We start from the raw sequence: 572,342 nt of genomic DNA on the forward strand, positions 1-572,342 counted from the left end.
AGTCATTTAAAGTACCAGAAATTTTCTCTCTGCATTTCGACCTGAAGTGAAACGTTCCCAGTCAATATGCGGATAATAGTGTAGCTATTTGGACTGTGGGTGCAGCCAGGTGTCTAAATGCTACCGTTACTGCAAACCGTTCAAAACTCTGCCCACAAGTGGGAAGGCCAGCTTTAAAATCCGGCCCTTTGTTTCCTTCATTCTGATTGTGTAATTCACTTATTTCCAGCTGCTCGTCCCCAACCCCAAGTCTCTCTCACCTGCCAGCTCTTAATTCCCCCTCTCCCCTGTCAGCGGCGCTGTCCTCCGCTCCAATCTCTGCCCCCCGCACTTTTCTTCCTTATTAGCAAGGCCACCCTGCTGTTCCCTTCCCCCTGCCCGCTCCAGCCCCCGCGGGCGCTGGCCCCAGCGCAGCCTCTCCCGGAGCGGCAGGGCTGGATTCCCCGGCGCTGCGATCCCTCGGGCGAGCAGCAGGCGGCTCCCCGGCTGACGCCGCAGCTCCGGAGCGCACGGCGGAGGCGGCGGAGATTTGCTGCTCCGGCAGGCAGGGTGAATGCCAGGGCGTCCCCCGCCTGCTGCACCGACCGGGGCGGCCGTGCGCCCGCTGCCTCTGCTTGCGGGCGGCGGCGGGGCCGAGCCGGGCAGTCGCCCTGAGGTAAGAGGAGCTGGGTACCAGGCAGTGGGGCCGGGCGAGGCGCACCCGTCCAGCTGCACATGGGGCTGCTGCTGCAGCAACCCTCGGCAAAGCCAGCCCTGGCGGTGCATTTCTCCAGCCGGAGCCACATGCGCAGGAGCCCGGGCAGGGCACAGGGACCGAACCCGCCGCCCAGGGCAGCCCAGGCCACTGGCGGGGGGCTGCAGCACCAGCTCTGTGCAGACGGTCCCTGTGCTAGAGCGGGGTGAGCTGGCGCTGCCCTGGCTGCTTGCTCGGCGCAGCTGCCCGCAGGGTGCGGCGGGGGGTTGTATGTTCCCTGGCAAACAGTGCCGTGAGGAGCCAGTGAGACCGGTGCAGGTGAGAGGCACGTGCTGGCAGTGAGCTGAAGTGAGACGCTTACCTGGCAGTAACCTTGAGAAACTCTGATGCCAGCTTGACCTGTCCGAAACAAGGGAATCGGCCGGGTGTTTGCCCTGCTTCAGCATTCGGCAGGCTCCGCCGAAATCCCCGTGTTCCCCTGCGCCCAGAGCGCTCCAGCGAGCGCCCTGCCTCGGCTGTTTCCATTGGAAATTGTCATTACTGCTCATCTGCAGTTCTGAGGCCAGAGCTGAAAAAGGGCCATCATCTGACAAACAATTGTACCTTAAGAATACATTTCATTTCCCCTTTTAAGTTTCTGCTCCAGCCAAGGAGGTTTAAAACCCTATGGGTGAAATCCTGGCTCTGCTTACATCCGAGGCAAAACTCCCTTGAACTTCAGTTAAACCAGGGTTTCACCTTAAGTTTTTAGAGCCTGGATGCTGGCTCTGAGGTAAAATAGTGAATATTTTAGGTAACACCTAATGGGATGCTGTGCTTTAAAAGCACTTCACAGGCATTAGCTTAATAGTATAGGTGTGATGTATGGAAGGCAGCTTTGTGGTGCAATACTGCTACCTGTTCTTGCAGCAGTCTGGCTTTTGTGAAGATAATACATAATAGATGTATGTTTTTGGGGAGTGCTGTGTAGTATTTGGGGGTGTGTGTCTCCTAATATGAGGGTTAGCATGATTTGTTTGCCTTTCAGGCATTTAAATAAGAACCAAATGTGTTGTCACTTATAAAATCCAGGTTATGCTCCCTTCTGCACTCAATATTGGTGTTTGATAAGCATTTACCAACCATGCTTTCCGTTTTAACTGAATGAGAGTAAATAACTCTCCCTGTTTTAAAATATAGATTTGATTTATATTTATCAGGAGCATCTTTTATGCAGCCACTTCTGCCCTAAGGCTTATGTATCTGGCTCTCCACAACACTAAAATCTATCATAAAATTACTGCTCAGTAAGGTACATTCTGACCGTATTTCTTGTCTTAGCTCTTCATGAAATAAGATTATTTTGTTGTTTGTTATTTTTACAATGGTTGTTTTGCAATGTTGTTCTCCACAGGTGAACAATAGTGCACTTGCTACTGCAATTGAGACACTCAAGGTGTGGGAGTGATGGGCAAAGAGATGATTCACTGTAGAATGGTGTGTGTGTGTGTGTATGTTACTGAAATCTGTAATGAAGTAAATACCACAGAAGTACTAACTGTTGAAAATCAAGAGCTTCCTGAACTTCTGCAATGCCTTGCAGGGCCAACTTTAGGGAAAATGGCACCCTTGTGTTTTGGCACCCCGGGCTGCATAAGGGGAGGGTAGCAGAGCAGCAGTTCCTGATGCTTGCCTCACAGCACAGCCCAGGTTTGGAAAGTGACTTGGATACATGGAGCGCTTCGTGTTGCTCTTTGCTCCCCCATCAGAGCCCCCTATAGGGGTGGTGAGGAACATTGAGGGCAGGGGAGGAGAAATCTGCTTCCCCTCCCCTTCCCCATGCATCGGCTCTACAAGTGTGTGGCGCTCACCTGCCAGACAGCAGTGTGCACCTCTGTGCTGCTGCATGGTGCCCCTTGACCATGGTGCCTTGGGCCTGCCCCAAAGGCCAGCCTTGATGCCTCTCCCTCAGAAAAAGCCTGGTTGAATCAACAGTCTTTGTTCATCTTCAGGACACGCCTCAGAAAAAGCCTGGTTGAATCAACAGTCTTTGTTCATCTTCAGGACACGCATCAATCACAGGACCAATTGCTTAGTCTGCTTACGCCTAGCACCAGCTCTGCCCCAGATATACAATTTTGGGGACTGTTATCCAAGCTGAGGGCTTGGCCACACTCGAAACTTCAAAGCGTTGCTGCGGGAGCGCTGCCGCGGCAGCGCTTTGAAGTGTGAGTGTGGTCACAGCGCCAGCACTGGAAGAGAGGTCTTCCAGCGCTGCACGTACTCCACCTCCTCGTGAGGATTAGCTTGCAGCGCTGGGAGCCGCGCTGCTAGCGCTGGGGCACTGTTTACACTGGCGCTTTACAGTGCTGTATCTTGCTGCACTCGGGGGTGTTTTTTTCACACCCCTGAGTGAGAAAGTTACAGCGCTGTAAAGTGCCGGTGTAGCCAAGGCCTAAGTTTCTAAGGTACACAGGGAATGAACAACATAGGAACTTTCATTCAAGAATCTCAGAACATTTAATAAACATTCATTGATTAAGCTCACAACACTCCTGTTAGATAGGTTTATGGTAATCCACAGCTTTTGATGTGTATTTTTCAGTAGTGACAGGCCTGAGCTTCAAAACTGACATACAGTTTTCAAGTTTCCCCAAAGTTTAGAGTTGACTAGGTCTGAGGCTTTTATTTGGGATCATTTCTAAGTCTCTGCTTTGAAAAGACAGGACAAGAGGATTTTTAGTTTATTTTGTGCTTTTATGAGGGTTTTGCTGAAAAGGATTTCTCACATGGGTTACATGCAGTCTTTAAACAGTGTATTGAGCCCACTGTGTGTGGTAAAAATTGCTGCATATGAATTTCTGTTTTTTCTTGGATGGAGTAGCGTGGTTTTAAAAAAATCATATTTCCTCTTTCTCTTTCATATGTTCCCAATCTTGCTTTGTTTTCATGTTTATTTGCCTTAGTTGGATTTTTCTTGTGCTTATCCAGAGCTCAAGAAATCTTCCAAGGCTTAAAACATAACAACTTCTTGTAAGCAGGTGGCTTCCCAAACCTGCATCATACTTTGGTCACACAACTTGTAGTGGGTCAAAACTTAACCCCTTCATGAGTTTTCATTTTATGCCAAATGAAACTACCAAAATGCAACTCAAGCCATTTCGCAGACATTGCTGCTCCCAGTGTTCCTCTTTAAAAACTGCTCAGCCCAACTGCTTTTTTCTCAAGAGAGCCACTTCCACTCCTTATAAGTGGCTGGAGTAAACCGAGCTTCCTGCAACAGAGAGTCAGCAAAACACACGTTTTCCAGGAGGGTCATCCGCTGCTAGCAGGATGGAGTTTTCAGGCAAAGACTGCCAGCCTGTTACACTGACACAGTGCTGTTCATCTCCAAAATTTCAGTTTCAGCAGTCCACAATGTCTCCTGAATACAGCTGGTATGGCTACTTCCACCTTTTCATGTTCTCTGTGTGTATAAATATCTTCTTTTTCCCCCCAAACCTAATATTTTTGACCACGTCTAATAATTTCCAGTATGGGGTTTCTTACACTTTATCCGGTTCTGTGGACTTTAATAGACAAGATACTAGACGAGAGTGGACAGCTAAACTGGTATGGGATGGTAATTTTTGTCACATATCTGGATAAGTGTCTTTTAAAAAAGTATGTATTTCTTAGATGCCAATAGGTGTTGGCTCCTTTACTGTATAGATTAATGGTTCATCATGCATAGGTTTGACCTGAGGTTGTTACTCTCTGTTTTGTCTGATCCACAGTTTGGATATTTTTTTCATGTAGGTTCTGTTCTTAAATAAATGGCACTAATGTAGGAGATAAGTCTGTTTCTAAGAAATAATTTCAAAGGCTATGAGGAAACCTGGAGTACAGAATGGGAACAAAATGGGTCATAAAAAAACCCTACATCATTTGAATAGATCTTAGTTTCCATATGCACTGTCATTAGTGGCTTCTCAAAATTAAGATGCGGGAACTTGACCCTAACTCCGGATGATAGTTTAATTACATTCAGCTGGAAGATTGAAATGCCATTTCACAGTACATTTTTATGTGCATAGATGGGAGCTCTCTTTGACAAGTAACTGATTAAGTCTTTCTAACGTTTGGGTGGAAGAATAACAAATCAAAGCTTATAGGTTCTGATATTTTAAGGTCGGGGAAGAAAGACATTTATATACTTCTTCCCAGGTACAGCAGCCCCTGTTCCCTCCCTCTGCTAGTGGAGGGGCTGGACCAGCAATGGTGGGAAAGACTGAACAGGGGAAAGGCCATTCTGGGCGGGACAGTCCTCTTTCCTGTTGATATTTTTCTTAGGACTTGCTGGGCAGCCAGTGTTGTTTTTGTCATTTTGCTGAGTAATGCTACAGTAGCGTAATGGCATTTGGGCCAGGAGAAGAATGACGGATGAGGTAGGGCAAGAAGTGACACGGTGGGGGAGTAGCAAAGATGCCAGAGCTAAGATGGTTCAGAATGGGAAAGGAAACGTGAGAGTTCCAAACAAGGATGGGTGAGAGGGAATTAAATAGAAAAGGATTTCAAAATGAAAAGAGAGGGAATGCAATAGGGGTAAGATTCCTGCTGCATCCTCTTTCCTCCTTTTGTCTTTATCATCATGTTATCTGGTTAGGGTCCAAAGAGTTAATTAAGTGCTTAACTTCACACCTGTATGATATCCCCGTTGACTTTTGAGCTCTGTATCCCATTCTATTCTATAACTGTAAAAGTGTGCTTCATATCCTCTTTTAAATGGTGTTCATGTATGAAAAAGATTGTCCTTTTTTCTCTCTAATTTTCTATGCACTGGACACCTTTTTTAAAAACACAGATCCTTATATAACTGAAAATATTAGTTGTTTACAGTGTTTTTGTGTGTGTGTTGGTTCCAGGAGAGACAAGGTGGGTGAGGTAAAATCTTTTATTGGACAACATCTGTGGTTGAGAGAGGCTAGCTTTTGAGCTACACAGAGATCTTCTTCAGTATGATTTTAAGATGAGTAAACTACAGTAATTTATCTTGAACGTGTGAAGTGCAGGTGCAAGATGATGGCAACTATTTTTATTTTCAGTGAGTGTGTGGTTTTGGTTTGTTTAAGTCAAGGCTTTCATCATCTATGTGGCTTGAACTATGATCTCAGTTAAAACTGCTTGAACTCCTGTTCATCTTTGTTTTCCTACTTCCTATTTTAGTTGGCAGTTGTCCTACTTTGTGTCCTTTTTATTGCCCCTCTTTTCTTCCTGCTTAGATTGTGGAACCTGCTGCTAACGTGAAACTTCTTGTGCAGAGCTGCAGCAGTGGTGCTGAAGCTGTTGGAAGTAAGAAAAACAACAACCCTCAACTCTGTTCAGGGAATCTAGGGGGTTTGGTAGTCTTTATTGCTTCCCTTTCTTCCATACTAAGTGTGGCCTGAATTGAGTCCATATTTCTGTGTTGCGGTAGATTGATGACTAAACTGTAATCTTGGAGTCAGATGCCCCTAAGGTGGACCCTTGTAATCAAGCAGATTTGATTGCAGAATCAGGCCTAGAGGTGTCAAAGGAACAGCTTGTGTGGATTCTGAGATTTGTGGCTATTGTTCTTTTTTCCTGTAGAAGGATGAATATTAATTGGGAATAGTTTGAACTATAAAACTCTGGCCCTGTGGTCTATAGGACCTGGGCCTCATATGATGCACATGTTCGTCAGTGAATGAGCCAAGTTTGTTCAGCAAATTGATTTAGGGTCCACATACTTATCTGCAAAAACAAAAAGCTTTTGTGGGTAAAAAACTTCACTTCTTCAGATGCCCAAACTTTCATGGGTAAAAAACCTCACTTCTTCAGATGGGTCTTTTTTACCCACGAAAGCTTATGCCCAAATAAATGTTAGTCTTTAAGGTGCCACTGGACTCCTTGTTGTTTTTGTGGATGCAGACTAACACGGCTACCCCCTGATATTTGATACTTATCTGCCTTATTCACTGCACTAGTTATGTAGTACCAAATTATGCTAGTGTCAATAGTAAGCTTTTCTCATTTGCAACACAAAGTGTATGGTGAACAGTGGATGAGGATGAGTTACGCATTTACTGCGGAGGATGAATTGTCCTGTGATTAGTGCGGAGGTCTGGTACCTAGGAGATCTGGGTTCTATTTCTGCCTCTGCCACAGACTTCCTGTGTGATCTTCGACTTGTCAGTCTTCCTGTTCCTTAGTTCCATCGGCAGTAGTGCAGATGTAGTACTCTCTGACTGGGTATTGAGAGAATAAATTCATTCAGATTTTTGAGATGGTCATGCTACAGTGATGAGAACCAGGGTCAGGCCAAGGATTGAGGGAAAAACAATTCTTATTCAGCACAGAGGTAGAATGGTGTGTGACAGATGAGACATTGAACAATGAACATAAAAAGGAGTATTTAACAGTTGCCTCATTCACTGAGGCAGTCCATCCTGTGCACTGAATGAGTCAGAGGCTGTGGGGGGAGATAGCATGTGATCACATTATGACGTACTGAGGGATATGTCTGTGTCAGATTATGAATTCCATTTTGGTTTTGTCAGCTCCATGTTGTATTTAAACTTCTATTTTTAATGTAACCTTCATTGTGGCTTAGAGCAGGGCTTCCCAAATTGTGGGCCATGGCCCAAAGGTGGGCAACCACAGTGATGGGTGGTCTGCCAGCGCAACTGCATTCTCCATTAACTGTTTAGTTTCAAAGATCTCGAAGCATTTCTTTCTGTGCATATTGCTAGGGATTTCTATCATTATAATTGTTTACATTAAAATGAAAAAGAAAGGTACATTGCTTAGTTACAGTGTTATAGTTAATATGTAATAATTAAAATTAATAATTTTCCTCAAGAAGTGTCAACAGTGGGCTGCAGTGTCTATTGCAGCTGCACAGGTGGGCCTCAGGTAAAAAAAAGTTTGGGAACCCTTGGCTTAAGAGAATCCATTGTGTAGCAGGGACTTGGCATCTAGTGGAGGGAGAGTGTGGGAAGCTGACACAGAGCAATCAAGGGCCATCAGTATTAAATAGTTCTTCTCTAGTGCAGCAATGGGTTTATTGCCAGCAGGGTCCTTGACCTGAGCAATCTCTACCCTGTAGCTGAAGGGTGGGTTGGGGTTGGAGTCTGGAAAAATTTCCCAGCAAAAGCCCATGGGCAGAAATGGTGACAGAAGCTGTTTTGCAAAGAGGAATGCTCTCTGTGTGGAGGAGGGCCATTCCATCTCCAGAATCAATAAGGCTAGAATGCCAGTGCATTCGTAACTCCCCATGCACAAGAGCTGACTGTGGCTCTGGGAAGACATTTTACTCATTTGGTTTCTTCTTTCTTATAGTCTTCTTGTCCTGCTCTCAGGTGTTTACCACCTATTAGAATTTCACCTGTATGGGTACTGTGTTTGAAAAAGTCCCAGGACTTGTCAGCTGGTATAGGCCTCATAAAAGACAGCTCTGTTCAGGGTTTGAAAGGCATCACTAAGGGAGTCATGCCCACATACTTCATTGGTAGCTGAGATATCTTCTTTTTAGATAACCAATACATGCAACAAACCTCGATGCCAACTCTGCCCACATATCTACACCAGCGACACCATCACAGGACCTAACCAGATCAGCCACACCATCACTGGTTCATTCACCTGCACATCCACCAATGTAATATACGCCATCATATGCCAGCAATGCCCCTCTGCTATGTACATCGGCCAAACTGGACAGTCTCTACGGAAAAGGATAAATGGACACAAATCAGACATGGCAATATACAAAAACCTGTAGGAGAGCACTTCAACCTCCCTGGCCACACTATAGCAGACCTTAAGGTGGCCATCCTGCAGCAAAAAAACTTCAGGACCAGACTTCAAAGAGAAACTGCTGAGCTTCAGTTCATCTGCAAATTTGACACCATCAGCTCAGGATTGAACAAAGACTGTGAATGGCTTGCCAATTACAGAACCAGTTTCTCCTCTCTTGGTTTTCACACCTCAACTACTAGAACAGGGCCTCATCCCCCCTGATTGAACTGACCTCGTTATCTCTAGCTTGCTTGCTAGCACACATATATATACCTGCCCCTGGATTTTTCCATTAAATGCATCTGAGGAAGTGGGTATTCACCCACGAAAGCTCATGCTCCAAAACGTCTGTTAGTCTATAAGGTGCCACAGGATTCTTTGCTGCTAAGGCTAGAAGGGCTGCCTGGCCTAAGGAGTTGTACCAAACCCAGACGTCGGGGGTGGTGAGGTCAGACTGAAGGGGATTGCATTTATGTTAACTGTCTTGTACGTCTAAAGATGGGTGTGTGTGTATGTGTGTAAGAGATTCTTTTGCTATACGTGTTTCCTCACTTCTCTGTCATGTGGTCCCTAAAAGGTGCAGTTAGAAAACCACTGCCAGGTGGACTGTTGCAGGCGGGCGGGCATGTTGAAGCATTCGGAGGGCTGAGGTACTGATTCTGGGGATTGGGTGGTTGGACTGCAAGGCTTCACTGCCCAAGAGGGGTGTCATACCTGGGAATGTGCTTGAGAGACTGAGATCAGAATATTGATCAGTCACTAACCAGACCAAAAGGGGTTTAGGGACATGTGAAATTCAGTGGCTGAGTGCAATCACAGGGGACTCCTGTTCTTGGCTTTATAAACAAAACTCATTGTTAAGTGGAAGTTGAAAATGTGTTTCAGTGGAGTCTAGCTAACACCTTACCAAAATTTTACATCCTCGTGAAAAAACAAATGTTAGAATGTCTGGAAATGAACAATTAAGAAATCCATTCTGTTTCCTGCTGCACTACTCTCCCCCAAATTAATGCTGTCTTCTAAAATTTTCAAAAATATACATAGACATGAAGTAACAAATTACTCAAAAATTACCAAACCTAATTTTTCTGTTGAAGGGGTACACTTCATAATCTAGTGATTTATTTTGACCTTTGTGTTTATTTTGTTTCTTATTGCAAATTTTAGGCTGTTGAGTGTGGACAATGGATTGTGTGATAGTGAGGAACAGGCTGGGTTCCTGAACTGTTCAGTTTCCAGGTATTCTATACATTTTTTAAAAATTAGCATTAAATTTTTTTGTAAAGAAAGTAATATTGTATTTGAATGTTTAAATTTGACTTAATTGAAATATTCATACGCTTAACTCTCTTTTTAATTACATATTTTGTTGTCAGGAGTAGTAGAGATCATCAATAGGTGCACCTTAAGGCTTGTAGACACTAGAAAAATGTTCAGTTATACCAATATAATTACACTGTTGTAACACTTGCGGTTTAGCTGTATGGGTATAATTCCCCCATTTGGGACTCTTATTCCAGAATAAAAATGGCTTTTTTTTTTTTTTTGGCTTAGTTTAACCACTTCCAAAGTGACATAAGGTAAACTGAAAAGAGGCACTCTTGCACTGGTCTAAGAGTATCCATACGGGAGAGTTACACTGATAAAATTATAATGGTTTAAATTCACATCCTACGCTATACTGGTATAACTTTCCTATGTAGACAGGCCGTTATACCTAACAAATAATTGTATGTATCTAACTGTAGCTGTATAATAAAGTATCACTGAGGACAAGTGAACAAAGGAAAACTTTAACTCAAGTTTTCAGAGGTGGTAAGCTAAGTAACGCATTAATCCGCTATTCCTTTCAGCACCAGATTTGCGTCTTTAGTTCTGTTTTTCAAAATAGCCTGTAGAACACTGGCTACCATTTGTGGATTTATTATTATGGAAGGGGTTTCTATTTAAAAAAAAAAAGTTGATTTTTCTTTACTTCACTTCAAAGATGCTACTGGATGCCTATTTTTCCCTTTATTTTGATAGCCAATATGTGTTACTAGGAAAACTGGCCACCCTAGGACCTTGTTACCACGACATTAGGATGGACAGTTCTTTAGGAAATCCCAGAGAAAATGGCTGTTTTTAAATATAAGGGACAAAACAGAATAGTAACTTTTATGGGAGATGCTTGATTATACATATGCACTAAATATTTTATATTTTATCCTCTTGTTTATTTTCTCCACTTGTTTGTAGGTAGTTACTACTAGTACATTTTTGCCTGAAAACAGAATCTTTGTTTTGAAAGTACTCCTCTGTTTCTTTTGTTATCCTTTGTGAGGATGTAATCTATTTTGCAGCAACTATTTTAAAACTTAAACAGTGTTGACAGCATTTAAATAAAATTTAGATTATCCCAAAAAAGCTGTACAAAGAAATGAATCAGATGCTATCAGTGAAACGACTGTACAAAATGAATGTGGTTGCAATCAAATGCTGCTCATGGCCTTGGATATGAAATTATTTTAATGATAGAGGGGAACATAGGTCTGAGCATAAGGCACTGATAATTCTTCCACACCCCAGCCTCACCTTTTTTCCACCCAAGGTAGGCAGACAATGTGCACTTCCACCTGGAAATCAGTATAGATAGGCTGAAGAGACCTTAGGGTATGTCTACATCTACAATTTTGCAGCGCTGGTTGTTACAGCTGTATTAGTACAGCTGTATAGGGCCAGCGCTGCAGAGTGGTCACACTTACAGCAACCAGCGCTGCAAGTGGTGTTAGATGTGGCCACACTGCAGCGCTGTTGGGCGGCTTCAAGGGGGGTTAGGGGAACGCGAGAGCAAACCGCGGGGAAGCGGGTCTCCTTCCCCGTGGTTTGCTCCAGTGTTCCCCGAACACCCCTCCCCCCAAGCAGGTCTCCTTCCCCGCGGTTTGTTCTTGCGTTCCCCGAACCCCCGTGCAAGCAGGTCTCCTTCCCAGTGGTTTGCTCTGGTGTTTTTTGAACCCCCGTGCAAGCAGATCTCCTTCCCCCAGGTGTGCTGTCGCGTTCCCCGAACCCCCCTGCAAACAGCGGGGAAGGAGATCTGCTTGCACGGGGGTTAGGGGAACGCGAGAGCAAACCGCGGGGAAGGAGACCTGCTTCCCCGTGGTTTGCTCTCGCGTTCCCCGAACCCCCCTGCAAACCGCGGGGAAGGAGACCTGCTTGATTACCAGAGAGGCTTCCTCTGGTATGCTGGGATACCTGTTTATTCCACGGAGGTCAAGAAAAACGCTGGTGAGTGTTTACACCTGATGACCAGCGCTGGATCACCAGCGCTGGATCCTCTACACCCGAGTTTCAACGGGTGTACGGCCAGCGCTGCAAACAGGGAGTTGCAGCGCTGGTGATGCCCTGCAGATGTGTACACCTCCTAAGTTGCAGCGCTATAACTCCCTCACCAGCGCTGCAACTTTGTGGTGTAGACAAGGCCTCAGTTAATTCACATCAGAGGGCAAGGATCACCTCCAAAGAATGAGTGAGCAGCAAGAGCAATTGAACACTTGAGAAAGTAAGATGGAACTTTCACAAGAAATAACACAGGTAAGAGATGCACAGAAAATATGATTAGATAGTAGCATTCATTAAAATGTGAGGGGAGATCCTAGGAACATCTGCAGGAGTACCATGAATGCTGTGTGTCCTATTAAAGATGGACTACGAGATACGGGAGATCGCACAAATTGCTCAAAGAGATCCTGCTGCTTTTTAATGGGTGGTACTTTATAAGCAGAATTGTTTCTTTAAAGTGGTGTTTGGTTTTCAGATTTGAGCAGTATTGCACATAATTTTAAATTAGATATTTCAAATTCATTTATGAATAATATAGCAAAAACAATGCCAAGCAATATCTTTTGTCCTCAGGCATGGTATGTAACGTATGTAAGCTGGAAGACTTTTCAATTTACTGCTCACATATAATGCATATTGGTACAATGCAGCTTGCCTACATTGTCTCCCTACAGATTGTAAAATATGACCTGCAGGGAATATGGCTATTGCATCCACTTGCATGTTATTGCCTTGGAGTACAGAAGATCTTTTGATTGATTGGCAATTGTAGCTAAATGTGTAGGCTTTCACTTTAGTGGCTTGTGGTGAGCAGATCTTTGTTTCTTGATAATCATTTTATTATCGATTTGTTGAAACATCACTAATGAAAACAAAATCAAATACAGTTTGGTTCCCTGTAGTCCAAGGCATCATAAATTGAATGGATATGTTATTACAAAGTACTGTATCTTGTGTTTTGTGTAGAGTGTAGCTATAGGTATCACTTATAGAATGCTAATTTTACAAATTGCTAATTATCACTTGCGATCCTATATAATAGTTCAAATATTGTTTTAACTCATGCTCTTGAACACAGCAGAATTCAAACTTACTGAAATGTGGCTGAAGCAGCCCGTTTCCTACATGCACACTTTGTGTAAAAATGTAATCTTGTTTTACACTTTTGCCCCTCTTGTTGCCTGTGCCCTTCTGCATGCTAATCCTACTGAAATGTGTGTTGCAGTGGATTCCATGTGCAGTCTGATTCACAAGGTATATTGCGCACCCCATAGTATAATAAGGAACAATAGTTTGAAAAATATGACTATTTTCATTTCTGGCATTGGTTGATAAAAAATTATACCTATACTTCTAGAGAATATGTAACAAATGTTAATATTTGTGTAAACTGGAGTGAAAATGTGATACTGTGCAGGCTGAGGACTAGGAGAGTGCTGGCAGAGGCAATTTATTGAAGTATTGTGTGCTCACCCACTGTAAAATAGTTATGCTTTAACAGGATTTATTTTTCCTTTTGGTTATTATTGCAGTATTGAACTGTATTTTAAAGCCATACATCCAGTGTTATTTTGAATTCAGTTTACTTCCTGAAGGTGTAATGATTTCAGTGTTGATATCATCTGGCCTACAGAAATATTTTGTATTCAGTGCACAATGAGTCTCTGGAGATTTTTTTTGCAGAATAGAGGAGGTTGACACTGGCTGCAGACTTTCAGTTGTACAGTTTTTTATCCCTTTTTTGTGTTTTTTCTTTTAATGAATGAATAAGTCCATTAATAATGCACTACAAAAGGCTGGTGGTCTGAACAAGTGTGGCAAAAAAGCCAGGGGTGTCTGTGTCTGAGTTTATCTTCTCTGTCTTCTACAGAAGGGATAAGAAAGTGCCCTAACTGAAAAGTTTGGGGGAACTGTCAGAGGTGTAAGACATCTGTGGACACTATGTCACTCTTGTTCATGTCCGGGGCCTTTTAGAGCATGACACCTGCAGGCACCGTGCTGCTCCCGGAACTCCTCTTGATGAGGAAACACAATCAATGTTCATCAGCATGCTGTGCTTTGGCGCAGGGTAGCATGTCATAGAGACTAATTGTATCCTGCCTGAGCCCTGGGTCTCAGCCAGCGGATCTGGATCTTTGAGGATTCTTTACTGGGGAACTTCTGCAGGACATTGGAAAGTACGCCATGGAGCCAGCATTCCCCCTTTCCATGCCTTCTCTGGCGCTCATCTGCGCATGGATTATCCCCCTCCACTAACAGTTGTGAGTGAGACTATGTTACCCTAGTATAGAAGTGTAAAATCAATCTCTGATTTGGGAGTGGGAGTAAATGGGGCATAGAATAACTGTTATATTTACATTGCTGTAGCCCCAAAGGTCTCAATCAAGATCAGAGCACCACTGAGCTGGCACTGTCCAAACACAAAGCAGGCCTAGTCTCACAGATTTATTGGTCCCCCACCTCCTAATGAGGTATTTATATTCAGAGATGTTTGCAGATTAAGAAAAGCCAAAATCTTAGATAAATTTGGCCTAGTAATGTTTTTCAGTTGCATGTAACAGCAATTATCATGAAACACAGGAAGAATTATTGTTGTGTGTGGAACTTTAAAAACTCTAGTAACTGCAGGCCCAATTCTTCAGTGACCTATCCCTTTGCATACGAATGAGCCACTGCTAAGGAGTTGCAAACTATTTGTAAGTCCCCACCCTGGGAAATAGCTTTGGTGCAGGCAGGGACGGCTCTAGCAATTTTGCCGCCCCAAGCACGGCGGCACGCCACGGGGGGTGCTCTGCCGGTTGCTGGGAGGGTGGCAGGTGGCTCCGGTAGACCTGCTGCAGGCGTGGCTGCGGACGGTCCGCTGGTCCCTCGGCTCTGGTGGAGCTGCCGCAGGCACAGTCAGAACAGTCAATGGACACTCTTCTGGCACGGCCATGGCTTCTGCATGCCCGCTTGGCTGCCACCCAGTGCCTGTCTAGGAGCCCTGCGGCGTGCCCGGGAGATTTTAAAGGGCCAGGGGCTCCCGGCTGCTGCTACTGCAGCAGTGGTGGCGGCCAGGGGCTCCCGGGCCTTTTTAAATCACCTGGGCAATTGCACTCTTTGCCCCCACCCAACCCCATTGGCAGGCCCATCCGTGCAAAAATGTTCCAGACCTTCAAAGTGTAGTAATTTTACACTGGACCCAGTTAATCCCCACACAGAGTAAATAGGAAACAGCAAAAGCAACTAAGGCCATGTCTACATCTAAAATTTTGCAGCGCTGGTTGTTACAGCTGTATTAGTACAGCTGTATAGGGCCAGCGCTGCAGAGTGGCCACACTTACAGCAACCAGCGCTGCAAGTGGTGTTAGATGTGGCCACACTGCAGCCCTGTTGGGCGGCTTCAAGGGGGGTTCCGGGAACGCGAGAGCAAACCGGGAAAGGAGACCAGCTTCGCCGCGGTTTGCTCTCGCGTTCCCCGAACCACCCTGCAAACCGCAGGGAAGGAGACCTGCTTGCTCGGGGTTCCGGGAACGAGAGAGCAAACCGGGAAAGGAGACCAGCTTCGCCGCGGTTTGCTCTCGCGTTCCCGGAGCCACCCAGCAAACCGCAGGGAAGGAGACCTGCTTGCTCGGGGTTCGGGGAACGAGAGAGCAAACCGGGAAAGGAGACCAGCTTCGCCGCGGTTTGCTCTCGCGTTCCCCGAACCACCCTGCAAACCGCAGGGAAGGAGACCTGCTTGCTCGGGGTTCCGGGAACAAGAGAGCAAACCGGGAAAGGAGACCAGCTTCGCCGCGGTTTGCTCTCGCGTTCCCGGAGCCACCCAGCAAACCGCAGGGAAGGAGACCTGCTTGCTCGGGGTTCCGGGAACGAGAGAGCAAACCGGGGAAGGAGACCAGCTTCGCCGCGGTTTGCTCTCGCGTTCCCCGAACCACCCTGCAAACCGCAGGGAAGGAGACCTGCTTGCTCGGGGTTCCGGGAACGAGAGAGCAAACCGGGAAAGGAGACCAGCTTGATTACCAGAGGCTTCCTCCTTCCACGGAGGTCAAGAAAAGCGCTGGTAAGTGTCTACATTGGATTACCAGCGCTGGATTACCAGCGCTGGATCCTCTACACTCGAGACAAAACGGGAGTACGGCCAGCGCTGCAAACAGGGAGTTACAGCGCTGGTGATGCCCTGCAGATGTGTACACCTTCAAAGTTGCAGCGCTGTAACTCCCTCACCAGCGCTGCAACTTTCTGATGTAGACAAGCCCTAAAGTTGTTACCCAGTTAGTGTCATTTTGGTTGATTTAAAAAGGCATGAGATCTGACCAACATAAATAGGGCCTTACCAAATTCAAGGCTGTGAAAAATGCGTTGTGACAGTGAAATCTGATCTCCCCCCGGAAAAGCTGGCTATTGTAGGAGGGTTGCAGTATTGCCACCCTGACTTCTGTGCTGCTGCTGGCAGCAGTGCTGCCTTCAGAGCTGGACAGCCAGAGAGCAGTGGCAGCACCCAGCTCTGAAGGCAGCACTGCCACCAGCAGAAGCACAGAAGTGAGGGTGGCATGGTATGGGGAGACATCACTTTTTTTGGGGGGCAGGGCCAGCCATATGGGTGGGCACTGGAGTCGGGGGGCACTGTGGTTGCCCCACCTGCCACACACATACAGCCAGCCCAGGGCCTCTGTAACCTCTGAGCACTGGGAAGAAGTAGGGCTGGGGGCGCCTTGGCTAGGGCTCCTCCTGATCACCGGGCTCTAGTTGCTAGTCCTGGTCAGGCTGTGGAGGGATGAGACTTCCTCTTCCTCTGCATGGGCCTCTTCTGAGGCTGGGTCTGACCCACCTGCGGCAGTGGCACAGACGTAAGGGTGGCAATACCATGCCACGTCACTCTCACTTCTGCACTGCTGCTGATGGTGAGGTGGGCTTTACGGCCAGCAGTTGCCACACTCTAACTGCTCATCTCTGAAGGCACAGCAATACTGTGACATGACCCCTCCCTACCCAATAGCCTAGTGATTCCTCCTACAACCCCTTTTTGAGTCAGGACCCCCACAGTTATAACATCATGAAATTTCAGATTTAAATATCTGAAACTGTGAAATTTAAGATTTTAAAAATCCTATGACCATGAAATTTACCAAAATGGACTATGAATTTGATAGGGCCCTAAACTTAATACTGCTTTTGGACCTGTAGTGTAGCTCCCATTAGAACAGGAAGTAGTATTTTTGTGGGGAGTTTCAGTAATTGTATGAAAGTGAATGTAAGGGGAAAAAAAAAAAAGGAAAATTACACTTTAAAAAATGCAGCGGGCCTGATCCTTAACTTCAGTGGAGCTGTGCCAGTTTATAGGAGCTGATGATCTGGCCAATATTGGCATATTTTTGGAAGCACCTTGAAACAGATTTAGAATCTGTGAATAACTTCAGCAAGTGATTGACGAGAGGCCCAGTTCTTCCGGAGTTCTCAACTGTTTGGTCTTAATATGAGCTGAGGAACTTCTGCACCTCACAGAATCAGGCTCTAAGTCTCCAGTTCACATATCTTGCAATGATTGACTCTTGGAAATATGCTGGTACCATCATCTGTAACTTCCTGATCAGATTCTTCTTATGATAAAAGTTCCTAATGCTAATCTGACTTGCCTAGGAGAAGGAAACACTTTTAATGCTTTTAGTGCTAAAGACTTAACTTGGGAAACATTTCTGATAAATACTGGAAGTTAGCAGTAGGATTGAGAGATACTAGCAAGTAAAAAGGTATCAACGGAAAATATCTTGCATAACTTACATAAAGAAACAAATGAGAACAGCTTTCATATTGAACATGTCTGGAAATAGATAACTATTTTATATAGAAGCAGCAAAGAATCCTGTGGCACCTTATAGACTAACAGACGTTTTGGAGCATGAGCTTTCGTGGGTGAATACCCACTTCCTCAGATGCATGTAATGGCAATCCCATTACATGCATCTGAGGAAGTGGGTATTCACCCAAGAAAGCTCATGCTCCAAAACGTCTGTTAGTCTATAAGGTGCCACAGGATTCTTTGCTGCTTTTACAGATCCAGACTAACACGGCTACCCTCTGATATTTTATATAGGAAAATCATGAATCCCTAAAACTAAGAAACCTTGATCAGGATGTACAGGTTTGGCTGTTACTAACTGGTAGCACAGTTCTTTATTACAGACAGTGTGCAGAAAGAGAGAGCATAGTAAAAAAGCCTTCCATGTCAAATGTCATGGATTAACCTCATCTCCTTTCAAGTCCTAAAACAGATGATAGAGCTATCAGAATGCTGTTTAGAAGAAGCTTTGTATAAGTAGAGATAAAAGAATTAAATTTAATAATGGGGAAAATCAGCTAGATATCAGGAAACTTCCTGACAGTAGCGTCCATTAGCATTGTCTTCAAGTGGTGGAAACTCCATTGTTTGTGACATTTAACGCTGTCAGACAAAACACTGAAATATATACATTTGAGGAGACTCTTGCTTTGGCAGGAAAGTACAGTGGGCGAGTTAATAGGAGTTTGTCTATAGGGCACTGCCAAAGCACTCTAGAGGGGCGTGATTTGTAGAGCACTCTATGTTGCCCTCTGACTGCCCCATATAGCTCCTGCTGGTCTAAAACGTACATAGTTTGTGTTAACATAGTCCTGTGAACTAAGTACCTTTTAGAGCACACAAGCAAGGTCTTCATGGGACAGTTAGAGAGCAAAGTGTTAGTGCTTTCAAATCACATCCTCTAGAGCACTTGCTGCTCCATGTAGAGAAGCCCTAAGTCTTTTCCACCTTTAGTTTCTGTCATTGTATGAAAATGCTAGTGGATATTTCAGAATGAAATATGCATCTGCACACTCATGCAAGGTCTTCATTTCTCCAGGCAAAAACTCAAAACTACAGGTTTTCTGATATTTTTAGAACTGGGATGTGCTTGTATTTGTCCTTTTTACAAGGTACCACCGGCCAAAGAGAAAACTGAGGTAAAAACAGAAATGTATTGTAATTCAATAAAACACCTATTTTAATAAACTATATTTGAAGGACTGTGAAAATAATCTAAGTGGTTAACATTGTGTGTAAGGTGTATTACGTGTCCTATTCAATGAGTGCTGAAATAATGAGTCTAGTTGACTGCGGGAACAGAATACAGATTGGTGCATGAAAGAGATTGTATAAACTTGTGTGCAGAGTATGGCTCTTCACCTTGTTACCTAAACTAGTCAACAGTTTTGTAAACAAATAAAAAGTAATCTCTCTCACTCTCTCTGACTTTTAGAGAGACGCACGCACGCGCACACACGACTGTAACAGGATACTGTCAAAGTTGACAGGCCCAAAGTCTAACCCCCTTCTAACAAATGCTTTTTTTAAAGTGTCGCTTGGATTCTTGGATATTGTGGTGATGAGCGTGATATAAAAATATGAACAGTCCCCATCTCCCACTAAATGGGGGCTATATCAGTGATAGAACTGCAGTCCTGGGTCATCAATCCAAGGTGAAGATTATTGTGTGTTTATGGGTGCTCATACGGGGTCTGAGCCAAAGCCCACTTAGGAAAATGGAAAGGTTCCCACTGACTTCAATGGGCTATAGCTCAGACTCACATACTATAAGTGTCATGGTATAATTCCCCACTCTGAACCTTAGCGTCCAAAAGATGGGGTACCAGCATGAATTCCTCTAAGCTCAATTACCAGTTTAGTACTTGTAGCTCTGCCACCAACCAGGAATTCCAGTGCCTGGTACACTCTGGTCCCCCTAAACCTTGCCTGGGGGCCCCCAAGACCCAGTCCCTCTGGATCTTAACACAAGGAAAGTAAACCCTTTCCCTCACCGTTGCCTCTCCCAGGCTTCCCCTCCCTGGGTTACCCTGGAAGATCACTGTGATTCAAACTCCTTGAATCTTAAAACAGAGAGGAAAATTCACCTTCCCCCCTCCTTCTCTCTCCCCCTCCCAGACTCTCCCTGAGAGAGAAAGTAATGCTAACACAGAGAGAAAATTAACCTTTCTCTCCCGCCTTCCCTCCTTTCTCCCCACCAATTCCCTGGTGAATCCAGACCCAGTCCCTTGGGGTCTCACCAGAATAAAAAAACAATCAGGTTCTTAAACAAGAAAAGCTTTCAATTAAAGAAAGAAAAAACAGTGAAAATTATCTTTGTAAATTTAAGATGGAATATGTTACAGGGTCTTTCAGCTATAGACACTGGGAATACCCTCCCAGCCTAAGTATACAAGTACAAATTAAAATCCTTTCAGCAAAATACAAATTTGAACTCCTTCCAGCCAAATACACATTTGCAAATAAAGAAAACAAGCATAAGCCTAACTCGCCTTATCTACGTAGTACTCACTATTCTGGACATATAAGAGACTGTATCAGAGAGATTGGAGAGACACCTGGTTGTACGTCTGGTCACTCTCAGAACCCAGAGAGAACAACAACCAAAAACTAACAGCACACACACAAACTTCCCTCCCTCAAGATTTGAAAGTATCCTGTCCCCTGATTGGTCCTCTGGTCAGGTGACAGCCAGGCTCACTCAACTTGTTAACCCTTTACAGTCAAAAGAGACATGAAGTACTCCTGTTCTATTAACCCTTAACTATCTGTTTATGACAATAAGTCATGTCACTTCTCCACACTCCTTTCCCTGCCTCTTCTGTTCTTTTGAACTAGCGAAGTACTGATGATGACCTTGAGACTCAAGAGATGTTCATTAGCATGTGGTCCTAGCCAAGGATCTTCAAGAGGACAGGGCTCAGCTTTTTTAAGCCTGTTGGCATCTTGTGTAGAAATGGTCCTGCGGGTGTGACTTCACTCCAGAAGTTTATTACTAAATGTTCTCAAACAATATTTTTGTTGTTTTATCTGCACTACGTGCTTCTCATCTAGGCATTGGGTGCTTATTAGATGGTATCATACAATGCTTTCCTTTGCTCTTGACTTTTATCGCTCATGTTTTCACAGATCTCTGGTCCCTTAGTTTTGTTTGCCACAAGAGGAGGCATTTGTCTCCTTTTGAAAATATATTGCCTCATTTGTGATTCTATAGGATGACGAGAAGAGCACTCAAAATTTGAATCAGGATAAAACTAGTGTCTGGACCATTTTCAGAGTTCATAATTGAAGAGTTATTTCTAGTGAGTTGTTTTAAATCAATCATTTTCTTGTCATTTTTTGCCTTTGTGTAGAGAACTGTATTTTCTTGGTTTCCGTGTAGTTTTCTTACTATACCAGGTGCATTTTAATCTGTTTCTCAGAAGGGTAGTGCACATTTTAATTCCTTCCTTCCTTCCTTCACATTCATACTGGGATGTAGTTACAAATTGCTGTATTTTAGAAAGAAACTTAGTACAAACAACAATCCTTCATCGTCACAGTAAATGACTAGGTAATTTATTTTGAAAACCTTTAAATCATATTGATTTGTAGGCTATCGCTAAATGCTGAGGTTTTTGTTGTGTTCCTAAATTTCTTGAGTTGAAATCTTCAGGTTCCAGTGTTCTAATATAAAATTTGTGGGATAAATGTTTTGAATTTATCTAGTATCCATTGTTTTGGATATCACTAACTTTCCTAACACATTTATCATTTTACATATTTCTTTATTAGCAATTTACACTTATTTTTTTCTCAACCAGATTACTCACCCTGAGAACTTGTAGCTGTTTTTAAAAAAAATCCTTAACCTTAAAATCCTCCTCTACAGACTTCATCTGTATTGATTGTTCCATCATGTCCTGCCTCATCCTACTTTTTCCCCAAACTATTTCCCCTTTTAATAAATCCCATCTTCACTTCCTTTCATTTCTTCACTAGTGTTTGAATTTCATTCCCCATTATCTCTCTGTTCATCTTTGTGTCTTTCTTTGCCTTTCTAGTCCTAAACCCGGCCCATAATATATCTGATATATTTGCCTGTGCTACAAAGCCAAGCTTCTTTCCAGCTATTAGAATACTACTGATTTGAGCAAGCAATGAGTACTGTCTGCATCCAAAATTCCAAGCATCTAGACAAATTTAAAATGTTTGTTTCTTTAAATCTAGATTTACATTTTGAACATCCGTTTGTACAGAGCAAAAGGATGCATCTAGCTCTTGTGATGACCGTGCATATTGTCACTTAAAATATTAAATTGTTACTGAGCAACATGAATTTCTCTGATGCTCTTTCATTTTGCTAATCTTGTACGATTGAGCTGGTTTATGAATTGTCACCAAGTGCAAGGTCATGGTAAAACAGCTTTCATACTGCAGAAGAAAAGACTGTGTATAACCATGCTAAAATTAGGTTTGCTTTTCTTGTTAAATATCACGGATCAGTTTAAATGGATTTCATTACCATTTTGTTTGCAATTGTCAAAATCTCATTAATTTTAAGTCAAACTACCTAGCTTGCTGTTCCAAATTACTTTTAAATTACACATGTGCTGATCAGTCTTGAAAAGCTAAATTAAAACCTGAACTAGGGCACATCTCAAGACCTCAGCTACCAGGGCCGACTCTAGGCACCAGCAAACCAATCACATGTATGGGGCGGCACATTTTCAAGGGCAGCATTTTGGCCATCTTGTTTTTTTTTGTTTGTTTTTTGCTTCCAGTGACAAAAGCCTAGAGCCGGCCCTGGCAGCAGCAGCACGTCTGCTTGGGGGGCGCCTCGGGGATGCTGCGGTTTGCTCCGTGGGGGATCAGTGCCACACCTTGGGGCTGGGCTGGGCAGGCTCCGAGTGGGGGACACTTGGGCTGGGGGCTGCCCCACAGGGTGCACGGAGCCTCCAGCAGGTGCTGCAGTGTGGCTGCCCCCCAGCGCTGCAACCAGGGCTGGGCGAAGTGGCTCGAGCTGTCCAGGGACTGCGGCAGGATGGCCAGAAGCAGCAGCAGCAGCAGTGGGGCCATAGAGTGTGGGGTGCTGCTGTGCAGGGCCCGCGTCCTGCTCTCCAGGGCTCCGCTCCTTCTGCGGCTCCTCAGCCCTCTGCGGGGCCGGTTCCCCAGCTCCTCAGCCCTCCTGGGTCCCGTTCGGTCCCCTGGTTCTACCCTCCCGCGTCCAGGCCTGTCCTGGAGGGACCCTGGGCCGAGGCACGGCCCTTGAGCCACGCTGCTTACCCTGACCTTGCCAGTGCTGGACCGGCTGGAGGCGAGGGGAGAACGGGTGGAGTCAGCACTGGTGGGTGGGAACCTAGGGCTAGGGAAGCAGGGGCTGTAGGTAGGATGGAGAGCCCAGCGCTGGGGCCTCAGGGTCTGCGGGTGTAGGGGGAGAGAGAGAGCCCAGGGCTGGGGTGGCTGGGGGTGCGGGTATGGGGGGGAAGAGAGCCCAGGACTGGGGTGGGGGGCAGTCAAAATTTTTTTTGCTTGGGGTGGCAAAAAACCTAGAGCCAGCCCTGACAGGTACTAAGCTATCTCTTACTGACTGAACCCCCATAGGATGTGTTGGGGTGTGGATTCTTGGTAACTTAAAATCTCTCTGGAAGAGAGCATGTGAAGGTGGGAGTTTAACATACTTTGAAAGGCTCCAGCCCTGCTGGCCAGGCTGGTGTAGAAGGGGGTGGCGACGGCTCTGCCTCATCGCTGCTCACTGTTTTTGGGCTTTCTAGCACCTATGCATGCTTTCTGCCATGCTTTTCCAAGAAGTATATCTTGTACCTCTTGATGTAGTTTTAAAATAATTTTAAGGGGCCAATTCTTCATATTTTTTCATACTGAAACTTCCTAACATAAAATATTAGGATGCAAAGTATTCATAATCTACTGTAGCTGCAAAAGTAGTATTTATCAAGGCACATGTGCATTTTACTACAATGAGACTGAGTCTATTAACTTATTTAAACAGCCTAATTTATCTGTGTCACAAAAATAAAATACAAATGCTTAAAAATGCATTGTCAACATTTGTAAGTAGCATGTATGTAACTAATTTAAAGTGCTGTAGCTATCCTAATTTCTATAGTATTAGATATAACATGGTTCAGGAATATAGTCGAGGCTGGTTCTAGATTGGAAGACCAAACCATGTTTTAACTCTGTCAGGACATTTACTTGTTGCAGTCAGGATCTCTTACCCCAGTACATATTACAATGTAGATGTGACTTTAAATGTCAGCATTAAATTAAGAATTTATGCAAAGATGAAACAGCATAAATGGCAGGTTATTGTGGTTAACATTTGAATCGGCTTTCCAGGAGAAGACCTACTTCCATTGCATTACATGAAGTTTATTTTTTTAGTTATAAGAAGTAATATATAACTTTATCAAAACTCGATGCTGATGTGGCTGATTTTTTTTGTAACATTTTTAATGTTCAAGGAGACTGTCATGCTCCTTCCATCCTATCTCTCTTCTCATCCTGATTTCCTTGACATCAAATGATGTAATATGGAAGAAGCCTCCGTTATTCAACCCTCAGTCTACTTCACTTTTACTTCATTGAATGTTTGGGGCAGGAAAACTCAGGGCTCAGTTGGATTATGCTTAGATAATGCATGTGTATATGTTGTATTTTGTTCCCATTGCACTGATAAGACATAGAAATTGCCATACTGTGTCAGATCAGATCAGTGAGCCATCCAGTCCAGCCTGTATTACCAGATCCTTCAGAGGAAGTTGCAAGAAAACTTGGAGTGGACATATGGAACAGTCTGTCCATGGAGAAAGCAGAACTCCATCAGTTTATGCCCCTCTACATTTTTTAAATCCTATCTAATGTAACTGCATAACCATGGCCACAGATATATTAGGACAGGATGTTAGCATTGACTATTCTTGGACTACTACATTTCCTCTCTGCAGCTAGCATTGTGGAGAGGAGGATTGGTTAAAGCAATGTTGTTGGCCCTTGTGGCTGTTATAGGTTGGTGTAAATTAGAGTTGACCTCAGGCTGTTCTAGCCCAGTGCAGGAAGGAGGGCGCAAACAGAGCAACATCAGGATCAGAGCAATGGAAGGGAGAGTTTACACCCCTTCTGTGCACCATCCCCTGAATTACACTCTGTTCCTTTGGCCATACTCGAGGATCTAAAGTACTTTGTTCTCTTTATTCCATTAAAAAAAACGACTTCTAGGCTCATTACAGGCAGAATTGAATCATAGGGGAAAATATAAAAAATGAAAGGAGCAAATGCATCACTGATATTAACTGAGGGTGTTAAACTTTTTCTAGAAAGGCTGCAGAAAAATAACTTTGTATTACAAATTATAGATGATGAAAGAATGTAGAAAAAATTAACTGGGTTCTTCAGTTTTCAGTGGGGGAGGTGGTTGCTGACAAATCTTTCAAATGGATCCTTGTATACAATAGTTTACCAATCTAATGAATCGAATCACATGTGAATGTTATGCCTTGTACATGATTAAAGTATTAAATGCTTTTTTGAAAACCACTTCAGCTATCTAAATGCTGTTTATTTTTTAGAAGAAATGAACATTTGACAGGGTTTAAGTTTCAAATGACTAGAATTGAAGCTTTCTAGTCCCAGGGCCAAGAAAGTTCTGGACTCAAATCCCAAACTGGGACTTGAATTCATACCTAATTTTGACAATCCAGTGGAGCAGTATGTAGCTGGGATTCTTACTGCCAGAAATGTCATCCTTTGGATAAAATGTTAATCTAAGATCCCTTCTGTTCCTTGCTGGTGGCTGTCTTGGTGTAAGTTGAGACGATATGGTGTGTTCAGAAAGAGAGAATAGCCCTGGTGGCTTGGCCAGCATTCTCTTTCTGTCTGTGAGGTGTTGTCTGTCAGCTGTTGCTGAGTGCTTAACATCTTCTGTCTGCATGCATTGCAGTACTAATGCTTAAATAATAAATATAATATGGAAAGCACTATCAGATGCCTGCAGTATGAAAGGTGCTCTATCAAACTATATTTTACTCTGAGTGCTTTTATTTAATTTTGATTAGACTTTCACTTAGAGGTAAGTTGTCTATGGAATGTTGATTTGAAATGCAATCATGAGAGGAAGAATATGTTTATATTAGCCAATTCAGTTTGAACAAATTGGGTTGTCATATTTAATAGAATAAAAGTAATTTGATTACTGAATAAGTTGGGAGAAGTTGCTGGAAGAGCTGATGTTGTGCACTATGCACTAGAAGGCTTCCGAGCTTCTTTGAATGAAGGACACTCATGCTTTGCTTTATGAAGAGTCAGATTGTCCTTGGCCCTGTGCATAAAGACAAGGCATGAAGAGTCAGTGTGTGTTTGGGAGCACAACTCACTCCAAAGGGTAGGGGAGGAGACAAAGTAATAATCCCACTTCTTCTCCTGCTGGGAGAGAAACATGCTTCACTGCCTGGAGAGGAGTCCCAGGGCACAGAGCCTCCTCTGCTTCCTTTGTTGGACGGTCTCCTTCTGACCCCGGCTCTTCTGCACCTGAGCTGGGAACAGAGTGCTCTCATCCCCCTGCATTTCCGGGGAGCAGAGTTAGATGTGCAGGGAGGAGATACTGGTGGTTGCTGCTGGCAGATCTATGTCTCATTGTCTAGGATCTGATGGAGCAGTGTTGGGTATCAATTGCAGATTATTTCTTGTTTGTTCATATCCTTCCCCTGCACATCTCCCACCCTCTAGGTCTACCTCTCCACTCTGCCCTGTTTTCCCTTGCTCTCTCCTGGCTTTCAGCCACTGCATCCCACCTGTGTGACAGGAAAGATTATGATTTTAGGATGAAGTTATGCTCCATTTTCTTGTTTACACTGAAGCCCTTTACATGAAGTATCAGACACCAACAGGAAGTTTGTTCTAAAAAAGAAAAGTTTTTTATTTTATTTTTGTAATGTGGCTTAGAGGTAATGGTTTCATAAACTCTTAGTTTTCTTGATTTGTTGCTTTTTTTCCCCGTCATCCCGCCCTTCAATGTTAATCCCAATATTTACCTAGGCTGCAAAGTTAATTTTCTGCACTGATATTCACCCATTTTTGTTTGTAATAAACACTGATATTACATGCTTGCTCAACTTCTTGGTTAACATTCTTAATATTCCTGTTTTGGTACTACCTGTCTCTCAACTTCTCTGAAGTATTTTATTTAGCAGAGCCACTTTTATATTACTTGGCTTCTTTCTCTTTCTAATGATACATTTGTCAGTGATTGGATCAATCCATATTAGACCTTATTTATTCTTTTATTAAGCTGTCTTTCTGTAGTAACTCAGACATACTGCTGGGTATTTCCCAGGGTGTATGGACTGTTCCTGATATTGATCAGTTGGGGACTCAATTCCTCATTTTGCAGCCTTTCATGTTTAATTATAAAAGATAGGAATAGTTCTTCATGAATGATGGTGATCTGATCCCACGAATGATACGAATGGAAGAAGGAGCATTGTACCACTGGGCCTGGTTTACACTACGTGTTTAAACCGAATTTAGCAGCATTAAACCGATTTAACCCGTCCACACAACAAGGCCCTTTATATCGATATAAAGGGCTCTTTAAACCGGTTTTTGTACTCGTCCCCGATGAGAGGAGTAGCGCTGAAATCAGTATTGACATGTCGGATTAGGGTTAGTGTGGCCGCAAATTGACGGTATTGGCCTCTGGGCGGTATCCCACAGTGCACTATTGTGACTGCTCTGGACAGCAATCTGAACTCTGATGCACTGGCCAGGTAGACAGGAAAAGCCCCACGAACTTTTGAATTTCATTTCCTGTTTGCCCAGCGTGGAGCTCTGATCAGCACGGGTGGTGATGCAGTCCCAGAATCCAAAAAGAGCTCCAGCATGGACTGTACGAGAGATACTGGATCTGATCGCTGTCTGCGGAGACAAATCTGTTCTATCAGAGCTCCGTTACAGAAAACAAAATGACAAAGCATTTGAAAAAATCTCCAGGCTATGATAGACAGAGGCCACAGCAGGGACTCAGCACAGTGCTGCGTGACAAGCGTAACGGAAAGCCAAAGAATCAAATGGATGCTCATGGAGGGAGGGAGGGGGGACTGAGGACTCCAGCTATTCCACAGTCCCTGCAGTCTCCGAAAAGCATTTGCATTCTTGGCTGAGCTCCCGATGCCTGTAGGGTCAAAAACATTGTCCGGGGTGGTTTAGGGTATATCTCGTCAATTTACCCCCCAACCCTCCGTGAAAGAAAAGGGAAAAAAATCGTTTTTTGCCATTTTTCAATGTCACTGTATGTCTACTGCATGCTGTTGGTAGACGCGGTGCTGCGGCGCTGACCAGCAGCATCCCCTCCCCTTCCTTTCCTGATGGCAGACGGTACAAAATGGTGGAAAACTGTCATCATCCCGTGAGTGCTCCTGGCTGGCCTCGGTGAGTTTGGCCGGGGGCGCCTAGGTGAAAATGGGAATGACTCCCAGCCATTTCTGGCAGACGGTACAAAATGCTTGGTAACCATCCTCATCATAGCAACTGGAGGCTGAGCTCTATCAGTCCCCCCCCTCCTTTCATGTCTAAAAAAAAGATTCTGTACTCCCTGGACTATCATAGCAGCGGGAGGCTGTGCTCCTCTCTTCCCCTTTTAATGTCCTGCCTGGACTATCATAGCAGCTGGAGGCTTCCTCCCCCTCATTTTATCTTGCTAAAAAGTCAGTGTTTCTTATTCCTGCATTCTTTATTACTTCATCACACAAATGGGGGGACACTGCCACGGTAGCCCAGGAGAGTTGGGGGAAGAGGGAAGCAACGGGTGGGTTTGTTGCAGGGGCACCATCTAGAATGGCATGCAGCTCATCATTTCTGCGGGATCTCTGGGGCTCTGACCCAGAGTGGCTGTGCTCTTTGGCTCTCTAGTAGACTTGCCATATATTCTAGGCAGGACTGACTCTATTTTTAGACAAAACATAAAGAAGGGAATGACCTGGGGAATCATTTCCATTTTTGTCCATGCGCCCCCGGCCGACCTCAGCGAGGCCAGCCAGGAGCACCCATGACAGCAGCAGATGGTACAAAATGCTTGATAACCGTCGTCGCCAATTTACAATGGCAGACGGTGCAATAGGGATGGTAACCGTCTCTGCTACCTTGCAAAGGCAAATGAATGCTGCTGTGTAGCGCTGCAGTACCGTGTCTGTCAGCAGCATCCAGTACACATACAGTGACAAAAGGCAAAACGGGCTCCATGGTTGCCATGCTGTGGCGTCTGCCAGGGCAATCCAGGGGAAAAAGGGCGCAAAATGATTGTCTGCCATTGCTTTCACGGAGGAAGGATTGAGTGACGACATTTACCCAGAATCATCCGCGACACTGTTTTTGCCCCATTATGCATTGGGATCTCAACCCAGAATTCCAATGGGCAGGAGAGACTGTAGGAACTATGGGATAGCTATAGGATAGCTACCCACAGTGCAACGCTCCAGAAATCGACGCTAGCCTCAGTACATGGTCGCACACCACCGAATTAATGTACTTAGTGTGGCCGCATGCACTTGACTTTATACAATCTGTTTTACAAAACCGGTTTATGTAAAATCGGATTAATCCCGTAGTGTAGACATACCCCTAGGTACAGAATGATAAATAGAGGCCTGGCATAGTTCCAAGGGTTTTTGTTTAGTCGTGCTTATGTCTTTAAATAAAGCCTCAATTACTCTACGCAGCAGGTGCACTAGAGTATGTTCAAAAAATGACTGCTGCTAGTTGCAGAATATCTGGCCGTGACCTGATATTTGAATGGATGTGTATCACTTAAACTGCTATTGAGTTGCATGGTATCCTGGCAGCATTGAAAGAATTCTAGTACTCCAGTATTCTTGATGCCAATAATATTGGCCTCGCTGTTTACGCTTGCAAAGTGTTTTACAAATGTTAAGAGCCTGATCCTGCAAATCCTGCATAGATCAGCTGCTGATTAGTGATTACTCACTTAAGTTGTTAAGTAAATATCCCCATTTAAACAACGGGAGAAATTGAGCCTCAAAGAGGTAAAGTGCCAGTTCCAAAGATCCCCCATCCACTGAGAAAGTGTTAGAAGCAAGATTGGTACTGAGACATTCCTGGCTCCCACTGCTGCGGCCCGACTATTCTGCTTCTCTCTGTGGGGCAACAAAGAAATCACTCTTGCATGTGTGGGAGAAATACAACAGATGAAATGACCAATCTCTTCTGAGAAATGTGTGTGTTGTGTTCTTAATGTATCACTATATTACTTTTCTTCATTGGATGCAGATCTGGCTACTATTGAAATCAAGGGGAGTTTTGCTGCTGACTTCTGTGGGAGCAGGTTCAGATCCTAGAACTTTTTCTGCACGCAGTTTCATTAGGTATTCTTACACAACACCGCTGAATTAACATATAAATGAAATACATATTCAAACTGCTTATTTTTTTTTGCCATAATCAGACTGGAAAACTGATTATGGGGTTCTTTTCATACTATATTATGTAACGGAAACTGAGGCAGAGAGGGAAAGTGATTTGTGCAAGTCTAGGCTAGCAGCAGAGCTGGGAATAGAACCCAGGTCTTTGTAGTTCTAGTCCAGTGCTGTCTCCAGTGGGCTTCTGAGGTTGCTATTATTTCTATTATAGTTGTATCCAAAGGTCCCATTCAGGATTGGGGCCTCATTTTACAGGCAGTATAGATATAAAATAAGAACAGTTCTTGCCCTAAATAGTGACAAGATACAGCAATGGTGTGCAGAACTCAGCCTGGGGCACGAGGAGAGAGAGTGAAGATAAGTGTGATGGTAATTTAAAATATTTGGACAAGAAGGATTAATGTATGCTTCTTGGATCTGTGCTGGGAAATACGGGATATGTTCTCAGAGTGGGGGCACTGCAACTGAAACAATTTAAAACAGCACTGGTGTGGTTGCAGGTGAGATTGCAGCTGTTGTCAAACTGAATCACCATGGCTAATGTGGACAAATTGAATCATTAATTCTTGAACTGGTTGTCTCCAACCAGTTCATCTTTCTATTGCTGACAATGATTATTAGAAAGGACAGGAGAGAGGAAAATATGGGGCAACAAGCAAGGGCTATTGATTTGTATGATAGGGAAAAAAAGAGCTAAATTAAAAACCAAAATTAGAACATAGACAAGAATTAAATAAGCAGGAGGTGAAGCATTGTAAGTTAAATGTGTGAATAAAAATAATGAACAAAATTAGGAAAAGTTGTTCTAAAATTCTAAGAAAATAGACTTGGGTTGTATCCTTTCCCACTCATTGGCGTATAGATTGTCTACTACTTTATATATTAAGCTCTTTGTAGCAGAATCCTATTATTTGTGGCTGTATAGCACATAGGTTGATTTTGAATGCCATATACCATTGGCCTAAATTTCCAACATGCTGTGCACCTTGAGCTCCCACAGTTGTTCAGCACCTCCGAAAATCAGACCACAACTCTCACGAGTTTAAAATATTGTGCCAGTTCTGACAATGGATGGGTACATGAAATGTGTACAGTGTCCCTCATACTTTTTTCTAGTGTAATGTAAAGTGTTCTTATATTCTGCGATCTAAGGTCAGCTTACTTGGGTCTCTAGAGGTATGTCTACACTGCAATTAAAAACCCATGGCTGGCCCATGCCAGCTGACTTGGGCTGGGGCTGTGGGGCTTTTTAATTGCAGTGTGGAGTTGTCATAAACAGATAGTTAAGGGTTAATGTCTCTTTTACCTGTAAAGGATTAACAAACAGGGAACCAAACACCTGACCAGGGGACCAATCAAGAGACAAGATACTTTCAAATCTCGGTAGAGGGAAGCCTTTGTTTGTGTTTTTTGGGTTTTGCTTTGCTCTCTCTGGGCTCTGAGAGTGACCACACATACCTACAGGCTCTCTAATCTTCTATTCCAATTTTGTAAGTACAAAGGTAGAAAGGTGGTATAGTCTTTTTATTTGTTTTGTTCTATTTGCAAATGTGTATCTGGCTGGTAGAGTTTTAATGTGTATTTGGCTGGAAGTATTTTAAATTTATATTTCTGCTGGAGGAGGCTGTTTTTCCAATTTCTAGAAGCTGAGAGACCCTGTAATATTCCATCTTGAATTTACAGTGATTTTCTTTTTTCTTTTTTTCTTTTTTTACACTTGCTATTAAACTGCCCTGCAGCACAAGCCCCACGAGCCCGAGTCAGTTGGCATGGGCTAGCTGCAGGTGTCTCACTGCAGTGTAGACATATCTTCAAGGAACAGAATAGTATTCTGAATCTAGAATAGGAGTTTCAGGAAGGTTATATTTAGGTATTGCAGAATAAATATTTTGCTTTAAGACTATTGCAACCTCTCTTTCAGAGGTCTTGATAATCTTTTTCATAAGAAATGGGGGGAAATGTTACATATGATATCCTTGCACATGTGTATCCACCAGTTTCAAATCCTCAGCATTAAACTTTTTAAAAATTATATGTTCTTTCATTGTGTTTGGGGGATTCTGGGTCAACCAGTGGTATTTATTTGTGTTTCCATAGTGCCTGGGAGCCCTGGTCCTGGAGCAGGACCCCACTGTGCTAGATGCTGTAAAAACACAGAATAAAAAGCTGCCCTGCCCAAAAGAGTTTACAATACAAGTATAAGACTAGGGAACAGGTGAATACAGACATAGGCAGTGGAATATAAGAAAACAATGAGACAGTATTGGTCAGCATGATAGACAGTAGTCTCAGTACCCCAGCAGCCCAGCTGTTCACAAGTGTTTTTGTAGGCATCATAGAAAAGGAGAGTTATAAGGCAGGGCCGCCCGGGGGGGGGGCAAGAGGGGCAATTTGCCCCGGGCTCCGCAGGGGCCCCCACGAGAGTTTTTCGGGGCCCCTGGAGCGGGGTCCTTCACTCGCTCGGGGACCCCAGAAAACTCTTGCGGGGCCGAGCCCCGGAGCTTCTTCCGCTCCTGGTCTTCGCTGACGGGGGAGTCCTTCCGCTCCGGGGCGGAAGGACCCCCCCGCCATCGCATTACCACCGAAGTGGGACCTGCTGCCGAAGTGCAGCCCGGTCTTCGGCGGTAATTCGGCAGCGAGGGGCCCTTCTGTTCAGGAATCCGCCGCCGAAGTGCCCCGAAGACCCGCGGCGGGGGCCCCCTGCCACCGAATTACCAACAGAGAGTGGGTTGCACTTCGGTGGCGGGTCCCACTTCGGCGGTAATTTGCCGGCAGGGGGCCCCTGGTGCGGGTCTTTGGGGCACTTCAGTGGCGGGTCCCAGAACGGAAAGGCCCCCTGCCACTGAACAGGGCCGGCTCTAGACATTTCGCCGCGCGGGGGGCCCCCTGCCTCTTGCCGGTCCTACGGCTCCGGTGGAACTCCCACAGGCATGGCTGCGGAGGTTCCGCTGGTCCTGCGGCTCCGGTGGACCTCCCGCAGGCGTGCCTGCAGATGTTCCACCGGAGCCGCAGGACCAGTGGACCTTCCGCAGACACACCTGCGGGAGGTCCACCGGAGCCGCCTGCCGCCGATGGCCCCAGGCCCCCAGAATCCTCTGGGCGGCCCTGTTATAAGGACAATAACGAGGTAGCTTTGTAGATGTTCTAGGGAGCTTCTCCTGAGCATCAGGGGCAGCATGGAAGAAAGCACAAAGATGCTTGTATGAAAACTTAGAAGAGGGTGAATAGAGGCTGGCATATTGGGCCAGTCAGAGTCAGGAGTACTTGGTGAATGAGAACCATGAAGATTCATGAAAGTGAAAACAAGCAGCTATGTTTGATGTGAGAGAGAAGCGGGAGCCAGTGGTGGGATGCAAACAGAGGATAACATGGTCAAAGCGATGGACTAGGATCAGAATCTTTGCAGCAGCATCCTGAATGGATGCGAATGGGGCAAGCTAGCATTTGTCGAGGCAAGCAAGAAAGATGTTGCAGTAATCAAGATGAGAGCCTGGATGTAAGTTTTAGCTGTGTGGATGGATAGGAAAGGCTGTATCTTAGAGGTGTGATGCAGAAAGGTGTACAAGATGTAGATATTGCCCAGATGTGAGGACCTAGAGAGTGGTCCAAGCTGAAGATGACACCTACGTTATGAGCCTGAGTGATGTGCAGGATAGTGGTGTTGACCACAGTGATCAAGAATGGAGGTGGGGGGGAGGGCTTGGGAGAAGACTTAGAGCTCTGTTTTTGCCATGAGCTGGAGCTGACTGCTAGATACACTCAAGGAGATATCAGAGAAACAGGCAGAGATTTTAGTTTGGTCTATCTGAGAGCAAAGAGCTGGAGGGAGCAAGATATGAAGGGGTTATTGAGGACTGTGATCTTTTCAGAGATGGTATGTGAGTGATACAGAGATAGCAAGGGCCGGGGGTGGAAGGAGTAGAAGGATGGGTGTGGTGAGCAGCAGGTGGACAAGTGTTTGTTGTTGTTGTTTGTTGTTTTTTTAAGCAGAGTTTGAAAAGTGCTTTGAACATACAATTGCAGACAAAGGTGGGTTAGGAGTTTGTGGGGCCTTGGCCAGAGCAAGTGGGGACCCTCCCTACCCCTTCAACCTGCAGTCACAAACCCCTGCCCCCAGTGCTTCTGGCGGAGAGTGGGGTCAGGGTGCAGGGATTTGCACTGCTTCACCCACGCAGTGCTCTTGCTGGGGAGTGGTGTCGGGGTACAGGGACTTCCCCTGCTCCTTGGCTGGAGTGCCAGGCGGGGCAACCCCCCAACCCCACTTCCTGGCTGGAGCACCAGGAGGGCAGAGCAGGGGACACTGCCGTGCCCCGACCCTGCTCCCTGGCAGGAGTGCCGGGCTGATTGGGCGCACCTATTTTTCTGGGGACCCCCAGTTGGCCCAGTGGCTAATCCACCACTGATTGCAGGTACTCGTGATTGCAGTTGATCAGCTTCTGAATTAGGCATGTAGCCAGCCATGATGATATAGAGGTTACAGCTGCTAATACACTGCCTCAGTAGAGGCCCAGAATACAGCAGATAACTACAGGAGAGAAATTTTCCACCCTGAAAACAAATACAAGTTAGTGAATGCTTTCCTGTAGAAAGCCTTAGGGAATCACTCCTACCACGAATATATTTCAGTGGAAAATCAGCAGTGTGTCCAACTGTGGTAATAATTTACCAGGTGTTCCAATAAAAATAATTGTAAAAGTAAATCAGGCTGATTTAATGGGGTTTTATGGTAAATGTAATTGTAGAAAGTTTTCCTATTTCAACACAATAGTCCAGATGCTTCCCCCAGAATACAGTACACCTGCATAACTGCTTACATGCTTATGGTTGCCAGCAGAATTTGGCCCTAAAAGTGCATAGTAGTCAAAACTAGAGCTGGTTGGAAATTTTTCAGTGAAACTCTGCTATGGGCGAAAATGCCTATTCAAAGATGCCGAAATGTTTTGCAGTAACAGCTTGGGTTTGATGTAGGGGTTTCAGGTTAAGGTGAGAGCCAGAAAGACCTGGGATCCCTGGCTCTAATTGAGGCTCAGCTCCCAGCTCTGCAGCACAGAGCCTGGAAGCTCTGAGAACCCTGGCTTGAGCACTTACAGGCTTGTCTTCACATGATGAAAGTTAAGCAGGCCTTTAAGTGTTGACAACATAAACTAGAATAAAAATAGAACAATGTCAAACGAGCATTTTGGTGGCAGAAGTGTAGGCCCTGGTGCTTTATAATTTAAAAACACAATATTTCAAAAGCATCAGCTGGTAACCAGCTCTCATTGGCTACCACATTGTATCAAAGGGATAAATATGGAGAAACTTCTGTCCTCAAATGATAACTTAAAGAGAGAACCTTTTTTTAGTAGACAGCTCAAAGAGAAGACAACCTGCTACAAGACAATGGCACCTAAAAATGTGGTCTATGGACAACTTGTAGTTCATAAAACCTTCCGAGTAGTTTGGAGATTAAAACATTTTGAGAACCTTGCAGTAGAGAATTGGATGTTAGGAGGGAAAGGATTATTCTTTTCAGAAGTGGTGCTATTATTTATGCAGTACTCTAATTAAATCCAAATAAATAAAGAGAACTTAACATATACATTCTCATATAAGGAAAGATGCTTTGAGATGTAATTTGGTAATTAAAAACACACCCACCAACCTCCCACCCAAAAAAAGCATGCTAGAAACACCGTGGTAACATCTTTGCAGTTGAAGGGAGGTCCTTGTGCATTTTCATAATGTTCCTTTCTAGCAATGGAAAACAAATGCATAATACACTGAACCAATGTATGCAAACTTGCTTTGCATGCCAGCGAAATTGTAGTTGTGTTACTGTTAATGCTCTGCAGATGAGATGACATAAATGAAGAGAAAAATAAAGCTGGAGTGAAATAATTTTTAAAATAATTGACTTTTTTCTTCTGTATCATGCCCTGAGATTCTCCTAATCAGTGTAGTTCTGTTGAATAGCTGTATTATTGGAAACTGATGGCTTAATAAGATATTTTAAAAACAAAAATTGTCTGATTGAGTTTTACAGAAAAAGAGAATTTGTATTTTGACAATTTTTTAACCACAGGTGCTAAAACCACATTTGTAGATGCTTGCTAACTGCTTGGGCTCTGACAGCAAGAATGACAAATAACCGTTGTTTGATGCCCTGCAGCTTTCTCTTAATATAGCCTTTGACACTGAAGCCATTCATACTGTCTGGTTCAGGAGGTTGACAACAATCTTTAACTTTGCATAGAAACAAGAATTCGCCTCTCGGTCAGAAGCAGAAAAAGCTTAAGAAAAATGACTGTTCAGCATCCATTTGCTCCATTTTTGTCGACAGCAGGGCAGGTGTGGGAAGATGCTTTCTATCGTACAAAAAGCAGGTGGTGGTACAAGCCTCTCCAGCGGGCTGGTTTTGCAGTCCTATTTTATCTTCACTTGTGATTCCATGGAAATTGACTGTTTTTAACAAACAAATGAGTTGGGGGGGGGGGCGGTATGATCTGGAAGTATTTTTTTCGAAGGTTCTTTGTAGTATTATACTTTTTGAAATGAGACAATTTAATTGTTGTTTTGGCCCTGCCAATGCTGATGAATCAAACACAGTGCCATAGAAATATAGTTTCTTATATCCAAGGTAACGATAATATCTTTTTTTTTTTTTTAATGAAATTAGTAGTGTGAATATAAGTATCTTTGTTGCCAGGGAATTGGACTTTAGAGGCATTCTGAAAATATGGAGGAAAATAGTTACTAGAACAATGCAATAAAGTAAAAAAATAAATGATACATGCTGTAACAGATATGACAATATCCTGGACAAACTGGAATGAAATTAAACAGTTTAGTATCTTTGGGGTCCATTGTGTTGAAAATGCAAATGTTTTTGTCTGTACTAATGTTGGATTGTATAGAACTTTTGTTAGAAGGAATGTAGGATTTAATGCAATCTCTGGGAGATATTAGGAACATCAAAGGATTTGTTTGGGACCATACACATAAAGTAGATTTTCTAAGAAATACTTGTGGTTCAGAGGAATACAAATGACTCGCGTCAAATCTGTCCTTTTGAAACTGCATTTTGCACAGAGGCCTGTTCTCTGGCTGATTTAGCTATTCACAGTCTCTTCAAAGCGCCAAACTGGATAAATGAGTGATACTTTTACTCATGAGGGCTCTTGTTAGGAGCAAAGGGTGTGATAAACTTGAAACCACAGGAAAACCCTTGGGTGGAGGTTCAAGGACTTCTCCTGCTCCTGCTAGAGCCCAGGTTGCAGTTGGGATGATTTCAGGTAAGCTTATTAGCATTCATGTAGGTTCTTTTATTGTTTTTAGTATGTTTTTTCTCTGTAGTGCTTCACCTTCAGAATAAAATGTGCTTGCTTATAAAGAGCTGTGTGGTAACTTAAATCCTTGGCAATTACATTGTAAACTGCCTCTGAGGAGAGAAGCGAAGCAGGCCGCCTTAGGCAGACTGTCCTTTGCTGGTAATAACACAGTGAAGGCAGGGAACTGTTCAGCCTGGAAATATCCTGGTCAGAATGTAAAGAGAGACGTCTCCACCCGAGAGAGGCAATGTCCAAGGAGCTGGAAGCCTAGAGTGGGTGCCCTTGCTGGACCATAGAGGGGAATACAGATGCAATTGACCTGAACTGTGACACATGCGCAATTAGAAGTGAATATTTCAAAATACTTGCTGAGAAATGTTTAATAAGCTTATTTGGGTTGGTTAAGTAAATGCATTACTATAGCTTTTGCAATAATGGTTATGTAAAGGCATTGGGTAGTAGGGTCTATTATCTTTGTGTGCTGCATAAGAGGGAGGAGGAGTTCCACATTAAAGTCTCAGGTTTCCTTCGTCTCCCCATACTTTAGAGATAGGATTTCAAGAGGTGAGGAAGAGGAGCAGCAGCAGGAGAATGTGCCCCGCTCTTGTAGCTGCACATGCTGGCTCCTTTGCATGGGTAGTTGTACCCAACGGTTGGCCTCCTGTTTCCTGTCACAGGTTGGACTGAGGACCAGCTGCAGAATTAAGGGTTTGCTTGCACACAGGGTGATCCTTGGTGCAGAAGGGAGAAGTAGGAGACAGGTGAAGGAGGAAAATATGATTGGCTTGCTAGTTAAAAGCCTTGCCCATATTAAGTGCTCTTCAATCAGAAAGACCTTTGCATTGCCTTACAACTGCTTCTACTACTTTACTGAATCTACTAACTTATGAATAATGTTACATACTGCTATGTGCCAGTAGAGGGTGCCCTTTCTTTTAACTCCTATAACAGCCCCTTCTTGCTTAGCCATTTCATTCTGTTTTTAAAGTGGGTGTGATAAATTCCAAGGCCAGAAGGGACCATTATGATCATTTAGACTTTTTCTACGCTGCACTTTGATCATTAAACTTTTGTCATTAAAACTTACGCTAAGGGGTATGAAAAAACCACCTTCCCGAATGACAAAAGTTTTAATGGTGAAAAGCACCGGTGTGATCAGTGCTTTGTCCGTGGGAGCCACTCTCTCCGTCGGTGAAGCCGCCACCACTCACTGGATGTAGCTGTATTTGGTTGCTGGGAGATCTCTCCCAGTGACACAGAGCAGGTGCGCTGCTTATCTTACAGGGGCACAGCTGTGGTGACACAGCCACACTGTTGTAAAGTGCGCAGTGTAGACTTCAGTTAAGCTTTTCAGTTAAGAATTCCCCAGGCAACCCATAAAGCTTAACCTTTTTCTGATTATTTTTAAGTGTTTTAAAATTGATTTTAGGTCCCTGTGGTGATGTGTAAATACTTGCAGTGTGTGTTCATTCTTTGAATAGAAGTTTAGTTTTGAATCCACAAGATTTGAAGGACTTTTCTTAAATTACAACTCAACTGTTAGTTTTCAACATATGCAAAAGTGTTTAACCAGGGCTGGACCTGGGACCAGCATAATCGGACATAAGATGTGCACTAAAATGTTTCGTTTTTTGTTTCTCCTCGTTTCTAGTTTTGTGGGGAGGATGGGATGAGGTCACCTTAGGGTAGGTAAGATGAAACTCATTGCTGGGGCACATGGACAGCAGTTGATGGGGAGGCAGTTGCTTTATTTAAAAAATTGCAGCACCTTTTCCTTTTATATTCTTGACTTGTTTCTTGTTTTTGCCTAATTAGATTAGAAACTCTTTGGGCAAGAATTATCTATTTATGCAGTTCCCCAAAGTTGTTTGAGGTCAGTAGGTGCTATTGACATGCAAATAAAAATGATCTTCATACTGGAATGCTCTGTATTGCCCAGGTAGTCTGATAACTGTGTTCAGGAATTTGATTTCAAATCAATTTAAGATTAAAATGTACTGTGGTACTGCCCCAATATGGATGAAATTATTAATCCTCTGTAGGTTTCTGATGGACTCTTTGGCAATTGGGATGAGTCTGTGTAATCCAAGTCCCTTTTGGATTTGGTGTATTTGTTTTGGCAGTGGCAGAGTGGGAAATTAGCCTGGACGCACACATTTACAAAACCTAAACAGAGTAGAAATGTTTACCTGACTTAAAATCAAACAAAACCACACGCTTTTACCCTGTATTTTGCAAATATAGGATCATTGTGCTGGTGTCTGAGCACCTGAAAATGAAGTTCACTAGAAATGGAATCTAAATGCAGATGACATTGACTTGACTATTTTCATAGTCCAAATAACATATTTAGAGAAAGTAAATAAGAGATGGCACGAAGAGGCAGTGTTGAAATCTGAGTGAGGTTTAGGTGAGGATTTCCTGTTCTCTTTGGGTATGTCTTTGCTGCAGCTGGGAGCAAGCCTGACTCAAACTCAAGCTAGCATGCTAAAAATGGCACTGTGCATGTTACGGCTCTGGCAGACTCAGGCTAGCCACCTGAGCTCAGACCGGGCAGGGGGATGGGGATGCGGGTGGGGTTTGAGCTTGAGAGCCAGAGCTGCATCATCTGCACTGCTATTTTTAATGTGCTAGCTCAAGCTGAACTAGTGCATGCATGTGTATCTACCTGGGCTGGGAGGTATATTCCCAGCTGCATAGTAGGCATACCCTGTGATGCCCTCTTGAATGGCAGAAGTCTCATGAACTTTCTGCTATCCAGAGCCAAATTTCACAGGCATATCTGTTTTCACATTTCAGCTGAACTGGACATAGAGAATAGATCCCTTGGTTCTGGATCTCACCTAGAACGAAAACCATAAAAGCAGGTTATAATCCAGCGATTTGAGTCTGAACATTTCTCTCCTCCCTTCCCTTCTCCCACCCTTCCAAATTTGTATGAAAGGGAATGATTTGGTCCATCTCTAAGGTAAAGTAAAAGTAAGATTTAAAAATATGATTTAACGTGCTGTTCCCTTTGAAGATTGACCGTACAGATTCCTGAGGATATATTAAGGATTCATAACATGCAAAGAAAATTAAGCCTCTCAAATACAATGTTAGACCTGCTTTTACCTTTATTTAATTGCTAATATTCCCCTCTTAAATCCACTGGGCCCACATGTACTTTAATTTGTCTTGGTGATGCACATACGTGCCAAGATCTTAATTTACCGATGTTTTTAAAACAAGCAAACAAAAATCCTCCAGAACTCTTCTTTTGTTGCTCAGATTTAATTCTGTAATACTTTCTAAAATCCTGTACATGTATCCTGGCGTTCTTCAAAAATCCTGACTGAATGAAGGGACATTATTTAATACCTTGCTGTTACAACAAAATATACCATGTCACGTGTACTAAATTTGTTTTATTGGAAACAGCAGAGCTTAAGATGACACTAGCCAGCTGCCGTTTGAGTAACAGTCTGTGCTTTGGGTTTTTTTTTTTTTGTTACAATATTTTTTCTCTCAGATATTTTACTACTTTTCAAACAAAGCTCAAAATGTACCTTTTGTACCAGATTTTAACTGGCTGTGATTAAATAAATTAAAACAAAAGGGGTGGGGAGGGACAAAACAAAATACCCAAATTATTCTGCTCACTTGCTCAAAAGGAAAAACATTACATTTTCTGCCTTGCAGAATATGATGTAAATATCAGAGAAATTTGTTTTATTTTAATACAGTAACTGTAACTAAAAAGCTGAAATTTTGTCAACTGTTACCTTCAGATTTTCTTTGTCTTATGAACAAGAAATCGCTGCCACTGTGAGATAACTATTGGCACATTTCAATGGCAATAACTGTGCAAGTGGAATTGTACATGGTGAAAATGAGGCAGAGAAACTGTATCAAGAGAAAAGTGTTGACTGAAATCAGCAAGTTTATTGAAATTCTTTACTTTGACCTTTTAAATTGTGGGTGCAAAAATTAAAGCTGCCTCGGATACAAACTCAGGTTACTATTCAATTATCTTGGCAACATTAAGTGGTCATAATTTTGCATGGATGAGTTGTGCTTGATTGTCTTTCCTTTCGGTTATGCACAAAGATGCTTTCCTTCAGTGTCAGGCAGACATACCTTCTTTCCACCTTTTGTGTTGTCAACTGAAATGTTTATTATGGATATCTTAAAGAAATACTAGTTATCTTATTTTTATGTTCTTTTTATGGTGTGTCAGTATAATGCTGGAACATATCTTCCTTCACATTTCTGCTGTGTTAGATTTTGTTTTATTTCTCTACGAAACAGCGTGTGCCCTCACACTGTTAGCTGCTGCTATTAGTAGGCTTTCTTCTGTAGTATGTCCATTTCCTTTGGGTTATCCATCTGCTTACTGTGAGCATTCTGAATATATTTTTGTCTTATATCTAACAAGACAACAGGCTTTCAGGCATCATAAGTATCAATATCAGTGTGGGAGGCCAGCATTAAGCCAATTGTACCACTCATTTCTGTTGATTTTAAATTTCCCTTGATTACTTAATTTTGGAGGTAATTTAAGATTTTGTTCGTTACCTAATTGTGGAGGCTTTATTTGGTTATGTTCATACTGGACCGTATTACTGTTGCAAGGTGATCAATTGCATGAATATATGGAGATATATACCTATCTCATAGAAATGGAAGGGACCCTGAAAGGTCATCAAGTCCAGCCCCCTGCCTTCACTAGCAGGATCGAGTACTGATTTTGCCCTAGATCCCTAAATGGCCCCCTCAAGGATTGAACTCACAGCCCTGGGTTTAGCAGGCCAATGCTCAAACCACTGAGCTATCCCTCCCTCTTTTAATATTAGGGTTGGAAGGGACCTCAGGAAGTTATCTAGTCCAGCCCCCTGCTGAAAGCAGGACCAACCCCAAGACAGATTTTTACCCCAGTTCCCTAAATGGCCCCTTAAGGATTGAACTCACAACAGTTCAATGCATTCATACAGCAATGCTATTACAAGAGTGTAGCTACTCCATGGTGCACCCCCTCTGCAGCTGGCTGAGCATGGTGCTGAGGGACTCCCTGCCTCATCCAAGGTGGGTCTCTTTTGGTTTTCCAGATACTGATCTGTGTAAGAATGGCCTACTCACTTTGTTCATATTGTTTGCTTGTGCTGAGCTTATCAAGCAATCCAGATCACTCTGTATGGATGACTTGTCCTCTTCATTATTTACCATTCCCCAAGGAAGGAAGAAGGAAATTCCCTGTTAACTATTTCCTCGACAATTTTTCTGATCAGGTCCCTGTAAAGAGAGAGAGCTGTAATAAACGCCCAGAGTGATACATTTCATAGTTTCTCTTATGTTAAAAAAAACTGTTAAGTGCATAAAGTTTTCCTTTTCTGTCGTCTTCGGCTGTGGCTCCTTACTAAAATTTTTAAAACAATAAGGTCACCATAACTTTATGCAGTTTTGTTCAGATTGTCAGATCAGAATTGGAGATATTTTCTTAAAAATAACATGGAAACTGATTTGAAAAGAAAGACGAACACATAGGTAAACCAAAGGAATTGAATAGTAACAATAGTGCATTGGTTTTCAGCATGAAACTCAGGTTTGAGTTCTAAATTGATGCTTTTGTGGTTTTTGTAAGCGCACAGGAAAGGACACATCTATGTTGTATCAAGGTACCATAGCTGACAGTGTTTACAGAACTTATGGAATGGTGGCACTGCCTAATCCATGCTGCTTTAGCTACATTATTTGATAGCTGCCCACTGACAGCCTTGTTTTTGGTACAGCATTATGGTCTCTTGGTTTCCCATCTTTATTTTTGAAAGACATCTTGCAATTTTAGTTTGAGATGTAAAAACTGATCTGATTGCTTGGGGAAAAATTGTTAGTCAGTGATCCTTTCAGAATGAATGTAGAATATTGCCCTAAACATTTCAGAAATTCATTGAGCAATCAGGATTACTCTCCAGATGTCTATTCTATGAGAATTTAAGTAGAATTTGTTGAACCATCTATTAAACCTTCCACTGTCAATTTGTTTAATAGATATTGTCCCTTGCAGAGCACAGTGTGGGTTGTTAATGACAGTTGTATCACTCTGATGTCTATTTAAAAAGAAAGAAAGATTTCTATCTTAGGTGACTAGGTCACCTATTCCTGTTTTATACTCTCCCCCCTCGCCCTCCCGCATGTATGTCAGAATTGCTGTTTCTCCAACATGTGACACAAGTGGTAAATCCAGTAGAGCCCCAAGATGATTACTGTATACACACATCCCTTATAAACCAATATTTACATAAAGCATGCTGACGCCAATTTTGGGAGATTGAGTAGGATGCTTTCTCAGCTGTTGCGATTTGCACATGAGATGGAAGATGTTTTAATTAAAAAAGTTGGCTGCTTTTTTTCTTTTATTCCTGTGTGTCAAAATCAAAGCAATGTTCTACAGGCATTTTGCCATCTCCCTCTTTTGTTCAGTTTTAAAGATTTTTTTCAAGGTTAAGAATTTAGTCTTCCTTCCCCCATGTGGGAGAATTCAAGAGATGAAACAGATAAATAATACATGTAAAGGAAAATTGCTGTTTCAGACAAAAATATTCCTGACCTGCGTATTTTTGATAGTGCTTATCCTTTAGTGAATATATGTAATTTCACCCAATATTTTATTCCTAGAAATCAATGAGTATCCAGCATAAACCCTGTTGGGTTTAATTTGGACTTCAATATTTCCTGATAAAAGAGCATTGGCCCCTTTTAGATCACAGTGTCTGAACTGAATGTTCATAATAAGTCTGACAATCCAAGGATTCTGATCTTCCACTGGAAAAAGATAATAATTGGAGATCCCTCCTAGCCCTCCCCACTGCTGATAAAATTTCAAGGATCTTCATTTAAAAATGAACATGTCCCTCTTGATTTACTACTGTTTCTCAGATTAGCAGGCCTTTTAACGTACTTTTAATTATAATGACTCTCATTTATATAGAGTCTTTCATCAGAAGACTCCCAAGATACTCTGCAAACTCAGTCTGATTATATAAATAATGCAAAAATCTATGTTAATGCAATGTTTAGGTTTCACAATTAAGTCAGGAAATGTGAAAGTTAAGGATGAGCCCAACTCTTGCCTGCTTTTGTGTATATTTTGGAACAGTCTAGTGTGATCCCATAGTATTTTACAAGTCTCGTACAATGCGTTTTTAAACAACCTTACTTACATATTTGTGAGAAAAATAATCTCTTATCACATAGATTTTTGTCCAGATTTTCAAAGTTAGGCATGCGCCAAATCTATATGCATTAATATTCAGATGGTGCTTGCAAATCAGATCTTAAATGGAAGTGTATTTTTATATTCTTCCTGACAGCAGAAAGAACTTAACTAAAGAACTGAAACTTAAAAATTCATCTTTGGGCAGGAACCAGTCATAGAAAATTTCAGGCCAAAGTGTGACTATTCTTAAAAGTTCTGAGCATGTGAAAACTGTGTGTTAAAATGGAAGCTATTTTACAACCCAAAATGCTGCCAGGTGATTGCATTCATTTAAAAAAAAAAAGAGAAGCTGGCCATAATCTAATGCGAAGGTTGAGAACTCAAGGCCAATAACATTAAAATTGGTCTTGAAGCTCTACCACATTGCACATCTTGTACGTTTAACGACATACATTAATAATTAGCGTTACAGTAAAATTTATACTTGAAAGGAAATCAGGACTAGGGAATGCTACATATGTGAACTTTCAGGATGTACATATATTAAAATTCAGAATATGCAGCCACCTCTGGACTGAAATGTTTTAACAATACACTACAACGCTAGGCCAGCTTGACAGAAGGTGAAAAATACTGTATTTTGTTGCAGAAGTTGTAAATAATGCAAACTGACAGTTAGCCTGGAGCCCCCTAATCTGCAAACAGTGCCATGGGGTTTTTTAATAGCCGCATATCATAAATTGCTCAGTTTTACATCCCATCTGGAAGATAAAATAGTGCCCACTTGCCACCATTCTGGGATATTTGATTCAATACTGAATATGTGGTGGTATGTACTCAATTTTCAGTTCCATTTCTAGCAGCACTGCGACTTCCTTGGAAGTCTTCCAGTCAAGTATTGATCTTGCCCAGCCTTGTCTAATTTATGCAATTTTAGGTAATACAGTTTGTCACCTTCCCCTTTATCATATACACTTCTGCCTCTAGGTCTCTGTGGTCCTTTTATTCTTCTCCAGACTTACTTTCCCTGTCATTATATTGGATTAAGGCTTCCTGAGATGTGCTTCAGAGATCAGAGTTCTATTGCATTTTCCCCCTGTTTTTTTCCTCACTGTATGTTAAGTGTGAGAGGCAGAGCAGGAGATACCAAGTAAGAATGGAAATCTTTTAAAAGGAAGCCTTTAAGGCTTGTAAAAAATAACACCCTCTAAACAGTCTTAAACTAAGGGTATGTCTACACTACGGGATTATTCCGATTTTACATAAATGGTTTTGTAAAACATATTGTATAAAGTCGAGTGCACGCGGCCACACTAAGCACATTAATTCGGCGGTGTGCGTCCATGTACCAAAGCTAGCGTCGATTTCTGGAGCGTTGCACTGTGGGTAGCTATCCGGTAGCTTTCCCGCAGTCTCCCCTGCCCATAGGAATTCTGGGTTGAGATCCCAATGCAAAAACAGTGTCGTGGGTGATTCTGGGTAAATGTCGTCACTCAATCCTTCCTCCGTGAAAGCAATGGCAGACAATCATTTTGCGCCCTTTTTCCCCTGGATTGGCCTGGCAGATGCCACAGCATGGCAACCATGGAGCCTGTTTTGCCTTTTGTCACTGTCACCATATGTGTACTGGATGCTGCTGACAGACACGATACTGCAGTGCTACACAGCAGCATTCATTTGCCTTTGCAAGGTAGCAGAGACGGTTACCATCCCTATTGCACCGTCTGCCATTGTAAATTGGCGACGACGGTTATCAAGCATTTTGTACCATCTGCTGCTGTCATGGGTGCTCCTGGCTGGCCTGCTTGAGGTTGGCCGGGGGCACATGGACAAAAATGGGAATGACTCCCCAGGTCATTCCTTTCTTTGTTTTGTCTAAAAATAGAGTCAGTCCTGCCTAGAATATGGGGCAAGTCTACTAGAGAGCCAGAGAGCACAGCCACTCTGGGTCAGAGCCCCAGAGATCCCGCAGAAATGATGAGCTGCATGCCATTCTAGATGGTGCCCCTGCAACAAACCCACCCGTTGCTTCCCTCCTCCCCCAACCCTCCTGGGCTACCATGGCAGTGTCCCCCCATTTGTGTGATGAAGTAATAAAGAATGTAGGAATAAGAAACATTATCTTTTTAGTGAGATAAAATGAGGGGGAGGAAGCCTCCAGCTGCTATGATAGTCCAGGCAGGATATTAAAGGGTGGAGGGGGAGAGGAGCGCAGCCTCCCGCTGCTATGATAGTCCAGGAAGTACAGAATCTTTTCTTTAGACATGAAAGGGAGGGGCTGATAGAGCTCAGCCTCCAGTTGCTATGATGAGGAGTCATTCCCATTTTTATCCAGGCGCCCCCGGCCGACCTCACCGAGGCCAGCCAGGAGCACTCACGGGCTGCTGCTGATGGATAGCAGTCATATTGTATCATCTGCCACCGGGAAGGGGATGCTGATGTTCAGCGCTGCAGCACCCCATCTACCAGCAGCATGCAGTAGACATAGGGTGACATTGAAAAAGGGCAATAAATGATTTTTTTCCCTTTTCTTTCACGGGTGGGGGGGAGGGTGTAAATTGACGACATATACCCTGAAACACTTGGGAAAATGTTTTTGACCCTTCAGGCATTGGGAGCTCAGCCAAGAATGCAAATGCTTTTCAGAGACTGTGGGGACTATGGGAAAGCTGAAGTCCTCAGTACCCCCTCCTTCCCTCCATGAGCGTCCATTTGATTCTTTGGCTTTCCGTTATGCTTGTCACACAGCACTGTGCTGTGGACTCTGTGTCATAGCCTGGAGATTTTTTCAAATGCTTTGTCATTTCGTCTTCTGTAACGAAGTTTTGATAGAACAGATTTGTCTCCCCATACAGCGATCAGATCCAGTATCTCCCGTACGGTCCATGCTGGAGCTCTTTTTGGATTTGGGACTGCATCACCACCCCGTGCTGATCAGAGCTCCATGCTGGGCAAACAGGAAATGAAATTCAAAAGTTCGCGGGGCTTTTTCTGTCTACCTGGCCAGTACATCCGAGTTCAGATTGCTGTCCAGAGTGGTCACAATTGTGCACTGTCGGATACCACCCGGAGGCCAATACCGTTGATTTGCAGCCACACTAACCCTAATCTGACATGTCAATACCGATTTCAGCCCTACTCCTTTCGTCGGGGAGGAGTACAGAAATCAGTTTAAAGAGCCCTTTATATCGATATAAAGGGCTTCGTTGTGTGGATGGGTCCAGGGTTAAATCAGTTTAATGCTGCTAAATTCGGTTTAAACGCGTAGTGTAGACCAGGCCTAAGAAAGAACTAAGATAAGTGAGTAGAAAGATCTGTGTTTAAAGTTAGTCTTATTTTTTTATAAAAATCTAGTTTGCAGACAGTTCATAGTGAAGCCTTGTACTAATAAATGGTGTGTTATATTCATCAAATGCCTTACATGACTCAATTAAACTTTTTAAAGTTTTGGCCTCTAAGAATGTTGTATAGGTTTTTATTCCTCCCAGGGCCCATTTCTGCCATTGCTCCTGTATTATTGTCACATCTGAGGCTGTCAGTTACAGCAGATATCCTGGTAATCATCTGTGTATTTTTGAGGATTAGCTGGAGACCAAGCAGTGATAATTTTGCCTAGCACCTAACAGCTTAGCATTGTAAAATCAATGTAAACAGAATTTTCATTATTTCAGTTTTTGCAGTGGGTGATCCCAGACACTGATTGACTTTTTTCTCTCGTACAAAATGCAAAGAAGGGACTGAAAAGTATGGTTATAGAAAGTGGAGAAGGTGTTTTTTGAATTTCTCAGTTCCACATCTAGGCCCAGGTCAGCACATGCTGAACTGTAAACATTTGTTTCAACATTTTGCAGAATAGAAATGAATTCAAAACACGTCAATGCTTTGTTGACTTTCTGACCTCCATGACATACATTCAGGAGAAGGTGATAAAAGAAAGATGAATGTTGATTCTTCCTGGATACTGAAAAGGCATCTTTACAATGCCCAGACTTTTTTTTGGTTTCTTTGTGGTAGTATAAAGTACCAACTGCTGAGCTATGAAGTTGACCTGAAATGAACTTTTCCTTTCATGTTCATCTGGTCAGACACTCCTAAATTGAAATATTATATAGTTCTTTCATTTGAAGCTATAATGCAGGCTGATGTAATAAAAGTATGGCTTGTTTGGGGTAGGTGTTTTCTGTTGTTTAAATATGATGTGTATATGTATAATTTTTAGTACATGGCAGTGAAGGAATGAACAATAAAATACAGAAAGACAAAACAGTTATTCAGACATCTTCATTTTATAGCACAATATATCATATCTTGTAAAATCTAGTGCTGCAGTGTAAAAGGAAAAAAAACAAAACACTAATATATTACAGTTGTTGTTTTATAGTGGAAGAAACTTGTGATTGTTTCAGGTAGGCTGAGCAGAATGCCATTTCTAACATTACACTTTTGTTGGAGGATATTGCACCAGAATGGAGAGCAGCATATTTTCCTATAATACTGTTTTTGTTTTCTAAATGAATACAGCAGTGTTCATTTATGTGGAGGAGGTATTCATAATGAGTTCACAAAACTTTCTCAGTGAATTGGGGAAAAATAGGTGCTTGTGCTCAGCAGTTCAAGTGAAGATAGGATTATTTTGTTGACTTTGAGGAAAAAGTTGGAATTATTTGAGATTTTTTTCTCATGTATAACATAAAAAGGATATTTTAGTCTGAATTTTAATGAGAATTTCTAGTATTAAGTTGCCTACAGTAATAGTGTACAAGATATAAAATGGTGCTTTAAAGAAAGAATAGAGATTGTAGTGTAAATTTGACAGAACTGGGGACACAAATCCAAACCCCATCTGACTTGGGAGGTAGATTACAATGGGATTCCAATGCGAATCTGTTTTGGTTTGTCAGTTTGCCAAAGAAAAAATCCTGACCAAACTGGATTTACAGAAATCCTTTGTTCCTTTTCCTTTCCCCAGCCCCTCTTGCTCTGAAACTGCGGGTACGTCTACATGCCATTTGGGTGCTGATTTTAACTAAATTGTTTGCATGTTTGGCGCACCTTCTGATTTGGACACACTCTTATTTTGGATGAAGAGTGCCCTATTTTGACTTAATTAAATTGGTGCTCAAACTGTGTCCACAGACCTGACTTGACAGCTCAGCAGCAGTTCATATCCACCCCATTACATCCTGCTTAACACTCCTCTCTGCCGTGATGCCTCAAAAATCTGACAATGGCTGATGTGCTGAGCACACTTCATAATAATCCTAGTGCTTTCCCTGTCTGTCTGTAAGCGACAGATGCATGTTTTATACTTAGTCCCTTCCCCGAAGAATCTGTAATCTATCTTTTTATGTGTCTGTGCGCTGCATAGCCCAATAGGGCCCTTAACCCTAGTAGGGGCCCCTAGGCACTTTCTTAATAATAAAGTAACTCATAAAAGCTATTCACGGTATTGGTTTAGAATTTAGATGGTTATCCCATAGGCTAGGCTTAGACATAACTTTTTATGGACTGACACAGCCAGTTACAGTGATCTGGCCAATCATTCACGGACTGACCTCAGTTCCCTGCCCCAACACTGGCTTACGCTAGCTTCTTACAATTCCCACAACTCCCTTGCCTTTCATCAAGTACATAGCTCTTCCTCTGAGGATCATACCTCAGCCTGAAACTGTTCTGCTGCTTCTTTTGTCTTCTGCTCTGGTAGGCTCTGTCCCTACTGTGACGTTGCACTCTATATGATTTTATGAAAATATGTTAATGAGTGTGAATATAATGTAACTGGAATATGCTTCATGCAGAAGTTCTCTTGTAAGATATCATTACAAAGCTTATAATCTACTGAGTGTGGTCATCATATTTGTATGTATGTATCATTCTTGTATCTGATACTAGAAATATGAAATACAACTCTGAGGGCCTATATGCAAAGTGTGGGCCATTAATGGTGTTTTGGAATCTTGATGGCTCCCATTAACCAGGACAATTGACTGGAGATGGCTCTGTTTACTTGTAAGTCTTCCTCTATACCTGTGTGATGGCAAGTGGGTAATGAAGTCTTACAGTGACATGTGATCATGTCACCTGAACTGGAATCCATCTTTAACCTGGTGCTTTTCCATTTAGAAGGAGGGATGGGAGGGACTGAGGATATATAAGGGGATGGAACAGAGGAAAAAAAAAAAGGCTGCAGTGATGAGGAATGGTCTAGCTGGAACAAAGGCTGTACTGGGGAAAGGATTGTGCCGAGATTAGGAAGGTGTCCAGTCTGTGAAAGAAGCTTATTGAAACATCTGTGAGCATGAGATTTTTATCTGTATTCAGTTTTCTTACTGTATTAGGTTTAGATTTGCATGTTTGTTTTATTTTATTTTGCTTGGTAATTCACTTTGTTCTGTCTGTTATTACTTGGAACCATTTAAATCCTACTTTTTGTATTTAATAAAATCACTTTTTACTTATTAACCCAGAGTATGTATTAATACCTGGGGTGGGGGGCAAATAGCTGTGCATATCTCTCTATCCGTGTTAGAGGGCGAACAATTTATGAGTTTACCCTGTATAAGCTTTATACAGGTTAAAATGGATTTATTTGGGGTTTGGACCCCATTTGGAGTTGGTTATCTGAGTGCTGGAGACAGGAACACTTCTTAAGCTCTTTTCAGTTAAGCCTGCAGCTTCTGGGGGACCTGGTTCAGACCTGGGTCTCTGTTTGTAGCACACTAGAGTGTCTGGCACAACCAGGCAGGGTTCTGAAGTCCTAAGCTGCCAGGGAAAACAGGCTCGAGGTAGTCCCAAAGGGGTTTCAGTGACCCAACCCATCACACCTACTTATTGCTAGACAATTCATGCCCAGTGCTGCCCTTTATTCCCCCCTGCAGCCCATACTGTCTCCCATTTTGCATGCAGTTACTATATGATGGCTCAGAGAGCTCTTGAGTGGAGTGTAGCTTCACCCTGGGCTACAGCAGCAACTTCCAGGAGAGTGCACCAAGTGCTGTGACTTCCTATGAATCGTGCCTGGTATAATCTGTGGCAGGATCTTCTTGTCCAGGTCACCATTTTGGGGCAGACATCAGCCAAGTCAGTCTGTCTGGCTTGGAAGGAGATGGGGCCAGTGAATGGCTCAGTTATCTAATGAGGACCGAATGACCCTCCACTTCAATTCCAAACTCTCTCTGCCTAGTTTTCCTTCTTAACATCTGCTCAGGCCAATTTATGGTCTAGACATCTCTCATGGTACCCTGATTCCCCAAGCTGCAGTGGAACACAAGGCCTGTGAGTCAGGCAGTAGAGCGTTCTCCCCCTTCTCTTCCAGGGTGCCATTAAGATGAATGAAACCCTAATCTTTCTCCCTATGTTGGGCACCATCAGAAGTCCTCAGGCAGAGCAGGAGTACCAATCCCACCAGCACAGGCAAACTCGCCTTCCTCCTCTAGCATGATTGGCCAATAGAGCTGAATAGATGGGCATATGGGGTGGAGTAAAAATATTTTCTCTGTGCTAGCAGCAAAGAATCCTGTGGCACCTTATATACTAACAGACGTTTTGGAGCATGAGCTTTCGTGGGTGAATACCCACTTCCTCAGATGCATGTAATGGAAATATCCAGTGGCAGGTATATATATGTGTGCTAGCAAGCAAGCTAGAGATAACGAGGTCAGTTCAATCAGGGAGGATGAGGCCCTGTTCTAGCAGTTGAGGTGTGAAAACCAAGAGAGGAGAAACTGGTTCTGTAATTGGCAAGCCATTCACAGTCTTTGTTCAATCCTGAGCTGATGGTGTCAAATTTGCAGATGAACTGAAGCTCAGCAGTTTCTCTTTGAAGTCTGGTCCTGAAGTTTTTTTGCTGCAGGATGGCCACCTTAAGGTCTGCTATAGTATGGCCAGGGAGGTTGAAGTGCTCTCCTACAGGTTTTTGTATATTGCCATTCCTAATGTCTGATTTGTGTCCATTTATCCTTTTCCGTAGAGACTGTCCAGTTTGGCCGATGTACATAGCAAAGGGGCGTTGCTGGCATATGATGGCGTATATTACATTGGTGGATGTGCAGGTGAATGAACTGGTGATGGTGTGGCAGATCTGGTTAGGTTCTGTGATGGTGTCGCTGGTGTAGATATGTGGGCAGAGTTGGCATCGAGGTTTGTTGCATGGATTGGTTCCTGAGCAAGGGTTATTATGGTGTGGTGTGCAGTTACTGGTGAGAATATGTTTCAGGTTGGCAGGTTGTCTGTGGGCAAGGATTGGCCTGCCACCCAAGGCCTGTGAAAGTGTGGGATCATTGTCCAGGATGGGTTGTAGATCCTTGATGATGCGTTGGAGGGGTTTTAGCTGGGGGCTGTATGTGATGGCCAGTGGAGTCCTGTTGGTTTCAGGCACAGATGTTAGGGAAATGACTGACTGTAGACGAGCTGACTCACCCCTGCAGCACCTCCTGCTGGTGACTCCTAGGAATGAGCTCGTTCCAGCTCTGGAGCACCCTCTGCAGGCCGGTGATCCACCTGTCCTCTGGCCCCCCTGTCCCTCCCTGGACCTGGTGCCCTTTTACATGGGGTGCTGCCCCCTGGCAGTAACCCCTTTCTCTCAGGGTCTCCCCTCCCTGGGGAACCCCCACTCTCTATCCCCGCCTTGCCTCAGTATATGGCTACTGCCAGTCACTGTCTAGTCCCACACCCTGGGGCAGACTTCAGTGTTAGCCTACTCATCACTGGCAAGGAGGGTTTGGACCTGCTGCTTTCTGCAACCCCCAGTACCTATTAGCCCAATGCTAGGCCACAGCCTAGGGCTTTCCAGGCTAGAGCTCCCCAGCTCCTCTGCCTTTTCCCAGCCCTGCTTCATTCAGGCACCTTATGTCCAGCTCCCTGCAGCCAGGCCCATCTCCCTCTATAGCTAGAGAGAGACTGTTTTGGGCTTCTGGCTCATAGCCTCTTATAGGGGCCAGGTGGGCCTGATTGGAGCATGGCCACAGCTGAGCCTACTTTCTCTAATCAGCCCAGGCTTCTTGCCCCAGCCACAACCCTCTCCTGGGCTGTTTTAACCCCTTCAGGACAGGAGCAGGGGACCACCCTGCTACAATGACCAAATCCAGTTCCTTCACAAGCCAGTGTAGATTGTTGTTGTCTTTGTGATTCAGGTGGCTGCTTCTTGCACCAGTTCCAAAGAGCCCAAATTAAATTAGCTTGCTAGACCAACATCAACTATTGTTCTCGGCGTTTGTGCATTACACAGAATGATTTATAGTGCCATGTGATAGGACAGCACTGTGCGTCAGTATAGTGGAAATATATGCTTTGGGTCATTGCTATGTGGTAGGATATCTCCTGAATCCAGTATATGGTAGTAACAGGGCCAAATCCTGAAGTCGTGGCAAAATGGAAATGTAAACGTGGCTGCATCACATGCAGAGATGATGCATTGTTTTACTTTTTTCCAAGGAGCAGAATACTTTGTCCTCTGGATGGTAGGATGCTACAGTCATGCTTTGAAGACAAGTAACAGTCATGAAAGGGGATAAATGTATCTAGATGTGAAGTGGTTGATCAGGTTTTTTCCTCTGAAATTGTGGAGGTTCCCTCCCCCTGTAAATTATATTAATTTAATAGTCACTTTGTGACTCTGCCTTGATGTTAGGCTAAATAAATTAGAATGTAGTTTCAGTGCTATAGTGTGAAACTAATGATTCTGATCAGGATGACTCATTTTGAAAGTCTTGCAAGTTGGAATTCTGGAGCTCTAGCTATTCCCTGATGTTTGCAACCAATGTTTGAGGATCGTTTAAGGATAATTAACAGGGTAGTCAACTACCTCTATTATGACCTTGGAGTCTGACCTTTTTATCTGGTAGTGATTTTCATTTCTTTCATGCAAATGTGGAGGTTTCTTAATGACTGTGTGGATAACTAATTCATTCTCCATAATTACTTGTCTGAAGCATATTTAGGGTTTCAAACAGCTTCTTGTAATCTTTAAAATGGGCGTTGATTCCTTCTCAGCAGATGTAAACCATAGACTTTCTGGTGGGGAAAAAGTGCTTGACAGAATCCTTGAAGGGACAAATGTAAGCTTGGATGAGCCAAAATTGTGTCTAGGCTACATTTAAAAAAAAAAATCAATCCCAAAATCTTTAAATTAGCTGTCATCAAGATATATGTAAATGAGTTAAGCAGTGTCAACAATACCCAAACATATAAAACTAACTCCAGGCACAGCGCTGATTACCAGGTATGTGCCTGCATTTGATCTAAGGGTATGGCTACACTTGAAATTTCAAAGCGCTGCCGCGGCAGCGCTTTGAAGTGTGAGTGTGGTCGGAGCGCCAGCGCTGGGAGAGAGCTCTCCCAGCCCTGCACGTAAACCACATCCCTTACGGGTGTAGCTTGCAGCGCTGGGAGCCGCGCTCCCAGCGCTGCGGCACTGATTACACTGAGGCTTTACAGCGCTGTATCTTGCAGTGCTCAGGGGGGTGTTTTTTCACACCCCTGAGCGCAAAAGTTGCAGCGCTGTAAAGCGCCAGTGTAGCCAAGCCCTAAGTTGTTGGCATCTGCTCTATTGTGAATCAGTAGCAAATGGTCAAAAGGTAAGAGACAAGTAGGGCCTGCCAACATGATAGAGGCTCTTGGAGCATTTCTCTTTTCTGATTTCCAGGGAAATGGAGGCAGGTTTGGATGTTGTTTTGGTCCCAGTTGTGTTCTTTGCGTACTCCAAACCAGCCACTGAGCCTGGTGACAATGTGAATTGTACAAGGAATGTGGATTTGGGCCCTTGGTAGGGTGATTATTTTCCTCTTTAATATTGATTATGACATACTTTTATCCTGTCATGGATTATTAGACTTAACAGAAAATAACAGCTTTGCCAGTGCCTGGGAGGTAAACCAGTGAAACTGTGAAACTTAGCATGGTCAGCGTATATCAGAGAGGATCTGAGTCCCAAGAGATCATTCAGATATATGGTTTGATTACATTTTTTTCATCATTTCTGTAACCACCCGGAATCAAAATGGAATTGCCCGCTGGTAGAGTGTTATAACAGTAAACAGTGAAATCAATGTTGCATGAGATCTATTCCTCATTGTATTTTGAGCTAACAATGGGAAATGCTCTGCATTCTCTGCTCATTGATGATAATTCATCCATACAGTATTACTGCTCACTTAAAATACTTTTCAGGAAACTGTACTTGTATATACTACTTGATATGATTAACTCAGAATTAAAAAACATTTTTTTTTAAAAACCAAAAGAACAAGAAGCAATAGGCTTAAACTGCAGCAAGGGAGATTTAGGTTGGACACTAGGAAAAAGTTCCTAACTGTCAGGGTAGTTAAACACTGGAATAAATTGCCTAGGGAGGTTGTGGAATCTCCATCTCTGGAGCTATTTAAGAGTAGGTTAGCTGAATGTCTATCAGGGATGGTCTAGACAGGATTTGGTCCTGCCATGAGGGCAGGGGACTGGACTCAATGACCTCTCGAGGTCCCTTCCAGTCCTAGAGTCTATGAATCTATGAAAAAAAACCCACACAGAAGTAATAATACTTGGAATCATTTATCAAAGAGAATCAACATCTGAGTGTAATAGGGTCAGGGAGAGGAGAATTTATTATGTAGTTAATACGGCCTGCATTGCTGAATATGCACTGTTACTATACTTATTGTACAGCATTTGAAAGTTATAGCTCTTTGATACTTTGTAATTGTTTTAGTCTCATGAAATCCTTCAAAATCTCTTATGGTCTGAGTTTGTAAGGATAGAATACTTTTCATAAATAATGGAAATTTGTATTACATTTTAGCTAACAGTACATATGTGCTATTTCATAATTTTTGAGACATATTTTGTGCATGTATAAATTCTATATAATGTAATAACATTTTGAGGCAAACTTACTGTCATAGTATAATTCCCCACTCTGAACCTTAGCGTCCAAAAGATGGGGTACCAGCATGAATTTCTCTAAGCTCAATTACCAGTTTAGGACCTGTAGCGCTGCCATCAACCAGGAATTCCAGTGCCTGGTACACTCTGGTCCCCTCAAAACCTTGCCCAGGGACACCCAAGACCCAGACCCTCTGGATCTTAACACAAGGAAAGTAAATCCTTTCCCTCACCGTTGCCTCTCCCAGGCTTCCCCTCCCTGGGTTTCCCTGGAAGATTACTGTGATTCAAGCTCCTTGAATCTTAAAACAGAGAGGAAAATTCACCTCCCCCTCCTTCTCTCTCCCCCTCCCAGATTTTCCCTGAGAGAGAAAGTAATCCTATCACAGAAAGAAATTTAATCTTTCCCTCCCCCTTCCCTCCTTTCTCCCCACCAATTCCCTGGTGGATCCAGACCCAGTCCCCTGGGGTCTCACCAGAATAAAAAAAACAGTCAGGTTCTTAAACAAGAAAAGCTTTTAATTAAAGAAAGAAAAAACAGTAAAAATTATCTTTGTAAATTTAAAATGGAATATGTTACAGGGTCTTTCAGCTATAGACACTGGGAATACCCTCCCGGCCTAAGTATACAAGTACAAATTAAAATCCTTTCAGCAAAATACAACTTTGAACTCCTTCCAGCCAAATACACATTTGCAAATAAAGAAAACAAGCATAAGCCTAACTCGCCTTATCTACCTAGTACTCACTATTCTGGACATATAAGAGACTGTATCAGAGAGGTTGGAGAGAAATCTGGTTGCACATCTGGTCCTTCTGAGCCCCCAGAGAGAACAACAACCAAAAACTAACAGCACACACACACACTTCCCTCCCTCAAGATTTGAAAGTATCCTGTCCCCTGATTGGTCCTTTGGTCAGGTGACAGCCAGGCTCACTGACTTGTTAACCCTTTATAGTCAAAAGAGACATAAAGTATTTCTGTTCTATAAACTCTTACTATCTGTTTATGACACTTACTCTACTAGAAATTGTTCAGTGAACTGGGATAGAAGTTGGTTTTCCTACAGCAAAAAAGCTGTTATGCCTCATATGCTTTGCTTAGCCATTCATTTTAGCTTTAGAGGATTCAAACCTTCATGCATGGCCTAGACTTTTTAAAAATTGTTTTTTTTTTGCCTCATCACTCAGTATTTATATTTGTTTCCAGAAAGATGTTTGTCATTTTCAGTAACTGAGTAGTATCAGAAGAAAACATGACAAAATAATGAATGATGTATTTTCAGCTAGAAAAAAATAAGGATGTCATATTTTTCAAGACATGTTGGAAAATAATGCCTGAATATAAACATAAGATTAACTGCCATATTTAGTGATAAATCATCATACATAAAATCATGATTACAGTTTATAATTATCACTTTTTCAGAAATTGAAAAATTAGTGCATGTTCGAGTGGTTAGAATGAAATGTGTGAATGACCATTGGCCTGGCACAAAATGTTCATTATTATATTATTAACTGGTTGACTCTTATTTTCTTAGTTTTTGTTTAAAAAGCATTCTTCTGGTAATATGCCTAACGAGTCTAACCATGATATGTAAGACCAGAAGCTCAGAGACTGCTTTGGTATAATGAGTGGTCAGTTTTGAAGTTGGCAAGAGCTGGTGAGTATAACCCAAGATGATCAGTTTGTCTCTTAAGGAATATCTAAACCTGGGTTTTTTGGATTTTTTTTAATAAGTGCTAATTAACATGTTAATTCATTAAAAACGTCTTGTGGTAAGAATATAAAGAAGATTAAGTCTTCAATAATTTTTAATCATGCATTAAATTAATGTTTCTTGTAAGATGTTTTAGGGGAGAAAATGAAATGTGTGTTAGTAGAGTTTTTGTATTAATCTCAAGAAATTACCTGTTCAACATTTTTGGACTTTAAAATACAAAATAGCTGTCTTGTTTGTGCGTTTGCAGATTAAAACATTAAGAGTGGTAATATTTATCTCTTTGAATACTAAATCTCTTATTGGAACTTAAATAATGCTAAGAATGAAATTCCCCCCCTGTAGGGGCTCCACACACACTTGCGTATGGTTTAAATTTCACTTAAATCCTTAACTGGGGTTGGAGTGATGCATGGGACCTCCTTTAGTTCTTTGCACTAGAATAAATTTCACCCATATAAAGTATGGTAATCTCACTGACCATAAGTCATGTCAAATCCCCCAAGCAGGAAACACCTGTGTAGGACTCAGGAAATGCTAATAGTTTCCTTCAGATCTTTCTGTTGAGAAGGGGAAAGGTTGATCTCTGTAGACTGGGAAGCAGTGTTTTACCCAGGAATTAAAAATGGGGAAGGGAAGGGCGGAGAGGGAGAGTTCGATTTTACAGGCGGGCTGAGGGCCGACAAGTGTTGAGACCATGAAGGTGAAACTGGGCTGTATGGCACCATAGTAAAAACTGATAGTTTCCAAAGCCAGTAGTAACTGTTGCAGTAATTTTTAAACAGCCAAGAACTGCTCATGAGAAAGCCAGAACATTGTCCCAGGGAGGACTAATTTGAACTTCAGTCTCAGTGTATTTTCTGTTTGTTTCCAAGATGTTCAGTCTTTTTGAAAAAAGAGTATAACAAAGCAATTAAATGTATGGCTTTTTAATGTCTTTTGAAGATTCTGTAGCTTGTACTAGCGCTGGCTGGAGTAGATGGCCTCTGTAGTGTGTATAGGAGAGATTAGGGTTACACTTTTCTGTGAGCCAAGCTTGTACTCCACTATGTCTTCCAGAGAAATTTGTAGCTCCATCAAATGCACAAGCATCCATCTGTTTGGGGTTCAATTTACAAGCATTTAACTCTTCTAAGATGTCACAGATGCAGCTGATGTGTTTTCTATAACCTCAATTTAGAATGCATCTGCTGGCCTACCACGGAATCAAGATAACATATGCAATGACTTAATGCTTGATGCCTATTTGCATTGGTGCATTCATCAGCCATGTATGCACATTTTTTGAATGTGGTGAGAGAGTTTTTCACTTTTTCAACTGCTGAGTCTTTCACTATTGCTCCGCATGCATCTAGCCAGTCAGCTGAATTTTTTTGCCAAAAGATAGCAAGCACTTGCCAGTCTTATTTATCCTGAAGTTGGACACTGGTTCTGAACAAGTGACAGTGCACTTAACACTGGTCTCCAGTTTGTAGTGTGTGGCATCTCTTGTTTAAATAGAAAGAATGATACAACAGCCATGTTGGTTCACATAAACTGAGTTGTGTCTCCATCATTCTTAACAGCCTCATTAAGTTCTTCTAAACTGTCTTAAGCTTTTCTGCATGTTGATGCAGTCCAGAGGCATGGTGTTTTGCAGCCTTTTCATGTAGGTTGTCAGTATTGGCTTGGCTGATCAGTCTGGCAAACCAAGCTCTGACACTTTTATTATATAAATCCATGATATGCTCACATCTTGAATACTGCGTGCAGTTCTGGTCACCCCATCTCAAGAAAGATATATTGGAACTGGAAAAGGTACAGAGAAGGGCAACAAAAATGATTAGGGGTATAGTACAGATTACCTATGAGGAGAAATTAAAAAGACTGAAAAATTAAACAGACTTTTCAGCTTGGAAAAGAGACGATTAAGAGGTGATATGATAGCAGTGATATGATAGAGGCCTAGAAAATCTTACCTGGTGTGGAGACAATGAATAAGGAAGTGTTCACTTAACACAAGAACATGGGTTTACCCAATGAAATTAATAGATAGCAAGTTTAAAACAAACCAAAGGAAGTATTTCTTCACACAGTGCACAGTCACTTGTGGAACATCTTGCCAGGGATGCTGTGAAGGCCAAAATAATAACAAGGTTCAAAAATAACTAAAGTTAGTTCATGGAGGTTGGGTCCATCAATGACTATTAGCCAGGATGGGTAGGGATGCAACACCGTGCTCTGAGTGGTCCTAGCCTCTGTTTGCCGGAAGCTGGGGGTGAACGACATGGGATGGCTCACTGGATGATTCTCTGTTCTGTTCATTCCCTCTGAAGCACCTGGCATTGGCCACTGTTGGAAGACAGGACACTGGGGTAGATGGACCATTGGTCTGACCCAATATGGCCATTCTTACATAAAAATTAATTATAATAAGTTTAGTACAGAAACTCCCCAAGATAATGACCTCTTGAGATAACAATGATGTGAGATAACGACCTTGGCAAATAATGCATTTTAAAAATCTTGGCCTAGTCGGAAACATATATTTAAGTTTCCTAGGCAAAAATCCAGAATTCTGGAGTGAAGTCACTAAAACATAGTCCAACAAACAAATACTCTGGCCACTGTTGTTCGTTGTGCCACTGTTCATTCCACTGCTCCGTCCACAACAGCCCTGCACCATCACCTTCTGCTGCCATTGTGACCTGTGTGAGTCGGTCTCTCGAGGTTTCACCCAGCTCTCAGTTATTTCAGCTCTGAGTGGGAGAACCTCGCTGCTAGTGCAGTCTGGGCTGTCTCTTCCACAGAAACACTGTCCCACAGCAGGTCCAAGCACTTAAACCTGATTATCGGTGATTTCAGCGCTAGAGGTCACTTAACATACCAAAAGAGACTCTGTGGAGCCTAATCAGCAGTATCTCTAGACAGAAGAGAGGGGCAGGTCTAATAGTGCCTGTGACTCTTAGGCAGAGCCCACTCCACCGAGCAAATCACCTGTGCCCCTCCCTCTCTCGTTTCACTAGGATATGGCATCCAAACCTCCTGTTTAGGGAGTGCAGTTCAGTTGAGCGTGCCCAGTGCTTAATTTGTAATGAAAGAGGTGCTGGGCTCAAGCAAGCTTGTTATTTTCATAACTGATGTCGCAAGTTCAGAGGTCCCAAGGCTATGAACTGCCAAGCCTAGAGGTGCTGGGGCTCAGCCTTTGCAAGCCCTAGCACAGATTAAACACTGAGGAAGACACCCTCATTCAGGTAGGCTAAGTACAGTTCTGTTGCCTTTTACTCATACAATAAGGATAACAACATTTTCATGACCCCCACATTTAATAGTCAAGTGATTTGTAACCCAACACCAGCCAAAATTGGGTAGCACAGCTCTCTCTGCTGGATACCTAGGCAGAGTAGGGGTGTTCATGTAAATACAGTCTGGGCCTGAAACCTTTTCACCCACCCGTGGCTCATCACTTCCCTGTCGGGGAGAGCTCATTCAGACCTTGCTTACAAATAATAATTAGAAATTATTAGGTAGGCCAATATAGTCAAAACAAATGCACCAACATTGTCATAAATAACAGCTGTATGAGGAAGCTAGGCTTTGTTCATACTTTTCAAACCCATTATGCTTTCTCAGGTACAAGTATTTTCTCATACACTGTATATGCTTTTAAAGTGTGTATTAATGTTTCAGTTTCAGTTCAGATTTCCAACTGACTAAATTGGCAACACTGCATGTAATGGGGGGAGGGAGTTTTGGGGAAATTTGAGGGGCTGTGTAGGGAAATCCCTGCCGGGAAGAGGGAATAGAGGGGAGTCTGAGTCTCTAAGCCCCCAGATGTCCTTACATACCTACAAAACTCACTGCTGATCTTTGAATGTCCATGGAAGGCAAGAAACCATGGAAGATAATGTGGACAAGTTTAGTACTGTGTTACCTTTGGTGGGGGGAATCTCTGGAAGCAGAGGACTGGTGATATAGTAATAACTGGGTTAAGTTATATTATCTGTGTTATGCAGGAAGTGAAACAGAATTGTCATAATGGTCCCGTGTGCATGGGCAGTGCATGAACCGCCAGCTGGGGAAGGCAGGTGACGACTTGGCCCCAGCCTTCCCACCTCCTGAGCACGGGAAGGCGCATAGTCCCAACCCCAATGGACCTGCATGCTGCCGCAGGGGGTAGGGTCACACCTGGATGGGTGGGGAGGCAAAGCCTCCCCCAGCCTATGCAACCCGCCCCCCCCTGTGATACTACCTCCTTACCAGCCTTGGCATAGGGAGTGCTGGGAACAGGGCTTGAGTGCAGGGGTCTTGGGAATGAGACAAAGCAGCAACACTGTGGCCCAAAAGGCAGTCTGAGGAAGCTGCTCTAATTTAGACAGGACCCCAGGGTTGTGTAAGTTATACTGGGGCTCTCCAGTCCCCGGAGCAGCCCAGGACTGGGAAGGTGCAAAGATGGCTTATGGACCCTTTTTGCTCCAGTCTTGCCCCTGGTCTTCAAGTTCTGTGTTGTGCCTCTGAGAATCTGTGACTTCAGGGATGGAGGCAGAGGGGCTTCTTTGGAAGAGATGAGACCTGGAAACCATACTGCTGCTCCTCCTGTGCTCTCTCGATTAGTTGCTACTGGTATTCTACCCCTCCTCCCGCCCACACACTTGTCTTAGAGAAGGGAAGAATATGGGACCATGACTTTCATATTCATGTACTTAGTAACCCTTTTCTAAACAGTATGTTTTACAATACATGGCCTATTTTAGCTCAGTTTGTTTCTCTTTAATAAATATTTAAATATGATGTATTATAGGCCTGCAAACACATGCTGCAGGTCTTAAACACTTACTTGCCTTAACCCACTTCCTGTATGAAACTAATCAATACTTAGCTGTTACACAGAGTATGTCCCAATCAAACTTTGCCTCACCCACCTTGTCTATCGTTACAGTTGGGCGAAGGGGGTAGTTTATTTGCAATAATAATCTTTTTCTGTGAAGTCATAACTTTAATTAAAAGTTTTTTGCTGTTGAGTAAAGACCATTTTCAACATTTGCATTCAAATATTTCATTTGAAAAATTTTGACCAGATATATAGTTAAACTGTGAGTGCAAATAGTTATGGGAGCAAAATTGTCTCTACTTATTTATGCTGGTAGGTTACATTCACAAATTGGAGGATAGTGGCTGAAAGGTTTAGTGTGGTGGTAGAAGTTAAGAGCATAGTAGGAAAGGAGGACAAATGCACAGGGCAGGATGGTATTGTGCAGAATGTGCAGGAAAAATAATTGTTTGTTGAATTCAGTGGGCTATTGGAAGCATTTGTGGCCTGTTAATCTTTATAATGCAGAATTATTATAGAATTACCGGTAGTTACTTCCATTTCTTTTTGATGTGTAATAAAATCAGCTACAGTAGGGATCATATAAAGCAATATTCTACAGGCAACTTATGGACCTTCTAATTCACCCACCAGGAATGGATAAATTGCTTCTGGATCTCTTGGAATAAAGTGTAGCTCTGATAAACTGGCAAACATTTCTGTTTCTCCGGATTCATCTCCCTCTTTGTTCTGCCTTCTGCCCCCTTTTTGTGCTCTATTTTCTAACCTCAATTAGTTGAATGTGAACTAGATTATGACAAGAAGTATTCCATAGAGCTCCTTAACCAGGCACTAAAAGAGGCTACAGAGAAGAGGAGGGTTCAGTGCCAGCTGTATTCAATTGATTGAAGACAGGCAAAACTTTTAGATTGTGTATTGCTGTTACATGAAAAAGGAGATCGCTGGGTATGTTTGAGACCCCTTGGAGCCAGATGCTGTATGAATTGCTCTTTCAGCATTCCTTCACAAGAAGAAAAGGGCCTGTCAGAGGAGATGTAATCCTCTTACTAGATGGACATTTTTTGGCATCTTCATTGGTACTACTTGGCATTCAGAGAAATCAGACTGCAACCAGTTAATCCTGAATTTGTGTGTGCGAAAGTCACAAACATTTACAAGCAAAATCTTGTTCCTGCTCTGTATAAATATGTAATGTAGAAACCTAAATAATTCACAGGCATAGATTTGGAAGCTTCTTCTCCATGTCCAAACAGCAAACACTTTGTTTTCTCTGGGGATGCATAGAACAGATACTGGCTCTTTAGCAACTAAAGATATTTTAAGAATAGGCATTTTGCATGAAGTAGGCTGTATTACTGATATATTTTCTTCTCTTTCCTTATTTATATATATAAAAAAATGTATTCTGCTCCTTTTACACACAGCTAGTCAGATATCCTCATCCTCCATCCCACATTGCCCTCTGTTTACTACACCCACTTGTTAATCTTCTTTTAATTTATATTATAATCTCTGTGGTTCAGGGACTGTATTTTACTACGTTTGTTCATTGCTCTGCACAGTGGGGCCCTATTGCCGTTTCTTGACACTACTACAATACAAATAAGCTGATGTTTTGGGACATAAAGTTTTAAAATCAGAGCTAGAGTGTTGTGTTGAACAACTTTCTAGTTCTCCATTACTGTCATTCTAAAATAATAAAGTTTTTTGAAAATGGAGAACAAGTGACAACTTTTTAACTTCTCCCTTTGTTTTCTTTTCTTACAGCGTGTAGCTACTTCTTTCTTCAGGTGAGTACTCTATTTTCCATTATTTAATATTGCAACACCTGGCTGAGAACACCACATGTAATATGCTGCTGACATTAAAAATTACTCAACTTGTGGATGAAATCAGTAACTCCAGGCTATAATGCCACCTATGTTATATTTAATTTTATACTTTGCTATGTGGGTTACACTCTGTGTTAAGTTATATATCAGAGCCCACTATTGCTTTACTATTGAATACTCACTAAATGCATTCTTCAGAACATATCTTCAGCATGTTTAACTTTCATTAGTTTGTAGTCACTTTAAAGAAGGTATTGCGTTATCTCAGTGACACACATTTGAAAACCATTAGGGAGCACACTCAGATAATTGCATTAATGGTAATTGCTTCTTAAAATTGAGCTGCTATTGGGAAAACTACTGAAAATGAAGTATTCTAGATCTTGATATCAGCAAAACAGTGCTGCCTTCATTGTAATTGCATTCCTGTTGGGGGGGTCAGTTGATAATAGTGTTGTGCAAAAATGGTTTTATTCTTAGAGAAAAGGAGACTTTTAATCATAACTGACTTGGTTTTTGATTGATGGGTGGGGGGGAGTAATATCTTTTATTGGATCAACTTCTGTGGTGAGAGAGACAAGTTCATGCTTGACCTGTTCTCTGAAAGACTTGAAAGTCAAAATTAAATTGTGTGTGCATGTGCGAGAGAGAGAGAGTGAGAGAATGCATGTGCGCAGTTCACTTGTTGGCCATGTTCTAGTACAAGGGTTCTCAAACTGGGGGTTGGGACCCCTCAGGGGGTCACAAGGCTATTACATGGGGGGTCATGAACTGTCAGCCTCCAACCCAAACGCTGCTTTGCCTTCAGCATTTATAATGTTAAATATATAAAAAAGTGGTTTTAATGTATAAGGGAGGTTGCACTCAGAGGCTTGCTATATGAAAGGGTTCACTAGTACAAAAATCTGAGAACCCAGAAGGGGATCCAGGGGTTATAGTGGACCACAAGCTAAATATGAGTCAACAATGTGATGCTGTTGCAAAAAAAGCAAACGTGATTCTGGGATGCATTAACAGGTGCGTTGTGAGCAAGACATGAGAAGTCATTCTTCCGCTCTACTCTGCGCTGGTCAGGCCTCAACTGGAGTATTGTGTCCAGTTCTGGGCACCGCATTTCAAGAAAGATGTGGAGAAATTGGAGAGGGTCCAGAGATGAGCAACAAGAATGATTAAAGGTCTAGAGAACATGACCTATGAAGGAAGGCTGAAAGAATTGGGTTTGTTTAGTCTGGAAAAGAGAAGACACAGAGGGGACATGATAGCAGTTTTCAGGTATCTAAAAGAGTGTCATAAGGGGGTGGGAGGAAACTTGTTCATCTTAGCCTCTAATGATAGAACAAGAAGCAATGGGCTTAAACTGCAGCAAGGGAGATTTAGGTTGGACATTAGGAATAAGTTCCTAACTGTCAGGGTAGTTAAACACTGGAATAAATTGCCTAGGGAGGTTGTGGAATCCCCATCTCTGGAGCTATTTAAGAGTAGGTTAGCTGAATGTCTATCAGGGATGGTCTAGACAGGATTTGGTCCTGCCATGAGGGCAGGGGACTGGACTCGATGACCTCTCGAGGCCCCTTCCAGTCCTAGAGTCTATGAATCTATGAACCCCTGTTCTAGTACTTCCATAAAATTGAAGTCTGCAATCTTTCTCATCATACTTCTACATCTGTATTTTAATATTTTGTGTGGGCTTCCAAAAGATGGTCTGAACATGATGGGCACCATTTTTCTCCAACCAACTCTTTTCTTACTAATTGACTTTTTACTGATTGTAAGCGGGGATGTTGGAAATGTTGGTTCTCTTCTCCCAGTGGATCAGGGGACAGGGTGGAAGTTTAGCTTTTCACCAAGTTGGATAAAAATTGATGATTTAAAAAGAATCTGTTTTTTCTTATTTAAATTGGATTATTTTATTTAAATTAAAGGTTTATTTTTTAAAAATTTAATTTCACAACCTATGTTAAGGCCTGAACTTATAACCATTTAATATTATTGTTTGTATTTAATATAAACATTATGTGTTAGCTGCCAAGTTTTAAAGAAAGTCATACCACTGAACTGGTGGAAGTACCTGAAACCAGAGTTTGCTGATGTGCTAAACCAGCTTCTGACAGCAAGTAGTCTGTTCTTGAGGTGGAGAGGCAACATTTTTCTTTATTTCAGTTTATTCAAATAGTTTTGCTCAATGATCAGTTCATTCAAGTTAAGTTAAGAAACTAATTTTTAATTGAAAAAGTAGGAAAGCTTGTTTTCCTCTTCCCATCTATGAATGAAAACTAGGTGTGAGAGGACTAGATCTACTAGTTCTAACATCTTGAAGGACATGATGACCGGAAACAATCCATTCAATTCACTAACTACAGTCAATACTTCCTTTGTTTAATAAATCAATTAAAAATGAAGAACATGTTCTGATAAACTTTTTTTCTTATGTACCCAGCACATTTAAGGTAGTGTTTTATGTAATGATAAATATAAAATAAACTTTAAAATGCTGTTTTCTGTATTGAATTTAATATAAAATAAACTTTAAAATGCTGTTTTGTGTATTGAATTTGAATTTCAAATTTCAAATTCTTAAATTCTTAAATTTCTCCAGATTGGCAAAAAGAAGCACCAAATTTTGTGTGAAGGCCATATTTAGTCGTATATCATCACATTTTGATGGTTACCAATCAATGAGAATCAACTTTTCTTTAGGAAAAATACAAATGCAAAACCCAATTAAAATGATTATTTAAATTATTTTTTTCTGCTAGCTGATATAAATCATTATTTAAAATGATTTAAATCGCTTTGATTTAAATCTATCCACCCTTCTTTGCACACTTTTCTCATCCCCAAAAGAATTCTCACCAATGTTTGCCTTTTCAACCCTTATCCTTGAGATGAGGAGGGGAATGGGAGCTGCAGGAAGCGGTGCAGGGTGGGCCACCGCTTCCCGGAGCTCCCGTTAGCTGGGAATGGCAAACCACAGCCACTGGTTGCTGCGAGCAGTCGTACCTGCGGACACTCAGGTAAACAAAGCATCTCACGGCCCACCAGGGGCTTACCCTGAACAAGCCGGGAACCAGGTTTGGGAACCACTGATCTAGATCATACTTGTTGTTATAGTACTATCTGATAGCCTGCAATGGCTTGTTGATTTTGATTGAGATTAGTCTCTACATACTACAGCTCTGGAACTAGAAGAGCAAAAATTGAAAAGACAATGAAATAAATCAAAGTGGGCAAAGAAAATTGAAGAAATAGAAGTAGACTGAAATCAAGTTGGCAGTCCAGTTTTTTTTCTTATTTACTTTGACAGATAACTTTCTTTGGGTGCAGGGAAGTGGATGTGGATAGCATTAAATAGTCTTCTTCTTCTAGTGATTGCTCATATCCATTCCAGGTAGGTGTGCATGCCGCGCGTGCACGTTTGCCGGAAACTTTTTTTTACCCTAGCAACTCCAGTGGGCCGGCAGGTCGCCCCCTAGAGTGGTGCCACTATGGCACTTGATATATACCCCTGCCGGCCCGCCTGCTCCTCAGTTCCTTCTTACCGCCGTGTCGGTTGCTGGAACTGTGGAGTGCAGCTTGCTGTCCTCCACGTACCTACCTCTCCTGTACACTGTTCGTAGTCGTAGTTGTAAATAGTTTTATAGACAGTTTAAAGTAGTATATTAGTTAGTTGTTTATCGTATATAGTTGTATAAGTGGTTCGCGGGTGGGCTGTTGCCCTTCCCGGCGCCTGGCACTGGGCTCATGCCTGGTTCGCCGGGCTTCAAGCAGTGCTCGGCATGCAAGAAGCCGATGCCGACTAGCGATCCCCACGACGCGTGCCTCAAGTGCCTGGGGGAATCGCACATCAGTGAGAAGTGTCATATATGCAAGGCCTTTAAGCCTCGCACAAAGAAGGAGAGGGATCAAAGACTCTGCACTCTCCTAATGGAAGCGGCACTGACTCCGGTACCGGCGGTGCAACCGGCCACTTCTACTCCGGCACCGGCAAGACTCCCCGGCACCGTCCATCCCCGGCACCGGGAGCAGACTCATGACCCTCGACGTCTTGAACACCACCTAGGCAGGCTCGAGTGGAACGCCCGGCACCTACCTTGGCCGCGGCACCGCCTGCAGGACTGCTGTCGACTCCGGGTCCGGAAGGTCTGTCGAGTCCAGCCCCTCCTAGCTCCCCCTTGAGATCAGGGGTCGAGCTGTTAGTCCCATCTATGCCGGAGACCTTTGCCTCGGCACGGGACTTGACAGCGCTCACGGAGCCATCGCAGCCTCAGACCATGGCACCCCTGGGATGGGTAACCTCCAGAGGCAAACCGATGCTGAGAGCGCTGTCTCCGGAGTCCAGGCACCGATCGCCCTGGAGACGTGAACGCTCGCTCTCGGGGCGCCGCTCGCAGTCCCGGCACCGTTCTCCCCGGCGGTACCGGTCGCACTCGCGGCGCCGATCAGCATCTGCACGGTCCCGGTCTGGCTCCTCTTACCACCGGCACCGAGACTCTAGGAGCTGTTCACCTCGGCGTTCAGCTCCTCCTCGGTCGACCTCCCGGCACCGAGCCGGTGGTAGGCCCCGATCCCGGTCGACCTCCCGGCACCGCGTCGGTGGTAGGTCCCGGTCCCCACTGCCATCCCGGCACCGCGCTGAACGAAGATCGCGGTCCCGCTCTCGGCACCGACCTCGAGGCAGATCCCGATCCGGATCCCGGCACCGACTACCACGCCGTTCCCGGTCCCGATCCCGGCACCGGTACGGGTCACGGTACCGATCCTCGGCACCGAGGAGATCGTTGGCGTCGGCATATAGAGAGGTCTATCAAACTGGCTCAGCACCTCCGTGGCCTTCAAGGGAACCATCCGTGTCCTCTCAGGCAGAGAGCGCCTACACGCTGGGCCAGGACAGACACTCGGCCCTGTTTCAGGACCCTCCACCTCAGGAACGAGGGCCTCAACAGTGGGGGTTTTGGTCCCCATGGGCGTACCACCAAGCCCAGGGTTCGCAACATATCACTCCCCGCCCTGCGGCGGAACGCAGGCCACCAGAGGGAACGGTGTCTAGACCCCCTCCCTCCCCGGAAGCAGAAGACAGGTCCAGCCACCAGGACCCAGAGCTCCCTCCAGTGACAGAGGTGCAGCCCCAGACAGAACCCCCCGTGGACGCTCTGTTGCCAGGGGTTTCCTCGTCGTCTTCCCTGGATGAGGCAGTGGCGGGTACCTCGTCCTCCAGCCCTCCCCCTCTAGATCTTAGGGCACACCAGGACCTCCTCCGACGCGTGGCACAAAACCTGGACATTCAAGCAGAGGAGGTCTCTGAAATCCAGGACCCTGTCGTGAGCATCCTCTCCGCCGATGCGCCCACCAGAGTGGCCCTGCCTTTTATCAAGACTATTCAGGCCAACACCGCTACTATCTGGCAGTCACCGGCCTCCATCCCTCCGACCGCTCGAGGAGTGGAAAGGAAGTACATGGCCCCCTCGAAGGGCTATGAATACCTGCACGTTCACCCGACACCCTGCTCCCTTGTGGTCCAGTTGGTGAACGACAGGGAGCGCCACGGTCAAGAGGCCCCGGCGCCCAAGTCTAAGGAGGCGAGGCGGATGGACCTCCTGGGCCGCAAGGTCTATTCAGCGGGGGCGCTACAGCTCAGGGTCTCGAACCAGCAGGCCCTCCTTAGCCGCTACTCCTTTAATTCTTGGGTAGCGGCGGGAAAATTTGCAGAGCTGTTACCGCAGGACGCCCGTCAGGAGTTTACCACCATTTTGGATGAGGGCAAAAAGGTAGCGAGGACCTCGCTACAAGCCTCCTTAGATGCTGCGGACTTGGCCGCTCGGACCCTTGCCTCGGGGCTTACGATGCGCCGCATTTCCTGGCTTCAGGTCTCTGGCCTTCTGCCAGAGCTCCAGCATACTATCCAGGACCTCCCCTTCGAAGGCCAGGACCTGTTTTCTGATAAGACAGACCCCAGATTAAAGGACCTTAAGGACAATAGGGTCATAATACGGTCTTTGGGGATGCATACGCCTGCGACACAGCGCAGGCCATTCCGGCAGCAGAACCAACAACAGCAGCGTCAGCCGTATCCTCAGTTCCGTCCGCGGCAGGACCTCACTAGGCGCCGCGGCAGGAACAACCGACGCAGACAGTCGGGTGGCCAAACGGGGCAAAACCAAGGCTCCGCCAAGGCCCCTCCTGGACCCAAGTCTTCATTTTGAAGGTGCGCCTGAGGGCGCAGTATCAGTTTCCCCTCCGGATCCTTCCCCGCAGTTTTCCAACCGTCTTTCATTTTTCCTCCCGGCGTGGACCCAAATAACATCGGACCGTTGGGTCTTGCGCACTGTGCAGGCCGGTTATCGCCTGCAGTTTTCATCGCCCCCCCCACCCACTCACCACCCTCGTCCCTCTTCAGGGACCCCTCTCACGAGCAATTCCTCCGTCAGGAGGTGCAGATGCTCCTCGTCAAGGGAGCCATAGAGGAGGTTCCAGAGAGCGAGAAGGGCAAGGGGTTTTATTCCCGCTACTTTCTAATCCCCAAGTCCAAGGGGGGCCTCAGGCCTATCCTCGACCTGCGGGAACTCAACAAGTATATGGTAAAGTTGAAGTTCCGTATGGTATCCCTTGGAACCATCATCCCATCCCTGGATCCCGGAGACTGGTACGCCGCCCTCGACATGCAGGACGCTTACTTCCATATCGCCATATTCCCCCAGCACAGGCGTTTCCTCCGCTTTGTGGTCAACCGCCAACATTATCAATTTGTGGTCCTCCCGTTTGGCCTCTCTACGGCCCCGAGGGTGTTCACGAAATGCATGGCAGTCGTCGTCGCATACCTTCGGCGCGTCCGCATTCACATGTTCCCCTACCTCGACGACTGGCTGATCCGGGGCACATCGGAGCTGCAGGTCCGCGACCACGACCGCAGGATCAGCAGCCTCTTTGCAGTCCTGGGCCTCGTGATCAACGTGGACAAGTTTACTCTGCTCCCCATGCAGAGGATAGAGTTCATCGGGGCCGTTCTGGACTCTACCCTAGCCAGGGCCTTGCTACTCTTGCCCAGGTTCCAGTTGCTGTCGGCCATCATTCTGCACTTGCAGGCGGCCCCGCTGACCTCTCTAAGAACATGTCTGGCCCTCCTGGGACATATGGCGGCCTGTACGTTCGTAACAGCATATGCCCGGCTCCGCATGAGGCCTCTTCAATCTTGGCTCATCGTGCAGTACCGGCTGGCCAGACATTCGTTGGAAACAGCTGTCACCGTTCCCCAAAGGGTACTGGACTCCCTTCGGTGGTGGCTGGACCAGTCCATAGTCTGTGCGGGGCTCCCGTTTCATCCGCCCCAGCACTCGGCATCCCTGACTACGGACGCCTCAGATCTGGGCTGGGGGGTGCACTGCGGCGCCCGAAGAACTCAGGGCCTGTGGACCCCTCAGGAGCTGGACCTCCATATCAACATACGGGAGTTGAGAGCAGTCCGTCTTGCTTGTCAAGCGTTCATCCATCACCTTCAAGATCGTTGTGTCGCGGTGTTCACCAACAACACTATGACCATGTTCTGCATCAACAAGCAGGGCGGCACCAGGTCCTCTCCCCTATGTCTCGAGGCGATGCGTCTCTGGGAGTTTTGTATAGCCCATGCCGTTCACCTTTCTGCCTCCTATCTCCCGGGAGTACGAAACACTCTAGCGGATCGACTGAGCAGGTCCTTCCGCTCGCACGAGTGGTCCCTCCGCCCAGACGTCGCCCTCTCACTCTTCCAGAGGTGGGGTCGTCCCCGGATGGACATCTTCACATCCAGGGAGAACAGGAAATGTCGAACATTCTGCTCCTTTCAGGGTCGGGAGCCCGGGTCTTATAGCGGATGCCTTCCTGATCCCGTGGGCGACCCACCTGTTTTACGTGTTCCCTCCCGTTCCGCTGATACACAGGGTCCTCCTCAAGGTGCGCAGAGACAGAGCTCGTGTGATTCTGATAGCTCCAGCGTGGACCAGACAACATTGGTACCCCATGTTGCTGGACTTCTCAGTAGCCAACCCGGTTGCCCTGCCCCTATATCCGGACCTGATCACCCAGGACCACGGCAGGCTCTGTCACCTGGACCTTCGGTCTCTGCACCTTATGGCATGGCTCCTGCGTGGTTGACAGGCTCCGAGTTACGCTGCTCTACCCCGGTTCGGGAGGTTCTCCTGGGCAGTAAAAAGCCTTCCACCAGGGCTACTTATTCGGCTAAGTGGAAGCATTTCTCCTGTTGGTGTTCGGAGAAAGGTCTTCTCCCTATGGAGATTCCCATCACCACTATTCTGGACTACATCTGGTCCCTCAAGGCCTAGGGTCTGGCGTTGTCGTCCCTTTGGGTCCACCTAACCGCTATCTCCACGTTTCATCCTGGAGGGGACGGACGTTCCGTCTTCTCCCACCCTATGATTGCGAGATTCCTGAAGGGACTGGAACGTCTCTATCCACAGATCCGCCCTCCTGCCCCTTCATGGGATCTCAACCTGGTCCTAACTCGGCTCATGGGTCCTCCATTTGAGCCGTTAGCTACTTGCTCCCTGCTCTATCTCTCATGGAAGACCGCCTTCCTAGTGGCCATCACCTCAGCTAGACGGGTGTCAGAACTACGGGCCCTCACAATAGATCCCCCGTATACGGTCTTCCATAAAGACAAGGTGCAGCTGCGACCAGACCCTGCCTTTCTTCCCAAGGTGGTCTCAGTTTTCCACGTTAACCAGGAGATCTTCCTCCCCGTCTTTTTCCCAAAGCCCCATTCGTCCCGCAGGGAGCAACAGCTCCACTCGCTAGATGTCCGTCGGGCGCTCGCATTTTATGTGGACAGGACCAGACCATTCCGCAAGTCCCCCCAGTTATCCATGGCGGTAGCGGACTGGGTCAAGGGACTACCGATTTCCTCGCAGAGGATATCTTCCTGGGTTACCTTCTGTATCAGGACTTGTTATGACCTGGCCCACGTTCCGATGAGCCGTGTGACTGCTCACACCACCAGAGCACAGGCGTCATCTCTGGCTTTCCTTGCCTGCGTGCCGATCCAAGAGATTTGTAGGGCGGCGACCTGGTCATCGGTCCACACATTCGCTTCCCATTACGCCCTGGTTCAGCAGTCCAGAGATGATGCGGCCTTTGGCTCTGCAGTGCACCAGGCCGCGACTTCTCACTCCGCCCCCACCGCCTAGGTAAGGCTTGGGATTCACCTACCTGGAATGGATATGAGCAATCACTCAAAGAAGAAAAGACGGTTACTCACCTTGTAACTGGTGTTCTTCGAGATGTGTTGCTCATATCCATTCCACACCTGCCCTCCTTCCCCACTGTCGGAGTAGCTGGCAAGAAGGAACTGAGGAGCGGGCGGGCCGGCAGGGGTATATATCAAGTGCCATAGTGGTGCCACTCTAGGGGGCGACCTGCCGGCCCACTGGAGTTGCTAGGGTAAAAAAGTTTCCGGCAAACGTGCACGCGCGGCACGCACACTTACCTGGAATGGATATGAGCAACACATCTCGAAGAACACCAGTTACAAGGTGAGTAACCGTCTTATCCTCCCAAATAAATTTATACTCCATCCCTAAATCCCTCCTTTGCCCCCACACTTGCACGCTGTGTCTTAATCTTGTGCTAGGCAACTTTTTTGCACTGCCATTTCATTACCAGTAGCAGTCTTATGCTGTGTTTGACAGAATTTGATAGCCTGATAACAAAGACAATTGCAGTTGTATGCTTCTTGAAATACCTCCTTGACAGGAAGCAGTACATTGACTAACAGAGGGAGACTATTTTTACTCTAGCATTATAAGGAAGCATAATATTGTAGTTCTTGTTGGTAGTTCTTGAGGATGATTATGATGATAATACTTAACTCTAAAAAGAGAAGAGTTCTGCTAAAAACATACCTCTCTTCTGTTGTTCTGACATGAAACAAATTATATTTTTTACATGACCAAAAATAGAGAAAATGTTTTCTTTAAAAATAAGAATGGTTAAATATTTAAAATAATGACATCTATAAACTGCTGCAAATGCCAGCATTGCAAGACTATGGAGAGAATGTCTCCAGTTCTTTGACATGTTTATTCTGTATCTGCTGGTACTAATATGAAACTGGAATGATTTTGTATATACTACATTGGAAAGATTTTCAGGGCTACTTGTAAGCATTAAAAGAGATCTGTGCATTCTCCCACTAAATAAAAAAGTAAAAGTCACATTTGACCTCAAACACAAAAATTGCTTGTGGTTTTTTTTAATTTATCAATAAATTGTTACTGAGCAATCAGGGCCCATGCATGTTGGGTTCTGAGAATTGAGTCATGCTAAATTCCTATTTACTGGAGTTTGGGAAGAATTTGAAAAACATAGATTTGTGCAAATGCATATGGGCTATGAAGTTCCCTGAATTTTCACTGAAAGTTGCTTGCACTGTTCCATGTGGAAATTGCTTTTGAATACAGTATATTTATAAACCTTGAAATATTGTATTAACACATCTAAAGGTAAACTACATTAATAGTCTGGCAAAGACACAAAGCTATAATCATATAATTGTGGCACCTGGCTATGCATAACCATTACTCTAGTTTCTTGACTGACTGGCCTTGCTTTTGTGGATTTGTTAAAATATTATCTGACATTATTATTTTAATTTCTTCCAGTGCCTCGAGAAAAAATGACTTTTATATTGGTATTAAATTATTCAATTCAGCTAGAATCGACTAGTGATGTCTGTAAAAAGCCTGAGAAATCACTATACAATGAAAGACAGACTGGCCTACAGGTTAACTATAGCAAAGTTAATGAGCAGTGGTAAAATGAATCTAATGCAGGGGTAGGCAACCTATGGCATGTGTGCCGAAAGCGGCATGCGAGCTGATTTTCAATGGCACTCAGACTGCCTAGGTCCTGGCCACCAGTCACGGGGGCTCTGCATTTTAATTTAATTTTAAATGAAGCTTCTTAAACATTTTAAAAACCCTTTTTAATTTACATACAACAATAGTTTTGTTATATATTATAAACTTATAGAAAGAGACCTTCTAAAAATGTTAAAATGTATTACTGGCACATGAAACCTTAAATCAGAGTGAATAAATGAAGACTCGGCACACCATTTCTGAAAAGTTGCCGAACTCTGATCTAACGGATATAATATCAGCACAGTTGTGTCTGGACTAGGCATGTGTCTAAATAACGTACAAAAAGAAGGCATGGATGGGGGGGGGGTACCTTTTTTTTCTTTTTGTTACTACTTTAACTCTTGATTTGCCCAGAAATTATAGTGATGAGGACTATATAAGTATCTAAATGACTCTCATTAAACATTGGATGAATGACTTAAACCACATAAAAAATCATAGATACAAAATATACAGACCATAGTTTGACAGATCTGGTAGCTACTGTCTGACACACAGGATAAAAAAAGAGAGATGCTTTCAGACAGAAACCACAAAGGCAATTCACTCATAAAGAAAACTCAACTGGTTTAGAGAATTAAAAAACAACAACCGTCCATTATAAACACACAGGGTCTGATTTTTTTCAGAGGTGCTGAGCACTCATAACTCCCACTGAAGTCATTGTTTGTCTTTTATCTGAATGTTGCTGTGCTGTGTGTTCTTGAAGTCTGTTGGAACTACAGGTTCTCGACACCTCTGAAAATCGTGTCTACATATGCAGTGGAGAGGCACAATTTATTGGTGACAGGTTTCACAGCGATAGCCGTGTTAGTCTGTATCAGCGAAAACAACAAGGAGTCCTTGTGGCACCTTAGAGACTAACAAATTTATTTATTTATTGGGGTTTTTTGTTTGTTTCAGCATATACATACTATTATGTAAACAAATCTTCATGGCCTCATCAAAGTCAATGGGAGTTTTGCCATTAGCTTCAATAGGGCCAGATTTCACCTTTTCAATGGCTGCTTGCTAAGCTGTTTCTTTGCTCTCCTAAATGTGCTGACTTCAGTTTCACTCAGAGATGTTCTGGGGTGGTGTCTCTCTCTCTTAAAACAGAGTGGAAGTTCTCCTTCATTAGACAAACCATATGACAAATATTCCAAAAAAGTTCCAAAGAAGCAGGATTACTGATGAGCCTGAGATGCAAAATTCAAATCCAGATATGAAACTCCTCAAAGTCTGGAATGCTTATGATTCAGAAGATGACTAAGTTGCCTCTGTGCTCTCTTAAACCTGATTGGCTTATTTGGTCTTCTCGCTGTATGAAAGCCTTCTAACTCTCTCCGTATATGCAGCAGTTTACAAAAACAATCCTGACACTTTAAAGTAAATCTGTTTTCCCCAGATTGAATCGTAACTTCCCTAACTTGGAGGTGAGCTCCTGGTTTTATTTTTTCCTGAAGGTGCAGAAGAAAAAGGGAGCTTTAAACACTCTGTTAGTACAATGTTACAAATTTTTTGGAACTTTTCAAGTATAAAACATACTCTTCCCTTCCCCTATATATTTTACTGAGGGTACATCTACACTGTGATAAAAGAACGGCGGCGGCAGCCGTGGCTTGCCCAGGTTAGCTGACTTGGGTTCACAGGGTGTGGGCTTCCTGGCTATAAAACTGAAGTGTAGACATTTGGGCTTGGGTTGGAGCCCAAGCTCTGAGACCCTATGAGCAGAGTGGGTATAATCAGCTGACCTGGGGTCTGAGACTCCATGCCGTGGCTTTTTTATCTCAGTGAAGATGACCCTAAATGATATAAGGAATATTTACATTGGGGATCAGCCTTGAAATTTAGTTCCATGCTTGTGAATTGTAGGAAATGTCTCAGATCTCTTGGATAGGAATGTTTTTCCAAAGGCCCATCCGAGCAGCTCTTCTAATCTATGGAGTCTAGATACGATAGGACTGGTCGCCAGTCAATTGGAGTAGATTCTGGGCATCCCTGACACTCAGTGCATATCACTGAGTTGAGTGTCAAGAAGTTTGGTGTGACTGCTATGAGACCATACTGGTGCACAATATTCAGCTGCAGAATATAGCAAGGCAATTGTTGCGGTTCGTAAAGTCTGTGGACTGGAGCCCCATGACATTCCAGCCAATTTTCTGATAAGCGTGACACGAGACCTGACCTTATCACGGGTGTTCTTGAGATGTTGTCGCAAGGTCAGACTCTGGTCCAGTGTTATGCCAAGATACTTTGGATTAGCTTTGTGGTTAACACTCTGACCACAGAACTGCACATCATGTTTGGTATTAGCCATTTTATTGTTCAGATGGAAAGCAGTTACCATGGGGTTTTTTTGGATTAGGCCCAAGTTTCCAGCATTGGAAATAATCAGCCATTGTGCTAAGATCTTGGGTTAGGATGCAGCTGATGGTATGGAGGCTTTATGCTGAACAGCCAGGGCAATATCATCCACATACATGAATTTCCTTGACTCCATCGCTGATATATCTACAGTGTATAGATTAAAAAGTACTGGGGCCAGGAAATAGCCCCGAGGGATGCCCGAGTTAAGAGGTTTTGGTCTACTGATCTGGCCATTAAGATGTACCTTAAAGCGGAGGTCCCCAGTCATTGCCACCAGGAGGCAGATCGTTTGCCGACAGTGAATAACACGGGAGACCTTGAGGAGGAGGCCCTGTCTCCAGACAGTGTCGTATGCTGAGGACAGATCAACAAGGGCAGTTCATGTCTTCAATTTATGCTGGAATCCTACCTCAGTGTGGCTGGTAAGCTAAGCTACTTGGTCACAGCAGTTCCTCTTTGGGCGAAATCCTGCTTGCTCCACTGGGAAGATGTCTTCAATAATATCAGACAGACGGTGGAGCAACACCCGTTCCATGAGCTTACTTGGTGGTGGGGAGTGGGAAGACTTTGAGTTTCTTCTATAAAATTGCTCAGGAGCACTGGGCTAATGTATTCTGAAACAGTGATTTCCCTACACCCCCCCTGAATTTCCCCAACACCCCGCCCCCCCCGTTTTGTGAGCTAGTTACATACCAGTTTAGTGACTGTTTGGAAATCTGAATTTAAACTGAAACATTAATACACACTTTAAAAGCTTATACAGTGTATGATAAAATATGTGTATCTGAAAAAGCATAATAGATTTGAAAAGTATGAACATAGACTAGCTTCTTTATACAGCTGTTTTTTATGATGTCAGTGCATTCATTTCGGTGATGTTGGCCAACCTACTAATTTCAAATGATGATTTGTAAGCAAAGTCTAAATGAGCTCTCCCTGACGGCTAGTGATGAGCTGGGGCTGCGGGGAAAGGCTTCAGGGCCAGATTAGAAGTTTATTAGAAAATGTTTAAAAATAAATGATACAGAGAGTTTGAGAAGTCAGTTATTGATCATCGGGGGTAGCATGCAGAGTATAGGGGGATGCTAGTAGTTTGGTATTGAACGGCACATAGCATATACAGTCCGCCATGTTCCCAATGCGGGGTGTACGGTGGGTGAGATCAAGATACAGTCAGTAAGCAGTGGGGGTACATCGCTCATACATACAGGTTACAGACAGTCATGGGTAAAGATAAGCGGGCTGGGTAATGGGGATAGGATGACCTTCACATGGTGGAGTTCAGTTGGGTGGGTTCAGGGCTCAGGGAATAAAGTCCAGCAGGGGAGGTCCAGAAGTTTCCTCCCCCTCGTGGGTTCATAGAGTCACACCGGCTCACACTCGGTATTATCGGTGGCTGGTGATGTGCTCTGTGTAAATGTCTCTAGACCATCGAATAGCGTCCGAAACCATTAGGCGTCTCATGAGCCGCACGTAGCAACGGCCCACCCCACCTAATCTGCCTAGGTATCCAGCTAACAGAGCTGTGTTGTCCAAGTGATAGATTTTGGCTGGGGTTGGGTTACAAATCACTTGAATGTGGGGGAGATGGGGGATGAAATGTTGTTCTTATTGTATGAGTAAAGGGCAGTAGAACTGTACTTAGCCTGTGATGATTTGAAGGCATCAAGAGAGAGGGTGGGGTTCTGTCCCTCTCCACTGTTTAAAGACAGAGCTGATTAGGCTCCATAGATAGTCTTTTGTTCTGTTAAGTGACCGCTGCAGCTGAAATCACTGACAATCAGGTCTAAGTGCTTAGTCCTGTTGTGGGGACAGTGTTCCTATGGGTACAGTGCTTTTGTGTAAGGGGCAGCCCAGACTGCACTAGCAGCGAGGTTCCCACACTGAGAGCTCAGCTGAAATCACTGAGAGCTGGGTGGAACCTCAAGAGACCAACTAGCAGAGGTCACAGTGGCAGGTGGCAGCAGAAGGTGCTGGCGCAGGGCCATTGGCAACAGAGCAATGGAGTGAACGGTGGCACAATGAACAACAGTGGTCAGAGTGAACAGTGAGCAGCTGGAGGGACAAGCAAGGTGCCTTATTGTCCCCCACCTGGAAGGTGTTCTCACGTGAAAGCACCTCTGAACTCTGAGTCTCCACTGACTAAGGACAACACTGGTGAGTGCGGTGGAGGGAAAAGTGAGGGGCATGTTAAATAAACATTTGTTGGACTATATTTTAGTCACTTTGCTCCAGAATGCTAGATTTGTGACTGGGAATGGAAACTTATATAAATATGTTTCCTAGTAGGCCAAGATTTTTAAAATGCATTATTTCCCAAGGTTGTTATCTCACATTGTTGCTATCTTTGGAGGTCATTATGTTGGGGAGTTCCTGTACTAAACATTTTTATTATTATAATTAATTTTTACATAAGAATGGTCATACTGGGTCAGACCAATGGTCCATGTAGCCCAGTACCCTGTCTTACAACAGTGGTCAAGGCCAGGTGCTTCAGAGGGAATGAACAGAACAGGTAATCATCAAGTGACCACCCCCTGTTGCCCATTCCCAGCTTCTGACAAACAGGCTAGGGACACTCAGAGCATGGTGTTGCATCCCTCCCCATCCTGGCTAATAGCCACAGATGGACCTTTCTCCAGGAATTTATCTAGTTCTTTTTATAATCCTGTTATAGTTTTGGTCTTCACAGCATCCCCCGGCAAAGAGTTCCATGGGTTGATTTTATATTGTGTGAAGAAATACTTCCTTTTGTCTTTTTTAAAACCTGCTGCCTATTAATTTCATTGGGTGACTGCTAGTTCTTGTGTTATGTGAAGGATTACATAAAATTTACTTATTCACTTTCTTCGCACCAGTCAAGATTTTATAGACCTCTATCATATCCCCATTAGTCATCTCTTTTATAAGCTGAAAATTCCCAGTCATTTTAATCTCTCCTGTTTCATACCCCGATCATTTTAGTTGCCCATCTCTGTACCTTTTCCAATTCCAATATACATATTTTTAGGATGGGTGACCAGATCTGCACACGCTATTCAAGGTGTACATGTATCATGGATTTATATAGAGGCAAAATGATAATTTCTGTCGTTTTGTCTATCCCTTTCTTAATGATTCCCAACATTGTTTGCTTTTGTGACTGCTGCTGCACATTGAGTGGATGTTTTCAGAGAACTATCCACAATGACTCCAAGATCTGTTTCATGAGTGTTAGCAGCTAATTCAGGTGCCATCATTTTGTATGTATGTAGTTGAGATTGCTTTCCAATGTGCACAATACTTTGCATTTATCAACATTGAATTTCATTTGCCATTTTGTTGCCCAGTCACCCAGTTTTGTGAGATCCCTTTGTAATGCTTCACAGTCTGCCTAGGACTTAACTACCTTTAATAGTTTTGTATCATCTGCAAATTTTGCTACCTCACTGTTTACCGATTTTTCCAGATGAATATGTTGAACAGTACTGGTCCGAGTACTGACCCCTCAAGGATACCACTATTTATCTCTCTCCATTCTGACAACTGATGATTTATTCCTACCCTTTGTTTTCCCATCTTTTAACCAGTTACTGACCCATGACGGGACTTTCCTCTTACCTCATGATGGCTTACTTTTCAAAAGTCAATTTAAATTAAATACATTTTTTTAATTAATTTTTTTTTTTTTAGTAATCTAGATCTGTTATGTGTCTTGGTGTAACTTACATTTTCCTTATGTTAAATTTGCATTATCCTAACAAAACATTTACTTTATTCACTTTTTTCACATAGGTCAAGATTTTATAGATCTCTAGCATATCCCCTCTTAGTTGTCTCTTTTCTAAGCTGAAAATTCCCAGTTATTTTAATTTCTCCTCCTGTTTCATACCCTAATCATTTTAGTTGCCCATCTCTGTGCCTTTTGCATTTCCAGTATGTGTTTTTTGGGATGAGGTAACCAGATTTGCACACAGTATTCAAGGTGTACATGTACCATGGATTTATATAGAGGTAATATGATATTTTCTGTCTTATTATCTATCCTTTCTTAAAAAAGCAAAGGTTTCAGAGTAGCAGCCGTGTTAGTCTGTATCTGCAAAAAGAACATAAGCTTTCGTGGGCGACATCCGATGAAGTGGGTTTTAGCCCATGAAACTTTATGGTCCAATAAATGTGTTAGTCTCTAAGGCGCCATAAGTACTCCTGTTCTTTTTAAAAAAGCAAACACAATGTTGGGAATCATTGATTGCACACTGAGTGGATGTTTTCAGAGAATTATCCACAATGACTCCAACATTTTTCTTGAATGTTAACAGCTAATTCAGACTCCTTCATTTTGTATGTATGTAGTTGAGATTGTTTTCCAATGTACATTACTTTGCATTTATCAACATTAAATTTCATCTGCCATTTTTGTTCCCCAGTCACCCAGTTTTATGAGATCCCTTTGTAATTCTTCGCAGTCTGCCTGGGACTTAAGCATCTTGAATAGATTTGTATCATCTGCAGATTTTGCCACCTCACTGTTTACTCATTTTTCCAGATCATTTATGAATATGTTGAACAGTACTGGTCCGAGTACTGACCCCTCAAGGATACCACTATTTATCTCTCTCCATTCTGACAACTGATAATTTATTCCTACCCTTTGTTTCCCATCTTTTAACCAGTTACTGACCCATGACGGGACTTTCCTTTTACCCCATGATGGCTTACTTTTCAAAAGTCAATTTAAATTAAATACATTTTTTTAAATTTTTTTTTTTTTAGAAATCTAGATCTGTTATGTGTCTTGGTGTAACTTACATTTTCCTTATATTAAATTTGCATTATCCTTACAAAACATTTACTTTACTCATCTCTTTTATATATCTCATTGATCCTGACACCCCCCTGTAAATTCAACCCCCCCCTTAATTTCAATTCCTGAGGAAACCACTGTTCTGAAATAAGTTTGACAGAAAACTACTTTCAGCTGATAGAAAAAAATGAGTCCTATGCTGCTGCATTGGTTCTCAATCACTGCTACCCTGAATGGCAGAGATAAGTGAGAAAAGGAAGTCATTAGTTTGTTTAACTTAGCCAAGTGCGTACATGTACACATACATAAGCACACACACACACACACTTATAAATTTCTATCTCTAATATGTAATAGAATTAACTTATTTCCTACTTTTTTTAATTACATCAAAGCATGTTTTTTGTAAACTGCCAAGATTTATTAAGATGTCAGATATTTCTACATCTCTGAAGTGATCTCAATAGAAGATATAAAATGGGGACTCATTATAAAACTACAAATTATGTGCCATTTAAAATTTTTGAATTATTCTATTGGGAAGGGTGAGAAATCTCAGAATTTGAGGAACTATTACCTAAATCCAAGAGAGTGATTCTCTAAGGCCCTATCCTCCTAAGGTTAACGCACATGTATAATTTTAAGCACATGACTAGTCCCTTTGTGGGACCAGCCCTTCTTATTAATCATATGCATAAGTCTTTGTAGGATCAAGGTCTAGGATTTCACAGAAAATAGGTAGTTTTGTTTTGTGCTACAAGAAAATAGAGACCTGAAAAGGTATTTTAAATATTTATTGCTTTAATTATTATTCTCAGTATTAGAGAATTGCTGCTGCTGTGTTGTTCAAAGTATTGCTCTAACCTGCTGCTTGAAATAGAAAATGAAATGTAAAAAACTTTTTTCTACCTACAATTTTACTAACCATGCATATGTAAATTACATTACTTTCATATTGAAGATGCTCCGTGATGCTCTTGCTAATCTGTTTAATCAGAAAAGATAATGAAAATATAGCAAGTTTGACCACTGTTTAGTTTCCCATGCAATGGAGTTAAAAATATCATTTAATGTAAGTCACAGTGCTTTGCTGAACCTGAAAAAATCTAAAAGGAAGAGCTTATGGTCCTCTAAAGAACAGCCTTAGGGGAGCTCTGCTCAACTGAAGCTTTTACACTTTTTTCTTTTAAAAATTACTGTTTAATTAGATCTTCATACTTACTGATTCATTTGTTATGTCGGACTAAGTGAAAGGAAGATGTAGTCATTCTGATATGTGAAAATCTGTAGTGGTACATGCTAAATCTTTCTATTAATAAAAAAAAATATGAATATTCCTTTTTCTAGTTTATTGCTAGTTAGGCTGTACAAAGCCAGAGAAATTCAATTTTGCATGGCGAGCTGCATTAAAAACTGGTGAAGATAAAACTTACTGCCACAGTGTGTGGTCCCCTGACCCCTCAAACCTGCAGGCGGGCATGAAATACACATCCTCAGCATTTATGGATTGGAATAGTAGCTTCAGCTCTTTTATACACTGTGTGTGGGATTCTCAGACACTGAAATCATGCGGTCATGGATCCAGTGGTCTCTCCACATTTCCCTTAGCACTAACTGGGCCCCGAGGACCTCCCCTCTTCACCCGCACAGCAGGTCTGTCCATGTTTCCCTCCCCCATATACTCAGACAGTGAGATTCAAGTGGTAATCAGGAGCCTTTCAGTTGCTGTCTACACCTGAATGAATTTCACCCTTGATCTATAATATGAAATGACAAGTGAACAAAATGTAATATAACTGACTGTCTGGATGATAAACTTGTTTTAGGCCTTGTCTATACAGACATAGTTTTGTTGACTAAAGTCACGTCGACACTCCAAAAGCGTTGTTATAAAAATTGGTATCGCATCTTCGCACTCACTCTCTTTGTCAGCAGAGTGTGCCCACAGTTGGGGCACTATCCTTAACAGTGTGAGCAATGCACTGTGGGTACCTATCCCACAGTCCAGCTCAACACCTTCTGCCGCTAGGTCTTGTGGGAAGGCGGAGAGGATCACGGCGCATCTTGGGACCAGGCTCAATGTCCCACAATGAAATGTGTTCTGTCCCAGCATTCCATGGTCTTCCAACTTTCTTTTGTGGCATTTTTAAATGCTGTGCACCCTGGTATCTTTGTGAGAAGGGATGGTGTGAAGAGTTGCCCCTCACTTTCCAGGGTGCCACCTGATATAATGGGGTTCCACTAAGCTCACCCATTCTATCATCCTGGGCTCCCTCACTCTGTCCTGTTGTACCAGGCCCTCAAGCCTCTGGCACGCACACAGTTAGGGCCACACCCAGCTGCAAAAGGACACAGGCACTAAAATCAGCTCTTTGTGGAAGACTCAGCTGGGGGATTGCCCAGTGCTCAAGTGCACACCCAAAATGGGATTGTCTTGTGCTGCACAGAAATCTGTATAGTAATGTATTCTCTGTGATTGGTGCTGCAGTGTTGCATTACATGTAGTTTTCATGAAGCAATGGTGAAATTTGGGGCCTTACATTCCGCTGGCATTTAGGCGGAGGGAGCTGGGGCAGGGGAGCATGGGGGGCAGCAAGTGGGGGGGAGGGGGCAGCACACAGTGGAACTCCCTGCCCCAGCTCACCCCTACCCCACCTCCTCCCCGAGCACGCCGTGGCTGCTTCACTTCTCCCGCCTCCCAGGCTTGCGGTGCCTAAGCTGATTGGTGCTGCAAGCCTGGGAGGTGGGAGAAGTGAAGCAGCGATGGTGTGCTCGGGGAGGAGGTGGGGCAGGGGTGAGCTGGGGCGGGGAAGGGGCACCTGAGGGCGGAGAGCTGCTGTGGGGAGGCGCAAGGTGGAAGTTTCGCCTAGGGTGAACATCCTTGCACTGGCCCTGACAAAAGCCTTTTGTTGACAAAACTTTTTAGTGTAGACAAGGCCTTAAATTCACTGAAGTGTGTTTTTGCGTTGTAAATGGGGAGCGTTGTGGCACACGAACAGCTTTTTCTTGTCTGTGTGGCTTAGTAAGTAGAAACAGATCTCTTGTCTGCTTCCTTTGTAAGTTGGTGCCATCATTCACATTGAGACAGAGCAACCTGGAAATCTAAAAAGTATTTTGAATTTGTTACCTCATCAGGAAACAGGAAATCACTCCTAGAAGGCTCAGTGAGGTGCTAAGCGCCCTCCTCTCCCAGTGACTGTAGTGGTATTTGATGGTACTCAGCTCGTAACAGGACAGAGCACTAAATATACTTACCAGATAGATAAATTCTCCCTTTACAGCAGAAGTCTTTTTTTTAAGTTTGTCATAAACAGATAGCTAAGGGTTAATGTCTCTTTCACCTGGAGCACCTGACCAGAGGACCAATCAGAAAACCGGATTTTTTCAACTTTGGGTGGAGGGAATTGTGTGTCTGAGGTCTTTGTTTTCTGGCTGCCTGCTTTCTCTGAGCTTTGGAGAAGTAGTTTCTACTTTCTAGTCTTCTTTTTCTAAGTGTAAGGACAAAGAGATCAGATAGTAAGTTATATGGTTTCTTTTCTTTGGTATTTGCATGAATATAAGTGCTGGAGTGCTTTGATTTGTATTCTTTTTGAATAAGGCTGTTTATTCAATATTCTTTTAAGAAATTGCCCTGTATTGTGTCACCTTAATACAGAGAGACTATTTGTATGTATTTTTTCTTTCTTTTTTTTATATAAAGCTTTCTTTTAAGACCTGTTGGAGTTTTTCTTTACTTCAGGGAAATTGAGTCTGTACTCACCAGGGAATTGGTGGGAGGAAGAAATCAGGGGAGATCGGTGTGTGTTGAAGTGGCTAGCCTGATTTTGCATTCCCTCTGGGTGAAGAGGAAAGTACTTTTTGTTCCAGGACTGGGAACAGAGAGGGGGAGTCACTCTGTTTGGATTCACAGAGCTTGTGTCTGTGTATCTCTCCAGGAGCACCTGGAGGGGGGAAGGGAAAAAGGATTATTTCCCTTTGTTGTGAGACTCAAGGGATTTGGGTCTTGGGGTCCCCAGGGAAGGTTTTTCAGGGGGACCAGAGTGCCCCAAAACACTCTAATTTTTTGGGTGGTGGCAGCAAGTACCAGGTCCAAGCTGGTAGCTAAGCTTGGAGGTTTTCATGCTAACCCCCATATTTTGGACGCTAAGGTCCAGATCTGGGAATAAAGTTATGACAAAGTTAAATATTTGTATAGACTTTTAATTGTGGAAAAATAAAAGTGAAGTTCTTGGTACTGATGATTATTGGTATCGATGCAATGCTCTGTAAAATAGTGAACATATCTGAGAGGTGGCTGTTAAGAATTAGGCCCCTTGGCTCATCACTGGGGCAAAGTATGAAAGGGAACAAATAAGAAGTAAAATAGGATGACAAATGCACCAAAATGCAAGAAGGTGGGAAGTGCTAATGAGAAATGACTCTCCTTATCTTGTCTTGGTAGTGCACAGCAGTCCCTCACCCCCATCCCAGCCAGTTCTTCTTAATTTGGCAAGAGAGAGAGACGATGGGTAGACATGGTGTCAAACCAAGGGGTTTGTTTTTTGTTCATTTTGGGAAGGGGTTTGGCTCCATCACATGAATGTCTAAGCTAAAAGTTTGTCATGTAGGTCATCCCAAGAAGGTGCCAATCAACCTTGACTAGGGTGACCAGATGTTCTGATTTTATAGGGACAGTCCCGATTTTTGGGTCTTTTTCTTACATAGGCTCCTATTACCCTCCACCTCCTGCCCTGATTGTTCACATTTGCTGTCTGGTCACCCTAACCTTGACACCACACCAGAGAATCAGGTATTCTCTTCATGCTACATTTTACAGAAAAGCCTGTTTAAATAATATCAGGGAATGTCTGGAATAGATTGGAACTAATCTCTCCGTTTCTTTTTCTCTCTCTGTCTCTCTCCCGCCCCCCGCAGTAAAGGGAAGCTTTCTTTACTGCTCCAATAACTATGTGGGTGAAACCATGCAGTCACAATGCTCTTGAATGAGCTCACACAGGAAAATGATGAAAGACCAAAAACCCCACTTCACCTATGAGGCTACGTCTACACTACAGGATAAATTCAAATTAGCTTAAACCTATTTTATAAAACAGATATTATAAAGTCGATTGTGCGCGTCCACACTAGGCACATTAATTCGGTGATGTGCGTCCATGGTCCGAGGCTAGCGTCGATTTCTGGAGCGGTGCACTGTGGCTAGCTACTGTAAAATAATGAGGCCAATAACGTCGATTTGCGTCCACACTAACCCTAATCCGATATAGTAATATCGATTTTAGCGTTACTTCTCTCGTTTTGTAGGAGTACAGAAATCGTTTAAAGAGCCCTTTAAATCGATATAGAGAGCAGTGTAGTGTGGACGGGTGCAGCGTTAAATCGATTTAAATCCAGGCCTGAGTGAACACTTTTCACCAAGTAATCACTCAGTATGTGACCTATCAGATAAGTCCTCATATTCCTTATCCTCAAAGGAAACCTGCACAATGAGCCTGAGAGCTTAATTTCACAACTTTGCTGAAGCTTAAAAATAATGGACTGCATAGAAACACTGGATTTATGACTTATTACAACAATCTATAACCAGCTAACAACAACAACCCTCCTCTTGCTTTTCCCCCCTCCCCCTTTCCTTTCACTCATGTAACTGAAGGAGTGTTAACAGGCCACTTCACCTTGAATGGTCCCTTGAAATATGGGTTAACGGCTTATGCTAAACAATCTGTACTACCTTTTATTTAGCTATGGATCTCTCTCTCCAACTGAATTTGTTGATTTTTGTAGTGAATATTGTAGCCGCAATAAAAAATGGGGCTTTTAAATACCCTAAGTTTAAAAAGACACATGCTGCTCTGAACAAGTAGCACAAATAAATCTAGACTCGGCCTTACTGTCACCAGCTTGTCCTTGTAAAGCATTGAAAAATAATAAAGAACAAAACAAAACTCAACCCAGTCAGCCAAACAATAAACAAAATAAATGAGATATTTGTTATCCTCTGTACTTTGCCAAACAATATGATCCTCATACCCATGGATGAGGTTGCTTTAAATCAGTGTATGTTTTGGCAAATCTTTACAATATTCATTTTCATGGCAAAGTAAAACAAGATTGCAAAGTGAATAGCACATAAATTGCAAATCCAGTTGTATATGTGCATTCAAGAAAAAGGTCTGTTTATGGTTGACTTGGATAGTGCCAGTGTCAGTCAGCTCTTTTTGCAGCAGCACACTGTAGACTATTCCACAATTATAATTCATTTATAAACCTTTTGTCACCGTGTCTCAGTGGATCACAGCTGAGAATACCAAATTCAGGACAAACTGCTGAGAAACAGGGCAGACTCACCCCAAACTGGTGGTTATTCTCTCATTAGATTACACCAGAAGTGTAACAGAAGTGAACTTCTCTTTCACCACGCTGGTTAACAAGAAGCCAAAAATGCTCTCTCCAAAGGCATTCCAGCCCTTGGCTCACCACCCAGACACTAGACTCTGATGAGTGGTTACTGAAAACCAATTTAATCAAATATAGGGTTCTTCTAATCCCAAGAGATCAGCCATTTAGCCAAGTCAATATATAAATCAGATACTCCCCAGTAATCATACCACTGCCAAACCTTTAGTAACTAAAAAGAAGAGAGTTATAAATGGTTAATAGATCATAGACAAACAAGTGTTCAGTGTGCATAGATCAGGATCATAGCAGTGACAGAATAAACTGCTAGCTTGCAAAAGCCTCTCCCTGTAATTATTCAAACATATTGGGGGTCATCAATCTTTGTTCAAAGCTTCCTTGCTAGAAAGCATGGCCAGAGAAATTAAGCAGTTACTCCAGTATCTTATATATGAGATATATAAGATACTAATCATATATTTAGATACAAAGATGATACATGCATATAAAGAGGATAATCATATTCAGCAAATTATAACTTTTCCATTGACATCTTTCATGACATACTTTTGTACAAGATTTGTTGCAGTTATGTAACAGTGGTAAATCAGGAGCTGTGGAAGCTCCCTAAAAGTGGGGAACCATGGATCCACCCCTTCCCCCTGAGGCCCCACCCCTGCCCTGTCCCTTCCCTCTAGACCTGGCCCCTGCACTGCCCATGTCCCTGAGGCCCTGCTCCTGCATTGCCTCTTCCCGCCCCCCCCACCCCCCGGACCTCACTCACTCCTCTCCCTCTGTTGCTCGCCTTTTCAGCTGGTGAAAAGTAATGGAGTCATGGCTCCCTGACCCCCACCTCTTCTGGCACCCCGATGGTAATATCAATGATATAAATCAGGGGTCTCAAAGTCCCGGCCCATGGGCCATTTGCAGCCCAAGAACCTCCCCATTGGTACCCGAGGAGGAGAGAGCCATGCTGCTAGCTCTGTCTGCTGCAGGTGTTACCCCCCGCAGCTCCCCTTTGCTGTGGGAGAGGGACAGAAATACCATCACTAGTCGGCGGGCAGAGTCAGCCATGGAGACAGCATCATTAGTTGCCGGGCAGAGGCAGCCATGGAGGCAGCCTCCAGAGGAGGAAATGGCCCATTGGGGCCACGTGCTGTGTCTGGGGAGCACATGAGCCCAGCTCTCTCCGCCACTCTCCAAGCTTTTCTGGCTGTGCTCACATGTTCTTAGTACCATGGTGGTGGCAGCTTCTGCTGTCATCCCTGCCACTCTGACCAGTGTGAGAGCAGCACTTTAAATGTTTATGTGTTGTTATTTTGCCATATTGCCAAAATATTCCTGAGCAAGCTAGAGAAGATGGTATAGTGATTTTTAACAGCAATGGTGATTTTTGTCAGAAGAAGCTGAATATAATTTCATGGAATTACTCCTGTAACTGAAAGGTGTTCTCCCTGCCAAACGTCATAATAATGAGAGTTTATCAGGGAATACGTCACAATAATGGAAAATGTTAGTTACTACCAGCTCCCCTTTAATAGTCACTTGAGATATTTTCTTGGCCATATTTTAATCTTAATTTTTATTATAGACTGAATTTCATGCCCTAAGATTACTTTAAACATCAGGCAGCTGCAATAAATAGGTCTTCTCAACTGTGTGGACTCCATAGAAAAATCTAAAACAAGCATTAGAGCTGAGAATTCAAGTGGAGTTGGAAAATAGAAACTCAGCTACTAGAAACAGAATAATGTGTCAGGCATGTCGGTCATCCTATATACTGGGAACTCTGGCGCAAAATAAGATTTATTTACGCTCTTCGTATAGCTGTTAATTCCTACTGCTACTTAGCGGTGTGGGAGGAGAACCTTTAATTTCAAACCTTTCTCAAAGTTTAGGGCCTAACCTTCAGAGGAGCTGACTTGGAGTTGCTCAATATCTTGAAAATTGGGCCCTAATTAGCATGTATGATGTGAGGATCAGTTGGAGCTAAGGGTGAGGCCAGGAAATGAAACAGAGAGGCTAAAAATGCCATTTGGAGTGGAAAGAGGAAATCCTCTTTATAGAGGTCATCGAGATTCAGGGTTCTGGAGCACAGTCTGTGAAAAGAGAGGTATAGCAGGTCAGTGAAGCTTATGCAGCATCTCTGAGGGTAGAGTCCTGAAAAAGAGACTAGTATATATGGGGCAAAGCAGCCAGGGAAGAGCCACATACCTGTTTCTAATAAACAGAAAGGAGACCGTTCTCTTGAGCAAATCCACCACTCTGACTTTCAAAAAGAACTACTCTCTTTTCCTTTAAATCTAGGAATTTTGGAGTATGCTGTTTCCTTAACCTACAGCATTGGAGCATGCTATCTTGCTGTTTTCAGCTACCATTTAAAGAACTTCTGCTAGGAGAAGGATGGAAAGCAAGGAGTAGGAATTCCTAATCTCTGATTTTAAACTTGCTTGCAATTCTCTCTTCTCCCCTACTTCTGAGCACGTTGCTGCATCACTGGCCTCCTGACTGATTTGCTCTCTTTTACTCAATGTAAGTTAAACGCACAAGTGCCAAAAGTAAAATGTCTGTCTCCCAAGTCCAGCAATGAGCATCTTGCCTGTTGGGTCACTCCTGGCCCCCTGAAAAAAAAAAAAAAGTTGTTTGTGTATTTCTAGTGCCAGTGGAATTTTTTTTTAAATTGCATGTAATCACTGAATGCATATTGTAATATATTATTAGCTAATTGAGAAAGTCATTTATTATGGATGTAGAATTAGTATGCTAAATTAAAATGTCATCTCAGCTGAATGCATTGTAAAAGGTGGGAGAAATTACATAATTTCTAACAAGTATTTGTCATGTAGCTTTTGTTTTGTTAGCTTGAGAAATAAGGGATTTCAAAAGGGGTCACTAAGTAACATGGGTTAAATAATGCTCTTGGCAGCTGATAAACAAGTTGCACAGCTTTATGCATTTTTGCTTCTGTTGCTTTGATACAAACACTTCAATGGAGTTACAGAAAGGAGCAAGCCCAACATGAAATCCCATAAATCCCAACGTGAAACTACCACACATTACAGAAGGAACACGGTATAACTGAGCAATGCAACCAAAAAACGTGGAGGATGGAATTTATCAAGGAACATAGTGCAGCTGTCAAGCTGGTCAGTTTTCAGATGCATGTCCCTGAAGGATGACAGTTCCGTGAACCTCCCCTCTACTATCTTCCTTTATCTTTCCCCAGTCCAGCCTCTGGCCTCTATGCCCCCTCACCTGTTTTCCTTGCTTCACCTGTTCCAGTGTTAAGGAGGAGCTTGGGCATCTGCTGTGTTTGTAATAAGCCACAGGCAACTGTTTAATTGTTTACATCACCCAGTGAGCAATTGAATCTGTATCTCTGCTGATCCTGTGGAGTGTGAGGCTGTGATTTTGAAAAGGCCTAGTCTCAAACTAAGAGCATATATATGTCAATTGCAAGGCACTATACTAAAAATTTTGAAAATGGTCTTGAAAAAGTCAAAATTCAGCATTTGGGAATGAACAACTCATTATCTAGGCTTGCCAACTAGACCTGAGATTGTGTGTGTTTGGGGTTATATTCAATAACATAGAATATACTAACCCACCGCTGGTAGGCACAGTCCATTCTATTGTCTGTATGTAAGCAGAGTCAGGATGAGCTCTACCCTGACATCTGGTGGTGAATTATGGCAAGTGTGGAAAAGAACTTAGGAGGCTGATCTTGTTTGCATAGGCACACCCAGTCCGTCTAGCATGAGCCCACAGCAGCCCCAAATGGTCACTTTGACAGCTGTGGGATCCCCAATTTCTCGGTTATTGGGGTAGGAGGAGTAAAGTGTTGTTACGCTGATTATGTGAATGAAGGACTATGAGTCTGTTTTATGACAGAGGGCCTCACCTAAGTAGCACTCGCTAGACAAGGGACACAGGTTCCAAAACCAGTGAATTGAGAGAGGTTGGGGACAGGTGTGTGTACCTGATGGTATGGGCCCCTTTTGAGGGCTTGGCACACCAATTGCACCTCCTTCTTTCTCTCTCTCTCTCTTTCTCTCTCCACCGTTGAATAGCAGAGCTAATTTTGATTCCATTAGGAGTCTAGCTAGAGGCTGCTGAGCTGAATTCACTTTGGGCCAATGGTGCACCAGCAGTGGGGCTCGCCTACTACAAGCTGAAATCGCTAAGAGCTGAAACCACTAAAAGAGCTAAAATTACTGAGCTGAGATCACTGAGTGCTGTGTTAACTAGTAGGGGAGCCTGAACATATATTGCTAAGCGGCTGGCAGAGCAGTTTGCAGGACAGTTGGAGTGGCCAGTGGAGTGGAGCTGAGCAGTTTGCGGGGACAGCTGGAGTGATTCATGGGACGGCTGGTGGAGCGGAGCAGCTGGTAGAGTGGAGCAGCTTGTGGGACTGTTGGAGCGGCCCACGGAACAATGAGTGGAGCAGAGTGGAGCAGTTTGTGGGGACAGCTGGAGGAGCGGAGCGGCTGGAGGAGCAGAGCCGTTCACGGTGAAGGCTGCAGCAGACGTCCACGAAGAGATGAGGCAGTCGGCCTCGGCCCACGTAAGGTGTCCTTTAACACCCCATGTGCCCCCCCCCCAATTCCACCCAGGCTGGGGGGGTAAAACTCTGTAGATGAACTTTTGAACTCTGGAGTGGCCCTGACTATGGACAGAGACTTTTGGGTTGTTGGACTTTGGGGTGATTTAGACTTTAAGACCCTGAGGAGAAAAGAACATTGCCAAACTTACTTGGAGGTGTGTCTTTTGCTCATGGTTTGTGTTATGAATCCTGTTTGTGGTGTGTCCCCAACATAATGCCGCATTGTTTCCCTCCTTTATTAAAAGGATTTTGCTACACTTGGACTCCATACTTGCGAGAGGGGAAGTATTGCCTCCTAGAGGCGCCCAGGGGAGTGTGGTATGTAAGTGGCCCAGGTCACTGGGTGGGGGCTCAAGCCGGTTTTGCATTGCGTTATTGAAACAGAAACCCTGGATACTGAACCCGGCCCTTGTTGCTGCCAACTCAGAGGGGCAGAAGGGTTACATGTACATTGATTTCTAGGTTGACTAACTTGCTTCCTTTTGTAAACTATCCCCTTTTATCTTTTATTCATGGTGAGTGCATATAAATTCTGATCTCTTTCCCCTGAGTTCTTGCCCTTTAAAATAACTCTCCTTCTTGTGTGGAATAGACATTAAAATGTAGTAGAAATATCAGTTTGGGAAATGCAGACAAATGGGGGATACAGTTGGATGGACCTCACTTCCCTGAGGTGAGCCTTCAGTTTTTGTCACATGGGACAGAGGAAGATATATGAGGGGAAGGAAGCTAGGCAAAGTGTAGCCATGCCCTAATGGGTTTTAGGAGGCTCCCTGGACAGTTTGAAGTACACAGTCCATGCAAGGAGATTTCCTTGCTGCATATCCAGCAGAAGTAATATGTTGCTTTGGAGTGTTCATTACCATCGAACCCTTAAACACTACCTAAGACCTGTCATACCAGGGTTTCAAAATGAACTTAAGTTCCTACTCTTCTGCTACTAATAAACATTTAAACTCCTCACTCTAGCATACATAATGCTGTAATGAATGTTCATCCATATTATCTTGTTTGAGAAACATACTATTTTAATAATTTTGGACGGCATATATAGTTTTAAAGGTTGCATTACATTAAGTAGTAGCTCAGCAAGAGTAGAAATATTTCCATGCAACAACCTGATCATGCTTATTTTGTATTCTGTTCACTCCCATCAGTACTGGATTCCAAGGATAACCAATTTATACAATCGGAGTCACCTTGAGCTAAATTGATTTGACCTCTCTTTTTTAAGATGCAGTTTGTACAGAAATGGATAGCTTTCTTCAATAATTTTCAGGCTATGTGTTACATCTTACACTTTGTATGCCTGCTACATTTAAGTAGTGCAGTTTGTTGTCTGGCAAATTGATGTCATTGACATATTGCTGCAAGGAACTGCACACGATAGGTGCTTCATTAAAAATCTAATGATTTAAAATCTAATATTTTATTCTCAGCATGGTTCTGGTAATGTGGAATAATGACTTGTAACTATTATGATGGGGAGGAGTTTCAAATGAAGCATGGAGGTTGTAGGGATCTTTCTGTTGCTTTGTATCCTGTAAGATTTTAAATAGATCTTGCCAAGCTTAAGACACGTATGTGTCATATCCTTAAGGAAATGTTGATGGGGAGTTTTAAAGAAAGATCCATTCAATCTAGTTTCCTTTATTAATGAATGAAAAGAATAAATTTGTCCTGAAAATGTGTGGCCCCAAGATGAATACAAAGCTATAATTCAGTTTGATTTTTGTCCCCACCCTAAATGTGAAACAATTTGTGTAAAATCTAAAGCAGGGGTAAGCAAACTTTTTGGCCCAAGGGCCACATCTGGGTATGGAAATTGTATGCCGGGCCATGAATGCTGATGAAATTGGGAGTTGGGGTGCAGGAGGATGTGAGGGCTCTGGCTGGGGGCGTGGGCTCTGGGATGGGGCTGTGGATGAGGAGTTGGGGGGGGTGCAGGAGGGTGCTCCGGGCTGGGACCAAGGAGTTTGGAGGGTGGGAGGGGGATCAGGGCTGGGGCAGGGGGTTGGGGCACAGGAGGGGTTCAGGCTCCAGGCAGCGCTTACTTCAAGCAGCTCCCAGAAACAGTGGCATGTACCCCCTTCAGCTCCTATGTGAAGGTGCAGCCAGGTGGCTCTGCGCACTGCCCTGTGTGCAGGCACCGCCCCTGCAGCTCCCATTGGCTGCTGTTCCCTGGCTGCCCCTATGGGTAGGAGCCGGAGTGGAGACATGCTGCTGCTTCTGAGAGCCATGCGGAGTGGGGCAAGACCCCGACCCCACTCCACACCTAGAGTGCCGGAGTGGGGCAAGCCCCAAACCCCGCTTCCTGGCTGGAGCTCAAGGGCTGTAGTTTGCCAACCTCTGATCTAAAGGATTGGTCAGTTGCATAGACTGGTCTGGATTTCTTTAAGCTGGGCTCACTTGAACAAGATGCCTTTTGACTACAGCTAAATCAGGGGTGGGCAGATTACAACCTGTGGGCCACATCCAGCCCATCAGCCGTTTTAATCCAGCACTCAAGCTCCCACTGGGTAGCGGGGTCTGGGGCTTGCCCTGCCCCAGCGCTCCAGCTGGGGAGCAGGATTGAGGGCTTGCCCTGGTCCGCGTGACTGACTGAAGCAGCGGTAGGTCTCCCCTCTGGTTCCTACATGTAGGGACAGCTGGGGGCTCTGCATGCTTCCCCCACCCCAAGCGCTGCCCCTGCAGCTCCCATTGGCCAAGAAGCAGCAGCATGTCCCCACTCCGGCTCCTACCCATAGGGGCAGCCAGGGAACAGCAGCCAATGGGAGCTGCAAGGGCGGTGCCTGCACACAGGGCAGCGCACAGAGCCGCCCAGCCATGCCTCGATGTTGAAGCCAGAGGGGGTCATGCTGCTGCTTCTGAATGCTGCTTGAGGTAAGCACACCCAGAGCCTGCACCCCTGAACTCCCTCCTGAGCCCCAACCCTCCGCCCCAGCCCTGAGCCCCGTTCTGCAACCCAAACCCCTCATCCCCAGCCCCAACCCAGAGTCTGCACCCACCAGCCAGAATCCTCACTCCCCCCTCCATGGCCCAACCCCTGCCCCAGGCCTGATCCCCCTCCTGTCCTCGTAATCCCTTGGTCCCAGCCCGGAGCACCCTCCTGCACCCAAAACTCCTCATCCGCGGCTATACCCCAGAGCCCGCACCCCATGTAGAGCCCTCATCTCCCCCCCCCCCGCACTCCAGCTCCCTGCCCCAGCCCTGATCCCCCTCCTGCACCCGGAACTCCTCATTTCTGGCCCGCACCCCCTCCCACACCGCAACCCCAATTTCGTGAGCATTCATGGCCCGCCATACAATTTCCATACCCAGATGTGGGCCTCAGGCCAAAGAGTTTGCCTATCCCTGAGCTAAATGCAAGGTTATACATCTAGGAACAAAGAATGCAGGTTGAAGGAATAGGAAATCATGCTTATATTTATAATTGGGAAAAAAAACCTTGCATATAATGAAGGATTCATGTCAAAGCTCCTGATGAAGCTAAAAATAAATCTATTGATCTCTCGAAAATGAGATTTGCAACACTATTTAAATTTCCCAAATCCTCTGCTGGGTATCCCTCCAGCAACAAACCTAGAACTCTGGGGCAGGGTGGGGTATAACTGCATACAGGTGCACTATAACAGTGCACACTTATTTTTTCCTATTCCTTAGTAGCGTATTGATATTTACAAGTACTTTCATGGCCAGCAGGATTGCAAGCAGGGAAGAGGCAAAGAGATGGGAGGAAAGGTGACATGTATGTCTAATATAACAAATTTGGCACTTTTTACTCATGAGGGATTTCTGCATTAAAAAAATTAAATATTATGCACACAATATTTTAAAATTCTGCATATTTTGTCAAAATTACACAAAATAATCACATCATTTTTTTATTTACTGACAAGTATTTTGAAATAAATTACCAAAATAATTGAAAATGGTGTAATTATATTGTTGCTGTGTTTCTGTGTTATTTTGACAATTAAAATATGCAGAACTTTGCAAAATTAAATTTTTAAATAATTTTTTGGTGCAGAATTCCCTTAAGATTACCAGGGTTCTGTATGGCTCAATCTGGGTGCAGGCAACTCAGTGCTGGGGTCTGGATGCAGGGGCAGAAATCTGGATGCACAGGGTCTCAGTGCAGGGTTCTGGGTGCATGGGGAATGGGACTCTTCAGGGGAGTCCAGGTGAAGGTGGTTAGGGCTTATTTGGGGGGAGTAGGCTGGGGGAGTGGGGTTTGGTGGGTGGGGTCAGGGTGTAGCTGATTGGAGTTCAGTGGAGTGGGGGTCCAGGTGTGGGAGGCTTTTGATGCAGGCGGTGAGGCTCAGCGGGGTGGGGTTTTGAGGGTTTGGTGTGTTATGGGATTCTGGGTGTGGGGGAGGGGTCACTGTACAGGGAGCCGAGAAGGGAAGGGAAGAGAAGAGAAGAAACCACGAGAGGTTTTCGGGTTGTAAGGACCCTCACAAGAGATTGATTTAGAATGGCTGTTAAAGTGGGTCACTGAAAATCATCAGCAACAAGCCACCCTGCAGCAGCAGCTGCTGTAGCAGCTCGCTGCCCAGCAGCAACAGCAGCAGCAGATGAAAAGAGAATTAGCCATGTGCCAATAGGAGTAACAACAGAATGTTGTCTGTGCTCTGTGGGAGTCCTGGGAAAGTCATGGACCACGAGCAGAAAACCTGATCCAATATGTCCTCCAGTTACGTGAGTGACTTAAAAAGTTGTAGGCATTTGCCTGGAATAACCTATAGGGGGCCCAGTAACACTAGCGTATAACCGAGGAGCATGGTTATGAGTATTCAAGCCAGGGGATTGAGTTCCACTACTGTTGCAGACCACAGACTGTAAGTTATTTGCCTGATGGTAGGGCCATTCGTGGTGCTGTGATGCGTAAGTCTTGTCGATTACAAGGTACAACACCTGGAAAAGAGAGGGGACTCCCAAATCTACTTCATCAGTGACCCCTTTTGTATTGGTGACCCCTTTCATACAGCAAACCTATGAGTGCAACTTCCCCATATAAATTAAAAACACTTCTTTTATATTTAACGCTTATAAATCCTGGAGGCAAAGCGGTACTTGGGGGTGGAGTCTGACAGCTCGCGACCCCCCATGTAATAACCTTGTGATTTCTTGAGGGATTATGACCCCCAGTTTGAGAACGCATGTATTACATTAAGTTGGTAAAGGCCTAGCGGGACAGGGAAGCCTTCCTTATCACTCCCCTTGCCACCGACTCTGAACTAGGACCTGAAATTCTGATGACACAGATGGATAACACTGCCAATTTGGGGGATATACTAGGGGTTTAACAGAAGGCCCAGATGGAGCAGCTAATACAAATGTTCTCTCAGGCATTCTCCACCTTTCCTGGGTGTATGCATTTAACACACCATCACATTGAGACCAACCATGGGCAGAAGGTGAGAGGCCCCTGCCCAAGAAGATGTGGGACACTGTTAAGACAAAGCTCCAAGCAGGGTGTAGTGGAGGAGTTCTGCAGTGAATTGCAGAGCTCCATAATTCTCGCCCTGACGCACAATGGCACAATGATGTTTTGCTTTGACTTCGGCATGGTTACTGTGATCTCCAAGTTTGATATGTACGCTATGTACCCACAGCTGAGACTCCTTTACCATTTCCAACCAAACCAAAGAGAGAGGAGGGGGGATTGGTTTAAAAAAAATACACTTCCTTCTCCAACAGCGGTAAACGAACAAGCTGGGGTAAGAATTTACTGCAGTGGCATGTATGGGAAGGAACATCACAGAAGTGTGTGGGTTTTTTCTTCTTCTTTCCATTTATCAGCTGTTTGTTGGTATTCATATCAGAAGGTAGCACTAGGAGCCCAGAAGTATGTGTTTCCCTGGGGCTCAGTGATGGGTTAATCTGGTCCTGATTGGACAAATGATTCAATATACTTACTTGGGGAATTTAGACAATCTTTATCTCGTTCTCATCTAGTGTTTGAAAGACGAAAAAATTATTTTCTAATGTACTAGGTGAAAATGCTTCTCTTTCTGAAACCAGGCAATTGCAAAGTTGTTGATATGGCTTAGAGAGTGTGAATTATATTGACACATGGTTTGTGGTGGGTGGAGGTTTTGACTGAAAACCTCAACACAAGCAGACTGATTTCTGCTGATGGCCCAAGGCACCCAGAGACTGCACTATGCAGAGAGCCCTGGAATCTATCTATCTATCTATCTATCTATATAATAATATATAACAAATAGAAGAACGGTAAACTTGATAGTAATGAATATAAACAAAAAGTTATGAATTGTAGAAAATAGAAAAAGGAAGCAAAGAGACATAAGGAGAAATCTATGGCCAGTAGAATTAGGGACAATAAGAAGGAATGTTTTTTAAATATGTTAGGAACAGAAAGAATCCTGACAAAGATATCGGTCCATTACTAAATGGAAGTAGTAACATTATCAATAATAATGCAGAAGAGGCAAAAATGTTCAATAAATATTTCTGTTCCATAGTTTTGGGGAAAACAGATGATATAGTATCATATGGTGATAACACTCCTTCCATTCCACTAGTATCTTTGGAGGATGTTAAACAGATGCTATTAAAGTAAGACACTTTGAAATCAGGAGGTCTAGATAACTCTAATCCAAGAGTTTTAAAAGAACTGGCTGAGAAACTCACTGGACTCTTATGCTGATTTTCAATAAGTCTTCGAGCACTGGGGAAGTTTGAGAAGACTTAAATATTGTTACAACATTAGTTTTCTTTCAAACAGATAAACAGGATGTCCTGGGTAGTTATAGGCCTGTCAGCTTGACGTTGATCCTGGGCAAAATAATGGAATTGCTGATATGGGACTTGATTAATAAAAAAACTAAAGGAAAGTAATGTAGCTAATGCAAGTCAACATGGGTTTATGGAATATAGAGCCTGTCAACCTAACATCATATCATTTTTGATGAGATTACAATTTTTGTTGATAAAGGTTTTAGTGTTGACTTAATATATGTAAACTACTGTAAGTCATTTGACCCAGTACTGCATAATGTGATTAAAAAACTAAAACAATATAAAATTAACACAGAACACATTAAATGGGCTAAAAACTGGTTAACTGATTGATCTCAAAATATAATTGTGAATGGGGAGTCAACATGACGCAGGTGTTTCTCCAGTGGAGTCCCACAGTGATCAGTTCTAGGTCCTACACTATTGAACATTTTTATCAGTGACCTGGAAGAAAATATAAAAGCATCACTGATGAAGTTTGCAAATGACACAGAAACTGGGGAAGTGGTAGGTTATGAAAAGGACAGGTCACTGGTTCAGAGTGATCTGTATATCACTTGGTAAACTGGACACAAGCAAACAATATACATTTTAATATAGCTGTATGTAAGTGTATACACCTGGGAACAAAGAATGTAGGCCATACTTACACCATAGGATACCCTTTACTGGGAAGCAGTGACTTTGAAAAAGATTCAGGGTTCCTGTTGAATAATCAGATGAACATGAGCTCCCAATATGATGCTGTGGCCAAAAGAGCTAATGCAATCCTGGGATGCATAAATAGAGGGTTCTTAAATAAGAACAGAGAGATTATTTTACCTCTGTAGTTGGCACTGGTGTGACTACTGCTGCAACGTTATATCCAGATTTGGGGCCCAATTTAGGAAGGATGTTGATAAATAAGGATTGAGAGAAGAGCCATGAGAATGACTAAAGGATTAGAAAGGTAATATCTTTTATTGGACCTTCTGTTTGTCTTCAGTTAAGTTTACACACAACTCTTCTTCAGGTCTGAGAAACTAACTGATAAGAGTCCCTGCTAAATACAAGATGGAACAGATGTGTTAACTACTTACGTTAAACAATAAGTCCCTTGAAATATGTCACCATCCGCTGTGATCACAGAGGTGATTTATGTCCAGAGGATTTATGTCCAGAGGATTTGAGAAGGGGTTAATGCAAAGGCACAGTAGTGTCTTCCCACAGTCTGAGGAAAGAATTTGCTTCCTGGAACTTGAAGAAAGTTATTTTGATGAAGATCTGAAAATGTTGCTGCATCTGTGATTTAAAAGATGCAGTTTACTTTTCCCATCAGATATTCCCACTCAGAAGTGTACAGACTTGTCAATAGATCAGACTAATATCCACTCATTTCTCTTCCATCTTGCATTCCTTTAGAAGTGAAGAGAAATATAGAAGTTAGATTTTTAAAGGCTGTTCATTCTTTGGATGTCTGTGTTGGGCATGTTTTAGCAAAGGACTTTGTAACTCAGTTCAGTTGAATTTAGAAGCTTGAGTGTGCAGTCCTACTTGCAGCCTGTAACTAACTGTGTGGACCCCATAGCTAAAAGCATTTAAAAAGAGAATACTAAGCGTATGGCTACACTTGAAATTTCAAAGCGCTGCTGCTGGGGCAGCGCTTTGAAGTGTGAGTGTGGTCAGAGCGCCAGCGCTGGGAGAGAGCTCTACCAGCGCTGCACGTAAACCACATCCCTTATGGGTATAGCTTGCAGTGCTGGGAGCCGCGCTCCCAGCGCTGCAGCACTGATTACACTGAGGCTTTACAGCGCTGTATCTTGCAGCGCTCAGGGGGGTGTTTTTCACACCCCTGAGCGCGAAAGTAGCCAAGCCCTGAATGAGTTTTAACACAGCAGACCCAATGTTTTTCTCCTCCCTTCTCCTCCACAAACTCTACAATAGTGACTGCTAAAATAAATAGACAACATACTCAAATAGGACATATCTGTGTATTTGGTTGTGTTATATCTAGGATACATGGTTCCGCAAAGAGGAGCCTTGTTAGAAAGCAGTTTGGGGCAAGCTGCTGCCTTGCCTTGCTGATTTGAAATTGAAAGGTGGAAGAATCTAATTTAGTGTCACTGTTCAACTGGGATGCCCTTGCAAAGCTCTGTAGCTATAGTTTTTAATATACCAAATAGCAATAGTGGAGATACATTTCTAATTAATGTTGGTCATAAGGTCAGAGAGGTGGTTAAATTGTCTTGTGTTTAGAATTATAGCCTCTGGCATTTAATATGTCTAATTTAAGGACTATTGTATTAGTATACTGTAATGTTAAGCTCAACGATGCGGCAGAATTGTGTGGTTCACTAATGAAGTTTTACATTATAGTCGTGTATACAATTTGTTCAGAAAGCTGTACTATGTGAAACAAATGGGTTGATTTAAGTTTTTCATATGACTGCAATGGGAAGCAGCAGAGCAGGCACAGCAGCTATACTGCAGCATCACCATGGCAACCTTTGGAAATAATGGCATCCTTTGGGAATACTAGAGATCTCAGATTCTGTTGCAGCCAAGTATTATTATTAGTCTGTGATTGTAGCACTCTTAGATTATTGTTTCAAAATTCCTCATCAGTAAAAATGAATTGAAGCTGCTACTTTTCTAACGCCTCTGGGAAGGTACTTACAAGCAACTAATACTGTGCTGTAGGTCAGTTAAAAATAAATTTTAAAAATTGCAGAAATAAATGAGAAATATAGGGTGAACTACATTCACAGAGCTATTAGATGCGAGGCTGAAAACTGAATAACAGATTGTGCTATGGGTCCTGAATCCTTCTAGTAGTCTCATTGAAATTAATGGATGTATTTGTGTGAGTAAGGTCTACTCTTTGTGTGTGAAGGCTTACAGGATCAAGGCCGTAGATAGAAAATATCTTGAATAATGACAAGAGAAACTACTGTGCTGTTGTTCTCTGGCTTTGCTCTTTAGAGGAAGATGTATTCCTTAGTGAATGAAAAAATAATAATGCTTACTCTCCCCACTAAAAAAAATCTGTACCTAATTAAAAATATGAAAGTAGGATTTGTATTTTGTGTATTTAAATATTGGAAAATTTAGCCACACTATTATTTTTTATTTCGAGCTCTTTTTGCTAGTTTGCTGGTTTTCAGTTTACTCTATATGCATCTTTATATTCAAAAAAGTGAATGTGGTGGTTTTTGTCATTTACTTAGGTAACTGATTTACTTTGTCTTTTTTCAAACTATTCACTATAAAATTAAAAAAAGTTTTAAATGCATTTAGGTAATTACAAGAGATGTGCTAAGTGAAGCAATGCCTACTTTTGCATAGATGTATTATTTGATGCCTTACTTTGTGGTGTTAAGAAATTACACGATATTTCTGAAAACGGTAACACACTTAATAGCCCAAGTGTGCTTTAAAGTAATAGTTCTATTTTATATGTTCCTGCTGGTTTAAAATAATGTAAAGAAATGTGAATGTTCAAAAGCAATCTTCACATTAATTGAAAAGGAAACTAGCCTGGCAAAAAGATAACTGTTTAAAAGTATGGGGTGTGGGAACTAAGTTTATGCGCTTAGAGGAATAGTGCCACTTTTATATTGTGTCATTCATTTATCACCTTGCTTCAAGCTGCTTCAGTTTACTGATTTGTGCATTTGAATCTCAGGAGGTTGAGAGTAATTCCTAGTAATTCCAGTACTGCTCCCCTAAGATTCTTTTTGCAAGCCTGTATTATACTGAAGGGTTTTGATTACACAGCTGAGATTGCATACTGTGTCTGCAAGCAACAAGGTTGTATTGATATAACTAGCTACATTAATTTCTACACTGCATTTATTATTGACCGCATTTCTTCTTTACTTTGTTTAATCACAGTTAATGATAGGTCTTTTTTTTTAAGTTAGCTCAATCGAAGATTAAGAGATTCTTTCACTTTATTTCCTGCTGCTGAATTTTATCTATTAAACTTTGCTTACTGTTGAGAGAGGGAGGGAAGGCATGAGAGCCAACAGCCAGAGAATGAAAACTGTGAAGGAGATACATCTGTATATAATATTTTGAACACACATCAATAGACTGGTCAGATGCTTTAAGATTTTATGCTGTGCTTATGGATTTGAATGAATTGATCATCTAAATACTTATCAGCCTATATTTCCATGTGAGTATCTTTACAGATAAAGATTTAAAATATTCAAGTGATAAAGGGTTGCAGTTACATTCCATCTGTTAAAGTAATGTTTATACTAGGGAATGAATGTATCCTACAGCAATGATTTAATAATGTGCTGGTTATTTTACTGTTCAGTTTTTCAGATAATTAGCATAGTGTGTATTTTAAACTATTGTTTGGTATTGCACCAATTTTTCCTGGCTCTCGTTTCATCTTTTATTGTTATTTATTTGGCTTTTGTGCCACACTTACATTAGTGTTTGGCATGTATATATTAATGGATTTACGTACAACATACTTTCATTTTATTTTATGATACTCTGTATTTTTCACACATTGAAGGATTTATTTTGTAAAATGCTAGGCTATATTTCAGCTGGTTTGAACAGTTTTGTTGTTATAAATTAAAAGAAGCATTTCAGTGAGACATCTGATTTATGAAAGCTGACGTAGCCATTGAATTGGAATTTGATAGCACAATATTAAGGTTGAAATGAGAAGGGATACTAGAGTTTTTTCTCCTTGTTTCATTAAAGGTTGTTACTGTGAACTCCTATCTGGGCAATATATTTATAGTTTCATTAAAGTAAATATCATGATTTTTTTTTTAATATCAAGATACTTGGTATTTGATGAACCCTTGAAACTTGCATCCATTTAGTAGAAAGACTGTCAGATACATCTGTATTTCCAGAAATGTACTGTAAGAGTATCATTAAACGTTGTCTGAGCAGATAATGCCATTACTGACCTAATGAATAGAAATGTATATTTGTTTGTTTTTAATTTTTACGATATATTTAGCTAGCAAGTATTTGAGATCTTTATTAAATAAACCACTAATGTTGTAATTGGCATATACATGTATGTATAATATAGCGAATTTCCCCAGAGCAGCATACAATCTGGAAAAGTTGTTTATTATATACTATTATATAACATGATATTGATTCAAATGTAGCTTTTCTTCCATAAGAAATGTATAACAGATTTTTACGTTGAGCTTGAAATTGTCTATCCTAAGATTATTTATAAAGAAAGTACATATTCAGCAGTATACAGGAGATATAGATCTGGGTTAGGGTTTTGGTGACAAAACTACTGTCTGTGACTAACTTCATTTGAACTTAGGCTGAAACATTTCATGTTCCCACATTTCTTTTCATTTCCTCCATTTTTTTTCATCAAAAGTTTTAAGGATATTAATGGAAACTGTAAGATAAAGCAGGGAGTTCTCAAGTTTTCTCTGCGGGAGCCCATGTTTAGCCACTCAACAGCTCTCTTTTTAAATGCACTCCAGAATCCTCTGTGCTCTTCAGAGGAGATGCAACCACAATTGCTACAGTTGGCGCAAGCAGGAATAGTACCTTTGATGCTGCAGGCTGTCCAGTTACATGTGCACGACTCATTCTATTTCTGCAAAATCGGAGAAAGGATTTTGAGCTAAGCTCATCATCCCCTTAACGAATAACTGCTGATAGGCACCTTTGGTGTTGAAACCCACAAACTGAGAACAACTGTGATTAAACTATTCAACTACTACTGTGGAATAGAGCTATCCTAGTTAGTCCAACCTGGATTTTCTATTAATCAAGGATATTGTCACTTCCCCATGATAGAAAAAAGGTGAAATCCTAAAACTGCACCCACCCTTTTATACTGAGTTTTCCCCATACGTTTGCTTATTCCTGCTATGACTCTATACTGGTTCTGATAGTAACACTTGTCCTATGCTAGAAGAGTAAGGGGGTCCCATCTGACTGCAGTACCGTTTTTGTTGGACAAGCAAAATCATTGCTGTGCTCATATCATAAAATGTCTCCAAATGCAGACAGTTTCATGAATGGGAAAGATTGCTACTGTATATATCCAATATCCTTCAATCTTGGAAAGATGAAGTACATTGTGGGAGAGAATTACAAGTAAAGATTAAGCGATTAATTCTCTCATAGAAAGGTACTGTACTGGAACAGCATTAATGGTACATGCTCTCAAAAAGACAGTCATAAACTACAGGAAAGTGTATAAAGAGTTTTGAAGGTGAAATTAGAAGAGCAGTGGATCTGTGGCCGAGGGGAAGAGAGAGGGAGCTCTGGATGGGATAGGGAAGGAAGCAGAATGACTGGCACGTGGCTGTCATAGGGATCAGAAGAGTGAAGTGGCATGAGCCTGTGAACAGTTTTAATAGACTGTAAGATTAAAAAGAACCTTGTGAAGAAGATGAAGGGAGGGATCTTGCGAGCTATAGTCATATAATGTTAATGATGGACTTTACACTACCTTTTTGTTCTTTTATATTACTGCTTTATCTTTAAATCCTTCCAAATGTCTTGACAGAAAATAAAGCTCAAGTCTTGCTGAACACAAGCCATACTTAGGGAGACATGTTCTTTTTAATTGGCCATTTAGACACTCATCGTGAGACAAACATCTGTGGTTTAAAATGAAAACAATAAACCCTCAAACAATATATCTTACAAATAACTAAGAGAGAGAGAGAACAGTGTTGCTGTAGATTGAGCAGAGAATGTAAATGAAATGGGAAAGTAAAGTACAGACCAGTTTAAATAACTCTTGCAATATTTTGTAGAAATTAAAAATATACTTTAGATTTGTAAAAGAGAGAGAGATTTCCATTAATTCTTTTAGTGTAACACATGAGCAGACGTTAGAAGTCTGGGATTTTGTCTGTTTTGGAATTAGGTATGAAGAAATAATGCTAAAACTTTTTAGTGCAAATGTTGCATTATTAACTGAAATAGTTATAATTTACATTCCAAACTTCTTATGTAATGTAGAGAGACAAGGTGGGCGAGATAATATCTTTTATTGGATCAGCTTCTGTTCGTGGAAGAGGAAAGCTTCACAGAGCTCTTCTTTAGGTCTTTCGAGCTGTGTGAAGTTCAGAAGTTGGTCCAATAAAAGATATTACCTCACCCACCTTGTGTCTCTCTCGTATCTTGGGACCAACCCAGCTACAACAGCAGTGCAAATGACAGAGTTTAGCACAATAGGATGCAACTGGTAATGGCTAGTGGTGTTTAATTTAGGGACGCTTGAGAATGTAGCCCTTTTTAGATATATTTTTAAACAAGGCAGAGCTTTTGTTGGGACTGTTCAATTTATAACTGGTGTGTCAATACTTTCAGCAGTTTGGTTTTTCAGCCCTGGTACCTTCCAGGAAGTCGAGAGGAAGGATGGTCTTGTTGGGATTCTGGACTAGCGACTCAAATCTGGGTTCAGTTCCTGGCTCTGCCATGGACTTCCTGAGTTACCTTGGACTCCTCAGTCACTTAAGGGCAGATTTTAAAAGGCGTTATTGGTGCCTAAAGAAGGTGTCTTAGGGAGTTTAAGTGCCTAGGTGCTTTTGAAAATCCCACTAAGCACCTATCTGCCTTTAGACACCTCAAATGCATTTAAAAATCTGGCCCTTAATGTCACTGTGCCTTAGTTCCCCATCTGTAAAGTGGGGATTATAATTCCTCTCTCCCACTCTTTGTTGGCCTTGTCTATTTAGATTTTTGTAGGGGGTTGTTTGTTGCAATATGTTTGCGTAGTGCCTAGCACAATGGAGCCTTTATCTCAGCTGGGGCTGGCATATGCTACCATAATACAAACAATTTATAAATTTGTAAGTATAAATGCTCATTTCCAGAAGTGAGTATTGAGCACTGGGCTTTACTGTAAGGCTGTCAGCTCTGTCTTCAAAAGAACTAACATGTTCAGAAACTATCTGAATCCAATTCACCTATGACATGCTTTTACCAAACATTGATAATCAGGATATTTTCTTCATGACTTATCTGTGAATGTATGTAAACTATACTGTGTGAGGATTTAAGTATCTGTCTACCCCAAATAGTTATGAAGAAAATATCCTGGTTTTTAATTCTTTGCAAAAACATGTTCAAGTGTCCTTATATTCAGATCACTTTTCTGGGAAGTCTGACCAAATAGACTTGGTCCACTAGTATAGTCTACAGATTGATCTATGATCATTACCAAAGAGATTTCATTTCCACACCATGGCTAAGTGTTACTTTCAGACTGTTTCATTTGCAGATAAAGATCAACTTTCCTTCCACTGAGCTTTGCTTTTAGGTAGTTTTTGAAAATGCACTTTCAAAAATAGGATTGTGAATAATTCTTCGAGCTTTTGGAAAGTTCTTGTTGTAATGTCAGAACTACTGGCCTGTGCAAGGTTGCAGTCTGTATGACCCACTGTCTGACTAGATCTACTGGCCACTGCAGAGAAGTTACATTGCCTTGCTGTCACACTGTCCCCTTTAATAGGCTAGCTCTGCTTCCAAGTGTTAATATAGAACTGTAGCTCTGCTCCCTGGCCATGTTGTGGCAGCCCCAGTATAGGACTTCAAGGGGACAGAAAAAACGAGGAGCCTTGTGGCACCTTAGACACTAACACATTTATTTGGGCATAAACTTTCATGGGCTGGAACCCACTTCATCAGATGCATGAAGTGAAAAATACAGGAGCAGGTATAAATACTGTACTTGAAAGGAGGGGGTTGCTTTACAAAGTGTGAGGTCAGTCTAATGAGATAAATCAATTAACAGCAGGATACTAAGAGAGGAAAAATAACTTTTGAAGTGTTAAGAGAGTGGCCCATCACAGACAGTTGACAAGAAGGTGTGAGTAACAGTAGAGAGAAATTAGTATTGGGGAAATTAAGTTTAGGTTTTGTAATGACCCAGCCATTCCCAGTCTTTATTCAGGCCTAATCTGATGGTATCCAGCTTGCAAATTAATTCCAGTTCTGCAGCCTCACGTTGGAGTCTGTTTTTGAAGGTTTTTTTTGTTGAAGAATTGCCACTTTGAGATTTGTTATTGAGTCACCAGAGGGGTTGAAGTGTTCTCCTACTGTTTTTTTAATATTATGATTCCTGATGTCATATTTGTGTCCATTTATTCTTTTGCGTAGAGACTGTCCAGTTTGGCCAATGTACACAGCAGAGGGGCATTGCTGGCACATGATGGCATATATCACATTGGTTGATGTGCAGGTGAACGAGTCCCAGATGATGTGGCTGATGTGGTTAGGTCCTATGATGGTGTCCTTTGAATAGATATGTGGACAGAGTTGGCACCGGGGTTTGTAGCAGGGTTTGGTTCCTGGGTTAGTGTTTCTGTTGTATGGTGTGTGGTTGCTGGTAAGTATTTGCTTCAGGTTGGGGGCGCTGTCTGTAGGCAAGGACTGGCCTGTCTCCCAAGGTCTGTGAGAGTGAGGAATCGTCCTTCAGGATAGGTTGTAGATCTTTGGAGATGTGCTGGAGAGATTTTAGTTGGGGGCTGAAGGTGACAGCTAGTGGTGTTCTGTTACTTTCTTTGTTGGGCCTGTCTTATAGTAGATGACTTCTCAGTACCCTTCTGGCTCTATCAGTCTGTTTCTTCACTTCACCAGGTTGGTATTGTCATCTTAAGAATGTTTGATAGAGTTTCTGTAGGCGTTTGTCTGAGGGATTGGAGCAAATGCGGTTGTATCTTAGAGCTTGGCTGTAGACAGTGGATCGTGTGATGTGGACTGGATGAAAGCAGGAGGCATGTAGATAAGTATAGCAGTCAGTAGGTTTCTGGTATAGGGTGATGATTATGTGACCATCGCTTTTTAGCACTGTAGTGTCTAGGACAGAGGTAGGCAACCTATGGCACGGGTGCCGAAGGCAGCACGCAAGCTGATTTTCAGTGGCACTCTCACTGCCTGGGTCCTGGCCACGGGTCCAGGGGCCCCTGCATTTTAGTTTAATTTTAAATGAAGCTTCTTAAACATTTTAAAAACCTTATTTACTTTACATACAACAATAGTTTAGTTATATATTATAGACTTATAGAAAGAGATCTTCTAAAAACATTAAAATGCATTACTGGCACCTGAAACAGTAAATTAGAGTGAATAAATGAAGACTTGGTACATCACTTCTGAAAGGTTGCCGACCCCTGTACTATATTAAAGATAAGCCAAAAACTTATGAATACAAAGGGCCAGATTCTCATTAACAATTAGGACCCCATGACGGGGGAGGATCCTAGAGCCCAGGCTCAAGCTTGAGCCCAAATGTCTACACCTCAGTTAAACAGCCTCGTAGCCTGAACTGTGTGGATCTGAATCAGCTGAAACAGGCCATCTGCAGCATAGACATACCCTAATGGGCTTACACATTGTCCAAAAGGTACCTCTTTAAATGGTTATAAATTGCATTTAGTTGAATTAAGTTGAGAAAGCCATAAGGAAAGAAATCTAACAGTGGAATTGCATTATAGTTATTATTCCAGTTAAGATTGCAAAACAGTTTTTAGTACAATGCTCTGTTTTATAGCTTTCTGACTTGCAATGAGAAAAAATCTTTTGAGGTTAAAATTTTCCAGGCTTGATTTCAACTCCAGAGCATATTTTAATCACAGATTTAAACATGGCGATTGCAAAAATGGCTAATATTGGAAATTTGGCATGGGTTAAGTAATCCTCATTGTGATCTAATATCTTTGTTTGTTTCGAAAAAAGTAGCATTTGATTGTTCTGAGATATTAGACTTTGAAATTGCATACTGAACACATGTAATAGAAATTCCTTAAATCTTCAGGAGCACACTTAAAAATAGAGGTACTGTGCATGTGTACATAGGTGTTTAAATGAATCTTTACTGTTTGGAAACCCACACTATGTAAAATTTATGCCATTCATAAGCCATAAACTCTGCTGCTGCTCTATAGCATGGATCCTATAAATTCCACAAGTCAATCTTTGGTTTTTTGAAACCAGTTACAAAATTCAGTGCCACACTTGTGTTGTACATTTAAAATCACGAAAAGGGTACAGAAATGTTTTAAGTTCCAACAACAATATTAACTTGGCTACATTGAACACTTCTATTAATTTCTGTTCCTGGCTTTCTTCTTAAGGGATAGATCATTTCTGCACTTGGGAAGTGCAGGGAGAGACTGCTTCCTGTTTGCACCCACAAGTATGCAAATTGTCAGAAGGGGTGGAAGCAAGACTATGACCCCATTGCCCACTGAAGACTAGCTTGCAAAGCTGGCTGGGTTGAAAGGGATGGGAGCAAGATGTAGTAATTCACAGGAGTGATGCAGTTTGCTTACTGCCCTGTGAACACAAGTTAAGAAGAGTTTATGCCTTCTGACACAATCCTCCCTAGAACTCCTTGTTGGCTGGTGTGGTTCTGCACCAAGGTCACCACCCCAATGTGGGCCAAAGTCTAAATGTCTCAATTTTGCCATAGATATGTAACTTGATATCTTACTCTTTTATATCATGAAATAATGTACTGTGGAGCATGTAAGATATGCAATTCAGTTACAGTAATGTTGTGGGAATGTTGACATTAACACTTTCTGGTTTTTATTTTTATTTCACTTGTTTTTGGTTATTTTAACGATGAAAGCTTAACATTACAGGAGTATCAGATTTATTTGTATTTACTTTATATAAAGTTGAAGCTTTACAACATATGAAATCACTTGTATGGGAATTAAATGTAGATGTTTCTCATTTCAGCACTTTTTGTGCACTTTGTTAGCACAAACCAGTTACGGGCCTCATTCTCAATTTGGCCTGAGTCAGCTATTGGCAAATCTCACAGAGCTGTAAGCACGAGGGTTGGCACTTAACTGCAGTAAGACTTCTTGTATAAGTAAATGTACTTGAATGAGTATGGGTTTACAGCATGGAACTCAGCATTTGGCCTCATAGGTGATTAGTCCGTTATGGGTTGGTTGCTTTAGATATTTTGAAAAGGAAAACAGGAGAAAAAAGCCAATTTATTGAGGCGTTTGTCTAGAAGTGAGATTGAACAATGTAGAGAGAAGACGACTACATTGTGAAGTAAATATCTCAGAGAAGATTAACAGGAAGTTAGGTCAGAGGGGAATTGTTTTCAGAGGTCATTGGAGGACTACAATTTAAGTAAGGAAACTGTGTTTGAAAGCAATAGTTGACAGAGAAATCAGCATGCTGTAGGGAGGAGTTGTGAATACATATAATGCTGAAAATTCAGCTATACAAGACAAAGCCTCCTCAGCAGGCAGTAGCTATGAACGTTACCTTGCAGCAATCTTATCAGACCTTGTATATTTTATGAAAAATATTTTCTGCACTTAACGATTTGTGAAATAATATATACATTGGGCTTCCACAGTATGCAAAGCCACAAAGACTCTTTCCTCTCTCACTCCTGAATTAGATTTCATGAGCACAAGTGACGTGAAAATCTTATTTGATGCCGCAGTGAGTCCTACCCATTTATAATTTTTTTTTCCTTACATTTTCATAAGGATGCTCACTATGGATATTGTAGAATTGGTTCTAATTATGTAAGTACACATCTGACCAGAAAGCCCTTTTCCTAGATTACAGGATTTTTTTTTTATTAACTTAAGTTCACTTTTGAAACTAATTGATCAATTACAAATTTAGTGTAGCAACCAGAGCAACATAAATACATTTTTGGTTGTCTGTCATAATTACATATTTATCTAAGAAATCCAAAGCCTCCCATTTTGAAGTGTTCCTTTATTTGGGTAGGTGGCGTATACCATTTTGGAGAGGGAGAGATCATTGACCTAAATATGTGTTTACCTGAGAGCCAAGCTGTTCCATGAAGGAGGTTTTAAAAAATAATAAATAAATAAGTAAGTTAAATAATAGAAAGCTTTAGTACAAAGCCATCTGTGTGTTCAGAGAATATTTAAGGTCATACAAACCAACAAAAGTCCTTAACTCACACAGCTTTCCTTCCTGTTCAGCTTCCTTCCTTTACTCTTCATAGTTCATTATGAAATTCAGTATTAACTGTGAATTTTTTTAATTTTGTCACAACCGTACTATTATTTCTGACGTGCCTTGAATCAGTCAGGATCAGTGTTATCAGTATTAATGTAAAGAGCTAGTTTAAAGTACTATTCTAATATGCTATTGGACTGGGTGTCGCACAGAATTCACTTTGGTTGTTAAAGCTTTAATCAGTAATACAAAGAGGATCTTTCTATGATGTTACAATTCAGATATAATTTTTCTGTTAAGGCTGAGAGGTGCTGGGTGCATAACTTGATTTGGCAGATGGTGTCTGGGAAACATTTTTAGTAGGAGAATATATGAAATATTTTTCTAAACTCAAGAGAAATTCAGACAAAATTATGAGAGGTTTTTAAAAAATAATACATAAGCCTTAGTTTTTTGTCTTTCTGGTTATATAAAATTCATAAATACTGTCCCTGAAAGACTAAAGATGCTTTCGAAATAGTTGAACCTACTAATACACTTCTTGGCTTGCATTACGCTGGCCAAATTCTGAAGTCAGTGAGGTTGCATAGATGTGAGGACAAAATTTGTGTGGCACGCTATTTGTCATGGCTGGGAAGACAAACATTCTGCCAGGTTTGTTGCCCTCAAACTGTGTAGAAGAGATGTAGATGCACAGCAGTATGTTCGATTTTGCAAGCATTGGTGAATTGCAACCTCACCGCTGTAGGGCTGCCCAGAGGATTCAGGGGGCCTCCATTGCTGAAGACCAGGCACTTCGGCGGCGGGTCCCAGGGTGGAAGGACCCCCCACTGCCGAATTGCAGCTGAAGACCTGGAGTGGAAGAAGCTCCGGGGGCCTGGGCCCCATGAGAGTTTTCCTGGGGCCCCCGGAGCGAGTGAAGGACCCTGCTCCAGGGGCCCCAAAAAACTCTCGTATGGGCCTGGAGCAAATTGCCCCACTAGCACCCCCCCATTGGCCCTATACCACTGTGTTTTTGTTGTGTGTGTGTGTGTGTGTGTGTGTGTGTGTGTGTGTGTGTGTGTGTGTGTGTTTTTGGTTTGGTTTCCAACTTGTTTTTAATCTTTCTGTAATGTTTTGAAAGGCACTATACATTCCAAACACTAACAAATGTGCCTGCAACTTTAACTTCAATTTAAATGGGAATGTTTATATATTTTGCCTTTATTTTTCTACTTAAACTCACTATCTTCCCTGGTCTTGTCTGCCAGCAACTTACTTTGCCTCTCCCATAAGCCTCATATTTAATTCTCTCCCTTTAGCTTGACAGTGAACTGCCTCTCCCTGCTAGGGCCTCTGCAGTTGCTGCCTTGTGATGTCTCCATCCTTTCTAGGCAGGGCTGGCTCCAGGCACCAGCCAAGCAAGCTCGTGCTTGGGGCGCGAGAGTCTAAGGGGTGGCATTCCATCCAATCCTAGAGCGGCACGGCTGCCCTTTTTTTTTGTTTGTTTGTTTTTTTTTGTTTTGTTCACTGCTCTGGCTCCCCTGGAGGAGGGGAGCACTCTGCTGGGAGCCGGCTGCATGCTCCATCTTCCCCAGCCGGTGCCAGGTCTGCAGCAAGCCCGGCAGCCCGCGTCCTTCCCTCCCCCTTGACTGGAGCAGCACGGAGCCGTCCCAGCAGGCGGCACAGTGGTAGGGGCCGAGTGGTGAGCGCCCTGGCTGTTCCCCCCTTCTCTCTGTCCCCCCCGCTCCCTCCCCCTCCCCCCTGCTAGCTGGGGCGCGAAATCCATTGCCCAGGGCACTTCTGCAGCGCAGGGAGTCTCGCTAGCCAAAAGTTGGCACTCTGGCTCTTCTTGGGCAGCAAAAAAGCCAGAGCCGGCCCTGTTTCTAGGGCTGGTTCTACACATTTTTGTATAGCACTAGTTGTGGAGGCAGCAGCGTCTGTGCAGAGAGAAGTACTGTGCATAGTAGTAGGATTAGGGTCTTTTCAGGGGCCAGAACTGTGCAGGAGTACCTTCTGCTGGTCAGTATTGGCTCTGGAGTCACCTAACCTGTGGCACCTGTTCTCCCAGAAGCATTTCAAAACATACACTTGAGGTTAGAATGATGAAGTTTTATTAATGAATAACAAATTAAAATACTATTCCATTTCTCTCTTTTTATGGGGACAAACTCAGTTCTTTCCCATCATAAAGCATCATCTGTTAGACATTAAAATAAAAAACACAAAGTCCAGTCATCTCAGCGCCTAAATCTAGTGAATAATAAGTCCAGTTGTCTCGGCTGCTATTCCAGATCCATTTTTCATAAGACTAACCAGCCTGCCCCTTTCCTCCAAAAGAACTCCACAAAATTCCCTAACCCTCGCTCTAGGGCTTCCCCTTAAGCCTAGCCTCTTGCTCCTCATGGGTCTATCTCTAGCTTGTACTGAATTCTCTTCCCCCCATGAGGTGGCTTGCTCCCTATGGTCCCTTCCTACAAGAATGTCCTTGCTTGTCTTCCATTCCCTTACTGGGCTTCTAGTTCTCATCATTCTTTTATCCCCGCACTTGGGATTAATCATCACAATTAAGCTCCTTTGCTTGTAATGTACTCACGCCAAATGTCCTTGCTCTCCGGCCTAACTTGAAGAGTGTGCTGATCAGACACAGGTGAACTGATCCTATCTTATTATCTCATGGCCAGTCATCCTGTGCCAGGTTTAAACTTCAGTCAGAAATTGTTGTTGTTGTTTGAAAAGCTTTCAGATATCCTCCTCACCTTATATTGTTTTTTCTGCCACTGAATAATTTGCTGAAACTCCTTTTGGGTCAGAACAAGACTTTACATGAATAGTTTAATTTGTTTGTGTTAGGGATAGGCAACAGGTACCCAGCCATTATGAAATGGAGGGATAGAAATGGTTAGTTTTGAATTGCTGAAAGAGGAGTTTTACTATATTACAGCTATTATAACTAGATTTTGAGTACTGCTAGATGGAATTAATACATATTTTTGGGCTTTGATACAAATAAATCATTTGATACAGAATGTTCCAGGGTGTGTCTAAATACGTCATTCATGTAGTGTTGAAAGGTCACAGGAGCTTTGGTCAGACCAAATGGCATTACTAAGTTCCTACAGCATGTCTTCCATTTGTCTTCGCCCTAATGCACACTAGAGTGTAAGCCCTGTGGAAGTCCTATTTGGAGAAAATTCTGGCGGACCGGACACAATCTAGCAACTCCATGACTGGGGCAGGGGATACCAGTTTCAGACCGTCACCTGGTTTAGAGCCTGATAGTCTATATAGAGACATCGCATTCCATCCTTTTTCTTAACAAAAAGTACTGGAGCCCTAGCTGGGGAGGTGGAACGCTGGATTAAGCCCATGGCCAAGTTTTTATGGATGTACATGAGAAGGGCTGCCAGTTCTGGCTCAGACATTGCCTAGATTTGTCTGTGAGGGATCTTTGCTCTGGGTTGCAGATCTATAGGGCAGTCATTGTTCTGGTGCACCGGTAGCATGTCTGCATTTTTATCTTCAAAAATGTGTGCATATTCCCAAAACTTATTAGGGAGACTCAGGCTATTGGATTGGTTGCAGGAGTTTGGGACCTTTCAGCAGTATTCAGAGGGGAAGCAGATCCTTTTCTGTCATCAAGAGATGCAAGGTCGTTTTGCTCCAGGCAGATGATACGGAGAATTAGGGGAAGGTGTGGAGAATGGATCACACTGAATTGTAGCAATTACCAGTGACCCTGGAATATGGCTTCTGGGGTACTGATTCCTGTTGCACTGGCCCCAAGAACAGGAGTGACCCATCTATTGTCTCTACAACAACGGATGTAGCTTTAAACAGAGGAGGATTTGTAGTGCTTGAGCAATTTCTGCATCTATGAAATTATTGGCAGTCCCAGAACTGATCACAGCCCACTGTGAACCCGAGCTAAATAGGGGAGAGTGCCGTTGGCTTGGGCCCCATCTATGGTACATAACTGTATCTGTACTTGGAAGCAAGGGGAGGAGTTGCATGTCCTGGATCAGGTTTTCTTCAAGCTCTGGGGGTTAGTTCCAAAGCATAGTGGCCTGGTGGTGCCCAGAGTGCCCCACCCATATAGCCAGGGCTCACTTGTTTCCTGATTCCTTTGTGTTGAAGTCCGTGAGGGGCAAAACGTGAGGGCATGTTCTGGCGCGCTGCAATAAAAGCATACGTTATTGCACAGTTGTTGTTCCTCTTCTTCCAGGATTAAACATTGGTGGCCCAGGTAAACCTGCATTGGTTCATGGCTGGGTCCTGGGTTTTTCGGCATGGGGGTAGGCAAAGTGGCGGCATGTTGGTACTTCTCCTTTTGCTCACTTAGCTAGTTGTTGATATGGAAAGAGAGAGGGGTCAATAAAAGCATCCATGCTGTTCAAGGTCTTGATGCATGCTAGTTCATCCTTTACCTCACTAAGTCTACACCGAAATTGGTAAAGTTGGGTGCCTCGTTCTACTCAACGTCACCTCGAGTTGCAGGAACTGGGCTGCACATGATGCAGCTGGACCTTGCCCTTGCTGGAGCCTTCATAGCATGGCTTCTGCTGAGCGAGCATGACGAGGGTTATCAAAAATTGTGGAAAACACTCACAGGAAGTCTGTCTATCATTCACAGTATTTTCTGTGGCACCTATTCTACACCGTGCTCCTTGGATGTGGCTCTGCATGGCAGATCTGGGTTCTAACCCCATGGATCCGTATGATTCCAAGATAGACATGTCACTACTTTTCTGAATAAGATTCAGCCGCATGCAGAAATAAGATATGTCCCACGCTTGAAGAGATTTAACTGTCATGTAGCTTCTGCACCTATTGCTTCTGTGTATAATAATTATTTGCACTTGGAAAATGGACTGGACATATGTATAATGTCTGGACCTGCTATAAGCAGCACACTTTTACAGCAACCTCTGAAAGGATATTGGCAAGATTACAGCCCAACTGAATTTTTTTGGCTTTATTATTTCCTGATAATATGGCAACAACAATTACTAAGTCAAAGCAGAAGTATTTAGTCAGAAGAGAATGAAACCAGGAAATTAGGAAATGAGAAGCTTCCGGTATCAGAGGCAGCTGCTAGGAAAAACTGGAAGGATAGTTCATCAGAAAACAGACGCTTTACAACGCCGGAAGCCGACGGAATGAAACTGAAGAGCGATTAGGTAACTTGATGAGATGTGCAGAAGAGAACATTTAGACTGGATCTACAGAACATGTTCAGGAAGGTAGGAGACTTGAAATGTGGGCCAGATTAAAGACCAGGAGGAGATCAAGGCAGGATAAAGAAATCGGAGCAGGTAAGTCAGCATTTATAGGAGGAACAGGTACATCATTAATCAGAAATATAAGCAGTCATAGCTCCATGCCTTTTTGATGTACTATCATGTGTTGAGGGTGGGGCAGGACTGTGTCAGAAGACTGTTATAAATGTATATTTTACTTTTTGATCTGAGCATCTTCAGATGAGCTCAGTCTGATTTCTTACATGGAAGGGCACAATGTTATCAGAACAGTAGCCAGCACGATTGCATTAACAGAATTATTACCTATTTCTCCCTTTCCCTTTCACTCACCCCCAAAATTTCTAAGTTAGGGTGTGTCTACACTTAAAATGCTGTAGCAGCACAGCTACACTGTTGCAGCTGCGCCACTGTTGTGCTTCAGTGTAGACACTACCCATGCTGATGGGATGGTTTCTCCCATCGCCATGGGTAATTCACCTCCCCAAGGGGTGGTAGTTAGGTTGACAGAACAATTCTTCTGTCCACCTAGTGCTGTATACACTGGGGGCTAGGTCAGTACCGCTCTGTCTTTCAGGATGGTGTATTTTTCATATCCCTGAGAGATGTAGCTATACCAATGTAAATTCCAAGTGTAGACCAGGCCTTAGCTCAGTTGGCAGTTTAGAAGAATAGACAACATCCAGCACCCTACTCTTTCCAACTAAAAATGAAGAGAGTGACTAATTACTTAACGTTCCGTTTCACCCTACGAGACCCTGAATGTTAGTTCCTCCAGGCAATGAAATCCTTATTGGAAAGCGATCCCAGTGAACTGATGCATAGTTTGGATCTAAGCAGCAGAAGACTTACTGGAGGACAAGTAGGGATTTTTGTAGATTTGTTTATGGGTAAATTGATGACTCAAGGGTTTTCTTTAGGCTAGACAATAGGAGCTGATCACTCTTGGCTATGGGTGGTGTTTTCTTCGGGGAGCTCACAATGCAACTAGGCTGCTTCAGTATTTTGGATATCAATCAAGGATTCATTACTAGAATTGGTCTGATAACTGCTGAGCTGGGTGTGGGCAGGCGTACGTTTATTAACATCTGGAGCAGATATTCCCATGATGCAATGCTTCCCTGCTTTTTCTGGTCAGTGCGGTTCTCTGTTCTCCATTCTATATGCAAATTGAGATGTCTCCCTGTCCCATCTTTCATGCAGATGAGGTGAGGGGAATTGTCTGTGCTCTCCATTCTGTATGCAAATGGAGATGTTTTAATCTTGTCACCCTTGTCAGTGTGTCTCCCATCCGCCCTTCATTGCTCTCTGCAAGTCTTTTCTCTGATGGGTTTTGGTTTAAGCAGAGGCTGGTGGGGGGTATCTTTCATGAGTCAGACAGGCTGGATACTGCACCCTGGTTCCTTAAGAACACAGAGCTTACTGGTATCAAGTTGGCATTTTTCTAAGTTGTAATTCTTTCTTGTTAGTTATTTTCATATCTGCATCATACTTCCTTTAGATTATCCATTTCACAGCCCACTGCACACAGATTTTACTGATATAGTAAAAAACTAAATTTACGTAAGCATTGTAAGTTCATGTTATGTTTTGATCAGCATTAAAATATGAGAAAATGTGTAAATCAACAAAATGTTGTGGATATTGATCTCTATGTGCACTATGAGCATATATTGTACTGTATGGAAAAGGAGGAGCAGCGATCTGTTTAATAGATTTGTTTTCCTCTGTTAATCCATACACCTTTCAGTCACTAGTTTGAAGAAAGCCCAAGCTGATAGACTATCTGACTGCTCTTCTGTAGTGTATGTGATATCAGTATAGTGATCTAAATCCAGCCTAAACCAGACAAGTGATCACATCACATAGAAACATAGCTGGCACCTATGGGATCTACGAGTCTCACGAGGAAGGCAAAGCATTGAATGGACATGAAGACTGAACTGCTTCCTACCCATTGACAATTACAGGTCAAAGTTCAAACACATTAGCTGGAGCAAGGGGAGTTTGCTACTGTGTTGCCACTTTTGTTCTGAGGCTAAATAGAAGAGGTCCTCCTTTTCTCAAAGGTTGTCAATCAAGAACTTTTCATAAGTTCTAGATTTACGTATAGCTCGGACAGCATCCCTTCAAACTTAATAGAAAGACTTCCATTGACTTCAACAGAAAGGTGGATCAGGGCTTTAAAGAAATAAACTATGCTCTGGAAAAGCTGTTTATGCAGTTTGGGTGAAATTTGCCTCTGTGCCAAGAGCAAAACCAAAAGCCTGTGTACTATTTAAGTCCCACTTTAACTGTACTTTGAGGGATTTAGTGGTACTCTGAAGTATTGCATAGCCCTTTTGTGGGCCCCCTTCATATGAGTGAATTTCATCCTAGTCTATCAGAGAACGATGCTCACAGCTGACATCTCCATGAGAGATTTTTTTTTTAAAATAGCCTTTTTAATAACTTGCTTTTTCCCCTATCAAAAACGAAGGCTGTTTGAACAAAATTCACAAATTCAAGGACATAGTTCCAGTATTCTATGCCAACTAGGGAAATATAGGCGGTGCCTGCTCTCATTGCAATCCTTAAGTGGCTGGGATTAGCTCAAATATCCAGGAATAACAGTGTATTTATATCAGCATTTCCTCCTTTACTTGCAATTTCCTTGTTTTACTCATTTAAACTGGTAGTTTTACACAAAATTACTAACAGTCTGGAGTGTTTAAATTATATATCCCTGTGAATAAATCTACATGAATAAATATAATCAATATGGTGGCATGAGTTAGATGAGACAGTTTTGTAACATTTCTTTACTTAACTCTACTGTTTCTCTATTAATGTTATCGTTTGCAGTAGGTTTTAGCTGAGGTCAGCATAATTGGTGATTGACAGTATTAAAAACTACAGTTGTCATGGCCACTTTATAGATTAGTAGAGAAAAATTGTTGGTCTAGATGAGAAGATAAATCTAGGCTTCCTGACAAACATCTTAGAGGAAATGTCTTTTCCAGCTTCCACTGGCTATCCATACAGATTATTTAAGGGCTGTTGTCAGGCAGATCTTTTTTTCTATTAAAAACGATCAATAAATGTGTTTAAATTTTTTAAGGCAATTCTCTGGAGCTATACACACATAAGAACAAACAAACACAAATCCAGTGTTTTGCATTTTGAATGCTATAAATGATTCAAGTTGGCATGACTTGCTAAAAAACTAATAAAAGTGTAGCCTTCCAAAGATTTTCAAGTAAATTGTTTTTCCTTTTGGTATTTTCTGTATGAATAGGTTTTATTATTGCTTTCTTTTTCACTTAAGTGTTTATGAAAAATAGTAAATAGCTGACAAACTGTTTTTGTGGAAAAATCCTAATCTGGAAATTACTGTCCCAACTAGGGAAAAGGCATTGTGACCTGTAGCCACCATTAATAATCCTGACTGCAGTGCAGAGATTTTAAATAGAACCGCATAGAAAACAAGCCCTCTTCCTCAAAAAGTGCCCCATTCTTTAAGAGTTTTGAGTTTCTGGAAGAGATGATTACTAAAATGAGTGGGAATAGCTCCCAAATAGTATCCCTTAGAGTACCACAGAACTGACAAATTTGTGTATTGCAAGAGTTTCAGAAGGGACTGCCTTCCAAAGACTGTAAAATAACTTGTTTCCTATCTGACTGTTTTCTATCAGTTTGGTGTTGCAAACCAGATATTTTAGCCTAGCTGTAGTCCACCAAATTCGAGGTGAATTTAAGGACCTCTCAGTTTTCCCTTTCGTTGGTTTGAAATTGCTTCAGACTTCCAAAGGCAAAAGAATATTATAAAACAGAGCTTTTGAGCTTGTTTATAGATTCATAAACTTCAAGCCCAGAAGGGACTGTTATGATCCTTTGGTCTGACATGCATAAAGCAGGCCAACGAATCTGACCAATAATTTCTGCATGACACCTATAGCTTATCCTCAAGCTATAATATATCTTTGTTTTTAAAAAATATAGTCTTTACTTAGACTGCAAGTGATGGAGAATTTACCACACATTCTCAGGTAAGTTGTTCTAGTGGTTAATTGTCTTCACTGTTAAAAATTTGTACCTTATTTGTAGTATAAATTTGTCTAGCTTCAACTTCCAGCCACAAGATAGCATATGAGGGGCAAAGTCTCTGCTGCATCTAAATTCCACTGAGTACAATAGAATTGGGGATTGTTAGCCTGTTAATACTCCAGTTCTCTGCCCAGCTGCAACCTTGAGAGCAGCTGCCTCTGGTCCATTAAATGTCAAGTAGGGATTCCAGGAGCAATTTTACTTCAGCCACTCTCTTTCCTCACCCCCAACATGAAGGCACAGCAGAATAATTTCAGTTTTGACTTTGATGAGGCCCCACACAGGCGCATCAGTCTGCCCACATGCAACAAACTGCAGGATCAGAGTCTTAAGTAACCAAGCTAAACTCACATGGCAGGTTTAGACCCTGACCCTGCAATTTGGTATTACTGGAGGAAATGCTGTGGCCTTCACTGTCAGTTTGGCTCCACCTGGACTAAGTGCTCTGCCTGCACAAAACAAGTTGCAGGATTGGGCCCATATTTTCTAATGATAATTTATAGACTGGCCTAAGTAAGGACTTTGGGAAGTGATACAGGAGTCTTCTGATGATGTGATCTGCATAAACCAGTACTGTGCTTAATATTGACTCATAGTGTACATATCAGCCTCAGTATAATCAATATATTATGACTGAGACATATCTGTTGGTTTAATATCATATCGTTTAGCATAAATTAATATAGTGCAGATTTGATTTTGGGATCAGTGCAGATAAATAATACGTTGAGGATGTGATGTTGTTCGTATGAAAAGCTAATGAATTGTTGGTCCCCTGGAAATAGTTGCCTAATTGGATCCATGCAGGTTGACTCCCACTGAAGTCAGTGGGGATCTGTGTGGGGGAAAAAGATCCACTCTCAGGGATCAGTGCACTGACTAAAAAAATTTGAATTTCTGCTATCAAAACTTCTTATTTATTAAAGTTGCTGCCTCTTGGATCAAAAGTATAGTTACAAAATGCAAATGCATCAGCTGACTCAATGAATTATTCCACAGCCTCTCAGTGAAAAAAGTCTAGGAAAATGGGGCAAATCAAAATCTATGACAAAAGGTACAACATGTCAGTGTATGCATATTGATAATATTTACTTCTGTTTTATTTTTTTTAGTGACAGGGATGCCCCAGAGCTTCTTTCTGTCCCTAATAAAGCTTTGTCTTTTAGAAAGATAAATGAGAGAATCAGATGCTTACTGCATACCCAATAGGTGACTAAATTCAGAAACAGATGTTACTCTTCAGTCCTTGTGTAATTAATGCTGTTTTATCGTAATAAAAACACCAGTCACATAACAGGTGCCCTTCAGACAATTCCATGTAACAAGTTCAACATCTGGTATATCAATTTCAGTTTGTTGTGTAATTGTTCCTTATATATTTAATTCACTGGGTGGTATTTCTGTCCAATTCAAAGTGCCTTTGTTACAGATGTTTTTTTGTTTGGAGATGCATGCATGATTCAGTAAATAGCTAATTAAATTAAATGGATGTCTTTATGGTCTGAGTTAGTACATCTGCCTTTCAATATGAATATGAGGGCTGGTCTACACTAAGGGGGGGAATCAATCTAAGAAACGCAACTTCAGCTATGTGAATACCGTAGCTGAAGTCGAAGTATCTTAGATAGAGTTACCTACCGTCCTCATGGCGCGGGATCGATGTCCGCGGCTCCCCCTGTCGACTCCGCTACTGCCGTTCGCGTTGGTGGAGTTCCAGAGTCGACAGGAACTCGTTCAGGGATTGATATATCGTGTCTAGATGAGACGCAATATATCGATCCCCGAGAAATCGATTGCTACCCGCCTATATGGTGGGTAGTGAAGACGTAGCCTGAGATTCAAGAAAATATTTCAGTATGTCAAGTATAATCGGTAAATGCTGGCAAACATTGATTTCACCATATAAACACCAACTGAGGAAAATATATTTCCATCAATAACAATCAAAATGTACAGAGGCAAAGTAAGGAAAATGCTGCTTGACAGCTTGACTCAAAATCTGGTGATTTTGATTTATGAATTAGGCTTGTGATAAATGGAGTAGGGAGTGAATAGTAAAAACAGGTATGATTTGCAGCTTTAAGGCTATTTATTTTGTATATTTTCATGTGATGTTTTGTGTTTTAACCATTTATAAAGCTTTAATTTTTGAATCTCAATATCTACTGTCATTAAATAATTGTCTGACTCCCATAATTTCCTGCAATTGTGAAAAAATAAATTGATAAAAATTGAAAAAATGCTTCAAAATAAACGTTGATATCTGTCAAAATTATATATTTAAAAAAAATCAAATTCTGCCAAGCCTAAGTATAAGTACTTTGGATTTTCTTCTAGTGGCTAGAGTTATATAGTATTTCCATGCTATTTCTCAACTGTAAAGCAAACATACGTCCACATTTTGCATAAATGGGGACCACAATGTGAATTTGCCAAGAAACAGCTACAGATACTTGACATAAAATGGAGTGGAAGTCATCTGTTATAGGTCCAAGTGTAAGGTGTTTTGAGACATATGCCATATGTGGTCCACACATCCCTATTACGTATGAGGTCAGTCTATGGACGTATAATAGAATGCTGTTAGCCATATTTGGTCCACAGGCTGCGGCTTGTCTACCCCGGGACAGTGCTGATAGGTGGATGCTAATACCTGTACACTGTTAAGTGAATGTTCTAGTACTGAAAAAGAACACTGAACAGTACATATATAGTATTAACATTTATTTGAGGACCATAACGCGGTGATATCTTTTTATATTTTGATAGGATTTGATTTTCTGTCTCTGATTACTCCTAATGCTAATATACCTGGATACAGAACAATTAATAAGAAGCAGCATATAGCTATGTATTTTGACTGTTTTTTTGCATTTAAATACCTCTGCATCAAAAATTATTTTAAAATAAAGCACTAAAGGAATTTTATTGTTAATATTAATATCTCTTTTGGTGGCTGGCCAAATCCTACAAATCACTACTCTTGTGAGTAGTTCCATTGAAGTTAATAGACTGTTAGCATGAGTCAAGTTCAGCATTTCACTGGTCCAAAAATAATCTGTCAATTAGCTAGTCAAATATTGGTCAGACAATGTCAAAATGGTCAGATATTTTAAAGCTTTAATTTATTAAAACAAAAGCTAGTAATACTTACACTCTCAAATAGGGTTAGTCTTAGATACTTATGCTTAATTACAAAAACAAATTACTTAACTGAATTATTTTAGCTGATAAAAATGCAGAACACAATGAAATGATGTACTAAAAGAGTTATTATCATCACCTTTTTAATCAGTGTTAGATTGGTGTTGAAACGTGAACATTATTCAAGATTGAACAGTCACAAATGAAAAGAAAAATGAAATTAAAGAGAAATTAAAAACACATCACAATTACAGTAACTCCTCAGTTAATGTTGTAGTTATGTTCCTGAGAAATGCAACTTTGAGTGAAACGATGTTAAACAAATCCAAATTTCCCATAAGATTTAATGTAAATGCTGAGGGTTAGGTTCCAAGGAAATTTTTGGGGGCAGACAAAAGGCATTATATGCTGTACAGTACTGTACTGTGGTTGGGAGGTGCCCCTGGCTTACCCCACACAGGCACAGTTTGCTACAGGCAAGGATGCTAGGAAGCACCTTTGCAGCAGCAGCAGCGTCAGCTTCTCCACTGAACGGGCACTGACTTTGTCGGGATGCTCCAGGCCTGCCTCTTTCTGTCTCGCTCCACTCCAGGCCCACCTGTTCCCACCCCCACTCCACGTCCTCGCTTAGGACTTTCGGGAAGGGAGGGGGAGGAGCGAAGACGTGGCTCTAGGAGGGAGTTTGGGTGCGGGAGGGGGCTCAGGGCTGGGCAGGGGATTGGAGTGCAGGAGGGGATGAGGGGTGTGGGCTCTAGAAAGGAGTTTGGGTGTGGGAGGGCACTCAGGGCTGGGGCAGGGGTAGGGTGTGTGAGAGCTCTGGCTGTGGGTGTGGGCTCTAGGGTGGGGCCAGAGATGAAGGGTTAAGGGTATAGAAGCGGGCTCTGGGCTGGGGGAGGACTCAGGGTTGCGATGGGAATTGGGACACGGGATGGGGTTTGAGGTGTGGACTCCAGACGGTGCTTACATCAGGTGGCTCCCAGGAAGTGGCTGGCATGTCTAGTTCCGAAGTGGAGTGGTGGCCACGGAGGCTCCGTGTGCCGCCCCTGGCTGCAGGTGCTGCCCCCTGAAGCTCCCATTGGCTATGGTGCCCTGAGCTGGAGGGACATGTCTGCTGCTTCCTGGGAGCTGTGCGGAGCTGGGCAAGGAGCCTGCCAGTCCTGCTGTGCCACCAACTTTTAACGGCCCAGTCAGTGGTGCTGACCGGAGCTGCCGGGGTCCCTTTTGAACTGAGTGGTCTGGTCAAAAACTGGACACCTGGTAACCCTTCTTAGAGGGCAGTCTTTAGTTTGGGTAGATCTGCAAAGACATTTGACTCAGGCCATTTTAAGATTTGTGCATAACCCAGATCATATTCAAAATCTTTATTGCCATCTCACAAGATTAATTCTTTGGGTGTAGCCATCTGAATAATAGTGGGCTGCGGGGGAAGGGTGGAAGGGGAGTGGAAGTTTAAGAACTCATTTAAATAAAAAAGACAGTAAAAATAACTGCTTCTGTTGGCTAGAAACAAATCAATTCTCATTCTTCAGGAACATCAGATTTTGTTCAATATAGTTCAGCTGCAGGAAAAATGAACCATTATTATGTGCTTTTCTCTATTCATAGATAGGACATAGAATCGGTGACGAAAGAGCTCTTTCGTGATCTCCTTGCTCCATTATGAACAGAAACATGTCTTTGTTTAGCAGTTTTATAGCCGTTGTCTGGCTATACCAAAAGAAGGATAGGAGACACTTGATATGGATTTGATTAGGCTGCAACTTTGTTATTAGATGTCTGGGACTACATGTCAGATAAAAGTGTACAGTGCAGGCAACTCCATATTTATTCCATAATTACCTGGGGGGCCTCCACCAGCTTCCCCTCTTTTTCCATCCAGTTCCCTCCAGCACATCTATTGCTGGGACCTTACCATCCACCCCCCTTGTAGGAAGGTTAAGGTGGGCTATAAGAAAGGGGGGGTTGGCTCCCTGTCATACCAATCATAGGAGCCCTGAACGAGCCCACCCCTGTTCTGTTCCTTTAACCAGCACCTCCGTTTTAAGTCTTTACCAGGCCATTATCTGGTCACTGGATGCCTTCCCTGTGCACTGGACATCTGCCCCCACACTTACCAAATAAGTTGCAACATATAGCCTACCACACCTTTTGTGCTTACCATAAACTTCTTCCCTGACACCCGCTGTGGGGAAGATGAAAAACCCCCACTCCACCAAAGCCAGTATGGTGGTGAGGTAAAATTACCTTCCCCGCCCCCCTAAAAAGGAGTGACTAGCGCAATGCCCACAGCAGGTTCAAACCCGACCTGATAATCACACCTCAGGGGGATGGAGACTGGGTGCTGCCTTACCTGCTGTGTGGAGAAAGAGGTGTCCAATGCCAGAGCTTGCACTTTTAAAGCTTTCCGCCCTTACATTCACAGGGGATGAGTCAGTGCTGCAAGGCTGACCAACACCAACTTCTTGCAGCAGTTTCTGACCTTGTTCCCCCTTCCCATCTTAAAGCACTGCTGCCTTCCTCTGGCAAGCCTGGACAACATATCCATCCTGCTTTAGGCATGGTGCGGTCAGTGTTGCAAACTGGCTAGTGTAAGGAGGAGAGGTATATTTGATAGAATACAGTTCTGAAGACAGCTGTATTTGTACTAGCCTCTACTGCTGCGTTAGCTTTACTAGAAAGCTGAGGAAAGAAGTGATAGTTAAATGGGAATACAGCCACTGTAAAACTAAATTAATTTGAAACCATTGTGTTTATCAAGCCTGGTAAACAAAAGTTTTCAGGAGACAGCTTTTTAAAAAGGCACGTTGGAGAATATTTACTGTTATCTAACATTCTTTTGTCTTTATGTAATAGAAGCTGACTTTTCTCCAATACAAATTTCTTTGTCTCTCCCTTTTCCCCTTCTCCCTCCATGTTATAGATGTGAAGGGGGCTTAGGGAAGAGGAGATGAGGGAGCCATTCTCCGTTTCCTGAAGTCTGCAGAAGCAGAGAATCTCCAGTAAGTTTTGGGATGCCCCCTCAGTTCCCACAAGCTTATATGCACACTGAACACTCTCCACCAGCTCTTAGCCTTACATGGCCAGTCCTTGGGGACCGTTCCTGACTGTCTCTGAAATCGATAGACTAGTTAGCTGTCTGAAGACTTTACTTTGACTATCTGAGTCTGACAAGCCTAGCTGGCTCACTGTGGGGGTTGCTGATGACTCTCCTAAGGGTCCTCAGGGTTAGGGTCTTTACCTAAAATTAGATTAAAGAGTATAGGATAATGTGTACTTAAAACCTCATTAAAATAACCCAGTATATGACTAGATATGAAACCAGAATGTAAAAATTGTATCTCTAGCATGTGTCAGTCAATAGCTAATCAAGACCTCATACATTTAGAGTTATACACATTTTTTGTTCCATCATCACCATAATGAATTTGCAAATATATTAATCGCAACTCAGAATAAAATGGGTCAAACTCTGTTCTTGGATAAGTGTGTCTAGACATAACTCTTATGAGTTAAGTAGGATGGAGCCAGTTGTGCACATTTTGACTCAATATATTTTCACGACATTGAGTATGACAAGACTGCAGCATTACAACATGGTCTGTTGTGAAGGCATAAAACAGTGGTAAACCATTAGATGTATCACCAGTTCTCAACCAGGGGTACAAGTACCCTTGGGGATATACAGATGTCTTCCAAGGGGTACATCAACTCATCTAGATATTTGCCTAGTTTTACAATAGGCTACATAAAATGCAATGGTGAAATTAGCACAAACTAAAATTTTATTCGACTTGTTTATACTGCTCTCTCTACTATACGCTGAAATGTAAGTACAATATTTATATTCCATTTGATTTATTTTATAAAATGAGAAAGTAAGCAATCTTTCAATAATAGTGTACTGTGACATTTTTTTATTTTTATGTCTGATTTGTAAGCAAGTAGTTTTTAAGTTAGGTGAAACTTGGGGGTATGCAAGACAGATCAGACTCCTGAAGTGGGGTACAGTAGTCTGGAAAGATTGAGAGCCACTGAGTTATATTACTGACTGAGCCATAGACTTCCTTGTGACTTTGGACAAGTCACAATCTCGTTGTTACCGAATCTACTCACTTATAAAATGGGGAAAACCATGTTTTTCTGGTTCACAGTTTTGTTAAATCTAGAATTCACTGTTTCTATAGAGTTTTACATCACTCAGAATGCACAGGCCAAGCATGTTTATAGTCTTTAGGAAATGATCTGCTTCAGCAAATTAGTTCTAAGATGCTTTCTGTAGTTTACCAATAAATCAATGGAATCAGAAGTTCCTGAAGCTTGATTGGTTAGAGAAATTAGGGCAGAAAAGTTCAGGATTTGGGAGATGTCACAGCTTTGAAGACTTCAGTACACTGATGCAATATGAATATTAGTTTTGTTTAGGCCCTAATTTGAAGATAGATCCTCACCGCAGACCCCTGCACCTGCATGGAGACTCATTTAAAATCAGTGGGTTCCACCTGGCACCAAGGGTCTACCTGTATGAAAATGATTGCAGATTGGTGTCCAGAATGGGAGAGTGGCATGCGATTACTTTGTCAAACACTATAACGTGCTGTACATTTCAAATATCCTATCATACTTTATAAAGTTGGATTTAGTGAAGGTCATTGTAGACATAAAATAAGGCCTAGCCGTTGTTACACAAAAGAGTTCAGGTAAAATACTGTGTGAAACATGCTCTTTCGTACTTTCATAGTGATCTCCTATAAATATTTTCAGTACTAACTCATTCGGACTTTACCCAATAATTATTAAATAGCAAAGAAAGAAACAAGGGTTTGATTTAATGTTTTATATTTTTGCTCTTCAAGCAATAATAATAGCATATACACTAGTGAAAATTGCATAGCCAGAATCAGCTTTTACCAGATTTTGTCAGATGGTAAATCCAGCATATTATTAGTGGGCTGTTTCTGTAGGGGATGCATTTTTCTTAATAAATGGACATTGTAACAACGGAGACAACAAAAATGAAAGATGATCCATTAATAATAAAGCTAATTGCTTAAGAAAAGCAATTTAACTTAAAATGTGAAATTTTAAAATTTATCCAGTTAAAACCCTAAAGGAAGGTAATTTAGTATTTATCTACACTTGGAAGTTTACCAGAATAGAGTGACAAGGGAGGCAGACGTGAAAGCAAGTTGGTATTGTCTGGTACGGCGTACTGGCAAAAGCCGGTACGCTGTGCCAGACTGGACCTGCTTCTCCCACGGTGACTTAAAGGGCCCAGGGCTTCAGCTGCTGCGGGGAGCCTCAGGCCCTTTAACTCACCGCCGCAGCTCCAGCAGCCAGGCTTGAGTGGTGATTTAAAGGGCCCAGAGCTCCGGCCCCTGCATGGAGCCCCAGGCCCTTTAAATTGCCACCCAAGCCCGGCTGCTGGAGTTCCGGTGGCGCTTTAAAGGGCCCGGGGCTCCCTGCGGCAGCAGGAGCCTCTGGCCCTTTAAATTGATTTTGGATTCCCGGGGCTCCTGCAGCTGGGCTAATGCGGGGATTTAAAGGGCCCAGTGCTCCTGCCCTGCTACCCCGGGACGGCAGGGCTCTGGTGGCGATTCAAAGGGCCCAGAGCTCTGCAGCGGCTGGAGCCCTGGGCCCTTTAATTTGCCTCTGAGCCCCAGGACTCCCAGCTGCCTCTGCAGCTAGAAGCTCTGGGGTGATTTAAAGGCCCTGGAGCTCACAGCCGGAGCCCCAGGGCCTTTAAATCTTGAAATGCCCTGCCTCTTCTAATTGAGACCACATCCCCGATCAGGACTCCAGCATACCGGTAAGTCCTTTAAGTTACTTTTACCCCTAAAAGGAGGTGACATAATATCTTTTATTGAACCAGCTTCTGCTGGTGAGAGAAACAAGCTTTCCAGAATAGTTATTTTGGTATAATCCCCCGTGTGGACACTCCTATTCAGGAATAAAAGTACCTTTTTCTGATTAGCTTAAGTCACATTGGCGCCACACTGTTCACGTGCAGTTTTCAAAGGTCACTTGATAAACTAGGAAGATGATTAAGTAGGTGATTGACTAGCTTCTCTCTCTTCCTGGGCCCGTGGCCTCAGACATACGGTCAGTGTGGTACATATGTGGCAGTAGGATTGCCACCATTCAATAAGGCAAACACTGAAGTAAACTTCACCTATAGTTGTCCTTCAACTCCTCCAACAAATCCACACACTCTTTAAAAAGGTTATTTTTCCTGTCCTGGTCAAAAATGTATTGCACTGCTGATACTTATTTTTAAATCAAAAGTGGCATTTTACTTTCATAGACATCAAAATAATAATAAAGTCAGCATAAAAATGGGAAATGTGCAAAAATACTAACAAGTTTTTGTTTCTCCATGTAACACTGTTCAGTACAGACTCTGCCATACTTACTGCTGTGAAGAAAGGATCCTGATGACACTGGTCCATTTGCTCAATGTGGATACTAACACTCTGATGTCTGATGTATTAGGGCAGTCAGGGCTATGCTTCTCTTATTGACGCTCTGCTTGCTGGGCTTGACATCAGGTAGAGTGAGATGAACCCTGATCAACTGTGTGAAATTCCACAAGAGGTGCATGTGAGATCACAAATTGCATGTTGTTTCCCTAAGGGGTAAACTAACCAGTTATTGGTGACATTTATACTCAGCTAGCCGATATGACAATGTCCTGCAATTTCCTTGGAAGACCTTATTGTATTAAGTTTATGTATTATTGTGGGCCAGGATTGTGTATAGCTTCTTGAGGGATAAAATGTGACAGATATTGCAACCCATTGCAGTGTCTTTGGGGTCCATTGTTTTAAATGAATGGTTTTGTGTATGATTGTGTTCTGCTTAAAGGGGGAAGGCTACCAAAGCTCCTTCAGGAACTAAAAACTGTGTGTGGTCATTACGGCAACTCAGCCAAGCTGTAACTCCTCCACCCCACGCCCACAGAGAGCGTCCTCGGGAATCTCACATATACTAGTTCAAACTGGATTATCCGGAGACCAGTAGACTAAGGAAGGACTTCTGGACAAATAGTCTGAGTTTAAACTGACTTGGGGCCTTTTTTCTGAACCAACAAATGGTCAGGACTTTTTGTCGAGGGGGTGGAGGGTGGTGGTGAGAGGGAGGATCCTTATGGAAGGGTTGGAAGGACTGACACCTACCAGAGTCTGAGATTGTAGTTGAGATAACCACTGGTAAGCTTTTTAGCATGTGTGTAGGTTCTTTTCTCGTTTTTAATACCTTTTCTCTGTAATGTTTTCATCATTAAAATATATGTGCTTGGCTGGAAGGAGCTGTGAGGTAACTTGCAAATGCAGACAATTCCTGTGTTCATAGCCTCTAGAGAGGAATCCAAGTGCAGATGCTGGTCCATTTAGGCAGTCTGGCTTGCTGGGAATATCACAGGGTAAATCAAGGAGCTGTGCAGCCTGAAAACTCCTGTCTGGCAGAAGAGAGACATGGATCTCTACCCAAAAGACATGATACCTGGGAGCCAGGGACCTTAAGTGAGTGTCCTTAGTGGACCATGGAGGGGGAATACAAGTGCAGTTACTAACAACTTCCTCAGTTTCAGAGGAACACTTATACTGAGCTAGCTACAGTCTTTCTTCGTCCATGGTTATGCAATCCCACTGATGCTCATTTTCCATTACTAACAATGGGGATAGGAGTTGTAACTGGTTGCTATTACAGACTACAGTGACTTGCTCTTGGTTCAGTAAGTGTTGAAGGTGATAATTTATACCTTTTTCTTTTATCTTAAAGTTTTAATTCATTATCTGTATATAATGTCCTCTGCTCTAGGTGCCTGTCACGCAACCTTTAAAAATTCCCCGAGGAATCAGGCTGTAAATTAGAATTTCCAAATATATAGGTTGTGTGATAAAAATGAAATTCTGAAGCTCCTTGATGTCAGTAATGCTGTGCTAAGGCAATTTAAATATCTGTTCTGCCAAAAAGCTTATGATGAAGCTCTTTTTCCCCTCACTGCTTTCAAACAGATTTTCATCTCTTTGTACAATCCAAAAGCTGAAGCCCTTAAAATGTGTGCCAAAGGCACTAGTAGAAGCTTGAAGAGGAAATAATGTTCTCTTGTTGAAACTTACATGAAAAAAGTCTATTTGTTAACCTTTCCAAGAATAGTTATTTATAAATGTCTGATTAGCTCATGAGACTGGTAATAGGAACTCTGGCAGGTGAAGAATTGTATAAAGTTGTATGACTGTTTTATTATTTCTAAGAAATTCAAAATGAAAAATACAGTATAAATGTTTTCTTTTCTGAACACCATCTTCAGTGACATTGTTGGTCTGCTGGGAGGATTTGAGGACTGGCACTAGCCCTAAGGTAAATTGAATTTGAGACCCCGGCATAAGCTACCCACAACTGCTCAAAGTGTAACCACTGTCGATAATAATAGTAATAACAATCAGAAACAACTTTTTTAGCAGAGTACTCAAAGCTAGTTCTGTCTGTACCAGGGAAACTTTTTCAAAAATATCCCACTGTTGCTAATGCTGGTCCTGCTCCACTGGTGCAGTGTAGATGGGAGCCAGCTGCCAATACCATTTTAAGCATTGTATCATTTAACTCTCTTCAGAGTAGCTTTAGTTGACATTTAATCTGACGGTGACAACTGGTGGTCCATCTACACTAGGGCTCCCAACTTTACTAACTGCAAGGGAGCTGAACCAATGTTAGCAAAGGTGGAAAAGTTTTGAAGCTTGTCCCTAGTGTAGACAAAGTTGGTATGGACAGTCCCCATGCCAGAGTTGTTCAAAATGGTGGTTCAGAAATGTTTTTGTTCATGATGAGTGTGCTAGAATTTAGAATTTAGGTGTACTTCTATCACTTAGCTAGTTATAGAGATGTAAAACAAAGAATCAGTTGCAGCGCTGTAACTCCCTCACCAGCGCTGCAACTTTCTGATGTAGACAAGCCCTCAATCACAAATCCGCCAGTGTATGCGCCTTCTCTCACTAGGATAGTCTCACTGGGATAGTCTGATAGTTCTAAGGCTAAGCAAAGCAGCAGGGGCAGCCATTAGCTGGGAAGCTTATGGTCATATCCTCACATTCCAAACCAGTCACATTAAAATAAGGTGGTATTGGGCTGTTAGGAAGACAATCCTGTCCTGATAATGCCAATCACCATCAGATAAAGAAACAGATCTTAAGTGATAGCATCCTGTCTGGCAAGAAATCACTTATCAGTGGTTGTGGTTGTGAAACCCTCATTTCTGTGTTGTTTTATCTTTATGGCTCCACTTTTCTATTGTTAATCTGTGTGGTTCTCTAATTGTTTCTGTCTGCTGTGTAATTGATTTTGCTAGGTGTAAATTAATTAGGGTAGTAGGATATAATTTGTTAGAGAATTATGTTACAATATGTTCGGATTGGTTAGTTAAATTTTAGTAAAATGGTTAAGATATAGCTGAGAATATAACTATATAAACTGGATTCAAACAGGAAGTGAGAAGAAGGAATCATGCTTGCTAAGGGGGGGAATGGGAATGGGGAACATGGACACAGGGACACAGGCAAGGCTCTGTGGCGTCAGAGCTGGGAAGGGGACACTGGGTAAATGCTGCATGGAGTCTGAGCTGGGAAGGGTTCCGGTGGGTAAACGCTCTGCGGCGTCAGAGCTGGGAAGGAGGACACTGGGGAACAGACACTGTCGGCGTATAGATATAAGCCCGACTGGTGTGAAGGGCTTCAGAACATGCTTGCTTGGAAACTAACCCCAATAAACATCGCATTGTTTGCACTTAAGACTTCTGGTCTTTTGCTGTTTGCTGTCTGTGTGACAAGAATCAGGGAAGTGGGAGGTTTCAGAGTGGTAGCTGTGTTAGTCTGTATCAGCAAAAACAATGAGGAGTCCTTGTGGCACATTAGAGACTAACAAATTATAAATTTGTTAGTCTCTAATGTGCCACAAGGACTCATTGTTTTTGGCAGTAGGAGGGTGAAGGGAAAGCCCTCTAACAAGTGTATCTTTTGATGTCTATGTTTAGTACAGCGTGCATATTTCAAAAATAGCGCTATTACTGTACTGCACACCATCCTTGAACACAGGTACCATGACTGATGTCTGAAAATGATAATCTCAAAAAGTAGCCACTGGCAAATCTGGAACCATTAGTCCCCAACTGGTTAGCATTTACCTAATTTGTGAAGAGTAAGCATTACTCTGCCTGCATCATTAGCCCCCTTGCAAAGAAAGAGGAAATGAGGCTAAACATTTGACTAACCTCCAGTGAAAGAAAGGATAACTGGATTATTAGGTATCAGCAGGGCCGGTGCAAGGATGTTTCGCGCCCTAGGCGAAACTTCCACCTTGCGCCCCCCCGTCCGCTCTGAGGTGCCCCCCTTGGGGCAGCTCCCCACCCTCCACCCCCTGCCCTTAGGCACCCCACCTGCCCCAGCTCACCCCTGCTCCACACACGAGCACCCTGAGCTCACCCTGGCTGCTTCGCTTTTCCCGCCTCCCAGGCTTGAGGTGCCAATCAGCTTAGGCGCCGCAGTCCTGGGAGGCGGGAGAAATGAAGCAGCCACAGCGTGCTTGGGGAGTAGGCAGGGCAGGGGTGAGGAGTTCCCCTGCGTGCTGCCCCCCCCCTTCATAAAATGCCCTGGGGATCCTTCAACTGGCAAGGCAAAGACCTGGCAGAATTCTCACATCCATACGGCACATGTTTTTTTCACCCACTTTGTAATGTGTGGCACGTGCGCGCGCGCGCGCACACACACGTTTTCTCATTTCTTTGCTAACACCTCCATGTTGTTGGCTCTATAAATTGTGTTGAGTTTGACAGGGCAAGAGGCTGTCTGCCTGACACTTTTAGCATTATTTTGCCTCTTTCTTTCATTTAAAAATAGAGTGTTCTGAACTCTTGTGACTTTTATCACAAATGTTGTAATCATACAATATTAGTGTTGGAAGGGACCTCAGGAGGTCATCTAGTCCAACCCCCTGCTCAAAGAGAGCCAATTGCCAGACAGATTTTTACCCCAGTTCCCCAAATGGCCCCCTCAGGGACTGAGCTCACAACTCTGGGTTTAGCAGGCCAATGCTCAAACCACTGAGCTATCCCTCCCCCCAATATGAGCAGAGGAGACCAAAAGCTATACAACAAGGCACCACTGAGGGTAGAACCCAGGATCTCCTATTTACTAGACAGATGCTTTAGCTAGTTAAGCCATGTTGCCTGCCTAATGTTTTTGTCTCTCTTAAAGCCCCAATTCCTGGATTCATGAGAATCTTGCCTTTTCTTTTCTTTTTTTTTTCAAATGAAAGTTTCTCGCCCACATAGCTTCAGAGAAAAGCTGGAAAGTATAATTCAAGTTTAATCCCCAAAGGGTCACAGAACAGAAATTAAAGAGAAGAAATAGAAAATGAATTTTTTTAAAGCTCATTATTTTTAAACTGGTCTTGTGATTTTGGGGGCCTGACTCATGATTTTTGAACATTTTAATGCTGAAAATGTTAGGTAGCAGAGTTAATCATGACTTTAGATTTTGCTTCTTTCTGTTGCTTGCTTCCTCTGCCTTTTTCCCCTGAAGTAGTCTTAGTGACACCAGAAAATTCACAATGGATGTTGAAACCTCAATGAATTGTAACATTATTAGGTTTTCAAATTTTGTTTGTGTCTCCTTACTTCCTTTACCGGCAACAGAATTAATGAAGCACAGTTGTTCACAGGCTTTATTGCCAAATGGTAAAGGTCAAAATGCAGGCAATAAAATTTTATTCCTTCCCCAAGGAGGTTTAGCTGAACACTATTTTTGATATGTTACACTCTACCATACTTTTGTAATAGCTTTTTAACATGCAGAAGGTAAAGGCATTCAGAACACACAATATCACAAATGTGTCTGTTATCTAACATTTGGTTCCATTCATAGTTTATGTAGCAAAGAAATCTTGTCTAACCTCTTCCTTTCAACTAAGTACAGTGCACAGCAGAGTCTGTTTGCTTAATTATCTTACCGATAGCCCTGGTTTTGGGTCACTTTGCTTTCATTACCTTGAGACAAACTTTTTTACTCCTTCATGCCATTTATCAGAAGGCATAGTTTCCACATGTGTATTTAGAGATGAATCTTGTTAGGATAGGTTTGACCAAGAAGCCTTCACTAGAGGGCAGTATACAGTATAGACCCAGTTTTCAGTCTTGGGATTCAGACTGGGAACTTATATCCTGTGTTTTGGGCATGCATCCACTTACACACCTGAGAACAAAAATGTCTGTTTTATGCACTATTAATTTGTGCATCCAAAGTGAGATAATGATATCTTAATAAGTTATCAACATTTAAAAACAGGGCTTTTTAAAAAGTGTCTGTGAAAATTGTCTGAGAGGTACCTATTAAAATATATAATTTGAGATTAATTTTATCATTAGTCTGATAGAGTTATAGTCATTTCATTTAGTAATAGAATTTCTGTGTCATTACTCATTACTGTTGAATTGTCACTTGTAATTTGAAGGATCACTAATATAGGAAGAGCACAGGTGACAGAGTTTGCAAGTAGATAAACTGTTTATTGCTCTGTTAATAATTATACTATGCACTTTTAAGGTGAAATTTGTTATAGTGTATCACCGTGCCTTTTTGGGTTACAACTGAGAATACCAAATTCAAGACGAACTGCTGAGAAATAGGGCAGACACCCTCCAAAACTGGTGTTTATTCTCCCATAAGATATACCAAACCAGCAACAAAAATAAACCTCTGTTTCACCACACTGGCTAACAAGAAGTCAGAAAAGCAGTTTTCTTGGGCATCCCAGTCCTGAGTTGAACACCCAGATACAAAACTTAAAGATGAGTGGTTATTTAAAACCAACTTAATCAAACAAAAGGGTTCTTCTGATCCCAAAGGACCAGCCACATTACCCAGGTCAATATCTAACTCAGATCTTAACCAATAATCACGCTGTTGCCAATCCTTTAGTATCTAAAATCTGAAGGTTATTTATAAAAAGAAAGAAAGAAAGGTGAGAGTTAAAATTTGGTTAAAGGAATCAAATACATACAATAATTGCAGATTTCTTGGATTACGCTTGTAGCAGTGATGGAGTAAACTATTGGCTTGTTAAGCAGTGGTGAGCTCCAGCCGGTTCGCACCAGTTCGTAGGAACTGGTTGTTAAATTTAGAAGCCTTTTTAGAACCGGTTGTTCCAGGAGCAGCTCCGGCCCAGCCCAGGGAGTCTGATCCCGTGGCGCCGGTCCTGGTGCCGGCCGAGCGGCTCCAGCCCAGCGAGTCGGATCCCGCGGCACCGGTCCTGGTGCTGGCCGAGCGGCTCTGGCCTGACCCGGCCCGGGGAGTCAGGCCCCGTGGCGCCGGTCCTGGCGCCAGCCGAGTGGCTCCGGCCCAGCCTGGGGAGTTGGGCCCCACGGTGCCGGTCCTGGTGCCGGCCGAGCGGCTCTGACCCGGCCCGGCGAGTCTGGCCCCGTGGCGTCAGTCCTGGTGCCAGCCGGGCGGCTCCGTCTCGGCGAGTCGGATCCTATGGCGCAGGTCCCGGTGTGGGCCGAGCGTCTCCGGCCCGGCCTAGCCCAGCTCGGGGAGTTGGGCTTTGTGACGCCGGTCCTGGTGCCAGCTGAGCGGCTCCAGCCCAGCCCTGGGAGCCAGATCCTGCAGCGCCGGTCGCAGTCCCGGCGGAGTGGACCCGGTCCCGGTCCCGGCCCCGGCCCCAGGCAGTGTGGTAAGGGGGCAGGGAGCAGGGAGGAGGTGTTCAGTGGGTTGTGGGGGGATGGATAGGGGTCGGGGCGGTTAGAGGGCAAGGAACAGGGGGATTGAATGGGGGGTAAGGGTCCCGGGGGCAGTCAGGAAGGAGTAGGGGTTGGATGAGGTGGTGGGGGCAGTCAGGGACAGAGAGAAGGGGTGGTTGGATGGGGCAGGGGTCCCGGGGGGCTATCAAGAATGAGAGGAGGGGTTGGATGGGGCGGCAAGGGGACAGGGAAGGGGAGGAATGGGTCAGGGGTCCCGGGGCGGGTGTCAAGGAACATGGGGGCTTGGATGGGGCATGACCCCCCGGGGGAGGCATGACGCCCTTGTGAGGTAAGGAGGAGGGAACCTGTTGTTAATATTTTGGCAGCTCATCACTGTTGTTAAGTCTTGGTTGCTTCCAAATCATTGGGTGGTCCTCAGTCCTTTGGTTAGAACGCTCCCGTTAGTACAAGTTCATAGTCCAGAGATTTGAGCAGGAAAGAAGCAAAATGGAGATGGTTTCAGCACCCTTCTCTCAAGTGAAGGGAAGCCCATTGTTCTCACTGTGAAAAATTACAGGTAGCAAGATGGGTCACGTGGGCAGTCATATGTCCATGCATGATTTCGCTTAGTCATAGCAGGAAAGTCAATTAAGTGTTGATATGTGTCTCCCAGGGTCCACTGTGAGTTAAGTGTTCCTTGATGAGCCACTTAACTTGAATAGTCTCTCCTGGATGTGCAGGCTAAATGCCTGTGGGAGCAAACATACTTGAAATATAGGTATAGACCCAATGCTCATAACTTCAAATACAAAAATGATACATGCATGCAAATGCATAATCATATTCAGCAAATCATAACCTTTCCATAGAAGCCTTACTTGACATACTTTGTACAAGATTTGTTGCAATTATACAACAGTGGTAGCAACAGTGATCTGCATGGTCATATTTTATCAGATAACGTCACACAGAGTGATGGTATTTCTTGACTTTTCCTCTCCACTGACCTGGTAATTGTAAGTAGGAAAGCAGATATGTTACAGGTGGTCAGTTTGGAACTTAAACGTAGACAAAACCGCAACAGCTGCAGATGAGCAACAATACCTTCTTTATTTTTCTGCAGAAATTTACAGATTTGACGGCTACTTTCATACAACAGTTTTTAAGGTGGACTATTAAGATAGACTATTCCCCTGTGAATCACTAGCTGTTACAGCAGAACATAACCATTTAGCTCTTCATACAGTAGATATAAGTAATCACATAAATCTCTGGCCAGTGAGTAAGAATCAGTGACTACCAAGAAATATATCCTCTTAAAGGACAAACAACATTGTCATGGATGTGCTGCCGTGGATTGCCAAGATGTGACCACAGGTATAGGAGTATGTTCTGGCATGTTCCTTGCACTCTGATGCCAAGGACAAGCTTTTGTTTTCTCTTCAACGATATAATCTAGCTCAGGCCACAAAGTAACTTTTGGCATTTTTCCTTTACATATAATTATAGAAGTATAACACTGGAAGGGACCTCACCAGGTCATCTGTCATGGTATAAACCCCACTCTGAACCTTAGCGTCCAAAAAGATGGGGTACCAGTATGAATTCCTCGAAGCTTAATTACCAGCTTAGAACCTGTAGCGCTGCCACCAACCAGGAATTCCAGTGCCTGGTACACTCTGGTCCCCCCAAAACCTGGCCCGGGGACCCCCCAAGACCCAGACCCTCTGGGTCTTAACACAAGGAAAGTAAACCCTTTCCTTCACCATTTCCTCTCCCAGACTTCCCCTCCCTGGGTTACCCTGGAAGATCACTGTGATTCAAACCCCTTGAATCCTGAAACAGAGAGGAAAATGCACCTTCCCCCCTCCTTCTCTCTTCCCCTCCCAGATTCTCCCTGAGAGAGACAGTAATCCTAACACAGAAAGAATTTAGCCTCTCTCTCCCCCTTCCCTCCTTTCTCCCCACCAATTCCCTGGTGGATCCAGACCCCATCCCCTGGGGTCTCACCAGAATAAAAAAACAATTAGGTTCTTAAACAAGAGAAGCTTTTAATTAAAGAAAGAAAAAACAGTAAAAATTATCTTTGTAAATTTAAAAAAATGTAATAGGTACAGGGTCTTTCAGCTATAGACACTGGGAACACCCTCCCAGCCCAAGTATACAAGTACAAATTAAAATCTTTTCAGCAAAATACCAGTTTGAACTCCTTCCAGCCAAATGCACATTTGCAAATAAAGAAAACAAACATAAGCCTAATTCTCTTTATCTATCTAGTACTCACTATTTGGAATCTATAAGAACCTGTATCAAGGAGATTGGAGAGAAACCTGGTTGCACATCTGGTCCCTCTGAGCCCGCAGAGTGAACAACCACCAAAACTAACAGGGCAGCACAAAAACTTCCCTCCCTCAAGATTTGAAAGTATCCTGTCCTCTGATTGGTCCTCTGGTCAGGTGACAGCCAGGCTCACTGAACTTGTTAACCTTTTACAGTCAAAGAGATATAAAGTACTTCTGTGCTATCAACTTTTCTTATCTGTTTATGACATCATCTAATCCAGTCTCCTGCACTGAGGCAGGACTAAGTATTATCTAGAACCATCCCTGATAGGTGTTAGTCTAACCTGTTCTTAAGAACCTGCAAAAACAGAGATTCAACAACCTCCTTATGTAATTTGTTCCTCTGCTTAATTACCCTTACATTAATGAAGTTTTTCCTAATGTATGACCTAAATCTCCCTTGCTGCAATTTAAGCCCATTCATACTTCTCCTGTCATCAGTGGTTCAGGTGAACAATTTATCACTCTCCTCTTTATAACAACCGTTTACGTACTTGAAGACTGTTATCATATCCTTCCCTCAGCCTCCTCTTCTGCAGATTAAACAAATCCAGTTTTTTCAATCTTTCCTTGTGTGGCGCCCAGAATTGGACACAGTAATCCAGTTGGGGCCTTATCAGTGCTGAGAAGAGTGGAAGAATTACTTCTCATGTCTTGCTTACTACAGTCCTGCTAATACATCCCTGAATGATGGTCACTTTTTTTGCAACTGTGTTACCTTGTTGATTTATATTTAATTTGTGACCCACTACAACCTCAGATCCTTTTCTGCAGTACTCCTTCCTAGGCAGTCATTTCCCATTTTGTATTTGTGCAATTGATTATTCTTTCCTAAGTAGTGCTTTGCATTTGTCCTTATTAAATGTCACCCTCTTTATTTCAGACAGTTTCTCCAGTTTGTCAAGAACATTTTGAATTGTAATCTTGTCCTCCAAAGTACTTGCAATCCCTCTAAGCTTGGTGGTATGCACAGACTCAGGGCAGATCCCTGTGGTACGCCATTTGATATGCCCTTCCAGCTTGATTGTGAACTATTGATAACTACTTTCTGAATATGCTTTCCCTAGTTGTGCACCCACCTTATAGTAAATTCATCTAGACCAGTGGTGGGCGACCTGCGGCCCATCAGGCTAATCTGCTGGTGGTTTGCCAGGCTACTTATTTACATTTGCATGGCCCTCTGCAGTTCCCAGTAGCCACGGTTCGCTGTTCCCGGCCACGGGGAACTTCGAGCGGACCTGAGTAGAGGCATCCAGGCTTGGGTCTCCATCTGGAACAGGTGCTGGTGGAGGAGCCAAAATCAGTGTTGGCATAAGTGATGAGGTCTTCCAAAACCATGCAATTTTATAAATAATTATATCATACTCTTTTACTTTGCACTGCCCAGTGGGAAATGAAATCAGTATCTGTTATCCTAAAAGTTATGAGTAATAAAGCTAGGACCCCATAATATTTGCTGAGTCATGGTCATGTATATGCAATGCTGAAAGACCCTGGTCGTCGGCGGGCAGGATTGAACCTGGGACCTCTGGAGCTAAATGTATGAGCCTCTACTGCATGAGCTAAAAACCATATGGCTGTTGGCTAAGGCTGTAGAGCACTCATTAATCTCTCTCTCTAAGTAGTCTCAGTGCCAATATACCTAGGAGGTGTGTGGGTTACATATACTCCACGATCATCAGCAAAGGTCCTTCAGCTGCTAACTAGTAGTAATCTGTCATAGTAGCTGGGACCAGTCTCTGTGGTGGATAATGATCACATGCACTAAGCCTGAGTTTGACAAATAAACATTCAGGCCATGTCTACACAAACACCTGCAGTCTGGCAAGTTGGGGTGTAGATCTGCAGTGCTTCAGTGTGCTGTGCACTAACTGTCAGGTGGACCCTGCTGCTGTGCACTGAAAGTTTACCAATATGCACTGACATACTGCAAGGGTGCAGGGTGGGGAGCTGTTTGTGTTGGAATTATTTTCAGCCAGCTCTATGAAATCAATGGCTATGGTCATCTGGAATAATACTACATAAAATCTCATTTTCCTGCTGTTTTCTCATTCAGTACCAGATTGAAAAGCTATTTAATCTGCCTATTTTCTTACTTGTGAAGCCTTCACAGGCGAGTCTTCACTGAACTAGAAAAATATTAGCTAGAAAATTCTTTCCATGCTTGAATGGCAAAAATAATCTATACGAGTCTCTGTGTTGCCATATAATGTGACCTCTCCATCCTAGGGCAGTTAAAAATAGAATCTCACTTTTATATTCTTCTGGAAACCAGATACAGATTGACATTTTGGTCCCATGGAAATCAATGGCCAAATTCCTATCAACTTCAGTAAGACTAGGATTTCACCCAGTTTCCATCAAAGGTGATGTGGATGATTGATCTGTCAGGAGGTCAGATATTCATGTCCACTGCTTTCCATCCAATTTATTCATTTGTTATTTTTGCGTTGTCTAGTGTCTTTTTGCCAACTGGATTTTCCTCCTCTGTCAGTTTAATGTGAGTTATGACTTTTCCTTCCTATGGGACACATCGCATGCCCACTGAAATACCAAATCAAGATCAGCATGAGAACAGCTATTAAAGAATTCTTAGCCTTTTTAAAAAACTCTATAACATGCCTTTGCCCAAGCCCAATATTTATACTTCGTCTGTCTGATCACAAAGACCATTCAGTTCTGTAGGCTGATGAGTAATCCTTGAAAGTAATGTAACTGACTCATGTTTTTTGGAACTAAAGTATCCACTTTGATGCTTGCTAGTGCCAGATGAAGACAATTGCGAACAATCACGAGCCAAATACTCAGCAGAGCTCTGAAAAACTTCACATCTCTTTGTGAATTCTAACACTAATCCTCTGTTAGGTTGTATCAAGATTTTGCATGCTATCCTTCACTTGCATGATTTTGGTTGGCTACACTGTGTAACGATTGGCTTCACAGTGATTTTTTCCTGCTATGCAGTTCTTCATTGAAAACAGAAGTGTGTTTCAGTAACACACCAGTTAGATCCTTTCAACTGTGGCTTTCCTGGCAATTGCTGGCAAACTTTAAATCTTTTTAAGACACTGACCCAGTTGAGATGGCTAATCATTCTTCAGCACAAAAAGTGGGAATGTTGTTTTTTCCATGGCATTAAATCTACACTACCCAAATCCCCAGCATGGTCCCTAGGAACTCTGTGAATGTCCACAGAACAACTCTGCAACATTCAGGAAAAGACTGAGTATACCCTGATGTGCTCTATGAAGACTATAATGTATTGCATCCTGATACAACCATTAATGCATTTCCTATATCTGCTTCCAGCCAAACTGGAAGTCCTTTAAAGTGGAGCTCACCTTCCCCTGGATCTATGGGAAAGCCATTACATAACGAGGGTAGGTGTCTTCTCTTTCTAGTCGTCTTGCTCTGAGTTTAGGAAATGGAAAGCCCTTTTTCTTGCTATACCTTCATTACTTGTTTTTCTCATTTGCCAGTGCCAGTCTCTTACAGGCGTGTTCTTCTGTCTGCAGGTGACTTCATCTTTGTGTTTCCAAATAAATAAAAAAAAAGCATTTCAGGCCTTTATACCAATACATTGCTTCTCACTGAGCAAGTGTGCCACATGAGCAATATTCCTGAGTACCTTTGGTTTATCTTGAAAATTCTGCTGTCTTGTGCGCTTTTTGTGAATGAATTCAGCGCTTGGGATTTCCTTGCAGTAATTTCCACAGCCTTCTGGCATGTGAAACCATGCTCAGATACACACTATTTCTGTATTGCCTCCCTTTGTACACCAACCTATCATGAAAGGTGTCTTCAGTTGCAGCCCTCCCAAGTCTGCTACAATCTGTGCAATTATTTCCCCCCATTTCTTGGTTTCTTTTATGAAACAGAAATCTCCGATTAAAAGAGTGAAATTTTACCTTCTATCATGCTCAGGAGAGTGGGTGCAAACTGGTCTTTTGCACGGCATGTGCAGCTATAAATACAATGCTTTATATAAGCTCTCTGCTATTCCTTATTCTCATCAAATGTTTTGAAAACCTGCCAACACCTTTATTAGTGTCCAATGTCAATTGCTTTTCAAAAGTATTCAAGAGAAGTCATTGTAAGTGCTAAAACAGATTAGCTGAAGCTCCAATTGATAGAAGGTTTCTTTACTGATCATGTAAAGTAAAAGAGAAGTTTATCAACTGTAAAATTCATCCCATTCACTCATGGAAGCTCCAGCAGTTTACCTACTGACTCCACCTTTATCCCTGGCTTCATTTCAAGTTGAGGAACTGTAGAAAGTTCTTCTTCCAAGCTAATGTCTACTATTGTATGTGTAGAGTTTTTAACTTTAGCATCATGTTACATTAGTGCTAACCTGCTGAAATGTATATTTCGGGTAGGCCATGTGTAATGATAAATGTAATGAGGCCTAATTTTTATTTTTATTTATTTATTTATTTATTTATAATGAAGTGGACAACGTCCAAAATAAATCCATTGGGGTATTCATTGCACTAAGTGCAGGAATTTTCAATAATCTACCAGGTTTTTTCTGTGTAGAACAATGGGCTTAATATATATCCTTATCAGGTAGTTACTGCTTGTTTCTTCCAGCAAGTCCTCCTCATCCTAGTACTCATCTCCATAGCAAGAAAGGACAATATGAAGTGGTAAATTAAGATGTGCAAGTTTGGCAAGTTGAGTCAATGTAAGTTTTGCCCTCATGTAGTGTGGATGTAAATCTTCATATGATCAATAGCAATATGTTCACCATGATGAATATGTTGTATGATGGTATCAAAGGATTCAATTTAAGTAGATATCCAATTAGACCTAGCTAATCCAATTTCTGAAAGCCAAATGTCGATAGAATATTTCAAAATAACATAGAGCAGTGCTACCAGCTGCTTACTCCTTCAGATCAAAACAAGACAAAATCTAATTCAGAGTCCTCATAGGAAAGCAGCATGTGAATGTAATGCTTATCCATCTTGTAAAAGGCCGTTGTGTGATTAGTTATCTAATCTTAAGAATGGACCATGAGAGAATAAAGCAGTGTTAATGATGAACCTGTTAGTGTATTGAAACTGTTTGATAAATTGCACAAAAAAGTAAGCATGTATCCTCACTATGTTTAGTATACTCATCGTCAAAGAATTTATAGAGGAGGTATGAGCAAGGAGAGAAAAGAAAATGTCAGATGATGCTTAATGACCCTTTTTAGCTGCTTTGTCATACGCTTATAGCTTTATAGCTTTATTATTTTTAAAATTATTGTTCCAACCAAATCCATTAAGTTCTCAAGAACCTTTAGGAATGGATACAAGGACTAAGGAAAGGTTTTTAGCATTCACATTTATACAATAGCTCTAATCAAGGAGTCATTCACATTCTTTGGTTTTTAAAAATATATTTTTATTTGCTTATTTGCCATGTTTCTCATGTTCTGATTTCTTTCTGATTGAGCCTTTTCTTTCCCCAATGCCTCATGTTATCTCACTGTATTTATCCTTCTTAAACTCTCATTCCCAAGACGAAGAAAATGTAATTTTGCTGATTGAGTTTTTTCTAAGTTTAGTAATTATTTTTTATATGTTGACACTGTAAAAGCATAAACGTGGATTATTCTTAAACATGAAGCTTTAAACTGTATCATAGTGCAGTGCGCTTACTATCTCATACCCAAGGTCAAAATTCAATGGATGTTTTATCTTTCCCTTAATTCTGTATAAAATAGTGGAAATGCATTGATTGTTTTTGCAGCATCTGTTATTTTTTCCGTCCTTCTGTCTAATTAAGAATTAATCATTAATTAAAACATTCTTTAGTAACCACAGTTGCATGTTTTTCTTGTCAATATAGGAACTCTTGTGCAGCACTTCATTGTTATTTTGATGGAGTTTAGCTTTGCAGATTTCATATCGCTGCTGGTTGTTTAAGAATTTTGGCACCTAATTTGTGATAACTGGGAGAGAGGAACTTGCAATGATTATAACAATCAGTGTGTCTTTCCTCTGAAGTTGGAGTTTTTGCTGTTGATCCCTAGAGTATGTCTACACTACCTACCGGATTGGTGGGCAATGATTGATCCAGTGGGGGGCGATTTATCGTGTCTCATCTAGACACGATAAATCGATCCCCGAGTGCTCTCCCGTCAACTCCTGTACTCCGCCGCCGCAAGAGGTGCAGGCAGAATCGACGGGGGAGCAGCCGCAGTTGACTGACCGCAGTGAAGACACCGTGGTGAATAGGTCTAAGTACGTCGGCTTCAGCTTATTCACGTAGCTGAAGTTGTGTAACTTAGATCGATTCCTCTCCTCTACCCCCCCAGTGATGCTTGGTGGGGCCTCTAATGATTAGGGAAGGTTTGAGGAGGTTGGATCACACTCCCTGATTTTAGCAATAGAAGGGAGTGAAAGAACAGAAAACTGACAAACACCCCAAAAAATCTGTCAAGAGGAAGTGGAATTGATCCCAGTCATTGTCCTGCCTCCCTTCCTGTAACCTCTGGATGCTCTTCTGCATGAATTTAGAGTGAAGACAGTGGCATCATCCCCCTGAAAATCCACTGGAAAATTCCCAAGGGAGTTGTTAATGCTGACAATGCTGTCCTGACATCCCTGGTAGGACATAAACCCTTAATAAACCCTGTTGGTTCTCTGTGACACTTTCCCCTGGATGTCAGGAGAAAGGAGAGCCCTGCCACCTGTCTCTTCCCTCAGCTACTAAATCATTCCCACTGGAAGACATGGAATGCAGAGGAAACCAGCAGCTTCAGGGCCACACAGTTTTCTACATTTTGGCCCTCCTTTGTCTTTACATGGGGAGAGTGTATGAACTGGCAGAGAAAGTATGTAACAGACTACTTACATTACAGCAGCGTGCAGGTTGCAAAGAAACAGATCTTTCAGTCTATTCCGAGAAGTGATATTTTGGTATCTTAGGTTAGATGATACCAGTGGACACACTGAGCTGCTGAAAGGCGATCTTGAATATTACAATTTATTTTGGCAAATCCTAAGCAGTAATACAAACTAGTGTCAAAACTGAACACATAATAAAAAAAAAACAGAATGGTGTTTTGATTTAAATAAGTAACAAGCCATAATACTGAATTAATTGGCTTTACCTAAAATTCTTTATATCTCTTTTATTGGAAGTTAAACACTTCAGAGAATTGCTGCATAATTTTTTATAGGCATTTCTCATAAAAATGAGCCTATGTAGCATAATACTGTGTACAAGATATTGGAGCATATTGGTATGCTTGTGTGTGATCTGAGACCTTTGTCCTAGACTGTAGATATAGTGCCCTCTTCTGAACAAGTATATGGACAACTTGTATTTCCTGAGTTGATGAAAATGTTGCTACGCTTGAAATCTTCTTCAAAGTTCAGTGGAACAAAATGTTTTTCTCTTTTTATTCCTCTTCTCAACTGAGTAACATTGCTAATATTGCTGATTGCAACACATTGCAATTGCAATGTCAGAGGAACAGTATGACAAAAACTCTTGGGATAATGGGAATCAGCTGCTGTTCCTAATCGGACATGAATACTAAATTTATCTGCTTATTGGATTGTTGTAAATATTGCTTGTCTCTAGGTGTCACGCGAACTGCAACAGTGGTCATTCAGCACAGAGGTGAATAAATTGTCTTTGTCATGGTCCAGGTTAAAGTGTGGCTGCATATGGAGAGTACTAGGCTAAACTTCTGCTTTGTACATTAATTTATATAAATTATACTACTTCCTCAAAAGTTTTATAGTCTGGGATTCTAAGAATGTTTTAAATAGCAGTTTAAACTGAAATAAATAATTATTAAAGTATTCACATCAGTCCAGATTTTTTTTTCAGTTTAACAGCATTAATTCTTGTTTCCATTTGGTTTGTGGACCACCACAATTTCCAGCAGACCATCGTCACATTTTAATCACTCTTGAGTATAGTGAAATAGGGAGGGTAAGTAAGGTCGACCCCTGAATAGCATATGAGACAGCCCAGAGTAAGGCAGATACTGTGAAAGTTATATAATACCTTGTTATACAGTCAAGTGTTCTCAAAGAGATTACTTTAGATGAATCTTATACTGAAACCAAAGACTTTATGTTGGTTAACGTCATGTTATTAATTATAACAATTACAGAGTTGTTAGAATTTTTCCATTGCCAATTACTGAAATTTTAATCACTACTGTATAGTATTTTCTGTAATTCTGTGACATTAGTGATTATCATGATGATGTGGCTTCCAGGGTGGTTGTTTTGCAGTATTCCTGACTATTGTCATAATAACTTTAGGACATGTTGCAGAGATACACCATAGGGCTGTATCTCACTGTTTAAATATATATGTTTTGCTGTTTGTGGGGAGGGGAGAAGTTATGTGTACTTTTTTAAGTATGTATTTTAAGAAAGATTGATAACTGAATAATTCTGGAGTTACATTTTATCCTGTAATTATTGAGATGATCAATGAACAGGGAACTGTAAAGAAAACTTCTACCTAACTCTAACAATGTTTTGGTTGAAGCTTTTTCCCACATCCAGATAGCACTCACAGCTGATGTAATGTTTATGGGTCACAGTCCTTGACTCTGAGCTATGCACTTATACACTTCCGCCAGTAAGTTTCTTTCCTGACTTTGTCTCTCATCTTCAGAGAGACAGGAAGTTTTCATAACTGATAGTGGAGCATTAATCCCTATCCATCTCTTATGCACCAGTTGACTGGGAAACATTTTTTTTTCTGAAGCCAGTAAATCTGAACTTCTCTTTATTTGAAAGCCTTCAATTAAATTATTTTAAAGCTGCTAGATTTCAGCTGTTATTTTACAACTGTACATCTTCTAAAGGAAAATATTTTGAACCTTAATATCATAAGTCTCAGCAAATGGAGCTGTTACTTTTACAGATGTGTAAACCAGTTTTGCAGATAACCAGTAAATTGAACAGTACAAGTGTAGTTCTTACTCTTTTCAAGTCTTGTGGCTTCACAATGACAAGAAAACATTTCACTTTGATAATGCCTCCATTTTAAATAACCATGGGTAAAAGTGTATGTGTAAGTTTGCATCCTGTAGAAGATGCTACTTGAAGCTAAAGCCACCTGTTCCAAGGTGGTTGTTTTGAGTTGCTCAGAGTTGTACCAGCAACCCACAACTCTAAAGGGCTATTTGGCAGCTGTGAATCACTGCACCAGAGATGCCTCAGGCACATCGCCTTACTCCTGGCTATGCTCTTTACATAAAGGGTTAGGAGGTGTACCCACTGCACTCCTCTAGGATTCTGCCACACTGGGGAAATCCTTAAGACAGACAGATTGGCTTTGGGCAAACAGATCCATTGACTTACTTGACCACTTTGCTTAGCTGACCAGTACAAAATGTAGGGGTATTGTAACGCTTGGTCAGTTGTTTATACTCTGTGAATCAGTGCCGGAAGGGACCATTAGATCAGTGGTTTTCAAACTTTGGATCACAACTGAGTACTGGATCTCAGAATGCAAGGCACTGGGTCACCTTATTCAGCACCCAGGGACCCTGGTTGCCAGCCAGTAAAAACTAATAGTCCCTACCTGTCTCTATCGGGTGCGCTGCACCCCAGAAGCGGGCAACAGCAGGTCTGGCTCCTAGGCAGGAGGGCCACGTGGCTCTGCACGTGGCGCCCCTGCCCCGAGCACTGGCTGGGCGGATGGTGCCTGTGGGCAAGAGCCACATGGAGCTGCTTGCATGCCTCCACCTAAAAGCTGGACCTGTCTCTGCACTGCAGCTGCGCCACTGACCAGGAACTGCCAGAAGTAAGCCCATTCCCCAACCCCGGAGTCCCTTCCTCTACCCCAAACTCCTCATCCTTGACCTCACCCCAGAGTCTGCACCCCCAACCCTGACCCCCCTACTCCAGCCCAATCCCTTTCCCCAGCCCAGAGCTCCCTCCCACAGCGTGAACCCTTCATTCCTGGATCTACCTCACAGCCCTTACCCCCATATCCTAGCCCTGAGCCCCCTCCCATACCCAAATCCCTCAACCTCAGTTCTGTTGGGTCGTGAGCATCAACAAGTTTCTTCAGCTGGGTCACCAGAAAAAAAGTTTGGGAAAACCACTGCATTAGATCATCTAGTTTGACCTCTTGTATAACATATACTATTAAATTTTTGCCTGTTACCCATGTATTGAGTGCAGTCGCTCTTTGACTAAAGCATATCTACCCAGAAAGACGTCCAGTAGTGTTTAGAAGCCATCATGAGATGGAGAATCCACCAGTTCCCATCGTAGTTTGTTCTAGGGGTTAATCATCCCTACTGTTAAAAATGATTGATTGTTTTAGTTCTTATTTTAGTTAGTCTAGCTTCAGCTGCCAGCCATTGGTTCTTGTTACGCTTTTCTCTGCTGAGATCCTGAAGCTCTTTGCTATTGTTTCCTTACAGGTTCTTCTACCACAGTGGGCACTCTTATCTTGGGGTGCTGCCCCTTCTCTCAGGGGCAGACTGCAGTCTGAAGTGGCCACACATCATCGGCAAGGGGGTTTGGACCTGCTGCCTTTCCAGCCCCAGCTGCCTCCCTGCAGCCCTAGCACCTCCCGTGGCCTTTAGCAAGGTCTCAGCCTGGGGACTTGCCAGGCCAGAGCTCCTCAGCTCTGCCTGCCTTTCCCCAGCCCTGCTCTGCCTCAGGTACCCTGCTTGCTTTCCCAGGCAGCCTGGTCTGCTCTGCTCCTCAGCTGGAGCAAGAGTCTTCTCTCACTCCCTCCTTTTATCAGGGACAGCTGTGCCCTAATTGGGTGCAACCACACCTGTGGCTGACTACCCAAACAGCCTTCCTTGGCTACTTTTAACCCTTCCTAACAAAGTGGGGTGACTGCTCCACTACAGTTCTCAAAGTGTGCTTTTTATTACTTTCCAGTAGCTTTTCACATCTGATTCTCATAGACTCTAGGACTGGAAGGGACCTCGAGAGGTCATCGAGTCCAGTCCCCTGCCCTCACGGCAGGACCAAATCCTGTCTAGACCATCCCTGAGACATTTATCTAACCTACTCTTAAATTTCTCCAGAGATGGAGATTCCACAACTTCCCTAGGCAATCTATTCCAGTGTTTAACTACTCTGACAGTTAAGAACTTTTTCCTAATGTCCAACCTAAATCTCCCTTGCTGTAGTTTAAGCCCATTGCTTCTTGTTCTATCATTGGAGGCTAAGGTGAACAAGTTTTCTCCCTCCTCCTGATGACACCCTTTTAGATACCAGAAAACTGCTATCATGTCCCCTCTCAGTCTTCTCTTTTCCAAACTAAACAAACCCAATTGTTTCAGCCTTCCTTCATAGGTCATGTTCTCAAGACCTTTAATCATTCTCGTTGCTCTTCTCTGGACCCTCTCCAATTTCTCCACATCTTTCTTGAAATGGGGTGCCCAGAACTGGACACAATACTCCAGTTGAGGCCTAACCAGCGCAGAGTAAAGCGGAAGAATGACTTCTCGTGTCTTGTTTACAACACACCTGTTAATGCATCCCAGAATCACGTTTGCTTTTTTTGCAACAGTATCACACTGTTGACTCATATTAAGCTTTGTGGTCCACTATGACCCCTAGATCTCTTTCTGCCATACTCCTTCCTAGACAGTCTCTTCCCATTCTGTATGTGTGAAACTGATTGTTCCTTCCTAAGTGGAGCACTTTGCATTTATCTTTATTGAACTTCATCCTGTTTACCTCAGACCATTTCTCCAATTTGTCCAGATCATTTTGAATTTTGACGCTGTCCTCCAAAGCAGTTGCAATCCCTCCCAGTTTGGTATTGTCCGCAAACTTAATAAGCGTACTTTCTATGCCAACATCTAAATCGTTGATGAAGATATTGAACAGAGCCGGTCCCAAAACAGACCCCTGCGGAACCCCACTTGTTATACCTTTCCAGCAGGATTGGGAGCCATTAATAACTACTCTCTGAGTACGGTTATCCAGCCAGTTATGCACCCACCTTATAGTAGCCCCATCTAAATTGTACTTTCCTAGTTTATCTATAAGAATATCATGCGAGACCGTATCAAATGCCTTACTAAAGTCTAGGTATATCACATCCACTGCTTCTCCCTTATCTACAAGGCTCGTTATCCTATCAAAGAATGCTATCAGATTAGTTTGACACTACTTGTTCTTTACAAATCTATGCTGGCTATTCCCTATCACCTTACCACCTTCCAAGTGTTTGCAGATGATTTCTTTAATTACTTGCTCCATTATCTTCCCTGGCACAGAAGTTAAACTAACTGGTCTGTAGTTTCCTGGGTTGTTTTTATTTCCCTTTTTATAGATGGGCACTATATTTTCCCTTTTCCAGTCTTCTGGAATCTCCCCCGTCTCCCATGATTTCCCAAAGATAATAGCTAGAGGCTCAGATACCTCCTCTATTAACTCCTTGAGTATTCTAGGATGCATTTCATCAGGCCCTGGTGACTTGCAGGCATCTAACTTTTCTAAGTGATTTTTTACTTACTCTTTTTTTATTTTATCTTCTAAACCTACCCTCTTCCCGTAAGCATTCACTATATTAGACATTCCTTCAGACTTCTCAGTGAAGACCGAAACAAAGAAGTCATTAAGCATCTCTGCCATTTCCAAGTCTCCCGTTACTGTTTCCCCCTCCTCACTGAGCAGTGGGCCTACCCTGTCCTTGGTCTTCCTCTTGCTTCTAATGTATTGATAAAAAGTCTTCTTGTTTCCTTTTATTCCCATAGCTAGTTTGAGCTCATTTTGTGCCTTTGCCTTTCTAATCTTGCCTCTGCATTCCTGTGTTATTTGCCTATATTCGTCCTTTGTAATCTGACCTAGTTTCCATTTTTTATATGACGCCTTTTTATTTTGTAGGTCACGCAAGATCTCATGGTTAAGCCAAGGCAGTAGCGAGGGTCTTGTGTAATATTGTGTAATTCTGTGGTAGCGAGGGTCTTGTGTAATACTGAATGCTAGCTAATAAATCTTTTGTTGAATTATTTTAAGAGAATTTCTAATTAATACATGTGCTTGCTTGTTTTTTCTCTTCCATCATAGATTAAGATTGAACAATAAGAACACAGGAGAGAATAAAACATATTTTAAATCTATTGTAGATTATGAATGGTTTTTTTACCCTCTTTTAAGAGGAAAAAATTAATAATTTGCCTTTAAATTTTTTTCTATATTTTCTTTGCTTTACAGATCCATGATGGAACAGTCCAATTCATTCTTGATTGTTTGTATTAGTTTTCTACTTGTTGAAGCTTCAGCGCACAATGAAACCACATCACCAAATAACACAACAACAAGTAAGGAAGCATTTAATTCTTTGGGTCAGTAACGGGTAAGATTCATACTCACAAAATCCTGAATATTTCTCTGTTCCCTCTAATTCCACTGATGCACTCTCACCCATACTTTAGTTTGTTTGGTAACTTTTTATTAAGACAAAATTACAATAAAACATCAACATAGTATATTGTACATTACTGATTACTTATTCAAGATCAGGTTAATATTCAAAGAACCGAGGTAAATATTTTGGCTTGTTGGCATGCTCCTCTGTGTACACTAAATAGGGTAACCAAAAACTAAATAGCTATTCTGTTTCTGGAGCTTCTCTTGTATATAATGTACTTAGTATGAAAGTTTTTCTATTACAAGAACAGTCCATATTTTACTATACCACAATTCCATAGGAAGAGAAGTCACATTTTTCCAATAATGTGCAATCAAAGTCTTATTGCTAACAATAAAAAATAACTTAATTTTGTCATTCTGTTTAAAATATAGATCCTTTACTGGAGCATTAAGTAAGCAGGCTGGGAAGCTCTAAGAAGCTGGCATTTTGTCATGAGATGAATCTCTTTAATAATTTCCTTCCAAAATAAGCATATTTGGACATGTGATTTTGATAATTTCTGTTTTAGCAGTTAAAGCTTTAACTTTTGAATCTCAATGTCTACTGTCATTCAGTAATTATTGTCTGACACTCCCATTGTCTGTCACTCCTTCATAATTTTGCACAACTCTGAAAATTTAAATGCATAAAAATTAAAATATCCTTTAAAATAAACATTGATATCTGTTGAAATTATAAAAAAAAATTGAATTCTGCCAAGCCTATTCTTTGTTAACCCGATTGATCACATATTTTAGTTGTGATGCATAATAATAATAATAATAATTAATAATAAGCTGAATTAGGGAAAAGCTACTTCGCCCCACTTAACAGGCTTTTACAAAACTAGAGAACTCACCCTTTGTCATGTATATTTCCATGTGTATTTTAATATGCATCCTGCCATGTTGTTAATTTAATGTCAGGGTTACGAAGGGAGATACACTGAAAAAAGAAGAGTACTTGTGGTAGGAAATTCATCTTTATCAAGGCTACCCTACCTAGCCAAGAAAATCATATGTATTCCATTTCTCCATGCCTTTTACTATCTTATTCCACAGTGGAAAATAATTTGTCTTTAAAAGTTTTTGTTTCTCTACATACAGGGGTTCTTAAACTGGGGGTCGCAACTCTTCAGGGGGTTGAATGGTTATTACATGGGGTTGTGAGTACATGCCTTCCAGCTAGCTAAGTCTGCTGTGAAGTCTGTGCTAGTAAGTCTGCTATGAAAAGTGATATTAACAAGGGGGTAGCACTCTGGGGGTATGCTGTGTGAAAGGGGTCGCCAGTAAAAAAAAAAAAAAGTTTGAGAAGCAGTGTCTACAATACTTAACTCCTAAATATTTTAAAGATTCCTTTATCCATTTTAGTTTATGTAGCTGACAACGGTTTGTTTTAATGTGTTCAGAAATGTTAATTCCTAAAATTTCAGATTTCTCTGTTGGATCCCAGAGTACTAAATAGCAAGAAGATGCAACAGATGGATGTTGAACATAATGGAGAGAGGACAAGGGTGACAGCATTAGCAACACAAGGTTGCTTATATTAACGAAGTGTCAGCTGAGATTTGGAGGTGGTGGGGTTTGTAGATCTTTATCGGTTTTGATAAAAAAAAAAGTGATGAGAGTATAGGATGTTTCTGTGTACATACCATTTAAGAAGATCACAAGTTATTTACTTAAAATGTCTACTCTGCTGTATTTTTAGCCAGTCTTAAAAGAAAATAGCTTATTATATATTACTACTTCTTATGTGGAATCCCCGTTACTGGAGGTTTACAACTATGGTAGCCCATTCTATATAGTCCGCTGCTAATCTTCTTTTGCTCGACCCAGGATACCACATCATCCATTCAAGATCTTCTTTTTCTGCTTCGTGTTCTTCTGCCATCAACTTTTCCTTCCAGTGCCTATAAAAATGCATCCCTTGCTGAATTTTATAAAATGTACCCTGCAAATTGAATCTTTCTTTTCAAAAGTTCTCTAACTAATGTTTGCTGAGTTACAGCCGTCTGTAGTATTTTTCATTGGGTACGCTGTCTATCTATGATATTTTCAGAATTATTCTATAATGGGTCAGCAACCTTTGGCACGTGGCCTGTAGGGCCAGCTGTGGCACCCCCTGGAGTGTCGCACTCATGCGTCGGTATATCAGGCCCTACGTCCTCTCAGTCCCTTCTTATCGCCCATGTGGTTAGTCAGAGTGCCTTTCCTTGCTTAGCAGGGGTGAAAGTAAAATGGAGTTCTTACTGGTACGGGGCCAGCTTTGGACCCCCTAGAAGGGGCGAGACCTCAAGTGGAAGGGGCAGGGTTGGGGTTAGCGTCCCCCAGCCAGTCCATCTACGCTGCTTGGTCCGCACCGCCTGGTGCTCCAGCGATGATTTAAAGGGCCCGGGGCTCCAGCTGCCGCTACTGCAATAGCAGCAGCCAGAGTCTTGGGCCCTTTTAAATCAAGCCCCAGTGCAGCTACTTCTTTTGCTTTAATGTCGCTGCCCCTTTTGCGCTCCCCACCCCCACCATCAGCGGCCCTGCCAGGTCGTCGCTGCCCCTTTTGTGCCCCCCCGACGGCGGCCCTGCCGGTAGGGACCTAGCAGGGCCGCTGATGGGGGTGCAAAAGGGACAGCGATGTTAAAGCACTGCTGTGGCAGCACTTTAAACAGGGTCCTTAAAGTGCTGCTGCTGCAGCGCTTTAAAGTCAGTGGTACGGGCCGGTACTGGCGGGTACTTTTTACTGGTATGCCGTACCGGCCTGTACCGCCATACTTTCATCCTGTTGAATAGCAGGGGCTAGTGGTTTCGTCTCTTCTGACTTTGAGCCTTAGGGTCTTGTAAATAGTTTGTTTATAGTAGTTAGCATTAAGTATTTGTTTAGCGTTTAACTACTAACTACACTTGAGTCCCAGAGGGGACTTCGCTCAGGCCGGGCGTGCCCTGGTCTCCTGGCTTTAAGATCTGTGTGGACTGTAACAGGCCTATGTCTATTAATGACCCCCACAGCAGCTGCCTCAAGTGCTTGGGGTAGTCACATGTGAAGGACAAGTGTATTTGTAAAAATTTTGAATTCAGGACTCAGGAGGAATGGGATATTTGTTTGCGGGCTTTCCTCATGGAGGCTTCCCTTCATCCGGCTTCCGAGCCATCCCACCAAGACTCGCCTAGCACCTCGGCCTTGGTGCGCAGTGCACCCCCAGCACTGGACTCTGCCTGGCACCACTCCCCATCGCCCAAAAAGAAAATAAAGAAGCACGGCTCCTTGGGAGCAAGTAGTTCAGGCTGCCTCGCCACTCCGGAGCCACATAGACATGCCTCCTTGACTGGGTCCCGTAGCCCCTTAAAGAATTCACCACTGACTCCTGGGAGTGGTAGACCCAAACTCGTGGTGACATCGACTCTTTCACAAGCTCCTCCAGTGCCAAGAGAGCAGAGGCCTCTGCCCACACTGCCAGCAATGGCAAAGGCTTCCCACGAGGGCAAGCCAGCCTCTAAGATCCCTTAGAGGGAAGTGGAGTTCCCCCGAGACAAGGCAGCGCTCTCCTCCGTGCTGCAGATCTCCAGAATTGCAGCCCAGATCCTCTGGGGCTTGCCCTCGATCTCTGGCACCATGATTGTGGTCTCGGCCATCTCGACACGGATCGCTTAAGGGGAGGCGTCGGTCTCTATATTGCCAGCACCATTCGCCCTCCCACCAGTCATCCTCTTGGCGCATATCTCAGTCGCCTGCACTGTGGGAGTGCTCCCTGTCACAACTGCGGTCCTCCTCTCTCCCTCCCCCGGGCCTGGTCCCTTGATATCAGCACCAATCCTCTCACTCCAGGGACTGGTCACCGGTGGCAACAGTCAGCAGGCAGATGCAAGTATTGATGGCCCCACTATGGTCACCAGAAGTGGATGCCTCCAGCTTGGAAGGGCAGTTCAGCCCCTCGCCCAGACTCCACCAGAGGGATTGAACTCCTGAGGCCGCATCAACATTGATGGTGCTGCCTTGGCAACATGGCCAGTGGCCAATGCAGAGGCTTTATTGCAGTGCGTGGGGCGTGCTGGTCATGATTATGCCCCCTTCGCACCTCTCATCCGCCGCTGCTTCGGAGCAACAGGTGGCAGCACCGATGACACCGGGCATGGTGCATGAGTCATGCTCAGAGGTTGGGGTAGAGGAGATTGCATCTACCCCCAAACTCTCCCTCCCTCCCTCACAGGGGACGATGCCCTCGGGCCTTTCCCGGTGGTACAGTCGTCGTCTTCATCCCCTGAATGAAGTGGTCATAGAGTCATAGACTTTAAGGTCAGAAGGGACCATTATGATAGTCTAGTCTGACCTCCTGCACAATGCAGGCGACAGAATCTCACTCACCCACTCCTGTAATAAACCCCTAACCTATGTCTGAGCTACTGAAGTCCTCAAATCATGGTTTAAAGACTTCAAGGTGCCTAGAATCCTCCAGCAAGTAACCCGTGCCCCACGCTGCAGAGGAAGGAGAAAACCCCCCAGGGCCTCTGCCAATCTACCCAGGAGGAAAATTCCTTCGCGACCCCAAATATGGCGAGCAGCTAAACCCTGAGCATATGGGCAAGACTCACCAGCCGGACACCCAGGAAAGAATACTCTATAGTAACTCAGATCCCACCCCATCTAACATCGCAGGACCCTTGAGGGCCAGCCCGCCTGATGACTTTAAAGAACAACAGGCCCTACTTTGATGGATGGCCAAGAACTTGGGCCTAGAGGTAGAGGAGACGGCCAAGCAGTCAAACACCTTATTCAGCGTCCTTTCAGCCTCTACCCAGCCCATGTTGCACTACCAGTGCATGACCGGGTCCTCAAAATTGCCAAGGCCCTCTGGCAAACCCCATCTTTCATCCCTCCCACCTCCCAAAGGGCTGAAAAGAAGTACTTTGTCCTGGCCAAAGATTCATACCCACCCACCTCTGGGCTTGCTGGTTGTCTCTGCGGCCAACGAAAAAAGACAAGCAGGAGCACACCAGCTCAACTCCCAAAAATAAAGAGGCTAAAAGCATCAACTAGGGCACAAGCATCATCAATGGCCTTCCTGGCACATTGTGGACCTTTTGGAGGGAGAAATTTATTCCACTACCAGCACGTCATCTTACAGACCAAAAGGCTGCAATGATGCCGGGTAGCAAAGATTAGATTGAAAGAGGAACACATTTTTTCTTTTCCATTTGCTTAAACATGCTTAGGTAGATTCACTGTAGGATTAAGTACGTGTGACCAGTCCTGCCCCAGCTTCTGATATTGGCATCTGTCCCAGTTTTCTTTCCTGTGTTCCACCAGCAGTTTGCAGAACACTAGAGATTCTTCTTCTCTTTTATTTAAATGTGAGGTTTTGCAACCTTACAATGAATTACATGAGGACGTTGCATCTCAGCTCGTGTTATTGGTTCACAATGTGACAATCTAACACACTGTGAGATGAACTCATAGCTTTGTTTCACAACCAGTTCACCTTAGATGTAATTTTGTAATTGCAACAAAGCTGTAAATGAAATTAGGTTGAAATCTCTCTAAATCTTGAATCTTTTGATGAGAAAATGAGGGAAGGTGGTTTTTAAATTTTTTTTCTCATGCCAGTGTTTATTTTCAGTTCCTATTCTGCTTTTGCTGGTACTACAACTATACAGAAATGATATTGAAAATACTTAGGTGATGTAACTTCAAAAGGACTTCAAGACAAGAGACTAGTTTCACTGGTGCACTTTGGCTTGCTTTCTGCTTTCCTGACTTGCGTGTTTTAAATTAATTAAATAGTAACCAATTTGCATGTAAAATAAAGCATTCCATATAGAAACTATATTAATAATTACATTTGCAGAGTGGAACATTCAAAAGTCAGAAAATGATGAAGCAAGTTTAAATGTGGAGAGCTGTAAGTTTTACTGCAATAAGAAACATTTTTTTCAGTATCTCTTCATAACATTGAACAATTTTGTCTCAACTTTAAAAAAAAAAAATTCCTTGGCTGAGGATAAGCCTGACAAATTTGAGCCAGAAAAGTAAATGAATTAAGAAGTTATAAGCACCTAATGACCTTTTGTGCAACTGTAACGATACATATTGCCTCAGCATGAATTACTAATTCTGTTACGTCTGTCAGGCAGTTTGTGTTCTGTTACTATTGCTTAAATAAGTAAATCATAATAGACTCTGTTACCATGTGCTCCCCACATCAGTTTGTCGTATCTATCTGCTGTGTCTCATCAGGTAGCTAGATTGGAAACTCTTGGCAGCAGGGACTGTGTTCTCATTATAAGTGTTTACAGTCCTAGCACAGTGGGATACTGATATCTGATTGGGCCCCTAATACAGTAACTACCCACTTAACGTCTTCTCGCTTAACGTTGTTTTGATCTTACGTCCCTGCTCAATTACAGAACATGCTCCATTTAAAGTTGTGCAATGCTTCACTATAACGTTGTTTGGCTGCCTGCTTTGTCCACAGCTGGCAGCCCCCCATCAGCTCCCCTATGCCTCCCCCCACAGCGCCTCCCAGCTGCTGACTGACCCCGCGGATCAGCACCTTCCCCCTCCTCCCGCCCGCAGCAATCAGCTGGCTTGCGACGTTCAGGAGGGAGGGGGGAGGAGTGAAGACTCGGCACGCAGACTCCGCCTCCCTCCCCTGCCTCCTGAGTGCTGCAAGCCAGCTGATTGCCACAGGCAGGAGGCAGGGGAGGGAGGGGGGAGCCTGTGCGCCAAGTCCTCACTCTTCCCCCTCCCTTCTGCCCCCTGAATGTTGCAAGCCACCTGATTGCCACAGCATGAGGGGAGAGGTGTGAGGACATGGAATAAGGGTTGAGCCCCCCGCCCCTGGTGCTTGCAGAGTAGGGGAAACTGCTACTGCTGCTGTGCAACATGCATCTTCTAGCCAACAGCACCTTCAGCTTCCTTGCCTGCCCCATTGTCTGCAGTGCCAATGGGCTGTGCCTGTGTGGGATAAGGTGGGGGCACCTCCCAATTATAGTACTGTACGGCAAAAAAAAAATTTCCCTGGAACCTAACCCTCCCTCATTTACATTTATTCTTATGGGGAAATTGGATTCACTTAACATCATTTCACTTAAAGTTGCTTTTTTCAGGAACATAACTACAATGGTAAGTGAGGAGTTACTGTACAAATAAAAATAGTAATTTTTTATTTCTTAAGAACATGGTGTATAAACCAAAAGAGCACATTGGCTTAATGATATCTGCTCGGGTATGTTACACCTTTCAAATGTTACATTAACTTTTAATTTATTGCCAGTGATCTGTCTTCAAAACTAATTAAGACCCATCAAATTACTATTATTTATTATTAATATAGTTCTATAGGTATGCATGAGCTATTACAGAACATATACAATCCTGTGATGAAATTGTAGCCTCATGGAAGTCAGTGGCAAAACTCTCATTCATTTCAGTGATGCCAGGATTTCACTCCATTTCCGTACTCCAGTCTAGTGTACATTCACATATATAGCAATCACTTTCAGCCCCAGAGAGGCCAGTCTTGCTGTGGTGTCCAACTCTCCTAAGGGAGTAGAGAGCCCCCACAGAGGAAGCTAAGAATCAAGTATAAAGAATGCCTAGTTTCCAGGTCAGTGAAGTGGAAAAGGCTGAGAGTCAGTCATGCCCTGCCTGGGATTCCCACTGCATGTGCAGAGGAAGGGGAAGTTGTCATGTCCAAGCCCCACATCAGTCTTCCTCTGATGATTATAAACTTTACCAGTTCTAAGGAATACTGGCATAGATCTTCATGATATTCTTCCTCTGCTATCTTACCTCTTTTGTTGAGGAGTGAGAAGTTACCAAGGTTGGCATTTAAAGTACCATTATTGGTATCTATGTTAGTACCCACTGAAATGGATTCAGCAGTTCACATCTCAGCGCTATCCCTTCAGGCTGTCTGAAAACTCAGGTAGACATCATTCGATTGGTTTTGCTTGTATCACATTTTTGAGTGTTTTTTTACACAATCTTAACAACTAGTGACTAGTCTTTTGTTTTAAATGACAGCTGGGTGGATTCCAGAAAAAAAAAAATAGTTCCTGCCTGTGCTAATGCCTACCCTCCAGTGGCATACCCCATCATAGGGGAAATGTGGGCTCTAGGACCAGGTCTTTTTGCTTTACGGCATCCAAACATAGAACTGCGAAATCAAACGGCCTTTCTGAAATATAGTCAAGTAATTAAATATGGAAAATGGGAAAGAGAAGTGGCTTGACACACTTGTATCACTTCTTAGACATATTAATAAAATTGGAAAAGTCAGTTTTTACGAAGAGACGCTGTTCATCTTCAAAGTTTCACACTTAAATTCATTCCAATTTTGAGTAAATGTGGATAAAAGAAAACACATATTCAGTGATTTAATTAAATCTTAATTTAAATGATACAAGCAAGATGTGTAGTAGAAACTAAATTGGATTTTTAAGAAGTATCAAAGTCCTCATTATTTAAATATATATTAAGTACATATTTATAGGAAAAAAATGAACATTGACTGTTAGACAAAAATGCATATATGGCAAAAATGCTTTCCTGTATAAAGAGCCCAAATTAATAGGATTATGCACTTGTCTCATGCTTTCAATAGCCGTTGAACTGTGCAATAATCATTTTAAATCCAAAAATAAAGATTACTTGTTCCAGTACCAAATATTCTTCATTTGAAGAGATTATTCATACAGAAGGAGCTGAAGGATAGTAATAATTCCATTTAATCCCGCTGTCCTTCTGCGTGTTTTCAAATTTTATGAAGGATGCAAAAGTCACCATGAAAAGTGTGTGCTAGTTTTGCTGCATGTTAGTGTTCCAGAGATGTAATTTAAAAAAAAAAATGTTCACTGACTACTTGTTAAACAGGCAGACATATTACATTTATATTAACCATTGCTCAACAAGACTAATGCCATTCTTGTCCTTGGTCAGAGAGAGAACCATATTAAAGTGTGTGCTCTATTTTACAAAATATAGGTATTCTGTTCTGTCAGCATTCTCATTTGCTGAAGACAAAGCATCCCAAAAAATGTAATACCATGCCAATAAGCCAAAGATAACCTAATTAATATTTTATTTATTTTACTGATTTGGAATTACATTTAATAAGTGTCTGTCTATTGCTCTGGGCACATTCACAGTAGATTAAAACTTATGCTAACAAGTACAATTCAACATATAAATACAATATGCTGTTTATAGTATTGAAATAATAACTCAGTAACCCATGGTAATTGAAATGCTACTCAGTCTTAAGGGTATGTCTACTCTAGAAACTCTACAGCAGCACAGCTGCAGCTGCGCCTCTGAAGTGCAGTAGTGTAGACACTACAGAAATAGAAGGTTGGAAGTAATGTAAAGGCACTGTGGAATAGGTTTCAATGCCCTTTTCACTGGTCAGTCTTTCATATTAAATCAGTCAACAATTACACTGCTCTACAGCCAAAATGCTTCTGAAATAAATGTAGTCCAACTTTACTAATTCTGGGTTACTGAGAACGAAAACGATGCTTAAAATTGTTGATTGGCTCTAGTTTTCAAGATATACTGTTGGGTCAGTCTATACGATCCTTGACTTGGGAATGGCGGAGGATAAGTGAGTTATAAAGGGAAGGGAGCTCAATTTAAACCAGAAATGACTAAAATACATCTTTGACTGGATCTATGAATAAATCTATGACTGGGTTTGGACAGTACTTGCTTTTTAGGCAAAACAGTGAATGATGCAATCTGAAGCTGGTATTGCATCATACATGATATGAATTGCATCATGTTATTCCTAGAAGTCATGGATGATGCAATCATACGAAGCTTACATCACTCTGCTGAACAAATTGCCCTATATCAGCTCTAGAAATCATACAGTGTCGTGCTCTCTTATTTGTCAGTGTTTGATTTTGCAAAGGGACACATTTCTGTTTAGCCAAAGTGAGCAGAGATGCCTCGTACTTGTGTGAACAGTGCAGATAACTTCTGCTATGTTTGTGGTGAAGTGACTTTTGCATCACAAAAGCGCAGTATAACCACTATGGTTAAGAAAGCCTATCACCTTTCTTTTGGCTGCAAAATTGGAGATCAGGACAAGAGGTGGGCCCCACACATATGCTGCAACACTTGTGCAAGAAATCTTCGCCAGTGGTTGAACAGGAAAAGGAAATCTATGCCTTTTGCAGTGCCAATGATTTGGAGAGAGCCAACAGATCATACCAGCAATTGTTACTTCTGCATGGTGCCTCCAGTTGGGAAAGGTGTGTCAAAGAAGAAAAAGTGGACTGTGCATTATCCAAACATTCCATCAGCTATACGCCCAGTACCCCACGGAGAAGGACTGCCGGTTCCTGATGCACCAGAATCATTTTCATTTGAGTCAGACGAGGAAGAGGAAGAGGATGAAACTTCTGGTCCTGAACCATCAATGTCACAGGACCCACATTTTCTCCCATCCTCCTCCTCTGAACCACACCTCATAACACAAGGTGAACTGAATGACCTTGTCAGGGATTTGGAACTACCCAAGAGTAAGGCAGAGCTGTTGGGCTCCAGACTACAGCAGTGGAATCTCCTGGCAGGCTATCAGGGCAAATGGAGCCCATCAATGCTTGCAGACTATTGCTGGACAGTGACAAGAGATGCTCCATTTAATGAATACAAGAGACAAGCCAAGAAGCGCCAAGTAGACACTGAATAGGACTAAACTATGTACATAATAGTTTTTTGCCTTTTGTTTCATAATACATTTTATTTATAGAACGCTTTTGCTGATTTTTAAAGTGTTACATAAACAGGACAGGTGAAATATTATCATGTAAAGCAACCATAAACACATGAAAAGACCTAGGTTTACAATTTATGATTAAAACTCTACTATCTACACAATATACATAGGCATAAAATGTAAAAACTTAAATATCTTAGAAACAGTAGCCAATCAGTTGTTTTAATTGTCATATTTGAATTCAGCACATCAAAATACATAATAAATATCACATTTTATCTCTGAAGCAGATGACTTCTCAAAAATTGTAGACTAGTGTTATCCATCAGTTCTCTCCAGTGCTGATACACCAATCTAGGCATCATCTATGGATTGAGTTATGTTGGATTATGTTCAGAATTAGACCCAAAGGTTCCTCCTCCTCTTCATTTTAGACACTACCCTGCTCTTTTCATGTAATAAAATGAGGCACAGTCAGAAATTCAGCATCATTAAAGGAAGTGCTGAGACAAGTTCTTGAATATTTATCAAGACAGTGCGGGAGAGTCTTGGACCTCTCGCTGAAACACACTTTCAGACTTATACTTCTTTAAAACCCAGGTTTTTTTAACAAATATATTATTTAGTTGTATTATAACAGCGCCAAAGAGCCCAGCCACGAACCAGCACCCCATTTTGTTAGACGTTTTACAAACACAGAACAAGTCTTTCTTTTGTTTCTTCATTCTTCCTCGGTTCCTTCAGACTTCATATATTGGTGTGTTATCCTTCAGTGGGTTTTCTGATATCTTAATTCACTCCAGTTTCTTTCCTTGTGCCTTCTTTGTCCCCTCTCTGTTTTTTCCTTTCATTTTAGTATTTATCAGTCTGTCTGACTACTTGTTTCATGTATATGTGTGTGTTGCTCATTACTCAGTTACTGCAAAAAAGCAGAAACAAGTTGCTTCCATGATGCTGTCAGTTCCCCTGCCCCCCAAATGTAGGTTGAGAGACGTTATTTTGGGCCATTGCGGATTGCCCCATTGGCATACATTTTTTCCACACAATAGTCACAATTCTCACTTCACAAGTTCACTCATACCTCATGTAGATAGAGTAGCTGTATGGCTTTTAAACAAGGAGAAGAGCTTGCTGTGTGAGAATGAAGTAAATGAGCTCCAGTGTGCAGCATAGGTACACATTGACCATGCTTGCCTATCTCCATTACACTCAAGGTGATTCTCAGAATATGGGCTGAAGATCTATTTTTATTGAGCTATCATACATTTTTAAACATAAGCACACTAAAACAGAGCTAATGCATGGAGGAGTCAATCCTGTTGAATCATTCATTGTGGTCACACAGTGGATTCAAGCAGAAGGGAAGCATCTGTAGTGCTTTTTACAACACACAGGAAATTGGCTTGAACTAGCTTCTAACTTCGCTTTTGAATTAGCTTTTAACTTAATTATCAAGCTCAGTTAGCAGCCAATTGATCTCATATTATATATTTTTGTTTACAGGAAGTGTGACAAGGTTCCTCCTCTGTCTTGGTGGGTCCTGTGCTTATTGGCGCATTTGATCGCCTCAGAAGTTCACGGCAGCCCTCAGTTTGGCCACTTCTGCTAGTGGCTCCAACCTGCTGTTAACTCAGCAAACCTCAGCACTGGTCAGCATGGGAAAGGGAGGAGAATGATCCCTGTAGTCTCTGCTGACCCACCTAGTGAGTCGGGGGGACAGGCTCTATGTATTTTGCTGCCTCAAGCACGGCAGTCAGGTCGCCTTCGGCAGCACGCCTGTGGGTGGTCCACTGGTCATGTGGAGTCGGCAGTGTTCTGCAGGTGTTCTGCCGGTCCCGCGCCTTCTGCCGGTCCCGTAGCTTCGGTGACGGGTACGCCGATCACCCGCAGAAGGCTGCCTGATTGCCACCCTCACAGTGGCTGGCAGGCCGCCCCAGGCATGCACTTGCTGCGCTGGTGCCTGGAGCCACCCCTGGGCCAGGGACCTTCCCCTCTGGTCCCGGTCAGCTCCTCTTATATCAAATAGGGAGTTGGGGGGATGGAAGGGAACCCGGGCCCCCCCACTACTCTGGGTTCCAGCCCAGGGCCCTGTGGATCGCAGCTGTCTACAGTGTTTCCTGTAACAGTTGTGCGACAGCTACAACTCCCTGGGCTACTTCCCATGGGTTCCACCCAACACCTTCTTTATTCTCACCACAGGACCTTCCTCCTGATATCTGATGACGCTTCTACTCCTCAGTCTTCCAGCAGTACAACTTCTCACTCTCAGCTCCTTGCGGGCCTCTTGCTCCCAGCTCCTCACATGCACCTCACTAACTGAAGTGAGATCCTTTTTAAACCAGTATTAGAGGGGTAGCCGTGTTAGTCTGGATCAGTAAAAGCAGCTAAGAGTCCTGTGGCACCTTATAGACTAACAGACGTTTTGGAGCATGAGCTTTCGTGGGTGAATACATGCAACCGACAAAGTGGGTATTCACCCACGAAAGCTCATGCTCCAAAACGTCTGTTAGTCTATACAGTGCCACAGGACTCTTTGCTGCTTTTTTTTAAACCAGGTAACCTGATTTAACCTGCCTGTCCTATTTGATTCTAGTAGCTTCTTAATTCGCTCCAGGTGTCCCAATTAGCCTGCCTGCCATAACTGGTTCCAGCAACATCCTGATTGTTCTGGAACAGCCTATTATCTTACACAGGGAAAAGGGACCTGCATAATCTGGGGCTAATGTATCTACTTTCTATCACTCTCCTGTAGCCATCTGACCTGATCCTGTCACAGAAGATATGAATATAACAAACAATAGTGCACTAATCTATAAATACATATATAAACTATCCAATTCCTGACATGATAAAAACCAGAATAATAATAAAATGTTAATATGAGCAGATAGACAAATTTGGGTCTTAAAAAACCCCAAATATTTCATTTTAGGACTTTTCTGTATTTTTGTCCTGTGTTAGAAGTCATTTACAGTGTTTGGATTTAAAACAAATAGTATGTTTTATAAATGTGTGTTAGGGGAAAAATACTGTTGCTCCTTTTTGACCCAAGTGATCAGCCAAATATCAGGGTCCTGCGAGTTGTTCACTAGCAGGAGAAATTGATGCTGGAGTCTGGTATCTATAATGCAATGCTGTTTATTTACAAAAAATGTATAAAGTCCTGTTTCTCAAAACACAGTGACAATCAAACAAAAGGAGACAGCTTCTTTGCTCCCAGCTCCAAGCTTCTTTCAGCCAACACTTAACTCAAAAACTTTCTCTCTTATCTTTTTCTTAGGGTCACACTCCAGTGCTTTTGTGGCTGGTGCTTCCTTGCTGCCTTCTGTTTCCTAACCTTCTGGTGGTTTTCCTGCTTGTGCTTTCCCCCACCTGTCTCACCCCTCCTCAACCCGCTCTCTACTAAAATACCTAGTGAAGCCCCTCTGCCACCTGTTTCAAGTTGCTGAGAGAACTCGTGTGCCTTTTCGTTTCGGGCAGTGACATGTGCCTGTGTTCTAGTTGGAGTCCCCTGTTGTTTCAGCTGCCTGGTTCCGTAAAGCAGCTTAATGACTCTTTAGAATGATTTATATCCACCCACCACCGAGTTTCAAAAAGATTTAACCCAACCTATAATAGTTCTATTTAACAAGTACTGGGTTGGTATAACTGAGGGTATAGCTACACTAGCAATGTTAAAGTGCTGCTGCACTCGTGTGCACCAGTGTTGGGAGAGAGCTCTCCCAGCGCTGTAAAAAAAACCCACCCTCACGAGGGGAGTAGCTCTCAGCACTGGTGCACTGTCTACACTGCCACTTTACAGCGCTGAAACTTGCAGTGCTGAGGGGAGTGTTTTTCACGTCCCTGAGCGAGAAAGTTGCAGCGCTATAAAGTGGCAGTGTAGACAAGGCCATCGGAAGGTGCACCATCCTCAACACTAACCTGCCTCCATTACCATGGAAGCTCACAGCACTTGCTGTGGGGCTGTTGTAGGAGCTGAAAATAATCAGAGTGCAATAACAGCCCAGCTGTGCCCTAGACTGCAAGGGAGTCCCTGTAGAACCATTCTTCTGGGTCCATGCCACTCAGGGAATCTCCTTATCCTGGGGCTGATTCTATCAGCTTTCTAGCCCTTTTACACTGGTTACTTGGGTCTGAAGGGGCTGCAATGGCCAGAATTACATCCTTGCCCGAGGAGTTTATAATCTAAGGGTCTGAATCTTCGGGACCAAGCCCTTGCACCTGCTAGGCTCTACATTCAACATAAAACAGGTAGGGATGACGACAAGGTATGGAGGAGGAGGAGGAGGAAGAAAGATCACCAGATACTTATTGTTACATATGCTGTTTTTGGTTCCTAGTTTGGTTTGGTTTTGATTTTAATTAGAATACTTTAATTAGGAACAGAACGAAGCCGGGGGAACATTACAAGATAAGGAGCACTAGCACCAGAAAACGCAAATCAGGCATTTGGAAATGTGGCGATAGTGACAAAGCGATGCAGAATCACATGGCCCAAACTTTGAGGAAAACCAGTGTCATGGCCCTAATTTCTTCCCAAAGTGGAACTCAGTGGGTATTTCAACACATTTCTGGAAAATCCCTGGGTTTATGATTTTAAAGCTGCCATTCTAAGTAGAGAGTTACATGGTTACTGGACCACTGTTTATTATATCTGTTTGTGGTGTAATGGTTGAAAACTTTCCATGGCAATGACCAGAATGAGGATCTACAGTCAAAATAATTTGCTTCCTCAGCATGTACTTGTCTATGTCTCAGTTCCCTGCAGCAGCACTGATTAAAGAAGTAGTTTTGGTGCTACAATCATTCAGTCTGCCCTTGAAGTGTTTAATTTCTCTTATTACATAGATGGCCACTGTCAGGACTCTGAATTTATAAAAGGTCTGGGGCAAAGTAATCTTGCTCTTTAATTTCTGAATTTTGTTAATAAATTAGCGGCCCAACCTTTGGGGAAAATACAAAATAATAAATGTGATCAACATTTAAAAAGCATGTGATACCTGCATGCAGCTCTCACACATAGTGTAAGGCTGCTGGTCTGACATCACTGTTTTGTTTAAATTCATGGGACTGTCATGGAGGACAGAGGAAGGGGCCATCTGTGTTTCCAAGCTGACTTCCTTGACATCAGGTGGCCAGGGGAGAAACAAGACTGTGATGTAGCACTCATAGAGCTGCTTAAGCCTGTGAGTGCCATGCTCTGTCCCTTGAAATCAGGATATGTAAGCAGGGTTGACATACCAGTCACCATCCTGTGGCAGAAAATCTCTCAGCAGTGGTATTTCCTAATGTTGCTACATGGGACTACATCTTAAGTCAATGCAGAACCTTGAGGTGGAGCAGAATGCAACCTACTTATTAAGCAGTGCTTCCTGGTAATAATGCATGACACTTGAGCTCTGAGATCTGCTCTGGCTGCCTACTGATTTCCAGACTGAATTTGAGATGATGTTTTTGACTGTAAAGCCCTAAATAGTGTGGGATGTTGATGCTTGAGAGACCACCTCTTTCCTCATGTCACATTGCTACAGCAGAGGGGTTTGAGTTGGATCCCCCTCAGTTTAAAAGGGAGATGACTCTAGAGGGCTCTCCATGAGGGTCTTCGGTTCTGAAACCAGCTGTCTGATGTGGTCCAAATTAGCCCAAGAAGGCATACTGCAAGGCACATCCATTGGGTTGGGTTGTGCAAGAAGAAAGGGTTATGTCTGTGTCAGGGAGGGGAGTTTTGTGCTTGGGGACGGAGGGAGAATTCCTTGGGGAGTTGAGGGTTTTTTTGTTTTGTTTTTTTGCTGTGGGAGGTGGTAAACTGCTATTTTATATTTTTTGTTCTTGTAATTTGTGTCAGTACATATCGTGCTTTGGGTAGACAGTCCTTTTGTGCTCCTATAAATAAAATATCACATGATGGGACATCCTCCACGGTACTCTCCAGCTGAATTTCCCAGTGTCTAAAGAGGGGAAGCATATGATGGCCTCCATAACTAGAGTTTGTTATTTAATTGTTTTGTTTGTTCTCTGCTAAGCCTTAATTTCTGTGCAGAAAACACTACTGTTGCTATAAATTAGTGGCTAACTGATGCACGCTCCATCTGGGTCATGGTGCAACATAGAGATCGTGAAACCTAAACAAAACAAATGTATGTTTTCTTTCTTGCCTATCATTTCTTGTTCTTTCATCTTACATGTCATTTTTATGCTTTATTTCCCATATCACATGAGCCTACCAGTCTCTGTTTAATATTATGTTGATGGAGTCATTCCTTCCTAGAATATCTTTCTACCTCAAATTATATATGCCTAAATCTTATTTTCTGTCCTAATTCCATATCTACCCAGTGATGTATCCTCTCTCTACATCCATATTGTATTTTCTTTTCTTCTTATCCCAATCTATTCTTTTTCTCTTCCATTTTATATAATCCTTACTCTAACATAGTCAGTTTGTACTGTGAAGTACTTAGAACAGGAAACCGGGAGTAAGGCTCATGCTCGTCTCTGTGCATGTATGCACAGGATGTACCTGCAAAAAGAGAAGAATTCTTCCTTTAGAACATGGTTTCTCTTTTTCCCCTCCACTGCGGGGACCCCAGGAGGTTTTGGCTGTGTGGGATTAGGAGAATTGGATAGGATTCTCCTGACTTTCTACCCCACAGGGGGAAGCAGCACAGCTAAAGCCTGGGCTGATGGAGTTTTTGGTTTTGTTTGAACTGCATGGTTGTCTGGAGCATGAGATACTGTAAGTCAAATTGTGGACTACTATTAAAAGTTACTACTAGCATAAAGAAACAGGAAATAAAAATTCAATATTAAAATCAACTTAATTTTGCAGTATTCAGTATTGGCAAGTAGCAGCATAAGCCCTAAAACTATATGTAATTGATGCCAGGTACAGTAGAACCTCAGAGTTACCAACACCTCAGGAATGGAGGTTGTTTGTAACGTTGAACAAAACATGATGGTTGTTCTTTCAAAAGTTTACAACTGCACATTGACTTAATGCAACTCTGAAACTTTACCTTGCAGAAGAAAAATGCTGCTTTCGCTTTATTTTTCTAGTAGTTCACGTTTACGTTTAACACAGTACTGTACAGTATTTGCTTCTTTATTTTTTTTTTGGTCTCTGCTGATGCCTGATTGCATCCCTCCAATTCCAAATGAGGTGTATGGTTGACTGATCAGTTTGTAACTCTGGTGTTCATAACTCTGAGGTTCTATTGTAGCTTGTACCAGATATGTACCAAAAGAGCACCTCGTGTGCTGTGTTGCATCTGTTGAGCAAAGTAAATATTCTTGACCAGATCCTCAACTAGTATAAATCGGCATAACTTCATTGACTTCACTAGAATTCTCCCTCCTCCCCCCGTATCTGGTGCTCTGTACTTTGCACATTAGGTGCATTACAAACCAGCAACTAGCCACCTGCAAAAACAGCCAAACAAGAAATCGTATGTCAGTCTAATGCCTGGAACCTTTAAATATAATTCTAAAATCTTGCATCAAATATCTTAGCCTGGTAAATTTATACTGGGAGGCGGGGGAGAATATGCTTTCTCAGTCACCAGGTCTTCACACTTCTGGTAATTAACTTTGCAATTCTCTCAGTTGCTCCCACAAATATAAAGGACATATTAAAGAGCTATATGCAATGTTGTTGTAGACATGTTGGTCCTAGGATATTAGAGAAGGTGGGTGAGGTAATATTTTTTATTGGACCAACTTCTACTGGTGAGAGAGACTTTTGAGCTACATAGAGCTCTTCCTCAGGTCTGGGAAAGGTACTCAGAATGTCACAACTAAATACAAGGTCAAACAGATAGTTTAGCATAAGTAATAATATTCTTACAGGTCCATTAATCAGATAAAATTTTTCTAATATCCCTTCAGGAAAATACCCAGTATAATGTAATAAAGAAACAGATGCAAAACCTACAGACATACCTCCTCTGCCAGTGGTTTGAGCATTGGCCTGCTAAACCCAGGGTTCTGAGTTCAATCCTTGAGGGGGCCAGTTGGGGATTGGTTCTGCTTTGAGCAGAGGGTTGGACTAGATGATCTCCTAAGGTCCCTTCCAACCCTAATAATCTATGATTCTATGATCAATACCCTCCAGAACATGTCTTTTAAGATCCTACACATGCCTATCACAACATGTGTTATACCTCATCCAGTGCACTATGTGCCCCAGTAACAGTTATGTGGGTGAAACCAGACAGTCGCTATGCTCTTGAATGAACTCACATAGGAAAATGATAAAAGATGAAAAGCATCACATCACCCGTGGGAGAACACTTTTCATGAAGCGATTGCTCTATATCTGACCTACCAGTCCTCATCCTCAATGGAAACCTGCGCAACATTTTCAGAAGATGAGCTTGGAAGCTTAAATTCATAATTTTTCTTGATAATAAAAATCATGATCTTAATTAAGATACTGGATTTATAGCTCATTACAACAATCTGTAACCACTCTAACCCCCTTTTTGTCCTATGACTACAGGGGTGTTTAACAGGCCACTTCAGCTTGAATGGTTCTTTAGAATATATGCAAACTAAGTATGCTAAACTACCTTTTTTATCTTGTGTTTAGCTGTGAATACCTGTCCAAGGACTGAGGAAGAGCTTTGTATATCTTGAAAGCTTGTCTCTCTCTCTCACCAACAGAAGCTGGTCCAATAAAAGATATTATCTCGCTCACCATATTCAAGAGCTGACAGCTGGTAGCACAGATTTTAAAAATATGTTCCCTTAATTGTGGGTTTCAGCTTTGTATTTATTCACTAAAAAGCACTGTTGATATTTTTTACAAATTGATACAGTCAAACCACCACACACAGCCACCAAATCTATGTTCCATGGGAACTTTGGCCCTAGAAGTAGGCCTTTTGGAAACTGTACAGTGTATTTAAATCAGTTTTTGAAAGTATTAGGTATGTTTGTCCAATATTATCTTTGCTACACTGAGAATTCCATCACAACAATCTGTCACTCTCGGTGTTTTTTTAATTTATAGAACCTCCAGAAAAGAACAGTTCACACCAGCAACTACTGACTTCAATGTTGATCCTGCTTCTTGTATTCATCATTTTCATTCTTCTGGCTGGGTATTTTTTCAGGTAGGGAGCTGTTAAACACAGCACTCAAAACTAGATTGGTCATGTTTTGATATGATCTAATAAGGAAATGAAAGCGGTTCTACATATATGCAGTAACTGAAGTCTCAGACCACAGTTTAGAGTAGCGGAGGATGCCGTATGTTGCATTTTATCATTAATCATTACCATCTGAAGATGAACAGAAAGAGTTTCTCCAGAATTACATGGTTTGTACAAGTTAATCTGGAAGAGTATTTGTTACCTTTTAACGCAATTATTCAAATTAATTTGGTTTTGTGGAATTTAAGGTTCAGAAAACATAGGAAAGCTGTTGTGACCTCCAGTGACAAAAAGATGCCAAATGGAATCTTAGAAGAGCAAGGTAATGAAATGTTGGCTTTGTTTTTTAGAATGAATTTTACTCTCTCTCTCTCTGTCTGTGTACACACTTTAATTTTGAAAGTTAAGAATTCAATTCTCTAAACTTTGAGGATTACTTGTATCTTTTTATTGTATCATTTTAGTGCTGGCTTTATTTATTTAAAAGAAAACAAAGAAGAAAACTTCCCTCTCTCTTCCTTCTCCTTTCTGTTTAATAATTTACAGCTTAAAGTTGTAACTTTACCAGATTTTGTTTCTCCATGGCAATTCTCATAACTGGTTTGTTAGTGAAAGATTCCTCATGACAGCTGAGTTATCTGCACCAGTTTTCAGCTGAAGAAAAAAAGGATAGAAACATTTGTGTTAAAAAAGAAAAAAGACATATGCATGAAGAACTACTTTGTAACTCTGTGACCAGATTAAAAAGTCTAAGGGGGATGAGTGGGAAGGTACTGTAAGAGAATAGAATTTTTTTAAAAAGATGAAGTCCAAAAATTGAAAATATTCACCAATAGATTTTCAGATGTTTTTATTAAGAGCATAGCAAATTAGACTAGATTTGGACCATCAAGCACAATAAAGATTAAAAGATGGCGAAGTTGCTGGGGAATTATAGGTCATCCATATATTACTCATGCCATAATGATGAGGGAGTAAACAATTTTTAAAAAAAGGGAAAAAGCAATCACAAGGGAGAATTACCTGCATTTTCTATGGCTTTCATGTTACTACATGCAAACTGAAAAACTGTTTACTGTATTCACAATTCTAAATATAAACCAAATGAGCGTAACTTCCTGTTCAGTGTTAAATTTCCTAACATCAGTTAAAACAGCATTGATGTTTCCAATGTACTGAGATATACTAGCCATCAAGCAGAACGCTGTTACTCTGTAGAATGGCTACTACATGAACTATTAAGCAGCATGGTTGTTGAAAGTAGCGTTGTCACTGTCTGTTTCTAGGGAAGTGTTTTGTTTTTCTTTTAAACAAAGTTTCTAATCTCAAGGAAGCTTCCTCTACCATGATTTCAAAACTCTTCTACTTCACTGTTGTTTTAAAATACAATATGTTTGCACACTGGATCTAATTTTCTAACCAGTCTACCTGTGCACAATTGTCATAAAGCTAGCAGATCTAGCTGGCTGGTGCAAGGGAATTCCTGGGTGTCAGGTGCTACACAAAGCATCCCATAGGGAGGTAATTGCTGTAAAAGAAACATGCTGGAGCACCTTGGTCTGCTAGAACAGCCACTTTAGCTGTGGGCATCTGGCACAACACTACCCCCTGGATCGATGTTCTGGGGATTAATGTACCTAGGTCGATTTGGCAGGAAGACCTGCCAAATAGACCCGCAGATTGCTCTCTAGTTGACCCTGGTACTGTACTCCGAACAAGAAGAGTAAGTTAAGTTGACTGGAGAGTGTCTCCTGTCGACCCAGCATAGTGTGAACCCCGCAATAACTCGACCTAAGCTACGTCAACTCCAGCTACCTTATTCATGTAGCTGGAGTTGCATAGCTTAGGTCAATTTACCGCGATAGTATAGACATGGCCTCAGAGCGGCCAGCAACTTGGGACTGAACTCCCTTTTTTCCTTGATCTATGCTTGGTGCAGAAAGACCAGACCACGTGTTTGCATTTTTGCAGGTATGCATTGGTGCCTACAATGAATTGCAGGTGGAAAAGTATTCTTTCAAAATTCAGGTCCTGTTTAAATGCAGACTACTGTCTACATGGCACAAATATTGTTTTCCACTGTTTTGGGATAGAAACTAAATTAAAGCACTGATGCTTCCTATACTTTTGGTTAAAGATGCAATAGAAATGCTTCAAACAAGTCTCATGAATTTGTTACCTTCTTAAAGCAGTTTATTGAGACCAAAACACTTACCTAATTGTAGTTATTGTAAATATTACAGCGTTTCTGGTGTCTGGCTTATTTTGGAGAAATAAAACCATTTGTAAAATAGATTTAATAATTATTTTCCTTAAACTGAGTATTTTAAACGAATTTCTCCTCCAATCCCCACACCTCACAGTGAGTATGAGGAACTGAGGGATCCTATTGCCTCCCCATGTGATGTTTCTTCAGATTTTTATTCTGTTACAAAGTAAAGTCAGAAACTCTAATTATTAACATTAGGACACAGGCTTCTGAGGATTGTTTTAATCAAGTGTGTGTTCAGAGAAATCTCTCAGCTTTTTACTGTATTTTTATGGAAATCAGCTCTGTCGTTAGTTTGACTATAGTATAATTGTAGCCGTGTCAGTCTTAGGATGTTGGCTCAATAAGAGATATTACCTCACCCACCTTGTCTCACTAGTTTGATTCACATTTTGTAAGAGGCATTCTGTTCCTTTTTCCAAGATGTTTCACAAAACTAATTGTATCGTCATTTGATTAATGGAATACATCTCTACCCCGATAGAACGCCATCCAATATAACACGAATTCGGATATAACGTGGTAAAGCAGCGAGGAGCCCCGGGCCCTTTAAAGTTCCACCTGCGCCTGCTGCTTTACCGCATTATAGCCGAATTCATGTGGTGCCCCGGGCCTTTTAAATCACCACCCAAGCCCCGCTGCCAGAGCTCCAGTGGTGATTTAAAGGGCCCGGGGCTCTGGCCACTGTGGGGAGCCCTGGGCCCTTTAAATCCCTGCCTGAGTTCCGCTGCCAGAGCTCCGGTGGTGATTTAAAGGGCCCGGGGCTCTGGCCACTGTGGGGAGCCCTGGGCCCTTTAAATCCCTGCCTGAGTCCCGCTGCCAGAGCTCCGGTGGTGATTTAAAGGGCCCAGGCTCCCTGCAGCAGCTGGAGCACCAGGCCCTTTAAATCCCTGCCGGGGCTCTGGCAGTCAGGCTCAGATGATGATTTAAAGGTCCTGGGGCTCTGGCCACTGCGGGGAGCCCCGGGCCTTTTAAATCCCCGCCCAAGCCCCGCTGCCGGAGCTCCGGCGATGATTTAAACGGCCGGGGCTCCCCACAGTGCTGGAGCACCAGGCCCTTTAAATCACTGCCAGGGAAGCCAGTCCAGTCCGGTGTACCAACCCAAACCTGATATAACGCAGTCTCACGTTAGACGGTGAGATTTTTTGGTTCCCGAGGATCGTGTTATATCAGAGTAGAGGTGTAATTAGTTGTCCCTCATTCTGAATATACTTTTGACATTTATTTTCTCTGGTTTGACAGAACAGCAAAGGGTGATGCTGCTCAGCAGGTCTCCCTCTGGCCCAAAGAAATACTTTCCTATTCCAGTGGAGCATCTGGAGGAAGAAATACGGATAAGGTCAGCAGATGATGGGAAACAGTTTCGGGAAGAATTTAATGTAAGTCTGCTTGTTTTCTGTGTCATTTTTTATCACAGAGAAGAGACATAGGAAATCAAGAATGGATATGAACCCAAAAAATGTTGTTGGGTTTTTGTAATTAAATATGTGTGACATTGGCACTTATTGCATGGGGAATGCTGGGCAAGTGTAACCCACACACCTTCTGAGTGTGATGTTCTCTCCTCTCTAGTGGCACTGAGACGGTCCAGGGCCGGATTGACCTTTTGTGGGCCTGGCGCCAAACATATTTGTGGGCCCCCATGTGGTTGTGATGAGCCCCTTCCAAGTGTGGGCCTGGCATGACATAGTAAATGTGGTATTGCTGGGATGGGGATGAAACCATTTATTCAAAAACAAAATAAGATATTTGAAGCCACACTTGATTGAGACCTCCACTCAGCCCCTAGAGAACAAACTGGACTAACATCAGTGAACCCAGAATACCACTGAATTTGGTGTGTGTGGAGGGGAGTTGTTTGTTAGTTTTGTCTTTTTTGTTTAAACATTCAGCGCCTGCTTGGGGCCCTGAACACAAGTGCTTAATTAGCACACTTATGAGCCATACTAAGTCCGGATGTAGCAGTCAGTGATATCACACCTGCATCTTCTCACCACTGCCTCCTCTACCCAAAGTTATGTTTCGTAAAAACATTTTTTGAAAGCAGCATTTTCTACTTTGGTAAAATGTTTACAAAACTTTGGGGCAGAGTGTGGGGAGGAAAATTGCTGGTGCCCATCTTTTGCAAGAAGGAAAGGCCACTGGGAGACAGACACACACACACACTTTACCACAAAGGCTACCACAGTCCAGCCTCAAGCTCCTACTTGAGCCTTCACACCTGGGCTCTCCTCCCCCACTTCCCGTCCCTCCTACTATCCTCACCCCAAAGAAAGGCTCTCCTCAATCTCCCTGCTTCTGCCCACCGCCCCCCACTTTCCCTCCCTTCTACTACCCCCCAACCCTGAGCCAACCACCACCTTCAACTCAGACTTTCCTCTCCCTCCCTCTGCCCCCTGCCACACCAACCCCCACCTTAATATCCTGCTTCTCCTACACCCCCCACACAGAGTCATCATCTTCTCCCTGATTGCCCCACAACTGCCCCTTTCTCCCCAAACCATGCTGCTTCCCCTCTCTTCCTTGAATTGCAGGGGGGCAGTTTCTGGGCATTCCCATTGTCAGGGGGTGCAGCAGCCAGCATTGACAAGCCCCACTGTCACTGTCCCCCTTGCTCCCAGGGAACACAGACAACCACCTCCCACCCTGAAGTTACAGGGTCGAGACAGTGCCCAGGAGCCTCCAGGCATCACAGTCACTGGGGGGCTGCACACTTCCTAGGAGTTACAGTACCACAGCTGCCTCCAGCTCGCCACTGCCCAGGAAAATGGGGGAGATTTGTGGGTGGGGGGAGCCAGGAGCTCCCACCCTGTGCCCCAAGGGGGAGGGGAGGGTGCAGCGGGATTAGTGCCAGGAATCCTCTCCCTGCACCAGACCATTTCCTTGCTTGGGATTTCTTTTTGGTCCACTCCGCCCACTTCAGCTGGGGCAGCTGGCAACATGGCGCAGAGCATTCTGGGACTAGTAGGGCAGCTGTCTGTGGAGGTCCCAGGGCCCCAGTGGTACACAGCAGCGTGCAAACCACAACTCCCTTCCAAGTGTGGCCTGGGGCCATGGCACCACCAGAGCCATTGTAAACCACTGAGACCACTTAGTGATTAATGAGTCTGCTCAACAGCCTTAGCTAAGAGCCAGTTGGCTTTTAGGTCATGAAGGAGAGGCTCAGGTTCAGTCCCGTCTGCTGACGACCAGGATCTGTCTGTGTTACACAAGTACAGTGTAAGCTTCTCCAGCTTGCCAATGCTCTTCATTACTCATGTTTAACACCCAGTTATTTCTGTTCTGGTTCTTAGAGATACTGTTACATGTGTTGGATTGTACAGTTGTTTAGCCATGGGGACAAATGTCCACTAGGGCTTATGCTGGAGAACTAAACCGATTCTCATTTGTGCGCTCTCCTGAGTTTGAACACAGAAGTGTCTCAAAATAGAACTCTAATCCACTGAGCTGTGTCTCTCTCTCTTTCTCTCCCTTCCTTGATGCTACAGAGTACAGGCACCCGTTTTACTGAAAAAGTTATAAATTCTAATTAGGGTTGTGCTACTGAGTCACATTTGGAAAAATTGAACTGTTTTATTTTATCAGAGTCTGGGATCTTAAACTCTTCAGTCTTGATGCCCTCCTCCCTCAGAGGAAGGGGAAGGAAGATAGAAAGCTCTGCAGCATTCAAGCCTCTGAGAATGATAGTCTCCCCTCTGTAGGGAGAAGCTTATGGCTCAGGGGACAAGAGAGCCAAGGTCTTTTAAACCAGTATAGCTCAGTGATCTTTGGGAAACTCTGCTCTTTGGGGTTCTGCTCACATCTGCGTGCCATTTGTAAGGAGTGTGAGTGCCTCTCAGCAGTTCTCCAGTAAACCCACTTCTCAGCAGCATTATTGGCAGAGGAGCCCTGGTTCAGTTGGATGCCTGAGCAAGAAGGCTTTCCTGAGGTATTTTGCTTTGTCAGAAAGACAGCGTGTTTACTCCCCATTACCCCAGATTGACAGTTGTATGGTGGCTGTATAATGGGTTTTACTCAGCTCTTGTGGAGGTAGGGGAAAGTACAGTAAATCCTCACTTTAAGTCGTCCCAGTTAACATTGTTTCATTGTTATGTTGCTGATCAGTTAGGGAACATGCTCATTAAAAGTTGTGCAATGCTCCACTCTTACGTTGTTTGGCTGCCTGCTTCCTTCACAGCTGGCAGCCTCCCTATCCCCCTCCCCCCCCACAGTGCCTCCCGCTTGCTGGCAGACCCCGCGGATCAGCGCCTCCCCCACCCACTGCTGCAATCAGCTGGCTTGTGGCGTTTTGGGGGCAGGAGGGAGAGGGAAGGAGCGAGGACCCAGCGCGCAGTCTCCTCCTCCCTCCCCTGCCACAAGCCAGCTGATTGCCCTGGGCAGGAGACGGGGGGGAGGAAGGGGGAGCCTGCACGCCAAGTCCTCTCTTCTCCCCCCTCCCTCCTGTCCCCTAAACACTGCAAGCCAGCTGATTGCCCCAGGCAGGAGGGAGTGGGGTGGAGCAGGCATTTAGAAGGGAGGGGAGGGAGGAGCGAGGATGCAGCGTGGGAAGTAAAGGGGGAGGAGGCAGGGGGGGGAGAAGAGGCAGGTCAAGAACGGGAGCCTGGAGGGAGAGAGGGAGTGGGCAGGCTGAGGATTGAGTCCCCCACCAGCCCCTGGTGCTTGCAGAGTAGGGGAAACTGCCGCTGCTGCGCAATGTGCTTCTCCTAGCCTACAGCACCTTCAGCTTCCTTGCCTGCCTCATTGTCTGCAGAGCCAATGGGCTGTGCCTATGTGGGGTAAGGCGGGGGCGCCTCCCAACGATAGTACTGTATTGTATGTGCAGTATGTTTGTAAGCACACAGCACGTGCACACTACTCCCCCCAGCGCAGTATTAAATTGCTTGTTAAAAAATTGTTTAAAACTTATATAATGCTTTTTGTCTGCCAAAAAAAAAATTCCCTGGAACCTAACCCCCCAATTTACATTAATTTTTATGGGGAAATTGGATTCGCTTAACGTCGTTTCACTTAGTTGCAATTTTCAGGAACATAACTACAACGTGAAGTGATGAGTTACTGTATACCGTGTTGGGTCCACTCCCACGCTTCTGCAATTTCAGGGGCCATTCCACACCCACTTATTATTCATTTTCACTTCCCTCAACACCACATGGCAGAACTGAGCAGCTTAGAACTGTATATAGTATGTTAAATGCAGACTCAACTGGGCCAATACGCAACTATTATTAGGGTATGTCTACACTCGCAGAGTTTTCCCACTGTAAGTTTTACCGGTGATAGGGAACCTGCAAAATAAAAGAGCTGGTTTGTGTACTCACTTAATTCCTCAGGCATCAGAGAGTGTTTACATTAGCAGCACTTCCATTGCTGATAAGAGCAGTGCACTGAGGGCTGCTATCCCACAGTGCAACTCTCTCCATTTTGACGAGGGGCCTTGGCGCTGGGGAAGGGGGATCCTGGGGCATCTTGGGTCCCTGCACAGCCTCTGCTCCCCAAACACTGATCAGCTCCAGTAGCTCTGCATTGTTCCAAGCAGGGGATCGTTTGCTCCATGCAGCAGGCATTGTCATCTGGCCAGATGATCAGTGAGCACTTGCCAAGAAAACAGGAAGGGGAATTTCAAAGTTTCCGGGGCTTTACATGGGGAGGGGTGGATTTCTGTTTACCTGGCATCAGAGCAGCAGAGCTGCTTGCCAGCGTGGTCACCTAGGCACTATGGGATATCCTCAGGAGGCTAAAAGCTCTGTAAACAAGAAGAACATGTCTTCACTTGCACATCACTGCAAAAGCATCACCAGTAAGAGCTGTATGCCTCTCACGGAGGTGGTTCAGCTTCACCGCAAAAAGTCATTTATAAGTGTAGACGTTCGCATTTTGCGCAAAAAAGAGACTTTTTCCGCTTTAAATGGCAAGTGTAGACATGCCCTTAGATAGCGTAAGGTGGTGCCCTTAGGACTGAAAAACCGTATTAAGTGAGCTTCATAATTGGCAGCATTTTTTTTTATGTTGGTGATTTGATTATATGTTTGACATGTGTTCGTACTGCTGCTGCATGTGCAGTGTAGTCACTATCAAATGACAGGGTTACTTGAGTAACGTTTTTTAAAAATGTTAATTTAAGAAGAGTTGTATCCCAGTGCACTAGCACATTTGTGAATGTTGACTCTCCTAATTAACCCCCCCGGCATAGTCAGTGGTGAAACCTGGCAATCTATTTTTGTTTTAAAATGTGCGTTGCTTTGCTCATATTCTACAGTGTTCTCTAAATATGTGAAACTTTTGCTTGCAAACTGAATGAGTCTGACCACCATGGTAAGAGATCTATTTATGTAGGTTCACATGCAAAGAAATATATTAAAACATTGAGAAGAATGGTCAGTGAGGTATTCTGGATGGCTTTTTAGCATCTTTAGCTGCTTGCATGGAAGATGCGGATTACATTCTATCAGTTGTTTGCTCTACACTTGGTATTGTCAAAGACCAGAATGTGAGCAGTTGTCCCTAGAGGTTGGAGCAGGAGTCATACTTAGCAGTTGGAACAGGAGCCAGGAATAGGAGCTAAGGATCAGAGCTGGAATTAGAGGCCAAGGGTCAGAGTAGGAGCAGAGTTGGAAGTCATTGCTCAGAGCCAAGCTTCAAATCTGAGGCTGCAGTGAGGCAAGGCAGGGGTAGGGTTGGAACAAGGCAGGAGCAAGACTGGGAATAAGCAGAAGCAGTCGCAGCCATGGGTGAATGCTTTGAACAGTCGCTGAACTGCTGCTGGGATTAAGAGCTGGTCTGTTGATTTTTCCAATCAGGTGGCATACCCAATCAGGCAGCCTACTACAGGCCAGTTATGCTAATTTGGTTGCCTGGAGACTGGTTCTGCTGCAGGCCCCGCTTTCAAATTGATTCTGCTGCAAGCCCTCAAGGACAACTCTTAGTGGCCTCGGGGCCTGGTTTCTTGGGGTACCTCCAGCAGAACTTTCAGAACAGGTCCAGGGTGTGGATGTTCTATACTGGTTCCCAAGACCACTCATCCAGACTGCATCCTTCTGAGTCTACTATGTACCAGAATCTTCCCTTAATTTTCCAAGAGTCAAGGACTCAGAGGACCAAGTACTCCCCCTGTCCATGGACTGTTATGGGTGGCAGTGGAGGATTGGAGCACTTTGGGTATGAGTTCTCAGTATAGGGCTTTAAAAGTGAGATGTGAAAGATGGGTGATCTTCAAGGATTTGTGGAGCTGTAACCAGAAGGTCACTGGGTTCACCTGTTAAGTAATCTTGAAAGGATTCAGGTATTAACAGTCTAGTTTGGCAGATGGGCAGCTGGATTTAAGGTTCTGGGCAGAGAGCCACACCTTATCTCCTACAGCCAGATTTGGCCCGGTCTACATGAAGTTTGTAGGCTTCTTTGGGAGACTGCAGGTGTTCTGTGTGCTCCCAGTGCACCCGGTATAGGTGGGCAGCTGAATTCTCAGTGGTCAGTACTGGAGATCTCATGAGCAAATCTAGGTGGAAGTGGGTCTGAAAGCCATTGTTTGCAAAGAATGGGATATGTTGTCCTAGGGTGCGGATTGCATTGTTACGTGCGAATTCAGCATAGCACTGCAAGGGAAGCCTGTCATCCTGGTGGAAACTCAAAAGAAGGCAGTAAAGATACTGCTTCAAGATTTGATTGGCCTTTTCTATTTGCCCATTAGTATACAAGTGATAAGAGGATGAGAAGAGGGATTCGATGCCAAGGAGTCTGAGAAATTCCAGCTAGAGTCAGGAGATAAACTGAGACCCCCAGTCTGATGATAATGCCTGTTGTTAACCCAGGGTAGCAGAAGAATTTTGCAAGAGCTGAGCCATGTCCCATATGGTAGGATCAGTATTGTACGGGTTCAAGAGTGCCATTGTTGTTAGGAGGTCAACAACAGCCAGAATTACAGTGTGTCCCTGGGAGCATGGCAGTTCTACAATAAAGTCAACTGATACAGTAGATGAAGGTTGTGGAGGCGGGGCAGAGGCTGAAGGAGATGATCATGGTTTCTGGGTATAGTTGCAGGACCTTATATAATTCTTGATGTAAGCTTGTAGGCCTGTCCACCAGAAGCTCCGCAAGCCCAGATTGCAGGTCTTGAATTGTCCAAAATGGCCTGCAATAGGTTCAATATCTGAAGCTTAGGTTGTCTCTCCAGAACATAAATAAAGTCCTTGAGATAGGGGAGGCCATTCTGTAGTTTTAACTAACCACATTGTTCAGGGTCTGGTGGATCTGGGTTGCAAACTGGTCGTCGGGAGCAGGAAGTGGATGAGGATGGCATGGCAAAGGCACCTGGAGCCTTTGATAGCCCTTTTTTAAATGTTCAATGTAAATCTATCTAAATGAAATGAAAGTAGGATCTTGAAAGTGAGTAACAGAATTCTGCCCTATAGGTGTTTCATTTTTCTGTTTGTATGTGGAAAAAGACAGCATTCATCTGCTGCCTTTCTTCACGGCAAATAATTAAATACAAATATGTTACTGCCTCAGAGAATTTATAGTTTAAGGCCCTGATCCTGCAGTTTAAGGCCCTGATTAACTTGAAGCATGTCAGTAGTCCCGTTGGAGCCAGTGAGATTCCTCATGTAAATACATGACAGTCAGACAAAAATACAAATGGAATACAAGGGAAGGAGTATGACATGAGGGCAGTGACTAAGCAGATGTGTTTGGCATGTGTAGTCTTTATCCCATTTTATTTTTTTAAGCACACTCAATGCGATTTGCCACATGCATAGATGTTGGCAGGATCAGGCCTCACTAAAAATACAGTTATAATTAAAGCGGAGATGTTGAACATTATAGTGTTTAAGCATTCTTTTCTGAAAGTTATACAGGAACTCCTCACTTAAAGTCATTCCAGTTAACGTTGTTTCGATGTTAAGTTGCTGATCAATTATTGAACATGCTCATTTAAAGTTGTGAAATGCTCCCTTCAGTTTTGTCCACTGCTTGCAGGAAGAGCAACCCATTGCAGCAAGCTGGTGGGTGGTTGGAACCAGGGTGGACCAGCAGCCCCCGTCTCAGTTTCCCCTATCAGCTCCCCGCTCCCCTAAATTTCCTATGCAGCAGCTGTCCCTCCCCCCACTGCCATGTGCTGCTCCTGCCCTCTGCCTTGGAGCTGCTCCCAGAGACTCCTGCTTGCTGTGTGGGGGGAGGGGGGAAAATGGGGGCTAATGTCAGGGTGTCTCCCCTTCCCCCCTCCTCCTGCATCCTGCTTACCCCATCTTCCATAGAGCAGGGGGGACACACGAAGGAAGGAGGAAGCGTCTGGGCAGTAGCTGCCATCTCAAGTCTCAGCAAGCTGATTTAATTAACAAGGCAGTGTACTTAAGCCTGGGGTCAGCTACTTAAAGGGGAAATATGCATTTTTTTCTCTGTCTTCCCTCCCGCCTTTCCTGCTGCCTTGTAGAGTGTTGAGAGAGTTAATCCTTGAGGGCTCAGTCAATTGCTAGTTCATTTAGCAATAAAGCATTCCCTGGGAAATATCCCACCCTCTGACTCCTCCACCTCAACCAAGCTTCACAATCATCATCACTGTGTACTAGTATTAAATTGTTTGTTTAAAACTTATACTCCATGTATGTGTGTGTGTGTGTGTGTGTACACACCCCTCTACCCCGATATAACACCACACGATATAACACAAATTAGGATATAACGCGGTAAAGCAGTGCCCCGGGAAGGGGTGGGGCTGTGCACTCTGGCGGATCAAAGCAAATTTGATGTAACACAGTTTCACCTATAATGTGGTACGATTTTTTGGCTCCCGAGGACAGCATTATATCGAGATAGAGATGTGTGTGTGTGTATATATGTATATGTACTATAAAATATAGTATTTTTTCTGGTGAAAAAAATTTCCCCGGAACCTAACTCCCTCATTTACATGAATTCTTATGGGGAAATTAGATTAGCTTAACATTGTTTCACTTAAAGTCGCATTTTTCAGGAACATAACTACAATGGTGAGTAAGGAGTTCCTGTAAAACATTTCACTGTGGTTTGGTTCAGGTGCCATTCAAACTCACAGAGAAGAAAGAATGACTTTTTAAACAATGTAAACATGTTGGGCGAGATCATGGCCTCCAGATGGATCTCATATGAGAGTGAGTGCATGGGGGGAGAGGACTCAGCTGTCTTCACGGCAGAACCGCCTTCTCCAGGATTCCTCTAAGTCCTCAGGATCTGAATTGGAGAAGGGTATGGGGACTAGGCAGGACAGATGCACCATGGGGCGTGCATGTTGAATGGGGACAGATGCACTGTGTGCCCTTGTGGAGATAGGTAGAAAAGATGAATGCTCCTTCACAGTTCAACTCCCCACCCCCCTCTTGGCAACATAGTAAGGCACCTATGGTCACAGGAAGCTCTGGAAGTATGGTTCCAATGGAGATATGTTACCAGGCAGACAGGGGCTGTCGGGAGTAATGAGCAGACACAAAGCACTTGGTCTCGTCATAGTAGTTGTCTTAAATGCAATGTTAACTTAAGTCATAACTCGAGTGTTGCTTCTAATTTGAGTTCTTTCCACGCATACAAACCCTTAACTCGTGTGTGGTGGTGCTTTTAACTTGATTTGACTCAAGAGGGGATATAGGCTAACCTTAAAGCTTGAATGAGCATAACTCATCAACAACTAATACTCTCTCATGTGGATACAGTCTAGTGCTACTCAATCGCCACGGGTTCTCCAGTGCCTTCCCAAGTTCCCCGTTTGCCCAAAAAGGACAGACAAGTTTTCCCATAATTTATTGGGAAAAAATTCATAGAGCAGCTTAGCTTACTGCAGCACTAAGAACCATGGGATATGTTCTCCAGAAGTCTTAGCACCACACAAGAACCAGTTCAGTACCAGTATGGACACAGCAACTTGAATGTGGTTTCTCAGTATGGCTGCTCCCACCTGAGGTAGGCTAACTTGAGAGGAGTTAGTTGAGTGTAGATAATTTGAGTGAAGGCATACCCATGCATGGTCTTGTCATCCTTCGATCCTGGGGGATCCTTGTTCTGAAGGACCAAATCTTGTCTCATAAGAGAAGAATTATTTAAGAAGTCATTGTAGAGGTTTTCTCTCCTTTCGCTATTTTCCGTGTGGCTGGGGGAGGAAAGAAGGGGTTACGGTCGGAAGAGGCAATCCAGCCCATTGCACTGTTTTTATGTGCTCTTTTAGTGAAAATGCAGCATTGGGGGACAGGATGTCCAAGAATATTTTGACTCACTTTTCAAGTTGAAAAGCACTGTTTAAAGAGGAAGTAAGTATTTTGTGCTTTATTGAAAATATTTACTGGTAATTAAGTTAGATTTTCTGGTGTTTATTAATGCAAGTCCTTTTTTGTTGTACATTTTAAGTTCTTTTTGAATGATTTTCATAACAGTTAATTAGGGACTTCAAAATTTGTGGACTTTATTCATAGAGGGAAATAAGGGAATAAGTTTATATGCAAAAACAAAATAAATTATTTACTTATGTTTAAAATGTTCTAATTAAGTTTTTCTTGACCTTTTTAATAAAATGTTCATAAGTTTGTTAGTAGTGTACAGAAACCAACATAAAAACATGCTACTATTCCATGATGAAAATTAACACCAAAGCAATTTATATTCATCGTTATATTCATTCGTTGTTCAGTCCTGAGAACTCTGCTTCATCGGTGTTTTTAAGGGGGAATTCCACATAATGCATTGCCAGAATCAGGCAGGGAGTGCTGCATTGAGTGTTTCTTGAAATAGATACTTTGTCATCTTTCTCTTCAGTGATTCACATAATATAGCTATATTCCGTTTGATCAAGTTCCTGAAAAAAAGAAAAAAAAAGCTTGAAAGAAGGATGGAAAAAAGCACAAATAGCGACTGTCGTTCTGAAATGTAGAACTACTGCGACTGTGGTGAGAGGGCATAAAAATTGTCAGGATTGTGACATAGGCAAAGATCTTGAACCTGATTCTCATTTACACTAAGTCCATTTTATACTGTTCTGGTAGCATAAAGGGACACTGTAGCAGGCAGTGACCCTGAATCAGCTTCTCCCAGCTGGCCCTTTAAATTAGTCTCATTGGGCTCTGTCCAGACTAGCAGCAAAATCTCTCAAATAAACAAAAATTTGGAATGAAAACTCCATATTGAAATATCCCTTTCTCTGTCCCCTCCGCCCCCGAACCTCACAGGTGTTCATGCAGAGTAGGAGTGTTTTCACATGCCCTTCCACAGTTTTGGAGGCAGTCCAGCAGGTTCCATCTCATTCTCTCTGGTCAGGGAGTTATTGCTGTCTCCTTCATCTTCTCCCTATCCTTTTTTCTTCACATCATAATATTTTCCTGTTAATTTCCTGTTAATTAATCTCATTTTGATTGTCCTGACAAAAGCATTTATTTTCAGGTACTTAGTATGTGACTAAGAGTTTATTCACAATCTCAGGTTTACCTGATTACTACCAGGCTGGTTAAATTTTGGGTACCATTTCAGTTATCCTAATGGGCCGGCAGCTCCCAAGGCCATCCCTAGGCTCAGGGCATAAAGGCGATACAAAGTCACCTTTGGATCCCCCTTGCCCAGGCCCTGAACTGAATGGAGTGGATATTTGATATTCAGTTTTCTTATCATTTTTTAACCTTCTTTGCTAATATTCAAATGTATTAATGTATTAAGATCAAATTTGATCCATACAACCAAATTTCTAAGTCAGAGCCCTGTCGCCCCACATCTTTCTGACTGGGTCACAGCATAATGAGTCATCATGTCATTTGGTGTTTTCTAGTGGCAGCCTGAGTTTCAATAATTTATTTGCTCTCTTAAATAGCAAAAGTCACAGTATTCTTCAAAGCTAGAATTTAAAAAGTAATGTTGAAGTTCTGAGTTATCAAAAGGTTATGAGTTATTTTAGAAAGATGAGGAAAAATAGCTTTTTTTTTCAAGAATTACAGTGTGCCGAGAAATTATTTATCTTAGATGTAGGCCGTTGTGTGTTGTCACATCTTTTCTTAAGTCCTGTGCAGCTAGCATTTATTACAGGATGTTCTTGCATTTCCTTGACTTTACACATTTTCATTATAGTCATTACCAGCCCGATGCATGCAAGGAACATTTGAAATGGCAAATAAAGAAGAAAACAGAGAGAAAAACAGATATCCCAACATCCTTCCTTGTAAGATTTTACAATTTATTTTCTAAATATCAGTCAAATGTCTGGATGCCTCTTACACCAATCATGCCTGTAATGTCTGCATTCACTGAGTATACCTGAGTAAAGCTGATTAATTGACCTGAAAAATGTTATTTATATGATACCAAACGCACATCTGCAAAGTAAGCTTCTTTTGGAGTGGTGTCTCTTTGGATAATAATTGCCTTCCATTAAATTTGTCTTTAATTTCAGAGGGTTTGATATGAATCCTTAGAATCACCCCAAAACGTAAGATGGTTCTCTTGAAACTCAGTTCAGATTTGTGCAATAAAAAAGAAAAGAGCTTTGAGTATATGGGCCAACCTTGAAGTATTTAACAAACCTTATCTATTACAAATGTTTTGCACACTATGCAAAAAGTATTGCATTCTCAGTAACCCAGTATAAGTATGGAGGTGGAGCAGGGTTTTTATAGTGAAGGCTTGTTAACCTGATATCCAAAAGCTCTGTGCACTGTACAATTACAATACAATTCAAAGAGACCTCTTCACAACTACCTTAAACAAATTATTCCTAAATTTATTACACCTAAAACTCCCTTTGAAACAGGTGAGACTTGCAGCATGTCTTCAAGGTCACTGTTTGCAGGCTCTGGTGAAACAAGACTGTAAGGGACCAAAATCTTCCATAAGTTTTACATCAGCAAGGTCAGCATGATATGGCCCATATGACATATCCGTTATATACACTGTATTAGTCAGCCTTTTATGATATTTAATGATGGCAGAATAATAATGCAAATACTATGGTTCATAAAGTGAAGTGCAGATCTATCACTGGCATGTTAAAGGGCTTTGTATTTTGAGGAAAATTTCTGATTGATGTTAATAATATAACTTTATCTACCATACAGACTCTAATAACAATTTCTTTCTTCTCAGATGATCATTCCAGAGTAATTCTGACCCAAATAGATGGAGTTCAGTCTTCAGACTATATTAACGCTTCATACATAGATGTAAGCTAATAGTTTTTCACTTTCATTCAGATTGCTAATTTTAATTGTAAACTAAATGTCAAATAGACATTTGTCTTACAGCACATCTTGGCATTTCATTCTTTAACTAGCCATAAATTTTATTTCTGTAGGGTTACAAAGAAAAGAATAAATTTATAGCTGCTCAAGGTAATGTATTTTCCTGACTCCATTTTTGTACTTACATGCACCAGAATGCAACCCTCCCACTCATCCCCACTCTCTTCCCACACACATACTAAAAAAAACTCATAGCCCACATCAAGGTTAATATGTTACAAGATCAAAAATTCCTTCCTAAGCATAAATAAGTTGGTCTGCTAAATCATGGTCATTGAAGTGAGAGTTGAGCCCATTGCCTGACCTACTGCACATAGTGTATCTAGAGGGAGGGGGGATGGCTGCTGCTCGTAGAAAGGTGGGACAAGCCTGCTCCCAAAGCAGCAGCATTTATGTCTCCAAGAGCTGTGGACCAACCTGCCTGGAGCATGGACTGTGTCTGAAATGCCAGCCTACTGCTGGAAATAGTCTGAGTCCACTCACCGCACCCAATCAATCCGGAAGCTAGATATACCCAACTCAGTTTCTGCCTCTACTGGTGCAGGCCTATTTGATGATGATATATTACAACTGGTTAAATTTCCAGTCATGTCAATTGGAGCGATCATGCTGGGTCTTGCAAGCAATCCTTGAGTAAATACAAAAATCCTCATTGTTTCAAGAAGTACTTAGTGATTACAATGATTGTATAACATAGTAAATGTTTTCTGTAAATTGATAGAGTTCATATAGCTGTGCTTCAAAGAAGTGAGATTTTCAATGTACATATAGTGCATTTGTAAAGCTGAGGCATTTACAATCAGTATATTTTCATGAGATATGAGCTGGTAACTCATGAATGGAAGCGAAAAATGTTCTTGTGTACTGTGATATTGCTTGTTTTTTTTATGTCTCTTGAGTATAGAACTGTATTCTATGTGCAGGACCTAAACAAGAAACAGTTAATGATTTCTGGAGGATGATATGGGAGCAGAAATCTTCAATTATTGTTATGTTAACAAACTTGAAAGAAAGAAAAGAGGTAAGTCACTTTTATTTCAATTTTGATCTGCCTGAAATAATCTCCACATTAAGTAGCCTCTGGCTGCAATGTGCTACTTAGCATCTGACTGTTAATGGCTGTCACCACTTCCTTTTCCAGTCCTTTCTGAGGTTTTAAGTCTCTGCTAAAAATGTAGTTGTAACTTACAAAATTTCAAGCTTGTAAATATTCCCTGGTGACTAATTTCCTCATAACGAATCTTTTATCATGTGCTACACTGCCTCGCTGTCAGACTTTAAGTCAAAGGCAAATTAAAATGAGCCCTTTTTTTGCTTCTGCTGCAATGTATGTGAGACTGGCTATATAGGTTGGATTGAGAATAGGAATGAATGTTGAATCGGTATTACTCTTTTTTAAAAGTTTTCAGTTAAAAGAATGATTGCATTCATAGTGTGATCACTGCAGTTGGATATGGCTAATCTGAAAACAACCTATTTTATTGTGAAAGGCTGCATTACAACTCTGTTTGTGGTTTGCTGTTCTCACATCCATCCCCTCATTCTGGATTGTTCATTCCCTCCTATTTCATATGTATCCTTCCTTCTGTATGAGTTGAACAGTAAAATTTAATGAAATTATGTAGGGTAACACTTAAGAGCTCAAGATTATTACATAATTAACTTCTCTGCTGACTCACTAAAAGTAATTTAAAAAAATAAGTCTGACAAAAAACAAAAAAAACCTACCAATGCACCATCACAAATTTTGCTCTTGGGCAATTTTCTTTTAAATGCCTATTAATCCTCATGGGCTAGTTAGTTAAACATTCCAAACACTCAAAAGTGCAAGTTTGGAGCTTGGCTTCCTCAAGCAATGTGAACTGAGGGTGCGTTGAAAGCAATATGCCAAGTTACTGAGAACAATGTACCGTGTTCTGCTGAAGAGTGACCTCTCCTGCCAGGTAAAGAGTAGTGTCGATAAACTCCAAAATAACTCCCAACAATTCCTCCTTAAGATCAAAGGATAATTATTCCTGAAGGTGAGAGTACACATCATAAGCATTGAGATAGTTAATGTGCGTTAGTGGTGTTAATTAATTTACACAGCAGCTCTTTACAGTTATATATTTTTATCAGAATAAGAAAAAGCTATTTGTCTGATTGTGCCTAACAGCTATGAAGGAGGTACTCCCTGTTTGCATATACAAGGCCCTCTTCCTTTTCTGCAATCTTAGGGTATGGCTACACTTGAAATTTCAAAGCGCTGCCACGGGTGTAGCTTGCAGCACTGGGAGCCGCGCTCCAAGCGCTGCAGCACTGATTACACTGAGGCTTTACAGCGCTGTATCTTGCAGCACTCGGGGGTGTTTTTTCAAACCCCTGAGCGCGAAAGTTGCAGCGCTGTAAAGTGCCAGTGTAGCCATGGCCTCAATATTACCAGCCTTACTGCATGGTCAAACAGCATACTCATACCAAGGCCTGACATACTGATGCTAGTGCCCACAAATGTCACCAAATCTCATTTGAACAGATTGGAGACTCCTTTCAGGCAAATACCCATCAGGCCATAATGGTTGGTAAAATGCTTATTCCACAGAAGGAGACATATTGCTATCTTTTATCCTACTGCTAGAATCCCCATGCAACTGATGACTCTCACCCAAGGTTACCTGACTTTTCTCACCTATTAACCAGCCCTAAATCTGGAGTTGGGGGTGAAAGCTGTCAGATAAATGCATGTGATCAGAAAAATAAACAAATAAAAAGGATGGAACAGTCATTGAAACCAGCAAACCAAACCGAAAGCCTCCTTCCTTATTATCTGGCTTCCAAAGGAGCATGTGAAGACTCCATCCAAACCATATATTTCTTGTTGTGTAATTGTGTAATAATGCAGATAACTAACATAACTAACATTGAGAGCATTAGCACAAAACCTTAAAATCATGTCCTGGTTTAGATTAAAAAACAAAACATCCTCTAAATTAGGGCTGTCAAGCGATTAATTTTTTTAAATCATGATTAATCGTGCGATTAATCGTGCTGTTAAACAGTAATAGAATATCATTTATTTAAATATTTTTGGATGTTTTCCACATTTTCATATATATTGATTTCAGTTTCAACACAGAATACAAAGTGTACATATTTATATTTATTTTTTATTATAAATGCACTGTAAAAATAAAAAGTATTTTTCAGCTCACTTTATACAAGTACTGTAGTGCAATCTCTTTATCATGAAAGTTGAATTTACAAATGTAAAATTATGCACACACAAAAAATTGCATTCAAAAATAAAACAGTGTCAAACTTTAGAGCCTACAAGTCTGCATGTCTCCTGGAATGGTGGTTGAAGCATGAAGGGACATATGAATCTTTAGCGCATCTGGCACGTATATCTTGCAATGTCAGCTACAACAGTGCTATGTGAATGTCTGTTCTCACTTTCAGGCAGCATTGTCTTCTGCACATGTAAACAAACTTGTTTGTCTAAGCGATTGGCTGAACAAGAAGTAGGACTGAGTGGACTTGTAAGCTCTAAAGTTTGACATTGTTTTGTTTTTGAGTGCAGTTATGTAACAAAAAAATCTACATTTGTAAGTTGCACTTTTACGAAAAAGAGATTGCACTACAGTACTTGTATGAGGTGAATTGAAAAATACTACTTCTTTTATCATTTTGTATCAAATGTAGAAAAACATCCAAAATATTTAATAAATTCCAATTGGCATTCTGTTGTTTAACAGTGCGATTAAAACTGCTATTAATCGTGATTAATTATAATAAAGATAATCATGCGAGTTAACTGCGATTAATCAACAGCCCTACTCTAAATATTCATAGAGGTTTAATTTTATTACTTTAAAATAATTTTATAGCTATATGCCATCAGTAATGGAAGTGGGCACACAATATTTAAAAGTACTAAATGTACCTACTGCATGTTTGTGTAGGATAAATGTTATCAATACTGGCCAGATCAAGGATGCTGGACTTATGGAAATATCAGAGTTTCTGTGGAAGATACTATCGTTCTCGTGGACTACACCATTCGCAAGTTTTGTGTACAGTCAGTAAGTAATAGCACTCTTTCTACTCCTTAAGATTGGTTTTTATTTTGTTTTTTAAAGCAAAGTATAACAGAAATTCAGCCTTTTGTTTAAAATGAATTTAACTGGAAATTTAGTTTTTAACTAAAATTGAGTTGAAACATATATGTAGACTAAGGGAGCAGTAAGTTCATGAAATCAGTTTCCACTTGAGTTGTTGGAGTAAAAAAGAATTAATTATGCAAATATTGATGGCTGTGTAGAAGAATGTGGGAGCTGTAATCCTCTTTGTTCTTTGCCTGCGTTTGGGCTATATGGGACTTAAGTTTAAAGAGGGATCAGTCAAACTGGATCCTCTGAGTAGGTAACAACCCTTGGAAGGTATTTTCCACTGATTGATTATGTGTTATTTTGGAGGAACTTGGGAGAGTGTTTCCCCTCCTTTGTGCAAAAATATTTTTGAAGTGAGCGAAAGTTTTCCAATCATTAAAAATGTGAAAGATATTAAAATTGTCTAGAGATGGAAGAGGTCTTATCACAGCACACATGAAGGGCCAAACACAGGGAAAGAGGAGAGGGAGGGTTACAGCTCCCTGATTCTCTGCCATAGCTTGGGCCCAGCATTGGTTGGGGACTGTACATCATCTGGGGATAGCTGAAGTACATTGTGTTCTGGCCACTCCTCCTTCCCTCTCTTGACATGCCCCGTGCACCAGGGAGTGCAGTGAAGGGAAACACATAAATTGACTTCCATTTATGCTGCGAGGCACCCTCAATTGCAGAGTTATGGTCAGTCTTCCCTCCTTTTGCTCTGCCTGAGGAGGCCAGAAAATCTGGCCTGAATTGCCCACACCTCCTTCTGGTCCTACATTGGTGTTTTACTAAGTTTTTCTTTTTTTTTTTTAAAGATTCTAATTGTGTAATCTTTTCTTTTGCCAAGAATAACCTTCACTATATAAATTAAATGCACTAGTGGTTTGCTTAGCATGCTTTCAGAGGCATTAAGACCTTGTCTATATGCAAGAATTTTCACCTGTCTAACTTAAGATCAGTTTTAAAAAACTGATTTAGTTAAAATGGTGAAAAACCCAGATTAATTTAATCAATGAAACATTAATATTTAGACTAGGCCTTAGAATTGCAGCAAGGTTGCATCTTTTAAAATTACCATGTTAAGTATTGTTTTATTCTTCTCTTCTACCTGTTACATTCCAGTTCTCATTTTCATTGGGACTTTTTGCTTCCCAGCAAAACAAAAGTGAACTGAGTGGACTATTTATGTATTTATAAAGTACCTTCACATCATCTCTGGCCATCAAACAGTATTAAAAGCAACTGCAACAGACCACCAGCTGTCCCTGCAGAAAGGTCACAATCCCTTGAAATTAGGTCTCAAAAAAGGAGAAAAAAATTTTAGTCTCAGGCAGAGGAAAATAAGTCCTGTCCACAAATCCAAGTAAAACAAAACAAAGGGCAACTTCCTTCCACCTTGTCCGCAGTTGTCAGTTCCACGTCCTGGATGTTTACCGGGGAACAACTGCCAGCTCTTCTCTCTAGATCTGACTGCTCAAGCAATTTTTCAGAACTAGCTTCCTCCTTTCTGCCCATTGAAGGGGTTTAATCACCTTCCTGGGTCAAACAGGGAGGAGACACACACGCTCTGTCACAATAATATACATAACTTGCTGAACAATATTAGCTGTGGGAGACTCTCATCCACCATTACATCATTTACCGAGCCCATAATCACCCTAAAAACCTGAGTAAAGAGGTGGTTTGGTCTTAACTGTGCCTTGAAGGCTAACAGTTAAGGTTCTTGAGGGCAAGTAGGGTATTTGGGTACCCTACCGGCGGCTGCCGGATATTCAACTCTAAGGACTGTGAGCAGAAGTTCCCCAGCTAATGGCAGTCGGTGTGTTGCCACATGGGGAGGGGGCAATTTCTCAGGTGGTCTAAACCCTTCTGAACAGGGATTGTCTCTCTTGCATGTTTGTACAGAACGCAGCACTTTGGGGACCTAATCTCAATTAGGGCCTTTGGGTTCTACCATAGATGTATTTATTACTATTACTAGTAGTAGCCAGGACCAAAACTACAGACAGCTGAATAGAGCAGAGTCACTTAGAAGAGCATAGGGAGTCAGTGAAGCTTTCAGAAAACTGATAATGTAATAAGTTTCTGGCAGCTTACATGGCTAATCAGATGTGCAGCTGCATTCACTGCTAGTTGTAGCTTCTGAGCAGTCCCTGTATAAAATACACTGAAGTAATCTAATCTGAAGACCATTCCGGCACGTCTAAGTGTAAGAAGGGCCATATGAGAGAGGCTGCTAAGACTCTTATTTAAAAAGAACTCTTGGCAGGAAGCTATATGAAAAATATAGCAAAAAAAAAGTTATAAATTCCATCTGGATTGGAAATAGCTGGGAGTCTAGATGGCTTGTGGTATTTGGTGTCTTCCATGTGTAGATTCATATCTCCAATTTTACTATGGAACATATTAGTGGTGATAACATTTGGTCACCAGTTGATGGAGACTGAGTGGCCTTTATGAAACAAAATGGTGGTCTTTGTCCAGTTCAAAGTGGAAAAGTCTTCCTGTATTAATTGGTGCTAATTAGCAGCCTTCTTGGGGGTCTGAGAAAGAGGTCAAGGACTGTTAGAGCATGGAGACTGAATTTACTGTCTTAGCCCAAGAGGAGGTTCCTCCAGATCATGGCTGGAAAACATTGGTGGAGCTTTCATTGCCATTGTCTATGCTGCTCCTGTTCTGTGTTGAAACAGAGTACATGGGTCTCTGAGGCTGGTAAGGCTGTATCTTTAATTGTTAACACTGAAAATGTAAATTAAAAATAAAAAGAGAAAAGATACAATGAATCCTGTAAGTTTATATTTTATTAGAGCAGTCTCAGCTTCATGTGGTGTAGTATCCTGAGTCTGATGATGGACCATCCTTATTTATGTTGTTATGAAGCAGTTCATAGATAATTTGGCATCTTGCATCTCTCAATGGTATAAATCCTGAAGTTCTTACTCAGACTAATGCCAGTGAGAGTTTTTTGTCAGAGTAAGGATGGAGTAAGAGTGAAGAAGGACTTCAGGATTTGGCCCATGGTTAATAGAAATTGTGAATCACGTTTCTCATGAACAGTACCCTGGTGCTACTCAAATTTAAATGGAAAGGATATGAGTTAGTCAGCCTATGGTAATGTTTGCAAATCTTAACATAGGACATAAAATTTCACTCTAACAGTCTGTTTGTGTGTTTCTAGCAGCTTCATGATGGCTGTAAAGTTCCAAGGCTTGTAACACAGCTCCATTTTACCAGCTGGCCTGATTTTGGCGTGCCTTTCACACCCATTGGGATGCTGAAGTTTCTGAAAAAAGTCAAAACATTGAATCCTTCACATGTTGGACCAATTGTGGTTCACTGTAGGTATGTACGCACTCTAAACTATTCTGTCTTCTTGAGCTTTAATGGTTTGTAAAGTGCCTTGTGTATGTCAAAACTACATTTGTGTCTCTTCACTGAAAATGCCATAGTTTTGCATAAAAGTCAGAACTTGCAAAGTTATTTTAGTGTTCATCATAGCCAGGGAGAGGAATGAATTAAAAAAATTCTGCCTTTTCTCTCATTTTAATATTGAAACTTCAGTTTGTTGTTCCCAGAGTGATAGGCAATCTGTGACATCAACATATTCCCTGTCAGAAAAACAGATTTGTAACAAATGGGCTCACTCTGCCATTGAATGTTCCTCAGAGAATAAATCCCCCAGTTTTCTCACAGTAGAAATGTTGTTTGCTCTTATAGTTTGCCCACTCTGTGCTAGATATGCTGTCATGTAGACTTGTACTTGAGATAATTTGTTTAACACTATGATGTTGGCAGTCTAGATGTCCCATTACTACATGTACTGAGTGTGTTCCAATTCATGTACAAACATTTGAGCCTTTTGCCAGTAAGGGGTTAATGATAAACCGTTGAAAATGTGTTATAAAAATGAACAAAAATAGATCAGGTTTTTGTAGAAGTTCAAAACAAATGTTACAACTTTTACATTAGAACTGCTATATTTTAGACATCAAGCATGAAATAGTCCTTTCTCAGGAACAATATCTCTACGTAAGATTAGAATAAAAAGAATAAAATAAGTGGCTTTGTAGGGTTTTTTGTTTTTTTTTGTTAAGGAAATCACTTTTTTAATTTTTGGTCTGTTGATTTGTTTTCAGTTGCTCATGTTTGACATTGATAAATATTCTCAATGGGCTTTAAAACATACTCTTCAGTGTGGGACAGCGTGCATTCCTTTATCAGGCATCAGCCATCCTTTTGTTCATTGTTCATCAGATAAACACCTGTTTTAGGCCTGGTCTACACTATGACTTTAGGTTGAATTTAGCAGTGTTACCTCAATTTAACCCTGGACCTGTCCACACGACGAAGCCCTTTTTTCAACTTAAAGGGGTCTTTAAATCGATTTCTTTATGCCACCTCCGATGAGGGGATTAGTGCTGAAATCGGCCTTGCCGGGTCGAATTTGGGATAGTGTGGATGCAATTCAACGGTATTGGCCTCCGGGAGCTATCCCGGAGTACTCCATTGTGATGGCTCTGGACAGCGCTCTCAATTCAGATGCACTGGCCAGGTAGACAGGAAAAGGCCCGCGAACTTTTGAATTTCATTTCCTGTTTGGCCAGCGTGTTTGCAGAGCTCATCAGCATGATGTGCATATTGCTGGGGCACGTTGCCCAGCCCGTACTTTGTGAGAAGTCTGTGACCATGTCCCTCTCGTCACCGCGCTGCCATCGCCTCCTCGCCTGGTTTTGCGTGAAACAATTGTCTGCCATTGCTCTGACGGAAGGAGAGGCGACTGACGACATGGCTTACAGAGAATTAAAATCAACAAAAGGGGTGGCTTAGCATCAAGGAGAACTCAAAACCCTGGGTTTAGCAGGCCATTGATTTCACAAAACAAATCGGGTCAATTTTTTGTTTTGCTCCATCTATCTTTTACATCTTAAGCTGGCAGCAGATGGTGCAGTACGACTGAAAGCCATCATCATCTCCTGGCTGCTTGCCAGAGGATGGTGCAGTAGGACTGCTAGCCATCGTCATCTCTTGAATGCTTGGCAGAAGATGGGAATGACCTGGCTTAGTCACTCCGATGTCTGCTCAGGCACCCCTGACCGATCTCACCGAAGTTGGCTAAAAGAGCACTCGGGAATATGACAACGATGGCTACCAATCGTAATGCATCATCTGCTGCCAAAAGGCAATGTGCTGCTGCTGTGTAGCAATGCAGTCCCATGTCTGCCAGCACCCAGGAAACGTATGATGATGGTGAGCTGAGTGGGCTCCATGCTTGCCGTGGTATGACATCTGCTCAGGTAACCCAGGAAAAAAGGCACGAAACAATTGTCTGCCATTGCTTTCACAGAGGGAGGGAGAGAGAGGGGGGCCTGACGACATGTACCCAGAACCACTCGCGACACTGTTTTTGCCCCATCAGTCATTGGGATCTCCACCCAGTATCCCAGTGGGCGGTGGAGACTGCGGGAACTGTGGGATAGCTACTCACAGCTACCCACAGTGCAACACTCCGGAAGTCAACGCTAGCCTTGGTACTGTGACTTAATGCGCTTAGAGCATTTTGTGTGGGGACACACACAATCGACTGTATAAAAACGATTTCTAAAAAAAGACTTCTATAAATTTGACCTAATTTTGTAGTGTAGACATACCCTTAGTAAGAATTCCTGTTCTCTTGAGTATATGTACATTACAATTTTTTTTTTTAAGATTTAGAAGGAAAAAGATTTTAGTAATCTCTCATGATTTTCCCCTTTGAGATAGCCATATTTTTTATATTCCTTTGCCCAAATGTTCTATACAGAGTAATATTAGGGCCGGTGCTTTATTCTTCACCAGCAGGAAATTCTGTTCTTGATCTAATTGGCGCCAAAATGCACACAGGGCACTGAGAGTAATAAAATAAAATAAATTTAAAAAAAAGCAGATATCTAAATGTAATGGCCATATCCAAAGCGCACTGCAATAGCTCTATTATGAGTCACAGTGTTTTGGACTAATTTGGTACTTTCATACTGCTTGAAAAATGTAGACTGAAAATCATGGCATCTAATTTCCTTTTCAGTCCAGGATATGATGCCATTGAATTGTTGGAACAAGGAAAGGGAAACTCATCCATAATGAGTAACGCTGTATTTCTCGGTGGGCTTTTATAAAAACAACATACAGTGCTGAACACAAAGTGCTCAACCAGAACAAACACGATATTGAAAAAGTTTTAAGCTAAATCAGCATTTAGAGGAAATGAAGGAGAAGCAGGCAGAACAAGGAAAAGGGAGGAAAAAAGGAATGTTTCTGACAAATTATATCATTCATTTTTTTAAAATGCCACTCTCCTGATCAGGGAAGGAAGTTAAGGAGGAAGGGCTGAGCAAAAGCTTTCAGAAGGAGTCCAAGAATCTGCAGGGGTTTGACACACAAGTCAGTTAGAGAGGAGATGTTGAAAGAGACAGATGACAGAGCTGAGGAAAGAGACTGGAGTAGTCTTGGGGCAGAGAGGGCAGTGAAGGAGTTAATAATATTAGAGAAAGGAGATAGCACTGAAAATAGAGCTCATGGAGTCTGCTGAGGGGAGAGAGATCAGGGAGCAAGGAAATCAGAGGGCTGAGAGCAAAGATTGATGGACAGGATGGAGGAAAGGCAAACTGAGAACTGAAAATGAACATGCCATATTCAGAGAGGGGGAATTCTGAGACAGGTCAGAACAAGAAAATGTCTGGTAAATTCTGAGTCAAGGAAGTAGGAGAGAGTGAGAAGTGGAGGGAGCCCAAAGGAGGAGCTGAAATATTAATAGAAGGAAGTCAGAGGTAGGGGCGGTAAACTTAGTTATAAATGTGGAAGCTACTCTGTCAGTAAATAACCATTTGGTGGTAAAGGTGCAGGAGTGAAAGTAAAATTGGTGGCTCCCGGGGGAGAGGGAAAACAACATTAAAGCACTGTAGGGTCCTTTGCCACGGCAGCGCTTTAAAGTCAGTTGTACAGGCCAGTACCGGCCTGTACTACCTTACTTTCACCCCTGTAAAGGTGATAGGAGATGGGTGGGAGAGGAGTAGGAGGGGAAAGAGAAAGGACCAATGAAGGAAAGAGGATCAGTGTGATGCAGCTATCAGAGCCCTCAAACTAGAATAAGTGATGAGAAGGCAAGTAAGAAGAGGGCCACACAAATCAGAAAATTAAATGTTATTTGTGGAGGAATCTTTCAGACATAAGGTGGTTATGGGCACTTGTCTCTCTGTTATAAGGATGTGTGTTGTGACACGTCATTATCAATGAGGAACTCAGCTGGTTGTAGTTTGTCATTTCAGCATTCCCACAAATGGAATTGGTTGCGATTAGTACTAAGTGAATCATTCTACTTTACTTACATCAGATCACGCTAAGGGATTAAGATTTTCAGGCAGCATGAATTTTTATTCAGACAAAAAGAACACCGGGTGTGCATATGCAACAGTGTGTCTAAATATATATATAATCACCAATATAGTTTATATAATAAATTATATAACGGATTTGAAAATAATAAGGGATGCTTATTTGAACACTGTATGTGGCATAATTAAAAATACAATAAATTAAAGAAACTCCAACCCCTTACCATATACTGTAATACTCAGGAACCAGACAACAGAAAAAAATATACATATAAGTGCACATATCATATACATCGTAATAATTATGTTCTCTTTGTTCAGTATGTCTGTGAGAAAACTTTGAGTGTTTGCAATATGGTGACTTGACTTCTATGGAAAATACTATAATTAATAGCAAAATATAGTTTCTAGTTCTCAAGAGAGCCATGGATGTTTCATAAATTCTCAGAGAATATTTTAGATTCCTCGTAATTGCACATCAATGTCTTATGAACTAAACATTAATTTCATGGAGTCTATATTTCTGACTTTATTTTAAAACTAAATTTTTCTTTAATGAAAGTCAGATAGAATCTGTGAGTATGTTGGGGGAAAAATACATTTACATTTTTAGAAGGTGATACTATGACATTTTAATAGCCACTGGGTAAAATAAGCAAACAGAAGGTTAGAGGAAAGTTATTAATGCCTAACACAGGATGCCATGCCCTTTTCCTCTGAAAGGAAGAGCTCAAAATCATCTATGATTGTATCATTTGTAATTATCTTGCTCCCTCTGGTGGCAACTGGAAGACATGTTAAAAACTAATATTTTTGCATGCACATGTTGAAAACCTTAGCACTTAATAAAGGCTTAACATTTGCCAACTGATGTATGACATAAAACATGTCACTTCAGTATTAGTAAACCAAAAAGATTCAATAATCAGATTTAGCATGTGTTATGCTTTATCTTATATCTAATATCTAGATCTGGTTGAAAAATGGGAAACATTTTGGAAAAGAAGATTGTACCTTTTTTCCTTTTAAAAGAAATTCAAAAATCATATTTTTTTCAACGAGTTCTGATGCTCCTCAAAAAAAGGATACGTTTTTGTGAAAGCTTTCTGAAAAAAATTGAAATTCAAAATTTTTCAACCTGCTCTACTAATATCACTATTAAAATCAAAAGTGAATTGTTATAAAATGTAACACCAGTGGGGATTTCAGTCGAATGTAAACAAAATTTGGGCCAGCTGTGGTTTACTGCAGGCAATCTATCTGGACTTCATAGCTCACTTATGCATCTCTCTTCTTTTTAAGCGCTGGCGTGGGTCGAACAGGCACATTTATAGTGATCGATGCCATACTAGATATGATGCATGCTGAACAGAAAGTTGATGTTTTTGAGTTTGTTACAAGAATCCGTAATCAGCGCCCACAGATGGTTCAGACTGATGTAAGTAAGCATAAATCTGTTGTGATCTTTTGTTCATTTATCATGTTTGAAACAAAGAATACATTTGTTTCTCAAACACTGGTGAATGTCCCAGTACTTCCTCCCCTCATTCGTCCACAGCAGGAATCACAGCGAGAGTAGGGCAAGCTGGAGAGTAACAGGGGGAGGAGGGGGAGGATAGGCAGTAAGTAAGGGTTGTGACAATGCAGTCCTTTATGACTAGATTCCAAATCAAATTTTGAGGGACTACTGCTGTGCTCCTCCCATTCATATTCCCCTGTAGTTCAGAATGTGCATGATCTAATAGGAAGCCATTGTTACAGCTACAGTCTTACTCTGTTAATCAGTAAAATGGCCTAAAACATCAGAAACCACGATAGCAAAATAGATGTGTCAGATTTTGTCAAACTGTATTTAATTTCTTTATGTTTAGTGTGCTTGTTGCTCGTTCATTTCAGATGCAGTATTCATTCATTTATCAAGCCTTACTTGAATACTTCCTCTATGGTGACACAGAACTAGATGTGTCCTCCTTAGAAAAGCATCTTCAAGCATCGCACACCACAACATCACATCTTGTCAAAACAGGGGTAGAGGAAGAATTTAAAGTAAGTAAAGAAGAGGGCTTGCTTCAAGATTTTAGGGATCAGGCCAACAAGACAACATGGTATGTAGAGAAAAGTATGACATAGTTGAAAAACTGTCAAAACTAAGCAACTCAGTTATTTCTGTTTTATTCCAGTTATGAGAGAGATGAGGGAGGCTTTTCATGTATGTATTCTCAGGAGTGAGAATATTATGATGTGGTGGTGCCCTCATCTTTAAAGTGGGTTTCTCCTCTGAGAAGTGACCTCTAAAAATGACACGTTAGTCAGCAGACCTGCTCCCTGTGGGTCTTGAATAATGTTTACTACTTCTTCAAGTAGTGTCCCTATGGGTACTCCACTGTAGGTGCGCTTGCGTCCCTGCTCTGCTGTCTGGAGAACTTTGGTATCAGTGTCCGCACACATGCTGTTCCCCCTCCTGCTCTGCAACAAGACTAACCAGTGTTGTGCGGACAAACCCACCTTAGTTCCTTCTCAAATGCCCCTGGCTAGAGACGGAGCTGTTAGCAGTCCATTCATCAGATCATTAACTCTATTAGAATTCAAATATCTAGTTAGTCCTTTTCTTAGTCTTAGTTCCTCTAGTTCTTTTTATTTCCCTAAACAAAAAGAAAAGAAAAGAAAACATTTCTCTTTGTCTGGGGATTGCATGGGATATGCCTAGTTCACCAGGTTTTAAGAGGTGTCTCTTGTGCAAAGAGGCCCTCCCAGTAGCTGATGGACATTCCTGCTGTATCTGTTGCCTCAGGAAAGCCACATTTCCCCTGCAATTTAATTTGCCAGCAAGTAAAGTCCAGATCTTGGAAGGACCAAAAACTAAGGGCTTGTCTACATCACAAAGTTGCAGCGCTGGTGAGGGGGTTACAGCGCTGCAACTTAGGAAGTGTACACATGTGCAGGGCATCACCAGCGCTGCAACTCCCTGTTTGCAGCGCTGGCCGTACTCCCGTTTTGTCTCGGGTGTAGAGGATCCAGCGCTGGTGATCCAGCGCTGGTAATCAAGTGTAGACACTTACCAGCGCTTTTCTTGACCTCCGTGGAATAAGCAGGTATCCCAGCATACCTGAGGAAGCCTCTGGTAATCAAGCTGGTCTCCTTCCCCGGTTTGCTCTCGCGTTCCCCGAACCCCGAGCAAGCAGGTCTCCTTCCCTGCGGTTTGCAGGGTGGTTCGGGGAACGCGAGAGCGAACCGCGGCAAAGCTGGTCTCCTTCCCCGGTTTGCTCTCGCGTTCCCCGAACCTCCGTGCAAGCAGGTCTCCTTCCCTGCGGTTTGCAGGGTGGTTCGGGGAATGCAAGAGCAAACCGCGGCGAAGCTGGTCTCCTTCCCCGGTTTGCTCTCGCGTTCCCTGAACCCCCCTTGAAGCCGCCCAACAGCGCTGCAGTATGGCCACATCTAACACCACTTGCAGCACTGGTTGCTGTAAGTGTGGCCACTCTGCAGCGCTGGCCCTTTACAGCTGTACTAATACAGCTGTAACAACCAGCGCTGCAAAATTTTAGATGTAGACATACCCTCAGACTAAAACTCCTCCTCATGGAGGCCGCTCTCCTACCATCCCTGGACCTGTGCCAGGAGTCACCCTGGTAGCATGAATCTTCCCCATAGCCCTTGACATCTCAGGACTGTGAGTTGAGGAGACAACTGTGGACCCCTCATGTAAGGCTTCAAAAAAGAGAAGTTCCCAGAGTGAGCCCCAGACTAGCTGAAAAAGATTTCTAGCACGTTTAGTATCGTCGGTACCAATGGCACCAAAGCCATAGAGCCACAGTACCCAGAGCCCATGGGTACTGTATGGCAGGTACTATTGATGTGCCTAAAGACCTGATGGGCACAGGCACCAAAGCAATAGTACTCGCAGGGAAAGGTGAGGACAGGGACCGCACTGCCTCCAGGAAGATGCTGCCAGTGTGGGCATAAGTCTCGGCATTGTCAATGGCATGCCATCCAGCCTTAGAGTGCCTGGTATGGCCCGGATTGCTGATCTCTTCAGTGCCATCGATCCAGCAACGACAACTGCCTTCGTTAATGACTATGACATTACCTCAAAGGTTCAGATACTCTAACCTTGCGGTATCTGAAATACCAGAGTCTCCCCTGCTTGGTATCGGGGCCCAAGAGCAGAATATACCTCGAACATGGGAATCTCCACTGGTCAAATACTTCCATTCTCTAGTAAAGAATTCGATAGTGAAAAGGAGATCATCATCTCCCATCACTCCTCCCATGATCCTTATAGTGCCCATTACCAACCTGGGCCCCGTCATTCATATCCTTTGTCGGTTCCTCAACCACCATGGTATGCCCAACCACCGACAGATTGCCCTCCCTCTGTGAGGAAGAGCTAAAGCTGTGGAATTGGTGCATTTCCCACCATGTTACAATATCAGCAGCCTGCCTTCCAGGAGCACAGAATATGACAGCGAACAGTGTCAGCAGGAAATTCCCACACGACCATGAAGGGGAGATGAACCCAGCAGTATTTTACGACATATTCAGACAGTGGGGGAGACTGACTATAGACTTATTCACCCCTTACCTGAACCAAGAAATGTCCATGCTACTGCTCCAGGGCAGGCCCTAGACAACACTCCTCAGGGGATGCCCTCCTTCTTTGGTGGCACAAGGGGCTTCTATATGTCCTTCCCCCATTCCCTCTGTTATCAAAAGCCCTCTTAAAAATAAAAAGAGAGAGAGAGAGCAAACATCATACTGATTGCTCTCACCTGGGTGAGACAGACATAGTACCCTTACCTGTCATTGCTGGCAACGTGTCCAGTGATCCCTCTGCAATCCACTCCATACCTCCTCTCACAGAATGAAAGATGTGCTGTCCACCCCAACCTATAGATACTCCAGTTCAAGGCCTGGCTTCTTCATGGTTCCAACAAATAGATTCTGTTCCAAGGAGGTACAGAAAGTGTTACTACACAGTAAGAAATCGGCTACCTGTCACACTTACTTGCAAAAGTAAACCAGATTTCAGATTTGGTGTAATTCCAGGCAAATTACCCCAACATCTGCTACTCTCATAAGAACGTAAGAATGGCTATCCCTGGGTCAGACCAAAGGTCCATCCAGCCCAGGAAACTGTCTTCTGACAGTGGCCAATGCCAGGTGCCCCAGAGGGAGGGAACCTAACAGGTAATGATCAAGTGATCTCTCTCCTGCCATCCATTTCCACCCTCTGATAAATAGAGGCTAGGGTAAGCCATTCCTTACCCATCCTGGCTAATAGCCATTAATGGACTTAACCTCCATGAATTTATCTAGTTCTCTTTTAAATGCTGTTATAATCCTAGCCTTCACAACCTCCTCAGGCAAGGAGTTCCACAGGTTGACTGTGCGCTGTGTGAAGATCTTCCTTTTACTTGTTTTAAACCTGCTGCCCATTAATTTCATTTGGTGGCCCCTAGTTCTTGTATTATGGGAACAAGTAAATAACTTTTCCTTATTCACTTTCTCCACTCCACTCATGATTTTATATACCTCTATCATATCCCTCCTTAGTCTCCTCTTTTCCAAGCTGAAAAGTCCTAGCCTCTTTAATCTCTCCTCATATGGGACCCGTCCCAAACTCCTAATCATTTTAGTTGCCCTTCTCTGAACCTTTTCTAATGCCGCTATATCTTTTTTGAGATGAGGAGACCACATCTGTACGCAGTATTCAAGATGTGAGTGTACAATGGATTTATATAAAGGCAATAAAATATTCTCTGTCTTATTCTCTGTCCCTTTTTTAATGATTCCTAAAATCCTGTTTGCTTTTTTAACTGCCGCTGCACACTGCATGGACATCTTCAGAGAATTATCCATGATGACTCCAAGATCTCATTCCTGATTTAATTGTAGCTAAATTAGCCCCCACCATATTCTGTGTATAGTTGGGGTTATTTTTTCCAATGTGCATTACTTTACATTTGTTTACAATTTTGTTGCCCAATCACTTAGTTTTGTGAGATCTTTTTGAAGTTCTTCACAGTCTGCTTTGATCTTAACTATCTTGAGCAGTTTAGTATCATCTGCAAACTTTGCCACCTCATTGCCACTGTCCTTATGGTCTTGGACTATATATTGATTCTCAAGAAGTCAAGACTATCTCTTTATTCGCTCAAAGTAAACCTAGGGCTGTAGCGACCTTCCATCAACAGAGGGATATTCGCTATTCTCACACCCAGCTACAAAGCATATGCCCTCAATTGTATTTCAGTTTAATCCAGCAATACATCAAATCCTAACTGTTGTTCTGTTGTTGTTCACTGTAGAAATTAACAAATGTTCGAATAATGAAGGAAAACATGAGAACTGGCAATATGCCAGCGAATATGAAGAAAGCCAGAGTCATCCAGATAATTCCATGTAAGACAAGCTATCTTTTACATATCTTTTGTATGTATTTAAAGTTATAAATATGACAAATTGTTTCACTGCTGTAATAATTCCTTAATGAGTAAACACCATTAACAGAAGAAGACAACAGTGTTGTAGTGAGCTCACCAGTCGGTGCCCCTGCTAGGGCTGCAATTTGAATAAACTAATTTGTGAATTTAACTCTTAGAAAAGACTGTGGAACTTACCGTGTGTAGAGTTATGGACTATTTATTGATTTTAAGGTATCACTATAGATGTGTGCAAATATATAAAACATTAAAGAAACAAATTCCTATTCAGAAGAAAAAGAAAATTAAACCCCTTTCACTGTAAAGCACAGACCCATCCAACCTTGTTATACCTGCTTCTGTCCAGAGTAGTAGACCATTTTCCCCCATGTCATGTCACTTTCCTCTCCAAGATCCCCAAACTGCAGCATTAACAGAGAGGTGGTTAAAATCACTGTTCCCATAGCCACCATCCTCCCGCTCCCCCAGCCTCACTGCAAGGCTCTCCCCTGTGTGCAGCGTTGTGCTTTCCAGCCATGTCTATTACCTTCTCTCCCTTGAATTTTCCTGCCCCTCAGCCATCCCCTTGGTGTAGTTCCAACTCATCCCTCTGACTCATCACTCACCAGCAGTGATTGTGTCTCTTGCCATTCTCATGCTCTGCCTGCTGTGTTCTAGAGGTCACTCATCCCCCTGGTCTGGCTCCACTTGTCCTATAGCAACCTTTAACCCTTGCATTGCAGCTGAAACAGCTTCTACTGCAACAGCATGCATAACTTCAATTAATTCTTGGTGTGCCTCCCCAATCCTTAATGCCAGTTGTCCCGCACTGGCAGGGTTTGCCCCAGCTACTCACGTAGGGTAAAAGGGTTCCCATCACCCCTCATGGCACCCATAAGAGCCCTGAGGGGAAGCACCCTATCCAGATAGCTTAGTGATTTGAGCATTGGCCTGCTAAACCCAGGGTTGTGAGTTCAATCCTTGAGGGGGCCATTTAGGGAACTGAGGTAAAAATCTGTCTGGGGATTGGTCCTGCTTTGAGCAGGGGGTTGGACTAGATGATCTTCTGAAGTCCCTTCCATCCCTGATATTCTATGATTCTATTATTGGTCCCTATGTGCTGGGAGGCGGGAATGCCCCTCCCCCTCTCATTGGGGCCTTCATTACTGAGGGGGACCCTTTCCTCCTCTTGATCGGCCTTATGAAGTGACATATAGTTTGTACATTTAGTATATCTGCTTGCAGTTAGTTGTTCTTTTTGCTGTTTTAGTTTCAGTTTAAAATATGTGAAATTCATACATCATTCAGAACTGACTGAAATAATTTAGCTATGTAACTTCTTAGACACTGTACATCAATAAGACCCATGTAATTTGTATATGAAAACTGTAATATCTGTATGTGAAAATATAATTCTCAGATTTTGCTTGGAATTACTGTTTGGCAAACAAAAATCATGTTTCTGAATACTCACTGTGCTTTTCAGTTCATTCACTGAATTCAATTTAAATGTAAGACCTGATTCCACATACTCTTACTCATTTAAACAATGCCACTGACTTACAGGACCAAGCCTCATGCCACTTGTTTTCTTTCAGACAGGGAATTTTGTTGTAATATATGTGAAAGTACAAGGAAGCAATTAATCTATGATCAGCAAAAGAAAACTAATAATGTGGAGGGTTTTTTTGTTTTTAGATGACTTTAATAGAGTGATTCTTTCAATGAAAAGAGGTCAAGAATATACAGACTACATCAATGCCTCCTTCATAGATGTAAGTACATATTTTATATACTTAAATTGTTTACATTTGACTATTATGGTATAGAATTGTTTTTAAAGGGACTTTAGGAACAACATTTATGTTTTGTCAAAAAACAAAAGGTGTATGTTCAGGGGATGACTTGTAAGAGCAAATAGGGATAGTTGTTTTTTCCTTCGGTGTTTTCAATTTCAGAGAAAACAGTTTTTTGTAATTTAAATATTCTCTTATGCTCTGAACCCAAAATACAATAATACTGTAGTGCCTAAGAGCCAAACAGTGAAACAAACTTGCAACAGAAGTGAAACTTACTGACTTACATTTTTGTAACCCTTCTGCCAGGCTGAGTTGATAGCAGCAAGGGCCGGGTTCAGTCCACAGGGGTCCCCTCCCAACAACGTAATGCAAAACCAGCTTGAGCCCCCATACAGTGACCTGGGAAAATCTTACATACACCCCTGGGTGCCTCAAAGAGGAAATACTTCCCCTCTCGCAACCACAGAGTTTCGGTGTAGCAGAAAATGTTTAATAACATGAGGTAAACGACATTAGCATTAAATTGGGAAAACACCACGGCTAGAGTTCATAGACCAAACCATGAGCAAAGACCCACGCCAGCAAATCCTTCACTAACAGAAATGTCCAAGTGGTCTTCAAAGTTAATTCCACCTAGGTAGTGTGTATTATAATAATCCAGCCTACGGTTTACAAAGATGTGGATGACCAAAGCCAGCATCTGAGAAACAGAGCACCATCCTTTGCCTGCTCACAGATGTACATCAGCATTTCTCGCCATGGATGCAACCTATGTTTAGGAGCCCATGAGGGATCACCTTGGGAATAGATGGACAGATAACCTCAGTGAAAGGAGCAGTTATAGAACCTGATTCTTCTCCTACATTGTTTTTACACTGGCTTAACTCCACTGAAATCAGTGGAGCCCCTCCTGATTTTCACCAGCGTAAGTCACATAGAATCGGTCACTTAGGCTCTGACAAATCCTCAGAATGCTTCCCCCTTTCTCACTCTATTGTGAACTGCAGATACATAGCACCTTTACAAGTCCAGGCAACTTTTAATTAGTTGCCTATACTTAGACTTGAGTGCCTAACTTTAGGTATCCAAATTTAAAAAATGTTGGCCATGGAGTTAATTGTTGTTGGAATATTGATGGCACTATAGCCATATTGCTGCACGGTCATCTCAGTGCTTCACATAGACAAAAGAGGTGATGGAATGAGCCCAGCAGGACTCCATAACTGAGAACCCCAGGGAAGAAGCAGCAGCCATTCAGCATCAAATTCTGAGAATGCTCTGAAAGGAGTGAGTGGAATCTCTCTAAAGCAATTCTATCTACTCCTACTGTGGCTTGCAGTCATATCAGCAATACTGAAGATAGTTTACAGATATAAATAAATTACCAAGAGAGTTTGGCCTTTGTTCAGGGCACTAAGGAAATGGATGACTGTACCACTTCGGTGCCATCCCCAAGAAAAAATGGTTAATCTTTCTGTAACTGTTCTTTGAGATATGTTGCACATGTCCATTCCAATGGACTCGAGCACAGTTGCCAGAATTTTTTCCCCTAGTGGTATCCATTGGGTCGATTGTAGCACCCTCTGGTGTCGCACACTCATAGTGTCAGTATAAAGGGCCCTGCCAACCCCTCTGCCCTTCAGTTTCTTCTTGCCAACCATCTCTGAGAGAGGGGCTGGAGGGTGGGTTTTGGAATGGACATGTGCAACTCATCTCGAAGAACAACAATTACAGAAAGGTTAGTACCCATGGTTGTATATGTCTGTTCCAATGTATATGACTCACAAGCAGTTGCACGGGAGGTGGGTTCGGAAATTAAGGACTGGCTGACTATAAAACAGCCCAGCCGAAGCTGGCATCATTTCTCTGGCCTATTGTGTAATGGCATAGTGCGTTGTGAATGGGTGAACTGATGACCAAGTTACCACACTGCAGATGTCCTGAATTGAAACTTGTGCCAAAAAAGCAGCAGAAAAGGCTTGAGACCTCGTAGAGTGTTAGGTTAGCCAGGGGTGAGATGTTCGGGAGATCATAACGTGCCCTGATACATGAAATAATCCATGACAAGATTCTCTGTGCAGAAATGGGGAGAGACCTTTCATTCTTTCCGCTATTGCTATGACCAGCTGAGTGGATCTGCAGAATTGTTTGATTATTTGTATGTAGAAAGCCAAGCCACACCGAACGTCCGAGTGGAGGCGTTGTCTGTCTCTATTCGCATATGGTTTAGGGTAGGACACTGGCAGAAAACTTGCTTGACTACAATTGAATTAAGAAACTGATTTTGAAAGGAACGAGTGTGGTTGCAACTGGACCTTCTCCTTGAAAAAGATTGTGTATGGGCATTTCAAAGTGAGGGCTCGGGTCTTCGAAACCTACCGGGCTAAAGTGATGGCCACCAGGAAGGCTATTTTTCAGGAGAGGAGTAACAGCAAGGGTCCGATGAGTTTTGACAGGGCAAGGTTTAGGTCCCATGTAGGGGTGGAATTACTTACCTGGAGGTACGCCATTTCTAGATCTTTGAGAAACTGGACAACCATGTTGTGTGAAAAGACAGAACGACTGTTGATCTTGAGATGGAAGGCCAGGATAGCTGTTAAATGGACCTTGACTGAGGAAAGGGCTAGACCTTGTTGTCTTAGAAGCAGGCAGTCTAGAATGAGTTGTGGGGATGACTACAGGGGCAGGACTTGTCGTTGGAAACACCAGACAGAGAACCATTTTTGCAAGGTAGGTAGCTCTGGTGGATGGCTTTTTACTGCCCATTAGGACCTCACAGACGTGCTCCAAGCAAACTTGCTCCTCCGGATTCAGCCATGGAGCTTCCAGCATGTCAGAGACACATGGTTTGGGTGCAGCAGCCAACTGGGATCCTGGGATATCAAGTTTGGGTGCAAGGGAAGCTGTAGTGGTGTCTCCACCAACATGCCTGGGGGTGGAGAACCAATGTTGCCTGGGCTATGTTGGGGCTATGTTGGGACTATGCATGGTCCCATTTGACCTTCATCAGAACCTTGTGAATAAGCAGCAAAGGATGAAATGTATAGTATGGGTGCCGTATCCACGGTAACAGGAACGCATCTGCGATTGTGACTTCTCAGGGAGCAGAACTGGTGGCATTTCCTGTTGGTTCGGGTGGCAAACAGGTCTATGAGGTGAATCCCCCACTATTGGAAGATGTCCCTCACAATGTCTGGACAGAGAAACTACTCATGGTGAAAGGAGCAAGACATGCTGAGGTGGTCTGCTAACTGGTTCTGAGTTCCAGGAAGGCAAGATGCCTCTAGATTGATGGAGTGATCAATGCAGAGCTCCCACAGGCAGATTGCTTCCTGACATGGGGGAAGAATGTGCCCTGCCCTGTCTGTTTATGTAGAACATAGCTGTCATATTGTCCTTGAGGATCAAAAATGGATTTGACCTGGCAAGTTAGACCTACTGCCCTGAGCTCCCTGACATTGATGTGCAGGGAAAGCTCTTCTTGAGTCCAAACACCTTGAGTTCTGATGGATCCTAGGTGGGTTCCCCTGCCGAGGGCGCATGCATTGCATACCAGAGATAAGGATGGTTGTGGTTTTGAGAGGGTTACCCCTGCGCATACCATGTGAGTGAGTTGAGCACCTGGGCCAGAACCATGACCACTGGGTCCAGGTGATGGCGAGATGGGGAGTAGACCGTAGCTAGCTAGGCTTGCAGAAGTCTGAGTAGTAGCCTCACATGTTGCACTACGTATGTGCATGATACCATGTGACCAGGAAACTCAGGCACTTTCTAACAATCCTGAGCCGATGACCTTGGAGAGATCTTATCAAGGATGCAATCAAGAAGATCAGTCGTTTGGAAGTAGTGCCCTTGCTTACACCAAGTTGAGCACTGCCTGGGTGAACTCAGTCCCTTGAATCAGGATCAAGATGGAGTTCTGGACATTTAACAGAAGGCCCAGTGCATTGAAGGTTGATTGAATGAGACAGGTGTTCGCTTCCACTTGAGCTCTAGACCGGCCCTTGACCTGCCAGTCATCAAGGTATGGGAATACGTGGTATCCCTTTGTTCTGAGGAAGGCCACTACTACTGACATGCACTTTGTGAAAATCCACAGGGTGACTGACAGGCTGAATGGGAGAACCGTGAACTGGTAGTGACCTTGGGTTCACTACAAACCTTAGGAAAGATCGAAATGTGAAGTAAGCATCCTTTAGATCAAGAGTGACATACCAGTTCTCGGGATCCAGTGAAAGAATGATGGACGCCAAGGAAGCCATGCAGAACGTCAGGTTCTTGAGATATCAGTTGTGACATTGCAGGTCTAGAATGGGTGTGAGACTCCCTTTGGCTTTCAGAATTAGGAAGTTGTGGATATAGAACCCCTCTCCTCTAAAGTGAAAGTGAACCTCTTCCATGTTTCCCATGCGAAGGATGAATTGGATATCTTGCTCCAATAGGAGCTTGTGAGAAGGGGGAATGAGAAGCTGGAGTGGACAGGAATTAGTTGGTGTAACCTAGCTCTGTCGTACTGAGAACCCAGCGGTCTGAGGTGGTATGGGTCCAGGCATCCAGGAAATAGGAAAGACGGTTGGAAAACAAGGGGCAGCTGGATCCAATGCAGAGGGGATTGCGATGTCAACCTCAAGTGTTTTGTCAAAATGAGTGATTTGATGACCTGGGGTGCCAGGGAGCTGACTGCATAGGGCCTGATGAGGAAGATTGGGGCTTCTTCTCCTCCTTTGGTCCTGCCTGGCAGTCTGAGGGAAGTAACGGCTCATCTGCTGCGGCTTATACTGTTTACTTACCATCTGTACCTGTTTTCCTATGTTATACAGTTTAAGAAGGAGAATAATATATTTTTGTGCTTTGTTTTATATAAATGACTATAATAAGTTGAAAACTAGCAAAACAAAAAAAAGAAGCTACAATTTTGTTTGTACCAGAAGGTCAGTTTGTCTGTCCAGCTGGTACTTACAAGGCCCCTATCTGCATAGTACCTGAGCACCTCCAAAGTGTTTAAAAAGAGAAATAAATATAATAATGTCTATTTGGAAATCTAAAACCTTCACTTTCCCTGAAGCTATTTTGGCTACATCCTGTTAAAACTTGTCCTCAGTGATTTAAAATGACGGAAGTGTTGCACTCTGGACAGATGGGAGGAATATACCGGAACATAAATACTCGTTTAGAAGCTGAACTAAACTTTGCTGCAGTATAAATGAAACTTTCACAGCCACTTCTCTTGCATCTTTACCTTCCCTATGCAGGGCTGTCTTCTCTATACAGAACTATCCCCTATCTTATTTTGTCCTGGTCCTTTTTGGATTGGGCTTCTCCGACTGTCCAAGAGTTGATCCAGTAAAGGGAAAAGCTCTCCACTCCAATGTCCCAGCTGTACCCACCACTGCTCATTGCTCCTTCACTTTTCCTTCAAGAGCCAACTTCCCTGTTCCCATTTAACATGTATTTCCCGAAATGGCGCTGCTGGTCTTCAGGATGGGAGCTACAATGAACAGCTTCCCTGGTGGCCCCATTTGGAACCGTGCTCTCCCATTTTAACTTTATCTTTGAACAACACTCAATTTAACATTGCTTTAAACATGATTATCCCTATACTCTATATGAAAAAAAACAAAAAAAAAACCCCAATTCTGAAAATGTGACCTCATAGTTACATGGTTCTATAAAAGCAATAATGAAAAAAATTGCTTTTCATTTAGGTATTCATGAGTATGAGTATTTGCTTTTTCCATATTTTTGGACTCTCTCTGCCTTCCTCCTATATAGAGAATTCTATTAAAACACTAATGCAACAGAAGCACATGAAACATTTAAAACGTTTTTGACAATTTTCCACAATTACATTTTTAGCTAATTTAATGCTCTTGAAAGGTGTGAAACTGACAACTCTAGAGATTTAGGTCCTCCATTCATCCACATAACCAGTGCAGTACAGGCAGCAAGTGATTTCCCACATTGCAACTCAAATGCAAGATTCCCCACTCTGTCCACCACTGTGCACCACCCTAACTTGGAGGAATTCATCTCTAGTGACAAGGGGAATTAAATCTCCATCCTCATTCATCTTTGACTTTGCTATTGCTCTCAATATTTTTTCTAATGGTGTATTTCTTAAAGTAATGTTGTAAGATTATTAAAATTGAGTCAGAAATAGTGTTACATTTAAACTAACTGGTGGGGCTGTGTAATGCCGACTTAGGTAGCTGATCACATTCCTAATTTAAATTTGCTTCCTCTACTTTCTTTTTCAAACACAGATGTTCTTTTTCTGAAATAAAAGCAAATGAGCATTTATTAAGAAAGCAGTAGGGTCTTTTGGAAGAGGGGGCAGAGGAGGGGAGAGGTGAGTGTGGTCTTAGAATTGAAGGGAGTTTTTATTTCCTTATACATTTTAATATAGTTCATATAAGTTAGCTTCCAATTTCGTCATGAGTAGTATGTACAGTGAGGTAAAAAAGTTATCCTACCCAGGGGTACTAACCGCCTGTCTTAAGATATTGCTTTCCAGATGTTACTACAAATCTGGTAGGTCATTCTGCAGTGCTTGCAATGTTAACTTGCCATGGCAAAAAGCCATTTAATGATTTCAGAACGTTTTTGTCATAATGCTTATGCAGTATTAGTTTAAACTATTTTAAGCATAGTTTTTCAAAGTTGTGTAATTTTAACATATTTTAAGATCTTTTTATATTTTTTCACTCATATTTAAAAATGGATTCTAAGGTTTCCCACTTTCCAGGGATCATGAAGAAAGTAACTAAAATGTCTATTTATTTATATCAAATGTGTGATTATTAATTTTAATAATACCTTAATTTGGGTTTTTGCTGGCGATAACGATTGTGTGAGATCACAGGCACAAATTTGGAGCTGTTTTGAAGCCCCTTTGAGATTTTGGCTATAACTGTACAAGATCAGCTTAAAATGAAATGAACGTAAAGTACCATAATAGGGTTCTGTCATCACTACTTAAAATACAGCTAATAATATGCAAATATGTATAACAAAGCAATTTCTAGGTCTTCTAAGGTTTTTTCTCCAAGACTGTTTTAACCTGAGTGCTTTTCAGCTGTGAAAACAATTTTTTACAACCAAACTAAACAATGTATTGCATATAGAAAACTCCAACAAGAAAACTGGAACATGTGTTTCTGTGTACCATTTAGTCTATATTTGCCCATGCAGAGAGTTTCTGTTTGACAAAATAGCATATAATTCTCTTGCTGACAGAATGGTTTATTTTGTTGCATATAGTTTAACTAAAATTGTTTTTATATTATCTTTAGAAAAGCAAATTATTTAGGGTAGGAACCCTCAGGGGGTCACAAGGTGGTTACATGGGGGTAGCGAGCTGTCAGTTCCGTGGGGCTGACAACCCCAAGCTCCCATTAAATTAAACTCCTCCATTTTTAATTTATAAGGGAGGATTTCACGCTCAGAGGCTTGCTGCATGAAAGGGGTCACCAGTACAAACGTTTGAAAACCAGTGATTTAGGGTTTAATTCTGTCACATTTACTCATGGTGAAATACTTACTATCTTACTCTGAAAGTAGCCCCACTGAAATCAGTGTGACTAGTTGTGGAGTACTAACAGGAGTGAAGGTGACAGAATCTGGCCCTAAGTATTAATAAATGTTACTCAGGCTTCAGAATAAATGTTGATGCAGTATTTCTAGATAACTAGGAGATACTGATGAGTGGGTCAGAATTTAAAATATGAAAAAGAAAAGTTGCTGTATTCAAAACTGTATCAGTGATGAGTTATCTTCTATCTTTCTGTGAAGGGCTATCGCCAGAAGGATTATTTCATTGCAACCCAAGGACCACTTCCTCATACAGTGGAAGACTTCTGGCGAATGGTGTGGGAGTGGAAATGTCACACGATTGTTATGCTTACAGAAGTTCAAGAAAGGGAGCAGGTATAATTCAGTTGTGCAAAGTTTGTAATTATAAGATCCAAGTTCTTTCTGTTAATACATCCTTTTTCCTTTCCTGCCTTGAATCTCCCTGCATTGATTATTGTGTGCCCTTTGCCCCACTGGGCTCACCATCCTACAAGCAAAGGGCTTGTGCACACTAGATTTTGTCCATTTAACTTACAGCTACATTCGTAGACATCAAGTGTAATATAATGTCTTATTCAGGGGACTAAAAATTCACGAAAATGAATTGCACAAGCTATTGTTGTTGTTATATGTAGTGCTGGTAGTGATCCTATGCCATGGAATCACCAGTCCAGTGCTCTTTCTTGGCTCTGTATGTCCCTGGTTATTCTGTGATAGCCTCAAGAATAGAAAATTACAGCATTGTCCAACTGAGTCTGTCCCCAGTCCAAGTCGGCTCAGACCTCTCTTTGTCCCCAGTCCAGAATCGATCCTCCTTTCTCCTGACCACACTATATCACCTTCCCAGAAGCCCCTCCTTTGTCTTCTTTCCTGGGCAAACAGATCACCTGAGCTCGCTCTCTTCAGCCCTTTGTTCTCCCACTGGCCAAAACCAGCTGGCTTCCAAGTTGAGGAGGGCCTTTGGATCACCAATTGCTAAGTTCCAAAGTGTCCAGGCTATTGTCAAGGGTCCAGGCTGTTAGGCAGTGTCACACCTGCTCATCTGCAACAATAAACACTCTTCCCCACCTGATTAAACATGCAGCACATAGGGGAAACTGAGGCACACATAATAGTCATACAAAACTTTAAGAAAATTCCCTACTTCGCCACACCCTTATATTTAGGTTGCATAACACTTCCTTATAAAATATTCTGGCTGCCTTTTTTAGAGAAGTGCTAACTCTTCTACTGTTTGCAGCAGGTATTTAATATATGGCAGGGAGGAAGATCCTGGGCTGCAGAAGTGCCTTTTCTTTGTCTCATGAAAGTCCACTCAGGTCTAGCTGAGATATATATGCTTTGGAACATTGCTACTTCTGTTGCTTGAATTGTCAGCAAAATTTCAGCAACATTCAATACCGTCATAGAATCACAGAATTGTAGGTCTGGAAAGGACCTAGAGAAGTCCTTTAGTCCAGTCTCCTGCACTCATGGCAGGACTAAGTATTATCTAGACCATTGGTGACAGGTGTTTGTCTAACTTGCTCTTAAAAATCTCCAGTGATAGAGATTTCACAACCTCTCTAGGCAATTTATTCCAGTGCTTGACTACCCTGGCAGGAAGTTTTATCTAATGTTCAGCCTAAACCACCCTTTCTGCAATTTAAGTCCATTGCTTCTTGTCCTATCCTTAAAGGTCTAGGAGAACAATTTTTCTCCCTCCTCCTTGTAACAACCTTTTATGTGCTTGAAAACTGTTATCACATCTCCTCTGTCTTCTTTTCTCCAGACTAAACAAACCCAGTTTTTTCAATCTTCCCTGATAGGTCATTTTTTCTAGACCTTTAATCATTTTTGTTGCTCTTTTCTGGACTTTCTTCAATTGTCCACATCTTTCCTGAAATGTGGCACCCAGAACTGGACACAATACTCCAGTTGAGGTCTAATCAGCATGGAGTTGAGCGAAAGAATTCTCATGTGTTGCTTACAACACTCCTGCTAATATATCCCAGAGTGATGTTTGCTTTTTTTGTAACACTATTACACTGTTAACTCATATTTAGGTTGTGATCCACTATAACCCCCAGATCCTTTTCTGCAGTACTCTTTCCTGGGCAGTCATTTCCCATTTTGTATGTATGCAACGGACTGTTCCTTCTTAAGTGGAGTACACTGCATTTGTCCTTACTGAATTTCAGACTATTTACTTCAGACCATTTCCCCAGTTTGTCCAGATAATTTTCAATTTTAATCCAAAGCCACTTGCAACTCTTCCTAGCTTGATATTATCCGCAAACTTTGTAAGTGTACTCTCTATGCCATTATCTAAATCATTGATGAAGATATAGATCAGAACCAGACCCAGAACTGATCCCTGTGGGACCCCACTCGTTATGCCCTTCCAGCTTGACTGTGAACCACTGATAACTACTTTCTAGGAACGATTTTCCAACCAGTTATGCATCCACATTATAGTAGCTCCATCTAGGTTGTATTTCCCTAGTTTGTTGAGAGGGTCATGCAAGATAGTATCAAAAGCCTTACTAAAGTCAAGATAGACACTATAATAGGAACTCCAGAAGTAAACATTCTGGCTGCTGCCATACAACTGTAGTGGATTGTGGGGAAAGTTGGGCCAGGCTTCCCTGACAAATCCTCCCCCCATCCCACCAGTAAATGGACCCAAAGGCTTAGCCACCCATCCCTGTTGGAGACCATGTGGACAGCAGCTCCCCCCACCTCATTGAGGGAGACGAGAACTGAGCCAGATTCCACCTAGTAACCCTGAGCCCTTGCTCTAGTGGCTCTTCCCCCTCTAGGATAACACTCTTTTCTTTTGATCAGCTAATGAAGTGAGTCCTGTAGTACAAGCTGTGCTGCAGTGCTGAAGGTTCAGAGTTCAAACCCTGCGGATGGTGCATGATGGGGCCTTTTTTTACAGTAGTACATAATAAAATTTGGTTTTACCTTTTTACTTTTTAAAAAAGCCTAGGAAATTACATACAAAAAATTAAAAGAATGTTATTTAGTTTGCAAAGTCAAGAACAAAATTAGGTAATGCAAGAATTACAATTGTCTGTGCAAGCTTTTAATTTGGTCCTCTTGTACATATGCATTTAATTACATGATCATATAGTAAAACCATGTAGTTTCAAATGGACTCCTGCCTGTTTCAGGTCAACAGTGCTCAGGGGATGAATCAGGGTTATGTAGTGAATGAGGCTGTTTGTAGGATCTCTACCTTGTTTGCTGTACAAATTGGAAGGTGTGTAGCAAACAAGGCAGGAGACTGCAGGAAGAAAAAGGATGCTCTTATAGTTAAGGCAGGTGACTGCCACAGAGGAGAACTCACTGCTATCCCTGCCTCTGCCATAGTTTTCCAATGCAATGCTGAGCAAGTATTTTAAACCACAATTTTGGCAGGCGGGTTCTAGTTGTGTGTTCGTTTTCTGGTTGTCGAACTTGACATACCTGGGCCTGTTTTGCAAAAGCGTGGAACACTTACAACTGCACATGAAGTATATGCCTGATGTGGATGTTCAAAATTTCTTGTAATAAGGCAGTGTGGTCTGGAGGAATCTGTACAGGGCTTGGAGCCAGAAAGTTCTGCATCCTAGCTCTGTGTGCCACTGGCAAGGTTTTTTTGTCTCAGTTTTCTCCATCCGTAAAATGAGGCAAATAATGTTTTGTTATCTCACAAGGGAGATGTGGTATAAAATTCATTAATATTAGTGAGCCACTCAGATATTGTGGTGATGAGTGTCCTAGAGAAGACAGAAGAAATGAATAATTATGTATTCGGTTTTGGGTTTGGGTAGCATGCAGTAAATAAGGCAAGAGGTCACACTGAATGATAAGGATAAAAAGAAAAACTGAATAACTTTTATTGCCTGAGCACTATCCATCCTGTGCATTGAACGAGGCAAAGGTCCCATGGAAAAAAATAGTAAGGGATAATGTGCACAAGGGGGATGAATTATGGTTGCACAAGCAACCTTTGTATAGTATCTCACATAATGGCATGACAGATCTGAAGAGTTGGTTTTTGGACTTAGTCTCAGGTTTGTTTGTCTTTAGTTTTGGGGGGAGGGAATTAATCCCCCATTTTTACTTCCACGTGTTTTCATACATTAGCATCACTAATAATTGTTTTACTTTTCCTTTGTCCCAAATCCAGCATAGTTATCACCTATATTTTGGATATTGGCTTGTTTTCTAACAGCCTGAAGTGCTAATTAACTTACTACTACTGTCTTAAATAGTGCAAGGAGTTTATGAAATAGCTGGTCTAGGCTAGACACTGATTAGGCGTTTAACTGCAGAACTTCTGTAGAACAAGTTTAAAAAGCTGGTCATGACCTTCTAAGATGTGCACAACAGCTTAGAGCTTAGCAGAAGAATGTTGCAAGGAACATTTACTATTCTGTTTCAATTTTACAGGAAAAATGTTTTCAGTACTGGCCATCAGAGGGCTCTGTAACTCATGGAGAGATAAATATAGAGATAAAGAATGACAGTCTTTTGGATGCCATAAGCGTAAGGGACTTCATAATCACATTCAATCAGGTATTGTCTTGAAAGTATAGTGTTTCCTACACTTTTAATTATTTATAACCATGATAGATTTATGAACTTGTGCATTTGTGTCTGTGTGGTAAGCCTAGACAATACATTACATAGGTTTTGTGAGAAATAAGGTGTGTTTTATATCAGCTAACTGTCAGCTAGTCTTTTATTAATTAAGAGAAAATACTTATATAAAACAGTTTGTTTAAGGAATCATATTACATTAATCAAATGGAAATTCTGGCCAATTCAGCATTCCATTTTTTAATCTAGTGGTTTCATTTTGTGCTAAACAAAAATGCAGTTCTTTTTATAGTTGTTGGGGGTTGTAGTAAAATAAATGCACATGCATGTTGCTGAAAATTTGCCCAAATGTATTAAATTATAATGAAATCTCTTTATAACACAAATACCTCTGCCCACCATCAACTGTTTCCAGACAAGTAGGATCCTGTAGTCGAATGAGTGATACTCTCAGGGCCATTCTTGAACCTTGTTTGGTTGTTATGGACCAGGATGTAGGCGGGTCTGGCGTAGTAGTCAGACCAGGAATCCAGATTGGGGAACAAGCCAAGGGTCAGCAGGAGAGTCAACTGCTAGTTACCAGAGCTGGGGCTCAAGCCAGAGTCAGAACCAGGAACTGATGATGAGGGTCAGAGATCAAATACCTGAGCCAAAGGTCAAACCAGAGTCAGAAGTTGAAGGCTGGGTCAGAGCCATGACTGCTAACTGATGATTGGAGGCAAGGAATAAGGGCAGGAACTGGAGGAGAGGCCAGGATAATATATGGAGATATGCCTATCTCATAGAACTGGAAGGGACCCTAAAAGGTCCAGCCCCCTGCTTTCACTAGCAGGACAAGTACTGATTTTTTTCCCCAGATCCCTAAGTGGCCCCCTCAAGGATTGAACTCACAAGCCTGGATTTAGCAGGCCAGTGCTCAAATCACTGAGCTTTCCCTCCCCAGGATCAAGCACAGTGCAGGAGTATGGTGGGAACAGGAGCAAAGACGGGATGAGGCAGGAGCCAGAAGCAGAGTAGGGATCAGGAACAGGGTTGGTGCAAGAGACAGGCACAAGCAGGGTCCTATGCAGCTACAACAGGAAATCACCTTGTTGCTCAGACATTCTTCCTGTGCCTGCTTCTGGCTTAAATAGCATAGTTGGACTAATCAGCGGAGAAGGGTGATCCTCCAGTCAGGGTCCCCATGGATAGTGCCTGGGCTGAGGCTATTGTCCTACCAGCTTCTCAGCCCACCAGATTTCAGCAGACATTGAGTGGCTGTCTGGGGACTCCCAGGCCTTGGTTCAAGACCTAGGAAATCACAGTGTTATAAATATCACTAGAAACGTCATAATTTGTTTGGCAAATGACTGCATCATTGTTTTTTTTGAAAACTCTTAGTTTTCCTGCAGTAAAAGTTTAGAATCTGACTATGACTAGTTTATGTGCGCGCACACATGCATGAGACAGAAGGAACTAAGCTAAAGCAATGAGTTTATGAAGTATAGTAAGGGATTGTTATAGGTATCCTGCTACACAGACATTCATTCCTGGCATGCTTTTACTTCTGACTGTGATATTGTAAACCATTAGAAGCACAAATAACATAATTCAGTTTGTGTTCACACAGCAGCTCTTTCACCATCACTATCATGCTCTGCATCCCCACCTACCATGCTGCCTAATAGTGTTAATGTCAGTGCAATCTGGGTACATCTGGATGAGTATCCTATAATGCCTGTGCAGAGGATAGGGAACCCAGAGAACAAACACACAAAGCAGCAGCAGCAGCAACATTTGAGGCGGTGCATTCTAGAATATCCTACTGCACACACAGCTGAGAAGGAGGACAGGACAAACCATTTGCACAAATATGATTAAGTGGTCTAGTCTTCATAGCACAAAACAGTGTGCCAAATAGGACAGGTTTGCCTGCACTGAGCTGTTTTTCAAAATGTCCCTCTGGTGCACTGCTACCTACCTGTGGTGGCAACCTTGGAAATTCTAGTATAGACAAGGAGTTGCTGTTTTTACCTATAAGTCATCTACATTTGCTTTTGAGGAAGGTTGGATGATTTGAGCTCCCACCATTGTTACCAGCAATGGAGCAATACCAGTAATAGTGCAACAGTGGGAAATGTTAAAAAAATATATATTTATAATCTCAGTGTAGTTAAGGTCTAAGAGGGTGCAGAGGCCACATTTTTCCAAGCCTGGCCAGTTCTAACCCCATCTTTTAAGGTGGCTTGTTGGTTAGCCAGGAATTGCCCTTGTGCCCAGGGGAACATAAGCACAACAATGGAGTTTGGCCTCTGCCTCAAAGAGGCAAGAAGCTCTTTCCAACTTCTCCATATGTGCCAACACAGTCTATCCAGACAGGAGCCAAGCACAATCTAGCCCTAAATTTTAGTCAACAGATACTGAACTCGTTCTTCTCATAGTGATTTCTAAAGTAATGGAATAATAATTCTCTGTGTATTGTTCAAATCATCTCAAAGAGGTTATAAAATTCTACAGAACTATCAGTTTTTGACTGTCCTGTATTTTTCCTGCATTACCTTGCTTCTTTCACACCAAGATCATTGAATGTGCAGTTGTGACAGCACTTTGCGTGCTCTCCCTTCTTGTGCACCCTTGTTGCACTCCGTCAGACCTGTCTCATAGTAATTATATTTGGAATAATCATGCAATGGTGAGAAGTCATAATAGAAAATTGTAATGAAATAAATACCCACCTATGCCCTTTCTGTAAGAATGCTTAAATAATCAACATCTCTAGAGGCAAAGGTGGTTAATTTGTCAGATAACAAATAAAGTTGGACAAAATTGAATAAAAGGGTTTAGACTACAAAAAGGTCCTCAGTTTGTGAGCTTGACGTTTTCACTGACATTTTGGATACAGCCTTGAGAGTAATGAAAACCCTAAGCCATTGATTTTCATATTTGAAATTAATAGTCTCTACAATATGCCTTTAGAACTAGCTAGATGAAACAGTTGTGGAAATCAAAGGGGAAATTATAGGGTCAATTTTCAGTGTACCACACAGGGCATTAAGAGAGATAACTACCTGAGCTGCACGATTAATTTGTCATGCACCAGGTTGAAAATGGCCCCTATATCATCATGTTACAAATTTTTGTATAAGAAATGTTAAAAGTGTAAAAAAAAAAAAAAAAAAGTCCTTGCATTTTAAACTGACAACTATATTAAATCTGTTCCTGCCACACATCTGAATTATCAGGAGAAGCAGAGCAGACTTGTCCGACAATTTCATTTTCATGGATGGCCTGAAATTGGAATTCCTGCTGAAGGAAAAGGAATGATTGACCTCATTGCAGCTGTCCAAAAGCAGCAACAGCAGACAGGAAACCATCCAATTACTGTGCATTGCAGGTAAGACTTATTTCTTCTCTGCTTTTTTAAAATTTTGTAATCGTTCCTATTATTTATGATCTGTATAACATTCTCCATCTGCCCTTTCTTCTGGTTTGATGATTATCATGGCAATGTTCTATTCCAAGGGACTGGACAGTACTTTTTAAACCAAAACAAAACCAAAACTCTTGTTTCTTCCTGGATTAGTTAGTAAACAATACAAACTATTAGCCCAAGCCTTGCTCCCCTAGTGGTGAGAAGATATGTGTCGATGTGAGGAATAAAACATTTGAATACACACTTGCACCTTAACTTCATTTAGTCTTGTGACTGGGAAAGTACAACTGCAGTGAAATTTAAAAACAATGTATATTGCAATAGCACCCAGAGGTCCCAGTCAGGATCAGAATCCCATTGTGCTATATGTTGTCAAGACATATAGTAAAATGTGGTCCCTGCATGAAGTCTAATTTTAAGGCACACAAGTGAGTTTAACAAACCGGAAGGAGAAGGAGTTGGGAGAACAAGGAGAACAGTGATAAGATCACACTCTTACATTGCTAGCGTACAGCTTAATGAATGTGATGCAATTAAAAGGTATTTTTGTCCTCAGACATTTTCCATTTCATTTATTTGCTTCCCCTTTAATTTCTGCCCAGTTCATTTAAAAAAAAAAAATAATTTGCCTTTGCCTGGATATTTTATTTTCTTCAAACCCCTGTCCTTTTTCAGGGGTTGTTAAAGTCTGTTTCTTTTTTGTTTTAAACTTTCACTTTTGCCAGTTTTTAGTTTGGGGTTTTGGGTGTTTTTTTAGAGTCTTTCCTCATTCCAATAGAATAAAAATTAATTTTTTTTAATCCTTTACCTATTTTAGATATTTTTTTAAAATCAAAATAACAATACACTCAGTTCCCCGAAAACCCTTTTCTATGTCCATGTCCTTACCAAGGTTACTGCCGTCTCCCCCACAAAGAGTTGAGTACTCTTTAACAAGACAAACTGAAGCCCACTTTTAACAAACGATGATATCACTGGAGCTCCTGAGGCACTGAAGGGGAAGTAGCCATATTCCTCAAGTGAGGGGTTATTAAGCTCATGCTTAACATTGACATCTCTTGACACTGGCGACTTTACCAACTATTGATTACTTGGCATTATTCTAAAACCTATTGAAGGAAATTTAACAGTTTGTAATTAGCATGTAAACTCTTTAGGGCATGTCTTTATTCTGTGTCTCCTCTGTGACTGGGGCTCTCAGGCATTACCTTGATACAAATAATAAATATCATCTGTCTCTAATTTCCCCTTTTGGGGGAAGATTATTCAGCAGTTTGTGGGAGGACAACTCTGGTGACATCTGGAGTACTCAGATTACCCCCTTTGAATCTGGCTGTTGACTTGGGTGTGGTGCACAACCTCATTAATTTCGTTGGTTGATTATCCCTTAGAAATGGAAAGAGGTCAAATTCCCATGCTGATTCTTTTAGATCTAACTGTAGCCTTTTATAGTATCGACCCTGAGGTTTCCAGCACCTGTCTGTGGTCTCCAGCAGGGGAGACACTTAGCATCTGCGGTATGATGGTGACAGCAACTATTATTTGTAGAGGTACGCCAGTCTTTTTTTCAGTGAGGTCTGCAAACTGGAAGTGCCTTTGGATTTTGGCAGCAGCCATTTGCCTTTGGATAATAGGCAATTGATTATTTACCTCTCTGCAGAAATGTTATCTCAGTTCTTGTGACCTCCAAATTGGTTCTTGCAATGTGCTCTACAGGGAATTACCCTCAAAGACCACTTGGAAGCTACAGCAAGTGCAGAATGCAGCTGCCCACTTATCAGCTATGAGTTAGTGATGGAGAGCATATTACACCTATTGTCTGAAGTGTGCACTGACTTTCAGTTTGCTCTGGGAACAATTAAAGGTACTGGTCTTGATCCACGAAGCCTACGATTTGGGTTTGGGTTACTTGAAAGACCTGTATTCTCATGCACCATTGGAACAAACAGCTGTGGTGACACTTGCTAACAGTCCCTTTATTTGCATGTCTTGGAGCTTGAGTCTGTCGACATTCAGGACCTGGTCTAAGAATATGCATATTAATTAGCAGAATGAGCAATTCCTATCTCCTACTGTTTGCTTCTGATTTGTTTTGTTCTTTGTTATTTTCACATATATTCCCTAAAGGCTTGTTTTCTCTGTACCAACTGAACTTGTAGACACTAACAGTTTTAGTGCCTGATTCTGCAGTTTGACAGTGGATTCCAGCAACTACGATTTGAAATCTGTTAGTAAGTCAGGACAGTTTTAGCCAATCAATAAGGGAGAAATGCCCTTTTTGCCTAACAGTATTCCTTTGGTTAATACAACATGTTGGAAATCAAAGAACTAGAACCACATATTACATCTAATATTTTCATCCTCTCAGACCCACAAAAGCTTTGAAGAATTAGGTTAACGTTGTAGGCCACATTTCTCCCTGAACTTTAACATATGTTTATTTCGAAACACCACTGGAATGATAAAAACCATATTCCAAAATCCTTAAGACTTAGAACTCTCTACTCTTCTCAGTTACACAGAGTCATATGAGAGTATATTTTGGAAAATCAGCTGCTATACTTGAAAACTCTGAAATTCACGTTCTTAAGGCTTATGACTAGAACCTTCTCTCAAATACACAAAGATTCAAATCTTGAAAAAACACCTAGTGCATTTAAAGTCCAGCAGCTGATTTTCCAAGATGTATGTTAATGTGAGCCCATGTATTTTGAGGATTAAATGCTAAGCCTTTAGAATTTAGGAATTTTCTGTGCAAGTGTGAGCTTGCAATTTCAGAAGCTCTTTGCCCAAGGTATGCAGTGATTTCCACATGCTTAAGGTAGGGGAAGGAAGCCAATGGGGCAGATCCTCAGATAGTATAAATTGTCTACTGAAGTCAGTGGAACTATGCCAATTTACACCAGCTGAAAGCCTGCCCCCTGACTTGATTCCCCTCTTAAGTATGTATTTTAGTGTCTTTATTTGTGGGAAGCTCAGCTTTCACCTTCTAAGTGGAAGGATCTAATTTAGCCATTATTATCCATGAATGTTATGTCTGTAAAGCAGAATGCACTCTCATTGAATTTTTGAGCTGTGTACTTTTGATTATAATCTCTGCAGCCTGCAATAGCATACATTTAGTCAAGTATTTAGTTTAATTTTTTGTTTAAATCATATTGTATACAGAAAATTAAATGTCTAATGTAGCAACTGTTAAAGCAGGTTTTGGTTATCTACTGTGATGCGTTTTTCTGACAGAGAAACACGACACTAATAATCATGGGTGAGCTGTTTGTATTTGTATGCAAATTATTATCAACAAAAATAGGCTTTCCTTATCCCTTAAAATATAGGCACATTACTGGTTCATATATCACCAAAATCATTGTTTGTCGTTTAGACTGCTTGCAAATTAAAACAAAAACTGCTTAGAGCAAATCTGTTTAACATGCCTATGACTTATTAAACATTACAGTCAAGTTCTTAAAAACAGAACTGGGCAATGAAAAGTAGTGAAGTGCTGGAAGGTGCTGATGGTTCATACATGAGACAGTGATTTTTCTTCTTTAGTTGTGCCTCCAAAAAGGGCAAAAGAGGAACTCCCAAATGCTGACTGTCTACTTTGGTTCTTGAGAGCGGCATCTCTGGTTACAAGGGAGGGATGCAGTAACTGGAGATTTACTGGGAAATGTCTAAAGTTTAGACTGTCCGGAGTAAAAAATGAAAACCTAAAATCCTTGGCCCCAAGTCATGTTTCCTACCTTATCTGCAGTTTTAAAATGCCTCTCAGATGAGGAAGAAATGATGGTTTAAAAGGTGAGGGGAGGTAAGGTTATGATGTTCTCTGCAATTTCATAAATAACTTATCAATGGAGGAAACATCTCAGAGTGCACAGAAGCAATTTTTTCCCTGGCCAAAATATGGATTACCTTAGAAGGAAAAAAACAGACATTTTCACTGAGTATGATGAGGCAGAATCCTCTTAAATAAAATATTACTCGAGAACTCTGATGATATGAAACCTGACAATGGGAGGGGGTGATATGGTTTTGTTACTTTGTTTATCTCAGAATTTTGTGTAAGGAAGTTTAATGTAACCCAGATTTTTCCCCTCTCTTTTTTGATGCAGTCTGTGAATTGTTTTTCAGTCTCTAGTATGTGTATATATGTGGGTAAAGAGGTAGTACTAATTAGCATTTATTCTTACTTTTTTAAAAATAATACACCCTACTTGAAATGTGAGAATTGTGGAAAAACTGGAATATATTGTCTTACATGGTAATATTAGTGCCCTAGAGATCAACATGAGGAAATCTAGTGCCACCTCATACAATATCATTTTCCTTTTTTAGCCCAGACATACTAGACACTGCTTCAAATGGCTGCATAGGGAGCAAGACCAGTGGTTGAAAGCTCTCTCATACCTTGGGATTTTTGCAACTAAGTTAATGCAGATCTTATCAGCATTAATTCACCTGATTTTCCCTTCCTCAATATTGAACACGCCTCTTCCAAAGGATGGTTCTTCTTCGAGTGATTGCTCACATCCATTCCAGTTAGGTGTGCGCGCTGCGTGCACATTCGTCGGAAGATTTTTACCCTAGCAACACTCTGTGGGTCGGCTGGGCACCCTCTGGAGTGGCGCCGCCATGGTGCCAGATATATGCTCCTGCCGACCCAACCGTCCCTCAGTTCCTTCTTACCGCCCGTGTTGGTCGTTGGAACAGTGGAGCGCGGCTTAGCTGATCTCCACCTCCCTAGCTACTCGTAGTTTTCTCGTTGTTATTGTGTATTTAGTTCAAATTTTTATACTTGCAGTTAGTTTATTATTTTCTTTAACATAGTGTATATAGTTAAGAGGGGTTTGGGGATTAGCCCCTTCCCCTCACCCAGTGCCGGGGCCCATGCCCGGTTCACCAGGTTTCAAACCGTGCTCGGCCTGTCACAAGCCGATGCCTACAAGAGATCCTCATGACTCCTGCCTTAATGCCTCGGGGAATCCCACCTCACAGATAAGTGCCGCATTTGTAAGGCCTTCAAGCCGCGGACCAAAAAGGAGTGGGACTTTTGTCTTAGACAGTTCCTGATGGAGGCAGCTCTTACTCCTCCACCATTGGCACCGAGCGCCAGACAGTCCACACCGGGGAGAAGTGCATCGTCGGCACCAGAGCGCACTGGTACCGCTAAGGCCCCTCGGCACCAACCGTCGCCGGCCCAGATGTCTGCTCTGCTCGGCACCGCTCCCTCTCCCCACAGGTAAAAAAACATAAGACTCCTACGGCTTCCGTGTCCACGCTGCAGTCGGAGCACCCGCCTAAGTCGGACTGCCCAGCACCGACAACTGCTGTGGCACCGACAACTTCAGCACCGTCGATTCCGGTCCTGCAAGAGCCGTTGAATCTGGTGCCTGACAACTCCCCGGCACGTTCCGTGGTTGAGCTTACTATTCCCTCCACGCCGGAGACTTTCTCTACGGCAGGGGAACTGATTGCACTGACGGAGTCTGCGCTGCCTCAACCGCCGGTGCGGGTTATACAGTCCATAGGCAAGCCTGCCCTACTGAGACCATCCTCCTTCGGCACCACTGAGAGGCACCGATCACGATTGCGGTCCTGTCGGCATTCTCGGTCCCATCGCTGACCCCGATCGCGACGCCGCTTGCAGTCCCGGTACCGTTCTCCATCTCGGTACCAGTCGCACTCGCGGTACCATTCAAGACCCAGTTCACCGGCCCGGTACTCTCGGTACCGATCAAGCTCCTGGCACCACTCCCGGCACCGCACCTCTCGCAGCCCCTTCCAATGTCGAGCTTCGAGATCCCGGTCTTGTTCCCGGTACCGGTATAGCGCCTGGTACCGCTCTTCGCTGCAGCGTACAGACAGACTGCCCAGGGATGAAGACCATTCTCAGGGGTTTTCAGCTCCTCCTGGGCCATCTTGCCATGCATCTATGTCATCCCATGCGGACAGTGCTTCCTATGCACAGGACCATGACTTAGATGTTCCCAGCCGTGTCTTTCAAGAGACCCAGGCTCAAGACCAAGGACCTCATCAGTGGTCCTTCTGGACACCTTGGGCATATCACCAAGCCCAAGGTGGACCTCTAGTGCCATCACGCTCTGTACTGTCGGAGCACCAGGAGCCGGAAGCTACTGTTAGCCGCCCCCCTCCTGCGGCTATGGAGGACGCTCCCATTCGGGCACCAGACCCTCAGGTCCCACCGGAGCTGGACATTGCCCAAGTCCACGAGACAACGGAGGACTCGATTGTCCCTGGCCTTTCCTCTTCCTCTTCTCCAGATGAAGTGGTGGCGGGGACATCCTCCTCGGGCCCTCCTCCAGTTGACCTAAGGTGACATCAAGACCTCCTGAGATGGGTGGCTCTGAATATGAACCTCCAGGTGGAGGAGGTTCCGGAGATAGAGGACCCAGTGGTAGATATTTTGTTGGCTGACACTCCCACAAGGGTGGCCTTACCATTTATTCGGACGATCCAAGCGAAGGCTGATACCATCTGGCAGTCTCCAGCATCTATTCCACTCACGGCTCGGGGAGTTGAGAGGAAGTACATGGTGCCCTCTAAGGGGTACGAGTACCTGTACGTACACCCTCCTCCCTGCTCCCTCATCGTCCAATCGGTTAATGAAAGGGAGCCCCATGGCTAGCAAGTCCCTGCCCCAAAAGCAAAGGAGGCTACCGCATGGATTTATTGGGGCGTAAAATCTACTCTGCCGGGGGCCTCCAACTCAGGGTGGCAAACCAACAAGCCCTGCTTAGCCACTATAACTATAACGCCTGGGCGGCAGTTGAGAAATTCACAGAACTAGTCCCCCAAGACTCGCGCCAAGAGTTTGCAGCCCTGGTGGGGAGAACTTCTCTCCAGGCCTCCTTAGATGCAGCTGACTCCGCGGCCAGAACTCTGGCTTCAGGAATTACCATGAGGCGAATATCATGGCTTCAGGTGTCAGGCCTTCTACCTGAATTGCAGCATATGATACAGGACTTGCCCTTAGAAGGTCAGGGCCTATTTTTGGAAAAGACTGACCCTAGGCTGCAGAGTGTGAAGGACAATAGGGTGATCATGCGCTCGCTCAGGATGCACACACCGCAGACTCAGCGCAGACCCTTCCAGCCCCAGCCTCAGCGCCCTTACCCCCCCGCCTAGACAGCGGCAGGACTTCAGCAGGGGGTCAGAATCACCAAGGGGGTCAGAATCACGGCCCCACCAAACCACCTACGGGACCTAAACCAAACTTTTGAAGGCGCGCTCGAGGGCGACGTACCAGTTGTTTAACAGGATCATTTCCCTCCCTTTTGCAACTGCCTTTCCTCTTTCCTCCCTGCGTGGACCCAGCTGACTTCAGATCGTTGGGTTTTACGCACGGTAGAATTTGGATACCGCCTTCAGTTTATTTCGCCCCCCCCACTATCCTCGTCCCTCCTCAGGGACCCCTCTCACAAGCAAATCCTCTTGCAGGAGGTACGTTCCCTCCTTGCCATGGGAGCTATAGAGGAGGTACTGGAGGACTTGAGGGGCAAGAGGTTCTACTCCCGCTATTTCCTAATCCCCAAGGCGAACGGAGGTCTCAGACCAATTCTAGACCTGCAGGGACTCAACAAGTTCTTGATAAAGTTGAAGTTCCGCATGGTATCCCTGGGGACCATCATCCCATCCTTGGATCCTGGAGACTGGTATGCCGCCCTCGATATGAAGGACGCGTATTTTCACATTGCCATTTATCCTCCGCACAGACGGTACCTCAGGTTTGTGGTCAACCGTCAACATTTCCAATTTACTGTCATTCCGTTTGGCCTCTCCACAGCCCCAAGAGTGTTCACAAAGTGTATGGCCGTAGTCACCGCCTCCCTCCGTCGCGACACATACATGTCTTCCCATATCTCGACGATTGGCTCATTCGCGGGGCCTCCGAGACCCAAGTAACATGGCACGTGGGCATCGTCAAGGACCTATTCATCCAATTAGGCCTGATGATCAACCTAGAGAAATCTACTCTGTTTCCCACACAAAGAATAGAGTTCACTGGGGCCATTCTGGACTCCAATCTCGCCAGGGCCTGCTTACCACAGCCGCAGTTTCACGCAATGATATCGATTTATACAAGACCTACAAAAATTCCCAACCACTTCGGCTCGAACTTGTCTCGGCCTCCTGGGTCACATGGCTGCCTGCACGTTCGTGACCAAGCACGCCAGGCTATGCCTACGTCCCCTTCAAACTTGGCTCTCCTCAGTATACCACCCAGGGAGACACAATATAGACAGGATCCACACAGTTCCCCCGAGACTCCTAGGCTCCCTCGACTGGTGGTTGACGCCCTCCCTGGTGTGTGCAGGGATGCCGTTCCATGCGCCCCACCCTTCTATGGCCCTGACGACGGATGCGTCATCTCTCGGCTGGGGTGCTCACCTCGGACATCTTCGCACTCAAGGCCTTTGGTCATCTCAGGAGCTGGCCTTGCACATCAATGTCCGAGAGTTGAGAGCAGCCCGCCTTGCGTGCCAGGCGTTTCAACAGCATCTGCAAGGCTGTTGTGTCTCAGTGTTCACAGACAACACAACGGCCATGTATTACATAAACAAACAGAGGGGGACACGGTCCTCCCTCTTTGTCAGGAAGCCATTCAACTCTGGGACTTTTGTGTAGCCCATTCGATAGATCTGGTAGCCTCCTTTCTCCCAGGGGTTCGGAACACTCTGGCGGATTGACTCAGCAGATCCTTCCACTCTCACGAGTGGTCGATCTGTCCGGACATTATTCATTCTGTTTTCCGGAAGTGGGGATTTCCCCGCATAGACCTCTTCACTTCCCGCGAGAACAGGAAATGCCAGATGTTCTGTTCCTTCCAAGGTCTCTCCCTGGGCTCGATCTCGGACACTTTCCTGATACCGTGGACGAGCCAACTGCTTTACGCCTTTCCACCATTCCCGCTGGTTCACAGGGTCCTGCTAAAGCTCCACAGGGACGGAGCTCGCTTGATCATGATCACCCCAGCATGGCCAAGGCAGCACTGGTACACCATGTTGCTCGACCTGTCGATAGCCAGCACAATTACCCTGCCTCTTCTCCCAGACCTCATAACTCAGGACCACGGCAGACATCACCATCCAGACCTGCAATCCCTTCCACCTGAATTGCAGTCAGAGTTACGCTGCTCTGCCTCGGTACAACAAATACTCCTGGATAGCAGGAAACCTTCCACTTGGTCTACATATCTGGCCAAGTGGAAGCATTTCTTCTGCTGGTGCGAAATGCAAAATGTTACTCCCACCGAGGTCTCGATCCCCACCATCCTGGACTACCTCTGGTCTCTCAAACAGCAGGGCCTAGCGGTATCATCATTAAGGGTGCACTTGGCGGCCATTTCTACCTTCCACCCAGGGGAGAGTGGCCGCTCCGTGTTTTCACACCCTATGGTTTCCAGGTTCCTCAAGGGCTTGGAGCGCCTATACCCCCAAGTACGCTGCCCTGCCTCTACCTGGGACCTCAACCTGGTCTTAACCAGACTTATGTCTCCACCATTCGAGCCATTAGCAACTTGCTCGCTGCTACACCTGTCCTGGAAGACAGTTTTCCTCGTAGCCATTACATCAGCCAGACAAGTCTCCGAGCTTCGGGCGCTCACGGTGGATCCACAAGGACAAGGTGCAGTTGTGACCACACCCAGCGTTCCTCCCTAAAGTGGTATCGGCCTTCCATATCAATCAGGACATCTTCCTTCCGGTCTTCCCGAAGCCGCACTCATCACAACGGGAGCAACAATTGCACTCTCTAGATGTCCATAGGGCGCTTGCATTTTATATCGAACGGACGAAGCCCTTTCGTAAATCGCCCCAACTCTTCGTTGCAGTGGCAGACCGAATGAAGGGCCTACCTGTCTCCTCCCAGAGGATCTTCTCATGGGTAACAGTGTGCATCCGCACTTGTTATGACTTGGCTTATGTTCCCTCGAGCCATCTCACCGCACATTCTACCAGGGCTCAGGCTTCATCTGCTGCCTTCCTGGCTCATGTACCAATCCAGGAAATATGTTGCGCAGCTACTTGGTCCTCGGTCCACACCTTTGCTTTGCATTATGCTCTAGTTCAACAGTCTAGAGATGATGCAGCCTTTGGCTCAGCGGTTTTGCATTCTGCCACATCTCACTCTGACCTCACCGCCTAGGTAAGGCTTGGGAATCACCTAACTGGAATGGATATGAGCAATCATTCGAAGAAGAAAAGACGGTTACTCACCTTTGTAACTATTGTTCTTCGAGATGTGTTGCTCATATCCATTCCAAACCCGCCCTCCTTCCCCACTGTCAGAGTAGCCGGCAAGAAGGAACTGAGGGGCGGTTGGGTCGGCAGGGGTATATATGCGGTGCCACTCCAGGGGGCGCCCAGCCGACCCACTGAGTGTTGCTAGGGTAAAAATCTTCCGACAAATGTGCACGCGCCGCGCACACGCCTAACTGGAATGGATATGAGCAACACATCTCAAAGAACAACAGTTACAAAGGTGAGTAACCGTCTTATATGGTAACAGAACCTCTGAGAGCACAGCGTCACTGCCAGGGACACTAGAAGAGGGGTCAGAACTTAGTCCAGATTCACAGGGCTGCTGAGCAAATGGTTGTGTGTGCGTTCATGCATGTGTGTGTGTATTCCAGATCTTCTGAGTTTGGGAACCAAACATGTTTTGGCAAATAGCCCATATAAGGGACAATAAGGCCTGTTGTTATCTACAGCTCATAAATGAATGTATTATATGTATCTGGAATGATTACATTTTTCCTTTGACAAGAATTATAAATAACATTTTAAAATAAAATAACAACATTGATACAGTTAAATCTCCTTGGGCTGAAATGTGTATTTGAAGAAGGGCTTAATGACTTTAGCTGGCACAAATAGACATATAGCAAACACACACTTATGAGATACTGCAATTAACATGGGAAAATCTAAAACAAATCCAAATAATGTATCATCATTTTACTAGATTATTCCAGATTTCCTGCTGGAATTTGCTCATATCCCTGGACCATATCCATGGAGTTTTGCTTGAGTGAGAATTGAGGTGCCTGTTCCTTCACTCCTTGCTCAGGTACAAGTCCCATTGAAGTTAATGGGTGTTTTGCTAGAGTGAGGTGTGCGGGATTTGGCCCATTGTGTCTTGTTCAGATATACCATTAATTTCCAGCATTCACATTCACTCTGTATCTGTGTGAATCTTAGAATTTAAGCCATGATTATTTTGAAAAACTCTGTTAGTTGCTTTTTGTTTATAGTCCATATCATACCAACAAGAATGTGAAGACCTCTAAAGCAGAAATACTGATGTATTGGCCACTGGCCAACAGTTACAGGGACATGTCCATTACTTCTAAAATCTTACTGTATATTTTGTATAATATTCTGTAATCAGGTGAGATGTTTCTTCATGTACATCCAGCTGAGATGTTTAAATAGGTCACACGTTAAACTAAGAAGTGCAAGCTAAGGAACTTCCTTACTGCCTAGGATACAATGCCCAACGTACTGGGCCAAATACATTACCAGTGCAGTGAATTAATGAAGTTAGGTGTGGATGAATTTGTCTCTCCACATTTAAATAAAACAATAATGTAATAAAACAAATGAAATTGTATTATTTGCGTATTTCTATCTAGATTAAATATTACCAGTTTTCAGAACACAGGTTTCTGTTTATTTTTCTCATTCTATTTACAGAAGATTTAAGAGTGGCAAGGACTGACCACAACAATTATAACAGATAATAAAAATATCAAACTATTTAATATTTAAGGTTTTTACTAAGAGTGTTGCCTAGAGACAGTTTTTATAATTCTTTGTCCTTCATAGTGTCTTTGTAGCTGCCCTCTGTTCTCAGTCTCTTCCTCTCTATAGGTGCCTGAGTTTTTCTCTTCTTTATTTCTTCTCACCTGCAGTGGCATTCTCTTCTAGGCTGTAGTGGAGTCTAAGGACCCCCCCTGCAATGGATTATTTCTGTAGCCACATCAGTTTGCCCCATCAGGTTTTCATTCGTCTTTGATTCTTACATCCTTCAAGAAACAATATTATTCTGTGAGCCAAATTAAAAGAGACCATCATCCTAAAAGATTTTTTCTTTTAAACCTCTTTAGATTCAGTAAAGGGTTGTTGAGGAAAAGAGGGAAGAACAAATATGAAGGGGAGAGTACTGTACTGTAAACCATACAACATATATATTTTATCTTGCATTTCTAAGGGAAGTTGAACCTACATGTAATCACACTTAAATTATTTTTTAGAGTTAAATGTGCAGGTGTGGTGTTTTGCCTGAAGTATTTCTCAAGTTGGGGGTGGGAGGACAGATGGTATGGGGAAGAATAAAAGGAGATTCTTCCTTTTTTTGCCCATTTAGACATAAGGTAATGAGTAGCATATTTAACTATTTCTGTGTACATGTTTACAAAGCAGGGCTTTGGAGCTGTGCTCCAGCTCTGCTCCAGCTCCAGGCAAAAACCTGCAGCTCCACTGCACTGGATCTGCTCCATGCTGCAGCTCCAGGCTCCGCTCCAAAGCCCTGTTACAAAGTATTTCATGTTATAATATTCTTGTAACATTTTTTCATCTTCCTCCAGCTATGGACCTATTCCAGAAGGAGTCATTCACCAACCTTTTAGACAGTTTTTCTAGGGATTGGCTAATTACATATAAATCTGAACCTTTTTAGATTTTGCAGCTGCTTTTAATCTGATGAAAGTAGTTTTCTATAGGGAATTGCACAACTAATACATTTTACTTGTTCACTTTTGCCTCCTACTAGACTTTAATGTATCCAGTTGAGGATACATGCATTTGTACTTAATCTTTTCATAAGGACCTGCTTATCAGAAAGATTTCTTATTTGATGGAAATAAAGTAAAAGCAATGACCGTTGATGGTGATTACAATTCATCTTGCTTATAAATGATTAAGATATGTTAAAAATTCAAACATAATGAATTATTTTGTAGTTATCCTTGGTTTAGGGACATGAATTAAACTTTTCTGTCTTTCATTTAACTTCATCACAGATTCCCAGAATCATCCAGGTTTTTATGACTATTCTTGCATTGTGGCTGTGTGCCTCACAGTTCCTAATCACTATTACTTGGCCTCTACTAGTTGTAACTGGTTACTCTGAACCATAGTGAAATTAGGAGACAAAATATAAACTCATCTTTGACATTGGTCAAATGGTCATTAATCAAATGGCAGTGAAAGGAGCTCCACCCTATTTTATTTTCACTAATAATGGCAGCAAACATCTAATCAGCTGCTGAAATTTGAAAAACAAGGGAAATGTGAGTGTAAAGGTAGAAAGTGGACACAGTCACTTTGTGCATTCAACGGCAACAGCAGATATGGACTAACCTATTGCTATTCTGCATGATCAGGGCTAGATTTCAAATTAGATGGATTTTATCCATAATAGGATTTAGGAACTGTACTTTTTATTTGAATATATAATATGGAGTATCAGTTCTGATTCTTAGCTTCAGACTTGGTAGCAGCCATAACATTTTAGTCTGTATTAAATTGAGGATAAAGCTAAATCTATTAGACGAAATGAGAGTCAAACACACTAAAAATAAGAAAATAAAAATGAGAGACCCTGGTAAAGGAGTCCAGAACAAAACAAACTATGCAGGGAAAAGCCTTTAGACAATCAAAGCTGCAGCAGCAATAAGGCCAGAGCCTGACAACTGGGACAACCACATTTTCTTGTTGGACAATCAAATATGAAGTATTTCCTGCTTACAGAAAAGTGGTTAAGAAGGAAAAAAATACCAATACAGATCAATTCCATCATATCACATAATTTGGAACAATGAGCCATCACTGTTCAAGAGAGACACATAGCTAGAATAATAAAGTGTAGGTTAGGAATTAGTTTCATTGACAGGAATGTTTGGGGATGGTGTACTATGTAATATGATTCAGTTACTCACAAGTCTTCCCTTTTATAAGCAACAAAGAATTTGCCCAAATCCTTAAAGATAACGGTGATCGTACCATAAATTTCAATTGGTTTGGAGACAAATACCGATTAGAAACATTTCAAGTCTACAGGACTATGGCCCCAGTTCTACAATCATATACTGTATACACGTGCTTAATTTTATGCACACGTAGTGCATTTGATTTCTATGGAATTATTCACTTGTATAAATAAGCATGCAAGTGTTCGCAGAAAACAGGACTTTATCAGAACTGGCCTGGTTGAGAATTCATTTTTATTAATTCTTGATTATAACATGGGAAGGTATGCCATGCATATGACAGCAATAAACTTAGTAAGCAAGAGACTTTTAGTCTGCTAATAACGGTACTTGAATATTCTGCATTAATTATTATGTAAAGTATCTTTGTTGCTCTTTATTGTAATTTGGATGGGTATGTCCTGACATTTTGTTAAGCAAAAGAAATATGTTTGTCTTGCAGTGCTGGAGCTGGAAGAACAGGTACATTCATAGCACTCAGCAACGTTCTGGAACGAGTAAAGGCTGAAGGGCTCTTAGATGTATTTCAAGCTGTGAAGAGCTTAAGAATGCAAAGGCCACATATGGTGCAAACACTGGTATGATATTTAACAATAAGAATCTTTGTCTAATGATGTAAGATTTCTAAATGTTCTGGTGGGAAGAGAACAAAGGCTCATTTTACTAGCTGCAATAAATATATTATGGGACTACTTTTAACAACTATATACTTATGTTGAAAGAGGTGTTTCATTATAAACTTCTATTTTATTTTGTAATAGGCTTTTTAAGAAATAATTTTGGGGTAAAAGTTGCTGTGTGTTGTTAGCGAACTGCTGATTTTGGTTTGTTTGTTTGTTTGTTTGGGGGGAGGGGGATTATGAAAGATTTTTTAAAAAAATCCATGGGGACATTCTTGTGATCGTGAAAAGACATACATAGTTCTTTTTTAAATAAAATGTTGATAATTTTATCTAAAAAATGGCTTAAACACATCTAACTGACTTGCAGTTAGTTCTCACAGAGGAGAAGTGCCTTCGGAACATTAGAAGAATTTAGGTTATATTTATTTAACAAAGTTATGACTATCTGAAGATAGTTTTTCAACAAACATCAAGCACAGAATCCTGGAGAGCTACAAACTTTAATTAATTATAGCAATACATTGCATTTCTAGCACTTTCCATTCAACAGTCTCAAAGTGCCTTACAAACAGTAATCTCAAAACTAGGGCTGTCAGGAATTAAAAAAATGAATCGCGATTAATCATGCAATTAAAAAAAATAATCATGATTAAACAATAATAGAATACCATTTATATAAATATTTGTGGATGTTTTCCAGATTGTCAAATATTGATTTCAATTACAACACAGAATACAAAGGGTACATATTTATATTTACTTTTATTACAAATATTTGCACTATATAAAACAAAAGAAATAGTACATTTCAATGCACCTAATACAAGTATTGTAGTGCAATTTCTTTATAATGAAAGTTGAACTTACAAATGTAGAATTATGTACAAAAAATAACTGCTTTCAAAAATAAAACAACATAAAACTTTAGAACCTATAAGTCCACTCTGTCCTACTTCTTGTTCGGCCAATCGCTCAGACAATCAAGTTTGGTTACAATTTGCAGGAGATAATGCTGCCCACGTCTTGTTTACAACGTTACCTGAAAGTGAGAACTGGCGTTCACATGGCACTATTGTAGTCGTCATTGCAAGATATTAATGTGCCAGATGCGCTAAAGATTCATATGTCCCTTCATTCTTCAACCACCATTCAAGAAGACATGCGTCCATGCTGATGACAGGTTCTGCTCAATAACGATCCAAAGCAGAGCGGACCGACACATGTTCATTTTTATCATCTGAGTCAGATGCCACCAGCAGAAGGTTGATTTTCTTTTTTAGTGGTTCAGGTTCTGTAGTTTCCGCATTGGAGTGTTGCTTTTTTAAGACATCTGAAAGCATTCTCCACACCTCGTCACTCTCAGATTTTGAAAGGCATTTCAGATTCTTAAACCTTGGGTTGAAAGTTGTATCTATCCATAGAAATCTCACATTAGTACCTTCTTTGCGTTTTGTCAAATCTGCTGGGAAAGTGTTCTTAAAACGAATATGTGCTGAGTCATCATCTGAGACTGCTATAACATGATATATATGGCAGATTGCAGGTAAAACAGAACAGGAGGCATAAAATTCTCCCCCCAAGGAGTTTAGTCACAAATTTAATTAACCTATTATTTTTTTAACAAGCATCATCAGCATGGAAGCATGTCATCTGGAATGATGGCCGAAGCATGAAGGAGCATATAAATGTTTAGCATATCTGGCACATCAATACCTTGCAAAGCTGGCTACAAAAATGTCATGTGAATGCCTGTTCTCAATTTCAGGTGACTCTGTAAATAAAAGTGGTCATCAGTATTTCCTGTAAATGTAAACAAACTTGTTTCTCTTAGCAATTGGCTGAAAAAGAAGTAGGACTGAATGGACTTGTAGGGTCTAAAGTTTTACACTGTTTTGTTTTTGAGTATACAGGATAGTGGAAGATATATAAATATAAGATGGATAGGTATTTAGTGGCAAATGGCAGCATTTCAAGGCAGGATTGGTTTCATTTTTCTGGAGTGGGACTCAGCTTTCAAAAGTTTGGGAAACACTGTATTATGGGTCTATGACCTTGGAAAAAGGTGAGGTCAGTGTTATCACTGGGGAGAGCAAGGAGAAAATATATACTGTTGCTGTATGCTAAATAACTGTCACCCAGAAGTGACTGCATTTCATTTTGTTTGCCAGAAGCTGGGAATGGGCGATGGGATGGATCACTTGATGATTACCTATTCTGTTCATTCCCTCTCGGGCATCTGGCATCGGCCACTGTCAGAAGACAGGATACTGGGCTAGATGGACCTTTGGTCTGACCCAGTATGGCTCGTTTATTTAGGATTGGGAGGTGTGCATTTCATTTATAACTGGGATTGGGTTTCTCTGTGTGTGTAAGTATAAATATGAGAGAGAATATTCTTATTTTTAGTTCTTTAGGGCAGGAATTCAACAGGGCTGCACTTGGCCTCTATGTGCTACTACAACATAATTGTTTAATAATCATAATATCTATGCATAGAGAGTTTGTAAGGTGCTTTGAGGTTGTTTGAAAGGCACCGTGAACCCAGGTCTGGAAGGTGTTGATCACCGCAGAGCTCATATTGACATCAATGGGACTTGAGGATGCTTTGCACCTCCCAAAATGTACTTTGCACTTAGCAAGATTGGACTCAGTAGTTTGCAAGTTCTTTCATATTATAGATGTCTACTAAGTTTTGAGAGAGAGCCTCTTGTGGACCTCCTCTATTTCAATCTCCCAGTTCCAGTTCCAGCATCCTCCCTGAAGCTACTATCAGGCTCAGTTACATACAAATAGCATCAGTTAATGAAGACTATGAAACTTGCAAGTTAATAAAATTGAGCATAAAAACCTTTTGTGCAAAGAGCAGAAATACAAAAATTAGCATCAATGGGGTAGATTATTTGTTTTGTCATAAACTTGCTGTTGTCCAATTGAGAATATGTTGCACTGTATGGATTTATCTAAATCTGATTATTCCAACTTAATCATAATGTACAATTGAAGTAAATCTGAATTTCTCTTTTTTTATTTTTTTAGGAACAGTATGAATTCTGCTACAGAGTGGTACAAGATTTCATTGATATATATTCTGATTATGCTAATTTCAAATAAAATTTCCTGCCTTATTTTTTAATTTAATAGTCTGTATAAATATTTGTAAATCATGTTAATTTATACCATATTTTCCATTATGATAATTCTGACTGTAAATGATATTGTCTGTTTTGCTTTAAAAGTCAATTTTGCTGTATAAAATTATAAATTACTTAAATAGAAATCTCTTTTAAAAGCTAATTATAATAAATGTTCATATACAAAATATCACTATATATGTTGTTGAATGTTATATACATTTTTTACCATATCTTGGTCTCATGTCTCTCTCTGTATTTTCCAGTACATTAAAATATTTATCAATATTAATTTTATTTCCCAAGTTTAGCAGCCCCTACATTTTACAAAGCTATTTTTATTTGATATTAAACAATGATACATAGTGACTATGTTTAAAGCTAAATTATTTTGCCTCTGACCTTTCTTTCACTTAAATCAATAACACACAATTGATTTCATGAGTAGTAATGTTTATTAGGAGCCAGATTCTGATACCCTTACTCATCTTCAATAGCACCTTACTCTACAAATAGTCCCATTGAAAGCAATGAGATAAGGTGCTATTTAGTGTGAGTAAGTGTGTCAGAATCTGGCCCTGAGAGTGTAATAACATATGCTCCAACTACAGCTTAAAAACAAACATTAACAGCCATGATTTTTAAAGTCAGTATATTGTACAGCTTTATTTCAAGATAAGCCGTCAGTTAGAAATAGTTGAGTGTAAATACAGAGTTTAATAAATTATTTGATTTAAATGTAGTCTTGAAAGTTCATTTTACTTTGTTTTTTTATTAAATCTAATGTATTCTAAGTGTTCCTTACTGAACTGAAATACAGTTTTGTAATTTGAGTGAGTTTCACTGTTTTGAAGATCTTTTGCATGTCAGAAGATTAAATTCTGCTGAGAATATTTTTGCTGCACCTGAGCTTCTGTCAACTATTGCAAGAGGCTTTATTCCTGTTGCCACAAATAGACACAGAGCTTGACATAATATGTATAATAGAGAGAGAGAGACTGAGACTTTCTGCTTGACTAGAATATAAAAACAAACTTCTTAAATTTTTTGAAAAAGCATTTTAATATTGAAATCCCACTGGTATCAACAGTAAAGACTATTGATAGGAAAGAGCTCTTTTAAAACGTATATTCTTAAAATAATGTATCCATAGTTAAAAAGCAGATCTTTCCCTAAGAAAAAAGGGGGTATCTATGTGTTTGCATGTGTATATATAATGAAATATTTCATAGACCTAAACAGGATTTGGGGGACAGAAAGTACACAAGACACGAGGCATCTGAATGTTGAATATTTTAAAAAATATCTTTCTTATCCTTTAAAAAGCTTATATAAATTAATGAGCACAAATAAATATGAAAATATTTAATGTATATTAATATCTGATATGCAATATCTGTCTTGTTTAATTGGTTGATTTTTGAATGCAAGCATAAAAGCCTTATTTAAAAATAAGCAAACCTAAACTGATGTTTTCATTCTAATTCTTGCACTATTTATCCCATGTTCCTTTATGATATCTGGAAATAAACAAAAATTAGTTATTCTTTTACTAATGCAAAGAGTAACAAAGTTGGTTCACACCTCTCCTTCTGTTACACAGTGAACTGAAAATGGTTCAGGTTAAAAGTCTTTAAGCACAGTTTTGAACACTGCCATTTACTGGTTATTGTCTTCCCAGTACTGCACTGCTGTATATTTATTTGTACAGTAATTATCCACTTAACAACTAAAACAATTTGTTGTAAGACTAAATACTTTGAGGTTAATGGATTAATTCAAAATGCAAAAATTTGTATTTGACTAAAGAAAAGAACATTAAATACGCTTTCAGTTCTGGCATGGTGTGAAAATGGAAAATATATTAAAATAAAAGGCATCAAATACATGCAGGTACAAAAAGCCAGTACACTAAGGTGGTCAATATAAATTATTTGTAGCATAGGGAGCATGTAAGTAAGATACTAAATTTGATGATGATACACTTAATAATTTCATCCCTCAGTCATTACAGAATTATTCCCAACAATAAATCTCAAATGATAGCTCAGTCTAGTTTTAAATACAAGCAGTTATGCTTCCACCATTTCTCTTGGGACTATATTCTACAGTCTAAGTAGATTTCACTGTTGAAATTTTTTTCCCCTAGTAATCAGCCTACATATTTTGTTTCACATTTTCCCATTATTCTGTGGACAGCCCTTAAGATCTGGCTGTGTTCAGATGTTTGGTAGATTTGTCTTGGTATTACCTAACAATTGCGCCCTGGAGTAGAACTCACTTTAGAGAGGGAGACAACCTTGTTAGATCATTTAAATTATCCTGAAGTGAGATCTGCCAATTCAGACCTATATGCCAGCACAGTCACATTGACTTCCATGTGTTCAGAAGGGTCCACTCTAACAGATTCTTTTGCAGGTTTAGGACTCAGCTCTCTGTCTGATTAATGACTGCAAGACAAGGCAGCAAGTTAGCCTCCTGATGCAGGAAGTATCAGATACTAAACAAAAACTATGATTAATATTAACCAAAATGCCAAGAAATTCCTGTTGTCTTTAACATAAAGACATCTAAGATGTAACAGACGTACCCATAAAAATATTTCCGAAGTGAGAAATATGGCTAAGCAATGACATGTTCTTATTATAATTTAGAAAGCTTGTTTTCCAATTCTTTTTAGCCAGATAAGGTTGTTGTACTCAATACAACAGTCTAATAAATATATAGAAGGATTATCTCTCTCTAATTTTTTTGTATTGCATGTAATTGCATTAAAATGCCAAATAGTGATCAGAAAATGTAAATTCTGGTCCATATGCGTTATTAGTCACTATGTGACTTACTTTACTGTCTATTTTCGTGTATTACATTTGGCCCCAATTCATTAAAGTATTTAAATATATACTTTAAGTCTGTCTCTACTCAGCAAATCACTTAAGCATGTGCTGAAGTACCATTGGCTTTTGTGCTGCTGAAACATGAACTTAAATTCTTTGCTGAATTGGGGCCTTAATAAAGAATGCATACTGTAATTACCCGTGTTTTTTGAAGTATTTTTATGTATCAGTTTTTTAAACTTTTAAAATGAGCCTGACCACCTGTGTTTTCAGTTTTCATTTCCCTGGTATCATTTTTAAAGTAATGTTACTGAAACTTTTCTGTGTAACAAATTGTATTTAATTTGTCAAATCTTTATAATGTATGTACGTATTGTACAGTTTCAGCTATCATTGATATTTTCTTTTATTACATTTATAATTTGATCTTGCTGTGTTTATAACGCCAGTGAATGTTGCTGAATTATTTGTATATGCAAATTGCAAGATCTAATACATTCTGATGCAAGAACAAAGCTTCATTTTTATTTTCAGACTGTTTTTTTCTTTCTTTAAATCTCTTAATTTAATTCCTGTACTATATGTTCGTTTATATTAAGTATTCTAAAGAAGTTAAAAATCCATCACCTAGATGAATTATTTTCCATTACTTTTAATTTGTAGTTCTTGCAGACTCAGAGTAATGTTCTGACTAAAGTAAGTACTAAGTAAGTACTATGCATACAAAGTTCAGTAACTTGGTATTGCAATTTAGGGCCCAGTCCTGCAAACCTCTACTACTGTGCATAGTCCCGTGAAGTCGCTCTGATATGAATAGTCCCATTATAGTCCTCCCTCAAAATAATCTCAATGACTAAAATCCTGGTCTGATTGACTTTTGTCAGTCCAAGATTACACTCAATATTCCTGACTAAAGAATTCTATTCCACTTATAACCATGTTCAGGCAGTCCCCTGAATATATCAACTCCCACTCAACAAATGTATCTTCAAAGTGGATGGATGCCCACACTTCTCAACCAATATTACCAGTAGTTAAAAGGAATGAAAAATTTGGTACCTCACAGGAGGAGGAAACTTGGAAACTAATCTGGCACAATTTAAAATATATTTCCTTATATCCAACCTATACCTTAACCTGAAAGGATGCTACTTAACATCAGCCAGATTAAGTCAATGACCTCATAGAATATGAAAAATTATAAATATAAAACCACTTACATGCCAGATACCCTTTGGTCATGATATGTGAACAGCCACCTTCACCCATGTCACAGAAACACTAAACTTCCCCACTACCCTTCTTTAGACGCTACATCTCTGTAAATAGTGATAATTTTTTACTATCACTCTTAATAGTAATAAAAACAATTTTCCTTAGGAGGCCTGAGGATTATGAAACTTTCAGTATCTGCTGAAACTAACATTTTCATGTATTTTTGCTGAAAGTGAGTACAACCAAATTGTTTAACCTGTTAGTTTCTCCCAGGAGAAAGCCCAACCTTCCAACGTCCTGCAGACTCTCGAAGCTGTTGCTCAAACACCACAATGGGACTGCAACTGAAAGCACCAAATTTAGCTAATACTTAAGGTTAGATTTCTGTAGCATCCAGTTGTTGTTATTACCATCGTGCCTAGGATTCCTAGTCCAGAACCAGGACCCCATTGTGCAAACACTGTACAAACACAAAACAAAAATACACTCCCTGCACTAAGGAGCTTACAAACTAAGTATTAGACAAGGGACAACAGATGGATACAGACACAAGGGAAAGCACAAGGAAACAATGAAACAATACAGGTCAGCATGATAGGCTGCTGTCTCAGAACATCAGTAGCCTAGCTGTAGTCAATTTTTTTGTAGACACCGCAGAAGAGGAGGGTTTTGAAGGAGAATAATGATTTTGTTTTGCAGATGTTGACAGGGAGCTCCTCCAAAGAGGTGGAAATGATTAAGGAAAGAATGATGACCTGACCTGTCTGACTTATTGCTGGGTAGTTGCCAGATGAGCTGAATAATAAAGTCATATTCCTTCCATCTTGTCTTTCTTCCTGCAGGGCTAGGACAGTGTTGGTATTCTGATAAACATTTTAGGGGACTTAACAAACAAGATTTCTTGTTAAATGCTGCAATTAAGTATTGGTCTAAAATCTGGATCATTCATTATATAATTAGTACATTATATAAATGTAAGAAAGTAAATAAAGTGCAGGCTGTCTTGTCACTATTAGGACGATAAGGTGAATAGAACTATAGACTATACAGTGGATAGAAAGCTGGTTAGATCATCGGGCTCAAGGGGTAGTGATCAATGACACCATGTCTAGTTGGCAGCTGGTATCAAGCGGAGTGCCCCAAGGGTCGGTTTTGTTCAATATCTTCATTAATGGTCTGGAGGATGGCGTGGATTGCACCCTCAGCAAGTTTGCAGATGACACTAAACTGGGAGGAGTGGTAGATACACTGGAGGGTAGGGATAGGATACAGAGGGACCTAGACAAATTAGAGGATTGGGCCAAAAGAAATCTGATGAGGTTCAACAAGGACAAGTGCAGATAGAAGAATCACATGTACTGCTAAAGACTGGGGACCGAGTGGCTAGGTAGCAGTTCTGCAGAAAAAGACTTAGAAAGCGTACGAGAAGCTGGATATGAGTGTGCCCTTGTTGCCAAGAAGATTAACAGCATTTTGGGCTGTATAAGTAGGAGCATTGCCAGTAGATCGAGGGATGTGATCATTCCCCTCTATTTAGCCTTGGTGAGGCCTCATCTGGAGTTCTGTGTCCAGTTTTGGGCCCACAGTACACGAAGGATGTGGAAAAATTGGAAAAAGTCCAGTGGAGGGCAACAAAAAATATTAGCGGGCTGGAGCACATGACTTCTGAGGAGAGGCTGAGAGAACTGGGATTATTTAGTGTGCCGAAAAGAATGAGGAGGGATTTGATAGCTGCTTTCAACTACCTGAAAGGGGGTTCCAAACAGGATGGATCTAGGCAGTTCTTGGTAGTAGCAGATGACAAAACAAGGAGTAATGGTCTCAAGTTGCAGTGGGAAAGGTTTAGGTTGGATATTAGGAAAAACTTTTTCACTAGGAGGGTGGTGAAGCAGTGGAATGGGTTGCCTAGGGAGGTGGTGGAGTCTCCTTCCTTAGAGGTTTTTAAGGTCAGGCTTGATAAAGCCCTGGCTGGGATGATTTTGTTGGGGATTGGTCCTGCTTTGAGCAGAGGGTTGGACTAGATGACCTCCTGAGGTCCCTTCCAACCCTGAGATTCTATGATTCTATTCGTGCAGCCCACATGAGGCAGGATCTCACAAGGTCTGGAGAAGCATCAGCCCCAGCAGAAGTTTGCTATCAAAAATCAGAAGAACTATAACATTCAACATATCAAAGTTCTCTTTGGACTTGATTCAATGAGTCTGATGCTTTTCCTACTTACACTGGTGTAAACCAGGAGTAATTTCACTATAATTAATAGTTATTCTGGTTTAAAATGAGAGGAGAATAAGATAAGCAGAGGATGACTTGGTGCAGCATTATTTGCAGGGCTTAACCACACTAACCTCTAATGATCAGCCACACTGGATAGCTGTTATTTGCAAGGTCTCTTGTACATGGGATAATTTTTTGATTCTTCCAGAACTAAGTTCCAAATAATACTTTGTTTGTGCACATCCTTCATGTACACTACAGATGAAATTGTTACAATTTTTTCTTTCCGTTTCTTCATCTGTTTTCTGACTGCTAATTGCCCCTACCTTATCAATAATGAAATCAAAATGTGCATACTTCATTTTATTCACTCTGGTATATAATTAAGAGTTAACTATCCAACTTTTCTAAAACTAGAATTACAAATTTTTGTAAGATGAACATTTTGAAAAGCAATTGAACTTTTTCAAAGAGTACTGTAACAAAATGCCTGTCGGCAATTAATTTTCTGAACAGATACTACCAAAAAGTTGAGAGAGCGATGCGCTTCCTGAAGCGGTATCTGTCCTTATTTAAATAGATATGTTCACTGGTCAACAATTTTTTACTAGAAAAGAAAACACTTTTCTGGTCCAACCATTTATTAAATCCATGAACAAGGTTCTCTGGAAAATATTACTATTTCCTGTTGTGATATTACAAGATACAAAACTAATATTGTTTTTCACGATATTAAAACTAAAGCTATCAGTGTTGAGTATTTATGGTTCAGCTAATAAAAATATTGTGCAATTGGATCATATTCCTTTGGCATGTGTCAGGATGCCAATTTTCATGAATCCAAAGATAAACAGATTTGTGGAAGAATAGGTTCCTTTTTTGTGTGGGTTCTGGAAGAGGCAGGAAGCTCTTTGGGGGCAGTGATTCATGCTTACTATATGTTTGTAGTACGTGATGCTAAACACTACACTCTGCTTACCATTTGTGGTATTCCTGCCAAAACCAGCATTCATGCTGCTGCCAGGGCTGGCTCCAGGGGTTTTGCTGCCCCAAGCAGACAAAAAAAAAAAAAAAAGCTGTGATCGTGATCTGCAGCAATTCAGCGGGAGGTCCTTCGCTCTGAGCCGGAGTGAATTGCCGCCGAATACTTGAAAGTGCTGCCCCGCTCCGGAGTGGCCGCCCCAAGTACCTGCTTGATAAGCTGGTGCCTGGAGCCAGCCCTGACTCCTGCACACAGCCTAGAAAGACTTGAGATCACCTCATCTCTGTCCTCTTAAAGTAACCAATATGGAGGTGTTTGGAGATGGTCTTCAACTCAATACTTTTTTCCTTTCTTTCATATTTCAAAAAGGGTTTCACTCTGCAAGGTCCCAAGCATTCTCAGCTGTCACTGACTTCAGTAAGAGTGCGCTCAGCACCTTGTATAATCGGGTTCCAGGCAAGTGGAAGCAAAATATAACCTATATTATTGTCTGACTCACACCAGATGCCCCCCAGATTTCCAGCAATTCACATTTAACACATTACCTTTTAATCCCCTAGCAGCCATATACCAAATAACTTAACCCTTGCTGAACCTTAAAGGGGGAGTGGGGTGAGTAAAGAAACTACTTTAAAAAAACTTGTTAAAAGTCTCTGCTGGAGTTCAAAGAGAATGCATCCCTATGTTAGCCAATAGCCATTTGATGCATATGACTGAACATCAATTCATGGAATTGCCTTTGCAGGTTTGGTACTCCTCTATCAGGTTCCCTGCATTAGTTATCAATCTCATTCTCTGAGTCAGTGGTTTTTCAACTTTTTAGGCTGTGTACCCCTTTCCAAATAACATAGGGCCATAATATGCCTATTAGATTGCCAAGTCTTACTAAATAAAATGTACTGTCTGCCATTACGGGATTTTTCTCACATATGCACGATGAGAGCTCACATACCCTTAGGGGTATATACCGCAGTTTGAAAACCACTCCTCTGGGTGTCCCTAAGCTTCTGACTGCCAGTTGTTGGGACTGCACGATGGGATGGCTCACTCAATAGTTGCTATCTTCTGTTCATTCTTTCTGAAGCAACTGGTATTGACCACTGTTGGAAGACAGGACACTGGGCTATATGGACTATTGATCTGGCCCAGTATGGCCATTCTTATGTTTATTTTTGCAGATCCTTCTTCAAGTAAATACTAGAATATCTCATTTTGTCATATATAGTATAGTCTTGCACAAGTTATTTTTTCATAAGCTTGCAACATGAAAACTTAAGCACATTATTCAACTTCTGAACATTATAAACTGAACAAAGATTGCATGACATACAGTACCTACATTTGTTTAGGGCTGATCTCTCTATCCAATGTTGGGAGTGCTGTAGCTTTTATTCTATATGAAGCTTAACTCAGAAATAAGTACAAATCTTAATTATGCAATTGCTCTTAACTATTAAAATAGGCTGTTACTTTAATGCAAAGTATGGTAAATTTAAGTTAACTTTATTCCGTATATATCTAAGTGATTATATATATCAAATCCAAGTAAGACCTTCCTTAATACAAGAACAGCTTAATGCAGTTTTTTTTTTGTTTTTTTTCCCCAAGCAATTAAGGTTCACTGTGTCTGCTCTTCACCTTATGTATTAGGGGATTATGTTGTAATTCTAGACATTTTAATAAGTGCTTTCTTTTGACAATTTTTATGCATTTTCTGGGCCATTTTATAAAAAGCATGAAAATTAACAATTCAACTTTCAGGCAGATGAAAGCTTTGCCTAAGTTCTTTTAAAAAATAATAAAATATTGCTTGATTATTAATTTTAGAATTACTTACATTGCATTAGCTACTATTATGCCATTGCTGTTTTGAATATAGCATTCAAACTATTTATATATGTTGAAGAAAAGTGTGAAATTTACAATTTATGCCATATAGACACAGCAGCTACTAAGGGGCAGAGTGGCATCTCTCTCACTATGAGAGCTTGGGGAGGAATACTTTAGCACACCTGTAGTTACACCTCTTCATTGGGTTCAATTTATTCCCTCTGCTAATCCCACTCCATGGACATGTGTGGAGGGGAGCAGGGCTGTGGTCCCACCTCTTATCTTCTCCCCAGGGAGTAGAGTGAGCACTCAGGGACTGCAATTGTCTGGCCCTTACATGGACTGCACAAAGAGGGAGTAAGATATAGAAAATTTCTTGTGCTTTCCTTCAATCAGGAATACCAACACTAGCTAGTCCTTTTCAAAAAACAAGCCTTTTCTTTTAAAGTATTCTTAAAGATGATACTGAAGTATACAGTTAATTCAGTCTGATGGTGTCACTGCATTCCCTATTTTCATGTCAAGCTTTGCTTTACGATGGTTAGCTTTCTGGGGTACTAGGTGACTAAGGGGGTTGGAAATGGAATATAAAGCCTTTTTGCATCTTTGTGTTGCTAGTTGGAATCCAGCCCAGCTTTGTAATGACTGAGGTCTAGTCTACACTACAGAGGCTTTGCCAGTATAGTTATACCAGCAAAACTGCTCAGTAAAGCTGCAGCATAGAGGGCAAAAGGAGCTCTTTTGCTGATACAGTTAAACCACTTCCCGACATGACAAACTATACAGGCGATAGGACCCTGTTACTGGTCTAAGCTGCATCTACACATGGGGGTTGTGGAAATAGCTATGTTGGTTAGGGGCATGATTTTTCACACTCCTACCTGACATAGCTACACCAGCAAAACTTTGTAGTGTAGACTTGGCCTAAAAGTTTAGATGTTTCGATGAATGCTCACTGGTCTGGTAGTCTCAGCCCCATTCCCAGTGTACAAGTGTCCACATCGCTAAATCCAGCACAAATGGCAGATTTGCAAAGGGTCTCATTGGGCCACAGAAACTATATTCCTCACTCTTACAGGCTCTGCCTTCAGGTCACTGTTAAAATACATACGGCAAAATCCCGGTTCCAATGAAGTTAATGGCAAAATCCCATTGACCTCAGGATTTCACCCAGAGTGTGGAGAAGCTTTCACTGCTGCAACCTGTTACGTGCTTCAAGGATTTTTGTTTTCAGGGTTGTTGGTATTATACCTTTAGTGAGCAAAAGTCACATGTAAAAGTTTACATTTATGTTTAGTAACAAATTTAAAAGATTTTGCAAGTTTGTAATCTACACACAGAAAAATTCAGAGCCTGATTCCCCTCAACTAGAATATAATGGGCAATGAAGTATATATTTGCATTTTAAATAGGCACTGATAGACTACATAATTGTGATGCTGCACCCCATATTCTTTATAAACATATTGTTATATGAATATGGCATAAATAAGGTATGTTTTCTGCAAGATGGGTCATGTGAGGTATCATTGGAAAGGTTATGATTTACCAAATGATTATCCTAGTTGTATACATTATCATTTCTGTATCGGAAGTTAGGAACATTGACTATGTAACAATTACACCTGGGAAACGCCCACCAGACAGTAAGCAATCAGCCTGGATGAGCCATTAAGAAAGAAAATGGGTCTTTGAAGATGCTGATGTCTCATCTTCCTGGAGTTCTTTCCTGTGGATGTTACAAATAAACCTTGTCTCATGATTGCTTTAACACTGCAAGATCATGTGATGATGTCACCTGGTACAGAGTCCCACCTTGGACACTGCTGGTATTTTTCCACTGAAAACAAAGGATTCCTGCCTTATGTAAATCCTATTTAAGTCAGGGAAGTGAGTCAATCAAGGCTTTTCTCCATTGCCTCCCCACCTAAGAAGGAAGATAGCTGAAAGTGTACGGGGAGACTTTGGCAAACCAGTAAGGTGCCTGAAACCACTATGTCTTATTGTTAAAGACAGCCTAGTCAGCAAGCTGTTAAAAGCAAGTCTCAGCTTGACCAAGGCAGGAGGGGAGAGGGGTTTAGGGTGCCACCAAAAGGGCAGCTTGACCCTGCGTCCTCCCTGATAAGAATTGTGTTGAAGTTACTGATACATGCATTTTAAAAGAGTAGGATACGCCCCAGGAATGTCTATTGAGGTCTTCAGGTTTGGGTTTTTCCAGAACTTGCAGCCTTGTCATTCAATAATCAGAAGGAGCCTCTTGCTTGATCATTGGAACTGCTTACTTAACAAGGTTTCTTTACGGGACATGTCATTCTATTACTAATGTATAAATAAGGGGACTCGTTTGGGGCCTCTTTGGGACTGGTCTCTCCCTCTGGATGCATCTTGTGTTCCCCAGCAGCAGACGGGCTGCTGCTGTGTCACTCAAAAGCCACACTCAGTTTTGGTAATTATCAAGGGTTAAGAGTGTCTTACTAATCTTGTTGTGGACGTGTGTAAGTGCTTGAGACTAGTAAAGTTTAGCTTTAAGTGAAAGCACTCGTGTTGTCCTGTTTGTGCCAGCCATCTATCAAGTCGGACAGCCGTGTCTCCCCTGATTTATGTCCTGACACCTTGCACAGAGTAAAGTTACCAAGAGCTCTGGGTTGAAAGAACCCCAGGTAACAAAAGCATCTGAAGAAAAAGGAACTAAGCTAGGGAAAGGCAAGGGTTGAGTCCAGGCTGAGACATGACTCTAGCCTGTGAAGAGAAATAACTGGAACTCTTAAGCTGCAGAAACTCTGCAACCTGCCTAAAACACTTAGGGTGCGAAATTACTATTAGTAACCTGTGTCTTTAGTGAATTAAGCTTAGGTGGCATGTTTTGTTTTATTTGCTCAGTAATCTGCTTTGTTCTGTTTGCTATCCCGTATGATTACCTAAAATTTACTTCCAGAGCAGACACAGGCATGGGAACACCAGTTCTGCAATTCTTATTTCAATAGACTCCTAGCTCCACCTCCCTGGATGGAGTATGTCTTGTGAATCCCTAAGTGCAACACACATCTGCATCTACTCAAAGAAGAAAACTGATATTTACTGTAACTGTGATCAGGATGGATTTGATTTAAATCATGATTTAAATCACTAGTCAGGAAGACCAGTCACTGATTTTTATCAACCCTGACTGTGATTCTTCGAGATGTGATGCAGACGAGTATTCCATGATCCACTCTCTGTCCCCTCTGCATCGGAGTCTCCTCTCATTGGCTTTCTGTGCAAAGGAATTGAGGGGGTCAGAGCAGCACCACCTCATGAGCCAGGGAAGGGGCCATAGCCACAAGGTGGAAGTGCTGCCCCTCTGTGGGTACTGCTAGCAAAAGTCTGACTACAGTGCACTAGGCACACACACACACCTAAGTGGAATACACATCTGCATCACATTTTGAAGAACCACAGTTACAGCAAGTAACCATTTCTACATAAAGCCACACCATTAAGTTAAAATCACAATTCTGTTTGAACATTTTTACCTACTATTGTTACAAGTACCCTGTGAAATTCCTGTAACTGGGAAAGGCTAGGATTAAGAGGCTTTCCAGTGTAAAAGTATTTCAGCTGGGTGGAGCTCTCAAGACCACCATATTGTCCTTGGTATATTTCCAAAATGGGGCCTCCCACTCTAACAGAAGTGGATATTGGTTTTAAAAATATAATGCTAAATTGTCCTCTCATTTAGCTGACTGGCTTTACTACATGTTTTGACAGAATGATCAAGACTTCTGAAATTTATTCAACATTTACTGTTATGAATTTTAGCTCTCTGGGTTTAAAAACATGGCTGTGTCAATTTGCACGGCATTTTGGCACTTATACAGGTATAGAGGTCACTTGTCACACATACCTTAAATAACACACATTAAACCAAAAACACACAAGATAAAACCTACTTAAAAATCATACAGAACATGCACAAAAATCAGTCATACATATTTTATATTTTTTTTTTTAAAAAAAGCTTATTAGAAGTTAACTTGCCAAACTATATAAACCATTAAAAAAATATGGGTCCCAGTCTGATGTGCATATATGCCCCTGCATGGACCCCCATTTATTTCCTGGTTTGTCCCAAGCAGCTCTCTTTCAGCAGCAAAATGTCAGTGCTATATCATTTGTTACTCCCTACTTTCTCAGGGCTGAGTCAAACAGACTAGACCAGGCTTTGTCACTCTGGCAGAACAGATGGTCGCTGTGACAGTGCTGCCTGTGGGAGCCAGCTGAGGTCACTCAATTAGGGTGAAAATGGGGCAGACAAACCCCAGAAGCTGGTGGTTATTCCAATACTTAGATTTACCAAGCCAGCACAGAACAGCTTCTACCATACCTCATTGGTTAGTTAGAAGTTCAAACACCACAGTCCCCTTAAAGTGCCCAGCCTCAGGCCTCCATCCAGACACACATCAGATATAATGATGATTATTGAAAATTGTATCTCATCATATAAAAAAAAGGTTCTTTCAGTCCCAAAGGATCAGCCACATACCCAGGTCCAATTATAACTTAGATCTTACTCAAAATACACACTATCAGCCAATTCTTATTAACTAAGCTAAAATTTATTTAAAAAGAAAGAAGTGTGTTGGTTAAAAGATCAGTATACATACAGACAAGAATTCAATTCTTGAGGTTCAGATATATAGTAGAGATTAGCTTGTAGCTGCCAAAAGTCCTTTTAGAAATAGTCTATAGCAGCAGTCCCCAATGCAGTGCCCGTGGGAGCCATGGTGCCCTCGGGGGCATCTAAATGTGCCAGCGTCCTGGCTGGCAGTCATGAGGTGTTGCCACCGAAATGCCGCTGAATTTCGGCAGATGCTCAACCACCGCCACGGTCCTTCGTCTGGGTTGGGGGATCGCTGGTCTATAGTTTATAGTCCAATGTTCATATTCAAGGTGACTCCAGTCAGTGACTGGGGATCTCAATCATTACAGCATAAGGTTTCCCCTTCTTGAAACCTAGAGCAGATCTGAGATGAAGTAGGATCGTGTCCCAGGGTTTTTATACATTTCCATCAGCCTTTTGGCCTGAGAAAACACTAGGCTTAACTCTCCTTCTCTCAAACATCCTGGCAATTAGCACAGGGTAATTTATCCATTAAGCAGTTCAGATACAGGTTACCACAACCTTCAAAGAGACATATAGACAATAATACTATTTCACTCAAGTATTTTCTTAAATGTTAATATTCCTTTTTTGATCTTTGAATCAAAGCTATAGAAATAGACAAGACTTGTTTGCTTACATCCCAAGACCTAAGCAAACACCTACCCTTCTACCTCTAACAATGCTAGGCTGACCAGATGTCCCGATAAAAACAGGACCATCCCAATATTTAAGTGTTTGTCTCACGTCCTGACCAATCTTTTTTTGGGACGCAATTTGTCCCGATATTTCATTCCGCCGGCAGCACTCGCCTTTTGTTATTAAATTTATTTGTTTATTGCTGCTCCGCTGGTAGCACTTGCCTTGCCCCCCACCCCCGCTGGCAGCACTCTGCTTTTTTTGTTTTTCCCTCTTGTTGTTCCGCTGGCAGCACTTGGCTTTTTTTGTTTTTCTTTCCTGCTGGTGGACCACCCTTCCCTCCCCATGTGTCTTGATATTTTCTCCCTCTCATCTATTCACCCTAAACCAGTGCTTCCTAAACTTTAACAACCTGTGAACCCCTTTCACTAAAATGTCAAGTCTCGCAAACCTCCTCCTAAAAATGAATATTTCCAGGGATTTTCTCATTTACCCAAGTATAAACTATAAAAGCAGTGATCTTGGAACTATAAAATTAGTTTTTATGACATGCTTATTACAAGCTTAAACTTGTTCTTCATAATAATTTAAAAAACAACATTAGCTGACTATTTAATTTTAAAAACAGCAAAAAATATCCACCTTCCTTTCCATTTCTTATAAGGAGTTTTGAAGTTTCCATCTCCTCAGTGTGCTAGATAAGTTTGCTTTGATCTGCTTAGCTCTTAGAAGTCCAGAGGCTCCAGGATACTGGCACCATGCCAGGGTTCCTAGGGACAGCTCTGCCTGCCATTAAAGAATTTTCCCTCAAGAACCCTCCTGTAACATTCTGTGAACCCCCAGGAGTTCAGAAACCCGAGTTTGGGAACCACTGCCCTAAACAATGCAGACTTGCATTTCAAAACTCTTATTTATTTACATATATTCCTAACTCCGTTTCGGCCATGGGTCAAGTCACTCTGTGAGTTAATTAAATCTTTCTGACCCTGTCATCTTTCAGTGAGGTATATCACACTCTTAATGTCACAGTTAACTAGGGCAGAGTAAGGGCCAGTCATTTCCAGCACCAGTGAGGGGTAAACCAGTGGAGTGCCACATGCTCCGGTTCACCAGCTCAGAGACAACCCAGGCCCTGGTGTGAAGGTGTCAGCCTTAGGAAAGGGATGCTAGGCACACACACTGGAGTCTCTGATGGTGGCCAGCAGCAGGAGCTACGGCCAAAGTCCTTCGCGATCAGCCAAACGAAAAGGAGTAAGTCAGCAGGGCGCGCGAGGTCCAGGAGTAGGAGGGCTCTGGCAGGGATGTTAACCCTGGAAGAGATGGGGTTAAGCTAAGGCAGAACAGGCTGAAGGGAGCGGGCTGGGAAGCGGCGAGGAGACGGCGGATAAAACAATGCAGCGAAGCAGAGACGGGCTCTGGGGTGCGGGAAGTTAACGGCGATGTGAGGGACGAAGGGCTCCGGGGCGCGTGCGGTACAGCTGGAGGCTCCCTCTGGTCAAGGTCTGGCGGGAGCAGCTTTCAGATTTTTAGGAAAAGACGCAGCGGTACGAAAGCACTTCCCGGGCAGCGTTCGAAAGGGTCACAGGAGAGGCGGCGATGGCGCGCGCGCGCGATCCCGCCCTTCTACCTCCGTTTCCTATAGGCAGTCCCGGCTCGTCTACCGCCAGTTTGAAAATTAAACAGCCTCAGCGCTTCCCATTGGGCCCTCTTTGCCATCACGTGATTTTGCTTCCCCCACTCAGACCGTTTCGCGCGCCTTTTCGAATTTGATTTTTATCTATAGTCCCTGTATCCTTCCTCCTCACTCGGCCAGGAGGGAGGGAAATAAAATAGTCCCTGAAAGATGTCTGTCCCGGCAGCCGGAATTTCTGCAGCTCCAGAAGGGTGATTTTTGTCAGCATATGAGTGAAGGAAGCAGACAAGTATTGTGGGGGCTGCTGGGGTTTGTTTTATGTGGTGATTGGGGAAGGGATACGTAGGGCGGAGTGAGGCGGCGGCGGTACCTGGCCCGAGCGGCAGCAGTGCCGGGGGCTGTGAGTGACTAGGTACTGGAGCTGAGAGTCTACGCGCGCGCGCGGAGACGCTCAGGCATCGCGGTGAAGGAAGCGGGCTGGGGGCTGAATGTGGCGCGATCTGGATGAACGGACCGTGACGGACAATCGGACAGGTAGGAGCTCTTCTCTTTCGCACCCCAGTCTGAAGGCATGTTGTAAGTGAGGTGCTCGCCGTGGTAGGTCGCTGCGGGGGGTATCTCTGCCCCGCGTCTGTCTCCTGGGGGGCGCCGGGAGCCGATGTGTGAGGAAGCGGAACGAAGAACTTGTTTCTGGGTTGTGACTGGGAATGGTGGAGGGAGCCCTGAGGGGAAAGGGGGGGCCACGCTGGGCTGTGTTGATTTTGGGGAGGGGGAATAGGTGGCGGGGCGACGCTGGGCTGTGTTGATTTTGGGGAGGGGGAATAGGTGGCGGGGCGACGCTGGGCTGTGTTGATTTTGGGGAGGGAGCGATGCTGGGCTGTGTGGATTTTTGGAGGGGGGGGGGGAATAGGTTCCCGGCGGCGAGCGGCCTGGATGGGTTGTGGAGCTTTCACGGGAGAGGGTCCAGCTGCTTAAATAGCTCGGGGCATGTGTGTATTGTAGCTTTTTGGTAGGTGGCTCAGGTAATGATTTATTTTGTAACTGTCAAAAGTCTCCTCATCTTCACATTTCGCGTTTCAAGCAGAGCCCGTGCTGATTCGTCATTTTCTCAAGCAGTTATCCTCCAACTGGTTCTGTAAATGTCTCGGTGCGGTTGACATATAATTCCTCCTCCGGGTGTCTTGTTTTTGTTTTTAACTACTGTACATAGGCGCATCAGGCTGTCCTCTAAAATCCTCTGAGAGTATTTCTTTGCACATGATTAGTTAGTTTAGAAACCTGTACAGATGGTGTGGCGTTTTATTTTATGCTTGCATTTGGCGTGAATCCTCAAGTTGGGGGGACAATTAGGGTAAGTGTTAAAGAAGTTTCATTTAAATTCATACAGCACAAAAATGAAGATTCTGTTAAAGGGACACTATCAAATTTGACACAATATTTGGAAATTTTAAAAACAATCTTAGATAAAATGAGATCAATAGGAATTCATGTTTACAAAAAATGAATACTTTTAATTGAGTCCGTTCCTTGTTTTCCATTCTAATACTGCAGTTTTGTGCTGGTGCATGAATCTAAAATTGAAATGGATCAAAACCAACTGAAACTACCTGTTCTGTTGTCCTTGTGAGGAGGGAAATATAAAAAAATTGTGAAAAGTAAATGGTCTTATACATTTTTCAGTTTAAATAACGTAAGGTGGTTTTTGTAACATACGTATGCTAGAGATGCTTGAATTTTTTAAAATTAACGCATTTATGCCACAATAATGTGAAATTTAAAAAAAAAACAGTTATAAACAGGGTTTTCTGCTCCCATCTTTTCAGCAACGGAGAAACTGGCAATATATAGGGGAACAGTGAAAGTAAACTCAGTAAATAGAAAATGTGATTTTCAAGTTATCCCTTAATTGTATGTTTACCTGCAAATTTCAACCTGAATGTCCTTCAGATTTTAATGATCGAAATTGTATGACAACTAATCTCAAATTAGGCAGTCATTCTTTTCCAAATGACTGAGATTTGGCAGGGCTGTTTTTGTAACATACACAACTTTACAAAGGCAGAGTCAATTTAAAAAGTCATGCATTTATTGAAAAAATTGTTCCCTATTATAACATCTTACATTTATATAACTGAAAGAAATGGAAGAGAAGAATTGTATTTTTCTGTTTGTATTTTCTTTTTTCTTTTCTGCATTTTCTTTTCAGCATTTTGTCATATGTGTCCATTCAAATGATTTCCTTTTTTCTATAGTCATTTTCCTCCTGTTTGAATGAGACTCACACAGCATTAGAGAGGGAAAAACATTTTGGCACACAGGAAAGCTAATCATAAACACATTAAGAATAGTTGGGGGGAGATTTTGTACCTGAAAAAACTTTCAAGTCACATTCATTTATATCAATATAGTTTATATTGCCCCCTTTTAAAGCATTCAGTTATGGAAATATTGTGATACTTAGATACCAAACATATGTAAACATAGAAAAGTAATTCTTTACATCAACCTGATACAGTTACTCCTGGGGGAATTCTGCACCAAAAATAAAAAATATGTGCACTATATTTTAAAATTCTGCATGTTTTGTCAAAACAGCACAGTATTTGCTGAGAAAGAGCCTGGGTGTGAACTTGGAGGATTGTTGGGTTTAGGTGGGAGAAGTATGGAACAGGGTTTGGGGGAGGGGGAGAAGAGATTGTTAGGGAGCTTCTCCCATGCAGACCCTGTAGGACAACCAGCCTGTCTCATTTAGTCAGGCACATGTGTCTCTGTACTGCTCCATCTCCACGTGTCTTTGCATCCCCACTCAGCCCTGCCCTCCCCCATGTTTCCCTGCACCCCCATTCCCATTCAGCTCCTGCCCAAGTCAGTCCCCCCCACTAGCCCTTCTGAACCCCAGTCTGTGACCCCCCCCAGCAACCCCATGTGTCCCGTGCTATCGGTTCCCACAATAACACTTGCCTCCTGCCTGGCCCCATGGGCAGGGTGCTGTGAGGAAGGCACCCTCTTTCTCTTCCCTATCCGCAACTGGGGCTGCTCCCGCCTGGGAGTGGCTGCTTTTTGTTCTGGCACCACAGTGACCCCTTGTGAGCGAAAGGAATGTCTGGAGCACCTTTTCATCAGAATGTGTTTTCTGTTGGGGGAAACATAATTCTGCATGGCCCATGAATTCTGCGTGTGCCTTTCTATGAACATATGTCGACTTTCACCTCCTGTTATTAGGTATCATTCAACAGTTCCCACGAACCCTTGTGAGTGAAAAAACTTTGGAATCCTTCTGCATGTAAATGGTAGAGAATTTGTCTTTTGAACATAATTTAGATAACCAAGGTACCTATGTTCATAAATATGCAGAGCTTAATTTGGGATAGTAAATTTGACACTCCTTTACAGGTAAGACTTCCAGTTTCAAAGATGCCACTCTTTGGGAAAATTGTTGTTATTAAAAGGAATGGGACCGATGGAATCCATTTTCCACTCACTGCAAGTTCTTGTTTATTTGGAAGGTAAGAATTGGTAATGTTAGAAATGTATTTATGTAAATCAAGAGAACATATTATTAACATTTTGTTATTAGTGTTATATTTTTCTTTATTTTATAAGCTTTGCTGTTTAATACAAATAAATGTTTGAATATTTGCAAATAGTGGGAGAATGTTTAATAGAGGAAAAAAAGCTCAAGCTAGTTCCCAGGGTAAACAGTTGAATTTCCATCCTCTGATTGCACAACATAGCTGTTTTTCTCAGCTTCACTCTGTAGTAAAGGTGAATATAGAGGAAGCAGGGAGCTTGTGGGGAAGAAAAGTCCCAACTGGACTCACGCTTGGCCAGCAGGGGACAGAAGCCTAATAAGAGGGAGGAGGTCACTAAAGGAAAAAACCAAGGCTGAGTTGGGACTAGAGGTAAAAGTCAGAAGAGATCTTTTGCTGCCACCGGGGATACAGACTGTGGTACAGTGTATCGACCCATCTCTTGAACTCCTGTCTTGCTCTTCAGAATCTGTGCTTTCTTTTAAAAAATAAAGAGATATGAAGAGTAACTCTAGTTGTTAAGGTTTCAAAAGAAAATGTAAAAAGTGTCAACAGAGTTAAACTGATGAAGAGAGATCTGCAGGAGTCTGCAGAGAGCATGAAATAGCTCTGAGAGATGTGTACTGCATCATATCTTAAGTATGTTACATACTCAGTGATAAAACTTTAATGTCAGCATTAACTATTTCATTCCTCATGTAAGAAAGGAGAGGGAAAATTGTAGATTTGTGCAATTTGCTAAGATCGACAGTCTGATTTTGGTGCTCCAAGTGGCTTTAGGGATATTTCTTTTACTGCTAGTCAAAAAAGGAATCAAGCCCAAGGCATCTAACCAGAACCCATGGGCAGATGTAAGCCTTGCCAAAAAGGAGCCAAGCTCAAGAAGCTTTGAGAACATGTATGATCATATTTTGAAAATCTGTAATATATACTTTGAGTGGCATCTTATTTGGATTGCTCTCTTGTGTGGAAATGGTATTCTACTGAATATCTGGCAAGCTGCTTAGGCAGGAAGGGACAGGTTGAGAAGTCAGCATGCTGATGTGTGATGTTTGTTACTAAGAGTGAACAGAAGTTGAGCTGTCATTAGAACTAATAAAACAAATTTTCTTGAAAGTTGATAAATTGTTTTATATATGAATTGTTTGAATGTTACTCAAAAGAAAAAGTGAAACAAACATAGGTTTGTGTATTGAAATAATAGAGCACCAAACAAATATTTAAAATTTGAGTTTTGAATACACTACTTTTATACTGGAAGAGGAAATTCTGATAGTAGACAGGGTATAGCTAGATGGATCCTGGACTCTGACGCACACCCCCCCCACCTCACCCCCATAGGCCTGATTGTCTACACTGCAATTTTATAGCCCCAAGAGCCTGAGTCAGCTGACTCGGACCAGTAGTGGGATCTTTTATTGCAGTGTAAACATACCCTAAGTGCCATATCTGAGAGCCTTATATAAGGCAGTCAAATCCACTATAGGACTCCTTTGTTCACATGGACCCCATTGGTTTCAGTGGGGCTGTTCATGTGTCTGCACTGATCCAATTCTAAGATGAGGGCCCACAATTTTAAAGTTTCCTAATATTTAGTTTCTACCAGATATACACAGGTAAATCTGTCAGGACTCCAAACTCAATCTGGGCTCTGAAAGTTAAGTTGTGTTCTTTCTGTTGCACATATTAGCAGCAAGAAAGATTTTGTAGTCCTAAGTTTGCCTTCCGTTTGCCTCTGACTTCAAATTTGGCCCTGCAACTGGAATTTAGTAAACAATTCTGATGATATGAGCCAGAATAGATAAATTCATTTCTTACTTGCAATCCTTAGATTTCATGTTTCTTTCTCTGCTTCCTCTATATTTTTCTATCTTTAAATTTCAGGACTGGTTCTTTGGTTTTCGTGCTAATGTCTAAAGCAGTCAAACACCCTAAAAGTACCAAAGCAGTTTAGCCAGCATGTTGCTTTCTTTTCTCTTGTAATCCAGGAATTAAGTACTAACGGTGTGAATCCTGTAGTCTGAAAAGAATACTCTGATAATGTAGGTATATGTGTGGATGAATACATAACAGAATATCATTCATTAAAGCTGTCAAGTTAGAGTAAATATTTGATTGAAAAGCAACATTTGTGGGAGGGAGAAATCTTCTGTAACTTACTGGTAGTTATTTTGTCTTTGATTTTTTTGGGAAGCTTTCCACTGTTGATAGCAATAGTGGAGCTGCAACAGTGCTTGTGCAGTAGTGAAAGATTTTTCAAAATTGTCTATGTATGTGCATCTGGTAGACATATATCCAGCTAGTTCTTAGTTTAAGAAGCTGTAAATTTTAATAGTGTATATTTAGTTTAAAATTTGCTTTAGGTTTTCACAGTGCTTGTGCTGACTTTAAATATTTTTATATTGCATTTTCAAACAGCATAACATTTTTGCAGATATTAAATGATCACATGCTCAGAAGCAAATTCTCTACAATAAATTTTTTCTGTTCTCTTAATTACTTGCTTAAAACTAAAGTTGTGCTTTTCAACTAAAGGAAAACGGAGTGTGATATCCGCATACAGCTGCCTCAGGTCTCAAAAGAACATTGTAAAATTGAAGTCAATGAGAACAAGGAGGTAAGTTTTGTTTTTAATTGTATTATATTCCATAATTGCATTTCTTCAGGTTACTGAACTAGCTATTTTTGTTTCATTTGTAGGCAATCTTGATTAATTTAAGTACTGTAAATCCAACGCAATTGAATGGTAACAGTTTTCAGCAACCTGCACATCTGAAGCATGGAGATGTGTTCACTATTGTTGATCGTTCTTTCAGGTCAGTAGCAATGAAGGAGGCAAGGAACTATGGCACTGATTTTGTAGTGAAATTTGCAAAAGAACACTCTTACATCTTCAAGGAGCTCCATTGATTTCAGTGGTGCTCCCTAAAAACATAAGGTCCACCTACCCACATCTTATAGTGGGATCAGAGACAAAGAGGGTATCTTTTCCCCCTTTAATCTGAGGTTGACACATTTTCTTCTTACTCCCTAAAATAAATTTTAATCTAATTTCATGCTTCATATTTCCTTACAGAGTTTTTGCCTAGTATGATCAGAAAGATGGGCTGTTAAAGCATTATGTCACCTTTAAACTATTTACCGATAAGCTATTCATGACAGTATTGTCTTGATATCCTGGTGTGACTTTCTCCTAAGGTTTGATGTGTTGTATTAATTCAGATGGAATATCTGGGCTAAAGGGTCAAAGGTGTTGATGTAATGCAGTCATTGTCCAACATTAAACAGTGTTAAACAAGGTTTGGAGTTTGGCATATAGAGACCACAGTCTGCTTAGTATCATAGCAAACACACCATTAAAAATCATTTTAACCTTTATTAAGATAAGGAAACGAAGGAAAAATAGTTGAAACACTTTGAAAGGTAGACTTCTAAGTAAGGCTTTCATTTTAAAAACATGCATTTTTCCCTTTAGCTGGAGAGAAATTTTAGAAGGAAAATCCCCCTTGTTTACATCTCTTAGACTTAAATTGTAATAATTGTCCTTTGAGGGGAAAAAAGACGTCAGTTGAGAGCTGTTGCTGCTGCTGTTAAAATCCAATTGTGTTTCATCTCAGGTGGTGGTTGGGATTTGATGACCTGGTAGAGGTGGTGATATCATCTGGTTCCCTCTCTCTGGCCTGGTCTGGTCAAGACATCTCTCAGGATCAGAATGATGAAGGCTTAGGGTCCCAGGAAATGGCAGGGTGGCAACCATGATATGAAGCTTGCTCCTCTAGCCAGTTTTTCCCCCGAAATTTCTTTCTTTAAAGACCCCAAAAGGTAGTGGTGGGTGGAATAGCTCTTCCTGCATTATTTTGTCCAACAATTAGGCCTAGTTTCTGAAGTACCAATTTTGGTTCACGTTTCTCATGTTTACCAAGTTTGATCTTAACACAGTCCATAAGTTAAATCAGTAGGCCTTTTTATTTGGATTAATTCAGTCTTTCAGTCTCCTTTTTATTCCTTTTCCCATGAACAATTGTTATTGGTTATTGTGATATCTTACGAACTTTCACATACTTTTTACAATTGAGCTCACAATTAGGGTAGATGTGTAGGCTCAATTATTACAACAGACTTTTGGAGAAAAATTCACAACTATGCCTCAGTGCAATTTATAACCAGTTAAATAATGGTATTATTGCTGGAAGGGGACAATTACTACAGGGTTTATGCATGTTTTACAGTTAGCCATCATAAATATAACATAAGCAAAGAAGTTTTCTTCTGTTAATTTTTTTGCAGGTTTGAATATCCTCCTCAATCAACTCCAAAAAAGAGACTTTCTAGAACTCCAAAAAATGAAACCCTACAGGTAATTTTAAGGCCACTGACTACATTTGCTGAACATATGCATGGTGTAATCTGTCATGTCATATTAGTATTGCTTTGGTGATTTATCTTCCCTATTAGCTTGGCATCACACACTAATCTAGTGATTGAAGCTGTGAAGAAACTCTTGAGAAATATTGTTTTCTTACTATTTACTAATTCATATTGGCTTGTGTCAGTTTTCAGCAGTGTAAATATTTAACTATAATACTCTAAATTTAGCATCAGAACTAAGGATTATTTTTTAAAAACAGTTTGGCTGTTTTAAGAGAGGACAGGGTACAGAGGTTTTGAGACATTTGAGATCCTTGTACCTTAATGTTTACATTTTAAGAATTACAGGAGTAAATAATAGCTGTATGTCCCTGTGTCAAAGTATTTCTAGTGGTGTTGCTTTCAATATAATCTTATTCTGAATAGCAGTAGATAAGTAATGCAGTGTTGTTAATGACATATTTCTTTATCTTCCTGGCCAATGACAGTCTAAAGGAATTAAGTTAGCAAAACTGGGAAGCTTGTCCTCAAGACTGAACAGCCTCTTTTAGAAAATAATCTGTGATTGTTATTCCATATTCCCATTACATTAATGTTGAAGTCTCTCTAAAGATTGATCAAAGCATAAAATTTTAAATTTTATCTTCATGACTAGCAGGTTTTGTTAACCTTTTCTTTTACAGTCTCTTGCCCATTTTATCAAAATACTTGTTGAAATGAATATCTTGTAGGGATGTTGTTAATCAGCTGATTGTCATGAACATTGAAACACTTATGTAGGCTGCAATTCTTATATTTAAACTACTATCTGAAAGCCCATATTGTCACATAGGTGTAGTAGTTGGGCCAAGTAATCCATTATCTGTGCAGTGTCCTGTATACACCTAATGAAATAGTTGCATGTAAATTAGCTGTGGAATAAGGGTGGTGATTGTTACCTCTGATATCACAATCTCTAGGACTTTAGCATGGGATAAGTACATGCCAGCTGTAGCTGAAAGCTTGTGCTGTTGCACAGATGTAATTCATAAAGTCAAAATTGCTGAGAACGTTGTAACAGACCATAAATGCCAGGGATGATTGAACCTGATACTCTAAACAAAGAACTCTCAATCATGCTTGTAGTTGTTTCTGATGTTTCACACTGGCTCAACAGACATTCTAGACTTTACGGTGACAATCCTGGCATCTTATTATATTGATGAGCAGGCTGCCCTGAAGTCTAATAAGCATATGATCTCTGTTTTGTTCAGTTATCAGAATTTAGCTGTAATGTATGCTTAGGCTACAGTCTCTTTTGGAATTAATGACTATTCCAAAAATAAGACAAACTATAAAACTGTCTTCAGGAGCCTCAGATGTCTTACTCAAGTAGTAACCTGTGTGACCATCTTCAAATACTGTAAAATTTCATATAATGCATGGATTTACATTTGTTTTGTAAGCCTGGTGCTCAATTAAAATTTGTCTTGGTTATGAAGAGAGGCCAGATTCTGTAATCTTCTGAAAATGTAGCGTAGAAAACTGTATTTGTAATAAAAATATGTTGTTTTATCATAACACTGTACAAATTTACAGGTTCTTCATGTTCAGCAGGTGGCAGAAGTGGAATTACAGAGCCCAACATCTAAAAGTCCTCATACGTCTGGTTGGTAGTTGTTTCATGTAGTTTGCTTTTTTCAGTGTTATATAGTCACATTTTATTCTTAGTATGTTTGCAAAAAGAAGATGGGAAAATCTCTAAATATTCATTTTACTAGTCAACTTGTTTCCTCAGCTGAACTTTTATTTTAATGTTACCTAATAGATAATTAGATTTGGCAGACCAAATCCTGCCTTTCAGTGGCATTACAGCAGTATAGATGAGGACAAAATTAACCACTGCAATTAAAATTTTACTAATTCAGTTGGTGTCTGAGGGAGAAAAGAATCATTACTCTCCACAGCAAATGTTGTATCTGCTTTTGAGTACTAATAGGAAGAGAAATTTAAAAAAAAATTATGGATTATAAAGTTACAGCTTTTGGATGTACCCAAGAAAAAGATCCATCAATTCAAAAGATGCCATTTATAGTTGCTTTTCGGAGCAAAACTACACATTTTAGCACACGTCTGTGTGTAGTCTAGGCTTTTTTTAAAATTCACCACCACAAGTGCAGCTCCACTAGTATCGTGCAAATGCAGAGATGCTGTGGGCTTTCTATCCTAGTATTTAACCCTGAGCAAGTCTATAGAATACAGTGATTCAAAATCTATTCTAGCATTGCTACCTTTACTCGCCATCAGTAGATCTCCAGTAGATGGAGAAATAGAGGCTTTGTCTACACTAGGATCAGTTGACTGATGTACTTAGTCAATGGGACGTGCCCATTCATCCACACAGATTTGCTACAATGGGTTTTTCAGAGAGGGTCAATCAATGCAAGTTATCCCCGTACCAAGTAGGAATAGGTCTCAACTGATGTTAGCACAATAGATTAAGTACCTATTGTGGACACATCTTGCGATCATGGTAACACTGTCACCACAAAATGTCTTCCCACTACTGACCCATAATGCAACAGTCTCTCCTGAAGCATCCTGTCTCTTCATATCAACACCTGTTTTCATAGTCCAAGTTCTAAGGGTCACCTTGTCCACAATCTGCCTGCCCCATACTAATAATGCTGTACTACATTCTGCATGGACCTCAGTTTGAGCTATTTTAATCACAAAATGTGCTTTTTTCCCCCAAAGAAAAGATTTTATATAAAAGCTGTCATATGCTTCAGCATGGTCCATTGAGAGATCCTGCACCATTATTTTTCTGTGGGGTGAGGAACTTGTCCAATCACAGTAGGGAAGTCAAGGTATACCAGCATTTGTCAGCAGCCATCCAAGCTGGCCTCAGGCAATGCTGAGACAAGGGGAAGGACCTCAGTGGCAGTTGCCACAATCATGCATCACAGAATCAATGTAGATTCCAGATGTTAATTTACCATGGTAATTCTGTATCAGTTTAAACAAACTTATTTGGAGTTTTAACAATCAGGTTCATCCAGCTGATTTGAAATTACCATCCATTCACCTGTCTAATGAAGACAAAACCCTAAGAGACCTGTGTGAACCATAATGATGCAGTCATTGATTTTGCAGATTGATGATATTTCTGATGCATGAACTGCTGTATCTCAATGTGAGGCTAATTCAGAAGCTAAATACAATTTAAATATCATCTTAAACAATTTAACTACTGATGAATGTATTAGAAAAATTCAAATTAGTTGCCAACAAGAGCTTGACTAGTGGGAAAAACTTTAGTGCTGATCTTTTATCCCAGTATAACTCTGATTGGTGGTGCTGCTGCTTTATTCAAAAGAGCAAATCTTGTCCAAGGAGAAAATCTGTTTTTCCACCCATTTAATAACAGTCCTCGAGTTTTAAAATATATATATATATCTATAAGGTTCTTTTTACCTTTTATTACTATCTAGATAAAAACATAGAATGTGAAGGCCAAAATTTTGGTGAAAATGACAAGCAAAGCACTGAGGAAGATATTTCCAGAGTTGTACTAGCCAAACAACATGCAACATCTAAATCAACATACAGAACAGCTAAATCTAACAGAAGAGAAAATGAGATGTCTCCTTTTAGCAAACTTTATGAATTGTTGAAAAACGAGATTGATGTGAAAACACAGAAAGATGGCAACGAAGAGATACCTATGCCACGACATGCAGGTGATATATTTAAAAAAAAGAGAGAGAGGATGGTGATATAATGTTGATGGACACTGTAGGAATTATTATTATTTATGCAGGATATTGGAATAACACTAATTTAACCATAAATTCCTTTATTAAATCCAAAGGCCAAATGGAATTTATAGTATTGCTCTAAACAGGCCTACAAAGCCTAATTAATAAACAATTTACTATATCCAAAGAGTAACAAAACATTTATAAGCATTGATCAAATGGGCTAAATCCAGGAGTGCTGGGACTCATATTTGTCAGCTCCAACATTATCAGGCAGGTATTAGCAGAGTTTACCTTTTTTAAGTGCTTTAAAAAAAGTCATGTCATTCCCAAGTACAGACTTCAGCTAAACACCAATTTGAGACAGTTCGCCTTTATTTCCAATCTTAATCTAGATGAGATTTACAACCTCTTTTTTCCCCAAGGTTTTTCCTCCCTATCTCTTTCCCTCCTTGCTGACCAACAGTTTTTCCTTTGCATCATGGGCCCTAATTTTTGAGAACACACTGGTATGTGGGGTAGAAGGTCCATGTTGGATCTTTTGTTTAAAATAATCTGCAGAGGCCGCCTTTTTAGAAGTGTATCCTTTTTTCATTAGTTATTCTTTTAACCAGACATGCTCCCTGCTTCATTTTTTCTGGCTTTATATAACTCATTACTTTCCAAGCCTTTCTTTTACTTGCTAGTTAGGGTCTTTCTTTGCAACATGTTTCTTTAACCAAATGTAAAATAATTTCTGTTTTCTACTTTTATATTTATTCTACAGAGACTAATGCCCAGCAAATTTCATTATTGATATTTCCATCTGGTCAAGAGACCCAAACTAAGGAAAAAGAGACAATCATTGGTGAAAATATTGAACAGTCTAAAGTTAAAGAACAAGAAATAAATGATGTGGAACTTAATCAGATTTCTACTGAAGGAAATAGTTCTAAGACCAATGAAATAAGTTCTGCAAATTCAGGTGAACCACAGACTGGACAAGATCCATCATTAGGAGTTAAAGCAACAGAAATTGCAAATGAAATTCAAAAGAAGGATGTAGTGTGCAGTAGTGTTCGTGAGAATGAATCATGTATTTTGGGAAAAAATAATAAATATTCAAAGCAAAAAAGAAATAGTAAACAGCTTACACCAAGAAAATCCTTAAATGCAGAAGAAGTGCTAAAAGAAATTCATGATGAGACTTACTCAGTTAGCATAACTAAGGAGAGAGATTCTGAAACCGTTGGATTTTCTCCTGGGTATAGTAATTCCAAAAGCCCCAAAGGGAGTGTTAGACAAAGTAAAAAAAATTCAAATAAAAATCCATTATCAGAGTTATTAGCTCCGGAAAGGTTAACACCGAAAGATGAATCTTCTGCTAGCCATAAACATCACTCTGGAGCGCGAAGGGGAAGACGAATGAGCTCTGGCAAAGTGGCTGAAGAAACACTGGAGAGAGCTCCATCTCAAGAACATTACAAGAATGTAGATATTAAAGGTAGCGATGTTAAAGAAAAGCTGAGCACAGAGAACAACCAACAGAAATTAGAGGTGGAAGATGCTAATATTGTACTGGGACCTCACAGATTGTCATCAAAAAGAAGGTGCTCTGAAAGTGTTGCACTTCTGAGAGATGATGAAGTTGCATCAGAAAGAAATATTTCTAGCCTACCTACTGAAGAGAAAAAGTCAGGTAAATACTTTGTATGGTTAGGAGCTATATTTTAAATGTATTTGGGAGAGACTATCATGTTTTATGTAAGTGAAAAAAAAAATTATTTTTTTTTTTTGCTGCACATATATCCTTAAGTATTGTATGCACCTCTACGCCGATATAACGCAACCCAATATAACACGGATTCGGATATAACGTGGTAAAGCAGCGCTCTGGAGGGGCGGGGCTGTGTGCTCTGGCGGATCAAAGCAAGTTCGATATAATGCAGTTACACCTATAACGCAGTAAGATTTTTTGGCTCCTGAGGACAGTGTTATATCGGGGTAGAGGTGTATGTAATTATGGTTAACCATAATAAATACATTGAAATTGTTTGAGAAAATGTGAATGTAACTACATCTACTGAATTGTGCAAAACTAAGTTATAAGGATTTGTGCTCATTAAATGTGGCTTGAAATGTGCTTCAGACTTTAAAATGAGTAAAAATTAATTTCTAATTTATTTGTTGTAATGTTTTTTGACTTCATATATATGAAGACATTTTTCAATTGTAATTTTTAAAAGGTGAGACAAAGAGGTTACCTGAAAAGCGGAAAAGTGGAGAGCTTGAGTCATTACATCAGCCTTTTGGGAAAAGAAAGAGAGTGTCCTTTGGTGGTCATCTCAGTCCTGAACTTTTTGATAAAAGTCTACCACCCAATTCACCACTTAGAAGAGGTGCAATTCCAGCAAGGTTAAGCTTACCATTTGGAAATTCACCTCGTGCAGTTCTGAAGAAGGGACAGGGATTCAAACGTCTTGTAATCAAGGTAAACTTTAAAGATGAAAATTTAAACACCAAGGAAACAAATAGAAATTTTAAGTTTGAAAATTACAGAAAAGGCATACATGAGGTAATGTAGATACTGTACCTTCAGCTTTAGATGGTATTTAAATACAGCTATTTCCAGTGTAGCTAGCTCTTCAGTATTTTTGAACTTCCATGTTTGAAGGCCAGCTCATCAATGTCTTATTTGAGATTGTATTTTTACTATAAATTACATTAACTGGAATTGACATTTATTGGGAAACTATTGCAATTTGGACTGAAAATTGACTAAAGGAATAAAATGCCGTAAGCTGCAAAATAACAAATGAATTGTAGCCTGAAAATGTTTATCCATTGCTTGCACCAACTTGTGAATTAAGTTTAGTAAAAGATATGATATGTATCAAACTTAATGTAACACAACTGTTTAAAACTGAAATTTTAACCTACGTTCAGGTAATAAATGATTTACTTCAATTCTCATTTCTTACCCTTTTGACAGCTATTTTGAAATGAAAATGTTAAACATCTTTTTAATTTCCAAATTTTATTTTAAATGAGTAAAACAAAGTTTATTTCAGTTAATTTGATATGTTGAGCATGTATTTTTCAGAATTAGGTTAGAATTTGTATTTCTACTTTGTGAGAGGGCTGTTTTTTTTAATCCTATCAGGATCTTTCAGAGCATTTGCAGAGACAAAAATCATCACAAAAAAACTTGCCCGCCAGGAGGTCCCCGGCTGCCTCGCCGCCCGCCAGGAGGTCCCCGGCTGCCTCGCCGCCCGCCAGGAGGTCCCCGGCTGCCTCGCCGCCTGCCCTTGAAAAAATATCACCTAAGCTCACTGCAAACTCCCCATCAAATACACCATTCACAAAAGGACGTTTCTCTATTTCTCACATTAGCACACTATCTCCTACTTCAAAGGAGCAGGGTACTGCTGCAACAGAAGTTAAGGGAAGTGATGGAGATTTTACTGGAGTCAAGACACCTGAACCTTTTCATATTAACCAGGAACATCAGGTGTCTGTGCCAACTACACCTAAACAATTAATAAGGCGTAGTATAAGATTTTCTGCAAAGAGAACTCCCATGAAGAGGAGGAGCGATGCTGTGGAAATAATTCATTCTAAAAGAAGAAGTGGTGCTTCTAAAGCCAATTTGCTAGGTTTGTTTAAGTAGTTGATTTTGGAGACTACTAATGCTTCTTTAAAAACTGAACAGAAGCCATTAATTCCTGCATATGCATTATGATATTTAATTACATAATCACATACTATATTTTCTCCATGACCCCATTAGGGATATAAACAGTTAACCAGTAAGCATTAGGCTTACCGGTTAACCAGATTTTATCATTAATACTAGTGGCCCCATGTTGGACTGGGCCAGAGCAGCCCCAGCCCTCACCAGGACAGCGGGCCCACGGCCATGCCACACCAGCCAGTGGAAGCCCAGCCTTGGCCATGCCAGCCCCCCCCCCCCACCCCCCTTCCCGAGCTACCTCAGTTAACCGAAATAATTTTAATTGTTTAACTGGTTTACTTTTTTAACTGATATTTACATCCCTAAACCCCTGCCCTTTTTAGTGCACAGGATTAATTTAATCCTCATCATTCAGTATGTGATGCTACGTGTTGTTTTCTGTACATCCAAACCTTGCACTGAATATAGCTTTGAAGAGTTTAACGCTGGAAAGGACCATTAGATTATCTAGTTTGCCCTCCTGTATATAACAAGCCATTACATTTCACCCAGTTATCTCTTATTGAGCCCATTAACATGTTTGACTAAAGCATAACTTCCAGAAAGGCATCCAGATTTGATTCAAAGACCTCAAGAGTTGGAGAAACCACCACTGTCTTTGGTGGTTCATTCCAATGGTTAATCACCCTCATTAGTAAAAATCTGTGCCTTGAATTTGTCTAGCTTCAGCTTCTAGCCACTGGTGGCTCTTATACATTTCTCTGTTGGATGACAGCCCTTTAGTATCTGGTATTTTCTCCTAGTGAAGGGTACTTACACACTATAATCAAGTAATCTCTCAACTTTTGTTTAATTAACTAAACGTATTGAGCTCTTTGTGTCTCTCATTGTAAGGCTTTTTCTCCAGTCCTCAAGTCATTTTTGTGGCTTTTTGTGCATACTCGAATTTTTCAAGATCCTTTTTAAAATGTAGACATTGGCACTGTATGCAGTATTCTAAAATCTATATCATCAGAGGTAAAATCACCCCCCTACTCACTACTCCCCTGCATTGTGTTAGCCTTAGAATAAAATCCATTTCACTAAAGTGACATTCAATTGTCTTTAACCACAAAAACATCCTTTCTGTTCCTGTAGGCCCCGTGTTTGGGTCACTACATACTTTCAGCTTCTTCAACAAATGAGGCAGGTGTCCTGCATCATTCTGTGCATAGGATGGATGGTGTTTGGGGAATTAATCAGTTGTCTACAGGAGTCCTTTGCGGGGTGGGGGAGGGAGGGAAGTGGATATGAACATGTAATTAATAAGTATCATAATACATATAACAAATTGACTGAATTAAGAGTGCATGGATAATGTCTGGCAGTCCCCAACTTTTTATTGGTTGGTTTTGTAATCTGATCATTCTTTAGAAATAGTTTTAAATGTAATTTCCTCAGCTTTCTAAAAATGCAAACTGAAAAGATAAATTCCATCCTGTAGAATCATATTCCCCCCCCCACCACTTGGATCAGCAGCATGACTGGAACTTTTAGTAGACAGTACAGACCTTAACCAGCAGAGCTAATAGTAACTAGTAGTAGGAGTAGGCAGTTGTCTTTTGTGAGTGGAGGAGATTCACGTTCCCAGTGGATTTTGCAGCTATTTGCTGACAGAGGGACGTGGCTGCTTGGGTATCCTGTCTCTTCCTTTCTCTCTTCACCCTCCCTCCACTGCCTCCAGGTTATGGGGAAGAGTGTGCTGTAGTTGTATAAACCAGTGGCTCTCAATCTTTTTGAGCACAGGACCCATTTATAGATGTGTATGGCCTGTTGCAACCCAATAAATAGTCTGGGGTGGAGACCTGGGGTGGTTTTGGTTGGGACCTGCCCAGAACTCACAATGGCAGCTCCTGAACTGTGGGCTGGCTGGGCTTGGCTCATGGCTCTGGGCATTGCATTCTCTGGTGTTGCAGTGCTGCTTAGGTTCAGTCCCACTCCCATAACTGGATCAAATTTGTGTGAATGGAGTTGCAACCAGGCTAATGAGGTTACAGTGCCGTTCGCTCAGATTTGACTTACCCAGAGTCCTGTCGTCATGATGACTGGGCCAAACCTGAGTGGTGCTGGGACCCCAGAGGTTGCAGTTCCTGGAGTGGCTCACCTAGCCCAAACAACTCTGGGACAGGAGCTGCCATGCGACCCTTTGAAGCATTTTGGTGACCCAGTTTGGGGTCCCGACCCATAGGTTAATAAACCCTGGTGTAGTTCTTTCTGGTCTTATCCTTACCAGTCTTCTCTCTCTGCTCCTATCCTTGTATCTTGTTCCATTCCCACTTTGCTCCTGTCTGTCCGAAACTTTCCTGTTCCCTTTCTGGCTATCCTCTGTAGAGGAGCAATTGTAGAATATTTTGCTCAGCTCTGGTCAGGAGCTTGCTCAGTGTGGCTGGCACAGGGCTCGATGGAGACAGCACATACCCAGTGTAGATGGAATCTTTGGTTAATTTTGTTGCCTACCTCTGAGCACGTGCAAATAGCAATTATCAGAAGCCTATAATTCTGCCAAAATAGGGTGGATTTTCACAAGGACCAGCAGCCAAATTTCAAGTCCTTGCTCCAAAGCAAATGATTAAAGTTTTGCAAAGATATAAACAACAGAAAATAGGGCCTTATAATGGAAAGTGTTATACAACCTCAATTATAAATGTTACTGCCACCTCCACCTGTAATTACCAATCTGAGCAAAGTTCCATAGGAAATGTACTTTAAATATGGGAATTATGAGGAAATAACTATGGACTACTGTTTGCACACTTGAGAACTGTTCTCAATCTAATTCTTTTTTTTGCATTCCAGTTGCAAAATCTTGGGCAGAAGTGGTGAAGTTCGGTGTTGCAAGACCACAAATAAAAGCTGTTAAAAAATATGTTCTCAAAGGAAAATCAACCAAGAAGTTAACAAAATCACCAAAGGTATTTTTATTTAAAATAAACCGTACTATTTTCTGAATGCATAGCCTCATCGGCATTTAATAAATTTTTAGTCCGCTTCCTTGTCCGCTAAATAGCCTTCAAGCACTGATACACATCTCCTGGATGGCTCTAAATGTGCTAGATTCCAAATATTCTTTCTTGATTCGTGAAAGGACAGGGCCAAATTTGCACCATTTTTTTTATTGTATTGATATATTAAATACAGGATTTAATTGAAACTAAAGAATGTGTACCTTTAAAATATTTTGATATCCACAGTGAGATATAGTATTGTTCAGCAGAACTAATGGAAGAGACAAGGTTATCGGTGATCTCAACCTCTTTTATAATGTGGACCATTTCTGAAAATAAAGGTCTTGTGGATCGTTTTCTCTCATACACCCAGTTTTATATTTTCCTGTATCGACAGACTAGAAATCTAGGACTTTAAAGTTATTAGTACAATAAAAACGTAGGTGTTTATTGCTCAAACATGTCTAAGGTTCTTTGGAATTTAGTCCTGTGTTTGCTACTTCTCCGGTGTAACTGTAGTGAAGGGGGAGATGCTTTGTTTATTAAAAGTCCTTTGGAAACACAAATGTTTCTGGACTGATATACTACTCTTGTCACAATTAGTTCATATTACAAAGCAATTTCTGTTAAATGTGCCTTAATAAAGAAAGCACTATTGCGTCTGTTTTTCTGCCTATTCAGTTGTCCAAAGACTATAATATATTGTTTTCTGCCTTATTTTAAGGACTTGATCTTTCCTTAGTTTAAACAAAGTGTTTGGTTTACCTAACTTTCAAGATAAAACTTCCCTTCATTTTCTGCTTACAATGGTACAGGACAACAGCAGTATTCTGTTCTTGTCCTTCTTCCTTAGTTGGTATTAATATAATACTTTAGTTTGTATTCATCCAGCAGACATCAGGTATCATTGAGGGGAGTATATGTGGAATGGCTAATTAGTCCACTGCGGTGTGTTGAATCTTTTCTAGTACAATTGAAACTGAATTTCTAATAAATTTTAATTTTGTCATAATAATATTTAGAAAAATTTCCTTCAGTTAAGTAGAGTGGTTTCGTATTAATGTTCTGCAGTAGCATGTTGTAAACACAGTTTGATTCCCAGAATTTGGCTTTTTGTGTCCACAGAAACTGGGCCTTTGTCTAAATCTGGTTTGTTGTGTTGTCAGCAGAAGGAAAGTTGTCACACCTGCAGGGCCAGGAGGGGAAAAGAGGGAGGCAGCTTAACTTTTGTGTTCAGTAAGAAATTGATTATAACAAGCAGTAGAAAATGTTGATTTATTCAGAACTTTTTGAATTCTTAAATTGTATGCAGAGTTTTCTAGAAGTTGATTACATTTAGTACGTAGGCATTGCTCTTTGACATATTTCTAGCCAGATTTTACCTTTGAGGTCACCATTAAATGGTTCTCCCATTCTGGGTGCCAAAACATTGATAGAGTAAGTTTTTTTTTTTTCTCTTCCTCCCCATTTTCCAAACTTAACACATGATGAGAACTATAAGGAACAATTATAGCAGAAAAATGAAAATAGAGCCTTACAAAAATTGCTTTTTAAGATTAAAACATTTGTGATAGGGAATGGGCCAAATACGTATTTTATACTGCTCTGACTAGGGTGGAATGATTTAAATCAAAGTGATTGAAATCAGCAAGCAGGAAACATTTATTTCAATAATTTTAATCTTTATTTGTATTTCTTAATGGCTTTCCTAAAGAACGGTTGATTTTTTTTTCCATTGCTTTGTAACCAATAAAACATGTTGATCTGCAATTAGATGTAGCCTTTACACCAGTGACTCTCAACATAGTACATATTGTGGGCTGCATATATGGCCCAGAATGTGTAACCTGGCAGGATAGAGGCATCCAGGACCCTGAACTCCGGACCCCTGCTGTGTGTGCTGCCTCCCCTGACTGGTTGCCCTCACCCATGCAGCTGCCCCGACCCCAGAACTCCTGCCCTGGGGGGGGGTGGGGGCAGGGACAGAGCCTGCAGAGCGGGCTGGTGTCCCCAGGTTTCCACAGGGCCAGCTAGCTGCCCCAGATCCCAGGACCCCCGCCACGCGGGCTGGGCCAGCCGCCTGCCCCAGTCCCCTGCTGCATGGCTGCCCAGGCCCCTGGGGCCGAGCAGCTGTCCTGGACCTCAGGGACTGCCGGGCCAGGTGGGAGCCTGACCCCCCCCCGCTTCCCGTGCTAGGCAGCGGGGCACCCCAGACCCCTCCCCCATGAGCAGCTGGGAACCCGGACATAACCGCAGCCTTTCGCACACAGTGTGCTAATTGGGCTGCATGCAAGCTATTAGTTGAGAACTGCTTTACACTGTATTTCAAGAATACTTGTGATATGTCAAGCTCTATTTGGATGAAAAATTCAATTAAAAATGCACAAAACTGGTATTTTAAGATTTTTTTTTTTTTTTTTTAGAAGTTCAGTATAACTGCCTTTAGCATGCTGGAATACATAAGAAAAGAGTTTTGTCAAAACATGTTTTGCATTTAAAACTAACCAGTAAATTATTATCTATAGTTAGTGAATTGAACTGATTGATTCTGGTCATTGTGTGCTTCAAGGTCATCCACCCACACCAAGTTTTTATTTGTTTATTGGAAGAGGAAAATAAGTTTTCCTGCTTTTTTTCATCTCCCAATTGCTTTCTTAGCTTTGCATGAACTATTTATTGAACTGAAAGTGAAGAAAACTTTCTCTCTCTGTCTGCAGAAGAGACAACTGCTATCAAGAGCTAGTTTAGTACATCAACAAACTCTGGTTCTAGGTTTACTGTATTTTGAAAAATAAACCTGAATTCATTTAATTAAGCCAATTTAAACTAAAAATCCATTTTTTTAAAAATGCACAATAACATTGGTGCAGGTTTGTGTGTGGATCTTATCCTGTTTTGGTTATTACAATACATTCTCACTTACTGAGCAACTCTGTTTTTCTTTCTACAGACTCCAGCAAGAAAAGTAAAGGGTCATTTTAGTACAGGTCATGCAGATTCTCCAGCTACAATAGTGATAGGAAGAGCTCATACCACCACAGTGAAGCTGATTGGAGAGGCCCCTAGAGTGGTCAAGAATTGTGCTTTGAAACCAAACATGGATATAAATGAAAGCTTCACAGGTAATTTGCACACTTTTTTTTTTTTTAAATTAAGCCACGTAATTCTTCCCTTATTTCACTTCATGTTGGTTGATAAAAGCAATTTCTACTTAATACAGCCTATTGTGTAACTTGGAACATGTTAATCTCCTTTACATACTAGAAAATACTTTTATGTACTGCAGGGACCATAACTTTAATTTTTTTCGGCCTTGAGTTTAACATCTCAACTTGAACCTTGTATTAGGAGGGTTTGTATTTAATTTCAACTTCTTGAAAATGAGCAAACTTTGTCAAGGTCATTGCTGTCAAAGTCACTACCTTCTAGGTCCCTCCATTGTTCCCCCCCCCCTTCTGCTGCACCAGATACAAACTTCCTGTTCTACCCTTCAAAGTTGAACACAGTTAAATTCTGCAGTATCTCTCCTTAAAACAAGGTTAACTGCTCTCTTAACTCCGCCAGTGATGCTAGAGTCCCCGTTGCCTGGTTTTCTACTTTCTTTACACTAGTGCCTTTATACTTTCTCCCATACTGCACTTGCACGTGGGGAAAACTGCCAGTCAAATCTGTAAAACTACCACTTTACGTGTCTTAACTCTCACTTATATTGTAATGAGTAAGGCTATGTTTTAGTCACGAGTATTTTTAGTAAAAGTCATCAACAGGTCACTGGCAATAAACAAACATCAGTTGTCCATGATTTGTGCTAAATAACCCTGACTAAATCTTGGGTGCTCTGGGATAGGGGGCGGCAGTGTGTGGCCCAGGACCCCCGGTGATGATGCTGGGGGAGATGGGGGGTTGGCCCAGGACCACCTCCCCCGCTGCTGGGGAGGGGGGCGCATGGCGATCCAAGATCCCTGCTGTGGGGGGAGGTGGAGGGTGGTGGCCCAAAATGCTGGGGCAGCCCCCAGGCCAGACACACCAGCTGCTGCAGAGGTCCCGAAAAGTCAAAGAATCTGTAACTTCCGTGACAGACTTAGTAATGAGTACTGAAAACTGCCATATAACAACTGGCAAGTAGTAAGCTGTGATTACTGCTACTGATTAGTATAATTTTTAGCCAATCACTACTAAAACATCCTCTTACTTCCTCTCCAACTGGGATCACTTTTTTTTGTTTTGTTTTGTTTTTAAATGCGCCTGTTATATATTGGTGTCTAGATAGTAAGTTCTTTGGAGATGGACTTTCATGTACTATCTTTGTGCAGTGCCTAGCACAACTGGACTCAAACTATGTTTTGGCATCTGACAGCTGCTGCAGTGTAAATGTTATTTGAGTGGTATCTCAATCAAATATTATTTTAATGTATAGTTGTAATTATTTAAATTTGTAATACTCCATACATGCATAGAATCCTATAATATTAGGGTTGGAAGAGACCTCAAGAGGTCATCTAGTCCAATCCCCTGCTCAAAGCAAGACCCAACACCAGCTAAATCATCCCAACATGTGTGCTTTCTGTATGTCTGGAGCACAGTTGTGTAAACAAATTGGGCCATCACACTTTGATGCATCAGTAAAGTATGTCTCTAGATAAAACTTATATGTAGTTTAGTATAGTAGTGTTTCATTGTTTTACAAATAAAAATAATTACATTCAATTTATTTAAAATGAAGGTAGTGAAAAATTTAAAAGCAGGATGGGTAGCTAACAGCAGAAAAATGTTAAACTTTACATTATATTTGGATGTCTTGCTGTATAAAATGCTGCGTGTCCACTTTCTCTTTGTGGTTAATTTAGAGCTTCTCACAGTGAATTATCAATATCTCTTGAACTGAGTCTGACTCTCACACACATACATACACATACACACACCTGTTGTGCAGTGCTTACACAGGTACATGGTATTTTGCAGACAATTTCTACTACTCAGTTCTGCTGTACTACATCCTTATTGTTCTAGATTTGGGTTTTTTAAATCTGGGAAATTAGTCTTTATTCAATCTGGGATGAAACTACTAAACTGACTCTCATTTGTGACATAACATATTTCCAGAGGTGACTTGAACAATCAGTGTATTAACATATTATATCACCTACCTCCTGTTATAATGCCTCTACTGTGAATCAAAGGCATAGACGTGAAGTCATGTATGATTATCTGCCCTTAATGTTACACTGTGTGGTGTACTATTTGAAGAAAGGAACTAAGTCACAGTGTTTCATTTTATTTTGTTCTGCCAACTGTATAACTGTAAATCAAATTGTAAATCAATGCATGTGCTAATTACTTTAAATATAATTAATAGGAATGACTGAGATGTTTAGAACTCCAGTAGATGAAAATCAAAGAAGTCCGTCTTTGTCTGCTGCTCACAAGACTGATTTTACACCATCATGTGCTGACGTAGAAGGCTCTGAGGTACACACTCCAGAGGAATCTGGTATGTTTGTTTCTTTTTAATAGCCCTGTGGAAAGGGAGTGAGGGTTTATGGATTGCATACAAGAAAAGTAGACTAGTGCTAAGCTTAGTCAATTATTCGTTTTGTTTGAGCCTATGCAGACTTAGTGTAGAGTGAGAATGGGGCAGGTGGCAGTTCGAGGTAATTCTGAGATAGAAAGCAGCATTCAACCACCTATCTTAAAAGATGTATTTGTAGTCCCAACTATTTCTGAACTGGGATGAGCCACTTCTTCATTAAATTATTGTCCTATGGAGTATGGTGATTTCAGAATGTTGAAGCATGTGTGGTTGTACAAAATGGGTGTACAAAATGGGTTTAAAGCTTTGAAGAGTTGGTATGCTTCAACAAAATGCAATGAATTGTTGAATGCAGACACAACTAAGCCCAATGCTTGTGTTTTAAGATAGGGCGAGGGTGGTGGTGATGGAAAAGGTGAAGCCCAGCATGAGAAGTCAAAAGCCATCCAAGGTGGAAGGATGATACTCAGTAGGCACCTTCCTAACTTTCCCGCACTTCTTTGGTAGGGTTTCCTTCCTTTCTGTTGTAACTCTTGGTACTAGTCATTGGGTTGCCATAAGGATCAAAGCTAATATTGTCCCAGAGAGATCAAATGAGATCTCGTTTCTTCACAGTTTAGCAAGAATTACCTTAATATAGTTCTTCATAGGTAGAATTCAAGAATAAATCCTATAATATACCAAAACTTTAGAATTGCATTTCCATTTACTTGAGAATTTGGAATATATATATAAAAAATTACAAGGTGCAAAACCTCCATTCTACAGCTTTCTGATGAGAAGAAGGCTTAATATAAATAAAATAAACGGTTATATTAAGAGCACTGTGTATTCCACAAGTACTAAATTTGCTGCAAAATTGTGTTATAGAATAAATCCAAGGTTGATTGGTTTGTTTTAAGATTTCTCTTGCATGGCTTGTCTATACTTGACTTCTTTCCCTAAAACTCTCCACTGTCAGTACCACCGTGCAGCTCTCTACCCTAGTAATAGCAATGGTGGGAGATATAGGGTAGACAAGGGGACAGTGACCACTTCAATTTTACAACACAATTTCAGTGTGGCTGTACTGCCCCTAACCTTGCCAATTGGGGTGGGCATCAGGCCCACCAGCAGGTGTTCCTGGTCATGCTCATGGTCAGGTGTTGCACATGTCCCCAGACAGGAGATGCAGACAGCTGCATGGAAGGGATTGGGGCAGTAGAGCCTCACCGGAGGAGCTGCCAGCAAAGGATGCTGGCTCCTGGCAGCAGCAGCCCTATGTTCTGCTCCTTCTGCCACTGTGGTTCCCAGGAGATCATTGCGGTCCTGCAGATACCAATTTATATCCACGGATATCCTCATTCGCAGATATAAATTAGTATCCATGCAGGGCTCTACTGATCCAGTACCTTCCTATGTTATAGCTACTTGTGTTAGCAACCTTGAGAAATTGTAGAGAAAATCTAGTGTAGATACAACTGCTCAGTGGTTTGAGCATTGGCCTGCTAAACCCAGGGTTGAGAGTTCAATCTTTGAGGGGGCCACTTAGGGATCTGGTGCAAAGATTGGTCCTGCTTGTGAAGGCAGGGGGCTGGACTTGATGACCTTCAAGGTCCCATCCAGTTCTAGGAGATTGGTATATCTCCTATTATTATTATTATTATAACTGTGGTTAACAACAAAAACCTTTCAAACAATATTTCATATATGAACTTGACAATTGGTTTTCTGAGTCTACAGACAGACAAATAATAGCAGTTCGAAGTGAAGCAAATTTCAGTATCAACTTCTACTGCCTTACTGGTCACTTTAATGTGCTTATCTTGCACAAGTTTTTTTGTTCCCCACGCCTTTTCCAGTGCCAAAAATGCCAAATGTCCGCTTATGCCAAAAAATCAGCTTCCACCTGATGCTTTTATAGTAACTCCTCACTTAACGTTGTAGTTACATTCCTGAAAAATGCAACTTTAAGTGAAACAATGTTAAACGAATCCAATTGTCCCATAAGATTTAATGTAGATGTGGGGGGTTAGGTTCCAATGAAAATTTTTGGGGGGCAGACAAAAGGCGTTATACTGTATACTGTACAGTACTCTATTGTACTGTGGTTGGGAACTGCCGCTGGCTTACTCCACACAGGCACAGCCCACTGCAAGCAAGGACGCTAGGAAGCAACTTTGCAGCAGCAGCGGCAGCTTCTCCGGAGAACAGGCTCAGATTTTGCTGGGAATGCTCCAGGCCTGCCTCTTCCTGTCCCTGCTCCACTTCAGGCCCACCTCTTTCCACCCCTACTCCAACTCCTCTCTGAAGCACGCCACATCCCTCCCTCCCCACACAAAGTCCTAAGCGCTTCCCTGCTCCTGCCCCTCCCTCCCAGAAAGTCCTAAGTGCGAAGTGCTGGGACTGACAGGGAGGAGCAGGGAAGCGCCGCGTCTCCACTCCTCCCCCTCCCTCCCAGAAAATACTAAGCACTGCTAACCCTAGGACTTTCTGGGAGGAAGGAGGAGGATCAGAGACATGGCTCTTCCCCGCTCCTGCCCCTCCCTCCCAGAAAGTCCTAAGCGCCGCCAAGCAGCTGTTTGGCGGTGGGGGAAGCACTAGGAGGAGGTGGAGAAGTAGAATTTGTGCAATTCTCCCTTGTAAAGTTGCTGCTTTTCCACAGAATCTTACAAGCAGGCAGCCAAACAACATTATAAGGGAGCATTGCACAACTTTAAACAAGCATGTTCCTTAATTGAGCAGGGACATAACATTGAAACAACATTAAGTGAGACAGTGTTACATGAGGAGTTACTGTATGTTATGCATTTTCAAAACAAAGTTTGCAGCATGTTTAAAATTTAGGGACAGTATACAAGAAATTTAACTTAATATTGGATTAAATAACAGAAGGAACACTAGTTATATTCATTTTTGTATTCAATTCAATTAAAAAATTACTTTAAAATGAGTGCAGTGCCTTCGTGTTATTTTTCATTGTTAATTACCAAGTTACTTGTTTAAATAAGACTAGATTTTTGTGGGAGGGGCAGAATCTTTGCATGCCTGATACTACTTTAGCAATTTGCATACTCGGCTTCCTTGCTTAAATTTCCTTTAGAATTACATAAACCTAATTTTATTACAGGAGAGATGGTAATATCACCATTAAGTACCTCAGGCATGTCACAACAGAGAAAAGATTGTCAAGATGTTGTATCTTGCTTCCTGAGGGTGGAGAAGTCTCCAAATTCTGCTTTTGTGGCTGTTAAGTTAAAGCAGACTCCTAAAAAAGAGAGAACTGTACTGGAAAAGAAGGTGGAAATGAATAATCTGTTAGTAATGCCAGAAAAGCATGCAACTGAGATGAGAGTGGGAGCTAAAAGGCTTGTGAAGACTCCAAAGCAAAAGATGGAACCCGTCGAGGCCCTCTCGGGCGTCAAAAGGCTCTTGAGGACTCCAAAGCAAAAGATGGAACCCGTCGAGGCCCTCTCGGGCGTCAAAAGGCTCTTGAGGACTCCAAAGCAAAAGAGCGAACCTGTCGAGGCTCTCTCGGGCGTCAAAAGACTTTTGAGGACTCCAAAGCAAAAGACCGAACCTGTTGAGGCTCTCTCAGGCATCAAAAGGCTCTTGAGGACTCCAGAGCAGAAGATGGAACCTCTTACAGATGAAATTGCCTTAAAAAGATTACTAAAGACTCCAGCACAAAAAAAGCAAGTAGTAAATGATCTGATGGGAGTTTGTTTTATGAAGAGAACACAAAAGCAGAAATGTCAGCCAGCAGAAGACATGATAGGGATCAGCCATATGAAAACATCTAAGCAGAGAATCCAATCAGAAGATACGATAGGAATCAAAAGGCTATTGAAGACATCAAATGAAAGAGTTGAACCAGTAGAAGACATGTTTGGTATCAGCAGACTACTAAGGACACCAAGGGAAAAATATCTACCTGTTGATGACTTTGTGGGACTGCAAAAACTTATGGCTGAGCCTAAACTAAAATATTCAAATTCTGAACTGGATTATGCTGGTGTTAAAGAAATGTTTGATACACCAAAGGAAATTAAGGTAAAAGATCTTGTTATGTTATTTTGATAATTTTAATTTTAGTCAAATTCATAAATGTTAAGACTAGAGGATACCATAAGATGATCTATACTGCCTTCCTGGCTATAAAATGTCATCCAGTTTACCTCTGTGTTGAGCTCAATAACTTATTTGGCTGATGTATGTGTTCCAGAAATAATGCTAAATAAGTTATTGAGCACAACACAGGTGCAGTGGTGGATTCTCCATCTCTTGATATCTTCTAATTAGAATCCCATCAGTTCCCTTGGTAGCTTGTGCCCGTGGTTGTTAATTGCTTTCATTATTAAAATTTACGCATTATTTCTAACTTGGATTTGTCTGGCTTCAGCTTCCAGCCACTGATGATTCTTATGTCTCTCTTTGCTAGATTAGAATTCTTCAGTACTTGAAATTTTCTTTCTGAGAACGTACTGTAATCAAATTGGCTTTCAACCATTTTTTATAAACTAAGCAGATTGAGCTCTTTAAATCTCTCACTGCACCCTTTCCAATTTTTTAACATTTTAAAAACATGGACATCAAAATTGTATGTGGTTTCCCAGTACGGGTTTCACCAATGCTTTCTACAGAGGTAAGATCATTTCCCAACTCTTGCTCACTATTCCCCTGTTCATATGTTTAAGGATCACAGTAGCCCTTTTTGCCACAGTGTACTGAGAACGCATGTTGTTTTGCCTTTCCTCTCTGACCTCCTAAATCCTTTTCAGAATTACTGCTTTCCATGATACAATCCCCCCATTCTGTAGATACAGCCTGCATTGCTTGTTTTCTAGATGTGTAAAACTTTCCATTTGGCTGCATTAAAATATATTGTGTTTGAATGGGACCAGTTTACTAGGTGATCAAGACCACTCTCTATGATGTCAACCCTGTCCTGCTTGTTATTTATCACTCAGTCAGTCTGTGTCATATGTAAGTTTTATCAGCAGTGATTGTATATTTAATTCTAGATCATTGCTGAAAATGTTGAATAACATCAGGCCTACCACCAATCCCTGCAGAATCCTGCTGTAAATACCCCCATTTGCTAACAGTTCTCCATTGACCACTGCTTTTTTTTTTTTAAAGATCTGTCAGCTGGTTCTTATTCTATTTAATGTGCTTTATTGATATTGTATAGTGCTATTTTTTTAATCAGAATGTTGAATGATACTAAATCAAAAATGCCTTACAAAATTCTTAAGTATCTAAACAATTACCTTTCTCAACCAAACTTGTAATCTCAAAAGTGGATTAAATCAGGTTTGTTTGACAAGATCTGTTTTCCATACAATCATGTTTACTGGAATTAGTTGTATTTCTATCCTTTAATTCTTTATCAGTTGAATCTCATTTCAGTTTTTCAGTTATTTTGCCTGGGTTTGATGTAAGACTAACCAGTCTATAGTTATCTGGGTCATCCCGCCTGTCCTTTTTAAATATTGGCACATGACCACTCTTCTGGACTTATGGCATTTACCTGCTATTACAAGATTTATTAACAATTATCATGAGCAGGCCAGAGATCTTCTGAGCTAAGCCTTCTAGGGCTCTTGAGTGCAAGTTACCAGAGCCTGCCAATTTAAAAATATTTAGTCATAGCAGATGGTTTTTTAACATCCTCCCTTAGTTAGTAATGGGCTGGAAAGTAGCTCATCATCCTTATGTGATTAAAAGTATATTGTCCTGCTTCTTTTCAAATATAGAACAGAAATGTTAATACTTCCTGCCTTTTTTGCATCATTAACTGTTTTAACATCTCCTTCTAGTAGGAGGTCTATACCATTATTAGCATTTCTTTTCTTCTTAATATACTTAAAATCTCCTTCTTGTCCTTAGCCCTGACAGCCACAGATTTATTGATTACCATTTAATTTTGTTAGGTCAAAGTTACGGATCTCATGCAAGAAAATAATTCTCTTCATATTGATCCTAAAAGTGAACATGGTAAGTACAAATGTGAGCATTTTTAACGCTATTATTTATAATGTATCTTAAATATGTGTGTTTTTGGAAATGCCAGATAACACAGAAAATACTGAATTTAGTTTGTGCAGTGATAATTTTGAATACTTGCTGCTGGGAATTGGAATTTATAAACGTAGTATGCTGATAGTAACATTTGTAGATCCACCAGCACGAAAATCCTGCTGTTAAACTTCACTTAAAATTAAATCTCTTTTGAAAGACTATGTTGGGTAAGAATGTTATCTATTGAATCACCCTACACTACCTTGTGCATTTAGCTGTTATTTTCTTATTTGTACTAAATACAGCGGTACCCTTTCCTTAATGCAGGATCAACTTCCACATTTCGTGACTTTTTGGTTTTTGTATGTAGCTTTAATATTGCCTTAATGTAGATTTTGCTAAATATATACAAATGAGATTAACACGATTTTGTGCTGCGTATCATTGGGATCCCAGGTCACCTTTCTTCCAGCTCAGCCTTCTCTTTCTGGTTATGAATTCTCCTCTCTGACTCTTTGCAGCAAACTCTCATCAACTTGGGCTGGTCAGAGGGTTGAAAGGTTCTCTCTAGCTGAGGAAACATGTCCCAGAATGAATCTCCCAGCCTCACTGTCAGGGGCAGCTCCAGGCACCAGTATGCCAAGCGTATGCCTGGGGCGGCAAGTCACGGGGGGCACTCTACCGGTCGCCGTGAGGGCGACAAGCAGGTTGCCTTCGGTGGCATGCCTGCAGATGATCCGCTGGTCCTGCGGCTTCGGCAGACCTCCCTCAGGTGTGCCGCCAAATCCGCGGGACCGGGGACCTCCTGCAGGCAAGCCGCCGAAGGCAGCCTGCCTGCTGTGCTTGGGACGGTAAAGTACCTAGAGCTGCTCCTGCTCACCATTTTTAAAAGCCAGTTCTAACGCCTCTCCTGTCCTGCTAGAGAATTTCCACTGCTGCAACCAGCCTCCCTGCAGACCACCTGGAATAACTGGATTCTTACAGCCCAGGCACCCTCTTTAGTATACCCATTGTCCTTCCAGAGCACAATCATTAAATGTTAAGGACTTCTTTTGATTTTTCTGTGTGTGAGAAACCTTCCACCAATGTGTGGTATATGACAATGTCATTGTCAGCCAATGGCTGATTTAATGGATGAGAGAATTTTATACATAGAATCCATAAAATCAATCAGAATTCATAAGTTGTACAGAGACAGATTCCCTGAATCATCGTAGTAACCGTAATTATATCCTTTATCAATGTTTATTAAACAGTCATGAAATAATCATATCTAAAGTATCAAATGTATTCAAGTTTCTCTCATTCTAAAATATCCGTATCCCAACCAATAAAATAACATTTGTTTCCTTTTCCTGTGTAATCAAAAAGCATTCATTGTTGAATCTGTAGAAGTCACTCAGATATCTTATTTAGAATATTACATATACGTTAACTTACCATTTTAATAGAATCAGATAGTCCTATCCTAAGCTTAGAGGTAATTTTCATCAGGCATGTTGTGCAGTTATTTTACTAATTTTATTCTTGATCCTTTTGTTCTGTGTTTTTAATGAAAAATGTTACTTATTTTAGAATCCAGAGGAAATTATGAAAGAGAACTGAAGCGAGAGAAAAAAATGGAAGATTCACTTGAAAAAACATCACTCCCATTTGTGAGATCAAGGAATAGAAACATTAAAAATGAACAAGAATTGCAAGAAAGCCTTGAACATGCATGTATTTCACCTAAGGCGTCAGAAATTGTGAAAAATATAGAAAATATTGAAAAAGAAAAAATGAGTGATAGCTCTCAGACAGAGAGCCATAATCTCTCAAATTCAGTAATCTCTCTTTTACTTGCCAAAATAGATCCAGTTCAGGAACCAGCTATGCAATTGCAAAGAGAATTAAACCAAGATTTGAAAGATAGTGATGATAAAGAATTGTTTTTTGAAAATTCTGTTGCCCCACAATTAAATCTTATCCAGGAATCTATCGATTTGTCCAGTAAAGACAAAAAATCTGCAAGGGCAAAACAGCAGAAAATAGAAATAAAAGAGAACCCCTTGTCGCTAAGAGAATGTGAAGAAAATCTAAAGAAGAATGTAAATGTACTAGAATTACCAGTTCTGATGAAAGAGAGGATTGAAGACCAGAAGGAAGAGGCTGTTGCTTTCACTTCTGTAGTTAAAAATCTAGGAAGAAAAAAGAGAACCAATCAGTGTATGCAAGAAGAAATTATTTCAAAAATTCATGTTCACAAACAACTTGACAAAAATAAGGAAGCTGTTTCCTCAGTAGAAATAAATGGAACTTTTCATAGCTCCAGAAGAGGTAAAAGGAGTCTTGAGTCTCATGATAAAGATTCTTTAGTGCTACAAAGAGAAACTACAAGTATGAAACAGAATTTGCAGACTGTGCCTCAGTCTGTCACAAATCAGATTTTAATAATGGAAAATGATCAAAGTCTGAAGACAGCAAATGTATCTAGTAGCAGTAAAAATGTAAGAGGGCACCCTCTGCAAACAGGGCTTATAGCACTTGAAGATAAGTCTGATCAAGATAGTGTACAAAATAATGAAAAGGTGGCTCTGTCAGTTAGGAAGAGGTCTACAGGGGAGAAAAAATTAGAAATGCTAGAATCATTAGTTCCAGCTAAAAGAACCAGAAGAGGGAAAACTGAAGATAACAAACAGGGATTTACAGAGGATGCAAAAGAAAAACCCCAAAGACAGACAACAAGGAACCCTTGTAGAGCAGAAACAGAAAAGTGTATACAAACAGATAAAAAGGATTTTGCCAACAGTATCATTGAGGCTGCTGCAGTAAAAGAATCTGAAATCAATAAATCAACCCTTGAAATTATGGTAACAGAGATGAAAGGAAGAAAATCTTTAAGAGTAAAATCAAGAAAGCAATTAGAGGAAACAAAGAACGTAAGTACAGAGATGGGACCTGAAAATGTAAGATGTGTCCAGGAAACCAAGAAAACATCAAAAGAAACTGTAGTTAAAACACACAAATCTATAAAAAATGAGACCAAAGCATCTCAGGGAAACAAGGAAGCAGAAACAGGTCAAAGCTTAAAGTTAAAGAAGTCACATTTTGAAAACACAAATGAAGCACCACTTGATGTTCGTAGCTTGCAAGCAAACAGGAATTCAATACAAAAAACTAATCAAACACATGGAAATAAGAGAGGTCAAAAAGGTATGTTGGACATTAAGGAAGGTGAATTTGCCAAGAATGAAAAAATGATACCACAGAATATATCAGAAACTGAACCAGAGACAATTTCTACAAAAGACTCCCTAGGATCTCTACAGACAGTGCAAAGTTCCAAAACCAAGGAAGCCTCAAACAATCCAACTGCTGCAATGGTATACGGTCCTAAAGATGATGAGAGAACTGTTTTTAGACGTGGAAAGAGTATAAGGAAAAGTGATGGCAAACAGGAAGCATCTGAAACCAAACAGATAGAGATTTTAGAAAATAATCCTACAGAAGCAAATGAAAATATACCAAGAAGGGACAGAGGGAAAAAAGTTCATTTTGAACTTGAGGAAGCCAGTTCTGCTTCTCTCAGAGGAAAACAAATTTTACCTGAAGGTAATGATAAAGACCAAAATGAGACTTCAGAAAACATTCCTTCTCAAGCAAATGAAAATCTCTCAAGAAGGGGCAGAAGGAAAGAGGTTGATCTCTCACCACATGCAGTTAGTTCCACTTCTCTTAGAGAAAAATACAGCTTGCCAGAAAGTGATGCCAAAAAAGAAGCTGCTAAAAAAGACCAAGATGCAGCTTTGGAATCTACTGCTTCCCCAGCGAAAGAGAATACATCTAGAAGAGGCAGAAGGAAACAGGTTGATCATAAAGTGCTAGCAGCTAATTCCACTTCTTTTGGACGAAAATTCAGCTTGCCAGGAGATGAAAATGTGCCATTGGAAGCTATTATTTCACCTACAAAAGAGAAACTATCAAGAAGGGGCAGAAGAAACCAAGTTTCTCTCACATCTCAGGCAGCTAGTTGCACTTCTCTCCAAGGAAAAAGCAGCTTGCCAGAAAATGATGGTAAAGAGAAGGTCCCTAAAGAAGACCAAAATGTGCCTTTGGAAAATAGTACTGAGGCAAAAGCTAATCCACCAAGAAAGGGCAGAAGGAAACAGGTTGATCTCACAACACAGGCAGCTAGTTCCACTTCTCTCCGAGGAAAAAGCAGCTTGCCAGAAAATGATGGTAAAGAGAATGTTCCAAAAGAAGACCAAAATGTGCCTTTGGAAAACATTACTTCCCAGGCATCAAAAAGGGGCAGAAGGAAACAGGTTGATCTCACAACACAGGCAGCTAATTCCGCTTCTCTCCGAGGAAAAAGCAGCTTGCCAGAAAATGATGGTAAAGAGAAGGGTCCTAAAGAAGACCAAAATGTGCCTTTGGGAAATACAACCAAGTCAAAAGCTAATTCACCAAGAAAGGGCAGAAGGAAACAGGTTGAGCTCACAACACAGGCAGCTAGTTCCACTTCTCTCCGAGGAAAAAGCAGCTTGCCAGAAAATGATGGTAAAGAGAATGTTCCTAAAGAAGACCAAAATGTGCCTTTGGGAAAGACTACCGAGGCAAAAGCTAATCCACCAAGAAAGGGCAGAAGGAAACAGATTGAACTCACAACACAGACAGCTACTTCCTTTTCTCTCCGAGGAAAAAGCAACTTGCCAGAAAATGATGGTAAAGAGAAGGTTCCAAAAGAAGACCAAAATGTGCCTTTGGAAAATATTACTTCCCAGGCATCAAAAAGGGGCAGAAGGAAACTAGTTGATCTCACAACACAGGCATCTAGTTCCACTTCTCTCCGAGGAAAAAGCAGCTTGCCAGAGAAGGTTCCTAAAGAAGGCCAAAATGTGCCTTTGGAAAATATTACTTCCCAGGCATCAAAAAGGGGCAGAAGGAAACAGGTTGATCTCACATCACAGGCAGCTAGTTCCACTTCTCTCCGAGGAAAAAGCAGCTTGCCAGAGAAGGTTCCTAAAGAAGGCCAAAATGTGCCTTTGGAAAATATTACTTCCCAGGCATCAAAAAGGGGCAGAAGGAAACAGGTTGATCTCACGTCACAGGCAGCTAGTTCCACTTCTCTCCGAGGAAAAAGCAGCTTGCCAGAAAGTGATGGTAAAGAGAAGGTTCCTAAAGAAGACCAAAATGTGCCTTTGGAAAATACAACTGAGGCAAAAGCTAATCCATCAAGAAAGGGCAGAAGGAAACAGGTTGATCTCACACCTCAAGCAGCTAGTTCCACTTCTCTCAGGGGAAAACGCCACTTGCCCGAGGATGAAAAGGCAGCCAAAAAATTAAAATCAGGTATGGCAATGATTTTATTGTCAGTTACCTAATATAATTGTTTAATTTTTGAAGATGGGTGAATGCAAACTATTGCATGCTTTAGATAAGAAAGTTTATCCCTGATCTTGCATGTAACTTTATGTTGTGAATAAAAGTGATAAAATTTACATTACTGTAGATCCCAGTACTTCAATCTTAAAAATTTGTTGCCTCAGGGATACTTAGTACATGTTTGTATAGCACCTAGCACCTTTGTTACTGTAAATCTGAAGTCCTCAAAATTTTTCGTATTATGAATCACCTTCCCCTCAATCTATTTGCAATTGTACAACATTTCTGTTTCAATTACAACAATTGTTAACATGAAAAAATATTAGGAAAATATTTAGATAACTGTTTTCAATGTGATAGTTGTCAATTGTAAAAGATCACCGTCTCTTTCAACTTATGTATGTTCCTTCTCATCCTTCCTGGTCCCCTCTTCCCCTGCATATGCTCTTTTGCTGTCTGATCCTCCAATCCCATGCTCATGCTACCCTCCCCCTTTTTTCTCTTTACATTTGCCCTTTTGTCTTGTTCCTTTTTCTCAATCTTTTCTCCTGCCGTCTGGTTCCCTTGCCTGCTTCCTGCTCCTGCTATACAGGCTTGCTTTGGTGCCTGATCTTCTGCTGCACTAGGCACCTGATTCCTTTCTTCTGGACAATGTTCTTCTGCTGGAGGTCATCTTTCCACCAAGCAACTTTTGACGGTAGCTACCATCTCTGGTGCCATTAGTGACTTTGTTCTGGGATCAGCACCTGTTTCCTCTGGATTTGAGATTCCTATGCAGTTTGTCTAGTCTTTTCTTTACAATGAAGAGCCTGACCTGCCTGCTCTTTGTGGACCCAAAACCACTGCTGTATATTCTAATGCAGGGTTTTCCTTTGCTTTAATATTTTTATTGGGTGTCTTTTTTTAACTCGTATGTAAAAACTAAAAAATCACTAAAATAAAGTACCAAATTGGGTTTATGGTATAACTTTGGGACTAATACTGGACAAAGACCCCAAGAATCAAGTGCAGCCAGTTATTTTGGTTGGAACCTTAGCCTTTAGTAAAAGGCTTAAACCCACAAGGCAGCAGGAATGTTGGCAGCGTGCTTACTGAATGGTGGCCTGTCACAGCACTTCTTGGGACATTTATGGTGATTTATGAGTGTCATCTGCTGCTCCACCATAGGCTTTTAGTACAATCATCAAATTGTCCATGACTGCTTATTCAATAGGCTTCCCTGCATATATCACAGCTGACCACAGTATCTGAAGTCCGTTTGTGCAGAATGGACTACCATGGTTGCAAAATGGCACATAAGAAAAATAACTAGGTTTAGTGCACTTATTAATGTTAATCTGGTTTCAGAAATAGCTGTGAGCCTTCAGGGATCTATTTTAAAGGATGCTGGTTGTGCAAAAGTGTAGCTTTCATAACTGGTTTCTTGTTTTCCTGGGTATTGTCTCTGGGATATATTTATTAGGGATATTTTTCTTTAAAACAGCATAGCTGAATATTTGAATTTCAGCTCAAAAGTTTGATTTATTATCCAAATTTACAATTAATATTTTTTTTACAGAGTGTGGTGAAAGTATAACTCTGCAGAAAGAAACAAGAAACAAAACTAAAGGAGAACTTGGCCAAGGTGGTATAAGCATGATTCAGAGTGCTGGAGGAACAGAAAGGAAAACAAGAACAAGTGCAAGAACAAGAAAATAACCTCTTTAATAGTTGTAGAGCCAGTTTTGAATTTTTTTCAGTATTTGATTTTGCATTTTTTTACGTACTTAGATTTGATAGAGTTGTAAAGCATTCCGTGAATTTAGGTATAATGGAGATATGTTTATCTGTTTATATAAGTAGAAGAGATACCTCTTTAAATGGCATAATTCAGCCAAATATATTTGCTTTCCAAACTGTTGTGAGCTTGTGCAAATTACAGCAACCAAAAAAATTTGTGTGCCAACACTGATGCCTCCTTTCATTGATGATCATTTCAGCAGTCTGGAAGTTGTATTACTTTGCTGAATCTGCCCATATGTAATTGTACGTTCTTATCTAGTTAGCTTAATTTTGGGATACTGAAGTTTTATTTTTTCATGAAAGTTCTGTAAATATCCTTTTAAAAAAGTCTACAGGTTTTTATTGGCAAAACTATTATGTGGGAATTCTGATTTAACAGCTTAAATTGACTACTGCAAAAAATGCAAATAGATTTTTATAAGAGTTAATAAATTTTGTAAATGTTAATTAGATATGTGATTTTATTTTGTGATTTAAGCATACTTTTAGTTATAAGTATATTAGGAAAACTCAAGATTTATGTATAATTACTATTTTTTCTCACAAGCACAGTGTCAGCGTTATTCCCCCATTCCTCTAAATGACCCAGCAGGTTTATGGAAGCATGTCTTATATATGATGGGTCTCCTAGAATATTGGTTTTCCCCTAGTTTGTGGGGGAAGACTGCTATTTGCTCTGCAGCAGGTCCACTTGTACATGATTGCTAACACCAGACAGCCTGCAGAACTAAATGGACAAAGAGTGGGCATCTTAAAGCAATGAGGCTGCTCTTTCCCCAACTCCTCCTTTTCAAAGGAGTGTTGTTCTGTGTTTTGTATGCAGTTAATTTAACATCATCCAAGTGTTTTCAGCATCCAAGGACCATGTAGATATGTACACACTAACTAAAGACTATTATTCTTATTCGAGTGATTGCTCATGTGTATTCCACAGTAGGTGTGCATTCATGCCACGTGCACTGATGCTGGAGGTTTATCCCTAGCAGTACTCATACTGGGGGGAGCATCGCTGCTACCCCTGGAGTGGTGCCTCTATATTGCGCTATAAGGGGAGCTGCGCGTTCCCCCCACCCTCAGTTCCTTCTTGCCGCCAGTGAAGGTAGTCGAAACGTCTTGCTCCAGGCTTGCTGCAGCTTCTCTAGTTGACCTTAATGGTACAGTTACTTTTCGTAGTTTTTCAAGTAGTTAGAGTGGGTTCGGGGCGTGCCCCGTGCCCCAGGCTTCAAGTCATGCGACTCCTGTTGCCGTTCTATGCCCAACAGTGATCTGCACGCTGAATGTCTTTGCTGCTTGGGTGAAATTCACATGAGTGAGCACTGCAAGATCTCCAGGTCATTCAAGCCGCAGATTAAGAAGGAGAGGGACATCAGGCTTTGCGCTCTCCTGATGGATTCGGCGGTGGCCCCTACCTTGGCATGCCGAACGGACTCGGCGCCCAGCACTGCATCTTCGGTGTGTAGTGAAGTCCCCTCCACTAGCCGGCACCACTCCCCTTCCAAGAAGCAAGGGAAGACTTCCATCTCACAGCAGCACCAAGAAAAGGAGAGGAGTGAGGCTGGTCCCGAGCCGGACAGTCCTCAATCCCCCCTGGGCCCTAGGCCTCCGACTCATGTTGAGTGAAGCAGCCCAGTTCCATCCGCACATGCCTCCCCTGCGGAGAGGATGCCATTGCCGGAGGCTGCACAGGCTGCGCAAGACATCTTGAGCTTATCGATAACTGGGACACCACCGGTGTCGGTCCTGAGGCAGGCCGCCACTGGGTGCTCATCAGACCTCCCCGGCACGGCACAGCTCTCGCTCCGAGGACTGCTCCTTACCTCCTTCCACGTGGTCTTCTCACAGCTCACGCCAGCCCTCTACACCAGTCAGGTTGACCGGCTCGCCGCTCGAATGGAAATCTTGAGGCCCCTCCACACTGTGCAGTGATGGTCTCAGGCACCGTGACAAGCGCTGCAGACACTCTTCCTCACATCGCAGCTACTGCAGCTAGTCCCGCCATTGACGTCGACACTCTCACTCGAGTTCCCGCTCTGCTAGGCATCGTACTCGGGACTTCTCTTGCAATTCACCGGCACCATAACATCGTAGCTCCTGGTGCTGAGGCGAGTACTGGAGCAGCACTTCGGACAGGTACCGTGTCAAGGTCCCAGTCCTGCGGAAGGCACCGTTGTAGGCACCGTTGCTCTCGCCGCTCCTATGAGACTGTGTGCTTGATGGTGACCTCAGCATCGGCAACTAGCTGCCCATCACCAGGTCGTGTAGCTCAGCTGGACCAGACGGCAGCACTGGACCCACAAATTGGTCAGTGGCAAGGGGCACCATGGCAAGAACAGTGGTGTCAATGGGCACCGTGGCTGCAGATGCCCGCCCAGATGGGAACCCGCTCAGTGCCCGGAGCATCCCAGACACCTTCAGCTTCCCCTTCTCAGCAGAGGGACAAGTCAACAGGTCCCAAGTTGGCGGCCCCGTGCCTGGACTCCGACCGGGGGACCTACCTCCCAAGACTCTCGGCTCTGCACCAGATGATGCCATTATGGCACCGCCACCCATTCCACAGGAGGACTTCAGGGCGCATCAAGACCTCCTTAAGAGGGTGGCCTCCAGCTCCAGACTGAAGAGACGGAGGGCCCATCGGACTCCCTTTTCAATGTGCTGTCGTCCTCGGCACCAGGCCGTGTAGCACTGCCTCTCCACCAGGGAGTAGCAAACATTTCCGTGACCTTGTGGCAAACTCCTGCTTCCTTGGCCCCCATTTCCAAAAAGGCAGAGAAGGAAGTACTTTGCGCCGGCTAAGGACCATGAGTGCCTCTATTCCCACCCAGCACCTAACTCTCTGGTCGTGGAATTGGTAAACCACCAAGAACGACACTGCCAGCGCGCACCCACCCCCAAGGATAAAGATGCCAGGAGATTGGATACTTTTGGCAGGAAAGTTTATTCTTTGGCAAGCTTCCAGCTCAGGGTGGCCAGTCAGGTCCTACTGAGCCGGTATGACTAACTTATGAGGGTCCCTACCAAAGTTTGAACCTCTCCTCCGTGAGCGGGACAAAAAGGATTTCAAGGCTCTGGTAGAGGAAGGGGCAGCAGTGGCAAAAGCAACCCTTCAGGCGGTGTCAGACGCAGCTGATACGGCAGCCCGCTCGATGGCTTCTGCCATTTCCATGCGCAGGGAGTCGTGGCTCCTCCTGTCTGGGCTGTCAGCGGAGGCCCAGTCCCTCATGCACGACCTGCCCTTTGACGGGAAAGCGCTGTTTGTGGACCAAACGGATATCCGTCTGCACATGATGAAGGATTCCTGTACCACCTTTCAAACCTCAGGCCTCTACATCCTGCCAGCTAAGGACAAGCCCAGGCTGCAAACTCCGGCTCTACCTGCACAGAGCAGATATGAGCCCCGTCCAAGATGCCGAGAGACCAGAGGCGTCTGTCTCAACATCAGTCCCACTCTGCTCCGCGGCCTGGGCCTTCTAAAGGGAAGAGCCAGGGAATGAAGCAGTTTTGACTATTTGCAGGGGGGCACCAGGACTGTTGCTAGGGAGACCCCCCAATTAATAAAGTTTGTGTTCTGCAACTGATTGTCTGCCTTCCGAGTGGAGTGGTCCCATATAGCATTGGACCAGTGGGTCCTCAACACCATTTCCAATGGCTACGTGTTGCAGTTCACTTCACCCCCACCTTACCACCCCCCCATCCCTATTGAGCCGGAGCCTTCTAGGGCAGGAGGTGGCACGTCTACTCCACCTGGGAGCGGTGGAAAGAGTACCAGTACACTTCCAGGGCAGAGGCTTCTCCCGATACTTCCTGATCCCAATGGCAAAAGGGGCTCAGGCCCATCCTGGACCTACGGGAGCTCAACCAGTTTATGGTCCACTCCAAGTTCCGCATGGTGTTCCTAGCCTCTATCATTCCCTCCCTGGACCCAGGGGATTGGTACGCGGTCCTGGACCTTCAGGACACGTATTTCCATATCCATATATTCGAGGGGCACAGATGCTGCTTCAGGTTCTTAGTGGGGTTGGATCACTACCAGTTCACAGTCCTCCCTATTGGTCTATCCACGGCACCCAGGATTTTCACCAAGTGCATGGCAGTGGTAGTGGCTATCTCCAGCGGAATGGAGTTCAGATCTTTCCATACCTCAGCGATTGGCTTCTCAAAGGCAGCTCTCTGTCCCAGATGCAGGCCCATGAGGAACTGCTCCTGTCCTCATGCGCAGATCTCGACCTAATGATGAACGAGAACAAATCTACATTAGTCCCAGTTCAGTGCATAGAATTCATAGGGGCGCTGCTGGACTCCTTAAGGGCCACAGCCTCTCTCCCTCTGGGCAGGTCCAAGACCCTCAAAGGTCTCATTCCCTCGGTCACGGCCTTCCCTGTGACAACGGCAAGAGCATGCCTTCAGATCTTCCGGCACATGGTGTACATGGTCCACCTTGCCAGGCTCAGAATGAAGCCCCTTCAGCTCTGGCTAGCCTCCCAGTACTCCCAGGCCCGGGACAGACTGGACAAGGTCATACAGGGAATATTCAAACCCAAGGGAGATGTTTGGCCTCGGACTTATCCCTCCACATACATGCCAGAGAGCTCATGACAATACAGTTGGCATGCGTAGTTTTCAGCATGCACCTCGTGGGAAGGTGATCAGAGTCCTTACGGACAACACCGCTGCGATGTACTACATCAGGGGGTCTCAGACTTTTGTACTGGTAACTCCTTTCACACAGCAAGCCTTTGAGTGTGACCCCGCCCCCATATACATTAAAAACACTTTTTAAAATATGTTTAACACCATTATAAAATGCTGGAGGCAAAGCAGGGTTTGGGGTGGAGGCTGACAGCTCCCAACCCCCCATGTAATAACCTCACAATCCCCAGTTTGAGAACACCTATAGTACATCAACAGGCAGGGTGGGACTTGTTCCTCGGCCCTGTGCCTGGAAGCCCTGAGCCTATGGGAATTCTGTATAGCCCACAATATCTCCCTGTGAGCCTTCCACCTACCTGGCGTCCGCAATGTGCGAGCCGATCGCCTCAGTAGGGTTTTCTCCCACCAGTACGAGTGGTCACTCCACTTGGAGGTCACCCACCAGCTCTTCCGAGAGTGAGGAGTTCCCTTGCTTGACCTCTTTACAACTGACCAGAACTGGCACTGTCCAGTTCTGCTCCAGGGGAGGAGTGGGGAAGGGGGCGATCTTGGACACCTTCCTCCTGAAGTGGTCAGGCCAGCTTTTCTGTGCCTTCCCACCTTTTCCCCTGATAGGCAAGATCCTACAAAAAGTAAAAACAGACAGGACGTGGGTTATCCTCATAGCCCCAGACTAGGCCCGACAACACTGGTATGGGAGCCTCCTGCACCTCCTAGCACCCCCCTGCGCAGGCTACCGCTTTGCCTGAACCTCCTCCATCCCAACCTAGCCGCGCTCCACCTGACAGCGTGGTTGCTCAGTGGTTAGATGAGAAGGAGGAGGGGAGGTGTTCAGAGGACATCAAACGAGTCCTGCTGGAAAGCAGAAAGCCATCCACATGGCGGACGTACCTGGCAAAAGTGGTCCAGATTCTCTAGGTGGGCAGCGGAGCGGGGAACCTCCCCATCGTCTGCACCGCTCCAGATTATCCTTGATTACCTCCTGTCCCTTAGGACCCAAGGACTAGCTCCTGCCTCTGTCTGGGTACTTTTGGCTTCCATATTGGCCTTCCACCTGCCAGCGCAGGGCCAATCAGTGTTTTCTCACATATGACCTCCTGCTTTCTAAGAGGCCTGGACCATTCATTCCCATATGCTAGGCCCTCCGTTCCACAAAGGGACCTAAACCTAGTGTTATCCTGTCTCACGGGACCTCCCTTTGAACCTTTGGCCACGTGTTCCTGGTCTCACTTGTCATGGAAAGTAGCATTCCTTGGATCTATCACATCAGCCCGACGTGTCTCGGAGCTCAGGGCCTTGACCTCGAAACGCTCATATAGAGTTCCACAAGGACAAGGTCCAACTTTGCCCATACCCCTCAGTCCTCTCAAAGGTGGTCTCCGCCTGCCATGTGGAACAGGACATTTTCCTCCCAGTGCTCGGTCCTAAGCCCCGTTCTTCCAACGAGGAATGTTGCCTTCGAGTGCTTGCTCATATCGATTCCAGTTAGGTGTGTGCGCGCGCCATGTGCACGTTTGTCAGAAGATTTTTACCCTAGCAACACTCTGTGGGTCGGCTGGGTCGCCCTCTGGAGTGTTGCCATTATGGCGCCGGATATATATCCCTGCCGACCCAACAGCTCTTCAGTTCCTTCTTACCGTCCGTGACGGTCGTTGGAACTGTGGAGCGCGGCTTTGCTGATCTCCACGTCCGTAGCAACTCATAGTTCTTTGCTGTTTATTGTGTGTATAGTTCGAGTTCTTGTAGTTATAGTTAGTATTAATTGTTGTATTTATAGTTAGTGTATATAGTTTAAGAGGGGATCGGGTATTAGCCCCCTTTCCTCCACCCCGTTATGGGCCCAGGCCTAAGCCACCAAGATTCAAACCGTGCTCAGCGTGCCAAAAGTCAATGCCAATAGGGGATCCCCACGACTCCTGCCTCAAGTGCCTAGGGGAATCCCACCTTACCGATAAGTGCCGCATCTGCAAATCTTTTAAACCAAGGACGAAGAAGGAGCGGGACTTTCAATTGAAACAGCTCCTCATGGAGTTGGCACTTAGTCCTGCAGCGTCGGTGCCGAGCACCCAACAGACTGCTTCTGTAAGGAGCACCCCTTCGGCCCCGGACTGCTCCGGTACCAAGAAGGAGCCTCGACACCAACCCCTACTGGCACCGACATCTGCTCGGCACCGCTCCTTGTCCCCGAGACCCAGGAAGCAACATAGCGCTCCAGCTGCTTCAGCTCCACAGAAGGAGCGCTCTTCGAAGACGGTTCGTCCGGCACCGTCCTCTGCTGCGGAACCGTTGACTGTGGTACCATCGATTGCGGCTCCACCGAGCACGGCACTGTCGATTCCGGTCCCACAAGGGCCGTTGAGTCCGGTGCCTGGCAGCTCCCTGGCTCATGCTGTGGTTGAGCTTGCCCTCCCTTCTGCACCGGAGACCTTCTCCACAGCAAGGGAGCTCATCGCCATGATGGAGTCAACATGGCCTCAATCCCCGGCACCACCGGTGCAGGTCATACAATCCATCGGAAAACTGGCCCTGGTAAGGCCACCTTCCGTTAGTCCAACAGAGAGACGTCATTCAAGATCACGGTCTCACAGACGCTCTCGATCACGCCATTCCTGCTCCCGGTGCCGCTCACAGTCCTGGCACCGCTCTCCATCATGGTACCAGTTGCACTCGCGGCACCATTCAACATCTCGTTCGCCGGCCAGATACTCCTGGTACCAATCTGACTCATGGCACCGCCCTCGGCACTGTGTATCCCGCAGTCGCTCCAGTCGAAGGGACTTGAGATCCTGGTAGACCTCCCGGCACTGCTACGGTAGAAGATCCCGGTCTCGCTCACGGTACCGTTATAGTTCCCGGTACCGCTCCCTGGTACTGCCCTGGGATCGAGCAGCCAGAAGAGTGGTGCCCTCCCAGGGTCTATCAGCATCACCAGGGCCATCAAGATACACATCGGTGTCATCGCAGGCTGGTAGCGCATCCTATCCTCAGGAGCGTGACTCTGATGTCCCCAGCCATATATTCCCAAAGAGCCAGAGCCACAAGGAAGAGCCTCATCACTGGTCCTTCTGGACACCGTGGGCATACCACCAGGCTCAAGGTGCTCCATCAGTGGCTCCACGGTCGGCCCTGTCAGAACACCGGGTACCAGAGGTAACAGTAAGCCACCTCCCCCCCATGGGCACGGATGAGGCTCCGATACCATCTGCAGACACACAGGTTCCATCAGTCACAGATGATGCACCTCAAGTGCAGGAGTCCCCACAGGACCCCCTGGTCTTGGGCCTCTCCTTCTCCTCCTCACCTGACAAGGTGGTGGCGGGAACATCCTTCTCAGGCCCTCCACCAGTTGATCTCAAGGCCCATCAAGTCCTTTTGAGACGAGTGGCTCAGAATATGAACTTACAGGTGGAGGAGGTCCCTGAAATAGAGGACCCTGTCATGGACATCCTATCGGCTGATGCACCTACTAGAGTGGCTCTTCCATTTATCCGCACCATACAGACTAATGCGGATGCCATTTGGCAATCCCTAGCCTTGATTCCACCTACAGCAAGGGGAGTAGAGAGAAAATATATGGTCCTCTCAAAGGGGTATGAATAACTCTACATTCACTCACCTCCTTGCTCTTTAGTGGTGCAATCGGTGAACGAGAGGGAGCATCATGGCCAGCAAGCCCTGGCTCCTAAGTCAGGAGGCTAGACGCATGGACCTCCTAGGCCGCAAAATATACTCGGCCGGGGGCCTCCAACTTGGGGTGGCAAACGAACAAGCCCTCCTAAGTAGATATAACTTTAACACGCGGGTGTCCTTGGGGAAGTTTACAGAGCTTCTTCGCCAGGAATTTACGGCCCTACTTGAGGAGGGTAAAAAGGTAGCAAGAACCTCCCTCCAAGCATCTCTGGATGCATCGGACTCTGCAGCCAGAACTCTGGCGTCAGAAGTGACGATGAGGCGTATCTCCTGGCTCCAGGTATCAGGCCTTCCCCCTGAATTACTACAAACTATTCAGGATTTGCCCTTCAAAGGCCAGGGCCTGTTCTCAGAGAAGACTGACCCCAGATTGCAAAGTCTGAAGGACAATCGCGTTATAATGCGCTCGCTGGGTATGCACACGCCAGTGACCCAACGCAGGACCTTCCGGCCCCAGCCACACCGCCCTAATGCCCTGCCTAGGCCACGTCAGGACTTTAGCAGAAGGTGTGGTAGAGGGAATCATCGGAGACAGTCTGGCCCTCGAGGTCAAAATCAGGTGCCCCCTAAACCACCAGCGGGACCCAAGCAGAACTTTTGATGGGACCCCCGAAAGCGGCCCACCAGTTGCTCTCCTGGATCCTTCTCCCTTTTTCAGCTGTCTCTCACAATTCCTCCCTGCCTGGTCCCAGCTAACTTCAGATCGTTGGGTCCTTCCTGCACACAGTGGAAGTAGGATACTACCTCCAGTTTGATTCAACCCTGCCTTCCCACCCTCCCTCCCTGTCCCTCTTCAAGGCCACCTCACGAGCAATTCCTCTTCCAAGAGGTCCAGTCGCTCCTAGCCATGGGAGCCATAGAGGAGGTGCCAAAAGACATGAGAGGCAAGGGGTTTTATTCCTGCTACTTCCTAATCCCCAAGGCAAAGGGAGGTCTACGACCGATCTTAGACCTGTGAGAACTCAACAAATTCATGATAAAGCTGAAGTTCTGCATGGTAACCCTGGGGACCATTATCGCGTCCTTGGATCCGGGAGACTGGTATGCTGCCCTTGATATGAAGGATGCATATTTCCACATCGCAATTTACCCACCACACAGACGGTACCTCCATTTTGTGGTCAACTATCAACACTTTCAGTTCACTGTACTTCCGTTTGACCTTTCTACAGCTCTGCGTGTGTTCACAAAATGCATGGCTGTAGTCGCCACCTCCCTCCGGTGTCGTCGGGTACACGTCTACCCCTATCTCAACGATTGGCTCATTCGAGGGACTTCCCAGTTACAAGTGTCGCAGCACCTGCGCATCCTTAAAGACCTCTTCGGGAACCTAGGCCTGATGATCAACACAGAGAAGTCTACTTTGACACCCACGCAGAGAATAGACTTCATAGGAGCAGTTCTGGACTCCAATCTGACCAGAGCCTGACTCCCGCAGTCGCGTTTTCAAGCAATGGCTTCCATTATTCGGGGTCTTCAAACCTTTCTGACAACGTTGGTGCGCACCTGCCTCAGCCTAGTAGGTTACATGGCCTCCTGCACCTTCGTGACCAAGCATGTGAGGCTACGCCTCCGTCCCTGGACTCGGTGCTCACTATTCCCTGGAAGGTTCTGGGCTCCCTAACCTGGTGGCTAAACCCCACTGTAGTCTGTGCAGGGATGCCATTCCACCCTCAACCGGGTGCTAGCCAAACTACGGACGTGTCATCTCTGGGTTGGGGTGCCCACCTCGAGGGCCTTCACACTCAAGGCCTCTGGTCGCCTCAAGAGCTGGTCTTGCCATCGATGTGCGGGAGCTGAGAGCGGTCCGTCTAGCATGCCAGGTGTTTCGAGACCATCTCCAAGGCCGTTGTGTATCAGTGTTCATGGACAACACAACAGCCATGTTTTATGTAAACAAGCAGGGTGGAGCACGCTCCTCCCTCCTTTGTCAAGAAGCCGTCCACCTCTGGGACTTTTGCATAGCCCACTCAAACGATTTGGTAGCATCTTTTCTCCCAGGAATCCAGAACCTTCTGGTGGATCACCTCAGCGATCCTTCCTGTCTCACGAGTGGTTGATTTGTCCGGACGTCATCCATTCTGTTTTCCGGAAGTGGGGGTTTCCCCACATAGACCTTTTTGCCTCCTGAGAGCACAGGAAATGCCAGGTGTTCTGCTCCTTCCAGGGACGCTTCCCGGGCCCCCTCTCAGACGCATTCCTGATCCCATGGAAGAGGCACCTACTCTGTGCCTTCCCACCGTTTCCGCTCATCCACAGTCTTACTCAAGCTCCGCAGGGATAGTGCCCACCTGATCCTGATTGCTCCAACGTGGCTGAGGCAGCACCGGTACACCATGTTGTTCGACCTCTCCATGGCAGACCCGATTCCCCTGCCACTCTGGCCGGATCTCATAACACAGGACTTCGGCAGGCTTCACCATCCGGACCTGCAGTCTCTTCACTTCACAGCATGGTTGCTGCATGGTTGAGCCAGTCTGAGTTGCGTTGCTCTGCCTCGGTCCACCAGGTGCTCTTGGGCAGTAGGAAGCCTTCCACTAGGATGACATATCTGGCCAAGTGGAAGCGTTTCTCCTGCTGGTGCGCTCAGCGTAACTCAGTCCCCAGGCAGGTGTCCGTTCCTACTGTCTTGGACTACCTCTGGTCCCTGAAAGAACAGGGCCTAGTGGTCTCTTCCATAAAGGTGCATCTGGCAGCCATCTCTGCCTTCCACCCAGGGGAAAATGGCTGATCAATCTTCTGTCACCCCATAGTTTCAAGGTTCCTCAAGGGATTGGAATGTTTGTACCCTAAGTCAGACACCTGACCCCTCCCTGGGATCTCAACCTGGTGCTAGCCAAGCTTATGGGTGCTCCTGGCCACCTGCTCGCTGCTGTACCTTTCTTGGAAGACAGCCTTCCTCGTCGCTATTACTTCGGCAATACGAGTATCTGAACTTTGGGCGTTGACAGCGGACCCCCCGTATACGGTATTCCATAAGGACAAGGTACAGCTGTGTCCACACCCCTCCTTCTTCCCTTAAGTGGTATCCGCCTTTCATGTCACTCAAGACTCTTCCTCCCAGTCTTTTTCCCAAAGCCACACCCATCGCATCGGGAACAACAGCTGCACACCCTGGACGTCTGCAGGGCTCTCGCCTTTTATATCGAGAGAACCAAACCCTTCCAAAGGTCACCTCAGCTCTTTGTAGCTGTGGCAGACTGATGAAAGGCCTACCGGTCTCATCGCAACGAATTTAATCTTGGGTAACATCCTGCATCCGTACATGCTATGATTTGGCTCACGTTCCGGCTAGCCACCGCACCGCCCATTCTACTCGGGCTCAAGCTTCATCTGCCGCCTTCCTAGCCCACGTTCCCATCCAGGAAATATGTCGGGCAGCTACCTGGTCATCGATTCGCACCTTTTCCTCATATTACGCATTTATTCAACAGTCCAGAGATGATGCAGCTTTTGGCTCAGCAGTTTTGCATTCTACAACATCTCACTCCGACACAACCGCCTAGGTAAGACTTGGGAATCACCTAATTGGAATCGATATGAGCAAGCACTCGAAGAAGAAAAGATGGTTACTCACCTTTGTAACTGTTGTTCTTCGAGATGTGTTGCTCATATCCATTCCAAACCTGCCCTCCTTCCCCTCTGTCTAAGTAACTGGCAAGAAGGAACTGAAGGGTCATTGGGTCGGCAGGGGTATATATCCGGCACCACTCCAGGGGGCGATCCAGCCGACCCACCGAGTGTTGCTAGGGTAAAAATCTTCCGACGAACATGCACGTGGCGCACGCGTACCTGATTGAAATGGATATGAGCAACACATCTCGAAGAACAACAGTTACAAAGGTGAGTAACCATCTTTTCACATGCTTGATGGGCGTAGGGCACTGGCCTTCCACCTGAACTGGACCAAGCTGTTCTGGAAATCCTCACAACTGTTCTTTGCATCGGCCAAGCATATGGGGGGCAACCAATTTCCACCCAGGGCCTTTCCTGTTGGATCACCTCGTTCATATGCATGTACTATGACCTGGCGAGGGTTCCTCCACCACCGATCGTCGGGGCGCACTCAGCGAGAGTTGAGGCCTCGTTGGCTGCCTATGTAGCCCACATCCCCATCCAGGACATCTGTAGGGCTGCCACGTAGTCCTCTGTCCATACATTTTCTTCACATTATGTGATCATCTCCCAAGCGAGGGATGACGCCTGGTTTGGTAGGGTGGTACTGTGTCCCGGAAACCCTTAAACTCCTACCCACCGCCATCAGATATAGCTTGGAGTCACCTACTGTGGAATACACATGAGCAATCACTCGAAGAAGAAAGGACAGTCACCTGTTCCGTAACTGGCATTCTTCAAAATGTGTTGCTCAGGTGTATTCCACATCCCGCCCTCCTTCCCCTCTGTCGGAGTTGTCCTGCAAGAAGGAACCGAGAGTGGGAGGAGTGCACGGCTCCCTTTATAGCACAATATAGAGGTGCTACTCCAGAGGTTGCAGCGGTGCTCCCCCAGTACGGGTACTGCTAAGGTAAAAACTTCTGGCACTGGTGCACGTGATGCACACGCACACCTACTGTGGAATACACCTGAGCAACATATCTCGAAGAACGCCAGTTACGGAACAGGTAACTGTCCTTTCTTAAATAATGGAGTCTTTCTGTTACTTGTAAATAGCACATTGCATGAATAATTCAAAATCTCAAAGATATATTTTTAAAAACTATAAGATACTGTATATTCTTTCTGCCATTTATTTGTGTTTAAGAGCCTGATCTTGCTCTATTGAAGTTGATGACAGAAATGTCCGGTAGACTACAATGGTGGAGGACAAGATACAAGTCAGCTTCTTCTACCACATATTTACATCTGTTAAGTGAGGTTTTAAGCCATTTTTCAGAAAGAAACCAGTATTTTAAATGTTTTTTTTTCTATGAGGAGCTGAGTCCTGAAATTTTTTAACCATTGAATCTTTTCTACACAGTCATTTTTCTTAATATCTTCCATTATTATGTGACAACTAGCACAGCTCCACTGGTGTTAACATTGATGGGACCATTAATGTGAACAGCCGGCTGCTAGCATTGCAACCATTGTGCGACCAGATCTGTTTCAAGCAGAGTTAGGGCTTGTCTTCACATACAGCTGTGCCATTCTGGTGCTTTAGTGAAGATGCTCCTATGCCAATGGGAGAGCTTCTCCCATTGCACTCTTCCGTCAACATAGTGCTATCTACATGGACGTTAGGTCAGTATAACTACGTTATTATGGGTGTGGATTTTTCACACCCCTAAGCAATGTAGTTATACTGATACATGTCTGTACAGTAGATGTGACCTTAGATGACAAACAGTTAAAAACACTGGCAGCTCTCCCAGTGTTGCTACTGCTGGTGGAGCTGGAGTAGAGCGAGATTAAGAAAAATACTAGTGTGTACACAACTTAAATTTATTCCAAACTCATTTACAAGAATATATGGTGGTGTGGTTTTCTGTAACATAGACAATTAAAAAGCAGTGTATTTAGCTGGGAGTGAGAATTTTAAAATCCTTGTTAAAAGGTAAACTGCATTTTCATTTTCAAAGGTTGTGTTTTGGGGGGCTTTTTTATGCATAACTTGTACTATGAAGCCCAACTATCCACCTCTTTAATATGGTGACCCCTTTTCCTATGCCTTTTTGCTCCAGTACTGCACAGAGCCAATAGTTGCAAGGATCCCCTTCATCAAGTAGTGTCCCTATGGGTGCTTCACTGTAGGTTTTTGCGTCCCTGCACTGCTGATCATAGAATTCTGTAGCAGTGTCTGTGGGGCAGCACATAAGCTGTCTCTCCTCGTGCTACGCCATGAGGCTAGCCAGTGCCCGTGGAATAACCGCCTTCAGTTCCTTCTTAACTGCCCCTGGATGGAGACGGAGCCTTTAGCTGTCCGTTAGAGCATCATTAACTTTCCTTTTCATTTGTTAATCATTAGCTTTTAGAAACCTTTTAGCTTTCTTCTGACTCTTTTTTTTTTATTAGGCACAGCCAAATAAAGAGAGAGAAAAGACTTTGTTCTTGTGTCGACCCCATCTGGAAAAGGATATGCCTGGCTCTCTGGACTTCAAGAAGTATTACATTTTCAGCAAGGCGATCCTGGTTGTGGACAAGCACTCCCAGTGCCTTTGCTTTCTTGGCAAGGACCCTATCCAACAAAAGTGTTCCCTCTGCCAGCAGCTCCGACTAAGATACTACAAAGACAACTTCACCAGAAAATCATCTTTATGGAGGCAGCTCTCCATAAATTCCATTTGTGGTGTACGCTGTGAACTCTCGTGGCTGACAGCACCACTCTAAGACAACACCCTATGACAGAGACTGGAAGCACCTTGATGTCTTTGGTAGGAAGGTATACTCCTCAGCCACCTTACATTTTTGAATTGCCAACTACTAGGCACTCATGGCAAAGTACAACTACATGAATTATAATAAATTACATGACTTTATTGATAAACTGCTGGAGAGCTCTTGGGACTTCTTCAAGATCATCATTCAGGAAGGGCAGCTGGTAGCAAAAACATCTTTTCAATTGGCCCTTGATGCAGCCGACATGGCTGCCAGGACCATCTCCACTGCTGTGATGAAAAGACAGGCATCATGGCTTCACCTCTCAGGATTCCTGAAGGAGGTTTAGACCACAGTGGATGATTTCTCTTTTGAGGGTTTCAAGCTTTTCGCTGAGAAGACTGATGCCTCCCTCCAGTCCTTGAAGGATTGCAGGGCTACTCTCAGGTCACTGGGAATCTACACACCAGGGCACAAGAGACATTTTAGCCCTTAATACCAATATTCATCCCAATTCCCCTCACAATGGCAGTATCTGGCCCAAAGGAATAAAGGGAAATTCCCAAAATAGAAGCCTTTGGGCTCCCAGTTTTAGATTCAACCACCTGCCCCTCAGCACTACTTTTGATGGGCAGGTTGAAGTGTCATGAAACCTTCCTTAATACTACCTATGCTCATGCATCCATTTGGCCACCGTTTGGCAACGTTCCACAGTGCCTGGAATAATATCTGATAGATGGGTCCTAAGAGATCATCAGATCTGGTTATTCCATTCACTTTACCTCCCTTCCCCTTCCACAACATAGCCTCATGTATTATATCAACTGTCAGGGAAGAGCCAGATTACCTTCCCTATGCATAGAGGCAATGAAACTATGGAACCGGTGCATCTCTCATAACATCACTCTGTCCAAGGTTTACCTCCCAGACACTCAAAACTCAAAAGTGGACAAGCTCATTTGCAAATTGCCACATGACCACGGGAGTGGGAGATGCACCCTTCAGTGCTTAATGATTTATTCACACTATGGGAATACCATCCACAGAGCGGTTCACCACCTACCAGAACAAGAAGTGTCTGTGATACCGTTCTGGGGTGGGGATCAGTCAGCAATCTCTGGGTGATGATCTCCTCCTCCTGTGGGACAAGGACTTTCTGTGCACCTCTGTTTCCTCTTCTGCTGAAGGTTTTGCTGAAGATAAAGAGGAATAGAGTTTGTGTAATTTTCATTGCTCCCATGTAGCCAAGACAGACCTGGTACTCTTACTTGATGTAGATCGTGATGTGCCCACCGATCTCCCTTCTGGCCACTCTGCACCTTCTCTCTCAGGACAAAGGGCATACCATACAACCCAACTTGGGGATCCTCCACCTCAAAGCATGGCTCCAATGTGATTCCAGCACCTAGAGAGCTCATGCTCAAAGTTGGTGCAAGAGGTTTTACTACGCAATAGAAAATCTTCCACATGTCACATTTACCTGCAGAAATAGTCCAGATTTGGTGCCCGTCCCAACAAATCTCTCCAGTGGCAGCCACTCTTCCTCATATTCTTCCGGGCAGGGCCAGGGCCCCACTAAACCATTGTCAGGTTCCAAGCAGGTCTTTTGAAGTGGCACCCAAGGATGGTGCACCAGCCTTGATTCCGGATCCTTCCCCGTCTTTTTTTGAATCGTCTGTCCCACTTCTACTGTGCTTGGTCCCAAATAAATTTGGACTGCTGGGTCCTCTGCACAGTGGAAGTGGGAAATTCTCTCCAGTTCTGCTCCTACCTACCCTCCCATCTCCCCTGTCCCTCTTCAGGGACCCCTCTCACGAGCAACTCCTCCAGGAGGTGCAGGTGCCCCTCGCCATGAGAGTGGTGGAGGAGGTTCCTCAGGAGCTAAGGGGCAAGGGATTCTACTCCTGATACTTCCTAATCCCCAAGGCCAAGTGGGGTCTCACACCCATTCTAGATCTTCACAGATTCAACAAATTCATGGTAAAGCTGAAGTTCTGCCTGGTCTCCCTGGGCACCATTATCCCCTCCCTGGATCCGGAGACTGGTATGCCGCCCTCGACATGGAGGATGCATACTTCCATATAGCAATTCGTCCCACACGCCGGAGCTTCCTACGCTTCTTGGTCAACCACAAACATTACCAATTCACTGTCCTACCATTTGGCCTCTCAACAGACCCCCAAGTGTTCACCAAGTGCATGTTGGTAGTGTCTGCTTTCCTCTGTGACAGCAGGTGCAAGTATATCCCTACCTTGACGACTGGCTGCTCAGGGGCTGCACCAGGGGGCAGGTGCAGTCCCAAATCCATTTGGTCAGGTAAATGTTTGAGCGACTGGGTCCCTCAACTTGGGGACGTCGGCCTTGGAACTGACCTAAAGAATAGAATTCATTGGGGCAACGTTAAACTCGGTTCAGGCACAAGCTCTTCTGCCAGAGACCCGATTCTGAGCCATCATGGACATAATTCAAAGCCTCCAGCAATTCCCATCCACAACAGCAAGGAGGTGCCTGAGTTTCCTCGGCCATATGGCTGTTTGCACATACGTAACCTGGCACGCCAGGCTGCAGCTCAGACCTTTGTAGGCATGGCTCACCTCAGCCTACTGCTCAGGGCGCAACAGCTTGAATTCAGTGATCACAGTTCCAGGGCAGGTCCTCACATCCCTCCACTGGGCTTAACACTCAAGCAACGTGCAAAGGAGTCCCCTTCCAGAACCCTCAACCTTCCTTGTCCCTGGTTACAGACACATTGGCTCTGGGATGGGATGTGCATCTGGGAGACCTCTAGACACAGGCCTGTGGTCACAGGACGAGCTCTCCCTACATATCAACATCAAAGAGCTGAGGGCGGTACGCCTAGCCTGCTAGGCCTTTCAGGCCTAATTACAAGGCCAATGTGTAGCAATTCTAACTGACAACACCACCACCATGTTTTACATCAACAAGCAGGATGGAGTCTGTTCCTCTCCCGTATGCCAGTAGGCCCTCCGGCTGTGGGAGTTCTGCATAGCCCACTCCATTCACCTAAAAGTATCCTTTCTACCAAGAGTTCAGAACATGCTGGCGGACAACCTCAGCAGGTCCTTCTGCACATAAATGATCCATCCGGCCAGATGTCATACACCTCATTTTCCAAAGGTGGGAGTTTCCCTAGGTCGACCTGTTTGCCACCCGACACAACAGGAAGTGCCCAATGTTCTGCTCCTTCCAGGGTTGCAGCCCAGGTGGACTCAGACTCACGGATGCATTCCTGCTACCCTGGAGAGATCGCCTGGTCTATGCCTTTCCCCCGTTCCTTGTGCACAAGGTCCTGCTCAAGGCCCACAGAGACGGGAAAAAGAATTCTGATAGCTCCAGCATAGCCTCAACAACACTGGTACACTACGCCACTGTCTTTTACCCTAATCCTCATATCAGTAACCAGGAGTGGAGGCTGTACTCCCTTGACGTTCAGCGAGCACTAGCTTTCTACATCGAGCTCACTAAGACTTCAGAAAATTGAACCAGTTGTTCATAGCAGTGGCAGACCAGATGAAAGGGCTCCCTGTCTCATGTCAAAGAATATTCTTCTGGATCATGTCATGCATCCACATGTGCTGTGAGCTGGTCAAAGTACCAACCATGGCTCAAACCCAAGCCTCGTCAGCAGTGTTCTTGGCCCAGGTCCCAGTCCAAGAAATCTGCAGGGTAGCAACTTGGTCCTCGGTGCATACCTTCACCTCTCACTTACGCCATCATCCGGCACACTAGAAATGACGCGGCTTTTGGCAGAGTGATGCTACAGTCAGCGTTTCCTTAACTCCAACCCCACCGTCTAGGTAAGGCTTCGGAGTCACCTAACTGGAATCGATATGAGCAACCACTGGAAGAAGAAAAAACGGTTACTCAACTCTTGTAACTTCTTTGAGATGTGTTGCTCATATCCATTCCAAACCCACCTTCCCCTCTGTCGGAGTAACTGTCAAGAAGGAACTGAGGAGGCACCAGGTCGGCAAAGTCATATACTGAGCGCCATGAGGGCATGACTCCAGGGGGCTCCACAGCCGACTTGACAAATGCTGCTAGGGGAAAAACTTTCTGATGACTGTGCACACAGCGTGCACACGCCTAATTCAAATGGATATGAGCAACACATCTCCAAGAACAACAATTACGAGAGGTGAGTAACCGTTTTTTATGGAAATGCTGGGGTCCACTTTCCTCACAGAGTAACTGCATGTTCCACTAGAGGTAAGTGCACAGCTGTAGCTCTACTGAAGGCTGTCCCCATACCAAAAATTTGCAGACCTACTACTTGGTCTCCTATCCATACATTTGCCAAATATTATGCCATTTTACCTATTTTTGGAGATGACATTGCCTTGCATGATGCAGTCTTTCAAACTGCCTAGTCTCACCTTCTGAGAACCCACCTCCTCACTTAGGTTATTGCTTGGGTGTCTCCTACAGCGAAGCACACAAAGGGACATATACTAGAAGAAGGAGAGGTTACTTACCTTACAATAACTTGGGTTCTTCAAGATGTTTTGTCCCTATTGGTGAGCCACCTCCCACCTTCTTTCTGCTCTGCTGTGGAGTTCTGGCTTCACTGTTGAGAAGGAACTGAATGGCTGTGTCCTTGTGCCTCTCTATAAGCCCTTGTTCAGAGCCAATGCACTGGGATGCACAGGCATGGGCCCACAGATGCTACTTTACACCCTACAATTGAGAGTGCATAGGCCTACACACATCCCATAGAGTAGCACCCAGGGACAAAATATAGAATAACTCAAGTCACTGTGAGGCAAGTAACTCCTTCTTCTTCGAGTGATTGCTCATATCCATTCCAGTTAGGTGTGCGCGCGCCGCGTGCACGTTCGTTGGAGAAACTTTTACGCTAGCAACCCAGACAGGTCGGCTGGGCGCCCCCTGGAGTGGCACCGTCATGGCGCCCAATATATACCCCAGCCGACCCGGCCACCCTTCAGTTCCTTCTTTCTGCCCGTGTCGGTCGTTGGAACTGTGGAGCGCGGCTTCGCTGACCTCCACACTCCCTAGCAGCTCATTTCGCTATCATTGTATATAGTAGTTATAGTTCATTATTGTGTGTGTGTGTGTGTGTGTGTATATATATATATATATATATATTATATTTATATATATATATATATATATATATATATAATTATTAGTCAGTTAACTAGTGTTATTAGTGTAGTTATTAGTTGTAGTTTGAGGGGATCGGGGACCCCCCCCTTCCCCGCACCGGGAGCCGGAGCTCATGCCCAGCTCATCGGGTTTCAAACAGTGCTCGGCTTGTCACAAGCCCATGCCAGTTGGAGACCCGCATGACTCCTGCTTGAAGTGCCTCGGGGAGTCGCACTTATCGGCTAAGTGCTCGATTTGCAAGTCCTTCAAACCGAGAACCAAGAAGGAGCGGGACATTAGATTAAGGCAGCTCCTTATGGAAGCGGCCCTGACACCTTCGTCCTCGGCGCCGAGCACAAGTCAGCCGGTAAGCAAGGGCACCGCCACCACACCGAGCGCTGCCAGCAAAGACTCACGGCACCGGCCGCCGCCGGCACCGAAACCAACTCCGAGCCGCTCCCTCTCCCCGAGGCCGAAGGCGGCGAAGACGCAGATCACCCCAACATCAACTGCCTCGCAGTTAGAGCCTGCGCCAAAGACGGACCCCCCGGCACCGATACCTGCCGCGGCACCGTATAAGCCGATACCGTTGACTCCGACCCCACGAGGGCCGTCGAGTCTGGCACCTGGCGGCTCCCCGGTGCACACCGTGATAGAGCCTGCTTTGCCTTCTACCACGGAGACGTTTGCCGCAGCGAGGGATCTCATCGTGATCACAGAGGCACCGCTGCCCTTACCCCCGGCACCGCCGGTGCGGGTACTACACTCCATGGGCAAACCGACCCTGACCAGACCAGCTTTGGTCAGCATAGCAGACCGGCACCGCTCCACATCGCGGTCCCGCGGACGTTCGGCATCGAGGCGTCGCTCAGGCTCTCGACGTCGATCTCGGTCTCGGCACCGGTCAGACTCCCAGCACCGATCACCTTCCCGGCACCAATCACCCCGGCACCGGTCAGGCTCCCGGCACCGATCACCTCGGTACCGATCAAGATCCTGGCACCGGTCAGGATCCCGGCACCGGTCGACGTCTCGAGCGTCAACCCGGTACTTGCGGTACCGCTCCAGCTCACGGCACCGCGGTGGGCGCTGCACCTCCAGGAGCAGATCGAGACAGAGGGACTTGAGATCCCGGTCGACCTCCCGGCACCGAGCTGGTCGCAGGTCCCGGTCTCGCTCTCAACACCGTCACCAATACAGACACCGGTCACCACAACCCAGAGGTGTAAGGTCTGTCGGTACCTCAGTGCCAGCTTTTGCCGCTCCACCTTGGCCGTCTAGAGGCACGTCGGCATCCTCCCAGGCGGGTAGCTACTATGAACGGGACCAGGATCCCGAAGTACCGCTGGGAGTATTCCAGGACCCCCGCCCGCAGGACGCAGGTGCCCAACAGTGGGGTTTTTGGACACCCTAGGCATATCATCAGACCCAGGGTGGCCCCGTGCCCCGGACACGTTCTACCGCCTCAGAACATCGGGTGCCAGAGGCCACTGTTTCCCGCCCCCCCGTGGTTGAGTCAGATAAACAGCTGCCACCAGACTCCCCGGGTCAACTCGAGCAGGAACCAGTCCAGGAGCAGGAGACCGCACAGGATGCCCTCATTCCCGGAGTATCCTCCTCCTCCTCCTCCTCACCAGATGAGGCTTTCCCTGGGTCTTCAGCGTCAGGACCCCCACCGATAGACCTCAGAGCCCACCAGGACCTCCTCCGTAGAGTGGCCCTTAATATCAACCTACCGGTAGAGGAGGTCCCAGAGGTTGAGGACCCGGTAGTGAGCATCCTCTCTGCCGATGCACCTACCCGGGTAGCCCTCCCATTCATAAAGACTATCCAGTCCACCGCCGATAACCTGTGGCAGTCACCAGCCTCCATCCTGCCGACAGCTAAGGGAGTGGAGAGGAAGTACATGGTACCCTCTCGGGGGTACGAGTACCTATATGTTCACCCTCCTCCTTCCTCCCTAGTTGTCCAATCTGTTAACGACAGGGAACGGCACGGCCAACAGGCTCCGGCCGCCAAGGCCAAGGAAGCTAGACGAATGGACCTCATGGGGCGCAAGGTGTATTCAGCTGGGGCCTTGCAACTCCGTGTGGCCAACCAACAGGCCCTACTGGGCCGTTATAACTATAATATCTGGGCGGAGGTGGGTAAGTTCTCCGAGCTTCTACCCCAGGACTCCCACCCGGAGTTTAATGCGTTCCTGGAGGAGGGTAAGAAGGTGGCCAGGACCTCTCTCCAGGCCTCCCTCGACGCGGCTGACTCGGCAGCCAGAACCTTGGCCTCGGGAATAACGATGAGGCGCATATCCTGGCTTCAGGCCTCCACCCTGCCTCCAGAACTCCAATATACCATCCAGGACTTACCCTTTGACGGGAAAGGGTTCTCGGACAAGACGGACTCCAAATTGCAAAACCTGAAGGACAATCGAGTCATCATACGCTCGCTGGGGATGCATACACCTTCCACCCAGCGTAGACCCTTCAGGCCCCAAGCACGACGCCCATACTTCCCACCCCATCAGAGGCAGGACCTCAGTAGACAGCATGGTCGGGGGGGCCGCAGACGCCAATCCAGCTCCCAGGGATGCCAAAGCCAAGGGCCCTCCAAGGCACCACCGGGCTCCAAGTCCGGCTTTTGAAGGTGCGCCCGGGGACGGCGTACCAGACACAAGACAGGATCCTTCCCCTACCTTCTCCAACCGCCTCTCCCACTTCCTCCCGGCGTGGTCCCGGTTAACTTCAGACCGTTGGGTGCTGTGTACAGTGAAGCAAGGATACCACCTGCAATTTGCTTCCTCACCCCCTTCCCGGTCCCTCTTCAGGGACCCCTCTCACGAGCAAACCCTTCTGCAGGAGGTTCGTTCTCTCCTCTCAGGAGGAGCGATAGAGGAGGTACCTCTAGGCGAGAGAGGCAAGGGGTTCTACTCCCGATATTTTTTGATCCCCAAGTCCAAGGGAGGTCTCAGGCCCATCCTAGACCTGCGGGGCCTCAACAGATGGATGCTCAAGTTGAAGTTCCTCATGATCTCCCTGGGAACCATTATCCCATCCCTGGATCCTGGAGACTGGTATGCCGCCCTCGACATGAAGGACGCGTACTTCCATATCGCCATCTTTCCACCGCACAGGAAGTACCTTCGCTTCACGGTCAGACATCAGCACTTCCAGTTCGCAGTCCTACCCTTCGGCCTCTCCACGGCCCCGAGGGTCTTTACCAAGTGCATGGCCATTGTGGCCGCCCACCTCCGTCGGCGGAAAATCCACGTGTTCCCGTACCTCGACGACTGGCTGCTAAAGGGGTCCTCCCAGTCGCAGGTACAGCGACATGTCGAAGTAGTTACGGTCCTCTTTTCCCAGCTAGGCCTGCTTCTCAATGCCGAAAAATCCAGCCTGGTCCCCGCACAGAGGTTGGACTTCATAGGTGCGACCCTGGACTCGACTCAGGCCAGGGCTTACTTACCTCAGCCCCGCTTCCAGACTATCGTCTTGATCATACGGAGCTTGCAGGCCACCCCAATCACCTCGGCTCGCATGTGCCTCACACTACTAGGACATATGGCCGCATGCACTTACGTGACGAAGTATGCCAGGCTCTGAATGAAGCCCTTCCAAATGTGGCTTCATTCCGTATTCCGCCCAGGCAGGGACCACCTAGATGTATTGGTGACGGTCCCCCCCCGACCCTCTCCGCTCCCTCGACTGGTGGATGACCCCATCCCTAGTATGCGCAAGGATGCCATTCCATCCACAGCCACCGTCGATGACTCTAACAACCGATGCATCATCCCTGGGGTGGGGGGCCCACCTAGGGCGCCTGCCTACCCAGGGCCTCTGGTCGTCCCAAGAGCTGTCACTCCACATAAATGTCCGGGAGTTGAGGGCAGTCCGCCTCGCCTGCCAGGCGTTTTAATGACGTCTGCACGGCCGTTGTGTTTCCGTACTCACGGACAACACAACGGCCATTTACTATATCAACAAACGGGGGAACCCATTCGTCTCCCTTATGTCAGGAAGCCATTCGACTCTGGGACTTCTGTATAGCCCAGTCGATAGATCTGGTGGCATCCTTCCTCCCAGGGGTCAAGAACACACTGGCGGACAGACTCAGCCGATCCTTCCTATGCCACGAATGGTCGATCAGACCGGATGTCATCCATTCCATCTTCCAGAGGTGGGGATTTCCCCGCATAGACCTCTTCGCGACCAAGTCCAACAGGAAGTGCCAGGAGTTTTGCTCCTTTCAGGGCCTCTCTCCCGGGTCGATCTCGGACGCATTCCTCCTGCCATGGTCCCACAACCTACTGTATGCCTTCCCTCCGTTCCCTTTGGTGCACAAGGTCCTGTTGAAACTACGCAGGGACAAAGCGCATCTAATCCTGATCGCACCCGCGTGGCCCGGACAGCACTGGTTCACCACCTTGCTGGACCTATCTGTGGACCCTCCAATCCCCCTTCCTCTCCACCCAGACCTGATCACGCAGGATCACGGCAGACTCTGTCACCCGGACCTACGAGCCCTACACCTCATGGCGTGACTCCTGCATGGCTGAATGCGGCGGAGCTTAGCTGCTCCACACCGGTCCAGCATATCCTCCTTGACAGCAGGAAGCCTTCCACTCACTCAACGTACAGGGCCAAGTGGAAGCGCTTCTCCTGCTGGTGTGCTACTCAGGGGGTGAACCCCACGCAGACCCCGATTCCCACGGTCCTGGACTACCTCTGGTACCTTAAGCAGCAGGGCCTGGCATCATCCTCCTTAAAGGTGCACTTGGCGGCCATATCCGCCTTTCGACCAGGAGAGGGTGGCCGCTCCGTATTCTCCCACCCCCTCGTCGCCAGATTTGTTAAGGGCCTGGAGCGTCTCTACCCCCCCCGCATGCCGCCCTGCCCCTAACTGGGACCTTAACTTGGTCCTAAACAGGCTCACGCTCCCGCCATTTGAACCACTAGCGACTTGCTCGCTCACGTACCTGTCTTGGAATACGGCCTTCTTGGTGGCCATTACATCGGCCAGACGGGTCTCCGAGCTGAGAGCTCTCACAGTGGACCCACCCTACACCGTCTTCCATAAGGACAAAGTCCACCTACGACCCCACCCGGCGTTCCTCCCTAAGGTTGTGTCTGCCTTCCATACCAACCAGGACATCTTCCTCCCGGTCTTCTTCCCGAAGCCACACTCTTCTCGGAGAGAACAGCAGCTACACTCCTTAGATGTACGCAGAGCGCTCACTTTCTACATGGAGCGAACAAGCCATTCCGGAAGTCCCCTCAGCTGTTTGTGGCGGTTGCAGAACGGATGAGGGGTCAACCAATCTCCTCTCAGAGGATTTCCTCCTGGGTGACTGCATGCATTCACGCATGCTACGACCTAGCTCGTGTCCCCTCTGGCCATCTCACGGCACATTCCACGAGAGCTCAAGCGTCGTTGGCAGCCTTCCTGGCGCACGTGCCTATCCAGGAGATATGCCGTGCAGCGACCTGGTCATCGGTCCACACATTCACCGCACACTATGCGCTAGTCAGACAATCAAGAGATGATGCGGCCTTTGGCGTAGCAGTTCTAAATACCGCCACATCTCACTCCGACCCCACCGCCTAGGTAAGGCTTGGGAATCACCTAACTGGAATGGATATGAGCAATCAGTCGAAGAAGAAAAGACGGTTACTCACCTTTGTAACTGTTGTTCTTCGAGATGTGTTGCTCATATTCATTCCAAACCCACCCTCCTTCCCCACTGTCGGAGTAGCCGGCAAGAAGGAACTGAAGGGTGGCCGGGTCGGCTGGGGTATATATTGGGCGCCATGACGGCGCCACTCCAGGGGGCACCCAGCCGACCCGTCTGGGTTGCTAGGGTAAAAGTTTCTCTGACGAACGTGCACGCGGCGCGCGCACACCTAACTGGAATGAATATGAGCAACACATCTCGAAGAACAACAGTTACAAAGGTGAGTAACCGTCTTTTTTTACTGCTTTTGGATTTACCATCTTTTAATTTGTACCTTTACATGGCATTCCTCCTTTGACCTGACACTGAGGTCTGATATTTGTTTTGGGAGGATAGTAATACTGTTGTTACTAGGTTAGAGTTTACTCCCTGACATGTTGCTTAGGTTATCAAGTTTGGTAATTTCCCAAAAGTAGGGATCTGTCTGAAGCCATTTTCAGAGAGGAAGAAAAAAAAGTCTACTTACCAGTAGGCAGTCATCTTTTAAGTACATTATCTCCACAGATTTCCGCATTTTCAGTTTCCTTCCTCATTTCTTCAGAATATAATCTACAATTTGTACCAGATGAATTAGTAAATAATGATGCAATTGGGAGTCACCCCCTTTTTAACCTTTATGAGATCCCATGTGTCTCCAAAAGTCACTACTAGTAAATTATTTCAGGCATGTGGTCCGTGTTACATGCATCTCAAAGGTGTGGATCTGTGGATTCAATACAGTTGAAGAACATCTTATTTGCTAAATAACCTTTTATTTTAGAGTATTAAGCACCGGTAATGAAAATCCAGCTAGAATTTTAACTACTAAACATGTCAAATTATCATTTACCTTTTGTTATTTTTTGTGGTAGTCATGAGTAAGGCTACGTTTTAGTCATGGGTATTTTTAGTAAAAGGCACAGACAGGTCCCAGGCAGTAAACAAAAAATTAATGGGCCGTGACCTGTCCATAACTTCTGCTGTATACCCCTGACTAAATCTTGAGGGGGGCAGCCCAGGGGTGCCATGCATGCTGGGGGTGGAGGACAGTGGCGCACGGCCTGGGACCCCTGCTGGGGGGGATGGTTGGGAAGGCCAGCAGGCTCCCTACCTGGCTCCGTGCCTCCCCAGAAGTGGCAGCATCCTTCTCGCTAAGCTCCTAGGTGGAGGCGTGGTTAGGCAGCTTTGTGTGCTGTCTCCACCCAGAGCACAAGCTTTGCAGCTCCTATTGGCCAGGAACTGTGACCAATGGGAGCTGCAGGAGCAGTGCCTGCAGGCGGCAGCACTATGCAAATCTGTCTGGCCACGTTTCCATCTAGGAGCTTAGCGAGGGGGATGCCACCACTTCTGGGGAGGCACGGAGCCAGGTAGGGAGCCTGCCGGCCTTCCCAACCCTCCCCCACAGCTGGGGTCCCCCAGGTTAACGCCGCCCAGAGCCCACCTCACCCTCTCCTGTGCCCCAACCCCCTGCCTCCTCCTACACCCAAACTCTGCTTCTGCTGGGGTGGTGGGTGAGCACGTTGTCCTGAGACTGCCCCAGTAGGGGCCAGTGCGACTGGCACGGGCTGCCTGAGCTGCCCCCAGGCCAGGTGCACCGGCAGCTGCGGAAGTTACAGAGGTCACAGAAAGTCATGGAATCCGTGACTTAGTCATGAGTACCTGTCAGTTTCTGTTTTGTACCATATATCATCATTACCTTTCCTCATTAAATCATCCACAAAATAAAGAAAACTGCAATATGTGTTAACATCACTGAATTGGAAGTTTGTTGGGATATTAGAAGTCTCAAGAACAATGAGTTCTTCAAATGCTTGTTCATGTCCATTCCAGTCAGTGTGCATGCCGCATGCATGCTAGCCAGAAGATTTTTCCCTTAGCAGTGTCTGTAGGGTTGGCCTGGGGGCCCTCTGGAGTCATGCCTTCATGGCACCCAATATAGGGCCCTGCTAACCCCACACCCCCTCAGTTCCTTCTTACTGCTGATGATGGCTAGCAAGAACAACACTCGCTCTTGCTTGCAAGTGCTTTTGGCAGTGTCCTCTTCTCTTTTGATTGTAAAATAGTGTAAATAGTTCATTAGTAGTCATAGTTAGTTGTGATTCTTGGGGGTCCCTTCCCCAACATCATCTACTCCTTCTTGTCTGCAGCGCCTCCAGGAGAGCCACCAAAAGGACAAGTACCTTATCTATAAGGGTTTTTGCCCTAGGGCCCTTAAAGACCGGGAGCAAAGACTTAAGATTCCACTAATGAAAGCGGCACTCTGGCCACATTCCGACCCGGGGTCTGCAGAACCCATGCCGAGCACTTCCTTGGTGGTCTGGCACCCACGGGGTGCGAGCCAGCACCGAACAAGGACCCTAAGGTCTCGCAGCACTGTCACGGCTCCACCCATAACAAGCCCTCTTTGGTTTGACATCATTCTCAGTCCCCGATGCCACAAAAGAAAAGGCCAGAAAGAGGTTGGTCTCCCCCTCTAAAGACCAAGGGGCCTGCAGCATCAACGAGTGTCTCAACCCAGACCACCTCATCTCTCCAGCCCTCTAAGGTCTTGTTGACTTCTGTCCCATCTGGGGTTCAGTTGACTCCAAACCTCAATGGTCCCCGGAGCGCCAAGGTGATTACCTCCTGCTCTCCTTGACACTGGAGACATTTGAGGCAGCCAAAGACCTTATATGCCTCACGGCGCTGTCCTCCCTGCAGAGGAGAGACAAATCGCCGGTGACTGCATGGCAATCAAGGGGCAAACCAATGCTGATGGCGCGCCGATCCCCATCTCTGGCGCACCTCTCCCTGGCATGGCCCATCCACGCAGGGTAGCTGCACCAATCCCTGACCTCTCAGCACTGCTCTCTGGCAGCCCAGAGCACCACTTCTCCATGCTCCTCCTACTCGGAGGCAGAGTCCTATTGCTCCACAGGACCAGGAGCAGAAAGTCCAGATCCCGCCATGACCACCAGCTGTACCCAGCACAGCAGCCTCTGCAGTGGCAGCCTTCGATGCAGTTGCCCTTTTGGACACCCTGTGTGTATCACCAGAGCCCGGGGCAGGTCCAGATCCAATGTCCTCAGTGTCCTTCACCACTCCACAGCAATGCCAACAACACTGGCAGCGGCACTGCCGACAGAAGTCCTGACACCGCTGTTGTCATCTACAGCTCCGGCACCGACCCTCCCATCAGCGGCACCGCTGGCAGCTGCAGCATTGACTATATTGGCACCGCCAGAACCAGCAACTTCAGCACCGCTTTCCTCGGTACCGATGTTTCCGCTCCCAGTGGACCTGGCACTGCAAGCTGTGGAATACCGTGTGCCGCGAGACCCACATGGTGCAGATCAGGGAATGATCAGGGTCTGCTGCCAGGCCTCTCCACTTCATCCTCCCCAGATGAAGGTGGGGTGGGGACGTTGACAGCCCCAGCTCTGGAGGATAACAGGGTGCTCCAGCAGGTTTTATGTCATGCTGCCCAGAACCTAGGCATACAGGCGGAGGAGGTGGTGTAGGAATCCAACCCAGTCATTGCCATCTTCGCACCTTCCAATTCCTCTTGTATTGCCTTGCCCTTAATAAAGACAGAGAAACAAAAACCCTGTGGCAGACCCCTGCATCTCTGGCCCCTATGGCTAAGAGGAATGAGAGGTGGTACTTCGTTCCTCCTAAGGGATCTGAACATTTAGACACCCACCCACCCCCTGATTCCCTGGTGGTTGATGCAGCCAATCACCGAGAGCGCCAGGGCTACCAGGGCCCCTCCCCTAAGAATAGGGATGCAAAAAAACTCGACCTTTTTGTCAGGAAGGTCTATTCCACTGGGGGACTACAGCTCCATATTGCAAATCAACAGGCCATCGCGCGCAGATACGCACACAAAACCTTTGCTGCGATGGCCAAGTTTGAGGAGCTGCTGCTGCAGGACTCTCGCGCAGAGTTCTCGACATTGGTGGAGGAGGGAAAGCTGGTCTCCCAAGCTTCCCTACAAGCGACATTGGACGCAGCAGATGCAGCCTCTTGCACAATGGCCATGGGGGTTGTAATGAGGAGGGGTTCCTGGTTGCAGGTCTCTGGTCTGCCCCATGAGATCCAACAAACAATCTAGGACTTTCCCTTCAAGGGTTTGGTCCACTTTTCCAATAAGACTGACAAGAGACTCCATAGTCTGAAAGACTGAAGGGCCACCCTTAGATCTTTGAGGCTACACCAGCTACTCAAAGGAGGCATTTCTGTCCACAGCCTCCCTCCAGGTTCTACCAACAGAACTGCCAGGACACTCCTCATAGGAGGAATAGGAGTGGCAGAAGGAGGCAGCATCCTTCCTCAGGCCAGCCCAAGCCACTATCCAGCCCCAGACCACCCTTTTGAAGGTACGGTTGAGAACAGCGCACCAGTACTACAACTGGATCCATCCTCTCTTACCTTTTTGTCCCGACTGAAGTAGGGGGACCGCTAAACACAGGATGGAATGGAGGTTAAGGATAATCTAGGCATGGCCCAATATCTAAACAAATACTTTGCCTCAGTCTTTAATGAGGCTAATGAGGAGTTTAGGGATAATGGTAGGATGACAAATGGGAATGAGGATATGGAGGTAGATAGTACCACATCCGAGGTAGAAGCCAAACTCAAACAGCTTAATGGGACAAAATCAGAGGGCACAGATAATGTTCATCCAAGAATATTAAAGGAACTGGCACATGAAATTGCAAGCCCATAAGCAAGAATTTTTAACGAATCAGTAAACTCAGGGATTGTACTGTACGACTGGAGAATTGCTAACATAGTTCCTATTTTTAAGAAAGAGGAAAAAAAAGTGATCTGAGTAACTATAGGCCTGTTAGTTTGACATCTGTAGTATGTAAGGTCTTGGAAAAAAATTTTGAAGGAGAAAATAGTTAAGGACATTGAGGTCAATGGAAATTGGGACAAAATACATGGTTCTTCTTCGAGTGATTGCTCATATCCATTCCAGTTAGGTGTACGCGCCGCGCGTGCACATTCGTCGGAAAACTTTTACCCTAGCAACTCAGTGGGCCGGCAGGTCGCCCCCTAGAGTGGCGCCACCATGGCGCTCCATATATACTCCTGCCGGCCCACCCGCTCCTCAGTTCCTTCTTACCGCCCGTGTCGGTCGTTGGAACAGTGGAGCACGGCTTAGCTGACCTCCACTTCCCTAGCTACTCGTTTTCTCGTATATAATTATGCAGTTATAACCCTTTTATATATATATTTGTATGGTTATACGGGTTTTCTTTGCTAACATGGTTAGTTTAGTTAGCGGGGTTCAGGAAGTAGCCCCTTCCATGAGCCCAGTGCCGGAGCCATGCATGGCTCACCGGGTTTTAAAAGGGGCCCGGCCTGCCAGAAGCCGCGGCCGAAGAGAGATCTACATGACTCCTGTTTGAAGTGCCTCAGGGCAGATAAGTGCCCCATTTGCAAGGCTTTTAAGCCGAGAACAAAAAGGTGCGGGACTTTCACTTACCCCTCCACCTTGGGCGCCGAGCGATATTCAAGCGGTGGGCAGAAGCGCCTCGGCACCGGACCCCGCCGGTACTACCAAGGCCTTTCGGCACCGACCGTCGCCGGCACCGATGTCGACTCGGCACCGCTCCCTTCCGAGGTCGAGAGAGTCTACGATTCCTGCTGGTGCCTGGCGGCTCCCCGGCACGCGCCGTGGTTGAGCCCCCTGCTCCCGCTGCTTCCGTGCCACCTGCATCGCAGCCAGAGAGCTCGCCTAAGTTGCGTTACCCGGCACCGGCACCTGCAGAGGCACCGATGACTTCGGCTCCGTCGATTCCAGTCCCCCAGGACCACGAAATCCGGTGCCTGGCAGCTCCCCGGCTCGCGCCGTGGTAGAGCTTACTGCTCCTGCTGCTTCTGTGCCAACTGCACCGCAGCTAGAGAGGTCGTCTAGGATGGCTCGCCCGGCACCGACGACGTCGCCACCGTCGATCCCGGTCCCACGAGGGCCGTAGAATCCGGTGCCTGACGGCTCCCCGGCACGCGCCGTGGTTGAGCGTATTGCTCCTGCTGCTTCCGTGCCAGCGGCACCGCAGCCAGAGAGCTCATCCAAGTCGGATCGCCCGGCGCCGACACCTGCTACGGCACCGATGACGTCGACACCGTCGATCCCGGTCCCACAAGGGCCGTAGAATCCGGTGCCTGACGGCTCCCCGGCACGCGCCGTGGTTGAGCGTATTGCTCCTGCTGCTTCCGTGCCAGCGGCACCGCAGCCAGAGGGCTCGTCTACGTCGGATCGCCCGGCACCGACACCTGCTGCGGCACCGATGGCGTCGGCACCGTCGATCCCGGTCCCACAAGGGCCGTAGAATCCGGTGCCTGACGGCTCCCCGGCACGCGCCGTGGTTGAGCGTATTGCTCCTGCTGCTTCCGTGCCAGCGGCACCGCAGCCAGAGGGCTCGTCTACGTCGGATTGCCCGGCACCGACACCTGCTGCGGCACCGATGGCGTCGGCACCGTCAATCCCGGTCCCACAAGGGCCGTAGAATCCGGTGCCTGACGGCTCCCCGGCACGCGCCGTGGTTGAGCGTATTGCTCCTGCTGCTTCCGTGCCAGCGGCACCGCAGCCAGAGGGCTCGTCTACGTCGGATCGCCCGGCACCGACACCTGCTGCGGCACCGATGGCGTCGGCACCGTCGATCCCGGTCCCACAAGGGCCGTAGAATCCGGTGCCTGACGGCTCCCCGGCACGCGCCGTGGTTGAGCGTATTGCTCCTGCTGCTTCGTGCCAACGGCACCGCAGCCAGAGAGCTCGTCTACGTCGGATCGCCCGACACCGACACCTGCTGCGGCACCGATGACGTCGGCACCGTCGATCCCGGTCCCGCAAAGGCCGTAGAATCCGGTGCCTGACGGCTCCCCGGCACGCGCCGTGGTTGAGCTCCTGCTCCGGCTGCTTCCATGCCAACGGCACCGCAGCCAGAGGGCTAGTCTAAGTCGGCTTGCCCGGCACCGACAACGTTGGCACCGTCGATTCCAGTCCCACAAGGGCTATCGAATCCGGTGCCCGACGGCTCCCCGGCACGCGCCGTGGTTGAGCGTATTACTCCCGCTGCTTCAGTGCGGACGGCACCGCAGCCAGACAGCTTATCTAACTCGGTTCGCCCGGCACCGGCACCTACCGGAGCTCTGATGACCTCGGTACCGTGGATCCCGGTCCCACGAGGGCCGTCGAATCCGGTGCCTGACAGCTCCCCAGTACGCACTGTGGTTGAGCCTGCTGTTCCCTTCACGCCGGAGATGTTACCAACGGCGAGGGCTCTCAGTGCCATGACAGAGTCAGTGCTGCCTGACCCGGGCACCGCCGGTACGGGTAATACAGTCTCTTCAGGGGACTGTCCCCTGTCAGCACAGCAGAGCGGCACCGTTCATGATCACGGTCCCGCAGACACTCCACGTCCTGTCGGCACGCCGGACGCCACTGGCAGTCCCGGTGCTGTTTTCCTTGGTACTGGTCACACTCGCTGCACCGGTCGGTATCCCGTTCGCCGACCCGCTATCGGCACCGTTCCGACCTCTGGCACCGGGGCAGGTACCTTGACTCCTGTAGCCCTTCTCCGAGTTGGGCAAGGTCCGAGTGAGTCAGAGACTCTGCCTGTGCCTTCTTTTAGTACCTCCATGGCTGTCCGGACGCGCATCCGTGTCATCCCATATGCGCAGATTTTATGCTCAGGACCACGATCCTGATATGATGGCCAGCGGGCGCCAGCCCCGAAGCAGAAAGAGGCTTGGCGAATGCACAGGCTTGGCCGCCAGGTGTACTCTGCAGGGGCCCTGCAGCTCTGGGTAGCAAAGCAACAAGCCTTGCTTAGCTGCGATAATTATAGCACCTGGGTGAAGGAGTTTCTCCCTCAAAACTCCCACCTGGAGTTCGCTACCGTCTTGGAGGACGAGGGAAAGAAGGTTCCCAGAGCGTCCCTCCAGGCCTCGTTGGACGCAGCAGACTCTGCGGCCCGCACTCTGGCCTTGGGTGTCGCCATGAAGTGCATTTCATGGCTTCAGGTTTTAAAACCTCCGGCCGGAGCTGCAGTATGCCATTCAGGATTTACCCTTTGTTGGTAAAGGCATCTTCGCGGCAGAGACAGCCCCAGACTGCGAAGCCTGATGGACAATAGGGTCCTAATGCGTCTCAGCATGTATACGCCAGCGACCAAACGCAAGCCTTTATGGCCCCAGCCGCCATACTCTGTGCCTAGCCAGAGGCAGAACTCTGGCAAACGGCAAGGCCAAGGTGGTCGCAGACAAACGTCAGGACCCCTAAAGAGCCAAAGTCAAGGTCCTTCGCAATTACCACTGGGACCAAAGACGGACCTTCCAAGGTTCGCCTGAGGGCGGTGTACCAGTCGCAGGACGGGATCTCAATCCCGCTTTCTCCTGGCATGGCCCCAGTTACTTTCAGATCGCTGGGTCCTGCGCACGATGGAGCATAGGTACCACCTTTAATTTGCTCCAGCCCTTTCCCCCTTCAGCGGGCGAAAGGGGCAAGGGGTTTTCTCCCGTTATGCCCTAGTCCCCCACTCGAACACAGGTCTCAGACCTCCCTGGTCCTGCATGGACTCAACCGGTTTAGGATAAGGTTGAAGTTCTGCATGGTATCCCTGGGAACCATTATTCCATCCTTGCCTCCTGGGGGCTACTATGCCGCCCTGGATATGAAGGATGCGTACTTTCGCAATGCCATCTTCCCTCCGCACGGGAGATGCCTCCGCTCTATAGCCGACTGTCAATACTCCCGGTTTCCGGCCATAGTCGCCGCCTACCGTCGCTGATGTCGGATATGCGTTTTTCCGTATCTGGACGATTCGCTTATCCGAGGAGACTCTGAGACACAAACCACTCAGCCCGTGGACATCGCCATGGTCTTATTCACAGGTCAAGGCCTGCGGTTTACTATAGAGCAATCCACTCTGGTTCCCACGCAGAGGTTGGGCTTCCTAGGGGCTATCCTGGTCTCCTACCTAGCTGGAGCCTGCTTATCACAACTGCGGTTTTAGGCGATGGCAACAATCATCTGAGGTCTGAAGGCTTTCCCAACGACCTCAGCTCGTTCTTGTCTCAGTCTCCTGGGTCCATGGTTGCCCGCAAGTTTGTAACCAAACACGCCAAGCTCCGCCTCCGTCCTCTCCAAGTCCGGCCCACCTCGGCGTACCGCTTGGACAGGGAGCCAATGGTCATGGTAGTTACCGTTCCCTCGGACGCCTTAGGCTCCCTAGAGTGGTGGCTAACTTCCTCCTTGGTGTGGACAGGGATGCGGTTTCATCCGCCCCAGCCCTCACTGCCCCTGACGGCGGACGCATCATCTCTCTGCTCGAGTGCTCATGGTCACCTCCGAGCTTAAGGCCTTTGGTCTTCTAGGGAGCTGGCATTCCTCATTAATGCTCCAAAAATGAGAATAGTCCGCCTGGCATGCCAGGGGTTCCAGCGGCAGCTGCGAGGCCGTTGTATCTCGGTGTTTACAGCCAACACAATGGCCAGGTGCTTCATAAGTATTCAGGGGGGACATAGTCCTCCCCCCATTTTTTGTCAGGAGGCCATCCATTTCCGGGTCTTTTGCATGGCCCACTCGATGGAGCTGGCGACGTCCTTTCTCCCAGGCGTTCGGAACGTCTTACCTCTTTGACTCAGCAGGTCTTTCCTGTCTTACGAGTGATCACTCTGCCCCATGTGAGGCGTCCCGCTTTCCGGAAGTGGAGATGGTTCCTCACACAGACCTGTTCGCTCACCGCGAGAGCAGGAAATGCCAGGTGTTCTGCTCCTTCCAAGGTCTCTCCTCGGAATCGCTCTTGGACGCATTCCTGATGTCGTGGAAAGGCCAACTGCATTATGCCTTCCCACTGTTCCCACTGGTTCATTAGGTCCTGCTCAAACTCCGCAGGGGCAGAGCGCGCATCATCATGATCACTCCAGAGTGGTCCAGGCAGCACTGGCATACCACGTTGCTCGGCCTGTCAGCCCAGACCTCATCACTCAGGGCAACGACAGGCTTCGTCACTCGGACCTGCAGCCTCTTCGCCTCACGGTGGCTGCTGCGTACCTGAGTCGGGGTGACAGGCAGCCTTCCACCTGGTCAACGTACCGGGCTAGGTGGAAGCGTTTCTTTTACAGCTGCAATACGCTCGATCTTGCTCCTGCTGAGGTCTCGATCCCCTCTATTTGGCCTGCCTCTGGCCTTCAGCGGCAGGACCTGGCGGTATCATCGCTGAGGATACTCTCGGCAGCCATCTCTACCTTCCAGCAGGCTAAGATGGACGTTCAGTGTCCCACGCTCTATGGGTTCGAGGCCCCTCAAGAGCTTGGAGCGCTTGCACCCTCGGGTGCGCCGCCCAGCCCCGCCCTGGGACCTCAACCTAGTCTTGGCCAGACGGGTCTCTGAGATCAGAGCTCTTACGGGGGTTCCGCCGTACACTAGGTTCCACAAAGACAAGGTGCAGTTATGACCGCACCCGGCTTTCCTCCCTAAGGTGTTTTGGCCTTTCATGTTACCCACAGCTCAACGCAATGGGCATAACCGTTGCACTCCTTGGACATCTGTGGAGTGCTCGCATTATATTGACAGAATCATTTCCTAAGGTGCCCCCAGCTCTGCCCGGTAGCGGGCCAAAGGGAGGGCTTGCTTGTTTTCCTCTTGGAGGATCTCCTCTTGGGTGATGGCGGACATCCCCACTTGTTATGATTTGGCTCATATTTCCCTAAGCCACATCACTGTGCATTCTACCAGGGCTCAGGCTTCATCTGCCGCCTTGCTGGCTCGTGTTTCTACCCACGAGATCTGTCGCGAAGCTCCATTGGTCCTCGGTCCATACCTTTGCTTCGCAGTATGCCCTGGTTCAGCAGTCAAGAGAGGCTGTAGCCTCTGGCTCAGCAGTTTTATTCTGCCACATTTCACTCCGACCCCACCGCCTTTGTAAGGCTTGGGATTCACCTAACTGGAATGGATATGAGCAATCACTCGAAGAAGAAAAGACGGTTACTCACCTTTGTAACTGTTGTTCTTCGAGATGTGTTGCTCATATCCATTCCGCACCCGCCCTCCTTCCCCACTGTCGGAGTAGCCGGCAAGAAGGAACTGAGGAGCGGGTGGGCCGGCAGGAGTATATATGGAGCGCCATGGTGGCGCCACTCTAGGGGGCGACCTGCCGGCCCACTGAGTTGCTAGGGTAAAAGTTTTCCGACGAATGTGCACGCGCGGCGCGTACACCTAACTGGAATGGATATGAGCAACACATCTCGAAGAACAACAGTTACAAAGGTGAGTAACCGTCTTTTTTACAAAATGTAGATCGTGCCAAACCAACCTGATCTCCTTCTTTGAGAAGGTAACAGATTTTTTAGACAAAGGAAATGCAGTGGATCTAATTTACATCAATTTCACTAAGGCATTTGATATGGTTCCACATGGGGAATTATTAGTTAAATTGGAAAAGATGGGGATCAATATGAAAATTGAAAGGTGGATAAGGAACTGGTTAAAGGGGAGACTACAACGGGTCGTACTGAAAGGTGAACTGTTGGGCTGGAAGGAGGTTACTAGTGGAGTTCCTCAGGGATCAGTTTTGGGACCAATCTTATTTAATCTTTTTATTACTGACCTTGGCACAAAAAGTGGGAATGTGCTAATAAAGTTTGCGGATGACACAAAGCTGGGAGGCATTGCTAACACAGAAGAGGACCGGGATATCCTACAGGAAGATCTGGATGACCTTGTAAACTGGAGTAATAGTAATAAGATGAAATTTAATAGTGAAAAGTGCAAGGTCATGCATTTAGGGAATAATAAGAAGAATTTTAGTTATAAACTGGGAACACATCAGCTGGAAGTAACGGAGGAGGAAAAGAACCTCGGAGTATTGGTTGATCACAGGATGATTGAGCCACCAATGTGATATGGGTGTTAAAAAAGCTAATGCAGTTTTAGGATGCATCAGGCGAGGTGTTTCCAGCAAAGATGAGGTGTTAGCACCATTATACAAGGCACTGGTGAGACCTCATCTGGAATACTGTGTGCAGTTCTGGTCTCCCATGTTTAAGAAGGATGAATTCAAACTGGAACAGGTTCAGAGACGGGCTACTAGGATGGTCCGAAGAATGGAAAACCTATCTTATGAAAGGAGACTCAAAGAGCTTGGCTTATTTAGCCTAACCAAAAGAAGGTTAAGGGGGGGATATGATTGCTCTTTATAAATATATCAGAGGGATAAATATTAGGGAGGGAGAGGAATTATTTAAGCTTAGTACCAATGTGGGCACAAGAACAAATGAATATAAACTGGACACTAGGAAGTTTAGACTTGAAATTAGATGAAGGTTTCTAACCGTTAGAGGAGTGAAGTTCTGGAACAGCCTTCCAAGGGGGAGTAGTGGGCGCAAAAGACATATCTGGCTTTAAGACTAAGCTTGGTAAGTTTATGGAAGGGATGGTATGATGGAATAGCCTAAATTTGGGCAATTATTTTGGCAATTGATCTTTGATTATCAGCAGGTAAGTATGCCCAGTGGTCTGTGAGGGGATGTTAGATGGGATGGGATCTGAGTTACTACAGAGAATTCTTTCCTGGGTGCTGGCTGGTGGGTCTTGCTCACATGCTCAGGGTTTAACTGATCGCCATATTTGGGGTCGGGAAGGAATTTTCCTCCAGGGCAGATTGGCAGAGGCCCTGGAGGTTTTTCACCTTCCTCTGCAGCATGGGGCACGGGTCACTTGCCGGAGGATTTTCTGCAGCTTGAGGTCTTCAAACCACAATTTGAGGACTTCAGTAACTCAGACATGAGTTAGAGGATTGTTATTGAAGTGGATGGGTGAGATTCTGTGGCCTGCATTGTGTAGGAGGTATGACTAGATGATCATAATGGTCCCTTCTGACCTTAAAGTCTATGAGTCTATCTCCCGGGAGAACGAAATAAGCTAGCGGACAGCTTCAACAGGTCATACCGCATGCACAAGTGGTCGATAAGATTTGGACATCTTGCAGTCAGTCTTCCAGAAGTGGGGGTTTCCCCATATGGACCTCTTTGCCACCAAGGACAACAGCCAGTGTTTGTGGTTTTGCTTGTTCCAGAACCACAGTCCAGTTCACAACCCATTGGAGCAGGAGTCTGAAGTACGCCTTCCCTCTGCTCCTGCTCATCCACAGAGTCCTCCTCAAAGTTCGCAGGGACCAGGTGATGATAAGTTTGATAGCCCCAGCCTCGCCTTGGCAGCACTGGTTTACAACCCTGCTAGAGCTGTCAGTGGCCAATCAGATTGCCCTGCCACTACACCAGGACCTCATCACACAGGACAGAGGACGCCTGCTCCATCCGGATTTGCAGTCTCTGCACCTCATGGCATGGAAGCTCTCTGGCTAAATGCTATGGAGAGCCAGTGCTCTCTTCCAGTACGACAAATCCTTCTTAGCAGTAGGAAACCTTCCACTAGGGCAGCCGGCCTAGCTAAGTGGAAAAGATTTTCCTGCTGGTGTGAATCTAAGCAGATACAGCCACTCCAGGCCTCTATTCCAGTCATCCTAGAATACCTCCTGCACCTCAGGCATCAGGGTCTCACTCCTTCCTCAATCAGGGTGCATCTAGCTCCCATTTCAGCATTCCACCCGGGGGAATCCAGATGCTCTGTGTTCTCTAACCCCATGGTGTAATGTGGAATGGACGTGAACAAGCACTCGAAGAAGAAAAAATGGTTACCTACCTTTCGTAACTGTTGTTCTTCGAGATGTGTTGTTCATGTCCATTACACTTCCCACCCTCCTTCCCCTCTGTCAGAGTCTCTGGCAAGAAGGAACTGAAGGGTGGTCAGGTTGGCAGGGGTATATATTCACCGGCATGGAGGCGCCACTCTAGGAGGCTCCCCTGCCGACCCAATGGGAGCCGCTAAGGGAAAAAGTTTCCGATGTGTGTGCGCGCAGCGCGCGCACACCTAATGTATAATGGACCTGAACAACACATCTCAAAGAACAACAGTTATGAAAGGTAGGTAATCATTTTTTTTGTTTGGTTGGTTTTTTTTTGCCATGGATTAGTGGAATATAAAAGGCTACACCCAAGGATGTCAGTTTGAAGAATTCTGTCTCTCTAATTATGAAGATAATTCTGCCATGTGATAGGGATTCTCCTTTGCCTTTTGTTTTTATGAATGGGGTTTCCTTTTTCCAGATAATTTTAACTGACGAAGGTTGGCTAAAATACCTTATTTTTCTGTCTTGTGTTTCCAGTAACCATTCTTTCATTCTTCCGTTATCACATGTTCACTTGGAGCATATGGTTGCTTTGATAGAAGAGTCCTCCAGTCATGATTACAGTAGAACGCCATTTACCCTCCTCCAAGAACAGAATGCAGCTTGCTAGTCACCAAGAGTGGAATCTGTGTGGTCAGCACATCTGGAAGAGCTACAGTTCTGCTATGGTAAATAACCATACGGTATCAAAGTTGTTGTAACTATCAAAACATACATGCTTGTCATTCCAGGACCATGTCCCTTAACTTCATCACACACATGAAGTGCATATATGCTATTCTACAGCATGTCCATTACATCCCAAATTTAGCATTGGGATTCAATTCAACATGGACTCAACTTTCATTGTCTTTAGGGTGAGTTGTATCTGCTTACATATAAATAGGATTTAGCCTGGTGACTTTGAGGATAAGTACTTAAATAGTTTGACTGCAATTAAGGAGACAGTAACTAAACATTGTCTAGGCTCCTAGAAATTACCCAACCTTCAAATATAATTTACAATTGGAATTAGATTATTTGCTTGATAGGCTTGGCAATAATTATAGTAAATCTCCTCTGTAGCAGGTTCAGAGACAGTATATTCATTTCCTGCCCTTTCCTTGAGTTGCTATCAGATTCTATACAACTGGTATAATCTCTGAGGAGGAAATTATACCTGAGGTAGCTGGGCACAGCAGCTACCACCTGCAACAAGGGTATTGAAAAATTCTTTTGGCTCCACATAAGTTCTTTAACTGTTTGTTCAGAGGAGGATGACAAAGGAACAATATATAAGTGCATAGTGCAGATCAGTAGTATCACTGCTGGCTTTCTTAGGCTTCTTAGTTCTATTAGACCGAGTTACATTACTTCTAGGTGGTATCTGAGTGCAGAATTGCAAAAATGGGTTCTGAATTTGTGAGCTGTGGTAGCTCGTATTGCAATATAACAAACAGCCTTTAACATGTTCACTGGGACAATGCTGAAAATTTTCCAGCAATCAGAAGTTAAACTTAGTTTTTGAATTTCTATCACTGAGTGCCATGTAGAGGGTGGAGGAGGGGGAGAAGAGGATTGTGGATGAACAGCTGGGATAATTGGGGTCTAGCAGGCATACACCAATTGGGAGTTCAGTTGTTAGAAAGTGAGTAAAGGATCATAAAATGGCACAATGTATGTTGATAGGGTACAAAAAGGAGACTGAAAAACTTAATTAGTCTAAACAAAAAGGTCTGTTCATACCACCCAAAGACTGTATGAAAAACGTGACTGGTAAATACGAGACGAATGGGACCAGAAATGAATGTCCCAAAATGGGACAAGACTTCAAAATCATTTGAAAGCTGCAGCTAGTGCAATGTACAGCTGCCTGTCTTTGAAATGGTGTTTCCCATTGGGAGCTCAGATCTGTGATCTTCAATAACTACCAGTTGATTTCTAGTTGATGGTGAAGGTATTGATATTAATCTATGAAACCCTAAATGCTTTGGATCCTGACAACCTGATGGCCTCTTTCTTGATGTGGTAATAAGGCAATTACAGTAAACTTGCCTCAACAGTTCCCTGATTAAAACAGGAGGGACCCAAGAGTAGGGCAGTTCAGTTGGGAAGATATTCCAGACACTGCCCTAATGTTTGTTATATGCTTTTTTAATTAAGGATTGTTCTCAGAGTCTGTTTGAGCTCATTTTTAATAAAGACAAATAAAATAAGGAGTGTCAGCAAGGACATTTAGTTAGAATAAGGATTAACATAAACTACTGGTCACATCCTGGTCCCATTGAACTTAAATGACAAAATATCAGCAACTTTTCCAGAACATTTTTTGGACCAAAGAGACTTACATCTGGGGAAGAGGTTTTTAAATACAGACATTTAGATCTTCTAGCAGTCTGTAGCTTAGTAGAGGGACTACTTTTTAAACTTTTAGCTGCTGAAATTCAAAGCTATTTGGGAGTTTAAATGTAATCTGTATCACTCATATCTGAACATAACAATATCTAGCTCTTTAAAAACTATTACATCTAAGGTGTCTTCTAGACAGAGTAACCTTAATACATGTGTGGCTGATGTTATAGAACCTATAGAATAAAGGAAAGCAATACTCATAATAGTTGTGGTGACTAATTTTTCACTTTTGTGATTTTCATTCTATATACTGTTCAGTGGTCAATATACAGGATGACACTGTACTGATGAAGTTAGTAGCATGCCCTTCTAAATCAGGCCCAATTCTGCAAGCAGATCCATGTGGACAGACGACTCAGAGGCCAATTGACTTCAATTTGGCTCCACACAGATGCTTGCAAGAACAGTATCTAAGGGAGCAAATTTTGTTCTCAGTTATACAGTGAATTTTATACAATTTTAAAAAGTTGTCCCATTTTTGCATAACAGTTAATGTAATTAATTAGTGTTGTAAAGCTTGCATACCTGATAAACCTAGGACAAGGTCTTCAGATACAACTATTCATTACAATAGTTATACATACTTTTTAATTTGCATGGCTTGTACTTTAAAAATACTTAAGAACATTGAGCCTGGCCAGTCACTCAGATCACTGTAAAACCTTTAAAAAGTTTGGGCCAAATTCTTCTGTATTAAACTGACGTAACAAAGCAGAAATTTGGCTGAGTATTCAGTAAGGCAGATGAGCTTCTGTTTGCAACCTTTTAAAGTCGGGTGGATTATCCAGAAACATTTTAAGAAGCTGCTACGTATCTGGAGGTAGACTTTTTCCTTTATAATTATCTGACCAATTATTCAGCTGTAGACAGAAAATATTGATCACACTGGCAAATGGATTTAATGCTTTTTCATATTTAAAATTGCCTTGTCATTTGAGTAATGAATTTTCTGTGCTTTATGATGGAAAAGATTACAGTTGAGTTTTATTGTAGGCAGAGATTAATTTGTTAAATCACTTTCAGAGCCCAGGTGTGTTGCTAGCTGAACCAAAATTATTAACCTTAATTCAATTTTTAAACAATTATTAAGCTAATCGGATGCAAATTAAACAAAATTAACTTATAAATATATGTGTTTTTCAAATTAGTAATTGGAGTTTTTGATGATCTTTGGCTTGACATTGATAAGCTGCTTCTCATAACAGTCTAATTAGGCAATATGTAAACTTTGGCATTCGGTTCTGTCCTAGTGGCTGTTTCAAATGATGTTTGTAAAATTTGCAATTTCATATTACAGATTAAAAATTAAAAACTGCAGGAGGCTAACATTAAAATGAGAATTCATTTCAGGGAAAGCCCTGTAGACAAAATTCACCCTAATAGAATTGTGCATAAGGGGCTGCAAATCATGATCTATAGTTACACAAGGGAAGGCTTGTCAAAACCAGTATTGTTGGCCTGTAGTTCTATTCACAGTATTAAACCCATCAGTGAAGTCACTTTGGGGAAAATGTGAACATTATCAAAGAACAGTAAATTAGCAAGAAATTAAAGCGTATACCCTTGCATTTCCAAAACAAAAGATCCCTTCATTAAAAACGTTTCATCAGTGGTTTAATATTCATAGCAGTAATTTGCATAACTAAATCAGTTTTCACTGATGAGAGACGACCAAAGTTTTTTCACTAATTTCTTCTTTGAATGAGCTCTCTAGTTTTTTGATTAAAATTTCACACCAGTAGTTGAACAGAATTGAATACAGGGCTTAACCATATTTGCAAGTATCATCTTTTAAATGCCAGATTAAATGTTGCTACTTTTTTTTTTTAATAAACAGAAAGAAAAGGGAAGAAGAGGACAAGAAGAAGTATTGTTCAAACAGCTTTGTTTACCTTAACTGCCTATATTGTTCCTTGTTTGAAATTCAAGTTTTGTGAAGAAGATTCCTAACTGAAAAACTTCTGGCAAGGTTTGTTTGATACTTTGCATTCTGCCTTTTTGCTCTCTCTTACCTGTGCATATCCATGGAATGACAAAGTGGCATGGATGACCTAGTAAGTAAGAAAGTCATGAAGGTGCACATGTTAAGAACACTCCAATCTTACTGTGAAAATGGAATGCTTTTCCAGGTTGGTTTCTCTGTTTTGAAAAAGTTTGTTCCCTTTTTTTTTTTTTTAAGATAAAATATATTTACTTTGGGGAGTAGAGACAAAAAATACTTTCAATGTGTGAAAGATATTTATATTTTGCTGGTTCAGGAGTACACAGTAGTTACTATAAACCATCTTTTTCTGTGGCATCTCTGAGATATAGAGATGGTAAATTTGTGTCTAGGTAACAGAGAAATTAAAGTGATAACCAGTCATGCAACATTTATATGAAGATACTCTGGACACTTATTTGTTAAATTGAAATTGTTTCAATTCAAATAGCTGCTGATTTGGATTGATCAGCTCCACAAGAGATAATTAAAAGGAGAAAACACGACAACTAGAAAATTATGGTTTTAGCATTATTTGTAGCACAGTTCTGAACCTTGGTATCCTTGGGATACTTACTAACTTACCTTCCCTCAGCTGGAGAGTGATTGCAGCCTCGCTCTCTGCAGCCCTCAGCTGTCTCAGCCGCTGGGCTTTATGCAGGCCCCTCCTGTTCTTATCCACTGAGCCTAAGTCCTTTCTCTTTGGCTCCTCCTCCAGGTACAGTCTAGGCAGTTAATTGGCCCACCTATCCACCTTAAACACTTCAAGCCTTGTGTGGAGTAGACCCTTCATCACATACCCTCTTCTTCAAGCTTGTAACCCCCAGAGGCAGGGACACCTCCTCCCTTGGAGGTGCCAAAGCTGGGCTTGCAAGTCATCCCACTCCTGCTCCAAACCATCTACTAGGAGACAGAGATTATCATGGTCTGCCATAGCATTCCTCAACTTTTCACTCTGGAACTGTATGTCTTCTGCAGCTCTTTCCGAGGCCTGCTTGACAGCTACTAGTTTCTCTTGTAGACCCTTTACTTGATCCACAAGATTCCCCAGCAACCTTTCACTTAAGGTCTGAGTCCCCACAATAGCCTGCTCTACCTCTGTTTGTCCCTATGTCTGTTGGGACCCTCTCTGTCCCAATCATTTTTATCTGCTAGCTCCTTACTATCCACTACTGGGTGTGAGGGTTGACAACCATGGTCCTAGCAGATGATCAGTACCACATCTACCATGCCTGTCCTCTGCATACTCTAGTCTCTGGACACCCCTTCCTTTTTCCTATCTCACTGGGGTCTATGCCTTCCCATTTGCGACCCCGGACTTTATTAAGAGGGCAGTGCATTTTTATATGATATGCATCCAACGAAGTGGGTATTCACCCACAAAAGCTCATGCTCCAAAACATCTGTTAGTCTATAAGGTGCCACAGGACTCTTTGCTGCTTTTACAGATCCAGACTAACACAGCTACCCCTCTGATACATTTTTATATGGTTGACCTTGTGGCACCAAAACAAACTCTTGTCCTTGTCTTGTCCGTAGGCCATGCTTCAACCTTTTCTTGGCTAGCCATCTCTCCTGGGCTCGCTTTCACCTCACAGGTCATAAATGGGCATCTCCTTCTTATGTGCTGCTACTGACCACAGGCAAAACACTCCCCTCCCTTTTCAGTTCTCCCCACAGGTTAGACTCTTTTGAGCTTTCTTGTTTTCCTGCCCTCTGGGTAAGACTTCTTGTCCCCATACAGGTAGGAGCACTTTCTTTTTGGGTATGCAGGCATACCACTCCCTCAGCCAGGTTTCTGGCCTCCGGCCCTGGGTACCTCCTTTCCACTCTTAATCTCAGCAGCTGCTGCAAATTTCTTCCTGTATGAACTTAAATAAATACAGCTGTTGTTCAGCCAGCTGTGTCAAATAGGTTTGCGGGTACAAATATGACTCCCACTCTCTCTGCTGGTTCTCCAGCACCTGCCTCAGTTGGGCCTGGATCTGTCCCTGCTGTTTGTTAGCTCCCTTCCACAGGGATAGTGACTCTGGAGTGTAGCCTGGGAGGATATAAATACCCTCTGGAAAAAAGGCTTCCATATACTGTGGCTCAGTTGTCTCTTTCCCTTTCCTCCCGCCCCCGCTATGGCCTTTCACACTCCCCTTGTATCAGGGGTGACTGCCTTATACAGTCCTTCACAGTCCACCACAGTCTCTTACACTCCCCTTTATCAGGAGTAATCATTTGCACGTGTTCATCAAGATGCCATGGGGTTCTTTACTCATCTGTGGAGCACTTCCTTTTGGCCATGTCTGTAGATTAGCTCTGTCAGGCTGATAGCCCTTCCTGTGGGCATCTCATCACACTAGCTATCAATGTTCTTTCAGAATCATTAGGGTTTATAGTATCAGCTTAAACAATGTAGTAATGAGCACTATAAAGAATCCTAAAATAGATAGTTCCCATCCTATTTCGTAAGAGTTTTATTAAAACTTCCTAAAAAGGAGGAAAACAAGTAATCTAAAATAATTTAAATCCCCCCACTGAGCCTGTGACATACAATAACAAAAGAAAAGAAACTGAATTAGCAATGAAATTCCATCTTTCTCAACACATTATTTATTTAGGCGTACAGAACAATAGTATATGTGGTATATTCTATCACATAGTGTTTGGATACCTCTGCAACAATAGACAACAATGAAACATGTGAAGGAAAGCTTTCAGAGTAGCAGCCGTGTTAGTGTGTATCCAAAAAAAGAACAGGAGTACTTGTGACACCTTAGAGACTAACACATTTATTTGAGCATAAGCTTTCATGGACTATAGCCCACTTCATCAGATTAATAGAATGGAACATATGGTAAGAAATATATATACATACAGAGAACATGAAAAGGCGGAAATAGCCATAACAACTGTAAGAGGCTAATTAATTAAGATGAGGTATTATCAGCAGGAGGAAAAAAAACTTTTGCAGTGATAATCAAGATGGCCCATTTTAGACAGTTGACAAGAAGGTGTGAGGATACTTAATATGAGGAAATAGATTCCATCATAGGACCTAATCACATTAGCCACACTATCAGGGGCTCATTCACCTGCACATCTACCAATGTGATATATGCCATCATGTGCCAGCAGTGCTCCTCTGCCATGTACATTGGCCAAACCGGACAGTCTCTATGCAAAAGAATAAATGGACACAAATCTGACGTCAGGAATCATAACATTCAAAAACCAGTAGGAGAATACTTCAACCTCTCTGATCACTCAGTAACAGACTTAAAGGTGGCAATTTTGCAACAAAAAAAGCTTCAAAACCAGACTCCATCGAGAAACTGCTGAGCTTGAATTAATATGCAAACTAGATACCATTAACTTGGGTTTGAATAGAGACTGGGAGTGGCTGGGTCATACTGAATCTATTTCCCCATGTTAAGTATCCTCCTACCTTCTTGTCAACTGTCTAAAATGGGCCATCTTGATTATCAATACAAAAGCTTTTTTCTCCTGCTAATAATACCTCATCTTAATTAATTAGTTGGTATAGCTACTTCCGCCTTTTCATGTTCTCTGTATGTATATATATTTCTTACTATATGTTCCATTCTATTCATCTAATGAAGTGGGCTGTAGCCCACGAAAGCTTACGCTCAAATAAATTTGTTAGTCTCTAAGATGCCACAAGTACTCCTATTCTAAACGTGAAGGAAAGAGTTTAACACTTTTATTTAGATGTTCATGGAGTTTCTGTTAAAGTAAGACTTTACGGGTACATTTTCAGTGCTATGTTGATTCCAATGAGAGCCAGGCCACTGAATTCCCACACGTTAGGATGAAAAATTTGCCGGTTTTTATGGTTGCCAATTTCCTTGTTTCGACTTGGATGATTAGGATAGTCAAGAACTGGGTGTCAGAGATAGCAGGGATAACTCATTCCTTGGTGAAGAACTGCCAAAAGAATAGCAGAGAACTCCCAAATAGCAGCCAAAAAGAGAGAATGGACAGCTCAATTCTTACTAGCAGTTAAGAAGGGAAAGCATGAAAAATCTCTTCATTTGCAGCTGCCAGGTTGGTAGGAGGTGGAGTTAAAGGCATATAAGAATGAAGGTAGAGTATTTAGGGAGTCCTCTTCTATTGTCGGCCAGGACATTTCCATCAGGAGAAAAGTGAAATGATGTGAAATGTGTGGGTTGGGTGGGAGAGGATAACATGGATTTCATTTGCCTTGTATGATGTATTGCTGACTAGAGCAGAGCAAATGCTACAAATTATTTATACACACATTTTGAACGTTAAATGAATTTGTTTTAGCTATATTCGTACCCTCCTTCATCCAAATTGAATAACAAATGTTAGGGTAATATTGCAGTATATTTCTGGAAAGCAAATTTCCAAACTGTATATTATATTTTCAGTAGACTATGTGTCCAATCAAAACTGCTATAATTTCAGATAGTTGGGTATAAAATATCCACAACAATACTTGCTTCTGAGTAATCCACAGACTGAAATATGTTTACATCAAAAAATAGAAACAGAGGAAAAGTCTAAATGTGATGACCAAACTGTTTGCTGCAAATGGTTTGTCCAGCTGTAGTGGTAACAGACATAGGGCAAGATGATTGGGATATTCCAATAATAGGGGATGGGAAGAGAATGAAGAGTTAGTTTATTAATTGAAAGAAAAGGTGACTTGACATTTTGTTTGTATGTTGTCTGTTATTGTTTCTCTTATTATACTATAAGTGCAGGGACTTTCTTCAAGTACAGTGGCAAGTACAAACAAGGCCACAGTCAGTTACTGTTCTTTGTTAGGAAGTATGCACAGACATTATACGTTACTTATTTGAAAATTTTAGAGGAGTTGAATGAAGCTGGACATTTGGGAAGTGAATGCTCAGTGTGCTAGAGGAATGACTAGAATAAAGGTTCTTGTGCTTGTACATTATCTATTAACCTGTAGTATCTAAGTGCTGTGTCTGTGTCTAGCCAACATTCTTATTTAAAAACTTTTTTGTGACTTTCTTTGAATTTTTTTGTTTATGTGCAGATGTCTGGCTTTTTGAAGAAATCCTAGCAATAGGCCCTGACCCAAATGTGCATGAAGTGCTGCTCCCCTATGGCCCTGTCCTATTTAGTGCATTCCTCAGTACTTGAGTTCAAATAGTAGCTCAGATCAAAATTGAAAATGAGCTTAGGGTCGTATTCTAGTCCCCATTTGTTCACTACACAATTTATCATGATTGGCAGTTTTTGTTCCAGAGAGGGCAAAGGCTGGAAGAGGAGGAATGCAGCAGGGCAGGAATGAAGTGCATGAGTAGAACTGTGTAGAGGAGTCTTCACAGCCCAGCCTTGAAATGTCGATTAGTTCCTGAGTTTTATAAGCATGAAAGTGACAAGCAAAATTCAAAAAGGACCTCTCCCCCCTCAAAAAAAAAAGAAAAAAAAAGATTTATTTTTGAGTCCTATTGGAAATGTGTATTTAAGTATATATTATATTGTGGCAGGGGAAGGGTAGCTAAATTATTTCTCATGACTGCATATCAATGTTGTTTAACAAAAGTGCATATGAATTGTAGGGATTAGAAACTGCTGATAAATACACAATATATGTTATCACTAGAAACATTAATTTTCATTTGTCTCTAATCTAGAATTAAGCACCTGTCATGTATGTAATTGATAGTTATTTTACTATGCTGAGGGAAAGGGATTAGTCCCAGACTGAGACTTGCCAGGAGCTGAACACCTTCAACACCAACAGAAGTTAATGGGAGTTGAGAGGGCTCAGAACCTTACAAATTGGACCCCAAATTAATTGTTACACTTGTTATATTTCTATATAGATACATGGCTTATTTTTTCATGCAAAGAATAAAAAAAATCATGAAGAGAGAGATCTGTAAATATTTGTATATTAGTGAGGATCTAAGGAGCAAAGTGGAATAAGAAGATCTCATTTCTGTCCCAGTTCATATTACAATCTCCAAAAGTAAGTTGCGTGTAAGAATGCTCAAGTTTCTGTTTTTAGTTATGTTAGTCTCTTCTATTAACCATAGTATAGCAAGAGTACCTCATTTCTATTTCGAGCTAATTTTCTGGCATCTGTTGCTGTTGCATATCATCTGCAGCACAACTTTGAAAATAGCTGAGTATTAGCAATTTAATTGTTCTTGAAAGTACAATAGATATATTTCAAGACAGTATCCCTATAAATAACTAAAGCATTGATAACAAAATTTGAAAATGTAGGGTTTACATCTAGATTGAGGTGCTGTGGCAGGGTCAAAGAGACAGAAGAAGCATGCATCCAGTGATTATTCTGTAAACACTTATTTATGACATTACTGTTCTCCCACCCTTTTTTAGCCTAACTGGGTTTGGTACCAACAGATACTCTCTCAGTGGAACAGAGGCTCTGTATATAAAGAAACAAAATTAACCCTTTAATAATCTTGCTTTACAGATGTTGATGTGACCTATTTTAATAGTCTTTCATTGTTGCATGGCTTTAAAAGTAGTCTGTTTTCAAATACATGTATGAGAATGTTATATAAATTTGAGGCTTCATCCTGTAACTAATTATGCCTAAGGCTACGATTTAGTCACAGAGGTCATGGAATCGGTGACTTCCAGCGACCTCTGTGACTTCAGCTTGTGGTGGTTGAGAGCTGCCAGGTCCCCCAGTACCTGCGAGGGCAGAGAACTGCAGGGTCCCTGCACCACCTCTGGTGGCTCCCTTGAGCTCCAAGCTACCCCAGGAGGCAAGGTACCCTTCAGGCAGCTCCCGGCCGCCACAGGCAGCAGAAGAACCCCTAAGTTCCTGACTGCCATGGGTGATGGGGGTCCCGGAGCTGCCAGGGGCAGGGGAACCCCCAAGGTCCCAGATGCCACAGGGAAACCCCCAAGCTCCCAGCTGCCGTGTCTGTAGGGAACCCCCTGAGTTCCCAGCCGCTATGGACCCTGGAGCTGTGGGTGGCAGAGGTACTTCCAGCTGCAACAGGTGGCTCCTAGCCCTTGTGCAGCTGCCCCGCTCCAGGCAGTGTGAGTTTCAAAATCCCCATTTTGTCCCAGATATTTTCAGTAAAAGTCACAGACAGGTCACGGCTTCCATGAATTTTTCTTCTTTGCCTGTGACCTGTTCCTGACTTTAAATAAAAATATCCATGACAAAAATCTTAGCCTTAATTATTCCACAATTTCATCTATTTAGAAACCATCTTCTCTTGTCAAATTCAGTGAGCAAAAATGAGAATACGTTAAAATGAAAAAAATGTTGCTTTTAGGCATTTGGCATCAACTATTGGGTGTGTCTAGCTAAGGTTCAGGCAGGGAGCAACAAGAGAATTTAAGAATCTAATTCAAGTGTCCAGCCCAGGAAAGGAAAATTTTTGTGGAATATAAAAGTTAATGGAAAGACATTGAGACATGTTGTCTCTTGAATCAAGATGAGGTTTCCACACTTTGAATAAACATTAGTCATCATTTACTAAGAGAGAGAAGAAAAGAAAAACCCTTTTAAAAGCTGACATTTGGCATCCAGAAACAAAAAGGAAGCCTCTCAGTAATAAGTTGTCTGAAACTCGAGAAGCCCCCTAAGCTAGGGGGAATGCTGGGAAACCGTTCAAAGGCAATAGGTAACTTCTGCTAGAAAAAGGGATTTTATCAAATATAGAAGTGTAAAACCTTTGTTTATTTCCTGTGTAGCTTGCAGGTGTTTGCTCTTACTGTTCCATCTTTGATTTTTGTGTTTTTTCTATTAAATAAACCTTTCATTTTATTTTTACCCAAGCAGGTACTTGGTGTGCAAACTGTGGGTAGTGTATGCCAAACTGGTGTCTAGAGGGCAGATTTCACACCTTCAGAGGTGACAAAGCAGTGGGGAACGTTCTGAGTGTCTGGTAGTTAAGAACAGGAGGATGGATTTGGGAAGAGGTGGGACTGGATGAGCTATTGGAGTCACCCTGGAAGGAATAAGTCAGCTGCTGGAAGCCTGGGAGCTCTCGTGTTCGGGGGTCTGAACCAAAACTGTGCAGCACAGAGATACCCAAGGATAAAGGGAACAGAAACCCAAAGGATGACAGAACCCCTTACCAGTCTGGGTAATCTTCACAATGGCACAAAGTGTTTTCATGTTACTTTTTAAGTAGTAAGGGTAAATAGGTTTTAAATAGATGAAGCTGATTTTCCCAACCCAATCTTTTTATAACATAGCTGGTTTTTTTTTAATATATCATGGGCCAAATTGTGTCAGACTTACAAGTGATGTCTCATTTGAGCCTGAGATCTTTGTATGGGCTCAGTATTGCTCATAAATGGTCACTTTAAGCCATTTGTGCATTTTCCTGTATTGTGGGACCACTTTACTCTGGTCTAGGACCCAAGTATAAGTTAGAGCAGCCTGAAGGGGTTGTTATGGCAGCTGAGATTACTAAGGCATAGGGATACCCCACCCACAGTCTTTCTGTCAGCCAGGATTTCTGCACCACAGCAGGAAAGAAATGAGTCACAATGTTCTGCAGCCCAGAATCCTCTTCACTGGTGTGATCCTCCCTTAGAATAGCTTTGCACTGGTACGGTGGTGTAAAGCTAACCTGCTACACGTGTGAATCTGACCCTTTTGTAGTAATGTCTTAAAGAATCACAAAGAGCTATATAAACTTTTCTTACCCTTGAAATGCAGCCATCTCTGGGATGGGGAGAGTGTGGCAGCTGTTTCATTGGTGTGAGAGGTACGCTTGCACAGAACCCTTGGTTAATAATCTGATTGACTATCTTTATGCCATATATCATGGGGGGGAAGGCTTAATACTGGAGGTGGGCCTGATCCAAAATACTGGCTCCACCTGCTGCTCCCCTATCTCTGTTTCCAGATACAAATTTTGCAGTTGGCTCCTGTCATAAACAGATAGTAAAGGGTTAACAAGTCCAGTAAACCTGGCTAACACCTGACCAAAGGACCAATCAGGAGACAAGATATCTTCAAATCTCGGTGGAAGGAAGCCTTTGTTTGTGCTTTCTGGGTTTTTTGTTGTTGTTCTCTCTGGGTTCTGAGAGGGACCAGACATGTAAGCAGATATCTCCAAATTTCTGAAACAGCCTCTTCTGTTCTATTTGGTAAGTACCAGTTAGGAAGGCGGTTTAGTCTTTTTGATTGTTTTCTTTATTTGCAAATGTGTATTTTGCTGGAAGAATTGTATCTCTGTTGCAACTTGTATTTGTGCTGGAGGGAGGACTCTCCCTGGTGTCTATAAGCTGAAAGACCCTGGAACATTTTCCATCTTTATTTTACAGAGACAACTTTTACTTTTTTTCTTTCTTTTATTAAAAGCTTTTTCTTTTTTAGAACCTGATTGATTTTTGGGTTATCTTGTGTAAGACCCCAGGGGAGGGAGTCTGCACTCACCAGGGAATTGGTGGGAGGAAAGAGAGAAGGGGGGGAGGAAAAGCCTGATTTCTTTCTGTGTTACGATTACTGTCTCTCTCTCAGGGAGAGTCTGGGAGGGGGAGTGAAGAAGGGGGGGAAGGTAAATTCCTCTCTGTTTTAAGATTCAAGGAGTTTGAATCACAGTGATCTTCCAGGGTAACCCAGGGAGGGGAAGCCTGGGAGAGGCAAAGGTGGGGGAAAGGGTTACTTTCCTTGTGTTAAGATCCAGGGGGTCTGGGTCTTGGGGTCCCCTGGGAAGGTTTGGGGGGGACCAGAGTGTACCAGGCACTGCAAGTTCTGGTTGATGGCAGCACTACAAAATCTAAGCTGGTAATTAAGCTTAGGGGGGTTCATGCTGGTACCCTATCTTTTGGACGCTAAGGTTCAGAGTGGGGGGGGCATACTATGACAGCTCTTACCTGCTGTTGGGTTTTCCTCTGAGACCCTTTTCTACTTAGCTTCCCAAGAATTCAGTTTGACTCTAGATTTCATCACTCCAGTATTATCTTCAGCACAGAACAAAGCTATGGTGAGTTCTTCAGATGCAAATGCAGGGAGCGGATACAGAAAACCTCTCTCTATATACATGTACATTGCCTTACAATACATTACATCACACACTTTGGGATTGGGTTGGTTATTTTATAGGATCCAATCCCTGCACAGCATGTTCTGTCCATGCACGACCTACTCTGTACTTCAACTTACATTCCTACTGCTATTTTATCCATTGTAAATGGTATAAAGATATTCTCCCTTATCTTAGCTAGTATAGACATCCTGTTTACTTTTGTTGCTGGTTTGGTATATCTTACGAAAGAATAACCACCAGTTTTGGGTTGTGTTTGCTCTATTTCTCAGCAGATTGTCCTGAATTTGGCATCCTCAGTTGGCACCCAATGAGGCACGGTTACAGACACCAAGGGCTATAATGTTCAGACAAAATATGTTCTCTAATTTACACTGAAATCTGCATATATACATGCTCTCGCTCATGAAAATCAGGTTTAATTTACTATATGTTTCGGCTCCTTCATAAAGTGAGATGATAAAAAAGCAAGTTACTAAACTGAGGGTCAGAGACTGACCAGACCTTAAATATTTTTTTTGGGGGGGAAACTAATGAGTCTTTTGCCTACAAATCATACACTCATTCCCACAGGTTTCTTTCCTCAGTCTACTTTACTATACCATCCTCACGTGGTAGGGCCCACTTACTGTTTTCTGTAAGGGGGAACCTCTCTTAAGGCCTTCTCATTCTTAGGAAGAATCTGCCAGTGATTCTATTCACTCTAAAGCAGCTGCAGTGGGATATTCCTCTTTTCTCCTCCTGTAGTGTGGGGAGAGTGGAGATGACTTTCTCTTCTCTTCTTCTGGGTAGTGTTAACCATTTCACTATTTCTCTTTACTAAACCAATATTGAGGTGAGGGCTTTTCTAATATAGCCAGCCAATCAAGTAGGCTGGCTAATCACTATCTCCTTCTCAGAGCCTGCACTGTTTTCCATCTTTCATGCTCCTTCTCTTGGGTGTCACTTGGGCAAAGGAGATAGGAGGAAGTCATTCACCAAGCAGTGAGCAAAGTCAAGAGTTCATGTATTGAGGGCCTGGGGTGAAAGGGAGGCAATTCAGTGAAGCTTAAGGAGCACAAGGAAGACAAGGGCATTGTGGAGAAGCTAAATCAATTCTTTGTCTCAGTCTTCACTGCAGAGGATGGAGATCCCAAGCCATTCTTTTTAGGTGACAGATCTGAGGAATTGTCCCAGATTGAGGCATCAGTAGAGGAGCAAATTTGATAAAATTAAACAATAAGAAGTGACCAGGATCAGATGGTATTCACCCAAGAGTTCCAAAGGAACTCAAATAAAAAATTTCACAACTGATTTCTGTGGTATATAACTTATCACTTAAAACAGTTTCTGGGCCAAATAACTGTCAGGTAGCTAATATAATGCTGATTTTTAAAAAAGGCTCCAGTGGTGATCCTGGCTATTACAGGCCAGTAAGCCTAATTTCTGTACCAGCCAAATTGTTTGAAACTATAGTAAGGAACAGAACTATCAAGACACATAGATGAACATACTTTGTTGGCGAAAAGTCAATATGGCTTTTGTAAAGGGAAATCATGCCTCACCAATCTATTAGAATTCTTGGAGGGGGTCAACAAACATGTGGACATGGGTCATCCAGTAGATATAGTATACTTGGACTTTCAGTAAGCCCTTGACAAGGTCCCTCAGCAAACATCCTTTAGGAAAGAAGGCATTCCTAGGATAAAAGGGAAGGTCCTTTCATGCATTAGGAAACAAAGGGTAGGAGTAAACAGTTTTCATAGTAGTGAGAGGCAAACAGCAAGGTCCCCCAAGAATCTGTTGCTGTTCAGCATATTCATAAATTATCTGGAAAAAGGGGTAAATAATGAGGTGGCAAAGTTTGCAGATGATACAAAAGTACTCAAGATAGTTAAGTCCAAAACAAACTGCAAAGAGTTACAAAGGTATCTCTCTAAACTGAGTAACCGGGCAACAAAATGGCAGATGAAATTCAATGTTGATAAATGCACACTGGAAAACATAATCCCAACTATACATACCAAATGATGGGGTCTATATTAGCTGTTAGCATTCAATAAAGAGATCTCGGAGTTATTGTGGATAGTTCTCTGAAAATATCTTCTTAGAGTGCAACAGCAGTCAAAAAAAACTAACAAAACTTTAGGAACCACTAGCAAAGGGACAGAAAATATCATATATAAATCCATGGTGCACTCACACCTTAAATATTGTTTGCAGTTCTCGTCACCTCATGTTAAAAAAGGTATATGCAAATTGAGAAAAGCAGAGATAGAAACAAAAATGATTAGTGTTATGGAGCAGCTTCCATATGAGGAGAATTAAAAAGACTGGGACAGTTCAGCTTGGAAAAGAGACGACTATGGGGGGATATGATAGAGGTCTATAAAATCATGAATGGTGTGGAGAAAGTGAAGAAGGAAGAACCAGGGCTCACCCAATGACAATAATAGGTAGCAGATTTAAAACAAACAAAAGAAAGTACTTCTTCACACAATGAACAGTCAACTTGTGGAACTTGTTGCCAAGGGATGTTGTGAAGACCAAAATATAACAGGCTTCAAAAAAGAATTCGATAAGTTCATGGAGGACAGATCCATCAGTGGCTATTAGTTAAGATAGTTAGGGATGCAACCCAATGCCCTGGGTGTCCCTAAACTTCTGACTGCTAGAAGCTGGGACTGGACAACAGGGGACGGAACACTTGATAAATTGCCCTGTTCTGCTCATTCTCTCTGAAGCTTCTGGCATGGGCTCCTGTCAGAAAACAGGACACTGGGCTAGATGGACCATTGTTCTGACCCAGAATCATCAGTCTTATGTTATGTTTTTATGTTCTTAAGCTTTGCCATCTGCTCCTGCCTCTCCCACTCCCAACAGCAAAGTCTCTATGAGTGTCCATGTGTTCCGCTATCAGTCCAGCAGCTATTAAAATGTGCTGAGAGTGAGTAGGTTTGTACAAAGAAACCTAAATAGAATGATGTTTCAGGGCTTGTATTTCCTGTGAAGTTTTGTTGTTTAAATGGATAGGTAAAGGACAAGGCAGCTAGAGATAAACAACACATTTAAAGCATGGAATTAATTTGTCTGCAAATAAAGTGAATGTTTTCTTGATACAGGATACATCATATCTAGCTTGACTTTGAGTGAATCCCTGGATTTTCAGTATAGGAGAACAGTACATAGTAGACTCAGAGTATTTTCCTAAAGCTTCAAATATCAAACCACATGATCCTGAGAGATATTAAATGCCCTTAACCCCCCATTGAAATCAATGGGACTTGAGGATGCTCAGCACATCATAAGATGAGGACTAAGATAAGGCTGATTTGAACATCTTACAATGACAACTGTATTTAAGCTTCTGCTAGCATTTGTACTGAAAATTTCTGTGATATTCTAAGAACATTAAAATTCAATAACAGAAATTAGCTCCTTGGTGAAAATTGTAGAATGTCATAGCTTGAGAATTACATTGGGGGAAATTACCTCCATCCCCCAATGTATTTGATTATTTTTAACTGATAAAAGATCCACCCACCATAATAGTTTTCTGATTTTAGAAACTTTTCAGGAGACCTCCAATAGAATTAAAATGACTTTGTTCTGTACAATCAAATGTTGAATGTTGTCAGTCAGTGATACAGACTAGATCCTTTGTGTATTTCTAAAAAGAAATAATTTTAAACAGTCAAGTCACAATTTTGAAAAGTGGCTGCTGTGCATAGAGAGTTACTATATTTTATCAAAATCATAATGAGATTAATGTGCGTAGTTATACAGCGCTCGAGTGACTCCACAGATTAAAGCCTGTCCAAAATACACATTGACACAATAGATTGTAATTGCTCGAGTCCAGACTATCACTTCAATCGTCTACAAATTGTTTCTGAGCATATTTTAGATATAGATCTCTGGAGAGCTGCCCTTGGTGCTTGTTCAAAAACAGTAACGAAAATGAAGTATGGTGCTTTGTAAGGCCAGAATATCCTTTTCAATTGCATAGTTTTATCTGGGAGTTAAATTTCTTAAATTTCCAGAGTATTTGTCCTCACTGAGGATTAAGTCCTTGGCAAAAATGAAGTTTGAGTGATGTGAAGGAATAAAATCAAAGGTAGCTGCAATCTTACAGAGAATAGAAACCAGGAAGCTTCACCTGAGAAAAAGCTAAAGATTTTTTTTTAACAATATAGTGACCACTACATATTTAAATAGTGAGTATTTTCCTTTCCCTCTTTAGAATCTTCCAAAGAGTTGTATGATTAAAACAAAACAAAACAAAAACCCTTTGTAGTTCACAGTTAAGATTGCATGAAGTTGACTTGGGGAATAGGCAAGTTAGCGTGTCAGAAACTTCTGGTTTAAGGATTCTGAGCTAGATTTTCACCTGGGCCGCTATTTAAATACCAAAATGCCCTTCATTTGCCAAAAAATGAAGATGCAAACTGTAATTAGTTCCCTGGTTAAAGCACGTGTGTAATTTTTACGTATGTGCCAAATTCATTCCTATTCAGCAATGCCCGTAAGCATATGCTTGAGTCTTATTGACTTTACCAAAAAATGAGTCAGGAGAAGAGAAGAGGGATAAGAAATTTTGGGTTAAAATAGTATTAATACAACCTTTAGTTTGAAAAATAACCAGTAAAGTTATGAAGTACATAGTTAAAATTCAAGAGCCAGATTCTCTGCTGTAGCCAATATCAATTTGATGCAGCTGAGAAGCAGGACTGCAAGCGAGCTGGATATGTGTCCCTGATTGTCTATCCCAGCTATTGCCCTGGCATAGGTTAGAGACCACTATGGACTTTAAACTGCACTAGCTAGAAATAGTCTTCAAGGGACCGTATGCCAGCAGGGGATTGCTGGAACATAGCATGCACTGGTTGCACATCCCAACATGGTCCCTACATTGGTGGCTAGGAGAACACGTGGTGTAAGAGGTGGCTATGCTAGTTCTTCCTTTGCTGGTGAGTTGCTGGTGTGATGGGAGTGATGCAAAAGTAAGCATCTCCAATATTGTAACCTTAACTTTACTCACTTATGTCTCTGCCTTTAAAAAGGCCCCTTTTTATATCAGTATAAAACATTTAAGAAACAAATTGAAATTTCTTATACCACCTAACATATAGAAAAATACAGTACATTGCATACAATCTTTGGACTTGCCTTGGTTTTTAACTCTCTATTAGATCTACAAAACAAGTTGAGTTTGAAACAAATTGATTAATTAGTTTTAGGGTTATAAAGATCTAAAGAGCTTAGCAATTGATAAGCATAAATAAATGAGTAGTCTGGATTCTGTGCTCAGACTCTGTATACTGAAGTCAGTGGACTTTGTGTGAGGCATTATTGGTCAGTGTAAAGTAGCTTTGGACATGCCTTAGCAAAATCTAAATTTGCAAACCAGAATTTAGAAAGATGGGCTTATGGTAAAATGGGTGGAGAAGGACCCTCTCTTTGAAGGTCATATGGCCAATAGGAATGAGCACCCAAGTTCCATTCCCACTTTTGTCCAGGACTGACTTTAACAGTACTTTGCATGCTGAATATAGCAATTTACAAACATTACCTATATGAAGGAGGGAAATATTATCCCCACTTTACAGGTGAGAAAATTAAAAAAATGAGATGTTAGGAGACTTACTCATGGCCTCACAGGAAATCTGCAGAAGACTCATGACCTGATTCTGATACTGATTTTTCTTAGGTCATACAACAAGCTGGTATCAGAATCAGGATTAGAACCCAGTCTGTCTCTTGGGACCAGGAGAGAACAGAAGAACACAATGGTGATTAACGTTTTAGGTTTTGGGGGAGGAGATGGCTGACTAGTGTAAACATCTAGTTTCAAATATTGTCTACCCCAAGTCACAACTGCCTGAATCAGCTCTGCCAAGTCTGTCTTTCAGCTCAGACTAGATATATTGAACTGCATGCAGTTTACTATATGTTTTTTTTTCAGATAATACCATGATGACTAAAGCTTTCTGCTCTGTGTAGATGTTAGGAAGCATATGACGTATGAAGACCAGGGAAATTATGGCATTGTCTCTATACAGTTTCCTTATTGCCAGTTGTTGGGCAGCATCCTGTGCACTTACTAGCTACTGCCATCCATCTCAGAAATTGCTGCATCCAGTTGGTACTGTTTACTGAGAGATAAAAACGGATGTAAAATTTTATCACACTAAACTCTGCTAAAATAGCATTACAGTACAACCTGATGAATTGAATGTCACATTGAGGGGACAGCCCTTCGGAAACAGGAGTAAATGAGAATGACTGCTACTTAATCAGACCAACATAAATATAGATTCTACTTAATGGGAATGTGTTTAGCTAGTGCCAAAGACTTAACCACTTATTAAATGTGTGTGAAATTATACAGTCATATCTTTTAATATACACATTGTCAAATAAAGATTAGGAGGGTTCCTGAGTCTGCAGGATGCCACCTTGGTTGAAGGCACCTGCATTCCAGGAACATCAAGCTGAATATCTTTATATGGTCCGATGGTAATTTTCATTTGCTCTTTTTAATTAGAAACAAAGGAAATTCTATGCAAAAAACTAACTAACACACAGCTGAGGATGAAAAATCAAGCACTTAGGAGTCAGGAAATGCAGAGCTAAGGTTTCACCTTTACTCCCCCCCCACCTTTTTACCTAGAACATGGTCATTCTTTTTATGATAAATTGTTTGTCAAACAATATAATATGGACATGATTTTTAATAACCAGAGCTGCGAACAGTTTGGCCATCTACTGTGCAAGCATACGACTGCGTTTGAAAAAAGAGTTCAGGGGCTGGCTAATAGAAATTGATGGACCTATCCTCCATGAATTTATCTAGTTCTTTTTTAACCCTGTTATAGACTTGATAAAAACATGATAGAATAGAGAGAGTATTTGAATTTAACTGGGGATGCAGAGAAAGTAATAGTTTCCTTCTTTTGAAACTATTAAAGTCTTTTAAAGATATACATATAACCAGCTGTAAATAATAACTATGAATTAGAAGGCAAGCAAGGTGATATTACCATATTAACATAATTAACCCATTGGCTTCAGAATCACCTTCTCAACTAGTTTTTGGCTATATAAGTAATTGTTTAATAGGGTGACATAGGAGGGAGAGACTTGGTTCAATTTCTTGCTGTAGCACAAATGAGAGCACAAGTAAAAAATAAAGGATGGGTATGTTAATAAGCAATAGAGTGTGCAGTTGCTAACAAAGACTTCCCTCCTCCAAATTTGTTGAAGTGATATATTGTATTATATGAGCAATTGAACACACAATGCCCCTTATTTTCACTTTCATCCATTGTTGAAACTGTTCTTATGAAAGTAATTCTATGTATTTATGTAGATTGTAAGACTGAGAGGAATTCTAAACAGCTAGAAAGTTCCAATCAATACTAGATTCTCAATGTGGAAACTGGAAAATACCTCTCAAGATCCAGCTGCTCCAATACAGAGATATATGGAACAAACCTGTGGATGGCAGCATGGCTCAACCTGTAAGAAAATAAAGCTTGCTTATGAAGACCATCCAAGGAAGACAAATAGTCCCTTTGGGGAATTAATTCTCAGAAGAATTGAAATAACATTCTCTAAGGGATAGGCAGACAACAGGATGGTGTGCAGCCTTCCTGGAGCCAAGATATGAGGTGTCACAATAATATTGGATGGGCTTTTGAAGTCAACGGGAAAGGATCCCTTGGTAATGGTTCATATCGGCACTAATGACACTGTATAGCGGGATATCTCACAGACAGTAGATGACTTCAGGGAACTCGGAAAAAGGCTGAAGGATAATAATGTCCAAGCCATTTTCTCTGAGATCCTTCCTGTCCCATGAGCATAGGAAGACAGAAGACAGATGATTCTGAAAGTTAACTTCTGGATAGGTAAGTGGTGTAAAGTTTTGGTTTTGTGGAACGTTGGTCCAGCTTATGTGGGGAGAGGGAACTACATAGTTTGTTCCCCCTTCTGCTGAGATAGAGATCATCCAATCTTCTCAGGAACAGGCCGGCTGGAGAAGTCAGGAGGATATTAAACTTATAACAAAAGGGGATGGTAAAAACAGGGAATATATGAACACCCAGTTAGCTCATAGCACAAAATTGAGATGTTGAGAACAAAATTAATCGAGGAACCAAAAGACAGGAAGAGAAAATTCTTTAATTGCCTATACACCAATGCTAGGAACCTGAGTAACACACAAGAGGAATTGGAATTGTTCGTTTATTAGCATAATTTTGATCTAGCTGGTATTACTGAAACTTGGTGGATTGATTACCATAATTGGACTGTTAAAATCAATGGCTATAATCTATTTAGGAAGGGTTGAGTGGGCAAAAGGAGAATGGGCAGTGGCACTCTACATTGCAAATGGCATTACCTCTTTCCAAGTCATTCATAACTCAGAAGAAATTGATCTTGAATGCTTATGGATCAATGTCCTAACAGATAAAGTACAAGATAGGTTATTAGTTGGTGTCTGCAACAGCCCACCAAATCACATTAAGGAACAGGCTGACCAGTTCCTGACACACCTGTCTATAGTCTGTTGGAAAAAAAGTTGTGCGATCATGAGGGACTTCAATTTGAGTGACATATGCAGGCACTCTCATGCTGCCAGTATTAAAACATCCTTGGAATTTCCAAATAATATAGATGACAATTTCCTAACTCAAAAATTGTTGCATCTAATGCAGTTTATATTAGACCTCATCTTGACAGATAAAGAGGAACTGGTCAAAAAACTAAAAATTAATGGTAGTTTAGGTATGAGTGGTCATGAGTTAATTACATGTAAGCAGAATAAAATCCAGACCTATAATATATATACATGGTGCTTTAAAAGTGCCAGTTTCACAATGCTGAAAACATTTGAGCTAGATCAACAGGAAGGAAGAATTAGATCATAAAAATGTGAATTATAATTAGGAATTGCTTAAGAACACTTTACTAGATGCCCCAAAAGCCACAATAGAGGAAGAAGGCCACGTTGGTTATAAATCTGACCTGATTTAGAGGGGAAATGAAGGTGTGTGTGTGTGTGTGTGTCAGTCAAATGGAATAAAGGGAAGTTGATAGCAATAAATATAAATCAGAAGCTAGAACTGTAGGAAATAGATCAGGGAAGCAAAGGGCCACACAAAATAATCTATGGGCAGCAGACTTAAGTTCAATAAGAAGGAGTTTTAAAAGTATATAAGGAACAAAAAGAATCCTAATAGTGGATTCCATGTCCAGTACTAGATGGAAGTGGTGACATTATTAATAATAATGCAGAAAAGTCAGTGTTCAATAAATATTTCTATTCTGCATTTGGGAGAAAAACAGATAATATAGTCAGGACATATGATAAAACTCTTTCCATTCCACTGGTATCTCAAGAAGATGTTAAACAGCAGCTACTAAAGTTAGACATTTTTAAATCAGAAGGTCTGGATAACTTGCATCCAAGAGTTTTAAAAGAGCTGGCTGAAGAGCTTGTTAGTCTATTAATGCTGATTTTGATTAAGTCTTAGAGCACCAGGGAAGTTCCAGAAGACTGGAAGAAAGCTAAAGTTCTGCCAATATTTAAAAAGAGTAAATGGGATGACCTGGGTAATTATAGTCCTGTCAGTCTGACATTGATTCTGGGCAAGATAATGGAACGGCTGATATGGGACTTGAATAATAAATAGTTAAAAGAAGAGAATATAATTAATGCAAATAAACATGGGTTTATGAAAAATAGATCCTGTAAAACATATTGCAAGGGGAAGGGATAGCTCAGTGGTTTGAGTGTTGGCCTGCTAAACCCAGGGTTGTGAGTTCAGTCCTTGAGGGGGCCACTTAGGGATCTGGGGCAAAAATCAGTACTTGGTCCTGCTAGTGAAGGCAGGGGGCTGGACTCAATGACCTTTCAAGGTCCTCTTCCAGTTCTAGGAAATAGGCATGTTTTTCTAAAATATATAGTCCAGGAATTATTTGGGGGAAGTTCTAAGAAAAATCCAATTTTGCATATGTGACAAAACTTCCAAGATTTACAACTTTAAAATTACAGATCCAGTTTCCTTCAAACTTGGTTTGTTCCTTAGACCTCAGCAAGATCTAGGAAACCATCAATTTTTTTTTGGTCATTGAGTTTTGTGCTTGCAAACATCTCTGACTGGAACAAAATGGAAAAGTTTTTTAAATACTTACAGAACTCAAAACAGATTTTGTTGAATCTTTCCACAACAAACCATTTGCCTCAGGGCTTGGAGCAAGCATGGAAAATTTCAGACCCAGAGGAATTTGTTTAAGAAAATTAAGAGCAACTGAGTTAGGAGATTAATAATAAAAGTTGCATTTCAGCTTTAACTATAGCATTTAATATTACTCTTGTTACATGTTGTATGCAGTCGCTGCTTTTTTAAGGGGTAGGGTCTTGTACACTATATCTTTGAGATCAGAACTGGGCACAAAGTCAGTACTAAGAGGAGGTTAAAGACATAATAGCCACTCTCTAGATGCCATGCTTAGGATTAATCTTGCTAACAAGGAGGAGGGCTATGGAATTTGAAGAATAGAGAAGTGTATTGCTCTTCACCATTTGTTTGTATGACAAATGTGTCAATAATGTAGAAAAATATGTTATTTATTATTTAAATAATAATTAACCAAGCTGTTTGACAGGGACTCAGACTCTGCTGAATGAGTCTCTTTAGGCTCACACAGTCACTGCCATTTGCCTGTTAGGCTTGGGTGAAACACAAGCCTAAAAGCTGCCAACATTTGTATATGCTATTCACAACGGGCCTGCAGTCAGAGAGAGTGAGAAAGACATGAGAGGGTGGGAGACAGAGACACTAGCTGAGGCCAGAACAACAAGAATCTCCTGTTGTTTTTCTGAAGCTCTCACAGTTTGTTTTCTGCAATAAGTGGTGCCGACCCCATTTCAGGGTAGAATTATGAATCACAGCCCTTTGGGAGTGTTGGGTTGTAAACCCATGAAATCATTCTGTGCAGATTTGAAAAGACACTTATTTGTAATATTTGTCATCAGTTTCTTTCTACAGACTAACGAGAGATCTTTTCTGTGTATAAAAAATGCAAATTCTGCTGTCCTATTTCGAGGCTGAATGTAAAGATGGAAACATTTGCATTTGACTTAATAAGTTTGCTGTTGACTTAATTCCATAGCTGTCTAGATTAAAAATATCAGTTTGCCTAATATATTTTGGCATATTTACTTAGTATATTGGTAACATCAACTAGCTGTCATTATCTTCGGAAACATCACCACACATTATATAACATCATGGAGGCATATTATTTTGAATGATTTTAACCTATAATGTGACTTCCCAATGATTGTCAGATGAGTTGTGCATCTACTGCAAAGATGTGAAAGTGAGATTATTTTGTATTGGTTTTAAAGACTTTGATGTTTGGTTGCTATTGTAGAAATACCATTTTGATGTCTTGAAGATGGAGGAGATAGTGTATAAGTCCAAATAAAAAGGTTCCTCCCCTTCTTCATTATATATTTCTTTAGCATACTTTATATTTCTAATAAAATACATGTGCTTTATAACTATCCATTGATCCTGTAATCCTGACTCCTGCAAGTAGTATGCAGTGTTGCTGTAGCCATCTTGGTCCTAGATTGACTGTGTGTGTGTGTGTGTGTGTGTGTGTGAAGTCACATATTTTATTGGACCAATTTCTGTTTGAGAGAGAGACAAGCTTTGAGCTGACATGAAGAAGAGCTCTGTGTAGCTTGAAAGCTTGTCTCTCTCACTGACAAAAGTTAGTCCAATAAAAGATATTACCTCACCCATTTTGTCTTTCCTGCAAGTGGTGGTGTTGACTTTAATGGTATTGCTTCTATAATTAAAGTCTACATGTGAGGGTATAAGTTACAGGATTAATAAAGTCCCTGCATAGTTACTGTATTTAAGTAAAGCTACAGACTGAAGTAATTTTCATAGAAGAATATAAAACTTTAAAGTCACCAGCTAAATATAATACTATTTAAATGCTCTTTGCAATGGCAAAGTGTGAGTGGTGTTTCCTTCTAGTGGCTGGTCCTGCCCTCTATTACCAATAAATTAAGTTAGTCCTTAGTTCGTGTAATAGCAGTCTGTGATGCAGTGCTGCGTATCCTAGGTTAAACCCCTGGTGATGACCCATCTCATTTGCACTTCTCCAAATTTCACTCTTAGTTTCAGGTTGAATAGACCCCAAAACTCACTCAGAACTGGTGAGCTTCAGCTAGTGTTGTGCCTAAACCATGGTTTTGGCATAAAATTCATAAATTAGCTCAACTTGATTAAAAAAGGGGCCCAGGCTTGCTTATAAAGTTCCTAAACAGTAGAAGATATTTCAAATCTTCGTGACTTCTGGATTTCATGAGGCATTTATAGCTTTATTGTAGACATTTTGCATAGCTTTAGTTCTGACGCAAACAATACTACTAAATCCAAACTCATTGACTTTCGTGGAGCTATGATGATTTATACCAGCTGAGGCACTGCCCTTTGTTCTGTCTTTAATTTCTGCCTTTCAGCTACTGGCAAGAAACTAACAAGGATTTAACCAATTAACAGCAAACCCCGTCCAAGAACTGGGATTGGCTCTGAATGTGTGTTCTACAAACAATGGTGCTGATCCGGAAAATTACTTAAGCGTGAGTTGAACTTGAAGCACATGTGTAGTCTGGATCTACTAAAATGCTTAAGTTTAAGCATGTGTTTAAGTGACTTGATGGACTAAGATCTACTGTAGTAATAAGACAAACAGGAATCAATTACCAGTAGCTGTTCCAGGTGAACCAAAAGGGAATTCTCCTCTGGGTAAGCTCAAGGCTGGCCTTAATGAGACTCAGGACAGGATATTATGTTTCAAGTACAGGCCAAAGCAGACATCCACTCCAGCCTAAAGACTTCTCAAGCTTCCCTCTTTAGAGCAGATCTCACCCAGAACTAACTCCCTTCCCAGGTTGTCACCTTTCCAGTGCAAATTGTGCCCCCCCAACCTCTAACTACCCTCCTTTTCTAGTAGGCAATATTCCCCCCCTCCCCTAATGGAAACATCTGCCTTCTTTCCCTTGCCCAAATGAAGATAGGCACACATCACCATGGCCCTCTGCTAAGCCCATGATTCTGGAGAACTGGTGGTTGATAGTGTGTTCTTCTGAAAGGTGGTGTTAATGGCAACAAGGTGGCTAGTGCTGGTTTTCTCCATGCTGGGTCTACGTGTGACACATTCTACACATTGCCTGCCTCTCTGACTTATTGCAATGACTCCTCTTTGCAACAGAAGAGGTCTGTTGGGTGTGTTTTTGTCCCCCTTTGGGCACAAATGTTAATTGTGTCCAGTCAGATTAAAAAAAAAAGCCTAAGATGCATTAAGCATGTAAGCTGGCCTGGGTAAATTTGTCTTGAGCATTAATTAGTTTTATGCTCTAAATTTTAAGGTAGATTTTTTTAGATGAACTAATGAAAGCCACATACCATAATACCTTATGGTGTGTGGCTCTTGATAATACACCTAAATGGTCTACCTTAAAATTATGCAATAGCAGCAGCCATCTGATATGAAGTTGGTTGCTGATCTGTAGTTGGTGTACTTATTTATTTGAGAGTCTGATTAGAATCCATATTTAAAAGAGGTGACTCCACTGGGATTCTACCACTGGGAAAAAGAGTGGGCAGAAAACGAAAAGAGAGAGACCTAGTTTTCCAGCTTCATAAGGATCTGGTAAGTAGAGCCGGTCTATTTTGCTAGACACAGTATATCCAAAGCCATGGAGTGAGGGAGATGATCTCCCTGGACAGAAAAGGAAGCCCCCAATAGGGTGGGACACAGCAAAACTGCATTTCATCAATTAGTGTTGTTATCTAAGGTTAATTGGAGAGCTAAATGCTGGAATTTCATTTCAAGTGATTGTGTAGAATTGTGCCTGATGCTCCAAGCCCTGATTACATGCAGCTCCAAATAGCTCACAGGATAAGACTTCACATGTCCAGATTTCTGTTGAGAGGTTTCATCTTTTAAAGTCATTCATTTATATACACATTTTTTTATGGTTCTAGGAGGGAATCCAGCACCTCTGAAATCTGGGCTGTAGCTGAAATCTGTCTAGCCTTTGGATCTTGTAATGCATTGTACTGAAGTCTGGATGATGCATCCTCTTTCAATCATAGTTAGCTGGTATGAGTGGAGAAAATTATCAGAAAAATTAATATGACTTAAACGTCGAGACATATTGGCTCTGTTATGTTAGGAAAGACTATTCACCTGAATTATATTAAAACATAAATATTATAATGTAAATTGTCAACTTAGGTCAAATTTGGCCACTGTCAGAAGGCAGGATACTGGCTAGTCTGACCCAGTATGGCCATTCTTATGTTGTTATGTTCTATCTTAGTTGAGGTCCAAAAGAAGTGTTCTTCCAAGCCTAACATCACTAGAAATGTTTTCATGGTTTCTTCTCTTTTAAATGTCTGTGAAAGCAGATGTTTAAATGTTGCAGTATTGTACAAGTGCATGGGAAGGAGGAAGGAAAATTTACCTTTCTAGTCTCTTATTCCAAGAGGAGACCCCGGCAATTACAGGCCGGTTAGCCTGAGTTCAGTACCAGGAAAACTGGTTGAAACCATAGTAAAGAACAAAATTGTCAGGCACATAAATGAACATAATTTTTTTGGGAATAGTCAACATTGTTTTTGTAAAGGGAAATCATGCCTTACCAATCTACTAGAAATCATTGAGGGGGTCAACAAGCATGTGGACAAGGGGGATCTAGTGGATATAGTGTATTTAGATTTTCAGAAGCCTTTGACAAGGTCCCTCACCAAGGGGTCTTAAGCAAAGTAAGCTGCCATGGGATAACAGGGAAGGTCCTTTCATGGACTGGTAACTGGTTAAAAGATAAGAAACAAAGGGTAGGAATAAATGGTCAGTTTTTAGAATAGAGAGAGGTAAATAGTGGTGTCCCCCAGGGGTCTGTACTGGGCCCAGTCCTATTTAACATATTCATAAATGATCTGGAAAAAAGGGGGAAAAAAAGGTGGCAAAATAGTTACATCCCAGGCAGAGCTACAAAAGGATCTCTCAAAACTGGGTGACTGGGCAACAAAATGGCAGATGAAATTCTATGTTGATAAGTAATGCACATTGGAAAATATAATCCCAACTATACATATAAAATGATAGGGTCTAAATTAGCTGTTACCAGTCAAGAAAGATCATGGAGTCATTGTGGATAATTATCTGAAAACATCCACTCAATGTGCAGTGGCAGTCAAAAAAGTGAAAAGAATGTTGGGAATCAATAATAAGAAAGAGACAGATAATAGGACAGAAAATATTATGTTGCCTCTATATAAATCCATGGTTCCCCCACATCTTGAATACTGTGTGCAGATGTGGTCAAAAAAGATATATTGGAATTGGAAAAGGTTCAAAAAAGGGCAACAAAAGTGATTAGGGGTATGAAATGGCTGCCGTATGAGGACAGATTAATAAGACTGGGACTTTTCAGCTTGGAAAAGAGATGATTAAGGGGGGGATATGATAGAGGTCTATAAAATCATGACTGGCATGGAGAAAGTAAATAAGGAAGTGTTATTTACTCCTTCTCATAACACAATAACTAGGAGCTACCAAATGAAATTAATAGGCAGCAGGTTTAAAACAAACAAAAGGAAGTATTTTTTCATACAATGCACAGTCAACCTGTGGAACTCCTTGCCAGAGGATGTTGTGAATTCCAAGACTATAACAGGGTTCGAAACAGAACTAGATAATTTCATGGAGGATATTAGCCAGGATGAACAGGGATAGTGTCCCTAGCCTCTGTTTGCCAGAAGCTGGGAATGGTTGATGGCATGGATCACTTGATAATTACCTGTTCTGTTCATTCCCTCTGGGGCACCTGGCATTGGCCACTGTTGGCAGACAGGATACTGGGCTAGATGGACCTTTGGTCTGACCCAGTATGGCCATGGCCATTCTTATGTTCTTTTCTTATGTTCTATCAGCAATGCTCACTCCAAATTAGGTTTTACACTAACTTCAGTGAAGTTGCTCTCTTTAAACCACAGTTATGGAAAAACATTTACTCAAAATAGGTCTTTTTTTTTTTTACACAAAAATGGATTATTTTCATGTCAAAATTAGTAAGACATGGCAATTTAAAATGATTATATTAACAATTTCATAATTTAAAATGTAAGTTTTGAATAGTTTTCTCCAAAAAATATTCCGCACCACTAGGCTGTGGCCAATCTCTTATTTGCTTTTTTCCATGAAAGATATTATGTGTGTTCTCATGTTATTTATTTCATGAATGCCTGCTTGGCACATTGTGGTTATTTTTCTTGCTCAGGGTATTTATTTCTTTACAGATGCACATGTGCCCTGGCATTTACTCATCTGTCTCTATTTGAATTCTTTCTGCAATATTCATATTCATTCATAAAATAGACCCCATTATCCTCATATGCTACAACTTTCTAGTTATGGCTCAGAGAGAGATCACTTCTTTCCTCCTAGTCAATCAAATCAAAACAGATCTAGCCATAATTAACTAGTTTTTATCTTATTTAAAATACATATTTCAGTATTGTGAAAAATATATTTGACATGCAAAACTGAGCATTTTTTACTACTAGGGTGACCAGATGTCCCGATTTTATAGGGTCAGTCCTGATGTTTGGGTCTTTTTCTTATGTAGGTTCTTATTACCCTCCACCCCAATTTTTCACACTTGCTGTCTGGTCACCTTATTTACTACTCATATTTTTAATAATATGTAGGCATCTAATGCATAAGTAACTAAGTGTTGTGCTGTAACAAATGGTGGTGTCTTTCTGCAACTTTGTCCATTGGCAAAAAGCCTGGTGTTTTTTGTTTGCTGCTCTCTTTACTACTTCACCCCAGCTATCTGTTTGCCCTGTTGCACTATTCACATATGATATCGGCTGCCTGATGCTGCCCTCTTTTTATGTGCTCTGTACCTAATGATTGATTGGTATTATATTCTCCAGCTTCTCTGCCTGCTTGCCAAGTTGCTGAGGTTGCTCAGCTGCAGCCTTGTATAACTATTGACACCTGGTATGCTAACTTGCTCTCCCTGCTGACTGCCTGGCATTGCTCACCTGCTGCCTGTGTAGTGTGGGTATCCTGCTATCCTTTTCACCTGATGAATGTTTGGCATTGCTTCACCTAGTTAGAATTTATTTGCAAAATGCCTCATTGTTCTTTCTTTCTTTCCACAAAGGTGAGAGAAGATCCATCTAACTCCTTAAAGAATGTTTATTTTTATGGCAGTGCCCCACTGCTTCCAACTACAATATTTATACTTCTTTGAGTGATTGCTCATATGCATTCCAGTTAGGTGTGTGCGCGCTGCGTGCACGTTCGTCAGAGAAACTTTTACCCTAGCAACACTCGGCGGGTCGGCTGGGCGCCCCCTGGAGTGGCACTGCTATGGCGCATAATATATACCCCAGCCGACCCGGCCACCCTTCAGTTCCTTCTTACCGCCCGTGTCAGTCGATGGAATAGTGGAGTGCAGCTTAGCTGACCTCCACCTTCCCTAGCTACTCGTAGTGTCTTCTAGTTATATTCGTAGTATAGTTAACTGTTATTGCATATATAGAGATATAGTTCATTAGAGTTAGTTATAGTTCATAGTTATAGTTGTTAATTAGTAAGTGTTGCGGGGTTCGGGGGATAGCCTCTTCCCCGCACCCGGTGCTGGAGCTCAGGCCTGGCTCACCGGGTTTCAAGCAGTGCTCGGCCTGTCATAGGCCGATGCCAACAGGAGATCCCCACGACTCCTGTTTGAAGTGCCTAGGGGAATTGCACTTATCAGCTAGTGCCCGATTTGCAAGGCTTTTAAGCCAAGAACAAAAAAGGAGCGGGACATTAGATTGAAGCAGCTCCTGATGGAAGCGGCCCTGACACCGTCGCCCTCGGCACTGAGCATGAGCCAGTTGGTGAGCAGAGGCATCCCTACGGCACCGGGCGTCGCCGGTACGCCTAAGGATTCCCAGCACTGGCCACCGCCGGCATCAAAATCGATTCCGCACCGCTCCCTCTCCCCGAGGTCAAAGACTGCGAAGGGTCAGACGGCAACACCAGTGTTACAAACAGAGACTGCACCTAAGACTGACCGCCCGGCACCAATACCTGCCGCGGCACAGCCAAAACCGGTGCCGTCGACTCCAGCCCCACGAGGGCAGTTGAGTCCGGCACCTGACAGCTCCCTGGCACCGGCCGTGGTAGTGCTACTTTACCATCTACCCCGAAGACTTTCTCCGCGGCGAGGGACTTGATCGCCATCACTGAAGCGGCACCGCCCCTACCCCTGGCACCGACGGTGCGGGTATTGCAGTCCCTGGGCAGGCCGACCCTGACCAGACCGCCGTCGGTCAGTGTAGCTGTCATAAACAGATAGCTAAGGGTTAATGTTCTTTTACCTGTAAAGGGGTAACACAGGGAACCAAACACCTGACCAGAGGACCAATCAGGAAACAAGACTTTTTCAAATCTGGGTGGAGGGAAGTTTTGGGTGTGAGTTCTTTGTTCTTTGTCTTGGGTCTGACCCTCTCGGCTCTGAGAGTGATCTTTCTATCTCCTGGCTTTCTAATCTTCTGTTTCCAAGTTGTAAGTACAAGGATAGTAAGACAATAGGTTTATATTGTTTTTCTTTTGTATTTACATGTGTGTAGTTGCTAGAATGTTTTAAATTGTATTCTTTTTGGATAAGGCTGTTTGTTCATTTTTTTCCTTTAAGCAATTGACCCTGTATATTGTCACCTAGATACAGAGACCCTTTTATGTCCTTTTTCATTCTTTTTATATAAAGCTTTCTTTTTAAGACCTGTTGGAGTTTTTCTTTAGTGGGGACTCCAGGGAATTGCGTCTGCAGCTCACCAGGGAATTGGTGGGAGGAAGAAGTCAGGGGGAAAATCTCTTTGTGTTAGATTTACTAAGCCTGACTTTGCATACCCTCTGGGTGAGGGGGAAGAGAGATTAGATCTCTCGGTACTTGTGTTTCCAGGACTGGAAGCAGGGAATCTCCTAGGGTCGTCCAGGGAGGGGAGCCTGGGAGGAAGTAACAAGGAAACAAGGGGAGGGGGTTATTTCCCTTTGTTGTAAGACTCAAGGCATCTGAGTCTGGGGGTCCCCCAGGGAAGGTTTTGAGGAGACCACAGTGAGCTAGGCACTGTATAATTCCTGGCTGGTGGCAGCAATTACCAGGTCCAAGCTGGTAACTAAGCTTGGAGGTTTTCATGCTAACACCCATATTTTGGACGCTAAGGTCCAGATCCGGGAAGAAATGTTATGACACTACGGACCAGCACCGATCAAGATCACGGTCCCGCCACCGCTCTGAGTCGAGACGTCGCTCCCAATCTCGACATCGCTCCCGATCCCGGCACCGGTCCTCGCCACGGCACCGATCAGACTCCCGGCACCGGTCGGATTCTCAGCACCGGTCAGTCTCTCGCTCACCAACCCGCTACTCGTGGTACCGCTCCAGCTCCCGGCACCGTACCACGCACCGTACCTCCTGGAGCAGATCAGGGCATAGAGACTTGAGATCCCGGTCGACCTCCCGGCACCGGGCCAGTCGCAGGTCCCGGTCTCGCTCTCGGTACCGCTATGCGTACCGGCACCGGTCCCCACGATCGAGGGGTGTGAGGTCAGTCGGGACTTCGGCTCCAGGCTTTGCTGCTCCACCTTGGCCGTCCAGACACATGTCCGCATCCTCCCAGGCGGACAGCTATTACGATCGGGACCAGGATACAGAGGTACCGGCGGGGGTCTTCCAGGACTCTCAGCCGCAGAACATAGGACCTCAGCAGTGGTCCTTCTGGACACCCTGGGCGTACCACCAAGCCCAGGGTGCTCCTCTGGTCCAGACCCGCTCTGCTGCCTCAGAACATCGGGCACCAGAGGCCACTATTTCCCACCCCCCCGCAGTTGAGTCGGAAGAGCACGTAACACATCCTCCGGACTCCCCGGGGCAACTGGAGCAGGAATCGTCCCAGGAGCAGGAGGCCGTCCAGGACCCCCTCATTCCCGGGGTATCCTCCTCCTCACCGGATGAGGCTATGGCAGGGACCTCATCATCAGGGCCCCCGCCAATAGACCTCAGGGCCCGTCAGGACCTCCTGCGTAGAGTGGCCCTCAACATCAATCTCCCAGTGGAGGAGGTCCCGGAAGTCGAGGACCCCATAGTGAGCATCCTTACTGCGGATGCCCCCACCCGGGTCTCGCTGCCATTCATTAAGACCATCCAGGCCACTGCCGACACCCTCTGGCAGTCTCCAGCCTCCATTCCACCAACGGCAAAGGGAGTTGAGAGAAAGTACATGGTACCCTCTCGGGGGTACGAGTACTTGTACGTCCATCCTCCTCCCTCCTCCTTAGTTGTCCAGTCGATCAATGAAAGGGAACGACATGGCCAGCAGGCACCGGCCCCAAAGTCCAAAGAGGCTAGATGGATGGATCTCCTGGGTCGTAAGGTGTACTCAGCGGGGGCCCTACAGCTCCGTGTGGCCAACCAACAGGCTCTACTGAGCCGATACAATTACAACACTTGGGCGGAGGTGGGTAGGTTCACCGAGCTGCAACCCCCGGACTCACGCCAGGAGTTCAACGCGTTCCTGGAGGAGGGTAAGAAAGTGGCCAGGACCTCTCTCCAGGCCTCCCTAGACACGGCCGACTCAGCAGCCAGAACCTTGGCCTCGGGGATTACCATGAGGAGCATTTCCTGGCTCCAGGTCTCTAACCTACCTCCGGAACTGCAGTACACCATCCAGGACTTACCCTTTGATGGCAAGGGTTTGTTCTTCTTCGAGTGATTGCTCACATCCATTCCAGTTAGGTGTGCGCGCCGTGCGTGCACGTTCGTCGGAAACTTTTTACCCTAGCAACTCCAGTGGGCCGGCAGGTCGCCCCCTGGAGTGGCGCCGCCATGGCGCCCAATATATATCCCTGCCGGCCCGCCCGCTCCTCAGTTCCTTCTTACCGCCGTGTCGGTCGTTGGAACTGTGGAGCGCGGCATAGCTGTCCTCCACGTCCCTAGCTCTCCTAGTTTCTATCGCTTGTTTATCGCTTATCTCTAGTTCTATAGATAGTTGTTAATTAGTATTGTTAAGTAGATAGTTTAGTAAATAGCTGTTAAGTAGTTCCTGGCCGGGGGGCTTAGCCCTTCCCGGCACCGGGCGCCAGGCTCATGCCTGTTTCGCCAGGCTTCAAGCAGTGTGCGGCCTGCAAGAAGCCCATGCCTACCAGCGATCCCCACGAAGCGTGCCTGAAGTGCCTCGGGGAATCGCACAGATCTGACAAGTGCCGCATCTGTAAGGCTTTTAAGCCGAGGACAAAAAAGGAGAGGGATCAGAGGCTCCGAACTCTCCTAATGGAGGCGGCACTTGACCCGTCGACTTCGCAGACCGTGGTTTCGGCACCGGATCGCTCTGGCACCGAGAAGACTCCTCGGCACCGACCTTCTCCGGCACCGGAATCAGAGCCTAGGCCGTCGAAGTCTAATACTCCGGCCAGGCAGACCCGGCTTGAACGCCCGGCCTCGACATCGGCCGCGGCGCCGCCGGCACCGTCAGCACCGTTGACTCCGGGCCCAGCGGGTCTGTTGAGTCCGGTGCCGCCGAGCTCCCCCATGAGATCTGGGGTTGAGATAATGGTCCCATCCACACCGGAGACCTTCGCCTCGGCTCGGGACCTTATTGCCCTGACGGAGCCTACTCGGCTGCCACCCCCGGTTCCTCCGGTGCGGGTCACGTCCAGAGGCAAGCCCATGATGTCGGCACCGCCCACGGACAGTCGTTCGCCATCCAGGCCCCGACGTCTTGGGCGCTCCAGATCCCGACGCCGCTCGCAGTCCCGGCACCGCTCCCCTCAGCGGTACCGGTCGCACTCGCGGCACCGGTCGGCATCGAGACGGTCGCGGTCAGGCTCCACGCGACACCGGCACCGCGACTCCAGGAGCAGGTCCCGACGCTACTCGCCGCACCGGTCGACCTCCCGGCACCGAGCTGGTGGCAGGTCCCGGTCGACCTCCCGGCACCGAGCTGGTGGCAGGTCCCGGTCCCGGTCGATCTCCCGGCACCGAGCTGGTAGTAGGTCCCGGCACCGAAGCGGCGCCCGGCACCGTGACAGATCCCGGTCCCGAAGCAGCGCCCGGCACCGTGACAGATCCCGGTCCCGAAGCAGCGCCCGGCACCGTGACAGATCCCGGTCCCGAAGCAGCGCCCGGCACCGTGACAGATCCCGGTCCCGAAGCAGCGCCCGGCACCGTTATGACTCCCGGCACCGGTCCCCGGCACCGAGACGATCCTCCGTGCCGGCCCGCGCAGACCCGTACCATCCAGGGTCGGCCCCGCCGTGGCCCTCCAGGCAGCCGTCCGTGTCCTCCCAGACGGACAGCGGCTATGCGCTGGGCACCGACCGGCAGGCGGCGCTGTTTGCTGATCCGCCGCTGCAGGACCAAGGCCCCCCACAGTGGGGATTCTGGACACCCTGGGCGTACCATCAGGCCCAGGGCCCCCAGCAGCTCCCTGCTAGGCCGGCGACTGCGGAGCGTAGGGCCCCTGAAGCCTCTTTGTCTCGCCCCCCTCCCTCCCCGGAAGGGGACGAAGGGTCCAAACAGCAGGACTCCGCTGCGGCTCCGGAGACAGAGGCGAGGGCTGAGGAAGACCCTCAGTTGGACACTATTGTGCCTGGGGTCTCATCATCCTCCTCCCCGGATGAGGCGGTGGCGGGTACCTCCTCCAACAGTCCCCCCCCGCTGGATCTCAGGGCGCACCAGGACCTCCTCAGGCGATTGGCTCAAAACCTGAGTCTGCAGGCAGAGGAGGTCTCGGAGATAGAGGACCCAATTGTCACCATCCTCTCTTCCGATGCTCCCACCAGGGTCGCCCTGCCGTTTATACGGACCATTCAGGCCAATGCCAATACTATCTGGCAGTCCCCGGCCTCCATCCCTCCGACAGCGAAAGGAGTCGAGAGGAAGTACATGGCCCCTTCTAAGGGGTACGAATATTTACATGTTCACCCGACTCCCGGTTCACTGGTAGTGCAATCGGTGAACGATAGGGAGCGTCACGGCCAGGAGGCTCCGGCCCCCAAATCCAGAGAAGCCAGGCGGATGGACCTCCTTGGCCGTAAGGTGTATTCGGCTGGGGCGCTGCAGCTCAGGGTCTCTAACCAACAGGCCCTGCTGAGCAGATACGCCTTTAACTCCTGGGTGGCAGTGGACAAATTTAAGGAGCTGCTGCCACAGGATGCTCGCCAAGAGTTCACGGCCATCTTGGACGAAGGCAAGAAGGTCGCGCGCACGGCCTTGCAAGCCTCCTTGGACGCTGCGGACTCGGCTGCCCGTACCCTCGCGTCAGGAGTTACGATGCGTCGCATCTCCTGGCTGCAGGTTTCCGGCCTTCCGCCAGAGCTCCAGCACACGATACAGGACCTTCCTTTCGAAGGCCAGGGCCTGTTTTCCGATAAGACAGACCCCAGACTTAAGAGTTTAAAGGACAACCGGGTCATTGCGCGGTCCCTCGGGATGCACACCCCCGTGACACAGCGTAGACCCTTTAGGCCGCAACAACAGCAGCACCGTCGGCCGTTTTCCCAGTTCCGCCAGCGGCAGGACCCTTACTGGCGCCGCGGCAGGAACGGGAGGCGCAGGCAGTCGGGGAACCAAGGGGGGCAGAACCAAGGCTCCTCAAAACCCCCGCCTGGTCCTAAGCCTTCATTTTGAAGGTGCGCTCGAGGGCGCAGTAACAGTTTCCCCTACGGATCCTTCCCCTCCGTTTTCCAACCGCCTTTCGTTTTTCCTCCCGGCGTGGTCCCAAATAACATCGGACCGCTGGGTCTTGAGCGTGGTGCAGACGGGGTACCGCCTGCAGTTTGTTTCGTTCCCTCCTTCCCGCCCTCCTTCCTCGTCCCTCTTCAGGGACCCCTCTCACGAGCAATTCCTTCGGCAGGAGGTGCAGACGCTCCTCAGCAAAGGAGCTATAGAGGCGGTTCCCGAAAACGAGAAAGGCAAGGGGTTTTATTCCCGCTATTTTCTGATCCCCAAGGCCAAGGGGGGCCTCAGGCCTATCCTCGACCTGCGAGAACTCAACAAATACCTCGTGAAGTTGAAGTTCCGCATGGTATCCCTGGGGACCATCATTCCATCCCTGGATCCGGGAGACTGGTACGCCGCCCTCGACATGCAGGACGCGTATTTCCACGTTGCCATTTGGCCACGCCACAGACGCTTCCTCCGCTTCGTTGTGGGGGCTCGTCATTATCAATTTGCGGTCCTCCCGTTTGGCCTGTCCACGGCCCCGAGGGTGTTTACAAAATGCATGGCAGTTGTCGTGGCGCATCTTCGGCGCAACCGTGTCCACGTGTTCCCTTATCTGGACGACTGGTTGATTCGGGGCACGTCGGAACAGCAGGTGTACAGCCATGTCCGCGTGATCACCGGCATGTTTGCGAGTCTGGGCCTCTTGATAAACACAGACAAGTCCACCCTGAGGCCCACTCAGAAGGTGGAATTTATCGGGGCCGTCCTGGACGCCACTGTGGGCAGGGCCTCGCTGCCTCGGCAGCGGTTCCAGACCATGGCGGCGATCGTTCAACGCTTGCGGTCAGCCCCGTTGACGTCAGTGAGGACATGTCTAACCCTGTTAGGCCACATGGCGGCGTGCACCTTTGTGACCGACTACGCTCGGCTCCGCATGAGGCCTCTCCAGCTGTGGCTTATCAGTCATTACAGACCAAGGCAACCGCTAGACATGTTAATCACAGTCCCCCAGAAGGTCTTAGATTCCCTCGGCTGGTGGGGGGACCAGTCCGTATTGTGTGCGGGTCTTCCCTTTCACCCGTCTCAGCCCTCGGTATCCCTGACAACGGATGCCTCAGATCTAGGCTGGGGGGCCCACCTAGGGACCCTGCGGACGCAGGGCCTATGGTCCCAGGAGGAGGTGGGGCTACATATCAACATGAGGGAGTTGAGAGCGGTCCGCCTTGCTTGCCAAACGTTTTGTCATCAGCTTCAGGGTCGTTGTGTAGCCGTGTTCACGGACAACACGACGACCATGTATTATATCAACAAGCAGGGCGGCACCAGGTCCTCCTCCCTGTGCCTCGAGGCGATACGACTCTGGGACTTTTGCGTAGCCCACTCCATTCACCTCAAGGCTTCCTTCCTTCCCGGAGTACGGAACACGCTGGCGGATCGATTGAGCAGATCCTTCCTGTCACACGAGTGGTCCCTTCGACCGGACGTCGCTCTCTCCATTTTCCGGAGGTGGGGTTATCCCCGGGTGGACCTCTTTGCGTCCAAGGGGAACAGGAAGTGCCAAGCGTTCTGCTCCCTTCAGGGCAGGGAGCCGGGGTCGATAGCGGATGCCTTCCTCATCCAGTGGTCGACCCACCTGTACTATGCGTTTCCTCCGTTCCCTCTGGTTCACAAGGTCCTCCTGAAGGTGCGCAGAGACAGGGCTCGTGTTATCATGGTGGCCCCGGCATGGCCCAGACAGCACTGGTACACCATGCTGCTAGACTTGGCCGTAGCCGACCCAGTTCCCCTGCCCCTTCATCCGGACCTGATTACCCAGGACCACGGGTCCCTCTGTCACCCAGACCTGCAGTCGCTGCACCTAGCGGCGTGGCTCCTGCGTGGCTAACTGGTTCCGAGCTGCGCTGCTCCACGCCTGTGAGAGAGGTGCTCTTGAGCAGCAGGAAACCATCCACAAGAGCCACATATTCGGCAAAATGGAAACGCTTCTCCTGTTGGTGCGTAGAGAGAAATCTCCGCCCTATGGAAGTTTCGGTATCCGAAATCTTAGATTATGTTTGGTCCCTCAAAGAACATGGTCTGGCTTTATCGTCGTTGCGAGTCCATCTGGCAGCTATCTCCACCTTTCACCCGGGTGCGGACGGTCGCTCCGTTTTTTCTCACCCGACGGTGTCGAGATTCCTTAAGGGGCTGGAACGGTTATTCCCTAACGTCCGTCCCCCTGCTCCAACCTGGGATCTTAACCTGGTGTTGTCCCGGCTCATGGGGCCCCCCTTTGAGCCGTTAGCTACTTGCTCCCTGCTTTACCTCTCTTGGAAGGCTGCCTTTCTAGTAGCTATCACCTCAGCTAGACGGGTGTCGGAACTCCGAGCCCTTGTGGTGGACCCCCCATACACGGTCTTCCACAAAGACAAGGTGCAGCTTAGACCACACCCTGCCTTTCTACCCAAGGTGGTCTCAGCCTTCCACGTCAACCAAGAGATTTTCCTCCCGGTTTTTTTCCCAAAACCTCACTCCTCAGGCAGGGAGCAGCAGCTCCACTCGCTGGATGTCCGTAGAGCTCTCGCGTTCTACATAGAGAGGACCAAACCCTTCTGCAAATCCCCCCAGCTTTTCGTGGCGGTAGCGGACCGTATGAAAGGGCTTCCTATCTCCTCCCAGAGGTTATCCTCGTGGGTTACGTCCTGTATCAGGACCTGTTATGACTTGGCCCATGTCCCTACGGGCCGTGTGACTGCGCATTCTACCAGGGCGCAGGCGTCGTCGCTGGCTTTCCTGGCCCGTGTGCCCATCCAGGAAATCTGTCGGGCAGCGACCTGGTCATCGGTCCACACCTTTGCTTCCCACTACGCCCTGGTCCAGCAGTCGAGAGAGGATGCGGCCTTCGGAACTGCAGTGCTCCATGCCGCGACTTCTCACTCCGACCCCACCGCCTAGGTATGGCTTGGGAGTCACCTAACTGGAATGGATGTGAGCAATCACTCGAAGAAGAAAAGACGGTTACTCACCTTTGTAACTGTTGTTCTTCGAGATGTGTTGCTCACATCCATTCCACACCCGCCCTCCTTCCCCACTGTCGGAGTCGCCGGCAAGAAGGAACTGAGGAGCGGGCGGGCCGGCAGGGATATATATTGGGCGCCATGGCGGCGCCACTCCAGGGGGCGACCTGCCGGCCCACTGGAGTTGCTAGGGTAAAAAGTTTCCGACGAACGTGCACGCGCGGCGCGCACACCTAACTGGAATGGATGTGAGCAACACATCTCGAAGAACAACAGTTACAAAGGTGAGTAACCGTCTTTTCTCAGAGAAGACTGATCCCAGGCTGCAGAGCCTGAAGGATAACAGAGTCATCATGCGCTCGCTGGGGATGCATACCCCCATAACCCAGCGTAGACCCTTCAGGCCCCAAACACACCGCCCATATTTTCCACCTCGCCAGAGGCAGGACCTCAGTAGAAGGTGCGGGCGGGGGCACCGCAGACGCCAGTCCGGTTCCTAAGGGGGCCAAAACCATGGGCCCTCTAAGGCACCACTGGGCCCCAAGTCCAGCTTTTGAAGGTGCGCCCGGGGATGGCGTACCAGCCACAGGACAAGATCCTCTCCCTCCCTTCTCCAACTGCCTCTCCCACTTCCTCCCGGCGTGGTCCCAATTGACATCAGACCTTTGGGTTCTGTGCACAGTGAAGCAAGGATATCACCTCCAATTTGCTTCATCACCACCCTCCCGCCCCCCTTCCTGGTCTCTCTTCAGGGACCCCTCTCACGAGCAAGCCCTCGTACAGGAGGTCCAATCTCTCCTCGCTGCAGGAGCTATAGAGGAGGTAGCTTTAGACGAGAGAGGAAGGGGGTTTTACTCCCAATATTTTCTGATTCCCAAGTCCAAGGGAGGCCTCAGACCTATCCTAGACCTGCGCGGACTCAACAAATGGATGCTCAAGTTGAAGTTCCGCATGGTCTCCCTGGGAAAGATTATCCCATCCCTGGATCCTGGAGACTGGTATGCCGCCCTCCACATGAAGGACGTGTACTTCCACGTTGCCATCTTTCCACCGCACAGGAAGTACCTTCGCTTTATGGCCAAGCACCAGCACTTCCAATTCACAGTCCTCCCCTTCGGCCTCTCCACGGCCCCGAGGGTGTTCACGAAGTGCATGGCCGTCGTTGCCGCCCACCTCCGCCGGCAACAGATACATGTGTTCCCGTATCTGGACGACTGGCTCCTCAGGGGGTTCTCTCCGTCTCAGGTACGGCAGTATGTCAATATAGTTACGGACCTATTCTCCTGGTTGGGCCTACTCCTCAACACCGAGAAATCCACCCTGGTCCCCACGCAGAGGCTGGACTTCATAGGGGCAACGCTGGACTCCACTCAAGCCAGGGCCTACTTGCCTCAGCCCCGCTTCCAAGCGATCCTATCAATCATATGAAGCTTACAGGCCTCCCCAATCACCTCAGCTCGCACCTGTCTCGGACTCCTGGGGCATATGGCCGCATGTACTTATGTGAGAAAGTATGCCAGACTCCACATGAGACCTTTCCAAACGTGGCTCCATTCGGTCTTCCGCCCGGGCAGAGACCCTATAGATGTCCTGGTGACAGTTCCCCCCAACCCCCTCCGCTCCCTCGATTGATGGCTAACTCCATCCTGGTATGTGCAGGGATGCCGTTCCATCCACAGCCGCCGTCGATGACCTTAACGACGGATGCGTCATCCCTCGGTTGGGGGGCCCACCTAGGTCACCTGCGTACCCAGGGCCTTTGGTCGTCCCAGGAGCTGACACTCCATATAAATGTCCGGGAGTTGAGGGCAGTCCGCCTTGCCTGCCAGGCGTTCCAACAACATCTACACGGCTGTTGTGTTTCGGTGTTCACGGACAACACAACGGCCATGTACTATATCAACAAACAAGGAGGGACCCGCTCTTCTCCCCTGTGTCAGGAGGCCATTCGACTCTGGGACTTCTGAATAGCCCAGTCGATAGATCTAGTGGCATCCTTTCTTCCTGGGGTCCGGAACGCGCTGGCGGATCAGCTCAGCTGGTCCTTTCTATGTCACGAGTGGTCAATAAGACCGGACGTCATTCACTCTTCCGGAGGTGGGGATTTCCCTGCATAGACCTGTTCGCCTCCTGCTCGAACAGGAAGTGCCAGGAGTTTTTCTCCATTCAGGGTCTCTCTCTGGGGTCGATCATAGACACATTCCTCCTGTTGTGGAGGCACCACCTGTTGTATGCCTTCCCTCTCTTTCCCCTAGTGCACAAGGTCCTGTTGAAGCTCCGCAGGGACAAAGCGCATCTGATCCTGATTGCACCTGCGTGGCCCAGACAGCACTGGTTCACCACACTGCTAGATCTGTCCGTGGACACCCCAGTGCCCCTCCCTCTCCTCCCAGACCTGATCACACAAGACCACAGCAGGCTTCGTCACCTAGACCTGCGAGCCCTCCACCTCACGGCGTGGCTCCTGCATGGCTGAACACGGCGGAGTTGAGCTGTTCCGCTCCGGTTCAGCATGTTCTCCTCAGCAGCAGGAAGCCATCCACCCGCTTCACGTACTTGGCAAAGTGGAAACGCTTCTCTTGCTGGTGTGCAACTCAGGGCGTTACTCCTTCGGAGGCCTCGATCCCCATGGTCCTAGACTACCTCTGGTACCTTAAGCAGCAGGGCCTGGCGACATCCTCTCTGAAGGTGCACTTAGCGGCTATATCCACTTTCCAGCCAGGTGAGGGTGACCACTCCATATTCTCCCACCCCTTAGTCTCTCGGTTCATTAAGGGCTTAGAGCGTCTCTATCCACCCGTACGTCGCCCTGCCACTTCCTGGGATCTTAATTTGGTCCTAACCAGGCTCATGCTCCCACCATTTGAGCCACTAGCGACTTGCTCGCTCCTGTACCTATCATGGAAAACAGTCTTCCTGGTGGCCATTACATCGGCCAGGCGGGTCTCCGAGCTGAGAGCACTCATGGTGGACTCGCCCTACACTGTTTTCCATAAAGACAAGGTACAGCTGCGCCCTCATCCGGCGTTCCTCCCTAAGGTTGTGTCTGCCTTCCATACCAACCAGGACATCTTCCTCCCGGTCTTCTTTCCAAAGCCCCACTCTTCTCGGTGGGAGCAGCAGCTACACTCCTTAGATGTGCGCAGGGCACTCGCCTTCTACATTGAGTGAACAAAGCCATTCCGAAAATCTCCTCAACTGTTTGTGGCGGTCGCGGAACAGATGAATGGCCTGCCAGTCTCCTCCCAGAGGATCTCTTCCTGGGTGACTGCATGCATCCTATGACCTAGCTCATGTCCCTTCGGGCCACCTCACAGCGCACTCTACTAGAGCTCAGGCATCATCAGCCGCCTTCCTGGCGCATGTGCCTATCCAGGAGATATGCCATGCACCGACCTGGTCATCGGTCCACACCTTCACCTCGCACTACGCGCTGGTCCAGCAATCTAGAGATGATGCAGCCTTTGGTGCAGCGGTTCTGCATACTGCCACATCTCACTCCGACCCCTCCGCCTAGGTAAGGCTTGGGAATCACCTAACTGGAATGCATATGAGCAATCACTCGAAGAAGAAAAGACGGTTACTCACCTTTGTAACTGTTGTTCTTCGAGATGTGTTGCTCATATCCATTCCAATCCCACCCTCCTTCCCCACTGTCGGAGTAGCTGGCAAGAAGGAACTGAAGGGTGGCTGGGTCGGCTGGGGTATATATTCGGCGCCATAGCGGCGCCACTCCAGGGGTCGCCCAGCCAACCCGCCAAGTGTTGCTAGGGTAAAAGTTTCTCCGACGAACGTGCACGCGGTGCGCACACACCTAACTGGAATGGATATGAGCAACACATCTAGAAGAACAACAGTTACAAAGGTGAGTAACCGTCTTTTCTGAGTTCTGTGTTGCCATTCCTATATCAATATTGAAGTTTAATGTCAATACTGGAATGTGGTGTCTGTAAGGGCTGGGAAAAAAACATCAGAAAGAAAATATTTTATTTATATACAGTAAATTTTTAAAGTGTCCCCTATGTTTTGATTGGAAAATGCATATTACTGAACAATTTAATTTCCAAGGTTATTCTGTAATGTAAGATTTATTAGATTGCTGGGATGGTCTGATTGCATATGTGTGAAAGTGCTACCAGTTAAAACTATGGAGATCTTTAGCTGCACCTTGTACAACACTGTTTCAAGGCCATAGCTCTTGTTAAAATGTATAGTTAATAGTCAACTCTACACTCAGCAGCAGCTGCTTTACAGAAGCAATGCAAGCAGTTTATAAAAGTGGCTTGTATATTACTAATCCGTGTATCAAAAGCTGAAGCTTTACATTTCTGGGTTAGGTATTTTGTTTGATCTAACATAAGCACTGTTAATATATAGGTTGCAATTCTGTGGTAGGTCACTAGATGGCATGTCATAGTGAGTTGCTGCGAAGTGAATCTGAGAAACTTCCTTGAGTGAGCATAGCTGGCAACTCAGAAGCTTCCGTGTTGGTTGAGAAGCCTGCAATGGGTGCAACAAAGATGCATTGCCATCTGTCTTTATTTTGCTACTCTACTTGATCTGACACCCAGCAGTCATTTCAGATTAATTCTCTGGCCTGCAAGTATCCTACAGCCGTTGCTTTCTCTTGCTGACACGCTGCACTACCTTAGGCTACTCCTCATTGCTTGCCCACCTGTGTAGGGGGTATAATATAGTCCCTCTTGCCACAAGGCATTCAATGTTTTCTGCTTTTTACTGGGCCTGTTGTTTGCTTCAGTCCCTAGTAACCTGTGGCAAAACAGAATCAAATGGTAGCAAATTACTTGCATTACGTGGCTGCTAATGCACACTGTGGAATAGTTTCCATGAAGGAGATTCATGTGTGAAGATTTCTACTACAGATATACCTATTTTTAGTTCATTTGATGTGAACATACAATTTATCTATGAGCACGGGTTACTAGGGCTTGGAAAATACAATGTTTATAGTTAGACTTCAGCTCTCTGAAAGTTTTTTCCCTTATGCTGTACTGAGCACATTTGGTTTTTAATGTCAGTTAATTCAGTAGGTGCTGCACAGTTCCTGGGTTTATACTTGTGCTGCAACTTTCATTTACTACTTTCCTTTTAAGAAAAAATTCATTGCGGAAATAATAAGTAAAAGCCCCTTGAAATCTTCAAATTCAAATTTCATAATACTTAAGTGATTTTTTCCATAACATTGCTGTTTACTAGCAAGTAAACATGTGTGTCTCTAATTGCTAATTAATATCATCTCAAGCATCTAAATGAAGGAAGTAAGACAGATACAAGAGCTTGAATATTTCCAGAGGCTTCTTTCTCTTAAACAAGTACTGTCTTTTAGAAATAAAAGTAAAGAATGTGATGATTTCTTATTGATCTCTGAAGCACTGCAGAATATTACCCTAATTTAATTTCTGAGCCTCCAAAAATACATGGGGTTCTACATTTTCAGGGAAAGGATATTCCTAATTTCCAGCCATAGAATGTGGCTGGAAATAGAATGATAGTGTTGACAATTTGTTTGCTCTCTTCTCCAACTCCATCTCTGCACTTTTTTCCATAGTACATTTCCTGCACTGATTGAAACTTACTGAAATCAATGGATGTCCTGACATGGCTTTACAAGGGAACTGGATCAGGCCATGAATACTCTCCTGTCTTGGTTCACCATGCCACCATCCTCTCCTTATTCATATCCTTCCTAAAAATCCACTTCTTCCATGATGCCTACAAGAGGTATATCTATACTACTAGTAATATAGAAACTCTCTTTTACTCCCTCTTCTGGATTCCCATGCTTATCTTTGATGTGACTCAGTGTGACCAACTCTAACAGTAACTGGTGGTGGAACAGTTTTCATATGTTTTCAGTGCTGAAGGCAGAAACCATGTATTTGAGCTTTTGTTGTTATTTCAAGCCAGGGTGCTAGCAGCACCTGTGGTAACTGGTGTTATCTGAAAGCCTCACCTTCTGGAGGTATGTGATTTATCTGAGACTCTTAGCTTTCATTTTCTAGCTCACATGGTTTCATGGAAAAACTTAAAATAGTGTTTCATGTGCCCCCAAGCAAATAAAAAGAACCCCAAATGGCTTTAAAATAATGAGATTTAAAAAAAAAAAATTCAGTCTTGGGGAGGAGGGCTGCCTCATTTTTAGATGCTTAGTACTGGGAATATCGCTGTCTTTTAGGTCCCAATCCTGCAATGAACCTTGCAGGGAGATTTCTGCGCTGGAACAGAACCCTGCGGACTTCACTGGGGATCTGTGTGGATGCAGGGGTCAGCCTGCCTGATTGTCAGTGTGGGATTTAGAGTTTAGACCAGGCCTGCACAACTCGTAAAGCGGCGAGGGCCACATTACTCCAAAGAAAACAGCTGAGGGCCGAAATCCCCCGGCCCTGCAGAAACACCCCCCCTCACCCCCGGCCCAGCGGAAACACTCTGCGCCAGCACTGCCCAGCCCTGCAGAAACCCTCCTTTCCCAGTGCCGCCCCACCAAAACAGCTGTGGGCCAAAAAGGAAGGTTGAGGGTGGGGAGGTGACACTTGATTTTAAATCAACCAGGGGCTCCCAGCTGAAGAGCTGGCTGAGAGCCCTCAGGGTCAAATTAAAGGGCCCAGGGCTCCGATGGCTGCTGGAACCAGGAGCTTTTTGGGGCTGGGGCAGGGATTTAAAGGGCCTAGAGCTCCTGCTGCTGAGGGGAGCCTGAGCCCTTTAAATCCCAGCCCCAGCGCATCCGCTGGAGCCGCCGCTGGGATTCAAAGGGCTCTGGGCTGCCCATGGTGGTGGCGGGGAGCCCTGATCCCTTTAAATCTCAGCCGCGGCTGGGAATCTCTGTAGGGAGCCCTGAGCCCTTTTAATCCTGGCCATGGCTGAGATTTAAAGGGCTCTGGGCTCCCCACGGCTGTGGGGAGCCCAGAGCCTTTGAATCCCGTCCTCAGCTGGCAGGGCTGGCTTTAGGAAGTGCGGGGCCCAATTCGAACATTTTCGGTGGGGCCCCGGCAGGGATGACTGAAAGAAAAAAAATGTAAAAAAAAGCCTTTCATTTCTTAGCAACCGGTTCCCTATAAAAAGTTCAGCCACAGTATGTATTTTTTGTACCAATAGGGTTACCATACATCCGTATCTTCCTCCTGGATGGCGATTTAAGATCCAAAAAGCCTGACATGTCCGGTAAAGTACAGATGTATGTTAACCCTACCTAAAGTTCTTTTTTAAAAAGATGTGTCTGAACTAGAAATGAGCTCCGCCACTCCCTGAGTGTGCGCTAGAGTGCACGTGTGGGTCCCAGCTGCTCCCTGCCCACCTCATTGAAGCAGGTGTGCAGGGTTACTTCCCTGGGAACTACAGGGCACCAGTGGACATGGGGCTGGCTGGAGGTGGGTGGAGGTGGCTGGAGGTAGGGTCTGGCTGCAGGCTGGGCAAGGGGTGTGGGGCAGGCTGGAGACGGCGTGTGGGATGGGCTGGCTGGCTTCAGGCAGGACCACAAGGGGGGTGCGGCATGGGTTGGCAGGGCCGGAGACAAAGGAGTGCAGGACTGGCTGGATTCAGGCAGGGGGGTGCGGCAGGGGTTGGCTGGAGACAGGGAAGAGGATGCAGGGCTGGCTGGGGATGGGTTGGTGCGGGGCTGAAGGCAAGGCAAGGGGTCAGGGGCTGGCTGGAGACAGGCTGGCTGTGGGCAGCGGGTGCAGGGCTGGCTGCAGACAGGAACTGGTGCAGGCAGGGCAGGAGGTGTGGCAGGGATTGGCTGCGGGCAACTGGTGCAGGTACAAGGGGTACAGCCCATCCTGTATGGTGAGTGCCCCCTCCTCCTGCCTCCTCCACCAGGGTAGCAGTAGCAGCCCGTGGCTCAGGAGCTATTTAAAGGGCCTGGGGCTCCCCTGCTTCCACTGCCCCAGCCCTGTAAATAGCTGCAGGAGCCCTGGGGAAATGGTGGGGCTCCAGGGGCTATTTAAAGGACCAGGGCAGCAAAGGCATCTGGAGACCCCCACCCCCGCTACCCCAGGGCTCTGGGAGCTATTTAAAGAGCCCGCGGCTCCACTGCTTCTACTGCCCCAGCCCTGTAAATAGCCGAGGGAGCGCTGGGGAAGCGGTGTGGCTTCAGCGACTATCTAAGGATGGGGGCGGCAGAGGCAGCTGGAGCCCCAGCCCTTTAAATAGCCCCCAGAGCCTCCCACTACCCCAGGGCTCTGGGGGTATTTAAAGGGCCTAGGGCTCCCCTTCTTCTACCGCTCCAGCCCTTTAAATAGCCACGGGAACCCTGGGGAAGTGGTGGGGCTCTGGTGGCTATTTAAAGGGCTGGGGCAGTAGAAGCGACGGGAACCCCGGACTTTTTAAATAGCCCCCAGAGCCCCACAGCCCTACCCCAGGGCTCCAGCAGTGGTGCTCTGGTGGCAATTTCAAGGGCCTGGGAGCCACAGGGCTTGGGCATGCGGCCTGGGAGCCGTACTGGGGCTTGGGCATGCGGCCCTCTTAGGGGCGGGCTGATTCAGGGGAATTGGTTGAATTGGCCTAAAGCCGGCCCTGGCAGCTGAGATTTAAAGGGCTCTGGGCTCTCTGCGGCTGCGGGCAGCCCAGAGCCCTTTGAATCCTGGCTGAGATTTAAAGAGCTCTGAGCTTGCGGCTGCCTGCAGCTCAGAGCCTTTTGAATCGCGGGTGCAGCTGGGACTTAAAGGGCTCTGGATTCCCCGCTGCTGCAGGCAGCCCAGAGCCTTTTGAATCCTGGCCGCGGCTGAGATTTAAAGGGCTCTCAGCTGCCCACTGCTGCGGGCAGCGCAGAGCCTTTTGAATCCTGGCCACGGCTGAGATTTAAATGGCTCTGGGCTCCCCACCGCTGAGGGCAGACTAGAGCCCTATGAATCCCAGCTGCGGCTGAGATTTAAATGGCTCTGGGCTCCCCACCGCTGTGGGCAGCCCAGAGCCTTTTGAATCCCGGCTGCAGCTGGGATATAAAGAGCTCTGGGCTCCCTGCCACTGCGGGCAGCTCAGCCTTTTGAATCCCTGCCGTGGCTGAGATTTAAAGAGCTCTGCGCTCCCCGCCGCTGCGGGCAGCTCAGAGCCTTTTGAATCCCGCCGCAGGCCGCACAGTGAGCCTCTGCGGGCTGCATGCGGCCCGTGGGCTGCATGTTGTGCAGGCCTGGTTTAGACTGTAATCTTTGTTTGGTCAGGGAGTATCTCTGTTTCCTGTTCTGTACAGGGCCAAACACATTGTTACCACAGAATACATACATAACACTATCACTGTGGTTTCTAAGAGGCTGACAGCTTACTGTTTGTTGTTGCTATTAAGTTTAATAAAAGCACCAAAGTAGGAGTTTTCTAAAACATGTCTGAGCTCCCAGAACATCTATACTTGTTTTTACTTTTGATGATGAATAGCGTTAACTATTGGAAAATCATTTGGTTGGCACGAGTCTCATCACTTTGGTAAAGATGATATAAAAATCAGCCTTAGCATTTCCTTTTCTAGCTGATTAATTTTGTTGCAGAAAAGAGACCCAAATGTTTCTTCTCTTTGTGCTCACTGGTATGTTTAAAACGTATAGGCATAGCATATCACTGCTCCTTAATGCAGCCAAAGCTGTTTGTTGCCCTATAGAAAAACAGTTTGTGCATTAATCAAACTGTTCATTTTAGCCTTTATTACAAGTGAGCACCGGCGTAGGTGTTTATCAGAGATGGTGGCAAAATTCAGTGATCAAGATCCCTGTCCTAGGGTTGGGGTATAATTATAGGATGGCTATTATTTCCATATTGCTGGGATGCTGCATGTAAATAATAATGGATTATTTTTATTCATTTAGCTTATGTTTTTGAAAGATGCCTAAAAACAAAAAGATCATATCTGTATGTTGTTTTTTAATTTATTTTCACCTTTTTGTCTCCTTTGGAGACCCCTAGTGTATCATCACTTTGTTTACCACAAATTAAACCTTAGCTGATTGTTTACCAGACTGAAGACCCTAGTGCATTACTCTAGCACTTTCCCTTTTTTTAATAATCACAAACTGGGATTCATTTGCAAGAGGCCCTAATCTGCATGAGAATTATACAATTAACTTTTGATTAACCACCTAGTTCTTTTCGAAACCATAGTGTATAGGATACTCTGCATTTAAATAATTCTTAAATTGGGAGCAGGCCTTTCATTAAGCTGGTGAGTTTGACTAAACAACAACATTTGGAGATAATCAGGGTCAAAACAATAAGCAAGGCTGCAAGGCTAGAATGTCATCTTTAAATATAACAGCTGAGATAAAGGCACCCAGATTGTGCCTTATCAAAACACAAAAAATCAAAGCTCTCTCTTGTCTGTGGCAAAATACCAGGCCCTAGTGTTTCAGGCTACCATTGTTTGGGCCTATAAGTGTTGCAGGATTTGCATTCAGAGAGCCAGTTCTAACACACATTACATCACGTAGGGTACTTATCTCAGAGTCTGACAATAATTATCAGGAAGAATATACTCAGAATGACTTTTTTGTGATTTTTATGCATCTCCAACACAAGGAAAGGGAGATAACAGTATTATGGAAAAGGGGAGAGTCTCAAAAGGCTCTCCCTGGAGCTGCGTTCTTCGATTAAATTTGCTATGCCACTCTGGTGTGCTGAACAAGTGGAAAGAAAGACTATGAGGCTTTTTATAGGGTAATAATAGTTCTGAACACAGCCCTTACCAAAAGATAAGATCCATTGTCAAAACAAACAAAAGAAGCAGTATTAAACACCACTTGAAGAATATATATGAGCAAAGTTTTAAATTCTTGGGCTTTTTTTTTTATGTCCCTTCAACCTGGTTTTGTTATGTAGCCACATTCTAACTAGATATCTCTGTAAGTTTAAAAGTACCACTTTTATCACACACCTGCTTCAATACAGGCTGTTAGTATTTAGAAAGGCTTTTCATGTACCCCCCAAAGTTCATGATGCTAGAAAGATATAGGGAAAAGGAAATTAAAATATAACAGCCTAAGATTTGTGACAGCTCTGATTTTTCAAGACTATTCAGACTGCTCACAGACTATCCAGAAGATTCTGACAATTTAGCATTAATTTATAGGAATCCCTGATCTGCATCAAAAAATGACTAAGTTCTTGAGTTACTTGAAGATGCCACTTACTAACGGACAGTTGAGGGTAACATACACCCACCTAGCCATAAAGGGCAGATTCAGCTTGCAAATGTGATACATGGCAATCTTTGAAGGCAGTGAAAACATTCCCAGAGAAGTCACTGGGAGTTGAATTATCCCCAAATTTTACTCCAAAGCTATTATTGTTCCAAGCTACCTGATTGTTGCTTGCTTTTATTTTAATAGATGTTTGAAGCACACATTTATTTGTAATAGCAAATTTTGGGATCCTGAGTCTTTTCCAGGATTTGGGAGTGTTTGTGCCGGTCTCTAATTTGTGTAATTAAGGATTGTAATGCATGTAAAGGATAATTTAGGATTTTCCTAATGATTATTAGAAAAAAGTGAAGAGTTTGGAGATGAACATTGTCCTGTATCTGTGCCTTATATTTGATTTTAAAAACAATTATAACATTACCATAAACAATAATATAAAGGGATTATTGTACTTCAGGTATTAGATGATCATTGAAAAATAAGAAATAACCAACCCAATATGCAAATCAGAAAATCAATTTTCTCTTGATTCCTGCTAATAGACTAGGAGCAAACTTTTTGGCAACAAAATTTACATATTATGGACCAAATTATAGATAAGTGAGTTACATTTGCTTAAACCAAGGATGAATTTAGCCATGCATATCTAGATATTTAAGGAAAATATAATCACTAGAAATAACCAAGGGATTCTGTATCAGAGGGGTAGTCGTGTTAGTCTGGATCTGTAAAAAGCAACCAAGAATCCTGTGACACCTTATAGACTAACAGAAGTATTGGAGCATAAGCTTTCATGGGTGAATACCCACTTCGTCAGATGTCTGACGAAGTGGGTATTCACCCACAAAAGCTTATGCTCCAATACTTTTGTTAGTCTATAAGGTGCCACAGGACTCTGTCGCTTTTTTCAAGGGATTCTGTACATTCTTATCAGTTCTGAGTTTCTTTACTTTTGTTGTCATAGTAGTCAACTTTTAAACAGTGATTTATCTAAGATTTTATTTCTTTGCTGAGTTGCTTTGGTTAGCAAGTGTTTGTCTTTTATTCAGATCCCATTGTCAGTATTGTTGCTGCTATCCAACTTACTCCTGGGCCATCAGTCAGGCTGTGCAGAAAGGATACATTTTCCTCACCTCCCCACCCATTTCCCAAAAGAAAGTTTTCTTTCTTTTGGGCCTCTACTACCCTTCTCTTGAATTTGGGCAGTTCTTCTCTGCCTTTTGCTGGGAGTTAGACACTAGACATACAGTATGTAAGCATTCCAGAATGGTTCTTCCATTTTCTCTGAATCACTGCTGTCAATGTGGTACTTTACTGCAGTCCTTAACAGCACACAAGTGGCTTCTTTTGGAAATGATGACAGTATAACTCCATGGATCAGCTAGTGGCGATGCTGAGGCAGCAATGTTGGCAGTATCTTTGCAGGAAGACTGAGTGAGTCACCTGTGAGACATACTAAGTAAGAGCCATTGGCCTGGGGCCGGAGAGCCTCTGCCTGCTCTCAAACTTCCCTTTTTCTGTACAGTGTGCTGCCAAATCTCAGTTAGACTGTCTGCAATACAGTTGGTTCTGGTAAATGCATCAGAAAACAGAATCAAAGGATTGTCTCAAACAAGATTCCCTCACTAATATGTTCAGGTAACCACGAATATTTTATTACATGCTTGTGGTTATTAATACAATAGCAAAATTTAATAGTAGGCCCTTAAAAAATGTTTCCAAAATGATTTTACAGGGTCTTGTGTGATGGGTTCCTCCCAGGGTGCCACTTGGAACTGGGGTGCCACTGAGTCCTCTGACCCACTAGCCTGGGCTCCCTCTCACACTGTGCTGCTGTGACAAGCTGTAGACAAGCTCCCGGTCTTACACTTCCTCCAGCATACACACAGTTAGGGACACACCCAGCTGCAATTACATGCAGGCTCTCTGATCAGCCACTGCAGGAAAGACTAAAGCCAAGGTAACTCTCAGCTCCCCAGGAATGCACCCCTTCTGAAGCATAAGCCCAAAATTATGCCGTTTAGATCTACACAGGCAGCTGTGCAGCATAAGCTCATAGAATTCGTCCCTTCCCCTCAATGTGGAGAGGAATATGCCACAGCCTCTCTGAGCTAAGATTCCCACGCACTTCACTCCAATCTCACTGGTTTAGATTAAAACATAAAATAAATTTATTAACTACAAAAGATAGATTTTAAGGGATTATAAGGGATAGCAAACAACTCAAAGCAAATTACTTAGCAAATAAACAAAAATGGAAACTAACCTTAATATGCTAGATGGATTGAATATGAATTAGCAGTTTCTCACCCTGAGAGATGGTACAAGCAGGCTGCACACTCTTAAGGCACAAGCTGCACTTGCTTTGCAGCTTGGAATCCCCAGGTGTTTCATTCACAAGCTAGAAATCTCTTCAGCCTGGGTTTAACATTTCCCCCAGTTCAGTCTTTGTTCCTCAGGTGTTTCCAAGAGTCTTCATGTGTTGTTCTTCACTCCTCACACATGATGTCACTCCCTGCCTTATATAGCTTTAGCATATGGTGGGAGCCCTTTGTTTCAAAACTTGGTTCCCAGACCAGTTTGTGGAAAAATACTGACATCCCAAGATGGAGTCCAGAGACATGTGGTCTGGTCACATGACCTTGCATACCTTGCTGAGTTATAGCAGACTTTACTTACTGGCTGTCTGGAATGTTCACAGGAAGGTTACGTTCTTCCAGGGTCCATTGTCTTTGCTGATGGGCCATCAGCACTGTCTGGCTTCTTCATTGTTGTACTGGAAAGGCTAGTTGTGTGTGTCACCCAAAGTAAGTATGATTGAAATACAGATACAGAGTCAATATTGCTAATTTTAGATACAAAAATGATACATGCATACAAATAGGATAATAATATTCAGCAAATTGTAACTTTTCCAATGACACCTCACATGACCCATCTTGCATAAAATGCATCATAATTATGCTATAATCATATCATAATAATATCACTATGAAGAATATGGGGTGCAGCATCACACTTGGTATCTAACATATCAAAAATATGATGTGGGAAGTCGAGATAAATATTATGACTAACAAAACAAAAGGGAGGACTGTGACATTCAGGTTCTTCTTCGAATGATTGCTCATGTGTATTCCACAATAGGTGTGCATGCTCGCCACGTACACCGGTGCCGGAAGTTTTTCTCCTAGCAGTACCCATGGGGGGGAAGCGCCCCCTGCAACTCTTGGAGTGGTGCCTGCCTAGCATGGTATCAGGGAAGCTTCGCACTCCCTCCACCCTCAGTTCCTTCTTGCCACCATTGAAGGTGTGTCGAAACTGCTCAGCTCCAGCTTTGCTGCAGCTTGTCCCCAGAACTGTTTGTTCGTTCATTAGTACGTGTAGTCAGCTATTTCAGTTAGTTTAGTTAGTTAGTGAGCCTGGGCCGGGGTATGCCCTGGATTTAAGTCGTGTGGCTCTCGTAGGCGTTCTATGCCAAGTAGTGTCCCACATGCACTGCTTGGGAGAAACCCATATCAGCAAAAGGTGCAAGATCTGCAACTCGTTCAAACCCTGGACCAAAAAAGAAGAGACATTGGGCTCCAGGCCATCCTGATGAAGTCGGCGCTGGCCTCGACCCCAGCACGCCGCTCCGAACTGGTACCCGGCACCGCAGCATAGGTACGCGGAGACCCTCCGGAACCATCAACCAGTCGGCACCGCTCCCCTTCCATGGGCACGCCAAGAGGACTGGAAAGACTCCCTCTTTGCAATGGCACCGAGGGAAGTCTGGGACAGAGGCTAGGCCCATGTCGGGTAGCCCTCAATACCCACCAGGCCCTAGGCCTCCGACTCATGTTGAGCGGAGTAACCCGGCCCCTTCAGAGCAGGCCTCTCTGGATGTCCGGATGCCATCTCCGCCCAAAGCCCTCCAGGTGACCAGGGATGTCATGTCCATGCTGGTGCCTGCAGCTCGGCCGATGTTGGCCCTACGATCAAGGGACAAGCCGCTGCTGGTCGAGGGAATGTTCCCGACACCACTCACTGCCCAGCAACTGTTCAGGGCTCAGTCCATGTGGATCATCCTTGACATCGGCCAGACTGTCCGGATGGGTGCCATCCAACCAGGACTCCCAGCACCGCTCGTCTTCGCGGAGCGAATATCAACGGGACCGTGGTGGACGTTGCCAACTGTCCTCATCTCAAAGGAGGTACCGCAGTCGGTCACGGAACAACCGTCGACACTGTTCCTGCTCGGACTCCTGCTCCAAGTCTCCACCAAGGCACCGTAGCCCTGGACATTGATCGCTGACATCTCACCATCATGGATCCAACATCGAGGCCATTCACGGAGCAGCTTCTACCATCGGTGCTGTTCCTCTGCCTCGAGATTGCGGTCCCGTGGCTGACGTAGATCCTGGAACTGTTGCTACTCCGGTCCAGAGGTAGCAGCGGGTCATACACTAGCCCGACCTCTGCTCAAAGCCGCCCATCTACAGGCCTGGCTAGCCAGCCTGAACAGCTAGCCCCGTCGGTGCCTCAGCAAGTGCAGTGGCACCGAGTGTCATGGCCAATCCAGTGGGCACTGTGGCCTCCAGTGCAGCCCCCAGTAAGGACTCGCTCAGTGGCCAGGGCGTTGGAAGCACCGTCGGCCTCCATCCCTAGACCGCCAAGAAAGGAGATGGTGGGACCCATGTCCTCAACACCGTGCCTAGAGTCTGACCAGGTGGTGGATCTTCCGGTGCTGGCCGACACCCAAAGCACTGCACCGGCCTCCTTGCCCCATCTGAAGGAGCTGATTGCGGCCTGCCCCTCTCCATCTCGGAGGATGACTACCGGGCCTACGAGACCTCTTAAAAAGGGTGACAGCGAGGCTCCACCTCCAGGCAGAGGAGATGGAGCCCTCAGACTCCCTGTTCAATGTGCTGTCCCCCTCTGCACCGGGCAGGGTGCCCTTGCCGCTCCATGAAGGGGTGGCAAGAATTTCAAATGCCTTGTGTCAAACACCAGCCTCGTTGGCTCCCATTTCTAAGAAGGTGGAATGCAAGTACTTTTGTATCCACTAAGGGACGCGAGTATTTGTATACCCACCTGGCGCCCAACTCCTTGGTGGTCAAGTCGGTCAACCACAGGGAATGGCAGAGGCAGCCAACCTCAACACCTAAGAACAAAGACTCTCGGAGGCTGGGTACTTTCGGGAGAAAAATTTATTCATCGTCAAGCTTCCAGCTAAGAGTAGCAAACCATCAGGCTCTCCTGGATCGCTATGAGGACTCCTTCTGGAAGCATGATAAAAAGGAGTTTAAGGTGCTCGTGAGGAAGGGGCAGCGGACACAAGGGCATCCCCGCAGGCTGTTTCAGATGCAGCAGACACAGCCGCATGATCCATGGCCTTGATTATCTCAGGAGCCATGAGACGGGCATCATGGTTCTGCTTTCTGGGCTATCCAGTGAAGCGCAGCTGTCAATGCAAGATCTCCCTTTCAGTGGGAAGGCTCTGTTTGCTAAGGAAACAGATGCAAGGCTGCACGGCATGAAAGACTCCCACACGACCCTCCAGACCTTGGTCCTCTATGTCCCTGCTCCGGCAAAACCCAAGTTCAAGCTGCAGCAGACTCCCGCCCAGGCCATCCTCCTGAAGTATGAGGCTGCCCATAAGAAGCAATGGGACTATAGAAAACTCCTGCAAAGGCAGTCTCAGCCTGCTCCCCAGCCTGGGTCTTCTAAAGGCAAGCAGGTGAGTAAAAGGCGTTTTTGACGAGATGCTCGGGGGTACTCCTCCAGTTCTCAGCAGAGATCCACCCCCAATAAAGCTCCCTTTTTCCAATCATTTGTGTGCTTTCCTCCCGGAATGGTCCCGGCTCACTTCAGACCGATGGGTTCTCAACACCATCTCCCAAGGTTACACCCTTCAGTTTACCTTCTCCCCGCTCAACCACCCCCTGCCCCCAGCCCTCTTGAGGGATTCATAGCACGAGGCTCTGCTAGAGCAGGAGGTCGAACAGCTCCTGGAAGTAGGAGCGATAGAGGTGGTGCCCAAAGAGTTCCTGGGCAAAGGGTATTACTCCCAGTATTTCCTTATCCTGAAGGCCAAATAGGGGCTCAGGCTCATCATGGACCAGCGAGGCCTGAACCAGCACATGGTGAAATTCAGGTTCCACATGGTTTCCCTAGCCTCCATCATCCCCTCCCTGGGTCCCGGGGACTGGTACGCTGCCCTCGATCTACAAGACATGTACTTCCACATCCACATATTTGAAGGGCACAGGCACTTCCTCTGTTTTGTGGTGGGACAGAATCACTGCCAGTTGACGGTCTTCCCATTTGGTCTGTCCACTGCTCCCAGGGTCTTTACAAAGTGAATGTGGGTGGTAGCAGTCTGCCTCAGGTGCCAGGGGTTCCAGATATCCCCTATCTGGATGATTGGCTGGTCAAGGGCACCTCCTGATCGCAGGTGAGGGATCATGTGGCACTCCTCCTGGCCACATGCACCACCCCACGCATGCTGGTAAACAACGCTAAGTCCGCGTTAGTCCCGGTCCAATGCATAGAGTTTATTGGGGCGTTCCTGCACGCAGCGTCGGCCAGGGCCTCTCTCCCCTCCAGACAGATTCGAGACCCTGAAAGGGCTCATTGACTCAATTGCCAGGTTCCCAGTGACGACAGTCAGGGCTTGCCTGCAGCTGCTAGGTCACATGTCGGTGTGAACGTATGTGGTCCACCACACCAGACTCAGGATGAGGCCCCCCAGCTCTGGCTGGCTTCAAAGTTCTCCCAGGCCAAGGACAGAATGGACAAGGTCTTCACCATGCTGAACTCGGTGATTACCTCCCTGTGGTGGTGGTCCGCCCCAAGCAACATGCTTCAAGGGGTCCCATTCAGGGACAGGGCCCCATCATTGGAGCTGGTGTCCGATGCATCGGACCTGGGCTGGAGGACCCATGTGGGGAATTTTCAGACCCAAGGCCTGTGGTTTCTGCAAGACCTCACCCTTCATATAAACGTCAAGGAACTCAGGGAGGTGCCACTGGCATGTATGCCTTCTGCTCACACTTGAAGGGCAAGGTAGTCAGGGTCCTCACGGACAACACGGCCTCAGTGTTCTATATCAACAGGTAAGTCAGGGCCCGATCCTCTGCCCTCTGCCATGAAGCCCTCAGTCTGTGGGACTTCTGTATATCCCAAGACATCCACCTAAAAGCCTTTCACCAGCTTATAAAATTGAATTTCTGAAGCAAATCTTATATTGGTCTCAGTATGGGGGTGTATTCAGAAAACTCTAGAGATATTTTTAAGGGTTCCCAATTCTTTCTGCAGGTAACAGCATAGACAGATTTTCACCTTCTCAGCCTTTCACCTGCTCAGAACTTGAGGGTGGATCGCTTGAGCAGAGACTTTTCCTCTTAGCCTGAGTAGTCTCTACACTCGAAAGTGGCCCACCAGCTCTTCCGAAGGTGGGGAACTCCGCAGGTGGGCCTAATTGTGACCTAGCAGAACCGACGATGCCCTCGGTTCTGCTACAGGGGTGCCTATGGAAGGGTGCTATCTCTGATGCCTTTATCCTATCCTGGTCAGGCCAGCTTCTCTACGCCTTTCCTCCATTCCCTCTGATCAGCAGGGTCCTGGAGAAAATAAACACTGACAAAGCCAGGGTCATCCTCATTGCCCTGGCGTGGCCCAGGCAGCACTGGTACGGGACCCTCTTGGGCCTGGTGGTGGTTCCACCGTGGCTCTTGGTGCTCTGCCTGGACCTGCTGTCTCAGTTCCAGGGCTGCCTCCTCAACCCCAACCTGTCAGCTCTTCACCTCACAGCCTGGCTGCTCTGTGGCTAGGTGGCAAGGAAAGGACATGCTAAGAACAGGTTCAGCGTGTCCTCCTCGAAAGTAGACGGCCCTCCACTCGCCGCCCCTACATCACGAAGCGATATCGGTTTTCTAGGTGCACGGCAAGCCAAAGTGTGTCCCCAACAGCCGCCCTGATGCAGCTTATCCTTGATTACCTCCTCCACCTGAGGGCCCAGGGCCTGGTGCCCTCATCAGTCAGGTGCAAAGACACACTGTGTTCTCCCATGCTATCACCGGCCGGTTCCGTAGGCTTTACCCATATTCTAAGCCCCTGGTCCCACAATGGAACCTGAATCTGGTGCTGGCTCGTTTTATGAGGCCCCTGTGTGAACCGTTAGCCATGTGTTCCTGGTCTCACCTCTCGTGGAAGGTGGCCTTCCTGGTTGCTATCACGTCGGCCAGGGGCGTCTCGGAGCTCAGGGCCCTGACCTCTGAGTCGCCGTATATGATCTTTCATAAGGACAAGGTCCAGAACCATCCACATCCTGCATTCCTTCCAAAGGTGGTCTCTGCTTACCACATGGGTCAGGACAGTTTTTTACTAGTCCTTTGCTCCAAACCTCATGTGATTAGTGAGGAGTACCGTCTCCAAACGCTCGATGTGAGGCAGGCCCTGGCTTTCTACCTCAAGTGGACCAAGCCATTCAGAAAGTCTGCACAACTGTTCATCGCCTCAGCTGAGCACGTGAGTGGCCAGCCGATTTCCACTCAGCAGTTTTCCAACTGGATCACTTCGTGCATCCATTCCTGTTATGAGCTGTTGGGTGTTCCCCTGCATCCCATTGTGAGGGTGCACTAGACTTGGGTGCAGGCCTCGTTGGCTGCTTTCGTGGCCCACGTCCCTATACAGGACATTTGTAGGACCACCATGTGGTCTTTGGTTCACACGCTCACCTCACACTATGCGATAGTCTCCCAAACCAGGGATGACGCAGGATTCAGCAAGGCGGTACTCCATCCTGAGAACTTATGAACTTTTAACCACTTCCAGAAAGTATAGCTTGGAATCACCTATTGCGGAATACACATGAGCAATCACTGAAAGAAGAAAATAGTTACCTTTTCATAACTAGTGTTCTTCAAGATGTGTTGCTCATTCCACATTACGCCCTCCTTTGCCTCTGCCGGAATTGTCTGGCAAGAAGGAACTGAGAGTGGGGGGAGCGTGCAGCTCCCCTTATACCGTGCCAGGGAGTCATGGGGGGCACTCCCCCCCTGACGAGTACTGCTAGGGGAAAAACTTCTGGCACTGATGCATGTGTTGAGCACACACACCTACTGTGGAATAGACATGAGCAACACATCTCGAAGAACACCAGTTAGGAAAAGGTAACTGTTTTTCCTTCCAAACAAACAACTACCATCTGTATTTGGAAAACTATGATTCTGGTGGTTTTATTGGCATCTGTTTTATTGAAAAGGAGAGCTAATGAGTAGAAACCATTCTAACTGAGAACTTGTCTAGTACATTTATTAGGAAAATTGATTCATTTCAAATCAATGTCAGAAGGAATGATAGGACTGAAGGTTTTCTGTGGAAGTTCTGTGGAAGTTCTACTTTTGTGACACTAAGGTCACAATGACTAATGATGCCATTGTGGAGATATTTATTCAAATGAGGCCTGGTCCAAAAAACCCTTGAAGTCAATGAAGCCCATGGTCAGCAGAGAAACTGAAATTAGGTGGGTATAAAAAAAAATCCAGGCTAGCAAGACATTTACACAAAGCCATGACTACTTTTGATAAAAGAGAGAGTGAACACCATGATTTACTTTTATTTGTATTTGTTTGCTTACTTTAGAAAACATGTTAATCAAAGAAAATAACGTGCTGCATTAAGAAATGGGATTGATTGGGGGCATTATTTTGACATCAGACTATACACGTACGGCTTTTTTCTTATATAGAGTATTTCATACAAATGATCCCAGAATACTTTAGAGGGTTGGACTGGAGAACATATTTTGGTTCAGTTGTTGCCTCTTGCTTTTCCTCCTGAACACCTCTTCATTTCCACACACTATTGTGCTCCCATCTGCATCTCCCTAGTGTTCCTGTGTGTGTTTCTAGTAACAGAACTGAAGTGGACTTAAAATTCTGAGCTCCCTATGATTGAAAAACCTTTTGGAGCACATCAATGTGTAAGTTGGCTGGAGGCCAGGATCTGAAAGCATATATAGGAATTCTGGAGGTCTAAGGAGGGGAATGATTGATGGGCATCTCAAAAAGTTTAGAAATTTAATCTAGATAAACTTTGGCAGTTCACATAGTTGCTTACTCAAACTATCTGAACTCCCCTAATTTCATTTTTTCCCTTCTTTTTCTGTTTTTCCTCATTCTTTCTCCAAACCCAGTCAATTCCTCCTCCTCTTAAATTGAATCCAGGACATCATCTCCCTTACATGTCTCTATTCCTTTCCCCCTTCTTGTTTATCATTATCTTCTAGCAGATTTTCACCCTCTTCCTTATGTTGCTGGGTCTTATCTCTCTGTTCAACTCAGCTGCTTGTTCAGATTGGAATTCACTGCATTCCCTGAGAGAAGATGTCTCATTGTGCATAAGCAGTATTGCTAACCCCAAGTGATTCGAAAATCATGCTGACGAAATCATGAGATTGGTTTAACACATCATGAGATTTTAAAAAAGAAAGTACATTTGGGTTATTTGTATTTGCTTTCTGGTTCCCTTTCATCACATTTTAGAATTTTTCTCCCCATCCATGTGTGTTAGAAACTTCTATTTTTTTATGTGAGTCACTTATGACTCCACAGACTGGGGCCTTAGGAAAAACATCAAATATTGTGAGACTCGCACAAAATAGTGAGAGTTGGCAAAATTGCAAAAGATGTGAATGGAAATTTGGCTCAGGGCCCAACAGCTTACGCTTTACAGTGCTGCAATTTACTTATGATCCAAACTTGGAATTTCTGGTTTGTGGGAAATTTTGACACTTTAAATTTTGTTGTTAGTGCAATTTGGAACAAGAACAAATAATTTAGAAATTTTCTGCAAAGCACATTCCAATAAAATTCCATTTGAAATATTCTTTTCAGAAAAAAATTGAAATTTCATTTCAAAACAAAATTTTTGTTTCAAGATTTAGTTTTGTTCATTTTTATATTTTATTTTTAATTATTTCATGACATGTCAGTAGTAGTAGTATCATGTCATATACAAGACATTATAATGTCAGATATGTTAAATTATGCTGTTTTTTTATTTTTAGACTCATTAAGGGCAGCTGCTATTTAGTACAAATTGAAACATTTTATCTTATTTTCTATCTAGATCAAAGTCTCCTTTTTGTGCAGCAATGAAACAGTTTGATATTTTGAACAATACAATAAGATAAGCACTCGGTATACTAAGTAAAGGAGCATCTGTTTTCAATATCCACTTGCGCCCTGCCCTGGAATAATTTTTCTTGGGTATTGAAAACAGCTGCTCCTCTAATTATTATACTGAGTACCCTTTTCCAGCTGTCTTGTCTGACTACTTTCTTTCTGTATTTTTAATTACTTTTGTGTGAACAAGTCTCTCACTCTTACAAGTGGAAACACCGAACAATAAGATCACAGTAACTGTTGTGTGATCTTACATGGGTCCAGAAAAAGGACGTTTTCTGTAGAATTAAAATGCTGAAAGCAGAGTGTTGGCTGGAACACAAAAAGTTAAATCAGTGTGAGGAAGAAAGCAGCACAAGAGAAGGATATACATGAGGAATGGGACATTTATTGAAGTGATAACATTTCTAATAAGAAATGAATGAACAAAGGATTTTTTGGTTCAGTGGCAATTTTGGAAAAAAAAATTTAGGTCAACCCAAAAGCAACATTTTTCAAAACTTTTCATGAATCAAAAAGAGAAATATTTTTGGTTCATACAAAATTATTCACTTGACCCAAAATGAAATATTTTGTTTAAATTTTTTGAGTGTTTTTTAACCATTTTGGCATTTAAAAGAAACTTTGATATTAAAAGTTGTTTTGAATAAACAAAGAAACGTTTTCTAAATGAAATGTTTATATGAAACAAATTAACTTGTTTCAATTTTTTTAAAACACAAAATGGGTAAATCAGCACTAATTCGTAATATGTTTTAGTGTTGCTGAATCTGCATTTTCACCCCCATAAAAAAGTTTCACCCACCTCTACTCCTAATGAAGGTTACATTGTGACAACAGTATATATTACATTGCAAATTGAACTGAGTGTAGCTTCAGCAGCACCTAGGAAGAACTTCCTTCTGTGGACCCACGTCACTGGATCACTGGTGAGACACATTCAGATTCCCAGTGGTTGTAGAGTGGGAGTTTCTGGGTTTCAAGAACTCTGAACATTGCTCTCTGAGTGAATGAATTGCTCAGCCATGATGATGTTAGCAGGCCACTCATCAAACAGCTGCAGGAGCTGGTGCACATCAGGGTGTCCCATCTCGCTCCCTGCCCCCCCCCCATTTCAAGACAATGACTCAGTTTGTTCCAGACCTTAAATTTCGAAAAAGTTAGAAAAAAACATCATCTTGCACAGAAACAAGATGCTCACTTATTTTCTAACAGGATGGAGAAGCCTTTGAGGGATCTTGAAAGCATCTACAGCCAGAAGGCATGTGTGAGATGCATCAGAAAAACAGTATCTTGTAGCTTACCCACATGACAGATTCTGGCAATGTAAGTCAATAATTATGTTTTAAAAATTGTTGTAGCAAGTATGTAGGAAACCTAAAACTGGGGAGATATTAGAGTAGCTATGATTTCTGAAATAATTAAGTAAGAGTTTTCACAAGTATTTCAAGTTTACTAATATGACAGACATATACCTAGTTGTTGAATACACCTGGATTATCAAAGGACTGCAGAGATTAACTTTCAAAAACCTTCGATTAATTTCCTTTGGTGGAAATCCCCTTTAAAGGAACTCCTTTGTTGTCTCATTGCTTCCTATTTAAGGACACTAAAATTATTTTTCTGTTATTTCAATCTCTTTTTATTTTGTATTTTTCCCTTTTCACTAGCCTGTGAGTAGCACATGGGGTATGCAACTTGTGAGAAAAAGGTTCACACAGATGCTGATGTGTGATGGGAATAAATGTTTTATTTTATGAGAAATGTTTGAGGCAATGTTCTTGTCTCCCACAAGTGAAAATTCCCCTTCCGTAACCTATGACTTGTAGTCTTAGTTGCTGGAGCTGTACATCTACCATCTCAGTCCCATAAGACAATTGGCGATGTATCAGGTATTTGATCAAATATATTTGTTTAATCTGGATATCTATACTCTGGTCATCAGTGTAGCATATGAGGACTTTGGTCACAAGTGGAGGTGTATAGCCTTAAATATTGGTGAAATATATTATTCAGAAAGAAGGAAAGAGAGAGAGAAAAAATGCAGGTCTATATGCCAAATAGTTCAAGCTGTGAAAGAAATCAAAGGTAGTGAATCTGGAGTATGAGCTATCAATGCTTATTGTCATGAATATCATCAGATGGCTTGTTGAGAGATACTATATATTTATATTTTAATACTCCAGGAGGGCCTCAATCAGGATCTCCGCTGCATCGTATGCTATACAAACTCTGGCCCTTAAAGAGTTTACCCTCTAAGAAGACAAACAACATATGGAGGGTGGGGATATGATTAAAATATGTATAATTTTTATATGAGTGCACTTAAAATTATACCATTCACCAGTAACCTGGGGAACTCATTGCTATAAGATATAATTGAAGCTCAGATCTTAGTAGGATTCATAAAAGGCTTATATATTTATATGGATAACAAGAATACATATTATGATAAACAAATATTTTAGAAGGGATATAAACCCTCATGTTTCAGGGTATAAAACAATAACTAATTGATAGGGATTAGGTGAAAATGTGCTCTTAGGTTGGGTAACTCTATAATTGTCTGCTATGGGATTTCTTACATCTGCTTTTGAAATGTCTGGTTCTGGCCATTATTGCAGATAAGATACGGGACAAGGTGGACCTCACATGTGACTTGCAATAGCAATGCTCTCAATGGAATTTCCTATTTCAATTGTATCTCTGGAATTACTAGAATCTTTCATATAAGGGGAGTTCTTACATGTGGTTTAGTTACGTAGAGGCAATTACTTTTTTATAAAAAAATAAAAATACAAATAGCTAAAATAGGTGTTGATTAGCCTCCTATTCCTCTCATCCTAACCACCATTAAGTGGGTGATTACTTATAGGTATCACAGCAGACATTGGTCTTGAGGAGACTTTGAAAGCAGAGAACGTTCTTATAGAACAGGGGAGGAATTCCATCTCATAGGGTAGCATGGAAAAAGGTACTGAGATAGTTGTGTAAGAAATGGACAAATAGGTGATCAATGCTGGCACCATTGCTGAGGTATGCGAGGGCAGGGCCATGCCATAAGAGAGAGAGTGATGGGGCAAGTCAGAAACAACAAGAGTTTTGAAGAACAAGAAGCTTGACGTTAATGTGGTGGAAAAGGGGAGCCAGTGGAAGCATTCAAAGAAGGGACGGGTATGGTAACATCAACGGGCAACTAAAACAATCTTCGCAAGCATATTTTAAATGGATTCAAGGAGGTCTCTTGTGGTTAGCTGGGTAATCAACTGGTCAGAATAAAAAGAGGTGGATCTTAGAAATGTTATGAAGGAATCAGTGGCAAAATTCGGGTACTAATTCGGGATCAGTGGTGACCACCGAGCTTACAGAATGGTAGTATTATCATCAGTGACCATGAATGCTGTGAATAGGAAAGCTTGGAAAGAAAGATCAGGAGATGAGTTCTGGCCAAGCCAAGTTTAAATTGGCATCAGAATGTCCAGGAACAGATATCACAGAGATGGACATAGATGCTGTATTGAGTGGAGAGAGACAAGCTGGGAATGGAGAGGTAGATCTGTGTAACAGTGGAAATTAAAGCTATCTCTATGAATATGTCATAAACAGATAGTTAAGGGTTAATGCCTCTTTTACCTGTAAAGGGTTAAGAAATTCACCTCGCCTAGCTGACACCTGACCAGAGGAACCAATGGGGGTACAAGATGTTTCAAAAGGAAGGAGGGAAGTTTTCCTTTGTTGAGAGTTTCAGTTTCAGCTGGAGTGAAAAAGATCAAGGAACCAGCCTCTTATCAGAGTACTAAGTTTTAGAAAGGGATAAATGGTTTACGTTTATTTTCTTTTGTAACTTGTCTTGGTGTCATTAAGGGAATTATCAAATTGGGTATTCTTGTGTGTACTAGATATTTGCCCAGGGGAACATCCTGTGTTTGGAATCTGTTGTCTGTGAGAGTAGCTGGTATGCTAATCTCTCCCAGAGGGTTTCCTTTTACCTTTCCTTTCTCTAATTAAAAGCCTTTTTCTTAATACCTGATTGATTTTTCCTTGTTTTTAGATCCAAGGGGGTTGGATCTGGATCCACCAGGAGTTGGTGGGAGAAAGGAGGGGGAATGGTTAATTTCTCCTTGTTTTAAGATCCAAGGGGTCTGGATCTGTGTTCACCAGGAAATTGGTGAAGTTTCTCAAGGCTACCCAAGGAAAGGAGTGCTTGTGAATGGTGGCAGTCAGACCAGATCTAAGCTAGTAAATGAGCTTAGAGCTTCTCATGCAGGTCCCCCACATCTGTACCCTAAAGTTCAGAGTGGGGAAGGAACTTGACAGAATAGATGACAGCACTTGGAGAAAAGGGAACTATGGATGGACCACCACAGAATGTGGGAGAGTGGAGGGGGAAGATTCACTATAAGAGATACTGAAGGATCAGCAAAAGAGGGCTAAAGGAGAACAAGGTGAGGACAGAAGCATGAAAGCCAGTAGGGGAGAAGATTTTAAGAGAGTGTGATTAACAGTGTCAAGAGAAGACTTAGAGGTCAAAGAAGATGAGGATGGAATACAAGAGTTAGATTTTAGCCAAGGAGTGGTAGGTTAGTGAAGTCACCACTGAAGGGAGATCAAACACAAAGATGTAAACAGGTATTTTCTTCTTCTTTTTTTTTTTCTGGGGGACTATGGGAGACTTAGCCTTAATTTTCTCGAGAGAAGGGCTCTTTTCACTGATTTACTGAACAATTAAATTCTGTCTTAAGGCCTTTTGGGACATATTGTAAAACAACCAGTATGAAAATATGTTGTATAATCCTGTTATCTGAAAGCAAAGTTTTCAAATCACTATGATGTGAATATTAAACTTTTATAGTGGATCTGTTAACGCAGAAGGAGGTAGAGGAGTAAGTTTATATCAACAGAAAAGAGCTGCCAAAGCAATACTGCATGGTGGAAAGGGAATATTTGACCATAAGATGAACAGTGGAAGTGAATCAATGAAAAATGCTAATTGTTGATCACAACCTTTGGTTAACATGACTAAACAGAACAAAGGTCCTATATGCAAGTGATTGTGTCTTATGCTGCAGCCATATGGTTTTAAGTGGTGCAGCAGTAAGGTGAATTAGTACAAGGCACATGCTTTCTTTATCTAGAAATGGAGAAGTTTAAAGTAGGAATTAAAATAAAAATGTGGCTTTAATGGGTATTTGAGCACTGACATCATTACTTTCCTCTTACATTCTATTCTGTTTGTACCATTCTACTTGCTATTCATTTCTAGGATCTCCAAGTGCTTCATAAACATTAATTGATTAAAGTTTCGAAACTGTGAGATAAGCATTGTAAGTAATTAAAAAGTAGAGAGTAATAGTTACTAGGCTTAACGTTCCTCTCTCTTTCTCTCATAGCAATGGCAGTCATTTTAATGTAGTTTGATTATGGCTATGCGAAATTAGAGCAGACTTTTATAGGCCTTGAAGTGTCTGTGTAGACAAAGTAACATTTAATTTGCAAGGTTATGCTTTGAAACCCTTTCAAAGACTTGTTAGGGTTTTTATATTATTTGTAAGGCTTGCAGAATTGCATGCTTACATTTGAATATGCCTCACCTAGATAAGTACCCTATAAGTGCAGGCACGAAGCCAGTTATCTGTGCATAATTCAGGCATGTGCAAATGCGTGCATGTATTACACATGCCTAATGTTGAAAATTAGGCCCTATGTACACAGTTTGTGTACAGAGAAATGGTTAGTCTGGTTAAAATATTTATTATCATGGGTAGGAGATAAAGTTTTAGAAACTTATTGCATAGGGTAAATGGTCCATAATTCCCATTATGAATGCTAAACTATGTAAACATATGATTGTAAGGAACCTCTGTTTGAATTATTGAATATCTTTTGAAGCTTCCCAATTTAGAATTGTTCTTTGTTGTCTTGTTTTCTTTTGGAGGGAAAAAATCCTCAATCCTGAAATAAGGAAGAGGAAATTATCATTATTTATTTGTAATATATAGTGCCTGACTGAGCTTGTACATTGTGCCAGGTGCTGTACATATACATAGTAAAAGGAAGTTCCTGCCCTAAACAGTTTATAATCTAAATCAGGGGTTGGCAACCTTTGAGAAGTGGTGTACCAAGTCTTCATTAATTTAATGAAGTGGTGTGTCAGTAATACATTATACATTTACAGGGGCCAGCGGATGGAACTCTAGAGTGGCAGCATGGGCGGCAGATAGAACCCCAGACTGGCAGCGGGCTGAGCGGATCCAGTGGCCAGGACACCGGCTGACAGCAGAGTGTCACTAAAAATCAGCTTGCATGCCACCTTTGGCACGTGTGCCGCCAGTTGCCAACCCCTGATCTAAATAGACAAGACAGAGAAAGGTGAGGAGTAAGGAAGTTTTATTATCCAAGTTTTACAGGTGAGGAACAGAGAAATTAAATGTCTTGTCCAAAGACAGACCAGGTGGGTTTTTATTGGACCAACTTTTGCTGGTGAGAGAGACAAGCTTTTGAGCCACACTGAGCTCCTCTTCAGATCTGAGAAAGAAACTCCCAGCATCACAGCAAAATGCAAGGTGGAACAGAATGTTTAGCACAAGTAATTAGCACATATTGTATTATGATGTGGAACACAGTAGTTCTGCTGGCTCATAATTTGTTAGCAATTCAGAATTCCTGCTTATATTTATCATTCTATTATATCTATGCATTATGCTATTAAAGCTAACATGATTGGTCACATAGATCATGTGATATACTTGTGTTCTCTGATGAAAATAGTGTAACACGTAGATTCAGGATTCCAACGTGAATAGTCCCATTTACAAATTCACTTGGCTTTCTGGAAACATTTTGTAATATTAACTTTGTTATTTCTGTGAAGCTTCCTGCCTGTAAACTCATCTTGTAGAATATTTATGGAAGTTGAACATATCAAAAGTAGAAAATGTGGTGAATCATATGAAAGTTCAGATGAATGTGTGGATTTTTTTGCAGCTTTAGTCCACCTTGATGTTTAAGAATAGACATTTTTATACCCCTTTCAGGATACCTTTATTCTCTGTATTTACTGGAAAAAAAAAAACCTATTACTCTTTGTTGTCCTAGAATGCTAAGCCCTAAACTGTTTGTACTCTAGACCTTCTCCTTGAACCTTATGCCAGTAGATATCTGCTCTCAAACATCATCTGTCTTCTAAGGATATCACCATTACATGTGAAGTTGTCTTTTTGTGCTGTGTCCTAGTGTGGGGCATACCCTTCCTCTCATCTTGATATCCATCTCTCCCTGTTTCGGCAAATCAAAACAACTGAAAGGTTTTTATTAAACATTTAAGTATTTATTATTATTTGAGTGCTCTTCACGGTAGAAAAGAAACAGGAATTGGAAGTATTGACTTGAAAGGGGATTGCTTATGGAAGGCACTGGACACAGACCGATGCTTTAGGTCTCCCAGGTATTCTAAACACAGCCAAGTGTCGCCACACAGGCGGAGAGGGTAAACCAGGATGAAAGACCCCCCCCACCATAGGCAAAAAGTGGGCCTGGGAGGAGAGTGCAGATGCAATCCTGTCATGGGACCCACAGAAGGCCAAACCAATCTGAAAAGTGAATGGCATGGGGCAGATTTGCTGCATGTGTTATGCTAATTCAGATACATCTCCTGGTAGGAAAATAGTGGTGGAAACAGCTTGTGGGTGAGTCCCAGCTCAATAATGCAGTGGCTTTCTCTGAACTTCTAGGATACTGGCCCAACACATTTATCTGGGTAGTGTTTTAAGCTACATAACTGATACAGTGAGTTGCTTGTTGTCTACTCTGGCTGGCATGAATATGGCACGTTTATGCCTTCTAGATTAGACTAGCAATTGAATGTATTGGTTATGTAGTTTTAAAATCCTGTTCCTGTTTCTGACAGGCAGCTTGGAAAAGCTGCTGATTCTTTGTCACCCCTTTTTGTAAATAGTTATTAAAGAACAACAGACAGTTGTCTTTACCGGTCTCTGGCTTCCTAAAACTCCCCATAGACTAATAAATACACTTCAAGGTGAAGAAGAATACTTAATAATTTAGAAGATGTAAATAAAAATCATGTTATTTATTAATATTGCTGCTTTGAAAGCTGCCTGTACTTGTAACTCTGAGTGACATGACAATACACTTACCATCCAGTGCAAAATTAAATGACAAAGAATGGTAAAATTTGCAGTTGTATGTTGTCAGGAAAGGATGTATTTAAATTCTGTAGGTAAGATGGTCAGTAATTTTTTAAAAAGTGAAAAAATCGCATGTATTGTAGTACAGATCATGATTCTAATTACTCTTGCCATGGAAAAGATATGACCAAATTAAATTAATACATAAGAGACTTGTTTCGTTCAGCTTCTGCAGTAACAACTACTGTTCCTTGAAAGACCTTTCTTTTTACAGATCCCCTTATCTGAAAAGGTTTACTGTGTCTTCATGCAAGTAGTTGTCATGCTTTAGAAAAATCACAAGAAGCAAAAAGTCAGAATTGTCAGTTCAGAAGACACTGGTTGTTCCACTGGGTAAAACTGAGAAAGCAATGCTGGCAAATGATCTTTAGGAGGAGGAAAAAAAGAAAAAAAGAAAAAAGATGGAAACAGAAGCAGAATGAAGATAAAAAGGGTTGCAGGCTTTATTCTCATTGATGGTTGGCAACGGGAAATCTGTTGGAGAAGAAGAATATCTGATAGGTCATCTGTTGTGTAATGAAGAATAGAAGACAGAAGACAAGCTAGGGGAAGCAAGGTGATTCCAAACCTCAGAGGAATGTAAGATCTTATGAGAAAAACGTGAAAGCAATACCTTTATAAACTGACCAAATTTAATTTACTATCAACGAGCCTTGTAAAACAGCAAGCTGACAAAATCCATTTATAATGTTATGGGTGAAACCAAAGACATGCATTTTTCTCTTGTGGAATCATTTTATTATGTATTTGTTTCTTTTTTGTACAGGTCTTCTGATTAAAAATTACCACTAAGATGTCAAATATTTCCTTGTCCTATGATATCCAAGCTTAGTTATCCAATATCTTATCTTGACTATCCATCTTCTTTAGTCAAAAGAAAATGTGTTTTCAAAGGACAAACAAAACCAGATTAATATGCTATCATTTATTAAGCGCCATTTCCAGTGAAACATCTATATTGTGCTGTTGCATATGTTACTTAAGAAATACCGTAACCTTCAGTGTGTTTGTAGCAATTTTTTAAATACTTGGCCTTTATGATGAGTGAATATAATAGCAAACATATTTGTGATTACGAATGGAAATTCAAGAAGTGGTCTGCATGCAGCATTAGTTTGCTTTTAAATTTCTAACACATTTAAGGATGTCATAATTGGATTCTTTATATTGATAAAGGCACTTGGATTAGCTGTAATAACATTGGATTTGCATTGCACTGTTGGAATGCTTTAAATATTTAAGATCCAATACAAGGTTATGTGTTCTATGACTTGCTGCGCAAAACTGCTAAAGGGACACACATTGCTTTTAACAGGTTGATTAAAGTATTTTTAAAGAGACATGTTTTAAATTTTTCCATCTTTTAAAGCATTTGGTATTTCTGAAGCCTGCTTCAAGGTAAATTGTGTCATGTGCTTGCCATTCTACTGTGTAGCCTGCTCAACGCATTGAGGGCCAAGGGAGAGATTTTTCATATTCACAATTTGTACCTTTGAAACATGCTCCTCAAAAATCCTCCTCAAAGCGCCATGTTCCTCTCTGGGTTCATGCACAGAGAGGAATCTGCACCCTCTGAAAGGAGGAATTCTCTGAGATTTGCAGTCTACTTCTGGAGGTGGCAGGGTGGAGGAACTTTTTGAGCTTCTTCAGATTCTCTCCCACATGGGCCTTCAGGGGAAAACAGCACAAATTAATAGAGAGACTGAATTTAACGGAGCCTTATCAATACACTTAGGCTGCATTAATTTGCACTGCTTCCCCCTCTGCGCTTTGGAAAGTGGCTAGATTTGTTGGAGCACCTCAAAGGATAGCTCCCACAGGAGTTATGTTCTCCAGTAGTCATCAGGAGACAATGTGGTCTAGCAGTAAGCAATGGAGATAAGGGGCAAGTGTGGGGATATTCCTTACCTGTGGCAGATCCCTGAAATCCACACATCTTATGGGAACCATAGGTTACAGATATCTGTCTTCTGCAGTTGGTAGAATTTGAGATGAGGAGACATTCCTCTTCCATGCCCAGTGGAAAAATGAATAGGAAACACATATGAGCTAATCCTGTACAGGGGAGAATGGGAACTTCAGTATTTACTCACTGTACTGGACTGAACTAAACTGAAGGGCTAAAACGCCTTTATCTAGGAATTACCTCTGAAAGAAGGGGCAGGGGTTCAATGCAGATCATAAAACTGATAACACACAGCATAGCAAGAGTCTTAGAACTAAAATAAAATTAATTATAACTTTTATATAAAATAAGGTAGAGAATTGCCAATACTCATATTTTAAAGTTGAAAATATATACTGAACTAAAACGAATTTTTTAAAAAAAATCAACTATTATGCTTTAATGTGGGATTTTCTTTTGCCAGAATCATTGTCGTGTCAACACAAAAGAAATATGTTTCAATATTTTAATTTTATGTAATCATATTGTGGAGATATAATATAAAAATGATTTAGGCTAAATGGCTTGGTGATCATGCTATAGTATATATTTTACTTTTTCTGCTTTCCTGCCTTAAACTAAGATTAAGGATGGGTTTTTTTGGCTATAAATCAGGATTAAAGTTGCATTTTGTAGTTTGAGCCAACAAAACTTCCAAATTGCTCAGCTCAAATTCTCTACTCTCACTGCACAGGCCAAAATATTAACAGTTGTACTTAAATTGTAGATAAATTAAAAAAATGAGCCTATAACACCAATAGAAAAATCAGAACTTTGTCTTTTCTTTTGTCTGCATAATACTCCTGCTGTGACAGAAAGAACATGCTCCTTATCTTCATAACTACTTTGTGTTCTTAGTGCTGTTCAGGTCATGTTGTCTTGTTTCACATGTATTTGTATTGAATCAGAGAACTTCACTTTCAGCATACCATACATCTAATAAAATCAGTGCCAAGATATGCCTATCATTTTTTAAAGGAATGTGATTAAGTTTTTTCCTTCCTAAAATTCCAGTGGGCAATGAATTAAAACTGACAACTCAGTACAGAGTGAGAATGAGAAAATAAAATATACAAAACATTGCTAATGATCAGCCCTTGAAAAATTTACCGAACATGTACTACCCAGGGAACTAGAGTCATCAGCTGATGATACAAAAGATGGGGGTATTCCTGGGTAGCACAGGATGGAGCCCAAGGAGCACATTTCCCAATAAAAGTTCTTTAGCAAACTTGTTTGCGAAAACATTTTTGTAAAAGAAGCAACAACCTTTTAAAAAAGAATGTAATTAAATTCCTAGATACTAATTTCATTAATCAACCATCCTGATGTTTATGTGACAAGGGAACTCTCATCTCCTGGGGCAAGGTAAATGAGATCCTAATGTTAGGACTGAGGTTTTACCTGTCTTCATTGTAGTTCCTTAGTTATTCCTTTCTACCCCTAGCAACTCCCTGCTCCCCACGAACCTTCACTGGGTAACTCTGCATGTGGCATTTCCTTCCCAGTGGAGATGATGGGCTGTTATAGAACGAGGACTTAAAGTGACACAGGCCTCTATATAGTGCTAAGCACACTGTCAGCACTCACTACATTTTAATAATTAATAGTACCTAGATGACCTCACTGGTGACTACATGACATTGGATATACTGAATGACAATATGTATGCAATCCATTAGTTTAACAGAGCTGGGCATATACGATGTGTGGCACTTGAATACTGAAACACTATATTTGCAAACTAAAGGAGATACAAAATGAATTAAACTTCATGCAAACACTCAGGAGGTTTACGAAGAGTCCTATCTCTAAGTCTACTATACCATTCATACAAAGGAATTCAGTAATTCAATGTAATTATCAATGATAATTCTAAAGTAGTTGTGCTACTTCACGATTTTTCAGATAAAGAATGTAATGAATTACTAATACAAATTCTAATACAAATTTATTCTTAAATATAATTTGCATTCTGGTTTTGAATATTGTGTTTATTATTAAAGATTTATTTGTTGAAATAGCTTTTCTTGGAGCATTTGCTGTAAAGATACATGTTTGCTGTAAAGTCAAAGTTGTATTAACTAATCATTTTAGTTAAGTTTTTATCATGAAGAGAAATTGATTCCTCAATTAATGTTTTCCTGCATATCCTAATATTTAATTTTTAATTATCAACAGCTACCTCATCTAGAGATGTGCACCACATACAGCACAAGTGACAATAACTTAAATTTCATAGATATTAAGTAGATTTTGCAAATCTTGAGCTGTTCTCATTCCTATTGCAGCCCATTATCCTGCAGCAGGCAAGTTGGGCCAAGCTTAATAAGCATGCATAAGTGAGAAAGTCAGGCCTGTTTGCTCATGATTGCGTCACTTTACTGGATTTTCATCCATTTAAAATATATATCCTCCACCTTTTGAACTGTATGCACTTACCCCCTTAATCGTTAACACATACCTTTTTATTTGTTCCCTTTGCATCCCATTAAATCTATGTGACACTGCACATCTGCACCTCAGCATGCATTTTCTGTAAACCAGCAAGTCATTCAAAGAAAAGAGATGAGTCCCAGATGTTAAAGAAAGAAGGTAGCACTTTTTGGGTTACAGCTGGGATGAATAAATGCTAAAGGCTTTAAGTTTATTTCACAGACCAGATAAGAAAGTCCATTTAGCCATGAGGAGGTGGTGACATCTTTTTTAAAAAAAGTAAAGCTCATCTTTTGAAGGTATTTTGTTAGTTGAGGAGAGGAGTTTTATATAACCAGTTATGACTAAATCCTCAGTTGTAATCTCAGGCAATCTCCCTTCAAATTGCTAAATGAAAATGTTCTGTTTAAGTGCTAAGTGTTGTTTAGGCTCTGTCATCTGGTATCGGCACCCTGGATATGTACTGTCTGTGCCAGCTTCAAAACCAACTTGCTTGGCTCATTCAGATGTTGCTAGGTGCTGAGGAATTTTGCTCACAAACATAATTCCTTGCCATCTTACTCTGCTCTTGTTCCCATTCCCTCTTAACCACCCTTATGTCTAGCAAGAGTTCCTGAGGCACTGAATTGAGTAGTACAGGAAAAAAAAATTGTCCAGCTTTTGACTAGCGAGAGATGAGTGATCAGTAGTGGACTGTGTCACTCTATGTCTCTCTAGCCACAGGATTGTCCATAATATCTTGTGGTGGGCCTATGAAGCAAAGCTTTGCTGCCCCTTCTCAGCAAACAGATAGTTCCTGTCATAAAAATATAAGAATGGCCATATTGGGTCAGATCAATGGTCCATCTAGCCAGTATCCTGTCTTCTGACCATGTCCTGTGCCAGATGCTTCAGCGATTGTGAACAGAACAGGGCAATTATTGAATGATCCATCTCCTGTCATCCAGTGCCAGCTTCTGTCCATCATGATCACAACATTGTGCACAGGACTGATGCAGGGAATTTGTGGAAATTTATTGGAAGGATTCTTTGGGATGTACCCCAAATTGAACATTGACTCATTTTATATATAGTATATGTGAAAACTTCATAGGCTTCCCAGGTAGAGTTCAGTTGCTTGAGCTCTTCAATTCTAGATACTGGTTTATGTTTTAAAGGCTATTTTTCCAAGAAATTCACTTAAAACAAAAGCTAGGATTCTCTTTTACATTTCTGGGGAGACTTCAGCTACAGGATTCACAGGGGCCAAGTGCTGGCTCAGTCTCTGTCTGCTTTAAAGGTAAACAAAGGTTCAAAATAGAAATCTGAAGATGTAAAAACTATCCCTCTCTCAAAAAAGCCCTATCCTTCTCTCAAAAAAAAAAAACAAAAAACAAACACCTATCCCTCTCTCAAAAAAAAGAAAAAGAAAGTTTTCATTTGAAGTTTTACAGCTTTCGTGTGCTACAATAGAGCTGGTTGAAATTTTTTGATGATTGAAAGATTTCAAGGAATTATTGACATTTTTTAAAATTTCAAAAAACAAGTGAAAAATTTCCTGTGAAATTAATCAGTGGGAAGTCAGTGGGAATTTTAGGGAATGCAGGATCAGGCCTTATGTGCCACTACATGTCGCATAAAAGCATATGTTGCTGATTTCTACTTGTCCTTCCCCTTTCTTGGGGTTGTGTATGTGTGCGTGTGTGTGTTTGTGTTTTTAAACAGCTCTACTTCAAAACATATGATCAAAGACATAACTAAAAGAAACCAGGTAAAACTTCAATTTAGGAATTGCACTAGGTCTATGTCTCAGACTTAAAGCTTGCTAGCAGGAAGGTTGTTGGTTAGAAAATACAGAAAATTAGGCTTTTTTTTTTTTTTTAAATTCAAGATCTCTCCAAGCTTTATTAGATTGTGACATTTACAAGAATTAGCGGTAATGGTGCAAATGAGGCTTTGTAGATAGAAGAGAGACTTCCTCATGAATCATCTCTCTGACTTCAGATCCCTCCCTCCTGTTGTAGGTGGGAATAATGTGTCTCTCACTCTCTCTGGCTAACTAAATTTACAGGCTCATCTTTACAGGATGTGCTATACTGTTAAACAAAACATTTTATTCTCTAGTCAAGACAGACAAGTCATTTTAAAGGATCTCTGAGAGAACATCTAATCTAGAGCTGGGAATTGTGAATCTTATAAACCAGGCAAAACTCATGTTTTGGTCTGTCGGACAAACTGAAACTTGTTGAGATTCAATGACCCTTTAGGAGCTTGAGCCATGGAAACTTCCTGTTGCCTGTCTAGGAATCAACATCAGCTAGAGGGCCGGACTCACTCCGTCTGTGAAATTGATTTGTGAGAAGGTAGGGAGGGACGCTTCAGACTGAGTCAATCTATTACAAGGAAAACTTATTAGAGGTACAAGTTGAAGATAACTTCTTGTCATCTGGCTGTGTGGGTTGTTTTAAGACATTTTTTTCTAAATGTTCACTTAGTTGTAAAACAGATAAAGTGCTAGCGGAGCTCTGTGTGTAATAATGGCCTGCACAGCATAACACCAAGAGAGGGAATCAGGAAAACCATTATGAAAGTATTATTTTCTCAATAGTGGCTTGCTGATAATTTACAACTGCAATTTAAGCTATTGTCCTGCTAAGAGGTGGCATTTACCCTTTAATACTCATTTTATGTAGAAACAAAACAAACAAAGAAGAACCAAAACCACAAACACCATCTCCCCATTTTTGCATTATTTAAGATAACATTAATAATACCGCTGAGGTAGCAAAGGCTAGATGTTGCTCTCATATATATATATATATATATATATATATATATATATATATATATATACAGACTTGTGTCCTCGCCAGATTCCCAGATCTGAATATACCTGAATGGTTGGTGGTGTTTGACATCCAAACCTGGATCCATGCATACAAATAGCACCTGTCTTTACGGGGGGCTATCTTCAGGCCCTGATCTTGCCAATATTTACTCACAAACTTTTAAGCATGTAAGTAATTCATTGAAGTCAAAAGAACTGCTTGCATGCTTAAAGTAAAACATTGCAGGATGAGGACTGAAAACTCCAGTAATTGAAAGTACTCAAAATCTACAGCCAATAGAGTTTTTGTAGCATGAGCCTGCAGATCTACTGTGCACTTGGAGGAAGTCAGTGGGAATTTTAGGGAATGCAGGATCAGGCCTTATGTGCAGCTGCATGTCACATAAAAGTACATGTTGCTGATTTCTACTTGCCCTTCAGCTTTCTTTAGCAGAAGGATTCGAAAGCAATCTCCTTTTGTTCCACTTTTCCTGGTCCTTACACATTTTAGGCCTGAGACTCCCTGAAGTTAATTGGCATATTGGGAAGGCATTTTAATTACTTTTTTTTGGAAATAATATGCAGTGACATATGCTGTGAATCTGACCCCAAAACTAACCATTGCTACTAGGTTCCTTCAAGTATCTTGTCTAGAGCTGTGTGAAATATTCACAATGACATTCAAAACCATCAGAAGCAGAAATTTTTGCTTTTAAAGTGATCCAGTTTCACATGCAGAATTAAATTTTTTTTGCTATTTTCTTTCAATGAAAAATCTCATTTTTGAAATTTTAAATTTTTAAAAATATAATCTGGCAGAAGATAAATTTTCACTGTGAACATGTGAACATTCAAATTTTACATGGCTCAATGTGGCACATATTTAACAAAAAAAAATTCACAGAGAAGAAAAATGTCTTGGCTGGGAAATGGTGAAAACTAACACATCTATATTTGCACAATATTTTATGCTGTTAACATTGCAGAATTTCACAGAATGCAAATGTGATTTTAACTTTATACAACAAAATGAATATTAAAAGGTAAACATAAATACCACTTTTTATTAGCACTGTTGCTTAAATAGGAATGTATAATTATTGCTCACTGTGAAACTTTATTTCTATGATTTTAAAAAAATCCCTGTGTTGTTACATAGTGGATTTATTACTATCTGCTAACAACAAAATGAAAGTTTAAAAAAGTTATATTTAAAAATGACTCTCCACTAGGTGACAATAACATGCAACTGAAACAATTACCTTGAACTTTGCCATGGATTAATACGTTATCTTGATGCTCTGGAAAGGATCATAGTTAAATGGGTGAAACATTGCTAAACTACTGAGTAACTGGCATAATAAAAAAAAAAAAAAAAGAAAATGTACTTTTGTCATAGAACACTCCCTGAGAAATCTTTCACTGACAAGATTGTTTAATATTACCATGAAAAGGAACTAATGTTTGCAGAAAATGAAGATACTCTTATTGCATTCTCAACTTTGGTCTCCTGAGAACTAATTTACCAAGAAATGCTTTCTTCTTGCATTTAAGGCCACTGCAAGCACACACTTTACATTGAACATTCTGATCTATATCAACGATGGCTCTGCTAAAATTTTCATATATGAATTTATTTTTCTTAGTGATCCCAATTTTCTGTTTAGATTATATTAGCATATTTAATATGAATAATACAATTCTGTTTGTTTCACGCCAAAGTATGTGTCAGCTGTGGCAGGAGCACGTGAAAAGTAGATTGAATCTTCCTCCAAGTAGTTTAGTAATCTTTAGAAATGAAAGTTTTTGTATATGTTGCTTAGTAAGTATGGGCACAGTAGATTTTTGCATGGTACTATATAATAGCATGTAATTAAAAGGTTAATTATCTCTCCAATTGTTTGCACCTGGGCTGAGCTGGTGTCCATGTATTTTAAATTGTTTACTTAGGAGCCAATGCAGCAAATGCTTATTGTTTAGTATAGCACTTTGCTACCACTACTGCTACCATATGTAGTCCCACTGAAGTAATTGGATTTGCTAAAGTTCTGACTTCATAGAATCAGAAAAGATTAGGGCTGGAAGAGACCTCAGGAGGTCATCTAGTCCAACCCCCTGCACAAAGAAGGACCAACCCCAACTGACTCATCCCAGCCAGGGCTTTATCAAGCCGTGCCTTAAAAACCATTAACAATGGAGATGCCACCACCTCCCTAGGTAACCCATTCCAGTATGTCACCACCCTCTTAATGCATCCAACAAATTGGGTATTCACCCATGAAAGCTCATGCTCCAAAACGTCTATTAGTCTATGAGGTGCCACAGGATTCTTTGCTGCACCGTCTTAATGAAATAGTTTTTCCTAATATCCAACCTAGACCTCCCCCACTGCAACTTGAGACCATTGCTCCTTGTTCTGTCATCTGCCACCACTGAGAACAATGGAACTCCATCTTCTTTGAAACCCCCCTTCAGGTAGTTGAAGGTTGCTATCAAATCCCCCCTCACTCTTCTCTTCTGCAGACTAAATAAGCCTAGTTCCCTCAGCCTCTCCTCATAAGTGATGTGCCCCAGAGGGGAATAATCACTTCCCTTAATCTGCTGGCAACGCTCCATAAATGCAGCCCAGTAAGCTATTAGCCTTCTTGGTAACAAGAGCACCCTGTTGACTCATATCCAGCTTCTCATCCACTGTAATCCCCAGGTCCTTTTCTGCAGAACTGCTACATAGCTAGTCAGCCCCCAGTCTGTAGCAGTGCATGAGATTCTTCCTTCCTAAGTGCAGGACTCTGCACTTGTCCTTGTTGAACCTCATCAGATTTCTTTTGGCCCAATCCTCTAATTTGTCTAGGATGCTCTGGACCCTAACCCTACCCTCCAGCATCTACCTCTCCCCCCAGCTTAGTATCATCTGTGAATTTGCTGAGGGTGCAATCCATCCTATCGTCCAGCTCATTAATTAAAATGTTGAACAAAACCAGCCCCAGGACTGACCCCGAGGGCACTCCACTTGATACCGTCTGCCAAGTAGACCTTGAGTCGTTGATCACTACCCGTTGAACTCAATGATCTTGCCAGCTTTCTATCCATCTTATAGTCCATTCATCCAATTCATACTTTTTTAACTTGCTGGCAGTTAAACTACTGTGGGAGACCGTATCAAAAGCTTTGCTAAAGTCAAGGTATATCAAGTTCACTGCTTTCCCCATATCCACAGAGCCAATCATCTCATCATAGAAGGCAATCAGGTTGGTCAGGCATGACTTGTCCTTATTCTTGATCACCAGGGCCGGCTTTAGAACGTGCGGGGTGTGATTCGAAAGAGTTGCTGCTGAAATGCCACTGAAGACTGCATCTGACCCCAGCTTACCCAGCAGACGTGAGAAGAAAACTTGGATCATTGACTTCAGTGGTCTTATTCTAATGTTACAACCCCCTGAGCTCTTTCAAACAGCTGCCATTTAAAAAAAAAATCCTTCTGCTCCTCCCAAATGTGTAATTCCCACTTGCCTGAGGCCCAAGAGGGGCTAGACTCATACCTGTGTCAGTAGTGAACTTAAACACCAAAGTGCTGCAGGGTTTGGCACGGGAGATTTATATCACTGGGAAGGAAAGATTCCCCCTTCCTAACTGGATCCAGTACTCATTTCTAGATGTGGAAAGGCCCAAAATATCTGGTTTTAAAGTTGTGATGTTGTTAGCTATTGAAAAGCTATTTTAGGCCATTTTTAGAGGTTTTTATGACTTTTTGAGTCTGTATAGTTGAACTCCTGGTGTGAGTTGGGCCCTCTCTATTAATTTCATTGTTGCTATTCATGCTTAAAGTTATTGAGAAAAACTTTTGTAAAGATTTTCTGTGGTTTTGTTTAAATTTTGTTTCCAAATTTTCCTGGACTTCCATGTGTTTGCAAACTTGAAATTTTGCTGTGAAAATCTGCAACATTTTGTAAGTTTCCATAATTTTGCTGAAAGTGGGCCCAATTTTCGTTGAAATATAATCTTATTTTAGTGAAACTAGGGGGAACAGATGATGTATTGTGACTCTTAAGATACAGTTACACTTTGAGCTCTAGGTCTATTTTCTAGATTCAGTAGATGTATGCATGTGCTAGTTTTGATTGAGTCAGCATGTTAAAAATAAAAAGGTAGCTGCAGCAGAGTGGGTGGTGGGCTGGATTACTTACCCCAAATACAATCCCACTTGGGACACCACAGTGGCAAAACAATCCTGCCACTTGCCATCATTGTGGCTATGCGTTATTTTTAGTATGCTAGCAGACTCAAAACTAGCCCATGTACATATGCTTGAGCTGGAAATTACATCTCAGATTCAAAGCTCATTGGAATAAAACATCTCCGGCTGCCCCAGCTTATTCGGGTTCAGGATGTGGGGCTATAAAATTGCAATGTAGACATTTGAGCTCATGTCAGCCCACCCAGTATGCTATATGCTGCCCTTTACTCAAGGCTGGTTAAATAACTATCTAGCTCTATTTAGGGTATTGTTTCCACACTGCCTCAGAGGGAAGTGTCATCTACTGAATTATCCACCCCACTTAGTATTGGTTTTATTCTGAAATTTCCATACAAATACTGCCCCAGCCCACCATGGCCTAGCTAGTGACATCTCAACAGGATCTCAGATTAACGTGTGACAACAGCTATCTAAACTCAATCTGTGCCAGAAGCATTTGCTTTACAATCTTGAGGCCTGATCCTGTAAGGTTCTAAGTACCTCCCATGAGTTCCTCAGCACCTGCTTTTCCCAGGCACTTAGAACCTTGTAGGTATTTAGTACCTCACTGGATTGGACCCTTGCTCATCTTCTCGCAGTCCATTTGGAAATTAGTCATGACCCTACAAATATTTAAGTCAACATATTCTGTAAGCAGAGTGTGAAATACCAGGCCTAGTCTCAATCTTGATTATTTACAGATGTTAGGGTTCTCCTGAAGAAATAGTCAGTCTTGACTCATCCTAAAAAATGTTCAACATCTGGGCAAGCATGTTAAAATGTGATATATTTTGGGTAATTAGTGCCACATGGTTTTTTATGCCTTGTATTCAGTGATTTATTTGTTTTTTTCTTTCTCTCTAAGAAGTATAAGAATTAAGCTGTTTGGTGTCTGAAATGTTGTCTGACTGTACCTTTTAGGCCAGTATTATGGAGTCTCACTATTGCCTGTTATGTTACTTCTCTGTTTATCGGTGTGTCATTTCACCTTTTTGTTCCAAACAGTTGTTCTACCCACAGAATAGCTCCATTATCTGTGCATTTGTCTGTTTGCTGTAATGAAGACAACTGGATTTGTAATAGACTATTAAATGGTCTATTAAATAATGTAGTTGCTGGAGGGACCTTGGTAATACTGTATGGAGTGGCAGGATAATAATTCTGTGAGTCAAATGTTTCATGGATTTCCTTTCTATTACAGCTGTTTGAAACATTTTCTTGAGCGTTTTCATAAATCTTTCTACTCTCAATTGGCCTAGGGCCAGTGTGGAGCCATTTTTTTTTATTAGAACCTTAAATACTCAGCAAATAAGGCAAGTTCTTTACTGTTAAGTGTGTTAGTCCATTGTTGGGTTTAATGACTTCTGCTATGCAAGATACAGAAAATATTTATACAATTTATACTGTCAAGTCAGCAGGACTGCTATGGGTACCCGCCTGAACCCTCAATATGCCAAAGTTTTTATGACTGACTTAGAACAACGCTTCCTCAGCTCTCATCCCCTTTGCCTCTACTCTACTTGTGCTACGTTGATGACATCATCATCTGGACCCATGGGAAGGAGGCCCTTGAGGAATTCCACCAAGATTTCAAAGATTTCCACCCTACCATCAACCTCAGCCTGGACCAGTCCACACAAGAGGTCCACTTCCTAGGTGCTACAGTGATAATAAGTTATGGTCACATAAAAACCACCCTATACTGGAAACCTACTGAGCACTATACTTACCTACATGCCTCCAGCTTTTATCCAGACCATGTCACATGATCCATTGTCTACAACAAGCTCTTAGATACAACCGCATTTGCTCATATCCCTCAGATGGAGACGAACACCTACGGAATCTCTATCAAGCGTTCTTAAAACTGCAGTACCCACTTAATGAAGTAAAGAAACAGATTGACAGAGCCAGAAGGGTACTGAGAAGTCACCTACAACAAGACAGGCCCCAAAAAGAAATTAACAGAATGCCACTAGCCGTCACCTACAGCCTCCAACTAAAACCTCTCCAGCGCATCATCAAGGATCTACAATCTATCCTGAAGGATGATCCCTCACTCTCACAGACCTTGGGAGACAGGCCAGTCCTCGCTTACAGACAGCCCCCCAACCTGAAGCAAATACTCACCAGCAACTACATACCACACAACAAAAACACCAACCCAGGAACAAAACCCTGCTATAAACCCCAGTGCCAACTCTGTCCACATATCTATTCAAGGAACACCCTCATAGGAACTAACCACATCAGCCACACCATCTGGGGCTCATTCACCTGCACATCTACTAATGTGATATATGCCATCATGTGCCAGTAATGCCCCTCTGCCATGTACATTGACCAAACCAGTCAGTCTCTGTGCAAAAGAATGGACACAAATATAACACGAGGAATCATAATATTAAAAAAAAAGAAGGAGAACACTTCAGTCTCTCTGGTCACTCAATAACAGACCTCAAAGTGGCAATTCTTTAGCAAAACCACTTCAAAAATAAACTGCTAACATGAAGCTGCAGAATTGAAATTAATTTGCAAACTAGATCAGATTAGGCCTGAATAAAGACTGTGAGTGGTTGGTTCATTACAAAACCTAAACTTAATTTCCCCAATACTAATTTCTTTCTACTGTTATTCACACCTTCTTGTCAACTGTCTGTAATGGGCACCCTCTTACCACTTCAAAAGTTATTTTTTCCTCCCTTGGTATCCTGCTGTTAATTGATTTATCTTGTTAGACTGACCTAACACTTAGTAAAGCAACCGTCATCCTTTCCTGTATTTATAGCTGCTCCTGTATTTTTTACTTCATACATCTGATGAAGTGGGTTCTAGCCCATGAAAGCTTATGCCCAAATAAATTTCTGCGGACTGTCCGCAGAAATGCCTGCAGCAGCTCCACTGGAGCCGCGGGACCAGCGGACCCTCCGCAGGCACGATTGCGGCAGGTCAACCAGAGCCGCCAGCTGGCCCCCCCGGCAAAATGCCACCCACCAATAATCCTGGCGCCCTAGGCAATTGCCTAGGCCGCCTAAATGGAAGTGCTGGCCCTGTATACATGTTAGTCTCTAAGGTGCCACAAGGACTCCTCCTTTTTTTTTCTTTTTTTTTTCCTGATACAAACCAACACGGCTACTACTGAAATTTAAAAAAAAAAATTGGAAGATGCCTTACTTTCAGGGGAAGACTCTTTTGTTTCCTTCCCAATTTGGGAGTGTGTGTCTGTTGATTATGTACTTTATGTGCAGGGAAAAGGAGAACTAGAGGGGTTTATATTGTTTCTCTTCCACCGTTGGATGGTATACATTATATATACAATATATAATACATTATTCCCTTTATAATTATAATTATGTTTTATTATATTCTGTTAAGGTGCCCAAAGGCCTTTGGGTGTGAATTACCATTATTACTGCTATTGTAATGTTCAGTAAACATTCAGGGAGAGGCTGATTTCAGAGAAGGTAAAACACTTTTTGGAAGAGACAGTCTGCAGTGATCCTTACTACTGGGTCTCAGCTCTTTTGTGTCAGACAGGCAGAATTCCCATGGCTCTTGAAATTTCTAGTCCCAAAGGGCAATAGTACTGGGCCAGATGGAGAGCTAGCACCCCACTGGTGATCACGTGCCGTCCTCTGAGCTTAACTTATGTTCTTGGAACTTTTCAGTGATCTCATTCTTGTCTGTGGTGAGTAAAGGAGCTGAAACTCTCTGCTTACTGCTCTGGCTTTTCTGCCTAAACAGCCATACAGGATAGTTTGTGTCCTTAAACCATATCTCTGCCTTCTAGGCAGGTTCAGATTGTTAACAATGTTTTTGGTTTTGTTGGGTGCTTTGCACTTGTGCTTCAATGCTTAACTTGGCTGCTTTGGTACCTGGTCTTTAGTGATTCGGTCCTTATTTTTTGGCATGCTAGTGATTGCCTTGGTGTTGCAGTGCTCTGGCACTTTGGCACTCAAGTTTTCAAAACATGATGCTAGGCTCACACTCCAACTTTCTACTGCTACCTTTAGGGACCAAAAAACTTTAAAAGCTTGGCAGTTTTTCCTGTCTTTTGTGTTAGGGAACTGAAACTCATAAGTCCGAATCCTGTTGGAAGGATATCTTCAGAGAAGCAGAATTACAACTCTATAATTTTCCCTTGTTAACTGCATGTCAGTTGCAGTCTGCACAGCTTCTGGAAACAAGTGGTTCACATTCAGCATGGTCAGAGCCTATATATAGTCAAGTATTACTGTTATGTAATTTAGCTATTTGCACTTGCAGAAGTCCACTGTGCACTGAAAATGCAGTAGTGTGACGGGAGTCAGGAAGTAGTTGAATTTCATGGTAAGTGTATGATCAAATTCAACTTGGGGAAAAAAATGTTGGCTCTATTTAAATCAGTCAGCTATATTTCTCTGATATATTTCTCCATTTGGCAATTACATGCCCCTGCGTAACCAACCATATATAATCATAACTATGGGCTTGAACTCTAGTTGCTCTAGTTCATTCTTTAACTTTACTGGATATCTGTAGAAGATTATATCTGTGATTAACTTAAGGGCAGCCAGTGTCACTGGGTTAACATGGGTTTGACTAGTTCTAAAGATGTCCTGTGCCTTCAAATTGTTTGTTTGAAATAGTTTGGAGAATCCTTTTTGTTTGTTTAAACTTTTTACTAAGTTCCATAAAGTCTAAAGGATGAACTAGTCTTATTGCAGAAAAGGCATTTCTTTACCCAGATGATGAGGCCAAGAACTTTGCGAGATTCAAAAAAGAGATGGAACATTTATGTGGCGCCCAAGAATATCATGATTTAATTATAACAAAAATCTTGGAAAGGATTTTAAACCTTATTCATATGGGTTCATGTCAATGTCTAGCTGTTAGAGACCAGGATTAGACCTAATATGGGAGCAGTTTACACCACACATCCACGTACTGTGGTGTTCTTGCACCTTCCTCTTAAACATCTGTTGTTGGCTACTGTTAGAGACCGAATGCTGGACTATATGGACCTTGGGTCTGATTCAGTGTGGCAATTCCTATGTTTCCAAGAATATCAGTTAATTAAATGGGATGCTATATGGGTTCACTCTTCTCCAGTGCCACATAAGTGGTGCTTATAGTTGTTTTTGTTTCTATTAGCAGTTAAAATGTGCCTTTCCTAGCTTTACTAGTGTATGTCATTAAGAATCACTGAGGCTCCTGCTTCAATGAACATCTCAATTGGATCGATTTGCAACAGCATTTTGCTTTGTCAGTTGTGTGAATGCATGTTCACTCTCACTGGAAGACTCTGCAGTGAGCATGGATTTTTATTTTACACCGTGACGTCTCTGACAGATCCGTGTTTCTGTTTCTCAGTTGCAATGAATCTCTGTTTCCACATTCTAGCAAAATGGTTAGATCTGCCACATGTGCTAGAAATCTTTTTGTTGGTCCTGTAGCAGAAACTGTTTGTTCTACTGTCTGTACGAGACACCATAAATATATCAGGTTTCCTTGGGAGTGCCACTTGTTTAGGATTTACTTCTATCTTCCATTCCCTGAAAAGGAACTTTTATTGCCATTGCAGATCATGAATTTGGACCATTTATTCCCTCATCACTTTGACTCACTTCCATTTCTGACATTTAGGAAACTCTTAAGTATGACACAAATAAACTATTCTGGTGTGTGTGTGTATGGTACTGAACTATGCAGAGTAAGACTCTGGGGCTGAGTCATCCTGGTAATCTCTTGAAAATTTCACAATGGAACTGTGCTGGGGTATAAAACATTTGAATGAATACATGAGAAATAAATATATTCTTGCTACTGTATGCACTCTACATGTGGAAGACTGGGTTTTCAGAGGCATCCACAAAGCTTAAATACTCGGGGGCTCCCCATGGTAAATTGGTGAAATGCCAGTTGAGTGTAAGAGCATTGCAAGTATAGGAGACTGTAGATATCTGAGAGGGCCACGTGGTGGCAGCACAGTTACGAATGTATTTCTTCACATCATTGTACTACAAGCCACTCACTCTTCTATTGCCTGGGTTGCACCACATGCTTGCAGGCTAATGATGGTTCAGGTTTTAAACATAATAATACAACATTTTTTCCATGATATTAGCCAAAGATTTCTGTTTAAATCCGATGTTAAAATGTATCTTTAGAAAATAATCCACATAGTTAAGTCTTATGGGAAATTAATTGCTGCAAAGGAAATGCTGCAGTGAATATAAAAAACACCCAAGAAATTCCCAGCATGTGGTCAAAATATCTATTTTTTGAGTGGATGAAACTGGATTTTAGAGTTTGTACTTGTGCTGTTGGAGCTAAATTAAGTCATGAAAGAAGATAATACAATGTACCATCATTTTAAAGTAATTTAATCATGAAAACTAAAAATTTGGAAGCAAACAGATATTTTACTTAATAGAAACCATCTGTACTGTACAGTAGGCAAATTGTATAAAAATGAATAAAACTGCCTCTGGAGGAAAATGACTCAGGCACCAGCTTATATAATGAAGATGTATATGTGCCTTTTAGCATTTGCATTGTCTATTAGCCTAGGTAAATCGCACCACTAGTGTAAGTGAAACAGTTACAGATTTTATTACCATCATATGACTGATGACAAATGCAGTAATAGAAGTAATGTATATTAGACAGGGCTTGTGCCAGACCCTAAATAGCTGTGTGTTTCAGGCCAGTCTTATGTAGGTAAATCTTTGAGTGGTGGATCACTAGGACATTTTAGCATCGTTACTATTGCTTTAGTGGATAAAACCCGCAAGGATGGTATTTTTAACTTGTTTAGGCTCTTAGTGTATTGTTTGATTCGGGCCCACTAGGGAAGGGACTAATTTAAACATGTCTGGAGTGGCTTTTATACTGGACTTTTTACTTGAAGTATCCAGGCAGATGATCTGTAAACCATTCTTTTAGTCTTGTCAGTGAGAAGCAGAATGTATTTATTTGACATAGAGATGCATTTCTTCTTCAGTAACCACTGTTGGCATATCTCTTTTCCCTGTAGTTGAAGGACAGATTTCAGGATTTCAAAATATTTATCTGTTCACCTTCTGCAGCATCACTAAATGTTCAAAAATAATTTGAATTATTCAATATGGAGGCTGTAATACACAAAGTGTTGTCAGCTTTTAAAATGCAATTTATGACCACCATTGTTAGCTTTTATGATTTAACACTCCAAATATATATGCTCTGTTTTCAAAGGCTTTTCCTCCCTTCTCCAATATTCACAACAAAATCTGTTTAAAAAAGCAGAGTACAAGAATTTTCTGTGACACCCCGTTTTTATAACACCCCAATTTCCTCTCCTGATGACATCTGTAACACTGCTTCCCTAATGGTAATTTGAAAGGGGTAGGGGAGAAATCATAATTCAAAATCAGATTTAATTTTTGTTTTGTTTTATGAAGAGTGAGGAAGTGAAAGCAGAATCTGCTTCCACTTGCATATTAAGCATATTTGGCAATGAGAACATTTCACATTAACAAATATGTAAAGTAAAAATACCTCCCAAAAGGTTAAGACTTCTGTGAATTTAAAACAAATTAGATGCAATTTTCTATCCTAATATCCTCACTTTCTGTTTTGCTTAATGTTGTTATAATGTATAAGTCCAAATGTCTAACCCGAGCTAATAACTAAACAGAGCTACAGTGAGCTGTTGAACCGATATTCAAACTCTGGAGAATAAGTCCCCCTCCAAGCTCAAAAGCTTTATCTTGTGTGCTCTCTGACATTTCCTTATCGTATCCCTATCATAGGTTTGTGATAAAGAGCATGTTGAAAATTGCACTACTGAACTTCCGAGTCCCCAGAAAAGTTCAAACAGCTCTGAGCAGAATGGGGTAACTTTCAGATGAGACAGAATTCTCCTGGTGCTTATGGTCTCTGTGTGCCAGGACCAGAGAGTGAGAGAAGAGAGAAGGCTCGGAGTGTCAAGTGAGCCACTATAATAAAAACATTTTTTAAAAAGTGCTGTTAATTTTTCTGAGCATTTTTTTTCCTAAGAGGAAGCAAAGCAAAAATATAAAAAGGAGAGACATCTTATTAATAGTGTAGGGAGCTTATTTCTCTGCACTACCATTTTTATTGATGTCAGTCCTACCTACAAATGGAGATGATGTGTTTGTCATTAGTGAGAGCACAACAGATTTTGATGTTTTTGTATGGGTCCTACAAAAATTATTTCCTCTCACCCCCCCCCCCCCCAGTAATAGAATTCTGGAGTTCTCTTTAAAACAGATATCTGGAATCTGAAGGATATTCCCCCCCACATTAACAGATTTAAGATAGGTCAAATCTGGGGCCTAAATTGTTTAACTGTGAATCTTGGCTGGCAGCATACTCCCTTGGGGTCTGATCCAAAAGCCCTGGAAGTCAATGTGAGTCTTTCCATTTTATTGCAGTGTTCTTGGATCAGAACTTCAGTGACAAAAATGTAATACTTGTACTACTAAAGTCAGTGGGAATCTAGCCATCAGTTTCAGTGGGAGAAGGATTGGCCCCCATAACTTAATTTTTTTCAACAGTTTTTCATTTATTAATTTCAGTCACTTTCACCAAGGAAAAAAAATCTTTTTCTGTATCTGTCCATTATACAATTTTTAAACATGTGGGGTAGGGGGGAGATTCTTGTTTTTTAATCTTTAAAATTTGTCAGTTTTTAAAATATATAATGTAAATATTTCATATCCATTTAAAATGCATGAATGTGAAGCTTTACAGAATATTTTTTTAAAAACAAAAATATCATGTCATGTTAGACAGTACTAAACTTGGGCAGACAAATAAAAACAGTTCATTTTCTTTTGGGTTGCAATTAACTTAAGCAAAATATAAAATTTTGAGATGCAAATATTCATCTTGTTCAGAGGCATAGTAGAAATCATTTAAGAAAGAAGGCATTTGCTTTATTCTTGCTTTATTATAACACAGCTTGCTTAGCTTCAGGTGATTTGTGCTTGTACATTTCTAGGCAAAGCTGTGCTCTACAAACAAAAAAGAGAAAAGGTTGAAGCACTAGGAAAGTGTAATAATTATTAATCATGAAAATCATGTAAAAAGTAGAGAATGAAAAATATCACAAGTGAGGAATAGATGACTCAAAGTAGGCTTTCTGCAGAGAATTTTAGGAAATGAGTGAAAGATGCTTGAATTTGGTTAGTACAGGTGAGATTTTCAAAAAATATCTGTGTGGTTTAGGATCACAAACACCACTGAAAATCAATGGGATTTGTGCTCCTTAGTCACTTAGGTGCTTCTGAAAATCTCACTCTAATTCTTTTGTCTGTCTCTTCATCAGATTTTTGCTTATGTAGCAAATAGCACTTCTTTATGGGAATGCACCATCTTGGAATACAAACCAAGAGACCACGGCCACCATTTTAAGAACTGGCTGTTGATTTTGAGTGTCTCGATATCTGGGTGAAAAACACAGTTTTTTATACCTTGAGTCTGCTTTTTAATGAGTACCCACCACACCAGTTAAAATAGAAACGTTGGATGTTTAGCCCTTTTGAAAATCAGGTTCTACTTGTCTTCAGTTGGGCACCCATGATCAGTGGCGAGTCCCGAAAATTCTGGCCTCAGCAAACAACGCTTGAACGCAATTCTGTCGAAATCTCAATGTCCACCTGAGAGCATCTTGATCATTTGCTCTTCTTATCCACAAGATGGCGCTCTTAAGCTTTCAAACAATTCCAGTTTCCTTAGTGCATTGAATGTGAAATGTGTTTTTTTTCTCTTGCCAAAAGCTAAAGAGAAACATGGGGGCGGGGGGTAGGCGAGGAGGGTGGGTGGGGGGAATAAAAGTTGGAGTCCTTCTTGAAAGCTGAACTTATCAGGTTATCCCAAGCCATTGGAGACTGCCAGTCTTTTGACTCACAGTCTCCGCTTGTCCTTGGAGCCCCATGTTCTGCATCTTTAATCTGTGGCATCTCAGTGGCCTACACTTAGTGGATTAGAACCACCTCTAAACTTCTCTTGGGCCTTTGTTACTCCCTGTCTGATCCTGAACATCTTCAACTCTAAGCTAACTTCCTTGCTGGATCAGGTCAGCTGTTTGGAAGGGAAAGGGCAAGAGAGCAGTTAAAAATATGAATTCAGACTGACCAAAAAGTGGCAAGAAGCTGCTGAGTGGCAAGAAGGCAATAAACATTGTAGCTAAAGAGAATGCTCTTATTTGGACATTTATGGGCAAAACGGTTACATTTTTTGTTTCATGGCTTATTCTATGCAGACAAAGCTATACAAAAGTCAGGAGTGCAGCTAGTTTTATTCAATAGATTAGTTAGTAACTTAAGTCTGTTTAAAACAAGCCTTTATTGCTGACAATCTAGCATCTTCTACAAATGCTAAATGCACTCAAAATTAAGGGAGGGGAGGAGGAAATCCAATTTTTTCTAACCTCCAGTCATTGTAAAGGCTATAGCCTCCTGTCTGGGAGATATGTGTGTGCCTGTCTGGAAAGTCAGCAAATCACTGCACACCAGCAGGACCATGGAAGCAATTTCAGCTCCTTTTTCTCTGCCTGCCAGGTGGGTTTGGCTGTTGTGGATGTGGCTTGGGGGAAGATTTTCCAGGTCTGCGGTCCCACTGTAACATAGTCATTGTTCAGTCAGTAGCAAGCCCCATATCTTAGGCTTTACTTATGCGTAAGGTGACCAGATAGCAACTGTGAAAAAATGGGACAGGGGGTGGGGGATAATAGGAGCCTATATAAGAAAAAGTCCCAAAAAACGGGACTGTCCCTATAAAAATGAGACATCTGGTCACCCTACTTATGCATGTGTGACTGATACGAGGTTTTGTGTGTTGGCTGGGAAACACAAGATCTAGCTCCTTATTTTCATACTTTACCTGATGGTACACAGATTATCATCTTACCCAACAGAGACTATTCGATACAGTTATATCTGTATGGTTAACAACAGGATGAGAAACGATATTCTTGGCACTGATCTTGGTGTGAATAATGGTGCCATGATGGATCATCTTAGCAAATAAAAGTCCATTCTAGCTATGTCCAATGATAGACAATTATCATTCAACAAGACAAAACTATCCAGAAATCCCAGATCACTGGCACAAGCAGTTTGGGGCCCAGTCATATTAGGGTAACAGCAGCAGGTCATTGCATTTCAGAAACAAAGTACTGACATTAAGCATCAGCAGCCATTGTACATGGAGCAATCCTTTGACCCCATGAATGCAAAATAGTGTGCATCAGAGGACAATTCACTGATGATGTGTCTACTGCACATCCCCAAATCCACCAGCAGACTAGAATATTGTTGCTGGATCTGTTATTATGTAGGGGGTCCATCTAGGGAGGTGACAAGTTCCCCCTATTTTATCAATTTGTCAGATACCAACTACTGAGGCCTTAAATTTAATCAGATACCAGCTGTAAATACAGGCAATAAATCACATGCAGTTTGTGAAAAATAAGTCTGATTCCAGCAGGCACAATCTACCCCGTTCTGGGCATCATCTGCTTACATGCAGCACATCCAGGGATGTGTATTCCCTTTCCATAATGCCTTGTGTGGCATGGCAAAAGGAGCTACATGGAAGCTCCTGATCATCAGCTATTTAAGTGGTTCAGAGTGTGATTTTGCCAACCCTGGAAGCTTTTCTGATTTTTGTAGTGGTCACTTGAAAATGATAGACTTTAACCTGTACCTTGTCTGGAGGCTTCTTCGCTACATAATGTGACCTACTCTTTTCACCCCTTTTCTTTGTCTCTCACAAGACTGGGGGATATTTTGAGTGAGGTTGTTCATGTGTGCATCCCCTGGGGAGGAGTCCTGCCCCAATGAAGCCATACTAGGGAAGAGTTCAGTGATAGTGCTGAAAGGTACTAAGCTGTAATCCAACCTCTTATAGTAAGGCAGGATGTGTAGTTGGAAGGAGGGAAAGGGCATAATCTATGGGGCCAGGAAGTGTGGTGGGAGGCAGTCTGAGCAGCAGGAGAAAGAAGTGTGGCAGTGGCTTTTCTAAGCTCTGAAGCAGAGCTGTATGAATATGAATCTGAGAAAATGACCTGATTTGTCCATACATCGATTCTGGTTCAAGGACTTGTCACATTCTTAATTCCTTCACAGATAGTGCATGTTAACGGCACAATGGTTCACAGACCCTTGTCCTCCTTTGGCTCCTCACTGAATATTCCTGCTGCAGTGCTCAGTCATTTTCAACTATTTCTGGGTGTCTTCAAGCTGAGAGATGATCCTTTGTTCATTTCTGAGTACTAGAGTAAAAAACATGGGCTCCTTTAAGAGTAATTTAAAAAGAGATACATCTATGGGAGATTGCATCTTTTACAAGCTGCCAACATGGGATTAGAGGGCATCTTTAAAGGATTGTCCAGAATTGACATAATGATCTTGGTTACTAATATTTGCATTGGTAGATCTACTTTATATTTGTGTATAGAAACACAATGACTATATTGCCTCTTGCTGCACATCTGTGGAGACTGTTGAGCAGCAGTTAATCTATTTAAATAATGGAAGATCTTGTATCTGCATTTTCAAAAACATCATGATAGAATCTGGAATCTGTATTAGTGATGTGTTAAAATACCCCTTTTTAGCAACCTCCACCATTCCCCCAAAAGTGAGAAACACTGGGGCTAATGCAGATGTGTTGCAGAAATCCTTTGTGGGGAGCATGAAATGGTGCAGAGAAGCTACATTATTGCATCACAGCTGGTAGAAGATGACTTATTTTCTACTTATAGATCTGCTCCACAAATATTGTGGAGGATATGACTCATGGGTCTCAACTGAACAAGCAAACACACACAAACTTAACTTTATGCACAACATTGCTCCCACTGAAAATCAAGGCCTAAATTGCAAACTTATTTTTATAGTGATTCACCCAACTTTTTCAAAACGTTTCCTAGCATGAGAAGGGTAAAAAATAATTTTTCCTGAACTTTTTGAGTGCTGGCTTATATGAAGGGGAATATTTGTATGAAGCAAGAAATGATCATTTGTTAGCTTTTAGCAAAGTTCATTATGTATGAAATATTCCATCCAATTCTTACAGCAATCGTCTTCCAGCATAATCAGACTCAATGTCTGTTATGATAGGCTTGGTTATCCTCTGTCTCTCTTTGTGTATTCAGTAGAAACAACAACCAGTCCTTTGTACATATGGTGTATAAAGGTACTATTAGAGCATCATTTTTTCTGCTAATGTACACAGATACACCAGGAATGAATTTGACCCTAACTCCACTGTTTTCAGTGATAACTTCCCCTCTACTTTAATTTAATGTTAATGGGTTTATTTTTGGTAAGCATATGGTAGAGTATGCACCAAATCCAAGAGCACGCTCTTTGAAAGCTGACGTGGTTACTGCTCATAGAAAGATTTACTGCTGTATAAATATTAAGTTATTTACAGTATCTTTATTTCTCTGTTAGTTGGAAGGTGGAATGTGGCAGGGACTCTTCAGTGCAAACAAAATACTAGTATGATGGATGTGGGTGTTTCTGTGTGGATGGAATCTCCTCTGTTTCTCACTCTTAGTTGAGGAGGGCAGCTTGGCAGTCAGTCTGGAGAACAGAGTATTCAATGGATGGCAAAAGTGCTTTTAAGAGGGGCTCATGGAACACTTTGAAAAATATTAATTAGCATGTTGAAGCATTCTGCATAGCATATCATAGTAAAACTGCTCCAGGGGGTTGCTTGGAATGAATTATTAATGTGAATCTCTCTCCCTTATGCTTCACACCCGGATTTTATGGGACTTGGTGTGGGTTGGGGTGTCTATTAGATTCACTTATTACCTGTTTGGTGGGAGTACTGTGGGGAATGCAGCACAGAACCCCAAATGACTTTAATAAGAAAACAAAATCCCCCCAAATGTGAATGACAAGTTTTAAAAAAATCAGCCCTAGCACACAACACCTGGTTATAATTTTATCATGGTTATGTAATGTAGAATTCAATATCTGGCAGTGTTCCCCCATCCCACCAGCCTATTTTGCTGCTAGGCGCCAAACTACCCCGGATATATAGCTACCATGTGCACACATGTGCATTAGTTTCAAACATTTTCCAGAGTTCAATACCCAAAATAATGTGACATTGAATTCTTTGACAAATCAAGTTAACTAATTAGGTCTCATTCTTCCTATTTTGGCATAAAGTGGCACAAAAAGTGAACTTTAAAACTTAACAGAGTTGCTCAAAACCTTTTCCCTTTCACCAACAGAAGCTGGTCCAATAGAAGTTATGACATCACCTACCTTGTCTCTATCATATTTGAAAGTGTAAAATATAGGCCTTTGGTAGAAAAGAGAAAGGGGAATAAAAAGGGAAGTTCTTCACAAATACCATCTACATTTTTGAGGCATAATGGTTTAAGTTTATTCATGATAAAAAAAATACATTGGTTACATTTATTATTTTAAAAAGCTAATCATAGAGAGAAAATGCCAAGATTATTAATAAAATGATATTTTTAAAGGGAAAAGACGGCAAATAACTCTAGAGTCTAATAGGTAGTATAAATCTGCATCATCTGCAAAAGTTTGAGGAGGAATATTTTTCTAATTTTTTTTGTGTGTTATTCCTTGGGACTACTGCCAAGTCAGAGACTTAGCTGGAGTTTCTTGCTGCAATTATGACAGAAACTGATCATTAGCAATCAGTTAAACCTAGCTTTCAAGAATGTCAACAGATATTTCATTTTTTTTTTTAAATAAAAAAAACCTCTACCCCAACACTAATTCTGTTTAGGAGTTAAAAAGCTGATGGATTTTCTGAAAAAGGGATCATCTTGCAATTTCTCAGGTGTTAATATTATTGGCTCTATATATGTGCTTTTTAATTATTTTTTCATAAAAGTCCGGAGTAGGAAGGTTGCCACGGATAAATATTTTAAAGGTGTAGACAACCTGCAGACCTTTCTACTCAGAGTCAGATTTTTTCCTCCCTCTAAGAACGGCTGCACTGCTAAAGACTCATTCCTAGAATTTAATGCTCCCAAATGGGACATTATTATATATTCATTTCATCAAAATTAAGCACAAATAATAATAATAATTAATAAAAAGAGTTCAGCAAACAGTTAAAACAATATCATATGTAATCTCTGTGGAGTTTGGTTAAGATTTCAGCTTCTCTCTTAACATATGGGTCAGCCTTATGATGTGGCCAGTGAATGGGAAAATATTTCTCCATTTCTAAATCTGAATTCCATCTTTATAGAAAGAAATGCAGGAATGTTTAATGTACTAAGTCTAAGATGCCAATTTAAGCATTTAATATGTGCACACAGTAACTGCAAATCAAGTTGTAGGTGTTACAGTGTATTCCTCTGGATAATTTATAAGGATTTATTTTTATTTAGTATTCAAGCTGAGAATTTAAATATTCCATATTCTAAGTTAGAGTGTAAACTGAAAAATTGAAGCTTTGCTACAGAATAAGATAGATAAAAGAGCTGAAAAAAGGACTTTTAGAACCCTGGTTCCTGGCCAAATTCCAGCTCCAGTAATTACTTTGTCTACCTGAATTCCCCCTATAATTTCAATGGACGAAGCTGATTTTTCACTGCCGCTCCCCCTAAAATGTTGTGCAGGTGTCGATAGTGCAGAGTGGGGCTGCAATTGCAACAATAGCTCCCTGTATATCCTGGGCCAAATTTTGCTCCTAGTTTCATCAGTATAAATATAGAGTGAGTTGACCAGGTTTACTCCAGATTTTTACATTAGTATAATTGTGAGTGCTGTTTGGAGCACAGGCTGTGATGTGCTTTGAAATATTTTTGTCTGAAAAAATTCTCTTAATGTAGGGCTTGATCCATCTCTCCACACCGGTTTCAACTAAGTTATTTCTGATTTACACCATGTGACTGAGGGATGGTCTACACTAACACTTAAGTTTTATGGCAAGTGAGGCTGTGACTCTAATCTGCACTAACCTGCCAAAGACTCCTTCCCTAGTCCTGTTTCAAGAGGACTAGATCAAAGCACATTAATGACTGTTAATGTATATCAGCAGGATCCATAAGGATAGTTAGTTAGTAGCAGGCTAACATGGAGGGAGATTGACATTCAAATTTGGCATGAATTATAAGATCTAGAAAGAATTGGGCATTGTGGACTCCAAAGTCCATTGAAATCAATAGAAATACGGCAGTTGACTAGAGTCTTGTCTATACAGCCCTGCAGTTTGGACTATAGGTGTGTGAATTGCAGTATGCACCAAAATGCTGTACTGTAGCTGCCCCCTGTGAATGCTGCTGGTGCAAACTAAAAGGTACCTGGTTCGTGTTAAGGTAGCCCCGTTTGAGGCTGACTTCGTTAATGCAAAGTAGGCATTTTTTAGTTTGCACCAGCAGCATCCACCCAGGCATTTACAGTGCAGCACTTTGGTGTACACTGCAATTCACACCCCCATAGTCTGCATTGTGGCACAGTATAGATATTACCTTGAATAAGCTTTGGATCAGCCCAGTAGAGTATTACTATTCACTATTATTTTTAGTCCATCCTCCCAAATAATTTAGGTGCAGATTCAGGCTAAAGCTGAGTTCCTGATCATGACAAGTATGTTGTATATATTCCTCTTTAGAACATAGACGCACTGATTTCAATGGCAGCAGGATTGACATTGTTTCATGAAAAATATAAGGAAATCACTGTCATGAAAGCTTTCAGACAGACCCCCTCTATCCTCACAGAGCCCCACTGAAGTAGGTAGGCCCTGTACAGACATGAAGATCCACTCAGGCACATGACATTGCAGGATCAGGGACAAAAAATGTACACATTCCACAAGATTCCTGATGGAAAATGTCTGTCTGCCCCATTGCAAGCTGAAAGGGTGAACAATCCAAAAAGAGATGAGCCAGGCAAAAATGAGATGTTCTCAGCTGATCATAGCAAAAATCAAGCAAACCAAGGGCCACCTGGACCTATAAAAACAGTTCTGTGGAAAAGGCAATTACGTATGTTAGTTCTCCATTTTCTTTAGCTTCTTAAGGATTTTATTCTCTCTCTTCTTTAACCGTTTTGCTGCTGGTCATTCACCTTATATCCTGTCACCATCTATCCACTTTTTATTGAGGTTAGTGGAAAATTAAGATGCAATGAGCAGCACAGCAGTTGTATTGTGCCTGCTCCTACCACCTATTTTGAAATGGAATCAAGCTGGATACATATTCTTTTTAGAGGCAAAATCTGCATCATATCTATCTGCAGAGAAATGCACATCTGTTGTAATACCACAGATGTTACACTCTGCAGATATATACTTCAGTGTGATATGTTATGTTTTATAATTAAACTGATATTGAATTTTAATATAAAAACAAATACATGCATTAAAAATTAAATAGAGAAGACAGAATAGGACGACAACATCTAACCTTTAAAGAACTCTCTGCTTTAGTTATAAAATGCCTTTATGACCGGGAGATTGGTGTTGTATATTATTGAGGTTCTCCATATCTAGAAAATATAACCATTTTATTGCTATTCTTAACCGATAAGGAAGTAGCTTCAAAAGTCTCTTTAAGTAACATTATAAACCATGTAGATTTGGACATTACATAAGTTTGCTCTAACTATAGAGTAACTATTACTTATTCTATATATTTGCCATTTTTGAAAAGACCCATTTAAAAGCACATAATATAGCATATCTTAAAATTGCAGGATATCATTAATAAATATTGCCTGGACAGAAGATTGTCAACCAAGTCACACCCCCAGTCCTTCCACAGTTAAAATTCCCAGTGACGTAAGTGGGAGTTTTGATTCTCTAAAGACTTCAAAATGTGGCTCACCATCAATAATATAATAATACAGAGCACTGTAGTGCCTGACACCTGGGGATTCCAAAGTGTTTTACAAGCACTAATTAGCTTTCATATCATCCTTGCGTCGGTAAACTGCAGAACAGGGATTAAATGACTTGCACCAAGTTACACAGCAAGTCAGTAGCAGAGAGTGGAAGAGAACCTCTGAGCCCGGCACTGATCATCAGACCACACTATCTTGAAAGAAAACATCTGTTCAGTATACAGCACTGGGGAAAAAAAGCAAACCATATGTTGGGGTGACTGAAGAATAGGATATAAAATAATACAGAAATATTTTAATGATGATATATAAATCAATGACCCACCCTTGCCTTGAATACTGTGTTCGTTTCCCTCTCCAGAAAGATACAGCTGACATTTAAGAGGTTCAGACACAGCTGATGTAAATGATTAGACGCAGGAAAAGACTTCTGTGGGTGAGTGATTGAAAAGAGTGGGATAGTTTAGAGAGGTGACTAATAAGAAAGAAAATAATCAGTATCATAGAGATGTGATTGGATGCTCCAATATTCTCTTCATAATACAAGAACTATGGAACATCCAATGGAAGTGAATGGCAACAGATCTTAAAGTGATAAATGGACATGCTTTACAAAGCGTAGCTGTGGAACTCATTACCACAAGATATAACTGAGGTCAAGGGCTTGGCAGGATCTGTTTTAAAAAAAAAATTAGACATTTATTTGAATAAGAATATCCACATTTACATTAGGTGAGAAAATAAAAAAGGAATGTAAAACTTCATGCTTCAGGGAGTAAGCCAACCACTGTTTGGGAAATAGGAAAAAAATTACCTTATAGTTAGAATGATTGCCCTGCACTTTTAAGAAGGGTGTTTTTTGGGCTGGTCTGGCCGAGTGAAGGGAACAGTGCTTTATGGCAGGGGGTGGGGGGAGATGGGGTTTTTAATGGAGGTTCTTATCTCCTTTATGAAAAATAATAATGATTAAAGTCAAGGGTGAGGTTTAGCCATGTTAAGTCAATAATTCCAGAAGGATGAATTCGGGGGTACAGTGACAGGGCCATCCAACCAATTGCCTGTGCACAACTTGTGTGTTTTGCCCCGAGGCTTGGCCCCCAGAAAGGCTCTAGGGAATTACATTGCTTCATAACCTCTCTGGGGTTGACAGTGGCATAGCACATGCTTGTCTCATTTTCAGGTCCACAGATTTCTGGAACTGGCAACAGGAACCAGCCGGGGACTCAGACAGATGCCACTAGCGCTATTGAACCTTGGCGTAGAATGGTTGTCAGTGTGGCATGGAGATCAGTTGCTCTGTGCACGTGGCAAAGCTATGAGAAAAGTTTTAATGATTTTGTGCAATTTCAGGTCAGCAATATGGCCCATTACAGAGGAACAGGTTCTGCGGTACATGCTGTCATTGGCAACCCGTCAACTGGCGTCCTCCACAATCTCGAATTGCCTGTCTGCCATTACATTCGTCAGTGTAATGTTTATCCTGATCCTTGCAGTGGTTTTTTAGTTCAAAGATTTTTGGCTGGGTGGTCGCGTACTGGTGGATTTCTGTTGTCCCATCTCGGTTTACATACTCAGAGATCTAGTGCAGAACCTTGGTGCCATATGTTATAGTGGAAAGGAGACAGCCTTGTTCAGGGCTACATTCTTGACGGCATTTTTTGGTGCTTTCAGGGTCAGTGAACTAGTACCTGGGTTTGGTAGGAACTCATCAGGAAGGGCTGTGCTACTGCAGGATATACAATGGCATGAGCATTCAGTGATATTACACTTGTATAAATCAAAGATGGATCAAGTTGGCCGGGATGAGTCTGTGATCCTCTAGCAGGGTGGTGAGCCTGAGGTCTGCCCAGTTTGGGCTTTAGAAGTCCCCTCACAGCATATCAATTTGTTACTGTGTTGCGACGGGGACTGATAAGGCTGGGGTTGCCAGCCCCTGAATTTGGTTCCCAAGCATTCAGAATTGGGGGTGACAACAGCAGCAGCAGAGCTAGGTATGGGAGCAGAGGCAATCCAGACAATTGGGTGTTGGCATTTGGACGTGTAAGACCTGAGGTGGTCAGTCAGCATTAATTTGTTGTAATCTCATTACACATATTGGACAACTGGCCATGCAGATAGTGGTGTGGCTCTGGGGGCACAGTATTGTCTTTTGGGCCGGGCCCATAGGCACACAGCTAGGTTGCCCGAGAGTTTGCAGCTGGGCTTTGGTGATGAAGCAATACTCAGTTGGCATGTAAGGAGGGGTATGTTATGGGATCAACTAATACGAATGCTGTATTCTGTGTGGGCCCGTCAGTGTCCCCCTGATATAAGTGTGGTGCATCTTGGGGAAAATGATTTGGGAATGCTTAAAGGGGTGGAACTAATGCTTAAAGCAAGGAGGGCCTTGGGGCTGATCCTTGACCTTTTTCCAGGAGTTAACTTTATGTGGTCAAACATGCTTCAGTGCAGAGTCTAGCAGGGAGCCGTGAGTACCCACCCCAACCCGCCAGATGGACAAGGAAAGGAGTTATGTGAACAGGGAGGTGGCTAAACTCCTTGGGACCATAGGAGGGACAGTCATTTCACATCCTGGCATGGTATATGGGGCAGCAGAGTTGTTTCGGGAGGATGGGGTTCACCTGTCCAACTTAGGTGCTGTCATGTTTTTAATTATAAAAGAGGGCATTAGGAGATGTCCGGGAACCCAACTGGGTGTGGGGAGGAGGCAGCCAAGCTCATTGCTGGCGCCTCCTTGTGGCGGATGTTCAGTGCAGGTACTCCATAGGAAAGCTATACAGTGACTGGATAAATGGCTTGGAAAAGGACTTAAAAAGAGGTGTTCATTAATGGAACGAATGGGGGGATGGGGGTGTTGGGAACTCCTATGATTAGTACGTCAGGGAGCCAACCCCCCATTCTCATAGCCCCCCTTAATCCTCCTACAAGGCGGGGGTGGAGGGTAAGGTCCCGGCAATGGATTTGCTGCAGGAACTGGGAGGAAAAAAGAGGGGGAGCTGGTGGCAGCCCTTCACCCCGGGAATAAAAAAAGACGGGGAGCTGGTAAAAGCCTCCCAGGCAATTATGAAATAAACATGGGGGGTTAGCTGCACTGTACACTGTTATCTGCCAGGTAGTCTCAGACATCTAATAATAAAGTTGCGGCCTGATTAAACTCATGTCAAATGTCTCCTGTCCTCGTTTTGGCATAGCTAGACAATCTGGCACCCTCCTCTGAGGCTTCTGGTACTGGTTGCTGTCAGAGACAGTATGGTGGACTAGAAGGACCCCTGGTTTGATCTGATATCCTTTCTTTTCCCCCTGTAGTGTCATGATCCTCACTGAAGAAACCAGACTTACCCTTTGTCAGAAATATAAAGAAAAGTGGTAATATTATGTTAACAAATTCTGTGCTGTTTGTAAATGACTTTAGAGAAGCCATGTGTCCGACGAAGTGGGTATTCACCCACGAAAGCTCATGCTCCAATACATCTGTTAGTCTGTAAGGTGCCACAGGACTCTTTGTTGCTTTTTACAAATCCACACTAACACGGCTTCCTCTCTGATACTTTAGATAACCCTTGTGTGCTACAGTTTGTATCTTTTTTCAAAATTAAAGTGCAACAACTCAGGAATCACCAAGACTTGGGCAGTTCATTGATTAATAACAAGAAGCATATCATGACTCTAAGATTCTAGGAATTCAGTGCAAATAGATTTTCTCTTAAACAGCCCCCCCCGCCAACCTCCCTCCCACCACAATGGCATGTACTTAATGTGACTATGGTCCTTTAACTTTTAACACACTTTCCCAATTAAGCTGTTCAGGGTTCACATTTAAATAGCTGTCCACAGCTGCTGCAAATTGATTTATCCCCTGATGACAGTTAGAGCTGTTGACCAAATTGCTGGAGAGAAACAGTGGATTTAATTTAGGGTTTTTGTTTGGTGGTTTGTTTTTTGTACTGATGTTAATCTGTTTTTATTTCACAACTATTTTAGTTTCTTCACAAAATGTGGATGTAATACTATATTAGTATTCTACTTTTTATTTATAATATCTGGAGTTATCTTTGGGGTTTCTTGATTTTGTTTTGTTTTGTTTTTAGAGGGAGAGAGAGATTAAAATCTGACTTTGCTGAAATGGGTGAAGCCAAGCCATGAGAGAAAACTGATCTTTTAAGATAATACTATGAAGAGGCTCCAGTATTGTGATTTTCTTCAGTGGTGCCATTTTATTTTTGCTTTGAGAATCCACTGAAATGGTGGCTTTCAGAGTGAAGGTGATATATTTATTCAGTCCATGAAAATATGATAGCTTCTCATCTAGTGACAAAGTGGCATTTTCCTCTACTCATACATTTACTTTGTTAATCTGCAAACTTCACAATACATCTTAGCATGCAGCTGAGTTATGTACCATTTACAGTTTATATAAAATGCTGCAGCACATCCAACATAAACCTGTGATGAAAGATCATGTTATACACAGATAATCTATAGCTCTCTCAGAAGATCATTTTATGCATACAGAGAAGCATACTTTTTGTAGTTGTCCTTGCTTATTTTTGGTTTAAAGAAACTACAGAATGCTTAATAATAAGAGTTAACAATTTGTTTTGGAGAAGGAATATCCTAGCAGGATGATATTAGTTATACAAAAATTTAGCTCTACTTTCAACTATTTCAATAGGAGAAATTATCCAAAAGAGAGCCAAAAACTAGACTTCAGACAGTAGGAATTGTCATGTTTCTTACAAATGTGTTTCACAGCAAATTAACCTATAGTTAAAGATGGCAACAGATTTACCTTCTGTGCTAATTGTATTGGTTATTGGTAACCCAGAATAAGATTATTTTAAAATCTTATATTACATAATGGAAACTATTATGAATAAAAATTAAATATTATCCTAATTCCAAATAATCTTGGATAGTCTTAGTTTAGCATTCAAGCAGATCCAAAGCTCAGGAATAGACCTAAACCACACAAACCAATAACAACATTTCAGAAACACAGGTTTAAGCCAATGGAAAAGGTTCTTTAGCAAAATAATGTAATGGCTGTTCAGTAAGAATGTTCTAAGTGAAGAAACTCTGTTTCTGTAGCAAAGATAAGCACAGAGGACCATATACTGCTCTTAGTTTGTGCATGTAACTCTCATTGACATTAGCAGGAGTTCTGTAAGAACAGTGTATAGTCTAAGTAGGGAAGAGTGGATCTCAGGGAGAATGAGGTTTGGCAAGTCTCTCAGATTAGGCTCTAAGGGTGTGGGCTGATGGAGGGAAGGGAGAGGGAAGGTGAAAGAGACAAATCTAGTTAGAATTCATGTATCTTTAGCTAAACCTATTTTTCTCAAAAGTGACTCAACTGAAAAAATCGCTCTTTTTTTCTAGGTAAGAGGATGCCCACTATGCATTATGTCCAGAAGTACCCGTCAAAAGCTAGGCTGAGACAGATAGAAGATATATATATATTATATATATTGCCAACAATAATATACAGTATTTTTCATTGTCTTTTTTTCTTCTACCCCTCTCTTTACTCCTTTTACTAAATCTTTCTGTGTTTGTTTCTCTCTGCTCACCCCCAATTTCATATTGGCTTTTTTCTATGCCTCTCCCCAACAATAGATTCCACTGCCTGGAATACAAATCCACTGCTTGAATTTTCAAATCTATGATGTCTGAAAAGGGCTCTTGTCAAATCTGATCTTTTTCCCCTACTTTCAAATGCCCATATGCTATATATTTTGTTGTAGGGAAAACCAGAGTTAAGGTTATGTCAAGACTTTTATTCTAACCCTTGTTTTCATCTACTCTTAACTTTCTGAAAAAAAAAATCACCTTTGAGTCTTGGTCTCAACCCAGAGGTAATTTTTTTTTGTGGGGGAGGAGGGCTTGAGGAAACTCCTTAATGGAAAAGTCCTATGCAATATAATAGAAATTCAAACTTAACTACAGGATTTCTGAATCATCCTATACAATTTAATAGTGTTATATCCTGCTATAGGATTTTGCAGGATTTAAAAATCAAATACTGTACATAAATGTTACCATTCTCTATTAAGTTCTGTAGGTTTTTAGAGTAACTTAAATAAAAAACTATTACATTTATTTAGAAACTTATAGGAATCACTACTATTAAATTCTATGAGATTTAACAGTTAAACAATAAGCCAAACAAAACCAAAATCCCAAACCTTCATCATGGTGGTGGATCCTGGCAGGGTCACAGTCAGAAAGGGGGCTGGGAACATGCTGGTGACAGCCCTGAGGTAGAATAGGAGAAGAGGTAGGCATGGAGAAGAAATCCAGAAAAAGAGCTCTAAATGTTGCACATGAATAGCATGTAAAGAGGATTACAGCCTCAGCAATCTGGGAAGAAAACAAAATTAACAATCAAATTTGTGATTTAAAAAAAAATCTTCTCTGTGTGCGCTGAGTTGGCAATTAAGATTTTTACAAATCCTGCTCAAATGTACTCTGTGACATCACAGGAGCATTTCCCTCTCGTAAGTGCTGCTGAAAGGTTATTCTGCAGGACCACAGATTTAGGGCTGGCCAGAAAACAACAATTCTGGTTGGTGAAAAGTTCAGTTGTCTCACATTAGTTTGGGCCGTGCATCAGAATGAAATGGAATCCATTCAAAATTTCCCATGGAATAAACATGAGAGACACCCATCCGAGAACAGCCAGCAGCCTGGGGGTCAGGGCATGGTGCTCTGAATCAGGTAGAACCAGGACTTGACCATAGATCTCCCGCATCCCAGTGGGTGCCCTAACTGCCAGGCTACAGAGTCAGTGTCTCTCTCAATCAGTCTCTCCTGTTGAACCTGTTCCACTTTATATAAATAATTAAATATTCAATGGGCCAGAGAGAGTCCGACTCTATGGTCCAGATTCCAAGTATCAAATCAAACAAGAGAGATTCTGGGTCTCCTGCAACCCGAGTGAGAGCCCTAATCACTGGGCTGTTAGCTATTTTGGGGTGGCTTGTACTCTCGCGCTCTCTCTCTCTCTCTCTCTCTCTCTCTCAAGGAATCTTCCAGATGAAAGTTTAATTGATATTGATATTGATAAATTTCCACAAAAAGTTTTGGTTTTGACAAATTGGCATATTCCAATAACAAAAAATTCATGACAAACTCTAACAGGATGTAACTATATTATTGAAACAGTCAATTCTCCAACAAGATATAAAATAAATATCTCTTTTTTCCCATTTATTCAGCTTTGCAGAAAACTGTCTCCAGCCATTCAGCAGCAGCTAGTTCTCTTCTGCTTCACCATCCTGGATAACATGAAACTTTTTTTTTTTTTTTCTGGGAATGTTGCTTACTAATCTAGAGCTCTGTGAACCTCCAGAACCCCTACTAACAGACGCTTGTGCAATGCATTCTGGTAAGTTTTTGCATTTCTCCCTTCTTCTTCCTTAGTGCTAGCTGTGAAGTGCCACATCTCCAAAACCTTGCTATCCTTTTTGATGGAGGGGATCCACAGACTTTAAATAATTACTTAATTTTTTTCAGTCTCCAGATAATCCTCCTTTCAGTCCTAGTGAAGGTCCCAAGTCATGCTTTGTAGGTGTATTCCCTTGGAGAAAATACCAGGTTCCTTTTCTCCATGCCCATTATCAGCACATTGTCCCACAAAGGGGGAGGGATAGCTCAGTAGTTTGAGCAGTGGCCACCTCGGGATCTGGGGCAAAATCAGTACTTGGTCCTGCTAGTGAAGGCAGGGGGCTGGACCTTTCAAGGTCCCTTCCAGTTGTAGGAGATAATTGGTATATCTTCAATTATTACCTTGCCTATTACCAGGGTTGTTTTCAGCATGTTCGCAGACTGCTATCTTGTTGTGGCCCTCTCAGGATTGCCACCAATATACTTCCCCTGCCATCGCCGCTGCTGTCAGGTAAACCAGACGGCCTGGAAGAGATGCTTGTGCTCAGAATTTGTCCTGTGCTCCTTCTCCTTGACTAGATGGATGTTAGGGAGCTAGTGTGGTGTATGGTGGGAGAAGACAGCTTCAATAATATCACTCTGTGTTATTGACTCTAGAACTGGTCAACCTTTTTTAACTGAAAAAATTTACAAGCCTTTTCATTCCATGAGTGTTCAAACAGACCATCAAACAGTATGTTTAGGGAAGCAGTGTAGTTCATTTTCCTCGTGTGTAAAATGGAGATAATACTTACCGCTGTAGAGCACTTTGAGCAGTGTACAAGAGTTAAAACCTGTTGGTCAAATCTTGATTTTATCTAAGACAGTGGCAAACTCCTATTGACTTAGATGGGGCTGTGATTTGACCTTATATTATTATTATAAATATGTATAAAATAGAGCTGAATGAAGAATTGATTTTTTTTGTTTGGTGCTGAACCAAAAATCTGAATCTTTTTTTGGTTTCAGGCCAACCCAAAATGAATTTTTTTTTGCTTTGTCTCATTGGAACAACCACAAAACCCAAAAATCATTTAGATTCAGAATGTTTTATTTGAACTCAAATAATTTTTTTTTCATTTTTTTTTTGTTTTTCATTTTCAAGTGTCTTTTACTCTCCCTCCTTTTGTTGTTGGTGTTTTGTGTTACATAATCTAGTTTAAGTTGGAAAGAAACATCATTTTGAAAATGTCAAAATGAAATGTTTAGACTTTTTCAAATTTTTTTTCCTTTTTTTCAGCCAAAACTGTTTACCAATTTGATCATAATTTGTGTGTAGTTTTGGTAGACCCAGAACTGCATTTTTTGGTGAATAAACTATTTTGCCTGAAAAACTTTGCCCAACTCTAGTTTGAAGTTGTGTTTTTATGGTTATTATATATAAACAAAGTTCATTCTTTTTCCTTTCTTACTTTTGTTGCCTTGATTTTAAGTTTAAAGGAATATTGGTTCCTTAAATCTCTTTCATAATTGACATATGTTTTCTGATGTGAGGGTGATATCCACCCCTATTTGCCACACAGCAACCTCTGAAATTAACTTTGTCTCAGGCCAAGATTTTCATTATCATGCTAAATGGCATCTGAAAGCGAAGAAGAAGCTCATACAAAGACCTGAGTACACATGTTGTGCTCCCATCATATCATCCCATTTGAAAGGTGGCCTTGAAGAGTATTCTAAACTCTAGAGTATTCTAAACTGCAGCTTCTTGGTGGCCTTGAAGGGTATTTCTAAACAGAGCACATCATAAGAGTCTGGCTTGGAGGTGCCCCAAGTGTGGAAGATGATTGTGAGGTCTGTATTAGATTGGCCAGAGTGCCCCCCTAGTATGTGTAGTTGAGCCATATAAAATATAACAATTAATGAAGGTCACAGACTTTTGCTATGAGATAGGCAATACTGTATATAATTTTCATAAATGCCTATGGATATGTTTATAGATATATACAAAAATCACTTTTATAATCACCATATATCAATCTGAAGAAGTTGTTTAATAGAGGGTGATATTTTAAGTGTATCAGTGTATGAAAGGTTGGGTTAGATGTTGCTTTGGAGCTGCTAGGGGACTAAAATCAGATGATCTAGGGGAAGTTTGCGAAGGCAGACTGCAGGAGAGAAACTGGGTGAAGAGAAGATACTGAAATTGGCATGAGTGATATTTTGACTAAGGAAAGAAAAAGCTACACGCAAAAATACAATAAATGTAAACACAGTAATTAATGAGTATAATCAAATTAAAATAGGGTTAAAAGGTCAATGAATATATTAAATAAAATAGATGAAGAAGGAAAAATGATTAATTGTTTGACTATCAGCTTCTTCTGTATCTGATGTACTATTTCAACCAGTAACTGAGCTGGAATGAGAGAAGTAGGTCCAAGAACTGGTTGTACAAATAATTTCAAGAACATATCACCAGTGGGGAATGAGAACTGTAGAATGTCCAATTTCTGTGTGGGTGTGTATTTCTATCATGCCCATCACTGCTGCATCTGGTATATAAGATCTTGTCAAGAGCAATGACTTAAGGAGCAAAATTAGAGTGAACAGTGTGGCCTCAGAAGATCTGCCAATAATGTTTATGAGAGTGGGACATACCTAGACTAGCAGAACAGGCTAGCCATCCCAAGCTGAGACTAAATAAACTACAAAAAGTAGTGAAAATTACCTTTTCTCTTCAATGGCCGAAGTCTTTTTGTCTTTTGTTTTGCAATCTTGAATAGCGTTGAGCAAGCAATAAATATAAGGACAGGCAGGATTCTACCCACAATGACCTATGCTAAGCAAGTGTCACAGCTTGAAACATCATTGTGCAATGTCTACTGTAGTTTACCCAAAGCTACCTAGCAGAATTTTGTAGCCTTTGCAAAAACCTTTAAGACGTTGTAGAATCCTAATAGAGAATCCTCTAGACACCACCTCACATCGTCAAGAATGTGTATTTGGGATCCAAGTGTTAATGCAAGACCAGTGGTGGGAATTCTAAGTGGTTGGTGATCACAAGGATGTAGTGAAGTAGTTGCATCCTCATAACCACGCTGAAATAGATTGGGCAACGAGGCAGGTAATGAACAAGAGGGACTATGAGGAGATGTAATTAGAAATGACTGACAGTCCACATTTCTCCTTCATGGCAAGAAAAAACAAGCAAGTGGAGAGTGAGGGCAGGTTGGCCAGTTCAGTTAGTTTTTGCCTAAAAAATTTCCCAAACCAAAATTATGGAGAAAATCTCCTAGAGATTAAAGATGTAAAGGGCAAATTAGAAAAGAACAGGAATAGGACCAATACATTTTGTCAGACTCCAAGCTTCAGATGGACCAGGAAACCAGCAGGAAAGTCAAGCTGAGGCACAGACAAGATCAGTCAGGAAGTGAGATCATCTAGAAGAGGTGACTTGCGTGGTTTAGTCTGAGGCGATGCTAGTCCATTAGGAAACATAAACAGGAATATCCCCTGCCCCCAACACATAATAAAAGCTAATAGGGGGCCCTCTTCTGCTGCTTGGGGCCCTAAGCAATAGCTTAGTCTGCTTACACCTAGTGCCGGCTCTGTTTAGACTCTTACAGATATTACCTACAGGAGAAAATATTAAAGAAGGCAACACATATGTTTCTAAATGTTATAACTGAAACAAGTCCTACTCATGTTAATGTCGTATTAAAAGCATTTGACACATTTTAAAATGTGAGGAATGAGTCAACTGTATAGTTTGGACTGTCATGTGTACAGACAAAGAGCAAGGCTATATAAAGTATGAAAATGTGAAATGGACTTTGCATGTTTATCAAGACTGTAATCACTGCTGTTCCTGACATTCTGCACAGGCAATAACTTTTCAATGACCTAATTCATTTAAAAGGGAACTAATGATTTGTATTCAGGTCAATCGTACTTTTCCCAGGTTTCAATAATCGGATCAATTATCTGAATCCAATAAAATCTTATTAAAGAAATTCAGATTATCTTTAAAATAGCTGGCCTTGTAGTCCCTGAGTAGGTTACAAAAACTGCTATGATGAATTACTGTGACCTACTTTCTGGAAGGTACAGATATCGTTATCATATCACAGGTACAAAATGATAAGAGGAGATGACTTCCATCTTTTACTGAAGATAATTTGTGAAATGCTGAACAAGAAACTTTAATCTAGGTCCACAGATTTAATTGTTTTTGTGAAATATCAGTTGAAATAAAAAATCACTAGCTGAATATGAAGAATTGTTCAAGAATAATAGGTGGATTTACCAACAACGATGTGAATGTCTTAGAAGAAATTTGATGGTCCTGATTTTCCACTGCCTAGGCTCTTGTATGCTTGTTTACAGCTTTTCCAAGAATGTGTAATACGCTAGCATTCTGCTCTAGTGGCACTTCCCACTCATGTTCCACAAGTGTAAAAGACTACTCAAGAAGCAAGGCAGCAGAAAATGCTTTCTATTTCATAAGAGCTAATGAAAAACCTTTCAGCTTAATACCTTGTTTCTGCCAGATGAGATGTTCAGATATTGTACTATCTTTGAGACAATGACTTGCTAAAATATGAACTGGAATCACTTCCTTTTAGTTATGATTTGGTGATTCGAATCTGTAGTGCTTCGTGCAATTACTCACACATGAATGGAAAATGCAATTCATGTAGTTAAAACGTTCAACCTTTAATCAACTTTTCTAATTTCTATCTTAATGAGATTTTGTTCTCTGTAATTTTGATGATCTAGTCGAGCCCTATGTTGTGCCTATTTAAGAAGTGTGTTTACTTAAGAAGCATTCCTTACAGTACATGTGTGAAATCCTTGCTCCACCAAAGCCAATGGGAATTCTACCACTCACTTTAGTGGAGCCAAGATTTTATCCCATGTATCGATGGCTCTCATCCTGCAGTCCTTACTCAGGTGAAACTTCCGTTGAAGTCAATGGTAGTTTTTAGTTCTGAAGCAAGTCCATATTACTGATTGTTCTCTAGGCAGGGCCAGAATGTTTATAACTGGGCAGTCCGTCTCACCTTGTTTTTAAGAAGTTTCACTCCTGGGAAAAAGCATTGCAGATCCCATAACAAATGTAAGTAGCTCTTACAAGTCAGCGTAAATACACTTAACTTTCCTCTTTTCAAACAGGCATTATGTAAAGTGTACGCTATGGCAACAAAGGAATTATCAGCATGGGAGACAATAACTGTCTCATGTCACTAGGAGATCTGTAGAGATGGCATTGGCAGCTCTTAAGATGTATTTACAACCACTCCTGTGTCATTCAAACTGCTGTTGCTTTCTTCCACTTCTCTCGCCCTCCCCCACCCCCAACACTTTTCCTTTCTCTCCCTGTAAAAACATGTAGCCCTCACCCCTTAGACTGCCACTGAGAGGAATTAACACAGCACAATCAGGAACATCAAAAGCCTGTACATTTGTTCACCAGGGGAGTTGGAGGTTCAGCTAAGGGTACATCCAGTCGGATTTCTCTATCTCCCTGGCTACATTCAGACAGTGAGGAGGGACAATGCATTTTATCAGTAATTAGAAACCTGAGCCAGTGGGAGCTCACACTGGTGGGCTGCTTTCCACTTTGAGAGTGCAAAGAAATAGTGTCCCAGCTGCTGTACACTGGCCCCAATCACTCAACTAGCCAGCAGAGTGAAGCCTTCCTCCCTTCAAACTGCCTATCTTTGAATCTCATCAATATCAAACTAGGTTAAAGCCTCAGTAGGATGGTAAGCAGGCAGCAGGAACCACAGTAGTTAGTGGTGGCATGTGGCTTAGGGCATGCACCTTATCTCTGTGCAGTACAGTCAGTCTGCAATCTGCAGCATGACATCAAGGCCAGGTCCAACTGACTAGTGCTTTAATTAGGAGGCTGAAATTATAATATGTAAAGAACAAAGAGTCTCCAAAGAAAAATATGTGCTGCATATCTGACAAGATAAATTGGATTATTCAAAATATTCCTGATGAAATGTTACATTTTGCAACTAATTATCAATCTGTTTTATCTCCAGACCAGCTGGGCATTTTGTGCATGCAAGACCTGCCTTACCAATGATCTTAAGATGTCACTGTAGCGTTTACATCTTTTATTTAAGATTTAAATAACTAGGAAGTAGCTAATGTAATTCACTGCTGAGAAGAAAGGCTAGTTAGTTGAATTCTTTCAAAGAGATCTTCTCCTAATGAACTTCTTTGGACTGTGAGTAATGAGGCTTTATTCAAATAATATTTAAAAAAGGTCTTTTTAATGTAATTTTTAGGAGAAAGACCAATGTTTAATATATTTAAAATATCTTTATTAATTCTATATTGCCTCATGTAGCATTAAAGTAGGATTTTCATTGTGAAATCTGGTATTGTTCTTTTGGTGGCTACATTCAAGTTTAATAGCTTCTAGTTGGAATGGAGATACAGATATCAGACAATTAGGTCATAAATGTTTAGTGAGATTTTACCAACTACAGTCTGACCTGATTACAATACTATTTGTTGTAAGAGCATGCATTGTTTAAAAGTACTTGTATATCATAGCAGTATTTAATTCATTTAATATTCATTCTGATATTACATCTATTTATATACAGTATGCCATGCTATCTCCATTGTACTTTGTCATTGGGGCAACTGTGATCAAATTAATTTACGACATTGTCATGATATTTTCTTTTGTGTGCAGATTTCATAGTAGTTCTGAAATTAAATTCACTTAAATTTCATATTGCATATTGCATATTTTAAAACCTATGTTGTTGACCTATAGATCAAAAAGGCTCATTCAAATAAGCATTGCTTATAGAGGGCTGAATTGCAGACATGGCCAAAATAAAATAAATAAAATAAATCATCTTCTGAAGTGAGGCTGAGTCAAGCTAGTTGCTAGTGAGAGGCCATATAAAATATTTGGCCAAACTCTAATATTTTGCTATAAACTAATGAAATTCCATCATTGAGCAATGTTGATTTAGAACTTCTTAAAGACCACAGCAGCCCTTAAGGTAAGTATTTAATTGACACTATCTATTGGTTCCCTCTGATATATGGTGTAAATATGTAATTTGTGAAGCACATTTACTAACCCAATACAACATAGGACCAACTGAGTAAGAACATATTTAGGAATGTTTAAATGTGGATCAGTGTCAACATTCACCTTACAGCTCATTTGGAATGAGTCATTCAATAGACCAGTGCATCCCAAAGAGGCGAAACAGGCATCTGTTGAGTATTTTAGGGTGTTCTCAATATCCAGGTTATTGTATAATACGCTATGAGGACTACTTCAAGGCTGTTGTGGTCCTTTAAACAAGTTAATAGGGAAACCTGGGATTTGAAACAGTACTGTGCATACATTGCAGCTGGTTTTCTAATGGAAATATATATAGTCATTTCAAAACACTTAAATATAGTATTCCTTTAGGGCCTTGCATTCCTTGAACAACCACATATTCCCATTCACTTTAAGGGACATTTAGGAATCAGGATCAAAATGGTCTAGCATACTACAAAATTTCATTAAAAAAATGAAAAAAAAGGCTATTTTAAAGTCTTATATCTGAACCAGTAAACACCAGAGGTTGTTTTGCTCGCATTGTGATTTAAAATGACTAACTAACTATTTTGAAATTTTTGAAAGGAAGGGAAACCTGAACCTGAGACTTTCTGTGACATTTCAGCCAGTCAGGCAAATGTTAATTCAGAGGTTCTCAAACTGTAGTCCACGTGCTCCATTCAGGTGGTCTGCAGATAGTACCCTCTAAGGTGTGTGCCTGGACATCTGCACATGAGAGAATGAAAGGCCAACAACCTGATTAGTGGAGCTGTGCAGCGTGGCTCCACTAATTAAGTGCCTGGACCCTGGAAAAGATGCACATGGAAGGTTTGGTGGTGACCTTGGGGGGAATAGGGGGTAAATGGTAGTAGGGTGAGAAGACAGAGTGAGGGGAATTTGGGGCATGCAGGGTTCATAGAATCATAGAACATCAGGGTTGGAAGGGACCTCAAGAGGCCCCCTGCTTAAAGCAGGACCAATCCCCAAACAGATTTTTAACCCAGATCCCTAAATGGCCCCCTCATGGATTGAATTCACAACCCTGGGTTTAGCAGGCCAATGCTCAAACCACTGAGCTATTCCTCCCCCCACAGGGGTTGCAGTGGCCAGAGAAAGAGGCGACTTTCCCCACCTACAGGGATGCAGCTGCTGGGAAAAGATGCCCCTCCTTTCCATCCCCAGCTTGGGGCTGCCATGGCAGGGGGAGAGAGGGAGAGACCCCCCTTCTTCCCAGCCCCAGCTTGGGGACTGCCGTGGCAGGGGAAAGAGAGCATTGCATTAGAAAGGTAAGACTGCTGATATTAAAATATGAGTTATGTGCTTTTATTTGTTATTATTAAGGGTTTTTTATATAGCGCTTTTATTCAGTCACTTTAGAATAGTTAGCTAACAGTACTAACAACATTTGAAAAGATCATTAAGTGGTCTGCTGAGACCCTTAGAAATTTCCAAGTGGGTTGTGAAAAAAAGTTTGAGAACCACTATGCTAATTTATTTGACTAAATTATGATCTCTTGACAATGAGAGGGCTAGATACTCAACTGGTGTATATTGGCAAAGCTCTGTTGGTTTCTACTGAGTTCTCATGATTTAAAAATGTCTGACTCATAGAATTCAATGGAGCTATGCTGATTTACATCAGCAGAGTATCTGCAATGGGATTTATAGCAGAAATACTGGCACTTTCTATACTACTGCCATGCCAGTGTGTGATGGTGTTTATTATTTGTACTATGGTAGCATCTAGTTGCCCCAGTCACAGATCAGGACCCCATTTTTACTAGGCACTGGGCAAATGTAGAACATAGACATGTTCCCTGCCCCAGAGAGCTTGAAGCTTGCAGTAATGTTGCTCTTATATCTCTAGAGCTAAATCCTGCATTCTTTGCTCAGTTTATGGGAGTTTTCCCAGTGTGAACACTAGATAGGAACAGCAGGATTTGGTCTCTTGTGTATGTTTGTTTTCTCCAAAGAACATTTTCAAATCATAGCTTAACTAAACTATCGCTTGCTTGCTAGAGATGATATACAAATTAACCTTTAGGTCAGTGGTTCTCAACTGGGGGTCTGGAACTCCCTGGGGGCAGCAAGCAGATTTCAGGGAGTTGGCCAAAATAAACCAGAGAGGAGGGCCAGCGTTAGACATGTTGGGGCCAAGGGCAGAAAGCTGAAGCCTAAACCCTGCCACTGGGGCTTAAGGCCAAGCCTGAGCAACTTAGCTTGCCGGGCCCCCTGTGATGTGGGGTCCCAGACAATTGTCCTGTTTGCTGCTCCATAAAGGCTGCCCTGGCTTTTAATTAACGGATATGCAGAAAAACAGTTACTGTGGCACAGGTGAGCCTTAGAGTTTTCATAGGACATTGGGAGCGGGGGTGGGGGAGTGTCAGAAAGAAAAGGTTGAGAACCTCTGCTTTAGGGGATGGCAATCTGACAATGTGAAGGGTTAAACTATGGCAAATAGGATAAAACAAAAATAACTTACTCCCATCTTTTTTCCCCCTTTGCTGCTGCCTAAATTATTTTCTCCCAAACTAACCATTTTAACTATTCATGGCAGTCTCCACTTTATTATATAAACAAATGTTTTCTGGCTTTTTAGTCAATGGCGTCCTCAAGCTCAGCATTAAATATTGTATAATGCTATGTGATGTGAGAGCCTGACCCTGCAAAGTGCTGAGAATCTCCTGCAAAGTGCTTACCATTGTCAACTCCAGCTGAAATCCCGAGAGGTCAGCATCTAGCAGGATCGGCCCTTAGTTTGTACAAGCATCTTCTTCTATTTAAATGTTTTATAATATATGTTTAAACAGTCATAGTTAGCAACGAGCTTTGATGAGGCAAAGGGGGTAATTAGATTTTCTTGTGCTATAATTAAAAAGATACATATTACATTCACATTAATACCAAAAGAGTTCATCATGATCAATGTTATTACAATGAATATCAAAGGAATTAACAGTGATTGGCCACTTAGTTTAAACAGTACCTGAAATCATTAAATTGTTTGCTGGAGGGCTTATGGAGGCCTACTGAATTGCTCTTGACTATTTTTTTTTATTTACTACTGGCCTGTCATATAAGGTTACAGAGTAGGAATGGAAAGGCGTAATCATTTTCCTTATTATTCCCTTATTGACTTCCAGTTAATTTTAATCTTTGTATTAGCTGACCTGTAAAACATGCCGTGCATGTGATTACACTGTCAAGGTTGAGGCCAGAAAATGACCTACCGTACCTCACCAATTGTCCTACACTGAAACACTTTACTTTTAATCAACAAAGAAAGTTTAAAGGTGATGAGAACACTACTAATCTGAAGGGCACTTTATGTTTGAGTATACTTTTCTATCAGCTGTATATGTGTTTTTCCACTAGAAGCAAAACAACATTCAGAGAAAATTAAGATCATGCTCAAAGTCAGGACATTATGAAAGTAAGGTTACATGTGCAACCTTAACTCTGCCCCTTCATATGTATCCATTACAATACATTCTTAAATGTACTATAAAACTATTTCTCAACTAAGACTCACTCTCTCTCTCTCTCTAAAACATATTTATTTTACAATCTTAAATACCCACGTTTTTATTTTTGTATACTTATTATTTTTGTTGTTTATAATTGCCTCTGATTTAGACTTTTTATATGAAAAGTTTCTTCTTTCTAAGGTATATATTTTATCATAAAGCAGTTGACTATACCTGTTCTTTTCTATCAGTAGCACAGAATTCCACAGGGAATGGAAGCAGTTAACTACAAAGCAGCCTTGCTGAAAAGTGGAAAGCAAATTTTCATTTTTGCTTTGTTATAGTTAATTTGTAGTATGCAAATCTTCATAGAGGTTAGTCCTGTCATTCTGTTAGTTCTGTCCACTATGTGGATTCTGTCCCTCCTTCTAGCCTAGCATCTGGCCCAACTTCTGCCGCAGATTGGTGCCTGAGTCTGTATAGTTTTCTTAGTGAAACAGTGACTGAAGGAAGAGCTGCTGCCAAATCATAGTCTTTTCTCTTAATTTTTTCATTTCACAGTTAAATTCACTAAGCATACATTTGCAGCATAGAGAAATGTACTATGCATGCTTAGTGCGTGATTTTCAACCGTTCATAACTTGCTCAGATCAAACTCAGCTTTCACTATAACACTCAACAGCACTTCTTTTCAATGAGGTCTCTTTTCTGCTACATTTCAGCTCCCTACTCCCAGCTGTTCGGCACTGGAGCAGTTCAAGAAAATATTGGAATTTTTTTTAATAACGTGGAAAGTGTATTATATGAGCAACTGAAAATAGTATTGCCTCCTCAACTTATTATGGTTACTCTCACAATAATGAGTATCAATGAAATTTAATGTAACACTGGTGTTTCTAAACTTTCCACTTTAACACACTTCTGTTACTAAATAGATAATTGTATTTGCTTATTTACTGGCTCTGCACCTATTCAGCCCACGCTTTCAAAGATCTTTTGCAATGTGGAAGCATTTTGTTGTGGGAGATTTGCAGATGAAGGACGCAAAATGGATAGAGTTCATACAAATACATTTTCCTCATCCCTAATGCTTTCCCCATCTGATGCACAAAACTCAGACATGGTCTGTTCTTTACCAGCAAAGAAATCAAGATTAAGCCAGTTAGTTATGTGCCTACATATTAATACTATTTTTTATTTAAACAAAATTTCTGGTTCCCTGTCTTTCAGCTATCTTGTCCTTGATAAATGTCTTATTGCTTTATCTTATTGTTTTGTGTGTGTGTGTTTCTTTTTTAATTAAGTTCTCAAGCTGATCCAACAAAAGATGTATTTTTTAGTTCACTTTTGGAAGATTTTTTATATGGCAATTATTTGATGATTTCCCCTGCACATGCTCACTGGATCAACTGATGTCCTAAGTGGCTGGCTATATTGCCTATATTTTATGAGTGGGTAGACCCATTTCCTCAGATCTTGGAAAACATTACTGAGGATTAAAACCCTTAGGGAGGATAAATAGACAATTCAGTGTTTAATACTGACCAAAAGCATTTGGAACAGATTGAACTAATTTTATTAATAGTTTATGTAATTACAAGTTTTTACTACAATTTGACCCTGTGAAAAGTCACCTCGGTCATGATTTGGAATTGGAGTAATTTGCTTGACAAATATCAGATGTTAAAATCATTAAAGCTAACCAATTATATTTAACCTCAAGTGCATCTATGAAAACACGCTTCCAAATTATATCACAAATTCATAAATTCATTCACCTGTAGATTTTTAAGGACAGAAGGGACCATTATGGTCAACTAGTCCGGGGTGGGAAAACTTTTTGGCCTGAGAGCCACATTGGGTTTCAAACTGTATGGAGGGCCAATTAGGGGAGGGGATTGTGGCCCGGCCCCCCACCTCCTATCTGCCCCCCCCGTTCCCTGATGGCCCCTCTGGGGCCCCTGCCTCTGACTGCTCCCTGCCACCCCATCCACCCCCTGCTCCTTCCTGACTACCCCCTGGGACCACTGCCACCATTCAACCTCCTGTTTCCCCCCCGACCACCATCCACACTTCTGCCCCCTGACCACCACCCAAACTCATCTGTCCTCTATCCAACCCTCCCTGCCCCTTACTGCGCTGCCTGGAGCACTGGTTGCTGGCGGCGCTACAGCTGCACTGCCTGGCTGGAGCCAGGCCATGCTGTCACTGCCGCCACCGCTGCCACCACACAGCATAGAGAAGCAGGTCAGGCCAGGCTCTGCAGCTGCTCTGCCCCAGAAGCCCACAGCCTCACTGCCTAGAGCATTTCGCTGGCAGTGAAGCGAGAGTGAGCTGAGGCTGCGGGGAGGGGGGGGGGCTAGCCTCCTGGGCCAGGAGCTCGGGGGCTGGGTGGGACAGTCCCGCAGGCCATAGTTTGTGCCCCCCCCGATCTAGTCTGATCTTCTGCATAACACAGGCCATAACATTCTATCTAGTAAAGTAATTCCTGAATCAGGTACAGAATTCTGGTGGAGGTATAGCATATCTTTTAGAAAGACACCCAACCTTGATTTAAAGAGTTCAATTGATGGAGAAACCATACCAGCTGAAATCATATTAGACTGTGAACATCCAGCAACACAAACTCTAGTTGGGCCAGAGAACAGGAATTCTCCCCACAACTTTTTGCATTCCGTTGAGGCTCTCTTTCTATGCCACTGAAGGATACCTCTCTGTAACAGATAAAACAAGTTTTTGTGTTGTTGTTGCAAATCTACAAACACTAACCACAGTTCAGATCAGGGTTTCATTTTGTGTGACCCTCCAAAGGTGATTATAGCTGTATTGTATCATTTTTGTCATGTCTATAATGGAAGGACTGAGACTTAAAATTCTGGTTTGCCATATCAGTGATGATGATAGGAGCTAAATAACTTTATTAAATGGCCTGAATCATCATAATTTTAAATAATTGTTTTAATAAGTGAGTTCTGTGGTTCCATATTGTGTATATATACAAAGCCCATCTCATGGATTTGACCGTGCTTCACTCATTACAGCACCTAGGGGGCAGGAGAAAAGGAGGATTTTTTCCCACAGCCTTTGCTTTCCTTGATTTCCTGGGCAACCCAGAGCCAATTCTATCTCAGTGTCTATAAAGAAAATTCAGCTGCAGAAGCCACAAAGGACTGTTCTACCAATTGAGAATAGCCAGGGCACTGCAGTACTGAAGCCCATGCACCTTGTTTCATTCATACCATGGACATGCCCTCCCTATGCCTGGGGCTGCAAGGGGATTGTCTAGAGCCATTACACCAGATTTATGCCACTCTCGGAACTTCCTGCCCCAGAGTATTCCCCAGTTGTCATATCTGACCCATTTATGGCCCCTTATGGCTGTGAAGTGGGGCAAAAGGACTGTAATGAATCCATGTTTCAGGCCGCAATCCCTGGGTCAAATTACATGCTATGTGAAGTGAGCACAACTCTGTTGAAATCAGCACCTTCTTACTCCAGCAGTTAATTTTTGGTCCTTTTTAAGCAATGTTGCCATCACTTACTTACTATTTTTGTGTCTTATTGATGATTGGTTTGGTTTTGTTTTTAAAGTCATGTGGTCTGTATACCCAAACTGGAGAGATGTTCTTTTAAGAAGATAAGTTAACACAGATTACTGCCTCACACAGAATACTAGAAGGACTTGGGAAGTGGAGGATGGGGACAGAGATCCCACCGGCCCACCTACTTTCAAGATCAGGGCCTAGAATAATATAATTTGTAATAAATTATAATAGGCCTATAGTATAGTTGTGTATTAATGGGAATACTGACGTGTAAAGTTATTCACATGCATAAGCATTTAAGGTACTGGGGCCTTAGTACCCTAAGCAGAACAGATGAAATCCTGGCTCCTTTAAGTAGTGTGAGTTTTGCTGCTAACTTCAAAGAGATTTCACCCAAATCCTCTGCTTATTTTACAGTTCTAGCAATAGTTAACTTTCTCTTCAAATAAAACCATTAAAGTCTCGAATAATGAGGATCCCAGCTTAATGCCTGCAAGAAATAAAAGAAATACTCTGATTATTGGCCATGATTCTGCTGATTTATAGGCACATGAGTAATTTTATGCACTATTTAGGGAGGAATGAAAACATAATAATAAATAATACTTAGTAGTTACAGTGGGTTGATGAAGCATTAATCCTTACAATGCTGATATTTTCCACATTGACAACCAAGTGAATGAAGAGGATGATAGCTGCAGTATCAAGAAGATTAAAGTACATTTAAAAAATATATCTATTTATAGGTGTTTATGTCTGTGTCTGTCTGTTTATTAGCAAAAGAAAAACTCCAAAATAGACTACATTTATTTTAGATGTATATGGAGTATGCTGAAAACATTTCAGAAGATTTTAGTTTCTACCACAAAATAAATGAATATTTACATGACTAGGACTATCAACAATTTCTCTTTTCCAGTGAGAGAATTTGGCTTAACATCACTGGCCAATCAAGTGTCTTATTCTCTGGAGAAAGTAGAAAAATCACTTGAAAATGGCTGGAAAAAGGAGTTTTGAAAAGGTGGACTCAAGGTCAGCAAAGTGCTAAATGCTGTTCCCAACTGTTGTCAATCCCTCGGTGCTCCAGTTCATGCAGCTAGTTGATTAGACCAAACAGAGTTGACTACTTTAAAGATGACTCGCAATGGGTCATAGTGCATCTGCTAGACGCATAAAAATATATATTTTAGGGGAAAGCAGGGCATATTTCTTTAGATTGTCTTAGAAGCGGAAGAACATATACTCAGTGTTTTATAAGATACCAACTTGCACCTATTGTGTTTTAAATGCTAAAAACCATAAAATGATTTTTAAAAAAAACCATCTCCGTTTCCCCAAAATATTTAAACTACTATGTAACTTTTATATTTCAAGCAGAGTTTAGTAATTGAGCCTGCTGCCTTTATGTGATAAAAATATTTTTCAATACAGAAATTAGTCATGTTTCAGAAGAATTTTTTGAGTTTGGTTGGTCCTGTTCCTTTAAGTATGTATGCATAATATACAATTATCAAATTAATGGATGTCATAGTGAATCTAGAGAACAAATATTGCTATTGACCTGAATCCTGATAAACTGACACTATTATGTGGCAAGCAGTCATCTTTATATTAAGACTAAGCTAGTACATGTGGAACTGATTATAAAAGCTGTATGCTCTTGAGATCACCTGCACTGAAATTAAGCTCAACAAGCTCCCAGGAAAGCTAAACAAACTGTCCAAGCTTGTAAGGCTTAGTTTAGATTGGGGATACTTGTACTTAAAAGGGAAGGGAGTATTTTTAAATCTTTTGTAGAATCTCTTCCAAAAAGATCATCTCCATTTGTCAAAGCATGTGCTTGCTTCCTTAGATCCCTGTTAACTAGAAACAGGTTTATTTATTTTGTTTGTTTTCCTTTTTCCTTACCAATCCTCTTACCAAGCCAATATATCCTCTGCCAGTACATGAGACTTCTAATAGAGTAACTGATAACTAGTTGAAAAAATGGCATGCCTAGACTTAGGCCCTGATCCCACAATGACTTATGCTTAATGTTAAATATGAGTAATTCATCTCAGTCAAGCATGTCTTTTATAGGGGCCTTAGAGGGTAAGAAAAAAGTATAACTTTATTTTGAGGTCACCTGTCATTTTTAATTGTTGTGATATAGTTGTTAGAGTATCAAGGGATAAGTGGGTAATTGTTTACTTAAATACATATGTGTGTATATGAGATATTTGTATAGTATGTGTTTGTATCGATGATGTTATACAAAACTGTATGTATCTGTCACCCCAACAAATTTAATTTAAACCATTTTAATTTAAGATTGAGTCAAAACTGTGCATCTACAAAACAATGAATTCAACTGATGTGATCCTATCAAGATTTTACTGCCTACAAGGTGTATTGTTTTATATTAATGTTTAAATTAGTCTGATATAATTTAACACTGACCGCTAAAATTATTACTTTGCAATTCACCTGTACGACATCATTTTGGCTTCTTTCTGAGAGACAATGGTTAGTACCTGACAAGGTGTATCAATCTAACTTTCTGACGTGCGTACAGTATAATGCACATTTGAAGCTGAGGAACATAGGAAGGTCTTGGTTTGATAGATTTTTAAATAAAACCTTTAGTGGTTTATTTGAACAGATTTAAGGATTTTATTAAAGATTAATGTTAAAATTGAATAATATACAGGTTGAAAAAAGGGTGTTTGTACATCTGGATATAGTGCTTAGATTATTCAGAAATACAAAGTTTGGTTTTAAAGTCATAAGATTAATATAGTGCTTAATCAGCAATAACCCAAATTTAGGTGAACGAATTTAAGAAACAGTTTAGATATTGAGCATCCAAGTATTTGGGTACATTACTCATGAAAAAGTAATACAGAGAGTGGCGGAAAGCAAAACATATCAATGAGTGAAGATTGTCCCTCAGTAACTGAAAATTTAGGATAGGTGGTCCATTTAGAAAACACAGTATTTGAGTTACTGTCCTGACTGCGCTTCTCATCAGCACTCCAGCTCATTCCTACTAAATTATTTCTTAACATTTCTACAAAATCAAGCAGCTTAGATAATGGATCTGATGTTTGTACCATGCATATACTATTACTTGATAAATCCATGGTTAAGAGGGCCTACATGAAAATGTGATTCCCTCTAGACATGTGCAGATTGTATGCTAAATAAATTAACACAGCAGTTCAGGTTTAATTCAGGAAGGTCCAGGTTATGTTTTATACTCTGGCTTAAATTTTGATCGGCTTTGTATTGAATCAAAAAGTAATGGTCTTCCTGGGCTTAAGTTTAGGACTAGTCCACGCTAAATAAACTTGGTAGCTAAAATGAATCTTTTGATTGTTCTGTTTTCTAATGGGAATGTTTATTCCTCTCAATATAAAGCAAGAGAGAGAATGAAAAGGCTCTTTTAATTGAAACACAAAGCATATTTTTTATATTCAGAGCTTAGCATTATTTTGACAAAATATTCTTATGCATGTATGTTTGCCAAATGGCATCAAATCAACATAGTAAACACGTATCTTAACAAATAAAGAGATTCTGAAGCAATAATTATTTTTTGAGTATTTGTGCTGTGGGTAATTGAATTTCACATTATTCTTGTAATTTACTCCCTCTATTCATTAGCTAGGAATATTTACTTCTAGAACTATATCAAGTAAGAGTCCAGAGATATGAGTTAATAACATGAAAATTCAATTAGTAATCTTGTTTACTGAAATTCTGGCTGTTGAAAAGTTAAACTTCCCTCTGTAAATCTGATCTTATTTCTTTTTACAAATATCCCCTAAGGTACAGAACAATTACTTTTTCCATGATTTTATGCAGAAAATGTGACTGAACACTAAGCCAATCATGTTTAAGATGAACATTTAGGAAGAAGGGCTTGTTTTTGGCTTTTTAAACTGGTATTTGTGACTCATTTGTTTACTCTGAATATTCTTCATGGCAGGATGAGTTTATTGGTTGCCTGGTATTCTGCCCAAAGAACATCTAAAATAAATGGCTGTCCACTTTCTGCTGGGTGCATTTGATTTCATATGTGGGCATAGGGATTTCCTCTTTCTGGAAAGTTTTCCATGTAAATGAACATCATAACACTTAAGGCCTGAGTCTGCACTTGAATACACAGGCAATCTTTTTCTACACAGACCATAAAGTTAATTACTGCACATGCAACATGTATCTATGTGCAGTAGTTAATTTTAGGGATGAGCAGCAATGCATGCTCGCATATCAGAAGGCAGAACTGGCCTGTTAAAGTGAGCATTCCTTGTTCAAGGACTGTCATAAATATTTTTGTAGATTAAAAGAGGTGGGAAAAGACCCAAAATACATGTACTTCACAGCTGTGTTGGTTGTAGTTTACAGAAAGGATAGTCTAGTGGCAGGCAGGTGACCTGAGGTGAGATCTTGGATCCATTTACTCAATGAGAGTTTGCCATGGACCTCAGGGAGCCTACAGTTTCACCTCAGGATTTTATTTTCTGCTTTGCTGTGTCAGGCAACACTTTTTGCAAAAACTCTGTGTGGCCTTAGGTATGTCACTTAACCGCTGTTTCTCACTTCCCTAATCTATAAAATGAGAACATTAATACTTATCTCACAGGAGTGTTATGAGACTTAATAATAGACATTAAGTGCTTGCAGAGCCATGAACATGAGATGCTTAGAAGTGCAATGTACTGTATTATTACTGGCCTAGATGAGGAAATCCCTTCCTTCATGTGGAAGGGAATTTAAGGGTTTATGTGCCACTTTCTCCACCTGATTCTGAAAACCTTCCTACTATGGTCTGGGGTCAATGCAGGGAAAAGGAGTGGAGGCTGGGTGGGTCTGTGAAAATTGATATTGTTTCCCTCTAGGGTCCCACAGAGCTGGAAAAGTTAATATAGCTATTGCCATAGGTTAAAGTTGGAGGTTGGATTGTTATAATTCCAAGGAACACTCTAGGTGAGTTTGGACTGCATTAATGTGCATCACTTAACTTATCCATACAGTGAGTCAGTCAATGACTACATTGATCCATTGCTGTGTTTTCTGTCAGAGGATCTTGCAATGAGGCAATAGAAACCAGGAGGACTTGTGATAAGGAAATCCTCCTGGTACAAGCAGACATGGAGTTCACAATTTATTTATTGTCACGGGACGTAGATAGCTATTATGCCAAGAATTTCATATTAAAGATTTGTTTTTGTTAAATGTAAATATATAGGCTATATTTGTTCTGTACTCATTTTAGACATTTAGATAGTTTTCTGAAACCATGTGTTCCCTCTCTCAATCTTTAGACTCTAGTTCTCAACCACTAGTATGGTTGTAATTAGTGACACTGTGCTTCATGCTTCTAGTCCAGGGTACTCTTGGCTTCCTCTCATTACTTAAATGCGATTACTCTCTGAGATAGGTCCCAGTGTACTCTCATTACCCACCATCTATCCAGCTGTGTTCTAACATGCCACGGAGATTGGTCTGCTCAAACCATAGGGGTTTAAGCATACACATGGGAGGCAGGAGGAATTTGCTGGTATTGCCAAAATCTCCATCTGGTCGACTGACATGACATGGTTTAAGATCATAAGTCTACATGATTTTTCTCTTCTCGAAGACTCCAAATCTTCCAAGAGTTGTTGCAAACTGTTAGGAGTTACCTGGAAATTTTGGCAGCCTCTTGACATAAAAAAAAAAGTGGGAGGATATTAGGAAGTTTGTGGGCACTTAACTGGATTTTATAAGGCTGAAGTCTTGTCTCTTTTTGACTAAGTTTGAACATCTGGTGCAAGTAACACAATGCCAATAAAACTACATTAAAACAGATGAGTTGTAAACAGGTCACTCAAACTTTGCTTATAAAGCCTTTTTCCCTACCTCCCCAGTGCCTGATAGCTTTGTGGGAAAACTTAAAGTCAAACCTCTGAAACATTTAATTCAGGTAATGAGACAACTAGTGGAAGATGTTTCTTACTGGGCTGCTTTTTCTCAGTCATTTCAATTGTGCTGCTATGTGGGATATGCTGTCTGTATTTAAAGCAGAATTTAAGTTCCTGCTTGAAGCATGTTGAAAAAAAGGTCCTGCAGCTTATTTGAAAGACCATGATATACAGACTATTTATTCACCAGAGAAGTGGTGGATATACAGGAATGTTCCACTTATGATTGATTCAGGCTTATCAGCAGATATGGAATTGAAGCAACTCATTTGGATAAATTAGGAACCAAACTGTATTTCCCACAGGGTTTGAAAATTTGTGGTCGATGTGTTGTTTTCATTTTAGCACACATCTGCACTTCTTTTCTGTTTGGAACCAGACAAAAGTACTAAAATACTGCAAGACAGCCTCATTTAGAAGTATTTTGGCCCTAAGATACCAGAAATTTCACAAGGAAACTTGTTTTCAGATCTCAAGTTCAGTTTTGTGAAGAGAAGGAAGTTTGGATAAGATTTTGATTAAGTAGTGTTAAGGAGCACTATGCTTTTGGAGGTGTCTTTCAGATGAGACATAAATCCAGGTTCCTGGCCATTTGTTACTGTTAAAGATCCCCGACACTTTTCACAAGTGCAGAGGTGTTAACCCTAGTGTCCTGGCCAAATTCCAACTTGGGTAATTAAATTCTGTCCTCTTAAAATCCCCACTATAGTTTCAATTGAATACAATTTCTTCATTTCCTGTCCTAAACTGCTGCGTGGAATTGCATTGTGCTTTAAGCAGCTGCCACATTTCACTCAGAGGAATTGCCAATTTCAGTAGTGAATCATTTATTTATATAAATACATAGACAGGGCCACATTTTTCCCTCAGGTCTACATACACTGTTCCTCCCACAGGCAGTGTTTTAGGCTGCATGTGCACACAGTATATAGAAGTGAATTAGAATATGAATATCAGGGTTGGAAGGGACCTTAGGAGATCATCTAGTCCAACCCCCTGCTCAAAGCAGGACCAATCCCCAGATTTTTACCCCAATTCCCTAAATGGCCCCCTCAAGGATTAAACTCCCAACCCTTTTCTGCCCTTGGATGCCCAAATGTAAAGGCTACACATGTACTATAGTAACTGACAATTTGTGGACTCAGTCTATTGCAGTATTAATAGGTTACCTCTTTGCATGATGAATTCCAGCTTTAAAAAAAGCCTGGCCCTGATAAAGAACTAGGGAGCTGAAGTGTTGGTATTTACACTTGATTTCTAGATACTGATCATAGCAGGTAAATGGTTTCATTTTCTCTGCTGAGGAAGAAATCTTGAGTCCACTTCTACTGGGGCTTGTTAAGCTGTTGCCTTGGGGGCCAGTTGATCAGTTCTTAAGTAGTAAGCAGCTTTGGCAGTCAACAGGCATAGGATCCCCTGCAGCTACTCCAGCTTGTCTTTCCTATCATTCTTTATAGTGGTAGAAAAGTATTGTTTTAGTAATAATACCGATAAAGAATATTAGCAAGATAATCATTCAGTTTTGCAATATATGATATTTACAAGGCAGGGGCTGATATGAAAAGACTTGCTGAATTTTTCACAGCATTTCTTAGGTGATAGATCAGAGACTATCTGAAAAGGCAATTACCTAATAATTTTACACCTCATATCTGCATGCCTTGCAGCTGTATTAGTGTAGGAGTACATCCTGGTTGTTATCACCCAGGTGCAATTCAGTATGTTAATATGTGTTCTAAACTAATGCAAATAATGAGAAATTGCTGCATACAAAAGCCTTATGTGCACCTCCGCAAAAAATCCCTCACAGACCATATAGAATAATTCGTTGTGCAGGCAAATTTGACACGCATTTTATCTGGTAGCTAGTAAGTTTTTCACTTGTTTATCTTCTCAGAATTGCCTTATTTGTGCTTTAAAGGTGCTGTGACATACTTGCATGAATGGAGTGACAAACTCTAAATATTGAAAACTGTGCTACCTGTGCGTATCCTCTATCTCTGAAAGATTTCAAAGCTTGCAGAAAGAAGTGGGATTCACAATCAGTGTGTTCAATAAGAAATGTCTCCACCTGGGTTCTACTTAGTTAAATAGCACTATTTACCAGGAAGGCTTCAAAGCAGGTTAACAGATTTCTACTTTTCAGATGGCAATAGGGCTTTTATTTTTAAAAACAAAACATATTTTAAGATGGAATTATTTTGTTTTTGTTTTTTTGGTTGGCTGAATTGCCCCTGTATCCCTTGAAATGGTATTTGGTAATTGCCATTGACTGCGGAGATACCTACTGGGAAGTACTAACTGATCACAACAACTCTGACTGGCTGCAGGCTTTCCTACAGCTTAACTCAATTGCACTTTCTTATTCAAAGCCAGCTCTCTTAGGATGTTCCCAGAAATACCATTTGCTGTGAATCATTGTTTTAATATTAAAAATAGTATTTGAAAAGACAAAAGTTTTGGAAAGAATATTTGGTTTGGAACATACTTGTTTCAAGGGATGGATTTATTGAAAAGAAGCCTAGGGTTGCTGATAATGTTTACCACATAGTATTTATCCAATTAAAAACTTTCTCCTTGTTGCACCAGGATAATTCCTGTGGACATTAATGAGAGTTACACATGCATATGAAAAGTGGATATAGAGCTCCTATAGTACATGAATAATTAATTGAGAAAATAGATGTTTAGGGAAAATGTCTTACATTGTATAGGTGCCATTTTGTTTACATGCAAAATACATATTAAAAATCAGATGAAGTGGACATGGCAACTCTAATTTCTTGAGCTCAATCCAGCTCCTGTTAAAGTCAATGGAAAGGCTCCCATTGACATAGAGACAGCTGGAGCAGGCCCTTAATTGGGAAATGAAAAGAATATCTGAAATCTGCATTGTCTGCTGGGTCATGCCCATACCTTTCAAGAGCTAACTATTAATGTCATTCTGTACTGTTGCTGAGTGCGAGGTGGAATGTTCCATAGCACTAGGCTACTAGGCCATATAGAGTATGTCTTCACTGCACAAGAATATGTGTTAACTCAGGTTAGCTAACTCAGGTTAAATTATCAGTGAAGAGATGTCAATCTGGATGCTGACTATTTCTCATACTGGCTGTGGTTGCCACAACAAGCCTGTCACCTGCCTCAGAGAAGATCTGCTAACATTCTGCAGATCTGCTAACATTCTGTGGCCAAGTCATTCAGATTCCTTCCTCTGGACTAGTCTCTGGAAGAAAAGAATCTTTTAGCTTTTAGCATAAAATCAAAAAAGGGATTATCTGGTACTGTGACTTTAGACCTACTGATGGCAGGAATCACAATCCTGAAAAGCAGCATCCTATGGATGTTGTATCTTCAATACAGCAAATGACAATGCTGGCATTGTTTTGAGAGGGTTAACTAAGATTAATGAGGAAAGAAACATGAAGCCAGAGAGGATCAACATTACAAATCAATGACTGAATACATTGATGTGTATTCCATCTGTAGGTTACTTGGCATGAGTTTGATTCTTGAGTGTATCTTTTATGCTTCTAAATAACCCACTAAGACATGAACTCTACTTCCAGTTTAATAATGCTTTATTTAAGGTTTATACAGTAATCAATGTATTGATTTAGGAGGAATTTGTAGAATACAGAAGAATGTGTAATAAGATACAAATAAACTCCTACAGCTTTCCCAGTTCTCAGTGCTTGGCATTTGCGAATTGTAACTCTAGCATTTTAATTCTAGAAAAAAATCCACCAAAATAGTTAGAAATAACACTTGCACGGCATATAGAAAATGCAAGTTTAAATCTTAGACCTTACAAGGCTTAACCAACTTTCCTAAAAGATGATGGAGAAAGATATACAAATTTAAAAGAGTTCTTCATTAAATAACTTTTACAAACACCTCTTTTATCAGCTGCTGAAAAGAGAATGTATATTATTTATTTATACCTAATTACTGCTTTGAGACAGGAAATGTGACTTGTGTCTTTCAGAATTAGTTCCTTTGTTGTTAAACCTGACAATGGAGATGGTTTCATTTTTCTTTTAATCAAAACATTATTATCTTTTAATTACCTCTTTAAAATTGCCATTTGTTTAGCAGATCTGATGAGTTCACTTACCTCACAATAATTATATGTGCAAAATCAAAGACAAAAAGGAGACCTTTTACATGTCTGAATGGTTTCACAGTCCAGTCTCCTAATCAGATTCCAGAAATTGAACTTGCAGAAAGTTTGTGCTAGCCTTGTGGATTTTCATTTCAGATGTTGTCAACTCAAGGGCATTTGGACCAATCAATATCTGTCTGTCTTCTCGCACACAGAAAGTTGGCTATTAGAAAAGAGAGGCTTACAGCAGGCTCAGCCAATACCATTAGCCCTAGCCTAAGGGCAATTCTATCCATGTGCTGGGGTAGACACCTGCCCCCTCCCCTCCCCCACCATTAAGAAGGCCACTTGGGATGTCATTTGGACATAGCGGGCAAAGAGCACTTCTTTATTCTTTCTCCTTTTTACACCCAGACTTCAAAAAATCAATAAATCTGTTCTTTGCTTATTTTCAGAACTTTACTTCAGTATAAGCAAGGACTTTCCTTCCAGCTACAAAATGAGTAGTACACCAAGTCAGGGAGGGTTTTGTGTATTTACCCCCCTTTCTCTGCCTTAATTTGAGAAATAATTGGAAATAATATCTGATGCTCATTTTTTTTCTGCTAAAGAGTTCATAGATGAAAGATCTTGATCTGCGGACTCCTTTCATGATTCAGCACTTGATTTTCTTCTCCCACACTCTCCTTTTACTGCTAATGATTTTATCAAGTCAGGTAATAAAATTATAACATTTTTGTTTTTTCAGTCAAGGAACTTTTCTCCATGTTGAGTTCATTATCTCTATTTCTTTTTCATACCAGTGTCGCTGATGCTGTTGCTGTAATTTTTTAAAATAAAATCTTTATTCTTCAATTTTAGCTGTAACAGAAAACAGGATTTCTGCATCAGGGACAAAGGTGTATTTAGTGAAGGTTTGAAGCACTCATTTCAATAGCCTAGGCTTGTTCTTTTGGAGGATCTTTGTACTGGCCTATCTGTCGTCTGACTGGGAAGAATAGGCGGGGAGGTGAGGTTGAATGACAGTTAACTGACCCTAAAACCAAGAGGGCAGTGGTCAAGTGGCATAGCCTATCAGCAGGCTTTAGGGCAGAGCTACATATGTGTAAAATTTAGATACATGAAAGCAATGAACTCAGGTGCAGATGGTAGAACAAATGACTAGTGAGGCAGCGTTATTGATCTAGAGAAGGCTTTATAGGAGACAAGGAAAGGACAAGAAGTAAAAATGGGGTGAGGGTGGATGAAGGCAAAGAGAGTGAAAGTTTATAAAGTGAGAGAGTCTGCTAGAAAGAACAAATGAGGAAAGACAGACCCCAGCTATACTGTTTAAAAAAAAAAAAAGAGAGAGAGGGACAGTTGGTAATGGTTAATTGGTGCACGGTTAATGGTTCTTAATTCTTATTTGCAGCCAATGTGTTGTCACAAGAGATTCGGACAATTTGTGTGTAAAGGGCAAACTTTATTATAAGCAGCTTAAAAAATATAGGCTTTTTAAAATACCGAAGTAGAGACTTGGCCTCATTCCTACTGGCTTGGCGTGACTGATGATCAAATACTGCTCTCAGTTACACCCATTCAGCCTGACTGAAATTAATAGGTTGGATGGCCTTAGCTGAAAGCAGAATTTGGCCCTTGATAATGATGATGTTTGGCCAAAATGGAGTTTACCGGCATTGACAAATTTTGTTGTTTGACTGTGTAAATGGAAATAAAATGGAGACATGGTCCTGGAAATACAGAAGCAGGATCCTACAGACTCATGGCCAAGGGCGCACTGCCCAAAGACATGATGCAGCCAAAGACTAGTCGCCTGACTTGAACGTCTGAGATCTTAATTCATTTTTGATGCTACAATGATATAAATTAATTACTTAATAAAAATAAAAACTCTATCATATAGTACATTATTTCCAGTGATGGGTTAACCTCCAGAATTCAGAGGCATGGTTCAAATAAGTACCCCGAAGGTCTGGAGCTACATCCTCAGTTGTGTAATTCAGTGAAGTTCGACTAAAGCCAGTGGTGCAATACTGATTTATGCCAGCTGAAGATCAGACCCTAGATGTTAGTAAATCTCTTTGATCAGCAAAGCTAGACTAGAAATCCCAAAAGAACAGGATTCCTATCAAGAATGAGATTTCTGCTATCTCCTGTATCAGGAAATAATGCAGCAAGAAGAACCTTTCTAACTTGTATTCTTCATTTTCTGCTTTGAGTCCCGGGCTGAGCAAGAGAAGTGCAAATATGAATAACATTTGAAAAGTGAGACAAACTTTTCCAAATCTCAAAACAATCTGTGTACGTGGAGGGAGGGGTATGGAACTTTGGGCTGCCTATTATTTTATCTGAACTGATTGACTGGTTCTTGTGATTTTACTTTAAAGCCAAGAGATAACAAACTCAAACTGACAAAAAAGTGGGGGGGGATGCAGTTGAAACATTTAAATGTTTTGTGAAACATTAAAAACTATTTGAAAATTTCAAGGTTTGGCAAGATTCCTTGCCATTGTTCTAAAATGTGCCTGCACCTACATAGCTCCACAGATCAAAGGGAAAGGCACTGTAATTTTCAGCAATACCACTCTTGCATGGCCTGGGATGGCTAGAACTACATTGCTGCTAATGCTATATGTCAAGCTTGCTGGTTTGGATTTTAAGGTTTCCGTGTGCAAGCATAACATGCAGTTTCAGTTCGCCAACTTTTCAGAAACCCCAGACTTTCCTTTGCAGGGAGCAAAACCCCTGGCGATCAAGGACCAGGTTCAGTTCCATTGAAGTCAATGGAAAGGTTCCTACTGATTTTAATGGAAGCTGGATCATGTCTCAAAGCAGAAAAAAAATCAAGAGCAAGAAACTTTCTTGACTGCTATTGTGAATGAGATTAGGAAGGCAGCTTGCTTCCCAGAACTCCCTACTGGAAGCAGCCCTGCCTCTCCAAAGAACCAAACAGGAAAAGCATCACATCTGCATCGCTGGAAGGACGGACAGGAGAAGGGTGTAGAACATGGCAGCCTTTCCCTTCCCACATCTAAAATGACAGGGTAAGGGGAGGGTAGAAGTTTCCAGGGGACTTGTGGATATGAAAAGAGATTTAGGTGTATAGGGAAGGTCCCAGGGCAGTTCAGACTGGCACAAGTGTTCTCAGAGTTGTTGCGGTTCTGAGTTTGGGTTCCATCTCAAAACCATAGGCACTGACTCCGTGGGTTCTCTGGGGCAGGAGCACCCACGTGAAAAATAGTGGGTGCTCTGCACCCCCAGCAGCCAAGCTCCCATTCCCTCCACCTCATATTCTCCCCGCCCCCCAAGCGCACCGCATCCCTGCTCCTTCCGTCTAAGTCCAGTGCTTTAGGACTTTCCAGGAGGGATGGGGGGAATGGGACGTGGCATGCATCAGGGGAGGAAGTGGAGAAGAGGCAAGGCAGGTGGTGGGGACTTGGGGTAAAGGTGGAATGGGGGGGTGAGGACTTTGGGAAAGGAGTAGAAATGGGGAGGGGCAATAGAGGGGCAGGGACAGGAGCGGGGGGGTGGGGTTAAGCACCACCAGGAACAGGGAAGTCGCTGCGCCTATGCTCAAAACCTGGAAAGTTACCTCTGTTTTCAAGTGTGGATAAGAAAGGTTCACATAGCTGTACTTCCTGCATCATTGACAATGATAGGACTGTACTAACAGCATACACTTGAGAACACTAGTGGGAGGTAGTGGCATTTCAATGGTGAAGGCTAGGTTATTGCAAAATGAAAAGCCTCTAGCGGAAACAAAATTAGTGCATTGCTTAAAAAATCTGAGATACCATTATGTTTCATTTAACTGGGGGAAAATACATTTTTCTACCATATGCAATACTAGAGTAATTTTATTTGTGCCATAGATTATAAAGACCATCTTCTTGGTAGGGCTTTGGGGACAGCTGAAGGTTTGTGTGTGTGTGTGTGGGGTATATTCTTGGCTGCTTAAGTTACTGTGATGAAAATATATTTGTGTTGTTGTGTGGGGACTTATTATGCTGTTGGGCAGCAATCCTTTGTATGGATTATTATTTTTTTAAAGGTTGCTTAGAACAGGGGTGAAATCTCTTATTTTTGGTATTTAAAGGAAAATAAATAAATACCCTATACTTTTCTAAGTGAGAAGCAAACATTACAAAATGACTAGTCAACACTGACTATACCAGATAGCTTCCCATCTAGGCCCTCATCCTATTCCATTAAAGTCAATAGGAGTTTTGCCATTGGTGTCAAGAGCACAGGATCAAGCCCTATATACCTGTCTAAGCAAATCAATCCTGTCTTGCACCATTATATAAATGTAATTATGGGCACTGAGTTATTTGCTTAGTTTTGTGGTAACAATGTTTGAATTCTTCTACATTTTATTATGTTTGGAAGGATTATTTGAGATTAATTAGATTTTAGAGTTAACAACCATGATATGGGTTAACATAGCATAGACCCAGCTAAGCACAGCTTACACTCACTATCCTGTCAGTTCTAATAGGTGCACTTCCAACTGATTCTTCAACTGACTTTGGGAAACTCACATATGTACACATTGTTCTTATGTAAAACCAACAGATACAGCTGTTGAAACTATCAAATGATACAACACTTGTTTTCTTTTCAGCATGTTCTTGTCAGTTCAGCTAAACTAATAAGGACTGATTTCAAATGCTACATGTTCATCTGACCTAAACTACAATAAATTCAGAAAAATAATGAAACACTAAAAAATCCCAAACCAGAGATCTCCTTCACAGAAAGACCAACACAGAAAGTAACAATTACAGTGCTGAGAAAGTAAACAAGGAAAATGAATTGTCACTCATTCTTCTTCTCACCCTTTATGCAGAATGTCAGCCAAACTGCAAGTTCTAATTTAAAAAGTAAGTATTTTTACAAGATACTTGAAAACTGTTGATTACTAAACATGTTTGTTACAGCAAGGGACTCCATAGTCAGATGGAGTCAGATGGTAATTTTTTAGCTTCAGATTAAAAGCGGCCTCTGAAAATGAATCTATAATTTGATTTCAGGAGACATTAAACCAAATATTCCCAAACACTGCAGATTAGTGGCAGAGAGCTGTAAAAGTAGCTTGGCTGTTGGGAGAACTAATGCAACGGCACTCACTTATCATGACAATGGGGTTGGGGGGAAGACACATAGTTAGATAGATAGAAATGTGATCCCAGCCTTGAAAACTGAAGCTGTCTATCCCTCATCTCATCAGTGGGGTCATGAAGCCAGCAGGAGGTCCTATAGTTCTAGACCTAAAATAGTCCAAAACTATACAGCCCTAAGAGTGGAATGGCCTCTGGGTGGGTGAATATATTAAAAAAAAACAAAAAACTACCCAAGAGGGGATGGAGAGTCATTTGAAATTCATTTGGTTCATTGATATGATGAAGCACTTTCCTCTGATCGATGGTGGAATAACACAGGAACACTGAAGCTTAGGGATCCAGTGAACACTCGTCTTCAGGTTCTGCCATCTTCAATATGGGAACTATAGCTCCCAGTTTGGGTCTGTCTGCTCTAGTGCTGATCAAGCTGGTTGGTGCTCAACTACCTCTGTTAGAAATAGTTAGACCTGAAAACGAGTCAATGGGCCCAGCACAGCAATCTGGTGGCCTTTGGAGCCACTCTTCCATGTGAGAAACTTCAGGAAAGGAGTCTTGACATTCTGGTTGGTATGGACTCCATTTAGTCACAATCCATTCCTGTCTCTGCTTGCTATTCTGCTGCATTGAGGATTTCCGCCATGGTTCCTTCTCTGGGCTTCTACTTCTCCAGTCAGCTATTACTTTGGAGAGGGCATCAGGAAGATAAATTCTGAAGCAAACTCACCCTTCACCTCATTTTCCTGGCTGTGCTCCAGGATGTTTATTAGTCAGAAAAATCCTCCCCCTCCCAGACTTGTTCATCAATAATGTATATCTTAACAGTATTCCCATGAAATTGGTTGGCATATGGGGTAAACTCCTTCCAAAGACATATAGCTGCTAACAGTGAGGTATTTCAACTGAGAGCAAATTCTGAAGCAAATGCCCATTCAAGTTGCTTCTGAACTAGGATCCAAATTTGGTGTTATGTCACAAGTCTGTCTACATGACTTGTATGTTCACACAGCACATAGTCCATGCATTATTATGGAGACAGTGAGGCATTTAGAATACAATGGGAGTTGTGTGGACAGATCCCATTCAGTGCTTTGAAAATATAAAGATGAATGTTTAATGGGAATTTTTGTTATGCCACCCATATTTAGGCATTCTCATGTCTAAGGAATCACCCCAAAGTATTCCTGAACATGCTAAGATGCAGTTCTGCTCTGCCTTTACTAAAAGATCATTTAGGACTAACCAGCTTATTTTGTACTCTGTGTAATGTATAAATTTACGTGATGAAAGGGGAAATTGCAGAAAAACAAAAACAAAGGTTTATATTTGTCAGTAGAAATCTTGCCTTTTGGATACCAGCGTTCTCTGTAGAAATTATCAATGTTTTGGCTCTGTCCCCGATTTCAAAAGGTAACATCAATAGTATTTCAATACTTTCTTTTGTATTTAGTGCCTGAGAAAGATGCTGCACTGGAACTTGTAGATTGAAATCTCCTGTTCAATCCACAGGACCAGAGACAGCATAAACACTGGGACTGCAGACTTCTTCACACTCTTTCTGCCAGAGTGTTTCAACCCTGACCTGGATAGAAGAGTAGTTCATTTCTACAGCCATATAAATCTTGGTCTCTGGTGAGACTTGGATTCTCTGGAGTTAACAAAAGGAACAGGTTAGTGTCACTTGTACTCATGGCTTTTCTGGTGTGGCTGTCTGCCTGTTGGAAACTGGTGGCACCATCAGATAGTAAAATCCCGACGCTGACTCCAAATTCCATTACCAATCCTTTTGTGGACAACATTTAATATGATTTATAGCCTCATTTATGTCACCATTGCTCCCAATAAATTAATGTGCCAAACGTTTCCAACTTCAGTCCAGCTCACCACATATAATTATTTTCCCTTTGTGCATCAGCACCCTTATCATAGTATTTTAGACATTTTTCACTATTGACCAAATCCTGCCCTCCTTCATCCTTGCTCAGGCAAGATTCCCAGTGAAGTCAATGGTCTAAATGAAGAATGCTAGATTCAGCCCTACAGTATATTAGTGCTGGAAAAAACAAACAAAAAAAAGAGTTGTAAATATTTTTTTAAAAAATAATCTGACCCATCAAAAGTCTCTAAGTGAACAGAGGAATCCATGTCTTAGAATTTTTAAAGACCTAATAAATAATTTGCCATAACCACAGGGTACCATGTTACTTTAGAGCTAGGATAACATTTAATTTGCTTATTTACAACATTTAATTAAGCATTCTGTTGATTTAAAAAAAATCTGAGTATTATTGTGGTAAAGGTTTGAAATTTCGTGCTTGAGCTTCAACAGTCTTCTTGATATCTTTTAAAGTCTTACATGGTTAAAATTATTCCATTATACTATTAAAGCACAGAATGTGCAACATGCCTCACACCTTAAGGCATTTCTCTGTTCATTTTATCTTTTTTAATACCTATAGCTTCCTTTCTACACTAACATTTTACTGCAAGCATTCTATAGTATCTGCCAGTTAACTTTCCCTTGAAAGCCAGTGGCCTTCTCTGCTCTTGTGGTCACTTATCTTACCTCTTTCAGATCTCTGAAGGGGGTGGCAAGCAACACAATGAATGAAATATCAAGCAAATTCAGATCAAATGGCAGCATGACCCTCCAGGTAATAAAACAGACATCAGGTATAAAAAGCATCACAAACTATAACTTGTCACTCTCCTTGGTTTTTGCACGAGACCCTTATACTGATTATATTGAGTTATATACTTTGCATACCTGAGTAAAACTAAATCAGCAGGAACTGCAATGTGTTATTCATTACCAGATTGCTGTTATGATTCTTAATTAGAAATGCAATACCAGGCAGACAATGGCCTTACTGGGGGTTGAGGGGGGGGGATGAACAGCATATACTAACTGCTTTGTTGATGCCTGTAGTTTCAGCTAAAATTTAGCTCCTGCTGCATTTCTTCCAGCTGCACAAGCTCAATGTTTCCCTCATTTGATACAGTGACCTCTCAAGTGCATCATTGCCCTGAGGGCTGAGGGCAGTCCAGCAACTGTTAAACCCCTTGGGTTGATAGTCTTCTCCCACATTTGCCCTTAACACCAGACATAGCACCATTAGCTACAGCTCCACTGGTGCTCATTAGAGCCGATCAATATAGACTAACATAAAGAATGCTGCTGGACCTTCTGTTTTTTTTCAGTTACTGCAGATTTACAGACTTTCACATACAATAGAATGCCTTACTGCTATGCTATGTAAAAGAGAGCATTTGATAGCAAAAGAAAAATGTGGATTTTATTAAGTATCTAGAGGTTATTTATATTATTGTTGAATAGACCTTGTTACTAGACAGAGTACAGGAGACATTCTGTACAAACATCTCTTTAAATTAAGTTTGCATAAAATTGCAACTTTGTATCTTCAAGTGCTTGTATAATCAATGAAAAAGTAACCATTTTAATATGAAAGAATAATTGAGACAATGAAACTCAATGCAATTTCCTTTATAAATTTAACTTTATTTTTAAGCTCACTTACTGTATTGGTATATTATGCATCTGGGTGACAGGATGTAAGGTAATGATATGGGTATACATGTAATGTGGCTATACCATTATTTTTTTTACCACCACTAGGAGTGCCAAAGATCATAGTAATAATGGATGAGGAAAATTAAGAATATTATCTTTATTTTAACACATTTCATCCCAAAGATGCGAAAATGTTTTAAAAACTCCTTTATAATTCAGAATCACTTCACATATCACTGAATGCAGCAGTAAAAAAACCCCATAGTAACACAAAAATACCATCTACATAGTATTTTACAATTAATCAATTAATGCTCACAATTATCCCCGAGTGAGGAAATATTGATTCTTTTTTAAAGTTGGAGGAAACTGAGGCACAAGCGTTCCTAGGTTTCACCAAAAGGACAGTGTCAGTCACATTTAGAACCTGGGAATTCGGGACTCTTGTGCCCCTATGACCATTATACTAGAGTTTAGGGAAAAAGTGAGGAAGAATACCATAACTAACTGAAATTGTAATTACAGTAGGAGTTCAGAAAGATTGTAATGGAAGAAAAATCAAGAGTGGAAGGGAAGTTCCATTTGGATACGAAGAGAGAAAAAGGAAAAGCTGTTAATGGATAGATACCACCACGCAGATACCATGATCAGGAGACATCTACACACGTGGACCTATATTAAACATTGGAAGCATGTTATTTTCCTGTGTATTGTGTGTGAAACTAGCTTACCTTAAACTCAGCCAATTCCTTTAATACTACTAAGAACTAAAATCTTCAGTTTTCTACTAGAGACAGTGAGTTAAAGAGTTTCCCTGCCAACTTGCAAAAGGAAAGAAATTTGGAAGAGTGAATACAAGAGCTAATCAAATTTTATTTGGGGCATTTACCTGTTTTCATCAAAAACTGTATTCAACAGTTTATTATGTACAGTATTTAAACAGTTCTATAGCTAATTAAATGCTGTTCATTGAATAACTGCAAAGAACATTGAATAATGTATTCACCTTTTTTTTTTTTAGTTTAGTTTGGAGTAAATCAAAACTGAGTTTTCTAAATTAGAGATTTCTCAAAATCCTGTTCAGAAACTGCCTATTTCTGTCACACTTATTTACAGAATAATACTGCTCCTCAAGAAGTCCCATTTAACTTACTGGACTAAGGTATTTCCTAAGAATAGTCGAGTAAGGTATTAAGTATGAATAGTGGCAGAAATGAGCCCTTGATGATTAATTAAATTAATTCTGGAGGTGAATATAATGAAAACTGTGAATCTGTTGGCTTCTAGACTTCGAGGTTGAAATTCATCCGTGTGCAATGGCCATTGTTAAATGTGTCATAGGCCTTGAACTGACCTAGGGTAAATGACCTGACCTAGAGCAAAGGGGTGAATTTCACCCTGTGAGAATATAGACAGTTTTTTACTGCAAGTATTCCACTGATAGTGTAGAATATCTTTAAAAATATTTATCAAATGTAACCATTTTGCTTCTGAAATTTCATGAAGTTTGGGAATTCGGGGCAAGAAGGATATTTATAAACTAGAGGAAAATAAATGATGAAGGGTTTGAAATTAGAGCTGCTCAAAAATTTTCCAACACAATGTTTTTCCATCAGAAAATGCTATTGTGTCAAAATTGATCATCAGCTGTATTGAAAGAAGGAGAGGAAACACTTCATATGGATTTAATCAGGCTGCAACTTTAGTATTAGATGTCTGGGACTACCTGGCAGATGCACGTGTACAGTGCAGGCAACTCCACGTTCATTCAATAACTGTCCAGGGGCTTCCACCAGCTTCCCTTCATTTTCCATCCAGGTCTCCCAGCCAACCCATTGCTTAGAGCTTACATGCACACTGCCTCATAGGAGGGTTAAGGTGGGCTACAGGACAGGGACATTGGTTCTGTGCTATGCCAATTATAGGAGCCCTGAAACCCCCCCCCATTCTGTTCCTTTAACCAACACCTCCTTTTTAAGCCCTTGACTAAGCCATTTATCCAGTCACTGGATGGCCTTTCATATCGACTACCTGCACTGGACATCTGCCTCACACTTCCAAAATAAGTTGCAACATATAGCCTAACCCCTTTTCTCCTCCCCATAATAAGTCCTCCCTGAAACCCCCTGTGGGAAAGGTGAGAAATCCCTCCACTCTACCTAGGCCAATAGGGTGGTGAAGGAAAAATCCTTCTCAACCCCCACCTAAAAGGAACAACTAGTGCAATGCCCAGAGCAGGTCCTAACCAAACCTTGTAACTTGCCACATTGAGAGGAAGGAGGGAGGGTGGGTTCTTTGCTTGCTGCATGGAGAAAGGGCTTCTAACGCCCAGGCTTGCCCCTTCTAAAGCCTTTTGCACTTAGCTTCCCAGGGGATGAGTCAGTGTCGCCATGCTGACCTCCCCCACCTTTTTGCAGCAACTTTTGCCATCCATCCCCCTGCCCCACACTACAAAGCACTGCAACCTTCCTCCAGCAAGCCCAGACAATGTCCCTCCTGCTTAAGGTGCGTTGAGGTCAAATTTACCACGTGAACATGTCAATTTCAATAAAATATTATTTAGAATATTTTTTAGAAAGGTTTTTGATAAAATTGAAATGGAACTTTTTGACTTCTGTCAGAAAAGAATATTTAGGGTTTTTTTCCAAAACAATTTTTCATTTCAAAATTTATTTTTATTTTATATTATAAATTATAACATCAAATAAAAAATCAACCAGAATGAAAGGTTTCAATTTTATCAAAACAGAATGTATCATTTGACACACAAAAAAGTTTAATTGCATAGGAAACTCAAATATTTTGTTTCAATTCAGATCAAAAACATTTTTTGAAATATCACAATTGGGTCTAAATTGGGTCTAAAAGATTCTTAGCAGGTGATTTGGCAAATTAAACCATACTTAAATGACTTCAACAATAAGAAAGGGGAAGTATTTAGAAAAGGGGATAAAGGTAAAATTTAGGTGGGGCACTAGGGGAATTTACAAAACTAATGTTAATTAGACCATCCATTATTCTATTATAGTATTGACAACACACACAAAAAAGTGATAGAGGAAGATGGATTAAAAACCAACCAAACAAAAGGATTTATAATCTTTCCATTCTGTGATATGTTAAATGTAGGGTGACCAGATGACAGCAAGAAAATATCAGGACGTGTGTGTGGGGGTGTCACCAGCAGAGCAAAAAAAAAAAAAAAAAAAGCAGAGTACCATGAAATATTGGGACAATTGCATCCCAACCAAACATCAGTCGGAACCTTGGACAAACGCCTAGATATCGGGACAGTCCCGATTTTATTGGGACCTCTGCTCACCCTAGTTAAATGTCCATACTATCACCCTTTCTTCTTTTATACCCTGGCTGTGATTTAAAGCTTCCCCATCATCAGACTAGAACTAGGTGTCATTTCAGACTCATCGAATATATAACAATTTTGATCAAATTCCAGAAAATGTGGAAGAATTAATTAAATGCATATTTCTGGAGACATCTGTGCTTGTGGTTGTGCAGGTAAAGTATGTGTCTTTCTTTTGAAACAGTAAAGCCCAAATGTCCGGGTGTCTCTACTTGGACACTCCAACATTGAAACGTCCAACTTGAAGAGCCACTTTTGAAAATCTGGGCCTCAATTCACTCTTGTAATGGGTCACTGCTATTGTGACATCTTAGTTAATATCACTCTTCTGTTATATCCATTATTTTATTTTTGTGCATCTCCTGGACAGTCTGACATATTAGAAGTTTCTAGGGATATGGGAATTCCTTGCCTCGGTAGGAAAAATTCAGAGGACCTAGTAAGTGTATACATTTTAGGTCACTGAGGTGGATTCAGGAGACTGAAGACTTGCTTCCAAAGGACACTTTCAAAGGTGATAAGGGTTTCCTATTGCAGGCAGCATCAGTCAATGAAATTACATAAAAGATGTTAAATTATTCAGCCACTTCTTGTAAAAGATTACAGTGGGTTTGGGTTTTATGAAGGCATTTTCTACAGACATGCTAAAAAATACGCCCTAATAAGAATCAGAAAGATGATCCTTTGTCAGAGTTTTTTTTTTCTGAGGCATTTCATAGATTCATAAGTTTTAAGGCCAGAAGGAGCCATTATTCTCATTGACTGTGCCCTCCTGCATAATACAGACTCACAGTGCTTTTTTCCCAATATCGAGCATAATAACTTGTGGTTGAACTAGAACATATCTTGCAGTAAGACAATCAGGTCTTAATTAAAGATTTCAAGTGGTGGAGAATAAACTCATCCTTTGGTAAATTTTTCCATTGGTGAATTACCTGCAGTTTTTTAAAAGTACCTAATTTCCAATTTGGAATTTATAGCTTCAACTTCCAGCCACTGAATCTTATGATGCTTTTGTAAGTTAAATAGCCCTAAAATATCAACTGTTTTATTCCTCTCTTAGACACTTGCAACCTTGATTAAGTTTCTCGTAACTGTTTCTCATTATAAGGTATGTTGCCCAGAACTCAAATAGGTCTTTTTTTTTTCTGAGCCCGCTCCAGTTTTTCAAAATCCTTTATAAAATGTAAGATACACCAAAATGGGACACAATATTAGAGCAATACGAAGGCCTTTCACTTTCATATACAGCAGTAATATCACCTCTTTATACCTACTCCTACATCAATAGTATTGCAACATGTTAGTGACAATCCCTGTCCAGCAGGGAGTTACAGTTATTTACATATTAATCAAGAGGAAAAGGTTTTCAGGAACTTTATCTTACCACATCAGGGTCTAATTATTGACAAAGTTGGAACTTCATGCAACAATGTCTTTGCTGTTGCAAATTAGATGGCTTTAATGGTTTAACAGCAATACTTTCAATATCCTCTGATTGCCTGGTTTGAATGATGGAACTTAATATAGATGCTGACACTTTTTATACTAAAACACCTAATGTGCAATATGTTCCCAGGAGTTTTAAAGGGTAGGATAAAATGTCAGAACTGTTCAAAAGTATCATGTATATGTTTTTACTCAGAAAGTTACATACTCAAAACTTAATCAGTCCACCTGGACTTCTGAAATCCCTTGCTATCATAGCTGTGTGAAACTGGACTATGGATAAAGAAAATGGTATTTTGATAGAATAGTCCTTTGAGATGGGACTACTGCACTGTTGTTAGCGTAGGCCAAGTGCCAGTGGGAAGTGCAGTACATGACCTTAGTCAATTAGCAGGGGTTTCCTTAATCTCTTGGGATTACTTTGATCTGCAATATCAAGTCCAACACCTTAATGAAATATTACAGAGAGTCACAGAAGACATCCATGTGGAAAAACAACAATTTCATTTTAGACCTAATTCCTAACACATGTTTAATAAATCCCCAAAAGGGAAATAATAACTATACCGAATTCAACATTAATTTATTTTTCACAGTTGTATTTGCTGCTCAGAAAACGAGATTATGATAGGAGGCATTTGATGTTTGTGAAAACTGGGAAAATATTATTTCACAAATTCACATTTTTTATTGTAGAAAATGTGATTTGTTGCTGATATATTTTATATCTCCCAAGTAAATGTTATATTTTAAATATCTTAATTGTATGAAGTATGGGTATATATTTCAGCCATAAGGATTCCTTATCCATGTTGATTTATGTTCAGGTCACCTTATTTGTAAGGTAAGACTGAGCCAAACCTTCCTTGCCTTACTCACATGAGTAGTCTCATTGAAGTTAATAGAATAACTCATATGAGTAAAATAAACTGGATTTGACCATTTATAATGTGATTACCAAGTAACTGTATGAAAAGTACTGAATTTTATTCTGTGTTGATTTTGCTTGCAGGCACCCTTCTGCTTTTTAAAAACATTTCACCAAATCTTTCTTTTTGGGGGCCTGACCATGCAGAATGACTTCAATAGGAATTTTGTCTGAGTGAGGGCTGCAGGATTCACCATTTATATTTGAGACCACATATTTATTTCTTAATATTCTATATATTCAGTACATCTGTGTTAATAACTAGACATGATGGAAGAACCACAGATACTGAAGGCTTTTCTAACCATCAGAGAAGTTAAGTTCTGGACAACCTTCCACAGGAACAGTGGGGGCAAAACACCTAACTTGTTTAAAGACTGAGCTTGATAACGTTATGGAGGGGATAGTATGATGATTGCCTACAATGGCATGTGTTCATTTATGACTGTTAGTAGCAAAAATCCCCAATGGCCAGGGATGAGACACTAGATGCAGAGGGCTCTGAGTTACTACAGAGAATTCTTTCCCAGGTATCTAGCTAGTGGGTCTTGCCCACATGCTCAGGGTGTAACTGATCACCATATTTGGGGTCAGGAAGAAATTTCTCCCCAGGTCAGATTGGCAGAGATCCTGGGGAGCTTTAACCTTCCTTTGCAGCATGGGGCACAGGTCACTTGCTGGTTTACACTGGAATAAATGATGGATTCATTGTAACTTGAAGTCTTTAAATAATGATTTGAGGACTCCAGTAATTCAGCCAGAGGTTATGGGTCCATTACAGGAGTGAGTGAGTGAGATTCTGTGGCCTGTGATCTGCAGGAGGTCAGACTAGATCAGCGATTCTCAAACTGTGGGTCGGGACCCCAAAGTGGGTTGCATCCCTCTTTCAATGGGGTCACCAGGGCTGGTTTAGACTTGCTGGGGCCTGGGGCTGAAGCCCAAGCCCCACTACTCAGGACCAATGCCAAAGCCTGAGGGCTCCAGCCCTGGGCGGCAGGACTCAGGTTTGCAGGCTCCCTGCCTGGGGCTGAAGCCCTTGAGCTTCAAGTTTGGCCCCCCTGCCCGGAGAAGTGGGGCTTGGGCTTTGGACTCCACCCAAGAGCAGTGGGGCTTGGGCGGGCTCAGGCTTAGGTCCCCCCTCCTGGGGTTGTGAAGTAATTTTTGCTGTCAGAAGGGGGTCATGGTGCAATGAAGTTTGAGAACCCCTGGACTAGGTGATCAGAAGGATCTTTTCTGACCTTAAAATCCATGAGTCTATAATTTCTTTTCCCCACTCAAATTATGGTCTGTGGCTGAGTACCTTGTGATTTATGATGATTATGATTTGTGTGGTTTCACAACTTTGTTCTGATTTTTGTATAAATATAGCTATACAACAAAACGAAACCAGCCCTGCCTCCTACTCCCAACAAATGTACACAAAAATGTGTAGAATTCTGCAGTGATCTCCATAATATTTTCCAACACATTCAGTAACTATAATACCCTGTTAAACCTGAACCAGCCTATAAAAATTCAGCTATTTACAGAGTCTCCGAATTAAGATATGGCTGATACATACAGTTATTCGATAGCACTCTACTCACATAACTGTTAACATAACTATAAAATAGTTTCCACAAGGTGGTATAGTCACTAGTTTTATCTTCACATACATCTGTTACATCTTTAAAGGAAAAATAAAGTTTTAATTTTAAAACCTTAATTTTAATAATGCATGAAGAAAGAGCAAATTCTGCTTTATTTTCACACATATCTCACATTATGTTTGTTTAGAGTTGCCAATGGTTTCAAAATATCTCCAACTGCTTTAATCTTACTAATTGCAGTGACATGCTCTGAATGATCAAGGTGAGAATATCCTACTGTAAGTTGCTATCTTCTGCAAAAATACCAAGCAAATCAACCTGGTATGAGCCTCCCTAGCAATAAGCTAACATAGGTGTGTTCTGAAATTCAGATGTACGTATGCCATATTGTTGCTTCTTATTCACATAGATATGGTTCAGTCAATGTTTGCACAAGTACAGAAACAGTGTATTCGGATCCTTTGGCCTATTCAAGCTGTGCTCGATCCAAAATTTGGGGTAAGAAGTGGGGAGGGAAAGATGCTCTTCTAATTCTGGACTTTTGGGGGGTTAGGTCAGCCCCATGTGCAATTTACTGCAGTTTCAGGGCTGCCTTAGTTACATTCTGCTGCCAGACACCTCAAGGACCATTCTGATCCACAAAAATCTCCGGAGTGCAGTGGCATTCTGGCCATTTTCCCCTTTCCCATGGTTCCTTTTCCTACATGGTGGTCTGTAAATGGGATGTAGAGACACTACTGTTGTTTTACACCCAGTGATTTCTCGATGCTAAGGGAATCCTTAGGTAGTAATTAAACTATCTCTCTGTTGCCATTTGCACTGCCAGAGCAGCACAAAGGAATGGTAATAGGGTCCAACATATTTTGAATATACCTGGGCAAAACCAAACCATTTACACTCTTTAGAGATTTATTACTAATGTTTTCTAAGAAAGAATTTGAAATTTGCTTTCAAAATTTTAGAAATTTTAGGCCAAATTCTGCAATCCTTATTCAGTCAAAATTGCCACTAACATCAATGGAAGCTTTGCCTGATTTAAGCTCTAAATAAAGAAAAGGCCCACTGATCTTAATTGGTTTTAAAGCTCATTGAAAATCATGCATGTACTTGAATGCTGCTTTACGGGAATTAAGATTGAAAATTCACTAAAAACTCAGAACAGCCAACACATTATTTTTTATTATGGTAGATTTGGTTTGGGTGAATACTGTAAAAAAAAATGTCACAAATGTTCATTGGACTTTTAATATGAATTCACTTTGATTGCATCTGCACACTTTTCTGTCTGTACTTTCAACAAATATTCTAGAAAACCAACCTTCTAACAAGAATTTTCATGAGAACAACGATTAAGTGAATATTATAGAATATATGAAAAAGGAAATTTTGAATTTGTAAATGGGAGTATTTGATTCACGAATTATCCTTTGATTTTGGAATATTTCAAAGTGAAAATCCAAAAAGCTAAATTTTTCTTCATGCAAGTCTGTTTAGCATCTTGTTGTTTTTGTTGTTTGCATTGTATTGTTATAACACCTACAGGCCCCAAATAACCATATTGTGCTGCCAGCCCCAAAGAGGGCCACAACAGGGCTGCCTGGGGTATAAATAGTCCTCTCCCCTATTCTTCTGGTCAGCAGGAAGGGCAATGCAGTGACCTTATCCTGACCTGGTCCCAAATGCTTCCTGTGCCTCCCTGTAAACTTTTCCCTTCTCCTCACGTGCTATAAGAGAGCCCTTAATGGCTCCTCCTTTTCTTCCAGTTAGACAAAGACCCAATCCCATAAAGTAGGTACATTGTATTGGGTTCTGCAGTTGGTACATTGTATTGGGTTCTGTACAAACAAAGTATGAGAAATCCTTGCCCCAAGAACTTAAATTCTAAATAGATAAGACAGGCAAAGGGTGAAAGAAAGGCAGTATTCTTATGTCCATTTAAGAGATGGGGAAATGAGGCACAAAAAGATTAAGTGACTTACCCATAACCAGAGATAGTTTGTGGCAGAGTTGAAAATTGAACTCAGATTTCCTGAGTTCCAGTCCAGTAATTTTAAAACTATTCTCTACAAATCAATGTTTGGTTGTTACTGTCATTAAAATATGTGACTATGAAATATTGCCTGTAAAATTTGCTATTTTGTTCCATGAAGAATAGCCCATATTCCATGAACAAATACAGCCTTCACGATAGGTTTTCTAGGTCAAACAAATCCATACAAAAATTCAGGAAGTCATTCATAATCCATACAGTTTATTGGAACTCAACTATTTATTTTGAATTTCATAAACAGTGCCAATGAACTAAAAATCTAAAGGTTGAAAAACCACATACACTTGTGAAAAGGCTAGTCCAAACGAAGCAAACTAAAACAGGTAAGATTTGCACAGCTCTGTTGTCTATAATTTCCCAACTCAAAGGAGCAATGCCATTCTGCAGAGGCACGTGATATCATTTCCTGTTGCATGTTTCAATGGATTGTATGATGTCCTAGTCAATGATGAGACTCAGATGGAAGATGGTAAAGCTCTTGTTAATGATGAGCAATGTTTTCATATTCATATTCTAATAAAACCAGAGACCCAAGATTCTTATCTTATCATGAATGGCATGACAGAATATTATTTCTCTTAATGCAGGGGTTTGCTTGTTGCAAGTTTTGGAACCTTTCCCAAAAATGATGTAGATTCATATGGTATCTGTTTCTTCCTACACACTAATACATTTTAAATGTACAGCTAGGTGCCATATGTGATTTTAATTGAATTCAAAATCTCAGATATGGATATAAACTACTTCAAATTTAAATATGTGAAATCTCTAAATAAAAGAAGAAACATTCTATTATTATACTAAATATTTTTTAAAGAATTGAAACTCAAAAAGTCTTTAAAAACATCTTAGAGGACTTAAGCTAATTTTCCTTTATCCGCAATGAAAAAAATAGGCAAATATTAAAAAAAAACACTTAAGAACTTCTTAAAATTTATTTTTACAAGTTTTCAATATCCCAAGATATTAAAAACTTTTTAAAATTTATAGTTTGTAATATCCCAAGATACTACAAATTTTCCTCCTTTTCTATTTAGCAATATATATATTGCTTTCTTCTGAGTTTTGATAGTCATTTGAGAAATATATGTTATGCTATCAGATCAGTATGGATGATAATTGTGGTTGCATGGTGTTCCATTGACTTTAGTGTTGTTCCGCACAGAAAAAAAGGTCCACGTATCAATTGTAGGTTCAGGGTCTTAGGGTAAAATATTGGCCCCATTGCAGTCAATGTCAAAACCCCAACTGACTTGATGAGGCCAGGAATTTTCGTTCTACTCCGACTGGAGAAACTGAGAACAGGATCTAGTCATTTCATGTTATGTTGTAGTTTTGGAAATAGTTTAGGTGCTAAAGGTTGCCACTGAATCCATGTAGATACAGGTAGATCTATTTATGGGTTCTGTCTCTTGATTAGCTAACATCTAATATAAAGCAGCAGAAGATGGAGCACTGGAGCATAAACCACCCAATTAATGTAGGTCTCATTTTACCAGTGGCTGGTAACCGCCTTATTGACTTATTTTTCCTCACAATTTGTATGAGAACATACATAAAAAAATCCACTTTTCCCTTTACAGAGCGATCCAGTGGTCCCAATGCATGTTACAGACATTGATGAATTAAACATACGCTGTGAAAGATAAATATTATTGCTTCCGTTTTACAGATTGGGAAGCTGAGGTGCAGTCATACAGGAAGTTGATGGCAGAGCCAAGAATAGAACCCAAATCTCCTGACTCTACTGTCATCACTAGACCACACTGCTGCTCAAATACTCAAACAGAAGCATTGTATTTTACATTCAGTAGGAAATTGCTGACATTATGGAATTTGGTTATAAAATGTCAATTATTTCAGCAAAGGTGAAATTTCAAAGTACTGGTGTTATTTGTATAATGGAAAATCTATTACACTGATGTAATAGCAGTGTTTATCACATGGCCCTGGTTCTACAAACATATCTGGTGGACCGACCCCTGCTTCCTTGTAGAGTGCCAATAACTTCGGTGGGACTCTAAGCTGGCATAAGGGTTAGTGAGTGGGGATCTGATTACAAGATTGTATAGATGAAAATGTTCATATTTTCAATACGTTAAAATGAAATGATTACACTGCACTGAAACAACTTTGCTTATCATTTGGCAAGCTAAGTAAGAAATTGTGAGTTCAGGCCATGGTAGCTGATGACCTATAATATTACTTTAACATAATTTTTGGTATCTAATATATGTTTTTTTAACTCTAGATGTCTTAAACACATGTCAAATGATAATAAAATATATTTTTAGTTGAATATGGTCCTTTTCTTTCATTTTACATACCGTCCTAAAATCTTGGCATCCACATTAATGAGTTCCACTTGGACACTTGGAAGTTGTCTTTCCTGTAGCTTTGTTCTTGAAATCTTATTCATACAAGTATATGCAGGTGTGTGAGAAGCTTAGCCTTACATTTGAATGAGTCATATGCTGCATTTATTGCTCTCATCTGTCCATGTCCATATCTAGAAAGATATTCATTCTATAAATGCAATCCTGGCTGGAATACTGAGGATAAATTACACTGGGTGACACTGATCCTGGGTGCTGGTACAGAGCCCCAGCAAAAGGGTGAAGTACCACGTAAGGCCTCAAAATGGAGTGTAAGTGGGATTAAAAGTGTGGGGAGGACTTGTGTTAGGTCTCTGTTCAGGAGTGAATTTCACACGGTGACTGGTGCAAGCTCAGAAGATGATCTCTCTTTCCAATAGATTTAAACTACTTTGACTGCAGGTTTACTGTATAGGTTTATTGTAAACTCTTATTGGTGGGACATGCCTTTAAGTAGCAGCTGTGAGAATTTACAGCATTATATACATTATTAATAATATTCAAGTCCTATCTGAAGGATATAAACTGTAGCAATGATTTATTAAAAATGATGAACTCCTACATTCATTGTGGTGTTTGAGAAGTAATATCTTAATATATGTGCATGAGGGCAGAAAGTTAAGGCTGCATATGTATTCTGATATATCTATAGTCATTTCCTATTCTTTGAGTTCTTAACTGTGTTACCTTAACACACACTATAGTTTTTGGTATGGTATTTTTTAGGTTTTTTTTTAAAGATAAGGCAGAACAGGGAAAATAAATTAATAGAAGAAGCTTCAGTCATCAGGGGTGAAATCCTAGCCCCACTGAAGTCAGTGGCAAAACTCACATTAACTTCATTTGGGCCAGGATTTCACCTCAAGACTTTGAAACTCTACCAGCTTTGAAAATGTCAGTGTATAAATTCCATAATCCGATTCCCACATCTCAGCCACTGTGTAGCATACAAAATCCTAAAGAGGACTTGCCTTAGCCCTGGTCCTATATATCTAGCTAGCTTATAGTGAAGCCAATTTAGGTGCTCACTTAGAACACCACCCTATGCCCATTCAAGTCAATAGGAGTCTCCATTGACTTCAGTGTACGACTTCAGGCGTGGAATGGACTTACTTGGCAAAAAATATATACATATATCAACTCTGTATTTTTCAAGGCTTTGATCCAATGTCCCCTACAGTCAATGGACAGATTCTAATTGACTCTAATGGGCATTGGATTAGGCCCCAGAATTTAAACCCTCATAAGGTAATCAAATCCAAATCAGTTGCCACACTTCTTACAAGACTCTGTAATACTCTTCAAGAGACGATGGTTCCTGTGCCAAATTTCACCTTTCAAACCTCAGCCTTAGGAAATGGTAAGATTATCTTTTAAATTAGAAAAGTGAATTTTCTCACTCTATGTGCTTGGAAGCAACAAATAGTTTTTGCTCAAATTAAATTAAAAAACAAAACAAAACACTTTTCAGCCAACACCAAGTATGAAAAATTTCAGCCTGAAAGTTTCCCAAAATACAATTGAAAAGGGGATTTTAATGCTGACTATTTTGTGACCTCTCCTATATAGAGTGTTTCTGTACCCACTAAAATGAGATCTCCCTCATTAGAAAAATTGCACAGAAAATTTTTCCTCCAAACAAAACCTTTTCTGCTTTTTGTATCTCCCTGCCTAAAAGCACTCTGTGAGGCAGATCCCCAAGGGTCTTTCCCCACACTACTACCCCACTACTGCCTCAGACCAACCATAAATTCACCCCCCAAGGGTTGCTTACTATACATATGACTCCTTGAAAATCTTGCCATAGTCACCTCTGGTTTGGACAGAGGAGATGTTAGAGAGGCATTTGACTTGCTTCCTTCACTTCCCAGTATGTTGAGTGCCCTGTCAGCTAACTGATCAGCAGGGGATCAAGCAAGAATGTGCATCCCAGATATATTGGTTTATTTTGCTACCACTAGACAATAGCAAAAGCCTCAACAAGATCCCAGTGGAAGAAACTAGGCTGTAAGGGATGTTGGACTCTATGTATCTAATTAGCTATTTCTGCCCCATTGCTACATGACAAAAGTGGAGGAAAGATTGTACACACCTAAGAAAAGGAACTCAAGTGTGATAAAGGCACTTGGAACTTTGTTTCATTTAATCCAAACATAATTATAATGAATGGAAATTTGCCAAAAACTATATCCCTAGGAAGAGGGAAATAAAGTGACTGTGGCTTGTTAGCATGATGTGCACACTTATTAGGACTTTGCTGAATAATAACTTCTCTACAAAAGCACACTGACTCCAAAACACATGGTTTATGGCAGATATGGAAAAACTCATGAGCACTATCAATGACAGTCTAGCTGCTTATAAAGACATGTGGGTCCTGTCCTAGAAAAAAATAAGACTTGTGCCATTTCCCCTCAAAAGCTATAAATGATTCAAATGTCAAGCCAGAACTACATGTTTATACCTTATGTTTCCAGGACATATTCACTTATCAAAGGGGTGGGGGTTTGTTCTCCTTATTTTACAACTACATATTTATGTTTGAAATCTCAGGATATGTTACCTAAGCTCACCACCTTCCGCCTCATCCATATTCAATTTATAACTCAGCCAGCCAGCGTAAGAGGGACAAGGAAGTAAATATAGTGCTATGACATATTTATTCTGATTTGTTTTATGTATTTGTGATACTGCATGTTTTATGTACTGTTCTATATCTGTTTACTATTTTTCCTTTGTTTCATAGTAAGTTTGATAAGTTTTAAAAAAATATATCTTTTGGAGTTTTCTTCTGCCTGCTGTAATATTTGATTTTCAGTAGTTTTGACATTTATTTGTAAATTTTCACAGTATTATTTTTTTAAAGCACTAGCCATTATTTGTCTTACTTTACCTTAATATACTTTTGTTTTCTCTAATGATCTATTTTAGATTTTATTAATATTATTTAACTGATTATCTCCAAGTATCATCTTTCCTTCTCAAGTATTATTTCTAACAATTTAATTTTTTCACACTTTCTTGATGGATCTGGCTAGGTCTGGTGTCATGCCTTCTTTAAATTTTAAACTTAGTTATGCTGAAGTACCCTCTCCAGAGACAGTATTTGAAATGTTGATTGACAAGCAAACATAGATTGTAGGGTGCTGTTGCAGCACTTCTCTATGCTGAGCATCAATAGAGAAGAGACTTTAGTCATTTTGAGACACAAGATGTACCAGCCCTTGGAGTTGGCACACAATTATGAGAGAGTGAGATGGGGAATTGAGGCTCCAGTGCTGTAATACCCATCAGCCACTAGAACATCTTCCTTTAAATGAAGGCTCCCATTGGAAAGTATTGGTGCTTCCAAGGAGTTTCAAGTTTGGTAAGTAAGCAATGTATGCTATCCATAACAGTCATGCTGGGGAAAAGCAGGACTCTTCTTGCACTGCTCTGCGCTGCCTCAAAATTTTCAACTGATCTGATATCCAGGGTAGCAGAACAAAATCTGTGACTGCTCTGTGAATGCAGAGTACTTAGCAACCTTATGAAAATGCAATTCCAGAATTTAAATAAGGGAATGAAAATGAATTTCTTTGGCAGTGCTGCCGAGGGGTTGGATTGAAAAAATTGGAACAGCACTTTAAGGCAAATGGTATCACAGTGGATAAGTAGCTGGTAGTCTATTGAATGTGACGGGCATAAAATTGTATAATCTGTTGCTCAATTTAAATGCTCCAGACAAACCAGCTGACAAAACACTCAGACTCTAGAAACATTACACAATTCCTTAGTGTCACACTCACAGATTTCCTGATGCTGTTTTTTCTTTCCCCATAGGCAAAACCAACATAAAAACAAATCCACTGCAGGATAAATTATAAATCTAGAAAAATTAGCAGAACCAAAACAGAGGCCAAATCATTTGCAAAACAGAAGATGGATTGTTTATATTGTGGGTAGGCTGAGATCTCCAAGGTTTAAGTGACTTTTGGTTTAAGGACACAAAGTGGCAGAAACAGGGACATGTACAGAAAAATGTGCTAATTGTAAAACATGCACCCCCAGAAGGTGAAGGAAGGGATTCCAAAGTTCCCTGCACCATTGATACCGACAGTGATTCTCCTGATAATGGCATAGCATGCCCAAAGTGGTTTAGCCTAATTGACAAAGATCAAAATGTGATTTGGATAACACAGTGAGTTGAGTGAGTCACGATCAACTAGAGGTTGATACAGGACCAGAGGTTGCCATTTCACAACAGTAATGTAAGAAAAAAAATTCAGGCCACAAAATTGAAAAAGGTGCCAGTAATGCTGGAAAAACAGATATAAGAGGAAAAGTTGCTCCTGAGAATAGAATTACTGTGACTATGTGAAATGATAAAAAAAAAAATTAAACGGACTTTAATGTTGTAACAAATGGTAGCCCTGGACTGACTGACCATTTTTGACTCAGGAGGAGGTTGATTTGTTTTTAACTTTCACTATCCCAAGTGTATCTATAAATGGAAAGTGAGAGAGCTTATGAGAGTCATTTCATCATCAGGACATCATACTCTTTTCCAGTATATTACGTTAGTGTTCAGGTTGTTTCATTAGCTGTAACCAAGTCTGATGGATCAAGTATGACACAGTATATCAAGTAGTGATGACTGAGGACATGAAAGCTCTTTACATTCTGAATCTTCCATTGTGGTTTGCAGTGTTGTTGTATCCATATTGGTCTCAGGATATGAGAAGGACAAGGTGGGTGAGGTAATATCTTGTATAGAACCAACTTCTATTGGTGCAAGGGACAAGCTTCACAGAGGTTGTAGGAGCCCACTTAAAATGAAGTGGGCACACCTCTTTTCAAAGCATTCTAAAGTTTCTCAAAAGCAAAAAGTGCTGGATAATAATTAAATGGGATTCAGACTCACAATCCCCTCATACAGTGATGGATTAGCTGCTGGGCCAATGGGGCCCATTCCCTGAGGCCCCAGCCAATTGAGTGGCCCCCAGAAAAGTATGCACCCCCGTATCCCAACCTACTATTCCTGCTCGGTGATCCTGCCGGAGAGCGTGGTCAGGGCCTGGGGGCTTGCCCAGCTCTGTTCACCCACCCAATGCTCCTGCTGGGGAGTGGTATTGGGGCCCAGGGCTTCCCCCACTCCTTGGCAGGAGCTCTGGGTGGGGCAAGCCCCTGCACCCTGACGCCTGAGACCATTTCCCTGGCAGGAGCACTGGGAGGGGGAGGGGAACTCAAGGTGGAAGGGGTGGGGAGGGGCCCCGACTTACTCTGGCAACCCCCGAATCTGCTTCTGCCCTCAAGTAATGTACACATCTCCTAGGGCTGAACTCCTTAAGGAAAACTACTCTCCATCCACTTCCTTCCCCTCAAATCCCCTTTCAGCAGAACTTTATGCTGTGCTCTCTCTTTCTGCGATTACCTTTGCAGTTATAGTATGCAAACCACATTAAAAGATTCTAGGGGTCTAATTTGACCAAAATTAAAATCAGAAAGAGTTAATATATCTAGTTTCACAATCTCATTATCTTTGGGTGATGAATAAAAAGGGTAGCAATGAAACTATCCCTACAGTTGGCTAGTACCTCCAGTTTTGGTAATACCTCAGTGCCTCAGTGGTTTGACAAACCTCTTGTAAACAGTCCAACAGAGAGTCAGCAAAGTGTTCAGTGGACAACAATCTATATTATACATTAATTTGGCTCACTTAGCAGCCCAGGACTAGCTCAGCACAGAGGTAGCATAAAGACCTCTTATACTTAATGTTCCAAGTCAAAGGTTAAAGTCATTGGCAGGCAGCATTGAAAAGCTTGTAATACAGCTCTCTGGACAATATCTGATCCAAAGAACCTTGATTTTCCCATGCATTCAAGAAACAATATTTAAAAAAAGCAAACAAAATATATCTTTATTGTTACCTTTCAGAATCAGCCTTTATTTTCATATGCCAGGATAAGCAGAGAGTCAGGTTTAGTGAAATGCAGGGAAATGGATTTTCTTTTTAACCCACATTTTTTCATACTTCTCAGGTTAACTTTGACACTTAATTTTTTTTTCTCCTGACACCCCCCCAAAAAAAGAAAAAAAAGATTTTTATATTCTCAGAGGCAAAATCAAACCACTTCCATTAATTTCAATTAACGTTCCCTGTCTCAAGCTATTTTTTCCTCTCAAAGACTGTTTGGGGATGAAAAGAATGAAATATTAATGCATTTTATAAATAATATGTGTGAGATCCACAGGGATTCAGAACTTCCCTGTCCCCCCACTCTACCCTGATTAGCTAAATTAATCTTCCCCTTAGATTTTTCAGGAAATCTGGAGGTTGTATTGTTTATTTTTGAGTAAAAGTGGTCAGCCCCACCTCTGCATTGCTGAATGCTTAGTGTGCATCTGGTGCTTCCCTGACTGTTCTTTATTTACCGTAATGGTACAGCTTGCCTTTTCTAAGTAAATATTACAGAGAAGATATTCTTATGAAAACAGTGTTACAGTTTAACCTTTACTCATGAAGGTAATGCCAGTGATATTATCACATTAGTAAGGGTTTGCAGGATTGGGCCCAAAAATAAAAAATATGAGTCAAAGCATCATTTGTTATATTCATGGCTAATTGCACTGTAAATTGTATTTGTAACAAATGTTCCATAATTATTTGATCTGGTGCTTGAAAAACAATTTAGTTAATTCATTATTATCAATATTTTAAATCTGCATGACCGGCATACAGCACTTCAGCACAACTATCTTCTACCAAGGTACACGTTGCATTTGCTTCCCCACAGGGGCTTTGTCAGGTAATAGCATGCTGCAGCTAACTGCCCAGAAGAAACCACTTAATATTGCATTCAGGGGGAGGAAAAGGGAGTGTGTGTGGATAGTAGGACAGAAATTGCCAAATCTAGCAGTCGTTTTTTGTGCAATAAAACAAAGTAACTTCATGAGCAACTAGTGATATTTATTAATAGAGACCTCCAATTTTGGAGTCTTTGGTAAATTGAGAACATACTGAGAATTAATCTTATCTCTTGAATCATAGGAAATCCATTTCCCAGTTGTCTGTGTTTCATCAAAATAAAATTAGTTTCATGGGAATATGAGAAGGTTTTTATAATTAGCTAATGGAAATTTGCCTAGGTTATCTTCCACTTATTTGGATGTAACATAAATAACAAGAATGTCACATCATGCCAGTGTTTACTCATCTAACTCAGCACAAATCCTGGGTCAAATCAAAAAAAGATTTAAAAACATTTTAGTGCTTGTTGCTTAGAGACCATTTTTAAACCAGTGGAATGATATCAGTCAAATCCATAGCTTGCACAGCAAAAATCTGAAAATCATTAGTGCTTACAAGTCTTTCTCAAAGTTTTTACTATGGTAGATAAACATTCCCAGGAGTATGCAAAGTTTTCAAGTGAAGTGACTGATAGATGATGGGTTTTTGCCCTCTGTTAGTGTTTGATATTGAAATGCGATAGGTAGGTTAGACAGAGTATAAAGGCTGTGACAATTTTTCTTTCAATTAAATCAAATTGGAAATAAGTCACTCTTCCTCCTGCAATGTTTATTTGAAGCCTTGTGATTTCTTCCCCACCTCCACCCTCGTGAATGGGCAGTCCCAAATGGATTGGGTGATTACTGTGATTTTTCAAGCTTGTCACATAATAGGCGCTTCCAGTTCCTATATAATGGATTCCTAGCCTTGTGTAAGCCAGTGCTGTTGTAGAGGTTGCTAGCACTGCTGTAGGTAAGAGTCTGTCAGAGTTTCCATTATGAGCATCTCTTTTGAAGGATTTATTATAACCAGAGCTTCAGCAAACTATTTTCCCCACCAACTGCAAAGTGAGGGGAGCCTGAGGCCAGAGCAGTGACTACTTCAGAATATGAGAGAGAGGAAGGGTAGGGGAGATTGACAGCACTAAAACAGTGCTTCTTCTTCGAGTGATTGCTCATATCCATTCCAGTTAGGTGTACGCGCCGCGCGTGCACATTCGTCGGAAAACTTTTACCCTAGCAACTCAGTGGGCCGGCAGGTCGCCCCCTAGAGTGGCGCCACCATGGCGCTCCATATATACTCCTGCCGGCCCACCCGCTCCTCAGTTCCTTCTTACCGCCCGTGTCGGTCGTTGGAACAGTGGAGCGCGGCTTAGCTGACCTCCACTTCCCTAGCTACTCGTTTTCTCGTATATGATTATGCAGTTATAACACTTTTATATATATATTTGTATGGTTATACGTGTTTTCCTTGCTAACATGGTTAGTTTAGTTAGCGGGGTTCAGGAAGTAGCCCCTTCCATGAGCCCAGTGCCGGAGCCATTCATGGCTCACCAGGTTTTCAAAAGGGGCCCGGCTTGCCAGAAGCCGCGGCCGAAGAGAGATCTACATGACTCCTGTTTGAAGTGCCTCAGGGAATCACACTTGACAGATAAGTGCCCCATTTGCAAGGCTTTTAAGCCGAGAACAAAAAGGTGCGGGACTTTCACTTGCCCCTCCACCTTGGGCGCGGAGCGATGTTCAAGCGGCGGGCAGAAGCGCCTCCTCGGCACCGGACCCCGCCGGTACCACCAAGGCCTTCCGGCACCGACCGTCGCCGGCACCGATGTCGACTCGGCACCGTTCCCTTCTTCCGAGGTCGAGAGAGTCTACGATTCCTGCTGGTGCCTGGCGGCTCCCCGGCACGCGCCGTGGTTGAGCCCCCTGCTCCCGCTACTTCCGTGCCACCTGCATCGCAGCCAGAGAGCTCGCCTCAGTTGCGTTATCCGGCCTGCAGAGGCACCGATGACTTCGGCTCCGTCGATTCCAGTCCCCCAGGACCAGGGAATCCGGTGCCTGGCAGCTCCCCGGCTCGCGCCGTGGTAGAGCTTACTGCTCCTGCTGCTTCTGTGCCAGCTGCACCACAGCTAGACAGCTCGTCTAAGATGGCTCGCCCGGCACCGACGACGTCGGCACCGTCGATCCCGGTCCCACGAGGGCCGTAGAATCCGGTGCCTGACGGCTCCCCGGCACGCGCCGTGGTTGAGCGTATTGCTCCTGCTGCTTCCGTGCCAGCGGCACCGCAGCCAGAGAGCTCGTCTAGTCGGATCGCCCGGCGCTGACACCTACTACGGCACCGATGACGTCGTCACCGTCGATCCCGGTCCCATAAGGGCCGTAGAATCCGGTGCCTGACGGCTCCCCGGCACGCGCCGTGGTTGAGCGCATTGCTCCTGCTGCTTCCGTGCCAGCGGCACCGCAGCCAGAGAGCTCGTCTAGTCGGATCGCCCGGCGCTGACGCCTGCTACGGCACCGATGACGTCGTCACCGTCGATCCCGGTCCCACAAGGGCCGTGGAATCCGGTGCCTGACGGCTCCCCGGCACGCGCCGTGGTTGAGCGTATTGCTCCTGCTGCTTCCGTGCCAGCGGCACCGCAGCCAGAGGGCTCGTCTACGTCGGATCGCCCGGCACCGACACCTGCTGCGGCACCGATGGCGTCGGCACCGTCGATCCCGGTCCCACACGGGCCGTAGAATCCGGTGCCTGACGGCTCCCCGGCACGCGCCGTGGTTGAGCGTATTGCTCCGGCTGCTTCCGTGCCAACGGCACCGCAGCCAGAGGGCTCGTCTACGTCGGATCGCCCGGCACCGACACCTGCTGCGGCACCGATGGCGTCGGCACCGTCGATCCCGGTCCCACACGGGCCGTAGAATCCGGTGCCTGACGGCTCCCCGGCACGCGCCGTGGTTGAGCGTATTGCTCCGGCTGCTTCCGTGCCAACGGCACCGCAGCCAGAGAGCTCGTCTACGTCGGATCGCCCGGCACCGACACCTGCTGCGGCACCGATGACGTCGGCACCGTCGATCCCGGTCCCGCAAGGGCCGTAGTATCCGGTGCCTGACGGCTCCCCGGCACGCGCCGTGGTCGAGCTAATTCTCCGGCTGCTTCCGTGCCCACGGCACCGCGGCCAGAGGGCTAGTCTAAGTCGGATCGCCCGGCACCGACACCTGCTGCGGCACCGATGACGTCGGCACCGTCGATCCCGGTCCCGCAAGGGCCGTAGAATCCGGTGCCCGACGGCTCCCCGGCACGCGCTGTGGTTGAGCGTATTACTCCCGCTGCTTCAGTGCTGACGGCACCCCAGCCAGACGGCTTATCTAACTCGGTTCTCCCGGCACCGGCACCTACCGAAGCTCTGATGACCTCGGTACCATGGATCCCGGCCCCACGAGGGCCGTCGAATCCGGTGCCTGACAGTTCCCCAGTACGCACTGTGGTTGAGCCTGCTGTTCCCTGCGCGCCGGAGATGTTACCAACGGCGAGGGCTCTCAGTGCCATGACGGAGTCAGTGCTGCCTGACCCGGGCACCGCCGGTACGGGTAATACAGTCTCTTCAAGGGACTGTCCCCTGTCAGTACAGCAGAGCGGCACCGTCTATGATCACGGTCCCGCAGACGCTCCAAGTCCTGTCGGCACGCCGGACACCACTGGCAGTCCCGGTACTGTTTTCCTCGGTACTGGTCACACTCACTGCACCGGTCGGTATCCCGTTCGCCGACCCGCTATCGGCACCGTTCCGACATCTGGCACCGGGGCAGGTACCTTGACTCCTGTAGCTCTTCTCCGAGCCTCGAGATCTCGGTCGACCTCCCGACACCGTTTTGGTTGCGGGTCTGGATCTCGTTCCAGGTACCGATACGCCTCCCGATGCCGGTCCCCGGTGCCGAGTTGGGCAAGGTCCGAGTGAGTCAGGGACTCGGCCCGTGCCCTCTTTTAGTACCTCCATGGCCGTCCGGACACGCATCCGTGTCACCCCATATGCGCGGATTTTATGCTCAGGACCACGATCCTGATATCATGGCCAGCGGGCGCCAGCCCCGAAGCGGAAAGAGCCTTGGCGAATGCAAGGTGTACTCTGCAGGGGCCCTGCACCTCTGGGGTGCGAAGCAACAAGCCTTGCTTAGCTGCGATAATTATAGCACCTGGGTGGAGGAGTTTCTCCCTCGAACCTCCCACCTAGAGTTCGCTGCCGTCTTGGAGGACGGGGGAAAGAATTTACCCTTTGTTGGTAAAGGCATCTTCGCGGCAGAGACAGCCCCAGACTGCGAAGCCTGCTGGACAATAGGGTCCTAATGCGTCTCAGCATGTATACGCCTGCGACCAAACGCAGGCCTTTATGGCCCCAGCCGCCATACTCTGTGCCTAGCCAGAGGCAGAACTCTGGAAAACGGCAAGGCCAAGGTGGTCGCAGACAAACGTCAGGCCCCCTAAAAAGCCAAAGTCAAGGTCCCTCGCAATTACCACTGGGACCAAAGACGGACCTTCCAAGGTTCGCCGGAGGGCGGTGTACCAGTCGCAGGACGGGATCCTGATCCCGCTTTCTCCTGGCATGGCCCCAGTTACTTTTAGATCGCTGGGTCCTGCGCACGATGGAGCATAGGTACCACCTTAAAATTGCTCCAGCCCTGTCCCCCTTCAGCGGACGAAAGGGGCTAGGGGTTTTACTCCCGTTATGCCCTAGTCCCCCACTCGACCACAGGTCAGACCTCCCTGGTCCTGCATGGACTCAACCGGTTTGGGATAAGGTTGAAGTTCTGCATGGTATCCCTGGGAACCATTATTCCATCCTTGCCTCCGGGGGGCTACTATGCCGCCCTGGATAGGAAGGACGCGTACTTTTGCAATGCCATCTTCCCTCCGCATGGGAGATGCCTCCGCTTTATAGCCAGCGGTGAATACTCCCGGTTTACGGCCATAGTCGCCGCCTACCGTAGCTATGTCGGATATGCGTTTTTCCGTATTGGGACGATTCGCTTATCCGAGGAGACTCTGACACACAAACCACTCAGCCCGTGGGCATCGTCACAGTCTTATTCACAGATCAAGGCCTGATGATTACTAATAGAGCAATCCGCTCTGGTTCCCACGCAGAGGTTGGGCTTCCTAGGGGCTATCTTGGTCTCCTACCTAGCCGGAGCCTGCTTATCGCAACTGCGGTTTTAGGCGATGGCATCAATCATCTGAGGTCTGAAGGCTTTCCCAACGACCTCAGCTCGTTCTTGTCTCAGTCTCCTGGGTCCATGGTTGCCCGCAAGTTTGTAACCAAACGCGCCAAGCTCCGCCTCCGTCCTCTCCAAGTCCGGCCCACCTCAGCGTACCGCTTGGACAGGGAGCCAATGGTCATGGTAGTCACCGTTCCCTCGAACGCCTTAGGCTCCCTAGAGTGGTGGCTAACTCCCTCCTTGGTGTGGACAGGATGCGGTTTCATCCGCCCCAGCCCTCACTGCCCCTGACGGCGGACGCATCATCTCTCTGCTCGAGTGCTCATGGTCACCTCCGAGCTTAAGGCCTTCGGTCTTCTAGGGAGCTGGCATTCCTCATTAATGCCCCAAAAATGAGAGTAGTCCGCCTGGCATGCCAGGGGTTCCATCGGCAGCTGCGAGGCCGTTGTATCTCGGTGTTTACAGCCAACACAATGGCCAGGTGCTTCATAAGCATTCAGGGGGGACATAGTCCTCCCCCCTTTTTTGTCAGGAGGCCATCCATTTCCGGGTCTTTTGCATGGCCCACTCGATGGAGCTGGCGACGTCCTTTCTCCCAGGCGTTCGGAACGTCTTATCTCTTTGACTCAGCAGGTCTTTCCTGTCTTACGAGTCATCACTCTGCCCCATGTGAGGCGTCCCGCTTTCCGGAAGTGGAATTGGTTCCTCACACAGACCTGTTCGCTCACCGCGAGTGCAGGAAATGCCAGGTGTTCTGCTCCTTCCAAGGTCTCTCCTCGGAATCGATCTTGGTCGCATTCCTGATGCCGTGGAACGGCCAACTGCATTATGCCTTCCCGCTGTTCCCACTGGTTCGTTACGTCCTGCTCAAATTCCGCAGGGGCGGAGCGTGCATCATCATCATGATCACTCCAGAGTGGTCCAGGCAGCACTGACATACCACGTTGCTCGGCCTGTCAGCCCAGACCTCATCACTCAGGGCAATGACAGGCTTCGTTACTTGGACCTGCAGCCTCTTCGCCTCACGTACCTGAGTCGGGGTGACAGGCAGCCTTCCGCCTGGTCAACGTACCGAGCCAGGTGGAAGCGTTTCCTTTACAGCTGCAGTACGCTCGATCTTGCTCCTGCTGAGGTCTCGATCCCCTCTATTTGGCCTGCCTCTGGCCTTCAGCGGCAGGATCTGGCGGTATCATCGCTGAGGATACTCTCAGCAGCCATCCCTACCTTCCAGCAGGCTAAGATGGACGTTCAGTGTCCCACTATGGGTTCGAGGTCCCTCAAGGGCTTGGAGCGCTTGCACCCTCGGGTGCGCCGCCCAGCCCCGCCCTGGGGCCTCAACCTAGTCTTGGCCAGACGGGTCTCTGAGATCAGAGCTCTTACGAAGGTTCCACAAAGACAAGGTGCAGTTATGACCGCACCCGGCTTTCCTCCCTAAGGTGTTTTGGCCTTTCATGTTACCCACAGCTCAACGCAATGGGCATAACCGTTGCACTCCTTGGACATCTGTGGAGTGCTCGCATTATGTTGTGCTGACAGAATCATTTCCTAAGGTGCCCCAGCTCTGCCCCGGTAGCGGGCCAAAGGGAGGGCTTGCTTGTTTTCCTCTCAGAGGATCTCATCTTGGGTGATGGCGGACATCCCCACTTGTTATGATTTGGCTCATATTTCCCCAAGCCACATCACCGTGCATTCTACCAGGGCTCAGGCTTCATCTGCCGCCTTGCTGGCTCGTGTTTCTACCCACGAGACCTGTCGCGAAGCTCCATTGGTCCTCGGTCCTTACCTTTGCTTCGCAGTATGCCCTGGTTCAAGAGAGGCTGTAGCCTCTGGCTCGGCAGTTTTATTCTGCCACATTTCACTCCGACCCCACCGCCTTTGTAAGGCTTGGGATTCACCTAACTGGAATGGATATGAGCAATCACTCGAAGAAGAAAAGACGGTTACTCACCTTTGTAACTGTTGTTCTTCGAGATGTGTTGCTCATATCCATTCCACACCCGCCCTCCTTCCCCACTGTCGGAGTAGCCGGCAAGAAGGAACTGAGGAGCGGGTGGGCCGGCAGGAGTATATATGGAGCGCCATGGTGGCGCCACTCTAGGGGGCGACCTGCCGGCCCACTGAGTTGCTAGGGTAAAAGTTTTCCGACGAATGTGCACGCGCGGCGCGTACACCTAACTGGAATGGATATGAGCAACACATCTCGAAGAACAACAGTTACAAAGGTGAGTAACCGTCTTTTTCAATTATTTTTCCCTCCAATAAGGCCCAGATTTGTAAAGATATTTAGGCATTGTTGTGCTTAGCATTGCAAAGCCTAACCGATTTAGGAACCTAGACATTTTTAACTGTGTTTTAGGCACTTAGGAGCCTAGATCCCATCAACTGTCATGGGCTTTTTTTCTCCTAGATGCCTAAATACCTTTTGAAAATGAGATTTAGGGTCATAAAGATAATGTTGCAACACTGAGTGAAGCAATACCTACATACCTTTAAAGTCTAAGCTTTAGTGTCTGAGAGACTAATGGCTAAATTCTGCTGTTGTGGAGATACACCTCTACCCCAATATAACGCGACCCTATATAACACGAATTTGGGTATAACGAGGTAAAACAGTGCTCCGGGGGAGTGGGGCTGGGCACTCTGGTGGATCAAAGCAAGTTCGATATAATGTGGTTTCACCTATAACACGGTAAGATTTTTTGGCTCCCGAGGACAGTGTTATGTCGAGGTAGCAGTGTATGCGGACAAATCTCCCAATTAGCTGCAGATCATTCCAATGAAAATCAATCCAAAGTTTTCACTCCTTGCAATGTGGATCTCACTGTTTGATTCTAGCTCTGGGAGGTCCTTCCAGATCTGCAATGTTGAAACACACAGCATGTTGTTCAGTCAACAGCTGGCTCCATATTGCACATTAACATCAATATTATACTATTAATTAATAGCACCTGCTATTTATATCATGTTTTTAATTCATAGATCTTAAATTATTTCACAAAAGTAAGTGTTGTTACCTCCACTTATTTTTAACTAATGAAGAAAGTGAGGCCCAAGCCAGGTAGGACCTTTTTCAAGATCACACAGTGAGTCAATGGCAGAGTCTAGAATGCAAGCCAGGTCTTCTGGCTCTCAGATCTGTGACCTCTAAACTGAAGCAAGTACTGATGTTTTGTAGATTTTTGTTCCTATTTCCAAAAAGAACATGCTCTTTAATAACTCTTTCATTTGAATTTAAACAGAAGATAATCCTGCTTGGGACTAATGTTCTACAACACTTTTATGCTCTAGAGATTGACCCCAGAAAGATTATTGCAGATGTCATTTTTCAGAAATAGGGGGCATAGTTATATGTATGTGTATAAAAAGGGATGGAAGGGCAGTACGAAGGCCTTATTACTTCAGATGAACCCTCAGTCAAGTCATGTTTACTGTCAACAAGTTAGATTCGAAAAGAAAGATGTTCCAGAGTTTTGTGATAGATTGCATGATGTCAGTAAAATGAGATATAGTCAAATGCCTGCTTTTTTTCGCTAAGACTTGCTACTTAGGCTGTGCCATGTGCGGTAAATGGTAGCTCATAGTATGGCACTGCCTAGTAAAGAAGCAGTGCAGCATAACATTTCTTCCATGTTACTGATGTGCAGTGACACATCATAATGTCTCAGCCCTCTCTCCTGTTTTATATAAGCAGTGTTTATTCTATTGGTTCTCTCATACATGTTGTCCAAAATCAGATAAAACTAATGGCCAGATTTTCAAAGTTAGGTAAATGGCACAAACATATTTGCACATGCCTATTTCAAGCAGATGGATACCTAATATGTACAAATGAAATGTACGTGACCAGTTACGTAGCATGCAAGTTACAGTTGTGCTGGTATCGCTGCTGTGGTGGTACTACATGTTCCACAAATAGCCCACAGTTGGAATTGTTTAGTTTCAAAAACATAAGAAGTGGGAATCTGGTGTGGAATACTGGTAGATGTGGAAGAAACCAGTGGATCCTCACCAGTGGTTCAACTCTTTGAATACATCAGGGAAGACCTTTGTCCTCTAAATCCCATTAACATTATACAGGCTAGAGGGAAATGAGCCAAAAGAAAAATTCTGGCCAGATTTTCGCAAGTGCTCAACACTCAAATGCTCCCAGTAATAAGACTGGAGAATCTACCCCACAACAAGGAGAGAATGGCTGAGTTCTTGAAAATCTGGCCATTTAATTTAGGAGTGTAAATGGGAACAGAGCTTGTCTGAGCCCTTATGTGTTGATTTTTCAGTCTTTCTTTAAAGTGAGCGAGTGAGTTAAGAAATGAAAAGAGGAATCCCAAAACAGCATTTTTTTTCCTGTGAAACTATTTGAATTAGATGTGACATAAACACCATTAAAGCTGAGTTGTTCACTGAGCATCACATATACACAAATGCGATTTCCCTTACAAAAGGATATATTTCTGCATAACTCTCTCTAGCGAGCAGAATTTTCAAAAGTGCATAGCTGAGCTCTGGTAGGCAGCCAGAGCCTGGCCACTCATTATTCCACAGTAGTTTTCAAAATTTAATATAAGAACACCTTATATGTCTAATTTTATTTAGAAAACACTGTTCTAAATTTTGTGTGCTCACTCTTGTGTCCATAGATGCCAAGAGAAAATTTTTCAAAACAATGTTTATATGATATTCATAACAATCTCACATCAGAAGCATAACATGGTATTGTCATATGTGGGGTCGTGAAGGAATCTCCCAAACTGGTTGGTTTTTTCTCTTTCCTCTGCAGCATGGGGTCACTTGCTGGTTTCAGCTAGAGTAAATGGTAGATTCTCTGTAACATGAAGTCTTCAAATCATGATTTGAGGACTTCAGTAACTCAGCCAGAGGTTAGGGATCTATTACAGGAGTGGGTGGGTGAAATTCTATGGCCTGTGATGTTTAGGAGGTCAGACTAGATTATCACAATGGTCCCTTCTAGTATTAAACTCTGTGGGTATAGGAAGAGGGTGGCTATTGCTGAATTGTATCTATCTGATTGTGCTTGAGTCCTTGACAGGTGCTTGGAGATAACCTAACTGTTACTAATCATAGTTTTCTCCCTGATTTCCTTAGAAGCTTCTTCAATTTCACACTCCTTTGCCTCCCAATCCATGTACACCATGGAACTGTGATCATCTCTGGGGAGGAAAAGGACCCATTCCTGAGCATGGTAAGTGCATATTTTTCACTTATATGCATGCCTTGTGATTTCCCAGGTAAACAGGGAGTGATGTCAGTCATCAGGCAAACAGAGCTGCCCAGGACCTAGTCAAGGAATCACTGAATGAGATTATTCCAGTCACTCAGGAACAACGTGCAATCCATCTCCCTAGAATAACTCCATGTTTTCACAAATGGGTGTCCTACAAAGTATAGTTCTGGCTCTATATTTGTATGGCACCTAGCAATGGGATCCTGATTCATGACTAGGGCTCATAGCATTACAGTGAGTAACAATACAAGTATCCCCTGGAGTCGGTGAAAGTGATGTAATTCCTGGTTTTGCACAAGACTCACAAGAAGAGGGAAAGGGCTACTGAGGCTGCTGATTGACTAGCATCCATTGTTAGCCCAATGTTCTCCCAGAAAAAGTCAATAGTCAGGCTGTGTAATGCAGCCAGTGAGTCGCTGAGTAATAGGTAAAAGTATACAAAATAACAAATGGTATAAAGCAGATAGATTGGGAACTTCTATTCACCCAGTGTTGTTATACAAGAACAAAGGGAGAGTTGATGAAATTAAAAGGTGACAGATCCAAAACTGATAAAAGGACATGTTTTTCCCACACACTGCACAGTTACTCTGTGGAACTCATTGCCACAAGATAACATTGAGACCAAGAGCTTAACAATATTTGTAAAAGGTTTGACCATTGAATTGCCAATATTTTTTAAAAATAAGCAGGAGTTTTTAAAGGGATGGAAAAGCTCAAACTTTGGAGCATAAGCCAGCCTGTAATATTGGGGGGTTAAAGAAAAACTTTCCCTAGGGACAGATTATCCCATAATTTTCTACTTCAGGGTTCTTCCTCTGAAACAGCTAACACTTGTCACTGTCTGAGACAGGATACTGGATTGGAAGGAACACTGGTATGATCCAGTATCGCAATTCCTATGTTACAGTGATTCTGAGCACACTGCATCTAATGAGTTAAATCATATATCATGTTGGGTGCTCTCATGCCCATTTAAAAAATTTCTATTTGCTGCCTGAACCTTTAGCCCGGCCCAAAATTACTAAAATGTAGGCACAGCTAGTCTCAGATCCTGCCTGTGGCTCCCTTTGAAAGTTTTTATAGTTTTCATCTTGTCACCTAAATGTTAGCTTAAGTGCCTAAAGGGCTAATTAGGTGTCTAGATCATTTTGAAAATTCTGACCAATAGTACATACTAGGGTGAATGTAACAACTAATATATGTCAGCAAGTTGTCTTTCCAAATATAATGTAATTGATGTGAGTTACATAATTAAGACATGGTAGTTCTAATGGGGAACATGTCAGGTTATAAATTCCCCACTCTTACTTCATGGAGTACAAAGTTTGACATTTGTATAAGCTTCTGGAGTCATTCAAATTAAGCTTTTTCTGAACTTAAAGTTGGTCTAAAGTTCTTTTTTATCTAGAGGATCCCCACCCCTAGTAACTAATAAAAGGTTAAGCATCTCTTTGTCTTTTTCTTTTCACTTTTTTTTTAGAAGAGAAGAAAGAAAGAAGAGTAACAAATACTGAGTTATTCAAAGAGACGGGGGTGAGAGAGAAGGAAAACTAGAAAGACAATGATGCCTTGGAATGAGGCAATACACTTCCCCAACCTCTAGGGGAGTTCCCTACAGAGTAGGACATCGTAGCTAGTGCAGCGATTATGGCAAAATGAGGGAGAAGAGGAGACATTAAGGTAGTATTTCTGGTTCACCCCCAAATCATTCTCATCTGGTACAGTAGCAAAAGTATCAGTCTTTCGCAAAGTTCTCACAATAACTAACCATGCTATCAAATGTTCTAACTCCATTACATGTCCAGTGTTACTTGCATTGTCTGTCTTCTGATTTTATTATCAGAAGCAAAAGAGCCAACATTGTAAAAAGAGTGTCAAAGGGCTATTGGGATATATTTAAAATACTATCTGAAAGGGCTATTTGTCTGAACATGGTACAGCATCAGGGTTTTGAGAAGGATGACAGTACTAAACATATTCTGGTAGAGACTTGCAAATCTTCACCCATTTTACCTACTCCATAAAATCTTGTAAAACGTATTGTGAACAGCGGGACAAAGCAATCCACAAAGGCACAAATAAAAGAGAAAATACCAACTTGTTTGTGACATTCTAGAAATTCTGGTAGAACAGCATTAAAGGCCTGCTCCCAAAGTACATTGAAATCAGTCCATTGACTTCATTGGGTATTAGATCAGGCAGTAAGTGAGTACACAGGGTATACGTGAATGTGATGTTTTAACTTCTGAGGAGTGGAAGATTATAGAACTTTCATATCTTATTCATTGTGAAGGATTAAGATGATGCTGCACATGATGGGTCAAATTCTTCTTTCAGTTAAACCTGTTTAGCCTAGCTGAAACTAATAGAGTTGCAGGGATATAACCGAAAGCAGAATCTGGCCCAATTTCAGTAAAATTTAGAGTGGTCTTATTCACCTTCATCACTGTTTGGAGAAATACTCTGAAAAACTTAAGCAAAATTTTACCTTGCTCTGTGTTTAAGAGATGTTTTATGTAACAAATTATCCAGTGACTTGGGAGGAGATTTTTAAAAGCCCAAATGGCAGCTAGGACAACTCCCATCAAAAAATCCATGTGAGCTGGGTGCCTAAGTGCCGTTTGGGCTTTTGAAAATCTACCCCTTGAGAATTTCAAAGGTGAAAGAGTTTTTCAGTTATATGCTACATACCTCACTTGTTCTGCAGAATATTTAACCCCTACTTCCTTAATGGAAAAAAGTAAAAGTGCAGAAAGATTAAGAGGCAATGTAGGTGAGATCCCATGACTGAAGTGGAAGGTAGGAAAGAGAAAAGGGGCAGAGGAACCATGAAGAAATAACTATTCGCTTCCTAATTGTAAGAGTCCTCTTGCATATGTTGCATTAACTTCTCTAAACTCTGACAGAGAGTGGAGAAGTATGATATTCCTATTATCAATTTTACCACAGCAGGAAAGGTCCTTTAGATATTTTTGTCAGATTTTATATAGTGGAGTTTTTTATTAAATGACAGTAAATGTTAACATTGTGGGATGCTTGTGCACCATTGTTCTTATTTCACAAGTATGGCTCACATTTCAATATACAACTATAGTCAAGTGTTTACATGCTGCAAGGATATTATGCAGTATTCATTTTAATGCTCCTACAAATTAGTAAGCAGGTCTGAATTCCAAGTGTTAAAAATGAATGATGGGTTTGCAGGTGAACAGCATGGAGAGCTGTTATCCAAAAATGTCAGCATGAAAATCCATCCCAGTTTCTCAGAAATCTGTCTCTTCCTTTTCCATCTTTAGCTAAAATACTAATTAGTGTCTTATTCATTTCCCTCCTTGACTATTTCAATCTCTTTCTCCTCTGGCCTCCCACATTTCCACCTCATTCACAGTGATTAAGTATGTAGTGCAATTTGGAGTATTGTAAAAATAATAACAATAATGAATAGCTGGGTAGAACTGATGGCTAGAGCCATTAGCCCCAGTAGAATAGTTATACAGCCATTGAATGCTATAAGCCCTTCATATCCATAACAATTTGCTGACATTTCTATCAGGTAGGTTTTATAATATTTTTGTGCCAGCAAACACACTGCCATTCAGATGAATGAATAGAATCAACACAACATGCATCCAAAAACCTCCACATCGGAGGCTTTCACATGTTGTTTTAATCTGGCAGATTTGACCCAATTTCCTGAAGAAATCTGCAAATGAAAAAAAAAATGTTTGAGTCCCCTGAACAAAAAAGGAACAACTACTGAAAAAAACAATAAATATATATGAATGAGGAGCAAAATCTCATAGTGCATTGCTACCCTATGTTACTATGAGAAGACTCTAAGAAACTCGAGGATGAATGAAGAGGGAATTTTTTCCTTCCTGGGGTACCAATAGCAATGTTTGTTGAAGATCAAATAAGTAAAAAGAGAAACGAGGCACGTCTGTTGTTATAAGAAAGCAGATTTAGCCTTAACACAGTGGAGATGTTCAGGCACAGTGCAGTTGTTTGAAAATATGAACCCTCTAATGCTTCCAAGGTCAAGAAGACTTATGTCCTCTGCTACACAAGTGCTGGTCATGCAAGTTAAAGATACCTGGAGGCAGCAGTAATTTATGCTTCCAACTTGTCCACATTTTAAAAAGTAATTGCTATGAATTGGAAACTTTGTGGAACAAACATCTTTGACCCAATTCTACCCCCTTGTCTGCCTTTTAAAATCCTGAATGATCTGTTTTAAATCTTAATATAGTTATTTCATATTTACACCAGTACAGTTGTAATCAGAATACACATGTCCCTTGAAAATGGCAGGAGCCAGTGTGGATGGGTGAAGATAGCTGGATATTTGGCCAAGTGACTGCAAATATGTTAATTCCATAGACAGGATAATTTCTCATGACATCCTGTCCTCGCAGCAATGAAAGGGATAAGGTGACAGTACTCTAATGAAGTGAGGTACTCTGTCTGCTATTCTCCTTTTTGATGCTCCAGTCTAGAGCATCATGCAGTCGTGGGGCTTAACCCACTTGTGTAAAACCAAGGGTCTCTCAGAGCCTCCATCACGCCCAATACTTAAAATCTAGAACATCCTATTGCCCTGGAAACCATTACACTCTATAAGGCTTCCCTGAAAATCAAGTTTGCTTTCCTGAGAAAGGTGCATTGTTATCTAATTTGCGTGGAAAGGGGATGGTAGTTTAAATCCTAAACCTTCTGACCTCTACACATTTGGGGTGAGGCAATTACTAACCCCAGTAATTACCCTACTGCCACGTCACTGCTAGGGTCTACCACTTAAGTTTGTGATCATGTAAAACAAACAGCATATTGATAAATCAAACAAAACCCATACTGATTTAGCAAACAAATAGTGGTACTCAAACTGATCAGATAAATCCTCAAATCCCACAGGAGCATGTTCAATTTCTCCAAATGCTTCAATATCCAAGTTGTTAGTCTTCAAGGGTACGTCTTCCCTACCCGCCGTATCGGCGGGTAGCAATCGATTGCTCGGGGATCACTATATCGCGTCTCATCTAGAAGCGATATATCGATCCCCGAATGCGCTTATATCGATTCCGTAACTCCTCCAACCAGAACGGAGTTGCGGAATCGACAGGGGGAGCTGCGGACATCGATCCCATGCCGTGAGGACGGTGAGTAATTTGATCTTAGATACTTCGACTTCAGCTACGTTATTCACATAGCTGAAGTTGCGTATCTAAGATTGATTTTCCCCCGTAGTGTAGACCAGCCCTAAGTCAATGGATAACCACATCACACAAATCCACTGTCCCCAAGACTCATAGAAATCAGTAGGTACAGAGCCAGTCTCTTGTAAAATCTGAACCACAACTGACAAACTACAAATTTGCTAATATTCAACACAAATAACCATTCGGATGGAGGGAAAGGGGTGGGATATTGTGTTGGAGGCCACTTAGAATCACCTCTGTATCCTAGCCAGCCAATCTGAGAACCTGCTGCAAATGTCTGGATTACCCAGTGAGAACTCCTTTCTTAGCAGAACTGTCTCTTTGGCTGACTAATGTAACAGTGTGGCCAGGGGGAATAAATGGGCTATCTGCTCCTTCCTTCTACCTTGGATGGGCAGGTCAGAAAGAATATCTTCATGTCTCAGTTTCTCTTTCAACAAAATGGGAATAATAATTCTTACTCACTTTTGTAAAGTGCTTTGTGAATCATTAATGAAAAATACTGCATAATTACAACAATTGTACCATGTATAGTACTATTATACAACTTTCTTTAACTGGCTCTGTGGTTAAGGGGAAAGCAGTGGACATGTTATTCCTTGACTTTAGTAAAGCTTTTGGTACGGTCTCCCACAGTATTCTTGCCAGCAAGTTAAAGAAGTATGGGCTAGATGAATGGACAATAAGCTAGATAGAAAGCTGGCTAGATCATCAGGCTCAATGCATAGTGATCAATGGCTCCATGTCTAGTTGGCAGCCAGTATCAAGAGGAGTGCCCCAATGGTCGTTCCTGAGGCTGGTTTTGTTCAATATCTTCATTAATGATCTGGAGGATGGCGTGGATTGCACCCTCAGCAAGTTTGCAGATGAAACTAAACTGGGAGGAGTGGTAGATACACTGGAGGGTAGGGATAGGATACAGAGGAACCTTGACAAATTAGAGGATTGGGCCAAAATAAATCTGATGAGGTTCAACAAGGACAAGTGCAGAGTCTTCCACATAGGACACAAGAATCCCATGCACTGCTACACACTAGGGACCGAATGGCTAGGCAGAGTTCTGCAGAAAGGGACCTAGGAGTTGCAGTGGATGAGAACGTGGATATGCATCAACAGTGTGCCCTTGTTGCCAAGAATGCTAATGGCATTTTGGGCTGTATAAGTAGGGGCATTGCCAGCAGATCGAGGGACGTGATCATTCTTCTCTATTTGACATTGGTGAGGCCTCATCTGGAGTACTGTGTCCAGTTTTGGGCCCCACACTACAAGAAGGATGTGGAAAAATTGAAGAGTCCAGCGGAGGGCGACAAAAATGATTAGGGGGCTGGAGCACATGACTTATGAGGAGAGGCTGAGGGACCTGGGATTATTTAGTGTGCAGAAGAGAAGAACGAGGGGGGATTTGATAGCTGCTTTCAACTACTTGAAAGGGGGTTCCAAAGAGGATGGATCTAGACCAGAGGTGGGCAAACTATGGCCCGAGGGCCACATCTGGCCTGCAGGACCATCCTGCCTGGCTCTTGAGCACCCAGCCAGGGAGGCTAGCCCCCCTCCCTTGCATTCTCAGCTCGCCTTGCCATCAATGCTGAGAGCTGCCGGGCTGTAGTGTATTAAATTGCTCCCCGTAGGAATGTGCTACATATGGAGCACAAGGACTGGCAGCTGTAAGTAGTACACCGTATGTAGCACATTCCTACGGGGAGCAATTTAATACACTACACCCTGGGTAGGGACGGCTGTGTATCCCCAAACAACCAGTCCCCCGCACCCTATCCACCCCTCCCACTTCTCGCCCCCTAACTGCCCCCCTCAGAACGCCTGACCCATCCAACCCCCCTTGCTCCTTGTCCCCTGACTGACCCCTCCACCCAACCCCCCCCCCAGCAACCCACCGCCTATCGAACCCCCTCTGCTCCCTGTCCCCTGACTGCCCTGACCCCTATCCACAGCCCTGCCCCCTGACAGGCCCCCCCCAGGACTCCAATGCCTATCCGGACCGCCCCCCTAGGACCCTCTGCCCATTATCCAACCCCCCTGCAGCCTCCCCCTTACCATGCTGTTCAGAGCGTCAGGACTGGCAGCTGTAAGTAGTACACCATAAGTAGCACGTTCCTACGGCGAGCAATTTAATGGACTACACCTCGACCCTCTACACAATTTTGGAACCCTGATGTGGCCTTCAGGCCAAAAAGTTTGCCCACCCCGATTTAGACTGTTCTCGGTGGTACTAGATGACAGAAGAAGGAGTAATGGTCTCAAGTTGCAGTGGGGGAAGTTTAGGTTGGATATTAGGAAAAACCTTTTAACTAGGAGGGTGGTGAAGCACTGGAATGGGTTACCTAGGGACGTGGTGGAATCTCCTTCCTTAGAGGTTTTTAAGGTCAGGCTTGACAAAAACCTGGCTGGGAGGATATAGTTGGGGATTGGTCCTGCTCGGAGCAGGGGTTGGACTAGATGACCTCCTGAGGTCCCTTCCAAACCTGATATTCTATGATTCTATGAACTTCCAGACATATATTATTCATGCAGGTATTGAATACTATATCAGTGCCTATATCGTTGTAGGTCAGACCATCCAGGATGTGTCATTGTATCCCCTTAAATTAAAGAAGAATACAAGTGCAGATTCAGGATATATATATAAATCAAGTCCTGTTTATTTAAAAAAAAAACATTTGACAGGTCTCAATCCAACATCTGGCTAATTGGGGCTATACAATCCATCACTAGACCAACTCAGTTGTAGAGATGAAGTCTGTGTGTGGAAGGGAAAACTCCATATCGCTGAACAGGGGAGCACCATCGGATTGTTGCCCTAATGGACTGGCCTGCAGGAGAAGCTGGCCATATTAAAATGTGGCTTTGTTAATTAGGCTAGTCAGCCCATAACTGGGAGAAGACACAGCTAAGTAAGTGGGAAAATGACTGTGCTAAAGTGGAAGAAGCATGGAAGCCAATTACTTCATTATTCAATGCAGCCTTGCTACAGAAGAGGAAAGGAGGGTTCTCCTTCTCGTGCTCTCAGTTTTGCTGGAAAACACAGAGATCTGTTATAAAGGATGAGCTACTGGTACTTTTGTAACATGCTGTTTTGTTTTGATTTGGTTTAAGCTGTTTTTTTTTGGTCTGTTCATAAAGGGCCAAACATTAAATTCAGTCTTTCTAGTCACTTATTTCTGAGATGAGTTGGAGTGTCAGATCTTGACGAACCTGCAAAATTACATTCTGAAGCAAGAAGCTATTTTAAAGCACTACATAGGAACACTAATTGAGAGAGACTGGTAAAATTCTGGTCTTTCCTCCATTCATAGTTGAAGCTCAAAAACTGCTAAGCTGATAGATATTTTGAAAATCTATTTTTAAAAACAGTCACCGATTGCTTTCAGTTAACATCTCGTACTCTTTGCATAGTTGCAGAGTGACTTTTTCATGGGGCTGAATTATAAACTCTGAAGTAAGCTTTAAATAGAAGTGGAGGAGGTATGTACATGGGAAAGTTGTACTAGTTATAAATATACTGGTGTAGGTAAATTGGGTAAGGAATGGTGTCCCTGGATAAGGAATGGTATCCCTAGACTCTGTTTGTTGGGTGGAGATGGATAGCAGGAGAGCGATCACTTGATCATTACCTGTCAGATTCACTCCCTCTGGGGCACCTGGCATTGGCCACTGTCAGTAGACAGGATACTGGCCTAGATGGACCTTTGGTCTGATCCACTACGGCCGTTCTTATGTTCTAAATTGGTATAATGCATACTCCTATGTGTATGCTCTTATTCTAGAATAAGAGTGGTTTTATTTCAGTTTCGCTTGAGCCCTTTCAAAGGGACATATGCTGAACTGAAAAAAAGTACTCTGACTCTGGAATAAGAGAGTCCATGCAGGGAGTTATACCAGTATAACTATAGCACTTTAAATTCACAATCTTCCGTATACTGGTAATTTATAACTTTAACTTATAGCCCTGATATACCGCAGCTGTGACCAGTTGTAGAGTTACTCTACGATAAGGAATGCTCTTCACAAAGAATTACTACTTTCTGTCTTCCTGATGGGTGTCTTTTTTTTCCTTCTTCATTATTAAAAGACACATAGTAGCAAAGATATTTAAAAATGGATGGACTGAGTAGTGTATATTTTTTTCAGATAGCCTGCTATACATTTTCTCTTGAATTTATTTTTGTGAATTTATTGCTGGTAAAATGTGCCAGTATATTTTGGTGCTCCTAGAGATGAAACCCTCCGTTCATCCACAATGATGCAAAGGCACCATGCAAAGAAGTAGTGCAATATTCCCCATAATACCTTGCCCACGCACCTGAAGATTGATCTGGAGGGGACTAATTATAGAGATGAGAGGTGAGTTCAGTCTTCTGGCCCATTTGTTAATTTCCCCAATAAATATTCTCATAGCATAAATGATGCAATAACTAAACAGTAAGCATCAGATCTGAACTATTCTAATGCCTGGTCCCAAAACATCAACAATCCTTTAAAAAAATTGTTTTAAACTTTCTGAACAGTATGTTGTATTTGCATTTCTGGAAGGTTCTATAAATCACCATATTTTAATTAAAACATGTCATGTCATTTTGTGGTTCTTAAATTACATTTTCATAAATGGTAATTTCCTACATGTTAGTCCCTAATACAGTATTATTTAGAAATGCATTTAAAAGCTTTGTAATTAACAGTGCAATGAAGATCAATTTACTATATTTCCCCCCATGATTACCTAAATAAATATGCCCAGTTAGGATTTCAGATTCCTGCACTGGGCACTCTTGTACTGTGTTGGTCAAATGTACATAATTTGTCCCCAGTAGTGACTTATTTTGGTATCTGAGCATAAGATGGATAGAGATGTTTTATTCTATCTCTACTATATGCCTAAGGACCAGATTTTAAAAGGTATTCAGGCATTGCTGTGCTTGGTGTTGTAACACCTAACTGACTTAGGAGCCAAAGTCCTAAATGCCAAGGACCAGCTCCTCAAAAGTATTTAGATGGCTAGCTACCTCTTTAGGCTCCTAAGACCATCATTTAGGCACCACCATCATTTTCAAAACTGTTTCTCAGCTGCCATCTAACCCCATAGACACCTCAGTCCCTAAGTTTCTGCTAGTTGGCATTCACAAAGGCTACCTAAGTCCCAGGTTTGCTCCACAGCTAATAAACTCCTAGCTACCTAGCTCAAGTCAACACCCCAGAGGCTTCAAAGCAGGATTCTTCAAATATGGGAAGGGAACACGCACTTTGCAAGCAGGGCCTGATCTTGTAGGCATGCTCAGGGCCCTGGTACTTGTCAGACCCTGCTGCAGGAGGGCTGGAGATAGGTCACCCAAAGTTTGGGGGAAGGAGCAGCAGCACATTACCCCCACAAAAGACAGCTGAGGCAGAGGGAAATGTGGCACAAGAATAAGAGAGGTATCCCGCATGAACAGGAGGGGTGGTGGGAGAGAGAGAAAGATGATTTTGGTTGCTAGAGCATGGGCTACCAAAGCTGAAAACAATTATGAGCCAAATCAGTTGGGAGGAAGAATTTAATTAGAAAAATGTGAATGATAATTGGGAATTGTTTAAGAGCACTTCACTAGACGTCCCAAAAGCTACAGTCCCACAGTTGAGGAAGAAGGCCATATTGACCTGGATTAGTAGGGAAGTGAAAGCAGATAGATAAATAATAGCTTCTGATGTATATTCATTGCTAGGAATTATAGAAATTGATATGGGAAGCAAAGGGACACAAGAAGAAATCTATGACCAGCAGAGTTAAGGACAATAAGAGAAGGTTTTAAGTATATTAGGAACAAAAAGAATCCTAACCATGGTGTTGGTGCATTACTAGATGGAAACTGTAGAATTATCAGTAATTATTCAGAAATGACAAAGCATTCAATAACAATTTCTGTTCTGTATTTGAGAAAAAAACAGCAGATGTAGTCATATCATACAATGAGACTCTTTCCATTCCACTAAGCTTGATAAGTAGAGAAAGGTATAATATTGTTCCAGGCTTGATGTTGAAGCTAGACAAATTCAGATTGGAAATAACGTGAATTTTTAACAGTGACAGTAATTAACCACTGAATAATTTACCAAGGATCTAGTGGATTTTCCATCACTAACCATTTTAAAATCAAGACTGGATGTTTTTCTAAAAGATCTGCTCTAGGAATTATTTTGGGGAAGTTCTATGGCCTGGGTTATACAGGAGGTCAGACTAGATGATCACAATGGTCCTATCTGGCCTTGGAATCTAGGCATCTGAGAAAGATGAATAGTCTAACTTAGGTGCCTAACTCCAGGAGAGGGTCTGTGGCTAAGGATACTTTGTGGAGGGAGGCACCTATATTTGGCCCATCAGCTAGGCACATCACACCAGCTTCTTAAACACCCTGCTCCTTTCCAACCCCCTCTTTCAATATTGGCTATATTAGGGGGCTCCCCAGTCAGCTTTCTGGCTTCTGAGGATCTCTTTCATAGGTGCCTAATTCTCCCTATGCTTGGCAAGGGAAGCCTTGGTATCTAGTCTTGGGATGGGGATTCAACTGAGGGGCAGGATCCCTAATGATTAGGCATTGCAGTGCTGAACAAAGCAACATTTGGGTACCTTTACAAATCTGGGCTTAAGTCACTAAATCCTGCATGAATCAATCAGTTGGAATTAGGGGAACTCACCATCCCAAAGGGTGTTTTGCATCTTGCAGGACTGGGTTGTAAATCCACATCTTTGCAGTGGAGCAGACATCCAATATGTTCCATGTTATCTTTTAATTTTAAATTTTCCCTTTTGATGTTCTTTCTGTAAATTCAGGGAGCTTGTTCTACTGATCTCCATTAAGCTACATAGGAAACTAGTTTCATTTTAACTGAATTGATTAATTTGGATGTGACAACTCTTTAACAAAAAAATATGTGCTAGAGATCAAATGGGAATTCCCATTCTTGACCACTCCATGGAGCCTGCCAACAAGTAGTGAGTCCAATTAGCATCAGTTGTCACAGTGGTTTTTGTGAGCTGGACACTTAGACCTGGAATGAAACCATCAACTCTCTTCACACAGTCCATCAGATAACTTTTGGCCATGACTAACCTTTTTCTGCATTTTAACGTCTGTTCTCTGGGTAAAGGCTCAATAGCTAGGACCATTATCTCAATCCCCACACTGAAAAGAAATGGTCTTCCATTAGTGCTTCTTATGATATTCTCTATGGTGGGATAATTGGAGAGGAGAAATTTGTGAGATCGATAAGTCTCATATTACTCATACAAATCCTATTGTGAAAGTTCTCAAGATAGGGAGTAGAGAGAGAGTCACAATCTGTGTATGAGCAATTTAAATGAATGGACCATGGGTTAACTTGTTGCCGGAGGTTTTCAGCTTTTTTTCTGTATATTCTCAAATCAAATATGTGTAAAATCAAGGCTACTGTGCGTGGTGGAATTGCATCAGGTACACAAGTCAGATGTGTTCGTGGATTTTAGAGCATCATTTACTAGCAAATCTAACAAAACCCATATGTCTCTTTATTTGTAGACAAAAAGCTGTGCAGATAGTGTAGTGTAGTTATACTTCCAGAAGAAGATAGAAAAGGCATCTCCAAAAATACTGTTCCATTTGCATTTTGAATGGGGTCATCAGAACCACTCAACTTTACTCTGATTTAAAATACATGCCACTCAGCTAAAAATGTTTTCCATGTTCATTGCAGAGGGACAATAGAGGAAGCTTAGAGAGGATTCAAGGTAAATCACATTGCAACATGTCGTCAACACATTATGTATAAACATGTGAAAATCATGCATGGCCACCCAAATACATAGTGACAGCTCTGGTTTTAGAACAAACAAGTTGAATAACAAAAATCTAAAAATCACAATTTTATGAAGAGGAACTGGATCCCAACAGCAATAGTTTCCTTAAACATTTATTAAACTACTTCCCAACAGATACAACATTTCCCATGTTTTCCCTACGTTTCACAACATATCTCAGTGCTCATGGTGTGAACTTTACCAATACTGATTTTTAGTGGATTACTGGAGGTGAGCCAGGAGGCAATGACTTCCAGGCATCTCCAGTCTCCAAATTTAGATTTCCCCTGACATCCAACCAGCCTGTGCCACTGCTGATGAAAGCCCACACAAGAGATGACTTGGCAGAACACACAACTATGCTCATTCAAAGGGTTTTTGTCATTTGGGACTTGCAAATATGTATGATCTGTAGAATTTATGAATTGATAAAGATAAGAAAGGGCAAGACATTTTAATTCAGCCATTCAGGAATCAGCCAAGATACATAGGCTGCAAGAAGAGTTTTTTGGCACTCTTGGTGTCCAGCTCTAGAATACCTATAGTCCTTGGGGCTGAATTATCAGAGCTGGTCTTGATGTACCACTTCGGATCCCAGGAAGCATAGCGGTAAACATTAATCAAGAAGCCTGCCAGCACAACGTGAAAAGTCATTGAAACAACTAAGCTTTCTGTGCTTAACAAAGCTCCATCCCATATTTCCCTAGTGCCAGTTCAGGACAAGCATAGGGTTGGGCCTGAGTAGCCAGGGTTTCCTAGACACTGTGCTAGTACAATAGAAACTAATTTAATTTTGTTTACATTTGTATGTATCATGACTCTTTATTTTAGTAACAAAACAATGCAGTGTGGAACATTCTATCATTTTATCCAAAGTTACTTTAGTAACTGTCCCGGTCCATGCAGTCCATGTCACGCTCAATTTGCCTCTTTCTCTATGACCTCTTTATTCTCATGAATGCTTATGTGCTTCCCATCAACAGTTCTAGATAAAAAATATGGACTTTCTGATGTTTTGTTAAATAAAAAAATTGGGAACTCTATAGACCTTGAGATAGGTTGGCTTCCTCTTTCACCATGGGCAATCTCAGGTAGCTCAGTAGTTGTGCATACCAAAAACCTGTTCTTTTTACATGATCCACAGAGTTTTGAGTCACACATTCCATGTCCAGATCTAAAATCTAGAAACCTCTTGTTCAAACAAATGTTGGGTTTTCTTCTCTTTCCATCTTCTAAACTAAAGTCTGAATGTAGGGGGAGAGAGAGCGAGACTGAGTTTCATGTCAAAATTATCAATGACCCCAATTCATAATAATCCCACCACAGTAGTCCCACCCCAATATTCTCCCACAAATTGTTATGCGACGTGCACTTCATCACGTTTCTTGTATCATTCCATAGGCAGAATTGTTTGGCTGTTCTTTGTGAGCAGTACATAAAGTGAATTTTCCTTTTTTCTGTCGTCAATTGTCCATTTGAAATTGATTGAATAGTTTTATACACACAAATTTCAGCCAACGGGTTGTTTGAAAATGTGTCAGAGTGGGCATAGTCAGTGAATAATATTCAGTATTCATTATTTGAGCTGTGCATTTGGTTAAGTCACTCAGTAATGTTTCTGGTTCCTGATTGAATAACCTAACCTTTTAAAAAAATACTTCAGCTTTTGCCTGAAATTCAGTTGGTAAATGAATTTGGCTTCTCGACTAAGTGGCTTTTGGCTCTGGGTATGAAATTTGCTTTTCATGAACATTTGTATGACTAAAACGTCAATTCAAGAAATATGAAGAGGAATGGATGCCAACATGAGTAAATTGAAATGCAATTCAGGATTTGCGACAACGCAGTATTTGCCAAACCCAAGTGTTCAAAAATCATGAGTCAGGGCCTGCAAAATATGAGAAGGGTTAAAAATCAAGAGATTTTTAAAAATGTGTTGTTTTTTTATTTGCCTTCTGGTTTTTGAATATTTAATGTGCACAGAGGTAACATTTTCAAGCTTTTTTTCTGCAAACATGATGGCTAGTAACTTACTTTTAAAATGAAAGCTGAGATTCTCATGTAACTGCTTGCCTTCAGGAGCTGGAACTTTATGAAAAACACCTAATATCATAAAACTCTTGATAGATCAGAGAATTGGTAACGTTGATAAATGTTTGCAAACACTTTTTGCCATTCTTTGCCTAGCTCTGCTCACAGACAGTTGACAGTATAGGACATTTTTAGGTATAAACATTCCTCAGATCAAATCTTTCTGAGTGAAATTCAGACCTGGTACATGCAGATAGTGTTCTATAATTTCAGTTACAAAAAGAGAGACAATGTCATCTGGAACAATATGCACAGAGTTAGGAGTCTCTAAGTCCTGAGTTTTAATCTTGTTCTGCCACTGATTTTCTATGTGGCCTTGGGCAGTCATTTTATTTTTCTGCTTAATTTTCTCCATTGCATTACGAAGGATTTAAGTTCTAAAGATTAAGCATATGAATGTTTGTTCAATGCTTTGGAGATGAAACACGCTATATAAATGCTAAGCATTATTATGGTGACTTAGAAATAACTGTATATGTGTCCAATCTCCATTCAGCACAGGGTTTAAGGTGGTAGTGCTTCAAAAGGCTGGTTACTGGTCCCTGATTTAGCACCAACTTGGCCTTGGAAGCAATTTGAGAACAGTCCGGGGAGATGCTCTAACTTATGCCAGTAGAGATCAGTTTAACAGAGTGCTGGTCTGCCACATTAACATCCCACTCCTCACCTCACTCTGTCTCCTATAATGAAATGAAAGGATGGCTGGCACAGAAACCACCACCAGGTTTACGCCTTTGCAAAAGGGAGTTCTTGCTGGCCATCTACAGCCAGAATCAGGTCCACAACACTAATTACAACCCCTGTGCTAACTAAGTCTCTACTGAATCAATGTAAGTGGTCAGATTACAGTAGTGTTCAGAATTTGTAACTGTTGATTTGTTGGTGGAAATGCGTTGGGTTGGAATATAAATCAATGTATTTCAGTTTGTCTTAATAGTATTTTTAATTACAATATATTTATAGGATTTAAATTATGATAGTTTAATATCATACTATGTTAATACTATTAAACTCACTTCACTGGAAACAGGAAGGGGAGAGCATCTGAGTCTCTTCACAACTTCTCAGGTCATGTATGTTGAAGAAGTTTTCTGCAAAGCATCACTGCATTTATGGAATTAAAATGTCAAAATTTACCAGATGTGTTGGCCAGGCTGGAGGGTGATCTTCCCATAATACTTGGCCTACTGGTCAGCCTGGAAATCTCCTGTGTAAAATGAGTGGGAGTGGGGTCAGGGAGGACAAGAGTAAATATACACTATACCCTATATAAAAGGAAGCAAAACTGAAATTTTTTTTTGCTTCTGCAATGAGCATGTCATTCAAAATCTAGAGCATGTCATTCACAGTCTTATGTTCTTAAGCCTGGAGTTAATAAGGGCTTACAGCCCTTTTGGATGCTACCTAATGGTGACTTTTTAATGGACTTGCTTGATCACAGGATATTGTTACCTCCCTCTGAGGAATTTTGTTACGTTAAACTGTAAATAGATATGGAATTAGATATATACACAATCACTTCAAAATAGATAGGGAAAAATGCTGTTGAAATGGTCATGTAACAAATTATACAAGAATTTGTATTTAGAAAGTGTCAGCATCCATGTTGATGTGTCTTACTAATCCGTTCAAGGATTTCTTAAAGGCATTTGAGTAAGAAGAATAGTGCTAGCAGAGTGCAGGTATGCAGGAGGAATTATAGAGGAATGAAAGGACTATCTCTGCTTCTCTACAATAAAGTCCCCAGGCAGGAAAGGGAGTTCTTAAGACAATGACAAGCTTGGGCAGAAATGGCAGGTTGTAAGCCTGCACTGTAAGGGGGAAAAAAAGTTGTTGCTCTCTTTTTCTCCACATGAAATTCATGACAGAGAGTAGGAATATAGTCTTAATAGATAGCAATAATTTTTGCCTTGTTACTACATGGATTTGACCCAGCTGTTCCTGTCTCTGAAATAGGTGCACTGAGCAACAGGCAAGCAGAAAAGTTTATACTTAAGGGAGCTAGTAGTCAACCTGAAAGCATCAGAAAGGGAAGTTTACTCAAATAGATAGTGTTGGCTAGTAGAATTCAACCCAATTTACTTCCTGCTAAGACACTGTATGTCTATTATAGCAAATTTAACAGCACAGGATTGTATCTCATAGTGTGGGCAGTAGAAAACTGGTTGTTTATTCATAAGCAGGAGAAATTTGTTACTTATTTTCTGTCTTTTCTCTCTGTGAGCATTTAGTTAACAATGTACAGTACAGAACCTGCTGAAGCACTGATTTGATTACTATATAGTTTCATGCCATTTCTCAACTAATTGTAAATATGATTGAACATTTCCTATTTCTAGTGTCCTTTTAACACTCACTACATATCCATTAGTATCAAATTGCTTAAAAATGACATATTGTTTTTCCATTGCAAAATGTTTATCTATTGAATAAGTTTTCACTTGCATACATTAGATATAGTTGGAAGCAAAATATGGCAGAAATTAGACAAATGCAACAAAGTTAAAGTGATGTTCTTGGTTTATTAAACATACAGTATCTGGATAATATTTACAAGTATGTGCCTTAAATAAAGGAAAAGATAACAATAACACAGTATTGTACTCCTTGTTGATAAATGCGGTGTCTGTCTAGTTCTTTTTTATCTCTATTACATTATCTCAGAAGATTTTTCAGTTAACTCTTTCATGGTCCCATGGCTTTTCAAAGTTAAAGAGTGCCATAGAATGAATTACAACCCTGATATCAGGGAGGCCCCACAGTACACTAGATTTGAAGACATCAGCTAACATTGCATAGCCTGCTTAAGATCTATTGACCAATTGTATCAGGGTGTCAGGATAGATGGTGGGGAAGAGGTGGGGATGTATGAAAGTTGTTCAAGTTTCAACAACTGGAATAATCTGACTTCCATTGCAAATAGGCACCCAACATTATCTGGTTTAAAGATATTCTAAACCGTTTAGTTTAAGAAACCTTGTTGGTCTAAAATCAGCTGAAATTGTGACTGCTCATTGCTGTTGGTTGTCTTCTAGTTTAGATTGACTGTCCTGATTATACTGTTTGTTTTCTACAGAATGCTTGAATAATATGGAATAAGGGCTGTCCCCCGGGTCCCTCAAAAATTGAGATCTGTATCTCTTGAGGCTGTGCAAACGAGCAAAGTTGTAAATAAGTAAAATGAAAAACCTGAAGTGCAGTTAGGGTCAGAAAAGTGATGCTATAAAAATGATGACATGTTTGGGTTCCCTATTTACCCCCCCCCCCCCCGAATACTTCCCTTTAAAAATGCCATACTTTATAGAGCAAAACAAGACTTTCTTAAATGTAAACTCAAGCAGGTATTTGCAAATACCTTCTTACATCTTCAGCAACCATAAAGATGTTTGATTCAGAACATAGGTACCAGACGACAGAATAGAATGCAGGTTCAAGATGCTGAGAGAATAGTGTATAGAATATAATGCTTGAGAGAGAACTGTACTGATTCTTTGTTGTCCAGGCCTGAAATATTGCAATCCTCCTTATGATAGCAAATTAAAGAGACCTATCTAGTGCTGCACACCATACAGAAGGAAGAAGTTTGCAGTAATGAGAGCTCTTTTTCACCAAGTTACTCTTCTGACTACATCATCTTTTACAAATGTTTCATGATTCGTTCATTTTGGTTGAACTTCAACCCAGTTTTTATTTGAACCATTCACCTCATTGTTAATGCTAGTGATAAGTTCCTTCTGTACAAGTATTTTTAATTTGGTTTTAAACATTGGCTCTAATTGATTTGCATTGGTGTTACTTGTGTTAGAGGAACTTAATTCTTGTTGATGCTGTTAAGTTTTGCCTTTCCCCTACCATCGGCATTGAAAGAGTGGCAATAATCCTCGCCTCATTTCCTGGGGGTTGGACAATGATGTGTCTTTGCTTTCAGTGTTTGTCTGAGTTAGGTAGCAGTGAGCTCAGTTCAGACAAAATTGAGGTGATGATATGGGGAAAGGGAAACATTTAGAAGATATAGTAAAGATGTGATAACATCTCTTTTTAATGAAGGCACATAACTCTCCCTTGCTATTGAATTTCTCAATCTGTGGGTCCTCTATTGCTGCTATCTGAAAATCCATGAACAGCTGAGTAGCCAAGAGTTTTTGTTTTTCATCTGTGCCTCTGTAGGAGGTTTAAGATCTCCTCTCTGATGTTGACCCCACAGATGCAGACTTCACCACTGTTATCTATGTCTTTGTAAGTACTGCAATATGCTCTACATGGGTTTACTCTTAGCTAGTGCAGAACACATCAGCCTGCTTAGTTTTTGGTGCCTCCTATGTGAACCATATTACCACTGGGTTCTGCAGCCTGCACTGGTTACCAGTTTGTCTCCAGATGCGATTCAAGGAACCATCTTTAATCTGTAAAACACTGTACAAAGTTTGGGGGCTGGCTACCTTATAAACCAGGGGTGGGCAAACATTTTGGCTTGAGGGCCACATCTGGGTGGGGAAATTGCAAGCAGGGCCATGAATGTAGGGCTGGGGCAGGGGGTTGGGGTGCGAGAACGAGTGCGGGATGTGAGATGGGGTGTGGTGTGCAGGAAGGGGCTCAGGGCAAGGGGTTGGGGTGCAGGGTGCACAAGGGGGCTCAGGGCAAGGGGAACTGTGGCCAATGGGAGCTTCTGGGGAAGGTTCCCGCAGGCGAGGGCAGCACACAGAGCCCTCTGCCCCCTAACCCCCAGGGGCAGCAGGGACATGGTGCCAACCACTTCCGGGAGCGGTGAGGGGCCAGGGCAGGCAGGGAGCTTGCCTTAGCCCTGTGGCGCCATGGGGGTGGCAATCCTCCGGGCTGGATCCAAACCCCTGATGGGCCAGATCCGGCCTGTGGGCCATAGTTTGCCCACCCCTTTTATAAACCATCATCTTTTTTGTGCATTTCACCACTCTCTTTGGCCAGCTTCCTAACAGTTGTGTGATCAGGCTTCTGAAGCAATAGATTAATAGGAAATTCACTCCAGCTTTATATAATAGTTTTGTTTCTAGGTCTAGTTCTAGTTTAAAATGCAAGGAGGGGATTGCTTACTGGGAACACTGAGGGATTGATTCTTATGGGCCTATGTTATTTTAGAACAATCTAATTGCTTCAGTATGGTTATTCCAGATCTCCATCTCTTCCTGCTGCTGAATGGTCCCATTTAATTCCCAAATAGAGACTCTCAGCGAAAAAGGGTGCGAGCATGGTCCTTTATGATCTCTGACCACTTATCTTTTAATGTTGGATTCAGGACAATCCACCTTCTGTCTCTCTTTATGGTGTTCAATCCACTGTTTTTGTCGAAGGGCCCTCAATATAAGGAGATTTGTATAAGATTTGATATGATGCATGGAAGCCATGCATGAACTCTTTCAGACAGAACAAAAATTTTTACTGAGTCTGATGTAGATGAACTGCGGTGGGAGCTTTTCAGTGATATTTGTCTATTGTAATCTTTGTGAAGGTAGAACTGGGAGGGTTAATATGGGGTAGCAATTCATTCTTTATGTGGGTGCTGATATAAGAAGTGTGTGTGCATGTGTGGGAGTGGTTTTAGGTTTCTTTGTTTTTGTTGTTTATCTTTAAAACGTGAGGTTCCAGATATTTAATCTCACCATGAGACTGTTGTGCTATAGTCTCTGTGCCTAAGTCCCCTTTACTGCTTGCGAGATGCTTTCATGCTTTGGATATGTGCTATATCTATGTCCATCTACGAGCCAAAAAAGAGTCCTTTAAAATAACAAAATCATTATATTAATATTAGGTAATAATATACACACTTGAATATGAAATGGAAAGTTACAGAACTCTGCATGCAGATACATAAACAGAGTGTATGAAGAGTTAATTAATCTAGTTAAACTGGTCTTAAATAAGGCACATTACTGAAAGCAATTAAATTTGTGTAGTCAATCTCCCTCATAAATCTTATTTATCTACTAAGTCGTATGAAATGTTGAACAATGCCCATAGTTTTTATTGTTTTTTTTTTTTTCAGCTGCAGCACACAATGGATGGGAACTTCATCAAAGAATCTAAATGTTGTGTTCTCAGCTTTACATTGCTGGTGCAGACGCTACCTACTTTCTGGAAGTTAGTGCTACTTCCAAGTTAAATTGTGTGTGTGAAGTGATACTGCTGTTTAGACACTGAGTTTAATCGACCTTACTGCATCTTGAATCACCTCTATATGAATAACCCTTTGGAAAAGCCATGCCCCTTTTTTCTGCCAGTGCTCCCCACACTCCCAAGCTCAAGATTTAGATCAAATGCACCAGATTACATTTCCATCTCCCTTACATACCCCAGGTGAATATTTTGCCTTCATTTAAATCATTATAACGCCTTTTCAGCCAATATCTTGAGTTCAGTACATGTACAACTGGTGATATTTCTTAAGGAATAATATGTCTGTCTTTGAATTCTGGTTAAATTAATCGGGGGGTGGGGTAGGGGGATGGAGGCGGAAAAATCTTGTCTCTACCTCAGTTCTGGTCTATGATCTTCTGGTAATACTTATGCAATCCCAAGAATAAGTATTCTAAAGAGGGCCTTGAAAGAAATTTTGTTTTCATCTATTCATGTATCAGGAGTCTGTAAGTGGTGCAAAAGAGGGATATGGTTTCTGGGGTATATCTGAGGACATAATTCATAAACACATGCATCACACATTCCTAAAATCACATATACACTTGCATATAATGGGAAAACCCTATACCAATATTTATTGTATAGTGAAATGTATACAGTATACAATTAACTGGAGAATAGAGCTGGTCAGGGATATTTTGACCAAACGTTTTTATTGGAAAATGCCAATTTGTCAAAACTGAAATTTTCACAAGAAAGGGGTTAGTTTTGCTAAATTTTTCAACATCAGATCTTTTGACAATTTCACATTTTTTTTTCAGTTTGATATTTGAGACAAAAACATCTGGTTTTTCCATTTGTAAATGACTTTTTTGTTTAGAAATTTAAAGTAATTATAATAAAACATTTAAATGGTCAAATCTAAATAAAGCATTTTGAAAATATCAAAATGTTTCTGTTGATCAAAAACAACATTTTAAAGGGGAAGGAGAGAATTTTTTGTTCATGAATGTTTGAGATTTTGACCTTTTGCTCTGATTTGGGATGGGGAAAATATTTGATATCTCAAATTTTTGTGGGATGGGAAAACAGTTTCCTGCCCAACTGTACTGAAAAATATATACACTGCAGGGCAAATCTTTTGCCCAATGTCCAACAAGTTACTTGAACTGTGGAGCCACTCTGCAGATGTTATTCCAATTGGTTACATCCCTAGGTCCATGGCAACATAGTGAAGAACCAAAGGAACCACATAGATATAGATCTTCAGGCAACCACCTCACCTGAAACTCCTGCATTGTATGACTGCTTGGGTAGCTCCACTGCAAAATGGTCCTGTGTATCTGCAGCAATGAGGACAATTGTGCCAATTGTGGATGTCATTGCTACAAGAAGTGGTTGAAATCAAGAATTTAATGAGATTCAAAAAGGGATTGGACATTTATATGGATAACAAGACTATCCAGAGTTGTAATGGTTATTCCTAACAAAAAATATAGAAGAGATATTAAACCTCATACTTCAGAGCTCATACTGATCTCTAAAAATTAGAGATTAGGATGAGCCCTAATGAGGAGGGGTGTGTGTGCTTGAGCGGACAGATTATCCTCTATTATACCTTCCTCTAAAGTATGTGTAGTGCTGTCTGTTGCTGGAGAGAGGATACTGGACTGGATGGTCTGATGCAGCATAACAATTTGTATGTTCCTATAGCCAGGATATACACATCCAGTTGATTGGTGCACAGATAACTTCATATCTCTTGTATCTCACTTTGAAAACGGTGTTTAATTGTCATCCACTGACCGTAATAAAGCTTGAAATGGGGAACTGGTTGTGTTTTTCACAGAGTTCTGCTAACTAAGGTTTTGTGAGTGTGACTAACCACGTGTGAGATGAATCCATGTCCTTCATGGATGATTAAAGGTGGCAGAGAAAAATTGAGTCCATTATTGAAGATGTTTGTTAATGCTTCCTTTCAGGAGGACTAGCTGCCAGCCATGCTTAAAGCATTGCTCTCACCCACAAAGTAACTTTTCAAAAATCTTTAAACAAATAGATCTCCACTCTGACTTTTCCAAAAGTAATCTTCAAACCCATTCAATTTGAGACTATGTCCAGGGCTTAACACTGCCCTCTGTTCCATTTTAAAAGTGGGGTTTGGGAATATTCTTTCCAATTACCTTGGTGGCTGGATAGGAGCAGCTGCTGACACACGCTCCATTAATATTTCATACAAACTGGGAGCAAATGCTTCTTGCTGAAATTCTACCAGACAAAATTTTAGAATATTGGAGGCAGAACCCACCCCCATAAAATTCATAAAAATAACTAGCATATGCTAATTAGCTATAATAATAACATTTTGAATCACCGCCTGGAAATACAGTAGTGTTGGCCCTGTGCCAACTATAATATCTATGGCTGCTGTCTTTTCATGTGGCCATGCATCCATTTTGAGATCTGACAGTGATGATCAGTTTTTAAACATTTAATTGGTGCTATTGTTTTACTGAAGGAATTTTATAGCCTTACTTAGCCATCTAATTTCACACAGCAGCTGCTATTGATGTCAGTGATTTAGGTATTTAAAAATGAGAAAAAATTCTCTTAACTGGAATTTTTTTTAGTGTATAACTCATTCCCATGGAAAGGACAAGTTGAACAGTCAACCCCACAGAAACGTCCCTATCAGTAGTCAAAAATGCTCTGTATTTTGCCAAGTATCCCGGGCTGTCACATCTGCCATCACCACCTGTGATCATTTTCTTCCTCCTTTGCACTAAATAATCAATTACAAGATTCTATTCCCCCTCCCCACACACATTTATAAAACTGGTTCAACTGATGCTGATAATGCCATCAAGAGGACCTCTTAGCATAGGCTTTTTTGAGCATAATAAAGGTCAGTATGGAATCCCATAAAAAAAGTTGCATAATGTTTGTTTCTATCAGGTGTGTCATTAATGATGAATGACCTGGCATGTGTAGACGAAGATTTACTGAATAATCAGAAGGGCAAGAGCTGTTACAATTTGTGATATACAATCAAAATAGTCTCCATGAGTCTTTGTGTTTTTTCATTTTAAGCGCTGGACACTGATGATACCAAATGTGCAAATTTGCAGAATCCTTATTCCTGGTGATGATGGGTAAGCAAAAAACAGTCCAGGTTAACTCTCGTATCTCAAGGTAAGTTTGTAGGGTTGGCAGATAGGAAAAGCAACACAAAACATTTTTAACTGGCAAAGTGAGAAAATTTGATTTGGAATCCCTGAGAGGGAGAAACAATGAACATGGAATCCCACAATGCATTTTTTTGAGAGACCATTGCAAAAAAGAACTTCACTTTAAGGGTAAGGAATGGATGAAATGAATGAAATAATTCTGAATATTTTGTATATGTGCTCTGCCAACTGTAGCTAATATTGGCTGATATTTGTGATGCTATTATTAAGCAGCTTCTTATTGTTACAGATAGTAACAGTTACTGTCAACAACCGGCCTGAGCTAGGAACTTATTGATCAGGACTCGAGTCTTAGACCTGGCAGAGCCAATTTGTTCCTAATTATGCCTAGCTCAGCCAGTGGTATTTAAACCAGCACAGGTCAAGCACTCTCCCTCTACCCAACACTTAGAGAAGAGAAGGAACCCGTAAACTGTATCTACTATCTTCTGAGGAAGAAGCCTCCCCAGTAGCAGACGGGACACGAAGTCTTCCACCACCACAAATTTTCTCTGATGCAAGAGTTGTTAGACCTGAGTTCTCTTTCAGTGTCCTGTGCTGAAGATACTGGAAGTTCTCCTCTTTGTGGTCCTCATGAGTGGAGAGTGAAGATCTCAGCAGTCTCCGTCACCATAGTTACCAGGGAGAAAAGTGAAAATCCCAGCAGCAGTGGCTTTCAGAGAAGAGAATAATAGAACAGAAAGGTCAAGCATAGGAGCAGGAGTAGAGAGTGATGAGCAGAGGCAGCCATTCATATTTGTAGGTTTGGCCTCTCCTTATATAAATATTCTGGAGAGAAATGGCAGTCTATTTATGATCTATTAGATAAGAGGCAATGCACTGCTGAAAGTGTAGTTTTTTTGGATCAGAGTTAGAGCCGAAGTTTTTCCCATTTGTGGGTATCAGTTTTTTTATGAGACTTTTTTCCAAGAGTTAGTGGGGAATTTACCCTAGTGTTCTAAAGAGTGTCCATTTAAAATTATGTTCTGATTACTTAAACTTCCATTGCAATTTCAGTAGACTACAGTAATATTCTTCAATATATGTCAGAAACAGAAATGGAATATTTGTGTTTTAACCAGTACTATAGTCCACCCCAGAAGTGGCTACGTTTTAGGGGTGGATGGACCAATAATTTATCTTCAAATATTGCTTGTAAAATTTCAGGTTGAGAGGCACTATATGAATACAAGATATCATTATTATTTTTCCATGGCAAATTTATGACTGATACTCTGCTTAGAAGGGTAATGATAGTTTGCCATCTGCTGAAAGAACTTGTTCTTATTAACTCAATGACTCTTTTTTGTATACAGACAGTCTCAGCTTCCAGTAGACAAGAAGGAAATTTCAGTGATGACATCTGGCTCCTTGGTAAAAAATATAAAGGTGCTTTTTGGCATTATTAATATCATTGAGGTCTACCAGGACTCTCAATTTATTCAAAGGGCACATATATGTGAGTTTTTACTTTAGGAAGATACAGATTTAGGTTGTGATGTTTGTGTGACATTTTTCTATTTTCTTTGTAGAAATATATTTATGGAACAGAATTTTAATAAGGGCAAAATCTAAAAATATAGAGTCCAAAACTTCCCATGTTTGAGTTTCTTTAAAATGATGACACATCTTGTAAACATATTTTTTTTTGATAATCTTATAAATAAAAAGTTGAGTGAGAAAATGCATCTATTTACCATAAATGGGATCAGGCTGTTAGCCAGCCAAGGTCTCTCTAAACAGGGGCAGCTCCCAGCACTAGCATACCAAGCCACTGGGGGCACTCTGCCTGTCGCTGAAGCTGCGGGATCAGCGGACCCTCCACAGGCAAGCTGCCGAAGGCAGCCTGCCTGCCGTGCTTGGGGCGGCAAAATGTCTAGAGCTGCCCCTGTGTCTAAATAGCAGAGGTAAAGAAAGTTTGGGATTTGTTCAATAAACTTCTAAGCCTTTAACAAATAGAATGTTATTTATATACTACATAAAGTGTATGGTAGATATACCTCTGTATATCCTAAATAATAGTAGGTTTGCTATATCAGGCAGTTGTCCAAAATACAAAAACTGTTCTTTAACCAATGAATTTTGTCATAGCCATTGATTCTTAATCTTTGGATTCTTACTCTTTGGGTTTCTAGACTGATTTTTGATCAGCGCTTGTTAGAATTTTTGTGACAAAATGTCTTTTGCTGGAGAATGTTGATTTGTTAAAACTGAAATAATTTGCAAGACAGGGTTGGTTTTGATGAGTTTCCAACTTTAAATTTTTGTTAAATTTAAACATTATCAGAATGGTTCATTTTTGATATTTTTGAATCAAAACAATTGTTTATTTATACTTTTAAAAATGTCAAACCAAAATGTTTCAATTAACTCAATCCAAAATTTTTATTCAAATTATTGGTACATGACATTTTTTTTAGATATTTGACTTTGTCCCACTTTAGGATAGAAACAGCAAAGAATCCTGTGGCACCTTATAGACTAACAGACGTTTTGGAGCATGAACTTTCATGGGTGAATACCCACTTCGTCAGATGCATGTAGTGGAAATTTCCAGGTTTAGAGGGACAGTAAAACCATTTCCTGGCCAGCTCTACTTTTGATATCTTTCCTGGGGACATGACTGCCTAAACTCAAAGGTGAAAAGCCCTGAAGAGGTTTGTCTAATTTGGATCAACTCAGTTGTTCTTTGAAATGAAATTATACTATAGGATCAAATTCTACCTCATGCACTTGCATTTAATTCCTGTTGGCATTGATGGGAGTTGCACCTTTGTAACTGAGGGCAGAACTTAGCCCAATAGTATAGGTATTTAACAATAATTTTGCATCTGAAGATAAGAATATTGAAATCAATAGTGCCTAACTGATAGTTGGAAGTGTTGATTTGTGTTCTTTGTTTATGCTTAGATTACAATAATTGAATTTGCCCAGTGGAAAGACCAGTCAGATGGGAATGTCTTAAAATTGTGCAAAACTCTTGTTTTCTCACTAGGATCATGCTTGTCCTCAGTATGCAGAATTTGCATTTGCTCCAGGTTATGTTTTGCATTAGCAATTGTATTGTAGTTTGCTCTCCAAGGTCTGGATCTTGGATAACTCCAGGGCCTGTGGGTACCTTATTCTCTACCACGAATATGCTGTTCAAGTTCTAAGAATCTCTTAAGCATCCGCTGAATGGTTCAGAAAGGTCTTTGGTTGCCTGGTTTGTTGCATATTCATCCAGTAGAATTCTTCATCAGAACAGATTTAACAGACTGTCTCCTTCTGGGTTTCACATTGAGGTTGATGCCTTTTTTCCCCCACTTAGCCTTATTTCTCTATAGTGAACATACTTTATTTACAGCACTTTGAGTGCTGTGGAATACACATTAATTAAAGAGTGAAAGAAAGGGCTGGCCTATTTTAAGAACTGTATGACCTAAGTGTACTGATCTGAGCTTTGGGGCTTCACTTCATTTCTCATTTCCACAGTAATCTGTTAATACTAAATGCCCTGTAACCTCTATGTAGCTATTCCATACAAGTTCCCCAAAATGAGGTTGGACAGAATTAGAGGAAAATGCTTTTATTTATTGCGGTTATCAAAGCCCGATAGTATCAGAGCCCATAATTATTAAGGAGGTGTCCAAATCCTCATCTGACTAATTTAATTTCCTGAGCCAGGGCTCTGGGGAGGGGTTTGGGGAACACGGTCCTGCTGCTGTATTTAACAGTGGCCCTCACACATAAAAGTACCCTTTTCCATACAAATATTCAAGCATGCAAGCTTAACTTTCATTTTCTGTGACCATTAATGTGAATAAAACTCAATGTTTAGAATGCTCACAGTCAGGGAACACACACGGTGTGAGCATGGCTGAAGGGAATACTTTTGAATTAGGAAAAATGCTCATAGAAAAATATTGCAGCATTCACCTAACTCTAGTACAAATTGAATCGGCTCATCAGCTACTCTAACATTCTCCATATTTCACTGTTCCTCCATTTTCAGTGCTTTAGGTGTCATAATATTGAGTAAAGTTGTTGTTCTCCTTCATACTATCTTTAAACTATTTGTGGTAATGAGTTTTAGGTATTTGTACTACGTGTGAAGTGTTCCAGAAATACTAAACTGACAATTGTAATCAAAGTCAAGTCTGATAAAGCATTGGGTGCACCTCTACAATACAGATATGAGATCAGTTTACTTGAAGTTCACAGACTATTTTCAGAACTATGAAGATACTGCTTCTAGACATTCATACACAGTGTTCGCACTTATTTAACGTCTCCTGAATTACATTCACCATAATCAAGTTAACTTAAAATGTGTTTAAACTGCTAATGCACTGGGTCATTGATTTTAACAATGTTCTCACTACTACATTTAATTATTGTACAAGCTGTTATTTAAGATCACATTTCAGACGGAAGATTGTAATAATGCATTCTTAGATTGTAATAAATGAAACAACCCTCTAATGTTTTGAGAGACACTTTAGCAAAGAAGCTTTCTATGGTAGACAGCCGGAGAATAGACTGAGTCAGCCATGCGGGGTACACAGCAACGTGACAATAAAGTTCAATGTAAATGACAAATACACAAGACAATGGTCCCGTGGACGTTGTCACCAATGCATTAAACACCCATTCTGTACCTCTGATTTCAAGAAGAGGTGAGAAAACACCAACCAAACAGTGTTGAACAGGGGAGTATTGAAAAATCCAGATCTGTCAAAGTTGTATTAAAGAACTTCAGGTGTGCCTGTATGTAGCTTGTTCCAGGCTCCCAGGAAGGAACTGTCCCTTGGGAAGGCAAAAGGAAAGTTGCAGCTGGGATGGGGGTCGAGAAGGGGCCAGGCCACTTCATTGGGAGGTGGAGGATATTTGCAACATAGAGGAAGGTGAGAGCATGAGTAGATGATTTTCCAAGCAGTCTGGCAGTAAGGATTAGCTGGGAGTGGTATAGCGCAGGATTGGAAACTGCATCCAATCTCCCAAATGGAACTTCCTGGCCGTTCCTATATGAAGTCTCAGGTTGTTCTTCCCACCAGTCTTCCAAGAGATCCTTTCATTTAGCCCATTACAAAGTCTGTCAAAAACCATCCTCATAGCCTACAATGAAAAAAAAATTACATTTAGCATTTTAAAAAAAGCATTTTGAGGAGAAGAAAAGGCTCAATCTTGCTGAAGTAGGGATCTGAACAGAATAACAAAAGAAGAGTTAAAATGAGTTCCAGCTACACTTTCAGACTGAGGCAGACAGGAATTACTTTACTACGGTGTCATCAGCAACTAGTGTCACCTATTGAAACATAACACAGAGCAATCTGAATATTAGCCAGGTGTGAGAGGAAATGAACAGTTAAAATGTGTTTGATTTAAAAGAGAAACATCTCAGAGTACCATTAATCAGTATATCAGCTTGTCACATTAACTATTTTTTGTCAGTCGTATATCATGCTTCATGCTTAGCCCTTTCTCTTTCTTTGGACTTAGACTAAAAACATTGCCTCCCTCCCTAGACTGCTCCATTTGAAGGCAACAACTCAGCAACCCAACCCATCAAGGCTGCTTATGGCATTTTGAACTGAATTCAGAAAGCCAGCAAACAGTATCAAATAGACTAAAGTGCATTCAGTGGGCCATAGACAAATATATGACTAAGTCATATTGCCAAGACAAGGATAACATTTTGGGAATATTAACCTGACTGCTACACCTCAGCGCTATAACAATGCACTTTGGTGCTGACAGACACATCTCAGGACTTTAAAATACCCCTCAGTTGTGATGGATGCTCTTTGTACAGAATGGCACCCACTCATTCAAGAGATACCAGCTTAGAGCCAAACAGATAGAGTACTGGACCAATAACAAAGTGATTAAGGCTTCTTCCAAAGGGCTCCAGTATCTTAATGTAAATGTGATGGAGCCCTAGAAAGAAAGAGGACTGAGGGGAGAGGAGAATAATTGTACTGTGCAGAGCTGCCTGGGAGAGACGGGCAAATAGCTAGCTGAGTAACTGGGCTATGTATTGTGGATTTCCTCTTTTAATCCTGCGGAGCACTTAAAGAGTAGGTCCCAGGCTGTTACTGTGGACTGTTCAGTGATTCCTGCAGACTAGAATTGGCCACAAATGTCTGAGTTTTAAAAATTTGGATTACTTGTTTTTGCAGAAGTTGTTTGTGATTCCTCCCCTCGTCCCTTGTAGTGTGGCCAGTTTATATAGTTGCTGAGGGTTTCATTTTTAATTACAAATTTCAATGAAAAGTTTTCATGAAAAGTTTCAAACATTTCCCCCATGTGTTTTTTTTTAACCAGCTCTACTGCAGAGCCGGTGACTCTATGCTTCCTCACAGAGTGCTGGTTTTCAGACCTTCCTATGCGTCTTCGGAACACCCCCTAACCTGTAGAGAAATTCCCATCAGATTGGCCCTTCTGGGGAAGAGCAGCCAATCAGAACTGCTCCATTCTGGTCTCTCAGCACATGGAGCAGGAGGCAGTTCCTGGCCCTGCCTCCTATCTGGTGGGTGGGAAACTGTGCTGAGGGGTGGCTTGAAGGCAGCTACTCCTACTAGCTCTGAAACTGCTATTCAGGCTTCTAGTGCTGCTTCCTCTTGCAGCAAGGGAGTTGGGTGGTGGAGGAGTGCAGTGATCCTCCCAGCTCTGCTGGCTGTATTCCATCCTCCAACTTAGGAGGGTCAAATGGTAAATACCCACATTACTGGGTTCTCCTTGCCCTCAGGCTTGAGCAGGGAACAGTCCTTATTATGCTGCTACAACCCTTCTAGCCTCCTGGGATCGAAAGGTTAGAGGGAGGAGTTGTTTTTTACACAATGAAATGATTGGGGAGAGTTGCAATAGAAATGATTTGGGGAGTTAGTTTTGTAAGTGAAATTGGTTGGGGGGAAGCAATGAGGCTTTTTTTGTTTTTCGTTCTGCAGTGAGCTTGGTTAGTTTTTAAATTTTAATTTTTATTGTTGAGGGGATTTTTGCATGATGTTGATTGTTTTTTTTGCAATAGAGTAGTGAGTTGAATGGTTTATTTTTGCAATGGAGTTGGTTTGGATTTTTATTTATTTTTATTTTATTTTCAGTGGAGTTGGTTTGTGTTTTTTATGTAACAGGATTTGATAGGTTTTTTTCCCCCTCCCCTCCCTCCATGAATTAGCTTGGCTGCCTTTTTGTTTTTTGTTCTGTTTTTGTTTTGCAGCAAAGCTGGTTTGGGGGGACTGCTTTGAAAAGCTGATGTTGCAATGGGGGAAAACGTATGTAATATTCTGAAAGGGGAAGTTGGCAAGCGGAAAGAAGGAGATGCTCAGATGTCTTACAATCTCCTCCCTTGAATTGTCTCCCATTCTTGGTATCTCAAGGCAGATGTATGCAAATTCATGCAGATTCTATATAATCCCAAAGGCTCTAAAATTCAGATTTTCTAATTCTGAAAATTCTAAAAGCTTGTTTTGTCTCTGAGAATGTTGACAGGTATGTGCTACATCACACATGGCATGAGAGAATGGTCTGTGGCTCTAAATAGCCCTAGATACTCGGGTGCGGGGAGCCCCCCAGCAGAGCAGAATGTTATGGCCTTGACCCTATTTTCCCAAGAAGCAGTGTAGGGGAAGGAACAAAGCTGTGTTCATTCTCATAAGAACACAATGAGATTGATCTCTGATTCACACATTTGGGGCTAGTTGCCCCCAGATGGCTGTTTAAAGGTTAATTTAATTATAAAATATGTACTTGAAAAGAGCTAGTTAGGTGGTTTGTATATAGGGTATTCTTTTTTACCTAATTCCATCTCCACTCCCACAGGAACACAATGAAAAATGTCTTCAAATGGAGCTATTGTATGGGCAGCCCATCTCTGCCTTAAACCTGAAGAAATTAAAATTGAGAGCAAGGGGCTGTTTATCCTGCAGAGTTTTTCTGTTTTAGCTTTTAATATTTATATTGCCCTGGGAAGAATGATACAGGATATGTATCATAGAACCACTTTGAATTTCTAGATTACAGTATTATCATAAAGACAGAAGGAATCAATGCTGTCATAACTATGCATGATTCCTTTAAAAAATATAAAGGTGAGGCTTAATAGTTTAGTATAAGTGATTTTAGGCTCTTTTGAAATGCCTGCTGAAGAATAAGCTGCTGAAGAATAAGGCACTGCTGAAGGCACTGCTGAAGAATAAGCTATTTCTGGGCTGGTCTACACTACGGGGGAAAATCGATCTTAGATACGCAACTTCAGCTACGTGAATAACGTGGCTGAGCCGAAGTATCTAAGATCGAATTACTCACCATCCTCACGGTGTGGGATCGATGTCCGTGGCTCCCTGTGTTGATTCCGCAACTCCGTTCGGGTTGGTGAAGTTACGGAATCGATATAAGCGCATTCGGGGATCGATATATCGCGTTTAGATGAGACGCGATATATCGATCCCTGAGCAATCGATTGTAACCCGCTGATACGGCGGGTAGTGAAGACGTACCCTCTTACACAGTATGCAGTGAGAAGCATTTTTAAAGACTGCTGCCTATAATTAAGCATCGAGTCATAGAAAATACTTAGAGAGCCAAAATTATTTAATTTCTGTGACTCATTTTACATAATATATGTTCCATCTGAGCCCCAAAATGACCTTTTATGTCTATATTTTTCAGGAAGTGTCATATTACATATATAGCTAACCTATATTTATTAACCTAAATTTAACTAGACTGAGGACAGAATTTGGCCCAACATGCTTAAGTTTTTCATAAAGATTTTCCATTTCTCTTCAATTAATTTTATCCTAGCCAAATCCTGCAGTCTTCACTCAGCGAAAACAATCAAAACAAAACAAGTCAAAACAAAGCAAAAGCCACATCTTTCTATCGCAATCCTCCCATTGACTTCATTGATTTCTGATGTATTGTAGATGCCCTTTCAGAGTTTGTGGGTTTTGTTTTTCTGGTTTTTGTTTTTGTATAAAATGCTGTCCAGAGTCTGTGTGTGATTTTAAATTAGAACATTAATTTGAAACCAACCCTTTTTTAAGTGGAAGATATCTATTTTGCATCAATAAAACTTTGTTTTCAAGTTTAAGTTAATTATACTGAATGATTATCTAATTACATGTTTGTTTGGTTACACTGCGTGGGTGTGAGTCATGGAGAGCGAGTGCTTGCCTATGTTAACTTTAACAAAGAAGAATAGAGTTATTGAAAGAAACTAAAATGCTGTCTGCTGATCTGCAGTTTTTGATTTTACATACAAGTTATCTCTGGCCAGTCAACCACCACATATCTCTCTCCTGTTTAATAGGATGGGTGATTTTAAAAAATATTGCACAGTATTTTATTACCACAGGTAGACTATCCTGGTGCGGACCCATAAATAACTTTGATTGTTAAAGCTCCTCCTTGGTAGTTACGCTGCTATATGAATGATTTAACAACATATGTCAATAGGGCTTTTATGTAGCAAGATTCTGCCCGTGATCAGTTGATCATACATTTTTTTCAACTTCAAATGAACTTTTTAATGAAAGTATTCATATTTTTCTCCTATTTGTTTTAAACATATCAATTATGATAAATAAAAAATAAGGAAGGCAGCCAGGGTGTTCTCATGTATTCTACAAAAAAAAATTATATCTTGAAATGTTACCAGATTGTTTTGTTCCTGCTATTTCATACTGTGCATTTCATAAAGTAATATTCTGTTTTCTTGGGGGGCTGTTATGATATGCGGGAAAAGCATATTGCAGCTCTCCTTCTGGTCCAGGTTGACTTTTCATGAAATCAAGGTTAGCTATTACCTAAGTGGGTTACTTTGTGTATTGGTCCGCTCTTTCTGAGTGGATTCTTGTGCAAGGAATATTTTAGGGGACTATATCTCTTTATAGGATTCTTTTTTAGGGGATTGGAGGAAGCATTTGATTTGATAAATATGAACATCTAGATGGTCATTTCTCTCTATCTCTCGCTCTCCCGCTCTCGCTCTTCGCCTCTCTCTCTCTCTCACACACACCACACACACACACACACACACACACACACACACACACACACACACACACACTGTTTTAGATTTGGGCTTGCAAAGAAGGATTTCCCAAATAGTACAGCCACATAAACTCAAACAAATATCTGTATAATGTTAACCAATTTATATGCATATTAAATCTGTCAGAAAACAGTGGCCCATTTGATTGTAAATCAAAGAAGCAATAGTGCCAACCCTATGTGTTCAAAAATCATGAGTTATCCTCCTCAAAAAATCATGAGACTTGGCTTAAATTAATAAGTGTAAAATAATAAATTGAATTATTTATATGAACTTATGGTTTAGGTTTTAAGGATTCATATTCTCAAGCATTTTTCTTTGCAGTCATGAAGGGTAGAAATGTACTTATTTTTGAATTGGAGCTGAGGTTCTGACACAATCCAATGACTCCAGGAGCTGGAGATATATGAAAAATCTTAAATAATGTGAGACTCAGGATAAAATTGTGAGTGTTGGCAATAATGGAAAAGATCTATGTGATAGTGTAGTTCATTGCCCTGGTGATAAAGGATACAATTTCCATAAAATACATATGTTAGAGGATATAGTGAGCATTAAACTGAAAACAGATATTGTACTATACTAGATTAGTTTGATATATCAACCATCATTGCTGTGTTTCTAGTTTTAAATCAAGTTAGTATTTCTTCTAGTGGAGGAAATTAAATCTGAACTTAATCTTTTTTACTTGGAGATCTACCTAACTCGTGCAACTGGAAGGGACCTTGAAAGGTCATTGAGTCCAGCCCCCTACCTTCACTAGCAGGACCAAGTACTGATTTTACCCCAGATCCCTTACTGGCCCCCTCAAGGATTAAACTCACAACCCTGGGTTTAGCAGGCCAATCTCAAACCATTGAGCTATCCCTCCCCCAAGATTTCAAATTTCTTCTGGTTGTTAATTGTAAAGTAGAAAAAATTATGGGAGTTCTGGGGTGAAATCCTGGCCCCATTGAAGTCAATGGCAAAACTCCAACTGACTTTGAAGGAGTCAAGATTTCGCCCCTGCGGTCCAACAAAGTCAGTACTAGAAACAGCTCAGTCCTCACTGCTGGGTGTCACTGTTGTCCCATGAGACATTTCTATCACAAGACCAGTAGGACAGTGCATGATTTGAATTGCTTAAGTAAGAGAACGTAGGAAGGACACTTTTCCAGATCTTAATTTTCCTGTATTAAAATAAGCCCTGAACAAACAACCTCCCAGCCCCACTTCCTAACAGTTGATAAAGGATATTGTAGCAAAAAATGTTACCTATATCCTCTCCCTGCCTTTTTTTGTATGAAAAGGCAACTTGCAACTTGCACTAAAAGTTAAAAAAAACAACTTAAAGTTTTGAGCATTATTTTTTGTATATTTCAGATCCAAAGAAGGATTAAAACAGTTTAAAAGCGTTAACATTTTAACATTATTCATCAGAGGCACTTCTGAATACCCAGATGATTATGAGAATGGACAAGGTTCTATTTCATTTCAGAAAGCTTCCTGAACCTTCTAATTTTTTTCCTCATGTATTGATGTTTGGTGCATAGAAAGATTCTCAAAGGGGTTTTTCCAAGGGTTTCACAGGAAGTAAAGCAGATTGGGAGAAGTAAGAATACTGACTTAAGTTCTTTCTGTATTTTGGTGGTAGGGAAACTGACTTCTGCATTATCTCACAACACATAGAAAACATAAAAGGAAAAATTATGCAGAAAAACATAAATTATGTAGATGATGGAAAGCCTATGCAAAACATGATATGTGCACATAATAGCATATTTCCCTAGAGTCTAATTGCTCCTTTGGGTACCTTTTGAAGCATCTGAATATTCAGAAGAAAGCAAAGGTATGAAATTTTAAAATATCACAAAATAGGTTGATAAATGATTTAGCTGTAATGGAAAATCACCGTTCCAGCCATTTTGTTAAACTCGACCAGAACTAAAATGTAATAACTGGAACAGCCAGTATGATATGGCATATGATTCATGGTTCCAGTCTCCAAACCTTCAATCACCTTTCTTTTCTAGCTGCAATACTCTTGCAGGATGCCATGGTCTTAGTACAATAGCATAACCCTTGCAATTAGGATTGTGGGTCTAAATTTGTGTGTAATAAATGTTGTTCAGCAATTTATTTTCTGTTCAGTAGTTCAGATATAGTTAAGGCATGGAAGCATTGAGACTATGACTTTGCATAGTTCTAAGTGGACATGGTGGATGAGATCTGGTGTCAGAAGTCCTCATAATATCTAGTTAGGGTGATCAGAAGTCCTGATTTTGGGGTCTCTTTCTTATATAGGTTCCTATTACCCCACGTCCCCTGTCCTGATTTTTCACACTTGCTATCTGGTCATCCTATATCTACTTTCCTATTGAAACTTCTCTGGAATCCTGTGGAGCAACTTGACATATACTTCTTTGCATTAGGAATTAGGTAATCTTCAGTTAATCAAAATGCCTCTAGACCAATTACAACTGCTGTCAGTGATCTCCTCCCCATTGGGATGCATTTGTAAGCTTACAGGAAACTTATGATCACTGACCAAAATCTAAATATATTCATCTGTCTTTGAAAGACTTTGCTGCTTTGAACTCCTGAGTCAGAAGGTAAAGTAAAACAATCAGGAATCCTTGCTGAGCTTCATTTTAACATTTTTCCAGAGTCAGGAGGTTATCATTGTTGTTCTTCATTAAATGCTGTTTCATCAAAGATAAAGTCAAATGCCCTAACCACATCTGATTGGGTTTGCTTTCAGAGTCAAGAGGTGTTTTTTATCATTTCTCTGATGTTACTAACTGGGGAATACAGATTATCCATTTTAAAATGTATCTATTGGTTTGAGAATCAGGCAATTACTTTCAGTGATTTGGATCTGCATATAGGATTATGTAATTTCAACTCAAACTTTGGAGAACAAGCCAATTTGAAGACTGAGCTATCAGTATGTTTGAATTCTCCCAGTAAAAATCTGGAGAGAAGCTCAGGTCATTGGTCAATATGCCAAATTAACTGTATCAAATTCCCAAGCGTTGCTGATCTGCTATGGCTATGGTTAAGGATACGATTTAGATCCAGAGGTCACAGCAATCACAGATTCTGTGACTTTATTGGACCTCTGTGACTTCTTCAGCTTCAGCCGTCAGCTGCTGAAGCTTGGGCTGGAGTTGGAGCCAGAGCTGTGCATTCCTCCTACTGCTGCTGCTGGGGCTGGAGCCAGGACTGTGCACTCACCCCCCATGGCTTTGGCCGGGCTGCAGTTGGGGCTGTGTGCCACTGCCCTGCCCCAGCCAGGGCTGGAGCTGGGACCACACGGCTTTGGCAGGGGCTGGAGCACTTTCCATTTAATAGTGCCTCAATTATTCTGCTAAAAATCCTTGGTATTCTCTCTGGAGATCTTACTCTGTCATTGTGTCATTTTCCGCTTGTTTCTCCATAAGAACCTCCATGCAATCAGATAGAATAATATCAAGCAGGTAAACCGAGGCACACAATATTCATACAAATAATACAGAAATCTCCCATGTTCTGCACACCTACAAATCCTGATCTCTCTCTCTCTCTCTCTCTCTCTCTCTCTCTTTCTCTCTGTGTGACACAAATAAGAGCTTTTCAGAATACATATGTATGTGTGTATTTAAATTCTAGGCATTTGAAAATATAAGCTTAAAGGTGCCTCTGTGTGTGTGCGTGTCTGTGTAATATACTGAAAATCTCTTATTTCTGATACATTGTAGGCTGTGCTGCCCTGTCTTTGGTTATCTTTGATCATCAGTGAAGCAGGTGAGGATTGTTTTGTTGTTTTGATTCCCAAAGGATTTGAGATCCAGTGATCTCCTGAATGTGTTGTAGGGCAAATACCCATTTGTAAGAGAAATGATGATTGCTTATCAATATGAAGAAAAAGACTTTGTCAAATCTGAAGTTGTCTGCTTTTTTATAAAAAATATATTTGCCTTGCCTGGCAAAGTTGTAAGACTGATACAGCAGTTTTTTCTGCATGGGTGGGTGCGGGGGAATGATAGTTGAAGGAAACAAACTGGTTTATGATAAATTAATTAAAGTTTACAGGAGTTAGCTTTCTTTAATGGATAGTAGAAGATGCAATCCACTTCATTATGTACTTTCTCTAATCATTTCCTTGGGGTGAAATGCACCATTGTGTAACGCTGAAACTCAAAGAACCCTCAGTGGGACATAGGCCTTGTGCAAGTGCTCTGAATGTGTTAATTTTGGCTGGTAGTGACTATTTGTCCACAGGACAGAAATATCATTCTGTTAGCAATTTTTGGCTCCCAGAATGGACTAGGACTGGATTAACTGGTGATTCGGGTCAGAAATGAGGTGCAATGTCAGAGTTGCATGGGGATATTTGTACAGCACCTGCACCCATATTATTGTACTAGGCTTCTGTTAGTACTCTCATTGATATTCAACGTATCTATTATGGTAGTGCATAAAAGTCACAACCAGGTTGAGCCTAGTTGTGCTAGGTGTTGTACACACATTAAAAAAGGGACAATCCCTATCCCAAGAGCCAAGTACCAACAGATCCATTTAGTTTAAATATGCACAGAATGGATATGATTGAGGGTATGTAACACCAACTTCTGTGCACAGCAATACTATCCCTCCCCACACTTTAAAGAGTATACCTCTGTGTGGATATTTCTGAGTTATAGAAATACGAAGTGTTAATAAGAGTTTTCAGATACTTTTTACTACTTTTAGAGCTCAGTTGTACATGCCTTTTAAAATGAAATGTGTCTGGGCACTAGTCTTTAATATAGATCAATTTTGGGAATTTATTTGCTTCTTTTTGAACTAACAAATAAACTGCAAAGCATTGAAAAGTGGCTAGAGGGGGTCGTTGAGTGGGTGGGTGTGGTTCCAGTGCATACAGTACTGTATATTTAATGCTCTCATAAGCTATAAGGCTAATGGTGCGTTAAACTGTAATGGTTCTCCCAATACATCCACTGGAGAAACCCTGAGCTATGTGTAAAACTGGTGTGAGCCTAGCTCATGGTCCCCTATCCTTGGAGCACATGTAGTACATCTTCAATCAGAGTAAGATCTCTTCATTTAAACCTCTCCTGAAAATGCGTGTCTTCCTTGATGTTCAAAGAAGTGAGTCAATATGAATCATTATAATGAAAACGAACAAGCAAATCCTTCTAATTTAGCTACCTAACTGCATACATACACACCTAAAATGAGCAACCAGGTGATCTCGTGTTACCCTTCTCCTTCCTCAAATAATTCTCCCCCTCCTCTTTTTTATTTTTTTATTTGTGTGTGTGTGTGTGTGTGTGTGTGTGTGTGTGTGTGTGTGTGTGTGTGTGTGTGTGTGTGTGTGTGTGTGTGCTGTCATTATGTAAGCTCTAAAATTAGGTTGCAAGCTTTTAAGGTCAGGATCCATGTCTTCCTATTTATTTGGTAAAGCTCTTAGCATATTTCTGGCCACTGTAAAAATTATTAACAGTGTCAATGAGGAAAAGTTGGAATAAGCTATGTACATCTGACCTTCCATTGTTTCCTTAAGGGTAAGCAATGTAACAGTGGAGTCAGGAGCAGGGACTTGTCTTTGTTTCTTCCAGAATTCTAAAGTATAGTCTCACAAATGAGGAACATGAGCTCTGGGTAAAGAAGGAAGAGGGTTTGGAGCATTTATTTATTTATATTATTTTATTATTTTGGGAAGAGTGAGTGCTCAAATAATTATTTAGTTTTCCATTCTTGGCCTCTTCATAATTGCACCAGTATGTTTCTCTCCAGCGGAAATCACTAGAGGGTAGGGGAAACTGGGGGAGTGCGAAGAGTGGGAACAGAAGGGGGTAGGTATTTGTGGGGTAGGTATTTGCTTATGGTTCCATGCTTTTGAATATGGTTGTGTTGTGTTCCCTTTCTCTTTTTAATAAAAGTGTTATTTTATTATACATAGATTCAGTGTTTGCGAATGGGGAAGTATTGCTTCTTATGGGCATGGGTGATGTCTCATTTCCCCAGACTGTTAAGAGGAACATCTAGATATTGAACCTGGCCTTTGTTGCTGCTGACTCCTGGCAGAAGGGTTACATGTGGAATAACTCAGCTCGATACACCAAGCAAGTCAGTGTCTGAGTCAGGAATAGGATCTAGGTCTCCTGCATCCCAGTCTGATGTCCAAATGAATTGGGTCTTTGTAGCCTATCTCATTTTAATGTAGCTGTTAATTTGAGTACAACTGGAGGTTGCTAAAATATGGTAATCTTGTATACCAAGATTTGAACAAGAGAAAACTACATCTCTTAGCAACCTTCATTTATAGTTAAAGGAGGGGATGTGTAATGGAGTGGCACCTTCCTCTTGTGAGCACCCTCTGGTCGAGTGCTTGTGCCTGCACTCAGTTTGTGGTGGGTTTCTCAGGGTTTTCAGTGGCTCAGCCCTCTAGCTGAGTCTACACAGTCTGTAAGTGAAACGGATATGGAGTCCATCAGGAACTTATCCCAGTACCCTTCTGATGGTATCTCTGTAGCCCTTCCCAGGCCAGTCTTTACATAGTCCTGGCCCTAGGTATGGGGTATACCCCCAAGGCTTCCTCTCTGCAGACACCGTCTTCCTGCAGCCCTCCCTGGGCTCAGTTCTTACTCAATCCCAGCAGCCAGCCAGGAGTTCCTTTTTGCTCCCCGGTCCCTGCCAGCAACTGATCTGTCTGTGATCCTGCTGCTTCTTCAGCCAGGCAGGCACACAGTCCTAACTCCCCCAACACCAGGCAGCAACTGACTGACTCTGACCCTGCATCTTCTTTTATGAGAGACAGATGGGCCCTGATTGACTGCTCCCTGCAGCCTCCTTCATCAGCTGCTTCTTTGCAACCACTCTAGGCCACTTGGAGGACTTCTGCTCCTCTCTGGAACGGGGTGCAGTAGGATCCTGAGGCCTCCAGCGGGGGCCCTGTCACAGACTGTATGTATGATTTTGTATTGGTCTCTCTGAGTTGTTCAATAATGATGACAGCCTTGGTTTATTTTTTCCTTTATTTTTGGGACAGTTTAAATTGTGAGTATACCTCTTCTCCCATTAATTTTTGGTGAGGTGCACACATAGTTATTTCTGGCAGATAAGTAATCCTACATTTTGTAAATGTTAAGAGTAGCTGAATTTGCAAGCAGGCTTTGTGTGAAAAACTGTCACTTTTATGACTTCATGGCAGTGATTACAACTTTGTCACATGTTGCTATAGTTATCCCATGAATCTGGGTATCATGAACTCCAAAAAGCTGTGAGTAAAAAGTCCTTCCATCTTAAAAATAAAAGCATATATATGCCGTTTGCCTTTCTAATGTGTCCTGGTTGAATGTTGTTGTTATGTATCTTCATAACTTCTAGACCTGTGGTTGTTGATAAGATCTACTGATGAACAGCACTATGTAAGAGCTAAGTAGTATTGTTTAATGTCAGAATCCTCAAGCCTCTGGGCATCTATTTTGAGTCAAAATGGAGGTCTGATATCCATACAGTACTGAATGATACGTCACTAATAAAATTGGTGCCTTCCTTTTAAAATGGAATTTAGTTAAGATCAACCAGCAAAATTTAAATAGCACCTCAGCTGTTGCTGCTTTGTCTGGGTTATGGTACAGCATCAAACTGATATTTTAATAGGCTGAATAGGATGTATATTGAATGAAATTGGCTGATTGTGTTTGACTGGCTGAACTAATTTAGATGAAATAAAAACCCCAAACTCATCTTTGTATTCTCTAAATTCCTATTCTGATTTTCTTCCTTTAATGATTTAGTGACAGGGTAAATTTTGATAAGATCCTTCTTGTACATCATGAAACCAGTTCATTGGTGCCATCTCCTCTTTCTGATGTGAAAAAGCACCACATGGGTCCACATCCTCTGATGTGGACTGTCTCTGATGCCAGTATCACTGACTATAGGAGGCTCACTCCAGTATGTATGAGCTTTATGCCATCTACTGCCTCCCTTATTCTGGTGTAGGTATGGTGACCAGACAGCAAGTGTGAAAAATCAGGTCTGGTGTAGGGGATAATAGGGGTCTATATAAGAAAAAGGCCCAAATATTGTGACTTTTGCTATAAAATCGAGACATCTGGTCACTCTAGGTGTAGGGAGCATTGCTGGAGGAAAGAGGCTATTGCTAGAGTTATCCCCTACTCTCTTCTTATCATCAGCTGCCATGTTGACCTCTTGGGGATGCTGGCAAGATGGCATAATTTGCGGCTTTAGTTTGGTGAGCAGTGCAGGCCACCTTTGCATACCCCTTCTCAGGCTGTTCTGAACACAATGTTATAGGCCTTGTCTACATGCATGCTTTTAATGTATATCATGCAGTTTGCATTACCTTGCAAGTATACTATGTTCCCTGTATTATTTGCCAGTAGAGCTGTATTTTGTATTTAAATGCAAACTCACACCAAATGGAGTCATTCACTACAAACTTTCAGGCAGTAAATCCTGAACTTGATTTGTGTTTGGTTCTGAACGTATATCAAATGTAAATCAGAAACTGAACAGGAAATGACAGGAAATACAGAAAGGAAGCTTGTGTATTTTGAGTGTAATCTGCAAATACAGAGGATAAAATTAACATATCTAATCTGGAGAAATCTTTTAATAGGGTACTAACAGAATTGGGGTTAGAGCTAAAGCTGTGTGAAACTTTTCATCCAAAACTTTTTTCAGTGGAAAATGCAGATTTGGGAACACTGAACTAATTTTCTTTTTAAATTGAAATGCTTTGTTCTGACATTTTCAAAATGAAACATTTTGATTTTTGAGTTCAAAATAACATTTTGGTTAGAAATTGTCTTTTATTTTAAAACCATTAAATGTTAAATGTTCAAAATCAAAACAAAAAAATTAATTTATGGTCAAGTGAAATGCTCAACACAAAATTATCTTTTTCTTTTACTTTTCAGTTTGCCCATTTAAAAAAAAAAATGTTTTTAGTTCATCCCAAACTGAATTTTTTTTTCAATGCCTCGAATTACCAGCAAACTGAAAATTGTTATTCACCCAGAACTAGTTAGGTCCCATTTTATCTAACAGCTAAAATAATGAACTAGAAGAGGGAATAAAAGATTAAAATTCAAAGAGGGATTACAATTCAAAATGATCTGGACAAACTGGAGAAATAGTCTGAAGTAAATAAAGGATGAAATTCAATAAGGACAAATGAAAAGCACTCTGTTTAGGAAGGAACAATCAGCTGCACACATACAAAATGGGAAATGGCTGCCTAGGAAGGAATACTGCAGAAAGGGATCTGGGGGTCATAGTGGACCGCAAGCTAAATATGAGTCAACAGTGTAACGCTGTTGCAAAAAAAGCAGACATCATTCTGGGGTGTATTAGCAGGAGAATTGTAAGAAAGACACAAGAAGTAATTCTTCTGCTCTACTCTGTGCTGATTAAGCCTCAACTGGAGTATTGTGTCCAGTTCTGGGCATTATATTACAGGAATGATGTGGACAAATTGGAGAGAGTCCAGAAAATGATTAAAGGTGAAGAAAACATGATCTGTGAGGGAAGACTGAAAAAATGGAGTTTCTTTAATATCAAAAAGAGAAAACTGACAGAGGACATAACAGTTTTCAGGTATTTAAAAGGTTGCTACAAGGAGGAGGGAGAAAAATTGTTCTTAACCTCTAAGGATAGGACAAGAAACAATGGGCTTAAGTTGCAGTGAGGGAGGTTTAGGTTGGACATTAGGAAAAACTTCCTAACTGTCAGGGTGGTGAAGCACTGGAATAAATTGCCTAGGGAGGTTGTGGAATCTCCACCATTGGGGATTTTTAAGAGCAGGTTGGACAAACACTTGTCAGGGATGGTTTAGATAATTAGTCCTGCCACGAGTGCAGAGGACTGGACTAGATGACCTCTCAAGGTCCTTTCCTGTCCTGTGATTCTATAAACAACATATTAGCAAAACTCACAGAAGATATGAAACTGAGAGAGGTTCCAAACCTAATGAGGGCAGTAAATAAATACAAAAGGACCTAGAGATCTTAGAAGAACAATTAAAAGAAACAAATGAAGTTTTAACTTGGGGAAAATACAAGTGACTCCATCTGGTGAAAAATCATTCAAAATGCCATTTCTCAGAGAGGAACCTGAAAAACAGTAATACTGAGGGTTTGGTGATAGTGACAACCATACAATGAGTTTGCAGTACAGAAGGGTACCAGAAACTTAGATGGTTGTGTGATGTGTATCAGATGCGTCACATTACAGAGCTGAGAGGTACTGGTAATAGTCCTCCTCTAAATCAAATATTCTAGGCAGCAGAAGAATATTGATAAATTGGAAGTTGTTCAGAGAAGGGAAACAAAAAGGATTATGGAAGTGAAGGCTGGGGGCTGTTTTCTGAGGAAAGTTAAGAAGAATGATATCTAACTAAATGAAGAAGGAAAGGACATAAGTCTTTAAATATTTGAAGGAAAGAGTAATTATTGGTGTCTGGGGTGGGGGGGCTGTACATTAAATATCAGAGTAATGGGGTGAAATTAAGAAAGGACAGACTTTGGTTGATTGTCAAGAACAACTTCCTGACAGTGAAATCTTTTAAGATGTGAAATAGTCTCTCAAGGGAGTCTATTACTTGTGCCATTTAAAACTAAGCCCCAATTTTTTGTCCCATTAAAAAGCTAGACTGGACAAAGCACTGTAAAATCTGTTTGTAGAGAACAAATCCTTCATTGATAATGTGGTGATCAAAATGACCTAATGGGTATTTTCTATCTCTAATTTATGATTCTGTGCTGGAAAGGGTGCAAAATGCAATTTTTGATGTTTCCTACACACAAATATATAACTGACCTGATTAAAGAAGTCTTGCAATATTTCTCACTACGAAAGGTTGCTGTCACCTTTGTCCAGTGCTGCTTTGTAGAAGAAAGTGAAAAGAGCTAGTAGGAGGAGGAAGAATTAGAGAATATCGAAAACTTACTGCATAATGTAAGGGAAATAGAAAAAATTAAAATGCCATCTAGATCTTATACCACGTGCATCTACATTCCAAATAGGAAGGAACCAAGGAATTACAAGGAAAGAGAAATGCATATGAATATATTTCTTTATATTCCAAGCCAATAAAACAGAGAGGCTTCTAGTCTGATAAACCAGTGGTACATATTACAGGGACTGAGAAATCACAGTGCATCAATGCCTGTATGTGGAAGATCAAAGCAAACTAAAAGATCACTCGTTAGCCCCACCACCCACCCATCTGCTGACCAACCTCATCGGCTACTGCTTCAGCAAGCACTATGGCTCCATGCTTGGTAGAGGGATGGGTATTATTAATCAGGTACAGTAGGAGATGTTAAACATTCATGGCCCTGCAGAGTCTGGTGTTGGTGGTGTCTGCAGTGAAGAGTGTGGGGAGAAGGCTATTTGCTGCTGGTCAGAAATTCTACCAAAAATAAAAATCTAGTGTTTTTGTGAAACTCCTAGGAAGTAAAAATTCAGTAGCTTTGCACAGTTTTGTTCCCAGTATCATTCTTTGTGATTAGGCTAATGAGCCCTGACTCTTACAGGTATAGTATGCTGTGATACCCACAGGGGTTGAGATCTTCATCAGACAATTAGGTCTCTCCCTCTGTGCAAGCATTTTATAATACATAATAAGTAGTCTTCATACAGTTTTGAAGCTGGTCAGCATAGTCATTAGCCTGCACAGCTCCTGAGTTAAACTAAATTTGCTTATACAGACCTGTTTGCCGTACATTTGCTTGGTAATGAATGTAAATGTTTTATTAAAGTAAATGTTTAGATTTCTTGAATACAGTTTGATTTTGTTAACTTCAAAAGCTGGATACATTAAAGTTATATTTATTTGGATCTGGGTGACATACTGTACCCATACTGTATGGTTTCATCTCAATTCAAACTAAATACAGTGGCTGACATTAAAAAGTCAGCAGCTACCAACAGTTAATGCAGAGTTGTATCTGAGCTAGCACAGTTATTGCTGTCAACTTAAAATATTTATATGTAAAATATGTATAAAGATGAATACCACTGTAATCTGCAGATTTTAAAAAAAAAATCCTCCAGAATATTTCTGAATCTTTTTCAAGATTTCCATCTGGTTTAGCAATGTTTTTATTTTGGTTTCCTCTGTCCTGTGACCTGCTGGCCTGGCCTATTCTGTCCTGGTGATATATAGTGTAGTTGGCACACAGAAAAATAACCTACTTGGACAAGCGTGGAATGCAGTTGGCCTGGTCTCATCTCGCCAATATTTTTGATAATGCTTTGCTCTCTGCTACATTCATAGAGAGCACTTAAGGGCTCATCTATCAAAAGCATCAACACAATTTGGTTAACTATTAGATTTTTATTTGATTCTTTTTTTAAAACCAGTTCCTGACCCAAATTCCCATTTGTGAAAGATAAGTCCCCTTTCAGTTAAAAAGCCAGAATGAACAGATATCCTGCACTCTGTCCTATAAGCAAACAGACTTGGGCCTTGGTGGATGAAAATAGGCAGCAAATTCCAGAGCTCAGAGGCTTCCATCAAGAATGGTGTTTCTGGAAAGGACAAATGCTGGGTGTTCTCTGTAATTAGATTCACGATGTACATGGGAACTTTGGGCTACCAGAGACATCTTGGACCCTAGTTGGAGTCGGAGACAATGGTTTCATTACTGGAGAGGATTCTTTGCCTTCCTTGGTGTGGTCAGGGTACTGGCTTTTCTTGAATAAGCATTTTTATACATCTCTTGACATTGATAATCTCATTAATTATCACCTGGTGTCTAATTTCCTGGTTGGTTTTTGTTGGGGATGGAGGGTTATAGAGAAGATGGTTTCAAAACAATTCTGCAAAAGTCCTCATATTTCCTTGATCCTTGCCAATCTGCTTTTTGGACTGCCTGTACGAATCCTGTCCTGTTTTCCTGACCGATGAACTGTTGCCAATAGAAAAAAATGTAGATGCTCACCTGATTCTCTTTGATCTATCAGCCACCTTTGAGAGCATTGACCACAAGGTGTGCTGACATTGCTGCAGATGGAGCTGCTCTTTTGCTAGAGCGGCTCTCTTGTTTGGCATACCAAAGGTTGTCATTCTTATACCCTCCTGTTGAATGTTTGTAATGCTGTGAAAGGAGCTATTGAAGTGGCATGTTCGGTGTGTTTTCTATGTGGAGGGTGCTCCAGTCCATGTTTTATTTTCATTGGAGCATCCAGCTGGTACAATTGTTGAGCATTCCAGATATACTGTCAGGATTGGGCTTGGATGAAAGTGAACTGCCTGCAGTTTAATCCAGATAAGACAGATTGTTGTGGTAGCTTGAGAACAAGCTGTGAGAAATGGCAAAGGTGATAGCTCTTCTCTCATTAGGGAGAATTTTGTTGCCTTTAGTGCCTCAGATTTGAATCAAGGACAGTATATGGCCCTTAGGGGGAGTGAGTGAGACAGAGTATATTATTCAGCGAGAGGATGAATAGCAGCCTACAGGATTTGCTTCACTTACTTCTGTATTTTATACTGCACTTAAAAGTGTTGGACAATTGTAGTACTAGCAAAATTTGACACCTGATTCGCCTTTCTATTTCAGGAAAGATGCACAGCCAGATTTCTTAGATACTACTTCTTCAGTTCCTGTATATTGCAGATTGCTTTAATATCGCATAAGGGATTGGAAAGGAAGCTTCAGTTCCTTTCATATCATTATTGTTGCTAGGAAACCACTCCCTTTGACTATGTATGTTGAGCATGTCTGTATTTGCCTTTGGCTCTCAGAAGGACAAAAATCACCATGTGGTGCTGGAAAAAAATGTTCAAAACTACTTTAAAAATTAAAACTCTGCCAACTGATTTTCTGGATTACAGATGCTGCTGCTGCTGGTATTCCACAGTTTGCAAACAGTACAGATGAGATACAGTCAGACCCTCCCAAGCTTCATGAGCTTTAAAGTCAGGCTGCATTCTTGGTGCTTCCTTCTGCTATCTGCACTCTCTGAGCAGCAGCTAAAACACCATATGGGAAAGGGGACAAGGAGTGCTTGTGCATAGTTACCATTCAGGAGAAACCACTTTCTTGTTATCCATATGTTTAGCATGTTGCACATATTCTCTGGCTTTCAGAAGGAAGTGACTTGATTTATAGAGTTTTGTTTTCTGGGGACAAGGCAGCTCTTTTTTCTCTTTCTCTTTTTCTCTCTAAACGTGAGCTTCAAGATTGAAGAATACCCTAAAAACAGTGTCTTATATATGAACATTTTAGGCTAATGTTGCGGTAACTTTTCAGCGTGCCTTTTCCAGCAGGCTCCAAGCCAATGTGTAAGTATTTTGAAATACTATTGTGACGGGTTTTTATTTTTATTTTTTTTGAGAAGTTAGAAAAGTTAAGACTCAATTATATAAGGTGACGGTTACATTTTTCATCCAAAATGGGAAGCCCAAGTTTTACCCAGGGTGCAAGAGGCATTTGCATGAACAAATCAAGTACAATGAACAATGTTAAAAAGTCAACTTTTAACAATAGTTAGAACAAAGTGGGATCAACCAGGAGCTATTTATACTCACAGAAGAGGGAGACATTCTAGTATCAGTGTGGCAACTGATTGGAAATATTCATTTTTAACATTGAGAAACTAGTTATAGAGCGGGGTGGGCCCTGTGCACAAATCAGAATTTTGGGGTGCATGCAAAACTGCACATCCCCAGATGAGTCTTGAGTGTAAACACACATCATCTGAAAATTTGGTCTTCAGTTTTATAAAAGTATTTGCTACAGAGAGATTGGTGTTAGATTGGCTTTCTAGAACTATAGCTGGCAGCAATACATCCTTTCATGAAGAATAAAATGATGTTCTGGGGCTCATTATGTTGTGATCTCAGTTTCTCATTCATATAAACTGAAGAATAAAAAGAAAGTCACAGCGCAAACTATTAGGGCCAGTCCAATGGGTTTCTGCTTTGTCTTCATCTGAATCTATTGTGTGAAGTGAATGAGTGAGTCAACGCTGCTAGTCCTGCTGCCGCCAGTATTTGTGCTGTTAATGGGATGTACATCCAGTGCCAAGAGTCTTCCCAGAACAAAGAAATGTTAATGAAACTTACTAGTGAATTCCAGCCTCTGAAAAGCACTCCACACCCTGCTCCATTTTAGATGGGTAACGGCTGCTCATCTCTACTAAAAGAATCCCAAGCTCTGCTCCAGGTTCTTTGTTCTAGACCTCTATTCCTGCTCCCTACTTATAGGCTACCTCCGGTTACCAGCTCTTTACTGATCATACAACTTCCAGTCTTCATATTAATTTTCCTGTCTAATGTGATACCCCAATATCAAAGCTACGTTTATTATTTATTTACAAGAATTATTAATTACTATTTGTAGTACAGGAGCACCTACAGGGCCCAACTGAGATTCGGGCACCATTGTACTACACATGTAAGAGGCTTATAGTCCAAACAGACAAGACACACAAAAGTGTAGGAGAAAGGAAGGACTATGATTAGAGATTAAGTGATTTGCCCAAGGTTACAGAATCTGTGGCAGAGCTGGGAATTGAACACAGATTTGTAGAGTCTCAGACCATTGGCTTAACTACAAAACCATCCTGATTTGAAAGCACTATGATGTTAATGCTACACTCACTTTCCTGATGCATCTTGTGCTTGTCTTTTGTCTATTCTGGCACCTATTTAATGAGGTAGGAGGAAGAAGGGTCATTTAGATCTTCTTCTTTCACAATCCCCTTCTAAAAGTAACGTTCAAAAAATAAACCCGAGGCTTGAAAGGTTTGGTTGTGCTGGCAAATTGCAAACCTTTTTATGAATGGGTTTAAAACTCTCCAGATCTGTTCCTGCCAACCTTATGTACCACCCAAGTAGAGGTGTGACCTTGAGTGCCACAGAACAGGGTGAATTTTTATAATATATCACAATTACAGTAACACCTGTGCTAAATACCTTTGTGCTGATCTACTGCAAGAATTCACAGGGTATTCAATTGCCTCAGAATGTTTAATTTCCGCATTGTCAACAAGCCACAGGTGTGCACTACATGAGCAGATGAAAATGTGATTTGGACTGGTGTGGTGACAGTTCTGAGTCAGTGCATTTATCTTAAGATACATTTGTGCATCTGTTAATTCTAGCAAATGACTAAATAGTTTCCAGAGGTAGTTTATCACATCAACCTTTTTTATCTCAAGAACATTAGGAAGGGATCACAACAATATTGGGGAGGCTTGCACAAGACAGGTGAAGGTTGGTGTTCACTCTGAGATTTATATGTTTATACCCTTTGTAGAGTTATTAAGTTGCAATGTATCTCAAACTTATACCCTATTCATTCTAATGGGAGTGCTATGGGCAATTAATTTGAGACACAAATGGCCACAAAAATGATTCGGGGTATGGAACAGCTTTCGTATGAGGAGAAATTAATAAGATTGGGACTTTTCAGATTGATAAAGAGACGACTACAGGGGGAATATGATAGTCTATAAAATCATGACTTGTGTGGAGAAAGTAAATAAGGAAGTGTTATTTACTCCTCAACACAAGAACTAGGGGGTCACCAAATGAAATTAATTCGCAGCAGGTTTAAAACAAACAAAAGGAAGTATTTCTTCACACAACACACAATCACCCTGTGGAACTCTTTGCCAGAGGGTGTTGTGAAGGTCAAGACTGTAACAGGGTTTTTTTTTAAAAAAAAAAACCTAGATAAATTCATGGAGGATAGATCCATCAATGGCTATTAGCCAAGATGGGCAGGGATGGTGTCCCTAGCCTTTGTTTGCCAGAAGCTAGGAATGGCCAACAGGGGATGGATCACTCAATGATTACCTGTTCTGTCTATTCCCTCTGGGGCACTTGGCATTGGCTGCTGTCAGAAGATAGGATACTGGGCTAGATGGACCTTTGGTTTGACCCAGTATGGCCATTCTTATGTTCTTAAATGTGCGACTTACATTCCCCATGCTGGAATTTTCCCATGGGTGTTTCCACTTTAGCCTATCTTTAGGTTCAAGATATTTAGTTTCCTGGCATCTGCTTTCAGGATTTACATATACTTTATTTCTACGTAGTATTTTAAAACTGTGCCTCTGCCTTGAAGAGAAAATGATCCACTCTAAATGCAGCAATTGTATAACTTTTGTTTGAAACAATGTCTGAACAAATGGCTCAGCACACATTAATCTTTTCTGTTTCTATATCTTCTTGTTGCTTTCCATCTTCAGTGAGATTGGTATAGGATCTGTGTAGCAAAAATATCATTCACCAAGCACATCTGCTATAGTAGTATTTCTATTGCCTTAGCTATCCTTTTGGAGTGTTGTCTCTGGCTAAAACCTTAGCAAAGCTCTAAGATCTTTCTTTACATTTTAGCAACTGTTTTAAAATGATCTTTATCAGGATATACCACTATGGCTGCGGTATCTTGATTTAATCTGCCTGTTGATGTTCGCTTCATGTAACAACAGTATGTGCCCTGTAAATAACATACTGCATCTCAGGAAATGAAAGATGTTTTGAATAAATAAATAATATCCTGCTGACTGCTGAGTCTCCCTGCTTTGGTGATGTACTGTGTAAAAGAGAGAGTAAATATAAACCTCCTCCTGGGCATTTCCAGACTGCAACATGCCCTCTCCATTTTGTTGTGGTTAAATATACAACTCCATCAGAAGACCAGGGACCCTCATTTAGAGTGACATTAGAATTAATATTTCAAATATTGCAATGATATGCCAAAGACCACCAATTTCTTTCTTTCTTTCTTTCTTTCTTTTCTTAAATCAGGATGCTAGCAGCTAGAATCAATAGATTTAAGGTCTACTACAGCTTAAAATGTGTCAGACTACTTGGCACTAATGTTGATACCTCTGAACACAAGAGACATCTGCATATCCAGGATCGATGTGTGATATTTGCAACTCTGGTGTCTTCTGCTTGAATTTTAAAAGCTGTGATATGTGATGGCCACATCATGTTGCATTGGGTCATGTGACATGGAGAACCTGACACATGATCTAATACAAACTGACGAGCATGCAATGCTGCACGAGAACTTAAGAAAATACTGCATTTTTAACAAGAGGGCAGGAGAGAGCAATTTTGAACAGGTAGTGGGTTAAGAAAGTGGCTATCTTGGTATAATCATCTATAATTACATAATTAATCTCAGGGTTTAGCTTAATAGGTGAATATAATAAATGAAAAGGACATAAAATATTAATCTAAACCATGTTTAAGTTGGGATGGGTAGTTGCATTAACTTTACATGCTTGATTTGGATGGGTATAAAAAATTGTACATTAAGAAATATAACACCTCCCACTGAGACACCAATGGTTTGCAAATTTTGTAGCTGAATCATTTTCACAAACTATGGCTTAGGTAAAAGACAGAAATCTATCAAATGTTGCGCAGATTAACTTATCACCTAGTTAAATGGGCTGTCAGTCTGGGATGACTGTGCTTGGCAGGGTGAATTCAAATGCATGTAAATTTCCCTGGTGGCTGACTAGCGAGTATGGTGGAGCTGTCAAATGATGACATGTGAAAATACATTAACATTGTTTAAAATATATTTGAAGGAGATAGCTCATATTTTGATAACATTTTCACAGGCAAATGATTTGTATGAGATCTGAAACACTGACCACATAATTCATTCTGCAAATTTTTTTAATAGTAACTCTTCAGATATGTTTTGTGTTTTAAAAGAAGCCTCCAAACAATTAACAGTTACCACATAAACTGGTTGGAGTCCCATGTGCCACCATTGTATAGAGTCAGTGTTCCGACAGCCTCGCTTGTCAGTTTCACTTGATCTTACAAAAAGTGATTAGAAACTTCAAAAGAACCAATTATGCAATCCACTGTGTTATACACCTGTGAATTTTTTTAAAAGCACAGAGTCTCTTGGTCCTCAACATAATTGGACTCTCTATTTTTAATCTCTAGTATTTATTTGGAAGACAGATTTCCTGACAATGAGATTTTCTCAACATTTGAGGAAAACAAAGTATTAAAAGTTCTATACTGCATTAGTTTTCCTTAATTCTTTCTTTTAGGGTTTAGTGACGTCTGAATCATTTAAAAAACAAAACAAAATAAAAAACAAGGAAAGGAAGTTTGTGATGGTCAGTTAGTTTGTTCCCAGTTACATATGTTACCAGAATTCTTCAATGGTAACATGAAGATATAGCTTATACTGTGAAAGGGTCATAGCCTAGACATGGACAAGTGTTGACTGAGTGGTACGATACGAAAAGTCTTAAATCTTCAGAGGGGAGAGCCTAGCCTGGCCTAAAAACATCAGATCTCACAGTTCAGCAGTCAACCATGGGGTCTGCTACATGAAAAAAAATTACTTATGCTGTCAGGTTCTATTATTTACATGATCTTTCTATGGTTCAGCTGGGGGGATGTGGATGTGCAATTCAGTTAGAAAAAATGCAGATTTGCACAGATGGGTACTGGCATATGACCAGAGTAGAGGTAAGAATAAAGCTCAGACAACACTGGCGGCTGATTACAAGGTGAGAGTGTTTACAGATACTTGTTGGTATGTAAGGCTCCCTTCACAATGATGGCTGTAATGATGGGCAAGTAGTGTCAGCATTTTGAGTATTTAGATTGGGATACTGGTTGTGGGGCTATGTTGGACAATAAAAAACCTAAACATAGCTAGCATACAATAGCAAAAGTATTCTTTGAACAAGACAACGTAAAGTGACAGACCTTACAGAGGTCAGAAAATAGATCTGTTTTTCTTCCATCTACGGGGGATGATGTTATGATGCTGAGAACAGGTGAATAAAGAGCAGAGAGAGCTTCCTTTCTCTTGTATCTGTTGTTCCCCTGTTTTGTTGTAGACAATGTAATGGAGCATCACTTGCTACAGTAAGATGATGATGATGAGTTGGAAGATGGAATACAGTATTAATGACAGTCAGTGCAAGCGCAACAGTAAACCTATTGCCTATAAAGCTCAATGCAAATTTTGCGTATTAACTTTATATTCATGCGTTATATACTCATGAAAAACCCTCAGAATCCATCTTTGAAATTCCCAGTCTTTTCAAGGGACTCACAAATATCCCTTGTATAATCTCATTTGAAGCTGGCCATTTTGGTTATACCTTTAGGGATCCCTGTGTGTAGAAGAACCAGAAAACAGCACATCAAAGCAGAATCCAGATGGTGCTCTAATGTGGCCAGCACATTCTCATTGTCTGGCGATACTGAAAGGAGGACAGGGGACATTTGACATAGGTTTAATCAGACTGCAACTTTATTGTTAGATGTCTGGGACTACCCAGCAGATAAAAGTGTACAGTACAGGTAACCACATGTTTATTCCATAATTACCAGACAGCTTTTACCGGCTGTCCCTCTTTTTCCATCTGGGTCCCTTCAGCAAATCCATTGCTGGGACCTTACCATTCCCCCTCCCCTGTAGGAGGGTTAAGGTGGGCTATAATAATGGGGATTGGCTCCCTGCTGTACCAATCATAGGAGTCCCCAGCCAACCCTGTTTGGTCCTTTACTGAATACCTCTTTTTAAGTCATTTTCCAAGCCATTTATCCAGTCACTGTATATCTTTCCTATGGAGTACCTGCACTGGACATCCTCCACAAGGAGGCTCCAGCCATTAGCTTGGCTGCCTCCTCCCTAAACCCATTGAGTGAAGTTCTGGAACAGCCTTCCAAGGGGAGTAGTGGGGGCAAAAGACATATCTGGCTTTAAGGCTAAGCTTGATAAGTTTATGGAAGGGATGGCATGATAGGATAGCTTAATTTTGGCAATTGATCTTTGATTATCAGTAGATAAGTATGCCCAGTGGTCAGTGATGGGATGTTGGATGGGATGGGATCTGAGTTACTGCAGAGAATCCTTTCCTGAGTGCTGGCTGGTGAGTCTTGCCCATATGCTCAGGGTTTAGCTGATCGCCATATTTGGGGTCGGGAAGGAATTTTCCTCCAGGGCAGATTGGCAGAGGCCCTGGAGGTTTTTCGCCTTCCTCTGCAGCATGGGGCATGGGTCACTTGCTGGTGGATTGTCTGCAGCTTGAGGTCTTCAAACCACAATTTGAAGACTTCAATAACTCGGATATAGGTTAGGGGTTTGTTATAGAAGTGGATGGGTAGGGTTCTGTGGCCTGCTTTGTGCAGGAGGTCAGACTAGATGATCACATTGGTCCCTTCTGACCCTAAAGTCTATGAGTCTATGATACATCTACTAATGCCCTCTTTTATATCAGTTAAAAACATGACAGCACCTAAGTCTGACAGGTGAACTCCATCCTCCCGAATCAACTCTGGTGCCCCATATACTATGCCTAGATGTGAAATTACTGAGCCTCCTACGGTCCCAAGGAATTTGGTACCACCTCCTTACCTTGTCTACCCTGGAAGGGAGGGGGTGAGGGCTTATGAGCTTCCCATCAGACCCTGTGCTGAAGCACTTCTGACCATACAATGTTAATTTCTGGAAAAGTTTCAAGGATCAGCCTCAAGTGTCTCCTTGCTCTGAACATTAGTTCCATCCCTTTAAGCATTCCTAAATCATTTCCCCCAAGGTGTACCACAATCATATGTTGTGGCTACTAATGGGCCCGCACAGCATACAGCCATGATATCAGTTGATCCCATAACATGCCTCTCTTTGCATGCTAGCTGAGTACTGCTTTACCACCAAAGTCCAGTTGTGAAACTTGGGGCAACTTGGATGGCACGCCTAGGCACTCAAAAGACAATACTGTGCCCGCAGATCCACTCCACTGTCTGCATGGCCGATCACCCAACATCTGTAATGAGATTACAACAAATTAATGCTGACTTACCACCTGAAGTCTTACATACGTTCGGTATGCTCCCGAATACCAACACTTGATTGCCTGAATAGCCTCTGCTCTCATACCTAGCTATGCTGCTGCCATTGCTGCCCCAATTCTGAATGAGTCGGAACCAAATTCAGGGGCTGGCAACTGCAACGTCATCAGCCACCATCGCAATACGGTAACAAATTGATATGTTGTGAGGGGACTCCCATCACCATGCATAAAAAAGGGGACTTTCCCCCTTTCGCCATATTGCCATGCAGGCCTTCAAAGCCTAAACGGGGCAGACCCTGGAGGATAACAAATTCACCCTCCCGGAGAATAACAAATTCACCCTGGCCGACTTGATCCATCTTTGACCTTCGCAAATGTAATATGACTGAATGCTCATGCCATTGTATAGCACGTAGTTCTGCAGCCCTTCTCACAGAGTCCCAGATACTAGCTCGCTGATCCTGAAAGCACCAAAAAAAGCTATCAAGAAAGCTGCCCTGAACAAGGCCACCTCCTGTCCACTATGACATATGGCACCAAGAATCTGTGCAACATCCCTGAGCATGTGAACTGTAATGGGATAATGGGAATCCTCCCTGGGGCCACTGGTACTCGACTACCCTGCCAAAACCTTCAAACTAAAAAACCACTGCAAGGATCTGGATCACCATTTAGCCTGCTGATGAATGTAATGGCAGAAAGGCAATTTGAGATTGTGGAGGATACCAGTTGCCAACCACAGCATGTACCACAGCACCTGTTCCTCTGTAACGGGACATATTGTTGACTGACCTTCCTGATCCTGAAATTGTATGAAATCATTAAAACTGCTTTTGTAGCTCTGTCACATGTGCGGAGCAACTGATCTCCAGACCCCACTGACAGGCTTGCATTCTGTCACCCACATCCCATTCCTGCAGGGCCTAACCTGCAGGTGGCCTTTGTTCTACACAACATATTTTGCAATCATGCCTGAACACACAGATGCTGCAAAAAACAAACGAAAAAAAAACCAAACCAACAAAAACTACCAACTGCTATGGTTAAATGCATGCCCATGAATATATTGTATGCATGACCAATTACACTCAGAGCAAACGAAAGGTAGGAAAAACTAACAATTTCGCAAACCTCCTACAACCCAAAAAGGAGAGTCTTAAAAATTAATTACAAAGAAAGCACAAAAGTCGAATTGAATTTCTTGCTTTTACTGTTTTATTGTTAAACACAAACGCAAGATTGGGCATTTTGCCACTGGCTTCAATGAGGCCAAGATTTTACCTTCTATGTCTCTCTTTGAATACAAGACATTGTGAAACTGCACTTCCTCAGGACTAGGCCTGAGAGAATTATTTTGGATAATTTTTTTTTCTGTAAAATGCAAATGCAGGTTGACCAAAACATTTTGGGAATTCATGTTGATTTTGACATAGTGTTTTGGCTGAAACTTAAAAGCAAAAAAGATCTAACTGGGCTATTGGCCATAAAGGAGGCATCACCATCACACTATGATTTTTGTGAATTTAATCATTCATTTCTTTTACTTTTATTCAAAATACCCCAATTGGAACACTTTGTTCAATCTGAAACAATTTTTTCTGACTTTTTGGATTTACTGAAAATTTCCCAAAATATTTTGTTTCCAGTTGAACCAATTTTTTTTAATTTTTTTTAGAATGTCAGAACTGTCAAAGAACTGAAAAATAAATTATTTGCACAGCTTTAGCTAGGACCAGCCCAGAAAAAAACTCTTTTACTTCAAGGGGCAAATAATCTGGTACTGGTAATTTATTACTTCCCTCTACACGCAGGCCAGAGTGTTAGGGCAGTAACAAGACTCTGCTCGTTTCCCCACCACTCACTACATTCTCCTCATCCAGCTGCTCAAGGCCCCAAAAGCCTGCTGTGTCTCTTATATGTAGGCTAGAGAGTAAAGGGGTAAACTTGCCCTGATGTCCCTGTTTATCTATGTAAGTCACGTGACAGCATTCTTTTGAGGTAGCAGAATAGTGTGGCAGAAGCAGTCAATAGTAGTGAGGAGAGAGTCAAAACTGCTGATTGGTTGGAAGACAGAATAATGAAGTAGGGAGCAAATTAGTTAAGTGTGGAAGACTGTATAATAGGGTAGGAGAAAAGCATGCGTATATGTCAGGTTGAGGGTTAGGACAGAGATCATCATCACTGAGGAAGAGGAGGAAAAGGAAAGGACACAAGTGAGTGCAGAACAAAGAAAAGGCAGGAGGCAGTAAGAAAAGAAGATTTAGGAAGAGGTAGAGTTCATGAGAGTAGACTAGGAGAGAAGGGAGGAGAAAAGGGGGGATGGTGGAGGTGAAAAAAGAAATGAGGACTGAGAGAAAGTGGAACAGGTAAGGCAGAGAAAAAAGCCTGGTAAAGAGGGCAAAAGATTCTGTGCTCATGCCAGTGGTAAAACAAACCTCCTGTTATCTTATCTTGCAGCCATACACATTTCCACTTAAAACACTGTAAAATGTTTTTACGGGTGTAAGAGTATTTCTTTAGGATGGGACTATATCCCAGAAGGAGACATGTCTTTATGAGTTGCCAGGGTATTTTAACACATTGAATAGGTACATAAAATCCATTTAACTTGTTAGTGAATCAATTGCAGTTCCCCTGGTGTTGCACTGATGTACAGATGCTTCCTTTCAGAAAGTGGGCAAAGTTGTCTATACACAGACATGTTTCCTCTTCCCCATTGTTAAACTTTATTCAGTTTTATTAATAGGGGAAAAAGAGCACAGAAAAATCTAGTTCTCTTCATTTCCTTATGATAAGAAAAAATAAAAAGCATTTTTTTTTGCTTTGCCATGAGGGGTGAGCAGAGATAGTAGTGGACTAGAACTGATTAATGGTTTTTTTTAGATTTGTTCTAACATGGAGATTTAGTGGATGAACTCCCTCTGGAAAGTAGGGGAACTAACAATTCCAAAATCTCTGTGCATAGCAGCGTAAAGTGTATGACCTTTGATATACAAAACCAAAGAGAGCCATAAGAAAGAAGAAGAGAAAAAAGAACATTTCTAATACCATAACTTTACTTTTACACCAGTGCCAGAACCCAGGCCAGTGATGGCATGTCCCTTTTCAATCCGATCATCCTTGACAGAACTGGTATCTATACCTGCGCATAATGGGGAAAAGCAAATGACTGGAGGCTCTGATATAAAACAGGCTTTCTTACCTTCTTTTACATCTTTTCTGCTTTTTGACTTTGCTGTTTACAACACTAATTCCACTCCTTTCAATGGGTAAATTACATTCGTTTTGTGTGCACATGAATGTCAAGTCACTGTTACGCTACTTTATCACTTATACACACCTTTTTTCTGACCAGTTGATATGCAACTTATAACACTGCTTATACTCTTGCAGAGTTTTTATACAATACGTATGAAAGTAGCTATTTCTGGGGTAAATGTCAATATTTTTTCAGTGGGGAATTAGCTCCTGAGGCTGAAACAGAGTAACAACTGAATGTTTTGCACTCTAATATCTAACAGAAAATGAGAGTGTCTTTTTAAAAGGTGTGGTGTAGGAAGAGTTCGGTATGAAAGCCTCCATTTAGAGTGATCCCCATTGAAATCATGGGTCTCAGTATGGTTATAGCAACTATTGGTCCTATGATTACTCTCTGCCTAGGACAACAGAGCTCTGGTTGTGGCTGGGACCCATTAGGGCACTGTTGTAACAGAAATAATATATAATCCATTAGTAGTTCTACATAAGGTTGTGAGAAGCATAAATGTATTTAAACTGTATTTTTTAAGTGCTCCAGTTAAGTAGGTTCTTCACGCAAATGTTGAAGCATTGTATATTCTGAATTTTTTTAATAAAACTGGATTACAGATAAAGCAGGCTGCAGAAGTCTTCATTAAAAATGCATATTGCAAAATTGAAACTTATGTGTCAAATTTTTCTAGCAGTCAAATGCTTGACAATTAAAATAGCTTTTTTAAAAATTTCATGTCACACAATAAGGGCTAAATGTACAAGAAGCTTGCACACTTTTAGGATAAAACAGAAACATAGCAAGTCCCATTATATTTCCTTACAAAAATGTTCCATTTGCAAAATACACTATAATCTATTTTTAATTAAATTAGTGTATGTCATATATTACCTGCAGTATATTTATTAATATTTAATATTTAATTTTGAATTAATTATCTAAATGAAAGATTACTTAGCTGTGCAGAATAGACATATGGTACAATGTTCTTGCAGATCCAAATGGAGTAAATACATTTGTGTTGTATTTTTGCAGGTAAATGTTTTACATACTCAAATTTGAAATGCTTTTAAAATGATGTTGGCAAATATATGCACCTATAGCCAAATACAGAGTCCAATAGCTTCTATGGCATGTGGCCAACAGGAGCTCTGGAGTTGTGAAAGCCACTGCATATACTGAAAGATGGATAGTTGGAGAATCAAAAAGATAGAAATGGGAAAATCCAGAAGTACTGGGTTATGTAGTCACTAGCCCCAGTCATTGTAGAATTGTTCTCTACAGTATGTTTTCTATTGCTTTGTCCCAGCGTATGTCCCAAGTGGCTTCTACTGTTTCCCTGAGGACATTATTCCCAAAAGTTAATAGAGCTCAGTGTTAGGAAGCATTTCCCAATAATTCAGCCTTAATTTCATCACATTGCTTTGGATTATAGCAGGGGTTCTCAATCTGGGGGTTAGAACCCCTCAGGGAGTTGTGAGGTTATTATGTGGGGAGTCATGAACTGTCAGCTTCAACCTCAAACCCTGCTTTGCCTCGAGCATTTATAATGGTGTTAAATATATAAAAAGTCTTTTTAATTCATAAGCGGGGGAGGTCACACTCAGAGGCTTGCTGTGTGAAAGGGGTCACCAGTACAAAAGTTTGAGAATCACTGGATTATAGTAAAATGAAATCATCCACTCCCCTCCACTTTCGCCCTCTAACCCTCACAATCCCATCATGTGTTAGAATCATAGAAATGCAGGGCTGGAAGGGACCTCCAGAAGTCATCAAATCCACCCACTGATGCTCAGGCAGGACCAAATAAACCTAGACCATCCCTGGCAGGTGTTTGTCCAATCTGTTCTTTAGAATCTCCAATGATGGGGATTCCATAGCTGTTGGAAACCTATTTCACAACTTAACTAGCCTTATAGTTAAAGAGTTTTTCCTAATATCTAACCTAAATTTCCATTTTGCAGATCACAGTCCTCTTTGTAAGAGCCCTTAACATATTTGAAGGCTCTTACCAAGTTACCTCTCAGGCTCTTTTTCTCAAGATTAAACATGCCCAGTTAGTTTTTTAACCTTTCCTCATTGGTCAGGTTTTCTAAACCTTTTATATTTGTTTTTCTTTCCTCTGGACTTTTTTCAGTTTGTCCACATCTTTCCTAGAATGTGGCACCCAGAATTGGGCACAGTACTCCAAATGGACCTCACTAGTTCTGAGAAAAATGGAACAATTACCTCCTGTGTCTTACGTATGACATTCCTGTTAATAACCCCAGAATGATGTTGGCCTTTTTTACAATCTCATCACATTGATTAATTCCATTTGTGATCCACTGTAACGCCCAGATCCTTTTCAGCAATACTACTACTAGCCAGTTATTCTCCATTTTGTAGTTGTGCATTTGATTTTTTCCTTCCTGAGCATAGTACATTGCATTGTCTTTATTGAATTTCATCTCGTCGCTTTCAAACCAATTTTCCAATTTGTCAAGATGGTTTTGAATTTTAATCCTGGGCTCCCTCCCAGTTCACTCTCCCTGTGCTGGAAGGGGCAGGGCTGAGTGCTAGCCTCCCGCAGTCAGCAGTTCACCTGTTGCCCATACAGCACCTGCCAACTGCGCTGGCCCGCGGGGCCCCCCCAAAGTGCTAGGCCAGGAGTGGTTGCCCCGATTCGCCATCCACTACGGAAGGCTCTGCTCCTTTGGAAGAATTCAGCATTAAGGGTGCTGAGTGCAGTGGGTCTCTGACTGTGCTGGAGAGGATGGCTCCTCTGATTGGCCTCTCTAGCTCTTCTGCACGGGTACTTGAGAGCTGAGATTCACATCTGTATGAACTGTGCCTCACTCAGGTCAAGGGAAATCTCCTAGATCTCATAGACTTTCTTAGGACTGTAAAAGTGTCTCCTCCTGTGATCCTTCACTTTCTTGCTTGTCACCTTTTTCTCCTGATCTGTCTGGAATCTACTGGTCAGTGTGTGTTAACGTATCATCAGTGCATGAACCAAAAAGGATGTGAGTCCATTACAGCCTGCAGCTACAGACCCTGACTTTTCAGTTCAAGCTGCAGAGAATCATGCTTCTAGCCCTGGAGAGCCCAGTTTAAAACCAAGTGCACTGACCAAGATGGCGGCTGTCCCATAATTGGGATGGGAGAGGAGGATGTCTACAGCCTCAGCATGGTCAGATGCTTCACAGCAGTCTCTCCCTGAGCCTTTCCCAGTTAAATCTCTTCATTGAGACTGTATGTGAGTACAGCCTTTTCCACTGTTTTCACCAACCCTAATCCTGACCATCTTCCTTCTTCCCTATAAACCCTCAGTCTCTCTCTCACTTTCTACACCCTGTATGTTTCTGTCTTCCTCTTAATCCAACCCTGCTTGTTTCTCTCTCTCTCTGTCTCAAATGTGTTGGGGGGCAGGGGGCTGCCCTCAATTTATGTTGTGGGGTTTTTTTTGGTGTGCACAATCTGTTTGAATGCCTTATCCTGGATCTCCTGGCTAAGTCATGTCTCTGACACAATAACTTTTGAGTACCAGGAGCAGCATATAAACACCCTTGGTCCTACTGGATGAGGCCTTAAGAACAAAGGGTGTTTTTTCATGCAAACATCCAAGGTAATAAAACACGAGATCAGGAAAAAATGACTAGAGAATGCAGAGTTTTATTGTTTTTAAAATAAAGTTACTTTATATGTTCTGTGAATAATTAGCAGTTCTTCAAGATGCAAAAATTTTGAGCCTATCCATCTTACCACTAACACTTTAATGTTGTTATATTTTAAAAATAGACTAATTGTCATGAAATAAAGATTACTTTAGAATGCAATCCTTAAAGTGATTTGCCCGACTATATCTATTAAGAACATAATAAAATACCTTTCTATATATTCATGTTTCAGTGAACAAAATTTGTGAATTTGCAAATTACTATTGTTGATTTATGACTATGACTTTTAAAAACTTTGCTTTCTTGCTGCAGGAAAGTATGTGCACAGTCTTAGAGAGAAAAATCAGTTTGATGGAAAACTGGACATAAAGTGTATTATACAACAAACAGCAATAAGGGGGTTAACAGAGCAGCATATAAAATAAATTATAATCACTTATGAAGATACTGTAGAGAAAACACTCCTAATGAATCCACCTAGAGCTATTTAGTTCTGATTTAAATTTGGCATTTGGCAATTCCACTGCTCAGAAAGTACAATGCAAAATAATGTGTGCTGTTTATTTCTGTGGTTTAATGGATGCAACAACACTATGTTGTATCATTTTTGGAGACGTCCTATAGAATTTAACAGGAATTAGATGAATAGGATAATATAGAAATGTAATAACATTTTAAATAAATTGCTCCAGTAACATATAAAATGTAAAAGAATATGCTAATCATGTTTTTTCTTCCCATCCATTTAAATTCTATACAAGGAATATAATTTTATATTAATTTTTTGGGATGGTCCAAAAAATCTGTATAATGTTCTGTTAAATTCTGTAGGACTTTTTTTTTTTTTTTAAATGAGCAAAGGAAAACTATGCCGGGGAAAAAACTTATTACAGAATCTCGATGATACAACATTAGAAACATTCTAGATGTATTATCCAGTAGGTTTAACCAACAGGAATTTAGAGTTTCTGCTTACAGTCTATTTAGTCTGGAAGATAAATGAAAGAAATAAATAATTTAATGGTGATCTTAATAGTCGAGAATATTCACTTCCCAAAATAGGAAGCCATTTGGTTACAAAAATAATCTATTAAATAAAAGTCAATATTAATAATCGAAACTGAGTTCCCTTTATGACTGATTTTCATGCAGACCCCTAGTCCCAACCATAAAAGAGCTGTAAGAGGAAGCTACTCCTTACTGTTAATTCAGAATAACCTCAGAAAGCAATCCTTAACCCATCACTGATACCTTCTGACAAGCTCATAATTGTTGCCCCTTCCCATTAAGAGCTCTATTATCACAGACTGTGATCAGTCCTGGCACTTGCCACTGGAACTCAAACAGATATACTACCTGTGATCACTTGGAGGAAAGTATAACCTTTACAAGCAAAACCACAGGTAGCGCTAATTACTTTTTTCATCTCAAGTTCTGGGTCTACAGCTTGTCATCATGCAATGCCAACAAATCAGCTATGTTTAGAGCACTATATGTCAAGCCTAGTGATCTCCGTGTGCATTTCACATATCACAAGACTGGTGTGATCTGGCTAGCCATTGCAATGGACATGGTCACAGTCCTTGCAGTCTCAGAGTCTAAAAAAGAGCAATGTCTGACAACATTGCATTGGTAATGCAACAGAAAAACTAAAACTGGCATACAATGTAAGCTTCAATTTCCAGTGTTCTAGTAGTTAATTACTTTCCTTTTATTTTTCCCAGGGAGTTTATCTAGAGTTTATCCCTTTCATGCTTCCACTGTTAATTGTCCCCCAAACCCACAGGGCAGACAGACTGAATTGGCCAGACGGGCCACTGTTGAGCAACATAGTTCTTGCCATCCAGAAGGCATGGTATATAACAGGGAGTTTTAGCAAAAATATCTCTACTGGTCAAATGACAATTCAATTTGATCCATAAGTTGTTGCTGTCTTGTGTCTATAAGGGCTCCAACTGATGCTACAGTAGTGCAGCTGAACCTGTGGTAGCATTAATACCATGGTAAACAGTAACTAAGAGCCAGATTTTTGGGAGTTAGGCACTGAAATTCCTTCA

The 572,342-nt window shown here is 42.2% G+C and overlaps 2 protein-coding genes across 9 annotated transcripts; both read left to right on the forward strand.

The window, feature by feature from the left end:
* Nucleotides 1-597: 597 nt before the first annotated feature.
* Nucleotides 598-244,870, forward strand: PTPRE (protein tyrosine phosphatase receptor type E). 8 transcript variants are annotated; one of them, XM_030570079.1, is made up of 21 exons: nt 598-655; nt 64,712-64,734; nt 155,205-155,311; nt 175,122-175,224; nt 175,512-175,585; nt 178,775-178,911; nt 190,598-190,688; nt 191,609-191,685; nt 191,817-191,853; nt 192,687-192,784; nt 195,702-195,821; nt 199,069-199,232; nt 204,560-204,695; nt 205,154-205,303; nt 209,563-209,656; nt 211,375-211,451; nt 219,267-219,401; nt 223,470-223,595; nt 226,841-226,992; nt 241,485-241,620; nt 244,702-244,870. In XM_030570079.1, the coding sequence occupies exons 3-21, from the start codon at nt 155,209-155,211 to the stop codon at nt 244,774-244,776; spliced, it is 2,085 nt and encodes a 694-aa protein (XP_030425939.1). In that variant the 5' UTR covers nt 598-655; nt 64,712-64,734; nt 155,205-155,208; the 3' UTR covers nt 244,777-244,870. The 8 variants fall into 8 exon arrangements, with proteins under 8 accessions (XP_030425939.1, XP_030425943.1, XP_030425942.1 ...); XM_030570083.1 differs by having other exon boundaries at nt 199,072-199,232; XM_030570082.1 differs by lacking the exons at nt 598-655; nt 64,712-64,734 and adding an exon at nt 104,692-104,738.
* Nucleotides 244,871-260,748: 15,878 nt separating this feature from the next.
* Nucleotides 260,749-298,206, forward strand: MKI67 (marker of proliferation Ki-67). Its single transcript, XM_030570231.1, is given in 18 exon segments — nt 260,749-260,917; nt 260,920-261,051; nt 264,177-264,291; nt 266,851-266,932; nt 267,016-267,131; nt 268,603-268,672; nt 270,262-270,331; nt 272,157-272,405; nt 273,190-274,101; nt 274,649-274,893; nt 275,566-276,058; nt 278,932-279,047; nt 282,031-282,202; nt 284,437-284,571; nt 287,720-288,642; nt 290,526-290,589; nt 292,189-295,944; nt 297,536-298,206. Coding segments are annotated over 18 exon segments (7,959 nt in total). The 3' UTR covers nt 297,676-298,206.
* The last annotated feature ends 274,136 nt before the right edge of the window (nt 298,207-572,342 follow it).

This window comes from Gopherus evgoodei, chromosome 7, assembly GCF_007399415.2.
Source record: "Gopherus evgoodei ecotype Sinaloan lineage chromosome 7, rGopEvg1_v1.p, whole genome shotgun sequence".
Taxonomy (NCBI): Eukaryota; Metazoa; Chordata; order Testudines; family Testudinidae; genus Gopherus; species Gopherus evgoodei.

Bases quoted from the DNA above. Each gene is read 5' to 3' on its own strand.
- PTPRE (XM_030570079.1), top strand. From the start codon at position 155,209: ATGATGGAACAGTCCAATTCATTCTTGATTGTTTGTATTAGTTTTCTA. The intron at 175,225-175,511 runs GTAGGGAGCTGT...GTGGAATTTAAG, and splicing joins CTGGCTGGGTATTTTTTCAG to GTTCAGAAAACATAGGAAAG. The intron at 209,657-211,374 runs GTAAGACAAGCT...TTTTGTTTTTAG, and splicing joins AGTCATCCAGATAATTCCAT to ATGACTTTAATAGAGTGATT.